We start from the raw sequence: 572,798 nt of genomic DNA, 5'->3' as shown, positions 1-572,798 counted from the left end.
ATTCGACGTCTGTTACATTTGCAAAAAGAGTCCTTGCATGAGAAAAATAGCTATGGTCATCAGAATATGCTGTTAAGCTTTGTAAAACAGTACAAAGCTCTCAATGTGTTACATTGCTGTTGCACTGCCTTCAGTGTCAATTATGTCATCTGCATTCTGAGGCACTGAGTTGGGCCAGGTGGGTACTTATTTATTTATTTATTTATTTATTTATTTATTTATTTATTACAGAACTCACAGCACCAGCGTGGCATTACAGGGGAGGGGGGGGGGGGAGGTTGAAATAGTATATACAACAAACAGTATTCATTCATTCATTCACAAAACTTTATTAGTGTCCTAAAGCCCGGTCTTTTCAGACCGAGGCGGGCCGCGTCCACGTCGGCACTGCCAGGCCGAGCCTTATGGCGTCATCGTGGACCCTCTGGACAGCCCGTAGCTGATCTTGATATGAAGAGCTTGATATCATCTTGTGCCAGTAAAGCCATTTTTCTTCAGGGTCGGCGAGAGTCGCGGGACAGCCCGCCAGCATGTGTCTGATGTCAATGATGCCATCGCACACGTTACATTCTTTCCTAATTTCTCTTTCGGGGCGAATTTTATTTATGAAATACGGAGTGGGGTACGTCCCGGTTTGCAGCAAGCGTGGCGTGACTGCCTGAGCCCTGTTCAATTTCACGTGTGGCAGTGGGAATTGCCTACACCCCAAGTGGTAATATTTAGTGATGTCGTTATAAGTTAGTAAGTGATCTTTATGTTCCCCGGAATGGTAGTGGGCGTTGGTTCGGTCCTGACCGGTGCGGCAAGCAAGTCCTCGTGCCAGGTCGTTCGTCACCTCGTTGAGGTTGGGCCGAGTCTCATCCACTTGTCCCATATGTGCAGGAAACCATCGGATTTCAGTTTTGATAGCATCAACCTTGTCGATAATTTTAGCCGCAGTCCCAGCTACATAGCCTTTGTCAAAGCTCTTAATTGCTGCTTTGGAATCGCTATAGATGAAAGACCATTTGCGGTTCCTGATGGCTAGAGCAATCGCGGCTTGCTCCGCCACCGTGGAGTCCTTAGTGAAGATGGTGATGGCGTCCGGCCGGCCCCGTACCTCGCCCCGGCTGTCGACCACCACGGCGGTGTAGGCCTCTTTGCCTTTGACCCAGGCAGCGTCTACAAGGGCCGCCTGTTGTCCTAGCTGTTCAATTTCTTTCAACAAAGCTTTCGCTCTCGCTTTTCTACTGCTAACATTGTGTTCCGGGTGCATATTTCTCGGGAGGGGGGTGGTTCTGATCGTGTCTCTAAGGTTCGTGCTCAATTCTACCTCAGATTCCTTCGGGTTCATCGATCTATTGGGGTCTGTCCCTATTGCTTTGAGTATAAGCCTGCCCGCTCGCATTTTTGTCAGTCTTTCCTGCTGCGCCATCTGTTGCGCTTCCGCCATCTCTTCTATCGTATTGTGCACGCCTAGGTTCGTGAGCTTCACGTTCGAGGTGCTGATGGATATACCTAGGGTAGCCTTCACTAACTTTCTGATCATAGTGTTTAGCTTGTTCAGCTCGGCCTGCGACCATTTAAATAGACCTGCCACGTAGGTGAAGTGACAGAGAGCAAAGGCGTGCACTAGCCTTAGAGTGCTGTTCTCACCCAGGCCTCTGTGTCTGTTGCTGATTCTCCTTACTAACCTGATGACTTGGTCCGTCTTGTTTGAATGTGTTGAATGGTATTGAGGTTGGTACCTCCCGCTGCTATGTGGAAGCCTAAAACTCTAATCTTTTCCACCTGCTTGATCGCGGATCCGTCGTGACAGCGTAAGATAATCTTGGGTTCCTCCCCGGGGACGTAGCCCCTGGGTCTTCGACCCCTGCGCCGATGTTTTAGGAACAAAAGCTCCGACTTTGCCGCCAAACAGTTGAGTCCCATCCCGCCTAGCGTGCTTTCCACAGCGTGTATGCTCTCCTGCAGTCTGGTCTCCGTTTGGCCTACGTTACCGTTGGCGCTCCATATGGTTATGTCATCTGCGTATATTGCAAAGTGTATACCTTCTATACTCCAGTTTCCTCGCGACTCTGGTCATTGCTAGATTAAATAACATGGGCGAAAGTACGGCCCCTTGCGAGGTGCCCCTGTTTCCCAGGTTCATCACCTTCGATTTTAGTTCTCCTACCGTGAGGCTCGCTTGCCTACCGCCCAGAAACGCCTTGACCACGCTGTATAGCCTCTCGCCCAACCCCAGCTCGAACAGGACCTCGAGGAAACAAACAGTATGAGTCATTCCATAATAAATGCAAAATAATTTGTGGCACAACATTCACATCCTGAGAACGCAACTTCAGTCATCAACAGAATATGATATAACAAGAAAAAAAATGCATCGTTAGACAGAATTAGACATCGAATCATTAGAATTAGAATCAGACATCGTTAGACAGTCCTGCGATAACCTGTTCCAGTTCAAAATCATCCTTGGGAAAAAAGACATTCCTAGCATTTCGGTTTTGCATTTTATTTCTCTTACCTTATTCACATGATCTAGACAAAGATACATAATCAGGCTTAAATATGTACTTATTGCGTTCAATACCAGTCCTATAATGAAATATATTGTGTAATAACATTAACTTGAGTGATTTTCTTCGTTCCTCTAATAGTTCCCAGCCAAGATACTCTTTTGCATGTGATATGCTCAAATACCTAGAGTAATTACGGAACACAAAACGAGCCGCTAAATTTTGCACTCTTTCTAACTTTTGTATGTCAGCCTTTAGCCAAGGGTCCCGTATAGTGCAAGCATAATCAAGGACAAATCTAACATTCGTAGTATACAGGAGTTGCTTAGTTTCCAAAGGAAAATGTTTTGCATTTTATGTCAAGAAACGTACTATCCTACACGCCTTAGCTGAAACGTATTAAATATGACAGTGCCATGATAGATTGGAGGTAAAAAAAACACCGAGATATTTGAACTCAGATACAGGTGGCCTCTGTTGAGTGCTTATTTTGTACTTAAATTGATGAGGAGTATGTTTTCTTGTAAACGACAGGTGAACAGTTTTCTGCAAATTTGTACGCATGCCCCACTTTTTGCACCGATCCGTAACCCTGTTCAGATCCTCTTGCAAGGCAAAACAATCATTTACATTATGAATGACTCTATATAACATGCAATCATCTGCAAATAAACATACAGCAGATGAAATATAAACACATATGTCATTCATGTAGATTAAAAATAGTGACACGTGTACTTATCTTTATCGGGCGACCACATTTCGCCGCCCAACAAATGTTATCGCACAGTGCGGGACGCGCCTGCATGTATCCGAAGTTTCTGGAAAGTTATCGATGCTTCAATCCGCTGTCTGTTGTCGCCGAACCTTGTATTATCTGATTTCATCGCGTGACGCGAATGGTGTAGAACTTTATGGAAGGCACGCGGGTCCGAACGATTAGTCTGCCACATTCGACGACTGCTCTATAAAAGCCGACGCGCTTGACCCGCTGATCAGATTTTCGACGATTGCCGACCGTGTTCGCCGCTATCGTTGTGCTATAAGTGTAGCCTGTTTTTGTGGGCACAGGTTCGCCCAATGAAAGTTAGTTTTGTCTTTCACAGTATTACTACTGTGTTCTTCAACGTCACCACCACGTGACATCTGGTGGAAGTACTTGTGCGTTCATGTACCGAACGTCCCCGCAAAGCCGCGATCCAAGCCCGAAGCCCGAGGACAAAATCAACGTCGCCCAAGACCAGCGTGCTAGCCGCCGACTGCAAGGACTGCCCCCAGAGCACGGACTTGTACCTGAGACGAGCAGGAAGATTGCCACCAAGTCCACCCCAATGGCAGCCCCAGCATCCCCCGTCGTGCTGCAGCAGCCCAGGGAGCCCCCCACGTTCCGCGGTTCAACATTCGAGGACCCGGAAACCTGGCTTGAGACGTACGAGAGGGTCGCTGCATTTAACAGCTGGAACAGCGACAACAAACTGCGACATGTCTTCTTCGCATTGGAAGACGCTGCCAGGACGTGGTTCGAGAACAGAGAAGCCACCTTAACGACCTGGGACCTTTTCTGAAGTGGCTTCCTGCAGACATTCACAAGCGTCATACGCTGAGAACGAGCCCAAGCACTACTAGAAACCCGAGTGCAGCTGCCTAACGAGACCATCACGATTTTTACAGAAGAAATGAGCTGCCTATTCCGCCACGCCGACCCGGAAATGTCCGAGGAAAAGAAAGTCCGGCTATTAATGCGTGGTGTAAAGGAGGAACTTTTCGCTGGTATGGTAGGAAACCCACCGAGGACCGTCGACGAGTTTCTTCGCGAGGCCACTAGCATCGAGAAGACACTCGAGATGCGAAACCGGCAATTCGACCGCCGCACCAACTCTACAAACTATGCCGGAATTCAATCACTGGCCTCCGACGACCTGCGCGAGGCTGCAGTCGTACGAGAGGAGCTTCAGAAGATCTTCCCGTCGTCGCAGCCTCAAGTGGCCTCGATCGCTGACATCATCAAAGATGAGGTTCAGCGGTCGCTTGGAGTTCCGGAGGTGCAACCTCAATTACCGCAACCCCTGCCTGAAGCGATGACCTATGCCACCGTCGTACGCCGTCAAGGTCGTCCTCCGCGACCGCGCCAGGACCCTGTAACGGCGCAATTCCGTCGACCACCGCCGCCGCCAGCACGCCCACCCGTCGCCCAGCGCAGCTACCCGAGGAAGACCGACGTTTGGCGTGCTCCTGACCACCGCCCGCTCTGCTACCACTGCGGGGAAGCGGGTCACGTCTACCGACGATATCCATACCGGGAGATGGGACTGCAAGGTTTCGCCATCAACGCTCCGCGCCCGCAGCAAGGTGAACGCCCTCGCGATATCGCTGACTACCTCGCGGCTACTCAGTGGAGCTCTCGACGACCGTTGCGTTCGCCATCACCAGGCCGCTACCTGTCACCGCAGCGCCGTCCATACACTGGCCCAGCCCGGGGCCAGTCAGCGAGCCCATATCCGGAAAACTAAAAGCAGCAAACGATGGAGGTGAGGTTGCTGTTCGTCGAACTGACGAAGATCCTCCGCCGCCGCCGAAGACGCCGAAAAAACTACCTCGACGACATAACGACGCGCCGCCATCCCGATGAAGCGTGAAAGCAAAGAATACGACGACGAAAGCCGATCTGACGACGTCCCATACCAGCCACAGGTCAACGCAACACAGCCGTGATCCGACGCCAAGACCTAACTGCAACGCAAGGCAAAGAACCACCGACCTCGATGTGCTTCTCGACGGCTACGCAGTCACCGCCTTAGTGGACACAGGGGCTGATTACTCCGTCATGAGTGGACACATCGCCGCCCAGTTGAAGAAAGTTAAGACCGCATGGGAAGGCCCTCATATTCGGACCGCTGGAGGACACCTCATAACGCCTACTGGAATCTGCAAGGCAAGAATTACCATTCATGACCGGACTTACCCTGCCACCTTCGTTATCCTGCAACAGTGTTCACGAGACGTCATTCTCGGCATGGACTTCCTGAGCCAACACGGCACAATCATCAACCTGAAGTTGAAGTCAATAACACTGTCGGAAGATCAAGCGATACCGCCGGAGAGCCCTCGTAGTCACCACGCCTTGAGTGTGCTCGAAGATCAAGTGAGCATCCCGCCGCGTTCCAGCATTATTATTTCCGTCGGAATCGAAACACCCGCTGACGTAGAAGGCATCATCGAGGGCGACCAACATCTACTGCTCGACCGTGAAATTTGCGTCGCAAGAGGGATCGCTCGGCTCCACGGAGGGCAAGTGGAAGTTATGCTAACCAACTTCAGCCAAGAGTTCAAGCACATGAACAAGGGCACGACAATCGCATATATCGAGGAAAGTGCGGAAACCAGCAATGCCTTTGTCCTCTCGGATTCAGCCGCATCTACCCCAATGAGCATAGTCCCCAAACCAGACTTCGACGTGAATCCAAGTCTTCCTGTGAGTAAGCAGCAACAGATCCGAAGTCTTCCCCGACGATACAAAGACTGCTTTTCGACGTCATCGAGGATTCGACAAACACCAGTTGCAAAGCATCGCATAATAACCGAAGAGAGCGCTCGACCACTCCGCCAGAGCCCTTACCGAGTTTTGACGCAAGAATGTGAAGCTATTAGGCAACAAGTCGACGAAATGCTGCGCAACGACATCATCCAGCCGTCGAAAAGCCCGTGGGCCTCTCCTGTAGTCCTGGTGAAGAAAAAGGACGGAACCCTACGCTTCTGCGTCCTTTATCGTCGACTGAACAAGATCACGAAGAAAGATGTGTACCCCTTCCACGGACAGACGACGCATTGCATCGGCTCTGCAACGCTAAATACTTCTCGTCGATGGACCTCAAGTCTGGCTACTGGCAAATAGAAGTCGACGAGAGAGATCGCGAAAAGACTGCCTTCATCACGCCAGACGGCCTCTACGAGTTCAAGGTCATGTCATTCGGACTGTGCTCGGCGCCTGCAACGTTTCAGCGCGTCATGGACACGGTGTTAGCCGGACTGAAGTGGGAGACGTGCCTTGTTTACTTGGATGACGTCGTTGTCTTCGCCGGAAATTTCGACGATCACCTTAGGCGGCTTGCGACAGTGTTAGAGGCCATTAAGTCATCAGGGCTCCCTCTGAAGCCAGAAAAGTGCCGCTTCGCTTACGATGAGCTTTTGTTCCTAGGCCACGTCATTAGCAAATCAGGAGTACGCCCCGACCCACAGAAGACAGCTGCCATCGCAAAATTCCCGCAGCCAACCAACAAGAAGGCAGTGCGCAGATTCCTTGGCATATGTGCCTACTATAGGCACTTTGTCAAGGACTTTTCACGCATCGCGAAGCCGCTAACACATCTAACCAAATGTGATGTCGAGTTCAAGTGGGAAACGTCGCAGGCCAAGGCATTTCAAGAACTCAAACGACGCATGCAGTCGCCGCCGGTACTTGCACACTTCGACGAGGACGCCGATACAGAAATCCACACTGACGCCAGTAGCCTATAGGCCTCGGTGCCGTCCTAGTCCAGAGGAAAGAAGGACTTGAACGGGTGATATCGTATGCTAGCCGGTCGCTGTCAAAAGCGGAAAGTAATTATTCTACGACTGAAAAGGAATGCCTCGCCATCATTTGGGCTACAGCTAAATTCCGCACTTACCTCTATGGGAGGCCATTCAAAGTCGTCAGTGACCATCACGCGTTGTGTTGGCTAGCTAACTTAAAGGACCCTTCAGGACAGCTGGCGCGGTGGAGCCTCAGACTGCAAGAATATGACGTCACGGTAATATACAAGTCCGGAAGAAAACACTCCGACGCCGACTGCTTATCGCGCGCCCCCATCGATCCCCTGCCACAAGACGACGAGGATGATGACGCCTTCTTTGAGATAATAAGCGCAGAAGACTTCACTAAACAGCAACGAGCAGACCCGGAGCTAAAGGCCCTAGTCGAGTATTTGGGAGGGCACACCAATGTTGTTCTTAGGGCATTTAAGCATGGTTTGTCTTCGTTCATGCTTCAAAACAACCTACTCGTGAAGAACTTCTCACCATTTCGCACCAACTACCTTCTTGTTGTTCCGTTGGCGCCGCGTCCAGAAATACTGCACACCCTACACGACGATCCAACCGCTGGGCATCTCAGATTCTCCCGGACACTGTCGAGAATACAGGAAAGGTATTACTGGCCGCGTCTGACCGCCGACGTCGCCCGTTACGTCAAGACATGCCGAGACTGTCAACGACGCAAGACAGCACCGACAAGGCCAGCAGGATTACTACAGCCGATCGAACCTCCTCGCCAACCATTTCAGCAGATTGGGATGGATTTGTTGGGGCCGTTTCCGATTTCAACATCCAGGAATAAGTGGATCATCGTGGCGACGGACTATCTCACCCGCTTTGCTGAAACTAAAGCTCTACCAAAAGGCAGCGCAGCCGAAGTGGCGAAATTTTTCGTCGAGAACATCCTGTTGCGACATGGTGCCCCAGAATTAAGTCCTCATCACCGACAGAGGAACGGCTTTTACAGCAGAGCTCACCCAAACCATTCTGCAGTACAGCCAGACAAGTCACAGGAGGACAACTGCCTACCATCCGCAGACGAATGGTCTCACGGAGCGCCTGAACAAGACCCTCGCCGCCGTGCTAGCAATGTACGTCGACGTCGAGCACAAGACGTGGGATGCGGTCCTGCCGTATGTAACCTTCGCGTACAACACGGCGGTGCAAGAAACAACACAGATCACGCCGTTTAAGCTGGTTTATGGCAGGAACCCGACGACGACGCTCGACGCCATGCTGCCACACGTCACTGACGAGGAGAACCTTCACGTCGCTACCTATCTCCAGCGCGCCAAAGAAGCCCGACTATCTCACCCGCTTTGCTGAAACTAAAGCTCTACCAAAAGGCAGCGCAGCCGAAGTGGCGAAATTTTTCGTCGAGAACATCCTGTTGCGACATGGTGCCCCAGAATTAAGTCCTCATCACCGACAGAGGAACGGCTTTTACAGCAGAGCTCACCCAAACCATTCTGCAGTACAGCCAGACAAGTCACAGGAGGACAACTGCCTACCATCCGCAGACGAATGGTCTCACGGAGCGCCTGAACAAGACCCTCGCCGCCGTGCTAGCAATGTACGTCGACGTCGAGCACAAGACGTGGGATGCGGTCCTGCTGTATGTAACCTTCGCGTACAACACGGCGGTGCAAGAAACAACACAGATCACGCCGTTTAAGCTGGTTTATGGCAGGAACCCGACGACGACGCTCGACGCCATGCTGCCACACGTCACTGACGAGGAGAACCTTCACGTCGCTACCTATCTCCAGCGCGCCAAAGAAGCCCGACAGCTCGCCCGCCTGCGGATCAAGAACCAGCAGAGCACCGACAGCCGACACTACAACCTCCGACGACGCTTCGTCGAGTACCAGCCCGGCAACCGTGTTTGGGTATGGACCCTGATACACCGACGAGGACTCAGTGAGAAACTACTCCGACGCTATTTCAGACCCTACAAGGTCATCCAACGTATTGGCGCTGTGGACTATGAGGTCGTGCCAGACGGCATTCCGCATTCACAGCGGCGCAGCGCACGATCTGAAGTGGTCCACATGGTGCGCCTTAAACCCTTTTACGGACGCTGACGAAATTCCTTATTTTTGTTGTTTTCTTTGCTATGGGTGTTTTTCTTTCGTTTGTATGTAGCATTGGGTCGATGCTTTTGTCGCCGAACCTTGTATTATCTGATTTCATTGCGTGACGCGAATGGTGTAGAACTTTGTGGAAGGCATGCGGGTCCGGACGATTAGTCTGGAGCATTCGACAACTACTCTATAAAAGCCGACGCGCTTGACCTGCTGATCAGATTTTCGAATATTGCCAACCGTGTTCGCCGCTATCGTTGTGCTATAAGTGTAGCCTGTTTTTGTGGGCACAGGTTCGCCCAATAAAAGTTAGTTTTGTCTTTCACAGTATTACTACTGTGTTCTTCAACATCACCACCACGTGACAATAGCAGAGGGCCCAGGACAGATCCCTGTGGTACTCCTGATGTTACCTCAATGTTATCTGAGTGTTGGCTGTTTAAAACTACTTTCTGGTGCCTTGAACTTAAATATTCCTTAATCCAGGCAATAACTCATGTGTTTAAAATCATGATAACTCCTCTACCAATAAATTGTGGGGAACAACATCAAAAGCTTTCTTAAAATCGAGAAAAACCGAATCAATAGAGCAGCCATTATCTAATGCATTTGCTATATCATGTGTTAGTTCTGTTAGCTGGTAACACAGGAAAAACCCGTACGCAATCCGTGTTGCCAAGGACTTAGCAGTGAATATCTGTTTAAGTGGTTTATAATGCTAGTTAAAAGGATATGTTCAAACACTTTGCAAACAATACATGTCAAAGAACTGGGTCGATAATTGAATACACTGTTACAGGGTCCCGACTTGTGCACAGGGAAAACATTTGCAGTTTTCCAATCATCAGGTAAGGCACTTTCTTGTAATGACTTATCAAAAATAGCGTGAAGATATTTCGAGACTGAGTGAGCACATGATGACAGTAATGTAACAGGTAAGCCATCAGGTCCGCAAGCCTTACCAACATCCAGCCGCTTGAGTATCAGTTCTATTCCTCTCTGATCAATTATGTCTTCCATGGTTTCACTACCCATTTTGCCAAAATTTGTATTCATTTGGCTGCTGTTTCCACGTGAAGAAAACACCGAAGCAAAGAATGAGTTGAAGCATTTTGCTTTGGCCAGATTTTCATGAACAACGGTGCCAGCATCGTTAAGGGGGGAATTGATAAGTTGTCCTTTCTATTCATTTTGATAAGCTTCCAAAATACTTTAGGCTGGTTTTTAATACGCAAGGGGAAAGAGTCGAAAAATTTTTCCTTAGCCTGTTTCACTGCAATTTTCATTTCTTTTGTAAGTTGATGCAATTTATCTTTTCTTGTGGCTGACCAGTTCATTTTGTAGGTAGCATAAGCATACTGCCTTAGTTTGGCGATTTTGCGTACTTCCTTCGTATACCATGGCTTACTTTTGCCACGCCATGACGTCATCAACCACGATGGGATGTATCATTCCCGCAATTCAAAGATTTTGCTTTTAAATATGCGCCACAGTTCATGCACATCATTAGATTCTGACAAGGTTTCAAAAACATAGTAATATGTGTCTAGTGCTCAACATATGTCAAGTGTACAGGCTTTTTTGTAAGCATATGTGTGTTGCTAGCCACAATTAACAATTTTAGCATATCTGAGGTTCATGTTACAAACAAGAGCGTTATGATCTCCTATTCCAGGTACTATCATTGTAGAGTGTACTACCGTGGGAAGGTTAGTGAACAGCAAATCTAATATATTATTTCCTCGAGTTGGTTCTAGCACCAGTTGAGATAATGCAAAGCAGTGGCATATCTTTATCATTTCTTTACTTGGACGCATTTCATAAGTTACCTGTAATGCTTGGTCAAGACCAATGAATTTCAAGTAAGTTAGTCACCACCTACATATAAGATATCGGCATCTATTGTCTCCATGGTATCAGACAGGTCACTCAGCACTTTAACCGGGCTTCCAGGTGGGCAATAAAACAAATGCATTACAAGAGATTTCCCATTCTGTAACCTAAGTTGAACCCATACTGACTCACTTTGGCCAACATCAACTTCAAGCTTCCGGAAGAGAACTGGTTCATGAATTAAAATAAAAATGCCTCCTCCACGACGACCGCTATCCTTCCCATAACAAACATAGCCCTCTGGAAATACTTCGTTATCACCTATATCGCCGTCCATCCACGACTCGGTTCCAATTACTGCAGTTGGCTTTGCAATTTCCAGAAGACTGAAAAAGTCATCGTTTTGTTGCAAATACTTCTGCAGTTTACTACGAGTACTATTGTGAAAGTGGAGTACTGTGGGCCGTGCCTGTCAAGCAGACTGTAAAACCTGTTTGAGTGACTCATCATATACATACTTCGTCTCGTTTAAGTATAGTGTGTCGTACTTTAGGTTTATCTTATCACCTTCTGTTCGGTGCTCCTTCGCATACTCCCATAACCACTCCCATAACCGTTTCCTTTTTTTCCGCACACCTTCCGAAAAGTCTTCCGATATGCTAATTTCTGTTTCTTTCAACTTTTTTGCATTTGCCAGTACAGCTTGCTTGTATTTGAGCGTGGTAAATTTGACGATTATTGGTCGTTTTTTTTTCTGACGAACCTTCCAAGGCGGTGCGCTCTTTCAATGTTTACGTCACATTCCAATGTGGACCGACAGATTTCTAAAATGTGTTTTTCAGATACTTGATACTTTTCATGCTCGTCGTTATTTTAGACCCCATAAAAAAGCAGCTTGCTCCTTCTGCTCCATTTCTTGAGATCATACCTTGTTAACCAGGAATTCCAGCTTAACTTCTTGCGATTCACTAATTTCTTTGCACTCCCTGACAGTATTCTGCAGTTCCTTTAGCTTAGTGAATTGTTATTCAAGTTTGGTCATGTGCGCACATACAAGGTCACACATTGCCTTTTTTTTTATCAACTTGATAGTGCTTAATAGGGTTTAGCTTACTCTTTATCTCTTTCTGTCCATTCAAAAGTTGGTTTCGTATGTCGTCTCCGGGATCTGGGTTTCTTTCAATGTCACCGCACAATAGCAATAACAAAAGATAAGAAGAAAGAAACGGTGGCGCAGCTTGAACTGACACTTGCAAAAAGTACAGGGGGTGAAACTGGCAGTGCAAGAACAGGATGAGTGCAACATATATCATCATAACTAACCTGCACGAAGAACAAGAAGTTAGTGAGCGACGCAGTCATGGCCGCGCTGGTTTCCCGCCCCGAAGGCGAACTGAGGATCAGCTGCTTATATAGGCAGTAGTTGTCCTCGATGTTAAACCATGGTTGGCTGCGGGCAGCGAACAAAAGAGTCGACGGTGCAGAATTCCTCGCCGGTGAACTCTCCGCTGCTCTCGTCAATCCCTTCACAGCGCCAAGAACTGCACCACGAATCGATGTCCGATGACGCAGATTCCTTTACGCCGGCTAGTTGTGTCTCGATGAGGCATTGCCATGAAAATTGTCCAATAAGCACCGGCACGAAGAACAAGAAGTTTGTGAATGACACAGTCATGACTGCGCTGGTTTCATGCCATGGCAAGTATCTAGTAACATATTGTTGCATGTTACCTCTGGTCATAGTAAGCCAAGTCATCAGCTGTGCTAAGAACATTTCTAATACATAACACTATTACCCATCACTGTCATTATAGAGTTGCATGATCAATGAAAACTAACCATTTCATTCTCTGAATTTGGCTTTAAGTTTGTATGTAATTGACAGCTTGACAAAAATGTTACTGGTCAAATCACAGAATAAAAAAAATGAAAGTGGATATGTCAGCTTTTTCAGCCAGTCTTAAAAGACAAGGTGTCAACCACGGGCGTTGTTCCTTCACAGAGATGTTTTACGAGATTGAGTGAGCCAAGCACAGCCAGTTTAGACATACAACCAGAACCACAACCATTCTGCATGTTTCAGCGAGTGGCACTAGCTCAGTAAGTGGAATCGTACCACAGCGGGCCATTGTCAGAGCAGATAGTCCTGGAACACCAACCTATACAGTCATCACACCACAAGTCAGTCAAGCAACTCGTGTGAAGTTTTTATATTCAAATGGCCTATTAGAGAAACTAGTTCTCACAGGTGTTTTCTACCTCTGTTTCTTACCAGCAGAGCTGTTTAAGCTTTTAGTTCCGCTGTGGAGTGTTACCAGAAAGCTCAGCCCAGCTGTGCACCGCATTGCCTAGCAACCATCTGCGAGAGCACCGAGCCATGTAACCTCCTCGCACTCCATACGCATAGGGTGGAGTCATGACGTCACAGGTGAGTAAAAACTCGGAACAGTCGGTGCGGCGACACACCTCTCTCCTCCTCTACTCCGTACATACGTGCTGCTGCCATGGGAAAACCAAAGAAAGTCCAGATGCCTGAAAAAGAAGTGGGTTACCAGGAAGAGCGCCGTACTACCAAGCAAGAAGTGATGCGTCGCCACCGAGTCGATGATCCTGAGTTTCAAATCAGCGAACGCGAGAGTCGGCGCCTGAACGCTCGACGTTGCTGAGAAAGCGATCCTGGCCTGCGACTGCTCGAAACATCCAGCGTCAAGCCCACTGAGACAACAACTTAGCAAAACCTAGCATAACCTCGCAAAACATAGAAACAACTTAGCCAAGCCTACCATAACTTCGCAAAACTTATAGAAACAATTTAGCCAAGCCTACCAACAACTTAGCAAAACCTAGCATAACCTCGCAAAACCTACAAACAACTTAGGCAAGCCATGTAAAAGCTAGGGGATCACAAGCTCTGCTGTTGACTCCAGCCTTGCACCACTAGTGCAAGCTGCAAACATTCTTTTTTCACCTTTGCTTTATCTCTTCACTATTCTTTTTATCTGTCTTTTCCTTTTGCCCTTCCCCCAGGGCAGGGTAGCCAACCAGAACCTCTTCCAATTAACCTTCCTACCATTCCCACCCCATTTCACTCTCTTTCACTGTATACAGCACTCAATGTACGGGCATATTTTTTTCTTTTTTTGTTGTTGTTCCCCGTCACTTTTGATACATCATTTTACATTTTAACCATCAGTTAGCTTTATGTTTGTATTGCGATCATCATCATCAGCCTGGCTACACCTACTGCAGGGCAAAGGCCTCTCCCACACTTCTCCTACTACCCCGGTCATGTGCTAATTGTGGCCATGTTGTCCCTGCAAACTTCTTAAGCTCATCCGTCCACCTAACTTTCTGCCGCCCCCTGCTACGATTCCATTCTCTCGGAATCCAGTCCGTAACCCTTAATGACCACTGGTTATCTTCCCTCCTCATTACATGCCCTGCCCATGCCCATTTCTTCGGGGCGAGGTAGCGTCAGGCAGAAGGTTTCCTGAGGGCAGTAGATTGCTAGGGTCAGTCATCTCATAGACTGGAGTCGCTAAATGTTAAGAACCGAGAGGTTGCAGCGTAGCGCCAGGACCAGAGGACCAGTGTAGCAGGTTCTTAGAAAGGACTAGGGTGTGCCTTGCTCGCACCGTGAGCACACGGCACGCAACATTATTTTCGTCATCTTTTTGCATTGCCGACCGAGAGCGCTGACCTTTAGTGTCCATGCGTAGTGGCGTTGCTGTCTGCTACAACGTCACTATGACGTGACACACAAGAAGGTGGTATGATATTTAACGGGCTAATGAATAGAAAACAGTTACCGCTGAAATCTGTTCATGCGTTGCATTCGCCTAAAGTTAACCTAAAGAACACCAATGCCGAGGTATGAGTGCCACTAAGTCAAAGATTAGGGTCGCCTACCAGTTATTTTTCCTATAAAAATTACGTGGCACTCTGCCTGTGCTGAGAAAAAAACGGCGAGATTCCATTTATCGAGCTACGCACATGCGCACGGTCTGAAAAGACAAAAAAAAAGGGTGAGAGCGCAATGCCTGCGGGAAAAGTCGTGGGCGCACGCACAACTGATATGCGCAGTTTCTCCGCCGCCCGCCCCTACAAGCCTGTAGCGAATGCTATGACAAGAAGCATTCTCGAGTGTGTGCTCTTGGGCAAAAAAGTGAGCAGCTGAGTGGTGGGCGGCTGGAGATTTCTATTGCACAACTTCGTTGGAGGGGTGGTCTAGGATTGTGTCGTCTACGTCTGCCGAGCGGCTACAATTTGATGAATACACACTTTCAGTTTGATAGTTTTGAGAGTTACGCTTACTAAAAAAATCTTGGTGTTAGGAAAGGAATAAGCAATACTTTGCATTTGTAGTACAACACACATACTTGCCGAACTGGGCATTATTGTTGCATGCCTCGAGGACATCGTTGCCGGTGAGGGTGGCGTTATCTGACAACTATGCTGTGTCATTTTGATTTTTGCATAGATTAGCGCAGGTATTGTATTACTTCTTTTAAAATGTTGATCTTCCTCTCCAACAGGACCTGGATGTCGTAACTAATTGGCGCTCAAGCTAAATTTGTCTCTTAATACCGATAAATGTAAACTAATTACCTTCACCCGCAAGAAATCAGCTTTAGCATCTAACTACAGTGTTAATAACTACTACGTAGCATGCACAACGTCTTACAAGTACCTTTGTGTGCATCTTTCAGCCAAACTTTCTGGGACAACTCACATAGACAAAATCACACAACAGGCATCACACACCCTTGGCTACCTTAAATGAAACCTTCACGATGCTCCTACTTCGACCAACTCACTAGCATATCTAACATTCATCCATCCTCAACTTGAATACGCCTCATCAATTTGGTCACCTCATCAAACCTATCTACTCAACGCTCTTTAACGTGTACAAAATCGTGCCACGCATTTTATTACCAAAGACTACAGCCGTCATTCCAGTTTTATGAATATTAAATCTTCTCTGTCCTCATCCTTCTTAGAACCACACAGAAAGATTGCGCTAATCAGCTTATTTCATAAAATAACAAACCGTCAGCACCAAACTGCCCTCCCTCTCTCCCAACCATTACGAATGTCTCGCCGTTTGCGCAGCCTCTCCTTCAAACGTATCTTTGGGCATGCAAACGCCTTCAATTCATCAGCATTACCACTAGCAAATGAACTATAGAATAGTCTCCCTGATAATGTCGTCCACATTCATGACCCTGTTAAGTTACGTCATAAAGTAACCGCTATTTTATTGTGGCCAGTTGCTTTCATTAATTTTTTATTAATTACGTACACTCTTCTCGCTAACTTCTGTATTTGGCAATATTAAGAGATGTACCCTTACATTACTTTTGTAAAATTTGACAGTGTTAAATGATGTGCCCCTACATTGTATATGTCACCATTCATTCTGATAGTGTATTTTGCGTTCCACTAACTATTATGTAACGTCTCCTCATTTTATGTACCTTAGTATACGTCTGATATACTAGTTATCTCTTTGTAATGCTTCCACTTTTGAAAATATATATTGTCGCATAGTGGTGACAGTGAAGAAGGCTGCAAAACTGGAATGAGAAAACTAGCATTTCATTTGGCAAACCTGTGCCATCAAAAGCAAGTTACACTCAAAAGAACAACGATAGTGATGAGCACAGTCGGCAATTGGCAAAAATCTGATCAGCGGGTAAAGCGAGGTCGCCTTTTATACATCAGTCATCGAAGGTTCCAGAGTAATCGCTGGTGCCCGTGTGTCGTCCAGAAAGTTCTACACCATGCGCCTCATGCATGCATGAAATCAGATTACACAAGGTTCAGTGACAACAGACAGTGGATAGAACCATCGATAGCATTCGAGAATCTTGTATTTGTTAGAAATACAAAAGAATCTAACATTTGTTTGGCGGTGAAACGCAGTCACCGATAAAGATAAACGAGTACATGTGTCAATGTCCCCCTCTCAAAAACCATTGTCCCAATGCTACAAACAGGAGAGCAAAACACAAAAGGACGCTTATTAAACAAAAGTAACAAAAAACAACGAAAGAAAGTCCAAAGTACCACCATCTAAAGGAAGTCCAAAAGTTCAGCTATGCATTCCTTTTTGGTCGTAAAATAATTGGCTTCCACTTTTGACAGTGGCCGGCTAGCGTAAGCTATCAAGAGTGGTGCACGAAAGCTATCACCCTTTCAAGTCCATCTTTCCTCTGGACTAGGACTGCACCGAGGCCTAGGCTACTGGCGTCAGTGTGGATTTCTGTATTGGCATCCTTGTCGAAGTGCACAAGTACCGGTGGCGACTGCATGAGTCGTTTGAGTTCTTGAAATGCGTTGGCCTGCCGCATTTCCCACTTGAACTCGACATCACATTTAGTTAGAAGTGTCAACAGCTCAGCGATATGTGAAAAGTCCTTGAGAATGTTTCTGTAGTAGGCACATGCCAAGGAATTTATGCACTGCCTTCTTGTCGATGGGCTGCGGAAACTTTTCGATGGCAGCTGTCTTCTGCTGGTTGTCTCCATATTTGCTGATAACGTGGCCTAGGAACAGAAGTGCATTGTAAGCTAAGCGTCTTTTTTCTGGCATCCTAGTCAGCCCTGGAGCCCTATAACGTAAAACTATTCCAATATGTTTTTATTCCAATCTCCTGACATCAAATGTGCATAACTGCTGACGCCAGCATTGGGCAGTCACCCGCAGGGTTGTCTCAACAGACCAATCAGTCACTCACTTCGTTCATAGAAGGTCACTTTTGTTTGCTTGAAAAATGAATAACATCAATTGCCTACACTGAGCGGCTTCTCTTATCTAATTGGCTCACGAGAGATGCGGAGCACGCTCGAGAGGGATTTGGTGGGGCTGAGCCACTGCCATGAAAATCGATAACCGGATGAAGAGGGTGGTGCCAGTGTTTGTGATTGGTCTACTTTCCCTTACTTAGCTTATGGTGGCTCGTCAACAATCATGGCAGCATGCAACAGAAGCTTAAGAATGGCACTAAAACGGATCCTTAGCAAAGAAGTGTTGGCAGAATGAGGTTGTAAACGTGCCGAAAGTGCTCGAAAACGTTACATGGCCACGCAAAAAGATTTATTATACGCAAATAAACCCATGCTCTCCGGCAGGTGGGAGTAGCCAGTGCCTGAGCGATCGGCGGCAGCCATCTTTTATTCCTTTCGAAACGGGGCAGCCTGTGACTATTCAGAAGAAAACTCAGTTTTGTTCGGCATATTAATTTACTTTTTAACATGTACCCATCACTATGACACGGTGAGTTTTTGCGGTTTTATGACATCACATGACAGGCAGGTGAAGTGGGTGCAGCCCGAAAACTTTTGACCAATAGTCGAGGGCTAATGGTGAAAAGACGTTGAATCAGAAATAACTATTTTTCTTTTGTTCTAAAAAATGATGCATAATCAGTGTGTATACGTCATATCAGATCGGGAGCTATCGCAGTTTTCGTGACGTCGCGTGACTGACAGGTGTAGTGGGGGTGGTAAGGTAAGGTAAGGTAAGAAGAACTTTATTGGGTCCTGAAGGTCAACCCTAGGTTGACGCGGGCCGCTCCCACGTTGGGACTGTCAGGCCGAGCCCTTCAGCCACATCGCGGGCCTTCTGGACTGCCCGTAATTGGTCAGAGAGTGATTCGCTGTGTAGCATTTGCCGCCACCATTCTTCTTCCTTGTCACGGTCTGTGAAGACCGCGGGGCACTGCCAAAGCATGTGGTCAAAAGTAATGATGCCATTGCACTTATTACAGTTGGTTTGAGTGTCCCTCTCTGGATAGATCCTGTTAATAAAATCTGGACTGGGGTATGTTCTTGTCTGTAGCAAACGTAATGTGACCGCTTGGGCTCTGCAAAGCTCACCGTGTGGCAATGGGTATTCCCTTCTGCTTAAATAATAATGCTTCGTGATTTCATTATATGTTAATAATCGATCCCTGTGTTCTCCGGGTGAAATATAAGTTGCTCGGTCTTGAAGAGCATGGCTAGAAAGTCCTCGTGCTGCTTCATTTGCCACCTCATTGAGGTTTCTCCGAGCTCCGTCCAACACCCCCAGATGTGCAGGAAACCAGCGGATTTCAATCCAAAAAAGTTTTTCACCAATTGCGGAGGGCTGATTGCAGAATTGGAATAGAAAAGTTTGGAATAGTTTTACGTTATAGCGCCCCTGATGACTTGATGGCCTCTAGTACAGTCGCAAGCTGCCTAAGGTGATCGCAGAAATTTCCGGCGAAGACGACGACGTCATCAAAGTAAACAACAGGTCTACCACATCAACCCTGCTAAAGCTGTGTCCATGATGTGCTCGAACATTGCAGGCACCGAGCACAGTCCGAATGGCATAACCTTGAACTCATAGAGGCCATCTGGCGTGATGAAGGCAGTCTTTTCGTGTTCTCTGTCGTCAACTTCTATTTGCCTGTAGCCAGACTTGAGATGCATCGACGAGAAGTATTTAGCATCACAAAGCCGATAAAATGCATCGTGTATCCATGGGAGGGGGTATACATCCTTCTTATTGATCTTTTTTCAGTCGACAATAACGACGCAGAAACATAAGGTTCCATCCTTTTTCTTCAACAAGACAACAGGAGATGCCCATGGGCTTTTCAACAGCAGCATTTCATCAACTTGTTACCTAATAGCTTCACGTTCTCGTGTCGAAATTTGATAAGGGCTCTGGCATAGAGGTCAAGCACACTCTTCAATTATTATCAATGCTCTGCAACTGGTGTGTGTCGAATCCTCGATGACGTCGAAAACCAGCTTTTGTATCGTCACAGAAGACTTCTGAGCTGTTCCTGTTGCTACCCAGGGGGAGACTTGGATTTATGTCGAAGTCTGGTTCGAGACGTCGGGCTATATGCACAGAATCTGAGAGGAAAAACACATTGCTGGTTTCCAGAATTTCCTCGATGTATGCGATCCTCGTGCCCTTGTTTATGTGCTTGAACTCCTGGCTGAAGTTTGTCAGCATCACTTTCGCTTTCCCTCCATGCAATCGAGCGATCCCTATTGCGACGCAAATTTCACGGTCGAGCAGTAGATGTTAGTCACCCTTGATGGCGCCTTCCATGTCTGCGGGTGTTTCACTTCTGATGGAAATGATAATGCTGGAGCGAGGTGGGATGCTGATTTGGCAGTCAAGGCAGGCAGACTGGAAAGCCTCTCTGTCGGTATCGCTTAGTCTGTGAACAGCGTTATCAGAATCAGAATTTATTGTTAGAAGTTGGGTCACATTACAAGTATTTAGTATGCTGAAGGAGGTCCCATAGTCAAAGACTGTATCGGAACCTTGTTCAACCTGAGGTCGATGATGGCGACGTGTTGGTTCAGGAAGTCCATGCAGAGAATTGCGTCTCGCGAGCGCTGTTGGAGGACAGGGGGTGTTTCAGGGTAGGTCCTGTCATAAACTATAATTCTTGCTGTTCAGATTTTCGTCGGCATTATCAGGTGTCTTCTAGCTATCTGAATTTTAGGGCCATCCCATGCAGTCTTGACTTTCTTCAGCTTGGAGGCGAATAATCTACTGATGACGGAGTAGTCTGCTCCTGTGTCCACTAAGGCAGTGACTGCATGGCCGTCGACAAGAATGTTGAGGTTGGCTGTTCTCTGTCTTGCGTTGCAGTTAAGTCTTGGCATTGGATCCCAGGCTACGTCGTGTTGATGTGTGGCTAGTACGTCACGTCGTCACGTCTTTGGACGGTGCATTATTTGCTTCCAGGCTTCGTCGGGATGGTTGCGTGTCGTTATGTTGTCGAGATAGTTTCTTCGGCGTTTTCATAGGCGGCGGAGGATCTTCGTCAGTTTGACGAACAGCAACCGCACCTCTATCGGTTGCTGCTTTTAGTTTTCTGGATATGGGCTGATGGACCAGCCCCGGGCTGGGCCAGTGTATGGACGGCACTGCGGCGACATGTAGCAGCCTGGTGACGACAAACGGGATGGTCATCGAAGGCTTCACTTAGTAGCCGTGAGATAGTCGGCGATGTCACGAGGATGTTCACCTTCCTGAGGACGTGGCCTCTTGACGGCGAACCTTCGCAGTCCCATTTCATGGTAAGGATATCGGCGGTAGTTGTGGCCGGTTACTCCACAGTGATACTCCACGACGCTCGACATTTCTGCGCAGGTGCGAGTACGAGCGGGTGCGAGAGCAAAAATCTGGGGGCCTTTGCTCCTTGAATATGTGAGTCTGCCTAGGCACAACGGAGGAGGTTTCTTAAAGGAGTGTTTAAAGAGAAAAATGATTTCTTCTGCACCAGTAAATTACCTTTCTACAACACTAAAAAGACCACTCTTACCACAATAAAATGTTTGGTAAGCCAGAAAAAGCGCAAGAACGAAAGAAAATGATTTCTCTGCACCAGTAAATTACCTTTCTACAACACTAAAAAGGCCACTCTTACCACAATAAAACGATTGGTAAGCCAGAAAAAGCACAAGAACGAAAGACGGGTGGCGACGCCTCCTTGAAGTTCCCGCACTTGGTCACTGTGACGTCATGGATTTTGATGGCATCTACTAGGACCTACTTACTTACATAGCGGTAGAGATCGACTACATTGTGTTCTAAAGGAACCAAACATTAAACATAGCAAGTTTCGAGAACCTTTACCCAGCCAACGCGGCCCAAATGCGAAAACATACTTTGGGATTCCTGACGTCACACTGACGTATCGGCGTCGGTTTTTCGACACGAAATTCAAATACTCATACTTCGACCTTCATTTTCTCATCTAATAATCAAACTATTATTTCGAAATAACTGCCTGTAGGGTTCTTGAACAATGCTTTATTAGTCTAAACTGATTTATTGTTTCGCTTTAGTGTTCCTTTAACGCGTGTTGTATGCGTTTGTACCCTAGGCATGCCGGCATTGCGGAGTGCGGTCCAGCTTGTTCACGCTCCGCCGCTGGCTGTCTGCGCATTGAGGCAGTGGGCATGGACGCCCCATTTGGTGATCGCTGTGTCTGAAGGGGCAAGGTTGTGACTGGTGCTGTATAAGTCGCGGGTCGCTTTTTTAGTCGCGACGATAGATTGCATTTGTTACAAGCACTGCTCCAGGAGGGCGCATGTAACCGACAAACGGAGGCCTCAGGAGAGCACATGAGGTTATATAAAAGCAGACGGCGCAGGATCTCCAGGGCACCCAAGCGAGGGGATCAAAGCTGGAAGCAGGGCGGCCCGTGGCTTGGGGCCGCGGAGGCCGAAGCGTGCCAGGGGGTGTTCGCATAAAAAAATTGGCTGTCCGCTGTAGCGGACAGACGATCTAATACTCCCATGGCACGCGCAGGCCTCTGCGAGCCCCAACGCACGGACCAGTCCGGCTTCTAGCTTTGATGTCCCTGTTGCTGCTTTGGTGTGCTGGAGGCGCCGCCCATAATGCGAAATAATGACACGTTGTTTTCATTAGTAAAAAGCACGATTGAATAAATATAATTGCGTCCAGCCGCCAACTTGTGATGCTAAATTCAGCACTACCGCGCCCCGCGACTTCTGCCGGCACGCCTAGGGACAAACGCAAACAACACGCTATGAAACTCTTCCGTAGTCCCGCTCTACTCGCGCATGCGCCCAAACGTCCGTCGTCTCCGCAACTGCCACGCCCCCGCCTCTGGATGGATGGATGGATGGATGGAAGGTAGGAGCGTCCCCTTTGAGGCGGGGTAATGGCAACTGCCACCATGCTCAGCTTTTTATTGTTGTTTAACTGTGTTGTAAGTTATTAAAATTCGCCATTTTCTTTAAATACGTCTTCCTACACTTTTAACCTTATGTCACCTCTCTGCTTTTGAGCCACCAATCTTCCAATCGCTTTTTGCTACTTTCCACAGCATATTTATTTACATGACTATTGTTATCTCTAAACCCTAGGGCCTCAGGAAGCGTGACTGTGCGCGCATCAACATCGGGATGGATACCATCATCTTTTAGTATGAGGTGTTCTATTGTTTCTACATATTTATCACACACAGTACGTACATGTGTCTTCTTCGTTAAATTCCTGCGCGTTCTAAGACATCCTGACCTAGCTTCAAAGAGTAGAGCACTGCCTCTTGAGTTAACAAAAAAACGCTTCCTTCCCGATCTGCTGTTTCCAGTATCGATATAATTCAACACTATGCTTCTTTTTAATTGAATTTATCCAATTTCTACCTTCCACATTTTTAACCTGTCGTTTAATGCTGTCTTTCTCCGTCCTCGTGTCTGGCATACTCACTGGTTAGCTTCCTACTTCTTTTCCGCCATTGTGAGTCAATGCTCTTTCTGTATAGGTATTTAAATACCTTAGCTGCCCACCTGTTATCGTCCAATTTCCTCAGGCGTTTTTCGTATAGGATTTTACTCTGAGCTTCCCGTGATTCGAACGATGCCCAGCCCATATCCCCCTGTACTGCCTCGTTTGTGGTTTTCCCTTCGGCATCTTCCAACAGCTCTCTGATTTACTTCTAGTCTCGACTGAACTACTGCATAGGACCTCATTCCCGAAAGTTAGACCCGGCACCATTATTCCTTTCCAAATACCTCTCAGTACTTAATACCTGTTGTACCCCCACAATGCCCTGTTTCATTATCCCGGCATCTCTTCGCCCTTTTGCTATGAGAGACTGTTCATGCTTTTCCGTGTACATCTGCCCTTTTTTTGTTTATCCATATCCCGAGATATTTGTATTCGGCCACTCGGGGTATTTCATGGCCTTGTATTGTAAGCTCCTGATCAGTGGTATCGTTGAAAAACATCCCACCGGACTTAGCTGCATTAAAACTGAAACCTAAACTGTCTCCTTCGTCTCCACAGTAATTAACCAGAGTTTGCAAATCTTCCTGGCTATCTGCTAACAGTACAATATCGTCCGCATACATTAAACCCGGTAGTCGTTGCTCAACAACCTTTCCGCCTAATCTGTACGACAGATTATACCCTAGATTGCTTCGTTGTAACCTTCTTTCCATACTTATCATATAAAGCATGAACAGCAGTGGTGATACAAGACGACCTTGCCTTAACCCTCTGTGTACCTCGACAGCTGTCGTACTCTTTATTCCTTCCCATGTTATTTCAACATTATTTTCTCTATATATTTCCTGTAGGAAATCAATGACCGATACCTTCATCCTTTAATATGTTCCATAGGAGTTCCCTGTTCACGTTGTCGTATGCACCACTTATGTCCAGGAAGGCTAAATAAAGAGGTCTATTTCCCGCCTTAGCTATTTCTATGCACTGGGCAAGCATGAACAGGCTATCATCTAAGCTCCTACCACTTCTGAACCCCTTCTGAAGTTCTCCGAGTATTCTATTACTTTCTACCCATGACTGCATTTTTGATTTCACCGCCTGCATCGCCAGCCTATATATAAGTGATGTTATCGTAATTGGTCGGAACGATTTTATGTTCATCTTATCGCCTTTGCCTTTATAAATCAAATTCATTTTACTCTGTTTACAGCTTTGCGGAATTTGCTTATTTGTTATGACTGCCTCCATTGCTTTTATCAGCGTTTCCTTGCTTCTTGGGCCAAGTTCATTAACCTGACTGGAATTTCGTCTATCCCTGTAAACATACATTTTGGAACATTTGCTTCCGCCTTTTTCCAGTTAAGATTGGTCAGTTACAAGCTGTTTTCTATTGCACGTGCTATCCTGTGTTGCTCCCTCATTTGGGGCGATTACTCTATCGTCTTTCCTAAATGACTCAGCTATAACTGAACCAATGTAGTTCACAGCGTCATCTCCCTCTAAACATTTTCGCTCGGCATTGTGAATCTGTTCCTGCTTTCTGTGATTTGCTTTACCCAGCCAGCTTATATGGTTCCAGAATTTTCTTGATCCCCCTTTAGTTGCATCGCGAACTTTAGCCAGCCATGGCGATCAGAGGACTGCTTTATTTTAGCCTGGACGAGGACCTGCACATGTTTCTTTTGTCGATAAGATTCCCATTTCTGGCCTATTTCCTTTTCAGATAACTGCGCCCTCTTTGCTTCTCTGTGTTCCCATGATGCCAACCGTCGTTTTTCGATGGCCTCCCTAATTTCCTTATTCCACCAACTTCGTGGCTTCCTCTTTCCTCTCCAGTGGTTTACTCCTTTTATTCTTTTATTTTTGTACTAATGAGTAGTTCTAACTGATTATATTCCCACTTTTCCATGGGCTCTTTTTCTATTGCTTCCTCTATGCCGGCCGCTATTTGCGCTATTTGTTCGTCATTTAATTTTGCATACTCTTTTTGACTTCCCTGCATTTCTCTTCGGAGCAGGGATCCCAACTGTAGACTAATGCGATTATGATCACTTCCGATGCTGTACTTCCCCTCTTCGTCAATTTCCATTATTGCGAGCTTGCTATACAACCCCTGCGGCATTAAGCAGTAGTCAATGGTCGTTTGTCTGTAACGGGATTCCCACGTGATTTGTCCCGCACACTTAGTTTCTCTATTTACTATAACTAGGTTGTGTCGGTCACAGAAGTCTAGCATCAACTCCCCGTTACAATCTGGGTATCCATCCAGATCCTCGATGTGACCATTCATGTCACCCAGCAGACAAATATCGGAACCTTCTCCAAACTGCTTTATATCGTCATCGAGGCACTTCACTATATCCTTGTTCTCTTGCCTGTATTTGTCCCCTGTCCCTAAATAAACTACTCCTAGCCATGTCTTTTTGCCGGCTATTGTACCTGATACCGAGACATATTCTTTGCAAGTTGACTTTATTCTTTGCCAATTTGTTCCTTGATGTATCAGCATAGCTACTCCTCCTCCCTTCCTTTCCGTTGTTGTTCTGTTGCTCCCTTCCCAGACGTAGCCTTCAATAAATGGTAGGTCTTCTAGATCCCTGAGATGTGTTTCGCATAGCGCGTATACACCTACTTCTTCCTCCTTTAACCACTGTTTTATTTCTAAACATCTCACTCTCTTTCTACCGCCTTGCATGTTTATGTGTCTGATCCTGGTGTTAAATTTATTTTTTGTACTTTTCTTCCTGGCCCTCCTAATGGCGATTTTATTGGCGTCATCCTCTGTTGTTGCACTTTCTACATTGTTTCTACCTACCCCCACGCCCTGAGCCGCAGTGGACCCCCTAAAAGAGCTACTGCCAGGCCTGCCAGGCGCCAGCCGATCTCGGCCTTTAGCCTCCCATTAAAGTGGATGCCATTTCCTGTAAAGCCTCCGCCAAAGCCTCCTCTATGCACTTCTCCGTTTGTCTGCCTCTTCAAAGCCTTTCTCCTGGCTTAGCTTTTTTTATCTCCTGATTAACAGCTGCAATGTCCTTGGTAATTTCTCCGTTCCATCCTTGCACCTCTGGCACTGTGCATACCACGATCTGGACTTGCTGTGCTATCGCCCTTAAATCGTCAACTCCCTCCGCTAATCTTTCCGCTAATTTTGCGGCTTGACCATTCAGGACATGATTTAGCCCCGCCGCCACAACTACCAAATTGCGCTCTGCAACTTTCTTAGAAAGTTCGCTTTTTGTCTCTCTCAGTACTGCATCCATTGTCCTGCCTGGGAATGCCCCGACTGCTACCCGCTTATTCGCCTTTACACGCTCTACTATAGTTCTTTTGCACCTCCTCCTATTTGAGACACCACCGATAAGCACTAGGGTATTCCCTTCCTCCCTCCTAACTTCCAGATTATGTTGCCTCTTATCATTGACTCCCACGAAACACGCAAGCAGCTATTTGATGTCTAAAAGATGTCTTGAACGGCTAATTCAAAAGCCTAGTAGCTGTCTTCATCAAGACATTTTGTAGCCATGGATGTCTAGAAACACTTCAGTAAGCCCTGCTAACGTTACGCTAAAAGTTGGCTAATGGACAGCTTGACAAGAACAACTGAAGACTTTTATTAGACATTCCCTCAAATTTTTGCGGCAGCTGTTACAGTAACACAACGTTTGCCCACAGTTACAATTTATTTTAAACGAGGCATGGACACCAGAAAAAAAAGTTTATATTGTCGGATAGAGTGATGCAGAGGTAGTTTTTCAAGATGTGAACCATGCGAATAGTGTAGTACAGCCTCATTGGTCAATTTGTGCTTTTTAATTAGACCAATCAATTGAATGCCACCTGTCAGAATTATTTTGCAAATAAAACAAGATCTGTATTGTATGCTGATATAATTCCAATGTTCACTCATTGACCTAAACAAGAACATCTCTGCGTGAAACACGTCATTATTGACAAAACTTCGCCCAGCTGGGTCTCCACCAAATTGAAATAGTTTCTAGCAAAGAAAAATTTTGTCAGTGATGCTGCAGTTCAGGCAAAAATTACATCCTTGTTTCAGCTACAGGGGGCACAATAGCCTTACACCAGTATACGAAACAGAACACTGTGCTGCAATGAGTTAAGAAATAAAGGATAGTAGACATCTGGAAAAACACTCTGCGAACCACTCTAACTAGCAATATAAATATATTTTTTCTGATGTCCATGCTTCATTTAAAAGTAAATTGTAACTTACTTTCTGGGTGCCTCTTGTAAGGTAGCGCCACATGCTTGCACAGCATCACGCGGAAATAATGGCGAGTTCTTCAGCATACCATACATTAGTGAATTCCTTGTATGTTGCATGTTACAAGAACTGAAAGATAAATCATAATATGCTGTTTTTTTCTTCATAAACTGTATGATGAGCTTTTCATGCATAAAAGGTGATTGCAAGCGAAAATGCAGCAAGGCATCAACTTCACACCATGTCACATACTCATACTTTATTACCTAATAAATTAGAAAAGATGCAGAAAGTGTAATTAACAAAAGTGACAAATAGCAGCAAAGGTGATCGTGGATAAATCTTGAAGATGATTGCCGCCGCTGCCAGAGTAGGCCAGCCTTCGTAGGAGAGCAACTGGCTGCCCACAAAAGCTTGCTGTCACAGGTCACGCGTGACGGTTCTTGTAGACATAGAAAGCAATACCTGCACAGAACAGGAAAAAAAGGGCAAGGGAAGAAATGGGAATGTTGAAATTGGAGCTTCAATTAGCAATATGTGCTAAGAAGTTTGGCTCACATTAAAAATAAATTTGGGCACTCATTTCTCTTAAATTACGGGTATCCTAAAGTATGTATGTGATGATGTTTAAAATGACTAGTATATTTTTTATCACAAGAAGCCAACAAACACTGACACCAAGGACAACATACGGGAAATTACTTGTGCTTAATAAATTAAATAAAGAAACGATAAATTAATGGAAATTAAAGTGGATGAAAAAACACCTTGCCGCAGGTGGGAACTGAACCCACAACCTTCGCATTTCGCGTGCTATGCTCTACCAATTGAGCTACAGCGGCGTCGTTTTCCCATCCACTTTCTTGGGTATTTATGTGTCCTAGTCGAACGCTGGGAGTGTTAGCCAGCGCCACAACTCAGAGACCTTGTTCCTGGCATATAGTCATTAAGTTGCTTAGCAGAGTCAAAGTCAGCCTTTAATTTATTGTATGGTGTTTTGTGGCTAAAAAGCCACTTATTAACCTGTCAAACAAGTCTGAGAAGCTTCCTGCAAAATATAATCAGTTTAAAACAGTAATTCACTCTGCAGGTAAATGATGTACTAACTTAATTAAAAAGTTAAATAGCGTTTTATATTGTTGAACTAAAAGCAAGTTTGGCATTTTGCACTGCCTAGCTGTTGCCTTTCTTTCAAACTTAAACATGACACAGTACAGAGTAAGCAGGTATCATGCAAAGGAGGACTGGTGATAAAGTAGTGTTCCAAAGCAACACTCCTAGCTGGATCAATCACTTTGTTGATATATTCTCATGTGACCCTAATTGGCTTCGGGCGATACCTCACACAAATGACGCAACACCTTGGATGATGCGTCATACAAAGTTGAAAGTATCTCATGATGTGATCAAACAATAACATTGCCCACTGACTTGGAAGTGTTAGCATGCTGTTTGCGTGAGAAAGTGCAAAGTGATTCGTATAGGTGGCAAATTCATCAGTGTATCTATAGCCTCAGGTAATTCTGAGCATCTATGCTGACTTGCAACTGAGAAGCCACTGCACACAAAAAGGTGTATTCAAGTAATGGCCCATGCAGAATAATTGCCCACCTAGTGAAAAGGCGAATGTGGCAGGCTAATGGGCCAGGGCAAATAGATTGATACATTCTGATAACACCTGCAATGATATTATTGAAATAGGTGATAAAAAACAGCACAGGTAGAATTGCAGTTATGACAAAATTTTAAAAGCACCTCTGCAAACTGCTGGAACCCTCAGCATCATGCCTGTTCTACACGCACATATGTTGCAGCGCAATCTATATCTCAGACGCAGGCACCTCCACAGATCACTTTGTGATCTCCTCACAATAAGGTTAAAGAACAGTCTGGCACAAGCTACTTGATGTGATTCATTTTGCAAGCGCCAGCCAAGTGCTGATGGTGGTAGAGCGAAACTGAAGTTTGTCCTTGTATGGAAGCCTTGGCCCATGTTTTATCAATTCTAGCGGCAAAGCACACCTTTTACAGCACACATAAATCTTAAATTAGAGTGCTTGCTGATACTGTACAGAAAGTTCCTGTAAAGAAACTAAATCACACAGAAAACATTTACAGTACCAAACTAATCAAATACTGGCTTGAATACATTTATGCATTAGGGAAGCAAGGTGTAATGTACACTGTTGTAGAAAATTTTCACTCATGTATGGAATACTTCTATGACACAGCAGAGTTAATTCGTGAGCTCTTACATAGCAATGACTACCTACAGGTAAATTTTGTAAGGCTTAGGGAAACTAATTATTAGTAGAACTGTGTATGTACACTGGCACTGAGAAATTGGTTATAATAGTGGCAGCTTATAATGGACCAGTGCAAAAAAATGGCCATTTGTGAGACACCAACTAGCTATTTTACCACGAAGCGCTCCCTGGCCTTAAAGGGAAGCTAAAGAGTCTGTCGAATTCAATAAGACGCTCATATACGGATGCGGGAACCTTATAAACCATGAAGGTAAAATTTTGGGGGGGATTTTTCACTTAGGAGCGACGCAATCGTCGGTTAACATTGCGCTGTAGCTCCGCCCGCCGTCGAGCGCCGCGCGCTGCTGCTGACGCTGACAACGCGAGCAGAGACCGGAAACCGGGGCGTGGTGATGTCAGCACTAGTGTTCCGCTCCTTCGCAGTCTCCGCGACCGTGCCTGACCGGGCTTATTTCTGCGTGCGTGCCGTCCTAATCTGCTTCGCTCCACCCTACATTCCTTTGTTTGTGTGTATATAGGAGTGGTAGTTGACGTGCGCAGCATCAATTGAACTTGTAGGCCGATCATGCCGGCATTCTGTGCAGCCTACGCTTGCACGAACACCAGCGGCCGCGACGATGTTTCGATGTTCCATTAGTTCCTGCAAGACTAGAAGCTTTCAGCTAAGTGGGAGGCTGCTGTGAAGCGAAACAACTTTAAGCGCTCAAGAACAACAGTGTTGGGCTCTAACCACTTCCGTGACGATTACTACCGGAGTTTATCAATAATGCGTGCTTTGGGTTCTCATAAAAAAAAATTTGCACGCTGAACGGAAGGTGCATGTTTATCTCCCTCCCTTGACGCAGGTTTCATCGCCAAGCGCTGCGAATTTTCTGTTCGCACGTGTGTTGTGAAACAGCCTGTATGCAGCTACCATAACGCAGTGCAAGCGTAAAGTTTGCATGTGTTGGAAAGCCTGCTCACGCCAGGACGCTGCGCTCCCCCTTCTCTCGCACACATAGAGAAACCGACCATCTCACGTAGCTGACGGAATTCGCCGGTTACGAGTAGCGTGCGGATGGCGCGCTCATGAAGGTTCTATACTACACGCGCTACAACAGCCGGTAAACTTTTCCCGCGTTTAAACCCTCTGTGTAGATTGCCGACAGCTTTGGGGCAGCGCACAAATGCCGAAGATTGCATCACCGCTTACGTTCTACGAAGAGGCATCCCAGGTAGCACAAAAGAGATACGTAACGTTTTCGTAGCGTTTATCCAAGACGATAAAAACGGGTTAAAGAAGACACGAATGAGAGAACTTCGGCGGGAAAACGTCGGATATCTCTGCTAATGTCCGGCTTAATTACTTTCTTGAGACGATCTAGAACAGGTCTGCAAGACGTATTCGAAAAGCTGGTCTAGAAATAGGATTGGGAAAGACACAAGTAATCCCTTTGCCAAAACTATTCGTAACCAATTTCTAAACGTTTTTAGGTCGTTATCAAAAAGCTGGTCTAGAAGCGGTCTTTAAAGGTTTACGATCATCTGAAGCTAATTTTCGCGGGTGACAGGCGCGATGAGACATCGTTGTTCAAAACACGCGTTTAGTTTCGCCTCACGCGACTGGCCTATGCCGTGCAGACGTCGTCAGCCGCACCCGTTGGCACGGCCTAGGCCAATCGCGTGAGGTGAAACTGATCGGGCGTTTCGAACAACGATCTCCAATCGCGCCCCAGATGAGTAGAAGCGTCGGTGTTGACTGTAAGAGCCATGGCGCAGTGCCAAGCACTCTTCCCCGCATGGCCGGCGCATCGTCTACCAAGTCGCACGAAAATGAGCCTGTTAGGAATAATAAATCCTTAATACCGCCTTTAGTAAGCTACGATGCTTACAACCACAATGGGAATGACATCCTGCAAAGAACAAATGGCCACGTCTTGGCAGCTGGCCAGACCAAGCCCTTCATGCCAAGAGTGCATGAAATGAGAACATTGTGACAAAGCAAGAACACTTTATTAAAATGTAATGCTTATGCAAGGTTCGAACAAACTGTGTGAGAAATGCAAATAGAAATAAAAGTACATCAACAATGACAAAAGTCGCAGAAAGGATTCGTAATGAACTCGAAAGTGAACATTCACTAGCACATAAACAAAATTCCAAGTACACATACAAAAATGAACAGAAAAACCTGGAGTGTACTAAAGTGTATAATTTATCATAGTAAAGTGCGCGTGCTATTAGACGGACTAGAGTTATGCAGAAGTGACATCGGAGCGAATGGAAGAAGTAGACTGAAAAATGCAAGAGTATGAATTGGATGGTAACTGCCTCCAAGCAATGTTACCAATCATCTAGAAGCTTGAAAAGAGCACAAAAAGAAATACCACCGCATACCATCATAAAACAATCCTGTGACAGAAATAAAAAAAAAAATGGGAACAATGCAAAATTTGAAATATTGCCTTTAGGATATATCAAAGAAGGTAATGGCGAGAAAAAATAACCATACAACAAAAAAGCAATAAAGTGAAATTAGTACAGAATACTTAAACGGGGGATTCAGTGTAACAAGTGAACACTACTGTAGTACAGCGAACGATGAGACAGTAATGCTGCATCTTGCCACTCCAGAACGTGAGAAATGAATATGCAAGCCTCATATTAGAAACTTACATAAACATGGAAATAAACTGGAATGCACTGGAAGCTGCATTTGTGTAACAAAGGAAGCAATGGTCATAATAAATAGTAAGTGTTTTATCTAAAAAGCCCTTTACAAGAGGCAAAGTTGTACCTCTCTGGCAAAAATAAAGTTGCCACGAATAATTTGCAAACCAGCAAATACATTAATTAGCACACTGACATGTCACACTTTGCGCACATCTCCAGTCTCCTAAAGTAAAAAAAAAGCACTCTGAATGAGAAAAACGTTTAACACATGTAGCCCAGAGCAAATTCTTTGCCAGTTCACTCACACTTTCACATCCAAAAACATTTGCCACAAAGTCCAGGCACAGTTCCACTGATGTTTACCAATTCACCCCCACTTTCACGTCCAAAAATATTTGGCACACAGTCCAGGCAGCGCTTCATAGATAAACAGCTTGAGAGCACCCTACTGATTATTGTGCAGTCCCGCTGCTGGAAATAGAACTGCCGCACATGCTGGTAGTGGTTTCAATCTAGACACACTTGCTGCCCTGGACAGGTATGTTCAGATATCTGCACTGGTGCTCTATTTTGTCAAAGTAGACACATTGATGCACTACGCTGGTAATTGGAATGTTTTGAATGAACAAGTATTGGCTTCACCAGAAAGACTTGCCCACATACCACCACTGGCATATATATGCACTTGCTCTTCACTCAGTAGCATTGAACTTAAAGTGTTCCCTATGTGGGAGCCATGTGTAAAACCGGTGTCACACGACAACTCTCGATCGCGATCAAGCCCGATCCGGATCGAAATTATCGATGCGACTGGCTCACTCTCGTAGCTTGCGCGGAGGAGCCAATCACGACGAGAAATTCGATTTGTAACGGACTGGATAGCGGCTAAAAGAGCCCCGTGTGAAACCGGTACCAAATAATGCACAGACGTACGCTAGGAAAATGTGTTGCACAAGGACAAAGAACTGCGACATGCCCTGTTGTGCGAAGCGCGCGAACAGAACACATGTATATATATATATATATATACTAAAAAAAACTGCGAGAGCGCTTCGCGATCTCCATGCGCACACATGGCACCCGCACGAACTCGGCAGGCCGCCGTAAAGCGCGAAGGGCGCGCAGCGTACATTCCGACACATGTCCCAAACTGCAAAGAATCGTACTACCTAAAGCATACAAGTTATTTTATACCAAGGGCATACTCGACTCACGTATGCAGTATGCACAAGCGAGTTATGCAGCGTACATGCTGTATCCATTCGCCAAATAGTAAAATTGATAACAAGCACATAGCTACAAGGGACTCAATACATTACTACCATTTGAGGCGTCAAATAAAATCGAATTTGGCCGTTTCATATATTGGACACAATATATGGACACATGTGGTACACGGTAATACCATGAAATACCCATCACGTGGGTAAAGGGGCGAAAACACAATCGAGAACCTGAAGCGCAAACGATAAAAGCACGGTATGGTGCACGCAAAATTCTGTCAGTGCACAGACAGAAATTTTGCCGCCTTTCTTCGCATTCTGCAAAATGCTTTCTTGTTAGGATCACGCATAGCGGCCGATCCCGACGCTAGGGACACACAGGCACGATTTCGTCCCTCTAACTTTCGTCCTTATACTGCCCTTAACGCCTTAATTACAGCGTCAGTGAAAAGGCGCCTCACATAACATGACAATGAACTTGAAGAGCTGATTAGTGCCCTCCACTCCGCGCCCTCCAATTGAAAACACTACTGATTTCCAAATTAAACTACACAAACAGATCGCACAACCCAAACTAATCACAGAACCTCGTTTTCTTGACGGCAAAACCCTGCAACACTTACATGACAAAGGGCAGCGGCAGCACATTCAGAACAGCCGCTATCATACCACAGCGCAATGCAAGTGCGATAACGTTATTATGCCCGGCTCAAACAGATCGCACAACCCAAACTAATCACAGAATGTCGTTTTCTTGACAGCAAAGCACTGCAACACTTACATGACAAAGGGCAACGGCAGCACATTCAGAACAGTCGCAAACAGACCATAGTGCCATGCGAGTGCGATAACGTAACTATGCCCGGCTTCACGAATAACGTGGCCGCCTTGATCTCATAACAATTGAAAACACTACTGATTTCCAAATTAAAACCACACAAACATATCGCACAACCCAAACTGATCACAGAATATCGTTTTCTTGACAGCAAAACACTGCAACACTTACATAGCAAAGGGCAGCGGCAGCACGTTCAGAACAGCCGCAAACACACCACAGCGCAATGCGAGTGCGGTGACGTGACGACGCCATGACGACGCGACTATGCCCCGGCTCGCCCGGCTGCCCGGCATCACGAATCACGTGGCCACCTTGGTCACATGATTTGACGACGGTATCGCCACCTTGCGCAAGGTTGGATCGCGTTGATGGGTTGTTGAATATTGTAGAAGTCGCTAAAGAGGCTGACGCGCCGTGGCGTGGCGGTGGCGTTTTGAGTCGTTTGCAAAACGTATTCACCCCTCGTTTTTAAGCTGTCTGGCTTCCAACGTTATCAAAACGTATTCACCCCTCGTTTTTAAGCTATCTTGTTTGGAACGTCTTTGATGCGTCGATTTTGGTCAAAAATCCGTTTCAGACGTTGAATCCCTTAATACGACGTTTTCAAGACTTTGTGTGCTACCTGGGATGCAGGAACATAACACTACAGTTGTTTGCCCGGAAACGTACTCACTGGAACGCTGAATGCAGCTTAGCAAAAAACATACTCGCCAAAGAACATTTGCAACACAAGTAGATGCTAACACTTCGCCTTCGTTCGCGTGGAAAACATGTGCTTGCACCAGCATTTTTTCCTTCTTGGAGAGGCTGGCTCTTCGCACTCGGCTCGTACATGTAGGGAGTAAAGTATAAACCCCTTACAAGTGATCTTGCACGCGACAGCGACAAGCGAGGCGATGTCTGTCGCGTTCACTCGTCGCCTGCAAGCCGAACTCCACGCGAGCGCGACGGCTTTGAGCGACGACTTCCCGGTATGAGGGCAGCAATATACGCGCCGAAACTAGCGTGACGCATGCTTTATCAATTTAAGTTGATGTATTTTACTGAAGAAGGTGCATAAAGTATTTCGGAAGGTCTTGCACTAGGTTCCTATTTTTGCACGTGTAAAATTCAATAGCTTGCTCGTTCCGTGCGACAAACAGTAGTATTTGAGTTATGTACATACAGTTTCGGCTTCGCACTATTGGCTAGTCGCTCATAGCATTTCCGGGCGACGAGCGACGAGTTCTAGATTTCTAGAAACGAGCGATCGAGCGACAACACCGAGCGATTTGTTCAAGCGACGGCCTGTTTTTTCGCTCGAAGCCGTCGCCCGTCACCGTCGCGCGCAAAATCGCTCTCGTGGAGTTTGAGCTTAACGCCGAACTCCTCAGAGAAACGCAAGCTCTCGAAATTTTCCATGACCGTCTCAGCAACACACCACCAAACTACCTTGAACCGTGCTTAGTGTGTAGCGGCAGCAGTCGGTCCGCACGAACACCATTGTTGACGTCACGAGGCGGCCGACCAATCACAGGCGAAAACGAGGCGCGCGAGCTGGGCGTGTCTGCTGCTGCACTTTTCATCGAAATAAAATATGTTTGTGCTTTCTTTGGCTCAACTTCGATGCGATATTCGAATTCAGAGTGTTGAAAACCACGACGTACTGCTCTTCACTCATTTTTTCTGGAAAAGCTTTCAGCTTCCCTTTAACCCATATAAAAAGCACTGGGAGGACCATAGAGGGTACAGTACATTGGCTTACACTGATCATGATGAGGTCCCGTCATCCAACTAGTGCCAAGGTACAAGAAGGATGTCCAGCCGTCTATAGAGTGAAAGGGACAAAATAAGATAGCATCAAGTCAGTTGAAAGGCAAATTTGCAATTACAAATAAGGTGACCCGGTCACAGTCATTCATAAATAAATGCCAAGCTGTCGTGATTTCACTCCCAGATGAAGCACCTGCTAGGTTAAAGATTTTGCTGCTTATTTAGAACAAAACACAAGTGAAATTTGTACATCAGCAGTCGATTTAATTTGGAATTGTATAGATGAAGTAAACATTGCAGTTATATTTTTGTTTTGCTATAAAGTGGGAACGCTAAAAACTGCATGGTCACTGACACACACGCGCGCACACGCAAGAACAAAAGAACACAAAATAGGGCGAGTTCAGTCTCGTTCAGCATTACAGCCAGCGCGTCGTCTTCGAATGCACTCCTTTCGGTTGGTTCGTGCTACGTTAACCACAGGCTAACAAGCAGCTAGGGCAAAGTTCTGATTGTTGTTGCGGAAGTCGTGGAGCGCGGTAGTGCTGAACGGCTGAACACAAGCAGAACCCTCGTATAAAAGTAATGACGAAAACTCACAGGGCAGAAGAGCCCATATATCAAGAATTGTCGCGGGTAGCACCTAAATATATTCACATTGTTGACGAAAAACGAAGCGCAATGTATTTAACTTACCGGAAAAAGTGTTATCCGAACGTGCGACGTACAAGGACGCACCGAGACACGAAGGCGGCGAACGCAGATACCTCCATTGTGGTAGTAAGCCGTCGGCGAAAACACGCAATACAGCCGATGTCACGAAGCACTGATGCAAAACACAGTGCACACAGCATCAGCACAGCTAAATGACTCCAGTTAATATCCAGCATAAATGTACAGAACGGCTTAGAATGACGCACAACAGGATAACGAACCCACGACCGAGACATAGCGGGCGGCAGTGGCCGTTTTTTCAAACTTCCTGCCTCCCAGTGTTTCCAGCACAGAATGAGATGTCCAACAAATTTGGATTGTGCCGCCGAAGTGATCGCAGCACGGTGGCTCTGTGACACGGCTGTGCAACACCGGCGTTTCGCTCCTGCTGCTGTAAACACCTGCTGCGCGAGCATAAAATGGTTTCCAGGCGTCGTGTGCGCGCCCCGTATGGAAAACAATAACACGCCTTTGATTGTTGAAGTTCTGGTGTGAAATTATTTAATATTAAAGCCAATTAACTTATGTTGCTTCCAACGAGTTCGATTTGTCTGTGGCGTCTTTTATTCGCTAACGCCGACGGCCGACGGTAACCGCACATTTAACACGTCGTTTGTCATTTTATGCACTTTTAGACAAAAAGATCTAGAAAAGTTCTTGAGTTAGACATTCTGAATGCGTTTACCAAAACAGACTCTAGTGACACCAGTAGTGGGTTTTGCCGCAGATAGAATATATACAAGCATATTCCAAGTGCTGAGGTTATGTTTAAAAGAAATTCTATTTTCAGTCTTATCATAGACCAAGACGTCTATAGCCGTTTGTAGCCGTTTCAAGAAGTTTTTAAGAGGTTCTGTGTTTCGTGGAAGCTGTGACCTCATTCTTTGGGGTTTGCTTGTTCCCCTCCTCTCCATCGCCTCCTGACTTCCTAGTTGCCACGTGTGCGTAGCTATTCCTGTCTGGACCAACCTGACCTTCTTTTCTATCGCTGTCCATGCCGTGCAGGCCCCATCCACGTGGCTGGTGCTGCAAAGTCCGCCAATGTGACTTCGCATGGCGGTGTCAGACATTTTTTTCGTCCAACAATGTACTAAGCTGCTCTTGGAGTTTGCGCTTCTCTGCCCTCTCTACCTGTAGCTCCTTTTCTAAAGCATCCATACGTAACACTAGGCTGGTGTTCGCTTTGTCAGCCCTGTCCAGGCGTGCACTTAATACGCAGCATTTGCACATAATATCCGCGACTTCGGCCTCCTCTTCAGATTCGAACCGTGTTTATACTTCAATTTCAGCGACGCCTCACACTCCTTCCATTTTACCTTCATTTGCTTGACCATCTTATAGCAGCCCTCTATTATCGTTACCACAAACGCTAGGAAAAAAAAACACTTTCAACCACGTGCTCAAATAAAATTCTGCCTACCGCAAGAAGCCGATCACATAGAAGAGAAATATTAACTACCTGTCTAAACTAGTTAACAAATGAGCCCTGCAAACCTATAGCTGCCGGCCGGAAAAGACCCAACCTTAGGACACTGACCTGCGAGCACTTCACCTGACTAGCCTAGATCTAGAAACTAGTCTAAATCTAAATTCTCAAAATATTAATGGGAAGGACTCATCTATTTGTCGTAGTCACGGCGCTCTCGCGTGGTGACCGCCCGTACGGTCCCGGTCGCGTATTTCCAACTGCTCGTAGGTACAGCGGAGCTTGGAACTTGCGGAGACGACGGACGTTTGCGCGCATGCGCGAGTGAGAGCGGGTGCGAGAGAGGAAATGTGGGGAGTTTTGCTCCTTGAAAATACGACTCTGCCTAGGTACTACGGAGGAGTTTCTTTGCGCGCGGTGTATGCGCTTGTCCCCATGGCGTGCCAGCAGAAGTCGCGGGGCGCGGTTGTGCTGAACTTAGCATCGCAAGTTGGCTGCTCGACGCAATCATATTTAATCGATCATGTTTTTACTAATGAAAACAACGTGTCATTATTTCGCATTATTGGCGGCGCCTCCAGGACACCAAAGCAGCAACGGGGATATCAAAGCTAGAAGCCGGACTGGTCCGTGGGTTGGGGCTCGCAGAGGCCTGTGCGTGCCAGGGGAGTATAAGATTGGCTGTCCGCTATCGCGGACAGCCAATGTTTTATGCGAACACCCCCAGGCACGCTTCGGCCTCTGCGGCCCCAACCCACGGGCCGCCCGGCTTCCAGCTTTGATCCCCCCGCTACCGCTTGGGTGCCCCGGAGATACTGCGCCGCCTGCTTTAATATAACCTCAGGTGCTCTCCTGAGGCCTCCGTTTGCCGGTTACATGTGCCCTCCTGGAGCAGTGCTTGTAAAAAATCCGATCTATCGTCGCGACGAAAAAAGCGACCCGCGACTTATAAAACCCCAGTCAGAACATTGTCCCTTCAGACACAGCGATCACCAAGCGGCGTCCGCGCCCACTGCCTCACCGCGCGGGCAGCCAGCGGCGGAGCGTATAACCAACTCGACCGAACTCCGCAATGCCGGCATGTCTAGGGGACAAACGAATACAACGCACTCTAAGAAACCTCCTCCGTAGTGCCTAGGCTGAGTCATATATTCAAGGAGCAAAAGCCCCCAGATTTTCTCTCTTGCGCCCGCTCTTACTCGCGCCTGCGCAGAAACGTCGAGCTCCGTCAAAAGTGGCACGCCCCGCTGTATCTACGAGCAATTCTAAATACGCGTCCCGGTCACCACGCGTAATGCGAAGAGCACCGAAACAAGCGTCCGCACCGAAGAGCTCTTGTTGTACCTCTTTAATGTTCCTGTGCTGCCCTCTGACGCACGCTGCTGGAAACGTTTTGGAAGGGTGCCGGGGATTTTGCCGGTTGATTTGTGTACCTGCGCCCATGCTGAGTGTGCGTCGGTTGTGCGTTTCGTACATTGCGAATAATTATTAATGGTTTCTCCGGGGCAATGTAGTGTTATCAAGCCCGCGTGCTGATGTATAGCATAAGCAAGACAGATTACACGTGTCGCACTCTTGCTATCATGTCCAGTCATGCGACCCTTTTCTGTTTCGTTATAAAACTAGCAACACCAAGCAATAAAGCGTTCTTTGATCTGCCACTACCCGCCGGCTATGTTCTGTCACTTTAGTGGCGACGAGGATATGGGATAGGACCGGCTGCACGATGACAGCCTGGCCACCTGAGTTCAACGACGCGACCAGTAGCCGGAACACTTACCGGGTCCGTTTGGAAGCCTTTTTTGAGAGCCACAGCATCACAGATCCAGGGAAACAGCGTGCGCATCTTCTTTCAGTACTAAGTGACAACGTGGTTCGCGTACTTCAAGGCCAGTGCCAGTCAGAATCGGTGAACCAGCTGAGCTATGAGGCCCGTCGTACAGCACCTGGACAACCACTTCGATCCCCAAGTCAATGAGATAGCAGCGAGCAATGCTTTTTTCATGCGGAACCAAGCAGAAGGCGAAAAGGTACGGGACTACATAACCCACCTGAGACGTCTTGCAAAAGATTGCGTTTCGATAAGTTTTTGTATCGCGTGTTGCGGGATCTGATTGTCTGCGGAATCCGTGATGAACAAGCTCGACGACACACGTTGTCTCAGAAGAAATTGACCTTGGCGGAGGCAGAAGCTTTTGCTCTAGCAGCGGAAACCGCAGAAACAAATGTCCAGGCAATGCAAGAGAGGAGCTTCAACGACAATGGTGCTGCGAACTTCATACAGAAGCACAGGATAAATCCGCAGAAGTAAGGACGTGGGCAGGGATCCATGACCGAGGCTACTCAATGCCGGAGATGTGGCTCGAACCATGTTTCGGAAGTGTGCAGACACAAGAAAGCGACGTACGTGCTACAAGTGCTGCAGGAAGGGACACCTGGCAAGGATGTGCTCTAGTGGTCGCGCTTACCCCTCGGGAATGTAGGCTGTGAAAGAGCGAGACGGAAGTGGAGAAGAAATGCTCTATGTATACGCTTTGGTGGCTCACAAGTATACAGTAGTAACGAGTCCGCACGGCCATTCGAAAGGGATTTCATCTGGGAAGGCCGGAAACTGCACATATGTTGGTGGATACAGGATCCACTATCAGCGTAATTCCAAGGACGGCATTCAAAAACCATCGCGAATGGTGGCCGACACTGGAGAAGACTTCACTGAGGCTGACATGCTTCCTGGGGCCTCTGCCAGTCCTTGACCGCATGGCTATGAAAGTCGAATGCGATAATACGCAAGTAGACAGCTCGCTGGTGGTAGTGGATTACGACGAGCCTCTGTTGTGCGGCAAGAATACCATCCAAGCCTTCCGGAATGCTGGCATGGCGCTACTGGAAGAATGCGCACCGCAGAGCGCAAATGTGGTTCACTGCGACGCAGCGACAGCGAAACTTTTGGCTAAATTTCCAGAAATTTTCGACAAGTTGGGGTGTTGCAAGGGGCCGCCCGTGAAACTACACAAAAAGGAGGCCGCTGTACCACGTTTTATCAAGGCTCGACCAGTGCCGTACGCGCTCCGGGAAAAATGTGTCTGCAGAAATTGACCGCCAAGTACAGGAAGGAGTGCTTTCACCAGTGAGAGTTTCCGAGTGGGCTACGCCCGTCGTGAAGCGAAACGGTGATATCAGACTGTGCGGTGACTTCAAGCTAACCGTTAATCAGGCGACACATCTGGAACAGCACCCATTGCCGAAAATTGAGGACATCTTCGCATCTTTGTACCGGGGGGGGGGAGGGGGGAGTTGTTCATCACTTTGGATTTGCGGCATGCGTATAATCAACTTCCACTGGACGACGAGGCACGAGAAATGGCCGTGTTGAACACATACAAAGGGTTGTTTGCATACAACCGCCTCGCGTTCGGAATTGCTCCGGCTTTGTTCCAGCGCCGCCTCGAATCCGTTCTGCAAGGCCTCCCTCGCATCAAGGTGTACTTGGATGACATCATTATAGCCGAAAAGCAGAACGACAACTCAACTCTCCGGCAAGTCCTCGAGCGGCTGCGTGACAATGGACTCAAGTTGAACCGTGACAAATGCAGGTTCCGCGAGAAGCAAGTTTCGTTCTTGGGCCACAAGATCGACGCAACTGGCCTACGCCCTCCTGAGAATATGGAAGCCATCACCGACGCACCAAGACCGGAGACGGTGAGCCAGCTAAAATCCTTTTTGGCATTGCTCACTTATTACGCCAAGTTTTTGCCTAACCTTGCAACCACGTTAGTCCCACTCTATAGGCTGCTGGCTGAAGGAGTTCGATGGCAATGGAAAGCCGAACACGAGAAAGCCTTCCAGGCAGCCAAGCGCGCTATGGTGGCAGCGGAACTACTTGGGCACTACGACCCCGAAAAGCCGTTGCGGCTTGAATGCGATGCCTCGCCAATTGGAGTTGAATTGGAACAGACTATCCAATATAGTTCCGTTCGAGGGCACTAACACCTGCTGAGCGGAATTACTCGCAATTGGAGAAAGAAGCGTCCTTGGTGTTCGGCGTTACTAAGTTTAGAGATTACTTGTTGGCGAAGCATTTTACTCTGGTGACGGATCACAAACCACTGACGGGACTGTTTCACCCGGAGAGGCCGATACCGCACATGGCAGCAGCGAGAATTCAACGATGGGCATTGCTACTGTCGGCTTACCATTATGACCTCGAGTACCGCCGAGGACAGCTAAATGCTAACGCAGACGCTCTCAGTCGCCTACCCCTGCCGTGCTTAGATGACCGAGGAGGGCAAGAACCCGTGGAATCATACTTTATACGCGGAGCCTCAATTCCATGACCCTTTCCGCTCAGCAATTAGCGGACCTGAGCCGATTGGACGATACGCTGCATCAGATCAGGGGGTGGATCACACATGGCTGGCCGCGGCAGTTATCGGTAGCACAGCAACACCTGATGCCGTACTTTTCTCGCCGTAACGAGCTCACGGCCTGTCACGATCTGCTTTACTGGGACCATCGAGTAGTGCTGCCAGAGGCGGCGCGACGATGCATGCTAAAGGAACTGCACGAAAGTCTCCCCGGTATCAGTGCCATGAAGCGCACAGCGCGAGCGTTTTTTTTTTTTTTGGTGTCCTGGACTAGATAGGGACATCGAAGTGCTGGTTAAAAGCTGCCCTCAGTGTATACAATGTTGACCCATGCCGGCTGCTGAAGTTCCGTCTCCATGGCAGGCGAGCAACAAACCATGGTACAGGTTGCACGTGGACTTCGCGGGCCCCATCAGTGGCTGCCAAGTTTTTGTGTTGGTGGATGCCGAGACGAAATGGACTGAGGCCGTACCTTTGAAGACCGCCACAGCGGAGACGACCATTCAAATACTTCAAGGTATTTTCGCGCGTTTTGGCCCGCCCTACTGCTTAGTATCTGATAACGGACCACAGTTTTCCAGTGCCACTATATGTCCAGTTTCTTGAAGGAAGGCCAAGTGAAACACATCAGAACAGCCCCATACCATCCTCAGTCAAATGGGTTGGCGGAACGGGCTGTGCGAACAGTAAAGGAACGGCTTCGAAAGAATCAGGCAGGTACATTGCAGGAGCGACTAATGAAGTTTTTATTTCGTTACAGAACGACACCACTGGAAGGAGGAAAATCACCCGCAGAACTGCTGTTGGGCTTCCGTCCCCGAACCAGGCTGACAGCTTCACTGACAGACAAAAAGGTGACAGAAAATGATGGTTCCGGCGAACCTGTTCTAGAAGCAGCAGCAAAAGCACCAACACGGTATCAACCTGGCAGGCAAGTATGGTCACGCCAGTTTCAGTCTGCTCGGAAGTGGATGCCGGCGGCAGTAGTGTCCACGACGGGAGCACGCATGGTTACACTGGAAACACCGGAGGGACCGTAGCGGCGCCACGTAGACCAACTCCGGCCACGGCTCGGCACAGGGTCGTCACCTAGCAAGCCGAGCGAAGTCCTGACCGGCGACGAAGCTTGCAGTGTAGCGCCGAGCAGGCCGCAGCTCATGAAGGTTCGGGCGCACGGGATGTCGGCTCTCAAGCCGAAGACCAACAGCCACCACGTCGTTCGACTCGCCTACGGAAGCGCCCAGATCGTCTCACTCCAGCTTAGGGGGAAGGGATGTAGTGTTATCAAGCACGCGTGATGTAACGTTATCAAGCCCGCGTGCTGATGTATAGCATAAGCAAGACAGATTACACGCGTTGCACTCTTGCTATCATGTCCAGTCATGTGACCCTTTTCTCTTTCGTTATAAAACTAGCAACACCACGCAATAAAGCGTTCTTTGATCTGCCACTACCCGCCGGCTACGTTCTGTCACTTGAGGCAGCATGTCGACTGTAGTGGGTGAACAGGCCCGAGTGCGCTGTTGTAGTAACAGCGCGGCCGAGAAAGGTACGCCGAGTTCCGTCGGCAGATGCGGCCGTGTGTGTGTTCCCTCTTCGTCCCGCCGTTGTCGCGCCGTCACTTCAGATCCAGCTGCCTTAGAGTTCGCTGTCGCTGATGTCTGCGATTGCACATCGCTTTTTGTATTCATTTTACACAATCACTAAACATTTCGCATATTCAAGAAGCCTTCGAGCGCAGCCTTCCACGTGGGATTTGCCAAAGCGGTTCATTTGTTTACATCTACAGCTTCAGATCTCTGTTAGCTCTTCGAATATTGTGGAAACGGCGCATCGCTGGTGTGAAAAAAAATCTCAAAGTAGCAAAACATGCATATCTGCGCATCTGAGCCGAGTTTTTCTTCCTTGAGATGATTCAGAGTATGAGCAGCCGAGTGACTTACACTGCAACTGTGATCCAGACACATATATACGTATATATTACAGGCTGTTACTACTGATTCTCGCTTTTAACTTTATCTCACAGTTTGCGCATGCCATAAAGTATTATTAGAGAAAACTGCTCGGCATATGCCCCCCATTATAGGCCGTGTAGTTCTCTCGCAAAAACGCGGATGCCATTGCTGACACCGTTGGTAATGAGCGAGTGTATGCTGCTTTACCGAATGAGTATTCTCTTCTTTCCCGTTTGACACAAATAAACAAGTGCTTCTCTGGAATTAAGCAATGTGTCAGCGTAAAAACACACACAGACCTACCAACCATCTGTGGGGATGCGACCGGCAGCGCTCGGGAACTGTGACCAAAGTACAATATGTTCGCACAGCGCTCTGTCGCCGCTTGCCACTTACTGTGTACGTGCCGTGCGAATAGAGGAGTAGTTATGAAATCGCTATAGGGTCACAACTGAACTATAAGAGCGGTTTCCTTCGTGCTGATTGGTTATATTTAAAAGTTCAGGTCCATCGGTAGCGTGCGCACGAACACGACAGGGTTAGACATAACCCAACCTTCGCTAAACCGGGTTAACATTTACTCAAACTTCACGTGCACGGCCTGAGAGGACTGAAGCTCGTGCATGTCAACTTCGAAGGCATGTCGACGCATTTTGGCCGCGAATAATTATATATATACAAGTGAATGAGCTGCAGCTATCGCATTGTCGGTTCGACGGCTGATCGCGTAGGGTTCGGTCAAGCTATCGTAGTCTGCACGCTGATTTTGTCAGTGCCGTCGACAAGAAAACCCGTCGCGCTACATGACAACTCGCACCCGTCGGTTGCGTCGTTGTTGGCCTGTTATGACAAAATTGTCTCAGTGACACAGTGCTGAATCTTCAGCATCAGCGTCTTGTCTGTCTCGTATCCACCCAGTGTTACCACGCCTTAAACGAGTACATCAAGTACGTCAGGCTGCCACCACCAACAACAGTGGGCCGACGCTGTAAAAAGACTGCGTCAGCAGCGTGTTTTTGAAGTGTCGCCCAAGTGTAACGCAGCGGTTTATCAGGGATAAACCCCTGCGTTATCAGGGATAATGCAGGGATAAATTTGACAGCCGTCGGTGCAAGGCGGCAACTACGTGGTTCATGGTGCAGTCCGGGTGAAGCCCTGGCTCTTTTCTGTTTTAAAGTGGAGTTTCACTCTTAAATTACGCACGTGTTCGCCACCGCATCGACGTCGAGCTACCAGTATAGTTTCAACGCGATGCACAGTACAATTAAGTGTTCGCTGCAGTGAGCGTCTCTGCGCTTTTTTTTTCCGGGGTAGTTTCCCCCGATATCATGCCGCGCGGCTACAGTGGTGTAGCGCGGCCGCGTGCGTGTCCCTTCCAAAAAGTTTCGCGACTAATCCGCTAGGGCAGGGTGCATGCGCCGTCGCGCCGTGAAAAAAGGCGGGAAAAATACGCTGTTCCGGGTCGGCGTGGCGGAACAGACGATCCTCCATGAAGATCGCGATGGTCTCATTGGGCAGCTGTGCTCAGGTTTCTAGTAGACCTTGGGCTCGCTCTTTTCTCACGATGCTTGTAAATGTCTGCAGGAAGACCCTTCGGGTCAGGTCCCACGTCGTTAAGGTGGCTTTTCTATTCTCGAACCACGTCCTGGCGGCGTCTTGCAATCCTTATCGTCAGAGTCCCAGTTTTTGAAGGTCGCGGTTCGTTCATAGGTCTCCAGCCAGGTTTCTGGGTCTTCAGACGATGCGCAATGGAAGGTTGGTGGGTCCCCACGCAACACGCATGCAGCTATTTGATGTCTAAAAGATATCTTGAACGGCTAATTTAAAAGTCTAGTACCTGTCGTTATCAATACATTTTGTAGCCATGGACGTCTAGAAGTACTTCAGTAAGCCCTGCTAACATTACGCTAAAAGTTGGCTAATGGACAGCTTGACAAGAACTGAAGACTTCTTTTAGACATACTCTCACATTTTTGCGGCAGCTGTTACAGTAACACGAGGTTTGCCCACAGTTACAATTTATTTTAAATGAGGCACGGACATAAGAAAAAAAATTACATTGTCGGATAGAGTGATACACATGTAGTTTTTCCAGATGTGAACCATGGGAATACTGTAGTACAGCCTCATTGGTCAATTAGTGCTTTTTACTTAGACTAATCACTTCAATGCCGCCTGTCAGAATTATTTTGCAAATAAAACAAGATCTGTATTTTATGTATGCTGATATGCCAATGTTTTCCAATTGACCTAAACAAGAACAGCTCTGCATGAAACACGTCATTGACAATACTTCGCCTTGCTGGGTCGCCACCAAATTGAAGTAGTTTCTAGCAGGGAAACATTTTGCCAGTGACGCTGCAGTTCAGGCAAAAATTACATCCTGGTTTTAGCTACAGGGCCTGACACCAGTATACGAAACAGAACGCTGTGCTGCAATGAATTGTTAAGAAATAAAGGATAGTGCACATCTGGAAAAACACTGCGAACCACTCTAACTGGTAATATAAATATATTTTTTGTGATGTCCATGCTTCACTTAAAAGTAAATTGTAATTACTTTGTGGGTGCACCTTGTAAGGTAACGCCACATGCTTGCACAACATCACGCAGAAATAATGGCCAGTTCTTCGGCATACCACCCATTAGTGAATTCCTAGCATGTTGCATGTTACTGGAACTGAGATAAATCAAAATATGCTGTTATTTTTTTCATACACTGTAAGATGTAAGATTTTTCGTGCATAAAATATGATTGCAAGCGAAAATGCAGCAAGGCATCAACTTCACACCATGTCACATACTCATACTTTATTACCTAATAAATTAGAAAAGATGCAGAAAGTGTAATTAACAATAGTGAAAGGTGACCATGGATGCACCTTGAAGATGATTGCTGGCGCCGACAGAGCAGGCCAGCCTTCGTAGGAGAGCAACTGGCTGCCCACAAAAGCTTGCTGTCACAGGCCACGAGTGAAGGTTCTTGTGTCTCGACACAACAGTTCTTGTAGACATAGGCAGACAATACCTGCACAGAAGAGGGGAAAAAGGCGAGGGAGAAAATGGGAATGTTCAAATTGGAACTTTAATTAGCAATATGCGCTAAGCAAGAAGTTTGGCTCACATTAAAAATATATTTAAGCACTCCTTCCTCTTAAGTTACGGGTATATTAAGGTATGTATGTGATGCCTAAAATTGCTAGTACATTTCCTGGCACATAGTTATTAAATTGCAGAGTACAGTTAAAGTCAGCCTTGAAATTAATATATGGTGTTTTGTGGCTAAAAAGGCACTTATCAACTTGTCAAACAAATCTCAGAAGCTTCCTGCAAAATATGATCGGTTATAAATAATCACACTGCAGGTAAATGATGTACTAACTTAATGAAAAAGTTAAATAACATTTCATATTGTTAAACTAAGAGCAAGTTTGTCATTTTCCACAGCATAGCTGTTGCCTGTTTTTTCAACCTTAAACATGACAGTACAGAGTGAGCAGGTATCATGCAAAGGAGGACTGGTGATAGCGTTCCAAAACAACACTTCTAGCTGGATCAACCACTTTTGTTGATATATTTTCATGTCACCCTAATTGGCTTAGGGTAATACCTCCCACCAAATGATGCATCACCTTGGATGATGCGTATACAGAATTGAAGGTATCTCATGATGTGATCAAATGACAACATTGCCCACTGTCTTGGAAGTGTTAACATGCTGTTTTCGCGAGAAAGTGCAAAGTGATTCGTACAGGTAGCAAATTCATCAGTGCATCTATAGCGTCAGGTAATTTTGAGCATCTACGTTGACTCACAATTGAGAAGCCCCTGCACACAAAAAAGGTGTCTTCGAGTAATGGTCCATGTTGAATATTTGCCCACCTAGTGTAAAGTCAAATGTGGCAGGCTAATGGGCCAGGGAAAATAAATTGCTAAATTCTGATAACACCTCTAACGATATTATTGAAATAAATGACAAAATACAGCATAGGTAAAATATAGTTATAGCAAAATTTTAAAAGCACCTCTGCAAACTGCTGGAACTCTCAGCATCATGCCTGTTCTACCCACACATTGTTGCAGCACAATCTCTATCTCAGACGCAGGCGCCTCAACACATCACTGTGTGATCTCCTCAAAATAAGGTTAAAAACAATCTGGCACAAGCTACTTGATGTGATTCATTTTGCAAGTGCCAGCCAAGTTCTGACGGTGGTAAGCGAAATTGAAGTTCGTCTTTGTATGGAAGCCTCCGCCCATGTTTTATCGTAGCGGCAAAGCATACCTTTCCCAGCACACATAAATCTTAAATTAGACTGCTTGCTGATGCTGTACAGTAAATTCCTGTATAGAGACTAAATCACACAGAAAACATTTAGAATACAGGACTAATCACATACTGGCTTGAATACTGTCACGTGGAGTGACGTATGAAGAATACACTAGCAATACTATGAAAGACGAAACTAACTTTTATTGGGCGAACCTGTGCCCACAGAAACGGGCTGCACTAAAGGAACGGCGACAACGGCGAACACAGTTCGCTATCGTCAAAATCTGATCTGCGAGTCAAGCGCGTCAGCTTTTATAGATCAGTCGTCGAATGTTCCAGAGTAATCGCTGGGACCCGCGTGCCTTCCACAAAGTTGTACGCCATTCGCGTCGCGCATACATGCAATCAGATTACACAAGCTTCGGCGACAACAGACAGCGGATAGAAGCATCGATAACATTCTAGAAACTTCCGATACATGTAGACGTTTCCTGTGCTGAGCGATAACATTTCTTGGACGGTAAAAGCGCTCACCCTTAAAAGACAAACTAGTTCACGTGTCAATTCCCCCCTCTCAAAAGGCATCGTCCCGATGCTACAAACATAACGGGACGTGAAACAAAAAAGGACACTTGTTAAAGTAACAAAACAACAAAGAAAGAAAGTCTAAGGTGACACAGTCCAAAGAAAGTCCAAAGTTCAGCTATATATATGCGACGTCCCCAAAGTTCATTAGCGCTGGTGGAACGGCTTAAGTAGCACAACATGTACTACTTCAGGTCATGAGTGGCACCGCTTCGATAGCGAAATGCCGTCTGGCACGACCTCATAGTAGAGTGCGCCAATGCGTCGGATGATCTTGTAATGTCCGAAATAGCGGCGTAAAAGCTTCTCGCTCAGTCCTCGTCGGCGTATATAGGGGTCCAAACCCAAACACGGTCGCCGGCCTGATACTCGACGTAGCGTCGTCGAAGGTTGTAGTGTCGGCTGTCGGTCCTTTGCTGGTTCTTGATCCGCAGGCGGGCGAGCTGTCGGGCTTCTTCGGCGCACTGGATATAGGTGGCGACGTCAAGATTCTCTTCGTCGCAGACGTGCGGCAGCATGGCGTCGAGAGTAGTCGTCGGATTCCTGCCGTAAACCAGCTTGGACGGCGTGATCTGTGTTGTTTCTTGCACCTACGTGTTGTAAGCGAAGGTTACGTACGGCAGGACGGCATCCCAGGTCTTGTGTTCGACGTCGGCGTAAAATGCTACCATGTCGGCGAGGGTCTTGTTCAGGCGGTCCGTGAGACCATTCGTCTGCGGGTGGCAGGCAGTTGTCCTCCTGTGGCCTGTCTGGCTGTATTGCAGAATGGCTTGGGTGAGCTCTGCTGTAAAGACCGTTCCTCTATCGGTGATGAGGACTTCTGGGGCACCATGTCGCAGCAGGATGTTCTCGACGAAAAATTTCGCCACTTCGGCTGCGCTGCCTTTCGGTAGAGCTTTAGTTTCAGCGAAGCGGGTGAGATAGTCCATTGCCACGACGATCCACTTATTTCCGGATGTAGACGTCGGAAACGGTCCCAACAAATGCATCCCGATCGGCTGAAATGGTCGGCAAGGAGGTTCGATCGGCTGTAGTAATCCAGCTGGCCTTGTCGCTGGTGTCTTGCATCGCTGACAGTCTCGGCATGTCTTAACGCAACGGGCGACATCGGCGGTCAGACGCGGACAGTAATACCTTTCCCGTATCCTCGACAGCGTCCGGGAGAATCCGAGATGCCCAGCGGCTGTATCGTCATGTAGGGCGTGGAGTACTTCTGGACGCAGCGCTGACGGAACAACAAGAAGGTAGCTGGCGTGGACTGGCGAGAAGTTCTTCACGAGCAGGTTGTTTTATAGCGGGAACGAAGACAATCCGCGCTTAAATTCCCTATAGGGACAACGTCGGTGCTCCCTTCCAAATACTCGACGAGGCCTTTTAGCTATGGGTCTGCTCGTTGCTGTTTATAGTGAAGACTTCCGCGCTTATTATTCCGAAGAAGGCGTCGTTGTCCTCGTCGTCTTGCGGCGGGGGATCGATGGGGGCGCGCGATAAGCCGTCGGCGTCGGAGTGTTTTCTTCCGGACTTGTATATTACCGCGACGTCATATTCTTGCAGTCTGAGGCTCCACCGCGCCAGCCCTCCTGAAGGGTCCTTTAAGTGAGCTAGCCAACACAACGCGTGATGGTAACTGACGACTTTGAATGGCCTCCCATAGAGGTAAGCGCGGAATTTAGCTGTAGCCCAAATGATGGCGAGGCATTCCTTTTCAGTCGTAGAATAATTGCCTTGCGCTTTTGACAGAGACCGTCTAGCATAAGATATCACCCGTTCAAGTCCGTCTTTCCTCTTGACTAGGACGGCACCGAGGCCTAGGCTACTGGCGTCAGTGTGGATTTCGGTATCGGCGTCCTCGTCGAAGTGTGCAAGTACCGGCGGCGACTGCATGCGTCGGTTTAGTTCTTGAAATCCGTCGGCCTGTGGCGTTTCGCACCTGAACTCGACATCACATTTGGTTAGATGTGTTAGCGGCTCAGCGATGCGGGAAACAACCTTGACAAAGCGCCTGTAGTAGGCGCACATGCCAAGGAATCTACGAATTGCCTTCTTGTCGGTGGGCTGCGGGAACTTTGCGATGGCAGCTGTCTACTGCGGGTCGGAGCGTACTCCAGATTTGCTGATGACGTGGCCTAGAAACAGAAGTTCATCGTAAGCGAAGCGGCACTTTTCCGGCTTCAGAGTGAGCCCTGATGACTTGATGGCCTCTAATACTGTCGCAAGCCGCCTAAGTTGATCGTCGAAATTTCTAGCGAAGACAATGACGTCATCCAAGTAAACAAGACACGTCTGCCACTTCAATCCTGCTAACACCGTGTCCATCACGTGCTGAAACGTTGCAGGCGCCGAGCATGGTCCGAATGGCATGACCTTGAAATCGTAGAGGCCGTCTGGCGGGAAGGCGGTCTCTTCGCAATCTCTCTTGTCGACTTTTATTTGCCAGTAGCCAGACTTGAGGTCCATCAACGAGAAGTATTTAGCGTTGCAGAGCCGATCCAATGCGTCGTCTATCCGTGAAAGGGGGTATAGGTCCTTCTTCGTGATCTTGTTCAGTCGACGATAATCAACGCAGAAACGTAGGGTTCCGTCCTTTTTCTTCACCATGACTACAGGAGATGCCCATGGACTTTTCGACGGCTGGATGATGTCGTCGCGCAGCATTTCGTCCACTTGATGCATAATAGATTCACGTTATCGCGTCGAAACTCGGTAAGGGCTCTGGCGGAGCGGTCGAGTGCACTCTTCGGTTATTATGCGATGCTTTCCAACTGGTGTTTGTCGAATCCTCGATGACGTCGAAAAGCAGTCTTTGTATCGCCGGCGAAGACTTCTGAACTGTTGCTGCTTACTCGTGGTGAGACCTGGATTTACGTCGAAGTCTGCGTCGGGAACTATGGTCGTCGGGGTATAATCCGAGGGGACAACCGCATTGCTGGTTTCCAGAAGTTCCTCGATGTACGCGATCGTCGTGCCCTTGTTGATGTGCTTGAACTCCTGGCTGAAGTTTGTCAGCAACACTTTCATTTTTCCTCCGTGCACTCGAACGATCCCTCTTGCGACGCAAATTTCAGTCAAGAAGTAGGCGTTGGTCACCCATGACCCCTTCAACGTCGGCAGGTGTTTTGGTGCCGACGGAAATGACAATGCTGGAGCGGGGCGGGATGCTGACTTGAGTTTCGAGCACGCTCAAGGCATGGTGGCAACGAGAGCTCTCCGGCGGTATCGCTTGATTTTCCGACAGGGTTATCGACTTCGACTTCAGGTCGATGATTTAGCCGTGTTGGTTTAGGAAGTCCATGCCGAGAATGACGTCGCGTGAACATTGTTGGAGGATAACGAAGGTAGCAGGGTAAGTCCGATCGTGAGCGGTAATTCTTGCCGTGCAGATTCCAGTCGGCTTGATGAGGTGTCCTCCAGCGGTCCGAATTGAGGGCCTTCCCTTGCATTCTTAACTTTCTTCAACTGGGCGACGATGTGTCCACTCATGACAGAGTAATCAGTCCCTGTGTCCACTAAGGCGGTAACTGCGTGGCCGTCGAGAAGCACGTCGAGGTCGGTGGTGCTTTGTCTTGCGTTACAGTTAGGTCTTGCCCACGAAACACAGAACTTCTTAAAAACTTCTTGAAACGGCTACAAACGGCTATAGACGTCTTGGTCTATGATAAGACTGAAAATAGAATTTCTTTTAAACATAACCTGAGCACTTGGAATATGCTTGTATATATTCTATCTGCGGCAAAACCCACTACTGGTGTCACTAGAGTCTAATTTGGTAAACGCATTCAGAATGTCTAATTCAAGAACTTTTCTAGATCTTTTTGTATAAAAGTGCATAAAATGACAAACGACGTGTTAAATGTGCGGTTACCGTCGGCCGTCGGCGTTAGCGAATAAAAGACGCCACAGACAAATCGAACTCGTTGGAAGCAACATAAGTTAATTGGCTTTAATATTAAATAATTTCACACCAGAACTTCAACAATCAAATGCGTGTTATTGTTTTCCATACGGGGCGCGCACACGACGCCTGGAAACCATTCTATGCTCGCGCAGCAGGTATTTACAGCAGCAGGAGCGAAACGCCGGTGTTGCACAGCGGTGTCACAGAGCCACCGCGCTGCGATCACTTCGGTGGCACAATCCAAATTTGCCGGACATATCATTCTGTGCTGGAAACACTGGGAGGCAGGAAGTTTGAAAAAACGGCCACTGCCGCCCGCTATGTCTCGGTCGTGGGTTCGTTATCCAGTTGTGCGTCATTCTAAACCGTTCTGTACATTTATGCTGGATATTAACTGGAGTCATTTAGCTGTGCTGATGCTGTGTGCACTGTGTTTTGCATCAGTGCTTCGTGACATCGGCTGTATTGCGTGTTTTCGCCGACGGCTTACTACCACAATGGCAGGGTCTGCCATCGCCGCCTTCGTCACTCGGTGCGTCTTTGTACGTCGCACGTTCGGATAACACTTTTTCCGGTAAGTGAAATACATTGCGCTTCGTTTTTCGTCAACAATGTGAACATATTTAGGTGTTACCCGCGACAATTCTTGATATATGGGCTCTCCTGCCCTGCGAGTTTTCGTCATTGCTTTTATACGACGGTCCTCCTTGTCTTCAGCCGTTCAGCACTACCGCTCTCCACGACTTCCGCAACAACAGTCAGAACTTTGCCCTGCTTGTTAGTCTGTGGTTAACATAGCACGAACCAACTGAAAGGAGTGCACTCGAAGACGACGCGCTGGCTGTAATGCTGAACCAGACTGAACTCGCCCTATTTTGTGTCCTTTTGTTATTACGTGTGCACGCGTGTGTGTCAAAGACTATGCAGTTTGTAGCGTTCCCACTTTATAGCAAAACAAACTGCAGTGTTTACTTCATCTTTACAATTCCAAATTAAATCGTCTGCTGATTTACAAATTTCACTTGCGTTTTGTTCTAAATAAGCAGCAAAACCTTTAACCTAGTAGGTGCTTCATCTGGGAGTGAAATCACGACAGCTTGGCATTTATTAATGAATGACTGTGACTGGGGGTCACCGTATGTGTAATTGCAAATCTGCATTTCAGCTGACTTGATGCTATCCTATTTTGTCCCTTTCACTCTATAGACGGCTGGACATCCTTCTTGTCCCTTGGCGCTAGCTGGATGACGGGACCTCTTCATGATCAGTGTAAGCCAATGTACTGTACCCTCTCTGGTCCTCCCAGTGCTTTTTATATGGGTTAAGACCAGGGAGCGCTTCGTGGTAAAATAGCTAGTTGGTGTCTCACAAACGGCCATTTTTTTGCACTGGTCCATTATAAGCTGCCACTATTAGAACCAATTTCTCAGTGTCAGTGTACATACACAGTTCTACTAGTAATTAGTTTCCCTAAGCCTTACAAAATTTACCTGTAGGTAGTCATTGCTATGTAAGAACTCACAAATCAACTCTGCTGTGTCATAGAAGTATTCCATACATGAGTAAAAATTTTCTACAACAGTGTACATTACACCTTGCTTCCCTAATGCACAAATGTATTCAAGCCAGTATTTGATTAGTTTGGTATTCTAAATGTTTTCTGTGTAATTTAGTTTCTTTACAGGAACTTACTGTACAGCATCAGCAAGCAGTCTAATTTAAAATTTATGTGTGCTGTAGAAGGTGTGCTTTGCCGCTAGAAATGATAAAACATGGGCCAAGGCTTCCATACAAGGACAAACTTCAGTTTCTCTCTACCACCATCAGCACTTGGCTGGCGCTTGCAAAATGAATCACATCAAGTAGCTTGTGCCAGACTGTTCTTTAACCTTATTGTGAGGTGATCACAAAGTGATCTGTGGAGGTGCCTGCGTCTGAGATATAGATTGCGCTGCAACATATGTGCGTGTAGAACAGGCATGATGCTGAGGGTTCCAGCAGTTTGCAGAGGTGCTTTTAAAATTTTGTCATAACTGCAATTCTACCTGTGCTGTTTTTTATCACCTATTTCAATAATATCATTGCAGGTGTTATCAGAATGTATCAATCTATTTGCCCTGGCCCATTAGCCTGCCACATTTGCCTTTTCACTAGGTGGGCAATTATTCTGCATGGACCATTACTTGAATACACCTTTTTGTGTGCAGTGGCTTCTCAGTTGCAAGTCAGCATAGATGCTCAGAATTACCTGAGGCTATAGATACACTGATGAATTTGCCACCTATACGAATCACTTTGCACTTTCTCACGCAAACAGCATGCTAACACTTCCAAGTCAGTGGGCAATGTTATTGTTTGATCACATCATGAGATACTTTCAACTTTGTATGACGCATCATCCAAGGTATTGCGTCATTTGTGTGAGGTATCGCCCGAAGCCAATTAGGGTCACATGAGAATATATCAACAAAGTGATTGATCCAGCTAGGAGTGTTGCTTTGGAACACTACTTTATCACCAGTCCTCCTTTGCATGATACCTGCTTACTCTGTACTGTGTCATGTTTAAGTTTGAAAGAAAGGCAACAGCTAGGCAGTGCAAAATGCCAAACTTGCTTTTAGTTCAACAATATAAAACGCTATTTAACTTTTTAATTAAGTTAGTACATCATTTACCTGCAGAGTGAATTACTGTTTTAAACTGATTATATTTTGCAGGAAGCTTCTCAGACTTGTTTGACAGGTTGATAAGTGGCTTTTTAGCCACAAAACACCATACAATAAATTAAAGGCTGACTTTGACTCTGCTATGCAACCTAATGATTATATGCCAAGAACAAGGTCTCTGAGTTGTGGCGCTGGCTAACACTCCCAGCGTTCTACTAGGACACACAAATACCCAAGAAAGTGGATGGGAAAACGACGCCGCTGTAGCTCAATTGGTAGAGCATAGCACGCGAAATGCGAAGGTTGTGGGTTCAGTTACCACCTGCGGCAAGGTGTTTTTTCATCCACTTTAATTTCCATTAATTTATCGTTTCTTTATTTAATTTATTAAGCACAAGTAATTTCCCCTATGTTGTCCTTGATGTCCGTGTTTGTTGGCTTCTTATGATAGGAAATATACTAGTCATATTAAACATCATCGCATACATACCTTAAGATACCCGTGGTTTAAGAGAAAGGAGTGCTTAAATTTATTTTTAATGTGAGCCAAACTTCTTGCTTAGCACATATTGCTAATTGAAGTTCTAATTTCAACATTCCCATTTCTTCCCTTGCCCTTTTTTTCCTGTTCTGTGCAGGTATTGCTTTCCTATGTCTACAAGAACCGTCACGCGTGACCTGTGACAGCAAGCTTTTGTGGGCAGCCAGTTGCTCTCCTACGAAGGCTAACCTACTCTGGCAGCGGTGGCAATCATCTTCAAGATTTATCCATGATCACCTTTGCTGCTATTTGTCACTCTTGTTAATTACACTTTCTGCATCTTTTCTAATTTATTAGGTAATAAAGTATGAGTATGTGACATGGTGTGAAGTTGATGCCTTGCTGCATTTTTGCTTGCAATCACCTTTTATGCATGAAAAGCTCATCATACAGTTTATGAAAAAAATAACAGCATATTATGATTTATCTTTCAGTTCTTGTAACATGCAACGTACAAGGAGTTCACTAATGGATGGTATGCCGAAGAACTCGCCATTATTTCTGCGTGATGCTGTGCAAGCGTGTGGCGTTACCTTACAAGAGGCACCCAGAAAGTAAGTTACAATTTACTTTTAAATGAAGCATAGACATCAGAAAAAATATATTTATATTGCTAGTTAGAGTGGTTCGCAGTGTGTTTTTCCAGATGTGTACTATCCTTTATTGCTTAACTCATTGCAGCACAGTGGCTATTGTGCCCCCTGTAGCTGAAACCAGGATGTAATTTTTGCCTGAACTGCAGCATCACTCACAAAATTTTTCATTCCTAGAAACTATTTCAATTGGGGGGGGGGGGGGAGTGGAGACCCAGCAGGGCGAAGTTTTGTCAATAATGACGTGTTTCACGCAGAGATGTTCTTGTTTAGGTCAATGAGTGAACATTGGAATTATATCAGCATACAATACAGATCTTGTTTTATTTGCAAAATAATTCTGACAGGTGGCATTCAATTGATTGGTCTCATTAAAAAGCACAAATTGACCAATGAGGCTGTACTACACTATTCCCATGGTTCACATCTGGAAAAACTACCTCGGCATCACTCTATCCGACAATATAAACTTTTTTTTCTGATGTCCATGCCTCATTTAATATATATTGTAACTGTGGGCAAACGTCGTGTTACTGTAACAGCTGCCGCAAAAATTTGAGGGAATGTCTAATAAAAGTCTTCCGTTGTTCTTGTCAAGCTGTCCATTAGCCAACATTTAGCGTAACGTTAGCAGGGCTTATTGAAGTACTTCTAGACGTCCATGGCTACAAAATGTCTTGATCAAGACAGCTACTAGGTTTTTGAATTAGCCGTTCAAGACATCTTTTAGACATCAAATAGCTGCTTGCGTGTTTCGTGGGTGGCGTCGGATCACGGCTGCGTCGCGTTGACCTGTGGCTGGTACGTGGCGTCGACAGCTTGCCTTTCGTCGGCGTATTCTTTGCTTCAGGACTTCGTCGGGACGGCGGCGTGTCGTTATGTCGTCGAGGTAGTCTCTTCGGCGTCTTCGTCGGCGGCGGAGGATCTTCGTCAGTTTGACGAACAGCAACCGCACCTCCATCGGTTGCTGCTTTTACTTTTTCGTACATGGGCTCGCAGAGCGGCCCCGGGCTGGGCCAGTGTATGGTCGGCGCTGCGGTGACAGATAGCGGCCTGGTGATGGCGAACGGGACGGTCGTCGAGGGCTCCACTCAGTGACGTCGAGGTAGTCAGCGATATCGTGAGGTCGTTCGCCAATCTGTGGTCGCGGCGCGTTAACGGCGAACCCTCGGGGTCCCATCTCCCGGTACGGGCATCGACGGTAGATGTGCCCGGCTTCTCCGCAGTGATAGCAAAGCGGATGGTTGTCGGGCGCGTGCCACACGTCAGACTTCCTTGGAATGCTGCGTGGGGTGCCGGCTTGGCGTGCTGGTGGCGGGGGTGGTGGCGGACGATGGAACTGTGTCGTCACTGGGCCCTGCCGAGGGCACGGAGGGGGTACGTGACGGCGGGCTACAGCGGCGTATGTCATCGCTTGCGACTGAGGCTGCGGCGATTCAGGGGCTACTCCGAGTTGTTGGAGCTCCTCACGGACGGCGCCGGCAGTTGAAGCCACTTGAGGCTGTGATGAAGGGAACAGCTTCTGTAGCTCCTCCCGCACGACTGCTCGGATAGTCTCGCGCAGATCGTCAATTGCCAGTGACTGAACTCCGGCGTAGTTTGTCGAGTTAGTGCAGCGGCTGAATTGCCGGTTCCGTATTTCCAGTGTCTTCTCGATGCTGGTGGTCTCACGAAGAAACTCGTCGACGGTTTTTGGTGAGCTCCGTACCATTCCGGCGAAAAGTTCCTCCTTTACACCACGCATCAGTAGGCGGACTTTCTTTCCCTCGGACATTTCCGGGTCGGCGTGGCTGAATAGGCAGCTCATTTCTTCTGTAAAAGTCGCGGTGGTCTCATTAGGCAGCTGCACTCGGGTTTCTAGTAGTGCTTGGGCTCATTCTCGGTGTACGACGCTTGCGAATGTCTGCAAGAAGCCGCTTCGGACCAGCTCCCGGGTCGTTAAGGTGGCTTCTCTGTTCTGGAACCACGTCCTGGCAGCGTCTTCCAATGTGAAAAAGACATGTCGCAGTTCGTCGTCGCTGTTCCAGCGGTTAAATGCAGCGACCCCCTCATACGTCTCAAGCCAGGTTTCCGGGTCCTCGAATGTTGAACCGCGGAACGTCGGAGGCTCCCTGGGCTGCTGCAGCACGACGGTAGACGCTGGGGCTGCCATTGGGGTGGACTTGGTGGCAGTCTTCCTGCTCGTTTCAGGTAGAAGTCCGTGCTCTGGGGGCAGTCCTTGCAGTCGGCGGCTAGCACGCTGGTCTTGGGCGATGTTGGTTTTGTCCTCGGGCTTCGGGCTTGGATCGCGACTTTGTGGGGGCGTCCGGTACATGAACGAACCTCTACCACATGTCACGTGGAGTGACGTATGAAGAACACAGTAGCAATACTGTGAAATACGAAACTAACTTTTATTGGGCGAACCTCTGCCCAGAAAAACAGGCTACACTTAAAGAATGGCGACAACGGCGAACACAGTCGGAGATTGTCAAAATCTGACCTGCGAGTCAAGCGCGTCGGCTTTTATAGTTCAGTCGTCGAATGTTCCAGAGTAATCGCTGGGATCCGCGTGCCTTCGCATCGCGTGCCTTCGCGTGCCTTCGCGACGCCATTCGCGTCGCGCATGCATGCAATCAGATTACACAAAGTTCGGCGACAACAGACAGGGGATAGGGTCCTTCTAGATAACATTCTAGAAACTTCCGATACATGTACACGCGTCCTGCGATGAGTGATAACATTGCTTAGAAGGTAAAAGCGCTCACCCGTAAAAGGTAAACGAGTTCACGTGTCAATACATTTGTGCATTAGGGAAGCAAGTTGTAACGTACAGTGTTCTGGCAAATTTTTACTCATGTATGGAATACTCGCATGACAGTTTGGGAGTTCTCACATAGTACTGACTACCTACAGTTAAATTTTGCAATGCTTAGGGAAACTAATTAATAGTAGAACTGTGTATGTACACTGGCATTGAGAAATTGGTTATAACAGTGGCAGTTTATAAGGGAACAGTGCAAAAAAATGCCTGTTTGTGAGACACCAACTAGCTATTTTACCACGAAGCGCTCCCTGGCCTTAACCCATATACAAAGCACTGGGAGGACCACAGAGGGTACAATACATTGGCTTACACTGATCATGATGCGGTCCCGTCATCCAGCTAGCGCCAAGTTACAAGAAAGATATGCAGCCGTCTGTGGAGTGAAAGGAACAAAATAACAGAGCACCAAGCCAGTTGAAAGACAGATTTGCAATTACACATAAGGTGACCCCCAGTCACAGTCATTCATTAATAAATGCCAAGCTGTCGTGTTTGCACTCCCAGACGAAGCACCTACTAGGCTAAAAGTTTTGCTGCTTACTTAGAACAAAACAGAAGTGAAATTTGTACATTAGCAGACGATTGCATTTGGAATTGTATAGATGAAGTAAACATTGCAGTTATATTCTTGTTTTGCTATAAAGTGGGAAGGCTACAAGATGCATAGTCACTGACACGCGCGCGCGCACGCACCGATGTAACCCATGCAAGAACAAAAGGACACAAAATAGGGCGAGTTCAGTCTGGTTCAGGATTACAGCCAGCGCGTCGTCTTCGAATGCACTCCCTTCGGTTGGTTCGTGCTACGTTAACCACAGACTAACAGGCAGAACCCTCATAAAGAAGTAAAGATGACTAAAAGCCGCAGGCCAGAAGAGCCCATCCATCAAGAATCATCGCGGGTAACACCTAAAAATATTCACATTGTTGACGAAAAACGAAGTCCAATGTATTTCACTTACCGGAAAAAAGCGTTATCCGAACGTGCGACGTACAAAGTCGTACCGAGACACGAAGGCGGCGAACGCAGATCCCGCCATTGTGGTAGTAAGCCGTCGGCGAAAACACGCAATGCAGCCGATGTCACGAAGCACTGATGCAAAACACACGGCAAACAGAATCAGCACAGCTAAATGACTCCAGGTAATATCCAGTATAATTGTACAGAACGGCTTAGAATGACGCACAACTGGCATGACGAACCCACGACCCAGACATTGCGGGCGGCAGCGGTCGTTCTTTCAAACTGCCTGCTTCTCAGTGTTTCCAGCACAGAATGAGATGTCTGATAAATTTGGAGCGTGCCTACTTGACTGCCGCCGAAGCGCGGGCTCTGTGACACCTCTGTGGTCACTGCAACACCGGCGTTTCGCTCCTGCTGCTGTCAGTACTTGCTGCGCGAGCATAGAAGAATGGTTTCCAGGCGTCGTGTGCGCGCCCCGTATGGAAAACAATAACACGCATTTGATTGTTGAAGTTCTGGTGTGAAATTATTTAATATTAAAGCCAATTAACTTATGTTGCTTCCAACGAGTTCGATTTGTCTGTGGCGTCTTTTATTCGCTAACGCCGACGGCCGACGGTAACCGCACATTTAACACGTCGTTTGTCATTTTATGCACTTTTAGACAAAAAGATCTAGAAAAGTTCTTGAGTTAGACATTCTGAATGCGTTTACCAAAACAGACTCTAGTGACACCAGTAGTGGGTTTCACCGCAGATAGAATATGTTCTGGCACATTCCAAGTGCTGAGGTTATGTTTTGAAGAAATTCTATTTTCAGTATTATCATAGACCAAGACGTCTATAGTCGTTCGTAGTCGTTTCAAGAGGTTTTTAAGAGGTTCTGTGTTTCGTGGGTCCCTAGATTGCTGCAGCAGAATTGAGGACGCTGGGGCAGCCATTGGGGTTGCTGACTTGGGCTTGATCCCTCTCGCCTTCTCGGAAAGAGGTCCGTATTGCGGTAGCAGTCCTTGCTGTCTAGGGCTAGCTCGCTGGTCGTTGGCCAGGTTGGTGTTTTCCTCGGTTTTAGAGCTTGGATCGCGGCTTTGCGGGGACGCACTAGCACCTCCACCAGATGTCACGTAATAGTGACGGTGAAGAAAGCAGCAAAACTGGGAATGACGAAACTAGCGTTTCATTGGGCGAACCTGTGCTCTCCGAGCAGGCTACGTTTAAAGAACGGCGACAGCAGCGAACACAGTCGGCGATCGTCGAAAATATGACCTGCCAGTCAAGCCCGTCGGCTTTTATACATGAGTCCTCGAAGGTTCCAGGGTAATCGCTTGTGCCCGCGTGTCTCAGAGAAAGTTCTACACAATTCGCGTCACACATGCAATCAGATTAAACAAGATTCGGTGACAACAGACAGTGGATAGAACCATCGATAACATCCAAGAATCTTGCGATACATGCAGATGCGTCCTGCGCTGTGCGAGAACATTTGTTAAACGGTGAAACATGGTCACCCGATCAAGATAAGAAAGTACTCGTGTGAATATTGACACGTGGACTTGTTTATTTTTTTCGGGTGAGCGCTTTTCACCATCTAACAAATGTTATCGCTCAGCGCGGGACGTGCCCGCGTGTATTGGAAATTTATCGAATGTTATCGATGGTTATTTTGTCACCGAAGCTTGTGTAATCTCATTGCATGTGTGACGCGAATTGTGTAGAACTTTCTCGAAGACACGCGGGCACCATCTATTACTCTGGAGCCTTCGATGACTCGTGTATAGAAGCCGACGCGCTTGACCGGCAAATCACATTTCGACGATCGCCGACTGTGTTCGCCGCTATCGTTGTGCTTTAAGTGTAGCCTGTTTTTGTGGGCACACGTTCGCCCAATAAAAGGAGGTTTCGCTATTCACAGTATTGCTACTCTGTTCGTTACCGTCACCTCTACGTGATAATATTGCATAATCCCCCCTCAAATAATACTCCTGCTAGAGCCTGTGAGGTTTTTTGTATAAATAAATAAATAAATAACATGTATAATTGAATTGGGGGAGTAATGATAAAGCTATTGCATGCTTTTGCACCTCAAGGGAACTAATTTTCTTTATGGTTGTATTGCGCTAAGTATTACACTGATGGAAGAACTAGTAGTGATACTTAGCTCAAGACAATCATGCACCTCCATCAACTAGCCCCGTTCATTGTTTTTCTGATTTCCTTCGTCTTGTCACAAATCCCGACTTTCCTGAATCAATGGAAAGTAAACTAGGTCCCTCAGTGTGGCTTAACGAAGAGTGCAACATAAGAACGTTTATCAACAAAAAGGTTAGTCCATTCTTCACAGCATTAGCTGTTCGTCAGTTATGGAGGAACCGTGGTGCCTTTCATACGCATTGTTCTCTTTCATCGGGTTTGCATGCAAGAGCTACAATTTATCATATTTATGCCTATTTCACAAATTGTGAAGTTCGACTTCAAGTTTCTTTTCCATTGGGTTCGCTTCCTTCTAGAACACTCCTTGGGATCAATTCACGTAGTGACGCAATATCAACGGCACAACAAATGCGTTATAAAAAGGTGACATGCCTTAAACAACGAATCATGGAAACTGACTGGGGAATTTTCGTATTTCCTGTCTACCTCAAGCATCTTTATCAAGTGTCAAAATTAAAGTTAATTGTGGAGTAGCGAGAGAGCACTGCACAAAACCTTTTATGCCCCTAAACTCATATTCTATCTTTATTTTCTGCCCCACAGCTCAAGCGTCCTGCCATGTTCTCCAGCGTGAACTTCACCAATATTGAAACTGTCGCCTCAAGTACCTTTTTTTTATTCCACACTGCCAGCAAACTTCTTTTGTGTAAGAAACCAGCTACTTTCTACCTTCTCACATATTTAACATAGTAGTTCAAGTCAGCAGCACTTCTGCTGATGAATAAGTCACTCGCCATGGCAGCTGTATTTCGGAACAAGGTGCTTGTCCATGTTTTCATTCCAATTAGTATGTAGGGCGCACACACAAAAAGCTCGCTGTTCACTATTCCTCTTGTGTGTATTGTAACCAACAGTTACACCAGCCGTTTGCAAGAAAAACTCATTTATTCTGGGCGAACCTGTGCCCGTCAGCTCATGAGTCTCAACAAGAAAAGAAAATGGCCTTCGAGCTTCGAACGTGGACCTCGCCACCCCCTGTCGCGTGCCATTCATCTGATCCTCGAGTACGAGCCGCCGGTCTATCAGCACGTGGTGTGGGCACGTGCGGCGCAGCGTTGTCCTGCAGTGCCTTGCTTGACGCTTGTGGTGTAGCGGTTCTTTGGGACACAGTTAGGATGCGGCAGACATCTTTTCGTTCTCGTTATGGTGGCGGCATTAGTCCCCCTCCGAAGAAGCATCGTCCCGATTCTTAGAAAAGGCTTTAACAGGACATATCTCGGAGTACGGCCGGTGCTATTCTTGGGCACACATGTACCAATTCTGCGTTCAATGCCTTTTGTAGCGAAGTTTCATCTGTATTACGTATACGATCTCTGGGCGAGTCCTGCGTCATGTGGAACACACTTGAACTTCAGGAATTACCTCGTAGTTTAAGGGGCTTAGCCGGTGCAGTACTCTATGTGGGCCAAAATAACGGCGCAGTAACTTTTCCGAAAGGCTGGGCGTACGTTGTCCATACCCACACTTTGTCTCCACAATTGTGCTGCACCTCGCTTCGCCTTAGGTTATACTGGTTTGCGTCGACGTATAGCCATTGTACGATCTGGTGCCTTGCCGACTGCCCTGCTTCTTCTGCCCTTTCTATGTATTCAATAACGTCAGGGTCGTCTTCGCTGTTGTTGTTCACAGGTAACTTCGCCTCCAGTGTCGTTATACGGTCCGACCGTAGACAGGTTCAATTAAGTGGCGTGAAATCTGTCGTCTCTTGCACTGCAGCATTATACGCAAAGGTAGCGTATCATAGAATACAGTCCCACGTTCAATTATCTATGTCCGCGTACATCGAGATCATGTCGGCGACGAGCGTTCTATTGAGTAAAATTTGCTTGGACTAGTTGGTTCATGCTTGAATGAGTAAAGAGCAAGGCGCAATAGACCAGGACTGATGAACGGGACAGTCGTTTGTGTGCTTCTTCTGTCCTGGTTTATTGCGCCTTGCTCTTTACTCGTTTTGAGCCATTTAGTCAGGCTGTTTGTTTGCGGATAGTATGCGGTGGTTTTTCTATGATCAGTATGTGTTAGTCTCATAACAGACTACACAAAACTGGCCATAAGAGCTGTTCCTCTGTCTGTTATGGCACCCTGGTGCGCCATGTCGTAATACTGTGTACGAAAAATTGAGCCACTTCAATGACGGTTGCTTTTGTGATAGAAGTATCGGCATAGCGGGTCAGATAATAGGTTGCTACCGCAATCCACCGCTCTCCTGAGGATGAAACGGGAAATGGCCCAAGTAAATCCACTCCTATCTGTTCAAATGGTATTGTTGGTGCCTGTATTGGTTGCAGAATGCCTGCTGGTTTGAATGGCGATGTTTTGAGCCTTTGACAATCTCGCCACGATTTGACTTCGTGCTGCACTGAATTCATCAAGTTCGGCCAGTAATATTTTTGACGGATTCTCGCCAGAGTCCTACTAACGCCTAAGTGACCAGCTGAAGGGTTATAATGGCAAGCTTCTAAGAACTCAGCTCGTAGCGGCGTTGGTACGAGAAGTAGAAACGTCTCACCACTCGGCTCAAAGTTTCTTTTGCAGAGGAGGTTGTTCTTCAGGACATACCAACACACTCCACGGACGAAAACTCGAGGAACTTTCACTTGTCGACCCTCGAGCTGCTGGATGAGCAGGAGTAATCCCAGGTCAGTACGCTGATCAACCATTTCCCATGTGTTCACGGTCCCAAGGAACGGGAAATCTTGCTCGCATTCTTGAGGCGTAGATTCAAACGGTGCGCGTGACAAGCGATCAACATCGTTGTGCTTGAGACCGGACTTGTAAACGACCGTGGTGTCACATTCCTGTAGACGCAAATGCATCTTGTGAGCGTTCCAGAAGAGTCCTTGAAATTCGCCAGCCAGCATAATGAATGATGGCCGCTGATGGTTCCAACTCGTCTGCCGTACATAGGCGGAAATGTTTAATATTACCGGGAGAGGGGGGGGGGGGTGCAGGGGCCCGACCAGCTTTCCGAGCCCCATATAGATATATGCATAGGAAAGAGACGACGAACCTTTTGGAAGTAAGACGTGTTTACGTTTTCGGTTGGTGGACCAGCCTTCGTCAGAGTACAGCACACAGCTTTAAAAGCACAGTATCAAGAGCAACGGGCGCACGATCTGCGCTGACTCGAACTTAGACTGCGCATCCTAAATCATTATCAGTAACAACCATATTTGAATACAGAAATGAAATGTAGATGTCGAATGAAATGCCGAATGGACGTTCTAAAGGGCAGAAACAAGCCCAGTGGCTCCCACTTGGCTAATTTGATAATCACACATTCCGCGTCAAACCCTAAGGTCTCAGACATACTCCGCAAACACTACAATATCCTTACCCAAAGCTACAGGTTAAAGGCCGTTTTTCCTGAGCCACATCGTGTCGTGTATAGGCGGTCGAAAAACATAGGTAACATACTAACGCCTTCAAAAATCGCGCCACTTCCAATCCAACCGGCTGCAGGCGTTGCAATGAACCATGTCGCAAAGTGCGAACCTCATTTATCACCCACATTAACTGCCACCAGCATAGCCAGCCGATTTTTCTTCACAATTAAAGGCAATTTCGATTGTAAGTTGTAGGTTGCACTTAGAGTTACGATGTGCTGACATCACGACCATGTGGAACCACATCACATCAACCACATCAAATAGGCTCGTGCACGAAAGAAGTGCAAGAGGAACACTGCCAAGAACAACTAAACAAGCAAAACTGTAAAATCAAGATTTCTTGTAACGCTTTTGAATTAGCTCTGGAAGAATAATAGAGAAATATATATTTGCGGAACAATCACAGTTACTTTGGATTCCTCGTCTACTGCTCTACCAAGTTAGGTGCCAAAACCAACTCATGTTGTTATTTGTGAAGTTGCGTAACGAGCGTGGTCGCCAATCCCGCGCAACCGCGTAGAGCGGAGGACGCTGCGCTTCTAGACGTACCGCACCCACCGCGGAAGGTTAGAAAAACACCCACATTAACACAGCAGAGAAGTGGCCACATCTGGCGGCTCGACTGATAAATGTAGAAGCGTCATTCAAAACACACTGATTTATTCTCCACTTCCGGCCGTCTTTTCTCTGCTTCCTTTTTAAACAACGAGGTGTTGATCCATAAATATGTTCACAAACAACAGTTAAGCTTGTTGATTCTCGCTTTTCCTTCCTGTTTGGCTGTTGCCTTGGCTCTCTCCATTAGCAGATCGCTTAACTTCTCAACTGCTTGCGACACTTCTTTCCTGTTGCCAATTTTGCACGAAAAGTGCTGAACAATTAGGGAAAAGCTAGACGAGGTAAGGGGTGACCATCAGATCCTGTATAAACCTTTCTAGCAACATTTTTTAGACTGTCCTTAGACTATTGTTACTAGAACCTACCAACAGTCAATTGAAATCCTACCAACTGTCTTTATACATCCTAACAACGCTCTAGTAACACCCTAGAAACAATCGGCCACCAACTCCCAATAGAAACGTCTTCATAGGATGTCTTTAAACTTCCTACCAATTTCATATGAACATCTGCCTTTACACACCCGAGTAGCATTCTTTCAAAAGAAGAATGTTCATATATCTTCTGCCAACTTCCTACCAACCACCTATTAACATTTTTCCAATTGAAGCATGTTTGTAAGCGTTCTGCCAACTTCCTACTAATCACCTATTAACACTTGTCTTTATACACCCTAGTAACATCCTATCAAGAATTGACCACCGTACTTCAATTGAAGCATGTTCAGATATGATCTGTAAACATTCTAGTGACCGTCAACCAACACAAACCTTTAGGCTCTGTAGTAACACTGTCGCAATATTATACTTACATGTGCTTATGTACTTGCTACTGAGGTCTTACATCCTTACGTCCTACATACGACCTAGTAGCATAGTGTAAACAATTGTCAGTATGTGTGGACATGTTGGTAAAAGGCAGTATGCAACCTAGAAGGTGCACGTAAATGGAAACAGATGCAAGTTTGCACTAGAAGAACTTTATTCACACAAAAATATTTACACGGAATTGTAAGAAATGTAATAGAGAAATTAATAAAAATAATAAATAACTAATGACTTCGCTGATTACGGCATGGCAGCTGTCGCATAATCTCTAGCAAGCATCGATGATAATGTATTTTTTACATCCAGAGCTGGTGTCTCTCAGAATGTTTGCAGAGTGAACCTTGCACAGAAACAAGATGGTCAGTGTTAACATCATGTTCAGGTTAGCACATCAGATATAATGGTATAAAGAGCAGCTTTTTTAACAAGGTTCACATGTAAGTTCACATGAATGCTAAAATTGTAACCCTCATCCCTGTTTACTTGCAGAGGAAATGATGGGGCACATTTTGCAATGCATATCCTTTGCTGCGTTGTATTTACTGCGTGTTTTTAAAATTAGGAAAGTGTGCATGGTCGTTTCCGCAAAAAAAGGGAACAGCCTAAAACTATTGTTGTAGCCCCCAGTGTTGTGGCCCGAATAATTTCAGTTTCCCAAAACGTTTTCTTAACCAATTATCTGCATAAATAATTTACTCACTCAGAAAGTCAATTACATGGTTTATTCATGGTGAAATTTGTAGTGCGCGCAATAGACACGAAAGCAGCGAAGGTGGACACGCGAGCGCTTACTTACAACCGTTTATTTTTCGAAAGACACAGAACGTAAAAGTGCCAGTTAGCTGCACCGAGCATGCGCAAAACGAGGCATCCATCTTTTTATATAAACAGATTACAGAGCTTGAAGCAGTACTCAAGAATAACAATTCTTTGTCAGTAATACCAACCAATGGCTGACTGATGCATATTTAAGCACGCCGAGCAAGCGGTCCTCGGCTCGCCGCCGGTGAATCGACATAGTTACAGTGAAGCAGCGCAGCATGCCCCGAGTGAGGCGACGCTGCAGCCACAGGGGCGCCAGCGAGCGCGAGGAGAGGAGGGGAACAAGCTAACCCCAAGGAATGAGCTCATAGTCAGTGATAAGCACAACCTGGAAGTTAGGAGGGAGGGAAAGAATGCCCTAGTTCTTATCGGTGGTGATTCAAATATGAGGAGGTGCAAAAGAGCTATAATGGAGCGTGCAAAGGGTGATAAGCGGGTAGCAGTCGGGACGTTCCCAGGCAGGACAATGGACGCAGTACTGAGGGAGACAAAAAACGAGCTTTCTAAGAATGTCGCAGAGCGCAATTTGGTAGTGGTGGCGGCGGGGCTGAATGATGTCCTGAAAGCTGATGCCGCAAAAGTAGCGGAAAGATTAGCGGAGGGAGTTGACGATTTAAGGGCGATAGCACAGCAAGTACAGATCGTGGTATGCACAGTGCCGGAGGTGCAAGGACGGAACGGAGAAATTACCAAGGACGTTGTGGCTGTTAATCGAGAGATATAAGAAAGCTAAGCCAGGAGAAAGGCTTTGAAGTGGCAGCCATAAACAGAGAAGTGCGTGGAGCAGGCTTTGGCGGAGGCTTTACGCGAAATGTCATCTACTTTAAAGGACGGCTAGGAGCCTAGATCGGCTGGCGCCTGGCAGTAGCTTTTTTAGGGGGTCCACTGCGTCTCAGGGTAGGTAGAAACAATGTAGAAAGTGCAACAATAGAGGCAGACGCCAAAAAAAATGACCACTAGGAGTTCCAGGAAGAAAACTACAAGAAAGAAATTTAACACCAGGATCAGATACATAAACATGCAAGGCGGTAGAAAGAGAGCGAAGTGGTTAGAAATAGAACAGCAGTTAAAGGACGAAGAAGTAGGTGTATACGCGCTGTGCGAAACACATCTCAGGGATCTAGAACACCCACCGTTTACTGAAGGCTACGTCTGGGAAGGGAGCAACAGAACAACAACGGAGAGGAAGGGAGGAGGAGTAGGTATGCTGATACATCAAGGAACAAGTTGGCAAAGAATAAAGTTAACTTGCAAAGAACGTGTCTGGGTATCAGGTACAACTGCCGGTAAAAAGGCATGGCTAGGAGTAGTTTATTTAGGGACAGGGGACAAATACAGGCAAGAGAACAAGGATATAGTGAAGTGCCTCGATGACGATATAAAGCATTTTGGAGAAGGTTCCGATATTTGTCTGCTGGGTGACATGAATGGCCACATCAAGGATTTGGATGGATACACAGATTGTAACGGGAAGTTGATCCTAGACTTCTGTGAGCGACACAACCTAGTTATAGTAAATAGAGAAACTAAGTGTGAGGGACAAATCACGTGGGAATCCCGTAACAGACAAACGACCATTGACTACTGCTTAATGTCGCAGGGGTTGTATAGCAAGCTCGCAATAATGGAAATTGATGAAGAGGGGAAGTACAGCCTCGGAAGTGATCATAAGCGTATTAGTCTACAGTTGGGAGCCCTGCTTCAAAGAGAAATACAGGGAAGTCAAAAAGAGTATGCAAAATTAAATGACGAACAAATAGCGCGAATAGCGGCCGGCATAGAGGAAGCAATAGAAAAAGAGCCCATGGAAAAGTGGGAATATAATCAGAACTACTCATTAGTACAAAAATAAAAGAAGTAAAAGGAGTAAACCACTGGAGAGGAAAGAGGAAGCCACGAAGTTGGTGGAATAAGGAAATTAGTGAGGCCATCGAAAAACGACGGTTGGCATCATGGGAACACAGAGAAGCAAAGAGGGCGCAGTTATCTGAAAAGGAAATAGGCCAGAAATGGGAATCTTATCGACAAAAGAAACATGTGCAGGTCCTCGTCCAGGCTAAAATAAAGCAGTCCTCTGATCGCCATGGCTGGCTAAAGTTCGCGATGCAACTAAAGGGGGGTCAAGAAAATTCTGGAACCATATAAGCTGGCTGGGTAAAGCAAATCACAGAAAGCAGGAACAGATTCACAATGCCGAGCGAAAATGTTTAGAGGGAGATGACGCTGTGAACTAAATTGGTTCAGTTATTGCCGAGTCATTTAGGAAAGACGATATGGTAATCGCCCCCAATTAAAAAAAATTAATTATGGGGTTTTACGTGCCAAAACTGCTTTCTGATTATGAGGCACGCCGTAGTGGAGGACTCCGGAAATTTCGACCACCTGGGGATCTTTAACGTGCACCTAAATCTAAGAACACGGGTGTTTTCGCCCCCATCGAAATGCGGCCGCGATGGCCGGGATTCGATCCCGCGACGTCGTGCTCAGCAGCCCAACACCATAGCCACTGAGCAACCACGGCGGGTTCAATCGCCCCTAATGAGAGAGCAACACAGGATAGCACAATAGAAAACAGCTTAGAACTGACCAATCTTAACTAGACAAAGGCGGAAGCAAATGTCCCGAATTCCGCGTCCGCAGGGATAGACGAAATTCCAATCAAGTTAATTAATGAACTTGGCCCAAGAAGCACGGAAACGCTGATGAAAGCAATGGAGGCAGTCATAACAAATAAGCAAATTCTGCACAGCTGGAAACAGAGTAAAATGAATTTGATTTATAAAGGCAAAGGCGATAAGATGAACATAAAATCGTTCCGACCAATTACGATAACATCACTTATATATAGGCTGGCGATGCAGGCGGTGAAATCAAAAATGCAGTCATGGGTAGAAAGTAATAGAATACTCGGAGAACTTCAGAAGGGGTTCAGAAGTGGTAGGAGCTTAGATGATAGCCTGTTCATGCTTGCCCAGTGCATAGAAATAGCTAAGGCGGGAAATAGACCTCTTTATTTAGCCTTCCTGGACATAAGTGGTGCATACGACAACGTGAACAGGGAACTCCTGTGGAATATATTAAAAGATGAAGGTATCGGTCATGAAGAGTCGATCCCGACAACACAATACCACTTAGCGTGCAAACGCCCGGAATCAGCTGTTAATCCACTAGGCCTCCTATCAAAATTTCCATGCATGTCACTCAACTGGGAAACCCCAAATTTTTCCTCAAAATTTTGTGCCGCCAAAGCGAGCGTTCACGTTCCCTCTGAGTTCGACCAAAGTTGACCGTCGCGCTGCACAGGAGTAAAGATTTACGCAGAACTAAACCGAAGGGTCTCATCCACCAATACCCGAATATAACTTAAGCAGCCTAATTTCGCGAACAGCCTGTTCTTACCTTATATCGCAGTGGCGTAGTTATCTCACGTACTGTTGCCACTGAACAGTCTGGCCAGCTCCACAGGTACGTAATCACAATCGCGCTAGCTTTGTGGTCTCTATTCAGAACGCGTACTTGCGTCGTACGTAAGCATTTCAACACGCTTACTCACATTTGTACCGTTAGTCCATATAGGACACGTTCCTTAAACGAACCACTACACTTGCGTAACTCACGCACTCCGCAGAGCCCTTAAAAAAACGCCTCTTCAAATAACTCGTTCTATGTACGCTCGCTAGCGAAGTCAGAGTACGGCTGCCCTCAACACACACGAGCAACCCAGTCACAAACATCCTGCTTCCTTCCGTCCGCACAGGACATGCGCTAATGGAACTACGAACTCTTAGTGCAAATCACACACTTACTGAAAACCTACGCGCTTAACCTTAGAAAATAAAAAAACACATAAAAAAGAAGGTTAACTAATACACACGCGCGTTACGATAGGCTTCTCAACGATAACCTTGACCTTCAGGTTACGCACAAACACACGCACACACACAAACGCCTATCTACTCATTAATGAACATTTCAGGAAACTACAGATTTACATAAAACACTTCTTTCAAACCTCGGAGATTCTCAAACTAAAAGAAACAAAGCTCATACCTTACATTTTGAAAGAAACGCAATCCCAAATCGCGAAAATTCTCAAATGTTCAAAAATAAAACAGCACGTCTCCCTTCTGCGGAAGCTCTTTTGGCCTCCCGTTCCAAATGTTTTCGACTGACTCATACTTTGAGCCGTACCCGAGGTGTTCGCGGTTCGGAAGCTATTCTGGCTACCCAGGAACAACAAAAGGGCTGACTCACTATCAGCTTCTCCAAGACGTTACAGTCTCCTGCCAGTTTGTGTCCTGGCGCCATGCTTCCTTCACTAACTCGACTGACCGCGTCGCGACTCCTTATGGATGGATGGATGGATGGATGGATGTTATGAGCGTCCCCTTTGGAACGGGGCGGTGGGTTGCGCCACCAAACTCCTGCTACTATGCTGCCTAATATCCTACCTAGGTATTAACCAATGAAAAAAAAAAAGAACACTATGAACTACTACGTCCAAATTTTCTGATCCCCTATTGCGAACTGCGCTTTTGTGCGTCTCCGTCTTTTGTCGTTTCCCTACTTTTCTTCCACCAATCCTCCAATCGCCTCTTACTAATGTCTATTGCGGACCTGTTTGCTTTACCACTGCTCCCGCTGAACCCAAGGGCTTCAAAGAGGTCAGTGGTGCCTAAATCGACCGCTGGGTAGACGTCTTTACATTCTAATAAAATATGCTCCGTCGTTTCCCTAGCTTTACCGCAGCAAGCACATGCTTCTTCTTCCTTCTTATATCTCGCTTTATAGGTGCGTGTTCTAAGGCATCCCGATCTCGCTTCGAAAAGTAATGAGCTTCCCTTTGAGTTATCATAAATGGTTTCTTTCCTAATTTCGTTTTTTCCCCTTAAGTAGTTACTCATGGCAGGTTTCTTTTCCACTGCCGCCACCCATGAGATTAATTCAGCCTCTCTGACTTTCCGCTTGACCTTCTTTGTTGCTGTGTTGCCCACCCCATAGGCCACATACTTGCTGGTAAGCTTCCTAGTTCTTTTCCTCCACTGTGAATCAATGTTTTCCCTGTACAGATACCTGAACACTCTCCCAGCCCATTTACTTTCTTCCATATTCCTCAGCTGTTCTTCATACTCAATTTTACTGCGAGCTTCCCGCACTTCAAAACTAGTCCAGCCCATATCACCCTGCACAGCTTCATTTGTAGTCTTCCCGTGAGCGCCCAATGCGAGGCGACCCACTTACCTTTGGTTCCCGACGAGTCCTGATTGTACCCCTTATTTAAAGCAAACAACCGCATTTCCAAAAGTAAGTCCTGGAACCATTACCCCTTTCCACATACCTCGGAGGACCTCGTACCTATTGTATCCCCATAGCGCTCTGTGCTGCCATTATGGCTGCATTTCTCTTCCCCTTGGCTGTTATGGTTTTTCCTGTGTTTCCATATATCCATTGCCTTCGTTTATTCATATACCAAGGTATTTATATTCTGTTACCCGAGGTATTTCTTGGCCCTGTATCTCCACTGTCTGTTCACTGTTTTCATTGAATACCATAACACCTGATTTTCTAACACTAAATTTCAAACCTAAATTGTTGCCTTCCTGTCCACAGATATTAGCCAGACGTTGCAAATCACTTTGCTTGTTAGCGAGCAACACAATGTCGTTGCTGCTCTATTACTGTACCTGCCTGTTTGAATGAGAGATTAAAGCCGATATTACTTCCTTCTAGCGCCCTCTCCATCCTCACCATGTACATCATAAACAGCAGCGGGGATAAAGGGCACCCCTGCCTCAGTCCCTTGTTGATATGAACTTTCTCCACGCTCCTCATCCCTTCCCATTCAACGCAAACGGTATTTTCTAGGTAAATATCTCTCAAAAGCTGTAGACAATCATTACCTAAGCCTTCCCCTTCCAGAATATCCCACAAAATGCTGCGGTCTACGTTGTCGTATGCTCCTGTAATGTCCAAAAAGGCTACATACAACGGTCTGCTTTCTGCTCTTGATATTTCAATACACGGAGTAAGAACAAACAAGTTTATCATCCAAACGCCTACCTATTCTAAAGCCATTCTGAAGCTCTCCCAAAATGCCGTTGTTCTCTGCCCATGCTTGAAGCTTTAATTTGATTGCCTGCATTGCCAGCCTGTATATTACCGATGTAATGGTCAACGGTCTATACGAGTGAATTCTGTCTTTCTCCCCCTTACCTTTATAAATTAAATTCATTCTACTCTGTCGCCAACTGTTTAAAGTTTTTTCCACTGCTTTCACCAGAGCTTCCTTACTTTTTGGTCCCAGTTCATTTATCAGCCTAACGGGAACCTCGTCTAGCCCTGTGGCTGCGCGCTTAGGAATTTTCTTTTCCGCTTTCTTCCAGTCTAAATTTTTCAGCACCAGCTCCTTTTCCACTTGGGTCTCTTTCATGCTCTTTTTTTCTTCAAATACAACCTCGTCCTTGCCTTGGAAAGATTCGGCTGTTACTTTTTGAATGTAATTTATTGCCGCTTCTCCTTCCAGTCTGTTTTCATTTTAGTCTAGGATATGTTGTTGTATTGTTGTTGACTTCCTGCCTAATAAATTTATGTGATTCCAAAATATTCTAGGTGCGGCCTTCTTTTTCTCACGTATTTCTGACAACCAACGTTCACTTTCACCTTTTAATTTTGCTTGCACCAGTATTTGAACCATAGACTTTTTCTCCCGGTATATTTCCCATTTACTGGTTACTTCATCCTATGGCAACTGCGCCTTCTTTGCCTGCCTGTGCTCTCGAGATGCTTTCTGTCGTTCGGCGATCGCTTCTCGTATCTCCTTGTTCCACCAGCTTTTCGGTTTCTTTCTTCCTTTCCAACGAACATGTTTCTCTTTCGGTATTTCTGTCGTTATTACACTTAGAAGCTCACCATATTCCCACTCCTTACTAGGCCACTTGCCAAGTTCTTCAACTCTAGTGACTATATTTCCTATTTGTTCAGCGTTCAAATTTGGACTGGCCATTGTGCTTTCCTTGCTCTCTTTCCCAACTACATATCCAATTTTAAAAATGATGCATTTATGGTCACTCCCTATGCTGCTAAACCCTTCCTCATCGATGACCATTTCTCTCAACTTATCATGAATTCCTTCTGTCATCAGACAGTAATCAATGGTCGATTGCCGGTTTCCCACTTCCCACGTGATCTGTCCTTTACACTTAGGCCCTGTATTCACGATCACGAGGTTATGTTGCTCACAAAGGTCTAGCATTGACTTCCCGTTATTGTCGGTATAGCCATCTAAATCCTGTATGTGGGCATTCATCACCTAATAGGACAATCTCAGCACCATTCCCGAAACCCTTAATATCAGCGCTTATGCATTCCACTAACTCTTTATTCTTCTCTGTGCAATTTTTTCCGGTCCACAAATACGTAACTCCCAGCCAAGTTTCTTTCCCACTCATTGTACCTGATAACCAAAGATGCTCTTGACATTGTGAATTTACTCTTTTTCATTTGGCTCCCTGATGGATGAGCATTCCGACTCCCCCTCCCTTTCTTTCCGACTTAGTTCTGTTGCACCCTTCCCATACATAATTATCAATAACTGGCGGCTCTTCCCAGTCTCTAAGGTGCGTTTCCGTAACCGCATACACCCCTATTTGTTCTCTATGTAATTGCTCCTCAATCCCTGCCCACTTTTCCTTTCTTCTGCCGCCCTGCATGTTTATGTAGCCTATTGCATGGCGAGCTCTTGTTCTTGCTTTCCTCCTTTTTCTGTTATCGACGGCGATGCTCTTCTGATGTTCCCCTAGGAGACCTTCTTCATTACTACCTACTCTGACCCCCTGAGCGCCCGTGGGCCCCCTAAAAAAGCAACAGCGCGACCCCCAAGTCACCAGCCCACTTCTCGTGCTAGCCTGTAATTGAAGTGGATCCCATCTCCTTTAAAACCACCACAACTTCTCACTTCCCTGTTTACTTCGACAACCTCGAAGCCCTCCTCTCGGCTCATTTTCCATATTGCCTCATTGGCAGCCATTACGGCTCTTTGTACGTGACTGTCACGCACAGGCACCTCCGGCACCGTGCACACCACGATGTGCCCTTGAGGGGATAGCTCGCGCAAGTCGTCCACTCGCTTCGCCAAGCGCTGGGCTAGTCCTGGCCATTTCCTCTTTAGGACGTCATTTAGCCCACCTGCTACTACGACAAGGTTGCGCACGTGGGCATTTTCTGTGAGCTTTTCTTTTGCTCGCTCCATGACAGAACTCAGTGTCCGCCCTGGAAATGTCCCTACCGCCACTCTTGTCGCCTTTCACCCTCTCCACAATTGCTTTTGAGCACCCAGCCATGTTTGAGTCGCCAGCGATAATCACCCTTTCACTCTCTCCTACCTCTCCCTGCTTCCCTGTGTCCTTTTCCCCGTGATTCGGACTCGACAAAGGGCAATGTCCCCTGGGCTCCTGCTTTTTTCGCGTGGCGGCCTCAAGGTACGTGCCGCTCTTTCCAGCTTCCTGTGGCTGCAGCGTCGACTCACTCGGGGCGCGTTGCGCTGCTTCACTATAGCTACGCCGATTCACCGGCGGCGAGCTGGCGACCGCTTGCTTTGGCTCCCTGCCTCCCACTTCGCCTGTAGGGTCTATCGTACTTTCTGAGTCTTTGCCACCGCTTTGGTGTCCTGACCCGACATTCTCCGCTGCCCGCGTCTCAAGCGCGTCGAGCCGCTTTTTCAGTTCGGCGCTCCTTTCTTTCTCTTTGTCAAGCTCGGCTACAGTCCTTACTAACTGCGCGGCCTGGGCCGCCTCCACCTTGACGAAATTTTCAACTTTCGCCTGCAGTGCTACCCGCTTCTCCTGCTCCTCCCTCAGGTTTGCCTTAAGCTCTTCGAACTTAGCCGGCCAATTTTTGGACGGCTTCCCTGACGCCCTTGCACGACTTGCACGTGAAGCTAGACCCCTCCGCGTCTGCTAAATTCTGGAATTAAACACGTCGAGGAAGCACCATCGCAGGCACTCGTGGCACTGCACTTGCTCCCCGTCCCCCGCGGCCTTTACGTTCTTCGATTTCATCGCTAGGCCTACGTCCCTAGGCCCAACGAGCAAGTTCGCCAAATCACTCACGCAAAGCCGACCTCGACCACTATCCCAACCAAAAATAAAGAATTATCACTCCCTACTCCATGTAAGAATCCGAAGAGCTAGCTGAAAGAATTAAATAAGCCTATCAAATAGGTCCCTCCTACCACCTAGGCCTAACGGGGGAGTCGCCAGACCTAGACAAAGCCGGTACGTTTACTACTCCTACCAAGAATTCAAAATTTGCGCCCCTACTCCATGCAATAGAAAGCACTTCAAAACAGTAGCTAATAAAGATAAAAGAGTACTTAGCTACGAACGAAGTCGCTGAAGCCTCGTTCACAGGAGCGTCCGCGAGCCACGACCAACCAAGACACTTATCACCTCGTCTCGTCCTGCCACCTTGCGCTTCTTTGTACTACACGCTGAACTTCGAAAAGAACGACGGAACGACGAGGAATATAACTGCCCCGTGCCCTTTGTCCGCGTCCGTGCAGAACATGCTTCTCGGTCTCTCTTTCACCGGTGGCTCGAACGTGTTGGATCCGTCAACATCGTCAACGACGACCGCACCTTTCTTTTTCTCGCGCCTGTTCTTTTTACGTCTTTCGCCGTCTTTGGCTGCGTTGCATTAGTCACCACATTCCTATCTTTACGGCGCTTCTTTCTGCGGCGCTTTTTCTTTGAACTCGCTTTCATGCCGTCTTCTGTCGCCTCGTGCTGGCCGGTACACACCTCGTCGGCCCGGATCGGTCTCTTACCCGCACAGTCTGAGTGATTCTTAACTAGATCACCCCTCTCTTGGTTACCTAGACTGGCGGAGAGCCGCACCGATCCCTGAACCATGCAGTGGTCTTCCCTTGAGCTACGGAGCTCGCAATCCTGCGAACTGCCCTCAACTGCATCGTCCAGCTGGCACTTCACTTCGGCACGCAGATCTGACCTGACATGGGTGCTCGCGTCTGTCGAGTCCGCAGTATTCTGTACCTCGCTAACGACCTCGCTACCATGAGATGCGACGCACACGTGCGGTGACTGTGCCAATTCCTTCACAGCTGGTCTAGCTGTCTCCACAGTGCTCTGTTGGCACAGCACCTCATCACTCTCACTACGGCCTTTAAAGGCCTCTGTTGCCACTAAGGCCTCGTTAGCTCCTAGCACTTCGAGTTCACCTATGAAGGTGCTGCTAATCTCACAGGTATTACTACTTTCCTCGGCTTTCGACGGAAATCTGCTATCTACTTTCCACTTTCGCTGCGTCCAGCCTACAGATTTCTCAAGCCGCTGTGAACTTTGTGCGTTTAACTGCTGCAAACCCTGTATCTGTTTCTTTACTGCTGCCATTTCTTTTTTCAGATCTTGCCGTTCTTGCTCACGCTCTTGGCGTTCTTGCCTAATTGATTCCGGTTCCTGTTTTTTGCTTAGAATTCGTTTGCCAATTTGTTCTATGAATTTCAAATCGTTGCCACTTCGTTGCCAAGTTGCCAAGAACGGTCTTACGAATCTCTGATTCCGTCAAGTCCTTCTCTACGTCTACCTCGAGCTCCTCACAACCACAACAGGTCAGCTCCCGTCAAACACATTAGGACCGTGGTCGCTACTTAAAGCTTTGGCTCTGCTGTCACACAATATTTGCTGCGATATCCACGCAAATCAGAATACAAGTAAAAGATCCCAGCGAATCAAATCTACACACACAGAGAAATTGAAGCCTGGTAAATCTTATAGCCAAAACCAAACGCTTACCCACTGAAGCAGCACGATATCGCCAGTCCTTCTCCGCCGTACCCAGTCAGTTGCAAGAGGCGGTCAATCCCAAGTCGCCTCCAACTTGATCAGGATACCGGTCGGTGAACATGTGCCAACGTCCGTCAGCTGCCGCTGCTGTCCGAGTCGTAGGCCGATATACGAGCCGTAGGCCGATCTCACCGCTGTCATTCAGTTGTAAGATTTGGCGGTCGTAGCTGTAGGGAGGACCTGGACTCTTCGTCGGGACTTAGGCAAGCAGGATTTATTTACAGTATTTACATTTTAAACATGGGATACATTTACACAGTCTAGCGTGGCTCCCAAATGGAACCCGCAAGACGAAGCATACAGCAAACGAGCACGCAGCTCACGATTACATTGACGAGCACAGAGCCCGACGACGAGCACGACTAGCAGCCGACAACAGCCGCTTATAGCCACTCCGTTTGACGTCATGTAGAAAGTCCTCGTGGTCGCCTTTGAGAGAAGGGGGTAGGGGTTTTACACACACACATGCCGCACAGGTTTCAGTGCTCTCTCCGAGGGCCGACGACCTTTGCAGCACAGTCGTCGTGGTATCCATTATCTTGCGTCCCCGTAGTCAGGTGGTCACGCACGAACCCAGCCGGCGCCCCTAAATTCCAGAGCTGCCGTAGTCCGCAGTTCTCTAAAGGAATTTCACGTTTGGTTAGCGCTGTCCTCGCTGGTTCTCTGAAGGGCGCCGCCACCCCGGATCGATCAACGCACCTGCAGCGGGCTGAAATAGCTGCAGGCCGATCTTAACACGAGGTACACAAAGGATTAAGGCAAGGTTGTCCTCTATCAACGTTGCTGTTCATGCTCTATATGATAAGTATGGAAAGAAGGCTACACGGAAGCAACCTAGAGTATAATCTGTCGTACAGATTAGGCGGAAAGGTTGTCGAGCAGCGGCTACCGGGTTTTATGTATGCGGACGATATTGTACTGTTAGCAGATAGCCAGGAAGGTTTGAAAACTCTGGTTAATTATTGTGGAGACGAAAGAGACAGTCTAGGTTTCAGTTTTAGCACAGCTAAGTCCAGTGGGATTTTTTTTCAACGATACAACTGATCAGGAGCATATAATACAAGGCCATGAAATACCCCGAGAGGCCGAATACAAATACCTTGGGGTATGGATAAACAAAGGGCAGATGTACATGGAAATTAAAGCACGAACAGTCTCTCATAGTAAAAGGGCATTGTGGGGGTACAACAGGTATGAGGTACTGAGAAGTATTTGGAAGGGAGTGATGGTGCCGGGGCTTACTTTCGGGAATGCGGTCCTGTGCTTAAGGGCAGAAGTTCAGTCGAGACTAGAAGTAAATCAGAGAGCTGTTGGAAGATTAGCACTAGGTGCCCACGGGAAAACCACAAAAGAAGCAGTACAGGGTGATATGGGCTGGGCGCCGTTCGAAACGCGGGAAGCTCAGAGTAAAATCCTATAAGAAAAACGCCTGAGGAAATTGGACGATGAGAGGTGGGCAGCTAAGGTATTTAAATACCTATAAAGAAAGAGCGTTGACTCACAATGGCAGAAAAGAACTAGGAAGCTAATCAGTAAGTATGCCAGACACGAGGACGGAGAAAGAGAGAGCATTAAACGAGAGGTTAAAAACGCGTAAGGTAAAAATTGGATAAATTCAATGAAAATAAGCATAGTTTTGAACTATATTGGTACTGGAAACAGCAGATCAGGAAGGAACTGTTTTATGATAACTCAAGAGGCAGTGCCGTAGTCTTTGAAGCTTGGTCAGGATATCTTATAACGCGGAGCTATAAAAAGAAATTTAACGAAGAAGAAGACACATGTACTGTGTGTGGTAAATCTGTAGAAACAATAGAGCATCTCATACTGGAATGTGATGGTATTCATCCCGATGTCGATGCTGGCACAGTCACGCTTCCTGAGGCTCTGGGGTTCAGAGATAGCAATAGTCATGTAAATAAATATGCGGTGGAAATTAGCAAAAGGCGATTGGAGGATTGGTGGCTCATAAGCAGAGAGGTGACATAAGGTTGAAAGTGTAGGAAGACATATGTAAAGAAAATGGCGAATTTCAATAACTTACAACACAGTTAAACAAAAATAAGAAGCTGGGCATGGTGGCAACTACCATCACCCCGTATCAAAGGGGACGCTCCTAACTTCTATCCATCCATTCACTATCTCTCATCTTGTACAGCTAGAGTAGGAAAGAGCAAGGACATGCTCGGACAATATTTACCACACATTATGTCATCGCGAGACGCTGTGAAAACGTATTGTTTGTACGCTTCGTGTTTATAGCAACTTCAAGCTAACCGCATGAGGCGGGGTAGCTAAAAGATGTAAGAAAATCGTTCTTAAAACATTTAACGGCATTCCATTTCGCGCTATATTAACCTGCCAAAATGCGGCATAAGAAACTGAAATCAAAATAACATCAAAATAATATGTTGATGAAAAATTATGGTAAAGAACATACCTTTTGTTATAATTTGGTGACAGACAAAACTTCGGCGCAGTGCTGTCTTGAGGAACAGCTGTTCGCTATTTGTTCAGTGTGCAGTTTAAATCACAGTGCCAATATTAAATCACTTCCCACGACATTGCATCGCAGCTGGCAGAGAAATTGCAGAAACGTTCACATCACGGAGTGAAGAAAGCGCCGTGGGCTTCACTAGCACGTTGCCGGTTGGCTTGAATCGATTAATCAGCCTCAACACAGCATAAGCATAGACAGCAGCAAAAATAGCTAGATTGCTGCTACAATAAGCTACCAAACACCTACATCGCTCCGATCGAACCACGCCGGCGTCGCAAGGGAACTGATGGCGATTGCGATGGTCTCCCTCTTTGCCTCGACTGTCAAATTTGTGCGCATGCGCGGGAGAGGCATGTGACGTTCTTTACACCTAAAGCCCCTCCATACACGTTTCCGCCGACCAGGTGGCGCGTGGATGCAGGGGCTTTATTTACACCCACCCGCTTCGCCTTGCCCACGCGGAATTAGCCCTCTTTACGCCAAATCATCACCCCCCTCCTACCTCTCGATGACAGGTGCGGCGGGCCTTTCTGGGAACCGCGCTCAAGAGGGAGGAATGTGCCTCATGGCCGAGGTTGAAAAAGAACCTGACAAGACCGCCGGCTCAATTTTGTTGTGCATTTAGGTGCTGTAAAGTTTTATCCTTCAAGACAATTATTGATCTGAAAACCGACTTTTTTCACAACATGTAATAAATATAGAAATTTAGGGTAAGTTATGTGGTTATCCTATTTTGCGCAAAAACATTTTTTAGCACTTGCCGCTTTCAAAGACAAAAATTTGCTTCATGGCGCCTAGCGCAAAATAATGCTCAAGTTTACTGTAGAAGTATTTTTATATTTAAATTGATGTCCAAAGCGTGGCGGCTATGATGTTACCAGTTTTCAGACGCCCGAAGCACGGCAAAAGCGTGGCCTTTGACATCCTGGCTCTTGGTATCCGGGATGCCACAACTACGGATGTCGTAAGGGCACCGCAACACCTTGTCGGAGCTCAGAATTTTGACGCCGTGTTATGAGGCGAAAGCACTGACTATTAAGAGTGCATAATTACCCCTTTCCGACCTGTTTTCTCACACAGCAGGCTACCATCGCCCTAAAGCAGATCAATTGACATAGTTACTTTGCCTTAACTTTGTTGCAACATCCTATTAGTTTCCTTTAACGTACAGAAGCCGTCGGTAGGAGGCAGGGACGAAAGCGTGAGAGTACGGACGCGAACAAAGCAATATTTTTCTATACAGTAAGGATAATGTCATTGTTTTTTCACAGAAAGGTGTCACTTGCAAAGAGTCCTGCTTTTCTTTCTATTCGACCTGTGCGCTTACTCAGGTCGACACTCGCGCTCACTCAGCAGCAGCAGCTGTATTTTGCAGCCTTCTGAATATTTGAGCGACAACGTTCCATCGCCGTGTTACCACGAGTGCTGGCTCTTTTTCTTCTTTTTAACAAATATCGTGACGCTACTGTGCTGACACGTCCCAGCTTAGGGCGTACTATTTATATCGCGGAGTGCAGTGACCTGATTATCTCGTTGCAATGCTAATTGGGGGCCTTGCAATAGCAGTGCGAGGCAAGGGCCGATTTACGCTCGAGCCCCACGCCACACCACCCGCCTGCCCGCACGCATGTGGTCGGGTGAAAATTTGCACATTTCACAGGCTGGTACACACATTTCGGTTTACACTGCATGTGCGAGTCCATTGTATACCAAAATTTGTGAACCAATGTGCGAAATGTGCAGTTTTCCACACGACCGCACGCGTGCGGCAAGCGGGCGGTGTCTCGGCTTAAGCGCCTTTAATTAACCAGTCCTGAAGCCGTAATAAAGCTGTGTAACTTGTGTGCGGCCTGCATAGTACTCCGCTATCACACCGGTCAGGTGGCGTAGCACAAGCAAATTTTCTCGAAGTGTGCTGACGTCGCCGCGCGCTCACGTAGTCCAGTAGAACCTTTAAAAGATCAGTTGTAACAGTTAACGAACATATTTCTTTAAACATTTTAGTGGCACTCCGTCAACAATCCGCCACCGACTTGGATTGAAACTGTGATTTAAAACAAAGAGCTTGATTCCAGCGTATGTCATATATAGGCATTAATGTGCGTTGGAAACATTTATCGACAACTCTCAAGTTACTTCCCATTCTAAATATTTTTCGGCAAACAGTACGAGCTGTGGAGGTACTGAGGATACATGTCCTTCAGCACAAAAATATTTTGATGATGTATAGGAAAACTTTCTTTACACAAAAGCAACGAGCCTTTTGACGAAGTACTAAAGTTGTTATTTAGACAAAAGCTAAGAAGATATGTTAACGGGGCACTTAAAATATTCTATATACAAAAGTAAGAAGGAAGTATTTTGACCGTGTATAAACAAATGTTACTAGAATGTAAATGTAAATAGGCTGTCAGCAAAGTAAATAGAAAGTTGGTAGGATTCTAAAGAATGTTAATGGGCATTTTTATAAGGAATTGTTTATGGTTTTACCGGTTACTGCAGGGTTTGATAATGGACGCTGTTTGGCATTACTTTATTTTCCACCTTATCTAACCCATATCGCGGGTATGTGCTTCCGAGGATCTGCCAGCATCGAGGCGAGCCGTCACTCGAGGAAATAATGAAGCAAAAGGAAAAGTTTAGCGCAACTGGCGTTTTCTCCCACGGTAACTCGTTCCTCGAGCATACAGACCAGCTGACTATGAACCGAATCCCTTTCCTGGTCCCTGGATCAGTCTAAACAAAAAAGGTTGAACTAACGAAGCAACAGCGAACCGCGTGATCATTGAATAGATGGTGACAACTGAACTCATCTCGAGTTAATCGCCGGGCACCGAATCGATGAGAAAACTGGCCTTCACGCCGCAGGAGATGCCAATAACTAGCGCCATCCAAAAGGAGTGAAGAAATTGACAACCATTCCACTCTGTGAAGATGGAATGGCAGCGAAATCGGAAGCCATTCAAAGCTCTCAAATGAAAAGCAAAGGGCTGCATCTCCGCCGGGGGTCGGCCCGAAGACAGTGCCTATCGGGCCGACCCGCGGCGGAGGTGAAGCATGCGTTAAACAAGCCCATAGGTGGGCCGATCGAGCCTGAACATAGGGCAATACCGGGCCCACCCGCGGCGGAGGTGAAGTAGGCATTAAGCACTCCCCATACGTGGGCCGATCCCGAAGATAGTACAGTACCGGGCCCACCCGCGACGGAGGTGAAACATGCTTCAAGCACTGCCCATGCGTGGGCCGATCCCGAAGATTGTACAATGCCGGGCCGACCCGCGGCGGAGGTGAAACGGGTGATAAGCAATTCCTATGCGTGGGTCCATCTAGAAGGTAGTGAAATGCCGGGCCCACCCGCGGCGAAGGTGATGCAGGCGTTAAGCATTCCTCATACGTCGGCCGACCCCGAGGGTAGTGCAATGCCGGGCCGACCTGCGGCTGAGGTGAAGTCTGCATTAAGCACTCCCCATATGTGGGCCGATCCCGAAGGTAGTGCAATGCCGTGCCCACTCACCTCGGTGGTGAAGCAGGCGTTAAAGCAGTCGCCCCACGTGGGCCAGTCCTGACGGTAGTGCAATTCCGGACCGACCCACGGCGGTGGTGAAGAAGGCATTAAGCACTGGCCATACGTGGGCCGATCCTGATGAAATGCGATGTCAGGCCCACCCGCGGCGGAGGTGAAGCAGGCGTTAAGCACTTCCCATACGCGGGCCGATCCCGACGCTAATGCAATGCCGGGGCGACCTGCGGAGGAGGTGAAGTCGGCATTAAGCCCTCCCAATACGTGGGCCGATCCCGACGGTAATGCAATGCCGGGGTGACCTGCGGCGGAGGTGATGTAGGCATTAAGTTGTGACAAGCCAAAAGTTAAACACGTGTCGACAAAATTACTTTCTGCGTTACATTTTGATGTTGTAAGGGCGACGTCAGACCAAGTTATAGCTGGGAAATTCAAGTCGCGGAGTATTAGCATGTGAGAACTGGGATCAGATATGGAAAGTAGATTTAGGGCGCTGTGGAATTAAGTTACGAACGATGGATGAGCGCCGGGGGGTAGTAACATGCACCGATAATTAGGGGAGGATATGAATTACTGCATTATATAAATAGCAGCTCTATGGTGGAAGGGACGTGGAGAGGTCTGCACTGAAGTCGTCGGTGAGCTGCTATCAAAACACCGCCGCCTCGCTTGGTCTCGCAGTCAAGTCGGAAGCAAGACAGGAGTTCCGTATCGGAAATTGAAGACTGCAGCCATGTTTCTGTTAGTATTATTAGGTCTGATTCAGTGGTAGGAATGAGGGAACAAAGATCGTTGCGTTTAGGCAGAAGGCTCCGAATGTTGTGTATATTAGTGATAAAGGCTTACTGATTGAGTTTCCTTCAGAAGATTTGTGAACTTGTGGCTATTGCCATCGAGGAATTACTTTTTGCGTACGGCGATCAAAGATGTAAGTGGTTTTGTCAATGAAAAGTTTGTAATGTTTGTGCTTGGACTTGCCGAACTCGATGAGGCGTTTTTGCGCAAGGTGGGTGTTTGGTGAAATACGGTGATCGCGGAACCTTTCAGCTTCTTGGGAGTCAGGAAGACAACGAAGTTCCGGCAGAACACGCTCTTCACATGGGCTACGCCGACTATTGACGTTTTAGCCGAAAGCTCGTCAACTGGACCAGCCTCGAATATACCCGATCGGGTTCCACTTGACAAACGCTCCGTTTCAAGGCCAAGTCCAAGTCCGTAAGTGAATTTTTCGTCATCCCACGCGACTTTGAAAATTCGAAGCGGCAGAAGCCCCGTTAGGCCTCGATAGGCTCAGCGCGTGAGCGACTAGCTCACCACTTAATAACCGGATCGCTTCTGCCGAGCGTAGGAGATGGCTACATCAGAAGACGTGGACCTTCAAATAACCCCCCCCCCCCCGCATCCGGTTAACAACGCGGACGAAAACGGGGACACAAGAATACTTTCCGAAGCGGGGACTAGCACAAGCCAAGAGATCGCCGCCCACAACCAGGCGACGGACGGCTGGCAGGTAGTTCTATCGCGGCGACAGCGAGAGGCTGTCAAGCACAACGACAGGGAAAAGGCTTCCAACAACAAGAATAACATAAACGGACAGCCTTCAGCAGGCGGCGCGAAAGGAGACGGGCAAATCGGTCGTCGCAACATGCGCCCGAGGAAGGGGAAGCCTCTGCCACCATTACCGAAGAACGACATCAAGATGAAGCCCCCACAAGAGACTAATGCTCAAGGAATATCTGAGAACAGAAATACCACAAGCGATTATTCGGGCTACCGAGACGACAATCAGAGGAAGCGGACCAAGCCAGCAAAAAATCACCGGAGAAGATTTCATACTGCGAATCCGAGAGGGAACGAATATCATCATCGTCTCCACACCTTCAATGGAAGTGGCGGACGTCATTCGTCGAATCACGTGCATGGAGCTGCGAGGCAAGCGACACCCCTTCAACGTAGCGGATCCAGATGATAGCTACAAAGGGGTGGTGCACGGATTCCCAGCACATACCGAATCAGCAGATCTCCAGCAGCACCTGCGAGTCAGGACCCAAGGAGTCACCATCGAAAGGGCCCGAATGCTAGGAAGCTCAAATACCGCTCTCCTCACCTCACACGCGCCACAAATGCGTGTACTACATGGGAGTAGAGATGCGGTGTACGGAGTACAGGCCAACAATCCAAATGTGCCTGGAGTTCATGCAAGAAGGACACCGCTCGGACGTTTGTCCGAACCCCCAAGAACATATGCCGTGGCTTCGGACTCGAAAATCCACCCCCACAAGGACAGGAATGTGAAGTTGAGTGCACCGTGTGCAGGGCGGCGGGGCACGAGATGCGTCCGTGTCCGGGCCCCGAACCGTGCCCGAACAAACTGATTGCCACCAAGCGCGTGAAGACGACTCGCCAGTCTCGATCGCGGGAGCGGTCGGGACGTACGGAACACCAAAAAGGCACCGGGGCGCTGGTTCGAGTCGACGGAAGAGGAGGTCTTCTACCGGCACCGATCGAGATCCAGATCTCCACGCGGAAGCAGAGCGAAGATCTGACGCACAATTCCAACGTTTAGAAGCCGCAGGGTTCCCTCCGCCCCTTTTGAAAGCGGTGGCTGAATCGCTGCTTCAGAGGCTAAAGAAGGAACGTACGAAGCTGGTAGATGGTGGGGCAACTTAACGTAGGAAACTTGAAGTTATACCGTACGTGCATAAAGTGAGCCACAACATCAAGAAGGTTGCCGCCAACCAGGGAGTAAGTGTTGTGTTTTCTGCCCCTAGTAAGCTTTCGGATCTGTGCTCGCGCATTTCTCGAGGCAGGGCAAGGAACCACGCTTGCACAACGCAGCATGAAAACCGTTTTACGGCATGTGCTGCAGGGGTTGTCTATAAGTTCCCTCTCACGTGCGAAAGATTTTACATAGGCCAAACTGGTCGATGTATTAATGACCGCCTGCGTGAGCACCACTCCTCGCTGGGGTCAGATAACGGTGCAAACTTGCCTCGCCATTGGAATGAATGTGGTTGTTACCCTTTGTTCAGCAATGTGACGATTCTTGGTAGGGGCAAGGGCAAAGAAGAGCGAGAAATCCTGGAAGCGTACTGCATCAGTTTATTAGGTGACGACCAGTGGTGTAGCTAGGTCGTCTGGCACCCGGGGCCCATAGGTCTTCTGTCACCCCCCCCCCCGGGTGTAGCCGGTGGAAAGAGGGGTGTCTTCAGACGATATGACACCCCCTCCCCACCCTACTGGCCCCTTGCACCCGGGGCCCACGGCCCCCCGGCCCCCCCTGTTGCTACGCCACTGGTGACGACTGCGTTAGTACAACCTCGGTGCGCTTACTTGAAAAAGAATTTGCATTTCTAGGTCGGTGACGATAGAAGCGATTCTTGTCTTTTCATGCTCTGTGATTAGCGATGATGCGGTTGCGCATGCTCTGCTGGCCTTGCTGGGACTACACCGTTTCTAATAAAGCTCAGTTGATAGTAAGTTGTGGTGTGAACCTCTCCTCTTGTCCTTGTGTTTTTCACTGGTTTTTTCCTTCAAGTATGTACCAACTGGCCCAGACTTCAACCCTTCTCCGAAGAGCAATACCCCCTCGAGGGACCCCTCCAGCTCCAGGGCTTTGCAGCGGTCGAATTCGCCACTGCCTAAAAAACAGCAGGTGAGCTGGGCGAGGGTTGTTTCTCCCACTGCTCCAAAACAGAATAATGGTGAAAATGATAAACGTATTCAGAAATTGGAAAAGGAAAATGCGCGACTAAGAGAACAGCTCTCAGGAGAAGAACAAAAACGACAATCACTTGAGAAACAAATGTCATAGTTAGAGGCGCGCTTCAATAGCACAATACAACTGGAAACGCCGCGTCAGTCCGAAGAAATAGCCAAAACGAAAACGGCGGCAGGTATAAACTCTGTCTCTGCGCAGTCTCTGACAACCCAAATCTCAAATAACGAGCAGATAACGGCAGCGCAGATCCAGACAATGATCGCGGAGAATTTGAAAATATTTGTGCATGAAATGATGACGTTAGTTACCCAAAGGTTAACGGAATTGCAACAACTATGCACGAACGACTTCGAGAAACACAAGGTATTCGTGGCGGAACAGCTTAAGGCAGTCTCGAAGGCCGTTCCTACCAAAAAACGCGCAATTGCGATAGGAGCGGGTTCGGCAAAAACTAAAATAAGCCACTGCGTAACAGAATCCGACGGCTCGGACACGGAAATGTCACGGGCTTAAAATAAGAGTGGGGAACATGGCTAATCACGCTAAGAAATCACAACGAATACAAAATTCAGAACAATCAGAGATATGGCAATGGAACTGCCGCTAGTCCAGGAAAGCGGCAGTGTTCCAAGAGTTTATCAAAAACTCCGGAATCGCTCCGGACGTGATATGTCTGCATGAGGTCGGGGCCAAGCCGGCCAAACTGCAGGGATACTACACTCTTAGCGATCCTCAAAATTCGAAGGTCGCCACGCTGGTGAGCAAGTCGATAAACGCTCAATTATTAACACTTCCGCAAACTGAGGGAGAGACTAATTCTATAGTTATCAGTGTGATGCCCAAGAAACGAAGTAAGGCACACGCACTAATCACAAATCTGTACAGTCCTCCCAAAAGCAAAGGGGACGACCTACCCCACATTCTCTCAGCAACAAAAGATTTAGCGGGCACCAGGGATAAGGCGGTGATAGTGGGTGACTTTAATGCACCCCACATACTATGGGGATACGCGAAAACGTCGCCCAAAGGGTTCCTACTCGAACGCACCGCAACGGCCTTGCGCTTACGGACAATCAATGAGATCGGCAAACCGGCGCGCACGGGTAACAGCGTCAGCAGAGACGCGGCGCCCGGCCGTGCCTTTACAATTAACATCAGAGACGCACAATGGGTTTCCTTTGAGGAAAACCTGGGAAGCGATCAGGACATAATCCGAGTAGCGCTCTCCACGCCCAACATACGGAGAACAGTAGGAATGGCTAAATTAACTGACTGGCCTCGTTATAGAGAACTCCAGAGAGTGCTGGAGGAGTCGGACACAGCCCCGACCAATATGCGAGAATGGACTGAATTCCTTCGACGAGCACACGGGGACACCACTAAAGCCATTGAGCGAACAGCGGAGGTGCCGGTAATAGACTCTCACCTGGTCAGCCTGTGCGAAGAAAGGCGGAAACTGGCCAAGAGGTGGAAAAGACAACGTCTAAACAAACACCTGAGGCAACGCATCGCTCTCTTGGCAGAGCAAGCCCAAGGCCACGCCGACGAGTTCGGTAAAAACGAGTGGGCGACGTTCTGTGGAAATCTATCAGGAACTCTGTGAACGACCAGTACGTGGGGAATAGTACAAAGCATGCTAGACCCGATGAGCACGCGTACTGAGAATAACAAGAAGCTCCAAATTATAGCAGACAACTTCGAGGGTACAGACCAAGATCTAGTCCAGAGGATTGATTAACATCGTTGTTGAGGGCCAATCAGTCCGAGAGGTACCCACGATGCGAGTCCTGGGTTTGTGGCTTCAGAGCGACGGGAGAGCAACACAGACACTCAAGACCCTCAAATCCACAGCCCACAACATAGCCCAAGTGATACGTCGCGTGACGTATCCAAAAGTGGGAATGCGAGAAGACGATACCCTAAGGCTCGTACAGGCCTTAGTGGTTAGTCGAATCACGTATGGCTTACCGTACCAAATCCTGAACAGGGAGGAGGAAAATCAGGCTAACACAATAATCCGAACCGCTTCCAAAGCTGCTCTGGGCCTGCCTAAGTGTACTTCAACGGAGCACATGTTAGCTTCGGGAGTGCACAATACTTTCGACGCACTGAGGCAGGCCACCCTGATGCGACAAAGGGAGCGCCTCAGCTTCACAAAAACTGGGGAACATTGGCTAGACTCAATATCCCAGCATACCCCATCTATCTCACAGAGCAGGCCGTACCTCTCCCTCCTTCGATGAGATCCAAAATTACAGTAGCCCCAGTTCCAAAGAATATGATCCCGAGTACAACAAAGAAAGGCGCAAAGCACGCGCACAACACATTCAATCAGCGTACTCTAATAACCACAGGTACAACACGTACTACACGGACGCATCTGTGTATGCAGCGGCGACCGGGCAGCGCTACCAAAGGAGGTACGCCCTGGCAGTCGTGAACGCGATCAGCCAACAGCAAATTACTGCGTCGGCCACGGCAGGATCCCCCAGCTCGGCTGAAATATTAGCAGTGGCGATCGCACTCGCTCACGCGGAGCGTTCGCGAAGGGACTCGGTCGTGGTCGCGGACTCCCGGGAGACGCGTTTCTCAAGGGGCACGTGACTGCGGCCAGCCTCGCGACAATCCCCAAATCCTTCAACCGCCATCACCGCCTACTCTGGTGCCCGGGCCACGCGGGGGTACAGGGGAACGAAAAGGCTAACGCGTTAGCTCGAGGGTTCACTAACCGAGCGACGGCGTCCTGTTCTAACTCCAACCACCCGCACTATCCCTCACAAAATTCCACCAATTTAGATAACAAAGACATCCTTGCTCATCAGCGCGGAGTCCGCAGAAAATACCCGCCGCGTCACCCACAACTTAGCGGGAAGAGGCCGCCGATTGGCGTAAAATACAGACAGGGGTATTCCCCCATTTAGGATTGCTAAACGCCATGTATCCCACTCGTTATAGGGCCAACTGTCCTTGGTGCGGTGGCATACCTTCCCTATTACGTATAACCTGGGAGTGCACTAAGCACCCTCATAGGCCGAATAGACGAGGCAACCTAAAGTTTGCCCGCGCGGCACCAGCGCCGAATGCTCCCCTAGCGGACCGATGGAAGTTTCGAGGGTCGTCGCTGCGCTAGCGCGCGCCTGTGTTCTGTACGGCGGGAGCGCTCGTGCGCGTGGTTTTTGCGATGCCGAGTGCGACCTCATCAGCCAGGAAAGGTGGCACGCAATACTGATGTGTTGTTGATTGCCACAGCAGCCTCGAAAACACGAAAGGTTGTACGCCGCCCGTGAAGTTCTACAGATTTCCTGGGAAGTGGTACGAGAAGGACAGACGACAAGCATGGATAACTGCAGTGCGCCGAGTCAAGTAAGTCTCATACTTTCGCATTCGCGTGTAATATCTTGAAAGCGGAATAGTCATATGCCTGTTGTTAGTGCACGGCCGTTTGTTTAGTCGTGTCGCGTTGTTGAATTGTGGCGGCATCCGCCGTTTGTTAGCGGTAAATGCAGGCGTGTTGCGCCGCTAAGCTCTACGACGCGTGCTCGATTCCCAGCCACGGCGGTCGCATATCGATAGGGGCAAAATGCAAGAACACCCTTGTTACCGTGTGCTTAGATTTTTGTGCACGTTAAAGAACCCCGAGAGGTTAAAATTATTCATGAGACTCCCCATTACAGCGGGCCTCATAATGATTTCGTGGTTTTGGCATGGTTTTGGCGCTTAGAACCCCTGAATTTATTTGATTGCACTGTGCCTTCCCTCGCGATCGGCATGGACGAGCTCAAGACAATTATTTCCCTTTTCCAAACGCTGCAACTTAAATTACTAGTTGTGCAGGTAACGAAAGGGGCCGCGCGCTACTTTTGTGTGGTAGCAGACCGTATTTAATGCAAGCCGCGGTCGTCGCGTGCGTCGGGAAGCGGCAGATCGGAAAGCAGCCGCTCGAGACGTGCGCGTTATGTTTGTTGTTTTCCCATGCTTTCTAAGTATCTGAGTGTGCAAGTATCATAACTTGTAGTGGTACCGCTCTTGTAGAATAATATATGCACACAATCACAGGAACGTTACCTTTGCAAACGTATTATTGGGAGTAATTTAATCCCCACAACAAATAGGCACCCATACTGTTTCGTTCATATGCGATGCAGGTGGAAGCGGTGCCAAACAGACCAATGGCAATCACAACAGTCTTCTCAGCAGTCAGCACCACCGGGACATCTGCTTTCGTACTGCAGCGACGCAGCTCTTGAGCAGCGGCAAGACACGTGTGAAACAGACTCCAGAAAAAGCCTTTGTGAAGTGACGGAACCGTCAAGAAGCAGCCCAATGGATCTGCAGTCATCGAGTAGTATGACAACAGAAGTTCCTGCTGCCAGTGTGACTTATGTTGTAATTGAAATAAAAGTGGCTAAATTTCTGAACATGGTGCGTACCTCTAACTCGACGTCGTCTGCGATCTTGTCGGACACCTGTGACACGCACTTGGCTTCCACTATCACATCACCGTCCACAATTTGTTCAACGCCGTACACGTTCGGAAGCAGACGCTCCCCTATCGTGAGGTTGCCGCCACGAAAAAAAGCTGTCGGCGTCGGCAGCCTTCTTGAAACCGCACGGCAATCTTTGCATCGCTGTTGCGCAAGCAGGCGATCTGCCGCCGTCGAAAACGGAGCGCCGTGAGCACGAGCAGCGAAGAAAAGCGCGGACAACACAATGTAAACAAAGCGGAGACTGCGCCACGGCGCGACCGCGCGGCTTGACGCTTCCACATTGGGGGCGCTGTCAGGAGGCGCAGTAGCGCCGCCTGGCCATGGTTTTCTCGTCTATACCAGCAAAACAATGGAGCAGTAGGAGGCACAGCTCGCCCGCTCCGACCTGGCAGGACAAAAGTCCTTAACCAGCCAGGTCAGGCAGGCGGCAGAGGCCAGTGGAGCCCTGGACTGACAGGCTCCGACCACCTCTCCTTCAAATCCTTTCCATTTCAGTAAAGTTTCTATTTCAGCTTTTTGGCATTTGAAAGAACGTTTTCTTTGTGTTTGTAGTGCGCGAAACGCACGACGATTGGGCTCTTTTTGTTTGGTTGGAACCGGCCTATTCTGTGAGCCCGCTCCACGCTTCTTGACTCGAGGGTTTCCTGGAGTGTTTTCTTGCAGAGTTTTAGTACTAATTCTTCGGATTGTGCCCATGTTTCCTTCACGTCATCATCTAAGCGAAAAAATAGAAGGTTTGATAGGCTAGCGCGGTCCTCGGAAAGTTTCAATAGAACTGGAGTTTTACACGGCAAGCGCCTGAACATCATCAACCTAGCTTTTAAGCGAGGCCAGAGAGGAACAGTCGTTCTCTATTTTTGTTAACCTTGAAATCACGTCGTCGAAGGTTTTTTTTTTTGTTTTGGGACAGCTTAGAGCGAATGGATTTCATTTCGTTTATTATGGTTTCCTGGGAGGAACGTATGGCTTCTAGCGTAGACAGGATATCAGAAGAGGTTTGTGACGAAGCAGAGCGTGTGGTAAGCCCGGGGTTTTCTTCCACATCACCAGACAGCAATACTAGTTGCAATGTGACATGTGACAATTGCAATGCTGCATGGCGTCTGTCTTCCAGGACTGGTTGCGCTGCAAAGCAGTCTGTATTCCGTGCCCACTTACATCGTGGAAAATTCATATTTCCACTCTATATGCGTGTAATAATATGTTCGGGCAGTCAGCTGTTTGATGCGTTAGCGTTAGGTACATTGCGCGCATATTTTGCCCTCCTGGCCGCGTCAAATACAAATAAATTTTTTCTGTGTTCCGATATATCTATTGCCTTCGTTTATCCATATACCAAGGTATTTATATTCTTTTACCCGAGGTATTTCCTGGTCCTGTAATGCCACTGTCTGTTCACTGTTTTCATTGAATACAATAACACGGTTAACACTTTAGTTTCAGACGCAAAATTTCAAACCTAAATTGTTGCCTTCCGGTCCACATATATTATCCAGACGTTGCAAATCACTTTGCTTATTAGCTAGCAACACAATGTTAGCAACAACACTTCCCACGTGACCTGCCCTTCACACTTAGGCCCAGCATTCATAATAACGAGGTTACGGTTCTCGCAAAGATATAGAGTTGATTTCACTTTGTTGTCGGTATAGCCATCTAGATCCTGTGTGTGGGCATTCATGTCACCTAATAGGATAATTTCGGCATGATTCCCGAAACCCTTAATATCAGCACTTATGCATTCCACTAATTCTTGATTCTTCTCCGTGCAATTATTTCCGGTAAACAAATACGTAACGCCCAGCCAAGTTCCTTTCCCCCTCATGGTGCCTGATAACAAAAGATGCTTTTGACATTTTCAATTTACTCTTTTACATTTGGCTCCTTGATGATTGAACATTGACTCCCCTTCCCTTTCCGATTTAGTTCTGTTGAACCCTTCCCAAACATAATTCTCCATCACTGGCGACTCTTCCGAGTCCCTAAATTGTGTTTCTGTAACCGCATACACCCTTAATCGTTCTCTATTTACCTGCTCCTCAATCTCTGCCCACTACTTTTTTCTACCGCCCTGCATGTTTATGTAGCCTATTGCACGGCGAGCTCTTTTTCTTGCTTTCCTTCTTTTTCTGTTCGTGACAGCGATGCTGTTCTGAGGTTCCCCTAGGGGACCTTCTTCATTACTACCTACTCTGGTCTCCTGGGCGCCCATGGACCCCCTAAGAAAAGCAACAGCGCGACCAGCAAGTCGCCTGCCCACTTCTCGTGCAAGCGTGTAATTGAAGTGGATTTTACTCCGACAACCGGTAAACCTTCCTCTCGGCTCATTTTCCATATCGCCTCATTACCAGCCACTACGAATTTTTGTACGTGACTATCATGTACAGGCACCTCCGCACCGTGCACACCACGATCTGCACCTGAAGGGACAGCTGGCGCACGTCGTCTACCCCCTTCACCAAGCGCTGGGCTAGTGCTGTCCCTTTTCTGTTTAGGACATCATTTAGACAACCTGTTACTATGAGAAGGTTGCGCACGTGTGTATCTTCCGCGAGCTTTATTCCGAGATTTTATTTATTTATTTGTACATACTGTGGCCCCACAGGAGGGCTATTGCAGGAGTGTGTAAAAACACTGTTGAACAAAAATAAAGTGAAATCAACAATGACTCTTACAACATCGTTACACTCGTTTACAACATATTACAAATTGTTTTCATCGATTCATAAAAAACAACGACACAGCAATACGCACACATAAAGTATGAACTAAACCTGATTTAAGTAGTTACACGTAGTGTTTTTTCATAGAGAGCACTTTCGAATTCGTTTATCGGGAGTGAACGAAGGCAGCCAGGTAAAGAATTTCATACTTCTATTGTGCGGGGAAAGAAGCTGTACTTGAAAGTATTTGTACGGGCATAGAGAGGGTTAAGATTAAGCTCGTGGAAATTACGTGTGCAAAAAGGCTTGGTGAAAGATATGCAAGCTGTGTTTTAAGTGTGATATGACTTGTTAATTATGTTGTGCAAAAATTTTAATTCCACATCACGATGTACTGAAAATAATGCTAGTTTCAGCTTAGGGAGGGCATACGAGGGTGAAAAATAGCGGTCACACCGATGTAAAATGAAACGGACGGCTTTTTTCTAAACTGCTTCTAGTTTGATTATGTTGTTTTGGTTATGTGGTAACAAGACTGTTGCGGCATAATCGATATTGGGGCGAATAAGAGTTTTATACATTAAAAGTTTAGTTGCCTTCGGAGCCTTTTGCATAGTACGACGTAGGTATCCAAGCTGTTTTAGGGCCTTTGAACATGTTTGGTCAATGTGTGTAGTCCATGAGAGATTGTGAGTAAACGTTACGCCAAGGTATTTTGTATTGTCGAACTCTGGTTAAAGGTGACCCATTCAAGGAATACGTCGCAATTACAGTGCTGCTCTTGTCGTGAAGGACAAAACAACCGTTTTTTTTTTAAATTAATGTTCATTTTCCATTTTTCACACCAAGCACCGAAAGAGACAAAGGAATCGTTTAATCGCTGGAAACTATTCGGGGAGCCAATCACGTCGTATAAGACGCAATCGTCAGTATAAAGATGAATATTAGAGGAAACATGTTTTGGGAGGTCATTGACATAAATTAAAAACAATAAAGGGCCCAGGACGGATCCTTGAGGAACCCCGGAGCCTACTTCAAGTATGGATGACCTTGCAGAACTAAAGTCGACGTATTGGGACCGGTTAGAAAGGAAACTAGCAATCCAATTGACCAGAGGGGAATTTTTTTAGTATTGCATTTAATTTCTGCAAGAGGTGAGAATGAAGTAATGAATCGAAAGCTTTAGAAAAATCAATGAAGATAGCATCAATCTGTTTACTGAGATCCAATCGATAAGCGACGTCATGGGTGAAGTCGGTTAACTGCGTGATAGTACTGAAACCACGTCTAAAGCCGTGCTGAACATTAGTTAGAATGTTGTTCTACTCCAGAAAATCTATTATGTGTTTATAAATAATATTTTCCAGCATTTTGCACGATTGGGAAGTTAAAGAAATTGGTCTATAATTCGTTACATCCGCCTGTTTTATACAAGGGTATTACTTTTGCAAGTTTCCATGATGAAGGAACGATTCCTGTATCTAGAGACTTGTTGAATATAATTTCAATATAGCGTGATGTCCATTGTGAATAGCGAAGTAAAAACGAATTAGGAATACCGTCGGAGCCACTAGACTTTTTGTGTCTAAATTTAAAATCAAATTAAGAACACCATTAACATCAACCGAAATGTCGGAAATAGGAAAATCTGAATCATCATCAAAAGCAGGGTAGACATGAGAATCGTTTGCGTACACCGAATGGAAATATTCACTGAATGCATTGGAGATGCGTGCAGGATCATTTATAGTTTCATCATTGATAGTCAATGAAGATGAAGCATCAGTAGTAGGCATGACGGAACGCCAGAACTTCCGAGGATTATTTCTTAGTAATCCTGGCGGCTCGACATGAAAGAAAAAATCTTTGGCCATATTCATTTTCAAATTTAGTTCCTCTTTTGCAGAGGTGAATCTAGCAATTGCATCAGGGTCATTACTGCGTTTTGAGCGTCTCAGTCTTCTAACGCGGCGTGAGAACTGCAAAATTTCTCAAGTCATCCAAGGGAGGGCACGATTTTTTTTCTTACTTTTTAACGGAACAAAGCGTTGTATACACAGCTTTGTAAAGTTTTCGAATTGGCGAACTAATGTATTCACGTCACAATCTTTACTAAGTGTGCAAAACGATTCAAAACGTTCTGATAAGACATCGAGAATACACGTGTCGTCAGAGCGATTAAAGTCGAAAAAAGTTTGAATTTCGACACGCGGTTTACAAACTGTGCAGTTTAGCGATATAAACACTGCCTTGTGATCTGAAATTCCGTCAGTGATTTCACACTCAGACAGCTTATCAACAAGGTCTGAATTAATGAACACCAGGTCAAGAAGTGTGTTTTGTCTTGTTGCGCCATCGACTACTTGTGTAAGCCCAAAAGATACAGAAAAGTTATCGCTACCTAAACAACTGTGATGCGATGGTGAGCGCCAGTGAATATCTGGTGTGTTAAAGTCTTCCATTAGAATTAAGTTAGATGCATGAAAACTGTGCGTGTTGATGTAATCAGCGAGAAGAAAAATGTTATTAGGTGAGGAGGCAGGGGGATGGTAGAAAACAGAGACTATAATTGTTTTTTTGCCAATGTACAATTTACACCAAACAGACTCAAGATCTGCTGGAGAACAGATAACTGAAAACTTTAAGTCCGATTTAAAAAAAGAGCGACACCACCGCCCCTGCCTGTTTTGCGGTCTGATCGGACAGCTACATAGCCGGGTGGAGTGATTTCAGAGTCATATATATGATCGTGAAGCAATGTTTCAGTGACACCAATGAAATGAGGGGAATAGGAGGCTACCAAGGAAAGAAACAGCGGGAACTTATTTAGTAGACGTTTTGCATTCAAATTCAAGAAAGTAAGCTTGTAAGAGTCGCGAATTTGTCAAGGTGAAGATGACGGGGCCGGGAGAGTGTTATTATTATTCACTATGGTGTTTGCAGCGAGACCTGAATCGTCAACTAGGGCATTAGCTGAATCATTCCACCTGTAGCGGACACCATTTATAAAGACACGGTCATAACGTAACCTCACCACAGAGCCATGGTCACGAAAAGAAGAGGTTGCTGCCCATAGCTTTTTGCGAATGGCACGTACATTAGCCGAGTAATCTCCAGTTATGTAAAATTTCGTTCCTTTCAGCTTTGAGACAATTTTCATTATTTCTACTTTGTTCCTGAAGTCTAGTACTGACGTAGTAGTTCTGCGGAAACCCGCAAGGTGGAGAGAAGGAATGAATAAAGGGAAAATTAGACATCCACCCGTTCGTAGCAATTGCTACGAAGGAAACCCATACGGGTTTCGTAACGGGTGTAACGGGTTAGACATCCACCCGTTCGTAACGGGTGGATGTCTAATTTTCCCTTTATTCATTCCTTCTCTCCACCTTGCGGGTTTCCGCAGAACTACTACGTCAAACTCTTGCCTTTGCTTCGTGTTGTCGACAAATTCGACTTCGCCCTGCCATCTGCTAGCCGCCTGGTTAGCTCAGATGGTAGAGCGGCTGCCCCGGAAAGGCGGTGGTCCCGGGTTCGAGTCCCGGACCAGGACGAATTTTTCTTCAACTATGAGGCTTTTCTTTCGAGGAACCCGTTTGGGTTTCCTTCGTAGCAATTGCTACGAACGGGTGGATGTCTAATTTTCCCTTTATTCATTCCTTCTCTCCACCTTGCGGGTTTCCGCAGAACTACTACGTCAAACTCTTGCCTTTGCTTCGTGTTGTCGACAAATTCGACTTCGCCCTGCCATCTGCTAGCCGCCTGGTTAGCTCAGATGGTAGAGCGGCTGCCCCGGAAAGGCGGTGGTCCCGGGTTCGAGTCCCGGACCAGGACGAATTTTTCTTCAACTATGAGGCTTTTCTTTCGAGGAACCCGTATGGGTTTCCTTCGTAGCAATTGCTACGAACGGGTGGATGTCTAATTTTCCCTTTATTCAAGTCTAGTACTCGTAATAAAACTGGGCGCGATCTACCTTCACGTTTGGCGCCAATTCTGTGACAACGTTCGATGGGCGGATATTCAATTTGAAGTTTGTCTGTGAAAAATTGGTATACATTAGACAAAAGCGTATGGGTGTTTTCAGCATTGTGTTCACCAAGTCCATGCAAAATTATATTGTTGCGTCTCGAGCGATTTTCAAGGTCATCATTCTTTTTAATTAGTTCCGAAACGGCCTGAGATAAAGAGCGTACGTCGGAGCCAGAATGGTCAAACGAGACCCTTGGATCAGCGCTAGTTTTTTCGAGAGCGGCCACACGGGATTCCAGAGCGTCAAAACGCTTGTTAACAGTTTGCTGAAAAACCTTGATGTCAGCGATGCCACGAGCGATCGTTTTTTGCCCAGCCAATAGTTCTGTCAGCATTCCGGAAATATTGTTCAAGTAATTATCAGGTTCAGCAGATGAACACGAAGTTTCGTCTGAATTACTGGTGTTACGAATCGTCTCTCTCGTGGAACCGGGATCTATTCCCACATCACTGCTAAGGACAAGCCGATTTGCGCAGATAAGTGCATGCATAAAACAAGACAAAAAGCTCTGTGGGCAAGAGAGCAGCAGCAAACAACGATCATCTGATCTCAAACAATGAGCGTTCTTAAAGTAACGTACCGGCACGAAAAACAAGACGCGATTAAGCATCCTGTCGGTGCTGCTGCAGTCTTGCCCACTGACGAGGGAAGTCGGGTCCAGGATTTTTAAGCGTTGTGTCGATGACGTCATTGAGAAACAGCATGCTCCTATTGGGCCGTCCGATGACGTCACATGTAAGTTGGAACCATATGGCGCGCCGATAGGACCACTATCGCGCTTGCCAAAGCTGTCACACGGGGAGATGACAGGGCAGTTCGGAGGTAGACCATCATACGCGGGCACAGACTGTGCAGCACATGGTCAATGGACGCATCCATATCGAAGCACCTCAAGGAGAGGCCAGCATTGAAGATACCGGGTGAACAGCAAAGAAACTGCACGAAAAACAAGACGCGATTAAGCATCCTGTCAGTGCTGCTGCAGTCTTGCCCACTGACGAAGGAAGCCGCGTCCAGGACTTTTAAGCGTTCTGTCGATGACGTCATTGACAAACAGCATGCTCCTATTGGACCGTCCGATGACGTCACATGTAAGTTGGAACCATATGGCGCGACGATAGGACCACTATCGCACTTGCGAAAGCTGTCACACGGGGACGTGACAGGGCAGTTCGGAGGTAGACCATCATACGCGGGCACAGGCTGTAGCTTCAAATGCAGCGCATGGTCAACGGACGCATCCATTTCGAAGCACCTCGAGGAAAGGCCAGCATTGAAGATTCCGGGTGAACAGCAAATAAACTGCACGAAAAACAAGACGCGATTAAGCATCCTGTCAGTGCTGCTGCAGTCTTGTCCCACTCTGCAGTCTTGCCTACCTTTTGCTCGATCCATAACAGAACCCAGTGTCCACCCTGGAAATATCCCTACTGCCACTCTTTTATCGCCTTTCACCCTCTCAACAATTGCTTCTGAGCACCTAGCCAGGTTTGAATAACCGGCGATAATCACCATTTCACCCTCTCCTACTTCTCCCAGCTTCCCTTTGTCCTTTACCACGCGATTCGGACTTCACAAAAGGCACTGACCCCTGCCCTCCTGTTTTTTTTGTGTGGGGAGGCATCAAGGTATATAGGTGCCGCTCTTTCTAGCTACACCTTCTCCACGTTGCACGCATTCCACGTGCTTTCCTGCCACTCCCTCTCCTGTCACATCGGGGGACTGTATCTCATTGTCACAACCACTCTCGTTCACAATGACGGCCCTGTTCGTTTCCGCGGCTGTTTCAAGTGTTTTTTCCACTACCTTCCGTGCATCATGCTCCATATTCAGCTAATTTTTGAGCTCTTCGACCTGTTTGACAAGCTCATCCTGGAATGCGTCCACTTTCTTCAACCTAGCATCGACATTACAGTGTTTGCCAATTAAATCGATTCCCTCTCGATTCTCATCCGTCCCCTCGTCTACCTTGAGGGACCCCGCGCATACTGCACGCTTTTCCAGCCTTCTTGCCGTGTATTGCACGGCTTTTCTAATGCAAATACTATAGCGATGTTACGGGAAGGAAGAAGCGTGCGTCTATTCACAGATGGCTTTTAATGGGTGAGCCAACAAGCATAGAGCAGCGATAATACTAAACTCTCCGTCGTCTCCAAGGCCACCATCAGCGTCCTCTTCTTCCCACATTACCGACTGTGACATCACCCCCGTCGGAAAAAGCACCTTATTTGTGCGGCTCATTGGTCTCGGAAAGGTAAGGTTTGAGACGGCTGACGTGGATGATGTCAGAGAGAGGTGAAGGCACCGTGGCATCCAGCGGAGACACTTCATTTTATTTTTATTTACAGATACTGCAGGCCCTTCTCGGGCCCATGCAGGAGTGGATACTAAGAATACAAACAAGAGAAGTAAATTTAAACTAATTACTTGACATAATTTCAAATATATAATACATACAAAAGTGAGAAAAAAACATGGCAATACACTGGACATAGATGACAAATGAATACTTGAACAAGACAATATTATCAACTGAGAGTGTACACCACTTGGACTCGAATTTCAACAAAAGTTGACATTGCTAATACATTCAGCAAATGATTCCAACGAAGCGGAGTTCACTGCCTCCTCAGATAACGTATTCCAATAATAAATTGCGCGAGGAAATAAAGGGAACCTGTGAACATTGATGTGGCTGACTGGCTGTCTAATAGTTTTACTGTGGTGCGTTCGCTCTGATCGTTTGAAAGGATCCTGAAGATATCGTTCCCGTGATAGCTTAAAGTCCTCGTGGTAAAGTTGGTAAATAAATGTTAATCTAGATATTATCCTGCGCTGCTAAAGTTTTTCTAGGTCACCTGGCGGTGTATGCTATAAGGGCCATGATATCGCGAGAGGAATTTCTCCGAAAGATCAACACGCCGAGTTGGATACCAAACTAGCTCAAGAGTTCCTGGTTCGTAGTCCACGCCGTGATGGCGCAGGTCGTAACTGCACTTCTGGCGTGTCTGTGAAGCAGAAAGACGAATGTGGGCAATCTGGCGTGCTTGGGTCGCTGTGGCTATGACATCCCGCGTGTACTCTGTCGGCGAGTCGACTGTGGTCGAAAGGAGAGTCTCTAAAGGCAAAGTCGGCTCACGGCCGAAGAGGAGATAGAAGGGTGAATAGCCAGCTGTGTCGTGGCGCGAGGAATTGTAGGCGAACGGGACAAATGATAGAGCAATGTCCCAGTCGCGATGATCGGAGGAAACATACATTGCTAGCATCTCAGTTAATGTGCGGCTCAAGCGTTCGGTAAGACCGTTAATGAGAGCAGCATTCCGGGCAAGTTGGTAATTCATTACTTAAATGATATTGCGCGACAAAAAAACGACACGGACGTGAGAGTGTCGGTGTGTCGTCTTCTCTCACGTCCGTGTCGTTTTTTGTCGCGCAATATCATTTAAGTGAGACCGTTAGTTTGAGGATGGTAAGCGGTAGTAAGCTTGTGTTTTGTAGCACATGATCGAAGTAGATCGTCTATGACTTTCGCAAGAAAGTATCTTCCGCGATCGGTGAGAAGTTGACGAGGTGCACCGTGGTGTAAGATAACGCCGTGAAGCAAGAAATCAGCGACGTCTGTAGCGCAACTGTTCGGTAGGGCTCTAGTAATGGCATAGCGAGTTGTATAGTCCGTAGCGACGACAATCCACCTATTTCCGTCATTTGATATACGGAATGGTCCGAGAAGATCAACGCCAACGCGAAAAAAATGGTCGGTCGGTAGACCCAAAGGCTGCAGCAGACCGGCAGGAGGCACAGCTGCTCTTTTCCGGCGTTGACACGACTAACACGCGGCAACATAGCGCCGGACGGAGCGGTTGAGACGGGGCCAGAAAAACCGTTGCCGAATTCGGTCATATGGGTGCCGTGACGCCACGGTGTCCAGTGATGGGAACATCGTGCAATTGCTGCAGTACAATCTGTCGAAGATGAGACGGAATGACGGTTAGGAGCTCGGGCCAGTCGGGGTGCATGTCGCGGCAATACAGGATGCCATTTTGTAGCACGAACATGTGAAGGGATGGGTCAGACGGATCAGAGAACAGGCGTTCGATAATGGGTCGTAACGATTCATCGCGTCGTTATTCAGCGCCAATGTCTTGCAAGGCAGAGAGCGAAAGAACGCAGATCGGTGCGACATCTACTGAACCATCCCGTACATCGACAGGATGACGAGACAGGCAGTCGGCGTCCTGATGTAGACGACATGACTTGTAGACCACAGTGTATGTGTATTCCTGCAGCCGTAGGGCCCAGCGACCGAGGCATCCGTTGGAATCTTTGAGGGAAGAAAGCCAGCAAAGGGCGTGGTGATCAGTTGTAACTGTAAATAGTCGACCGTATATGTAGGGTCGGAACTCGCCCACCGCCCAAATGAGGGCGAGACACTCGCGCTCGGTAATCGAGTAATTGCGCTCGGCTGGAGGGAGGACGCGGCTGGCGTAGGCGATAACGCGGTTGTGCCCACATTAGCGTTGAGCTAAAACTTCGCCGATGCCGTAGCCACTGGCGTCAGTGCGGATTTCTGTCGGAGCGGAGGCGTCAAAATGGGCGAGAACAGGAGGTGTGATGAGCAGCGTGATGAGCTGCGGAAAAGCAGACGCTTGTTCAAAGCCCCAATAGAAAGGAACGTCTTTCTTCAGGAGGTCAGTCAGGGGACGGGCAACATGGGCGAAATTTTCCACAAACCTGCGGAAGTAAGAGCAAAGGCCAATAAAGCTGCGAACATCTTTGGCACAAGTTGGTACGGGGAAATTGTGCACAACATGAACTTTAGCGGGTCGGAGCGAATGCCTGACGAATCGACGAGATGTCCGAGCATGGTTATTTGGCGGTGACCGAAGTGGCACTTGGACGAGTTGAGCTGCAAGCCAGCGGTGCGAAAAACAGACAGAACCGATGAAAGTCTTTCAAGAGGAGTCGCAAAAGTTGAAGAGAATACGATGAGGTCATCCAACTAGCACAAACAGATAGACCATTTCAAACCACGCAAGAGCATGTCCATCGTCCGTTCAAAGGTCGCCGGGGCATTGCACAAGCCAAAAGGCATTACCCGGAACTGATATAGGCCGTCTGATGTGACGAATGCGGTCTTTTCGCCGTGCATTTCATCCACGGCAATTTGCCAATATCCAGAGCGAAGGTCTATAGATGAAAAATAAGTGGCCCCGTGGAGACAATCCAGAGCGTCGTCAACGCGGGGAAGTGGATATACATATTTCTTGGTGATCGTGTTTAGATAACGATAGTCAACGCAGAACCGCCATCTGTTTTCCTCATTTTGACGCGAACAACAGGGGAAGCCCATGGGCTGGAAGAGTGTTCAATAATCCCTTTCGCAAACATCTTGTCAACCTCGCCCTGGATAACTTGTCGCTCAGAGGGCGACACCCGGTATGGGCGTCGGCGAACAGGTGCTGCATCGCCGGTATTTATACGATGCTTCACGACCGTAGTTTGACACAAAGGGCGATCTTTCAGGTCTAAAATGTCGGAGTAGGACTCGAGGAGGCCGTGGAGCTCTGCGGCTTGTTGGGTTGAGAGGTCCGGTGCAATCATATCTGTAAAGTCGTCGGTCGAGGCAGATGCAGATGGCGCAGAATGGGCATTGGTCGAAGACAGCGCAACAGATAAAGCGGAAATCCGTCAACACATCGAGAGACAGAAGTAGCTCCAGAAGCCGTCAACAGTCCAGGGGCCGCAGCCGCTCCAGAGGCAGAAAACGGTCCAGGGGCCGCAGCCGAGCTAGGGGCCGCAGCCATTCCAGGGACCGGGGCCACTTCAGGGGCCATAGCCAGCCTGGGAGCCAAAGCCAGTCCGGCAGCAGTGGCCAGTCCGAGAGCTGCGGCCAGTTCCGGGACAGCAATCGGCCCGGAGGTGGCATCCATTCCCCGGATCACAACCATTCTCGAGGCCGACAAGAAGAGCAACCCGCAAAACAGCGAAACCTGAGTCAGTCACCGGGCACCTCCCCTTCCCCCCGCCCGTGACCTATGCATCTAAAGTTCAAACACGAGCTCAAAAAGTAGCCAAGGATTATAAGAACGCTATACTTCAGACTCGCAGACCTAATCAAATGTCATCGCTATCGTCACAATCACTAGAGCCTACCGAAGACAGGGACATGCAAGCAGAGGCACACGCACCTGAAGCCACACCATTAGGTGATATAATGCAACTCTTAGTACAAGAAGTAGAACCAGCGTCATTGCAACCAGCAATGAAAAAAGCAAGACACCACACCACAGCCCTACAAAACCTTGAAGCAGATTTTCAGCAACTAAGGGACGTAATGAAAGAAATGCAAACCAGTCTAGAGGCCAAGATAGCTCAACAGGTTGCTGCTCAAGTTGAGGAGGCGCTAAAAACATACACTCAACAAATAATGAGCCAAATTCGCTCCTTGTTCAACGAGATACTCAGCAACCAGGCAGAGGCGATGGTCTATACACAAGTGCAGGCTGCGATGGACGCATTACCGTGCCAGCAAGAGTGCGATCAAACCAAAGTACGTCGATCTACCAGCGTAACGCGACCCGCTCCTTACCCTACAGCGGACGCTCCGCAAAATCATCAGTATAACAATGGCGACTAATCTGGTGGTGTGGCAGTGGAACTGTAGAGTGGTTGCTCTAAAACGGGGCCTTCTCACGCCGTACATTGCCGCTCAACATCGTCGACCAGACATTCTCCTACTCCAGGAAACTAACCAAACGCCTCATCTTGCAGGCTATGCGGCGTAGAGCCATAATTCGGCAATGGCCATTCCTATTCGCAAAGATATAACGGCAAATTTTGTCCACAGCACGGAGCAGAGCTTCACTGTACGCATCCTTCCAACTAAAATTGTCAAGAGCAAGGCACAGCCCCACTTATTCATCACGAATGTTTCATCATCATCATCAGCCTGGTTACGCCCACTGCAGGGCAAAGGCCTCTCCCATACTTCTCCAACAACCCCGGTCATGTACTAATTGTGGCCATGTCGTCCCTGCAAACGTCTTTATCTCATCCGCCCACCTAACTTTCTGCCGCCCCCTGCTACGCTTCCCTTCCATTGGAATCCAGTCCGTAACCCTTAATGACCATCGGTTATCTTCCCTCCTCATTACATGTCCTGCCCACGAATGTTTATAGCCCGCCAATACAGAAAGTAGACTTCAAGGAGGTTGCGAATCTGCGACCAACGAAGTATTTTGATAATGTAATAGCAGGCGACTTCAACGCGCCACACACTTCATGGGGATACACGAAAAACTCCTCCAAAGGATCCGCACTACTACACCATATGCAACAGGCCCAGCTAACTCTCCTTAATGAGACCGACTCCCCGACGCGGCACGGAAACTCCGTAGAAAGAGATATCGCGCCCGATCTTGCCTTCATTAAAGGACGACTGTCAGCGCAATGGGTTAACACGCACGATACCTTAACGAGTGACCACGCTGTCATACAGTTATTTCTGCAAATCAAAGGATTCACAAAGCGCCAGCGCAAGCATCGCCTCCTGGATTGAAATGAGTTCCGCATGACACATGTAGCAGACTTCCAAAACATGCACCTGAATGATTGGGTAGAGATGGTCAGGTAACGAATCCGGACACACAGGAAGGAGATAATAGAGAAGCGGGAGCAACCAAGCAAGGACAAGTATCTTCTTCATCTCTGGGAGGCACGACATGCCCTCATCAAGAGATGGAAAAGAAATAAGCTCAATCGCAAACTACGCTCACGCATCAACACGCTCAACGAACAGATCGTCCACTACACTGAACATCTCACTCGTGAGCAGTGGTACGATACGTGCAACAAGCTCAATGACACATTCAATATGAGCTCCACGTGGAATCTCATCCGATCACTCATACACCCAACCCAGACAAAGTCAGAAACGTCCCATAAGCTCCGAAAACTGCTAGAAACATTTGAGCCTACCGACGACCTATTCAACGAGCTTAGAACAACACACATTGCGGATCCAGCACAACCACAGTATGCCGACTACAAAAACGCAGAGGCAGAAAGTGAGGGTCTCATCGGCCCAATCACATTAGCGGAACTACAGCGTGTTTTAGCAGAAGCAAAGCCGAATAAAGCCCCAGGACCAGACCAAATTACGACAACACAGCTCCGCAGCCTTACATAAGCCGATCATGCATTCTTACTTCAGCAAATTAACAATGTGTGGGACACGGGCAGCTTGCCAGAAGAGTGGAAGACAGCGAGCATCATTTTCATTCCGAAGCCTGGCAAGCCCCAAGCCATAGCGAATCTGCGTCCAATATCGCTAACATCATGCGTCGGTAAGCTGATGGAGCGCATCGTGCTTAACAGACTTCTTAGTCACTTTGAGAAATCCCAACACCTACCCCATAATTTGATTGGACACAGACATCACTTATCTACTCAACACGTTCTGCTGCAGCTACACGAAGAAATCGCGAAGGAAACAAGCAGCGCTCAGCTTAAAGCTATTCTTGCCATCGACCTCAAGAAAGCTTTTGACTATGTTAACCGCGATGTTATGCTGCAAGAGCTCGAAGCTACCGGCTGCGGAACCAAGCTTTACAACTATGTCAGGGACTTCTTACGGAGCCGCACGTACACGCTACGAGTAGGCGACATCACCTCACAACAGTATCCCGATCCGCAGAGAGGTATACCGCAGGGTTCCGTGATCTTGCCCACTCTCTTTAATCTTGCCATGTGCGTAGTCCAAAGAGCGCTACGAGACATCCTCGACATCAAATATGCGATCTATACGCAGGTGATATCACCATCTGGATCAACACGTCTTCGCCAGGGCATATCCAAGAAGCTCTCTAACAGGCTATGAACAGGGTGCATGAGGCTGCTCAAACTATTGGCCTTAGATGTGCGCCGGAAAAATCTGAGTTGCTACTGATCCATCTCAAAAGATGGAGACCGCCCGCTATACAAATTATAAACCAAGGCGTGCCGATCTCTCCACCAAAATGTATTAAGATACTCGGCCTCCATATCCAGAAAGATGGAGGTCCCGCTGCGACAGTGCAGCACCTGCTCAGGCAAGGAGAACAGGTGTTGCACATGATGCGTAGGGTCTCCAACCGAGCCAATGGAGTGAAAGAGGCGGATATGCTTCAACTAAGAAACGCACTAATTATGTCGCGACTGCGCTATCACCTGCCCTATACCAATCTCCGTCAGCAAGATATCAATCGCCTTGATGCGCTCATCTGGAAGGCGATAAAGCTGGCCATCGGCATCCCGTTTAGTGTCAGCACTAAGCTCCTCCTTGACATCAGTTGCCATAACACAGTGGCGGAAATAGTCAGTATTGATCGTCGTCGTCAAGAACTGCGCTTGCACCGCACGTGTCAAGGTTCGCACATCCTCCATAGCATCGGTCATCATCCAGAAGCTGCGCCTCTTGTGGACATGTGCCCACTACTCCCGAAACAATGCGAACTCCTAACCATAGCTCCACTGCCACGCCACATGAATCCAGACCGAGACAAGGAGAGGCGACGCCATCGAGTTGCCTACTTCAAGAGGTACACGGCAAGACACCCTGACGGCATATACTGCTACGCTTATGCTAGCGTTGGTGCGCGGGGCTCCGCTATAGCAGTCGTAAATAACAATCCTCCAAACTGTACATACGGAGGTACTCCCAGAGACAGATGCGACCTTAAGGGAACTGACAGCCATCCCAATCACTATCAAACACATGCCCCCTAGTAACTCAGCCTATCCAAGAATCATATTTACCGACTCCATGGCGGCTTGCAGGAAATCGTTGCATAACGATCTCCCGGCCCACATTTCGACATTTATTCAAGAGGTCCATTCAGGGTCCTTTGGAAATCATCTGGATACCTGGTCATGACGGGCTGCCGGGAAATGAAAGAGCTAATCAGCTCGCCTGCGAGACTTTGAACCAGGCACCCTGCAGACTGCGACCAGCCCAGACAAAAAGGTGGGCTCTTCTGCTTCTGCGGCCATATCAAGGGGCAAGGCGCAAGTTCCCCAAGCTCAGCAAAGTGCTCACCCGTGAACAGGGTGTACTGATTCGTCAGGCCCAGACTGAAACACTCCCTACACCAGCGCGAATGCACCTTCTCCGCGGCCTCTTACCTAAAATCCCCCACCCTGCCGATACTGTGGCGAACACCCGAACACATACCATATCCTCTGGTTCTGTGGACCACCCCCACCTCCCCTGCCTGCCCCTACAAATCTTTCCCCTAAACCCCATGCCGGGTGGCTGACAGAAGCAGCCAGCGCCGACGGCCAACGGTACCTTGCGGCGTTTATCAGCGCTGCACTGAAGAATTCCGCAAGGGAGGCTCTGGATTGAGGGCCTTTACACCACACCACCCAACATGAAAATAAAGTTTTTTTTCTCTCTCGCAAGCGCGTTCGAAGCTCCACACCCATGATGGAAATTTGGGCTCCAGTGTCTATGAGTGCTGTAACGGGCAAACCATCCACGTCCACGTCCAGAAGGTCCAGTAGGCGGGGTCAGCAGAGGAATTTCAGGCCACGATTCTAGAGCAGCGTCACCTCCAGGAGCTGCCCCGTTAGTTTCCCGTCGGGGAGCGGCGCCGGTAGGCTGGGGATGGAGAGCGACGCAGCTGGGGCGAACGGGAGCGGCGACTACGTGTGATGGCGAGCGGCTAGTCGCGGTGGCTCGAGCGTTGTCAGGTGCGTCTTCAACCTCGGTGGAGAGTGATCACGGGCGAGGATTCAGTGGGGAGCGGCGGTGGGCGGGGAAGCTTCGTCGAGAGTGGACTGGCCAGGAACTTCGACAGTGGCGAGAGATGTGGCAAACGCGTCCACAGTAAAAGCAGATGGGTCTATCGCCATGTGTGCGCCAATCGGCCGGGTTGCGATAGCTCGGATATGGACCGTATTGGCTCCGGTGAACAGGGGCAGAGGCAGCAGATGAAGCAAAGTCAGGACGGCTGGCGGAGCAGATGGACGGAAGACCACATTGGCAAGTTCTTGGGGAATGACTGAGTGGATGAGACATACAAGCGGCCGGGAATTGCCAAAGCACTGCGTCACTGGCGTGGCAGGAGACGCTGCTTCTATTTCTCGCTGAACGATAGGTGGAGGTGGGCTCGCAGGAGGTGGGCTCACGTGGTGGACAAACGTCTTCACACGTCGATGAAGCTGCGGTATTGGGTAGACGCGTAAACTGTTGAACTATGCGGCGACATTTGTTAAAGATCTCATTGACCGTTGTTATATTCTTGTAAACAAGCAGGTTAAACGCGTCGACCGTGCTGCCTTTTAAAACGTGGCTGACCTTGTCTGCCTCTGCCATATTGTTATCAACTTAGCGGCAAACAGCGAGGACGTCCTGTATATACGCCACGTAAGATTCAGTGGACGTCTGTGCACAGGTCCCAAGGTCCTTCTTCGCAGCACGTTGGCGGCCGACGGGCTTGCCGAACAAATCTCTAAGGTTCTGTTTGCACTGGTCCCAACTCGTAATCTCTTCTTCGCGTTTCGAACCAGACCCGTGCGGTTTTCTTGAGGTAGAATATTATATTAGTGAGCATAAGCGTGTTATCCCACCTGTTGTGTGCGCTGACCCGTTCGTAATTCTGCAACCAGTCATCGACGTAAACTTGTCAATCCCGGAAAACATGCCAGGGTCGCGAGGCTGGGCCAGGGTGACCGTCGGTGGCGACGGCGGGGTCGTGGTTGAACTCTCTCCTTCGGATGCTTAGTCAGCAATGACAACCCTTACCTGTGAATTAATCCACTATTGAAGTCGCGACAGGCGTTCTGGGAGTCAGTGAGCACATCGGCGTTGGGGTTAGATGCTGTAGCTAATGCAATAGCTGCTTCCTCTGCGTGAGTGGGGTTGGATGTTTTCATCGAGGCGCAATTCACCATCGATCCTGAAGGCGTTGAGACCACAATAGTCATCACTCCATTCTTTGGCCATGCGGCGTCCACATAAAGGGTGTTAGGTTGCTCGTCCCATTTCTTCTGCAGGGCTTCCCCTCTTGCTTTACTCCTTTCGATGTTATATGCGGGATGCATGTTCCGCGGAATGGGGTACACGTTGATGCGTCTCCTCCCATCACGTGGTACCTCTTCCCTTTGGTCTATCGTATAGGGCAGATTAATATGGATCTTTTCGAGCAGATCTCTAAGCATCCACCCAGCCAGCCAAGCCTCAGTCATCTGGTTTCCCGGTCACCTGGAACTACCAGGAGGAAACGAAGCCACTCACAGGCATGCCCGAGCTCTTCTATACCGGGCGTCTCCCCCGATGACCGTGAAGGGTGCTGCGACCTAGCTGCTTTAGCAGTGTATGCTGACAATATCGCACCATACAGAACAGCCAGGAAGGAGTACCCAACACCACATAAATCCCTCAATAAGTTGGAAGAGAACACTCTTACGAGACTACAAACTAATACATACCCAACGCCAGCTAAGTTAAACCAGTGGTACTCTACACTATACTCCGCGCATTGCCCACACTGTGGAGAGGTAGCTAACCTCTACCACATGGTGTGGGCTTGCCAATTTAATACCATAGTTGACCCCATTCCAAATCCCTCAAAAGAGCAGTGGGAGGCTATTCTGCCCAGCGATGATCCTGAGCGTCAGCACTGGCTGGTGGGGAGGGCCAGTGCAGCAGCAGTAACCAGTGGGCTACCGGACTAGGCGGCCCACCCACGAGTTCTACGAATATCCTGCAAATAAAGATGTTTTCAATCAATCTCCTTCGGATGACATGGCGGCCAGGTTACGTCCGCTGCGGAGCTCCGTCTTGCGCAAGTGATTACCCAGCACGTCCACCAATGATGTTACGGCAAGAAACAAGCGTGCGTCTAGATTTTGGAATTTCTATTTTACACAAGTGTTCTGTCATTGCCATCGTGTATTTTGTTTCTGAACCCCACACTAGCCTCTGGCTATGGGTTCAGTCAGTGTTTGATAATTTGTATGGCAAAAGTAGAAATAAAAAGAAAATGAAATGAAATGAAATATTCACAGATGGTTTTAATGGCTGAGCCAACCAGCGTAGAGCAGCGATGGTATGGTATGGTATGGTATTCCTTGTGTGCTGGCGTACACCCACTGTGAGAGATTGGCCAAGATTTGGATGAAATTAGGCAATCTTTATTAAATACTAAAATTGGTAAAGCTAACTGGAGGAAAGGAACAAAAATCATATGTTTAAGAATTCAAGACAATCCCTTCGTAGCAATTATAAATTCCTCCACGGTTGAGCAAATATCCCTGTGGCACTTTCAAGAGAGGAGGCTCCTAGAGAAAGGATATTTATAATTGAAAAGCTTAAACCAAACTGTGTAAATCTTGATTCTAGAATAGTTTTTCTTAAAGAAGTAAAACGGCGGCAGAATATGAAAAAATGATCTATTGTTTCATCTTCTCCACAGACTGGGCACAGAGGAGAGGGCACCAGACCAGCCCTGTGACGATAGAAGTTTAATTTTGGTATTCGACAACGTAATCGGGTAAAGATGACTTCAGTTTTTCTGGTGTGAAAGGAATTTTTGGGCTAACGGAATAGGAGGTGTCGATATTCTGAAAAATTAGCTACAGCTGGGTTCAAAAAGTGTTGAATAATTGTATATCTCCTGAATCTAGTAGTCGTTAGGCAAGCTATTGTAGGAAGTAATGGTAATACAGGGCCACTGAGGGCCGCTCTCGCGAGACTGTCAGCCATTTCGTTCATGACTAATGCTTTATGTCCAGGTACCCAAAGCAATCTAATTAAATTTATGTGGACAGGCACTAGAAAATGAAATGTACGTAAAAGGTTAGTGATACCACTTGCTGTGAGCGAGGAGCATAAGGATAAAGGATCTGTTATTATTACTACCGCCGATATTGACGAATTCACTTTGCGTAAGGCTAGAACTACAGCTAGAAATTCAGCCAAAAGTACGGAAAAGAAGTCCGAAATCCTGATTTCAAATGACCAGTCTAGAGCGGGAGAGAAATTGCCAATTCCAGATTTTTCTTCACACTGTGAGGCGTCTGTCGCAATTACCGTACTTATAGATAAACTCAATAAATGGTCCTGTAATAAGCCTTTTAATATATTATAAGAGAGAAGTTTTGCATTATTTGGGTAGATGCCATCATATATAATTTGTAGGTTCTCTCGCACATCACAAATAGTCGGTACCTCCCAAAGTAGTAGGTTTAAGGGATTGATCAATGTTTGTACGAAGACCACCTGTGGTGTATGAAAACGGTGCCAGTGTACTCTGAAGAATAGTGCAGGCTGGGAAATGAATATGTATTCCAATCGTCTAATAGGGGATTCATACAATTTTAAGACTGTTTGCACCGTCAGTAAACGAAATCTACACAATATTGAGGGCAACCTGACTTCTTGGTGTAGTATGTTATTGGCAACACATTTCGGTAATCTGCAACACAGTCGTAAAGCTTCCCGCTCAAGTACAACAAGGGGACGTAATTTATAAGCTGGAGCACCAGAAAATAAAACACATGCAAATTCTAAAATGGGCCGCACATACATTTTGTGTATCATTAAAAGTGTATCTCTTCGTATTCCGGACCGACTGTTGCACAGCTTACGTAGCATATCAACTGCTCGCACTCCTTTTTTAACTATATGGTCAATATGGCCGAGCCAGCTGAGGGAACCGTCATATACTGCACCTAAATATTTCACCAACACCACTTGAGGTATAGTCTCGAGGCTATAGGATATCGATATTTAACGGGATTGTTAAGAGGGAAAACCAATATCGAGCATTTTCTAACGTTAAGTGAAAGGTTAATTTTGTTTAACCAGGTTTCTATGGCGTTGAGGTAGTTCTGTAGTCAATAATATAGAGAGTGAATATCACTGTCTGATGCGAAGAAAGCAATGTCATCCGCGTATACATATGTTTGTACATCTTGATGAAGAGGAATGGAACACATCAGAATATTAAATAGTAATGGTGAAGTGACAGCTCCTTGAGGAACACCTCGTGATTGATTATATATACTCGAGGAAACGCCTCTTAGACAGCTGTAAAATGTTCTTCCACTTAAAAATTCACCAATCCAGTTTGAAAAATAATTTGGAATCTCTAGATTTCGCAACATACTTAATAAAATTAAGTGTTCTACACTGTCGTAGGCTTTGGAAATGTCTAATGTCACAAGAGCACCTATTTGCCTCTGTCACCATGCTAATTTTATTCTACTTTCTAAGTCCACGTGAGCATGCCAAATTGAGCATGATGGTCAGAATACAATTTGGCAGGGGCTAAGCAAGTTTTGTTTTCTATGAATTTAATCATACGGGCACATAGAATTCTTTCAATTAATTTAACCAAATTTGAAGTTAGCGCAATTGGCCTAATGTTATCTATTGTATATCCTTCCCCATGATTCTTAAGAATAGGGATGACTTTAGCAATTTTCCACGCAGACGGAATCCGTGAGAACCGAATTGAGTAATTTACAATAGCTAAAAAGTCATCAGAAGCTTCCTTAAATAAAATTCTGGTCGTAGTATAAGTTACCCATCCACGCCGGGAGCTAAATCTGGAAGTCGCTCCACGATTTCAGCCAATTCTAACATGGAGATTTCTGTAAAATCATCTGATGCCCTTCGTAAGCGAGAACAACTTGGCAAGACGGAAGAAAATCTAACTTCTAATCCCTTCGCGATTTCTTCTAGTGATTGTTTCATTTCACCGCTACTTAAGATCATAGAGTCAATATTAATTTGACGCGGAAGAACTTTTCTACCGCGAAGAAAACGAAACAATGCACGCTTATTTTTATTGTTAGACAAGAAATCAAAATACTTAGTCGAATTCATATTTGGCTTTAGAAACGGTATGTTTAAAGAGAGCTCGAAAAAATTTATAGTCACTCCAATTTTCGGGACTCTGGTTATGCAATAATTTTTTCCAAGCAGCTTTTCTTTTTCTGTAGTTTCGAGTGCATTCTTCATTCCACCAAGGACTGTAAGAATATCTTTTATTCAATGTAATCTCAAATTTGGCCTTTTTTTGAGAACGTTGCAAAGCGGAACAGATAATCATGGTTTCTTGTTCTGTAGGCGCATCAAACAGAGATGAAAGAACATTTCGTAAGCATTTTTTTAAATGTTGTAATTTATGAAAGTTCGAACCTGGTCACTCTTAAGTGTTACAGGACGTGCTACGTCAAATACTATTGGAAGGAGATCACTGCTTGTCGAACAATCAATAGTCGACCAAGAAGTTACGGAGAGACTTGGGCCACAGAATGTAAGATCTAGTGAAGAGTAAGATCGGCCTCTCACAAACGTAATAGATTCGGAGTTTACACACGTTAGTCGATTGTCCAACGACCAGTTCCACAATTGGGTGCCGCACAAATCTCTTCTTAAACCCCATGAGATATGGTGAGAATTGAAATCACCTGTGATTACAATGTCACGTCCACAAGAATTAATAACACCATCCAGTGTGCTAGTGTCCTGTACGCCAGATGGAAAATATGCATTAACTACGGTAAAGGGATAACATCCCGGGAGAACCAGCTCTATCGCTAGGATTTCACACTCTGGAGTAGAAAGTTGAAATGAAATTTTAGCCTTATGGCATTCATCTCATCTAAAAGATGAGATGAATGTAATTAATCCGCAACCTCTTGTAGAACGGTCTAATCGAAATGATCTGTAGAATTTCATTTGAACAGATTTATCAGGATTTAGCCACGTTTCTTGTAACATAATTAAATCAGGATTAAGTTGAGAAGTTAGACAAGTTAAATCTACTGAAGCAGAATATAGAGAGCAGCAGTTCCACTGAAGCACTTTTAGCAATCCTATTTTTTTGGAAAGTGCCGCAGTCGAAACTGCCTTCTGTAGAATGTTTTCCTTTAGCACAACACTGGGCTGACTTTTCTTAGCTTTTGAGTGGGGACCGGGGGAAACGTCTTCATTAATAGAAGACATGGTTCTCTTATATGCTCGAGCACTTTATTCCACCTCTGTCATCTCCAAATCTGTATTAATCAGATTACAAGTTGTAGGGCCCGCGGAAGAGGGAGTTGAAAGTTCAATATCATTATTGCAAGGATTGGCATCTGATCTTTTATGGTTAGTTTGGTGCTCATGATCACCTGTTTGCGTTGGTACAGGAGCTGGGCGGGTAGTTTGCATCAAATGAGATAAATGACTAGAAACGGCTTGTGAGATACATTCACCAAGGCTCATTGCCAACCTTTCTATAGCTTTTGTAACTGCCTTTTCCATAGCGGCCTCTATAGTTGCAGTAAGTGATAGGTCCGTGGTAATATTTTGTCTGCCTATTAACCCCGCATAGCCAGATGCCCTTTCTTTCACAATGTTTATGGCCTCCATCCTGGAGCAGCGTCGTCGATCAATTATTTCAATCACCTGTAATTCTTGAGCCCTAACAGAACAGTTTAAATAATTGGCTGGATGATTTCCATCACAGAGACAGCATCGTCCTTGTTGGGCACTACAATCACTTTGAGCGTGTTCTTCCCCACATGCGCAACAACGTTGTCTTGATTTACACCCCGCCATACTATGGCCGTATCGCCAGCAATTACGGCATTGAATCGGACGCGATCGCCAGGGGTTCAACTCTGAACACAAGGGCCACACCTTTAGTTCTGATGGGCAGGAACTTCCAGTAAAAGTTGCTGTCACCGATTCTGTTGGGTCCCGCGCTTTGTCTACCACTCGATTGCATCGGTAAACAGCAATTACTCCAGTCCCAGACAATCACTCTAGTGTTTTAGCGGGAGAAAGACCAGCATCGACATCTCTGACTATTCCCTTAGTGCAAGCGAGGTGAGCATGGATGTAGGCACTCACCGGTAAAGACGCGAATGATGAGCACTTAAGCAAATCCGCGACACAGGACTGGTCTGGCGACCCACACACGACACCTCCGCGGCCGAACTGCCTCACTTCCGTGATGGTCTGGTATGAAGAGGTAGCAGCCTGCAGAGATTTCTGGATCGCCTGGGGGTTGGTCAGACGTATGAAACATCCATTTGAAGAAACCAGAGCCACCGGGATGCTGCTCACACCACTGCGGATGAACAAATCTAGAGGTAATTCAACCGTTGGAATAGAGGCCGCCCATGGGGAAAAAACCCCTGCCGGGGGAGTTTATCGACATCATCCTAGGTTGAAGCTGGCGTTAGAATCAGTGAGAGCTGAACAAATAAGATTAGTAAAGCCTAATACCACCCAAAACCTGGCCAAGTGACAGAAGCAGCAGCGAACCAGCTTCTTCGTCGTCTCCAAGGCCACCATCAGCGTCCTTTTCTTCCCACATTACCGACAGTGACAATATTGCAGAGCACGTGCCTTCTAGCAGAACCCGACACGCACAGAATCTAAATCCTTAAAATGCCGCAAAGTAATTCTTACCAATATTTTAAAAGCAATGGATGCCGCACAGGCTTAAGGTGTGACACGTTTTTGCACATGTTCAACCACGCGGCCACGCTCTCACTATCCTACCAAAGCAATATTCCCGATACCAAAGCACACACAGAAAAACCACTAACAGTTATTAGTCTTGCCACGTCCAGGCTACTATTAAAGGGCCCCTGAAACGGTTCGGACAAATTTTGTAGACGCGTAGGGTACAACTTAAGTAGAACATTCGCACCACAATTTAAGTGAAGCGTTACGTATTAACGGAGCTACAAGCGATTAGAAGTTACCCACCTCCCTAGCCATGCTTTTCCTCCTCAACTCGTTCGCTGAGCGATCGGGGCTAAGCTCCGCCTTCACTGTTTATGCGTCACGATGCGACGTCACATCGTCCACTTCCGCTTGTTTTGGAGCCCGCCCCCGCCCGCGCGAAATCTCTCCGCTAGCCGCTTGGCCGTCGACCCCAAGCGAGAGTTATCGATGCAGCGTGCGTTGCGAGCATTCTGTCCTAGCGCCGAACGTGTCTGGTATTCCGGTAACCACAGGCAAGCTGGTCATTTCGGCAAATGACTGGAGGCATAAACTCAAGCTGATAAAGGAACTTTAGCGTGGACGTACGTGAGCGACCTGATCGGTCTGCACGGTCCAGCCACTTGTTCGCGCAGCGCATAACAAGCCAAACAAAGCGCTAATATTGCTCTAACCAAGAGTGAAACATTTTAAACAATTATAAAAACAACGTGTTGATGATTACACTCCTGCGAAAAATACACACCAGCAGCAAAGAAGAATACACTTCGTTACAGCTACTGAGTATGGTTGAGCTCTGTGACACCAGGTGGCTGCACCGTGCAGACCATTCAGATTTGCGCCTCTGCTCATCTCATGGCTCATCCCGTTACGGTACAGTCAAGAGGCCAGACCCTGTCCCCTTGCGCTTGCGTTTGCCCTAATACCGGACTCGCGAAACACTATTGCGTTAGTAATCTTCCAGTATAAAGTGACCACTACAAACGCGCAAATCCTGGCGCCGATCGGATAGCGTCAGTCCGATGCGCAGCAGCCAGTTCGCTCGTATGCTGCCTTGCCTCTAGAGGGACACGATGTCGCAGCTTGACATATTGCCAGTCGCTACGTTTGCAGCCTGCAAGGCAACAAAGTTGAATCATAGTGCTCGCGAAAAGACTGAGACCGACTCTGACCGCGGAGCTCTCGTCAAAATGGAGTACGTTGTAACACAAGCAGACGACACTTGCTGTGTGCCGGAAGTGATTAAGTGTACTAAAAAGTTGTTCTTATGCATTCTCTTTATGTTGCTTCTTTATACAGAAACAAATGAACTAGCATTCCAACTATTACGAAGATCATTTGTTTACCATAAAGTTGGAAAAATTATCGATCACGCGCCCTGGTCAGCCAATCGGATAGCTCGCCCCACTGACGTCATATGGGTGATTTTTGTCATATGGGTAGGTGAGTAGGGGCGGCTTAAAATTCCGCCGAGCAGTGTGCGGCGATCGGCAGCGATGTGCAATTTAAAAACCTTATAATAAATTACACGCTTTACGCGGAGCACTTAAATGTGTCAATTAATAATCAGAAGCACCTACTGTAACGACTCAGTATGTTTGTAGAAAATCGTCAAAATCGTTTCAGGGTCCCTTTAAAGGCTATAAAGGCTTATCGTCCGACCCGGTTACACGTGTTGAAGCATGCGGCGCAAGAGGACGCTCTGACTATCCTATGCACCCACACACACGAAAAAAGAGAGAAAAAAAGAAGAAAACTGCCAAATTATTATTTAGAGACTAAAAAAATAAGCAAATCAAAACCAGGAGCAAGCTCAAAGCATGCACAAAACACTTGTGACTTTGTCAGCACCACGGAGCCCTGGAAAAAACCGCGTCTTGCACTGACAGCGCAACTACGGCGTCAAGGAAAGGCTATTAGAAATAATGAAATAAAATATACAGTTCATGATAAGAATAGTAATTTTGACTATCGCGTTTTAGCGTTTAATTACAATTTGGAGGTTATTCCATTAGCAGCAAACAATTACTTGCGCTTAGTTTTGAGTAACCAACTTTGAGTGCCTTCACCGGCCAAGCCAAGCCGTGCTAGTCTTGTGAGTATGGATGCCTACGAGTAGAAGTGTGCGCCGATCCCAAGCGAGGCGCGTCCGTTCAGCGTTCGTTGAACGCGGCTCGAGGCGCGCCCATAGAGAAAGAAATTCAACAAGAGGGGACACCACGGAGGAAGGAAACTGAGGAGAGGCCCTACCCCCTCGGCGCGCTAGGAGAAAAGTGTGGCGGAAATGACGTAGTAGGTTCTCATTTTTTTGCTGCTTTTTTATTTTTGTTTTGCTGTATGGCCACGCCTTTTGGGCCACAATGGCGGCGTTGTTATGGTTTTGCGCGCTCACACGTGTTGCTCTGGTAGGTTTCGTGCCGTGGCAAAGGTGCGGTGTGGGCGGGTTTGCGTTAGTCACCGTGTCTTGTTGCGCTGTGTTACCTGCACCGTGCTCTGCCGGATGTTGCGCGAGCGAGCGCGCTCCGCGCGTGAAACCACGCGCAGCGCGGCGCGGTTTCGCGAAAGATGTAAACAAGAGAGGAGTGTGGCCCAAAAGGCGGAGCATCGCCATTAGCAACGCCAACTTCCGGCTTCACTTTTGCTTCACAAAGAGTGACATCAGGGCCTCTCCTTAGTTTCCTTCCTCCGTGGGGGACACTCTTCAAAAAGTGGTAACAGGAAACACGTCACGCCTAGTTTCAACACCATCCGTTAGTTGACGCGAGCATCAGAAAAAAAGAATGTGAAAAACTTCCAGACAACGTTTTATTTTTTTTATTCCTTCCCACTAAAAGCGAAAAGGTTTTGCGTGTAAATGAACTTATACTTTGCAACTTTTTGTTGCGTTGCCTAGCGACACGCTAGCGGCACGCCAGACGCGCGTGCATACGTCATGCGCCAGACAAGCCGCAGGAGTGAGCGAGGCCGGCTGCGCATGCGAAGCTCGCGTACTCGGCGACCCGTCTCTTTTGGATATAGCTCGTTTTTTGGGCTCCCGGCGTTCTCTTGTGTTCCGTCTGCATTTCGACCATAGAGTTAGTAGAACAACTCTAGAGGAAAAGCTGGGCCGGAAAAGTGGGAACCTCTAGGGCGCCGCCCTGTTGCTACTGGTCAATGTGGCCAGCGCAATTACTATTGAAAGAGCTGAAAAGGAGTACAGGTCACCTTATGCTTTGTCATCTAAAAACGCATACCTGATGGCTTTATGAAGGTGGTACATTAATATTAAGATTACAGAAAGTGATCGTTAACTCCGTGACTTATGTAAATCACAATGTACGCATTCATGCAATAAAGGATGACGCGAATTTCGGTTTCGAATCTGTTTTTTGGATGCGCAGTAGTTTCGTACAGTTTAGGTTTGACATGCGATCGCGCATCGACATTGGACGCTATGGCAAACTCGTGCCTTATGTGCCACCGAAGCCCCGAAGTGCTCTGGCATATACCTTCACATGTAAACAAACGAATGTATCTCCTTGTTGAGAATATCACGCGAGTAGGCAGCTCTTGTGGTGCATCACAATCGTTTGAGAAGCGTCACAGTAGAGCATTTTTCTGCATCCAGAGCGGTGTTTTTATTTGCATGCAGGTTTCCCTTCAGTAGGAAATTGCTGGACAGGCGGACCAGCGCTCCGAAATTGTACTGGCGAAGCCACAAGCAACTCAAAGAATCTGTTTAATTGTTGCACTTTGAACAATCATGCTTGAACAAAGGCCACAGCAGAAAAACAGCCTGATGCCGAGTATTTCTGTGCCACGAAGTAATCAAGAGGCAAGTGCCTAATGCGGACGAAATCGAGTGCATCGAGACTTAGAACGGCAGAAAGTTCAGCTACTTGGTAAGGATTCATTATGCAAAACAGAGGTGAGGCGTGCAGACAGGACACAAGAGTAGAGAAGTGGCCGGCGCTCGTGTTGTTTGCTTGTAAATACTCTACTCTTGTGTCCTGTCTGCACGCCTCACCTCCGTTTAGCATAACGAGTGCGTCAACCCAGATATTAATAGCGTAGGCGTTTTATTAACTGTGCAATATTTTCAACACTTCCTTGCATGCCATTTCATGTGGAATGTCTTTTCTGGTCACAAATTTGTGCAGCGAATCTATTTGCATGATCAAGCCGGGCTTGTGGGACCGTTCACTTGCACTTGATGCTGAGTATTTTACATGTATCCATAAACTGCAGATATGCACATCAGATCCCTGCGAGCATTTTCAAAATTCAATTATTTTAGACAACAGGCACATATGCAATACTGGCATAATCCCGAATACCACTAAGCGGCTGGGACACATTCTTGTTGACCATACTTGCAGGTAAAATAAGTACATCATGTGGACAGCTCCAGCTCATTTTCCTTAAATCAGTGTGTACAAGGGGTATGCTAAAATAACTTTTTTCTCGCGCACCAATTATTTTGCTGTATAAGCAAGAGAACCCACCACGTTAGTGTAACGTATCTTGTACGTCACACTAATATGTGCTTTAATTTACCAAGTGAGATGAGTTACTTTTATGACTCATTGAGTCAAATCACACTGCAAGCTGCATTCATCAATCTTCAATTGGATTTTGCAAATGTTTAATGAAACATGTTTCCCTTTTATGCAGATATGCAATGGCAAGCCTTTCTGTGTGTTCCAAAGATAAAATTTAAGCTCTAAATTAAAGAAGACATTTCTAGTCAGAAACAAGCAAAAATGGTGAATGCAGAGTATCAGAAGCCCAAGGTACAGAAATTATGAGAAGTGTCGAATGATTTTAAGGAAAGAGTCGTATTTGAAAATGTAAGACTCTTTAGTAGAGGTCAAGCAAGTCAATATAGGTAGAATACTCTGCAATAATATGCGAGTGAGGGGATGTCAAACAATGGGTCAGGAAATACGTTGTTTATCTGCAAAACAAAAGCCGATTGCCATTACATAAGTCACTTTAGCATCGTGAGACTGCTGCTTGATAAATTCAGAAATAAAGCAAAAAACAAGACACACAAAAATAAAAAACAATTTAATGATGCTCTCTCCACACTGGGATAAATAAAAACAAACACATCACATCTAATGTGGACATATCAGATGCCTCGTGAAACACTAAAGGAAAAATTCAGTTTCGAGCTATGGCACTTGCCGCATAGATGTGGGGCGCCTTGCACTAATAGTCATAGTTACCACTGCATTTAGTAATTGAAAGCATTCGTGCAGACAAGGATGATTCTTTATATTTTTGGCTACCACTTCAAATGCCTCCACCTAGTGTTACAATGCTGCACGCAGCCATACTAAGGATCTCGCAGCAACACCTGCAGGTAAAAAGCAGAAGCAGTCAAAGTGCTGGTGCATACTGGACACTATGTTGGAAAACATTTAGGCAAGAAGAGTGCAAGAAGCAGACATAACTGCATTTATTTCCTTAATTCCCCATTTGAATGGCCTTTTCTTTTTGCTTAGACAATGCCTACGCCTAGCAACAGCATCTCCCTCATACAGAATCCGCAAGCCAAGAGGCCGTAGAGGCAAATGCAGGTAAGAGGCAAGAAGCAATAGCACTGGTATCAACATTCATCTAATTTCTTGCTTTTTCTTTCGTTTAGGCAACCAGCACACCTCGAACAGCCACCTTGACCGCGGGTGTGTCACCCTAGTCGCCAAGGAAACATTTGAGGGAAAGCGACAGGCAACGTGAACAGCCACTTCTCCATGTAAACGATACTCTTTCTCTCGGATGACTCCTATGCCTCGCCACGCCAGCACACTTGTGCACAAAGATGCCACGGAGGCACGTGCAGGTCAGAGGCAAGAAGCAGTGGCACTGGTGTCGACATTCACCCAATTTCTTTTTCTTACACTGAGGCAGCCAGCACACCTCGAACAGCCACCTTGACTGCGGGTGTGTCAGTAGATTCCTGTTGTGCATATGTTCATAATAAACTTCAGTAAACTTGAACTTGATAATAAACTTGAAGGCAAATGGGACATTGATGCATTGTATTTTTGAACATTTATTGTACACATACAGTATATGTTATACTTTGCAGTGCTACAGAGTGTATTTTGAAGCTTCCCCCTATATTTTGCACCTTTAATTACGTATGTGTTGTGTGGCCCTCAATGCAGTTCATGTTGTAGCAGCTGCTTTGTCTGTGTATCGCACATTGGCTTAAGCTCGTGATATCCACATACTTCTCTTACATATACAAAATAAAGTTCTATGTAGTCCTCGGTGTTACAACAAAAAATGAAAGTAAACAATCCGATTGTGGAATTGCGTTTATTACAGTGATTCCTATGACAGTTACTGACACGTTGACAACTTGAACTGGTCAATTCGTCCATAGCCTCCTCTATTTTTCAAAAATAAAGGAGGCTATGATCCGTCATGGCAAGGAATTGTATGTATAAATAAAAAAAAGGGGGGGGTATGTGTGTGTGTTTGTAGTGGGGGGTATAGGATTGGGGCGGTACGAAAAAATGTACCAACACCGTCCTCTAGACCCATTCCGTTAAGGTACCGTAACAAAGCGTATTATGCATAAAGTTCGTACAACCAACTCTGATATTACTACACACGCCAGGCGACGCGAGCTACATTTGCCACGACGCATTCGCGACTGCACCGGATGCCCTCCATATTATTCTCGTTAATCGTGCTCACTGCACCGAGGCAAAAGAAAGATCATGGGCGCAGGTGCCTTTAAAGTATCTCGACCTTGCGAGGCACTGCTGCGCGTGCCAGGGGAGCTGTCCGTGCAAACACTCCCTGGCACACACCTGCCTCGGCGGCCCCAACCTACGTACCGTTCTGCCTCGAGCTTTGATCCCCCCACTGTCCCTTGGGTGCCCTGTGGAGTTCCTGCGTCGCCTGCTTTATTATAATCTCAGGTGCTCTCCTGAGACTTCCGTTTGTCGGTTACATGTGCCCTACAGATAGCTGGATCAGTACTTATAATAATAAAAAACCCGATCTAGCGTCACGACGATATATCGCGAAAGCGGCTTTTGCAACATACCGCGCCCGTGCGAAGAGAATAACGGAACGCCAGCGAGGAATCTGACCACAGCTTCCGAGTTCGTAACCTCGTCGAGTGACACTCCTGCAACAGGCGTGACCGCTGAAAACCGCATACCGCCGGAAACTTCAACAGGATCATCCCTCGGTTGCATAACTGCCACCTGTACGGCCAACATGGACCACACCCACACCGTCCCGCAACATAGAATGAAAAACCAACTTATAAAGCCCAAACACACGGCTGCACGCACACATCACGACACTACAAGCGAGACGCCGAGCTGCTACTGTTGCCGGATTAAAACTGACTACTGTCACCAAGTCCAGCACGCGTCTCATGAGCTGGCAACCTCGGCGCGTAGCAACATGGCGGCGCTCTTTCGGTTCCCGATTTCAATGCATGGGCCCTATGGGTAGCTTGTTCTCTAGAGTCAGTATAGTAACTCTATGATTTCGACACGGCACCGCTGCACTACTGGACTACAGCAAGGTGAGGAATTTTGTTTGACAGTCTGCGACGCACTTCAAGCACATTTAGGCTTACTGCACAAAACTGAACCTATATAGTGATGCAGTTATCGAAAAACAGCTCGGCTGTGTGCCGCAGTTCGTTTCGCGTCTACTGAATCTTACTGGTCTTCGTGACGCATTCTCTGACCCAAAAAAGTATTGTAATTTATTTGGTAACTTTTTGGGATATCTTGAGGCTTGCTCGCCGCGCCTGGGGTTGTGAAGCTGTTAGCAAAAATGCAAGCCGGCCATAGTGAGTTAGTTTTGCGTGTACTGAATTTTAGTGGGACAAGTTTGTGACGCATTTTATAGCCCTGCAACAACATATACCTTATTTCGGTACTCACGCTTCTCGAAAACGTGACGAGCGATTGCCGAGAGTGATAAGACGGGAGTGTGGCATGCGCCGGCAGGACGCGTAAAAGATAACACGGAGGAGCTCAAGAACATGACATTTATGTATTCTGAGCGACTGAAAACAGGCTTTGCACTGTGGTCTCCTCGCGATGCTCACGCGGCGCGCACGCTCCGATTCCGCGCGCGCCGGACGACCACCGCGGGTTCGAGCACTCCGAGCCGCCACGCGTGCAGGGCACCGCGCCTGCTCCGGTCCGCACCGTGTGCCGACGCGCAGCTGCGCGCGTACGCCCCAGCTTAGGGAAAGGCGAGACCACGTGCGCAGCAAGGGAGGCAAATCTCTCGAGAAGTCACAAAGAGCATTTATTAAACTGGGAATCAATACAAACATACGTTTTAACATCACGTCCGAATCTGAAGCAAATTAAGACACAAAACATGGCCAAATGGTCGCCGGTAGCCACTAACGGCGCACCGCGACAGAGAGAGAACAAAGAAACGAGGAACAAAGAACCCCCGCAGTAAGAAGTTGCCTATCCTTCGGTCAGCGCCTGCCATCGCGCGCCCCACAGCAGAGAAAAGGGAAATAGAAAGAAACGACAGACGAACAGACAGGGGCACGATCGGCAGACGCTGCCTCAGGACATCGAGACGACGGAAGAGTGCGCGCGCGCCCGCCGAGGCCGGGACCCCGACGAGCCGAAGTAACCATCGGCCGCCGGCAGAGATGAACACGCACGCGCCTTCCGACGCCCCGATGTGGTCTCTCCGGGCCCCGTCCTGCGCGCGCTTACCCGGAGTGCACGCAAGCAGGACCCGAATCCCGCCAAAATGTCGGCCAATGGGGAAAGCCCGTTGACGTTCCCGTGGGCGGGATGACAGCAGAGTGACAGTGTTCTACGACCCGCTGCCACCCCGTCCAGGCAAGGAGGAGAGGGACACGGAGCCCCCGGCAACACAACGCAATGGCTCCACACAACCACCGCGAGAGCCCGAAACCCCACAGCACCCACGAGTGTGACTTGAGTGCGATTAGAAGGCATTCTGTGAGCGTGTAACATGGTCTGGCTGTGCCTGTGTTGTGGCCACCTTTGTGTACTTGGCGTACCATCGTGTCGACTTAGGCCAAGTTGTTTTGGAAACCCGCAGTCACCCGTGTACCTGTGCACTTAAGGTGCAGGAAACACTGCCCGGGAAAGGAGGAGTGCTTGAAAATCGGATGTTCAGATTTTATGGCATTGTTTGGGAGGAGTCTTTGCTGCCAAATGTACGTAAAAGTGAATTTTTCTGTAATGCCGCTCATTCACCACTTACGCACGTTTCGCCTCTACACGCAATATAGGTTAGGTCAATATACCGAAATGATACATGCTTGTAACTTTCTTTCAGCTGATGGCATCCGGTGGAGTATCGTACGGCAACGACTGCTGGTTACCTGGTGCCAAAACTTTGGATGAATGCAGAAGCCCGGAACGAGCATTTATATAGAGCAAAATAAACATTTCATCATTTCAGAAGACGTCCTTCGTTTTCTTTATGAAATTGCACCTGACAGATTCGGCGCAGTCTTGTAAAGGTCAATCGCAATCATTTCTACTTAATAATGAAACGATTCCACGCCAAGGCCACGCGAGGTTCAGCAGAAGCGAAAAAAAAAAAAAAGAATGCCGCGCCGAGCAGCGAAGCCGGCGCGGCTAGTACCAACTGGTGTTCAAAACGCGCGCGCCCAAAACCGAAACCGGAGGGAGTCAATAACATCCGCTTAGTGTGCTACCTCTCTATGGAGTGCCCGCTCTTGTTGAAATTTCTCTCTCTTTGGCGCGCCGCCGCCGATGTTTCTTGTTGGCGAGGTCGACGCGCTATACAAATGGGTATAAGCAATTCTTTTTTTTTTTCAGTCAACCCAGCTTCGTCTGAGATTTTGTGTTGACGTGTTTAATTGTTTTGCCTACCTCAAGCATACAATCATGTCAAGCAGGCGAGCAATGAACAACACAATAGAAACGAAAGTAACCCTGCTCTCCACACGTCTGCTCATGCGTGTCGTCACAAGTCAGCGCAACGTGGGATTTCGAAACTTCCCCAAAAGCGTAATATGGCAAAACGAAAAGAAACTGTGGCCTCAGAACGTCGGTATCACGGCTTTAGGGTTATAGGCATTGTGGTGGCGGATATAAGTGGCGATATGTCCGATAGCGGCATCAATGTAGAGACGCAATTTGTAGTAAGATAGAAATTTCTGCCCCCGATGTGTTTAAGATGCCGGTTGGAAGTGTTCGCATTATTCTGGTCATTGCATTCGAAGGAGCTTTTCTACATTCTTGCGTATAAAAAATATTTTTAGATATCTACTACGTGGTGCTATTTCTTTATAGCTTTCATATAAAAAATGAATGCAGCTGACAACGATAGCTGCACTGAACTATAAACAGTTTCGACAACCATATAAGAAGAACTCTTCTTTTTTTTCGGAAATAGTTGTGCATCCGAGAAATGCCTGCATTTCTACTATTATACACTTCGTTCGTACAACCTGATGATGACAAGTTAACAAATTGAGCAAATTTGTTTTCTACCGCATCATAACATGTCACCGCTGAAAAAGAAAAATTCCCCTGATGCACAAAAAAAAGTATTTGGACTATTTTTTCTTCAGGGAAAAAGGACCTTATAAGAAAAGTTACAAAAGCAAAGGGAATTAGCACAACGAGAACAAGGCGAAAGCAGGAGCCAACGTTTCGACAAGCGAACTTGTATTCTTCAAGGCGACATATGCTTTATATATGAAACAGGTAATGGGGAACCAGCGCTGGACAGGCGGCGCGTCGAAATGAGTGCGTTGCACGCCGCCCTGGCGATGAAACGCGGCACATTCAAGCCTCTCGACCAGACGACAGGTCCGCGGCCGTTTCATAGTACGCACATGCGGTTCGCAAGTTTCCGTTTGGCGCCGCTTCAAGTGAACAGTTTTCGTAGCCATCAAGTGAAGAAATGACGAAAGAAGCTTTTTAAGCTTTATGTATCTTTCACAGTGTGTCGCGGCGAGCACGTGCGTTTATTTAACGGTTGCGCCGTGCCACGGCCGGTCTCTAGGGGAGCGCGCGCTTTCCTTCTAACGGCCTTCGCATTCGCCGCGGAAGCAATGGGAGTTTTTCTCCAAGAGTTACGCCTTTCGCCGCCGCCATGGGCGCGATGACCCTACTGCTAGGGGCCGCTCTCTGCCCGCATGCTTCTGCGGCGGCGGGCGGTGATCGCCTGGTTTCGTGCTGTTTTTCCGCTGCTTCCTGTTCAACGATTCACCGAAACGAAAGAAAACAAAAAGCAAATGATTTATCTACATGTCAGCCAATAAGTTCACACGTGAACGGAGTTTTCATAGAAAAATTCGAACCATAGAAACATCAAAGGTCCAATCACTCTCGTTCCTGAAAGGTATGACAGGGAAATGACAGATGTTGCGGTCTGAAATGCCGAAGGTCGTATTTCGGTCAATTTCTTGCATGTCTCATAGTCCATGCCGAAGTTAAGTACTGGTAGAGGATTTAGTTAATGCGAAGGTTAACGGAATGGTTTATGGTTTATGGGGGTTTAACGTCCCAAAGCGACTCGGGCTTAAGGGAGGCCAATGTGAAGGGCTCTGGAAATTTCGACCACCTGGCGTTCTTCAACGTGCACAGACGCTGCACAGTACACGGGCCTCTAGAATTTCGCCTTCATAGAAATGGCTCAGTAGCTTAGCACTCCAACCACTGAGCCATCGCGGCGGATTCATATAAGTTTCAATGCTGCCATATTCATTGCTTTCTTTTTCTCGCCACATTGTCAGGAATAAGGGGTATCGTCTCCTGACTCGGCCACCTGACGACGCCATTGTCGCCGCTGCTTCCGCGAACGGCATTCCTCGCTGCTGCGTGTCGAATTATGTCTCGAATTCCTACTCATCCGCCTTTACGTTGGTTTTCTAAGAATCCTCCCAAAGTCCGAATTCGCCGATCTTAACAATGCAGAAAAGCCTGCCAACTTGACTTCCCTCTTATGTGCGAAGCGCAAACGTCACTGTTGGTCTGCGCTTGCTTTTTTTTTTTTTTCGAGCCTCGCATATTTCTCTCTTGGACGGGGAGTGCTCTCATCGCACTGTGTGCCGGCAGGCAGCGTGGCCTTTAGTGTTGTGAGCGCTGGTGCACGTTTCTACCCGTTTCTTCCACGTATTAAGTTATTTGCTGTGCGACGGTGTTTATTGCCCGCCGTTGATGATCCAACGCGGCGATGGTGTACTGCTGCGTACCGCTTTGCAAGTCGCAGTTGGGTAAGACTCAGGGCGTTTCTTTTCATCAATTCCCCAGTGATTCAGAACTGTTTGCAAAGTGGCTGGAAAACATCTCCAAAGAAAATTTCGTCTTCAACTACAAGTCGGCATCGAGTGTGGTTTGCAGCCGGCATTTCCTCGCGAGTGACTACGTTTCAGGATGCCGCATCAGCAAACTTTTGCCTGGTGCTGTGCCAACCGTGTTTGATGAGTCCAGCGTCCGAATCCGTCCAGCGTCATGAATTCATGCTAAATCCGCTTTCGTGCAAAACAAAAACGGCAGCGCTTGAGATTTCAGGAGCTATATTTTATACGCTTTGGAATTCTTAGGAATCTGTCATATAGACGCTTCAGGTCACTTATAATTCTACCCACTGGTTAAAACCCGTCAGTAGGCAAACTGAAGAGGCTGATAGATTTGTTTCTCTCCAGATTTAACGGGTAGAAAGCGTTGACGGGAGTGTACCAAAGCCTCATGTGACCATGCATGTAGTCATACTGAAGAAGAGCACGCGATGGCGCGCGGTAGTTATTCTGTTATTTATAACTCTTAGCTGTCAATTCGAAGAGGCTGATTGCGCGGTCCTTGCATAATGCATAGGGGTGAAATATCAGGACCTCACAGTTACCACTCACGCGGGACGGACTTGGAGCGGGCGCGCGTTCTCCTTCCACGTGAACGGTGCTCGCAGCGGCGGAGCAGTTAAAACCCCTGAAACTTCGTAAAGTAGTGCCACTCTCTTCCTCCGCCTTCACTCCTCCTCGTTTCGCTCCCTCCTCGACCATGGCGCCGCCTACGATGCTCGAGCGCAGCAGACGACCTTTCGCAGAGTGAATGCTCGCATAGCAAGGCAGTGCTCTTTGGGCGTTCACGTTGGCTTTCCAGCTGCGCGTAACTTCGTGTACAGCGTAGAATTTCTAGTCGGATGCTTATACAAATTCGGTAACAGCGGCTTTTGCTTCGTTTTCTGATAACTATTTCTTAAAAAGGTATCTGAAGGAGTGTTAACGCTGTGCGTTGACGACTGCGAATGTATCGCGTGCCCTACAATTAGGTACGCAACATTTGTCAAAGGCGTGTAGCAAGATCTTGTTGCGAATGGTTGTAAATAACACGGTTACCATCGAATGACAACCTCTTGGCTTCCAGCAAGCACTCAGCATAAAGAATCCGCGCCGCCTTTACCACGTGAATGCGCGGCGCGTATCAGCTATGACGGACAAAGGCTGACGGAGATCACTGCTCTGGAGGTTCGAAAGTGTATTACAAGCTACAGTGCCGCCAACGTGCATGCTTGCCAATCTAAGCGCGCGCAAAGCGTCAGAGGTGGGCGCTGGCGCTATTATGTTTCTCGTGTCTCAACGCCGACAGAAATACCGCGGCCGATCATCGAGTCGCGACTGTGCGTACACAAGAAAATAAAATGAGTTCTTAGCATTCGTGCGCGAAGCGGGAGCGCGATAACAATGCTTGACTCAATCTCAAACAAGACCACTGTGACCTTCAGTAATTTTTTCAAGTTAATGACTTTTCACGAATAACACTTCATCGTGCGTTGGTTCGTCCGTTTACTAAGTGACGTACTTGTTGCGAACCGAGTTGCACTGAGGTGCATGCATTGAGGACGGTTGCACTCCCTTCGAAGTAACATTTGCGAGACATGACTTTATTAGTGAAGTCATGATCGCGCAAAGAATCCCCCCGCCATAACGCGGCCGAAATTGCGGCAAGTGAAATGATGTTTTATCCATAGGTTAAAATGATATGAAACGGCATTCGAGTTACAAGTCAACAGTTTATTTTCACATAGATGCATTACAGATTTGCCTTTGCAGTCGCAAGTCCGTGTGCACCATTTATTGTCTCATTGCGTAAATAAACGCACCAGCCTAAGAGTCCTACAGCAAGCGCGTATCAATTAGGCATAGTGACTGTAGAAACTAATAGTGGCATAGACGAGCAAGCGAACGACTATATGAGCGCGCGAACTAAACGAGCGAGCAAACGACTAAGCACGAACGACGACTAAACCAGCCAGGGAACGGGCGGGCGACCGCACGTTTTCTTTACGAGTGCTCCACCGCCGCATCTGAAGCTTCGCACACTTTAAAGCTCACGCGAATTAGCACATACGTCTCAATTACCTATGATGCTGTCACTCGGCGACGAACGCACCGCGCAACACGGTTTCGGGAGAGCACGCACGCTTTTCATCGGTGCCTCTGTATGGCAAATCCACCGGGCGACCGCCAACGAGGAACACGAACAAATGTGGCAAACAAAGCTAGTCTAAAGAAGGCTAGTAAGTAACCACAAGAGGCAGAGAGTTGCTCTCCTGAGGCGCTTTCATGATCGAGACTGAAATTTTATCAAAAGGACTGCGCTGAATCTTAAAAATTTCGTAATCACGTCATCGCACGCAACCTCGCGTGCCCACGAATTCAAGCCGGTTGGCGTTCAAACGATTAAGCGCGCCAAATATGACTAACACGACCACGTAGTGCGTATGTAAGCAAAGCAGGCGTTGCGTAAAGATCATGTTAAAGCGTGCGTACAAATGACAACATGCACAGTGAACTGTGCAATATCTACTAGGCTATTGTCCGCAGCACAATACGCAAGCCTGGCACATACAATACTCCGAGAGAGCCACAACTTACATCACGTAGTCGCGCGGAGGAAGTTGGTCGGAAGTTCTCCCTCCCGATTCGGTAAGCCATGTCTTTCTTCGTAACCCGTTGCGCTTACCGGACGTTATCGCAAACATATTCTTGCCTTTGCTGAAACTATATTGGCATCCAAAAGCGCAGCAGGTCATGGTAACAGAAAATGACGTGAAGCGACGTCGCACTTGCCACAAAACATCCTTCACGGCGTTCACAAGATCAAAACACCACAGAATAGGAACGGAAGGAATGCTGCCAACAAGCGCCGCTTCTCGAGCAAAGATGGCACTGAAGCGCGACTGTAAACAAACGAAGCCGGCGCAAGGGGCCACGTGACGCCATTAGGCCAATAGCGACGCGGCGTCGGCTTCGGCCAGAGCGCTGGAGGAGGCGGCGGCATTCTTCAAAGCGTGGCACTACTTTACGAAGTTTAAGGGGCTTTACGGAGCAGTGGGGCAGTGGCGACCCCACCGCGGTGCGGCGGGAGGCGGAAACAGACCCCATTGCGAAGGCCGTAAGAAGAGAAGCGCGCGCACCCCTCGAGACCGGCCGTGGCCGCGCATAGCGTTTCCTAGAAACTCTATGGCGCCGTGTGCCGTTCCCGTGCTAGTGCGGCAGCCTGCCTCGCAAATCTAGTAGCTACGACGCCGGTCTTGCTGCGCTATGGTTTCGGAAGTATTAGTTGGCCTGAAGACATTCCATACTTCTCTGGCTAGACATAAGAAATTCTGATGTCACTTGGCCACAGCAGTCAATGGAGAAGATAAAGCTTTATCGCATCAGCTGACTCAGGCAAGCAAAGGTTTGAGTGCTCCGCTGCTTGATCCGCAACAACCCTGGCTACATTTAGCACTAATTACATAAATTTACCGGATGCATCTCAGCGCCGAGTCCTCATCCGCATGCGCATTTTTAAAAAACACATAGGCAGCTTAGTCGCGCGTCCGCCGGCAGGATGCGCACACAACTCATATTACAAGGCAGCTTCCCTGCCACATAATTCTTGGCAATGAATGGAAACCATTTACCTTTCGTATCGTTCGCTTGGTGTGGTAGCATTGGAAGGAGCTTGGCGCTGGTATTGCGAAGGAAAAATGATTGGTATACATGCCGGATGGTGCATGCTATTGCTCATTTTGTTTCCGACGAAATGCCGACTGCAGATTCTGCTGTTTGGCACTGGCTGCCACGGCTGACCGTCTTCACTATCGAATAAACCAAGCACACACGCGGAATTCGACTTAGAAACGCGCCCGACACCGCTTGACAGGGCGACAAGACGGGAACTTACTCCGCTCGCCTGACTGCTTCGATGCAACGCCGCCTCCCTTCTTGTTCGTAGGGTTTAAATGGAAAAACGCAGAAGGATACATCCTCCCTCATTCCGACGTAGTTGTGACACTTGTATACGTAACAGTACCGTCGGCGTCCTTTTGTTTTCCTTCGACGTTCAGCGCACGCAACGCCACCAGCAGCAATTTTCGTCCGCAGGAGCGGCTGCATTGTGCACGTTCTGACCGCCAGGGTGGCGCTGCAGGCGTCGAGAAAACTCCAGCGCTGGTTCCCCATAGCGGGGTGCTGTGCACGACGCTGACACGCCGGCTGACACACGGCCGTTGACATGTGATTGAAAGACGGCCGTGTCACTGGCCTTGTGCACAGTACTCCTTCATTCTCAATTCTACACCGTCGCCCCTAACACGCCTTCGCTCGTTGCCGCACCCACCCGCCTTATGCCCTCTTCCCTTTAGAAGAACGCCACCTTTATATACTGTGGAGAGGAAAGCATATGTCGCCTTGAAGAAGACAAGTCCACCTGTTGAAACGTTGCTCCCGCTTTCACCTTGTTCTCGTTTTGCTCATCGTCTTTAATTTCCACCGCCCGCCTTCCCCTTGTTTTCCCTGGATAAGCAAAGGGTGAATAATATTCAGAACAAGTGATTTCACTTATAGTCCGGTCTCTAAGGCACGTTAAACATCTGCTAATTGCTTGACAGCTTAAATGGACACTAAAGTGAAACAATAAATCACTTTAGACTAATGAAGCATTGTTTGAGAACCCTGCAGGCAGTCATTTAAAGAATATTTTTGATTATTAGATGAGAAAATGAAGGTACAAGTATCAGTATTTGAATTGCGCGCCGAAACCACCAGCGCCGGTGCGTCAGCGTGACGTCAGGGATTCCACAGTAAGTTTTCGCATGTTGGGGGCCACGTTGGCTGAATAAAGGTTCCCGAAACTTGCCATGCTTAATATTTGGTTCCTTTAGAACACAATGTAGTCAATCTGTACCGCTCTATATATTTAGTAGGCCCTAGAAGATGTCATCAAAATCCAAGACGTCACAGCCCCCAGGTGCGGGAACTTAAGTAGGCGTCGCCACCCCCGTATTTCGTTATTGCGCTTTTTCTGGCTTATCAAACGTCTTATCGTTTTATAAGTGGTGTTTTTTGTGCTGTAGAACGGTAATTTACTTACGCAGAATAAATCATTTTTCACTTTAGTGTCCCTTTACGCTCTGAACCCAGAAGAAATTGATCATAGAGGAGATCTGTTTTTTTTTTTTTTACGTAAAGCACATTGCTTCAACACAATCTTATTCAGAACAAATGGAAGCACGGTTATCCTGTCTATAGGATGTCACGGGCGTCGGCTGAGCAATTCCAGACTTATTCACTCCCTAGCAAAAGTTCTAACAGAAAAGCTAATAGCCTATGAGGTTATTGACACCAATACAGTCTATTAGGGCTATTAGTGTATCAGTCTTATAGATCTATTGGCATTTGGTGCATTAGTTTAATACGCCTGTTGGTGTGAAAGAAAACATTGCAATGTACCACATGCAGAACAAAAAACAGGCGTAATTGCTAAAATTGCTAGAAGCATTTATTAGCAAAGCACGTATTTTTACAGATTGCTCTTTCAAGATCTTCGTCAGGCCAGCAATCTTGATTGCCAGAGCTTTTAGTCCACTTCGACCAGAGGAAGTCCTTTTGACGAAGTGGTTAAAAAAACTTGGGCAGAAAAATGCGCACGTGCAGAAACATTTAAATGTAGGGGTGCTAGTTCTAGCACTAAAAATTCAAGCTGGCAATATTTACTGCTAAATTGGAATAATAGAGTTCTGCAATTACCGAACCAACTTTAGCACAAAGTGCGATATGCTAGTTGGAAATGTTTATGCTAATGAAAAATGACGCGACCTGACAATTCCAGTTGTCCCACCTCCAAATGTTAAGTTGGCCCAACCCCAAATTTCAGGTTGACACAGAGCGTTACGCCGAGGAACTTGCACCGCAGAATTGGGATCACATCACATCACTTTATTTTCCTTAAAGACCCCTTTTGGGGTGTTACATAAGGGATGGGGTTTACAAGATGCAGGCGCTTACAGAAGTCGAAAATGTGGATGGACAGGTTATGGCAGCGATATGGTGGGGAAGGCCGTTCCAGTCAGTTGCCGTTCGTGAAAAAAATGAGTTCATGAAGGTAGTAGTACGGGCTCGTGGACGCAAAACTTGAAGAGGGTGACCGATGCGATGGGATCTGCGTGGCGGGGGTGCGCAGATGTATGGTTCTTGTCTTAGGGGCGAATAAAAAAACTTGTGATGCAAAACAAGACTGGCAATGCGACGGCGAGCAGAAAGATCACACAAACCTGATTCTAATTTTAGAGATGATATGCTAACGTCGTATGAGTATGAAGAGTGAATAAATCTGGTAGATCGGTTTTGTACAGCTTCGATGGCATTTGTTAAATATGCTTGATGAGAGTTCCAGATGGGTGATGCGTATTCCAGTTTAGTTCTGATAAGTGAGATGTATGCTTGTAGTCTGACCTGTTGAGGGGCTTCCCGCAGGTGACGTTTTCAGAAACCTAAAGTTTTATTAGCTATGATATTAGGTTAGTTACGTGCAGTCGCCAAGATAAGTCAAAATGGTGATACCTAAGTATTTGTAAGACTGGACGAGTTCAACAGGGGAGTTAGAAACGGTATATTCAAAAACAAAAGGGTTGCGACGGTGGTGAAAAGACGTACTTACATTTGTTAGGGTTAAATGTCATCATCCACTGCGAACACCACCAGTTTAGCACGATCGTCATTTGTCTTGCCCGCATTTCCTTTCTTTAACGCTGCGAGCCCGGTATTTCTAAGTCACGAAACGCTTGCGCGTTATCAGCGTGACACAAGATATGAAAGTAGCGAGTGCAGTGTTTTTAAGATGTTGCGTTTCGCCTGCGACACGTGGTTTTGCCGGCGCGACGGCGGCGGGGCGGCGGACATTTTGGCCCGATCGTCGTCACCGCAACACTCATCGCCAGGTGTTTCCAGGCGCGTCTGCGGCGATGCGACCGCCTAGGGATTTCGTTCCAGTCATTGTGCCCGAAACAGGCGATGCCAAAGCAGGGATCTCCTTCCAGTTATTGGGCCCGAAACAGGCGATGCCAAAGCAGGGATCTCGTTCCAGTCATTGTGCCCGAAACAGGCGATGCCAAAGCAGGGACCATCTTCTCGTTACAGTCATTGTGTCCGACCGGCAGCGCCACGACAGTGTGCTGCGCAGCGCCACGACCAGGTGCTACGAGATCGTGCGCAGCGCCACGACATGGTGCTACGGCATCGCTACGACAGTGTGCGTCACCATTAGCCCATTGTACATTCACGTGCTCGTCTTTTGAGGGGTTCCTTCTTGCCCTCAACTGCGAGAGTATAAAAACAGCTGCCCCCGGACGCCAGAGGAGGGCTCCGATTTCTTCCGTTGAGTGAAGTGCTCTCCCGTCTCTCTACTTCGGTCAAACCTGACCGCCAACTCTTTGCGATGTTAAAATAAACAAGTTGTTTCGTTGTTACCTGTCGACTCATGCTTTGCCGGGACCTTCGGATGCTTGCAGTTGTACCCCAGGCCGCCAGGCCAACGCTACCCTTGGGGCTTGCGACCCAGGTACAACCACGGGCGTCAGCGCCGAGTTCCCAACAGATCGTACCAGCAGTCGGATCCCAAACATCTGGTTGGCAGCGGTGAGATCGCCTACGACTTCAAACAACTGTCTGCCAGCGGCGAGATCGCGACAACGGAGGCCAGCAGCAAAGAGATGCAGTTGACAGTATGCTGAGCAGCTCAACGACGATCCGGGAGCAGTGCAACGAGCCCTGTGTGACGACTGGTTGCCTGCAGCGGAACGACTGCGCGGAATTCCTGCCTGCGAGGTTAGGTGAGTGCGGGACTTTCTTCTTCTGAGCTTTGCCAGGCTTTTGTTAGTGTCAGAAACAGAGCTGGTAATTGTGGTTGTCGTTGCTGCCGGGTTAGTTTGCGGCAAGACAATAGTAAGCAGTAGAGAAAGCAGCATTCAGAGCAGCCATGGATTTGAAGTCGTTGCGCAAACCGAAATTGTTGGAGCTTGCAAGAGAGTTGGGTCTGGATGTCTCAGACAAACTAAGAAAACCTGAACTGCTAAAGGCTATTCTTGAGTTAGAGGCTGAGGATGACGAGCTGTCGGAATGCCTTGAGACTATTGAGGAGAGGTCAAAAAGACAGGAGCGCGAACTTAAAGAGCAAAAAGAGAAACATGAGCGCGAACTTGAAGAGCAAAAAGAGAAACAGGAGCACGAACTTAAAGAACAGAAAGAGAAAGAAGAGCGTGAACGTAAAGCAGAGAAAGAAAAAGAAGAGCGTCAACACGCTTTGGAAATGAAGCGTCTTGAGGTAGAGATGGAACGCGCTCGTAATGGAAGTCAGGCACACGGTGCAGGAGAACGCGTATTGTTCAAAATGACTGACCTAATGCGGCCGTTTAAGCTTGGAGAGGACATTGGTTTGTTCCTGGTTAACTTTGAGCGAACGTGCGAGAAGCAGGGGTTCTCTCGGGAAACGTGGCCACAGCGCTTGCTCACTTTGTTACCCGGCGAGGCGGCCGACGTAGTCGCTCGCTTGGATAGAGAGGAAGCAGAGGATTTCGACAAAGTAAAATCGAGTCTGCTAAAAAAGTACCGGCTGTCTGCGGAAGCGTTCCGTCGGAAGTTTCGGGAAAATGAGAAAGGCAAAAGTGAGTCATATACAGAGTTTGCGTATAGGCTTATGTCGAACATGCAGGAGTGGCTCAAAGAAGAGAAAGCGTTTGGTGACCACGATAAAGTTCTGCAGTGTTTCGGGCTAGAACAGTTTTATAGTCGGTTACCGGAGAACGTGCGATACTGGGTCTTGGATAGGCCAGACGTGAGTACGGTGGCTAGAGCCGCTGAGCTAGCCGAGGAGTTTGTGACGCGTCGAGCTCGCGGAGCTAAGGACGGTCAAAAGGGTGAATTTGGCTCCAAGTCTGAGAGGCCAAGGTTCACGCCCATGAGATTTAAGGGGGACACGCGTAGTGAGGATGCGAGTGAAAGCAATCCGACCAAACGTAAAGAGACGGCAGCCGAAGCCGAACGCAGAAAGCGGTTCGAGATGAGGCGAGCGGGCGTTTGTTATACGTGCCAGAAGCCGGGTCACTTTTCGGCGCAGTGTCCGGAAACAACACCAAAAGTTGTGTTTTTTTCAATAGGCAGCACGGACGAGAACATGAAGCTTCTCGAGCCTTACATGCGAGACCTCCTCGTGAACGGGAAAGAGTGCCGAGTGCTTCGCGATTCCGCAGCTACGATGGATGTAGTTCACCCATCTTACGTAGAACCCCATATGTTCACGGGCGAGTGCGCGTGGATCAAGCAAGCCGTGGAAGCTCATAGCGTGTGTCTGCCGGTAGCAAAAGTGCTTATTGAAGGACCTTTCGGAGCGCTTGAGACGGAGGCGGCAGTGTCATCTATGCTGCCACCCCAGTACCCGTACCTATTTTCAAACAGGTCCGATCACCTCCTGCGCGAGAAGGGGCTTTTGTTTGGTGAAGCTAGTGTTCAGGCCTTAACCAGATCGAAGGTTCGGGAGCTCGCTGCAAAGGCGGTAGTTGCGGGGCCGACGTTATCAAACAACGAAAAAGGGTCAGAGGCGCAGCAAGCTGATATTCAGAGCACGCCCGAACAGAATAAAATTGAGTCTGTAGCGTTGAAGGCGCCAGATACTGGAGAGGAAAATCCCGACGCGGGAAAGTTAGAAGAGCTATCTACTGATTTGCTCATCGCGCCTACGTCAGACGGACTTGATAGGTTGCTAAAAGTCAGCCGGACGGCTTTGATAGCCGAGCAAAAAAAGGATGGCAGCCTGGAAAACGTGCGCTGCAATGTCAAAGAAGGTATCGCCAGGAAAACTGCGCGTTTTGTGGAAAGAGGTGGAGTCCTGTACCGGAAGTATCTAGACCGCAGAGGAGTGGAGTTCGATCAGCTGGTCGTGCCTCAATGCTATCGTCAGGATCTGTTGCGCTTGTCACATGGGGGTTCGTGGTCCGGACACCTAGGAGTTAAGAAAACTAAGGACCGTCTCTTGCAAGAGTACTATTGGCCAGGGTGTTTTCGGGACGCAGACCATTTCGTGAGGACATGTGACACTTGTCAGCGGGTGGGCAAACCAGGGGACAAATCGAGGGCGCCGTTGAAATTGGTACCTATCATTACGGAGCCTTTTAGACGGCTCGTTATTGATACAGTGGGACCTCTGCCGGTAACAGCCACGGGGTACAGACACATTTTGACTGTGTTCTGCCCAGCGACAAAGTTCCCTGAAGCAGTGCCGCTTAAAGAACTCAGCTCAGTTGAGATAGTTAATGCACTACTGTCCATATTTGCGCGAGTTGGTTTTCCTGCAGAAATTCAATCAGATCAGGGCACAGTGTTTACTAGCGCTTTGACGACAACTTTTCTCGAAAGGTGTGGGGTAAAGCTGCTACACAGCTCAGTGTACCACCCACAGTCGAATTCCGTTGAGAAGCTCCACTCCGTCATGAAGCGCGTGTTGAGAGCGTTGTGTTTTGAACATCGAACTGACTGGGAGCTGTGTCTGCCTGGGGTGATGTTTGCTTTAAGGACCGCGCCGCATGCGGCTACGGGGTTTTCGCCAGCTGAACTGGTGTACGGTCGCTCGCTTCGATCTCCGCTTCGCATGCTTCGAGAATCATGGGAAGGTAGGGGCGACGACCCAGTCGTGGTGGAGTACGTGCTTAAGCTCCTCGAACGCTTAAGAAGGGCACAGGAGTTGTCAGGTGAAGCAATGACAAAGGCCCAGCAGAGGGCCAAGGTTTATTATGATCGGACAGCCAGGGCCCGTCGTTTTGAGGTTGGCGATGAGGTCATGATATTGCGCACATCGCTAAACAACAAACTAGACGTGCAGTGGGAGGGCCCAGCGCGAATTGTTCAGAAACTGTCGGACGTTAACTACGTGGTAAGTCTGCCAGGAAAGCGGAAAGCACAGCAAGTTTACCACTGTAATCTGCTCAAACCTTATAGACAAAGGGAAGCAGTGGTGTGCATGATGGTAAACGTTCCTGAAGAGCTTCCGGTCGAGCTTCCGGGACTAGGCTCAGTGACGAACAGGGAAGACACCGGTCAAGTCATTAGTGACCTTATCAGTAAAGCACCGCTGTCGCCCGAGCAGAAAACCGAACTACACCAGCTATTACAAGAGTTTCAAGGTCTGTTCTCTGAGAGGCCTGGTAGGACTTCTGTACTTACTCATGATATAGAACTTACCTCCACAGAGCCAGTACGATCCAAGGCGTATCGGGTGTCACCCCGCCAGAGCGATATTATGGAGGCTGAGGTAAAGAAAATGCTACAGCTCGGTGTTATTGAGGCAGGTGAGAGTGATTATACCTCCCCTTTGATTTTAGTTGAGGTACCGGGCAAGGAACCTCGTCCTTGCGTCGACTACCGCAGGCTTAATTCCATCACTAAGGATCAAATTTATCCGATCCCTAACATCGAGGAGCGCCTTGAGAAAGTTAGTAGCGCTCAGTTTATTTCCACCCTAGATCTTGTCAGGGGTTATTGGCAGGTTCCACTTACAGAAGAGGCTAGTAGGTATGCGGCGTTCATTTCACCAATGGGAACATTCCGTCCTAAAGTGTTGAGTTTTGGTTTGAAGAACGCGCCATACTGTTTTTCAAGCCTCATGGATAAAGTGTTGCGGGGACAGCAAGAATTCGCTTTACCGTATCTAGACGACGTAGCGATATTCTCCGCATCCTGGTCTGAGCATATGACACACTTGCGGGCAGTGCTAACCCGCCTGCGCGAAGCAGGCTTGACAGTCAAGGCTCCTAAGTGCCAGTTAGCACAGGCCGAGGTTGTCTACCTCGGTCACGTGATTGGTCAGGGTCGTCGCCGCCCCTCTGAAATAAAAGTGGCCGCTGTGCGAGACTTTCCGCAACCGCGCACCAAGACCGATATTCGGTCGTTCTTAGGTGTCGCCGGCTACTATCAGAGGTACATCCCTAGATACTCTGATATCGCGGCTCCCCTGACGGATGCTCTAAGAAAAACAGAGCCTCAAACAGTCGTCTGGGACGAGACAAAGGAAAGAGCTTTTAGCGCCCTAAAGAGTGCCCTAACAAGCCAGCCTGTGCTACGATCGCCAGACTATACAAAGGAGTTCATTGTTCAGTGCGATGCTAGTGAGCGAGGCATGGGCGTTGTACTGTGCCAACGGGAAAATGGAGAAGTAGAACACCCCGTCCTGTATGCTAGTCGTAAGCTGACCAGTCGTGAGCAGGCGTATAGCGCCACCGAGAAAGAGTGTGCATGTCTCGTGTGGGCCGTTCAGAAATTGTCATGCTATCTAGCCGGCTCGAGGTTTATCATTGAGACAGATCACTGCCCTCTCCAATGGCTGCAGACCATCTCTCCCAAAAATGGCCGCCTCCTGCGCTGGAGCCTCGCTTTACAACAATATTCCTTTGAGGTGCGTTACAAAAAGGGGAGTCTCAACGGTAACGCCGATGGCTTAAGTCGAAGCCCCTAACGTAGGAATCAGCCTCAAAATTGTTTGTTACTGATGTTTTTCTTCCTGAAGCAGGATTTTTTTTAACATATTGCTTTTGTTTAGTGTTTCAAAGTGATGATATGCTTTCTAGTGCAATTTTTCAATTTGTGGACGCGTTCTGAGTGATGCTAGACTACTGTAAGGAACTAGGCAGTGGTATAAAAAGGGGAAAGAGCCTGGCAGGGCTTAGTGAGGGTTGTGCCGTGCTTGCTGACTGAGCGGTTGAGTTTTCAGCGTAGTTCTAACGCTTGCCGGGAACGAGAACAAAAATGTGAACTCTCCCGAAGTCACTTTGCAGTGTCCCGTGCGAACCTGAACGAGAGAACGAGGCCTTCTCTGTGCGCTGCGCTCAAGAAACGTCAAGGGACGCCCGACTTCGGTTATGAGCATCATCGAGCGACATCCCTCCGGACAGCGGATGCAGTCCCCTGTCCATCGGGATCTCCTTTCCCCGGCGGGGCGGTCTGTTGCGTTTCGCCTGCGACACGTGGTTTTGCCGGCGCGACGGCGGCGGGGCGGCGGACATTTTGGCCCGATCGTCGTCACCGCAACACTCATCGCCAGGTGTTTCCAGGCGCGTCTGCGGCGATGCGACCGCCTAGGGATTTCGTTCCAGTCATTGTGCCCGAAACAGGCGATGCCAAAGCAGGGATCTCCTTCCAGTTATTGGGCCCGAAACAGGCGATGCCAAAGCAGGGATCTCGTTCCAGTCATTGTGCCCGAAACAGGCGATGCCAAAGCAGGGACCATCTTCTCGTTACAGTCATTGTGTCCGACCGGCAGCGCCACGACAGTGTGCTGCGCAGCGCCACGACCAGGTGCTACGAGATCGTGCGCAGCGCCACGACATGGTGCTACGGCATCGCTACGACAGTGTGCGTCACCATTAGCCCATTGTACATTCACGTGCTCGTCTTTTGAGGGGTTCCTTCTTGCCCTCAACTGCGAGAGTATAAAAACAGCTGCCCCCGGACGCCAGAGGAGGGCTCCGATTTCTTCCGTTGAGTGAAGTGCTCTCCCGTCTCTCTACTTCGGTCAAACCTGACCGCCAACTCTTTGCGATGTTAAAATAAACAAGTTGTTTCGTTGTTACCTGTCGACTCATGCTTTGCCGGGACCTTCGGATGCTTGCAGTTGTACCCCAGGCCGCCAGGCCAACGCTACCCTTGGGGCTTGCGACCCAGGTACAACCACGGGCGTCAGCGCCGAGTTCCCAACAGATCGTACCAGCAGTCGGATCCAAACAAAGAAAGCAAATGCAAGCACGGTAGAGGACGATTATCGTAGTGGGACAAATACGCCCCCCAAAGGGTGCAACTGTTAAGTGTCTTGAAAGGGATCTGCAAAACGGCTCACCGCTTTGTGGGCGCTGCATCCACACCGCTGTGGGTTGAAGCGACCGACCGCGCGAAGGTGACTTCGCTCGCTGCCGCTCACACCGGTGTTGAACAGCGATTGTCCACGCCTGCGTGTGAGCGCTGACTTGTTAATTCAATTAGCGAATGTTTCCAAGTTTTTATAAATGGCCGATAAAACTACCATCCTTAATTACTTCGTATACAGCTGTGTACTAATTTTCTATCGCAAGTGATGCTTTGTCTTTCGGGCGACACTGCCACTTTTTTTTTCTCGTCGATGTAGCCTTTATACCAAATGCTAACACTTATCCGAGCCATACAACGAAGCTTTTCATCCATTTAAGTTATATCTATTACGCACGCATGTGGGCTGCTTACTCCCAACTACGTATAATACTTTCAATTATCGATCCCTTTTCAATTCTGCTTTTTTTTCGTTAATGTATATATGTTTTATTGCGTTCGTTCCTACTATAGGATCTTTCGGCCATCCCTCGTAGTGGGTATGGCTCATGTTTGAGGGTCAGCAAAAAAAGTTCTGGGATGCAAGGAGCTGCTGGGCGCTGAAGAAGTAATGCGGCCCCTTTTGTTGCTGCATCTGGTGCTGTTCCTCTTGCAAACAAGCACTGCGAGGGTGAGTCAGTGGCGGACGGCAAATGTGCGCAGTGCGCCAAGTCAAAGAACGCGAATACTCAAGGGGATCGTTGTCGAGTTTGTCGGGTATCAACAACGAATAAGCCACGGTTACTAAACACGTATCAAGTGCATAACTGGATTTACTCTTGGGCTCACACTTCGTTGCTTTTTCCATCCCTTTTTATTGCGATTAGCATCATTTGGGAACTTAACTCAGTTTGCTCTGCTTTTTCCCAGTTTGTCTGTCTGTCTGTATGTATGTCATTTTGTTTTCGAGGAGGGCTGCTTATCTTGTCCGCGCCCAAACGTTTACCCGTCAGCTTTGGCCATTGGGTTGTCATACTCTAATGGGCAGACTATTCGGCTGCTGTTTTGAGTGAACTGGGTAAGAAACCAACCGTCGGATCATCTTGGATGACTGGGCATGTAACGCTGCACGGGTACGTGCCACCCTTCGATGAAACTCTTCCACACCAGCAGCGTCAGTCGCTGGGTATGTGCCACTGTGTATGTTGCGCTCTTCAATGAACCTATTTGACGACAATTTCGGTCAGTGCTGCTTTCGGACGCAAGCAGTAGTGGGATCTCGAAATGTTAGGTGACTGTAAACGGTAGTGCGATTAGCAGTAAACAATCTCTTTCATCTGCTGTGCCCGAGAAGTTGAAATTATGGGGTTTTACGTGCCAAAACCACGACCTTATCATGAGGCATGCCATAGTGGGGGACTCCAGTATAATATGCACCACCTGAAGTTCTTTAACGCGCACCTAAGTCTAAGTACACGGGCGTTCTTGCATATCGCCCCCATCGAAATGCGGCCGCCATACCGCGACCTCCTGCTTAGCAGCGCAACACCATAGCCACTAAGCAACCACGACGACTGGCGCCCGAGACGCAATCTGCGAGGTTCGGCTCCGCTGTGCTAAGTGTACATTAGCCACAGGGACCACTTCCCAGTGCGTGGGAACAGAGCGAATAAAAAAAACGTAGAAAAAACGACATTTCTCACCGGAGCAAAAACATAACTGGAATGTTATTTATTACTTTAATTCGTAGTGAAACCGAAATATTTTTGACCGGTTTTCGGTTCCTGGGGAAAGTTGGCAGTCCGAAACAACCGACGTTAGGCAACGTCAGGATTAGCGCGCATCTTTGGCAGGTATAGTGTGAGCGGTAGCCGGTCGAGCGCTCCACTCATCGAAGCCTGCCGGTTGGTGCACTAGCAGATCGGCATCGGAGCAAAACCTAGGGTTTGCGCGCTGAAGAGCTCATCGTTTCGTTTCCTACGGCAAGGTTGTCGTTCACATTTGTCTAAGTTCGTTCTATTGGAACAGCAGCCTCGCATTTCGGCGAGTACACTCGACGACATGCTTCTAAGATCATGCTCAATGCCTTGACTCAGGGAACTGAGCATGATTTTAGATATTCATAATTCACATATTGAGAGAAATATGTTTTTATCGTTACTTCGTTTCGAAAATTCCTGCAGGCAAAAAAACAAAAGACCGCTATGAACCATTACGGATCATTTTTTTTCGTTCCGGAACAGAACCGAAACGGAACGTGGTTCAGTTGAACTAAACTAAAACCAGAAAGAAAAAAAATGGCCAACCCTTCCTCTACCGTAAAGTGGGGATAATCGAAGCTTTTCCTGCGTGCACCTGACCTTCGTCACAGTTGAAGTTCCGCGCCTGTCTTGTGTGTTCCTTCTTTGTCCCTTGTTTTTGTGCGGTTACATGATGCATTCCAACTTCGTCACAGTTAAGTACCCCCCAGGTAACGGTGCCGGATTGCTTCGGCCTCCCGCTCCCTCAGCTCAGGATCTTTTTGTTGCTGTCGGATTGCGCGGGCTCGGGCGGCTGGCGACCCCTTTCACAGGCGAGTTCTCGCCGCCGCTCGTCGAAGGCTGCCACTTCTTCGGGGGAACGCACGACGCGTGGCCGTCCCAGCTGTTTACCGAGAATTAACTGAACGGAAATGAAGCCGGCGGCAGTGTGCGCGAAACCATTTCCTGCCCTTTCCCTCCCCTGTGGAAGTGAAACGGCTCCGACTGGTTGCGCGCGTATATGCAGCTGGAATCTTTGCTAAGGGCTCACGCTCCGGCGCCGGCACAGCTGTCAATTCATATCAAACCACCTTATCCCGCAGCTGATCTGCTCCGGGAGCAGCTGGGTTTTCTGCGTGACCACAACGCCACCAAAACTTGTGAGCCAATACAAGCTTCGCTTGAAAACATCTCACAGAGTTTTATAACTGCGCGAACAAACGACCACAGAGAGAGAACACAAGGACAGGCGCAGTCCTTGTGTGCTCTCTGTGTGGTCGTTTGTTCGCACAGTTATAAAAGTGTTTACTAATACGCACCAACTCGCCTATAAACAAGTTCTTATAGAAGAACATTTCATTGCGACACCCTGTTGGCACTGCCAAAAGCAGCTACGGGAGCTCGACGAGAAAGAAGACTCCACACGGCTGCATACATGGCTGATATACCAGGCATTTCGGTGGTGGCAATGCGTTATATCATTACATTGCTTCAATGCGAATCGTATTAACGTTGATGTTAATGGTAAGATAGGGTGTGGCGGCATTCTTTTATTGCGTTAACATTCTTAGGATATTTCGCGCACTTTCCGGTGGGCTAGTATGTTTGTATGTATGTACTTAAATGCACTTTTGTCAACTCTGGTGATTATGTAGTGCATTGTCAAATGGTTAGAGCATCTGACTGTTGTGCCGAAGGGAACAGGTTGAAATCAAGTGGTACTGCCTAAGTGAACCTATTTTACCAGTTGACGCATTCAGCAAATTTGACATTGTACAACTGTACTAGAATAAATATTTTTTTTTTTACAGCGGAGCTCTATATGTCTACCCTCTCATACATTTTTAAATGTCCATGGATGGATTGATGGATGTTATGAGCGTCCCCTTTGGAACGGGGCGGTGGGTTGCGCCACCAAGCTCTTGCTACTATGCTGCCTAATATCCTACCTAGGTTAACCAATGAAAAAAAAAGAACACTATGAACTACCACGTCCGAATTTTCTGATCCCCTATTGCGAACTGTGCTTTTGTGCGTCTCCGTCTTTTGTCGTTTCCCTACTTTTCTTCCACCAATCCTCCAATCGCCTCTTACTAATGTCTATTGCGGACCTGTTTGCTTTACCACTGCTCCCGCTGAACCCAAGAGCTTCAAGGAGGCCAGTGGTGCCTAAATCGACCGCTGGGTAGACGTCTTTACATTCTAATAGAATATGCTCCGTCATTTCCCTAGCTTTACCGCAGCAAGCACATGCTTCTTCTTCCTTCTTATATCTCGCTTTATAGGTGCGTGTTCTAAGGCATCCCGATCTCGCTTCGAAAAGTAATGAGCTTCCCTTCGAGTTATCATAAATGGTTTCTTTCCTGATTTCGTTTTTTCCTCTTAAGTAGTTACTCATGGCAGGTTTCTTTTCCATTGCCGCCACCCATGAGATTAATTCAGCCTCTCTGACTTTCTGCTTGACCTTCTTTGTTGCTTCGTTGCCCACCCCACAGGCCGAATACTTGCTGGTAAGCTTCCTAGTTCTTTTCCTCCACTGTGAATGTTTTGCCTGTACAGATACCTGAACACTCCCCCAGCCCATTTACTTTCTTCCATATTCCTCAGCCGTTCTTCATACTCAATTTTACTACGAGCTCCCCTCACTTCAAAACTAGTCCAGCCCATATCCCCCTGCACAGCTTCATTTGTAGTCTTCCCGTGAGCGCCCAATGCGGGGCGACCCACTGACCTTTGGTTCCCGTCGAGTCCTGATTGTACCCCTTATTTAAAGCAAACAACCGCATTTACAAAAGTAAGTCCTGGAACCATTACCCCTTTCCACATACCTCGGAGGACCTCGTACCTATTGTATCCCCATAGCGCTCTATGCTTCATTATGGCTGCATTTCTCTTCCCCTTGACTGTTATAATTTTTTCCTGTGTTTCCATATATCCATTGCCTTCGTTTATCCACATACCAAGGTATTTATATTCTGTTACCCGAGGTATTTCTTGGCCCTGTATCTCCACTGTCTGTTCACTGTTTTCATTGAATACCATAACACCTGATTTTCGAACACTAAATTTCAAACCTAAATAGTTGCCTTCCTGTCGACAGATATTTGCCAGACGTTGCAAATCACTTTGCTTGTTAGCGAGCAACACAATGTCGTCCGCATAAAATAAACGTGGGAGTTGCTGCTCTATTACTGTACCTGCCTGTTTGTATGAGAGATTAAACCCGATATTACTTCCTTCTAGCGCCCTTTCCATCCTCACCATGTAGTACATCATAAACAGAAGCGGGGATAAAGGGCACCCCTGCCTCAGTCCCTTGTTGATATGAACTTTCTCCGCGCTCCTCATCTCTTCCCATTCAACGCAAACGGTATTTTCTAGGTAAATCTCTCTCAAAAGCTGTAGACAATCGTTACCTAAGCCTTCCCCTTCCAGAATATCCCACAAAATGTTGCGATCTACGTTGCCGTAGGCTCCTGTAATGTCCAAAAAGGCCACATACAACGGTCTGCTTTCTGCTTTTGATATTTCAATACACTGAGTAAGAACAAACAAGTTATCATCCAAACGCCTACCTATTCTAAAGCCATTCTGAAGCTCTTCCAAAATGCCATTATTCTCTGCCCATGCTTGAAGCTTTAATTTGATTGCCTGCATTGCTAGCCTGTATATTACCGATGTAATGGTCAACGGTCTATACGAGTGAATTCTGTCTTTCTCCCCCTTTCCTTTATAAATTAAATTAATTCTACTTTGTCGCGAACTGTCTGGTATTCGTCTATCTTTTAAAGTTTTTTCCACTGCTTTCACCAGAGCTTCCTTACTTTTTGGTCCCAGTTCATTTATCAGCCTAACGGGAACCTCGTCTAGCCCTGTGGCTGCGCGCTTAGGAATTTTCTCTTCCGCTTTCTTCCAGTCTAAATTTTTCAGCACCAGCTCCTTTTCCACTTGGGTCTCTTTCATGCTCTTTTTTTCTTCAAATACAACCTCGTCCTTGCCTTGGAAAGATTCGGCTGTTACTTTTTGAATGTAATTTATTGCCGCTTCTCCTTCCAGTCTGTTTTCATCTTCGTCTAGGATATGTTGTATTGTTGTTGACTTCCTGCCTAATAATTTTATGTGATTCCAAAATATTCTAGGTGCGACCTTCTTTTTCTCACGTATTTCTGGCAACCAACGTTCACTTTCACCTTTTAATTTTGCTTGCACCAGTATTTGAACCATAGACTTTTTCTCCCGGTATATTTCCCAATTGCTGGTTACTTCATCCTGTGGCAACTGTGCCTTCTTTGCCTGCCTGTGCTCTCGAGATGCTTTCTGTCGTTCGGCGATCGCTTCTCGTATCTCCTTGTTCCACCAGCTTTTCGGTTTTTTTTTTTCCTTTCCAACGAACATGTTGTTTCTCTTTCCGTATTTCTGTCGTTATTATGCCTCACTATTACCGCGCCCTCTATGAGGAGGCAAAGCAAACCAGTAAGACATGTGCTGATACCTGGCGTAGCAAGAGGAAAGCTAACAAACCACCCAATACATAACGAGAAGAAAGGGAACCGAGGGGCCCGAAAGGAACCGAACTGCAGCAGAAAGGATTTTACACATCCGTGCCTGGCTTTTTTGAGTGGTGGTGGTGGCTAACACTCCCAGGGTTAGTTCTTGTAGTAAAACACAAATACCCCACAATGTGGATGGGGAAACGACGTCACGGTAACTAAATTGCTAAGAGCATCGCAAGCGTAATGCGAAGGCGAGGGATCGTTCCCCACCTCGTTTTTGTTCGCCATCTATATATATATATATATATATATATATATATATATATTATTACGCGCGAAGGAGACCGTTTATAACCCTTACGGATGAAGGGGGCCGTTTACATTAGGTCGCGAAGGTGAGCGCAAGAGCGGTCAGCTGGTTTATCAACTGAGCGTCGTTCTCTTCTTTCTTCTTCCACTCGGGACCGCAAGCACGTTCACTGGTCTTCGTTTTCTTCATGCGTAACAATATATATATATATAGAATCAAAGCGCCTGAAGTTCGCAAGGAATTCTTCTCACTAAAACGTTTTGCTGCATAGAGCATGAATTTATTATGGCAAACTCACTGCCAGTTACGCTCATCATTGTGGAACACATTCCTCAAAGACCTTAAGAATGATCTTTCATTAGTTCATTTAAATTATAGTCGCCCGCATTATTGGAGTATGCGCAAGCTTGATTTAGTATTCTATATTAGCGAGACTTGTGCGAGCCGGTGGAGGTTCATATTTGGCAAACAGCAGCGCTGGCCAGACAAGGAAAGAGCATCACAAGTGCTGTACTCACTTTATTGGCATAGCCATGTTCCGCTGTTCGATCATGTATGTATATTATGTTCATATCTTTATACAGGCCCTTTTTTATACTACACATATATTTTATAAAAAGGCTATGAGCGTAGCGAACATGTCGTTTTCGCAGAGGAGCTCCTAGGCTGGGCGAACGTACTTAGCGGTGAGTAGCGCGAGTTTCAGAAGCCTAATAAAAGAAAGTGTAGAGATTTTTTACTTGTGCCCTGGAGGTATTTGTTTACATGGGAAATTTCGAGGCAGTTACATTTTCATGTACCACTGTTCTATTTTTTTTTTAATCTTGAAAACTTCACCTAATTCGAAATATTCATAGCCGATTTCCAACGCTCCATCCTGGCAATATGCATGCGCTTGGATGAACGGTCCTTTTTACGACAACCAGCTCGCGATTGCGCAAACTCTGACCACTGCATGCGCCGCCTTCGCGTGCAGCCGCCCGACTGCGGCGCGCAGTGCGCGCTTCGCCGGGCACTGCTGGACAGCCTGTCGCAGGGCTACGCGCGGCACCGCCGGGGGCCCTTGCAGCGGGAGATGCAGGAGGCGGCCGCCAGGCGGCCCGACGCGCGGGCCTACGAGCTGCGCGTGCGCGCCGCTCTCATGGACAGCCTCTGCTATCCCGGTCGCAGGAAGCGCTGACGTCCCTGACGAACTCTGCGGGACGACGCACTTTGCGCACGCCGCTATACCACATGCTGCTTTGATCGTGGCGTTCTACATTTGGGAGCAACATCTCTGTAACGATTTTGCGACTATGGTTATTTTCAAAAATTTAATTGATTCTATGACAGTTATGTTCTGTGAGCGTTCTGCGCCTTCTTGAAATTTAAATTTCGTTTGTGAAACCACCTGAACGTTAGATCTCTGCAAGAGCTGCTGGCTAAGCAGCGTGCTGCCGGAGGTACAAGCGGGATGAGTCATGCGACGCAGCAGCTGGCTAGGACGACGGTCACAGTTCTTCCGGTGACGGAAGCTGCTGGATGCGCAACCGCTCAGGCGCAGTGGTTAGTTCCAAGACGGCGGCCTTAGTGTCACTGTAATGCCTGTCCGGCTGGCTGGTGCGAAACGGGAGGAGCAAGACTTCATCCACGATAGCTACAGTAGCGTTGATAACTATGCACGAGAAACTTCCGCGTGTGGCACGTGATGCGTTAAAGCTTCCAGTGAGCTTTGTGTCGCACGGCTCCGTTCCCAGTACGCCGGCAGGTTGCGATGGCGGAGACACTGAAGTGGGGAAACGGCGTGTCGCTACTGAAGTAGGCATCCGAGCAGCTATTTTCGGAGTCGTCCGCAATGTCTCCATATCTGTCTTTGGTTGCGTAGAGTCTGTTCGCCAGCTGTGGAGCGCAAGGACTCGACGAGCGAAGACCTCGAGATATCAAAGGCGACTTATCTTTAGACGAAGCTTTCTTTTCCGGCTTTCACAGGTTTGGTGTGTCGGATATGTTTGTGAACTTATGCGCATGCGAAAGGTGCTGTCTTGCACCATTGTCCGCTACTAGATATAGTGCAAACCGGCCAATGGGCTCAGTTGAAGCCGGCTGCGGCCATCTTGCGGGGGGCAAGAAGCGGCTTGCCAAGCGCTTCGCAGCGCTGTTCTCCGCCTTTTCCAGCGGTTTTTATTTGTTTAACGGATTTTAAAGTTCCAATGAAACACTGTGGGCTATGAGGCGAGCTGTATTGGAGGTCTGGGGATCGATTTCGACCACCTGGATTTTTTTAACGCTCACTAATGTACGAGTATAAGGGCGTTTTTCCATTTCATCGGCACCAATATGCGGCTGCTGCAACCGGGATAGAGCCCATGACCTGGGGATCAGGAGATGTCTTAGCCAAGACCCACTGCAGCATGTTTTACAGGCCGTAAAGTAAAAACGAATTCGTACAGTAATTAGCGTTTATTCATCTTCTTTATGCACTCTCTTGAAATGTAGAACTTGAACAATCTTGAAAGTTTTCATAAAGAAATGCAATTCAAAGCACAAGAAATGGCAACGCATGCAATAAATCTAAGTGACTAATAAATGCAGCATTTTGAGAAGGCGAAATGAGAAACGGAACTTCCAGTGCTATTGAAAATAAGAACATATACTGCATTAAATAAGAAACCTGACTATCACACTGATACAGGGAACTTATATTCATCAAAGCAACAGACGCCATTAAGTTCGTAGTGTTTGTGTCCAGCTAACACATAAAGAGCAAAGGATCGAAGGACCAACATTAATTCTGGTGGGTTACACAATGAGGTTACACAACATCACCAGCAACATGAAATTCGAAGAACAGATCGTTTGTATTTTGGTAAACATATAGTGTTTGTTGGCTGAAAGAAGGCAAGGCATGGTTTAATAGCAAATTAATATAACACACTCGCAAATAGCAAAACAAAAGAAAGTAGTAGAATTCGTGAAGTGCTATACTGTGCTGGAGAAAGACTAAACAGCACATCATTACCCCTTCAGAATGCACAGTTATGCATGGCTTGCATGAAGCCACACATCCAAATGACACAACCTCGTTACAAACATTTGTTTTGCAAATACAAACAGTGGTACTATTCGCTGTTAATGCCATGACTGATGCTACATACTGAATTTTCATTTATTCTTAAATATGATCAGCCTTGAAAGTACAGATCTCACTTTGTCCTTTGTAATACACCTGTTCCTCTCTTTTGTTAAGTGATGAATCCTGATTTTAATGTACAGCTCCACTACATCTTTGCACAGGCTGTAGACATGATTGTCCAATGGATCGCAGTCCATGAGATGCTGATTCAACTGAGAAAAGAAATTTTTCTCTGGCGAGAAGCTCAACACTTCCAGTACTAGGTGCTTTGTTTTCAAATGAATTGTCTGAATGCTTTCAGATTCTGCTTGCAACCGACGGAGCCCCATCTCTGCCATTTCACAAAGTGAGATCACATCCTTTGAAGGTGACGCAAGCCCACCTCAGTTCTTTTGTTTCACCAGCGCTGGTTGTTCTTCAGCATAAACAGCTGTAATACACTGATCACAGGTACTTTTTGCAGCAACTTTTCGAGCGACAAACCCTGAAATGTAGGGTACCACTGAACTCTCAAATGGAGAGAGGCTTTCAGGGTAGTCAACTCGATGCGTGTAGTCATGGTCCTCAGCTTGTAGTATGGAATGCCTTTGAATCACAGTGACAACTGTAGTTGCACTGTCCTGAGATGCAATAACAGACGCGCCCAAGACAGACAACGTCTTGTGAACAGTTTCCAGATTCGGAGGACTTCACCTCCGTCTGCACAAGAAGACGCTTGTAGGAAGCAATAAACTGGGCTGCTGTCGAATTATTATTGAAGCCGCCTCGCCCTCTGATACAGCCAAAAAAGGTCTCTGCATGATCTTGGCTCATCTTGCGAGTCAGCAAGTACTTCAAAGGGCCTCTATGAATAAGCTCATCAAAAATGTTCTCGGCGCTTTGCATGCATATCAGAAATCCCAGAAATCCTGTTTTCTTAACACCTTCTAGAACAGGCCGTCCTGCTGGGTCCTTGAGAGCGCCAATATGCGCTCGAGCATAGGAAAAAAATGCCTTCCAACAGGATTCATTTTGAGTTCTCAAAGGCGCCTTGTAGGATTTCGCCAAGGGATTCCTGGAATTCAGAATGTCAAACAAATGGTCGAACAACCTCACAAATCGAGCTGTAGCAGCGGCACCTCTGAACTGCGGGAGCTCCAGTACCTGCTCACAAAAGTCTAGAGCGTCGGCGACCGTAGCACTCAGCGCTTGGACGGCCAGACGGACCTTAATTTTTTGTTTCGCCCACTCGAGGTGCATTCTTGTTAGCTTATTGCCCAGCCTCAGGCCTTCGTCCATAAGCCCACTTCACAAACTGGCCTTCATCATCGACAAGATGGCTCACAGTTGCTAATGAGTTTCTGATTAGCTTCATCATATGGCATGCGTCTAACATGATATGGACTTTTTTGAAGAACCATTAGGGCCTTCAAAGCATGTGGAAAAGTGCTCACCACCAAGGCGAAACGTAGCGCCCAAACTTGCAGCCATGCTAAAATTAGATGATGGACCATCAAATGTCAGAGAGATGACCTCAACCCCAACAGAAGACAATTTTTCAATGCACTGTTTTGTGAGTTCAGCTCTTTCCGAGCCTGTGAGAGAGTCAATAAGAAAATACCCTACAGGTATCTTAAGCCGCGTGTTAACTCCAACGAGCACATAGACACAAACATTCCGTGCTTCAGGAAGGCTGTCATCTTCGAAACCCGTGCCGAAATCGACATACCCTACCACTCTGTCACCGACCAACTCAACATGCTTTCGTATACCACCATATCGTCCACAATGAGTGCACAGTAGAGGAATTCAGATCTGGTTCGCACAAGATTCTCTATAAAAGAGAATGCTTTAGCTGTGAAGCCCAGTCGTCCATCAACGGATCGATACCACTCGCGGAGTGTGCGTTGCGATCGTAGAGCATTATTGAACTTTGATCGGACGTATTCGTAAGCTGCTGCTGAGTAAAAATGCAGTGTAAGGGCAAATGTGCGCAATGCTGGAGGGAATTTCCCTTTCTTTTCGACTCCTGCTCTGTACAGAAGTTGTTGTATGTCACTCGAGAATGCGGCGCCAAATACTTCAGCCCCTTCATCAGATAGAAGTTTTCTTTCTTTGATTGTTCTTATAATTTCCAGGGCTGTCTGATTTCTTTTCTGTAATCTTCGTTTGGTTTGCTGCAGAACTTTGATCTTTTTCTTTAGGTGCCCTGTTTCTTCTTCAGAGGCATATAATCTACCCTTAAAGGGAAGCTGAAAGGTTTTCCAGAAAAAATGAGTGAACATGTGTACATAATGGTTTTCAACCTTCCGAATTTGAATATTGTATTGAAATTGAGCGAAAGAAAGCGCAAATATATTTTATTTCGACGAAAAGTGCAGCAGCGGACACGCCCAGCTCGCGCGTCTCGTTTCCGCCTGTGATTGGTCGGGCGCCTCATGACGTCAATTCTAGTGACCGACCGCGGCCGCTACACATGAAGCGCGGTGCCAGGTAGTTTGGTGCTGTAATGGAAAATTTAGAGAGACTGCGTTTTTCTGAGGAGTTCGGCGTTACTCCCTACATGTACGAGCCGATTGCGAAGAGCCGGCCTCTCGAAGAAGCAAACGATGCTGGTGCGGGCAGTGCTTTCGACGCGAACGAAAGCGAAGTCTTGGGATCTCCTCGTGTTGGAAATGCTCTTTGGTGAGTATATTTTTTGCAAAGCGATCTAGTGATCTCGCCGATCTAGTGAGCTCGTTTGCGGTCAAACAACTGTAGTGTTGTGTTCCTGCATGCCTCCTCGTGGAACGTAAGCGGGGATGCGATCGTCGGCATTTGTGCGCTGTCCAAAGCTGTCGGCAATCTACAAAGACGGTTTGAAATTATTTCGCTTCACAGCAGCCTCCCACTTCGTTAAAAGCTTCTTGTCTTGTGGGAAGCAATGGAAGACAACATCGTCGCGGCCGCTGGTGCTCGTGCAACCGTAGGCTGCACAGAAAGCCGCATGATCGGCCCACCACTTCAGTTGATGCTGCGCACGTTGACTACCACTCTACGTACACGCAGACGCACCAACAAAGGAATGCAGGGTCGATCGAAGCTGATTACGATGGCACGCACGCAGAAACAAGCACGGTCAGGCACGGTCGTGCAGGCTGCGAAGGAACAAAACACTAGTGATGACGTCACAACACCGCGGTTTCCGGTCTCCGCGCGCATCGTCAGCGTCAGCAGCAGCGCGCGGCATTCGACGGGGGCGGAGCTACAGCGCAATTTTAACCGACGATTACGTCGCTCCTAATTGAAAAAAAAACGCAAATTTTACCTACATGGTTTATAAGGTTCCCGCATCCGTATATGAGTGTCTTATTGAATTCGACAGACTCTTCAGCTCCCCTTTAAACCATTCCTTACTAGGCGAAGGTAGAGCAGCCTCTTCATCATCATCAGCTGCTGCCGGTTCTTTCTCATCCTCATTGCATGGAGGGTCTCGGGACTTTGGTGGTGGCCGTTTCCTTTTAACCTGGAATATGAAATTTCGCTTTATTCTAGTTCAAGGCAATGCAAATCTGCAGCCTTGTTAAATGCAATTGGAGTTAAATGGGAAGGATAGTGCTAACATGCAGTGTCACTGACAAGTACCTTGTAGGCAATGACTACATAAACAGAACAGTTTTACTGTGATGCCAACAGAAATCACATTCTGAAACCTTAAGCTCTCGAGTCGATACACTGCTTCTGAAGCGTATTCAGAAGTTGGTCAGTAACTGCTTGCGATGCAGCATATGCCTCTGAAGAACTCTTTTGCACTTTCATGTACAAACGTTTCCGCGATGGGGGCAAAGCAGGTCAGTGAAAAGCACTGAATCACGAGGGAACATGCATTCTCTATTCACTGGAAAAATATCGGCTGACTGACTAGGGACGCAACGCAGAAATATTTTTTTTCGCGAATCCGCTTTCCGCAAACTTTTGTGTACGACTGTACTGCTTGCATGCACATCAACTTTTCGAGAAACACCCGCACGCTAACATACCTTGGCATCAGTAGCACCATGCACGGCAAGATACAATTACCTGAAACACATAGTCTAACGACACTGAACAACTATCGGGATCTTCGCACGAATCACAAAGAGCCTAGGCACAAGTTCACTAGAGACACAAGTTCACTAACGGTCAACATGCATCCCCTAGAGTCGTTTGAATTCTCTGACAATAATATTCACGCGCGGCTCCGACAGCCCACTATGTTTTAATACAAAGCAGCAACTGTCTTGAGCATTTATCATGCTTACCGGCCCCTGTAGTCGCTCCGGGAATGCGGGAAACACTGCCGGCACTGTGCCTGGGCGCAGCCGCGTCGTTTGTCCGGTCCAGTCAAAGCATTCGGGAGTAAAATGAACCGAACACAAGCGGTCTCCGTCTTTTGCTTTCCAGCCCTCACGACGAACAGCACGTTCCCAAAGTGTACGCACCTCAACATCCTTTGGAAACCTAGCAGTAAAGACATTAACGGTTAAGGGCGCGCCTTTGGGCGCTCACATGCGCACCGCAATGCAAGGAGCACGGCAGCACGACAGGTCAGAATCAGCTTTCACGTGCGCAACTTACTTGTGAAATGTGACTCCTGGCGTTATCTTCACACGGTTTGTGCAACCGTAAGCCACGCATGAACCAACCATGCTTGTTCCGGTCGTGTTAGGTACTGTGCATGTGAATAAGCAGCACTTCTTCGTGTACACATGCACCAACACATCCACACACTGGGCGCGCGCTGCCGAAAATGGCTCGCTTTCTGCCCCCCGCAAGATGGCGTCGCGGCGGCTTCACTTGACTAGGTACAATGAGTGGGAAAGAAACTTGGCTTGGAGTTACGTATTTGTGGACCGGAATAAATTGCACAGAGAAGAATAAAGAGTTAGTGGAATGCATAAGCGCTGATATTAGGGGTTTCGGGAATGGTGCTGAGATAGTCCTATTAGGTGACATGAATGCCCACATACAGGATTTAGATGGCTATACCGACAATAACGGGAAGTCAATGCTAGACCTTTGCGAGCAACATAACCTCGTGATCGTGAATACAGGGCCTAAGTGTGAAGGACAGATCACGTGGGAAGTGGGAAACCGGCAATCGACCATTGATTACTGTCTGATGACAGAAGGAATTCATGATAAGTTGAGAGAAATGGTCATCGATGAGGAAGGGTTTAGCAGCATAGGGAGTGACCATAAACTCATCATTTTTAAAATGGGATATGTAGTTGGGAAAGAGAGCAACGAAAGCAAAATGGCCAGTCCAAATTTGAACGCTGAACAAATAGCAAATATAGTCACTAGAGTGGAGGAAGAAATTGGCAAGTCGCCAAGTAAGGGATGGGAATATGGTGAGCTTCTAAGTGTAGTAACGACAGAAATACGGAAAGAGAAACAACATGTTCATTGGAAAGGAAAAAAGAAACCGAAAAGCTGGTGGAACAAGAAGATACGAGAAGCGATCGCCGAACGACAGAAAGTATCTCGAGAGCACAGGCAGGCAAAGAAGGCGCAGTTGCCACAGGATGAAGTAACCAGTAAATGGGAAATATACCGGGAGAAAAAGTCTATGGTTCAAATACTGGTGCAAGCAAAATTAAAAGGTGAAAGTGAAAGTTCGTTGTCAGAAATACGTGAGAAAAAGAAGGCCGCACCTAGAATATTTTGGAATCACATAAAATTATTAGGCAGGAAGTCAACAACAATACAACAACATATCCTAGACGAAGATGAAAACAGACTGGAAGGAGAAGCAGCAATAAATTACATCCAAAAAGTAACAGCCGAATCTTTCCAAGGCAAGGACGAGGTTTTATTTGAAGAAAACAAGAGCATGAAAGAGACCCAAGGGGGAAAGGAGCTAGTGCTTACAAATTTAAACTGGAAGAAAGCGGAAGAGAAAATTCCCAAGCGCACAGCCACAGGGCTAGACGAGGTTCCCGTTAGGCTGATAAATGAAGCTGGGACCAAAAAGTAAGGAAGCTCTGGTGAAAGCAGTTGAAAAAACTTTAAAAGATAGACGAATACCAGGCAGTTGGCGACAAAGTAGAATGAATTTAATTTATAAAGGTAAGGGGGAGAAAGACAGAATTCACTCGTATAGACCGTTGACCATTACATCGGTAATATACAGGCTAGCAATGCAGGCAATCAAATTAAAGCTTCAAGCATGGGCAGAGAATAATGGCATTTTGGGAGAGCTTCAGAATGGCTTTAGAATAGGTAGGCGTTTGGATGATAACTTGTTTGTTCTTACTCAGTGTATTGAAATATCAAAAGCAGAAAGCAGACCGTTGTATGTGGCCTTTTTGGACATTACAGGAGCCTACGGCAACGTAGATCGCAACATTTTGTGGGATATTCTGGAAGGGGAAGGCTTAGGTAACGATTGTCTACAGCTTTTGAGAGAGATTTACCTAGAAAATACCGTTTGCGTTGAATGGGAAGAGATGAGGAGCGCGGAGAAAGTTCATATCAACAAGGGACTGAGGCAGGGGTGCCCTTTATCCCCGCTTCTGTTTATGATGTACTACATGGTGAGGATGGAAAGGGCGCTAGAAGGAAGTAATATCGGGTTTAATCTCTCATACAAACAGGCAGGTACAGTAATAGAGCAGCAACTCCCACGTTTATTTTATGCGGACGACATTGTGTTGCTCGCTAACAAGCAAAGTGATTTGCAACGTCTGGCAAATATCTGTCGACAGGAAGGCAACTATTTAGGTTTGAAATTTAGTGTTCGAAAATCAGGTGTTATGGTATTCAATGAAAACAGTGAACAGACAGTGGAGATACAGGGCCAAGAAATACCTCGGGTAACAGAATATAAATACCTTGGTATGTGGATAAACGAAGGCAACGGATATATGGAAACACAGGAAAAAACCATAACAGTCAAGGGGAAGAGAAATGCAGCCATAATGAAGCACAGAGCGCTATGGGGATACAATAGGTACGAGGTCCTCCGAGGTATGTGGAAAGGGGTAATGGTTCCGGGACTTACTTTTGGAAATGCGGTTGTTTGCTTTAAATCAGGGGTACAATCAGGACTCGACGGGAACCAAAGGTCAGTGGGTCGCCTCGCATTGGGCGCTCACGGGAAGAATACAAATGCAGCTGTGCAAGGGGATATGGGCTGGACTAGTTTTGAAGTGAGGGAAGCTCGCAGTAAAATTGAGTATGAAGAACAGCTGAAGAATATGGAAGAAAGTAAATGAGCTGGGAGGGTGTTCAAGTATCTGTACAGGTAAAACATTGATTCACAGTGGAGGAAAAGAACTAGGAAGCTTACCAGCAAGTATATGGCTTGTGGGGTGGGCAACACAGCAACAAAGAAGGTCAAGCGGAAAGTCAGAGAGGCTGAATTAATCTCATGGGTGGCGGCAGTGGAAAAGAAACCTGCCATGAGTAACTACTTAAGGGGAAAAAACGAAATTAGGAAAGAAACCATTTATGATAACTCAAAGGGAAGCTCATTACTTTTCGAAGCGAGATCGGGATGCCTTAGAACACGCACCTATAAAGCGAGATATAAGAAGGAAGAAGAAGCATGTGCTTGCTGCGGTAAAGCTAGGGAAACGACGGAGCATATTTTATTAGAATGTGAAGACGTCTATCCAGCGGTCGATTTAGGCACCACTGGCCTCCTTGAAGCCCTTGGGTTCAGCGGGAGCAGTGGTAAAGCAAACAGGTCCGCAATAGACATCAGTAAGAGGCGATTGGAGGATTGGTGGAAGAAAAGTAGGGAAACGACAAAGGACAAAGACGTACAAAAGCACAGTTCGCAATAGGGTATCAGAAAATTTGGACGTGGTAGTTCGTAGTGTTTTTTTTTTCATTGGTTAACCTAGGTAGGATATTAGGCAGCATAGTAGCAAGAGCTTGGTGGCGCAAGCCACCGCCCCGTTCCAAAGGGGACGCTCATAACATCCATCCATCCATCCATTGACGGGCGCCCCCTCCACTCCAGCAATTTTCTTTAACCTCCTTGGTGCGAACCGAGGCGAGCCGGGGTGGCAGGTAATGCACGTAAGCACGGACTTGAGCTCCAACACAAACACCGAATGAATTCGATTTCATCGAATTCATTCGGTTGTGATATTCCTTCGTTTTAATGCCGTCGTCAAGCCATCAGTATTATGCCATTAACATCCCCTAGTCATCACGCAGCCGCAATGATTCAGTCATGAGTTTATCCTGATCATGATACCGTTGCACGCCATCATCGTCGTTGCTTCACCGTCATATAGTCGTCATGCATTCGTGGTCTAACCATCGTTGCGATGCCGTCGTGATCGTTCCATCTTCGTCATTCATGCTTTGTCATCCGATTGTCGCCATGCCATCGCCATCTTCGCCTTGCAATTATCGTCATCTCGTCGTCGTCGTCATACTTTCGCCGTCACTTCAGAATTGGCATCCCACTGTCGTCATGCTATTGCCGTCACACCGTCTCCGTTGTTCTATATTGTCGTATAATAGCGTCGTCGTCATAAGCAGCAATCATGCATTCGTGGCTATATCGTCGTCGTGATGTCAGTATCTTCGTTGCGCCATCGTTATTTCAGCGTCATACGGGAACCGTCATCGCATTGTCTTCGTGCCGTCGTCACCATGTCATCGGCGTCATACCACCTTCGTCGCTCCATCTTCGTTATAGCGTCGTCGTCATGCTTTTGTGGATATTTTCACGTAGTTCGGGGCGGTGCACCAAAAGCGTAGTTCGAGTACAACAGATAAATAGTCGGCTGTCGTGAAAGCAGCAGGCGCGGACGTCGAGGGCGCGCCTGTTTGCTTTCTCGTTAGTTATAACTGCCACTGGAATCTCGAAGCGTGCGCTCGAAACTTAACGGACGGTGTGGGGATTCACGACTCTCAGGCGTTCCCTGATACGTTGTTTTCCCGCATAGCTCCCGTCTCCTGTAATCCGGCTTCGCCGCGTGGCCTGGGGCCTGCGGCGGTCGGTGTGGCTGAAGCGCAGTACGAGAGATGGCGCCAGTGTTGCGCTGCTAACGCCTCCTCACGGCGGGGTTACTTGGGCGCGGAAAGGAGAAGGCGCTTCCCCTTTGGCTGAGGCTTCCAGTGAAGCAACCTCAAGTGTATCGGCGGGCCTAAGACTTCCTAGGCGTTCTACGCGCACAAGGTGACCATCCGACAGGCTAGGCTTCTAAGGGGGACGAAGTGCCGTATCGCGTCATTGCAAGCCCGCCTATCACATCACGAAGTGCGCATGCACCTACTGATTCGTACAGAATAAAAGCAGCCACGATATCTTCAATAACCCATTCCATTGCTTACACCTACTGCGTGTGTTGTTGTTACCAGCGCTACAGCAACAGGCAACATATGTTTACTCTGTGTAGGTTCGTTACAGCCTTAGAAAGTTACTTATTGACGCCTCCCATGGTGTGGCACTGCCGCTAATAAAGATGTTTCCCAGACTTGCAAAACAACAGCTCAAGAGAGAGTTGAAATTCCGTGAAAATAAATTTTAAAAGTTTTTTTTAAGTTGATAAAGATATGGGGTGTATTCTGTAGCGGACATGCTAGTTCCTCCACTGAGGTATACTCAACCTTCCGAGTCGTCAAATACTGGGCTGTGTTACCAGGCGTCAAGTTATGTATTCTGTCTAGTTGCCATACAAAAAAGTCTGAGTTTTGCCATAAAGGCAAAGCATCGATTGTGATAGCAAATTATTAGACAGTGATACGAAGTAAGCACCGTAGTTTTAGTGGCTGGATAAACTTGTAAACATTCACTCACTAACTAAATTAACAAGCATGGTGTCACGCGCGCACAAGCAAACATGAATGCATCTTGCTCGATGACCGTGAACACTCGCTGTCAAAACACTGGCATGAGGAAGCGAAGTAGCAGGAGCAGCAGCAGCAAACGAATTGACCTTCGTGCTGCTTCTCACTTCAATGCGAACTAATTGGCAAGAACACAGCACACACGAAGCTATCAGCACTCAGCGCACTCTGTTCCCATCACAGATCGCTTTCAACATAGGGCCCGCACAGCTGCGTCATGTGCAGCTGATGATTTATTGGCATCTCATTTGAAATGGAATGGTGACAAACAGTCACCTAGTCTGCTCGAGTTACTCAGGTGTGCTATACATTAGTGCATACATCTTAATCTCTTTTCTCTTCCTCAAAATCTATCTACCTCGTACTGCTACCTATGCCTGTAACGGATCCGGATGTATTAATCTCTTCCCTGCCTTTTTTCCAACAATACTCGAAATGTCACTTTCTTGTCTTGATATGGAATGCATCATGTAACCGTGCAAACAACAAAGGACAAAGAAGGAAGCACACAGGACAGGCGCGGAACTTCAACTGAGATTTACTCCGGGAAATCCCACATGTATACATGTATCATAATCACACTTGCTAATCATCAGACAACCATCACTCGACGTTGGCATGCGGGCGTGAGTTGCATAAAATTGCATGTAAATATTTGAACTCTATCACTCAGTGACACTGAAGAGCTGCTTACGCAGCTGCCAGATTGCATTTTTATACAGTGTGTGGATGCGCGACTCTGACGCGTCCCCTGATATCTTGTCTTCCCGCATAGCTCTCGTCTCCTGCACTGCGGCTTCGCCGCGTGGCCAGGGGCCCGCGGCGGTCGGTGTGGTGGAAGCGCAGTACAAGAGATGGCGCGAGTGTTGCGCGGCCAACGCCGCCTACCGGCGGGGTTTTTTGGGCGCGAAAAGGAGAAGGCTCTTCCTCTGGTTCGGGCCGGCAAGCAGCGCGTGCGCCGATCCATGCTTTTGCGAGACCGTCTCGTGAGGCCTCCTTCGAACGCGCCACCGTTCGCGTGACCGTACGCGCGTACGACCAGGCGTTGGGATTCATCATTGTGCGAATATGTGCGCTCGCTATCCGGTCGCGGTGAGTCGGACTTCCTAAATTTGTCGCGCGCCCATCAGCATGTTTTGTGGATGGCAACTCGGCTCGGCTAGCAGGCATTGATCTATGAAAGGTGCAATAAATGCCCTTGTGATTGTTTGCACTACTGTGTTGTCGTTCCTTTGTCCGAAGAGCATGGGTGAGAATCCCACAACAGTAAGCTTCATAGATTTCTCGGCTCAGTTGTGGCGCAAACATATTCAAGACTTTAGTGTCACGGAACCTAGACGTGCAATTACGACAGTGGCGCAATGGTCAGCCAATTTGCCACCCCCGCCTATCCTTCTACCCCTGCGCGGTGCTCCTGCAGTCTGACGTTTAGACACCGTCCCGTCTGCCCTATGTAGCTGTTGCCACAAGAGCTTCCTTCTTTGTCCTTTGTTGTTTGCGCGGTTACATGATGCATTCCAATATCGGCCACCAACTAGCCCGCCTATCTCTGTTAAATTTGTCTTGACTGCTGACCGATTGATATGCTTCCGTCGACTTTAAATCCAAATGCTTCTGAAAGGTGTATGTACGTTACCTTAAGGTCTCACTGGCTGAATCCCTTTGCATTACATTTGGATATGCTGAATGGTGTCCTCGATTTTTGCTGCGGCATACACGTCTCATCTTGCTGTGAATATTTGCTCTGGTATGTTTTTGTCCTTGGCAACCAGCTCAAGCCTCAAACAGCAAGGCACCACCCTTTGTGTTATCATACGGACTTTCCCTTCTAATTTCTTCCCATTCTTGTAAATCGCCATGGTCATTGTAGAATGCAGCTCTTAGGCGCCCATTCCTGCGGCGGAAATCGGTGCCACTTGTAACCGAGTGAACGAGTCCAGCAAATGATGAGAGCGAACGCGGCGCAGAGTGGTGGATTAAAAAAGCGAAGAGTCCCGAGAAGGGAGCAGCAGGACCATGAGGCTGAAAACAGAGGAGGGTATGGCTGAAGGGTGAGGAGGAAAGCGCAGTGCCAGCAGCGCATGCGGCCAGTGCGAAAAAGAAGCACTGGGGTGGGCAGAGGTTCAATGCCACCCTCAAGAACACCCCGGCTTTCAGAATCAAATTCTTCGCCACAATATATCGCCAATTCAAAACACCTAAACAGCTGCGCTCAAAATTCGCATTAGGGAGTATCGTAATCGTCTGTGAAATTTTTTTGTTTCCTTTCTTTGCATCCAATTCACTGTCTGTTTCTCTCACTTTCTTTCTGATGACTCCTGATTGTCTGTTACTCTTTCAGTCACCCAGTACTTGGCTGACAACTTTCTTGACCCGTTCCTCCATTCTGCGTACATGCTTTTCAAGTACAAGTGCCCGTATCCTGTAGCTGCCCATTTATTTTAATCCATCACCAGAGTAGGACCCGGCCCTCCCAGCGCCTTGCGCATAATGGAAGACATCCTCCGTCGCTTCCTCTCTGCGTATGTGAGATCGAGCCACCAAGGTCAGCTCACCCTGCGAGCTGAACATGATGGTTGCACGCTTTCACTCGCACTTACAGCATACGGCACGCGGCCACGATGTTACTGCACTTGGCCTTTATACAGAGCATCACGACGCCGCCAATGACATAAATGTGCTTAGAGTGCCCATATAATTGCTTTCAGAATAAAAATACCTTGAAATCCATGACATCACACTGATGTACATGCAAGGGCAGTGGTTCTAAATTAGTGTTCTGCAACAACGTTCCTAGAATCCGTGGTACCGTCGTGTGCACGCCCACCGCGAGTTCAACCATGTCGAATTCAAGAGTAGAGTGTAGCGGTCTGTAGCACGTTTCGCGCTGCTATGGAAAGTGGTGCTTGCCACTGTGCCAATCAAATGGGAACCACTATCATCATTGCTACTGCGATCCCGTTACAACCGGCCTTACGGCACTCGGCGCACGCCAAGAACCATTCCTATTTGTAGTGTTGACAAGGTTAATGATCTTGCCACACTAATGCCTGGCGTGATGCGCACTATGTATGCCATCAAAATGCTGAAGTTACGAGGCTTCCAAGATAGTTTCCTGAAGTTCGAATTTGCAGAAATTAGTTTTGTGGGATGAAATGCTTGCACAGAGCTCTCTAGTGCCAATCCAGCTAGCCCACCACCTTCAAACAAAGCACCCAGCTTATCGAGATAACGACCGTAACTTCTTCAAAGTGAAAAAATGGAAAGTACAGTTCCAGAAACAGTATAACTCAAGCAAAGACAAAGTAAGCTCATATTGTTATGTTAGCCAGTTTTATAAGAGGCTGGCAATTAATCTTGCTTTATTTGTCGGTTGCCGACCATCTGCTAGTTTCCCGCAGCCATAACAGCCGGCGCATTAGAAGGTTCAGAACTGCAAAATTAGTTTGTTAGTTAACCGTGTTGCTGCTTTACTGTGTTATGTGTTGTCGTTACCTACGCTGGGTGCTGTTGTCGATGCACCTGCAGACTGTTTTATCTCATGTTGCCACATTCAATCCAAGCCATTTTCATAATTTTCAACTGTATGAAACTTATTTTCATTCCAGTTGGTGAACTCTTCAACACCTGGGACAGAGACAGTCATGACACATTTGAGCAGACTGAGGTGCCACCTAATGAGTTACTTCCCGGAGCCTGCTCCAGACACATGGCGATTTACTTATTTATTTATTTATTTCGAATGCTGTTAGCCCTTTTCGGGCTGGTACAGGGTGGGAGGATTGACACATTTTGTCAACACATCAAGCAATGAAACAAAATAAATACATCACGAGAGGTACATTTCCAGCTTCCGTTCAAATGATTGTACAGTCATTGTGTCATCAAAAATCTGTACATCAAGGTCATTCCCGTCTTCAATTGTCTAAACATGGGGAGAATATTTAAAAACATCAATTTTAGCATTGTAAGGCATAAAAACATAAGGGTGATTCCCACGGGGAGAGACACTGCCAGGACGTAACAAATAGCGCGACTGATCTAAGTTAAATTTATTAGTAGAGAGCTGGTACAAAAACTTCAGTCGTGCGATTTTTCTGCGTGTTGCCAGTGTCGATAAATTTGCCCTAGCGAGCAAAGCGGCTACGGACTGTGTTTTGCGATACGCTGAAAAATATAAACCGTACTGCAAGTCTTTGAATGCGTTCAAGTTGGTTAATCTGATATTGCTGGTGAGGATCCCATATAACACTAGCATATTCCAAATAAGGGCGTACAACAGCTGTATAGGCCTTAAGTTTAAGTGCAGGCGTTGCATGCGCCCATTTTCTTTTCAAAAATCCAAGTTATCGCTGAGCAGCTCCACATATGTTGTTTACATGATTCTTCCAATTGAGGTTATTTGAGATGGTGACACCAAGATACTTTAGTTTTGTCGTGCGGGCTATTTGTTTGTTGTCTACAAAGTAATTAAAACACAGTGGTATTTTCTTGTTCGAGACAGTCATACACGCGGTCTTTTCAAAATTAATTTCCATATTCCATTTGGAGCACCAATTGTCGATTCCTTCCAAGGAGTTATTCAGTAATTTTTGATCATCTATTGATTTCACTGGGCAGTACAATATACAATCGTCCGCAAATAAGCGAACCTCAACACTACTATCTATATGCTCAGCTATATCATTAATGTAAATCAAGAATAACATCGGCCCGAACACAGACCCTTGCGGTACACCAGAAGAAACGGGTAAACTTTGGGAGTGTTGGCCATTAATTTCAACAAATTGCAGCCTATTTGTCAAGTACGCCTGAATCCAATTAATAATTTGTTCGTTGACCCCAAAGTCATAAAGCTTGCTGATCAGCTTGCTGTGACAGACCTTATCGAATGCCTTTGAAATATCAAAGGAAATTACGTCAACTTGCGCTTTCGAGTTGACTGCCTCAGCAAAGCTGTGGATAGTTTCAAACAGTTGGGTCACAGTTGATAGACTTCTTCGAAAGCCATGCTGCTTACTGTAGGAAATATTATTATTTTCTATGTACTGAACTAACTCCTTAGCAATTATGTGTTCCAGGACCTTGCATATTGTGCATGTAATAGAAATCGGGCGATAATTCCCAATGGCAAGCTTGCTTCCAGATTTGAAAATTGGTTTTACTCTTGCCATCAGCCAGTCAGTAGGTATAGTACCGCTATGGAGCGATGACGAAAAAAGCTTTTCGACAAAGCATGCCACCCACTCAGAACAACATCTAAGAAAAGCGTTTGGAATCTTATCCGGGCCCGGTGACTTTTTGTCGTCTAGTCTTAGCAAGGCAGCAATTATACCTTCTTTGGTGATAACAATATTGTTGCTGGAAAGATTCATGTCCGAGTGTTTTACCACAGTACTATCATCCTTTGAAGTGAATACAGAGCAGAAGTACTTGTTAAATGCTTCAGCAAGGAGGGAGGGTTCAGAACACAACTAACATCTACAAGAACGGCTTCGATTGTGTCTCTACTCCTTGACATGTATCGCCAAAATTTATGCGGCGATTCTTGCATATATTTAGTTAACGTATTGGAAAGGAAAAAGCTTTTAGCTTTTTTTAACTCGCTACGCACTTTATTTATTTATTTAATTTAACAATACTGTCAACCCCCTTGCGAGGGTCCTTACAGAGAGGGTTATGAAAAAATATATAAAAGAAAAGAACATGTGCAATAATCACAAACACAGAATACATCGAAATCAAGCGGCGCATTCGCACAGATAGTCATCCAGAGATTTTTTGAATTGGGACAGATCAGTATGTTCCACTACACACATCGGTAACTTGTTCCACATTTCAATCACGTCGGGGAAGAAGGAGTGCCTGAATGTATTAGTGTGAGTGGTATAAGCTTGGATAGATCGGTTATGGTTGGTTCTGGAGCTCCGTTTGCCAGGTGCTAGTATGTATATTTCCTTCCTAATATTTATTTGGCCTTGAAGTATTTGGAATAACAATTTCAATCGATGTTTTTGTCTACGTGTTTCTAGCAGGTCCAGTTTAGAAAAACGGAGCATTTCTGTGACTGAATCAGTCCTTCGATATCGGGAGCATATAAAGCGCACCGCGTACCTCTGAATTTTCTCTAGTTGTTCCTTCAAATAACTTTGGTGAGGGCTCCATACCTCTGACGCGTACTCAAGAAGTGGCCTTACAAAAGTTTTGTATGCGGCGAGTCGTACATCGCATGTAGCCCCCTCCAATTTTTTTCGCAAGAAAAATAACCTCCCGTATGCTTTTGAACAAAGATTATTTATATGTATACTCCACGATAAGTTTTCTGTTATCGTTATTCCCAGGTATTTAAAGTGACTTGTATTCATCAGACACTTGTCACCAACAGTATATGGAAACAAAAGACGGCCCCTTTTTCGTGTGTTAATATGTGTATATGTTGATTTAGAATAATTTATTTCCATGCTCCATTTGTTGCACCATCCGCTTAACGCCTTTAGACAGTTATTAAGCTTAAAGGAGCACTGACACAAAAATTTGAAGTCGAGATAACTTCTGAGATTGATTTAGTTGGTCACACACACATCGTCTATAAAATATCAGCGGCGAATATCGCTTAGAACATATTTAAAATCAATTTTAAAGTACGTGCGCCCAGCCAACCGCAAAACAGAGCACCTCGCGACATTGACATCAACCGGGATTGTAAATAGCCAAGAAAACGCTACGTCATGTGGCTACGTCACGAATTTTCGTTGGCTGCCATGCGGCTTACATGTGCTCTTCTCCTCTGTTGTTACTTGTTGTAGCTGTTGTACTCGTAGTGGGACGCTCTCCGTGTCGCTGCAACTGCAGTTTTTGTCGTGTCCATCGGGATATTTCCCACACTATCAGCTTGACTGCGCTGCCACAACGTTCAACGCCGATTTGTTGTATCTTACCATTGATTGTGGCCGATGCGAGGGTTTTGTTGAGGTTCGTCCTCGCCATCGCCGGCCGCAATATCTGAGTCGCTAAGTGATTGGCCACGTATAAAGCGCGAGACACATGGCGCGATTTTCCGTGCGATCTGTAGTACGGCGCGTCGTGTGCGACTTGCCGCATGCGGCGATTCGAGACACATGGTACAATTGAGCGAGCGGCGGCCCAGAACCGGCGCCCCTGCGTGGAAGTTCGGAATCCTGCGTAACTTCGAACAGAAAGTGAAAGCAACCGTATTTGCACAGCTATCTTGTTTGATACAAACGATGACAATATAAACACGTCTATGCGAGCACTGTAGACGTGTTTCCGCAAGGCCGCGTTAGCAGTATCGGATCCGTTGACAGCCGCCGATGGCCAAGAGCCGGCAGGCATAGCTCGCTGGCCCATCGAATCCGACACCGGTTGCGCTTGTGACACGATCGTTTGCAGCTCGTATAACGAAGCGCCTATGTTAGTCGGCACAACGTGTACACAGTTATGTCACGCTTAAATTGCAGCACATTAGATTTCTTTGGCGCCAACAGAAGCGAACGAGCATGCCAAGCGAGCTTGCGATCGCTGGGAGACGATGTAGGCCTAGCTCGCCGGCCGTCTACGGGGCCGAGGGTCCCTGCGATGCGTCCGCAGCTCGTAATAAAGTGCCTAAATTCGTCAGCACAATCAATGCCCGAACATTGATGTTTCTCTTAAGTGAAAATACGGTTAGTTTTTCCGGAGCCGTTAGTAGCGATGAGTAAACAGGCCAGTCAGGCGAGCCGCTTCGTATACAGACGATTGCTGGCGCGTCTGCGCTTACCGCGTCCGAGTAGAAATCACGCCACCGATTTACTATTTCCCACAACGTTTTTTAACTCGCACTCTTTCGAGGTCACTTTATTCTGGGAGTTATTTCGTGTCAGAAACAAATTGTAGCCCATTTATGCGCCGTCGTCAGCGGCGAAAGAGGCCCGCGTTTCGACCAGAAAAAAAAATGAAAAAAACAGACATGATCGGAACGGCGAGGCGCCTGCTCGCCGACCCCGCCCCGCCGGGTCTACCACGTGGCCATGACGTTCACGCTAACGGCGCTGTCATTGGCTGCGGCCGTCCGTCTGATGCGGCAGTCGCACGACCATACGTCATGGCTTTTTGCGAACACGTGACCACTTTTTTGCGAACACGTGACCACACGAGACCACGTTTGCCCCATCTCGTTGCTCTCTGGAACCGAAACTTCGACTGGTCGCTACAAAAAAGACTGCAAATAATTACCTGTCGCGCTCTGAAGTAAATGAGGTTTCGTGCCGTGATTACTGGGTCATTAACTACTTATTAAAGCAGAAAACACCACGTGGATTTTTTTTGTGTCAGTACTCCTTTAAGTTGGTCGGCCGTGTTTCGTACTGTAGAATAAAATAAACAGTCGTCCGCGAACAGTTTAAGATGTACATCTGGTTCCATAACAGCAGAAATGTCATTAATATACACCAAAAATAAAAGCGGTCCCAGGACAGATCCCTGCGGGACTCCCGAGAGTACTGCCAGTGAGCCGGAGACATGGCCATCCATTCTGACCACCTGGTTGCGATTCGTTAAGCAAGCTTTAATCCATTTTATTATAGTGGCATTAAGGCCGGTTATTTCCAGTTTGTAAATCAGCTTCTTGTGTGGCACCTTGTCAAAAGCCTTGGCAAAATCTATGGCGATTACGCCAATCTGCTCTCTGGCATCAATCGCCATTGCGAAATCATGAATTGTCTCTACGAGTTGTGTGGTAGTGAAAAGGCCTGTTCTGAAGCCATGCTGGTATGGGTAAAGTAAACAATTATTTTCTAAATGGCGAATGATATGCTTAGCTATTATGTGTTCCAGAAGTTTACAAGAAATGGAATTGCGCTCTGAGCTTACTGATAGCTATTCTCTGACGTGCACAGCGCAGTCGCCGTTTTAGATGAATAATATCTCGTGTAATCCATGGGTTTGGCCTATCTGTCCTCTTTGTTTTTTGGGGGGATCATTTACGACTCCTAGGAAATGACGCCAGATCCCATTTACGTCTTCATGATGTGGCATTTCATCGACACCGATTTTCAATCGGTCGAGAAATGATGTGTCGTCGGCTCGAAAAAAAAATCAAATACTTTACTGGCCGATTTCTTAATTAAGAGTTTATTGCTGACTAAGAGACGAAATTACTGCTTTGTGGTCGGATATTCCTTCTTCCACATCAATTACATAATCAAATGTTCCCTCGGATAGAAACAATAAGTCCAACGTCGTCGAACTTGCCGTACGTACTTGCGTTGGAGACGAGACCACCGACCGAGCTTAGCCATTGTTTCTAACATACTGTCTGCATGAATCCTATCAGTGGAACTTCGGATTCTTGCCTCCCCAATCTACACCAGGCAAATTGAAGTCACCAGTGATTATTATTCTCGCTTTCTTACTTAACGCTGTTAGGTAATTATCAAGGCTTTCAAAGAATTCCACAGAGTTGCCAGGAGGCCTATAGATGACGCCCACTAACAATACGGTATTGCCAAGAAATAGTCGACACCAAGCGTTTTCATGCCCTTAACCCATTAGGGACCGGTTTCTTTTTTTTCTTGCTATCTTGAAATAAATATGATATATTAACTTACCTTTATACTAATAATTCACATGCAGAAAATTATTACTCTTGCCTAATTAGCTTTTGAAATATAGCCCATGACCATATGGTCACACTGGGGCCTTACGCTACAGCAAAATACGCGAAGTGAAAAACATTTATTTCAAGCCATGAAACGTCACAAAAACATATATAGCGAATAGTCGAGCACTTATTTAGTGTGATATGGTTTAAATCATGGGATACACATGCCGACGTCATACTTAGTGCGTTTTGGGTGCACCGCATTGTTGCAATTATCTCATGCACACCTCCCCCACTTCCCTTAGGTATTGGTGCAACAAAGTGGGCCACTTGGTCATACCCTGTACCAGTCAGGACATCACCAGTCTTTGGGATTCTGCGTAGACCAGGTCCTCTAGGCTTATTGTCCCATCGCATCAGATAGCTTTGTGCAATTTGCCTGCGGAATTCCACCTGCGTGACGCTGAACCCTATGCTACGAATTAGCGTCCAAGTCTTGCTGATAGATACATCACAAAGTCAAGTGAAAATCGGCCACCACCACTTTTTGCCACGGATTGCAAACCTGTAGGCGCCTAGATTTGCATCCATCTGGTCTGTACCTCCCATAAATCTTGTACTGAGCAACAGTGTTTGGACGGGCCACCTTGATTCGCTTCTTCTGAACACGAGAGTACCTGTCTGCAGATGACATTGGCTCTACGCCGTGAATGATGCTTACGATCGTTACTACAGAATTGTCCATCCAGCGGACAACAATTATCCCGTTGTCGCACAGCACGGGCTCTTCGGGCCCGCGAGGTTGGCGCTTGACGAATTCTGGTCCAGCGAAAGGGCATTCTTTGGGAACATGGTTATGCTTCGCTGTGCCCGTGCCTTCGTAGCCCTGTGCCTTGAGATACCTGAGTATCTGCATGCTTGTGAATAAATTATCAAAATAGAAAACAAAGGATGGTCGTGCGTCTTTGCTGCGAGTTCATCCACCATTTGAAGAAGTGGCGCCACTGCTTTTCCGAAGTCCTTTTGATATTTTTAGTTGTTCCGGGATCCCCTGCTTGCCTTGATACACTTTGAAGTTTACAAGGTATCTGTTCTTGATATTTAGGCACCATACTTTGCCCGAAGCGGATAGGCTTTCTGCGTTTGAACTGTTTACAGCCATGACGACCATAATACTCAATCATACTTTCGTCATAGCTCAGGTGACGCACAGGTTGAAAGTGCTCCAGAAACCTTGTTTTCATTAGTGCCATCAATGGACGCAACTTTGCCAACTTGTCACTAAGTGTTAGGCTTGCATGTCGCTCAGTGCAGGATTCGCATTATCTGTACGAAGCGATTTCTTCACGTAGCATTTTAGGCCATCGTGTTGCACATATCCGTGCGGCTGTCCCAATAGCATTTTTTATCTGGCAAGCGGTTATAGCCGGAAAAAACAAGTACTCCAAGAAAACTTATCTTAATTCTTCTTTGGTAACCTCCGGATCAGGCATATTGAAAATAGCGTTTCTTGTTTGTTCGACTAGCAGCTCCACGACGGCTTCTTCAAAGAAGAGGTCGAATAACTTAACAGGTGAAAAGTCCCTGTAAGCAGCAATGTTTGAGTCGGGAAATATGCCAAGGCTTTTCTGGAGATCACTCGTCGTCCACTTAGAAGCAGTGGATAATTTCGCAGGAATGGCCACATCAACTACAGCAGAAGAAACCTCTGATGTTCCGTTACTTTGCCCGCCGGGATCGTTGTGGTCAGACTCGCATCCACCAATGCGGCGTCCGTCAGAGAAAACAGTTTCAGCGCTGGCTCATAGCTACCACCCGCTTAGATTGTCAATGAGCCCGTCTGAGTCTTCATCGGCCGAGTGTTCATCCGAATAGGTGCTAGCCTCTGTAAGCTTGATATAAATCACTAACACGTCGTCATCATCCTCTTCGAGTATCTTCGCTATTTCTTCCAACAACTACCTATTCAGACAATAAAATAACAAATAACCACTGCGGGAACGCGTCAGCAGCCGTGCAAGAGATGAGAATGCAGTTTAAAAAAAAATAAAAAGTTAGGTATCCTAAAGGCCCAGCGTGACCATATGGCAACGCACAAGATAACGTACTCGTTCATGGATAAATCAAACATAATTCTTTCACAAATGCTCATCCAAGGTCACATATTCAAAGAACAATATGGAGGTAACGTTATCCGACTATTGCTTAAACAAGTAGTGAAAAAAAAACACTTAACCCTTGCAGCGATCTATCGCGACGCTACTCGCAGAGCAACACTTATTCCCGCCTTTGCGACGGGCTGCCACGAAACGACTGACAGCTGCTGACACTTGGTATCCATAACGGGGACTCTAATCTGTCAATCGGCATGTCAAAGGCGATTTTGGTGCCGTTTTGTTAGTCTTAATTAATTGAAATCTACTGTACAGACTAACGTGACCATATGGTCACGCTGGTCTTTAATGGGTTAAAATGAGGGCCAGAGGCGTAGCAACAGGGGGGGCCGGGGGCCCCGGGTGCAAGGGGCCAGTGGGGGGGGGGGGGGGTTGTCATATACGCCTGAAGACACCCCCTTTCCGCCGGCTTGACTGGGCGCAAATTGCAAAGAATGCTCCGGTATCCAGTAGCCCGAGCTCATGCACCCGATGCATTGCGCCGCAGAATTGTCGGCTGCAGCTCTATCAACACCCCACGAAAGAATTGCCCCAATGTGCGGGCTAAAAGACTTTTATTCGCGAAATGGTCGCTAAACTACTCGCCTTAGCGGAACGTTTCATGTGGGGTGCGCTCGCGCTGTGCGTTCATGCTGGGAGCAGCAGTCGCTAAACATACAGTGAGGCATTGTAAGACGTTGGGGCTCTTGGGTCCCTCTTCCGTTCAAAACGCGCAGCGAAGACGAACAAAGACAGCCGCAAGAGGGCGTTCAACCAGCGCGCCGGGCGCTCGCGTTTACGGCGAAGCGTTCGTTGAGAGCGACGTTGCATAAGTGGGGCCGTCAAAAGTCGCGAATGGGATTCTCTGGATCGTCTTCGGACTCGGCTCGGCCGAAGAGTTTGGCGGCGTATGACTCGACAGGCTGTAGTCGCGGGTCCGCCGTCATGTCCGGCTCGCTTTTACTTCCCCTCTCCCGCTCGCTCCGAGAAGCCGCTGCGAAACCTGCCGTTATGTTTCACGCTTTCCTTCTTACCCTCGAAAGTTTCAGAAAACTGTTGTTGTTGTGTGACTTCATGTCACAAGTACAGTGTCTGTATCAGCTGCACAGCATTTTATAAAGAAAAGGTGAATTTTGTAAGGATATTTCCCGATCGAGATTCTATGAAGTTATGTCTTTCTGTGATTACTAGGAACTCGGTAGCGCGAAAAATATGGCAGGTAATGTAATAACCATATCCTTAATAATCCCGTAATTAGTACTTATAGAGGAAGCACTTCAATTCGAGAATTGAGGACTCAAAGTCATGTTATTAACTCAACAAAAACTTCTTCAACAAAATCGTTTTGGGTGCCACAAGCTACAGTACTTTGGCACTGTGGACGGCGCCCAGTATATGGCAGCAGCGAAAGAAATATGAAATAGTGGACCAGTGACGTTGATCCCTTAATCCTCTCCATTGCGAGTGCAGACCAACAGTAGCGCAAGCTTTCGCTGGCACGGGCGTCATCGCGGCCTTTTCTTTCTTTTTTTATGGTGTCGCCAAGAATCGACGCAAAGCGTGCTCTATTCTGTTCCCAATCTTGCGGTGGTACCGCAGCTCGGATAATCACGTTTGTTCGTATAGCAGCAAATGAAAACAAGGCTTTATTGATCAGAATGAAGAGAACTCGTAACTGTCATAGCATTGGCGCCCGCGCAGCGGGGAGGCAGGTAGCGTTTTCTAATAGGGTGGGGAGATCAGCGTCACTGACAATTTAATTTTCGTTCAAGGCTGCCCAGAGAAAATACTGCGTGCCATACTGCCTACGACGATTTCTGTAAAGTTGTTGTTGGGCAAGATATGAATGTCGGGCTTCAATTTTCCAAATGCAATATTGCCGCTAAAATTCGTAATTAAAACTTTATTATAAAGATATTTTCTGCTACTTGTGACGTGAGCCATAATTTCCACGATGCCGCATTAATTGTATTGGCTGCCAAGCCTTACAGCCTGACAGAAGATGTGCACGTGGGCTTATCACACGTTATCAGTGCAGCACCCTGTGCTGGATGATAAGAATAACATAGAATATAAGGCATAAGGCATCCCTAGAAAATAGCGGCCCAGGGCTTCATTGCAGACTTAAAAGGAAGCTTTAGATCGGGTGCTCCTATCTAAATACATGTAAAAGGAGAATTCGTTTTTCTCTGCAACAACTGCACCAAATGTGACGAGGTTTGTTGCATTTAAAAGAAAAACTTAAACTCTACAGACTGTTGGTTTCGAATTTTCGCTTTATATTGTCAATTTTCATTAAAAATTATCAAAATCGAAAATTTTTAGAAAACGAGACTATCAAGTTCACAACTCTGTCTTTCGGCAACGAAAAATGATATCACAATTCTGTGAATTGCATCTAGTAGTACATTTAAAGCGGACAAAAGTGATACGTTACATATGAATCTCAAAAAATTTAGCAATATGGAAATACACCTTTTGCAGAACCCTTGTGTAGTATAGTGTCGCCCCCTGCCAGATCTCTGTGTTATCATACATTTATGTTTCGTAGTAGTTTAGCTAGATGGCGCACCCCCCTTCTGTCATGTAACGAGCTGGGACCAATCAGGAGGTGTCACCTGGCGTGTGAAGTCCTTTTTAGTAATAAACGGCCGCGAGTCGGCCCAGTCTTTGTTGCGGTTTTCATCAGGAGCAGTTAGCTCCGTGTCATCCTTCTCTGCGTCGGCGCTCGCTGCGCTTTCGCTGGGCGCGGGCCCCCACTTGCCTGCCGCTGCCGACACATCTTTTGGCGACGAAGATGGGATCCCCGCTGCGGTTCCGACCGAAGCCCCGGGAAACCAACGAGCTTCGTAAGTGAAGCGTCCCTTGGGTGTCTGCACGGCCTGCAAACGCCGCCGACGCACTTGGCGTCGCGAGGCTTCCGAGCCTAGGCCTACTCGCCCCCTTTGTTCTTCCTTGCCATATTCCTGCTGCGAGCTCCGGCTTGCCTCCTGCACTGTCTCCTGCACGCTACCCGGCATGGCTTCTTTTACGGCGAACCTTCCCGTTTTTCTTGAAGTGCCCGGGCCACCGCTAATTCCATGGTATCGATGGAAAAAAATTTTTCAGGCCCACCTCGAAGCGGCCGGCGGTGGCGACTGGACGGACGCGCGACGAGCGTCCGCGCTCGTCAGCGCTCTCGGGCGTGAGGGACAGCGAAAGTACTTGGCAGACGAGGAGCAGGAAGCAGCAAGGCAGTGTTTGGATCGCACCGCTGGCGCGAGTTGTTGTGGTCGCACCGCTGGTGCGATCGGTTGGGAACTCGGCGCTGACGCGCGTGGTTGTACCTGGGTCGCAAGCCCCAAGGGTAGCGTTGGCCTGGCGGCCTGGGGTACAACTGGAAGCATCCGAAGGTCCCGGCAAAGCATGAGTCGACTGGTAACAACAAAACAACTTGTATATTTTAACATCGCAAAGAGTTGGCGGTCAGGTTGACCGGAGTAGAGAGACGGGAGAGCACTTTACTCAACAGAAGAAATCGGAGCCCTCCTTTTGGCGTCCGGGGGCAGCTGTTTTTATACTCTCGCAGTTGAGGGCAAGAAGGAACCCCTCAATAGACGAGCACGTGATTGTACAATGGGTTAAGGTGACGCATACTGTCGTAGCGCCGCTGGTCGGGCACAAAGACTGGGAGGAGAAGGTAACCTCTGCTCTCGTAGCGCCTCTGGTCGGGCACAATGACTGGGAGGAGAAGGTAACCTCTGCTCTCGTAGCGCCTCTGGTCGGGCACAATGGCACATACACTCACACACGCACATGAAGACACGTGGCATCGGAACATGCCTGGAAACGCCTGGAAACGCCTGGAAACGCCTGGCGGGGAGCGTAGCGGCGACGCCGAACGGGCCAAAATGTCTGCCGCATTGTTGCAGTCGCGCCGGCTAAACCGCGCGTCGTAGGCGAAACGTAACAGACCGCCCCGCCGGGGGAAGGAGATCCCGATGGACAGGGGACTGTATCCGCTGTCCGGAGGGATGTCGCTCGATGATGCTCATAACCGAAGTCGGGCGTCCCTCGACGTTTCTTGAGCGCAGCGCACAGAGAAGGCCTCGTTCTCTCGTTCAGGTTCGCACGGGACACTGCAAAGTGACTTCGGGAGAGTTCACATTCTGGTTCTCGTTCCCGGCAAGCGTTAGAATTACGCTGAAACTCAAGCGCTCAGTCAGCAAGCACGGCACAACCCTCACTAAGCCCTGCCAGGCTCTTTCCCTTTTTATACCACTGCCTAGTTCCTTACAGTAGTCTAGCATCACTCAGAACGCGTCCACAAATTGGAAAATTGCACTAGAAAGCATATCATCACTTTGAAACACTAAACAAAAGCAATATGTTAAAAAAAAATCCTGCCTCAGGAAGAAAAACATCAGTAACAAACAATTTTGAGGCTGATTCCTACGTTAGGGGCTTCGACTTAAGCCATCGGCGTTACCGTTGAGACTCCCCTTTTTGTAACGCACCTCAAAGGAATATTGTTGTAAAGCGAGGCTCCAGCGCAGGAGGCGGCCATTTTTGGGAGAGATGGTCTGCAGCCATTGGAGAGGGCAGTGATCCGTCTCAATGATAAACCTCGAGCCGGCTAGATAGCATGACAATTTCTGAACGGCCCACACGAGACATGCACACTCTTTCTCGGTGGCGCTATACGCCTGCTCACGACTGGTCAGCTTACGACTAGCATACAGGACGGGGTGTTCGACTTCTCCCTTTTCCCGTTGGCACAGTACAACGCCCATGCCTCGCTCACTAGCATCGCACTGAACAACGAACCCTTTTGTATAGTCTGGCGATCGTAGCACAGGCTGGCTTGTTAGGGCACTCTTTAGGGCGTGTTGCGTTTCGCCTGCGACACGCGGTTTTGCCGGCGCGACTGCGGCGGGGCGGCAGACATTTTGGCCCGTTCGGCGTCGCCGCAACGCTCCCCGCCAGGTGTTTCCAGGCGTTTCCAGGCATGTTCCGATGCCACGTGTCTTCATGTGCGGGTGTGAGTGTATGTGCCATTGTGCCCAAACCAGGCGATGCGATAGCAGGGGTCACCCTCCCCTTCCAGTCATTGTGCCCGAACCAGGCGATGCGACAGCAGGGGTCACCCTCCCCTTCCAGTCATTGTGCCCGAACCAGGCGATGCGACAGCAGGGGTCACCCTCTCCTCCCAGTCTTTGTGCCCGACCGGCGGCGCTACGACAGTGTGCGTCACCATTAGCCCATTGTACAATCACGTGCTCGTCTATTGAGGGGTTCCTTCTTGCCCTCAACTGCGAGAGTATAAAAACAGCTGCCCCCGGACGCAAAAAAGGAGGGCTCCGATTTCTTCTGTTGAGTAAAGTGCTCTCCCGTCTCTCTACTTCGGTCAACCTGACCGCCAACTCTTTGCGATGTTAAAATAAACAAGTTGTTTTGTTGTTACCAGTCGACTCATGCTTTGCCGGGACCTTCGGATGCTTCCAGTTGTACCCCAGGCCGCCAGGCCAACGCTACCCTTGGGGCTTGCGACCCAGGTACAACCACGGGCGTCAGCGCCGAGTTCCCAACAACCGATGCCATCGGTGGGATCCAAACAACTGGTGGCAGCGGTGGGATAAAGCTGCTACACAGCTCAGTGTACCACCCACAGTCGAATTCCGTTGAGAAGCTCCACTCCGTCATGAAGCGCGTGTTGAGAGCGTTGTGTTTTGAACATCGAACTGACTGGGAGCTGTGTCTGCCTGGGGTGATGTTTGCTTTAAGGACCGCGCCGCATGCGGCTACGGGGTTTTCGCCAGCTGAACCGGTGTACGGTCGCTCGCTTCGATCTCCGCTTCGCATGCTTCGAGAATCATGGGAAGGCAGGGGCGACGACCCAGTCGTGGTGGAATACGTGCTTAAGCTCCTCGAACGCTTAAGACGGGCACAGGAGTTGTCAGGTGAAGCAATGGCAAAGGCCCAGCAGAGGGCCAAGGTTTATTATGATCGGACAGCCAGGGCCCGTCGTTTTGAGGTGGGCGATGAGGTCATGATATTGCGCACATCGCTAAACAACAAACTAGACGTGCAGTGGGAGGGCCCAGCACGAATTGTTCAGAAACTGTCGGACGTTAACTACGTGGTAAGTCTGCCAGGAAAGCGGAAAGCACAGCAAGTTTACCACTGTAATCTGCTCAAACCTTATAGACAAAGGGAAGCAGTGGTGTGCATGATGGTAAACGTTCCTGAAGAGCTTCCGGTCGAGCTTCCGGGACTAGGCTCAGTGACGAACAGGGAAGACACCGGTCAAGTCATTAGTGACCTTATCAGTAAAGCACCGCTGTCGCCCGAGCAGAAAACCGAACTACACCAGCTATTACAAGAGTTTCAAGGTCTGTTCTCTGAGAGGCCTGGTAGGACTTCTGTACTTACTCATGATATAGAACTTACCTCCCCAGAGCCAGTACGATCCAAGGCGTATCGGGTGTCACCCCGCCAGAGCGATATTATGGAGGCTGAGGTAAAGAAAATGCTACAGCTCGGTGTTATTGAGGCAGGTGAGAGTGATTATACCTCCCCTTTGATTTTAGTTGAGGTACCGGGCAAGGAACCTCGTCCTTGCGTCGACTACCGCAGGCTTAATTCCATCACTAAGGATCAAATTTATCCGATCCCTAACATCGAGGAGCGCCTTGAGAAAGTTAGTAGCGCTCAGTTTATTTCCACCCTAGATCTTGTCAGGGGTTATTGGCAGGTTCCACTTACAGAAGAGGCTAGTAGGTATGCGGCGTTCATTTCACCAATGGGAACATTCCGTCCTAAAGTGTTGAGTTTTGGTTTGAAGAACGCGCCATACTGTTTTTCAAGCCTCATGGATAAAGTGTTGCGGGGACAGCAAGAATTCGCTTTACCGTATCTAGACGACGTAGCGATATTCTCCGCATCCTGGTCTGAGCATATGGCACACTTGCGGGCAGTGCTAACCCGCCTGCGCGAAGCGGGCTTGACAGTCAAGGCTCCTAAGTGCCAGTTAGCACAGGCCGAGGTTGTCTACCTCGGTCACGTGATTGGTCAGGGTCGTCGCCGCCCCTCTGAAATAAAAGTGGCCGCTGTGCGAGACTTTCCGCAACCGCGTACCAAGACCGATATTCGGTCGTTCTTGGGTGTCGCCGGCTACTATCAGAGGTACATCCCTAGGTACTCTGATATCGCGGCTCCCCTGACGGATGCTCTAAGAAAGACAGAGCCTCAAACAGTCGTCTGGAACGAGACAAAGGAAAGAGCTTTTAGCGCCCTAAAGAGTGCCCTAACAAACCAGCCTGTGCTACGATCGCCAGACTATACAAAAGGGTTCGTTGTTCAGTGCGATGCTAGTGAGCGAGGCATGGGCGTTGTACTGTGCCAACGGGAAAAGGGAGAAGTAGAACACCCCGTCCTGTATGCTAGTCGTAAGCTGACCAGTCGTGAGCAGGCGTATAGCGCCACCGAGAAAGAGTGTGCATGTCTCGTGTGGGCCGTTCAGAAATTGTCATGCTATCTAGCCGGCTCGAGGTTTATCATTGAGACGGATCACTGCCCTCTCCAATGGCTGCAGACCATCTCTCCCAAAAATGGCCGCCTCCTGCGCTGGAGCCTCGCTTTACAACAATATTCCTTTGAGGTGCGTTACAAAAAGGGGAGTCTCAACGGTAACGCCGATGGCTTAAGTCGAAGCCCCTAACGTAGGAATCAGCCTCAAAATTGTTGGTTACTGATGTTTTTCTTCCTGAGGCAGGATTTTTTTTAACATATTGCTTTTGTTTAGTGTTTCAAAGTGATGATATGCTTTCTAGTGCAATTTTCCAATTTGTGGACGCGTTCTGAGTGATGCTAGACTACTGTAAGGAACTAGGCAGTGGTATAAAAAGGGGAAAGAGCCTGGCAGGGCTTAGTGAGGGTTGTGCCGTGCTTGCTGACTGAGCGGTTGAGTTTCAGCGTAGTTCTAACGCTTGCCGGGAACGAGAACAAAAATGTGAACTCTCCCGAAGTCACTTTGCAGTGTCCCGTGCGAACCTGAACGAGAGAACAAGGCCTTCTCTGTGCGCTGCGCTCAAGAAACGTCGAGGGACGCCCGACTTCGGTTATGAGCATCATCGAGCGACATCCCTCCGGACAGCGGATGCAGTCCCCTGTCCATCGGGATCTCCTTCCCCCGGCGGGGCGGTCTGTTGCGTTTCGCCTGCGACACGCGGTTTTGCCGGCGCGACTGCGGCGGGGCGGCAGACATTTTGGCCCGTTCGGCGTCGCCGCAACGCTCCCCGCCAGGTGTTTCCAGGCGTTTCCAGGCATGTTCCGATGCCACGTGTCTTCATGTGCGGGTGTGAGTGTATGTGCCATTGTGCCCAAACCAGGCGATGCGACAGCAGGGGTCACCCTCCCCTTCCAGTCATTGTGCCCGAACCAGGCGATGCGACAGCAGGGGTCACCCTCCCCTTCCAGTCATTGTGCCCGAACCAGGCGATGCGACAGCAGGGGTCACCCTCTCCTCCCAGTCTTTGTGCCCGACCGGCGGCGCTACGACAGTGTGCGTCACCATTAGCCCATTGTACAATCACGTGCTCGTCTATTGAGGGGTTCCTTCTTGCCCTCAACTGCGAGAGTATAAAAACAGCTGCCCCCGGACGCCAAAAGGAGGGCTCCGATTTCTTCTGTTGAGTAAAGTGCTCTCCCGTCTCTCTACTTCGGTCAACCTGACCTCCAACTCTTTGCGATGTTAAAATAAACAAGTTGTTTTGTTGTTACCAGTCGACTCATGCTTTGCCGGGACCTTCGGATGCTTCCAGTTGTACCCCAGGCCGCCAGGCCAACGCTACCCTTGGGGCTTGCGACCCAGGTACAACCACGGGCGTCAGCGCCGAGTTCCCAACAACCGATGCCATCGGTGGGATCCAAACAGGCGCTAAAAGCTCTTTCCTTTGTCTCGTCCCAGACGACTGTTTGAGGCTCTGTTTTTCTTAGAGCATCCGTCAGGGGAGCCGCGATATCAGAGTACCTGGGGATGTACCTCTGATAGTAGCCGGCGACACCTAAGAACGACCGAATATCGGTCTTCGTGCGCGGTTGCGGAAAGTCTCGCACAGCGGCCACTTTTATTTCAGAGGGGCGGCGACGACCCTGACCAATCACGTGACCGAGGTAGACAACCTCGGCCTGTGCTAACTGGCACTTAGGAGCCTTTACGGTCAAGCCCGCTTCGCGCAGGCGAGTTAGCACTGCCCGCAAGTGTGCCATATGCTCAGACCAGGATGCGGAGAATATCGCTACGTCGTCTAGATACGGTAAAGCGAATTCTTGCTGTCCCCGCAACACTTTATCCATGAGGCTTGAAAAACAGTATGGCGCGTTCTTCAAACCAAAACTCAATACTTTAGGACGGAATGTTCCCATTGGTGAAATGAACGCCGCATACCTACTAGCCTCTTCTGTAAGTGGAACCTGCCAATAACCCCTGACAAGATCTAGGGTGGAAATAAACTGAGCGCTACTAACTTTCTCAAGGCGCTCCTCGATGTTAGGGATCGGTTAAATTTGATCCTTAGTGATGGAATTAAGCCTGCGGTAGTCGACGCAAGGACGAGGTTCCTTGCCCGGTACCTCAACTAAAATCAAAGGGGAGGTATAATCACTCTCACCTGCCTCAATAACACCGAGCTGTAGCATTTTCTTTACCTCAGCCTCCATAATATCGTTCTGGCGGGGTGACACCCGATACGCCTTGGATCGTACTGGCTCTGGGGAGGTAAGTTCTATATCATGAGTAAGTACAGAAGTCCTACCAGGCCTCTCAGAGAACAGACCTTGAAACTCTTGTAAGAGCTGGTGTAGTTCGGTTTTCTGCTCAGGCGACAGCGGTGCTTTACTGATAAGGTCACTAATGACTTGACCGGTGTCTTCCCTGTTCGTCACTGAGCCTAGTCCCGGAAGCTCGACCGGAAGCTCTTCAGGAACGTTTACCATCATGCACACCACTGCTTCGCGTTGTTTATAGGGTTTGAGCAGATTACAGTGGTAAACTTGCTGTGCTTTCCGCTTTCCTGGCAGACTTACCACGTAGTTAACGTCCGACAGTTTCTGAACAATTCGTGCTGGGCCCTCCCACTGCACGTCTAGTTTGTTGTTTAGCGATGTGCGCAATATCATGACCTCATCGCCCACCTCAAAACGACGGGCCCTGGCGGTCCGATCATAATAAACCTTGGCCCTCTGCTGGGCCTTTGCCATTGCTTCACCTGACAACTCCTGTGCCCTTCTTAAGCGTTCGAGGAGCTTAAGCACGTATTCCACCACGACTGGGTCGTCGCCCCTGCCTTCCCACGATTCTCGAAGCATGCGAAGCGGAGACCGAAGCGAGCGACCGTACACCAGCTCAGCTGGCGAAAACCCCGTAGCTGCATGCGGCGCGGTCCTTAATGCAAACATCACCCCAGGCAGACACAGCTCCCAGTCAGTTTGATGTTCAAAACACAAGGCTCTCAACACGCGCTTCATGACGGAGTGGAGCTTCTCAACGGAATTCGACTGTGGGTGGTACACTGAGCTGTGTAACAGCTTTACCCCACACCTTTCGAGAAAAGTTGTCGTCAAAGCGCTAGTAAACACTGTGCCCTGATCTGATTGGATTTCCGCAGGAAAACCAACTCGCGCAAATATGGACAGTAGTGCATTGACTATCTCAACTGAGCTGAGTTCTTTAAGCGGCACTGCTTCAGGGAACTTTGTCGCTGGGCAGATCACAGTCAAAATGTGTCTGTACCCCGTGGCTGTTACCGGCAGAGGTCCCACAGTATCAATAACGAGCCGTCTAAAAGGCTCCGTAATGATAGGTACCAATTTCAACGGCGCCCTCGATTTGTCCCCTGGTTTGCCCACCCGCTGACAGGTGTCACATGACCTCACGAAATGGTCTGCGTCCCGAAAACACCCTGGCCAATAGTACTCTTGCAAGAGACGGTCCTTAGTTTTCTTAACTCCTAGGTGTCCGGACCACGAACCCCCGTGCGTCAAGCGCAACAGATCCTGACGATAGCATTGAGGCACGATCAGCTGATCGAACTCCACTCCTCTGCGGTCTAGATACTTCCGGTACAGGACTCCACCTCTTTCCACAAAACGCGCATTTTTCCTGGCGATACCTTCCTTGACATCGCAGCGCACGTTTTCCAGGCTGCCATCCTTCTTTTGTTCGGCTATCAAAGCCGACCGGCTGACTTTTAGCAACCTATCAAGTCCGTCTGACGTAGGCGCGATGAGCAAATCTGTAGATAGCTCTTCTAACTTTCCCTTATCGGGCATTTCCTCTCCAGTATCTGGCGCCTTCAACGCTACAGACTCAATTTTATTCAGTTCGGGCGTGCTCTGAATATCAGCTTGCTGCGCCTCTGACCCCTTTTCGTTGTTTGATAACGTCGGCCCCGCAACTACCGCCTTTGCAGCGAGCTCCCGAACCTTCGACCTGGTTAAGGCCTGAACATTAGCTTCACCAAACAAAAGCCCCTTCTCGCGCAGGAGGTGATCGGACCTGTTCGAAAATAGGTACGGGTACTGGGGGGGCAGCATAGATGACACTGCCGCCTCCGTCTCAAGCGCTCCGAAAGGTCCTTCAATAAGCACTTTTGCTACCGGCAGACACACGCTATGAGCTTCCACGGCTTGCTTGATCCATGCGCACTCGCCCGTGAACATATGGGGTTCTATATAAGACGGGTGAACTACATCCATCGTAGCTGCGGAATCTCGAAGCACTCGGCACTCTTTCCCGTTCACGAGGAGGTCTCGCATGTAAGGCTCGAGAAGCTTCATGTTCTCGTCAGTGCTGCCTAATGAAAAAAACACAACTTTTGGTGTTGTTTCCGGACACTGCGCCGAAAAGTGACCCGGCTTCTGGCACGTATAACAAACGCGCGCTTGCCTCATCTCGAACCGCTTTCTGCGTTCGGCTTCGGCTGCCGCCGTCTCCTTAGGTTCGGTCGCACTGCATCCACTCGCATCCGCACTACGCGTGTTCCCCTTTGCTCTCATGGGTGTGAACTTCGGCCTTTCAAACTTCGAGCCAAATTCACCCTTTTGACCGTCTTTAGCTCCGCGAGCCCGACGCGTCACAAACTCCTCGGCTAGCTCAGCGGCTTTAGCCACCGTACAAACGTCTGGCCTATCCAAGACCCAGTATCGCACGTTCTCCGGTAACCGACTATAAAACTGTTCTAGCCCGAAGCACTGCAGAACTTTATCGTGGTCACCAAACGCTTTCTCTTCTTTGAGCCACTCCTGCATGTTTGACATTAGCCTGTAGGCAAACTCCGTATATGACTCACTTCTGCCTTTCTCATTTTCCCGAAACTTCCGACGGAACGCCTCCGCTGACAGCCGGTACTTCTTTAGAAGACTCGATTTCACTGTGTCGAAATCCTCTGCCTCCTCTCTATCCAAGCGAGCGACTACGTCGGCCGCCTCGCCGGGTAACAAAGTGAGCAAGCGCTGTGGCCACGTTTCCCGAGAGAACCCCTGCTTCTCGCACGTTCGCTCAAAGTTAACCAGGAACAAACCAATGTCCTCTCCAAGCTTAAACGGCCGCATCAGGTCAGTCATTTTGAACAATACGCGTTCTCCTGCACCGTGTGCCTGACTTCCATTACGAGCGCGTTCCATCTCTACCTCAAGACGCTTCATTTCCAAAGCGTGTTGACGGTCACGCTCTTGTTTTTCTTTTTGTTCTTTAAGTTCGCGCTCTTCTTTTTCTTTCTGTTCTTTAAGTTCGCGCTCCTGTCTTTTTGCAGTCTCCCTTTCCTCAATGGTCTCAAGGCATTCCGACAGCTCGTCATCCTCAGCTTCTAACTCAAGAATAGCCTTTAGCAGTTCTGGTTTTCTGAGTTTGTCCGAGACATCCAGACCCAACTCTCTTGCAAGCTCCAACAATTTCGGTTTGCGCAACGACTTCAAATCCATGGCTGCTCTGAATGCTGCTTTCTCTACTGCCTAATATTGTCTTGCCGCAATCTAACCCGGCAGCAACGACAACCACAATTACCAGCTCTGTTTCTAACACTAACAAAAGCCTGGCAAAGCTCAGAAGAAGAAAGTCCCGCACTCACCAAACCTCGCAGGCAGGAATTCAGCGCAGTCGTTCCGCTGCAGGCAACCAGTCATCACACAGGGCTCGTTGCACTGCTCCCGGATCGTCGTTGAGCTGCTCAGCATACAGTCAACTGCATCTCTTCGCTGCTGGCCTCCGTTGTCGCGATCTCACCGCTGGCAGACAGTTGTTTGGATCCCACCGCTGCCACCAGTTGTTTGGATCGCACCGCTGGCGCGAGTTGTGGTCGCACCGCTGGTGCGATCGGTTGGGAACTCGGCGCTGACGCGCGTGGTTGTACCTGGGTCGCAAGCCCCAAGGGTAGCGTTGGCCTGGCGGCCTGGGGTACAACTGGAAGCATCCGAAGGTCCCGGCAAAGCATGAGTCGACTGGTAACAACAAAACAACTTGTTTATTTTAACATCGCAAAGAGTTGGCGGTCAGGTTGACCGGAGTAGAGAGACGGGAGAGCACTTTACTCAACAGAAGAAATCGGAGCCCTCCTTTTGGCGTCCGGGGGCAGCTGTTTTTATACTCTCGCAGTTGAGGGCAAGAAGGAACCCCTCAATAGACGAGCACGTGATTGTACAATGGGTTAAGGTGACGCATACTGTCGTAGCGCCGCTGGTCGGGCACAAAGACTGGGAGGAGAAGGTAACCTCTGCTCTCGTAGCGCCTCTGGTCGGGCACAATGACTGGGAGGAGAAGGTAACCTCTGCTCTCGTAGCGCCTCTGGTCGGGCACAATGGCACATACACTCACACACGCACATGAAGACACGTGGCATCGGAACATGCCTGGAAACGCCTGGAAACGCCTGGAAACGCCTGGCGGGGAGCGTAGCGGCGACGCCGAACGGGCCAAAATGTCTGCCGCATTGTTGCAGTCGCGCCGGCTAAACCGCGCGTCGTAGGCGAAACGTAACAGCAGTTAACCGGCGCAGCGTCAACGTCAAGTGATGCGGTCCCGCCAGCGTCAGAGTTCCAGAAACTCTTGCAGCGGCTTGACGGGCTGTTCGCCGCGTCAACAAATGTTCTGGCGGAGGGGCACGAATTCACCCGTCGACGGCAGTTCGAGGGAGAAGGATGACACGGAGCTAACTGCTCCTGATGAAAACCGGAACAAAGACTGGGCCGGCTCGCGGCCGTTTATTACTGAAAAGGACTTCACACGCCAGATGACACCTCCTGATTGGTCCCAGCTCGTCACATGACAGACGGGGGTGCGCCATCTAGCTAAACTACTACGAAACATAAATGTATGATAACACAGAGATCTGTAGAAATGTAGCTGTAGAAATGTAGGTATTAGGACACTGGGTATTACCACACGATCACCACGCATGAGTAATCCATCTACAAAAGACAATTCTTCAGTTACATGAAAGTAAGCTATTAAAGCATTGTCTATGTATCAATTAAACAGGGTAACAAATTCACATAAGATGTAAAACGATATATCGAATTTGTCCGCTTTGAATGGTCTAATCGATGCTGTTTACAGAACCGCAACATCTGTTCTTGACGCAGAGCTATGGATTTGTAAACTTCGTGCTTCTATTTTTTTCAAACTGTTGAATATTTGAAAATCTTTAACAAAATTCAGGCACTAATTCGAAATTCCTTTTCAAGCAGTCACTTGAATTTAACTGTCTCTCAAATGCAACAAATTTCATTAAAATCGGTCCAGGGGTTATCTCAGAAAAACGTTTTTGCGTTTTACGTGTATTTGAATAGGCCGCCTCAGAGTTGGGCCCGAGCTAAAGCTTCCTCTTAAATTGTACCCCACCATAGCAGCGTTTTTTTAATTGTATCTGGAAGAAATATACAGAAATATATATTTGCACAACAGTCGCAGTTCTTTTCGATCCCTCGTTTACTGCTCTGATAAGTTAAGAGCTACAACCGACTCTTACAGTTATTTGGGAAGTTACGTAATGATGCGTGGCCGCCCGTCGCGTACAACCGCGTATGGCACGGGAAGCTGCGACTCTGCACGTACTGCGCCCACTGCCGAAGGTTGGGAAAACACCTGCACAAGCACAGCAGAGAAGTGGCAACGTTAAGCGGCTCGAATCATAACTGTAGAAGCATCATTCAGGACACACGGAATTGTCCTCCACTTCCGGCGGTCTCTACTCCCTTTTTAAATAAAAAGGTGCTGATCCATGAATATTTTCATAAACAACGGTTGCATTTGTTAATTTTCGCTTTTCCTTCCTGTTTGGCTGTTGCCTTGGCTATCTCCCTTAGTACATCACTTAAAGGGACACTAAAGGTTACCAGAAACTCAAGTTATAGTGGTAGAGCAATGTTCTAGAACGTCTAAGGCGTCAATATAATCGCGAACAGAGCTTTAGTAACCGAGAAATTGAGGTAAATGCATGACACGATTTGAGACCCCCCAGCGACATTCCGGTACTAGCCCGATGACGAAAGGACTCCTCATAATTTGTGTTACTAATACTCAACTACTCGTATTAAAAATATCATTTCATTCGATTATAAGACGGAAAAAAATTCTACTTGTCTACGTCTATTCGATTCTAAGAAAAAATAACATTTTGACGTTACCCTTCAGTAATATGGGTGTTCGGAAGGTTTCGTTTTCGCTCGACTCTGCACGCTCTACTCTGCGCCGCGCACGCTTTGGAGTTTCAGTAGTTTCGTTATCGCGTCGTGCTGTGAGGGTTCTGCTGGCTCGCGAAACTTTCATTTGGAACAAGCAGCGAGAATGCCACGTCCATGTGATGTCGTGGGAAGCCCTCGTTGCTTTCCCGCTCCGGAGAGCCGGTGTCGAGGCCGCCGTCGTAGTACGCAACGACGCCGGCAGTGCGAGCCCTCAGCAGCAGGTCGCGCTCGTCGGTGCTCAAATCGCTGAAGTTGAGCCCACCATCGCGAGCCAATCTGTCGGTGTCAGAGTCCATTGCGACGAGCGTCGAAGTTAGCGTCATAGAATGAAGTACCAGCTTATGGGCGTCTTGCGCTGGAGGATGGATGGATGGATGGATGTTATGAGCGTCCCCTTTGGAACGGGGCGGTGGCTTGCGCCACCAAGCTCTTGCTACTATGCTGCCTAATATCCTACCTAGGTTAACCAATGAAAAAAAAAACACTATGAACTACCACGTCCAAATTTTCTGATACCCTATTGCGAACTGTGCTTTTGTACGTCTCTGTCCTTTGTCGTTTCCCTACTTTTCTTCCACCAATCCTCCAATCGCCTCTTACTGATGTCTATTGCGGACCTGTTTGCTTTACCACTGCTCCCGCTGAACCCAAGGGCTTCAAGGAGGCCAGTGGTGCCTAAATCGACCGCTGGATAGACGTCTTCACATTCTAATAAAATATGCTCCGTCGTTTCCCTAGCTTTACCGCAGCAAGCACATGCTTCTTCTTCCTTCTTATATCTCGCTTTATAGGTGCGTGTTCTAAGGCATCCCGATCTCGCTTCGAAAAGTAATGAGCTTCCCTTTGAGTTATCATAAATGGTTTCTTTCCTAATTTCGTTTTTTCCCCTTAAGTAGTTACTCATGCCAGGTTTCTTTTCCATTGCCGCCACCCATGAGATTAATTCAGCCTCTCTGACTTTCCGCTTGACCTTCTTTGTTGCTGTGTTGCCCACCCCACAGGCCGCATACTTGCTGGTAAGCTTCCTAGTTCTTTTCCTCCACTGTGAATCAATGTTTTGCCTGTACAGATACCTGAACACTCTCCCAGCCCATTTACTTTCCTCCATATTCCTCAGCCGTTCTTCATACTCAATTTTACTGCGAGCTTCCCTCACTTCAAAACTAGTCCAGCCCATATCCCCTTGCACAGCTTCATTTGTAGTCTTCCCGTGAGCGCCCAATGCGAGGCGACCCACTGACCTTTGGTTCCCGTCGAGTCCTGATTGTACCACTGATTTAAAGCAAACAACCGCATTTCCAAAAGTAAGTCCTGGAACCATTACCCCTTTCCACATACCTCGGAGGACCTCGTACCTATTGTATCCCCATAGCGCTCTGTGCTTCATTATGGCTGCATTTCTCTTCCCCTTGACTGTTATGGTTTTTTCCTGTGTTTCCATATATCCGTTGCCTTCGTTTATCCATATACCAAGGTATTTATATTCTGTTACCCGAGGTATTTCTTGGCCCTGTATCTCCACTGTCTGTTCACTGTTTTCATTGAATACAATAACACCTGATTTTCTAACACTAAATTTCAAACCTAAATTGTTGCCTTCCTGTCCACAGATATTAGCCAGACGTTGCAAATCACTTTGCTTGTTTGCGAGCAACACAATGTCGTCCGCATAAAATAAACCTGGGAGTTGCTGCTCTATTACTGTACCTGCCTGTTTGTATGAGAGATTAAACCCGACATTACTTCCTTCTAGCGCCCTCTCCATCCTCACCATGTACATCATAAACAGCAGCGGGGATAAAGGGCACCCCTGCCTCAGTCCCTTGTTGATATAAACTTTCTCCGCGCTCCTCATCCCTTCCCATTCAACGCAAACAGTATTCTCTAGGTAAATCTCTCTCAAAAGCTGTATACAATCATTACCTAAGCCTTCCCCTTCCAGAATATCCCACAAAATGCTGCGGTCTACGTTGTCGTATGCTCCTGTAATGTCCAAAAAGGCCACATACAACGGTCTGCTTTCTGCTTTTGATATTTCAATACACTGAGTAAGAACAAACAAGTTATCATCCAAACGCCTACCTATTCTAAAGCCATTCTGAAGCTCTCCCAAAATGCCATTATTTTCTGCCCATGCTTGAAGCTTTAATTTGATTGCCTGCATTGCTAGCCTGTATATCACCGATGTAATGGTCAACGGTCTATACGAGTGAATTCTGTCTTTCTCCCCCTTACCTTTATAAATTAAATTCATTCTACTTTGTCGCCAACTGTCTGGTATTCGTCTATCCTTTAAAGTTTTTTCAACTGCTTTCACGAGAGCTTCCTTACTTTTTGGTCCCAGTTCATTTATCAGCCTAACGGGAACCTCGTCTAGCCCTGTGGCTGTGCGCTTAGGAATTTTCTCTTCCGCTTTCTTCCAGTTTAAATTTGTAAGCACTAGTTCCTTTCCCCCTTGGGTCTCTTTCATGCTCTTTTTTTCTTCAAATACAACCTCGTCCTTGCCTTGGAAAGATTCGGGTGTTACTTTTTGGATGTAATTTATTGCTGCTTCTCCTTCCAGTCTGTTTTCATCTTCGTCTAGGATATGTTGTTGTATTGTTGTTGACTTCCTGCCTAATAATTTTATGTGATTCCAAAATATTCTAGGTGCGGCCTTCTTTTTCTCACGTATTTCTGACAACCAACTTTCACTTTCACCTTTTAATTTTGCTTGCACCAGTATTTGAACCATAGACTTTTTCTCCCGGTATATTTCCCATTTACTGGTTACTTCATCCTGTGGCAACTGCGCCTTCTTTGCCTGCCTGTGCTCTCGAGATGCTTTCTGTCGTTCGGCGATCGCTTCTCGTATCTCCTTGTTCCACCAGCTTTTCGGTTTCTTTTTTCCTTTCCAATGAACATGTTGTTTCTCTTTCCGTATTTCTGTCGTTACTACACTTAGAAGCTCACCATATTCCCACCCCTTACTTGGCGACTTGCCAATTTCTTCCTCCACTCTAGTGACTATATTTGCTATTTGTTCAGCGTTCAAATTTGGACTGGCCATTTTGCTTTCGTTGCTCTCTTTCCCAACTACATATCCCATTTTCAAAATGATGCGTTTATGGTCACTCCCTATGCTGCTAGACCCTTCCTCATCGATGACCATTTCTCTCAACTTATCATGAATTCCTTCTGTCATCAGACAGTAATCAATGGTCGATTGCCGGTTTCCCACTTCCCACGTGATCTGTCCTTCACACTTAGGCCCTGTATTCACGATCACGAGGTTATGTTGCTCGCAAAGATCTAGCATTGACTTCCCGTTATTGTCGGTATAGCCATCTAAATCCTGTATGTGGGCATTCATATCACCTAATAGGACTATCTCAGCACCATTCCCGAAACCCCTAATATCAGCGCTTATGCATTCCACTAACTCTTTATTCTTCTCTGTGCAATTTATTCCGGTCCACAAATACGTAACTCCAAGCCAAGTTTCTTTCCCACTCATTGTACCTGATAACCAAAGATGCTCTTGACATTGTGAATTTACTCTTTTCCATTTGGCTCCCTGATGGATGAGCATTCCGACTCCCCCTCCCTTTCTTTCCGACTTAGTTCTGTTGCACCCTTCCCATACATAATTCTCAATAACTGGCGGCTCTTCTGAGTCTCTAAGGTGCGTTTCTGTAACCGCATACACCCCTATTTGTTCTCTATGTAACTGCTCCTCAATCTCTGCCCACTTTTCCTTTCTTCTGCCGCCCTGCATGTTCATGTAGCCTATTGGATGGCGAGCTCTTGTTCTTGCTTTCCTCCTTTTTCTCTTATCGACGGCGATGCTCTTCTGATGTTCCCCTAGGGGACCTTCTTTATTACTACCTACTCTGACCTCCTGAGCGCCCGCGGGCCCCCTAAAAAAGCAACAGCGCGACCCCCAAGTCGCCAGCCCACTTCTCGTGCTAGCCTGTAATTGAAGTGGATCCCATCTCGTTTAAAACCACCACAACTTCTCACTTCCCTGTTTACTTCGACAACCTCGAAGCCTTTCTCTCGGCTCATTTTCCATATTGCCTCATTGGCAGCCATTACGGCTCTTTGTACGTGACTGTCACGCACAGGCACCTCCGGCACCGTGCACACCACGATCTGCACCTGAGGGGATAGCTCGCGCAAGTCGTCCACCCCCTTCGCCAAGCGCTGGGCTAGTCCTGGCCCTTTCCTGTTCAGGACGTCATTTAGCCCACCTGCTACTACGACAAGGTTGCGCACGTGGGCATTTTCCGTGAGCTTTTCTTTTGCTCGCTCCATGACAGAACCCAGTGTCTGCCCTGGAAATGTCCCTACCGCCACTCTTTTGTCGCCTTTCACCCTCTCCACAATTGCTTTTGAGCACCCAGCCATGTTTGAGTCGCCAGCGATAATCACCCTTTCACTCTCTCCAACCTCTCCCTTCTTCCCGGCTTCCTGTGGCTGCAGCGTCGCCTCACTCGGGGCGTGTTGCGCTGCTTCGCTATAGCTACGCCGATTCACCGGCGGCGAGCTGGCGACCGCTTGCTTTGGCTCCCTGCCTCCCACTTCGCCCTCGCTTTGGTGTCGTGACCCGACATTATCCGCTGCCCGAGTCTCAAGAGCGTCGAGCCGCCTTTGCAGTTCGGCGCTCCTTTCTTTCGCCTCCCCAAGCTCGGCCACAGTCCTCACCAACTGCGCGGCCTGGGCCGCCTCCACCGTGACGAAATTTTCAACCTTCGGCTGCAGTGCTACCCGCTTCTCCTGCTCCTCCCTCAGGTTTGCCTTAAGCTCTTCAAACTTAGCCGCCCAATTCCTTTCAAGTTTTTGGACGGCTTCCCTGACGCCCTCGCACGACCTGCACGTGAAGCTAGACCCCTCCGCGTCTGCTAAATTCTGGAATTTATGGCGTTTTTCACTGGTCGATTCGGAGCAGTATTTCTTGCTCCGCGGCAACGAATCCGAATTTCACTGGTCGATCTGGAGCGGGCTCGCGCGTTCCACTGGTCGTTTCGGATCAACTCGCTCCGCGCCGGATCGCTCTCACTTGCTCCGCCGCCGAGGCGCGGATTCGGGCGGAAGTAGCTCGCGTCGCTTCCGTCTTCAAGCGAAATCGGTACCCGCTTGGTACGCACAACATTGTGTTGCTTCGCAAAATGGCTGCGTTCGGTGCTGCTGTAGCGCTCGCGAGCGATGAGAGCCCGGACGACAGCGATTACGAAGTGACGCAGGTGCTGTACGAAGACTTCTGTGCACGTTGTCCATGCACAATCCTTGCGGGCGCGACATGGAAATGACGGACTATGCGACTGCCACGGTCAAATTACACACGGGGAACGGCGAGTTTGGTTGCCGTGGAAACGTACAGAACGGAAGTAGGGCATGGTTTTCGGAACCGGTTCGTGCGACGTGTACGCAGACTTCCTGTGTGATCCGCCGCGGAGCGTTCTTGCGCTCCACTGGCCGATTCGGATTTGTGAAACCCGAGCGCTCGCTCGAGGATTTCGGCGGCCGCTCCAGATCGACCAGTGAAAAACGCCATTAGTCTCGTCCAGGAAGCACCATCGCAGGCACTCGTCGCACTTGAGGTATAGTAGCGGCGCCTGGTGGCGGTGCGGGAAACGACATCTGGGTCGTGCCAGCTTGGGTCGTATTGCGCCCTGGCTGTGGCGAAGCACGTTTCTAGGCCGAGTTTTGCGTCGATTCGCACATTTTTATGCCCTGTTGCGAGTGCGAAAAGGCTCGTCGCTTCTCATAGACCACGCCGACCACGCTGCGAGCTCGCCGCAGCCTATAGTTTAACGAAAACGGACTCTCCGTGTGCCGTGGGACGTAATGTGGGACGTAATTCGTTTCTCCTTCCGCTAGCCACCATACTCCCGCTTTCGCTCTGTTGTCGGCTCTGTCTTGGCTCTGTTTCTGGCCGCGCGTTCGCGTTTTGCGCAGAAAAGCCGTAGCGCCGTCTGCGGACGCCGTTCTACTCACCGATGGCGCAACGTCACTATGAGACCATGATGTCAGTACTCCTCGATCGGAGGGCGGGCGATTTGAACTGCGCTAGAGGTACGCGGAAGCTCCAGAACGCATTTTCTCTTAAAATAAGTCTCTCCTTGGCACGAAACAAGCGTTTCGAGGTTTCTGTGATGGTATTTCAACAGTCCACGTTGACTTAATAGTAACCTTTAGTGTCCCTTTAATTTCTCAAGTCCTTGCGACTCTTGTTTCCAGTTGGCAATTTTGCACGAAAAGAGCTGTAGAATTAGGGAAAAGCCAGACGAGTTAACAGGTGACAGTCATATTAATTTGCCCATAAGTTTCAAGATTATTACAGGGCTTGATGATGAATGCTATCCCGCATTATTTTATTTTCCACCTTATCTAACCCATATCACGGGTATATGGTTCCAAGAATCTGTCAGCGTCGCGGCGAGCCATCTCTCGAGGAAATATTGAAACAAAAAGAAAAGTTAAACGCAATTGGCGTTTTCTCTGGCCGCAACTCGTTCCACGTGCATACAGACCAGCTGACCACGAACTGAATCCCTTTCCTGGTCCCTGGATCAGTCTACACGAAGAAGGTTGAACTTACGAAGCAACAACGACGGCCGTGACCGTTGAATAGACGGTAACAGCTGAATGCATCTTGAGTTAACCGCGCAGGCACCGAATTGATGAGGAAACTGGCCATCACATCCCAGGAGACGCCGATGACTACCGCCATCCAAAAGGAGTGAAAAAGGCAGCAAACTGTTGACCGCCGAATAACTGTCAAGTCGCAACATTGATTTGGCGGCGCCTTAGGAATGTGTGTGAGAAATGGTGGCGTGAGCGGGGAGTGGGGGGGGGGGGGGGCGGTATGCGTCTGAATTTCGGGGGGGGGCGGCCCCCCCCCCGGGCCCCCCCTTGGGTACGTGCCTGACCCTGTGTTACTTGGCGCAGGAAAAACAGCGTGCATATTTGCTGCATTCGCGATCTCTGGGAAAGAAAGCGAAGGAGAGGGGGACCCGGGGAACGTGCGCGGTATCCAAGGCGGCTGTACTGGTGCTGAAACCCGGAAACTGCCGATATCCTCGCCTTCCTCAACTACATCATGGGGGGGGGGGGGGGGGTGACAGAAGACCTATGGGCCCCGTGTGCCAGACGACCTAGCTACGCCACTGAATGAGGGTAAGGGCTCGTATTTTAGGGGTTTCTTTAACAATAGCGCAACGCCCCCGCCTCTAGTTAATCTGTTAATACTGTTAATCAAGTTAATCAAGACATTATAGGAAGAAGGAAAAACTTCATCACTCGCGACATCATCTCTCAACCATGTTTCTGTAATAGCGATTATGTCAGGGTCACGCGTTAAAGCCAATCCCTCGAGCAACTCAGTCTTATTCACAATGCTTTGGGCATTCAAATTCACGAGCCGTATTTCATGCTGCTTCTCTTGTCAATCACGGTTCAGCGAAGGGTTTCTTTTGCTACCGCGCATCTTTACCCGCATGCCAGACTGTTCATCCCACAAGTAGGCCTCATCATCCACAAAAAGCCTATCATGCACGAGCTTAACTTTGGCTCCTCGACTTTTATCGGCCTTAGCCGTTTCCCAAAGGCGTGTTCGCTTTTTGAGTGTTTCCGGCGAGCAATCATCAGAAATGCTTATTTTTGAGCCTTTCAGTTTATGGCAGTTCTTGAAAAGTGCTACCTTTTCATTGAAGTTATAATGCTTCATGATGACTGGCCGATCCCGGTCATCTGTCTTCTTCCCAAGCCTGTGAATTCGCTCTACTGACGACACGTCAACCTCAAGGCGGTTCAAAAAAATGTCTTTTAAGACTTTGCGTTCAACATCGTCACGTGCTTCTTTCACGTTTTCCTTGACACCGTAAACTATGACGTTATTCCGCCTTGATCTGTCTTCTAAGTCAGTTATCCTTTCTTGTTGGTTTCTGATCGTCCGCTCCAGATCTCTAACAGTACTTTCAAGTTCTTGCACCTTATTGCACACATATTTGAGGCTATCGACTTTTTCTTCAAGGCTTATAAGCTTAGCCTCTGCTTTTGTTTGGTTGGCTAATACTTATTTAAGCAATTCCTCAACACTAGGACCCGGGTTAGTTTCCACATCCCCGGCAAGCAAAATTTCAATGTACAACCATAACATACTCAAAATTTCACACTTCATTGGGAGTGGCAGCACAATAATGCAAGGATCGTCTGAACGAAAACATGATACGCAAGGATAGTAACGAACCTGTAAAATAACCCAGGCATATTTAGGCGACATGGTCGCTCCAGCGCTGCCGCTCCCACTGAAGGTTGCCGGCTGCAGGACAGGCTTTATATGGTTCCAGACCGTCGGTGACGTCCCTGCGGTTGGATGATGCCACGGGGTGGCGCTGTTCTCTTGAAGGTTCTCTTGAAGGATGGATTGGATTTTGTGGCGGATAGACGTGCTTTTCGGGGCTCCGTGGCGACGACGAAATCATAAGTTTTTGTGCATGCTTTGAGCTTGCTTCTGTTTTTATTTGCTGTTTTTTTGCATTTAAATAGTAATTGGGCGTGCGGACGCTCCTGTGTCGAGGCTTCAGCGACTTCGTTCGTAGCTAAGTACTCTTTTTTATTCTTATTAGCTGATGTTTTTGAAGTGTTTTATTTTGCATGGAGCAGGAGCGCAAATTTTGAATTCGTGGTAAGCGTGGTAAACGTACCGGCTTGGTCTAGGTCTGGCGGTTTCCCTCGTTGGGCCTAGGTGCTAGGCGGGACCTATTTGATAGGCCTATTTAACTATCTCAGCTAGCTCTTCGAAGTGATTTGGCGGACGTGCTCGTTGAGCCTAAGGACTTAGGCCTAGCGATGAGACCAAAGAAAGGGAAGGCCGCGGGGGACGCGGAGCAAGTGCAGTGCGACGAGTGCCTGCGCTGGTGCTCCCTCGACGAGACCAGTTTCCAGAGCTTAGCAGACGCGGAGGAGTCTAGCTTTACGTGCAGGCTGTGCGAAGGGGTCAGGGAAGCAGTCCAAAAACTGGAAGGAAATTGGACAGCCAAGTTCGAGGAGCTGAAAGCAGACCTGAGGGAGGAGCGGGAGAGGCGGTTAGCTTTGCAGGCGAAAGTCGCCGAGTTGGTCAAGGTGGAAGCGGTGCAGGCCGCGCAATTAGTAAGAACCGTGGCCGAGCTTGGAGAAGAGAGGGAAAGGAGAGCTGAACTGCATAGGCATCTCGATGCGCTTGAGACGAGCGCAGCGGAGAATGATGGATCGGGACACCAAGCCGGTGGCAAAAGCACAGAAAGTAGGGTAGACCCTACATGCGAAGTCGGGGGCAGCGTGGCAGAGCAAGCGGTAGTCAGCTCACCGCCGGTGAATCGGCGTAGTTATAGCGAAGCAGCGCAACACGCCCCGCGGGAGGCGACGCTGCAGCCACAGGGGCGCCAGCGAGCGCGAGGAGAGGAGGGGAACAAGCTAACCCCAAGGAATGAGCTCATAGTCAGTGATAAGCACAACCTGGAAGTTAGGAGGGAGGGAGAGAATGCCCTAGTTCTTATCGGTGGTGATTCAAATATGAGGAGGTGCAAAAGAGCTATAATGGAGCGTGCAAAGGGTGATAAGCGGGTAGCAGTCGGGACGTTCCCAGGCAGGACAATGGACGCAGTACTGAGAGAAACAAAAAGCGAGCTTTCTGAGAATGTTGCAGAGCGCAATTTGGTAGTGGTAGCGGCGGGGCTAAATCATGTGTTGAATGGTGAAGCTGCAAAAGTAGTGGAAAGATTAGCGGAGGGAGTTGACGATTTAAGGGCGATAGCACAGCAAGTCCAGATCGTGGTATGCACAGTGCCGGAGGTGCAAGGAAGGAACGGAGCAATTGCCAAGGACGTTGTGGCTGTAAATTGTGAAATAAGAAAGCTAAGCCAGGAGAAAGGATTTGAAGTGGCAGACATAAACAGAGAAGTGCATAGAGCAGGCTTTGGCGGAGGCTTTACACGAGATGGCATCCACTTTAATGGAAGGCTAGGAGCCGAGATCGGCTGGCGCCTGGCAGGTCGGGCAGTAGCTTTTTTAGGGGGTCCACTGCGCCTCAGGGCGTAGAGGTAGGTAGAAACAGTGTAGAAAGTGCAACAATAGAGGCTGACGCCAATAAAATGGCCACTAGAAGGTCCAGGAAGAAAACTACAAATAAATTTAACACCAGGATCAGGTACATAAACATGCAAGGCGGTAGAAAGAGAGCGAGGTGGTTAGAAATAGAACAGCAGTTAAAGGACGAAGAAGTAGGTGTATACGCGCTATGCGAAACACACCTCAGGGATCTAGAAGACCCACCGCTTATTGAAGGCTACGTCTGGGAAGGGAGCAACAGAACAACAACGGAGAGGAAGGGAGGAGGAGTAGGTATGCTCATACACCAAGGAACAAATTGGCAAAGAATAAAGTTAACTTGCAAAGAACATGTCTGGGTATCAGGTACAATTGCCGGTAAAAAGGCATGGCTAGGAGTAGTTTATTTAGGGACAGGGGACAAATACAGGCAAGAGAACAAAGATCTAGTGAAGTGTCTCGATGACGATATAAAGCAGTTTGGAGAAGGTGCCGATATTTGTCTGCTGGGTGACATGAATGGCCACATCGAGGATCTGGATGGTTACACAGATTGTAATGGGAAGTTGATGCTAGACTTCTGTGAACGACACAACCTAGTTATAGTAAATAGAGAAACTAAGTGTGAGGGACAAATCACGTGGGAGTCCCGTAACAGACAAACGACCATTGACTACTGCTTAATGTCGCAGGGATTGTATAGCAAGCTAGCAATAATGGAAATAGACGAAGAGGGGAAGTACAGCCTCGGAAGTGATCATAAGCGTATTAGTCTACAGTTGGGAGCCCTACTCAAAAGAGAAATGCAGGGAAGCCAAAAAGAGTACGCAAAATTAAATGACGCGCAAATAGCGCAAATAGCGGCTGGCATAGAGGAAGCAATAAAGAAACATCCCATGGAAAGGTGGGATTATAATCAGTTAGAACTACTCATTAGTACAAAAATAAAAGAGGTAAAAGGAGTAAACCGCTGGAGAGGAAAGGGGAAGCCACGAAGTTGGTGGAATAAGGAAATTAGAGAGGCCATCGAACAACGACGGTGGGCATCTCGGGAACACAGAGAAGCAAAGAGGGCGCAGTTATCTGAAGAGGAAATAGGCCAAAAATGGGAATATTATCGACAAAAGAAACAACAAGTGCAGGTCCTCGTCCAGGCTAAAATAAAGCAGTCCTCTGATCGCTGGCTGGCTGAAGTTCGCGATGCAACTAAAGGGGGGTCAAGAAAATTCTGGAACCATATAAGCTGGCTGGGTAAAGCTAATCACAGAAAAGAGGAACAGATTCACGATGCCGAAGGAAATTGTTTAGAGGGAGATGACGCTGTGAACTACATTGGTTCAGTTATAGCAGAGTCATTTAGGAAAGACGGTAGGGTAATCGCCCCAAGTGAGGGATCAACACAGTATAGCATAATAGAAAACAGCTTAGAATTGACCAATCTTAACTGGAAAAAGGCGGAAGCAAATGTTCCAAAATGCACGTCCGCGGGGATAGACGAAATTCCAATCAAGTTAATTAATGAACTTGGCCCAAGAAGCAAGGAAACGCTGATAAAAGCATTGGAGGCAGTCATAACAAATAAGCAAATTCCGCACAGTTGGAAACAGAGTAAAATGAATTTGATTTATAAAGGGAAAGGTGATAAGAAGAACATAAAATCTTTCCGACCAATTACGATAACATCAGTTATATATAGGCTGGCGATGCAGGCGGTGAAATTAAAAATGCAGTCATGGGTAGAAAGTAATAGAATACTTGGAGAACTTCAGAACGGGTTCAGAAGTGGTAGGCGCTTAGATGATAGCCTGTTCGTGCTTACCCACTGCATAGAAATAGCTAAGGCGGAAAATAGACCTCTGTATTTAGCCTTCCTGGACATAAGTGGTGCATACGACAATGTGAACAGGGAACTCCTGTGGAACATATTAAAAGCTGAAGGTATCGGTAATGAGGTAATTGATTTTCTACAGGAACTATATCGAGAAAACAATGTTGAAATAACATGGGAAGGAATCCAGAGTACGACAACTGTCGAGGTTCACAAAGGATTATGGCAAGGTTGTCCTCTATCACCGCTGCTGTTCATGCTTTATATGATAAGCATGGAAAGAAGGTTACAACGAAGCAATCTAGGGTATAATCTGTCGTACAGATTAGGCGAAAAGGTTGTGGAGCAACGACTACCGGGTTTAATGTATGCGGACGATATTGTACTGTTAGCAGATAGCCAGGAAGATTTGCAAACTCTGGTTAATTACTGTAGGGACGAAGGAGACAGTTTAGGTTTCAGTTTTAGTGCAGCTAAGTCCGGTGGGATGTTTTTCAACGATACAACTGATCAGGAGCTTACAATACAAGGCCACGAAATACCCCGAGTGGCCGAATGCAAGTATCTCGGGGTATGAATAAACAAAGGGCATATGTACACGGAAAAGCACGAACAGTCTCTAATAGCAAAAGGGCGAAGAGATGCCGGGATAATGAAACATAAGTTATTGTGGGGTTACAACAGGTATGAGGTACTGAGAGGCATTTGGAAGGGAGTAATGGTGCCGGGGCTTACTTTCGGGAATGCGGTCCTGTGTTTAAGGGCAGAGGTTCAGTCGAGACTAGAAGTAAATCAGAGAGCTGTGGGAAGGTTAGCACTAGGTGCCCACGGGAAAACCACAAACGAAGCAGTACAGGGAGATATGGGCTAGGCATCATTCGAAGCACGGGGAGCTCAGAGTAAAATCCTATACGAAAAACGTCTGAGGAAATTGGATGATAACAGGTGGGCAGCTAAGCTATTTAAATACCTATACAGAAAGAGCGTTGACTCACAATGGCGGAAAAGAACTAGGAAGCTAACCAGTAAGTATGCCAGACACGAGGACGAAAAAGGACAGAGCATTAAACGACAGGTTAAAAATGCGGAAGGTAAAAATTGGAGAAATTCAATGGAAAAGAAGCATAGTGTAGAACTATATCGATACTGGAAACAGCATATCAGGAAGGAAGCGTTTTATGATAACTCAAGAGGCAGTGCCCTACTCTTTGAAGCTAGATCAGGATGTCTTAGAACGCGGAGCTATAAAAAGAAATTTAACGAAGAAGAAGACACATGTACTGTGTGTGGTAAATATGTAGAAACGATGGAACACCTCATACTAGAATGTGATGGTATCAATCCCGATGTCGATGCGGCCACAGTCACCCTTCCTGAGGCCCTAGGGTTCAGAGATGATAGTCATGTAAATACATATGCGGTGGAAATTAGCAAAAGGCGATTGGAGGATTGGTGGCTCAAAAGCAGAGAGGTGACATCAGGTTGAAAGGGTAGGAAGGCGTATTTAAAGAAAATCGAGAAATTCAATAACACACAACACAGATAAAAATAAAAGGCAAAATAAAAATCTGAGCATGGTGGCAACTGCCATCGCCCCGTTTCAAAGGGGACGCTCCTACCTTCCATCCATCCATCCATCAGCGCCGCTCTCGGTGCCGTTCTTGTCTATACAGATGTGTCATGCGGTGAAGCGTATTGACAGTTTGTTGGGGTGGAAATGAGCATCGTGCAGTAAAGCATACTAAGAGTGGAAAGGGCACATAGGTTTACACTGCTCATTATATTCAATTGATATAATTTGCAACTGCATATGCACGCGTGGTAAGCTTGACAATTCGTTGTAGTAATGTTTCACTACATTACAAATTCGTATTGCAGGGAAGCTTACTAAAGCACATTTGCCATTATGGAATACGTTTTTCACCTTCAGTGCAGGAGCACAATGCAGATTCATGCCCATGCTTTTGGCTGGACTACACTTGCTCTTTGAGAATTGATCCATTCGTAAGTGCACTGGTACTTAGTCTAAACTGGAGGACTTAAGTTGATATGGAAGCACAATTTTTATTACGGGGACAAGATGTTGCCAAGACATTTGCAGCGCAGCATCTTTTTTTTTCCTTTCATGCACCTTTTCTACTAGAAGCTTCCATTAAAGTGGGCCTTTTGAAGCTGGCAGAATTGCTGAAGGGGGCTTTGTCTGTCTGCCCTCTTTATGGATGCACAAAGATGATCTCCTCTTTGAGAGGGATTGTTTCATAGGTCATTACATGGCAACAGTGTTGTGTGTTTAGTAGGAGAGAAGCTTGTCTTTGCCCACTGTCAATAATCTGTTCCTTCTCCAGTGCCCCTGTGAAGTGTCTACTTTTTGGACGCAATGTGCTCTCCATGCATGCATGCATGCATGCATTTTTAGCTTGTAAAGACGTCTATTGCCCCTTGCTTCAATCTGGTCCTTGCTGACGTCAACTAAGAAGGCATTGGGGAGTATGGCGATGCACACTTACAGAACACTGCTGATACCAGTGAAACCAGACTAATGGAGCTGCTGTTTTTTTCCCCAGTCCATCCTCGTCAGTTACAATGAGCATGTTCTTTGTCCGTGCAGAGAAGGCATATGTAGTTGGTCATGCATAGCCTGCGGGCTGACTTGGCGTGTTATTGAATATTTTTGAATATATCTTTATTTCCTACAGATTGGGGGAGACAGGGAAGAAAAGCTGCAAGTGCAGCTTTACGGAGACCTGCCCGAGAACCTTAGCACAGTGCTCATATGTAAAAACCTTCTGGTGTACGTGTTCATGACTTCCTTCTCTTGTTTCACACTTTGCCTGATAAAGCCAGCAACAGGGTCAACCAGGTGTTCGGCAGGCTTCCCACTAGTTTTCCCAGCCTCTCCTTTACCAGGGTGCTGCTCATAGATATCTGTTTTCTTGACTTTGCGCTGCACTTCAACCATGGCCACACCTGCTGAACCTTTTATATGCGATCAAAAACATGCTATACATCATGTTACTCCAAACTCATGACATGTGCTACGAGGCTTTGAGGAACACCCTCATTTATTTACGCCCTCATCATACAGTATGAAGCCTCGCATGATAAGTGCAGGGATCAACATCTGCTGGTTTTTCAGCGTTATTCCTGTCCAGCTTGCTGAAAGCTATCCTGAGTGTTTCAAAAGGAAAAGACTGCTGCCGGACAAGAAGTGCATAAAACAAGGATCGCTATAACCACACATGTCACACAAAATGAAGAAGGCCACCGAGTGTACAGGCAATTTACTTCATATCCAACAAGCTTGGTCCTCCCTTTGCAAGTGGGTCAGCTCAAGTTGCCGTGAAGACACGGCCTGTGACAAACTATGTGCCAGCTAGATGCTGTGTCCCCTGCAAAGCTGAAGATGTGTACAAGATCCTGACACCCCGCAGCAGCTTCTACACTGGGCAAACAGGTCACATTGAAAACGAATGCTTTGACATGTTAATAACATGAAAACGGGCAGAAATTTGGCTATTCATTGGGCCCAACTGCAGGTGCAAGCTACTCTTCCACCAGATGTGTGTTGTTCACAAGAACGTTGGAGCTATACAAATGCAGATAAGAACAATGATGTTTGAAAGCAGTGTTTTTAGAGTTGAACAATATTCTGCACAAGCAGTGCTACCTGCAGCGCTGGTGCCTTATAGCCGCAATTCATGGCTGCACCACCATGCAAAGGCACTATCCGTGAATTAAACTCTATTTGTTATATTTATGGTGGCCATATAATGCAAGTACATATCATCCATATTGTGTGCAATATGGTTAAATGATGTCAACTATGATAGCCATTCCTAATCTGAAATGCAACAAAAGAGCAAAAATAGGCAGCAAATTGTAATTCAAAAAGACAAAGACATCCAGTGCACAGGATAAGTGACAAATTTCCTTTATTTCCTGAAAAAAAAATGTCATGTGTGAGTATGCCACCAGCAGTGGGCAGCAAGCTTTCAAGATTGGGTGACAGAAGCAAAACCTAGCAAAATGCTACAATCCCACTCAAATGTAAAACGCCTTGGACACAGAAAACAGACATTATAGTGAACAGAATGAAATGGCAAGACTCCATCCAAGAACACCCTATGGCACCACATACTTAACATGGTGTAAAAGATGTTTACATGCCCTCCCCATAACATAACTGAAACAAAACCAAAAACATGGAAAACATTGCTTAAAACGCAATGTGCAAAGTCTGAAAGCAAGAAAAAAACTACCCAAAAAAGATTTCGCTAGTTCTTTCAATAATCACAATTGTCAAACTCTCATCACTTCCTAATGAACCTGAACAGTTGAACAGGGAAGAAAGCCCAATAGCAGGGCCGCAGAAGATGTCACCAAATAAATATACCCATGGGCTCCCCATTGCTATGTCTCATGCTGTGCTTGAGAAAAACAAGACACCAACAACCCAATCCTTGTAAATATGAGAAGCCAAGCAGTACAAGAAGATTAATGAAGCAGATGCACCCAATCACTGTCATTGCACGTAAGAAGGAAATTTAACATAGGACTGCCTGTAGTGTCTATTAACAGCATTTAGCCAAATGTGAGTACTCGGTTGGCAACCTGGAATAAAGCATGGGAGCTTGAGCAATGAGTGCGTATCACCGTGTCACTCCAATCTAAATCAATCAGACTGCATCCCGGTCTACGCGAACACTAAACTGCCTTCACAAATAAAAAGGTGACGAAGGTGTCGACGCCAGCTCTATAAACAGCACACAGACACTGAGCAGCTGCTAGCCAATCATGGCACCTGTTGGCTAGATGGCATTCTCCAGGATCAGTATTCACCACGGCTGTAACTTCAGCAGAGTGGCTGAAATATAGGATTGTGGGCTGCCAATCTTTTAGTCGTAATTTCGAATCCTCGCAGCACGATGAAAGCTTTCTTTATTTGCAGTATTCTAGCAAGAGAGAGAGAGAAACAACTTTATTTAGTCACCTGCAGAATGACACCATCACTAAATGGCGCCGCGACGCGGGCCCTGACGTCTTCTAACAGGGTGGTCTCTACACAACTCCAGTGCATGTTACTCCCGCGGTCGGTCGTCCTGAGGGGCAACATTCTGTTGGTTTCGCTCGGCCTTTCTATATTCTATTCTAGCAAAAAATTTTGGAATTCCAGTGACAACACCGGTAGACATTGGAACAACCAGAGGAGTGAGCCAATAGCAGCTATTGCTGTAAGAAAAGAAGATTGGCACAAGTACAATTGAGACAGGCACACTACATGCCTTTGTTCTGATCGCAGTCCACTGCTTTGGTGCTACATTTAATGATCTCAAATGAGTTCAACGAGCAAGAATTTAGCCCAGAAAAAATATTACGCTGAACAGCTGTACCTAGTACAATTTTGCCTATGCAGCTTTATATAACCCTGTCCACACTTACCGTGCCACTTATGGATGGCATCCTAAAAAAAATGAGCTTTTGATATTGCTTTGGAGAAAATTCATTTGTTTTGGCCTAACAGTATATATACATACTTGCATTTGGTATACCTTGTCACCAACTGTTGTCACCTTACCTCATCAGCGAACCACTCCTGCAGTCAAGTGTGCTGGTCCGTGTTTTACCTGCAGTTCCACCTGTGCAGTTGGTAAAAGTTCTTTGGCTGTTTACTGTAACTTCGTATTTCAAACGTTCGGTTGCATAAGAGGCTTTGACAACACTGGCTACCCTAATGCCTTGGCAGGCTTCAGAAAAGGCCACCAGTACCACCTCATTGCAGACTGTGCTGAACATCCTTTTTGGTTAGACTGTGACTAACCTCCGTATTCAGAAATGCAACTTAACTTGAAGCTCGTGCTTGACTTGATATAAATAATGCCTGGTGCAAACGCGCCGAAGACGCTCATTCTGTTTCTTTTGGTGCGTTGACGACAGGCGTCGTTTAAATCTAGTCAAGCATGGGCTTCCAATTAAGAGGCATTTCTGAATACGGGGATTACCCATATATCTTTCCTCCAAAGCGGCTGGTGTTGGTGATGCTTTGATGCAAAAAGAGGCTACTGTTGCACATGTCAACCTTAGGCCATAAATCAATCTGGCATAGATGGAAATAGTCTTGTCTTTCCAGGATAGTGAGCCTTGCGGGGCACCTTCCTTCAGTCAATTTGCACACTGTCAGTGTAAGTGAGACTGATCCAAGGTTGGCTATGGTGTCCGGTTTCTTGCCTTGTTTTGGTAGTGTGTCGTGGCCAAGTGTTTTCACTCTGTGGGGAATTCCAATATTCCAGATTTCATTTATTACAAGCAGTAGTGTTTGCTTTCTCACTTCGGCAAGATTCCTCAACATCTGCAAAATGACTCCATCTGTGCTTTATGTGTTGACATGCTCAAGAGCAACGACAGTTTCTGCCATTGAAAAGAGGCTTTCCATTCCTTCCTTGGCAAGTGGTCATTAAGGTGCCGTACAAGACTGGCGACTGTCAGTCGCTGCGAGGTGGTCGGGGAAAGCATCTGCAGCTTGTTCCTAAACATTTCTCAGATCTGCACTGAAGATTGAGCAGCATGTTTTCAATAGTATTACAGTATTCAATTGGTTCACCCTGTTATAGCCGAGAATGGTGTCACAGCTTACTGAGACCTATGCATTCTAATGACGCACAGCAGTCCATCCACTAGTCTCTGGCAAGTTTCTTAGAATGACATCTTGCCGGCTCAGTCTTGTGCAGAACATTGATCGGGGTTTGTTGCATGCGGCCACAATTTAAGTATGCGGTATGCAGCTTGGCTTGCTCACCCTAAGTTGCAGCAGGTGCTTGTCAGGGCTGGATGTTGCCCCACTAGGCTCTAGTTCGCATGTTGCTCTTTGCGCTACGTAAAGAATAATAATATTTTTTAATAATATTTGGGGTTTTACGTGCCAAAACCACTTCCTGATTATGAGGCACGCCGTAGTGGAGGACTCCGGAAATTTTGACCACCTGGGGTTCTTTAACGTGCACGTAAATCTAAGCACACGGGTGTTTTCGCATTTCGCCCCCATCGAAATGCGGCCGCCGTGGCCGGGATTCGATCCCGCGACCTCGTGCTCAGCAGCCCAACACCATAGCCACTGAGCAACCACGGCGGGTGCGCTACGTAAAGAATGCATGTTGCTAGCGATACTTCAACATCTTCACATTCTGCAGAATCAAGTGCATCACGGAAATGCTCCCGGCCTGAAACCCTGATTTTGTGAATGTGTCACATTTTCACCCCTATATCAAGTGTTATATCAGATAATGGTCGCTGCCTCTTGGGGCAGAGTCGTACCGACACCCTGGATGAAGGTCCCAGTTGCCCATGCTAGGTAAGTGTACTGCCCTTCTGGTTTGAATGGAGGGTGTGACAGTTGGGATAGTTGGTGTCATTTGTTAATTTGAGGGCTGTGGGGTCTACTTTGTCCAGGTGGCATCCTCTTGGCCATATGCCTTTGCATTCAGAATGTGAGCGTTGTGCATTGAGCTCACTTTGACTGAGTATTCTGTACAGGGAAAAGTGAACTTGCAGCTGTCAAAGCCAAGTGAAGTCACCTCGGGTGCGGTGCCTGCTTTAGGAGCAGAGGTAGACCAATGCCAAAACGGCTTCCTTTCCCTGCCTTAGCCTGCAGCACAACACCAAAACTTTCTGATAAGAGGTGCAGTATGGAATAATGTTCACTTATATGTGCAGAGGATCTGTGGAAACAAAGATGACTGTTTGAGCCTGCCCAATTGGTACCTTTCCTCACCATGCCCGATGCTCTATAGCCGCTTGGCGTTAGCCTTTGTACCCTTATATGTCTGGTGCTGTGCCTCTGTTTTCCTGGAGCAGCAGGACAATGAGTTGGTCCTTTTGCGAAAACAGCTGACTTAATTCGGTCACACTAACGCTCAAGCTGCAGCTTCTGCTGCATACGGTCTGGAGTACCGGCCACGTAGAACAATTAAGGGAGGCTAGCAATGGAGTATTGTTGGGGTTGTGGATTTTGCAGTCTTTCAGAATGACAGGAAAAGATTGTTGAATGAAGATGACTATGATTATTGAATGAGAATTTGGAGGAGATTGCCATGCTGGTCCATGTGCACTGCCATCATCTGTTATTGCTGCTGGAATTGCTATTGAATGTGCGTAATGTGCTGTTGACTGAAGCTTTAACTAATTTGCCTTGTTCTATGAGGACCTGTTCAAGCTTGGCATACAGGAGTGATATGGCTTTAATTGTGATTTCCTTATGCAGAGTTTGACTTGAGGGAGCAAAGCCCTCACTGGGTGTTAGCTGCTGACTGGTGCAACCTCTTGTGGCTTCTTGTTGTGTTCAACTTTTTTGGGGCACTGAAGGAGCAGACTTGCAGGATGTGGACCTACTATGAGAAATGCTACGATTCGGGGTGGCTGACTGCAGGTGCTGCCTGCTTTCCCCACCTCCTCTGGCTTTCTCATGCTTTCTCGTCCTTCTGATGAGGCAGAAGCACCGATGTTGGATTTGTCGACTTGTATTCCGACCTGTAGCAACTGCAGGCCCCGCTAGAAACTGCAGACACATGTGATGTATTTTGTTGAAAAAGGGGGTAACCCAACAAGATGTCACCTACCGAAGCAGGCTGAATGCAGGACCACTCTTTTAGTGTATGAACACTCAGATATCCACCGGGAGCCCAGACAGCAGTACTTTGCCGACTGTGACTTGATGTTGCTCACATAAGATCTTCCGCCTTCCAAGTCGGTACGGACGAGAGTGCGACTTTCAGTCATTGTGGCGGTGAGGAGACTATAGAACATATACTTTGCCACTGTCCTCAATAAAGCGTGCACCGGCTGTCACTAGAGACCACGTTCGCACCCCTTGACGACACGTCACTTTCAGAACAGTCAGTCTTGGAATGCGGACATGAACTGTCGTCACACCGAGAGTTGTTCAAGGCTTTGTTGACCTTTTTATGTGGCAGTGGCCTATTAGAAAGACTATAATCATCCCATTCTGTCGCTTTTCATTTTTTTTTCACACATTTGTTTTTGTCACCACTCTTCTTTCCGTCTTTACTTCCCCTTTCCCTTGCTCTAGTGCAGGGTAGCAAACCGGAGGTTTTAACTCTGGTTAACCTCCCTGCCTTTCTCTCATTTGCATCTCTCTCTCTCATTCCGTTCAGCCTAGCGGCGTTCAAACAGCCAACGTATCCTGGGACCTTCTAGGCAAGACCATGCTTGGTGCCACTGCCACTTCACAGTGGCTTTCTTAGAATTTCCTTTGATTGACTTGCCAAGCACTAGGGCTTGGAGTACTCTCTACTGCTTGCCCGTTTGCCTCTCATGGGCACCGAAACCATAGGAAGCGGTGGCAGGGGAAAGCACATGCTAGAGTAGGACTTCTCCCCCTGCTGCTGCAGCCTCAGCTCCCCCTCTTAGCCGTGCGAGCATCTGAAGCCACTCGCACATTGCCCGTGACGCACCCCTAGGAGGTGGGGAGAGCTCTTGTCCAGAGGCCACGACTCCACCCAAGCTGGATTACACGGACACGCAACTGTCCGCATCGTTCAGGCACCTCTGCACGATGAATGGTTGTCAGAAACTCCCAGGACCGACTTACAAGAACTGACTTCCACGCTATGGCCTCCAGTAAGCTGGATTACAGGGATGCGCAACCGAACCCCAGTCCTAACAGCATGGTCATTGAACTCTCTCACAAGGATGCAGTCCCATACCGAGGCCTCGAAGTAGTTGGATAACAGGGGCATACGAAAAACTCTCGGCCATTTCAATATAGCCCTTGTTCACCCTGTGGGTCATTTTACCTGGGCGAACCTAACCTTGCTTGGATGTAAGCCGATTGTACTTGAATTCATCCAACTTCATTCGTGTATGTATTGATCAACACCTTGGCCCCAGGCAATGCGTAACAGAAGCTCGCCACGAGCCTCCAGCATGGTCCAGCCATGGCATAGTACAACGCCACGCCATTCGGCATCACAAAGCGTCACAGGTTCACTTCTTCCCATGCTGCCCATCTTCCAAGTGCAAGGAGGTGTGCAGTGACCAGTTTGCTGCTTGTCCAGCTGCTCAATTTGACCTAGTACATCTGCTAAAGTCACTGTGATTTCTTTGACAGATTCAGTCATAATTTCAGTGCGATGTCTCAATATACTCCTGTGGCCAGGTTCCCATTTTGATTGCTGCCACAGTTGATATGCAGACTAGAGAAGCACCAGACTGCGACTCTGGACTTTTTAAGATTTCTTTTAATAAGTTTGCTCATACTGCCACTTGCTTTCAACTCGCGTTTCACCAAAAGGCCGCATTTTTTGTTTGTCCACATTGATAAAACGCTTTGCATTGCTGTTAAACTGGTTCGTTCGCAGCTGGTCCGGTTCGACTTGGTAAGAGGTGCCTTTTCGCATGAATTATGGCAAGCAGAAATACTAATTAAACACTGTGAAAAATGCAAAAAGAAAGAATGAGACCTCATTGCGAAATTCGAGTGCGAATGAAGAAGCAATGTAAACGATGCATTCATTTAAAGCTTGTTAGAGGAAATGTGCATGCCTACTTCCAACGACAAGCTGATATACCCTCTGGTGACTCGGGCTAAGGGAAAATAAAAAAAAGAAGGATTGACATTTGGGCAAGTTGATACTGGTTGAACATCTTGAAGGGGCAGCGCAATAGGACGAAGACAATCTTCTGTCTTCTTCTTATTGCACTGCCCCGTCAAGATGTTTAAAGGAAAATGGTCTAGAGGTGGGGAGGAATGTGGGCAAGAGGGGAGAACCAAGCCCAAGGTCGGGTAGCGTGGCCAGGTAGCGTGTTTCTATTTACGCCCAAGCCTATACTCGACCGCTGCGCCACCATGCGCCACTCGCGTGTACCAAGTTTCTAGGTGCTTTTTACACAAAGCACCACAGCGAGCACCCTAAATGCTTGTAGGTACTTGGTGGGACTAGGGAGATGTCTGCCCGCATGCACAATCTGTTCACCCATCTGTCTCTAAGAGGAATAGGGTATTTTGTAATAAAAGTTGCATGCGGAAGCAGAAGTAACACTGAACGAAATTTTTCAGACTGGATAAGAGGATAAAGGGGTGTAATATTAAGTAGCTGGTTATGGTGTTTGAGGCGCTTCGATAATCGTGGGGCATGGTGGAGGGTTTCTTGCACCACAAGCCACATCATCGCTGTGCTCAAGCGTCCTTTCCTTCTTGACATCACTATTTCTCTTCCAGCCAAAACAATAGCAAGGCGCTGCCACCACACACGACGCATATTAAACAAACTATCGTGCAACGTCCAGGAACAAAAAAAAAATCATGCAGAAAACTTCTCTGGGAGTTAGACTAAGTATGCGTAAGCATTGTGCCACTCGCTCATCTCCACGCAGCTCGGTGTCATTACCAATGTTATGAAAACTTGATTAGGCCTGTACTGACGACAGCTCAGTGGCAACATGAACTGGTGCCAATGGCGGTGCAAGGGGCATTGATGACGCAAGCAAAGTACTGCAGGTAGACGCACCAGGTGCACTGACGACGTTCCGATCATTATAAGCCATTATCGCTCTTTAGAGTCTTATTTGAACCATTATTGAACCGTGAACGTACTCAGGCAGCGACTTCTTGCGGCACTGCCACGCAGGCCACAGCTTGAAAGCGATCTGTGATGCCCACAAAGAGTGCCGACTGCTCATAGCTTCACGCACGGTGTTCTCGCCGCCTAGGTGTTGAGGAGACGTGCGTACCCGTACTGTGTTTTCGCCCCTTCGTTGGCGTTGAAGTGAGAGGCAGCGCAAAAGTAAATTTGCTCGCTCCTGCGGGCGCTATCTCGAAAGCAGTCGTCTTATTACGGGACGGACAAAGGAATGGTTTTCTCGTTAGGTAAGCATACAAATGCATACGCATTTAAAACTAAAACTTGCCTAAACCGCCTGAACTCTGAGAGTGCGGGCTGGCCCGAGCAAATTGCATGCCCAGACACAGCCAGGGACACAAAACCAAATACCTCTAGAAGGATCTAGGGCGCTTGCCGTGGCGCTTCATCGAAAAAGCACCTAGAAATGTGGTATGTGTGGGCGGTGGGTGGCAGCGCAGCGGTCTTGGGCGTAAATAGAAACACGTGGCCGGGTAACCGCAGTATGGAGCTAGAAGGGGAAAGATGAAAAAAAGAAAAACATGTGGAGGCGGGGGGGGGGGGGGGGGAACCAGGGAAGGCAGGCGGAGAAGCGCGGGAAACATTTATTTTCGACCATTTTTCTTTTCCCTTCATGTTTTCGACTAGTCTGTGCAGCTGGGTGACATCGTCTGGAGTTGTATGCTGCGCTCGCGGCCAAGAAGCCAATGGTTTCTGTCGTCAGTAAATTTTGAATAAACGGTTCACTCTATCAGAGTCCTTTTATCGCCGCACTTGCAATGCTTGTAATTTAGTAGTTGCGAATGCATGCTCGTTATCTTCAGGAGTACAAACGAAAACCCGCGAAATCTAAGTGTGAATGTAGAGGAAATAGATGGGTGCGAACTGCAACCTTTTTTACTTGATAAAAATCTGTGTTGTGAACTTTGCTACTGTTGTTGCTACGGTATTTTTTCTTATGATGTACATGACACTGTAACCTTTCATGTATATAGTACGTCATGTAAACTTTCATGTAGAACTCATGTTGATAGTACGTCCTATAAACAGCCACGCTTTTTCTTATAAAAACGGCACGTATGCGAGACGTAACATGTACGTGACTTCAAGACGTCAACGTTTGGATCAATTGTAGATGTTGAAGAGACTTTCATGGTTCACAGGGACGGTTGCTGCTATGCATCACAGGTACAAGTCTCCAATCCTGCTGGCTGACTGGAGTGGTCAGGATGCGCACATACTCAGCACTTTTCGAACATGTGTGCAACGTGTGCGATTACGTGAAAATGTACGCATCTGGAAAAGGTCCGTTGTAGCAACCATCTTTTCGAGCAAGTCCAACACTCTAAGAACCTTACAATACTAGAACTAACATTTTCAAATATTTATTTCGACGCACAATAATAGAGTGGAACCGTCTACCTGCAGAAAAACTAATGAGCACCAATTCAAATGAACGCATTTATATCTGGTTCATTTTCAAGGTTCTTTAGCAGTTTCTTCTGGAATAGCGTATATTCTCTTCTATACTTCTGCTATAACTTGAAGCAGTATGTACTGGCTGCATGAAGGAAGACGAAGTGGGCTAGGGGAGAAGTGAGGACAAAGAAGTTAGACTTAAACATTTTATTTTTGTTCATTTGCTCCAGTTAGCTATACCATTTTCAGTTTTTAATAAAGATAGCCTAATTTCATCCAAATCTTGGCCAATCCCCCACAGTGGGTGTGCGCCATCGCATAAGGAATACCATACCATACCATGGCAGATGACACCTCTCACTGAGATTGTCTTTTCTACTGCCGTTCTAGCTAGGAATGCTACATAACTTACAAGCTCTCTATGACATTATTATTTCTACTTTTCCACATCTGGTGTTGTTAATTCAAATATTTTGCGTATTGTTTTTGTAAAGCTGCATTCTATTTCTATGTTTCTTTCCAGAATACTTGCATTTTGTAGGGTACCTTTTTATATTCAGTATCTAAATTTATATGTACCATAATTACCCCTCCTGCTTGGGCCTTTGTAAGGCTAGCATTTCAAAAATAAGTAATGTTCCCACCCTTTGGAGGATATATGTTGTCTCCAAATTATAATTGTGTGCGTTTGCTTTCATAAAGCTACTTTCCTGTCAGGAACGGTGTCTAGTGGACAACGCACATGACATACTTGGTGCGCAATGTATAGATTTTTTTTTTTGGCGACAAGCCCCAAAAGGTGCAAACTTTTCCTAGAGTGAAGCACGCGACAGGAGTCACGGTTCAGTGCTCATAATTCTGAAGGGCAACACAGGGCCTATGAGAAAGGGCACGGTGGACCATTTGCCTGCCGTTTGATTATTTCTCGCTTCCACTGGGTTGCGGCCACAGTGGCACGGATTTCAACTTTCGTCTTTGGCAGGATGTGCATGTGCGCCTCATCCACCAAGCATTAGAGCTAGCCAGGCCTTTTCAAGAGAAAAGTATATAATAGCTGTGTCTTACCAGTACTCACTTACGGGGCAGAAACCTGGAGGCTTACTAAAAGGGTTCTACTCAAATTGAGGACGACACAACGAGCTATGGAAAGAAGAATGATAGGTGTAACGTTAAGGGATAAGAAAAGAGCAGACTGGGTGAGGGAACAAACGCGAGTTAATGACATCTTAGTTGAAATCAAGAAAAAGAAATGGGCATGGGCAGGACATGTAATGAGGAGGGAAGATAATCGATGGTCATTAAGGGTTACGGACTGGATCCCAAGGGAAGGGAAGCGTAGCAGGGGGCGGCAGAAAGTTAGGTGGGCGGATGAGATTAAGAAGTTTGCAGGGACGGCATGGCCACAATTAGTACATGACCGGGGTTGCTGGAGAAGTATGGGAGAGGCCTTTGCCCTGCAGTGGGCGTAACCAGGCTGATGATGATGATGAGGCCTTTGCATTCCTTACAGAATCTGTTCCGTAGTATGCGATGATCAGTTCATCGAAGAGACGGAAACCATCATTATGGTGCAAAGTTCTGAGAAAGAGCAATAGTAACTGGCTGTTTTTTGCATAACATGAAGGAAATTACTGCTGACCACACTGCTACTGTGTTGCTAATTTTACTGACATTTGAATGGCGGTTAGCACTGGCTGGGTTAAGGGGACAGAGGATGTAGGAAGAAGGAACTATGTCCATATTCTCCATTGCGGTTAAATAAACAAATAAATAAATACAGAAAAAAAGAAAAAGGCTGCAAGATGCCTAACACAGCAGCCTCTACATCAATGTTCATTGCTTTCATATGTACTCCAAACGAAATAAGCTTTCACGTGAAACAGCTAATCGATGATGAGAGATAATCTGGAGAAATTTGAGCAAAATCAGACGTGTTTTTTAAATTTTCACTTGAAATGTCTCACATTTATGACGATTTTTCTAAATTCACTGCTAAAATTCAAAATAATGTTACATAAATGACACTAAATTTACATTGGTGCATGTTTAGCAGGTAGCAGACTATGCATAGAAAAAAATCATGAGAGGAACACATTAGAAGGCACATTAAAAATTGCTAAAACAAAGCTCATTTTCGAACTTCTTACTCGGAAGTGGTTACATCTTTTTTTGTTGCTGTGCGCTTTTGCTAACTGTATTTCCATTCACAAAGTTATGCAAGTATGGTATCATCGCTTTTTCGCTCTTAATATAGCAACATAATGCAATTGCATAAGCCGCATTCTCCACCCTTTCTCAATTACAGTGTGAAAAAAAAAGGGTGCGCGGTGAAAAAATAAGGTTGGTTCCATTGTATGGGGAGATTCTGCTACATCATAAATTTTACTAATATAGCTAGAAACCCCTCAGTGAACCTTATCTGAAAACACCCAGCTGGAGTATTAATTACATGAAGGAAGAGGACAGAAAGAATAATGAATTAGTCTTAGGGCAACACATTTATATAAAGTTCAACCCTTTTTCCGACCCTTCCCTTTTTTCGGTGTCCCCCCCTTTTTTTTTCTTTCTCTCCTTTCCTCCCCGCCTTCCCACTCTTCTGCTTTTGTCCTCTCGTCTTGGGAACCACGCTCACAGATGTCAGGCGACAGTGCTCATTCTCTTTGAAGTCTCTCCCTTTACAACCAGCCGCCACCAACAACCGCACGTCACAGCACTAACCCTTTAAAGCTAACATGCCGAGGATTGTGTGGGCGCACGCTTATATCTGTCATAAAAGCTTTGTGTTTGGGTTTGCTATCGTCCACCCAATAATTGCTCAAATTTTGCTGCCCATTTACATGATGCCATTGGTACAATTATTGCACATCATACTAACGCTTTCATTTTTCTCCTGGGAGACTTCAACTTTCCCAACATTTCCTGGTTTTCTGAGCCCCCGGCTTTGAAACCGTTTTCATCAGAGAGCTTTGACTTTATTAATCTTTGCTTGGTATTTTCTCTTTATCAGCTTGCCTCTCAGCCTACTAGGCTATCGCACTATACGGCAAATACGGTTGACCTTATACTAACGAACTGTCCTGATATGGTCTCTGATTTATCGTATCTGCCAGGTATTAGCGATCATTTAACGCTCTGTTTTGAAGTAAAATATTGTCAGTCGATAAACCGGAGAGTCCAAAAGTCCCTTTGTAATTACAGTAAAGCCAACTTTGAAGCTATTAATAACGAACTGTCTACGTTTTTCAATGTTTTCTTAGACGATTTTGAAAGCCGTTCTAGCGAAACTAACTGGAATATGCTTACAACAAAAGTACATGAACTAATCGACAAGCATGTACCTATGCGCACTATTTCTTCGCATTCAAAAGCAGTTTGGTATAACTCGAATTTAAAACGACTTCGTAACAAAAAAAAGCGGCTCTATCGCTCTGCCAAGCATTTTCCCTCCGAGCAGTGGTGGGATGCATATGTGAAAGCGAATAATGCTTATGTCTCCGCACTGAAATGTTCTCGTAATAATTTCCTACAAAATACTCTGCCAGCTATGCTCAGTAATGATCCAAAAAAGTTTTGGCGAACCATTCACCCCGACCGTAATAGCGAAATCATGTTACTTGACCCTTCTGGTGATGCGATTCCAGTTGCTGACTGCTCTGTGGTATTAAATGACGTATTTTGCCGTAATTTTTTAACAACCTCTTCTACAACACTTCCCAACGTGCAGTGTTTTGATTCTCTAACAATGGATCCAGTAATTATTCAACCCCTTGGCATCGAAAAAATTATCGAATCATTGAAAGTGTCCTCAAGCCCAGGGATTGACCTTATCAATGCGAAATTCTTAAAAAGTACCAAAATATATTCTAGTATTATGCTATCCAAAATATTCCAACAATCAATTGATGAATCCACACTGCCATCCAACTGGAAAATCGGAAAGGTGGTTCCAGTTTATAAATCTGGAAGTCAAAATTCACCCCTAAACTACCGCCCGATTACACTAACTAGTATCCCGTGTAAAATCCTCGAACATGTTCTTTACACAAACATTGTTAATTTCCTTGATGCCAACTTGTTCTTTTCGAAAGCTCAACATGGTTTCCGCCGATCTCTTTCCTGCAAAGCAGTTGGCTTCCTTTACGCACAAGCTACATACAATTCTTGATCGTCGTTCTGTAGCTGACTGTGTCTTCCTAGATTTCGCAAAAGCTTTTGAAAAAGTTTTCCACAGTTTACTTCTCTTTAAATTAAGCAAATTGAACATTGATAGGAAACTTCTCTCCTGGATCGAATATTTTCTAACCGGACGCTCACAATTCGTGTCTGCTAACACTTAATTCCTCGTTGAGGCCAGTTCATTCTGGCGTGCCCCAAGGTTCAGTGCTCGGCCCTCTCCTGTTTCTCATTAATATTAATGACTTGCCGCAATGCGTGACATCTAACATTCACTTATCCGCCGACGATTGCGTAGTCTTGCAAGAAATTATTGACCAAAATGATGTTACGATCCTTCAAAATTATATCAACTGTATATCTAACTGGTGTAAAGTCTGGCTGATGGAACTCAACACAGCAAAATGTAAGGTATTACGCATCTCCCGTACAACTTCTTGCCCCATTTCCTACTTGCTCTAGAATCCATAACATCCTATTGCTACTTAGGTGTCCACATAACTTCCTCTCTTTCTTGGTCTCTTCATATTAGCAAAATAATTAGCAATGCAAACCGCTCGTTAGGTTACCTCTGGCGAAATTTTTCACCTGCTCCTGTTTCTTTAAGACTCCTCCTTTACAAATCTTTAGTCTGAAGTAAACTCGAATATGCCTCTTCAATCTGGGACCCCAGCACTGCTATATTAACCTCTGCCCTCGAGCTTGTACAAAATAACTCTGCTTCATTCTAGAAAACTACAGTCGTACTGCCAGTATCACTTTAATGAAAGGGTCCCTACAGCTTGCGCCAATCGCCTGCCGCCGCAAGTTTTCCCGCCTATGTCCCTTCCACAAGATATACTACAGTCCCGCCCTACACAACGACCTTATTCTTCCTCCATCATGCATTTCCCCTCGTTTCGATCATGCACAAAAGGTGGGAATAATGTCGTGCTTAACGCAAACATGTTATCAATCATTTGTACCCCGCACCTCACAGGACTGGAACCACCTTCCTGGAGCAGTCACGTCCACTGTTCAATATTCCCAGTTTCATAATGTTTTAAACAGAAGTGTATTGCAATGTAACTAACCAACTATGTAATTATATTTGTTGTCTGTCAATTGCTTGAATTTTTGTTGCTTCCCGCAATTATCTCATCATTTTAGCTAACATTGTATTAGCAGAAGAAAAACCTGTATAGTGTCTCTTTTCCCATATGTTCCACTCCCCTCTGTAATGCCTCTGGCCCTGAGTTAATACTAATAAATACTAATAAATAAATAAATAAATAAAGAGGCCGCCTTTGACGAAGATAGGTCCTCCTATCGAAACGTTGACCAGCCTTTCTGAGGCAGTTATCCCAGTTTATAACCTTTATACCAGTGTGCTATTCCATCTGTCAGCCCCTTTCTTGATTTTGGATCTATAATGTTCAATAGTTTGTCAACATAAATTATGGGTAATTAGGGCTGATAATAAGCACAGGAGGGAGGTAAAAATAACGAGTTTGGTGGCATCAGCCACCACCTCGATTCAAAGGAGAACTTTATAATATTCATCTGTCTATTCACCCAGGACCGCATTCATAGTAGCACTCCTGTATCAGCCAGGGACCATGGATAGAATGCCTAAAATATTGGAGAGGGTGGACAAAGAGGTTTGCTGTTTGCATGCACTCCGAGACCCACACCGTCAAGAGGGAGTAACAAGCAGCTTTCTTGGCTAAGTGCTCTCGAGTGCTGGAACTCAAGAGTAGCCATTAACAGTAGGGTGGCCAAGTAAGCTGGACCTCTCAGAAAATTGCAAGCACAGGACTGGCTGTGCAGTTATAAATATTTATTTGCTAACAGTCTTGCTTTTATATATATTACAGGCAACAACGCATCATGCGGCTGCAGGGCATGGCTTATCCAGTTACATAAAATGTATTCCACGTAATGCAAAGCTTCATTATAAAGAAACGGTCTGTCATCCGTGCACATGCCTGCACACACTGAACGCTTGCAAAAGGAAACGCCAGAAGGACATTCATGAGAACACTGAACATGCACGTCATCCCACTATCAACAACCTGCCATTCACCACAATCACCTTGAAGATGCACTTGTCCAGTGTCAAAACAACTCCAATCTGGTTACGTAAGAAAAGCAAACATGACAGCTGTACAGTGCTTTTAAAACATCAGTCATCATAACAGTTCACTTAAACCTCAATAAAGGAGTTCATTATAATGCAGCATATGTACACGAAATATACAACCCCTTGGGACAGACTAAAGGAAATAAAAATGCAGCCGCTGTGAAGAGAGCAACGCCATTCACTTTTGAAACAATCTGCAGTGCGAGACCACTGGAGAGGGAGCAGACGTGGTGAGCAAGTGCCTCAACTTCAACGTGGCATGCAGTTGTTTTCCCCATCATGTGGGGGGGGGGGGGGTAAAAATAAATGCGGTCTCTTGAGGTCTGCAAGAGCAGTAGTTTTTTAACTATGACATGGCTGCACTGCCACTAAAAGCAAAACGGACATCATCCACTGCATCATTTCAGTGATGCATGCATAATATATGCAAACATTCAACCCAAACCCCTGTATCAGAGCTGCCACCCATTAAGCCTGACCCAGAACACAGACATCTTGAATGGACTGGGTTGGAAAGGTGTTGACCACTCACGCTTGCACACCCAAGTTAGTATTTTTTTCATTTGTGAACACACACACACACACACACACACATTATATATATATATATATATATATATATATATATATATTTCTGTATGATCAAGAAATCACAGTTAGGTATACTTGCTTCAGTCCTGCCTTACATGACACGACCACTGTTGTTTCAGGTGCATGAGAGGCATGAACTGGGAGCACACGGCAGGTGAAAACAAGATCATTGCACAGTGGCCATCAAATAAAAAAAAGAACTTATTAAGCGAAGTTTGCAAGGCAGAATCTTATCACTGACGTAGGAGCAACAAAGGGGATGTTCAGAGGTAAAATGATGTCACAGGCACAAAACACAGTCGCCACCCTCCCCCTTCACCTTTTTTTTCTGCCCATCCTATCCTAGGCACTTGCACGAACAAGAAACTGAACAATAATGCTGCAAGCAGCGTGGAACAGATGCTGTGATGCACAGAAGAAACAAGAATGGGAAAGAATGTGATGAGGTGATGTGAAATAACAATGCTGGGATGCAAATGGTGAGATGTCACAGGAGAGGAGAGGTACTGGAGAGCTTGGCATGGCTGCTTCATCCCACACACGTACAAACTGCTGCAGACTTGGAGGAGTTGAGCTCGGTGCTAAGACCACGACTTGTTGTAGCCTTTCCAGTCCGCTGGAGGTGCCAAATACACTCGACGACCCTTGTAGAGGAGAGAGACCACCCCACGATAACCAGTTCTTGGTACACCAGACTGCAGGAGGCAAGAAAAGTAAAAGCACACTTCAAAAATTAGTTCACACAGATTCTGGTCATTTCATTTAAGGCATCAAAAATTGCAGCTTAGCAAGAACAAAAATGCACTCAGTAAAACAAACATGAAGCAGCCAGTTGTTTGTATGCACATTGCTCTGCTAATATCGTGGACATATAACAGAGAGAAATGCGTAGAAAGATGCAAGAAAGAGCAAACAAAGTGAAATAAAGAAAAACTGGCTGCGGCTTAGTTCAGAATATGCAAAGCGAAAGCTTGGTTTAGCCTGGTTAAGTCTTGGTTTCACTTGGTTCTTCCAAAGCCTGCCTTTGTGTACAGTTGTGGCCCTGCATCCGGCATTTTGCAAGCTGAACAGCTTCCTCTTCCTCAGTCTCTGATGCTAGCTTTGCGCGCTTGGCGTTCTGGACCCTCTCCAGTGAAGCAGCTCGCCAGCGATATCTGCGGGGTGGTCAGACGCCACTTGCCGACAACGGCTCAAAGCCTCCCGCTCCCGCGCAATGCTCACAAAAGACGGCCCGGCGTCGCTCTCATCTATGGCCAAGCTCGCACTGACTAGACGAGCGCGGTGCTCCTTTTAGCCAGGCGCGCAGCGAGACATGCGCTTAGGCGGCGACCCAGCTGCGGGAAGCGCATGCGCTAAGCTGGCGGTGCCAAGATGCATTGCCAAGCCTACGGCGCAGCTGCAGTCAAATGAAGGTCAAACTGCTGGCGACTGCGTAACTCTGCTTGACGCAGTTAATAAAGCGTTCACTTTAAAAATTGCAGTTGCCGTATGCAGCCAGAATTTCACTGTCTCATCTGACGATTACGATACTCCCTAATGCGAAATTTCAGCACAGCTTTATATGTGTTTGCATTTTGCTATATATTGGCTGGCACAGAAAATCTGTCTCATGCAGCACAATGCATTCCGGAGCGAAGTGTGGCACAACTGCCTCACTAATTGGGAGATAGCGCATCACCCACGCATGTGAGTGACGCGTGGGCGCGACTCACAGCAGACGCCGCATACAGACGTCTGCTCGTGCAGCATTTTGTTTCCATATATATAATGTCGCTGAATGCGTTTGCCGCATGCCTTATCGATGGCACAAACAATGAACTGCGATGTGTGCTACTATGGTACCATCTCATAGCGATCGTCGCTGCAGAATACATCTTGCACGGCACTACGCTTTACTTCTGACGCTTTCCTCCTTGTGGCTCTTCACCATCACCGTCATTCACATCCTGCTGCACTCCGCATTCACTCTTTCTTCCTTCACTGTGCTCGTTCGTTTGGTTACACTGAGGACGCTGACGTGATCATTCAAGAATGTGCGCTGCATGCAATGCAAAAATGTGTGCCCAAGAGCGGCGCTCTAAAAGAAATCTTTCTTTTATGTCAACTCTAGTGCATGCTACTTTATTTTGGGGTGAGTGGTGCTCCCTGGTGGTAAATAAGTGGAGAGACATGGCATCTTGCACTTCTCTTAACAAGGCCACGATTCCTTCTCATGCTGTCTGAAATATTCAATGCTGATGAAACGGCACTGCTCTGGCAGACACTTTCAAACAACACACTAAATCTAAAGGACAGCACGGTGCTATTGTGGAGGAAAAATGAGCAAGGCATGTGTCTTGGTTTTGCCAGCTGTCAATATGCGTGTCTCGTTCAAACTGCGACTGTTTCTTATTGCCGAAGGCAGATTTCTGCTTGGAATCACTATAGCAAAAGGTAACCTAGTCTGATATGCATTCTACAAGAAAGTGCGGATGGCATCACAAAGTGGCTCCGGGCATGCGATGTTGAACTGGAGAAACCTGCACCACCTGGTTTGTCTTCTTGTAGACTACTGGCATCAGCTGACAGCTTTCTAAAATTCCGTGAGCGGCCAAAATGAATACGACCTCAACCTCCACTTTGCTGGATTTACAGTGCAGTCTGGATTTAACAGAACCACTGCATGCTACATCTGCACCATGGAAAAAACCATCAAGGCAGTGGTGCGCATGATTTGTCACCGTGCAATTTGTGGGACCACAATCCCGCTGAATGCATTTCATTCTTGCTTCCAGGGTTACACATGAGCGGGAATGAACTTGGATGTCCTGCATGCTGGAAGCCACTTTCAAATCTAACAGCGTTTGCTTGGTCAACCCATTGCTGACTGATGACCATCTCATTTTAATGGCGTATCATAATGGACATGCAGATCATAGTCGCATGCACTTCACAGTACAAGTATGCTGATGGTGGCATGGTGCCGTATCAATACACGTATCAATACACGCTGGTTTACTTCTGCACTGCATTCATTTCCTTTTTATCTTAAATAACACCATGGAAGAAGCAAATTGAATTTCCAGACCGTGTTTGGCTCCAGTGCACAGCTTGTGCTAACGAGGCAATTGCAATCAAGGAAGTCGATGCCGATCTGGCTCGATCACGACTGATAGTGCCTCGTATCACTGGGATATCCATTCGGGAGTGCAAGTGGTCTGCGGCATTCATGCGCAGGAAACAAGTACACTTTTGCGTGTACAACAAAGATAAACAACTCTATAAATTCCCATCTTTCACAATTTCAGAAAACTGACCGAGGTGAGTGGAGTTTCCAAGTAAGCTTCAGATAGGCATGTCTCGTATTTATAATTATTGATAAAAACTAATTCACAATCCCCTTCAAGTTCGACATATGCCCGATTGACTGTATAATGAGAATGTTAATATTGTTGCATGTGGAAAGACAGACAGAAGACTATCTACAGGCTATTTACACTGGAGCCAAGCAGCCAGGCCGACACTCGCTCGCCAAGGGCACAGAGCCACTTCGTCATCGTTCTCGCGGTGGCTCGTTTCTTGAGCATCGCTTGATCATATTGACACGTGTACATATCTTTATTGGGCGACCACATTTCGCCGCCTAACAAGTGTTATTGCACAGCGCAGGACGCGCCTGCATGTAAAAGAAGTTTCTGGAATGTTATTGATGGTTCCATCCACTCTATGACCGAACCATGTATAATCTGATTGCATGTGTGCGCGACGCGAATAATGTAGAACTTTGTGGAAGGCGCGCGGGTCCCAGCGATTAGTCTAGAACATTCGACGATTGATGTATAAAAGCCGACGCGCTTGAGCCGCTGATCAGATTTTCGACGATCGTCGACCGTGTTTGCCGCTATCGTTGTGCTGTAAGTGTAGCCTGTCTTGTGGGCACAGGTTCGCCCAATAAAAGTTAGTTTTGTCGTTCACAGTATTGCTACTGTGTTCTTCAATGTCACCACCACGTGACATCTGGTGGAGGTGCTTTTTGTTCATGTACCGGACGCCCCCAACAAGCCGTGATCCAAGCCTGGACCGCAAAGAGAACACCAACGTAGTCCCGGACCATCGAGCAAGCCGCCGTCTTCAACAGCTGCCCCCGGAGCACGGACTTCTACCTGAGAAGACCAAGAAGATTGTGGCCAAGGCAACCCCAATGGCAGCCCCAGCGTCCCCCATCGTGCTGCAGCAGCCCAGGGAACCACCGACATTCCGCGGTTCCACATTTGAGGACCCAGAAACCTGGCTTGAGACGTACGAGAGGGTCGCTGCTTTTAAAAGCTGGAACAGCGACGACAAACTGCAACATGTCTTCTTCGCATTGGAAGACGCTGCAAGGACGTGGTTCGAGAACTGAGAAGCCACCTGAACAACGTGGGATTTGTTCCGAAGCGGCTTCCTGCAAACCTTCACAAGCGTCGTACGCCGAGAACGAGCCCAAGCACTACTACAAACCAGAGTGCAGCTGGCTAATGAAACCACCGCTATCTTTACAGAAGAAATGAGCCGCCTATTCCGCTACGCCAACCCAGGAATGTCAGAGGAAAAGAAAGTCCACCTGCTGATGCGAGGTGTAAAGAAGGAACTTTTCGCCGGAATGGTACGAAGCCCACCGAAGACCGTCGACGAGTTTCTTCACGAGGCCACTACCATCGAGAAGACACTAAATGCGGAACCGGCAATTCAACCACCGCACGAACTCGACAAACTACGCCGGTGTTGCGTCACTGGCCACCGACGACCTGCGTGAGACTATCCGAGCGGTTGTGCGGGAGGAATTACAGAAGCTGTTGCCTTCATCACAGCCTCAAGTGGCTTTGATTACCAACGCCGTACGTGAGGAGCTCCAACAACAACTCGGAGTAGGCCCTGAATCGCCGCAGCCTCAGCCACAAGCGATGACTTACGCCACTGTAGCCCGCCGTCACGTTCCCCCTCCGCGCCTCTGCGCCCCCGGCAGGGCCCAGTGACGACACAGTTCCGTCGTCCACCCCCAACGCCAGCACGCCAAGCCGTCACGCAGCGTTCCAAGGAAGACTGACATTTGGTGCGCCCCCGACCACCGTCCGCTTTGCTATCACTGCGGAGATGCCGGGCACATCTACCGCCAATGCCCATACCGGGAGATGGGAGGGACCCCGAGGGTTCGCCGTTAACGCGCCGTGACCACAGATAGGCGAACAACCTCGCGATATTGCCGACTACCTCACCATCACTCAGTGGAGCCCTTGACGACCATCCTGTTCGCCGTCACCAGGCCGCTACCTGTCGCCGCAGCGCCGGCCATACACTGGCCCAGCCCGGGGCCGTTCTACGAGCCCATATCCAGAAAACTAAAAGCAGCAACCGATGGAGGTGCGGCTGATGTTCGTCGAACTGACAAAGATCCTCCGCTGCCGACGAAGCTCCAGTTCAACGAGACGCGGCTGTCAGACAAAGAACCACCGACCTCAACGTGCTTCTCGACGGCCACACAGTTACCGCCTTAGTGGACACAGGGGACGATTACTCCGTAATGAGTGGACACATCGCCGCCCAGTTGAAGAAAGTTAAGACCGCATGGGAAGGCCCTCAAATTTGGACCGCTGGAGGGCAGCTCATCACGCCGATTGGAATCTGCACGGCAAGAATAACCATTCATGACTGGACTTACCCTGCCACCTTCGTTATCCTCCAACAGTGTTCACAAGACGTCATTCTCGGTATGGACTTCTCGAACCAACACGGCGCAATCAACAACCTGAAGTCAAAGTCAATAACGCTGTCAGAAGATAAAGCGATAACGCCGGAGAGCCCTCGTAGTCACCACGCCTTGAGGGTGCTCGAAGATCAAGCGAGCATCCCGCCTCGCTCCAGCATTGTTATTTCGGTTGGCACCGAAAAACCCGCTGACGTAGAAGGCGTCATCGAAGGCGACCAATGTCTACTGCTAGACCGTGAAATTTGCGTCGCAAGAGGGATCGCTCGACTTCGTGGAGGGAAAACTCAAGTGTTGTTGACAAACTTCAGCCAGGAGCTCAAGCACATCAACAAGGGCATGACGATCGCGTACATCGAGGAAATGCTGGAAACCAGTAATGCGTTTGCCCTTTCAGATTCCGCCGCATCTACCCCGACGACCATGGTTCCCGAACCAGACTATGACATTAATCCAAGTCTCCCCGTGATTAAGCAACAGCAGCTCAGAAGTCTGCTCCAACGTTTCAAAGGCTGCTTTTCGACGTCATCGAGGATTCCACAAACACCAGTCTCCAAGCATCGCATAATCACAGAGGAGTGCGCTCGACCACTCCGCCAGAGCCCTTACCGAGTTTCGCCACGAGAACGTGAAGCTATAAGAGAACAAGTCGATGAAATGCTGCGCGACGACATCATCCAGCCGTCAAAAAGCCCGTGGGCATCCCCTGTTATCCTGGTGAAGAAAAAGGACGGAACCCTACGCTTCTGCGTCGATTATCGTCATCTGAACAAGATCACGAAGAAGGACGTATAGCCCCTCCAACGGATAGACGACGCATTGGATCAGCTCTGCAACGCTAAATACTTCTCGTTGATGGACCTCAAGTCTGGCTATTGGCAAATAGAAGTAGACGAAAGAGATCGCGAAAAGACCGCCTTCATCACCCCAGACAGCCTCTACGAGTTGAAGGTTATGCCATTTTGACTGTGCTCGGCGCCTGCAACGTTCCAGCGCGTGATAGACATGGTTTTAGCAGGCTTGAAGTGGCACACCTGTCTCATTTACTTGGATGACGTCGTTGTCTTCGCAGGAAATTTCGACAATCACCTTAGGCGGCTTGCAACAGTCCTCGAAGCCATCAAGTCATCAGGGCTCACTCTGAAGCCAGAAAAGTGCCGCTTCGCTTACGATGAGCTTCTGTTCCTAGGCCATGTCATCAGCAAGTCTGGAGTCTGCCCCGACCCGCAGAAGACAGCTGCCATCGCAAAGTTCCCGCAGCCCATCGACAAGAAGGCAGTGCGTAGATTTCTTGGCATGTGTGCCTACTACAGGCGATTTGTCAAGGACTTTTCATCCATCGCTGAGCCGCTGACACAGCTAACTAAATGTGACGTCTAGTTCAAGTGGGAAACGCCACAGGCTGACGCATTTCAAGAACTCAAACGATGCATGCAGTCGCCGCTCGTACTTGCGCAATTCGACGAGCACGCCGATACCGAAATCCACACTGACGCCAGTAGCCTAGGCCTCGGTGCTGTCCTAGTCCAGAGAAAAGATGGACATGAACATGTGATAGCTTATGCTAGCCGGTAGTTGTCAAAAGCGGAAGGCAATTATTCTACAACCGAAAAGGAATGCCTCGCCATCGTTTGGACTACAGCGAAATTTAGCCCTTACCTATATGGCAGGCCATTCAAAGTGGTCAGCGACCATCACGCGTTGTGTTGGCTAGCTAACTTAAAGGGCCCTTCAGGACGGCTGGCACGGTGGAGCCTCATACTACAAGAATACGACATCACTGTAACCTACAAGTCCGGACGAAAACACTCCGATGCCAATTGCTTATCACGCACCTCCATTGACCCGCCGCCGCATGACGACGAGAATGACGACGCCTTCCTTCAAATGATAAGTGTGGAAGGCTTCGCTGAACAGCAACGGGCAGACCCGGAGCTAAAAGGCCTCATCGAATATTTGAAAGGGCACACCGACGTAGTCCCGAGGGCATTTAAGCGCGGATTATCTTCCTTCACGCTTCAAAACAATCTACTCGTGAAGAAGAACTTCTCACCAGTCCACGCCAACTACCTTCTTGTTGTTCCGTCGACGCTGCGTCCAGAAGTACTGCACGCCCTACATGACCATCCGACCGCTGGGCACCTCGGTTTCTTCCGGACGCTATCGAGGATACAAGAAAGGTATTACTGGCCGCACCTAACCGCCGATGTCGCCCATTACGTCAGGACATGCTGAGACTGTCAGCGACGCAAGACACCACCGTCAAGGCCAGCGGGATTACGACAGCCGATCAAGCCTCCTTACCGGCCTTTTCAGCAGATCGGGATGGACTTGTAGGGACCGTTTCAGACATCAACTTCCGGAAAGAAGCGCATCGTCGTGGCGACGGACTATCTCACCCGCTTCACTGAAGCTAAAGCTCTACCGAAAGGCAGCGCAGCCGAAGTGGCGAAATTTTTCATAGAGAGCATCCTGCTGCAACATGGTGCTCCAGAAGTCCTCATTACCAACAGAGGAACGACTTTTACAGCAGAGCTCACGCAAGCCATTCTGCAATACAGCCAGACAAGTCACAGGAGGACAACTGCCTACCATTCGGAGACGAATGGTCTCACGGAACGCCTGAACAAGACCCTCGCCGACATGCTAGCAATGTACGTCGACCTCGAGCACAAGACGTGGGATGCGGTCCTGCCATACGTAACATTTGCTTACAACACGGCGGTGCAAGAAACAACACAGACCATGCCATTTAAGCTGGTTTACAGCAGGAACCCGACGACGACGCTCGACGCCATGCTGCCGCACAACACCGACGAAGAAAATCTTGACGTCGCTACCTATCTCCAGCGCGCCGAAGAAGCCCGACAGCTCGCCCGCCTGCGAATCATAAACCAGCAGAGGACCGACAGCCAACAGTACAACCTCCGACGACGCTTCGTCAAGTACCAGCCCGGCGACCGTGTTTGGGTATGGACCCCTATACACCGACGAGGACTCGGTGAGAAACTACTCCGACGCTATTTCGGACCCTACAAGGTTAGACGTATTGGCGCTCTGGACTATGACGTCGTGCCAGACGGCATTTTGCATTCACAGCAGCGCCGCGCACGATCTGAAGTGGTCCACGTGGTGCGCCTTAAACCTTTTTACGGACGCTGACGAACTTCCTTATTTTTGTTGTTTTCTTCGCTACGAGTGCTTTTGTTTATTAGTTTAGTTTGTTTGCAGCATCGGGCCGATGCTTTTTAAGAGGGGGGTAATGACACGTGTACATATCTTTATCGGGCGACCACGTTTCGCCGCCTAACAAATGTTATCGCACAGCGCAGGACGCGCCTGCATGTAAAAGAAGTTTCTGGAATGTTATCGATGGTTCCATCCACTCTCTATGACCGAACCATGCATAATCTGATTGCATGTGTGCGCGACACGAATAATGTAGAACTTCGTGGAAGGCACATGGGTCCCAGCAATTAGTCTAGAACATTCGACGATTGATGTATAAAAGCCGACGCGCTTGACCCGCTGATCAGATTTTCGCCGATCGCTGACCGTGTTTGCCGCTATCGTTGTGCTATAAGTGTAGCCTGTCTTGTGGGCACAGGTTCACCCAATAAAAGTTAGTTTTGTAGTTCACAGTATTGTTACTGTGTTCTTCAACGTCACCACCACGTGACAATATCGTAATACTACCCCACCCCCCCCCCCCCCCTTGGCGGCAAAAGCATTGTCACGGTGCTGTTAAAAATCCAAGGCGTGCGGAGAGTTGTAGGGCTTGAGTCGGGCGACGTGGACAATGTCACTGGTCGTCACAACGGAGGACGTAGTGGGCGTGGCTAAAGCGATTTCATAGGTGACATCGATCACTTTGCGGAGCACGCAATATGGGCCTGTGTAACAAGAAAGGAGTTTTTCACATAGGCCAACTTTACGCGAAGGTGACCAAAGCAACACGAGGCTGCCAGGCACAAAATGGACATCACGGTGACAGAGGTAGTAGCGTTGCTTCTGCTTGTCTTGAGACACTTGTAGACGAGCGTGCGCAAGTTGGCGAGCATGGTCAGCATGGGCGATTGCATCACGGGCATAATCGCGGTCTGTTAGCAATTGACGCGTTGACGCGGAGCACCATGCATCAAAATAATATCATGTAGGAGGAAGTCCGCAACATCAGTTGCGCAACTGGTCGGAAGAGCACTGGTTACGGCATAGCGGGTCGCGTAGTCCGAAGCAACTGCAACCCACTTGTTCCCTGATGTAGATTCCGGAAATGGGCCGAGAAGGTCTAAGCTGACACGATGAAAGGGCTCAGCAGGGATGTCGAGCGGCTGCAGGTAACCAGCGTGAAGCTGGGAAGGCTTCTTGCGAAAACTATAACAAACTTCAGAAGCAGCAACGTAACGTCGTACGGAACGGGCAAGGCCCGGCCAGAAAAAATGGCGACGTACATGGTCATAGGTTCGAGATACACCGAGATGTCCTGCCGTTGGTGCGTCGTGGAGCTCTTCGATAGCGCTGGAGCGGAGGTGTGTAGATATCACAAGTAGGAACGGAGAGCCGTCCGGATGAAGGTTACGACGGTACAGAGTACCGTCGCGGAGGACAAAGAGGCATAGAGTAGCATCGGCCGGAGAGTGCTGAAAACGGTCGATGAGTACTCTGATGTAGACGTCACGGCGTTGCTCGTCGGCGAAATGAAGCAGCTGTAATAATAATAATATTTGGGGTTTTACGTGCCAAAACCACTTTCTGATTATGAGGCACGCCGTAGTGGAGGACTCCGGAAATTTTGACCACCTGGGGTTCTTTAACGTGCACCTAAATCTAAGCACACGGGTGTTTTCGCATTTCGCCCCCATCGAAATGCAGCCGCCGTGGCCGGGATTCGATCCCGCGACCTCGTGCTCAGCAGCCCAACACCATGAATGAATGAAGCAGCTGTGATACAGAGAATACGCAAGAAGCACTGGCAACATTAGAGGAGTCAGAGTCGTCAACAGGGTAATGCGACAAGCTGTCAGCATCTTGGTGCAGGCGGCCAGACTTGTACACCACAGAATATGAAAATTCTTGTAGCCTCAAAGCCCATCGACCAAGCCGGCCTGTAGGATCTTTTAGCGAAGAGAGCCAGCAGAGAGAATGATGGTCAGCGAATACAGAAAAAGGGCGACCGTAAAGGTAAAGACGGAACTTCGCAACCACCCAGACAACAGCAAGTCATTCTCATTCCGTAATGGAATAGTTGTGCTCCGATGGTGCTAGGAGGCAGCTTGCATAAGCAATAACGCGATCCTGGCCACGCTAACGCTGGGCTAAGATGGCACCTACGCCATGACCGCTGGCATCTGTACACAATTCTGTAGGGGCATCAGGGTCGAAGTGGGCAAGAATGGGTGGTGAGGTTAGAAGAGTGACGAGACGACAGAAGGCGGCGGCCTCTCCAGCGCCCCACGAGAATTGTATGCCTTTCTTGAAAAGATTAGTTAGGGGTCTAGCAATCGTCGCAAAATCTGGAACAAAACGACGAAAGTACGAGCATAGCCCTACAAAACTTCGAACGTCTACGGCTGTCTTCGGAACCGGAAACGCTCTGACAGCGAGAGTTTTGTTGGGATCAGGCTGTACTCCGGAAGCGTCAACGAGATGGCCCAGAAGAGTAATTTGCCGGTGGCCAAAATGACATTTGGACAAGTTAAGTTGCAGCTTTGCCTTTCGAAATAGATCAAGTATAGTTGTGAGACGTTCAAGGTGAGTGTCGAACGTTGGCGAGAAGACGATGGCGTCGTCGAGGTAGCAGAGGCATGTGGACCATTTGAAACCTTGGAGCAAGGAGTCCATCACACGCTCGAAGGTGGCAGGGGCGTTGCATAATCCAAACGGCATTACCTTAAATTGGTATAGGCCATCAGGTGTGATGAATGCGGTTTTTTCTCGGTCCATATTGTCAACAGCAATCTGCCAGTATCCCGAACGAAGATCAATAGACGAGAAATAGCTGGAACCCTGCAGGCAGTCAAGGGCGTCGTCTATACGTGGGAGCGAGTAGACGTCTTTCTTAGTAATGTTGTTCAGATGACGGTAGTCTACACAGAAGCGCCACATGCCGTCCATCTTAACCAACAGCAAAGGTGACGCCTAGGGACTCGAAGAAGGCTCAATGATGTTTGGCGATCCAAACATGGCGATCCGAACTCGTTCTCAAATACCTTGGGAACCTGGTACATACAGAAGGGGCTCAGATAACAAGAGCATTGGGGCTGGTTGAACATCTTGAATTTAGAACAGCACAAGGGACAGGACAGTACAGGACGCACACTGCACTTAACTCAAGAAGCTCTAGGAAGACAGTGTTGAAGCCATCATGTCTAATGGCTAGGCAGTGAAAATAACAGCAAAAGTGAAATTGCAACTATAACAAAAGAAACTTTTTTTACAACCTTAGAAAATTACAAATTAGTACAGTAAAACCCAGTTAACCTGAAGTTGTAAAAACAGAACTTCAAGAAATGCGTAGTTTCAAAATAAACAAATTCACACACACACACACAAAAAAAAAAAATAAGATCCCGACATTGCATAGACCACACGGAGCCTCTCGAAATAGGCACCGGTAGCCGCTAAATTCCTCGCAGACGCTCAATACCAGGAGTGGCATCTTCGGTAGGTCCCTACTGCAAGATATTGTGCGACTTGGCACTCAAAACGTCTGGTGCCTACAGACAACAGTGATCTTCGCACAGAGCCAAGCAAATGCTGTTGCACGTGGGCATCGATGTGTCCACGCAAAATATTGTGAAAGTCACTCTGTCAAGTTATAGCGATGCTCCACCTGCATTGGAGTATTTACAGCCCACTCCACTAGGACCGGCACGTGCCCGCAGTTTGCACGCCACCACCGAGCCGAAACGCTATGGTACTTGCGCACAGCGCTCGTGCCAGCAGCAAAACGAAGATCACTCCGCTTACAAAGCCGACCAAGTGGAGCACGAGAGTGCACCTACTTGGCTTCTCGGTCGTTCTACAGCCAATTTGATGGCACGTTGCTCATGTTTCAGCAAGGCGTACTTATCAAATGCGAAATCAACATAGCTCCCTACAATGTCTCAGCATGAACTCTGGATAGCAGCCAGCTGTGAACGGATGATAAGAATGGCATAGAATGAAGTGAAATTTGCGACAAACTCGTTGTCGCATCACTTTTTGGCGATGTCGCAACGGTGCACAAAGTATGGAAACCTTAGGGTAGGGGCATTTTTGCAGCTGAGATTTCGAGATATCTGGAGTGCAGTGTGGAGGCACTTGGAGATAGGTGAAAAATAAATGGAGTTTACAACAAGCCAGGTCAGATATCCTGACAACCGATATTTCTAGACATCAGAGTTAAGAGTTAACGAGGGTTTACCACATATACTATTGTGGCAATATTCACAAAGTATTCAAATATACTTGATATATTCATTCAAGTACTATGCAGAACCACCTTGCCCTAACAATTACCTTGTCAAAACATCTAGTTTTTCAAGCATTTTGTGATGCATTCACTCTTATTTCACTGCAAAAATTTATACAGTGGCTGCTCCGTATCAACATTATAAACTAAAGAAAACACCATAAAAAATAAGCTGAACCAGATAGATACATTATTCGCCTAGACGTCTATCATAGTTTTCTGTCAATATGTCACTCTGCTGTGTAAAAAATTGCTGCCAAAAGTACCGCTGCTGCTTCTTGATTTGAACTGCCTGCACCACAGTGGATGAGTTAATGTGATCTCCATGTAACCTCTCTCCATGCTTCTCTGTGAATCGGCAGTGATATAACAACAGAGGTACCATAGGCACCATAGCCCACCACAGGTACCCTAAGTACCATAGCCCACCACAGGTGGTGCCGCTCTAATTTTTTATTTTCTTTTTCACTTACAGAAGGTCTGTTCTTGCTTTCACGAATTTGTTACTAACCTTTCAATCTAGCTCAACATTCTTTAGTGACCCTTTAAACTAAACTTCTTACATAGTCTAAAAGTTTGTTCAGGCTGCAATGACAACATAACTAGCTGGCGGGTAGGTGGTTACCTTGAAGTCGTCCATGATGGAGAGCTTCTTTGCAATACTCTTGAATTGCTCCTTGGAGGTGTAGGTGATGCGAATTGCCCCTTTAGTTTCCAAGCTGCCCTTGAGAACCTGGCTCACCGTGACCAGTGGTGAGCCATACACCTCCTTCACAAAAGCTACATCGTAGTTATCCTGTTGGCGGGGACACAAGATGAGGTCATCAGCAGTGCAGCAGAGTGCTAATGTCACAGCAGACAACAATCACTTTCCATCTACCTGTTACTTTCTCATTTGTCCTTTAGTGAACAGCATTAATGATTGAGAACAGGGTGCACTTGACCCTTCATTATTGAGAAACAGCAATAACTACTCGTCAGATGCTAGGATTTCAACACAGTTATTGGCTGAATGCATGGCTGTTTGATTATTGAATGTCATAAGAAAACAAAGTGAGCTGGTCCATGAGTGAAGTTGACGAGGCATTTCATGTACAGCACATGTCAGATGTGTGTATCAGCACTGCATCCATGTTTCGCTAAGAGAGAGTGATTTATCTAATAAAATCTTGCGGCTACCAGACTACGGCAATCATCGTTCTTCCTACTGGTTATCTTGCCTTACTCTTTTCATGCACTTTCTTCAGGGTTTGCGTGCAGCAATGTCGTGTCACCACTGTTTGTATAAAAGTGTCAGTTTCACTAAATTTTTGGTTGGTACAGCTGTTCAATCCTTTTCATGGTCCCATGTCTTTCTGCACTATTCACAATAATGATAAACAAAGTTTAATATCACAAAGCAAGGCAGGATGAATGAGAGATGCTATGAAGGAATGCTTTGGGTTAATTTTGATCACCTGGCTGGCCAAAAATTTAGAATGTCACCTTGAAAACAACACAAGAGAGTTCACAAGTAAAAACACTTGTGACATGACACTATCGTCTTGCAACACAGTCTTTCATGCTATTTTCAGTTTCATGCTTTCAGTTTTCACGCTGCGGGGACATCAGACTTCTCATCACGTTCGACCCGATTTACGATTCCGAGCTTCATGACGAAAGGTGAATTCTGCCGCTTCATCACGGCAACACTGCAAAAGGAGGCCCACAAGGCACACACACAATGGACCAGAAAAGCAGCGAGACAACTCGTACTTGCGCCATCTTACATGACGAGGGCACAAGGGCCTCTGATTGGCTGTCTGAGCAAGTGCTGCGGGCGGGCCAGGATAATTTTTTCTGCAGGGGGGTGTCAAGGCTCATTTGAGGCAGCACGGTCACGGTAGGGAGAGCGCTCGGATGGAGCCGCGCCGCCGGGTTTCTCCACACCGTGAGGGAAAGCCAACTTCTGGGGGCACTTTTCCGCCGCTTGACGTTCAATATATCGGGAGTTGCTGTTATTTGTGTTCGATATAAGCACAATTTTTGCTATATATACTCATTGTAACTATACCACGTCCAGAAATTGTTTGAAATATAGAATAATTCTATGTAAACGGGTTCGATATAGTCTGGTTCAACTGTGAGACAAATGCCGCAGTCTTCGCAGCATGCCCGCCATGTGTTTCAGTTACTGGCAGCTAAGTGCACCCATCTCTGTTTCTGTCCCCTCAAAGAGGACATGGCTAGGTTATTGCCATAAACTTGCCGATATTACCAATATTATTCATTACTGATACGGAAGAAACTGTTTCAATGCATGCAATCTACTCACAAAAAGGATCGCGTTTGGCACATTTGGCTTGCTCCGCCCGTTGCGATTTTTGTTTTGGTGTCCTGCACTGTTACAGCGACCACCGCCCATTTGTTGACTTGTTGTCATCCCGCAGCAAACGCAGTATGAAAAAAAAAATTCTTTTCCCGGAAAAATTTAACACACGTAATGATTGCACTCCTGAATTTGCGTCAATTTCCTTGACAAAAGAGTGTGATCATTATGCGAGTAAATATGGTAATCTTTGGTGCTACAACACAGCTCAGTGCAAAGTCTTCTAGGTTGTGCAGCAAAAACAAATTGCGCCCAATTGCGTTTCAAGGTTGTGCTGGGACTAAGAAAGGAAGGCTGAGTTTATTCTCTTCTGCAGAGCAACAATGACGGAAAACATGCACGATCAATTTCATTGCAACAAAATTCATAGCAAGACAAACTTCCGTGCTAATGGAATGAGTTGGCAAAAAAATTTAATAGACAGGTTCTATTCACAGAAACTGACCTTGAACTTTTCTTATGTAATCGCGGCAAGTGGCAATGATGCTAATGTGTATAAATATAATGCTATATACTGTAGGTCCATAACTAGGCTCGTGTGAATAGACTCATGTGTGAATACGAATCAAATAGTAAATTGACAAATAATAATGAGGTTCGCACATAGTTAAGTTTGCCAATTACCCCTTTCTAGTCCAATGATCCCTGCAGAAATGAATGTTTTACAACAAATATCTGACAAATACAACAACAACAACACTAATCTGAGAAATCTTTGCAGCAGCTACTCAACAACATGACTTGTCTATTTAGTGCCACAGATAAACACATTTCTGCCCATGATATTTTTATATCTTTCTCCCGTTTATTTGATATACACTAAAAAGGTCCAACGGGGATGAAGGTGCACCCAGCTGGGTATGAAAAGCAGCGCACAACTGTGATACGCTGCTACACTGCGTACGGCCACAAGCTGCCAGCCTACATCAGTAATTTTCAAGAGAAAGATGTGGCCAACTTGGAAAACGTTCCCGAATAAAGTCATTGTCAAGGCACAAGAAAACATTTGGATGACAAGTGAAATGGCCCAAAAATGGATCAGAATTGTGAGACAATGGTGCCCAGAGGCCCTTCTATGTAAACACTCCCTTTGTTGAGGTCAATTCATATCGCAGGCAATTAAATGATGGTGTGGAAGTGCAGCTGGTACGATATCGGTGTCATACCTGTAGGTATGACCAGCCAGATGCAGTCGCTTGACGTTTGCATAAATGAGCTCTTTAAGGATAGGCTGAGGAAGTTTTATACAAGCTGGTTGACAGAAAAAAATGCATTAGCTAGCTTTGATGAGCCACATCAAATGTGTGTGCCATGGGCAAGTGGAAGGCTGGGTTGCCATGCGCTGGGACGACATACCAGATGACCCGAGTAGGCGAAGCATTTGTAAAGTGCTGCGTTTTGAACGCACTTGATGGCACTGAAGATTGTGCGGTGTATGAAGAAGACAGTGACAAAGAGCCCAGCAACTGCAGCAAGTGAGCTGCAGAGATTCTGTGGCTGGAGCATAGCTGGACCATCCTCTGTTGCAGAGTGGCCTCGTCCCTGTGCTGTAGGAAGATCCCTCTGTACTGGGCAACAGGCAGATCTCGCTGTTTGCCAGCGGTCTGGGAACTGCAAACTGCGTGCGGCCACATCCCTAACGGGAATGTGCTCACAAAGAAAAAGTAAAGAAAAGAAAAAGGCCACAAAAGTTTTTTTTTTTTTGTCAGCTGGATGTGGCAGGCCAGTGTTGCCTGGGCAAAGTGCTTGATAAGGGCGCGAAGCGGAGGGGGGAGCTTGCTCAGAATTTTACAGTATGCATTGACTCACCTTTTTCAGGTAGCTGAGATCTCTGCTAGTAAAAGGCACAAACTTTTTGTTGAGTTGGATAAATTTGAGGTGCTTTTCATAAAAAAGCCCACTGAAAGAAAAAGAAAGCATTCAAGCATAAGCATCGGATGCTCACAACCCACAGGTTGAGATATTCGGTCGCTGGTCACAACAAATGTAACCTCTATGCCTGTGTTCTTTTCATGACCAACTTAATGATGCAGTAAGCAAATCAGAAATATATTAAGAAAACTGAATCGATGAACCTAGCCACACATTATCCATTGGTGGTACTGCTGCTTTCCACATGGATGAAATTAGCAAACCATTTGTGACAGGTTAGTTCAATGAAAATTGGCTCGATCACTAAACCATGCAGCTAACAGGAAAAATACATGCAATGCCTGCTCCACATTTGATTTATTAGAGGGCAATCTTACTTTTAATTTTACTTGTGACCTCAGCATGTATGAAATACCAAAGTTTTGACATGTCTGTTTTATTTGCTCAGATGGAATACGGTAATGTGGAAAGTTGTGCGAGTTGGTGAAGCTGCGCAGGACAAGGCGGAGACACACAAGAGTACAGCGAGTGTCGTATATTGTTGTCTCTCTCTCGGCCCTGTCCTGGCCAGTGCGCTGCTTCACCAACACGGTATACCGACAGAATACAGTTGCAAGTGATAATTCAGAGGTGATAAATCATCTGGGCAGCTCCACAGCACTGCTACTTGCCCCATGGATGCAAAGACAGCCAAACCTTTTAATGCTGCACAGGGTGCCATTTCGTATTTCCAACTCTGCCTGCCCGACTTTATGATAATTCAGGTACTGAGATCAGCAGAAACAGCAATGTTTTTGTTTTGATAAGTTGGCAGAGTATCCATGAAACTGAAAGCAATGAAGGACTAGTCATTTAAGGCTACCCTTATTAACCACTTCTTAAAGTAACTAGCACTGTTTTGTTATATACCTTTTGCATTTTACATCATAATGTTGCTGCTTATGGTAGTCTCATTCATGTTAATGCCCACCCATCAAAATAACCTGCACTGTTAATTGATAATTCTCGTTTTTTACTTCACACAATAATGTTGCTTACGGTATTGTGATGTGTATGTACCCACACCCTCTGTAATGTGCTTGGGTCTTAGAGGGTACTGCGATAAATCTAATCGCCACCACCCACATCTAAACATTGCCAGGACAATGCCAAGTGGTCAAGGCTGCATTTGTGTCTCATCTGCACCCTGCACACACAGTGTTCATCCTGTTGCATGTTCCTTTACATGTGACAGTCTTCGGAGACTTCACTGTCTGAAGTTATGAATGTTTGCTGCTTAGTATGAAGCAGCCTCAAATGGTGCTAACTGCACCCATATTGTCTGCGCGGGTGAGGGCAATGGTGTGCTCGTCAGCGACAGCTATGGGGAAACTAGCGAAGCACAGTCAACCTCCGCTGCAAGTTGCAGGGTGGTGCAGATTTGGTGCACATATTGCCCGTACTTTCATCTGTCAGTAGTGACGGCATGAAAACGGTCAAAGCACAGACCGACCGGGTCACACACAAACATATGTGCGTACGGCAACACACTGACAATCTTTTCTGGCCGCACGTAAAAATATCCTCTCATGAACTCAATTTTTTCAGACCACTGTTAATTCACACTTAGCATTTCTGACGAGTCTGAATTATCTGCTAAAAAAGCCTGAATTATTGGCTGGGGACTGCAGTGTCGTCAGTCCAGAGGGATGCAAAATGCAATGCCTGGAAGAATGCAATTCGATACGTGTGGAAAGTGGAAAGGGAAAGTCGCTTTAGAAGCTCTTATTTGTGTTCAGTAGACTTGTTTAATTTGGCTCTAAATAATTTTATCTTTCTGTTATATCAGTCCCGATTGAAGGTTCCGGCTGGCGGCCATAAAGTTTCTATGGGCCGTAACAATAGTTATTTAGATCCCGAAATTGGCCATGACTTGATCATTCGAACTTGACTAGTTATACAAAAGCACATCACCCCAAGCACTAGAGGAGAAACACAGAACAGGGAGCCAGAGGTTCGGTGCAAAATGCTTGGCGAGGTTTCACTTACTTGCTGACTCCTATTTTGCCAAAAGTCTTTGTACGCGAAACTTCTGGTCGAATACAGGCTCTGTCCTTCCTCTGCTCAGGTTGCCGAATCCAGTCATCCCAAAACCTGTGCAGAGAAATCATGCATGCATGTGCTCACACTCAGCGTTTACATTTGTTCACTGCAAAAATGAAATTGGCAACAAAGCCATGAAAAGTTTAAACTCTCACTGCACTCAACTAAGGAAAATGAATGAAGCAAGCAATAAGGCCACACTAAAACAGCTCTACACTACATCATTCAGTTCAGGTGAATTAGTAAAATATGCACTAGCAAGGCGCCCATTCTTACCATGGGACGACGCCTTGCAGGACAGAAAAGATGCACAGACAAAAGGCAGACTGTTACGCTCCTGCCACGATGCTCCTGCCCCAGGCAGTCATGACAAAAAATGGATCTCGACAGTGTCTACTTGCTCTTTGTTGTTATTTTTAGGTCACGAAGGACTACGCTGCATACAAAACGAATAGAACACTCAACCTAGCAAGTGATGAATGGTCGCTGAACGAGGAGGAACATAGCTAGAGCCATCGTTTCAGCAATGGGACTTTTCTTTACCTATTTGCTCTGTACACGCAGAGTACACTTTCTGTGGCAATCAATGGGAAGCTAATGAGGTAAAGCGTGCGCAAGTAAGAGCACTCCCCCCAAAAAATCATACATGTCCATTCATGTTAGTTCAGGCTGGGGAAGAGAAAGCGTAAACAGCGAATTTACAACAAGAAAATAAGACTGAATACACGACTGCGCGTTAAATCTCACTTATTTTTCTACTTTTCTCCTCTGTGTTTGGGTAAATTAAGCTCAATTCATGATTTTCCGATCAAGCCAAAGAATACTACCTGGCATGCCCGAAATAACTCTGGATGGTCATCACATTCCCGTCTCCACATGTGTATCATTTTTGGGCATCAAATTAGATTCTAACTTAAAATTCCTCAACAAGGTGCCTTCATTCAGCGACAATCAAATCAAGAGCACATTTTTCCGAAGATGTGTTATTAGCATTATACTTCGCTTTCATTCAGTGACATTATTTACAGCACTGTTTCCTAGGGAAATATATATTACTGTCATATCTTATCATTCAGCACTTACAAAACTAAGCGATACGCATTATCACGAAAAGCCGTCTTCTCACGAGTGCTACTCTATTACTTCGAGAAAACAGCATCCCTCTGACAAGCTTGTTGAACTATCATGTCACAATTATGTTTTATAAATTGCTTACTAAATAGCTTTCATAGGAATTCACTGATTCCGGAAATCTCATTAGTAATAACAATATTACCAGGTTTGCATGTAACTCCAATTTTCTACTGCCTGTGATTCATTCTAACTATGGAAAAATGACATCATCATTTATGGCTATAGAACTATGGAATGCTTTACCTAAAACCATTAAATCCATGCTTTCATGCATTTAATCATGCCATTAAGGTTTTTTTACATGTATAACTAAATTTACATCGTTCATTACACTACTTTTGCCAGTATTCTTACACAAGTGCTATAGGATTGTACACTGCCAATTGTTTTTCATTTGTTTAATTTTTCTGTGTTTTTTCTTTTACTTAGCTTGCTCATCTTTCACACATTTTTGCATTGTTATTAAATAACCGAGGGTCTTGTTGCAGTCTGACTTTGGGACCCTCGTCTGTATATTATCTGCTCACCCGTTCACTGTATCTAAAGAATAATAAACTGAAACTGAAGTGAAAGGCGAAGCCGTTGCAAGTGGAAGCTGCCTTGATTCAGTGTCTGTTCCAAGAAACCGAAAGCGCTGTCAAACTGTTGGACTACCTGGTGCAGTAACACATGTGCAGAAGCTGTTGTCATAGCTAGGGAAAGTTGTCTGCGAGTATAATGATGCCCCTTGTCATCACTTCAAGCCTCCATCTTTCCATGAAATCTGCCACTTGGCACCAACATACTGGTGCTGAGGTTTCGGCACAAAATACAAGGAAAGCAATCCTGATATCACTAATTTTTCAGCTTAACAAGTGAAAACAGTGTTTGCCAGACTAAAATGACTTAATGCTGCTCTTTGGCGAATCAATCAAAATCAAAATTTCTACCAGGACACAAGTAAATGCACCTACTATGAATGGACAGCTGTAAGCAAGTTACTTAATCACTTGACTTCCTGTTAATAGATTTCGTTATTGCTTTGCAGCTCTTAGGATAACGATCAGGCTTTCAAGCGGTTGCACTCATGCTCTCATATGTATGAATGTTTACAGATGAAAGCCAGCTGCTAAGGTGGACTGAGAGAAATGCAGAAAATGGCATCTGCAAAATGTAGGTAGGCAAGTATAACTCAGTGACTTACGCTTTGGGCCACCTGTGGCTCATCTCAACCCACATATCCTTGGTCATCATCCACCCAAGGCCAGGGAAAAAGTCGGACCGGTGAAGCAACTCTGGGAAGTGACAAGAGGCATTAGGTCGTAAGGGCATTTTCTAGTCATGCATAAAACAGAAATAAGCAGCTCAAATATTTTGTAGGACAAAGAAGCGAGACCCACCAATTGCAGAAAGTTCCACAAAGCAACAATAAAGAACCAGGAAATATTTCCTTTGAGCCATTTTCCAAGTTGATGGGAATGTGCCAATAGAAAAATAAGTACAGTCTAATAATAAAGTTATACGATAGAAAAATACTACTTTTGTTATATCGGACAGAGTACACACCGGTTCCGACTCTGGTTAATTCGATCCCAACCGAAAGTCCCGGCCAGCACCCATACATTTTTATGGGATAAAATGTTTGTTATTTTGATCCTAAAATCAGCCTTTGCCGGATAAGTCAAACCTGGCTGGTCAACAAGCACGCATCTGACCCTAATGATGACCGCAGTGACGAGTAACAGCGGCAGCTTGAGTCTTCGCGGTGCTTAGGGTACAGTGAATGTGTTTAACACATGTCATCTCACACTGAAATTGGCTATTTTCGGCCTAGCACCGGAAGATGTTAGTGATACCAGTAGCTCAAAATGTATTATTATAGTATTTACCCAATTGTAACGTGTGCCTTTTTTTTCCAAGAAAATTAGTTCGCAAATTGCTCGGGGATACAGCCCAAAACAAAGTCATGTTTGCAGCAGCCTACCATCAGAGGCAGCCTAGCCAGCATCGTCGCTATTGGAGGGCGACCGCGGTTGGTGATAGCAGACTTCACACATAACATGACGATGCAGCACTTTCAGTCCGATTATGAAAGCACATTCAAACGTAAAGTTACTTAGCATGTTAAGCTAGCAGCAACAAGTTGCGCCACATGTTATTGGCATTCTGGAGAATTGCATGTGTCACAGGAAGAACTAGCAAAGTGGTTAGTCTAGGCATGGGCTACCATGCCATTTGCGATTGTTGCAGAGTCTTTTGACAAATACGAAATATAAAACTCACAACAGATCATACAGAGGACGACACATTGTGGTTCTTTACAGACAGTGATAATGATGGACATTCTGTGAAGGTAAAGTTAGCTGGTTTCATTTTTTTTTTTTTCAGAATTGGAAGCAAGCTAAGATTTTTTGGTTAAAATATTGGGTGCATGTTTGATTTGTACTTTGTTTAGAAGCTCTGATGTCATTTCTACATTAGTTTTCTGCTTCCAACCCATTAGAAGTGGGTGCATGTTCAATTTAGGAACATGTTAGAATCAAGACAAATATCTAATGAATTATTGCCATGTTTTGGGTTTTCTTCTGCGTATTGTTTAATTTGACCATTTTCGTCAGTACCATCAGGTCGAATTAATGGAAGATGACTGTTTTTATTTAAGCACATATTTGTTGCATGCCGATATCAGTGATAAACATTTTACACTTATTTCCATGTATATATACAGGTAAACCTCGATATAACCAACTTAAACAATGTTTATAACTTCTTGTCCATAAAGCATCATGTAGTTGGAACCTCAATATAACGAACAGTGTCTATAAAAGATTTCAATATAACAAAATTTCACTGCCTTCGCAAAGACTGACACAATAAATGGAAACTTCCACGAATGCAGATGGTCAAATGGTTGAATTACAAGCGCCTGCTTGTGAACGCACCTCTCAAATCACATGACCAACAGCTATTGCCGAGGAGCACTGTCACGTTCCGTGATAAGATCCTATTGTGCCCCGCACGCTCTATGCTTTGGGTGCGAGTGAAAGCTTGAGAAGGTAAGCCGAGAAGGATGGTGGCTTGATGAGGACCATCTTCCCACGCGAGCAAGAGAAAAGAGGAGAGGGGGAATCGCTTGCGGTAACGCAACCAAGCGTGTACAGAGGGAGGGGGGGGTTGTACGGAGTGGGAGGCAGGTTGGCACACATCTGCACGGGTGTCAGCGCGGCTGAGCACATACACAGCCCATGCACCCTGCTTTAGGTGTAATCTGTGCCACGAGTGGGCATGCTGAGATGCCGTGGCATCATGCGCGCTGTCTTCCAGCGCGTTTAGTACTCGAGTTTGCGTAATCTCGAGTTTTGGAGACTTGTCAAAGTGAGAGGCAGACGAAACATTCGCTTCCCACTGCAGGCGCTTTTCATGATGGCATCAGCCCGTAGCGAGGCATGCCATTAGCCATCGGGGCGGAAAGGATGCAAAAGAGTGCCTGGCCTTGCTTCCCATTACCGATGCGAAGACAATGAATGTCAACACACCATGAAACCGTATCTTTCATCGGCGACTCAAATTCAACAAAATGAAACAAAATCTCTTTTTCAAATTTATATTTGCTATTCCCAAATGACATAATTTGGAAAATTTTGCAGCCCCTTCCGTGTAAGAAAAATTCATCGCTTACTGTATTTACATAAGTGGTCAAATTTCAATGTAACCAAGTTTCGATATAACGAAGCAAATTGCCAATTTTACTGACTTCGTTATATCGAGGTTTAGCTGCAATAATTTGTTACGTAGAGGCTGGACTGTACTACCACCAAGTAGAACAGAGATAATGTTAGAATTTGCTACTTTATGTCGTACTGCAGTCGATGACCGATAATTTGGACTCCACGGGAAACGTAAATAAGTCCAAACTAACGAATGTCCGAAAAATACCAATGTATCAAAAAAGGATAATGTTATTTACGTTTTAAGGCCCCTGTGCAAGGAATAAGCGGCCGATACATTGGTGCATGCATCTCCGCTTACGTGCGAACAAGTACGCCTGTATTTCTGCCAGTTCTGTGCTGTAGCTGTATGCCGATGCAAAGACTGCATATGATTTCCGCATATGAGCATGTTGTGGTTGGCGGAAGGTTCAAGCTCTTCAGTTATGGAGTCATTCGGACTGCGACTCAAGACTCCTTCAGAGTCAGATTGCAACGACACCGTTGATGCTATTTGACGTGGCCTGTCAATAAGTTTACAAGAAAGACTGCTTGGTGCCAACAGAGCGATGTCTGGAACGCAAACTAAACAAGCACAGAATATCGGAACGCTGTACCAAAGGCAAACTCAACAGAATGGCAAGAGCAAGCCATGTGCAGGGTTGCTGGAATCGAATGTGATGATCGCGATGTTGATGCGACCTATAATTCAGGCAAAGCCTCCAAGATTGGCATTCGCAGTTAGATCTCTGAGGTGCAGTGCTGCGACCAAGGCAAGGCCTCAGGGATTACAGTATAACATGCAATTTCTGAGGCCATACTTGATGTATTGTCGAGGTTGCCAGAGGAGATAATGGCGGCACTCTGGTGGTAGAGTCGGCGTACTGTACAGCCACAGACGGAGTCCGGACATTTGAATGTAGAGCTGGCGGCTGTCCGAAATATCGCTTGTCTTTACACATTAAGCCTATGGGGCCATTGGCGGTGCCATGAAGCTGTCCGAATTACCGAGCATGTCTGGATTATCAGTGTCTCATTTATCGATCAGCGACTGTATATGCATACCCTATCCCCAATTAAATTCATTTCTCACGACAGCTTAGAGTCATTGTTACAACACAAAAGGAAACTCCGCGGGGGTTTCTAATAACAACAAATGACAGAAAACTAACCTGGGTCATCTGCTACAAGTCCTGCTTTGCCATTGTCATTCCACGCTGAGACACAAAAGAGTGTTGGGTCACTCTTCAGAATTGGGTGCAATGCTAGGAAGTATTCAAAGAAGTCTACAGACAGCTCCAAATCATCTAAAGGAAGCAAAGAAGAAATCATCCCATCATGATAATGCAAAATGGCCATGGTGCGCTTGAAGGACATAGTATGAAGTTACAAATGTACTCAATTTTGTAGCTGCCATAATTTTCTGGTGAAAAATTGCATTCTCATAAAGGCACCGTTGTGTAGGGTATTGTGAAAGAGGACAACTAAACAAATATTCAGAAACGGTCAAAGAATTAGTGAATGCACTGTGAAGTGGTTCATACCTTCAACAATGAGTACCGTGTCATAATTGAATTCAAAGAAAGTCTTGTTGAGTGCCCAGCCATAGTGCCGTGCTATCTTGTAGTAGCCTTTAAATTTCTTCTCCTTGCCCACTAATGGAATGTCACTTTGGTCAGGTTGCTGCAGAAGTGAAAAAAAAGAAAGACCACCACAACGCTCATAACAATGTACAGAATAATACTCATACCAGCTGCTGTTTGCAAGCAGTAGTGAGACTATGCCTACGTATGCCTTTAACCACAGATCACTCAACCCTTTGCAGTCATGGGCATTTATCCAATTTGTGGCAGTTCCCGTCAAGAGCCATTTCGCACACTTGTACGCCAAGCAGTAAAAGCACTCAGGTAACCAAACGCATGTTAAGCAATAATATTACAGAAAATGTATGTATTCCCAAGGCTTTCAATGCTACTTGAGCACTGTGTGGTAGCACTTGAACCACTCCCCTGGTTGGAAGCCAGGATTTGCACTGCAGGTTGTAGAGTCCTCATTGTTGCTTTCTTCTAAAGTGCTTTCATGTGAGGATACTTGCTGACCACCTGAAGGAGAAATATATTTATCCAAGGCACTAAAGCCATCTTGTATTTCACTGAACTTGTGCAAGTTTTACCCATGAAATGCATACGCAGAAAATATTGCCATCGTGTCAGCACATCACACCACAAATTGCCTCAAGCGTGGAGGAAGGAAATATGTTCTGCCCTCGTCTGAAGACGTGAAGTCGAAAGAGCTGGTGCTACCAACTCAAGTAACTGCCAAATGCGAGCACGCATGCGATTTGGGTGCTTTTTGACGTCTGGCCGAAATTTATTTTTTTAGTGCCGACAAGGGCCTGACAAATGACTACAAAGGGTCAACACAAGCTCCAAATTGGTGACAATCATATGCGCATCATTTCTGTAGGCAAACCCAAGGCGCTGCAGTTGTTTTACGTGTGGAAATGTACTATTTGGCACAAGTACCTCAATGAATGCAATGAGAGTGCATTAAAATGTTTCAGGCATTTATACCACAGTCCAGTATGTCAATTGTGAAGCCCACTGCACTTCATGGATACAAAGCCTTCTCCAACCATCTTAATAGAGCTAGAGTGATTAATGTTCCCATGTAGCGTGCAGTTTTGAAACAAGAAAAACACGAGTGCCCACACGAGCAGCTGGAATTGATGATGATGATGAATATATTGTTTTGTGGAGCAAGGGCCAAGTATGACCAAAGAGCGCCAGGCTGGTGGTAATGGGTTCGAAGTGAGGCGATGAATTACTAGCAATGGATGCGATGGTGCTGTAAAGGGGCCTAAAAGACTCGCTGTAAAGTGTGTAAAAGCTACATGTAATAAAATTATGGCAATGACTATGAAGCGTGTCAAAGACACGAAGGATACACTGTGAAAGAATTGCAATGTACTAAAATTTGGCAGAAGCAAAGAATTTCCAAAAGCAGTACAGCCTCAACAGAGCCCTTGAAGCGCAAGGACCTGAAGGCGTATGCTATACAAAGACAACTATCACAGCGGCATCCTCTGTAGAGAGGACATGTTACGAAACTATTGGGCTATTAACACGGAAAACCTCATTGCTCAAGAAACCTAGGACAGCTTTGGTATTAAAAAGCAGTTCTTTATGAGCAAACATAGCGAGATGGAGAGGGACACAATAGCGGTATGCTAGAGAAAAATGTTTCCTTCTCTCTTTTGGCTTCTAGACACTTCACGAGAATGTGTAGGATGATGAGCCTCTCACCACATCTGCCACAGGTTGGAGGTTCACAACCAATCAATAGAAAATTGTGAGTACCATATGCGTGTCCTATTCTGAGACAACAGAATAGGACATCAGTTCATTGTGTTTTTGTAACGGAAGGCCAGAAACCTAACTTTGGCTTAATCAAGTGCAGCTTATTTGTTTCAATGTCCCACAATTGTTGCTATTGGCTTCGCAGTTTCATTCACATAAAAAGGCTTGTGATCTGTCGCAGGAATAGCAGCGGTAGGATTAATAGCTTGCGATGTAATTGATGTGGCCATTTGGCCTGCTGGCAAGCACATTACCCTTGATGCATTCCTGGCCAGGTACCCAGCATATTGTCACATGTCTACAGGATGAATAAATATTGCAGAAGTATGAGCAGAGCTCAATAAAAACAAGATTTTTGTGTTTTCTTAAAGGCATTAGTGCTTTAGCAACACTTAATGAGGCAGTGAATATTATTGCTTTCTCTAGGTTTAATTTATGTGTTTAAGCACAAACAGTACTGCATAGGCTTCTGCAGTTAAGATACTTGTATGGAGGTTCAATACACGTGATTCAGAGAAAGAGGGATGAACAGCTGCGTAAGACATGCCAGCACGCATCTTTGATGCATCAGTGTAGAATTTAGAACAAGAGTACTTCGATTGGAGTTCAAGGAAATGCATGCGACTTTTGAGCTCTCGTGCATATTTTGTAACTGTTACAAGGGATATATCACATTCTATCACCTGCCACTCCCAAGGCAATAGCTGCTTGGCTGGAGGCATTAAGCTATCTTCGAAGAGTGGGACATCCATTTCCACGCTAAGCTCCCTCGCACACAGTAAAAAAGGCTATACCACAGAAGGTCGATTATGGAAAAGTGCAGTGCACGTCGAATCGTTAACCGTTATAGAACACGGATGTTTAAGGTTAGAGCGCACTTTGAGGAAACATGTGAAGCTGATGTATGATCTCCACAGATGGAGTGACCACTCATCCAATTCTACATATAAATTTTCAATGGGGCTTGTTCTGAAGGCGCCTGCGGCCAGGCAGATGCCCAGATGGTGGACAGGAACCACCATCTTTAGTGTGCTTGGGGGGGGGGGCAGAGTTGTATACTACGGCACCGTAGTCTAATCGTTATCGAATGAGGCTCTAGTAAAGATTCATTAAACACCTCTGTCGCTATCCTATGTTGCGTAAGATAGTATGTTCAGTAAGTTCATTGTTCCTAGACTTTTTGCTCCGAGATATTTTATGTGTGGAACGAAAGTAAGCTTAGTGTCAAGTACAATACCTAGAAATTTGTGCTCTTCGTTGACAGTTATTTGTTGTCCACACAGTTCCACACAAGGACCTGGAACCAGGCCTGTCTCGTAAAAAAGAACACAAGAACTTTTGTGGGGGTTGGCTTTAAATACATATTTTTCTGCCCTTTTAGGCACCTTGTTCAAGCCATGCCGTACCTGCCTCTTACACACTGCGAGGTTACAGGATTTGAAGCCTATTTGAATGTCGCCCACGCAGACGTAATAAAAAAGGCCAGTGGTAATGAAGCATGAAGTGTGGTCATGTTAACGACAAAGAGTACAGCTGAGCACCCCTCCCTGAGGTACACCAGTTTCTTGTATAAATGGCCATGACAATATGTTGCCGATTTTGATGCGGAAGGTGCGATTGGAGAAATAGCTTTCCATTAGGTTTAGCATATTGCCATGGATGCTGTTGTGCCATACTACGTGCACCAAGTGGCTACCCCGAGGCGACGGGAGCTCCCACTTCTCCGCGATGAATCAAGAATTCGACATGGTAGGCAACTTCAAGAAGTGCCCAGCCATCTCCGCGATGAATCAAGAATTTGACGTGAGCAACGTCATCACCCTGCCCCACCTGGTTCCTGCCAACGAGAAGTCGCCCAAACTGGTTCCTGCCGACGAGGAGTTGCTAAAGGGATTTAAGGGAGAAGGGAATTGTGAGGAGAGAGAGTCACTTCCAGCCGCCAAGTCGGTCTGATGAGTTCTTACTGCTGCCTGTACGCTATCATCCACTATCTGTAAATATTGTACAAAGTTTTTTTGTTTCTCCTTCGTATGCGGAAAGAGTCCATTTTTTGTTCTCCACCCCGAAGTCAAAACAATGACCATTCCCGACAAGTCTCAAGATTCCATAGCACCACGTTATGTCGTATGCCTTCTCCATTTCAAGGATAATAATAATATTTGGGGTTTTTACGTGCCAAAACCACTTTCTGATTATGAGGCACGCCGTAGTGGAGGACTCCGGAAATTTTGACCACCTGGGGTTCTTTAACGTGCACCTAAATCTAAGCACACGGGTGTTTTCGCATTTCGCCCCCATCGAAATGCGGCCGCCGTGGCCGGGATTCGATCCCGCGACCTCGTGCTCAGCAGCCCAACACCATAGCCACTGAGCAACCACGGCGGGTCCATTTCAAGGAATATGGATAAGAAAAACCGTTTCTGTACAAACGTGGTACGGATATTTCCTTCAATGCACACAAGATGATTAGTTGTGGACTGCCCTTCTCTGAAGCCACACTGATAGGGATAAAACATTTTGTTCAGTTCAAGGAAATGTACGAGTTGCCGATTAATAAATTTTCTCAAACAGCTTACAAAGGCAACTTACGAGAGCTACGGGTGGTAACTTGCGCACGCTGACAGATCTTTACCTTGCTTCAAAACGGGGACCATAATAGCTTCTTTCCAAGCTGGTCGAAGATATCTAGCAGCCCAAATAGTGTTAAAAAAGCAAGTAGTGTCACTTGTGTATCAGTGTGTACGTTCTTAATCATGTCATACATTATTCTATCAGGTCCGGTGCAGAGGTCTTGCATGCGATAAAGGCAGCTCTCAGCTCGGCAATACTCAAAGGACGGTTATATTGTGTGTTTTGTGGGGATTCACACTCAAACGCATTACATTCTTCTATTTGTCTGTACTTCATGAAGGATTGTGAGTGGTGGATTGAGCTTGAAACACGCTCAAAGTGCTCCCCTAGGGAGTCTGCCTGCTCTTCCAAGGTATTCCCTTGGTCCTTCACCCGAGGCAACGGATGGTTTTGCTGCCCTTTTAGCCTTCTTGGGCCATTCCACACTTTCGCCGCCTGTGTGTATGAACTTATACCTGAGAGGAGCCTCACCCAGCTTTCTCGCTGTTCCTGACATCGTGTCCACCTTCCCTGCAATTTTACGTGTTTGAACTGAATGAGATCTTCCATATTCGCAATTTACGCAATATGCCCCATGCTTTATTCTGGCTCTTCCGCACATCTCTACAGGCTGCGTTCCACCAGGGAACATGTCTTTTAAGTGAATCACTATTCGTTTGCACGATAAACTTTTCAGCAGCGTGAATAACACAAGCGGTAAAATATGCGACAGCATCATCTGCACTAAATTTGTTTATAAAGTCTGGTGATAGATAGGTTGATTCCTTAAAATGCTCCCCGTCAGCTGAAGCTACTTTCCATCGAGGAATATTGGGAGGGTTGTCATGCCACGCTAATAACTATAAAGTTACAGGGAAGTGGTCACTCCCAGAAGGATTGTTGACGACATTCCATTCCAGGTCAGGCAGAAAAGAAGCAGACCCAATAGCTAGATTTATCGATGAATATGAATCATGCTGTATGTTGTTATAGATGGGCTCCTTATTAAAAAGGCATGCACCAGAGGTCAAAAGTAAACTTTCAATGAGTCAACCTCACGTGTCACAACGGGAGTCTCCCCACAGGGTGTTACGAGCATTAAAGTCACCCACAAGTAGGTAGGGTTCCAGAAGTGTATATAAGATGTTATAAAAAACTTTTCGATTTGATCATCATCAGCAGCAGCAGCAGCCTATTTTATGTCTACTGCAGGATGAAGGCGATCTCCAATTACCCATGTCCTGCGCCAACAGATTCCAACGAGCACCGAGTTGATAGTTAGGTGGCATAGATACAGAACACACATTTACCAACTTATTAAAAGAACTGCCTGGACCAACAATGCCTCAAGGGGTATTGTAAGGCTACATGATGACAAGCTACAGACTTGTCTGCAATGATCGCTACGCTGCCGGATGAAGCACGAGCCTCATCACAATCTTTTCGGAATATGACCTATTGACGCAGAAAGTTTTTGACTAGGCTTCATATGTGTGTCTTGAACACACAGCAACTTTGGGTTATGTTTATTCAAGAGTTCTTTAATGGTCATTCTGGAGAAGACCACTGACATTCCAATATAATATTTGTGTATTCATACTGACAGTGTTTCGTGCTGTGTTGAAGAGAGGAAAACTATGTTAACCTACTGACCCTTATCCAGGCCCTGTGATGCGGAATAACGTCCGCCCCTCTCGAAACCGACTTCTTTAGGCGCTCAGCAACAGTGGCCACCGCTACACTAGGATAACCTGTTACTAATAGACGCCGGACCTGAGCATTAAAACTGGCGCTCATTTTGTGCATGCAGGATCTGGTGAGGGAAGACTTAAGGCACGACATGGCAATTCCGTTTTTTACTACTTTGGAATGCTTGGATTGAAAGTTTAGCAACGGCTTCGAAGATCTTTGGGAGTACTGCCAACAAACATGATTTTGTTCAAAAATCAAGGAAATGTCAAGAAACTGAATTGCGCGTCGCTGAGGAAATTTCTTGGTAAACTTTAATCCTCCCCCATAAAGTTTAAATTGCTTACTTACTGAGGTAGCAGCGGAATCTAATTCTTCCTTATTGCAGAAAATCAGGTAATCATCAACGTAACGAAATATCTTGATAACGCTATCACCTAAGGCTTTCTCTAAGTTGTCAACGTTACTCAGGTAAATGTTGCTAAGAATAGGGGCAACCTTTGAGCCAATACAAATGCCTGATTTCTGCAGAAAAACGCCATCTCTCCACCCAGTCAGTGTCGACTTCAAGTACGTTGAAAGAATTTCTAGAAAAGCTCCTGTGGAAACACCGCATCTGTCAATAAAAGCCGACTCTTGCACTTGTTCTTTAATGCACTCATTTACGGAATTTAGCAACCCGTCATGACACATGGTGTTACCATTCCTGAGCATCCGCAGATGAGTTTTGTGTCTTCTTTCTTTTTTCGCCTCAGTGCTCCCTTCAGTTGATAGTCGGCATTCGTGTTGTCCACTTCTATACTCTTGTGTCCTGTCTGCATGCCTCACTTCTTTTTTGCATAATGAATCCTTACCAGCTAGCTCAGCTTTCAGTCATTCTAAGCTTCATTTCTAGTACTCTGAGCCCTTTTCCATGTTCTCCTACTTATCTGCACAATCCTGCTTCGTTAGCTTCCTTAATTGTGATATGTATGTTCCGCGCTAGAACCATGTCGTGGTTTAGTCGTAATCGAGTTGTCCCATTGGAAGTTCAAATGATGTGCGGCTTCCTTCAACCATCAACTGGGCATGCCAGGAGGATTGGAGCTATTCTTTCCGCTGAATCATGGCGCCAAGTTAGGTTCTACCAGGAGTGTCTAAGGGTCCGTTGCGCGGCCCTGGGAGACGGCCGCCATTGGAACCGCCCCTACGCCCATTGGAATAAGTTAGCCGTGCAGCATGCAGACTTCCTATGGAGGATGAAACTTCCGGAGCTCCAACAAAGTAAGAGGAGACAGCTTTCTAATAATTCACTGCCAAATAACGTACTGGTTCTTAGAGACACCATCGTAAGTGATAACCGTAAAAGAACCCTTGCTTTAGGTCCTAAGCACTGTTTTAAGCCTAACATAAAACCCATTGACATTTTAAGCATACCGCGCTGCATAACCAGGTTCGTCCCGGAAGAAGAGCGCTCACGCAGTATTTCGGATTGCATTGCTGGCATTAAACAATCAAATTCTCATTTTAAGACGCCTGACCCTGTCCGACCGTTAGTTGATTACCTTGTGGAGTGTAAACTTAGACCAGTAATATCTGACAAGGAAGGCTATTTCGTAATTATGACAGATGACATGTTTTCACAAAAAGCGATTTCAGCCATAGAAAAGAATTTACAGCCAGTAAAACTCAAGCCTTCGGTAGTTAAGCAACGTGCAGTTGACCTCTTGTCAATACATAATCTTGATAGGCTTGTCTGTAATGTCAAGAAAGCTAAATCCCTCACCTTAGAACTGTTTTTTTCGGCCAAGACCCATAAACAAGAAATTCCTTTTCGTGCTATAGTGTCAGAGAAAGGGACGTGGCAGGTCTGTGTCGCTAGTTACCTACAGAACTGGTTAGCTTCACTAGTTTTTCAGACCCCTTTTGCTTATGCAATTCTCAGGCACTAGTTCAGTATTTGAGAGGAAAATCCTGGTGATCGTACAGCTTTTAGTATGGATATCGAAGACCTGTATTATTCCTTGCCGCATGACGGGTTGGTAAATTCCGTAAATGAGTGCATTAAAGAACAAGTGCAAGAGTCTGCTTTTATTGACAGATGCGGTGTTTCCACGGGAGCTTTTCTAGAAATTCTTTCAATGTACTTGAAGTCGACACTGATAGCGTGGAGAGATGGCGTTTTTCTGCAGAAATCAGGCATTTGTATTGGCTCATAGGTTGCCCCTATTCTTAGCAACATTTACCTGAGTAAGGTTGACAACTGCTTAAAAAAAGCCTTAGGTGATAGCGTTATCAAGATATTTCGTTACGTTGATGATTACCTGATTTTCTGCAATAGGGAAGAATTCGATTCCGCTGCTACCTCAGTAAGTGAGCAATTTAAACTTTACGGGGGAGGATTAAAGTTTACCGAGGAATTTCCTCAGCGACGCGTAATTCAGTTTCTTGACATTTCCTTGATCTTCGAACAAAATCATGTTTGTTGGCAGTACTCCCCAAGATCTTCGAAGCCGTTGCTAAACTTTCAATCCAAGCATTCCAAGGTAGTAAAAAACGGAATTGCCATGTCGTGCCTTAAAGGGACACTAAAGGTTAATATTAAGTCCACGTGGACTGTTGAAATACCATCTCAGAAACCTCGAAACGCTTGTTTCGTGCGAAGAAGAGACTTATTTTTAGAGAAACTGCGTTCTGAAGCTTTCGCGTACCTCTAGCGCAGTTGAAATCACCCGCCCTCCGATCGAGGAGTATTGACGTCATGGTCTCATAGTGACGTTGCGCCGTCGGTGAGTAAAATGGCTCCCACAGACGGCGCTTCGGCTTTTCTGCACAAAACGCAAACACGCGGCCAGAAAAAGCCAAGACAGAGCCGACAGCAGCGCGAAAGCTGAACTATGGTGGCTAGCGGAAGGGAGAGCGCACAACGATAAGGTCGTTCTTTATTTTATGATGCCAACTTCGATGCTCGTTGCAATGGATGACCCTGACAACGACACATTAGGTCGCGATGCTGGGCTCGAGTTCAGCGATTTAAGCACTGATGAACATGGCCTGCTGTTGAGGGCTCACGCTGCCGGCGTCGTTGCGTACTACTACGACGACGGCCTGCTTTGAAAGGCACTTCACGCGACTTCAGTAAGTCTGCGTTGAACTCGTAATCCTCTGGACGAAAGTGCAGCGAGCACACTACGTGATTTTTCGGCTCTTTGCCAGCGCGCTGTGGCAGAGGTACGGCACTTAATCACTTCGAATGGAGACGTTCACTCGTTGGCACACAGTGATAAGTAACGTTGGATTCGCCGCTGCAACTGCCCTTGGCCAAGTTCCGCGGACCATTCGCGCATCCCACGACATCACATGGACGTGGCATTCTCGCTGCTTGTTCCAAATGCAAGTTTCGCGAGCCAGGAGGACAACCGCAGCACGGCGCGAAAAAGAAACAACTGAAACTCCAAAGCGCACGCGGCGCAAGATCGAGAGCGCAGAGTCGAGCGAAAACGAAACCTTTCGATCACCCATACTACTCAAGGGTAACGTCAAAATGTTATTTTTTCTTAGAATCGAATAGAAGTAGACGAGTAGCATTTTCTTCCAACTTATAATCTAATGAAATGATCTTTTTAATACGAGTAGTTGAGTATAGTGACATAAATTACCATGAGGAGTGCTTTAGTCATTGGCTAGTACCAGAATGTCGCTGGGGGGTCACAAATCGTGTCATGCATTTACCTCGATTTCTCGGTTACTAAAGCTCTGTTCGCGATTATATTGACGCCTTAGACGTTCTAGAGCATTGCTTTATAACTTTAACTTGACTTTCTGGTAACCTTTAGTGTCCCTTTAAGTCTTCCCTCACCAGATCCTGCATGCACAAAATGAGCACGTTTTAATGCACAGGTACGGCGCCTATTAGAAGCAGGTTATCCTAGTGTAGCAGTGGCCACTGTGGCTGAGCGCCTAAAGAAGTCGGTTTCGAGACGGACGGACATGATTACAGAAAGTAGTAATAGCAAAAAAAGAGTAGTGGCTATACCGTATATTCATTCAGTGTCGCACAGGCTTAAAAAAGTTGCAAGTAGATATGATGTTAATGTTGCTTTCACTGCTCCCAATAAGCTAGGTCAGATATGCACTGCCGTACAAATAAAAAGGAGCGGGTAAAAGGCAAAAAACGAACAGATATTTGTCCAGCGAAGCACAATAAGAACAAGTTTTACTGACTGTCGTATGGGTGTGGTTTATAAAATTCCCCTTAGCTGTGGCCAGTCCTACGTAGGGCAAACGGGACGGTGTATCAATCAGAGGCTAATGGAACAGAAAAGGTCCTTAACCGGTGGATCGCCTTCTAATCTTTCGCTACATTGCCGAGATTGTAACTGCACGCCAGAGTTAGATGAATGCGCGATATTCTACAGGCATAAGAATTAAAATACGCGTCTTATGGTAGAGGCATGGCATATCTATAATGGTGGAAGTGCGTGCGTGAGTCAGCCTTCGATTACTTTACATAAGGAAGAGATTAAGTGCCTTAACAGTTATCTCTCATGTACACCGGCCCGTGTACCCAGCTGACACGTGGCGTTACCCATTCCTGAGCATGCGCGGATGAGTTTTGTGGCTTCTTTCTTTTTTCGCATCAGTGCTCCCTTCAGTTGATAGGTGGCGCTCGTGTTGTCCACTTCTATACTCTTGTGTCCTGTCTGCACGCCTCACTTCTTTTTTGCATAATGAATCCTTACCAACTAGCTCAGCTTTCTGTCGTTCTAAGCTCCGATAAAGTTGATGCATCCATCGCCTCCGCAAAGGCACTGGATACCCGCTTGCGCGTGACGCTCACTTGTGTTTTGGGACTGTGAGCAAGCAGAGGGCAGAGAGTGTGCAGGCACGGAAGTTTGCTGGCTCTTGTTGCTGGTGACGGAGCAGCGCAGACTACTTTTACTGGAGGGAGGAGGGGAGGCAGCTGGTGCTACCACCGGTCCACAGTGTGGTCCGAACGGTCGCCGAGAACCGTTGTGTCACTGAGGTGTTTGGTGGGGATCTCTTTACCATCTCGCCTGATCTTAATTCTTTGTAAATTTGTTACATGCTGGTCCTTCCAGTCCTCAAGGAGCTCCGATTTACTTAGGTCAAGTAGATCTTGTTCACGTACAACACCATGTGTGCTCTTAAGTAAACGATGCATGCTTACTGAGACTAGAATGTTGACAAGATCAACAAAATCGGACAACTGCTGGTATTGGTCTTTGTCATGGAATTCAATTAGGAGATCACCACTGGCCATCTTTGTGACCTTGTAAACTAGGCCTTGTTTTGGCCCAGTGACACAGTTGAAACAATAATGACACAGTTCTTGCAGTCTTTTCAGAACTTTCATAGTGAAGGACATGATATTTCAAAAGGATCTTTGTGCTGGACAAAAAAATTTAGTAAGGCATCAGTGTGCCCACTTTCTGAAGGACTGCGATCAGGCAATTGAGGGGAAAGAGCTTAAAGCCATAAAGAGTTTATATATTTCGGCAGTTATGCCAGCCACCCACCACTGAGCCCAACAGGGGGACACTACGAGACTTGTAGGAAGCGCAGATGTCAGCTGTACATAGACACTATAACCTAATATAATAGACCCAAGGTTGGATAAACTACACCAGGTTAACCCTTGCTGCCTGGAAAATTGGAAGTAAAACGAAGCGATGACGGGAAAGATGAACAGTAAGAGAGAAAGACAAAGATTTCAGAGGAGGACAGCAAAAGGCAACTACCGATTTCCCTCGGATGGGTCAGTCTACCTGAAGCCGAGGCCAAAGAGGTGTGTTGCCTCCGCCAAGGGGCCTTACAGGTCCAAACACTCAGCATTGGCTGAACCCCCAGGATCCCCCTTTCCCCAGACACGGCTAAGCCGTGCACGGGTATGTGGTGATGCAACTTACCAAACGCCTGCTTATGCAGACACCCCTGCGGGCAGCAGCTGGAATTCAAGACGTGACAAGTCCAGGCTGAAAGACAACACTGATGTGTCTTCCAGTAAGGAAGAGAAGGCTCATGTTTCACTGCATCATGTGTGCAGAGGCCAAATGAATGTGCTCACAGCAGGACAGTCAACTTTTGTGTCGAGACAAGCAGATTCATTATCACTGCGGCTTGCCCAACTTGCATGTTTGTTTTTCACACCTAGTAGTAACAAGAAAGCACTGCACTTATATTTAACCATTAAGTAAAGGTGTAAAATGTCAAGCAGCAACAAGTGTGAGCTCTATAGCAAGCACCAGAGAGATCAACATTGCCAGTAGCCACAGGTGATTCTGGTGACCTCTAAGCTACACTTTGCACCCACAGTTGATTGATGGCAGTCAGTGCATGTGATGAGCTACTGTGCAGAGGTTGCCTTATTCCACCACAGACCCACAACTGAGCAAAACATAGTGCAATTATTACATCTGCTAAGTCTTACTTGGAGCCAACAAAAAGTCGCAACAGCAGTTGGGCCACGATGAGAGAATGTGACACTGCTGTGCTGAGGCAAAGCCTACATACAAAGGATGCAAGTTGTGTGGATCCTGAATCGTATGCTGCGGTAGTTCATTTCATGTTTAACAGTCCCATGCTGCTGAGTAGAGCAGCCACCTCTCAGAGGCATTACAAGCCAGAGTTCTGTAACCAATAGTAAAACAGAACTCTATTGGTCAATGAAAAAACTACAAAACCCGACGAGCAAAGAGGCGCCGATTATAAATGCAAATGTGATTACAACGGAACCCTGATTATATGACCTTCTCAGGACCATGCAAGAATGGGTGTCATAATCAAAGTGACAAAAATTATGTCTATAATACATTGTCTTGCTCGAAAGAGATGCAAGGACCTTCAAGGACTCCTCAGAAACCAAGACTGCCAAAAAAGTAAATGTGAAAAGAATATTACATTGCAGGCGCAAATCATGCTTTATTGGAGAGCTTTAGCATAACGTGTACTGCGATCAATGCCTGTCAGCATGCTGAAATGGCCTTTTCTCGTTTACACTTTAAAAAATTTCCATACATGCGAGGGCGCTGTGGTCAGGTAATCCCTTTCGGGGATAGTTCTCCACTTTTGCAAGACTCGGCAGTGGACATGTCGAAGCATGTGGGCGATGGCACTCTTGGCTTGGTGCGAAAACAGCAAGCTTGGCACATCGCCAAAAACACTCTTGGCCCCATATGGGAATGCGTCTAGTGATGGGAGCAGGGGCTGCTGAGAGAAAGCGCAGCGAGACAGCAACGAAGGAACGAAGGCGGGCAGCGGTTGAGCGTCGTAAAGAGGGAGAAGGGAAACAAATAGAGGTGTGCAAATATTCAAAAATTTTGAATATTATCAAATATTATATTTTTAAAATTCGTATTCAATTCAAGAACTAGGTATTACAAAATTTTCGAATGTTCGGTTGGGCAAGGATATTCGAAATAAATTGAATATATTGTTGGCTGTGCGGGAGAAAACATGGTTCTTAGCGTTTATATCTGACCTAAGAAAGTGTTCCAATTTTATGCTGAATTTTGCGGTAACTTGATGCTGCTGGCGGAATTTCGCCTGTAAAACACTCCAAGCTACAGGATGTCTAAGGTATGCAGGAAAACCAGCCTCTCAGTAGCAAGGGGCACCCCAAATCCTGAGATTATTGGTTGACAGCAAATGCGATGAGCGACGGCTGGTACGGGGTCAACTGCCTCTGAATTTACGGGAAATTGATACAACATAATAAGGCACAGGTTGGTGAGAACAGACTAGTGTAAAGTACTCAATTTTCCAAAGCTAACATAAGCCAAATACACAATTGTTTAGTATAACGGCTTACTCAGGGTGTCTAACAAGTTGGAATTTCTGAATTCCCCGAGTTTTCCAGGTTTTCCCTGAGTGCCTTTGCAAAATTCCCTGAGTGACACAGAACTTTGTTCAAGACAGGCTGACAGCATGTCGCCCGATGCTGTCACTCTTTAGTAAGCATGCTAGAAAATAAGTGACTTGATCCAGTTTGAATACTAAGGAGTAGTGTTTATGTTATTCAAAAAGAAAACAGAATGGAAGGGTTAGTAAAATGCATAGCAAATTAAGTATTTTCTAAAAAAATGGTATAGCCCATTGCAAATCGAGTCGAACATTCTCAAATAAAAATAAAAAGAAGATGCATACAGAAGCAAATATTTGCGAATATGAGCTATTTCTATCAAATGATAGCAAGTTCATTGGTAAGAGGCCTGAACTTTGCCACAAGCAGTATTCTCTCTCAGTTGCTGGAAATTCAACCTCAACTGTCTTGACGTACTCTCAGCCCGCACAAAATGCCTCAGTGTTGCAATTCGCTGCTTTAAAGAGTTTATTTTGGTTTGGATGAGGGACACCTGCATCTCTGAGTCAGCCAACACCTTGACTTTTTTTAGCTCAAGCTCGATAAAAGAAGAAGCAGCACGCTTCCTTCCCCATTCATTCCTCAATGTGTCAGTCCTTTCTTTTCTTGTACTCCTGCCACGCATTCGCCCCATGGACTATTTGAAGCAAGTCTTCTACTGCCCTTAAAGGGACCCTGAAACGATTTTGACAATTTTGCACAAACGTACTGAGTCGTTAGAGTAGGTCTTTCTGATCATTAATTGACGCATCTAAGTGCTCCGCGTAAAGCGTGTAATGTATTATAAGGTTTTAAAAATGTAAATTGCGCCGATCGTAGCACACTGCTCGGTGGAATTTTCAGCCGCCCCTATCCACATGATGTAAATCACCCAACTGACGTCAGTAGGACGAGCTATCTGATTGGCTGCCCAGGGTGCGTCATCGATAATTTTTCCACCTTTGTGGTGAACAAATGATGTTCGTAATAGTTGGAATGTTAGTTAACTTGTTTCTACAAAAAGAAAGTAACAGAAAGAGAATGCACAAAAACAATGTCTCACTACACTTAAGCACTTCCGGCACACAGCAAGCGTCGTCCGATTGTGTTGCAACATGCTCCATTTTGACGAGAGCTCCGCGGTCAGAGTCGGTCTCAGTCTTTTCGTGAGCACTATGATTTGACTGTTGTGTTCTGAACAGCAAACGTAACGACTGGCAATATGCCAAGCTGCGACATCGTGTCCCTCTGCAAGGCAGCAGCCGTGCAGACTGGCTGCAGCGCATCGGACTGCCGCTATCCGATCGGCGCCAGGATTTTCGCGTTTGCGACCGTCACTTTACACTGGAAAATTACTAGCGCAATAGCATTTCGCGAGTCCAGTATTAGGTTAAACACAAGCGCGAGGGGACAGGGCCTGGCCGTTTGACTGTGTCGTTTTAGGGGATGAGCAAAAGTGCAAATGTGAATGGTCTGCATGGTGCAGCCACCTGGTGGCACAGAGCTCAACCACACATAGTAGCAGTAACGAAATCTATTCCTATTTGCTGCTGGTGTACATTTTTCGCAGGAGTGTAATCGTAAACACGTTTTTTGCAAAAGTTTAAAATGTTTTACAATTGGTTAGAGCAATATTAGCGCTTTGTTTGGCTGGTTATGCTCTGCACCAACAGGTGGCTGGACCATGCAGAGTGATCAGGCCGCTCACATACGTCTACACTAAAGTTCTTTCATCAGCTTGAGTTTACGCCTCCACCCATCCGTCGAAATGCCCGGCTCGCCTATGGTTAACGGAATACCAGACACATTCGGCACTGTGACAGAATGCTCGCAATGCACGCTTCTTTGATAGCTCTCGCTTGGGGTCGATCGCCTGCCAAAAAGTTAGGAGAGGCTTCACGCACTCACTCCTAGAGAACCGGAAGTCGACGACATGACGTGCCATCATGACGCAGAGCCAGTGAAGGCGGAGCTTAGCCCTGATCACTCGGCGAGCGAGTTGAGAAGAAAATGCATGACTATGGAGTAGGGTAACTTGTAATCATCCGTAGCTCTCTTAATACGAGACGTTTCACCCAAATTGTGGTGCAAATGAATAACTTAAGCTGTACCTTACTCGTGTACAAAATTCCTCCGAACCGTTTCAGGGGCCCTGTAAGGGCTCAAATAGCCACAGAAACATCCGAAAAAGCTCCGAAGGCTGACAGTACACTTATTAGGCATATCAGTGCTCGTACTGTGAGAGGAGACAGCACTTGCACGCGTGTAGAATTAAGGAATACATACTGTGTCCCGTGATAACTTCCCCTTCCCACGCTTGTTAAGCATCACCGCAATACTTTTTGTACGCTTCACCGGGAAATATTTCTGTATTGAGGCGAAGCTGACTTTCGAGAACCGGCATTATGCAACACGCTATGCTTTCAGAGCTTTGAAGCCAATTGCGAGGATTACAAATGTGGAGTCAGTGCCACTGCTAACAGCAGCGAATTCGTTAAATGAAAAACACATAATTGAACGCAGGAAGCTTAATAGCGAACGTCGAAGCTGCTATACCTACGTTGCCACGGTGGTGCTTGCGGATACGTGCAAGAGCGCCGGTTAGAGGCGCCGAGATAATCAAAATGGTGGCGATGGTGGCTTTGATTAATGCATCTTGGGTACTAGGCATGAACACACACAGAAACAAGAAAGGACATGGAACAGGTTTCTGTGTGTGTTTGCGCATAGTACCCAAGATTAATTGTGACCAACTCGACCAACAAGACGTCCTTTTACGATTAATGCCGTTTTGGAATTGCGGCCACAGCAGAAAGTCCAGAAAATCTGACGGCGAAGGGTTCTTGCATCCAAAATTTCAGACAGTCTTGTACATTGACTCTATGGGTATGTGGCGGTGCTATGAAGCCATCCGGATTATCGGGCATGTTCCAAAAATCCAGTGCCTGGAAAATCGGCGACTATACATGGGAAACTCCAGTAGACAACACGGCGTCAAAGACTATTCGCTACAATTCCTCTCTGTTAGTCGAGCCAGCATAGGCGCGACTTTCGTGCCCTTTATATATAATTACAGCTAATTTTCCCTGATAGAAGCCCAAATTTCCCGAGTTTTCCTTGAGTATTACAAGACTTAAAAATCCTTGAGAATTCCTGGTTCTCTCTATTTTCCCGGTTGGTAGACACTTTGCTACTAGTTAAACTTTTTACCGATGTTACCAATGACAATGTAATTGCAGTGTTCCAACATCATGTTAAAAGAAACCAACTTGCTAATAAATTCATGTGTATATCATTATTCGATTCAATATTCAATAAGTATTGCTATTCAATTCGTATCAGAAAAATTTGTGTTCACACACCCCAAGAAACTAACGATGAGATGGCAGCGAGTGCGAGGGGTGGAAAGGGAGTCCAGAAACGAGTCGGAGCTAAAAGATTTAATTATGGGGATTTACGTGCCAAAACCACTATCTGATTATGAGGCACGCAGTAGTGGGGGACTACGGAAATTTAGATCACCTGGGGTTCTTTAATGTGCACCTAAATATAAGTAAACGGGTGTTTTCGCATTTCACCCCCATTGAAATGTGGCCACTGTGGCTGGGATTTGATCCCGCGACCTCATGCTTAGCAGCCCAACACCATAGCCACTAAGCAACCACGGCGGGTACAAGTCTGAGCTTTCCACATGCGAAGGGAAGAGTGCCCCTTCAGGACAGAGTAGACAGAGAAAGCTGCCTGGCAGTGCTTCTCAGGTGTCAGTCATTAGGTTCGCAGTTTCGTGCGGGTTATATGAGACGTGCAGAATCTCAGGTTGTACAGTCAAGGTTTTTAAAATTGTCTCCAGAGAGAGTTTGCCGGGACTGGGGCTCTGGCACACTGCAAAACCAGGGGACTAACAACCGGGTTCCCCTGTTGTTCCTTTTGCTCAGTGCATTCAGACGTTTTTTTTGTTGTTGTTGTGGTTATTGGCAAACAGCACTCTACAGTTTTTCTTGTTTACAGGTGATGAGACCCACATGCTTTTTACCTGTCACTGTCAATCCTGAAACATTGCAACTGGTATGATCGAAGATCCCTCACATTACATGCCCTTTCCCCGGACACAATTGCCCATGCTTTTCGTGCACTACGAATTAATCTGTGATGTGAAGATGGGACACACTGTCCACAAGTTCACCATGTGCAACTCTAGGGTGGAACACGGGGCAGACTGATTGGTTGTTGAGATTTCACATCCCAAAGCAATTCAGGGACCACGAGGGCCTTGGCAGATGACTGGATTAACTTTGACCCCCTGGGGGTACCTTGAACTTATACACTCATTGTGGTACCTTTTCGTTTTGCTCTACAGATTGCCCATTTTTGTTCATGCCCAGCAAAATGCTCAAAATATAATACAGACTACCTTATGTTTTTCTATTGTTGCTTTCTTTGTACTTCTTGTGCCACCCATTCCTTTGCTCTGCAGATTCTTTGAAAGAGTTGCCAATTTTGTTCACCCATTGCAGGAATGTACAAGGAGTAATTGAAATCAGAAATGTCTTTTTTTTCTGTTTGTACTTCTTGCGAAACCTTTCCTTTGAAATGCAGAATCCTTCGGCACATTCTCTCTCTCCTTTTGCACTTAGAGCTGTATTTAACTACAGTATACGAAAGCAGCCACTACAATCTTTGCTTTCTTAGCCTTTGCTTTATTTTTTTATCTGTTATCATTTTACATAATCTGAATTTGGCTCTCTCTCCTGTTTCGTATCTATAGCAACTTGTTGCTGCCTGCCAGGAACCGCCAGTCAAGCCTAATATGGCTTTCACAGGCCTGACTTTTGTACCTTTTCCATTGAAAGCAAGCAATAAATTATTATTATTACTATCATACAAGGTGTGGTACGCGAGTTTTTCTGTAGCTCACCTAAATCAAGATGTGGCTATCACTGCCTAGAATTCTACGCGCGACCTTGTGGTCACCAGTAGAAAGCTATGGTGACCGAGCCAAGGTGGCAGGCAGTATTATCAGACTGCAAGGTGGACAGAATGCAGCAGAGAAAGACCTCGGCTATCAGCGAGTGATAAGTAAAGCTGGAAGAATTGTCTTGTGGCACTTTTGCAAGCTTTGGTGTGCTTTTTGCAACATGAGAGTGAAAGGAAAGCATACAATTTTCTGCTCTCAAACCACGTGGCTTGTGCTATTGTACTGCTTTTCTCAAAACTTAGTACGCTGTAGTCTGGGCTACTGCAAATTTCAAATAAAGCAAATTCATTATTAAGAAAATTTATTATGCCAGTAGAGGAAAAAGGGCTGCATTATTATTATGACACGAGGTAATCACAGGGGTGATTCAGTGGCCACAATTTACGTTGCCATTGTTATAAACAATAGTGCGAAATAACATTATATTCTAGAATATGGCCTTGAAATAGATAAGCAACATACTATGTACTTTGAAATGTATATGAATGCCCTCCCGCTCTTATGCTCAGAAGTGTGATGTACACCCAGCAGTTTCAAAGCAAGCCACTAGCACTAGTACAACAGTACAGTAAAACCTCAATAACTATCATCTCATTAATTCGAACAATTGGATGATTCAGACACATCCTCTGGTCCCGGCAGGTGTAAGCATTATTTGATTAGATCAAACTTGTTAATTAGGACTTATTGGGCCACACGTGCGTCAATTCAGACAACTCTCGGAGCTTGGTGATAGTGGAGCGCTACAAAAATGGCCAGTGCCGCGTGTGACACTGCGCTGGCCGTGTGCCTTCACAATTGCTTAGTTGCAATCTACGATTGCGTCCACAGCCACCACAGTTTCGTCCACAGCGGTTGTGGCAAACAGTAGCTTTGTTCCGACTTTGCACACGCGTTGGCCATGTGCCTTCATAAATGTGTAGTGGCCATCTACGGTTGTGTTGATAGCGACCGCGGTTTTGTCCGCAGCAGTTGTGGCAAAAAATAGTTTCGTTTTAACTCTGTGAAAACCTGTTGAGGATTAAGAGCCCCGGCTACATTGCAATGGACGGACAATCTGTTGCCGACCAAAATATAATGGCAAAAAAATTGGCAAATATTGGCAAAAAAATAATCAGGGTGTGCGTGCAGTAGTGAAAAGCATGTCTCAGATGAAGGCACACACTTCAGCTATGCTACAAAGAAAGTCGCGAGGCCTTTGCTGCTGCAAGCGCTAATCAGTCACAAGACGATGAGAATTGCAGCTTCCACACTGCTTTTGCGCAAAATAGAAACAGTATTTGCTCATTCATTTAGTAAATAAAAGTGTGTTGACATAGTAAGCATTTGTTTATTGGTTTCGTGATGCCATCAATAATTCGACATTCGTTTAATGCGGAACTTTCCTTCAGTCCCACAAATCTGAATAACGAGGTTTTACCGACACATAAGTGTTGGCCGTTACATGCACGTCACAGAAAGAAGGAACACACTTGCCTTAATAAGCGTGAGTTGGTCACCATAGTCTTGAATTGCTTTGGAGGTCAGGGCATGGTTGCAATCTTGGCTCACTATGATGGGGAACTGCTTCTTGGAAGGCCGGTACCTGAGAGAGCAGAAAATGTTAACTGGAATTCAACCATCTCACACCCACGTCAGGTGGGCGGCGACTTCAAAGGCCTGTGAAGGCAATGTGCTGAGCTGTCAACTTGCTGCAATGACAGCTGAATAACATGGATTAGCAAAAGCAGGACTATTGAAGCACCTTCAAATGTCTGCTGGTGTAATGCAGCACATTCACAAAATTACATTATTTATGTTTTGTTTGCGAGACATCTGTCTTTATTTCCACACCATCTTGTTACAAGGAATTACCAGCTAGATGGCATGTACAGATGACCGCAAAAGTTTATGGGACACAGGCACTATGATAAATGCAACTTTATGCTCTGTTAAGGCATGCTGCTTCTAATTTGACGAACCACAACTGGTCAAGAAACCTTGAACATGAGGCTAAGTGCCCAGACTTTGAGGGAACCTAACATTTTTTGCAAATCCAGTGTCCCGTAAACTTTAGTAACGAAATATACAATCTGTTGTGCGGAATGCACCATCTCAAAATTCATCAACAGGAAAGAGAGCAGTGATGCCGCCAGTGGCTTCACTGCTGCCAGTGTGAGAATTTGACTGCAGCTAACACAAAACATGCACAAATTCAATTAAGCAATCGGTGAAAAACAGGTAACATATCTTGCTGCTGGTTAAGGACAAATAATGTTATGCCAACTGTTTTGCAGTAAGTAAAAGGAAAACTGCCTAAGCAGCTCCATGATCATTTAGTGCAAATTTGAACAAGTTTTAACAGCTGCAAAGAAACAGCAGTAGGTATTTGAGTGCTGAAGTAAAAGATATGCAATTCTGAATAAAAAAAGAATTTATCATATTTCCCCCATTAGGTGTAAAGGCAGGATCAGATTAGTGAGCTGCACTAATGAATATCACCCGAAACTTAATTGTGTGGTTTCATATCTTGAAACTCTACAGTGCGTTATGCAGAACACCTCCAGGCAGCCATCTCCAATTCTTTAAAGCGCACCTACACCTGCATTACACACGCATTTTTGTATTTTCCCTCCAAACGAAATATGTGGCCTGGAGTCAAACCTCTATGACCTCATGCTCGGAAGCGGAATGCCACAGCTAATGAACCTGCAGCGGATCCCAGATGGGCGCTGCTGTCGCAATACCCAAATCCAACATTATATCCAGGTTCAAGGTTTTTTTTTTTTTTTACTTCAAGTGGGGCGATTTACCTCCAGAGTTGTTTGCTTTGAGCAGCAAGCTTGGCACCCACTGCTGCTTGCAATATATAAAACTTCTTTCCTTGTGAACCTTGTTAATGATTGCAATGGCTAGTCATCAGTAGTTTTGGTTTCATACTGGCTTGTTTGAGCATTTCATTCGCACGTATATTAACCCCCTTGCATGCCCTTAATTTATTAAAATTCATCAGTTGAAGTAGTACTAGCACTCTGTCCTCTTTGATTTCCTTTTACATTCACAATATTCCTTTTGCACTGAAAATTATGTCGCAGCAAAAGAGTGCCTAAATATATTCTCTGCAATCAGCTCTATTATGCTTTATATAGGTTGTTCCCAGAAGGACGCACCAAGCCCTGCCTTGCACCACTGAATTACTCACTGCAGCAGCTGGTCAATGGGGCGCTTCACCGTGACCCTGTTGCACGCAAAGAGCAGGACAGCGATGACCGGACTGTCCTTGGTGGGCTGGCCATGGCTCTCATTCTGGGCCTGCAGAAGCTCTGCAGAGGGTGATAGCAGTAGCACCGGAGTAAAGACACAGAAGCTTCACGCGAAGCTTTTAATCTGTCACTCACTCACACACAGCACAACTAGCATTATTTGTGGAGCAGTCTGAATGCTCGAAATTTCACCTGCCCAACCTAATCACATCAACACTTTTTAGCCACAAACAACAACCTTGAGGACATCTTGTTTACCTCACCCTCCCAAAACCTGAACCCCATTTCACATCAAAGAAAATTAAAACAACTTGTTCACATTTATGGCCGTGAGGAGGACACTGGTGCGAAGAAAATATTGATATAATTCCGCAAAAATTAATTAGTATGGTAACTACTTATTTAGCAATTGATGAGCTGAACTATCCCCAACCGAAAACTCCCTCCAGCATTTCAAAAACTCAGCTCTACGTTGGGTTTACAGTGCTTAGATCAGAGATTTTAGGCATCAAATTCAGCATAACAAAAATGGTATGTTGGACTTTGTGGACCGGGCACAGTAGACATCTTAACATTTAAGGAGCAGTGACACATTTTAAAAGTCCTGGAAAATACAACACACTTCTCACACATAAAAGGATGATGCTTAACCAGTACTAATGTTGGGAACTACTTGTCAGGTATTTTAACTTGATACTATGCTTGTACGGGTGTCACACGGTGCATTCTCAATTGTTATCAAGCCTGATCTGGATCGAATTTCTAGACAAGGATTGGCTACGTTCCGCAGTGAGCGCTACGAAGCCAAGCACAATCAAAAGATTCAATGCCGATTGGGCTCAACCATGATCAAATATGCACTTTGTGACACCCATATTAGTTTTAGACTACCAGACATGGCATTGGACACCATCACGATGACACGACACAGACATAATGATGTTGCCCATAAAAAAAAAAAAAAAGAAACAGGTGCCGTGCATGTTTTTTTTTTTTTTGCTGCATTGGTGCGTGGAATCTGTAGCGATTGCAGCAACGTAGTGAGTCAATGTATTCTGACACTGAATACTTTGTTTAGCGCAAAACAATAGACACAAGAAAGACGACAGGACAAGGACAGTGTTGCGCCTTGTCCTGTCGTCTTTCTTGTGTCTATTGTTTTCCGCTAAACAAAGTATTCATGGATTCGCACCAACTAGCCCACCAATGCATTGTGCTGAAGTATCCCGACACATTAATCTCCTTAGTGCCGAAACCTAAATCAGCTAATAAAAGGTATTAAAGTAAATTGCTTAAGTCCTCATGCATGGCTGTATTTTTTCTAGCATTTAGAGAGTTTGGACTTTCAATGAACGAACACATACACACAAGACTCCATAAATGTTGTGTCAGTACATATATGGGGTGACAAGAATATTATTCATATATCCAAAGTTCTCTTCAAACATGTACTACCATTAGTTATGTTTGGGCAATGGACTCTGCAGTGATCAAAACAATTGTGCCTGTGGGTGTGAACTTCCCCACTACCGAAGTTCAGAGTAATGAACTCTATTTCAAATGCGCTATATAAAAAGCTTGCACTTACTTTCTTTTAGCTCTCGCAAGCTGCCAAGGAGCTTTGCATTTGCACGACCTTGTTCGGCGAGCTCTTGCTCTAACAGATCTAACTGAGCTTGAACTTTCCCAGGGCGGAAAACCTGTAGACAGGAAAAAACATTTATATCTGCTTGAAATATATTAATACTTGGCCTCACTGACTACAGTGTTGCAAGAAAACAGACCTGCTAGTAAAAACCTTCATTGGAAACGCCATAAGAAGAAAAAAATATATATGGCCCTGGCAGTTATACACATGCTGTCACATTACAGAGTCCAGAGGACAAAACCTGAGAAGTGAAAGCACGTCTACACTTACCTTCCCTGTCAATGGCCGCTGAAGGAAAAGAAGGTACGTTATGCCTCCCCATGTTAAAAATGCAAGTGAAACAAATAAAAAGAAGTTTCTTTTACGCATTGCAACATAGCAATTTTCTCCAGGTCATAGCTGCAAAAAGAGAGAACGAGAGCCATTAAACAAGCGCCGAATCGGGATTTAAAAAAAATTAAACAAAAGAGGACGGGAAGACCACCAGAAAGTCATAGAATTATTTAACTAAAGGCAACCGCTGTAAACGTTATCAGCACAGCTTACCGAAGTTAGTTTGATGTAAATGCGACCCGTAATGCCGACGGCAGAGGAACCCAGCGAACGCAAAACAACCGTACAGTCAAGGAAACAGTCGGAAGTTATTGCTACAAACCACAACACGCACAACGGCGCTGTCCGGATTCATCTCATGCGACAGAGCGCAACTGTTACACACGAGCGTACTATTGGCAAGGCCACTCGGAGGCGATCAGCAGACGAAATTGCCACGTCCAATGTGCCACCACGGTTGCGAAAGATAAGCGGGTTCACAGCAGTCGGCCTCACGCCGGTTACGATAGGGAAGCTCCGTGGGTTCAAGGGCAATAGGCGATCCTCGAGCGCCGATGTAGTGCACACTGTGTGCTACCCCATGCCGAAGTGTTTGCGGCAATACTATGGCGACTTGACGAGCGCATCAACACCGGACGGAAAAACGTAAATAAGTGGCTACGTGAGCTCGCGACAAGTGGTCAGGAGCTTACCGATACTCGGGAGTCGCTGTGGTCGGCAGCCTCACCTCGCACAAGCAAGGCCGCCTCGAGCACGCCAGGCGGTTCAAACTAGCTTCATCGCATGCGCGAGTCCAGCAGCGCTGACTTGGTAAAACTATCCGAGAACCAGGCGGGTTAAAAAAACAGAATCGTCTGGCATCAGCCGCAACGAAACGACGACACGACCATGTTGACGAGTAACGCCCCCTATCACCGGTCGAGTACACGTAAAAGAAATGTCATTGTTGCTTACCGGCCATGTCGCAAACAACCGCTTTCAGCAGAGGCAGTGCGTGCGCAACTCTGTTGACGTGCCAACACAGGAAAGCGTACTCGTGACCGTTTGCGCACTCGTGCAAGGTTGCAGCACTAGCGTGATGCAAAGAAAAGTTGCAGTTTCGCCTGAGAGGCGAACCACCGATTATGATAGGACAACGTTCTGTACAAAGTAAGGTTTGTAGTTTTATCTGCCGAACATTAACATAGGCGCACTAATTAAATTAACAAGCATGGTGTCACGCGCGCACTAGCAAACGGTACACCTCACTCGATGTCCGCCACTGGCGTAGCCAGAAATTTCGTTCGGGTCTCACGTTGCAGCTCGGCCTCCTCCTGTTAAAATTTGTCGAGGGATCAAAAACATGAATAATACCTGCATTGCCATAGCCAAAGATGCTGCAAACGAATTCTTAGATGCTACGCACTGTAAAGTAAAATATGTATTTTTTCATGCAATAATATGTATACTCGTATGCCCCAAGAACTGTGCCCGAAATAACTCATGTCAATTATTCCATGTTTTTTGCCTAATAAATAAAGAAAATATTACACGAACATTAGAACTATATAAGTTCGAAACCAGCAAAGAAGTGCATGCCACTGACATGAAAAATGTAAAGGCGATGAAATTAACAATTTGAGAACAAATATAGTTTAATGAAACTTCTACGGGTGTCACACGGCGCACTTTTGATCGCGATCAAGCCCGACCCGGATCGAGTTTCTCAGTCGTGATTGGCTCCTTTGCAAAAAATGCGCGAGAGAGCCAATCGCTGTCGAGAATTTCGATCCGGATCGGTGCCGATTGCGATCAAAAGTGCACGTGTGACGCCGGTATTTGTCATTCAAGAACCTTGTTTACATTTTTCTACATATGCAACTGCCAGGGGAAAATATCAATGACGCTGTCCTTTGCTCCAATGTATTGCGCAGGAGCAGCTGTCACCGGTCGTGTATTGCCAAAATTATAGTCGCAGCAGGGAGCACATCTAAAAAGCAGGAGTTCCGCAAAATATACGGGGGCGAGTCAAATGAAAGTGAGCAAATGCGAATATATGACAAACAAGGTACTTTATTAAAAATTACTCTTCATGAGCATTTATAGACATTTGTCCCACTGACTCACGAGTCGCGCGCGCGATTCCCGTATTGTGATACTGCTTGCGCTGCTGCTTCAAAAAGCCTGTAACTGACTCTCACGTCACCATCCGGCACAAATCTGGTTCCCTTGAGCTGTTTTTTCAATTGCCCCAATATATGAAAGTCACAAGGCGACTTAAAGGGACACTAAAGGTTACAGTAAAGGAACTAAGGGACACAGTAAAGGAAAGGTTACAGTAAAGGACACTAAGGGACACATTAAAGGAAAAAAATGCTACTTGTCTACGTCTATTCGATTCTAAGAAAAAATAACATTTGACGTTACCCTTCAGTAATATGGGTGTTCGAAAGGCTTCGTTTTCGCTCGACTCTGCACGCTCTACTCTGCGCCGCGCACGCTTTGGAGTTTCAGTAGTTTCGTTATCGCGTCGTGCTGTGAGGGTTCTGCTGGCTCGCGAAACTTTCATTTGGAACAAGCAGTGAGAATGCCACGTCCATGTGATGTCGTGGGAATGTGCCACCACGTTGCCCTCGTTGCCCTCGGAAGCCCTCGTTGCTTTCCCGCTCCGGAGAGCCGGTGTCGAGGCCGCCGTCGTAGTACGCTACGACGCCGGCAGTGCGAGCCCTCAGCAGCAGGTCGCGCTCGTCGGTGCTCAAATCGCTGAAGTTGAGCCCACCATCGCGAGCCAATCTGTGTCCATTGCGACGAGCGTCGAAGTTAGCGTCATAGAATGAAGTACCAGCTTATGGGCGTCTTGCGCTGGAGTTTGAGGTATAGTAGCGGCGCCTGGTGGCGGTGCGGGAAACGACATCTGGGTCGTGCCAGCTTGGGTCGTATTGAGCCCTGGCTGTGGCGAAGCACGTTTCTAGGCCGAGTTTTGCGTCGATTCGCACATTTTTATGCCCTGTTGCGAGTGCGAAAAGGCTCGTCGCTTCTCATAGACCACGCCGACCACGCTGCGAGCTCGCCGCAGCCTATAGTTTAACGAAAACGGACTCTCCGTGTGCCGTGGGACGTAATGTGGGACGTAATTCGTTTCTCCTTCCGCTAGCCACCATACTCCCGCTTTCGCTCTGCTGTCGGCTCTGTCTTGGCTCTGTTTCTGGCCGCGCGTTCGCGTTTTGCGCAGAAAAGCCGTAGCGCCGTCTGCGGACGCCGTTCTACTCACCGATGGCGCACGTCACTATGAGACCATGATGTCAGTACTCCTCGATCGGAGGGCGGGCGATTTGAACTGCGCTAGAGGTACGCGGACGCTCCAGAACGCATTTTCTCTTAAAATAAGTCTCTCCTTGGCACGAAACAAGCGTTTCGAGGTTTCTGTGATGGTATTTAAACAGTCCACGTTGACTTAATAGTAACCTTTAGTGTCCCTTTAAGACAGATGTTGCAGCGTTTCCCACTTGAGCTTTGCCAGTTTTGTGTTAACCACATCAGCGACTTGGGGACGGGCATTCTCTTGGAGCAAGATGACCCCATTCGTCAATTTTCCACGTCGTTTGTTCTTGATAGTGACATGGAGCCGTTCCAGCATTTCACAATATCGGAAACAATTGGTGGTCTCTCTAGGTTTAGCAAATTCTACCAGTAATGGCCCCTGACAAACGAAAAAAAAGAAAAACCTTTCCGGCGGAAATGACGGCCTTTGCTTTCTTTGGGGGTGGTGAATTCGAATGTTTCCACTGTAAGCTTTGCCCTCGTGTTTCAGGCTCCTAGTAGTGGCACCATGATTCGTCCCCAGTCACAATCGCAGACAAGAAGTCGTCACCTTCATTGTGATACTGATGAGTCAAGGCAGCGCTGAATCTCTCCGTCTTCTGGCGGTGGTCCAAATGTTGGGCATCCATTGCACACACAAGAGCTGATAACCGAGATGTTCATGAATTATGGTGCGAACCGAACCGTGATTGATGTTCACACGCTCTGCCAGTTCATTGATGCTTATCCGCCGTTCTTCTCTAATCAGCTCGTCAACCTTAGCAATTGTGTCGGGAGTGATTGCACAGTGGCTTCGGCGCGGTCTTGGATCGTCTTTGCAACTTTCACGCCCTCCTTTGAACCGTTTCCTCCAATGCTTCACAGTGGGCAATGAAGTGCAATGTTCAACACACACGGCAGCCACATGGCGACTAATTTCTTTTTGGGAAACACCTTCAGCTGTCGAAAACCTCACAACACCATGCTCTTCAACTTTTGGAGCGTCCATTAATATGCCACGCAACCATGTTCGACCAGTGTATGAGTACATTAAAGAACATTTATCCTCACATCTGCATGTCACTTTTGTAAATGAGAGATCCTTGTGAATGAATGAATGAATGAATGTTTATTTCATCTTGAGTACAATTTCAAGAAAGGTGCAGGGGCAAAAGGCACAAAGCGCCTGTCCCTGTACCCGCAATATACGCTTTTATTATACATTATTTAGTGGTAGTTCATTGGCAGTGAGCGGACACACATATCATTACGTATTTTAACACATTGTACACGAGTTTACACAAACTGAGAACAGAATTGACAAAATTATTGGGTTACAGTTTGCTTACTAATATAGATGGTGAAAAAATAAAATGTTCCCCTTTTCTCCCCTCTTCTTCTTTCCTCTCCCAGTCCACAAACAATACAGTACAGGTTATACATGTAAATTACCATAGTACACTAAAGTGCAGCATATAACCATGAACGTGTATGTATCCATGTAAAAAAGAAAAAAAGCGGGTTATAATATATTTATGTTGCAACAATCACTCTCTCAAACACTGTGTTAGTAACAATTCCTTCACATGGTTTTTGAAGGCATTTCTAGTCATACTGAAATCAATGTTATCTTCTAGCTTATTTAGGATTGTTAGTACTTGGTACCTGGTTGTTTGTTTACTATAATTGATCCTTGTGTTTAGGGTCGGTTTTCTTTTCAGTCTCATATCGTAAGGAACTTCATTAATGTTTTCGTGTATATATAGTGCATTTTTATATATATACTGTAGTAGTTTAAAATCATAAATGTTGCAAGCTTTAAGCATTTGGTATTTAAAAAATAATGGTAATGTGCTTAGTTCATGACATGGTCCCTGATAGTTTTCATAAATGCACAATACTTTCTTTTGTAGAATAATAAGCCTGTTGTAGTTAGTTTTTGTTGTGGTAGCCCATACCAATACGTCGTACGATAATCTGGAGTAGAACAGTGAAGTATATAAGTTTTGTTTCAGTCAGATAGATATTAAATGTCCAATTTTATACAAGCATCCAACAGATCGGAAGAGTTCGGTAGCTAAATTATTAATGTGTACATTCCATGAAAGGTGCTCTTGGAACCAAACACCAAGGAACTTTTACTCCTTAACCCTGGTTATCTGTTGCCGCTCAAAAGTTAAAACTATTTCCCTACTTAGTGGTTTGTTAAGTGCACAAAATATTATGTACTTTGTTTTCGCTGTGTTAAGCTGCAGCCTATTTTGCCGTAGCCAGGCCACGAGGGACGTAAGGTAGGTGTTGGCCCTTCTTTCTAAATCTATTAGATCTGTAGACTTACAAAGATATTAGTATCATCGGCATACATAATAAGTTCAGGAGAGTTGGGTATAGTTACAATGTCATTAATGTAAACAAGGAATAAAAACGGTCCTAATATTGACCCCTGTGGAACTCCTTGTGTTAACTTTAGCTGTGATGATGTGGTGTCTTTTATTTACACGATTTGATAGCGATCACTCAAGTAGTTTTTAACGAGCTCTAGTACAACTCCCCGCACGCCATATCTAGACGGTTTGTGCAGTAGGATATCGTATTTTATTGAGTCAAATGCTTTCTTTAAGTCTAGAAATAAACCAAGTGTTAGCTTTTTACTGTCACTGTTTGTAAGTATGCTATCTTTAATACATCACAACGCTTCTTCACTTGATCTATTTTTTTGAAATCCATATTGGCTACTAGACAAGATTTTGTGTTTGTCAAAAAAAAAAAGAAATCAGCCTTTGGTTAATCACACTTTCAAAGATTTTGGACAAAATGGGGAGCACCGATATCGGTCACTAATTTGATAAATTATTTCTTTCACCTCCTTTAAATATAGCTCTTACTCGTGCTATTTTAAGTTTATGTGGGAAAACACCGGTTGTTAGCATGAGATTATTAATGTGAGCAATTGACCCCGAAACAAGGTGAGATATTTGTTTTAATTCTTTAGAGCCAATTTTGTCAATTCCAGGGGTGACATTACTTTTCTGCAGCCTTATGGACGCTTCCACTTCGGTAGGAGATGCTGGTTGCATGAATATTGTTTGTTCTAACGTAGGTATAGCTGTAATATTAGACTCACAATCAGTGGCATTAGGCTCTTCATAACATCCTGCATTTATGAAATGGGCATTCATTGAGTTAGCCAGATCCTCACCACAAGTAGTTCTACCATTTATAGTCATTTCCTTTATATCACCGAACTGTTTCTTTCTATTAGTTAATGCATCTCCCATTTCCCACACCTTCTTAGGGTTGTCATAAATGTTCTCAAATTTTGCTGTGTAGTAATTATTTTTAGCTTTTCTTAAATCACTGTTCAGAGAATTTCGGAATTTTTTGTATCTACAAAACACTTCAGGATTCCGGCAACTGAGGAATTCGTGGCATAATTAATTCTTATCCTTTATATGTTGATACAGACTTTTGTTTATCCAAGGTTTTCTGTATTTTTTATTTCTACGCACCACGATTTTCTTGAGTGGAAATGCTTTGTCAAAACAGCTATAGACCATGTGAAAAAACATATCATATGCAATGTCGACATCGCTCTGCTCTAATATAAAGCTCTAGTCATGCCCTTGAACTAAGTTAACGAATACCTCGCGTAAGCTATCACTTAAGTTTCGTAGAAATGATACCTGCTCATCAGCCTTATTTTCATATCGAGTAGTTAGTAGAAAGAGTGGCAGATGGTCACTAATATCGGAAGAAAAAACACCCGGTTTTATATAATCTGCACTGAGGTTTGTTATACAGACATCCAATAACGTAGCACTGTGTGTTGTGATTCTAGTGGGTATATCTATATAATTTGGACAGGCGTACGTTGACAAGAGGGTCATAAATTCTCTAGAATACGGGTCTGAGGATTTCATGTCAATATTTATGTCGCCCATAAAGACAAATGTGCCCCTATTGAAAGCATTGTCACATAACAGCATCTCAAAGAAATGAAGAAAATTTTCTTTTTTTTTGCTATGGGTGGCCTATAGACAACTACTGTTAGTACCTTGCCAATGCGTAGGGCTAAACATTCTACATCGTCATTCATGACGGATAGGTGAGGCAGCTTCTCACGTGTAAGTGTGTCCTTAAAATATGTACCTGTGTGCCCTTCCTTACGCTACGGAACAAATGCTCAGAACGGTACCCAGGTAGACATGGTACTTCATTTCTGTGAATTCAAGTCTCTGAGAATATTATCATGTCAAGTGATACAGTACAGGAGCCTAGAAAGTGGGTAATGTCATCAACTTTATTGCTGATGCTTCTGCTATTGACATGCAGAAAGCAAAAATTATTTTTGGAGAGAGAGAAGTTAGAATTAAAAGCATCAATTGTGTAATAATTTATCTCAACTTCTAGCACGCACATGACAAAATGAGGGCCAAAAATGTTCAGAAGATGCTATGCTCGAAAGTAAGCCACTATGAATGCACAGCTGTATCAGCACATATCTTACTCAGATCTGCTTGTGTGGAGACACGGATTACAGGCGAGCCTTCATCTTTTCTTACCAAAATTTTCCTGCCGTTTGTCCAGACAAATTTCCAGTTTGCAGCTTTCTTTTTTTGGATTGCGGCTGAAAGCAGCGCCTTATTTGCTTACGTGAGATTTTCGTTTACGTAAACAGGCATCTTCGCCTTACTTCCGAGCACTGAACCGTCTATCCTTTGTTTTCTGCATTTAGACAAGAACGCGTTGCGTTTGCTCCGTCGCACAAAACGAGCAATAATGCTCTGTACACCCGACTGCAAGCCACATACCCAGTGACACATATCAAGATCGGCTTCTTCGACAATCTCACCCATGCTTTTCCCTTTTTTTTTTTTATTGTGTTCACCGGTTCCTCTCCCGCCAGTGCTCCTTTTATTTCTACATTATTGAGGCGCTGGCATTGCTCCAATTCTTCACACTTCTGAACGAGCCTTTCGTTTTCTGCTTTCAGTGCTCTATTCTGTATTCTGGTTTACAATGTCATGCATTTCCTTCCTGAGCTGTTTTATGTCATCTGCTATGCCTTTTACGTCACTGCAAATGTCCGTATGGAAGGATACACTGTCTTTCAGTTCCATCATATCTGATCTGTAGTCTCGCTTGAAAATGTCAAATGCTCTCACTAATTCCCGGAGGTCTTTTATATCCAATGCATCCTTTTCAGTATCGCCACCGGCGTCTTTTGCAACTCTCTTTGCCATCACAAATACTTTTACAAACACTTTGTGCCAAGTTCTGTTTATGTGCTCGCATGCCTCGCAGATATTGAACAGAACCATTATTGCGTGGGGTGGGTTGCTCACTTTCATTTGACTCGCCCTCGTGCATTAGAAATGCAAAGACACAATGGAATATGCAAATGCGAATATACAGCTTGATAAAGGGCAAAAAAGTGTCACTGGAAACAAAGTTCGCTGCACGTATACACAAAACATAGCAACAAGATATTTAAATATACGTATAAGTAATCAATAAATCTACGGTACTAAGAAAAAGTCACCGTATATAATGTGTCAAACAAGGCAAATAAACATGTTGCGTAATCACAGATCACAGAATCCTAAGGTCCGCACCCCCCTCCCTCCACTCCCCCTGATGTATCGCGCGCAAAGGAAGGCGGCGCGCTTCCTCCCCGCTTTTCTCACTTCGCACACAAGACTGAGCCATCATGGTCGACTCACCCATCTCCTCCTCCTCCCCCCCCCTCCTACGCTTTCACTCGCACATACAGCATGCGGCGCGCGGCACGTCATCGCATAGGGCTCCCTGCAATGGTCAGGCGGCGCGGCGATCGGCTCAGCCGCCAGCGCCACCGTGTCAGTTGCGCGAAACACCGAGGCGGCCACTGCTGCGGAGGCATGCTTTTGCGGCGCTCGTTTGAAACCTTTCGGACGTTCTAAATTCCGGTTTTAATGCAATCGAAAACGTCGAGGCCTATTTTTGACCACCGACGCTTGAGAAAGGACATCAAATTTACGACTACAACCACGTCATCATCATCATCATCATCAGCCTAGTTACGCCCACTGCAGGGCAAAGGCCTCTCCCATACTTCTCCAACTACCCCGGTCATGTACTAATTGTGGCCATGTTGTCCCTGCAAACGTCTTAATGTCATCCGCCCACCTAACTTTCTGCCGCCCCCTGCTACGCATCCCTTCCCTTGGAATCCAGTCCGTAACCCTTAGTGACCATCGGTTATCTTCCCTCCTCATTACATGTCCGGCCCGTGCCCATTTCTTTTTCTTGATTTCAACTAAGATGTCGTTTACCCGCGTTTGTTGCCTCACCCAATCTGCTCTTTTCTTATCCCTTAACGTCACACCCATCATTCTTCTTTCCATAGCTAGTTGCGTCGTCCTCAATTTCAGCAGAACCCTTTTCGTAAGTCTCCAGGTTTCTGCCCCATATGTGAGTACTGGTAACACACAGCTGTTATACACTTTCCTTTTGAGGGATAGTGGCAACCTGCTGTTCATGATTTGAGAATGCCTGCCAAACGCACCCCAGCCCATTCTTATTCTTCTGGTTATTTCAGACTCATGATCCGGTTCCGTGGTCACTACCTGCCCTAAGTAGATGTAGTCCCTTACCCCTTCCAGTGCTTCGCTACCTATCGTAAACTGCTGTTCTCTTCCGAGCCTGTTAAACATTACTTTAGTTTTCTGCAGATTAATTTTCAGACCCACCCTTCTGCTTTGCCTCTCCAGGTCAGTGAGCATGCATTGCAATTGGTCTCCTGAGTTACTAAGCAAGGCAATATCATCAGCGAATCGCAAGTTGCTAAGGTATTCTCCATCAACTTTTATCCCCAATTCTTCCCACTCCAGGCCTCTGAATACCTCCTGTAAACATGCTGTGAATAGCATTGGAGATATCGTATCTCCCTGTCTGACGCCTTTCTTTATATGGGATTTTGTTGCTTTCTTTGTGGAGGACTACGGTGGTTGTGGAGCCGCTATAGATATCTTCCAGTATCTTTACATATGGCTCATCTACACCCTGATTCCGTAATGCCTCCATGACTGCTGAGGTTTCGACTGAATCAAACGCTTTCTCGTAATCAATGAAAGCTATATATAACGGTTGGTTATATTCTGCACATTTCTCTATCACTTGATTGATAGTGTGAATATGGTCTATTGTAGAGTAGCCTTTACGGAATCCTGCCTGGTCCTTTGGTTGACAGAAGTCTAAGGTGTTCCTGATTCTATTTGCGATTACCTTAGTAAATACTTTGTAGGCAACGGACAGTAAGCTGATCGGTCTATAATTTTTCAAGTCTTTGGCGTCCCCTTTCTTATGTATTAGGATTATGTTAGCGTTCTTCCAAGATTCCGGTACGCTCGAGGTTATGAGGCATTGCGTATACAGGGTGGCCAGTTTCTCTAGAACAATCTGACCACCATCCTTCAACAAATCTGCTGTTACCTGATCCTCCCCGGCTGCCTTCCCCCTTTGCATAGCTCCTAAGGCTTTCTTTACTTCTTCTGGCGTTACCTGTGGGATTTCGAATTCCTCTAGGCTATTCTCTCTTCCACTATCGTCGTGGGTGCCACTGGTACTGTATAAATCTCTATAGAACTCCTCAGACACTTGAACTATCTCATCCATATTAGTAACGATATTGCCGGCTTTGTCTCTTAACGCACACATCTGATTCTTGCCTATTCCTAGTTTCTTCTTCACTGTTTTTAGGCTTCCTCCGTTCCTGAGAGCCTGTTCAATTCTATCCATATTATAGTTCCTGATGTCCGCTGTCTTACGCTTGTTGATTAACTTAGAAAGTTCTGCCAGTTCTATTCTAGCTGTAGGGTTAGAGGCTTTCATACATTGGCGTTTCTTGATCAGATCTTTCGTCTCCTGCGATAGCTTACTGGTTTCCTGTCTAACGGAGTTACCACCGACTTCTATTGCGCACTCCTTAATGGTTCCCATGAGATAGTCGTTCATTGCTTCAACACTAAGGTCCTCTTCCTGAGTTAAAGCCGAATACCTGTTCTGTAGCTTGATCCGGAATTCCTCTAGTTTCCCTCTTACCGCTAACTCATTGATTGGCTTCTTGTGTACCAGTTTCTTCCGTTCCCTCCTCAAGTCTAGGCTAATTCGAGTTCTTAATTACCATCCTATGGTCACTGCAGCGTACCTTGCCGAGTACGTCTACATCTTGTATGATGCCAGGGTTCGCGCAGAGTATGAAGTCGATTTCATTTCTAGTCTCACCATTCGGGCTCCTCCACGTCCACTTTCGACTAACCCGCTTGCGGAAAAAGGTGTTCATTATCCGCATATTATTCTGTTCTGCAAACTCTACTAATAATTCTCCTCTGCTATTCCTAGAGCCTATGCCATATTCCCCCACTGACTTGTCTCCAGCCTGCTTCTTGCCTACCCTGGCATTGAAGTCGCCCATCAGTATAGTGTATTTTGTTTTGACTTTACCCATCGCCGATTCGACGTCTTCATAAATGCTTTCGACTTCCTGGTCATCATGACTGCATGTAGGGGCATTGACTTGTACCACCTTCAATTTGTACCTCTTATTAAGTTTCACAACAAGACCTGCCACCCTCTCGTTAATGCTATAGAATTCCTGTATGTTACCAGCTATTTCCTTATTAATCAGGAATCCGACTCCTAGTTCTGGTCTCTCCGCTAAGCCCCGGTAACACAGTACATGCCCGCTTTTTAGCACTGTATATGCTTCTTTTGTCCTCCTAACCTCACTGAGCCCTATTATATCCCATTTACTACCCTCTAATTCCTCCAATAACACTGCTAGACTCGCCTCACTAGATAGCGTTCTAACGTTAAACGTTGCCAGGTTCAGATTCCAATGGCGGCCTGTCCGGATCCAGGTATTCTTAGCACCCTCTGCAGCGTTACAGATCTGACCGCCGCCGTGGTCAGTTGCTTCGCGGCTGCTGGGGACTGAGGGCCGGGGTTTGATTGTTGTATTCATATAGGAGGTTGTGGCCAAGTACTGCACCAGGGTGGCCAATCCTGCTCTGGTGAGAGAGTGCGTTACCGGTTCTGGTCACCGGGATCAGGCCGCACTCCAGGCCTGTTTGTGCAATTTTCTCAACACACGGTTGTTTTTTTTTGTATTTCCCGGAGGAGAATTGCGCGGCACCGGGATTTGAATCACGGTCCTCTTGCACTGGAGACGGATACTCTACCGTCCCCGCAGGAGTTAAATTAAAAATTGAATTATGGTGTTTTGCGTGACAAAAACCACTTTCTGATTATGCACGCCGTAGTGGAGGACTCCGAAAATTTCGACCACCTGGGGTTCTTTAACGTGCACCTAATTCTAAGTACACGGGTGTTTTCGCATTTCGCCCCCATCGAAATGCGGCCGCCGTGGCCGGGGTCCGATCCCGCGACCTCGTGCTCAGCAGTCTAACACCATGACCACTGAGCAACCACGGCGGGTCCCGCAGGAGTTGTACGCCTCATTTAACCTACAGTGGTGCCCTATTTGATCAGTCAAGGTGGACCAATCTGAGCTCGGTTATACCGCATGGATGGCACTCGGCTAGAGAACCTGGTATTTATGACCTGCACATGTGTGGCCACACATAATTGAGGATATATAATTTTTTTTAGGAGGGTTTCCGTACAGTGATAAAAGGAAGGAAAATACCTTAAAAGAAGGAAAAAAAAGGAACATAACATGTGATTTGAACTCGTGATCCTTCAATGTTGCCCGGAAAGGTAGCTCAGTCGGTTGGTTCGTCAAGCCAGCGGTTACTTTCAAGCGCTATAGCTCCTGCTCCGAGCCTCATACTTATGTGGAAAGGGGCTGGTGTTGTCCGCGACAGTCGATTTTTGCTTGAGTGGTTGGACGGCATAATTTCTTGGAAAAATGGCCGCCAGAGGAGCAGCGTGAACTCGAGCGGCTTTAGAGACTAGGAAAACTGCCTTAAAGTATGTATACCGTGTCAAAGAAGTAAACAGCATGGAAATCACAGTGAGGTGCTTAAATTAAATTGTGGTGTTTTAGGTGCCAAAACCACGATCTGATTAGGAGGCACGCCGTGGTGGGAGACCCCGGAATAATTTGGACCACCTGGGGTTCTTTAACGTCGACCTAAATCAATTACACGGGTGTTTTGGTATTTCGACCCCATCGATATTCGGCCGCCGTGGCCGGACCTCGCGCTCAGCAGCCCAACACCGTAGCCACTAAGCAACCACCGCAGGTCGCGAAGTATTTGTCACAACATAGTAAGTATGCTTACGACGTCGATCTCAAGGTGCGTTAACAAATCATTATTTTATGCCACTTAAGTGAGCAAATACGGCCGTGGACGCGTCTTTGAACTGTCATTTGTCGCTTCCTTACTTGGAGCGTGCCTTGCACCCCACATTGTAGAGGTTTTGGCGAATTGGCAGGTAAATGCTTTTTTCTCCGTTGACAAAGTGCCTCGGGAATATTCTGGTATTGTCGTTCGGGCTCGAATGTGAGAAGGCATTACCATTGAAGCATATCATATAGAGAGCAATCAGCTGAGACTAAACAACGTGAAGACTGAACAAATATGCGCTTGTGTGCGCGAGGGAAATGCTAATTTTCGAACACTCGACGTGTTTTGCAGTGTACTCCAACCTTAGTTCTGTTGTTGTAAGCGCGAGAAAACATCGGCACGAATGATCTCGGTTCCAGCATTCGCGTCTTGATCTTAGCGCAGGAAGAAGCACAGCGCATACAAGGCTCCAGCACGGAGCGCTTACGAAGCTATATTTGACACCTAACAAGCACTGCGCGTGTTTGTTTTGGAGCAAATCCGAGCTAAACAACTATCAAAACTGATTTACAACAGCCGGAATCAGTTCATGCGTTCTTATGCAGCTAACACTTTATTGTGTGTTTTAACAGATACCGCTGCTGGCTGTTTTTTCATTTTTTTTTCTTGTTTTTGCACTTACGTCTTAGTTCGTTTAACAGAAATTCGCAAGACCGACCCGAACCGCGACGATCCATTTCAGCCGCCGGGTTGCTTCCCCCGGTTACAGTGCACTAGAAAATATTGGGTAGTGGAAGAAGCGGCGGTCCGGGCGCGAGGCATATTGTGCAGAAGCTCACCAGATGGCGCGAGCTCTCACTTCCCGAGCACCGGCTGAGGGAGTATGCGGCAGAACGCAGCAAGCGAGTGCGGCGGCACAGAGTTTCAGAATGCTGCGTTCATTTTTCCTCATGCCAAACATGTAAATATGGTTTTATGTAAGCTACCATAAGATCTGTAGCATCGGATGGCAGGGCACGGCACGTACCTACAATGTCTGTTATAGCGATGCACGCACTTCGTGCACCCCCCTCCTCCCTGCAGCGACAGAGTGCACTTCTAGCATTAAAATTTCACTTCTTTTTTTTACCCAGCTGCAGCAGTAACAAGTCCTGTTCATACCATAGAAAATCTATTTGTGCTGAATGCATGCATATTTATTTATTTATTTATTTATTTATTTATTTATTTATTTATTTATTTATTTATTTGTAGAGAACCTTACAAGGCCCCTACATGGGGATTGAGTAAGGGGGGCATAGAATCAATTAAGTACACACAATCTAGTAACAACAACAATATGAAATAATAATAAAAAGCACCAGCCAAGTGCACAGCCTAAAAGTTGAGAAACATAATAGCTACATAATGCTGTATATAAGTACAATAAAAAAGAACTCTTAGGTTTGTGACAAACGTATTATAGTGCAAGAAAAAGGTAGGAAAAATAACACAGAACAGTGAGTGTGATATCAATGGTTAACAAAGGTTAAGCGAGTTGAATGAGTGCCTGAATTTTTCACGATCAGTTTCCACAACTATGTTGTCGGGGAGGCTGTTCCAGAGCTGAATGGCACGGGGAATTGCAGACGAGTTGAATGCTTCTGTTTTACCATAGATGCGCGTAAAGCTATCATGATTGTGTAATCTGTACGACGTGTGCGATGACGTTTCTACGTGTAGGGAGCGTTTGTTAGTGTGGTGAGCGTATTGATGAAATAATGACAAAAAGGCTATGTCGCGACGATTACTTAGCATCTGAAGTGAAAGGTGAATTTTTATTTGGGTTACGCTAGAACGGTAGTCCTAATTTCGGGAAATGAAACGTGCGGCTCTATTTTGGATTGATTCCAGCATGGTAATTAGGTAATTTTGGTGGGGAGACCAGAGTGGAGCGGCGAACTCAAGTCGAGGGCGAACAAATGTTTGAAATGCCAGATTGCGGATAAGTGGAGGTGAGTTCCGAACGTTACGTCGCAGGTAACCCAGTGATCGAGAAGCACTGGCACAGATGTTAGTAATGTGAGAAGTCCAGGAGAGGTTTGTTGAAAGATTTACGTCTAGATATTTAAATGATGAGGTCCGAGATAATGGGACATTTTTACTGCAGTAGAAATAGTCCAAGCTAGTGCGTTGCGGGTGAAGAACATCACTTTACATTTTGATGAATTTAGATTCATTAGCCAGGTGTCACACCAATTAATAATTTGGTTAAGATCATTTTGGAGGATCAGGTGGTCATCAGAGCTGTTAATAGAACGATAGACAATGCAGTCGTCAGTGAAAATGCGCATGCATGATAAGTTATTGGGTATGTCATTAATGTATATCAGAAAGAGTAAGGGACCAAGAACGCTTCCTTGTGGTACACCAGATGGAACATCTGAAAGGGGCGAGGAGAAGCTGTTAGCGAAAGTAAACTGCTGCCTGTTAGAAAGAAAATTTCGAAGCCAGGATAGAGTTAGTGAATCAAGTTTTAATGATGATAACTTCAAAAACAGGTGACAATGGGCTACGGTCAAAAGCTTTAGAAAAATCCAGAAAGATGCTGTCAGTTTGAAGGTTTGAGTTTATGTTAAAGTGTAAATCTGTCATAAATTCAAGCAATTGCGTTTCGCACGACATCCCTCCTGAAACTGCTGCATTATTCTATCATGATGATTTAAGCAAGCCATGAGCATGTGCATTTCAGAAGCATGAGCCTCCTGAAGACAGTTTATTTCAGTCACAGTATCAGTGGGTAGGGGGAGGCATTTTCAAGAAACATACTGCAACAGAAGAATTCCACGGTAGGGAGTACACAATACCATTTCACATACTTATGTACAGCGGCTCAACTTCAGATATCTTGAGGTCTCCCGACCGTTATCTTTCGAATGGTTTGAGGACTTCACAAAAAAGTGCAGCCGTGTGGTAACATGAAAAGCTACAACCTTCACCGTCAATGATTCTGCATGGCTATCCGGTCTTGGCGGTTTCTCTAAACAATACCAATAACATCCATAACACTCTCATGATGCAGCTCTTGTGTACTGAATGTACACAAGAGCTGCACCTACCTCGACCACCTCTACCTCGACCACCGCATGCAGCTCCCATTCGGTCAGGTACGTCAGAAACGAAAGAAGCTTTTCCATAGAAGCAGATTCTGGCCGTAGGGCCGCTCCCATTTTCCCATTCCTCTCCCATTGTTTCCGCCGGTCATTGTCTTTAGGCGCTCCAAAGAGACAACGTGCGCCCATTTACTTCCCGAAAACCCGGATACCCGCTCTTGCATCCGGGCGCATAACAATGCGTATCGCTTTTTTTCTTCTTCTCTTCCATTATCCAAAAAGCGACAACAGGGCAGCATCGAACAGAGAAACGGTCACGCTCGGCACTTTCACTAGCTTCACTTGCAAAAATGCGAAAAGCACGGTGGCTCGTAGCAACAAGAATGACGCGGTAAAGCGCACGTGGGCAACGCGAGCGCCAACCGGCACGGTCTCCTCGGGAAGAGCACACCAGCGCCCCTAGCGGGAGTCTTCGCTGTTGGCTTCACGCTGCCTGTGCGCCCAGCCCTCCGCTCTTTCCACTACCCAATACTTCTAGCTCACTGTAGTACCGCATTCGCTTTCCCCGCGCCGCCGACGCGTTCATTGGCCCAACCGTACCACGTGACTTCCGAGTGCCATATACCTTCAAAGCGCCGGGCGGGCCGGCTGAGTTAGAGCGCAGGCAGCGCAGGTTCCCTACATTTTTTGGTGTTCCGATTGTTGCGCTCCCGTTTGACTGCAAGGAAATCATGCCTGGCTGCTGCGCCTTCGGATGCGGCAACCGAACTGAGTGTGGAAAGACTTTTTTCTAGATTTCGACAGGGAAAAATGACAGAAGGAGTCGTTCTGCGTAGTTACACAGAATCGGCCGGGAGAACTTCAAGCCTACAAAAAACACCCGCGTGTGCGAGGTACAAGTACACTTTGCTTGTGCTTTTCGGCACTGTTTCAGAAGATATTTAAGCGAAGTGCACGCGCTGTTAGCGATGCTACGAACATAGAAGTTCATTGCAGGGATCGTTCGCGTCTTGCACTCTTGACGAGGGCACACGGGTACGCGTTTCTTGCTCAACACACGCGGTTATTCCGTGCTCGTGGCACGCGAACGCACACTTGTCGCGCGAGAATTCCGCGTCCTCACGTGCACCAGGTACTCGCATGATTTCTCCGCGCACGTGAGCGCGCTCTCGCCTCGAGTCACTCGACCCATATGAGACTTAATTTGTTTTTCGCAGATCGTGATGATCGCAGTCAATAAAAGCATGGTCAATACGACGCCCACGATACTTCCTTTTTTCCACTTATCCTTTGCTCATTTATACATACGCATTTCGAGCTTGAAACCAACGGCCAGGTGATATTCACAACACATGCTTCAAATTTTGAGCTTGTAAGCCGAGCACATGCAATGAACTGAAGTCAGCATACATATTATGTTTTACGTTGAAATGCTACGGTGCATACCCAAATAATGTTGTGCTTGATGCATAACAAGAAATACAAAACAACAGAACACACAGTAGCTTTAGTTTCACTCTGTCACTATGCACGTTACATAAACCGCTCTAAAAGCACAATAATTTTATACATCGCCTATGTAACTTAGAAAAAGAAGTGCTGCGTCACCAGCGGGCGTTCCTGCTTTTTTTTTTTTACACAGGCAGCAAATCTTGGCAGTCTAAGAAAACCGTCATAAATAAGTTGAGAAAAGTAGCCGCTCATGAACGCACTAGACAGCCGCGTTCATAAATCGCAATGCAGCGAACTCTCGCTCATTATCAGTGTACCGAAGTACATATTGGCCTCGAGCTCCACCACTGGAAAATCTGGCGCCACCGTCGGCGTGACGTGCTAGGAGGGATCACGTGGACATAGCGGCCGCGTCGGCTGCATCGGGCGCGCCAAAGGGAGCTGAAAACGAGTTTAAATTCCCTCGAACGCTGCGGTCCTCATTTAGTGGCGAAATTTTCCCGCTTCGAGTGTCTCCTTTACAACGCTTTAAAGCATTACAATAGGTAGTGGCTGCCTTTGAAGGCGCGCAACATGGTAGGCTACTGCTCGGTGCCGCAGGGCCGGACGCACGTAACGGAGGCCGGTGTCAGCCTTATTCACACGTAGCCGCAGGACCAGAAGCTGCGTGAAGCTTGGCTCGGGAAACATAAAACCGGCAAACAGCCATCGGCTGCAACTCGGGTACGCAGCAAGCACAGACGCGAGGAAGATTTCTGCTACGGCGCCCGGTCTGCGATGTTCTGAAAATGCGCACTGAGACGCTCGCCCGAGTCCGCTGCCCGACTAATGTCATGACGGTTTGGTGTATGAATTTGTCGATGCTATAGATACTGGCAAGTTCAGTGGAGTCGAAAGGCAGCGGTAAGAAGCACATTTTAAAAAAAAGCATGGCATATGGTCATGTTTGTGTTATGAATTAATGCACTGGATTACAAAAAAGGAGCAGAGAGAAATTGCACGCTGAGAGCACCGATAAACATGCAGTGCGACGCAACTCGAGAAATATTATTGAAAGGTCAAAGAATTTAGAAGAAAAAAGAAAGATTGAATCGTCGCGACGGCACATCACAGTCCCCGTAGGCGTCGAAGTCTCTACAATGAAATTATTTTTGAACAGCTCTGATAGCGCCCACGCAACAATGGTTGCTTGTATACTGTCAAATGCTCCTATTCTGCGGCCTAAAGCTCATGGCACGGTGCGAAAACGCGCGCGCGGAGAAAGCGAAACAGTGCGCGGACAAGTATGCAGACGCGCACTCGGTCGCTGCGAATCTGCGCGATCGCTGCATTGAGGCTCCGTTCTATTACACTCCATTTAGTTATACAAACACTATAAGAACATATTTCGCATAGTTTTCTCTCAGCGTTTACCTACCTTTCACGCAAGAAGCCGGTTCGGGAGACTCCATCGCGGCGACCGCGCGCAGTGGCGTTCACTGTACGTATTCGGTAAAGAGATAGCGTCTGTAAACGATTGTGTGCTTTCAGTTTGCCCAAGATTATGATTTAGACAGTAAGAAACTTCTCTCGTTTCGAAAGTACTTACAGAAATGTCCGGGAGAGCTCGCGCGTGGTGTTTTCAGTGAGCGCTGACAGCAAAACCTATGAGGAGCGCGCCACGTGATCCCTCATACTACGCCAGCGAGGCGCTTCCGATAGATGGCGACTCCGTAACTCCTCGCCGCCAATACGTTGCTGGAATCACGCAAATGGCTCATATTGGCCTTCCACAGGATTTAGTGCGCAAAATGGTCATAGAAGTTGGTTTTTACGCCTGCTGTGCACAGATCGTCTTACGATCACGGCCAAACACCTGTGCGCACACGGCAGTCGCAGTGTGTCGTGCGTATGCCAAGGTAAATATACCTGGTAGCGAAGCTTCCATAGGAGCCCATACGTTCAAAACATGGCGGTCCATCGGCGGTTCATGGGGCTTAGCGCCATCTGTATGTGGTGGGAACACTTCCGGCGGAAGAAAAAATAATGTGACGCCATGTCCGTTAAAAGCAGAAGTGACGTCATTTTGTTTTCGAAGGCGCGAAATTTGTTTTGTTGACCTTCCTTTGGAGCTATATATTCAAGTGCCCCGCCATTCGACATGATGGGCGTTTCGAGCTTTCAGCGTGGAAAGCGATGCAGGAAGATGCCAGCCGTACGGTTGTCGAAATCGCATCCCTGCACAGAAGATACTTTCTTTGGAAGCCGACGAAAGCTTTAGGTGTAGAGTGCTGATCCTATTGTCGGATACCAAGCCCGTCGGCCAGCGCAGTCTCACGAAAACAACTACACAATTATCTGGCGGTCGTAACCCACTCCTTTTAACTGAACAGATTAAGAAGCGATGAAGCTACCCGCGTCACCAAATTCAGACAAACTTCGACAAGCAAGAAAGCACAAACTGTGAGGGGTGGTGGTGGTGGTGGTGAAAACTTTTAATTGCTGCAAGAGAGTTTGGGAGCCACAGAGTGGCCCCGCTACATGGTCGGCGTCCCTAGCCCGGGACATCGCATGGCAGTGCCCCGTCTCTCGCCCGTTTCACCAGAGCCCTTTGGGACTCAAGCGAGGAGCAGTTGAGGAGGGCAGTCTCCCATGCCTCTCTGGAAGGGGTAGGGGAAGGGGGGAGGTGGGGATTTTGAGTACATGCCCACACCATGTGGAAGATATCACAGGTCTCCCCACAGTGCGGGCATTGCCCATCCGTGTTATGATCGTAATGCTTTAAGATTGCAGGACAGAGCAGAGTACCTGTCTGCAGGCGCCTTAAAGTTCGCTCCTCCGTCTTACTCAGCCCCTTGGCAGGGGCCGGGAAAAGGCGGTGGTTGTCGCTATAATGCGTTATTATTTCCCTGAATCGCAGCAGCGGCTGGTTAGTCTCCGAGCCAGAAGAGCTGGGATGAGGAGCCCGGTAAATAAGCGCTCGGGCAGCCGCGTCAGCGGCCTCATTACCTCGTACGCCCTGACGGCCAGGAGCCCAAATGATTCTTTTCGGTGTTGGATCAGTGGCAGTCCGTCTTAGAATGCAAGCAGCTAAGGGGGAGATCTCCCCAGCCAAGCTATTTCAGCAGGTGAACTTTACGAGTGCGCCTTTCTGCCCATTTCAAGACGTGCATTGCATTGCGAGTGATAGTGGCGTCAACGCCCCCTGTAGCGATGGGCGCTGAAAAGAAATGCATTTAGTAATAATAACAAAATTAAACTTGTATTTTCTTAACTCGTCACGAATATATAAAAATGACTAGGAATCTTATTTTCGTTGAATGAATCTAACTGTGTCTCGTTTGAATTAAAAAACGCGTTTTTCTTTCCCAATGTTTGTTCCCTCCAAACATAGTCGCGCTTCAATCGCTGCTCCCATAAACCCCCATGCTGATGTCGGTGACAATCTGTACTGAACCGCTTTTCGCCCGAAGCTTCGCGACGTATTTGAATCGACCTTGCGTATACGGCGGACGAAGTCGCCCGGCAGAATCGAGAACGCGCGGTATCCGTTTACAAAGTAAATTAAATGTATCCGATTTAGCTTGTGAAATTATACAATGAACGTACGTGCCTATGACACTGTCAGGTGTTAGTTTCGTCCTGATTGGAAACATTCAATAGAAGCCGACGGCGGTCCACGATGTTCATGCCCAAAAGCACAAGCTTTCCTCATTCCGGCTCGAAGTGACGAAATGTTTCCTTCGCAGCTCGCTCCGCGGAAGGGGAAAAAAAACGCGTGCATAAGCTCCCGACAGCAGCGCTAAGCTGCTGCCCATAATCGCTGCACAGTTCCAGCAGTAAACACGATCGGCGTACAAAAAAACCACCGGCTGCATTACTTCGCACAAGATAACATTTTATTTTCGTTCTTAGCAACCATTATCTCCGGGCACAAAGTATTTGTACTTCAGTAAACACTCAACCCGATGTGTCACCGAATATCAAGCTCTTCCAACACGGCGGCCTTTCCGCGACGCAGTCGGCTTGGAAGGTATATGGCGGTGGCCGCTCAGTGTTGCCAGTCAAATCCTGACCTTTGCGGTACTCTGAAATTTTTTCCAGTGACTCTAGGTGGCACAGGAAATTGGCGCCATCTCTGTAATGGGCGAACGCAAAAATCCGTTTCCCTTGCATGGCCTCGTAGATCGTCGCGCGCACTCGCGCCGATCCAGGTGGCCAAACCCTTCCCCCCGCTTAACTCCTCTCCCCGCGCCCTCTCTCCTAAACCCCTCGCAACTCCCTCACCTTCGACTGTCTACGCGCCCGCGCCGCCGTGCCGTAGGAACACTAGTCCCCGCCGGCCCGGCTGCTGCTTAGTCCGCTCACGTAACGCTTTATTTTTGTTATCTACTGTCATCGAGATGCGTGCGCTGCTGTGCGTTGACCGACGTGGCTAGTTTCGTCAGTTCTGTGGTCCTCGGTAGCTGTGTGCTTGTGCTCCGCGATGTTTCCCCCGTTTCACGACTCGTACCGCTCGTGCAGCGTGCAGTGGTGCACAAATACCTCAAAAACAAGTCCTGCAAGGTTGTTCCGGGTGGCTAAAGACAACAGGTGAGCGCTCAGACCCAAGGACATCAGAAGGCGCATGTACAGTCTCGTCCACTCTTAGAGTGAACACGGCTTACCGTGGGCGCGCTCCGCGGGGCGCCAGTGCGTCCGGCGCGGCGGCGCATCGAAGCGAAGCGGCGCAGGCACACACGGACCCAAGGGAGTTGCTTCGCGTCGTCTGCTACAGCGCTGGAGCGCGCCGCCTCTTGCTTTTCTGTAAAGTACACTTCGCTAGACCCAGGTGACTTAGTGCCCGAGGGGGCATTGTGGGAAGGCGCACTTCACTAACTGGAGCATTTTCCAGTTGCTTCCGTCTACAGCTTGTGAACAGCCTGCTTAATCAATATACATAAACGGAAACAAGCTTCTCACCACATAAATCACTTAGCATGTTTTTCCTAAGTGATGAGGGTAAAAATACAGTAATTTTTTCGCGCTCTTTTTTAGGCTGGGGCATAGAGCCAACGCTTGATAATCGTGTCAGGGACGTCACTCAGCCTGAGGCTGTTCTTAATTTCTCGTTGGAGGTCGGGTTTGCAGCAGCCGCCGCAACAATGGTCACTCTTTGCCGGGCTTTACGGGGAGCATCCGCAATTCTTCCATCCTTCTTGTAAGCCTGGACGATTCTATTTAGTTTTCAGTGGCCTTTTTGCCATCTCCGATATAACGCGTTGAGAATACTTTTGTAGGCACAGATCTACAATGCGTCGTCTTTCTTTTTCCAGTACCCGCGACATGCCTAGGTTCCAAAATGCACCAGGGAAATGAAATTATCCTGCACTGTTACAGCGTTTTTATCGCCGAAGTGCCATGACACCCAGCAACAGAACAAAATGCAATTCATCATGCAAGTCGACGGAAATGCATGATGGAAACACCTCTGGGGTCTTTCGATTTGGCGAGTCATCCCGGAATTTTTAACTCCTGAGCGGCCAGTCACTCAGTTGAGTAGTCATTGGCTGCATCGCATCATCACATTAAGCTAAGATGGGGTAGCATGACCTAAGCAAAAAAAAAGAAAAAATGGGGGGGGGGGGGCTCGGCGGTTGATCGAGCTGACGCACATGGTCAGTTAAAAAGTAGACTGGCCCGACCACAGCAATCTGGCTTGGGCCGAGCTTAGCTTTTACAAATGGCGAGCCCCATTGCCGACCACCGGCATGCTGTGGGCAAACGACACCGGGCCGGCCTCAAGACCACCGGTTTACATATCGCGGCCGCGTTCGTCCACCACACGGACTGGCCACTTCCCCACGACGGCAACAGCATCGCTTGTCCGCGGCAAGGGTTCCTGTGACGTATTCATATTGGGTTTTACCCACTCAGCCCCCCCCCCCGCCTACCCCCCCCCTCAAAAAAAAAAATAAAGAAAGAAGATCAATTCCTCCTAATCTCCAAATTTATGCGATGCCCACCTCTATGGCGTAACTCAGAGGCCACGTATCGCTTCGGGACGTATACCGCACAATTAACAAATTATTATATGCAAGTGCGAATATGCATATGGCCCATTCCGAGCAAGTACTAAAATGAAATAGAAGCAAATAACGACTTCATTACCCGGCAAGACTTAACTTAAGCTAGAAAACAGACATGTAGATTATAGATTTTCCACCCCAATTACCTATTCGAAACAGACGGAAACAGCATTCGCATGCGGCGTGCATTGACTCCAAGGAGAAAAAACAAACAACCAAAAAACGTCGGCGCCGCATGTTTTACTTCACCTAATCAATGAAATCAAATAATTGACCAAAGATTCCTCTAAATGAGAATGCGACTTCTCGCGTCAGGCAGCCGTCAGAGGACCGGCACCGCTCCGGTGATTTTACCCAAACTGTGTCAACAAAAATGAATTTAGTTTTTTTTATCGGATGTAGAAAGATGAAAAGGGGGAGTAAAATTGCCGCCTAATCTGTTGCTATGCCGGGGAGAGCACTTTCCCGCATCGCGTAAAGCGCTCCATGCTCTCCTACCAGCGACATTAACGCGTCAATAAGAGAGTGCGAAGCAGCGGATATCACTTCTTAGTTGCTGTCGAAGTAATAGTATTGCCCTCCTTAATGCTAAAATCCATGGCAAACATGACGATGCGTCATTGAACAATCGCTCTCTAACTTTCTGCGAAATTTATAGCGGGTTTCGGCCGTTTTCTTAAGTCACTTAAGCACATTCGTTCTAGCATCAAGACATGCGCGAATCGGCGCACTAGGCTCATCACATGATTACTCCAACCAAGAGCGCACCTAATAGGTTTCTCAGTATGCACTACAACAAGTGCTGTGAGAGTAAAATGAAAGGGCCCAAGCCTTATAAACAGCGCGAAAGAATTACTGTATTTTTTACCCTCATCACGTATGAAAAACATGCTGAGTGATTTATGTGGTGAGAAGCTTGTTTCTGTTTATGCATATTGATTAGGCAGGCTGTTCACAAGCTGTAGACGGAAGCAGCTAGAAAATTCTCCGGTTAGTGAAGTGCGCCTTCCCGCAATGCCACCTCGGTCGCTCAGTCACCTGGGTCTAGCGAAGTGTACTTTACAGCAAAGCAAGAGGCGGCACGCTCCAGCGCTGTAGCAGACGACACGAAGCGCCTCCCCTGGGTCCGTGTGCGCCTGCGCCGCTTCGCTTCGATGCGCCGCCGCGCCGGACCAAAATCTAGGTGGCTTTTGCCGGACGCACTGGCGCCCCGCGGAGCGCGGCCACGGTGAGCCGTGTTCACCCTAGAGTGGACGAGACTGTACACGAACACAGCCCTGTCCATTTGTGTGCTCCATGAGGCTCCGGACGTCGTTGCGCCTTGATTGTGCTACACTTGCCTCTTCCCGGTAGAGAAAGCTGACAAATAGATGTTCCTCCTCATTGTCACCTGGTCTGTGACTTGTGTTTTTCTGTGCCAAGTCTCATTCTGCAACTTCAGTAACTCGCCCAGCTTTCCATACCGCCCTCAGTGCTTTTTCTGTGTATCACGTTCTACAGACCTACTAACAGCTGAAAAATTACTGTTAGTGTTTGTGTACTATCTCAGTAACCCCCGATGGGAAAACCGCGCGAACAACCTTCATTTGTAGGCATGATACGCTTTTTTTTTCTTCTGGAAAGCATGAGCATTGCAAGTGTTACATGCCCAGTAGGTACGACTTAGTGCCTTAAGTGACGTAATTTTATTGCTAAGCATTGCATTCGGGTAGAAAGAAAAGTCGTGTTGGCTTGTTTTACCTGGTCTTTGATTGAGGAATAAGCCTTTCTGCGAATGTTTTCTATGTGCTGCTGCAAAAGCCGACTACTTTCTGTTCCCCTTGTCACGGTTACTCAAGTTGTGGCCAAGTGCAAAATAATGTGATAATGTGTGTTTCAGTTTTTAGTACAATGTTATTTTTTCTGCCATGTTTTTTTTTCAATTTATTCAGCAGTAAAGAACATGTCACGCACTTCATATACTTTCGTGCAGATTTATAAGTAAGCTTTCTTTTGGTATGGCTCTCAATCAAACAATGTTAGCATTTTATTCTATCTTTCAGGTATTTTGCGTGTCATTGTTTTTGCCATTACCAGTGAGTTTTCCCTCTTTATAGTTGTCATGACTATGTCATACACGGCGTCCAATTTTGTGCAATATCTTAGTGCACATATCAGGAGCTCGTCTACATTTAGGTCTTGAGGACGTTCTATAAAAATCTTGTTTTTTATGTGTGTACATGAAACGGCCTTCGCGTTTTCTAGCGCTTTCTTTTGTTATTTCGCCATCTGGTGAACTTTTGTCTTTAGTACTCTTGTATATGTCATGCACCTTTCACTTTTGCTCATTTTTTGAGCGTGTATCACACCACGTTGTAAGAAAAATCTGTTTTCGGAAACGAAGTCAATAAAGCGAGACTAAACATCTGTTGTGTTGGAAGTGGAATTTTTTTTATGTCCCGGCACATGCTGGGTATAATATAAGTATGGGCAAGACTGCGTGCGTGCCAACGCATAGCCCACGGCGCACCACGCGCCAGCTCGCAAGCAATGCCAATGCGCGGCGTAGCGCGCGCATCGCTTGCGAGCTGGCGCGCGTCGCGCCGTAAAGGCTCAACCAGACGTACGCGTTCCAATGCGTCCGCACACGCCGCGCTGACTCGACGTCGCGTGGCGCCCGACGGAGGAAGAGGGCGCGCACCCAAACGATGCACGAGTTGCCGCGCGTAGCCGCGCGTCTCGTCACGGCGGCGCAGTGTTGCTAGCTTGCCATGTTCAAGGCAGTCTAGCCTTCGCTTAACGGCCACGTGAAGCAATGTGTTACATATTAGACAGTTTTAGTTTAGCGTCAGCAACTATAGCGTACGCTATACGCTGTAATATAGCGTACGCTAAGCAGCGCACGTTTTCTACAAGTTTAGTTGACCGGCGATATCTTCGAATCTCAGAGGCCATATGCCGTTGTTGCGGCTATTTCGCGCCATTAGCGACAGGTGGCGCTGACATCTCGAATGTTTCTTTCGTTAGGCTTTGACTCGTTCGAAACGAGAAGCGATCTGGAAAACACCACGAGGTTATCCATAATACTCTGTCGTCGAAGCGGCCTGAGACTAAGCGAAAGCCGTTTACACAGTCATTTGCTATGAACGAAGTGCATTTTACAAAAGCAACGCCAAATTCAATTCGAAGCGGGCAGCCGGGACCGCCGCCATGTTTCCCGCAAGCTCCGCAAACCCCGCAACAACGCTAGGGTGACGCGGGCTTGCCTGAACGTCGCGCGAAGAGTCGTTCCGGAAGTGACGTTGGCTTGCAGTGGTCATGTGAGGTGTGTCATGCTACTGACGCGCGCGGCAGCTTCCGGCGCGGGCGCAAAAATTCTAGCGGTTGTAGGTCTCCACGCCGCCGCGCGCCGACACGCGAAACAGCCTCCGCGCCTGACGCCGTACGCGCCCAGGCGTGGTGCGGCGCGTGCGGGCGCATTGGAACGCGTACGTCTGGTTGAGCCTTAACGAGTGCGCTATATATATATATATATATATATATATATATATATATATATATATATATATATATATATATATATAAAACGCGCCGCTTACGACGCGTTTTTACCCGCTTTTTGTTTTTACCCGCTTAAGGGTAAAAACAAAAAAAGGTGAGCGGCGCGCGCGGCATGGGGAAAGGGGGAAAGGTAGTGGAGCGGGTCGGCATAATAAAAACAAAAGGAAAGAAATACGTTTGAGAGAGGAGGTGCCGCGTCGCTGCTGTTGCTGTTGCCATGACAACGTAAACAATCATGTGCGCCGCCATTTTGCTTCTGCATTGCCCATTGGTTAGGGCCGTAACTGAAGGGGACCTTGGCGCTAGCGTCGGAAGAGCGTCTGCTCGAAAACGGCCAATGGGAGCCATACGGAGTGTCCCCCCCCTGGTGAGGGCCTACCCGCAGGCGCTCACCGCCGCTGCCAGGTGGCGCGACATGTACAGGCAAACTAAAATCCCTTGATAATTTGAAAGTAGCGACACTCTTTGAACTCTGTCGCCGCCGCGCGACCTCCTCGCTTCCTCCTCGCCCCTTGCGCGTTCCCCCGCGGCAGCCAGTTTTACCGTTTTACCCCCGTTTTTCTGCACGACGATTGGTCTCCCTGCCGTTGCCCTTGGAAACGCGCGGATCTTGAGTTTTGCTTGTGTTTTTCTTTTTCGTTCGCGCCATTTTCCTCCTGAGCACGGCTGGCTCGGCGCTTTAGCTCAGCGTAGCGAACGTTGTCCGCTGTGTTTCCTGCTCTATGTGCTAGCGCTATGACGGGCTGTTGCGCATATAACTGCAGTAAGAAGCTTGAAGATGGTTATGCCGTGTTTATGATACCACAAAGAAAGCGTGACGGCTTGCTCAGGACGCAGTGGCTGCATGACATTGGCCGAAATAACTTTGTTCCGACAAAGAACAGCGTTTTTGCGAGCTGAGGCGTCTTTCTTATAGCTCGTAGCAAAGCATCCCGTAATGCTGAATTTTTTTTCCATTCTTCCGGCCTGCGCAGCAGCGTTTTTGTTGCGGTTGTCCTCAGTATGCTTAATATTCTGGGGCGGCTCCATCACCTCGCACGTCGCTAACTGTTATTCAGCCGGAAGTGCAGCATTATAGATTTTGCTTTGCGCCATGAAAAAATTAGTGGCAAGTATACCCGTGGTATTGTGGGTGATGAGCGTTAGCTAGTTAGCACTGAGATTTTTTTAAAGTTTTAAGGCGAAAGCCTTTAGATCTCTGTTTCAAAGTTGCGTTGTAAGCTAGATGTATCCGTGACCTAAGGAAGGCCAGAGGTGACCCAAAGCATGTCCACCCCTGTATAAGAGAATAATTACCCAAGTTAATTAATGAATCATTAGTGATTGACATAAGGTGGATTAGGGAGGCTTAAGGTTGACTAGAATGTATTGAAGAAGATTAAGCTGGATTAGAGTGCATTAAGAAGGATTAAGATGCATAAATAAAGATCAAGGCGGGTGGAGGAGGATTAAGGCGGATTATGGTTGATTAAGGTGGAGGGTTGATGAAAGGGTATTAAGACTAATTAGGGTGCATGAACAAAGATTAGGTAGGATTAAGGTGGATAAAGGAAGATTAAGGTCGACTAATGTGGATTAAGGTGAATTAGGGTTGATAAAGGAGGATTAAGACCGATTAGGATGGATTAGGGTAGATTAGGGACCATGCAGCTGGATTAGGTTTGATAGAGATGGATTAGAGTGTATTAAGGTAGGTTGGGATTATTAAGCTGGATTAAGGTGCATGAATAAGGATTAAGGAGGATGAAGAAGGATTATGGCGGATTATGATGGATTAGGGTTGATAAATGAGGATTAAGACTGTATAGGGTAGGCTAAGGTGCATTAGGGGCGATGTAGGTTGATTAGGTTGTATTAAGGTGGATTGGGAGTATTAAGCTGGATTAAGGTGGATGAAAGGGCATTAAGGTGGATTAGGGTGGAGTAAGGTGAATTAGGGTTCATTGAGTATTAAGACCGATTAGTCTACCATAATCCTCCTCATGCACATTAATCCACCGAATCCACATTCATCGGCCTTAATCTTCCTTCATTCACTTTAATCCACCATTATCCACGAAAGTCCTCCTTAATGCACCCTAATCCACCTTCATCGACCTTAATCTACTCTGACCCCCCTTAATGTACTTCAATCCTCCTTAATCAACCGTAATGCTTCCTCATTCACATTAATCCACTATAATCGTCCTTAATTCACATTAATCCACCCGAATCCACGTTAATCTACCTTAGTCCACCCTAATCCTCCTAAATCCACCTTCATTCACTTTAATTCATTCTAGCCCACCATAATCCTCCTTAATGAACCTCAGTTATTCTTCATGCACTTTAATCCACCCTAATCCTCTATAATCGTCCTTAATGCACCTTAATCCACCCTACGCCACCTTTATCGACCTTAATCCAACCTAGTCCTCCTTTATGCACCTTAATCCACCTTGATTCACCCTAGTGCATTTTCATCGACTTTAATCCATATTAATCCTCCTTAATTCCGGCTAATTAATGTTAATCCAATCACTAATCAACCATTACTTTGCTAATAATTAATCATATCTTATACGCGGTTGCACATGCTTTGGTTCGCTTCCAGCCTTCCTTCGGTCACGCGATATTTTCTGTAGCTCACAACGGGACCTTGAAACAGAGGTCTAAGGCTTTCGCTTAATAAGCCACACACAAAGGGATGTGTCACAAGCAATACTAGATCAGACGCACGAAGTAAAGCATCTGATCATGTGGCAGAAAAATTGTCTTGAGTATGAAACTCGCCTCAAAGCTCCCTTTACATCGGTATACCTCCTCATAAACGTTGCCTCCAGCATTATCGATGCTGTTATTAGCATTTCTCAAAATTTTCAACCCCACTGGAGCGCGCAACTGGCCCAAAATAACACGCCTCCACAGAATCCTGCGGCCCGTCCGCGGGAGCCCAGGAGGAAAAGCGCGCGGTGCGCAGCCGGCGGGCGAGGAGAATCGAGGAGGCAAGCGCCGTGAGGAGGAGAGTGTCGCTACTTTCAAATTATCAAGGGGCTTTAAGGCAAACTAGAGTTACTGTATATGCTACCAAAGGTAGCTAGCTACCTTTGGTGGCATATACAGTAACTCTAAGGCAAACTGCATTGCAGGGTGGAACATGATGGCGACGGCGAAAGCAGGATCGAGTACGCATGGAATGTCCATATAATTGCTCTCGCAGTAATATAATACTCACACGTGTACTTATATTTATCGGGCGACCACTCTTCGCCGCCTAACAAATGTAATCGCACAGCGCGGGACGCGCCTGCATGTATCCGAAGTTTCTGGAAAGTTATCGATGCTTCTATCCGCTGTCTGTTGTCGCCGAAGCTTGTGTTATCTGATTTCATCGCGTGACGCGAATGGTGTAGAAGTTTGTGGAAGGCACGCGGGTCCCAACGATTAGTCTGGAACATCCAATGACTACTGTATAAAACCCGACGCGCTGGACCCGCTGATCAGATTTCCGACGATCGCCGACCGTGTTCGCCGCTATCGTTGTGCCATAAGTGTAGCCTGTTTTGTGGACACAGGTTCGCCCAATAAAAGTTAGTTTTGTCCTTCACAGTATTGCTACTGTGTTCTTCTACGTCACCACCACGTGACAATACGAGTATCTGGCAACTGAAGCGTCCCGTGGGCCAATACTTTGCGCAGAAGAAGTAACAAAATCGAACTTTCACCATGCGATAATCCGTTGCGCTGCAACTATGTCTTTCTTTTGTGGTGCGGAAGCACCGACATGAAAGAAAGAACGCAAAGGAAAGCATGTTGGCCACAATCGAACGCCCACTTTGGGCACCTATAATGTGGCTGCCGAAAGAATATGGACGAAAAGGTGATACGCTTGGTCCACAGAGGAGCATGCACATACTGCTCGGTATATCCTACAGCGGCGAGACAAGACTTTCCGGAGAGGTTGCGGTCAAGCGAACGTGTTGCAATCCGTCGAGTCCCCGCAGTGATGCCAGCCAGCGACCGTTGTTTCTTTTTTATCGTATGCTAGCCAGAAAGCGTCTAAAACTCTGCCAAACGAAAATCCACTCGGCTAGAGAAAAACGAACGCGCACCGAAGTGTGCCGCGCTGAGGTTGGGGCAACACGAGAAAAACGCATGCGCTCTGGCTGGCTCTGGCAGCCCGCGGGTAGCGAGAACGAGAAAAGTGAAGAGGATCGATGTGTCCTCGCGAATAAGAGTCAAAGAAGAAAAATAAATAAGAACGTAGTTACCATTGCTGGCTTTATTGTCTCAACATGGATGCTTTGGTGCAGATAAAAAATGATGTTCATATTATTTTCTGTGACATGACGGCACAAATGAAACACCACAACACTCCGTCTCATTGGACCTCACTGCGTGCTTTGTCAGCTTGTCTAATAGTGTGTTGATTTAGCTTGTCTCGTTCTATGGTCCGATGTACGACTTTAGAAAACTCAATGCACCTTTGGCGTCAAATGATTTTTTTAGTTATGGGGTTTGACGTGCCAAAACTACTTTCTGATTATGAGGCACGCCGTAGTGGAGGACTCCGGAAATTTCGACCACCTGCGGTTCTTTTACGTGCACCTAAATCTGAGTACACGGGTGTTTTAGCATTTCGCCCCCTTCGAAATGCGGCCGCCGTGGCCGGAATTCGATCCCGCGACCTCGTGCTCAGCAGCCCAACACCATAGCCACTGAGCAACCCCGGCGGGTATCAAATGTTCATAACAGCATTAAGCCCACAAAGTTCCGGAATTGAAAATCTAAAGCACTACATTGGAAATGCCACTGCACCTTTCGCATCAAAAGTTCATGAGAACTTTATACCCATAAAGTTTCAGAATTGGAATTCATACGCTCCATAGATTGCGCGGCCTCCGCGATATGCCGCGATGAGCCTGCTCGCTATAGCTCGCTATCGAAGCGCCCTTGAAACTGTGCTCGGATGGGGCTGTTGAGACAATAAAGCCATCCATGGCTTTATCCATGTTGAGACAATAAAGCCAGCAATGGTAACTACGTTCTTATTTATTTTTCTTCTTTGACTCTTATTCGCGAGGACACATCGATCCTCTTCACTTTTCTCGTTCTCGCTACCCGCGGGCTGCCAGAGCCAGCCAGAGCGCATGCGTTTTTCTCGTGTTGCCCCAACCTCAGCGCGGCACACTTCGGTGCGCGTTCGTTTTTCTCTAGCCGAGTGGATTTTCGTTTGGCAGAGTTTTAGACGCTTTCTGGCTAGCATACGATAAAAAAGAAACAACGGTCGCTGGCTGGCATCACTGCGGGGACTCGACGGATTGCAACACGTTCGCTTGACCGCAACCTCTCCGGAAAGTCTTGTCTCGCCGCTGTAGGATATACCGAGCAGTATGTGCATGCTCCTCTGTGGACCAAGCGTATCACCTTTTCGTCCATATTCTTTCGGTAGCCACATTATAGGTGCCCAAAGTGGGCGTTCGATTGTGGCCAACATGCTTTCCTTTGCGTTTTTTTTTTCATTTCTGTGCTCCCGCCCCACAAAAAAAAATAAATAATAAATAACAAGACATTGTTGCAGCGCAACGAATTATCGCATGGTGAAATCTTTCCGGGATTGGGCCATATTTCTCGTAGAGCCACACTACCGGTCCCTGTTTTAGGCGCGCATGCTGTGTGAACAGGCACATGTCGATTTATTTCGCCATTACGCGTTAATTTTGCTTCTCCGTACATAGCTCTACGCTAACTTCGTGCATCTTTTTCGTTTCAAGTTTAATTTAGACGCCTATTTTCTTGTCCTGCGTGCACTAGAAGTCCTGAAATCATCTAATTATTCACAAGATGACAATGGCCGGAAACTCAGACCCCACGAACCACAAATAAATCTGAAGTCGCCAAAAAAAGAAAAGAAACCTTGCCTTCAAAAAACAAAAAAATCATAATAAATAAAGAAAAGAAAGCAGAAGAAGAAGGAACTCGTAAAATGAGCCGGTCTGAAACGCCGACCGACGTGCTGTGCAGTGAAGGCAAAATAAAGAGATGCTCCGCGCAAGCTTGTGCTTATAGTTCAAACTTCTTTGCGCGCTTCAAACAAAATTTAATCTCTTAAAACTTTTTACATAAATAGGCAGTAAAGCATACTATGCAATACTGACTAAGCCGTACTTTTACTTGGACCGCTACATTGTGAAAATGAAGCCACAAATTTAGTCAGACCGTCATTTTTGCCATGGCATTTACCGAAAGTTTAGGTTTTATCTATTTTCAGAGTATTTTTATCATCCAGTATACAACGATACCAAGCCCGTATTGTTAATATATTCTTCATGGAAAGGTTCGTCTTTTTCATTAAAAAAAAAAGAGACTCCGGGCAGCAGTACATTGACCGAAGTTCAAGGAAATGCATACGAATGTGCATCTCACGAGCACTCTTACTGACTTCAACAAACGACATGTGACATTCCGCGAGCTGCCACTGCCACGGCTGTGACAGCTTCACTGGAAGCATTAGATGGTGTTCTAGAATTAGGACACACATTTCTTCATTGAGATTCCTAACACGCAGTGAACGGCCAGGGAGCCCTCCTCACGGCGTCTGAATCGTACGGTACAGGACACGTAATTTACACTTGTGTAACCAGGATGTTCAGGACTAGAGTTTACTTTCAGATAATATGTCAAGCTGGAATATGGCCTCTGCAGACGGAGTGACCATTCGTTTGATTCCACATAGATGCTTTCTACAGGGCTTGTCCAGAAAGCACCGGTCGCTAGGCGGATACCTGGATGGTGCACAGGGTCTAAGATTTTTATCACGCTTGGCGTTTCAGAAGGACGGATTATATCACCCTAGTCAAGACGAGAGCGGACAAGGATCCTGTACAAGTTCAGTAGGCATTTTCGATCACTATGCCATGTTGTGCGCGACAGAATTTTTAAAAGGTTCATCGTGTTCAGACATTTTGTCTTTGGATATTTAATTTGGGGATCAAGGTAAGCTTAGAGTCTCGAATTATTCCCAGGAATTTTTGTTCACTCCTCACAGATGGTTCCTCTCGATTGATGGTGAGATTTGGCATTGGTGTCACGCCTGTTCTGTTTGAGAAGAGTATGCACGTACTTTTCTGGGCGTTTATTTTAAACCCATTTACATCCGCTCATGTAGAAAATTTCTTTAATGCAAGCAGCATCTATCATTCGCAGATAGCAATGTTACGTGATTTGAAACCTATCTGCATATCATCGACATACACAGAATAAAACATGGTCCGTAGAATGTCTGTATACAGGGAGTCAATTTTTACTACAAAGAGTGGGCAACTAATTAGCAAACACCCTTGCGGCACGTCGGTCTCCCGGGTGAATGTTCTAGGCAAAGCATTGCCCACTCTTACACGAAGCGTGCGGTTAGACAAGTAGCTTTCGACTGTGCTTAACAAATTTTCACAGGTCCACATCGCGGAAAGATCTCACATAATCCCGAAGCGACATGACGCGTCGTACGCTTTCTCTAATCCCACAAACACCGAAAGTAAAAGGTGCTTACGCATAAACGCATCTCTGATGAGTGCCTCGATGGGAACGAGGTGGTCTATATTATCGACCTACTTTCTCGGAAGCCACAATGGAAGAGGTCTATATTTTGCAAATTTCTGGGAAACCGATTAGGCGCCAGTTTACCATTGTTACATACAGTTTGCACGGACAGCTTGTAAGTGCAATTGGCCTGTAGCTGCTGGCTGAGGACGGGTCCTTGCCTCGAGCATCGAGATGACTGTGGCTTCTTTCCACGACGACGGAATCTACCCATATGGCATTGAAAAGAGACAGGAGTGTTTTCAGTGCTTCAGGATGTAGGTATCCAATCATCTGGATGGATCGATGGACATATGTTATGAGCGTCCCCTTTGGAACGGGGCGGTGGGTTGCACCACCAAGCTCTTGCTATTATACTGCCTAATGTCCTACCTAGGTTAAACAATAAAAAAACATAAAAAAAACCATTATGAACTACCCCACCCAAATTTTCGGATACCCTATTTCGAACTGTGCTTTTGTTACGTCTCTGTTTTTGCCGTTTCCCTACTTTTCTTCCTCGAATCCTCTAATCGCCTCTTCCTAAAGCCTATTGCGGACATGTTTACTTTTCCACTGCTCTCGCTGAACACAAGTCCTTCAAGGAGGCCAGTGGCGCCTAAATCGACCGCTGGGTAGACGTCTTCACATTCTAATAACACATGTTCTATAGTCTGCCTAGCTTTACCGCAGCAAGCACATGCTTCTTCTTCCGTCCTATATCTCGCTTTATAGGCGCGTGTTCTAAGGCACCCAGATCTCGCTTCTAAAAGTAATGAGCTTCCCTTTGACTTATCATAAATTGTTTCTTTCCTGATTTCGTTTTTTCCTGTTAAATAGTTACTCATGGCAGGTTTATTTTTCATTGCCGCCACCCATGAGATTATTTCAGCCTTCAGCCAGTTCTTTTCCTCCACTGTGAATCAATGTTTTGCCTGTACAGATACCTGAACACTCTCCCAGCCCATTTACTTTCCTCCATATTCCTCAGCCGTCCTTTATACTCAATTTTACTGCGGGCTTCCCTCACTTCAAAACTAGTCCAGCCCATATCACCCTGCAAAGATTCATTTGTAGTCTTCCCGTGATTGCCCAATTCGAGGCGACCCACTGACCTTTGTTTCCCGTTTAGTCCTGATTTAGACCCCTGATTTAAAGCAAACAACCGCATTTCCAAATGTAAATCCTGGAGCCATTACACGTTTCCACATACCTCGGAGGACCTCGTACCTATTGTATCCCCATAGCGCTCTGTGCTTCATTATGGCTGCATTTCTCTTCCCCTTCACTGTTATTGTTCTTTATATGTTTCCATATATCTATTGCCTTCGTTTATCCATATACCAAGATATTTATATTCTGCTACCCGAGGTATTTTCTGCCCTGTATCTCCACTGTCTGTTCACTGTTTTCATTGAATACCATAACACCTGATGTTCTAACACTACATTTCAAACCTAAATTGTTGCTTTCCTGCCCAGAGACATTAGCCAGACGTTGCAAATCACTTTGCTTGTTAGCTAGCAACACAATGTCGTCCGCATAAAATAAACCTGGGAGCTGCTGCTCTATTACTGTACCCGCCTGTTTGTATGAGAGATTAAACCCGATATTACCTCCTACTAGCGCCCTCTCCATCCTCCTCATGTACATCATAAACAGCAGCGGTGATAAAGGGCACCCCTGCCTCAGTCCCTTGTTGATATTAATTTTCTCCTCGCCCCTCATCCCTTCCCATTCAACGCAAACGGTATTTTCTAGGTAAATCTCTCTCAAAAGCTGTAGACAATCGTCACCTAAGCCTTCTCCTTCTAGAATATCCCACAAAATGTTGCGGTCTACGTTGTCGTAGGCTCCTGTAATGTCTAAAAAGGCCACATATAACGGTGTGCTTTCTATTTTTGACATTTCAATAGACTGGGTAAGAACAAACAAGTTATCATCCAAACGCCTACCTATTCTGCAGCCATTCTGAAGCTCTCCCAAAATGCCATTATTCTTTGCCCATGCTTGAAGCTTTCATTCGATTGCCCGCATTGCTAGCGTGTATATTACCGATGTAATGGTCAACGGTCTATACGAGTGAATTCTATCTTTCTCCCTCTTACCTTTATAAATTAAATTCATTCTACTTTGTCGTCAACTATCTGGTATTCGTCTATCTTTTAAAGTTTTTCCCACTGCTTTCACCAGAGCTTCCTTGCTTCTCGGTCTTAGTTCATTAATCAGCCTAACGGGAACCTCGTCTAGCCCTGTGGCTGTGCGCTTAGGAATTTTCTCTTCCGCTTTCTTCCAGTTGAAATTTGTCAGCACTAGCTCCTTTTAAACTTGGGTCTCTTTCACGTTCTTTTTTTATTCAAATACAACCTCGTCATTGGCTGGGAAAGATTCGGCTGTTATTTTTCGGATGTAATTTATTGCCGCTTGTCCTTCCAGTCTGTTTTCATCTTCGTCTAGGATATGTTGTTGTATTGTTGTTGACTTCCTGCCTAATAGTTTTATGCGGTTCCAAAATATTCTAGGTGCGGCCTTCTTTTTCTCACGTATTTCTGACAACCAATGTTCACTTTCACCTTTCAATTTTGCTTGCACCAGTATTTGAACCATAGATTTTTTCTCCCGGTATATTTCCCATTTACTGGTTACTTCATCCTGCGACAACTGCACCTTCTTTGCCTGCCTGTGCTCTCGAGATGCTTTCTGTCGTTCGGCGATCGCTTCTCGTATCTCCCTGTTACACCAGATTTTCGGTTTCTTTCTTCCTTTTTAACGAACATGTTGTTTCTGTTTCCGTATTTCTGTCGTTATTACACTTAGAAGCTTACCATATTCCAACTCTTTACTTGGCCATTTGCCAAGTTCTTCCTCGACTCTAGTGACTATATTTTCTATTTGTTGAGCGTTCAAATTTGGACTGGCCATTTTGCGCTCCTTGCTCTCTTTCCCAACTACATATCCCATTTTCAAAATGATGCGTTTATCTGATACGTAATTAATCGCCACCTGGCGCCGAGTTGTTGCAACAAGTGAGAGATGACTTAAGTTCATCTAAGCTAAATGGGCGTTTGTAAGCCTCACTCGATGAACCTTTGCGATTAAAGGGCTGCCGCTCTTCGCGCTCTTTGAACATCAGGAAAGTTTGTGTATATATAGTGCGACGTCCTCGAGACATATTGAAAGTGTTCGCCTAGACAATCCGCCTGATCTTCCAGGCTATCTATTTACTAAGGCTAGGGGACGTGTCTGCCGGCCTATTGGTCTTTAGTGACCGTCTGCCACTATGCGTCGTCCCCCGCTTCTAGGAAATTCAGTTGCCTCGCCTGGCCTCCACGTGGGGGTCATCGCCCCCTGCTCTTTCTGAAAAGTGAGGTGGCTGCTGGAGTCACGGGAAAGAATCTCAGAGTACCGCGAAGGTCGGGATTTGACTGGCAACACTGAGCGGCCACCACCATATACCTTCCAAGTCTACTGGGTCGCGGGAAGGCCGCCGTGTTGGAAGAGCTTTGATATTCGGTGCCACATCGGGTTGAGTGTTTACTGAAGTACAAATACATTGTGCTCGGAGATAATGGTTGCTAAGAACGAAAATAAAATGTTTTGTGCGAAGTAATGCAGCCGGTGGTTGTTTTGCACGCCGATCGTGTTTACTGCTGGAACTGTGCTACGATTGCGGACAGCAGCTTAGCGCTGCTATCGGGAGCTTATGCTCGGGCTTTTTTCCCCTTCGGCGGAGTGAGCTACGAAGGAAACATTTCGTCACTTCGAGCCAGAATGAAGCAAGCTTGTGCTTTCGGGCATGAACATCGTGGACCGCCGTCGGCTTCTATTGAATGTTTCCAATCAGGACGAAACTAACACCTGACAGTGTCACAGGCACGTACGTTCATTGTATAATTTCACAAGCTAAATCGGATACATTTAATTTAGTTTGTAAACGGATACCGCGCGTTCTCGATTCTGCCGGGCGACTTCGTCCGCCGTATACGCAAGGTCGATTCAAATAGGTCGCGAAGCTTCGGGCGAAAAGCGGTTCAGAGTACAGATTGTCACCGACATCAGCATGGGGGGTTATGGGAGCAGCGATTGAAGCGCGACTATGTTTGGAGGGAACAAACATTGGGAAAGAAAAACGCGTTTTTTAATTCAAACGAGACACAGTTAGATTCATTCAACGAAAATAAGATTCCTAGTCATTTTTATATATTCGTGACGAGTTAAGAAAATACAAGTTTAATTTTATTATTATTACTAAATGCATTTCTTTTCAGCGCCCATCGCTACAGGGGGCGTTGACGCCACTATCACTCGCAATGCAATGCACGTCTTGAAATGGGCAGAAAGGCGCACTCGTAAAGTTCACCTGCTGAAATAGCTTGGCTGGGGAGATCTCCCCCTTAGCTGCTTGCATTCTAAGACGGACTGCCACTGATCCAACACCGAAAAGAATCATTTGGGCTCCTGGCCGTCAGGGCGTACGAGGTAATGAGGCCGCTGACGCGGCTGCCCGAGCGCTTATTTACCGGGCTCCTCATCCCAGCTCTTCTGGCTCGGAGACTAACCAGCCGCTGCTGCGATTCAGGGAAATAATAACGCATTATAGCGACAACCACCGCCTTTTCCCGGCCCCTGCCAAGGGGCTGAGTAAGACGGAGGAGCGAACTTTAAGGCGCCTGCAGACAGGTACTCTGCTCTGTCCTGCAATCTTAAAGCATTACGATCATAACACGGATGGGCAATGCCCGCACTGTGGGGAGACCTGTGATATCTTCCACATGGTGTGGGCATGTACTCAAAATCCCCACCTCCCCCCTTCCCCTACCCCTTCCAGAGAGGCATGGGAGACTGCCCTCCTCAACTGCTCCTCGCTTGAGTCCCAAAGGGCTCTGGTGAAACGGGCGAGAGACGGGGCACTGCCATGCGATGTCCCGGGCTAGGGACGCCGACCATGTAGCGGGGCCACTCTGTGGCTCCCAAACTCTCTTGCAGCAATTAAAAGTTTTCACCACCACCACCACCACCCCTCACAGTTTGTGCTTTCTTGCTTGTCGAAGTTTGTCTGAATTTGGTGACGCGGGTAGCTTCATCGCTTCTTAATCTGTTCAGTTAAAAGGAGTGGGTTACGACCGCCAGATAATTGTGTAGTTGTTTTCGTGAGACTGCGCTGGCCGACGGGCTTGGTATCCGACAATAGGATCAGCACTCTACACCTAAAGCTTTCGTCGGCTTCCAAAGAAAGTATCTTCTGTGCAGGGATGCGATTTCGACAACCGTACGGCTGGCATCTTCCTGCATCGCTTTCCACGCTGAAAGCTCGAAACGCCCATCATGTCGAATGGCGGGGCACTTGAATATATAGCTCCAAAGGAAGGTCAACAAAACAAATTTCGCGCCTTCGAAAACAAAATGACGTCACTTCTGCTTTTAACGGACATGGCGTCACATTATTTTTTCTTCCGCCGGAAGTGTTCCCACCACATACAGATGGCGCTAAGCCCCATGAACCGCCGATGGACCGCCATGTTTTGAACGTATGGGCTCCTATGGAAGCTTCGCTACCAGGTATATTTACCTTGGCATACGCACGACACACTGCGACTGCCGTGTGCGCACAGGTGTTTGGCCGTGATCGTAAGACGATCTGTGCACAGCAGGCGTAAAAACCAACTTCTATGACCATTTTGCGCACTAAATCCTGTGGAAGGCCAATATGAGCCATTTGCGTGATTCCAGCAACGTATTGGCGGCGAGGAATTACGGAGTCGCCATCTATCGGAAGCGCCTCGCTGGCGTAGTATGAGGGATCACGTGGCGCGCTCGGCTTACAAGCTCAAAATTTCAAGCATGTGTTGTGAATATCACCTGGCCGTTGGTTTCAAGCTCGAAATGCGTATGTATAAATGAGCAAAGGATAAGTGGAAAAAAGGAAGTATCGTGGGCCTCGTATTGAACATGCTTTTATTGACTGCGATCATCACGATCTGCGAAAAACAAATTAAGTCTCATATGGGTCGAGTGACTCGAGGCGAGAGCGCGCTCACGTGCGCGGAGAAATCATGCGAGTACCTGGTGCACGTGAGGACGCGGAATTCTCGCGCGACAAGTGTGCGTTCGCGTGCTACGAGCACGGAATAACCGCGTGTGTTGAGCAAGAAACGCGTACCCGTGTGCCCGCGTCAAGAGTGCAAGACGCGAACGATCCCTGCAATGAACTTCTATGTTCGTAGCATCGCTAACAGCGCGTGCACTTCGCTTAAATATCTTCTGAAACAGTGCCGAAAAGCATAAGCAAAGTGTACTTGTACCTCGCACACGCGGGTGTTTTTTGTAGGCTTGAAGTTCTCCCGGCCGATTCTGTGTAACCGCGCAGAACGACGCTCTCGGTCATTTTTCCCGGTCGGAATCTAGAAAAAAAAAGTATTTCCAGACTGAGTTCGGTTGCTGCATCAGAAGGCGCAGCAGCCAGGCATGATTTCCTTGCAGTCAAATGCGAGCGCGACAATCGGAACACAAAAAACGTAGGAAACCTGCGCGGCCTACGCTCTAACTCAGCCGGCCCGCCCGGCGCTTGGAAGGTATTGGCCTCGAGCTCCACCACTGGAAAAGCTGGCGCCACCGTCGGCGTGACGTGCTAGGAGGGATCACGTGGACATAGCGGCCGCGTCGGCTGCTTCGGGAGCGCCGAAGCCAGCTGAAAACGAGTTAAAATCCCCTCGTACGCTGCGGTCCTCATTTAGTGACGAAATTTTCCCGCTTCGAGTGTCTCCTTTACAACGCTTGAAAGCACTACAATAGGTAGTGGCTGCCTTTGAAGGCGCGCAACATGGTAGGCTACTGCTCGGTGCCGCAGGGCCGGACGCACGTAACGGAGGCCGGTGTCAGCCTTATTCACACGTCCGCAGGACAAGAAGCTGCGTGAAGCTTGGCTCGTGAAACATAAAACCCGCAAACAGTCGTCGGTTACAACTCGGGTATGCAGCAAGCACAGACGCGAGGAAGATTTCTGCTACGGCGCCCGGTCTGCGATGTTCTGAAAATGCGCACTGAGACGCTCGCCCGAGTCCGCTGCCCGACTAATGTCATGACGGTTTGGTGTATGAATTTGTCGATGCTATAGATACTGGCAAGTTCAGTGGAGTCGAAAGGCAGCGGTAAGAAGCACATTTTAAAAAAAAGCATGGCATATGGTCATGTTTGTGTTATGAATTAATGCACTGGATTACAAAAATGGAGCAGCGGGAAATGGCACGTTGAGAGCACCGATAAACATACAGTGCGACGCAACTCGAGAAATAATATTGAAAGGTCAAAGAATTTAGAAGAAAAAAAGATTGAATCGTCGCGACGGCACATCACAGTCCCCGTAGGCGTCGAAGTCTCTACAATGAAATTATTTTTGAACAGCTCTGATAGCACCCACGCAACAATGGTTGCTTCTATACTGTCAAATGCTCATATCCTGCGGCCTAACGCTCATGGCATGGTGCGAAAACGCGCGCGCGGAGAAAGCGAAACAGTGCGCGGACAAGCATGCAGACGCGCACTCGGTCGCTGCGAATCTGCGCGATCGCTGCATTGAGGATTCGTTCTATTATGCTCCATTTAGTTATACAAACACTATAAGAACATATTTCACATAGTTTGCTCTCAGCGTTTGCCTACCTTTCACGCAAGAAGCCGGTTCGGGAGACCCCATCGCGGCTACCGCGCTCAGTGGCGTTCACGTATTCGGTAAAGAGATAGCGTCTGTAAACGATTGTGTGCTTTCAGTTTGCCCAAGATTACTATTCAGACATTAAAAAACTTCTCTCGTTTCGAAAGTACTTACTGAAATGTCCGGGAGAGCTCGCGCGTGGCGTTTTCAGTCAGCGCTGACAGCAAAACCTATGAGGAGCGCGCCGCGTGATCCCTCATACTACGCTAGCGAGGCGCTTCCGATAGATGGCGACTCCGTAACTCCTCGCCGCCAATATGGCGCCCCAAGGTCACGTGGTACGGTTGGACCAATGAACGCGTCGGCGGCGCGGGGAAAACGAATGCGGTACTCTGAAATTTTTTTCTAGTTACTCTAGTGGCTGCCAGACAGGGGCGCCACCACAGCTACTCGGAAAACTTGCTTTTACTGTGGAGTAAAGCCAGTCAACTCTCCGTTCCCAACACGGCAAAATGTACATTACGTGCGTCCGCTAAACCGAGCTCCCAACAAGTTTACCCTATTCCAGACTTTCCTCTCGTCCGTGTAAGAACTTATGCCGAAGATATATTTCTCCCAACTCTCTCTTTTAGCACCGTGGTGCGTCCTACTCTTGGACTTAATTTGTTTAAAAATAATCAAGTTTTCGCCATTGGATAATCGCGAAGGCTTTCCCGAGCTTCGTTTTGGTTTTTCCGTGCTTCTTTATATTCTTCATTCCACCACGAGATACGATATTTAATCGCCCGTCCGCTAGTCTGAAGGATAATTTTGTGGCGCCCTCAATTATAAAGTCCGTTATATAGGCCGGAACATCGTGTATATTAAAAGAGGCAATATCATCCCGGCTAAAATATGTTAGTTTAGAATAACTTTGAAATATGTTATGTTACTTCTCGGAACAGTTCCCAGTTCTGAGTCAATATTCCATTGGGGAAGTTGTGGTATGCAAGCATCTTGTTTCGTTAGTCTTGACATAATTGGGAAGTGGTCGCTCCCAAAGGGGTTGTTGAGAACAGACCACTCCAGGTACGGCCTTAGTGTACTCGGCATCATATGCTTATATCTATGGAGGAGTATGTGTTATGTGCCATGCTCTGGTACGTTGGCTCTTTCTTATTAACTATACATGCTCCTGAGGAAAAGATAACGTTTTCAATTAAGCGACCTCTCGCATCGCAGCGAGAATCTCCCCACGAAGTGTTATGTGTGTTTAAATCTCCGACAGCTATGTTTATAACCTGGCCCAAGAGCCTGAGTAAGGGATTTGGAAACGACAAAAGGTGAGATTGTTCGTGCTTGTTTTCCAGAGTGGATGACATGAAATCGGAGGAAGGATTCTTTTTGGAGACCAAAAAATTCGAAAACTTCATCGGTGCGCCCCTCACCCCCCCCCCCCCCTTTCAGGGAGCGATCACGTAGTGGGGGGAAGGAGCAAGCCATAAGTGAATGTGTATTTTTCGGCAGTAACACCAGCCACAAACCATGGAGCCCTACAGGGGACACTGCAGGACCTGTAAAAGAGGCACTGGAAACGTGAGCTGTACGTTGCCGCTATAACCGAATATGACATAACCTAGGTTGGCTATTCGCACAGGATTAACCCTCGCTGCCCAGAAGATGGGAAGTAATGAAGAGGGGAGAAGAGGAAAGTTTCAAAGGGAGAGAGAAGGACGAAGATTTGAGAGGAGGACAGGAAAAGGCAACTACCTATTTTCCCCGGATGGGTCAGTCCGGGGGTGTCGTCTACGTGAAGCGGAGGTCAAAGAGGCGTGTTGCCTCCGCCGAGGGGCCATAAAGGCCCAAACACTCGGCGACGGCTCACTCCTCAAGATCCCATTTTTCGCGAACACGGCTAAGTCGCGCACGGCTACACGCGGGAGGGTCCACCCCTCGTGTGCTCGGGTACTCTGAACAACAGTAAATATTGTCACGTTGTAGGGACGGTTAGAAACACAGTGGCAAGAACCGCGAGTAACGAAACTCATTTAATGCGAAAGCCTTATATGCCCCATGAAGCGGAAAATCCGGCGAGCGTCCGTCGTTAACATATGATCATACAGTTTCATACAATAATTACTAGGGCGGACTCTGGCACTGCGGTCGTTCAGCCAGCATGGGGATGATGGGAAGTACATGAATTTGTTTGATATTCGCACTTGTGGATTAAGACATTTCTGTGGCTTTTGTTTATTATGATTTATCTGTCGTGATTATATTAAATTTCAAAGTGTGCAGAATACTCTGCGAACACGCACAATTGTACTAATTGTAGCGGCTCAAACTGTACAGGTGGTCGAATTGATGATGTGTTGTGTTTTATGGCGCAAGGGCCAGGTGTGGCCAAACAGCGCCATGACAAAGGTAATGTTAACGATGCATTATGAATAGTGTAGACAATGAATGGTGTATGTGACATGGCTGTAAAAGGCCTAAAATCTGTCGCTGTTGATGGCGTAAACTATATAGTTGCTAAAATAATGACACTGACTAAGTGGTGCTGTGAGCTATGGCGATGGAGTTTCTTTAGAAGCATGGTGCAACAAAACATAACAATGACACTTTAGCGTCAAGAAAGCTCTTGAGTACAGGGGCTGTTATACGTGCACTAAAATTCCCTGGCCAAATGACTTTCAGAGTGTGTGTTTCAGCTAAAAACTCTAAGGCTAATTTCAGATTAGAAAGCGATTCATTGCAAAGAAAAAATTTCGGGTAAAGAGGTATATTTTCGTGACATGCAGAAATGAAATACTTTTTCCTCTGTGCTTCTATTGTAGGCCATTGAATAAGAACGTGCAGGACTGTGAGATTTTGGCCGCACTTGCTACAAATTGGGGGACACCCTTCAGTCAAGAGGTAAGAGTGAGTGCCGGATATTAAAAATGTACCAGATAATAAAAATGCTGGTCCTAGTGCTGCGTAAGCAACACCAGAAGGAGACTTAGAGGCATCTGTGTAAAATTCAGCACAAGAATACTTCTCCTGAAGCTCAAGAAAATGTGACCGTATGTGTGCCTCAGGCGCTCGTTTTCATATTTCTGCAAACGAAGCGTCACACTCGTGGCCACTCCCAAGGCGGTGGACGCCGCGTAGTTGCCATTATGAAATTCTCTAAAATCGACGTGCCGGTTTCTTCGGACAATGCTTCCAACCGAAGGGACAGAGGAGGTCCGGTGCCTGGCCGGTCACGGAAAAGCCTGGCCGTAGACAGGTCGTGAATAACTGAGTGGCATGAACGATGGAAATCTGATTTCGCCTCCAGGGCGTAACAGAAACTTAAATATGTTTTTTGAAGATGTAGAGACCATTCGTTAGCATACAGGCTTTCTACGGGACTAGTCCTGAGCGCACCAGTAGCAAGACGGATACCTAAGTGGCGGACGGAATCGAGCATCTTCAAAGCACTAGGTGTGGCAGAGTTATAAACAATGGCTCCATAGTCAAGGCGTGACTGTAAAGACTTTTGTACAAGTTCAAGAGGCATCTTCTGTCACTTCCCCAAGATGTGCGGGACAAGAGCTTCAGTGGATTCATTGTCTTCAAGCACTTCATTTACAAATATTTTAAGTGTGGGATAAAAGTTAATTTGGAATCTAAAATGAAGCCTAGAAATTTATGTTCATGACTCACAGATAGCCGTTCTCCATTAAGATCAATAAAGGGCTCCGGTATTACGCCTCTCTTATTGAAGAAGAGAATGCACGTACTTTTTTGAGGGTTTAGTTTAAAACTGTTCTCGTCATCCCACTTAGACAATTTATTCAGGCCAAGCCGCACTTGTCGCTCGCAGATACTAAGATTGCATGACTTGTAACCCATTTGGACCTCATCCACGTATACGGAATAAAACATTGTACGTTGTATGATAGTATAGTGCCTAGAATATACTGGCTAGTGTGCCGTGCACCCGCTCTTTTCAATGGAGGAGCGTGGCGCTGCCTGCATTGAATGCCCACGGTGGCTGACAGAGGTCGCTGCCACACGGGTGGGTGCAGACTGCGCGTGTCGTCTGCTTCGCATATCAGTTTCGCAGCTGTTGCGTCGGTTTCTATGTTGGCGTTTTCAGTGTTATTACAGCGTTGCGTGTTTGTTCTTGGTGTTGTCAAAGAGTGAGTGCGTCGCTGCTGTGTTCGTATGCTTGCCATTACGAGTACTATGTGGTGGCGGTGAGAAAATGCCGAAGAGAAAGTGCGAGGAGAGGACCTGCTTTGTGCCGTTGTGTCGAAGCGGTCACCGCTCGAACAAAGGGCGTGTACCCTTGTTCACTCCACCACTGATACGAAGCGGCAGTAGAATAGGCAAGAATGATCAGGAGAGCGGACAGAAGGCCGGTACCAACTGCTGTGGTTTGCGAAAAACATTTCGAAAACAGCTTAGTCGAACGCGCGTTCTCTATCACCGTGATCGGCGTTGTCCACGAGATTCCCCGCGGTAAACCACGCCTGAAACCCTACGCTATACCCACGATATTTCCTGAGTATCCTAAGCATGCATCTTACTTTTCGTGAGTACCAGGGAAAAAAACAAGAAAAAAGGAGCAGTAGTGCTTTAATCTACTATACTGTTATGTTGCACGAAAGATCACTGCCCAAAATTCTTGACCACAGTGTGCAGGCTTCCATTGCGTAAGTAAAGCTGAAGCTAGTGCCGACGCTGCTTCACTACTGCATTGGGCATTTTGACAATGGAGGCCTTGTCTATCTTAGTCAGACCTTGTCAACCGCTGTGAAGGCCGTGGAAGATGCTTTTACTGTGTTCTTTAGCAAAAACGAGTTACATGTAGCGAGCCTAGCTGATTTTTCAGGTCAGCTGCAGACACTGGCCTTTCTCCAACTAGGGTACCCAGAGCATGAAAAACCAGCTTTGACAACACTTGTGAAGTTCTATGTTTTCTTGAGGTTTCGGTTTTTTTTTTGTAAAAGGCATCAACAAAGAGAGGGAAGCGCAAAGGCAACGACAGAAGCTCTTTAAACTGCGTCACTGCCACTAGATCTATCTTCTTCATGTATGTGTGCATTATCTCATCTAGGCCTGTCTTATATGCCCGTGTTTGACTGTTGTTACGCGAGAATAAAATATTTGTTACGCTTAAATGAAATATCTGTTTCCCATTTTCGTTCACTTATATCAGACATAAAAAAGAAATCTGCACGTTTGTACCAGATATTAAAAAATTCATAGTGCACAGAACACCGCGTGCAGTCCATTTTACAGGCAAATTTTTTTTACCTATTATCCTATCCTCGTGGTCCAATGGGCATTGTGAGGAGATGGGTACATGGTTTACAAACAATCAAAAACATTCAAACCTATGAGGACAACAATAAGATAATAGGCAGAAATAGCAGCAAATAATATTAAAAAAAAGGACAGCGAAATTCAATTCATTTCAAAAGATTATCGGTTACAGCGGTTTTCAATGGTTATGCATCAATATAACATCTATGGAACAGTAACGTAACCTTAGAATTCCTTTACTTTATTAGAGTGAAGAATGTAACCTAAAAGCTACCCTTACAAAATTACGCTGCCATCATGGCTAGAATAAAAAACAAGTGCCCTTAGCTATCGCCGAAGAGACACGAAGGCGAACGCCTTGTAAAGCCTAATGTAGTTCACCTTAATGCACCCTAATAATCCTTAATTAATACACCTTAATCCCCGTAATTCAACCTATTCCCCCGTAATCCGATCACTATAATCAATAATTACATTTGCTAATGATTAGCATCTCTTATACACGGCTGGACATGCTTTGGTTCGTTTCTGGCCTTCCTTGGATCGTGTGATATGTTCTGTACCTCGCAACACGGCTTAGGAACATGGAGATCAAGGCATTTGCCTTAAAAATTACGTTTTCTCTTCGCCAGCATAGAAACACATCGAGTTCCCCGCTCGAAGCCCAGCTGAGCTAGCACACGCTTTTCATGCAAGCGACAAGCGCTAGAGAAGCCTGTTGTAGTCAAAACAAACCCTGATTTATAAATCAGCTGCCCACATTTGAACTGTGCTGCTGCTACAGCTTAATAAAAACAAAAAGCGCAGCAGCCCGCTTGCCGATGCTGTGGAAACACGGCGGGCTACGAAGACCGGATGGTGCCGTGGCACCCACCTGCACTGCAGCGCTCCTAGCGGCAGCCGCCGGCATTCATTGCATCCGGTGCCACCCGGGAGGCCACGGACGGCACACTAGCCAGAATATTCTAGGCACTATAATGGTAGTATGGAGCGAATTCATTTTTACAAGGAACAAAGTACAGCTCAGCACTCCACTTTGTGGCACATCAGTCTCCTGAATAAATAGACGAGACAGGACGTTACCAATCCGAACATGAAATGTGCGGTTAGACAGATAACATTGAATCACGTTTAACAAGTTTCCTCGGACGCCCATTCCAGCTAGGTCACGAAGGATTCCGAAATGCCAAGTAGTACCATATGCTTTCTCCATGTCTAAATATACTGACAAGAAAAACTGCTTGTGCACAAAGGCATCCCGGATATTTGTCTCGATGCGGACAAGTTGATCTGTTGTGGATCTATGTTCCCTGAAGCCGCACTGTGAGGGATCTAGTATCTTGTTGCTTTCAAGAAAATGGACCAGGCGCCGGTTAGTAATTTTCTCAAAAAGCTTAGATAGGCAGCTTCTTAGAGCTATAGGCCTAAAGCTGCTGGTCAAATACGGGTCCTTGCCCTCTTTCGGAATAGGGATTATGGCTGCTTGCTTCCAGATGGACGGGATGAAGCTGGCAGAGAATATGACGTTAAATAGAGAGAGGAGTGTTTTGTGTGCTTCGGGGTGTAGGCGTTCAATCATATCGTAAACTATTCGATTGTTTCCAGGGGCCGATCTATTACAACTATGTAGTGCAGCCTGAAATTCCGCCATATTAAAAGGACGGTTGTAGGATTGATTGCTCTTGCCTTTTCGATCCAGAGGCAGTCGCTCGGCTTGTTGCTGGTATCTAAGGATTGAATCTGAGTAATGCAATGAGCTAGAAATATTTTCAAAATGTGCCGCTAGAGAGTCAGCTTCGTCCTGTAGAGTATTTTCTTGCGTGTTTACTAATGGTAGAGGATGAGTCTCCCAACCTTTGATTTTATTCCCTCTTATCCAGGCTTTTCTTTCGTTAGTATAAGAGTTAATGCTAGAAATATGCCTTTGCCAGCTTTCGCTTTTGGCACGGCGCCGCGTTCTTCTACTCTGTCTTTATTTTCTTGAAAATAATCAAATTATCCGTAGTTGGAGAGTCTCGAAGGTTGTTCCAAGCGTTATTTTTATTTCTACGCGCTTTCTTGCAGTCGTCATTCAACCATGGAGCACGTCGCTTACAGAGCAGTCCATTTGATATTGGGATACATATTGACGCCGCATCAACTATAAACGCCGTGAAATATGCCGCTGCATCATCGACAAAAAGATTACAGATGTCATTCCAAGTCAAATGTGTCAGCTCCCTGTATCGCGTCCAGTCGGCACAATCGACTTTCCACCGGGAGACATGTGGAGAGCACTCATCACCTTTTGTTAGTTTTATGACAATGGGGAAATGGTCGCTCCCGTACGGATTCTTAACCACGTTCTACTCCAGATGCGGCAAGAGTAAACTCGATGCGATGCTTAAATCGACAGATGAAAATGTTTTGTTTGAGACACTGTAGAATGTAGGATCTTTCCCATTTAGCAAGCAAGCATCTGTAGTGAATAGGAAGATTTCTACTAAGCGTCCTCTGGCATCACAACGACGGCTTCCCCAAAGGGTGTTGTGTGCATTAAAGTCTCCAACGACAATGTAAGGTTCGGGCAGTTCATAGATAAAGGTGTGAAATTCGGTTCTTGAAAGTTGGTAGTTCGGGGGGATATTGACACGTGTACTTATCTTTATCGGGCGACCACGTTTGGCCGCCTAACAAATGTTATCGTGCAGCGCAGGGCGCGCCTGCATGTAAAAGAAGTTTCTGGAAAGTTTTCGATGCTTCTATCCGCTGTCTGTTGTCGCCGAAATTTGTGTTATCTGATTTTATCGCGTGACGCGAATAGTGTAGAACTTTGTGGAAGACACGCGGGTCCCATCGGTTAATCTGGAACATTCGACGGCTGATCTATAAAAGCCGACGCGCTTTACCCGCTGATCAGATTTTCGACGATCGCCGACCGTGTTCGCCGCTATCGTTGTGCTATAAGTGTAGCCTCTTTTGTGGGCACAGGTTCGCCCAATAAAAGTTAGTTTTGTATTTCACAGTATTGCTAGTGTTCGTTAACGTCACCACCACGTGACAATATATACAGAGGTCATTGTGATCGGTTTATTAAACAGTACCGCATGGACTGCAACTGCCTCTAGGGGTGTTTTAAGCTGTAGTTGCCGGCAAGCAACACCCTTATCTACAGTTATTGCCACACCGCCAGACGAGGCAAGGGCGTCGTTGCGGTCTTTGCTGTAAATGGCATACTGCCGGAGAAAGTTTGTTTGTGAAGGTTTAAGATGTGCCTCTTGGACACACAGCACCTTTGGAATGTACCTATGTAAAAGTTCATTAATGTCGTCTAGGTTGTGGAGTAAACCCTTGACATTCCACTGTAATATCTGTGTGTCCCTATTATATGTGTTTTGTGCTGTGTGTCTAAGAGATATAGATTAGGTTAGCTCACGAGACCTTTCCAGGCTCCGTGATACGGGATTTTTCTTTCTTTGCGGCGCGCTCGAGGGAGCTGCGCCGTTCCTTGGGCGTCTGAGACGCCCGAGTTGTGCTCGTCTATCACTTCGTCTGAGGCGGTGGATACTGCCCGCGCGGCGGGCACTTTCGCGGGAGTGTTGGGACGATCTGCACGGGCAGTGGCCCTGGGTACAACAGGCCCGAGGTTCTGCTGGTTCTCCTTTGCGGGGGCCAGAACAGCGCTGGCTGTTCCAGCCTGGGGGGGGGGGGGGGACTGATGGCGTGACTGCCGTCACACTCCGTGTGACTTGGGCGGCCGCCGAATGATGTAGCGCTGTCCCCCGGCGCGAATCATCGGTGTAGGATGGATTAGACTGGTTCATGGAGAAGCGTTTGCGGGCCTCTTGGAAGGAAATGTTCAGTTTGGCTTTGATTTCGATGATTTCTTTTTCTTTTTTTTCAGGATTGGCAAAAACGGGTGTGCGCGGGGTGATCCCCTTCATAGTTGGCGCAACGGGTGGTGGAAGCGCAAGTGTCGGACGAGTGTTCGTTTGACGCGCACTTTGCACAAGTAGTGCGCCCTCAGCAGCTTTGCGAACCGTGCCCGAACCGCTGACACTTGAAGCATCGGCGTGGGTTAGGAATGTATGGTCTTACACGGAGTTTGCAGTATCCTGTTTCTATCGAGTTTGGCTAGTTGCCAGTCCTAAATGTGATGATTATATGCCTAGTTCGTATTTCTTTGTCATCTCTCCTTATTTTTATCCTTTGTACCTTGACGACGTTCTGTTCTTAGTAATTACTTAGTAATTAACTTTCGCTAAGTTCGCAGTTCGCTTTCGTTCGCTTTCGCAGTGGCAACGACCCTGGTGTACATCGCCTTACGCCTGCTATTTCCTTTGGTGCAGATTGTCTCTGCGCAGCCGCAATTGTGCGCCACGTCAGCATCGGCCGAGACCACGTGACCTGACACGCTACTCGGCACGCATCGACAACAGGAGGCGCGGCACTCCTCGGCGGCGCTGTTATCTGCAACAAAGGCCTGACGTCACCCATTCCAGAGCTACAAAAGGAGCCTTCTTGCGATTACTGCATTCACTTGACAGTGGCGACGACCCTGGTGTACATCGCCTTACGCCTGCTATTTCCTTTGGTGCAGGTTAGTTAGGTTCTCTTTGTTACTTTTTTTCCTTCTCGTCGCTGCTGCCAAGTGTGTGCCTCGCCTTGCTTGTGTGACGATGTCAAAAGAGTTTGCAAAAGCGAAAGACGAAATCCTTCAGAAACTAAAAGATGATCTCAAGATAGAATTGAAATCGTCACGCAAAGCGTACGAGAGAGACCTGCGCAATGAAATTCGTGATCTGAAGAATGAGCATCGAAACATGGCACAAAGCATCGAATTTGCGCATAGAGAAATAACCGACTTAAAGAAGAAACTTGAAGCTGAAGTAGCAAAAAACAATCAGCTTATGAAAGAGAACCAGGCAATCAAGGCAAAGTACGTTTCCTTGGAAAGAAAGAATGGCGAACTTGAGAACCAGGTAGTTCATCTTGAACAGTATTCTAGGAATGCGAATCTTGAAATCCAGGGAGTCGTTAAGAAAGAAAATGAAAGTTCTCTTGCCATATTGTCCACTATCGGAGATGCTATTGAAGAACCGATCAGTGAGTGCGATATCGAGACTTGCCATCGCGTCCCCACGCGTAATCCGGATAAAACTAACATTATCGTGCAATTCAAGTCCCGGTCGAAGCGCGACATGACATTAAGGAAAGCGAGAAAAGCCCGGCTTACTAATGACAGACTAGGACTTGGCAGCTCAAGTCCTATCTATGTAATTGAGCATCTTTGTCCTACACTAAAGAGACTTCTCAGTATGGCTACCAGGCGTAAGAAGGACTGCCAGTGGAGATCCGTGTGGACCTATACTGGAAGGATTTTTGCGAGACAGTCAGACACTTCTGGCGCCATATCCATAACTTGTGAAGACGACCTCAATAAGATAACATCGGTGTAATTAGCCCCCCTCTTTCTGAGTACAGTTTAAGCATTCAAAAATGCGCTACCACGATTTTGCGTGGCCCTATGAAATTCTTCCAAGTTCTTCTATGTACGGTTCTGTTTTGCATATTAACACACGCTCTGCTCTCGCTAAGCATGACCAGATTGCCTATTTCCTAGATGAATTTTGTTTTCAGTATAGTATTTTAATGCTTACTGAAACATGGTATTACGACGGGTGTGCAATGCTCCATCTTAATGGATACAAAAACTTTTTTATCAATCGCAGTAGTCGTAGGGGCGGTGGCGTCGCTATTTATGTTAAAGCTTCTGAAGAATATGAAGTAATATCAGATTATACATGCATCACAAACGATTACGAGGTACTAACACTGAAACGAAACGCTAACGTCATTACTGTCGTTTATCGCCCACCAAATTGGAATTTTGGGCACTTTATGAACTTTTTCGAAAGCTTCTTGCAATTTGTTTCCTCAAACAGTCTGAAACTCATTTGTGGTGGAGACTTTAATATAAATACCCTTGACGCTAGCACTTGCGCTCAAGATTTCAACACCACCATTTCTTCCACAGGCTTTGTGAATGTAATCACTACACCGACGCGCATCACTGTACTAACTTCATCGACACTTGATTTGTTTATTACCAATGCGGAAACTAGAGTCGCTGATGCAGGAACCATAGCATCTGACATAAGTGACCACTGCCCAATCTTCATGATTTTCTTCCCCCCCAAAGTTCCCAAGGATAGTCGAAGAGACGCAATCACAGTGCAGTATATATCAGACGATGCTTTACTTTTATTTAAGCGTGACATCAGTGCTCAGGATTGGTCTTTTATATTCGGAATAAAAAACGTGAACGATGCATATTCTAAGTTCATTGAAATTTTTCAACGAATATACGCGATACATTTTCCTTTTACAAGTTTCAAACCATCAAAAAGAATAAGAAAACCTTGGGTCACTCCTGCCCACAGGAACGCTATCAATAAGAAAAATCGATTATTTCACACCTTCTTACGTACAAGAGTACCGTCTGATTTGAAAGATTTTAAAACTTTAAGAATAAACTGAACGCCGAGCTTCGGTCGGCAAAATTACGATATTATCAGCGGTTGTTTTCTGATATAAAGAAACAGCAACCAGACGCCGCTTGGAAAGTGCTAAACAGGGTTCTCGGTCGCGAAAGTAAAGCGGAAACGCCCTCAAAGTTAACGCACAATAACCGGGAAATAATTGGTCAGGCGCTTGTTGATCATTTCAACCAAGCGTTTCTAGACCACGCCCTTCCATATAGGAACCTACAGGTTATCAGTCCGTCAAGCAATTGCCCCCTGCCGAAAGCTTTGCTATGCATGATATAAGTGAAGCTGAAGTTTATCGAACATTTCTAGGTCTAAAGAACAGCAAGGCTTTAGATATAGACCACATACAAATAAAGCCCATAAAATATGTTATCGAATGCAGTACACCTGCGCTCGCCCACATATTCAATCTCGCTGTCCAATCAGGTCAAATTCCTGATGCACTAAAACGATCCAAGGTAACAGTCATTTACAAGGGAGGCAATAAAAATGAGACAAAAAATTACAGGCCAATATCTGTGATACCAATTTTTTCTAAAGGCTTAGAAAAAATATTGTTTTCTCGACTGACTAACTTCTTTGACAAAATAAATCTTCTTTCCGACGTGCAGTTTGGTTTTAGAAGAGGACGCTCTACCGAAACAGCTTTATTAAATCTTAAAGAAATTGTGCTACAAAACATTGAAAATAAACACATAACTCTCGGTCTTTTCGTAGATTACAGTAGGGCATTCGATTCACTTAACCATAACATACTTATATTAAAACTCTCGGACTACGGGGTTCGTGGTAAGCAGCTCGAACTATTCCGTTCGTACTTAGCCAACAGGACTCAGTCTGTGTACATTGGCAATTACCATTCATCTCCCCTCGATATAAAATGTGGTGTACCTCAAGGCAGTATTTTAGGTCCTCTTTTGTTTAACGTATACATAAACGATATTGTCCGTATTGACACAAGCTCAAAATTTATCATATATGCCGATGATAGCACTATCCTACTCTCCGGAACTGATGAAGCCGATCTAGCGTCAAGATGTAATCAGGTCCTTGAGAAGCTCTTATTCTGGTCAAATTCTAACTGCCTCAAGATTAACCCAGCTAAAACCAAGGTACTTTTCTTCCGTGCAAAAAATAAAGTAATTAATTTAGAACAGGATATATACTGCGACGGTCACAGGATCGAAATCGTCAGTGAATATAAAATTCTCGGAGCAACATTTAGCTCTAATCTCAGATGGGATTCGCATGTTGACAACTTATGCAAAAAACTTTCAATGACCACAGGAGCTCTATCGCGTTGCCGTGCAATTCTCCCAGTGGGAGCCAAAAAAGAAATTTATTCTGCATTGTTCGCTTCCCATATTAATTACTGTAGTCTCGTATGGTTGACCACTACACAAAGGACTGTTACGAAGATTTCTTTATTACAAAAGAAAGTTGTTCGCAATATCGCAAATATCGATTATTTAGCTTTCACAGAATATTATTTTAGGTTGTACAACATTATGAAAATACAATATATGTATGAATTTCGTGTTTTGCGTTCATTCTATGTGTCTTCAGCCACTTTTACAAACTTTATTAGTACAATAGCACTGCTTCAGCAAAATACCAATGTTCGTAAACGTTCTCTTGATTTTTGGATAATTCCGCGTTTCCGCACTTTTTACAAACTGCAGTCTTTGAAATATAATCTTCCGTTAATCCTAAATAAATACAAAGATATAGTAAAGCCCACACTAGCATTACTTCAACAGCTCTTTTCTTAAAAAAAATATCATGCCTACCACTATTGTCGTGAAGCTACGTACATTCATAATTCCTCTTTTTTTTCTTTAACAGAAGCTAAATACTCCTGTGTCTGCTTATAATTCACATTGTAGTGTTTTTGGAATGTGATATTTTTTCCTGATGTATTATATGTGTTTCTGTGGATGCATGTGTGAATTCATGTATGTACATGTATGTGTGCATATATATGTGTGCATGTATGCATATATGCGTATGTATATATGTATACGTTAGTTTCCCTCTTTCTTTCATTATATTTGACTTTTATATATATGTGTCTATGTGTATGAATGTGTAAATATGTGTATATATATGTATAGATCTGCTTCTGTATATAAAGCATTATATCTGGTATTATGTATTCTTATTCTGATGAACTGTTATTTTCTGTACGTTTTTGTTTAACGGTTTGACATTCACGTCGAGGTCAAGCCCTGCCTTTAATATGGTGTCCGGGCCTCTGTCAAGCTGCACACCGCAGCTTTTAGCCCTGTCAACCACAAAACTTGTTTTGGAAGTAAAAAACTTACGTTCGAGGTAATTAGCACTGCGTAATTGGCTAGCAATCACGGAGCCGATCTGTGGCTAGGAACGAGCGCTTCTTCTTCGTTTTGCTTGCACCAATGTGTCCGTGAAGGTCAGCGGCATCGACCGATCCCAGCTGACCCCAGAGAGTTTCGCCTTGGAAGAGAACGGACGTGTCATCGGCGCGCTCCCGAACCACGAAGACGACGCCATCTTCACCGACCGCCCTTGGCCGGGCCGCTTTCGCCGGAAGCCATATGGGAAGCGGCTTTCTTGCCGTTTCCCACCGACCGCTCGACGGCTCTTGCAAATCAACCGCCTGACCCACCTGCGCGTCCCGGGCCCTCGCGGGTGACGGACACGCGCCGCCAGGACCTTGACGGCATGGATTTTCAAGACTCCGCTGCTCACAACCTCACGACACCAAAAGGACCCAGCGACCAGAACGCCGGGACAGAGAGCCAAAGTCAAACAGATGGGGACTGGCAGACGGTCCTCACGCTTCGGCAGGAAAAAAAAAGGATGCGAAAGAGAAGAAGACCAGAGCACTGGAATATTCGGGGACCTTGAAGAATCAGCAAGGTTCCGCTGGTCAAGCAACCGGAAAATCTAAACACAAACCAGCATACAGGCGGTTACCCCCCCTGCCAAAGGATGATTTTAAGATAGTGGTGCGACCGCATCAAGGGCTACCGGTCAAGAACCTGGCTAGTCCACTACTGGCGGATGCCGTGATTGCTGCATGCAACGGGAAAATATCAGGTGAGCAATTTCTGCTCAGAATCAAGCCGGGCTCCAACATCTTTATCGTGTCCACGCCGCACCAGACAGTGGCGGACTACGTTAGACGTATTGAAATGCTTAACATCAACGGCCGACCTCACTCGGTCAACGCCTACGTAGCGACAAGTGACGGGACAACCAAGGGTGTCATTCACGGCTTAGACCCGCACACGACGCCTGAAATGCTAAAAGCGAATCTACGCATACGCACGCAAGGGGCTGAAATTCTCCAAGCGCGCATGTTGCGCAACACTAAAACGGCCGTTATCACCTTTTTTGGAGGTATTACGCCGCGGTACGTCTACTACAACGGTGGAGAACTTGCTTGCTATCCCTACAAAATTACCACTCAGGTGTGCAAAGTGTGTCACCAAATTGGTCACCGATCGGACGTCTGTCCCTAGCCGGACATTCCAGTATGTCGTACATGTGGACAACGGGACCCTGTATCCGGACATGAGTGCGCTCCCAAGTGTGCAGCCTGTGGGGAGGGTCACATGACAGGAGACCGAAGTTGTAAAAAACGTCTCAAACCCCAAAGCAAAAGAACGCCGAGGACTGGCGTTCAACGGACTACCCGGAAGGACAGCTCAACGAAGCCACCTCAACGCCTACGTTGGTTCAGTTCCGATGATGGAGAATCCGCATCCGATCCCTCGCCGGAGGTATCAGAGACTCGCCGTCGATACAGGTCAAGATCGCGGACCCGAAAGAACTCCAATCCCAAAAACCCACCTCATTACCAATCACCAAAACCGCCTAAATCGGGGGCTTTCGGCACTGTGACCAAGCAAGCGCCACAAGATAACACGGTAAGCTGTGCACGAGTCGTTTCTCCTACTGCTCCTACAACAGAAAATCCTGAATATCGGAAGATCATTAACGAGAACAAGCTCCTCCGCGAGAGCTTGGCAGAAATTAAGCGAGAGTTGGCATCCCTCAAAGCTAGTCGCTGTACCGAAACGAACAAAACAGCACATACTAAAGCAGCAGGCACGCCTCTCGAGGTTATAACGACGCCGAATTCTGTGGAGGTTACACTCCAACAAGTTGTGCATCAATTACAAACTATGCAAAATTTTCAGCAGCAGATGTACGCAGAATTTCAAAGCCTAAAAACTTACGTCGATGAATCTGTGGCCAGTGCAAAGAGCGCGGCTCGTAAGCGAGCCAGCATTAGCCCCAGCGCTCAATCTAACCGCCGTCCGCGACCCATATCGACCTCGGACAGCGAAAGCACTATTCATGGCGAATAGAACGCGAGTACATCACGAATATCTCGAAATTTGGCAATGGAACGGCCGCACCTTCCACAAACGGGCGGCAGCTCTACAACAATACATTAACACGGTGCCAGTCAAACCTGATGTTATTTGTTTGCAAGAGATCGGTAACAAGCCGGTCAGATTGACTGGCTACCACACGATATCCCACCCAGACTACCCTAAGGTCGCGACGATGGTGCTCAAGGACATAGCAATCAGTATAGATTATCTGGCGACTAGCAGAATCAACCATCAAATTGTAACAATACTACCGCAGAAGCGTAGCAAGGGAAAAACCATAATCACGAACGTGTATAGCCCACCTAAAGAAAGGAGGGCCGATTTTGAGGCCATCATTCGGTACGTCATGTGTCACTCCGGCACCCAGGATAGACTACTGCTTCTTGGGGACTTCAATGCTCCTCACACCAGCTGGGGTTACCGAACAGACACCCCCAAAGGCCGGGAGCTCGAGCGAGCGACCGAAGCATATGAGCTCGAACTCATCATTCTCCCTCAAAACCCGACAAGATTAGGTAACAGCGTCAGTGCAGACACCTTTCCAGATCTCACATTCACAAATAATGTCGACGAGGTATTCTGGACCAATCTAGGAGAGAATCTAGGCAGTGACCATTTCATTATCAGTGTGTCGGTATGCTCCCCGAAAATTCGGCGACCCTGTGGCCAGGTGGTAATCACGAACTGGGTAAATTATCGCAAAATCCCCATGCCGGAGATATCACCTGAGAACGCTGAAGAGTGGGCAACACACATACGAGACGCTCATAAAGCAACATCTAAGCGGCTAGCGCTCACAGTGGAAACGCCGGTTGTTGACAACCATCTGCTAATATGTGGGAAGCCAGAAGGGGGCTAACTAAACGATGGAAAAAACAGCGACTTAATCTCAAACTGCGCCACAGAATTGCTGAAATATCAGAGCGGGCAAAGGCTTACGCACAGCAGTTAGAGACAGCTAGTTGGGCGAGCTTTTGCGACTCACTTCGCGAAACGTTACACACCTCCAAGACATGGGCGATACTTCGCAGCATAATGGAACCAGGAAAAACAAAAACGGCCAATAACCGCACTCTTCAAAAACTTGCCGGAGAATTTTCAGGAACAGATCAGGCCCTCCTCACTAAGCTTAAAGAGAAGTACGTAGGAGCAGTAATCACTCCCCCATGCACCTTGCTATACCAAGGGCCAGAAAACGCGGTGCTAGACGCTCCGATAACTAAGGCAGAACTCTTCGCGGCAGCGCAAGCTGCGAAGAGAAATACTGCTCCAGGACCAGATCAGCTCACAAATGCTATGATCCGGAACCTGAGCGACGAGCACCTAGAACAGCTTACCCGGTATTTTAATGAACAGATATGGGAGAGGGGCGTAGTTCCACAACAGTGGAAGGAGGCCAAATCGTGCTTATTCCGAAAGCAGGAAAACCTCATGATCTACAAAATCTCAGGCCGATATCACTAACCTCCTGTCTTGGCAAATTATTTGAGAAGGTGATCCACACACGTCTCACGTCTTACATTGAAGACCGCAACCTATTTCCCACTAACATATTCGGCTTTCGCCAACATTTGTCGACACAAGATGTTTTCCTGCTACTTCGCGAAGAAGTTCTATGCAACACCACGGTTGGTGCGGAACATCTCGTCCTGGCTCTTGATTTAAAAAGCGCATTCGACACTATTTCACATGAACTTATCTTATCTGAGCTAAGTGACATTGGTTGTGGACAAAGAATCTATGATTACGCCCGCTCTTTCCTGACCTCCCGCATCGCGACAATAGGCATTGGCAGTACGCGCTCAGACCCTTTTCCCATGCCCAGTAGAGGTACACCGCAAGGGGCGATACTCTCCCCCCTTCTTTTCAATATCGACATGAGACGCTTAGCCAAAACACTCGACGTCATACCTGGGCTAGGGTACGCGATATATGCAGACGATATTACCCTATGGGCAACCAGCGGCTCGTTAGGACAAAAAGAAGAAATCCTGCAAGAAGCAGCGACCGTTGTTGAAACCTTCGCTCGCAGCAGTGGAATGAGCTGCGCTCCCGATAAATCAGAATTTATCAGGATACGAGGTCGAGGCCGTCAAACTCACGAGCCGGTGAACCTCTTTCTAGGAGACAGCCAGATAAAGGAGGTCCAGAAAATGCGAGTCCTCGGACTGTGGCTGCAAAGCAATAAACGAGTAGACCACACCATTAAAACCCTTAGGACTACGGTGAAACAGATCTCCCGTATGATCCGTAGAGTAACTTATCACCGAAAAGGTTTCAAGGAAACAGAGACGATCCGGCTCGTTCAGGCTTTTGTGCTAAGTCGTCTCACATATAGCCTCCCTTTCCAGGACCCCACGAAAACAGAACTAAAGGCTCTAGATGCGTTGATTAGAACGTCGTACAAAGCGGCTCTCGGCCTACCACAGGGAACCTCCACTGAACGCCTGCTGGCCCTCGGCATTCACAATAACTACGAGGAGCTACGGGCGGCGACGCTCATATCTCAACGGGAGCGGCTTAGCTTAACCTCCTCTGGCAGAAAATTACTTTGCCGCGTGGGTTACCCTACTCGTCCACAGTATGTGGGAGAAGAGCTCGAATCTCTACCCAGAGTCCTTCGTGAAAGGATCATAGTAGCCCCTATCCCTAAGAACATGAGTCCAAAATACCACCGGGGACGTAGAAGTGCTCGAGCTCGAAAGTTAATGCAGCAATTCGGTGGAAACCCGAATACAGTCTACACAGATGTCGCTCGATGTGGTGCTTACAAATACGCCCTCGCAGTGGTAGGAGCGGCCGAAAATCAAGGGCTTGTGACTTGCGCCACGGCTAGAGTTGCATCTGCGAATACCGCAGAAGCTTCAGCCATCGCGCTAGCTATTAAAACTAAGGACGCTCTGGGACAATCGTCGATAACTCTTACAGATTCCCAAGTCGCATGTAGACTATTCCTCACCGGGAGGCTACCACACAGCACCACTCACCTATTAGGATCCAGCCTAACGCAGAAACACATGATCATCTGGTGCCCGGGTCACGCAGGACTCGAGGGCAATGAGAGAGCGGACGGCGCAGCTCGTGCTTTTGTCAACCGAGCGGTCGACCACTCTGACGAAAATCCCTTTTTACCACGAGACATCCTTGAGCACCAGCGGCGCGAGCGCAGAAAGTACAGTCCACCACACCCTGACCTATCCAGGCAGGACTCTTATGACTGGCGCCGAATACAGACGCACACATTTCCAAACCTTCATTTGAAACATGCCATTCACCCAACGCTGTACAGCGTTCGCTGTCCTTGGTGCGGAGGCCGGCCCACTCTCGCCCACATTACGTGGGACTGCCAGAACAGGCCACCCAAAATTAATACACCAAAAATAGCCGGCAAACTTTCCGGAAGGGAGCAGTGGGAGACTTGGCTCGCCAGCGAGGATCGGGAGATGCAACTAGCGCTCCTCGACCAAGCACGGCGGACCGCTCAAGCCAGTGGGGCCCTGGACTTTGGGCTGCACCCACTCGCTTTCTGCATTTTTTTTCCTTTTAAATAAAAGTTTTGATATATATATATATATATTTGGAAGTAAAGAATTTGAACTGAATTTGAATTGAATATTCCGAGATGGCACCGCGCACTGTGTTCATCGACCTGTGTGGGCCTACAGAAACGGGAATGTCCCCAAACGCTACAAGTTTTGAGAGTTTGTCGTATTGTGGGTTGGTCGCGAACTTCGAGCAGGAGATCGCCACTTCCCATCTTCGTTACTTTATAACCTGGGCCTGTTGCTTCAGTGAGAGATATGGCTACAAGAAATGGTTATATCATTCGGACTGTCTTCGTTTCGTGCCGACTGTGGGCAACGTGGCATTTGGGAAAATACACTTTCGGTTGCATAAAGATGTTGAATTGTTCATCGGTGCGCCCCCTCTTCAGGGAGCGATCAGGCAATGGGGGAAAAGCTTTTGCCATAAAAAATTAGAAAATTCGGTGGCGATGGTGGCCACCCACCACCGAGGCCTACAAGGGGACGCTACAAGATCGGAAGCCTGCAGACACCAGCCATGCATCGCCACTATAACCTAATATAAGATACCCAAGGTTGGGTAATTACACCAGGTTAACCCTTGCCGCCCAGAATAAGGAAGTGAGGAGAAGTGAAGAAAAGACAGGAAAGATGAAAAAGGCGACAGAGAAAGACGAAGATCAGAGACAGGAAAAGGCGACAGCCGATTTCCCCCAGGTGGGTCAGTCTGGAGGTGCCGTCTATGTGAAGCCGAGGCCGAAGAGGAGTGTTGCCTCCACCGGGGGGCCTTAAAGGTCCGAACACCCGGCAGCGGCTCTACCCCCAGTATCCGCCTTTCCCCAGACATGGCTAAGCCGCGCACGGCTACTCGTGGGAGGGGCCAACGTGGTGTCGCAACACACCGAACGCCTGCTTACGCAGACGCCTCTGCGGGGTGCAGGTGGCCAAAGTGAAACGTGCCAAGCGTCTCAACACGCTGTCTTTCCCGAAAGAAATTTATGACAGCGTTGTCAGCTTATTGAAAAGTCTCCTCAACGATAAACAGTCTAAGGACACCCTTAGCCTTGCAACGGATAGGCTCATAAAGAAGCAAATTGCAATTGGTCTCACCGACAAGGAATTAGCCAACAACTTAACGCATACTTAGCGCCCCCTCGGATCTACATCGCGCCGTACCTTAATTGGGGTAAAGCGGAAAAGGTCAAGCTCGACTCCCTAATCAGAACCGGCCTCAAGCGCGTGCTCGGCCTTCCGCAGTCCACAAGCACTGAGAAGCTGCTGGAGCTAGAACTTCATAACACCATCGATGAACTAATAGAAGCTCACACAGCGGCTCAAATAATGACTTTCATCCACTAAGCCACGGATCAAGATTTTAGAAGAAGCGGGAATCCAACCCAGACATGAACCGGCGACCAAAGTTAGCTTGACCCGGAAAACCAGAACTCGCATCTTGGTTGACTCCGTCCCTCAAAACATCCACCCAGTGCATAACAAGGGTAGAAGATTCGCGAGAGCGAAGTCCATCCTTAAAAAGATCAATCAGCAGAAACTAGATGCCCTCTTTGTCGATGCTGCCAGATATGACAGTGGGGGATAAGTTCGCTGTCTCGGTGCTAGACGCGGGGGGCAACCTGGTCAATGCAGCCTCTGTTTATCCCCCTTAACAGGATAGATCGTGACCACTCACAGTCGTGCCCCAAATGTGCATGGTCATGAGTCATGCTCTTTTGAACACACGCCCTGGCTGCGCCCAGCCCTTAACGCCTCTCCACCCATCACGAAAGAACAATGGAAGAATTCCCTCAAGAGCAGCAATCTCCACATTCAACTCCAGGCTGTCCAATGGAAGAATTCCCTCAAGAGCACCAATCTCCACATTCAACTCCAGGCTGTCCAGAGGGCCTACGACATTGCGGCGGGACTTCCGGTTCCATCGTGGGCGGAGCCACCGGCTTGATCTTCGGGAGCCTTCAGCTTTGGCTCCCAAAGATCTCAGCCCCTCAGGACTCAAATAAAGTTCTTGTCATGTCATGTCATATTGTCTGCCGCGTGTCGATGCATGCGTCCGTGACGTACGCATGCATCGACAATCGGCCTACAACGGCCTCGTGAATTTCTTGCGGACTCTTAGCTCGCTCACGCAACTGCATGGCTACGGTCACCTTCGGATTTCCTTACTTTTAGCGTTATCTTTCTAAGCTTCTAACGCACTGGTTCGCCTTGCGAGACGGTGCGATACGAGCGGCGGCGAACCATTTGAAGCTTTTTGTTGTGCGTGTGTGTGGTCCCGTGAACGCTTCTTCCCGGTCGTGAACAGCGCACCGCCTTTTCATGCGTGCATGCTATCTGCATCGTGCTACGCTCAAGTTGTGGACGTTGTTATGAATGCAGTAGACATGTCAACATGTTACGCGCAAAAGTACGATGCGAGAGTCACGCTGGGTAGATAGTCGGAGGACAGTTCCCACGCCATGCTGGGCGCTGCTAATTTCCCCGTAACTATAGCTGCGCTCGTCAGGCAAGACGCGCCACAAAGGGAAGAAAGCGTCGTCACTTCGAGGGAGGCTGAGACGTCGCAAAGGGCTCGTGGACGTTTCCCGGGAGATAGCCGCCCCCAACCGGTACCTGCATTATACCGAGAAGCAGCGGAGAAGACCACTTGGGAGTAACACATCTCCTCTCCCATTCCCACCGCCAGACCCTTTCTGTGCCTTTGCGCCTGCTAGAACTTCGTGAGACCGCGGATCCGATATTCCATCTGCAACAGTGTTGTTTCTTCTTCTTGATTAGCTGTTGTCCAGGTAGGCTGTGACCTGTGTGTGATTGGCTACCGTCATGAGGGAGGGTTGGAATAGAGGTGTTATAATGACGGTGCGGAGTGAAAACAAGCGGCTCTTGGCCATGCAAACGAGGCACATCCAGACGCTCGTAGCTAAGCTCCTGACTTTCTTCTGTTTTACCTATTCAACGATGTAAATAAGTTTTGTTCATCTGCCAGTAATCCTGATGGTTTTCATTTTCCCAACTTCCGAGCTTCTGATTTCTTCAACCCGGAGCCTCCGCCACGTTACCATATGGAGCTGGGTTCGAGACATAACCTAGCGTCGGAACAACGTTAATTCCCGCATATTGCGGTGCCTTTTCGATTCACCCTTCCCTGATGGTATCCGTTTCAGAATTCTAGCGTAAATCCAGTGATATCTCATTTTTCTGCAGTTAGCGAAGGCGTCGCAGTTATAGACAGTGTTCGCTCGGTGTCTTCGTTCTATGTTTGGGTGGCAGCGCGAAACCAATGTGTTCTAACTAGGCCATGGATGTAAAAGAATGCATTGGTTGAGTAATGCTTACACCTACATTAGCTTTGTTCTCATGATCGCGACCAATAGTGTTTTTCGTGTGAAACATTTCACTGGTCGGCGTGCATTTTCATAAGCCAGCCGCATCCCCAGCTCCTTTGGCACAGGGGCAGAAGAGAAGCACCATCAGCCGAAACAAACTTTCTGAAATCGAAGGCCAAGCAGGTCGGCAGGAAGTTTTATGCGTATGACGTACCCGATATTCTGCGTTTTCGTGGCTTGTGAAATGATGACAAAACGCCAAGTCGTCAATGTCGCCCGTGCGACAGTGATGAGGAATCCTTGCGAGCAGGCATTCTCGAGCGATCGCTTTCGTGGGCACAATCACTTACGTGCGATTTCGCGCCTTGCATCGGATACGCCAAGGGCCGTTTGCTGCGCTGCGCAAAGCGAGGTGCCCTGTGCGCGCCCTGTGCCGAGTCGCGCGAAGGCGATCGTATCCCTGAGCGCAACAATATATTCTCAAGCTGGCAACGCATAAGTTGCCCGACTGCGCCGACCACACGCTGCCGCCCGCTGCCATGCTGGTAGCATGCTTATTTTTTCCTGCGGCCACCTGCGTTCGATTTTGCAAACTTCGGGCAGCTTCGGGTTGGCTTGGGATCTCAGCCCACGTGAATTCCTATCAAGACCGGAACTAGCTGGCTGCCGTTTGGCTGCCATCGGGCTACCAGAACTCCGAAAGTCGAAGAGGCCCAGTGCTTTTGGTTGCTCGGAGAATACGCTGAATCGAAGCAGCTTCCACGTGCGATGGTTTCACGTTTCCACAGACGCGAAAGGGAAAAGCCGCAAAATAAGTAAACCTTTACGCTCAGTGGTGTGTTCTGCCTTGTTTAACTTTTGCTTATAAGGTGTATATGTTTTCTCTTCCCCAGCCTAAACTGACGTGGATTAAAACGCGGGACTCTTTTCAGAAGCGATCACATTTGTACTCGCGCTTTGCCTCCGTAACTTTCCCTTCATACCCACAGGAAGTTTTCGGCGAGTATGAATAAATTAACAAGCATCATGTCACGCGCGCACAAGCCAACATGAACACATCTCACTCGATGACCGCGGCGCTGTCAATATGCTGCAGTGAGGAAACGCGGCAGCGAGCGTGCAGCCGCTCGCATCAACGGAAACCACGCCCGCGAAACCACAGCGCACGGTGGTCCCCGTCGCAGGTGACTTTCAAGATACCGCGACCCGGAGCAGAAGGCCCTTCTCTTTCCTCCCCCCAAACCTAGTGCGCGACGGAAGGCGGCGCGCTTCGTCCCCGGTCTTCAGTGCGCGAGATTGAGCCGCGATCACCGGCTCACCCTGGCACGCTTTCATTCGCACAAACAGCATACGGCGCGCGGCGACGATTTTTTCGCCCGTGGACTTTATACGGAACCTCACGCCGACGCCGATGGCATAAATGCGCCTGGAGTGTCCATATAGTTGCTTTCGCAATAAAACACTAAAATTATCCGACAAGGAATCAGTGGCGTAACTAGGTCGTCTGGCACCCGGAGCCCATAGGTCTTTTGTCCCCCCCACCCCGGGAGACGTCAGGAAGGCGAGGATATTCGAAAATCTCAGGGGAGTGGAGGGGGGCGATGTTTCAGCACCAGTACAGCCGCCCTTCGCTTTCGTTCCCAGAGATCACTAATGTAGCAGTTATTATACACGCTGTTTTAATTTCTGCACCAAATAACACAGGGTGCTGCACTGATAACTTGTGATAAGCGCATTTGCACCTCTGCTGTCAGAATGTAAGGCCTGGCAGCCAATAAAGATAAAGTTTTAATTAGCGATTTTATAGACAATATTGCATTTGCAAAATTGAAGCTTGACAGTCATATGTTGCATAACAACTTCACAAAAATTGTCGTACTTACTGAACCAAAACGAAAATAGCGTGTCGGTGACGCCGATCTCTCCACCCTACCAGAAAACGCCGCCTGCTTCCTTGCTGCGCGGGTGCCAGTGCTATGACAATTACGAGTTCTCTTCCTTCTGCTCCATAACGGCTTTCCTTGTTTACTGCTATTGGCAAACGTGATCATTCGAGCCGTGGTAGCGCCGCAAGATTGGAAACGGAATAGAGCACGTCCCGCGTCTATTCCTGGCGTCACCATGCAAAAATGAAGAAGGCCGCGATGAAGCCCGTGCCAGCGAAAGCTTGCGCTGCTGTTGGTCCGCACTCGCAATGGAGAGGGTAGACATACCGACGTCACTGGTGCACCATTTCATATTTCTTTCGGTACTGCCATACTGGGCCGCCCGCAGTGCCAGCGTACTGCAGGCTCTGGCCCCCAAGACGATTTTGTTTAGAGAAGTTTTCGTTGAGTTAATGAAACTTTGGGTCCTCAATTCCCGAATTACAATGTGTTCTGTATAATTGCTAATTAAGCAGTTATTTAGGATATCCTTACTAATTATCTGCCATATTAGTACAGTTTGCAGAATGGAATAATTTGCGGATAATGAATACCTTCTTCCGCAAGCGGGATAACCGAAAGTGAACGTGGAGAAGCCCGAATGGCGAGACTAGAAGTGAAATAGACCTGCTACTCTGCGCCAACCCTGGCATCATGCAAGATGTGGACGTGCACGGCAAAGTGCGCTGCAGTGACCGCAGGATGTTAAGATCTCGAATTAGCCTAGACTTGAGGAGGGAACGGAAGAAACTGGTACATAAGAAGCCGATCAATGAGTTAGCGGTAAGAGGGAAAATAGAGGAATTCCAGATCAAGCTACGGAATAGGTATTCGGCTTTAACACAGGAAGAGGACCTTAGTGTTGAAGCAATGAACGACAATCTTATGGGCATCGTTAATGAGAGAAAGAGAGAGAAATTTATTTACAGAAAGGCAGAGAGGTCGGCCTGAGCTATAACTTGCTCTGGCCTGTTACTCTACACTGGGGAAGAGGGACGGGGAGGGAAAGGGCTGATGAATGATGATGGTATAAGGAAGAGATGGGGCGTATATACAAATTCGCAGAGTTGTGGCCTCTCTATAAAGCCGTGCGTCCAGCCCAGTGGCTTGGAGAAAAGCTATAGCGTGTTAGGGTTGGCGTCGGACACCACGGGCGATACGTCATCCCCCTACCCTCTACTTGGTCGGAGCCCACGGGCGACAGGTCATTCACCCTACCTACTACTAGGCCGGAGCCCACAGGCGACAGGTCATTCCCCCTACCCTCTACTTGGTCGGAGCCCACGGGCGACAGGTCATTCACCCTACCTTCTACTAGGCCGGAGCCCACGGGTGACAGGTCGTTCCCCCTACCCTCTACTTGGTCGGAGCCCCCGGGCGACAGGTCATTCACCCTACCTTCTACTAGGCCGGAGCCCACGGGTGACAGGTCGTTCCCCCTACCTTCTACTAGGCCGGAGCCCACGGGCGACAGGTCATTCACCCGACCTTCTCCCGGATTCGTCGAAAAGAGGATCGACTTCTCCTGCCCGTGCTCGGTAATGCAGGAAGAGGGGCCCTCTCTCTGTGCCTGTCACGTGTCATCGACGGAAGCAAGATCCCTCCCACACTTGTAGAGAGCCTATTTAAGGGGCTCCGAAATGTACTTTTGATATACTTCATACTTCATGCTTTTCTTATTTTCTTTCAGCTACTTTTGAATAAACCGTGCAAGTTTCGCACTAGCAAATCGTCTCGCCCCTGCTTGGTCGCCATGACCTACCGGATGCCTGCAGCCCGCCGACAACGCCACGCTACCCAATAAGTAATGTCGGTCGAGCTTCGATAGACAGGCGCCGCTACTTCTCGGCAGCAGTACGGCACGCTACCCTGGAGTACGCAACAAACGGCTCTTGTTACCGGGGCTGCGCTGTTTGCATTAGGCCAAGTACCTAAAAGAAACTCATCCGATAGCGGTCTTTCATGGATCTTTGCAATGGAAGAGACAAGTTGCTGTCGTTCTTGCGCGTAGGCGGGACACACTCAAAATACATGTTCAAGTGTTTGTGGCACCTCACAGCATTCACAGTTTGGGCTAGTGTCACTGGCACCTATCATATGTCTATAACGGTTGGTGAATGCGGCACCAAGGCGAATCCGGTGCACCATGCTCGTGTGGCTTCTTAAAGCATGTGAGGCATACGAAATTTCATTTCTTGGTCCCATTTGTGTAATATCTTGTGTCGTCGATCTGGTGTTCTAACGTAGAGTTGCGGTTTACGCGACGAAGTAGGGCGTTTGTGTCTGTACATGAGAACGGAATGCGTATTTCACAAGCATTATCTAAAGCAGTTTTCGCTTCAGCGTCTGCCTGTTCGTTCCCGATCAGGCCACAGTGTGAGGGTATCCACTAAAAGGTGACATTGTGGCCATTTCTAGTTGCGTGGTTGAGGCGTTCTGTAATACTTATAGCCATAGAATAATACGGGCCCCGTCTGATGACACAGTCAATTGTTTGAAGAGCTGGCTTGCAATCGCAGAATATCGTCCATGCGTGAGGAGGATCCTCGGAGAGAAACCGAAGTGCCTCCCGGATAGCAACAAGTTCTGCGGCAGTTGATGTTGAGCTATGGTCTAGTTTAAACCGCCGAGCGATGATCATATGTGGAATGACGAAGGATGCAGTGGAGGCATATGGTGTGACAGAGCCATCGGTATTCACGTGTACAGTATCTCCGTACTTTGCAGAAGTGTGCCACAGGGTGAGTTGCCTGAGGCCAATAGATGCAACGGATGACTTTTTAGTAATTCCAGGTATCTGCAATGTAACGATAGGTTTAAGCAGAACCCACGGGGGTATTCTTGGAATACAGGCGGGAGAAAATCTTGACGGCAAAACGCGTTGATGGCGTTTGATGGCATTAAGGAGTGTGCAATAGAAGTTGGTGGTAACTTCGTTAGACAGCATACCGGTAAGCTATCGCAGGAGACGAAAAATCTGATTAAGAAACACCAATGTATGAAAGCCTCTAACCCTACAGCCAGAATAGAACTGGCAGAACTTTGCAAGTTAATCAACAAGCGTAAGATAGCTGACATAAGGAAGTATAATATTCATAGAATTGAGCATGCTCTCAGGAACGGACGAAGCCTAAAAGCAGTGAAGAAGAAACTAGGAATAGGCAAGAATCACATCTATGCGTTCAGAGACAAAGCCGGCAATATATTAGCGGTCGCCCAGCGCTGCTACCCGAGGAAGACAGACGTTTGGCGTGCTCCTGACCACCGCCCTCTCTCCTACCACTGCGGAGAAGCGGGTCACGTCTACCGACGATGTACATACCGGGAGATGGGACTGCGAGGTTTCGCCGTGAACGCTCCGCGCCCGCAGCAAGGTGAACGCCCCCGCGATATCGCCGACTACCTCGCCGCTACTCAGTGGAGCTCTCGACGACCGTCGCGTTCGCCATCACCAGGCCTCTACCTGTCGCCGCAGCGCCGACCATACACTGGCCCAGCCCGGGGCAGGTCAGCGAGCCCATATCCGGAAAACTAAAAGCAGCAACCGATGGAGGTGCGGTTGCTCTTCGTCGAACTGACGAAGATCCTCCACCGCCGACGAAGACGCCGAAGAAACTACCTCGACGACATAACGACACGCCGCCGTCCCGACGAAGTCTGGTAGCAAAGAATACGACGACGAAAGACGACCTGACGACGCGACGTTCCAGCCTCAGTTCAACACGACGCAGCCGTGATCCGACGCCAAGACCTAACTGCAACACCAGACAAAGAACCACCGACGTCGACGTGCTTCTCGACGGCCACGCAGTCACCGCCTTAGTGGACACAGTGGCCGATTACTCCGTAATGAGTGGACACATCGCCGCCCAGTTGAATAAGGTTAAGACTGCATGGGAGGGCCCCCAAATTCGGACCGCTGGAGGACACCTCATTACGCCGACTGGAATCTGCACGGCAAGAATAACCGTTCATTACCGGACTTACCCAGCACCTCCACCAGATGTCACGTGGTGGTGACGTAGAAGAACACAGTAGCAACACTGTGAACGACAAAACTAACTTTTATTAGGCGAACCTGTGCCCACAAGACAGGCTACACTTATAGCACAACGATAGCGGCGAACACGGTCGGCGATCGTCGAAAATCTGATCAACGGGTCAAACGCGTCGGCTTTTATTCATCAATCGTCGAATGTTCCAGACTAATCGTTGGGACCCGCGTGCCTTCCACGAAGTTCTACACTATTCGCGTCAGACGATCAAATCAGATAACATAAGGTTCGGCGACAACAGACAGCGGATAGAAGCATCGATAACTTTCCAGAAACTTCGGATACATGCAGACGCATTCCGCGCTGTGCGATAACATTTGCTAGGCGGCGAAACGTGGTCGCCCGATGAAGATAAGTACACGTGTCAATATGTATAAGATAATTAAAGTGGCTGAGGAGTTCTATAGAGATTCATACAGTACCAGTGGCACCCACGACGATAATGAAAAAGGGAAAATCTAGAGGAATTTGACATCCCACAAGTAACACCGGAAGAAGTAAAGAAAGCCTTGGGAGCTATGCAAAGGGGGAAGGCAGCTGGGGAGGATCAGGTAACAGCAGATTTGTTGAAGGATGGTGGGCAGATTGTTCTAGAAAAACTGGCCACCCTGTAAATGCAATGCCTCATGACCTCGAGCATACCGCAACCTTGGAAGAATACCAACATAATCTTCATTCATAAGAAAGGGGATGCCAAGGACTTGAAAAATTATAGACCGATCAGTTTACTGTCCGTTGCCTACAAAGTATTTATTGAGGTAATCGCAAATAAAAGCAGGAACACCTTAGACTTCTGTCAAAGGACCAGGCATGATGTCATAAAGGCTACTCAACAATAGACCATATTCACACTATCAATCAGGTGATAGAGAAATGTGCGGAATATAGCCAACCCTTATACATAGCTTTCATTGATTACGAGAAAGTGTTTGATTCAGTCGAAACCTCAGCAGTCATGCATGCATTACGGAATCTGGGTGTAGACGCGCCGTATGTAAAAATACTGAAAGATATCTATAGCGGCTCCACAGCCACCGCAGTCCTCCATATAGAAGGCAACAAAATCCCAATAAAGAAGGGCGTCAGGCAGGGAGATACGATCTCACCAATGCTATTCACAGCGTGTTTACAGGGGATATTCAGAGACCTGGATTGGGAAGAATTGGGGATAAGAGTTGTGTTGTCATCGCCGCTAGAGCGATAGTGGCGGCGCTACTATCCCGACAGCTTGTTATATCAACCCAGTCATGTGGCCACCGAGATGCTTTCCACTACGAACCATCGTGGAATAAACCACGTTTGGTTTTGCTTACGCCTTCTTCCTTCGTCTGCTGTTTTCCCCTCCCGACGAACACACCACATTGGCGACGAGGATGGGATTCTGACCAATTCTGCCTGAAGCTGACATGACAACGGAAGGTCCGGCAGCGGCGGATGCAGTGACGCAAATCGTGGGTCGACTGGCACACATCGAGCCCTTTGGCGAGTCCGCAAGCGACTGGCCGTCGAACGAGGAACACTTGTCGTTGTTTCTTCAGGTCAACCGTATCGCCGAGGACGACAAGGTACACGCTTTTTTGAGTCTCATGGGCCCAAGGACGTACAGTCTTCTCAAGTCTTTGACCGCGCCGGAATTGCTGTCAGGTAAAGGTTCCGATTTTTTAAAGAAACTTTTTGGTGACTATTTGTCATCGAAGCCACCGGTAATTAGCGAACGTGCAAAACTTCACAGTACACGTGCCTGCGCGGCGCTGACTACCCTGCTGATCTCGGCGCGCACTCCGCTGAAACCACCCCCAAGCTGCACTCTACGCAGTCCGGATTCCTGCCATAAAAGCCGTCCCGGCGAGAGCATCACTGTTGTAGCAGCAGCAGTTGCATTCCCAAGCACGCATCTAAGCAAACTTCCTTGGTTTCACAGGCTAGCTGCATCGGCTGTCCCTTGGATAGCTGCGGTGACTACCTGGCTGGTCATCCCTGCATCGTACACGTGCCTGCGCGGCGCTGACTACCCTGCTGATCTCGGCGCGCACTCCGCTGAAACCACCCCCAAGCTGCACTCTACGCAGTCCGGATTCCTGCCATAAAAGCCGTCCCGGCGAGAGCATCACTGTTGTAGCAGCAGCAGTTGCATTCCCAAGCACGCATCTAAGCAAACTTCCTTGGTTTCACAGGTCGGTTGCTTTTATTACTCTCGATATGTTTTTTTAGAATTTCTCAAGTCCTGCAACTGCTGCTGCTACAGTTGTTGCTGCTATTGCTTTTCTCTGTTACCGTACTCGCATTGTGTTCACTATTTAGCCATCCTCGTAATGCCGACAAATGCTGAACTTTGTAGGCGGATGGACGAGCTAGAAGCTATATTCAAACATCGGTTGAATGAATTGGTCGACCGGCTTGTCATTAGCATACAAACTAAGCTTCAGGACACAGGATTAGACATCGGTGCAATGAGAACTGAAGTTGGTCGCATGGATGACAGCCTAAAGCTTCTAAACGAAGTAGTCGAGTCAACCCGATCTCAACAGCTTGAGTTATCTGCGGCAAACCGCGTTCTGAAAGCAGAAAACGAGGCCCTTCAAAGGAAAGTAGCTGACCTTGAGCAATACTCAAGATTAAATAACTTAGAAATAAAGGGGGTGCCCTGTACCCAGGGGGAGGATTGTACCGCAATCCTGACTGCCATCGCCGACAAAATCAACTGCACAGTCTCAGCCATAGATGTTGACACAGTTCATCGCGTACCAGCAAAGTCTGGCCAAAAGAATATAATCGTGCGGTTTTGCTCTCGATCAAAAAAAACTGAATTCATGAAGAAGGCGCGAAAGGCTCGACTGAATACCCGAAGTATAGGGTTTTCAGGAGAGCACTCGCAGGCGATATTCATCAATGAGCATCTATCGCCAGACAATAAGCGTTTGTTTTCCAGGACGCTTGCCTTAAAGAAGGAAAGGGGTTGGCAGTTCATCTGGACAGAAAACTGTCAAATCAAAGTGCGGAAATCTCCCGATAGTAGGGTATTTCGCATCGCTTCTGATTCTGATCTATCTATCATTACCTAACTTTGCATAAGCCTTCCAACTTTCAATTTTTAAATTCTGTCCAATGGCTACGTACTTTTTACCTGAAGAACTTGAGGCTTATTTTTCATCGCACTGCCGTTCACTAATCCATTTCAATGCGCGAAGTCTGCAAAAAAACATGGATGGCATCACAAATTTTTTATCATCTACCCGTCATAATTTCTCTGTTATCTGCGTTAGTGAAACCTGGCTCTCCGCTTCCCACAGTAACTTGTATTGCTTTCCTTCATACTCAGCCGAATACTGCCACCGTGATAACAGTAATCATGGTGGTGCTGCTATTTTTGTGTCCTCAGAGTTGCGTTTTCACAGGCGATCTGACTTGACACTTAACGTGGCGAACTGTGAATCTGTCTGGGTCGAATTTGATGATACATTCTTTTCACAAGATAAGAAAAACCTAATAGTTGGCTGCATCTATCGTTCACCCTCATCATCTGGAAGCGCGTTTTGCTTAGCCCTAGGTAATTTGCTACATAATTTAACATTCGAACAGAAAAATGTCATTATCATGGGTGATATTAATATTAACCTTTTAGATACATCCAATACACTACTTAATGACTACGTTAGCTGCCTCAATGGGTTAGGATATGAAAACCTAATTACTCTTCCGACTCGTTGTCCCACGGATAAACAGGGCACGCTTATCGACCACATAGTATCCAATCTTCTTACTAACCCTGACTGTGGTGTGGTCGAAGCTTCAATAACCGATCATTACCCAACATTCGTGCGCTTAACTTCTACTGCTCGCATTACCGATGCAAACTTCACCAGAAAGAAATTTAATTCGTCAATTTTTATTGAAATAATTGCCGCTTCAGACTGGTCCCCAGTAATGGTATGTGATAACCCAGAAACTGCCTATAATACATTCTCACAAATAATTTCTAAAGCTATTTCAGATTCCACGGTACTAATGAATTGTAAAAAAACGTTTTCAGCTCCTCGTAACCCATGGTTATCTACCAGTTTACTAAATTGCTTAAGGAAAAAAGATAACCTTTACAGAAAAACAAAAAAACAGCCATTTAACACAGCACTTCACGAAAGGTATAACAAATATTCTAACTTACTAGGAAAACTGCTCAAACAGGCTAAAACGACGTATTATGAAAATGAAATTAAGTCTGCAGGTAATGATGTCAGAAAGCAATGGAACGTATTAAACTCTTTTTTAGGTCGGTCGAACCATACTTCCGAAATAACTATGATACAGTCGGGGGATCTTCTCCTTGATACTCCCTTGGACATTGCAAACTCCTTCATTAATTCCTTCTGTGCAGATAATGAAGAGTGTGAAGATTCATTGACCGAGACTTACCCCCGTTTGCCCCATAGCTTTTTCCTTTATCCCGCAACACCTCAAGACATAGTCACAGTCATTTCCAGTCTAAAAAATACAGGACCTGGTCTTGATAACTTCAGCCCTTCTCTTATAAAAACGATAGCTTACCTAATATCTGAAACATTCTGTCACATAGTGAACCTTATCTTTAAAACAGGAATTTATCCAAGTTCTTTGAAGAAAGCCAAAATAATCCCTGTTTTCAAGAAGGGAGATAAGCGTCTAACATCTAACTACCGCCCTATAGCTATACTTTCATTCTTCAGTAAAATTATCGAAAAACTAATCGTAACACGCTTATCAAGCTATTTATCAAAATTTTGCATCCTATCACCAAATCAATTTGGGTTTCGGGAAGGTTACTCAACTGATTTGGCATTAATATTTCTAACAGACAAGATTCGGCAGGCAATTGACGCTGGAAATTTCGCTGGTGCATTATTTATTGACCTCTCTAAAGCATTCGATTCACTTGTTCATAACATCCTTTTTGCTAAATTAGACTCTATTGGTATAACTGGCCCGGCACTGCAATTACTACGTAACTATTTGAAAGATAGAGAATACACTGTATCAATCTCCAGCACTTACTCGCACCCTAAAACAACTAACATTGGTGTACCACAAGGATCTATATTAGGGCCTCTCTTGTTTTTAATATACATTAATGACCTCCCAAAGTACCTAAAGTCCTCTGACTGTATCCTTTACGCTGACGACACTACCATCTTCTCCTCAGACAAAAGTCTTGATTCACTGATGTGTAAGCTTAATCACGACGCGGCAAATACTATAACCTGGTGTCAACTTAACAAACTACACATTAATACTGCCAAATCTAACTTCGTCATCTTCTCAGCTAAACAAAAACATATCTCAGTGTATCCATCGCTAACCTTTGCCTCCGGTGTACTTTATCCTACTGATAGTGCACTGTTTCTTGGCGTCATATTAGATAAACACCTAAAATTTGACGAGCATGTTTTATCCTTAACAAAGAAGGCAGCATATGGAATTAGAATATTAATTAAAGTTCGAAATTTCTTTAATATGAAGACACTCATCTCCCTCTACTACGCTTTTATTCACACGCATATTAACTATTGCATATCATCATGGGGAAACACGTATTCTACACATTTATCTCCACTACAGCATACCCAAAATCAAGCAATTCGCATCATTACACGTAGCAGCTACACATCGGAAGCATCTCCATTGCTCAGATCTAACGGCATTTTATCGTTACAGAAACTAAATAAATACTCACTTGGAATACTTGTTTATAAATCTGTTAACGGAAAGCTCCCGTTCCCTATAATTACTACCAGCCAGTATCCATTTTCCACGTCTACCCGTTTCGCTTCTACCAACAGCTATTTACTACCAAAACCTAGAACTAATTATGGTAAATTTACTACTAACTTTTCAGCCACATTACTTTGGAACTCATTACCGTGTCATATTAGGATATTCTCTCATTTTTACACATTCAAATCAAAACTTCGTAAATTTTTGCACTCAATATAACAATTTGATCGTTATCATTATATTAATAAGTGCTTTGTTTCGTTAAATATTTTACTGCGTAAGCTAGTGACTAACTTAACATGGTGTCTTTTGTCTTTGCATATAGCTGCTTTGTATTCATATATCCTACTCATTTGTAATGGGAGGTCCCCTGTACAGTCTATTGACTATGGGACCTCCCTCTGTATGTATGTATAATCCCCATTTGTAACCTGATTATTATGCAAATAAAGAACTTGAACTTGAACTAGAAGAACGCAACTTGAGACTGAATCAATTTCGGAATATGTTGCGCAGTTGCGGAAATTGGCACAGACTTGCGAATTTGAATCCGCCCTCGATCACTCATTGCGGGACCGTTTTGTGTGCGGTCTGTGCCGAGAAGATATACAGCGCTTGTTATTCACGGTGGATAACAAGCTAACCTTCCAGAAAGCCGTAGAACGAGCGCTAGCCATGGAAGTGACGAGAAAGAGCGTGACAGAAGCGCCCGCTTCGGAGCCAAGCGTATCAGACGTTCACAAAGTCGGAGCGGTTGGGGAAACTGATATGACGCAGGGAAATTGCTACCGCCGCGGATCTGCGAAGCATGCAAGCAGACTGTGCCCTCACGTTGCGACCATCTCTTTAAAATGTGATAAGAAAGGGCACATTCAAAGCGTGAGCCAAGCCAACAAGCAGAGAACGACGAAGGGAGCGCGTCGAAACGCGATGAAGGTGTTGAGTCCCGTTGAAGCTTCTGTTAGCGTGAAGGGAATAGTTTCGCCTGCTCTGGAGCCGATAAAAATTTCAGTGCACGTAAAAGACGTAGCCTTGGAAATGGATCTGGATACTGAGGCTGCTGTGTCCGTAATGTCTTTGAATAAGTTTCGTCAAATGTTTCCCTCAATCAAGGTTATGTCAACGACGCTGAAGCGGCGGAAGTTCGACGGAGCCATCATCCAGCCTATCGGTGTTGCTCACGATGCCGTGCAGTACGGAGAGCAGAGTGCCTAGCTGCACTTTTTACATCACGAGGGAAAAGGGACCCCTGCTAGGTCGACAATTGTTGCAAGCCATCCGACCCGACTGGAGCCGTATGTTCAAGCTCAACGCTATTCCCAGGTGGGACGATTCTGCATGTTCCAGACTGCGTGCTCTTCTAGACAGGTACCAGAGTTTGTTTCAGGACGAACTGGGGACAATTACAGAAGAAAGAGCGAAATTGTCCCTGAAAGAAGGCAGCGTGGAAAAATTTATGAAGGCAAGAAATGTGCCCTTTGCACTGCAACCGGCAGTCGAGGCTGAGCTTAAGAAGTTGGAAGACATGGGAGTCATTTTACCAGTCGTGACAAGTGACTACGCCACGCCTGTTGTGCCAGTAGTAAAGAAGGACGGTGGCATAAGACTATGCGGTGATTATTTATTTTTTATTTATTTATTTACAGAATAATACAGACCGGATCGGTCCAAGCCACCCTAAACCACCCTACGCCCTTGTCTTGAAACTGATCGCTATCCACTTCCGAGAACCGACGAGTTGTTCACAGCGCTCGCAGGGGGCCAAGAATTTTCTAAGATTGACCTAAATCGAGCCTATCAGCAGGTAGTAATGTCGGAGTCGTCAAGAAAGTAGTTGACACTAAATACTCATAAATGACTTTTTTCCGTAACCAGGCTGCCGTTCGGGGTTTCTTCGGCACCTTCCATTTTCCAAAAAATTCTGGACACAATGTTGAAAGACCTGAAAGGCGTCAGCTACTATTTAGATGGCGTTGTCATCCCAGGCAAGACGTCAGGCGAGCATTTTGTAAACCTCGAAGCGGTTCTGAAGCGGTTGATTTAACGCAATGTCCGAGTAAAGAAAGAAAAGTGTTCGTTTTTTCAAACGGAATTACAGTATCTGGGTCATGTTATCAGTGCAGCAGGTGTCAGCACAACGTCAGACATGACAGAAGCAATGATGAAAGCGACCGCACCCACAGGCGAGCAGCAACTACAATCGTTTCTGAGCATTGTAAATTACTACGGGAAGTTTGTTCCTCGATTGTCTACTCGGGCGAGTCCACTTTACAAACTGCTGCGTCGCGACCAGCCACGGCTCTGGCATGTGGCTCTGGGATGAATCGTGTCAAGGGGCGTCCGAGGAAATCAAGAATGCGTTGGCGTCATCCTCGATCCTGGCGCATTACGACCCAGATAAACCTTTGCAAGTGGCATGTGACGCTTCCCAGTATGGTGTGGGCCCAGTACTTTCTCCTATAACTGAAAATGGAAGCTCTCGGCCTGTGTTTTATGCGTCGCGCACATTAACTGACGCCAAAAAAAGTGCAGTCAGCTAGAAAAAGAAGCACTGGCCAGTATCTTTGCCGTCAAAAAGTTTCTTTTCTACATCGATGGAAGATGTTTCGCGTTGATTACGGATCACAAGCCATTACAAACAATTCTGGGGCAAAAAACAGGCATTCCACCAATTGCAGCAGCACACTTACAGCGATGGGTTGTCACGTTGTCCGCTTACAATTACTCGCTCGTGTACAAAAAGTCCAGTGAAGACGCAGAAGCAGACTTTTTCCTAGGTTCCCGATCCAGGGTCCTGAAGACGGCACGTCCGAAAACGAGGAATCGTTTTATGCTTTGCGTCTGGACTCTATGCATGTATCGGCCAAACAAATTGCGCTCGCTACAGCACGTGATCCGGTGCTCAGTAAATTGCTCCAGCTTACAAGCATAGGCTGGCCATTGCACTTGCGAGATGCGAGCTTAAAACCATTTTTCGACAGACGTTTGCAGATCAGCGTGCATCATGAGTGCCTCATGTATGGCCTGAGGGTTGTTATTCTGTCCCCTCTTAGGGAATCCGTACTCGACGAAATGCACCTAGGTCATCCCGGCATTGTGCGGAGCACGGAGCTGGCTCGCAGCCACGTGTGGTGGCCGTCAGTTGATGCAGACGTAGAGACAAAGGTTCGAAGTTGCCAAGCCTGCCAGGAACAACGGAATGAGCCATTTAAGGCACCTCTGCATACCTGGGCATGGCCGACCGCACTGTGGAGGCGAATTCACTTGGACTTCGCGGGACCTTTCCGAGGAAGTATGTTTTTACTGGTTGTAGATGCTCACTCGAAGTGGCCGGAAGTGTTCGTTATGCGAAGCACAACGTCCGAGCGTACTGTTGCCTGCTTGCGTGAACTTTTCTGCAGATGCGGAGTGCCGTAGATGGTAGTGTCCGACAATGGACCACAACTGGTGTCCAAAGAGTTCAAGGCATTTATGCGGGACGTCGGGGCCAGACATGTCGTGTGCGCACCTTATCACTCAAGCACAAATGGTCTGGCGGAGCGTTTCGTGCAAACGTTGAAGTCTGCTCTACGCAAGTCATCTCCCGGTGAGTCTGTCGAAGAAACACTTCACAACTTCCTATTGGCGTACCGAAATACGCCTCACACTACGACTGGAGAAGCTCCAGCTAACCTGTTGATGGGTAGAAGACTGCGCACCAGGCTGGATACAATAAAGCCTACAGAGGAGAGGAAGGTGATGCACACTCAGTTCAACCAAATGCCACAGCGGAGGAGCAACAGAGACTGTTTTTGTGTTAATGACAGTGTTCTAGTTCGCAATTACAGAGGCTCAAAGAAGTTGGTTCGTGGAAGCGTTCTGAAGAAGACTGGACCAGTCTCTTACAAAGTCATGGTAACCATTCCCCGAAGCAAGTCCATCTGGCGTCGACATCTCTACCAGCTGCTGGCTGGTGCAGGCCCTATGGTCACACCAAGGGCATCCGACTTCACGGAGGGGTTCCTGGCCTTCCCTCAAAACCAGACTGGTGACCAGCCAACGTCAGAAGAGCCGGTGCCCGTGAAGTCTGTCCCTCCAGCGCCCGCTCCTCCATCAGAGACATCAGCTCCGCAAAGGCACTACCCATCAAGACAACGCCATCCACACGAGCGATACGAAGCCCCGTTCTTTAACTATTGTATGTAGATACAAGTGCACCCTCTAAAATAAAAGGAAGGAGTGTTGTGTTATCATCGCCGCTAGAGCGATAGCGGCGGCGCGACTATCGCGGCAGCTTAATTGTTATATCAACCCAGTCGTGTGGACACTGAGCTGCATTCCACTGCGAGCCGTCGTGGAATAAACCACGTTTGGTTTTGCTTACGCCTTCTTCCTTCGTCCGCTGTTTTCCCCTCCGGACGAAAACACCAGAAGAGTTAATGGAGAATACCTTAGTAACTTGCGATTCGCTGATGATATTGCCTTGCTTAGTAACTCAGGGGACCAATTGCAATGCATGCTCACTGACATGGACAGGCAATGCAGAAGGGTTGGTCTAAAAATTAATCTGCAGAAAACTAAAGTAATGTTTAACTGTGTCGGAAGGGAACAGCAGTTTACGATAGGTAGCGAGGCACTGGAAGTGGTAAGGGAATACATCTACTTAGGGCAGGTAGTGACGGCGGATCCGGATCATGAGACTGAAATAATCAGAAGAATAAGAATGGGCTGGGGTGCGTTTGGCAGGCATTCTCAGACCATGAATGGCAGGTTGCCATTATCCCTCAAGAGAAAAGTGTATAACAGCTGTGTCTTATCAGTGCTCACTTACGGCGCAGAAACCTGGAGGCTTGCGAAAAGGGTTCTACTTAAATTGAGGACGACACAACGAGCTATGGAAAGAAGAATGATGGGTGTAACGTTAAGGGGGGGATAAGAAGATAGCAGAGTGGGTGAGGAAATAAACGCGAGTTAATGACATCTTAGTTGAAATCAAGAAAAAGAAATGGGCATATGCAGGGCATGTAGTGAGGAGGGAAAATGACCGATGGTCACTAAGGGTTGCAGTCTGGATTCCAAGAGAAGGGAAGCGTAGCAGGGGGCTGCAGAAAGTTAGGTGGGTGGATATGAGATTAAGATGTTCGCTGGGGCAACTTGGCCACAATTAGCACATGACAGGGGTAGTTGGAGAAGTATGGGAGAGGCCTTTGCCCTGCAGTGGGCGTAGCCAGGCTGATGATGATGATGATGCTTTCGTAAAGCCAACGTTAACCATAGGCGGCACAGTAAAGTTGCATCACGGTGGGAGAAGTTCGATGGAATCTGCAACTTCAGTGTAAGATCCAGCTGGTGGAGAAGGCAGTTGAAGAAATTCGGGGTGTTCCACAAAGGTCCGGTCTTGGTTTGGGCAAGTAAACGAAGACCACTCGCAGCGTGTGTCCAATTGATGAGGGTAAGTGACAAGGTTTTCTATGGACTGACCTGGTGGCATCATCAGCAAGGTCATTTTCGATGATGCCACAGTGCCCAGGAAGCCACTGGAAGATGATGTCATGTCCGTTTATGAGGGCTTGATGGACAACGTCTCTGGTCTCAAACACCAGTTGTTCATGGGTCTTTAGTCGTGAGGCTGACTGCAGACTCTGAAGGGCTGCCTTGGAGTGTCAAAGAACGATCCACTTTTGAGGTTTGGTTTGTGCGATGTAATTAACAGCGGTACGTAGAGCGGCAAGTTCTGTTGCTGTAGAGGTCGTTATATGGGACACTTTGAACGTAATTGTGACTTGTAAGGCCGGGTTGATAACAGCGCCTGTGAAACTGGTGGCTGAGACAGATCCGTTAGTATAAATGTGCGTTCGTTGTTCAAATGCTTCGTTCAGTAATAACAGCGTGAATTGGCGTAGAGCCACTGTTAAATGACGGGTCTTTCTAATTCCCAGGATCGTGAGGCGTACTTGTGGCTGTCATAGACACCAGAGGGGTAACAGTGGTATTGGTGTTGGTGTAAAGCCCGACGGAAGGTAGCCTTGATGTGTAGCAACAAGTTTGGAAAATGTGGCTTGAGGTCTTCGTGCTGGCAAAGCAGCGATGCAGTGATTGGGTACGCGACACGGGCATGTGTGCTCTAAGGTTGTCAGTCATTATATATGTTGCAACCAAGTCATCTCTAGCAATCATGATTCTTACGGGAGTCGAGGCGCATCGTGGTAGTCTAAGACATGTCCGTAGAGCCCGGCTTTGCATACTTTCGGGGGTACGAATGTTTGTTTTACATGTGTTAGCAAAACCGGCAAGCTGTACCGTGAAAAGCCCAGAATCAGTGATCTGTACACATGCAGCATGGACCGTACAGGCGTGCCTCAGGCTTTTCGGCACAGAAACCTCAGTATATGTACAATCGAAATTAGTGTCCGCTTCAGGTAGATTATGTTGAGGCTCCACGAAAGGTCCCTGCCAATAATCACACCTAAGAAGCGGTGACATTTCTGGTATTTGATACCCTGGCCATTGAGAAGAACAGCATGCGGTGTCATGGGTTTGCGCGTAAACGCGATTAATGCGCATTTTTCGATGGACACACTAAGGCCTTGTTTGCGGACATACGAAAAAGTTGGGGTGGCTGCCCGCTGAATTCTTGCGCACACTAGAAGACGAGTCATCGCAGAAGACCAAAGACAAATATCATCAGCGTTCATTAATAGGTGAATTGTCTTGAGTAATATTTCAGCAGGGCCAATCACAGTTATGTTAAAGAGAACAGGGCTCAATACCCCGCCCTGTGGGACGCTACCGTGACAAGAACAACAAAATGAAAAAGAGACGGTTAGATATGACTTGCTATGACAGTGCTTTTATATACTGATACAAAACTAACACAAACAATGCAAAACTGATAAATGGAACACTGTATACATACTGGCGACACACAAACCATGGTGGGACATGAGCGCACGGCATGAGCGCACCGTACAGGAAGCTAAGGCTAGTAGTCTAGCGACCACTAAACGAATTAATTTTTTTTAGCCCGCACATTCTTGCAATTATTACGTAGGATGTTGATAAAGCTGCAACCGACAATTCTGAGGCACTGCACGTCTGGTACATCCGGTACGTGAGCTGAGGCTGCTGGTTACCGGAGCATTCTTTACCATGTACGTCCAGTCGAGCCAGTGAAAGGAAGGGGGTCTCCAGGCATATTTGACACCCCCGTCACTACGCCACTGGAAGGAAGCGCTTCAAGGAATCTGCTGCTGAAGTTCCCATTCAAAGTTTGTTTACATACTGAGATGATAAAATAGAGCTCTTTGACCGGAACGTGGAGTAGCGGTGCTTATCGTTTTCATTGTCGTTCAGCTAGTCAGCCAATACCTACTTTGTAATACGGTGCAACGCGCCGACAGATCATCACCAGCCTATACTCGTGACGCCTGTGCCGCGATATGCGACGCGTCGGTTTTCTAAACGAGGCAAACGAAATTAGAGACGTATTTAACACGGATACTATCTATAGAACACCTGCATTAGAATAAGCATATCGTTGTCTGCTGCGCGCTCCAACGCTGCCATTGAAGATAGATGTTAACCTATCTCATGAAAAGTCGAATAGAGGAATTTCTTCAACTGATGGCTGAAATGGACGGCGCAATGAGTGTCTTATAACTGCGCGAACAAACGACCACAGAGAAGGACAGGCGCAGGCTTGCAACTAATCTTTATACCACAAAGGCCACGTATAAGTACATCCCAGAACAATTACCCACGTTTATTTATTTATTTATTTATTATACAGTCCCACATTCGCTCGGAGAGCATTACAGTGGGGGGGAAGTAATACACATGTTAAACAGTTGTAAATATGGTTACATAACACGGTGACGAATAATGCAGTGCAGGCAGCATAACTATGCCAAAACATAAAGGAGAAAAAAAAAAAAGAAATGGACTATATGTACATACATACACACATACATGGGCATACATGAACATATGAACACATCTACACTCAGAAATACATATAGTAGGCAAGGAAACGCGGAAAAAAAAGAAAAAACATCGAAACACGCGAAATGATCACATGTCAAGCAGTTCTTCGAAAAAGGCTGAATTTGATGTTTTAGAAACGGTATCCTGAGGCAGAGCATTCCATTCATTGATGGTTTTTGGAAAAAAAGAATACTTTAACAAGTTCGTTCTTGACTTCATTGGCCTTACTTTTAATGGGTGTTCACGGCGATGGGATGTGTAATGCGGGTTAAGCATGTATTTTGATTTATTAATGCCAGTATTGTTGTAAAATATCTTATGAAAAAATTTGAGACGCAAGCAGCGCCGGCGTTCGGCTAACGTCGTAAGCGCTAGGCGTGTTTTCATTTGTGTGACGCTACTACATCTGCGATAGCTCCCAGTGATAAAGCGTGCCGCTCGGTTTTGCACGCGCTCTAAGATGTACTTAAGGTTGTCCTGATAAGGGTCCCATATCGTGCACGCGTATTCAAGAATAGGCCTTACGTATGTCGTGTATAATAACTTTTTGGTTGCCAGAGGACAGGGATGAAAATTTCGAGCCAAGAACATTAGTGTGTTATTCCCTTTCGCGGCAATCTCTGCAATGTGATCATGCCAAGTAAGATCGCTTGAGAAGTGAACGCCGAGGTACTTGGCCCCTGTTACGTTCGAAATGGTCGAATTATTTAGCCTGTAAGAATGGGAAACGTCAGTTTTTTTTCTAGAAAAGCACACGTAGTTGCATTTTGATTCATTTAGGGCCATGCACCAAGTGGTACACCAGTTAGAAATTTTATTAAGGTCATCTTGAAGGATTTTGCTGTCATTTGGATTGTTTACCGCTCGATAAACAACGCAGTCATCTGCGTACAATCGTAGGTTCGACTGGATGTTCTTCGCTATATCGTTAATAAAAATAAGAAATAATAACGGCCCCAGAACAGACCCCTGCGGTACTCCTGACGTGACCGGAACAGCTGATGAGCAACATCCATTTACCACTGTTATCTGTCTGCGGTTTACGAAGTAGTTAATTAACCAGTTCATTAGGTCAGCGGGAATTTTTAAGTGCTGAAGCTTGTGAATTATACAATCATGCCGTACCCGATCGAATGCTTTTTTGAAATCTAAAAACAAACAGTCAACGCTAGTACCTTGATCTAATGCAGTCGTTATGTCAAAAGAAAATTCCGTTAACTGTGTGTCACAAGAAAATCCGGCGCGAAAGCCATGTTGTTCTGTGTAAAAAAAGTTTTGCGAATTCAAATGCCTTATTAGGTTGCTGTATACGATGTGTTCCATAATTTTCGAAGCGCCGCATAGGAGGGAAATTGGGCGATATTGTTCTAAATTATTTTTTGGTCCTTTCTTATGAACAGGAACCACATGAGCAAACTTCCATTCGTCCGGCACGATTCCTTCGGATAATGACGTCATATATATTGTATGAAGAAGATTGCTAAGAGAACTAGCGCATTCTTTCAGCACGCGATTGGGTATGCCATCAGGACCTGTCGCTTTATTTGTGTCTAGGCTGGTAAGGATTTGAAAAATACCATGAATTGATAAAGTGATATCGGGCATTTCCTGAAGAACTGAGGCGCAGGACGGTAAAGGGATATTGCTCATCGGTGAATTAACGGAAAAGGCGGACCTGAAATAATCGTTGAAAGCAGTGGCTTTCAATTCATCATTTGTTATCGTGCCATTGTCAGACGCGATACATTGTATACCAATTTTCTCTTTCCTGGTTTTTTTGGCAAGCTTCCATATAATATTGTGATTGTTTCGAATCTTTGCGTCTAATGTACTGAAGAAATGACGCTTCGCTTCACTAATTTTAGATTTACAAACTTGCTGGACAGAAAATAACTTTTCAGAAGTAACTGGCATCTTGCTTTTTCTGAGGTTCTGAAAAAGACGGCGTGTTTTTCTAAGGAGTTGACGGATTTCGGGGGTGATCCATGGTTTATCTTTCCGACGTTTGGCAGTTAGTAATTTTGATGGTATGTGCTCCGAAATTAGTGCAACTATTTTATCTTTCAGTACGCTCCAAGCAATGTTAACATCTTTTTCTGAGCAAACCTGTGAAAAAGCTGGAAGAAAATCAGTTAATTCACTGTTCATTGCCTGGTAGTTTCCCTGATCATAAAAGTATATAAGTTTTGGAGTAAGTCGAGCTCTATTTTGGTGTGGATAAGAAACGCTGGTTAAAACGACAGCGTGGTCGCTGATACCGGGAACACAGACAGGTGGAGACACCAGATCAGTTTCATTTGTGAAAAGGAGATCGAGGGTGTTGGATGACAGAGCAGTAACTCTGGTTGGGGACTCGACGCACTGAGTCAGGTTGAAGCTACTTGTGAGGTCAAGCAATGCAGAATGCAACGATGAGTTTGATAAATTGGTCGGCAGACCGCCACCCCAGGACACGTCTGGTAGGTTGAAGTCACCCCCCAGTAGAACAACGTCACAAGAAACTGACGCCAGTGCTTCGGACAGGCTAGATATAGCTCTACTATCATTTCCAGGTGGCCTGTAGAACGAAGCTATTGTAATTGTCCTACCAGTTTGTGAAGCAACTTTACACAGGACAAGCTCACAGTCTATGTTGCAAAGATCGATCGGCCAGCTTTGCAAGTTATCTGAAACAAGTATAAATACGCCCCCTCCGTGTCTGTTCCTGTCCGAGCGATAAACCGTGTAGCCTGTTGGGAACACTTCAGCATTTGAAACTGTGTCATCCAGCCAAGATTCAGTGCCAATGATAATGTCCGGACAATGCAGCGAAATTACGAGCGCGAACTCGTCAGCTTTATTTTTTATGCTGCGACAGTTAATAATTATAAGCTGCAAACTTTGTTTGTCATGCGCAGAATGGTGAACTTCGTGGGTTTGCTATGATTTGCACTGTACTACCTCTTTTGCCTCGTTATCAAATATGTAGGTGCTGTTTCCAATATTCAAACGGTTATACCGAAGCTTAAAGGGGTGACTTTGCTTTTTGGCGAATGAAATTAGATGCTTTCTTTCTAAGCGAACCTGCGCGGAGTAGTCCTCACTCATAGCGTAAGTTGTTTCTTTAAGCTTCCGACCTTGAAGCAAGACCTTCTGTTTAGTTTTGTAGGACGAAAAAGCAACTAAAGTTGGTCGTGACTTTTGCGTGCTGTATCGCCCTACCCTGTGAGCGCGTTCAATATCACTGTGGCTGATGCTCACACCAAGCAGATCCTTACACAAACAGATAACATTTTTTTCTGCCTCATCCCAGGTTTCTCTTTCGGTATCCGTAATGCCATAGAAAACAAGATTGCATCGCCTAGATCGGTTTTCTAAGTCGTCGTTTTTTCCTGACAAAGTTTGAACTTGTTTTGTCAGAGATTCTACAGTCGACTGAAGGTTCGTGACAGCTTTCTGTGTGCCTCTGAAGGACTCAATCTCTTCTTCTACTTTGGATAGCTTTGTTGCCAAACAATCTAGTTTCTCCGTGAATTCGCATTGATTTGACTGAATAACTGAGACCTCCTTCAAAAGTTTTTGCTGGTTTTCTTGAATTACAGGAATGACATCAACAGCTTTCATGAGCTTCGCAACCTGAGCCTCTGTCAGAGGTCCAGGATTCAGCTCAACGTCTCCGGACAAAAGTACAAGCAGATGCGTAACAAAGCTCGTAATGCAAAACCACGTGAAAGGCACACTTCCAATAAAGCGAATAGCAAGGAACAAGGGCCACGGTGTCGACAGAAAACGGCGCTTCTTAGGTTTAGGAGTAGCATAATATGCGACACCAACCTGCACAAAGACGGCACGTAAGCGCATGGTAGTGCTCTCGTCGACACCGGGCCCCGTTGTGATGGCGTGAGGCTGCCGCTTTAGTACTTGATGGTCTGTTGGCGACGCCCTCTGTCCGCTGACATTTTCTGTGACGGTTGACATGGTCGAAAGATCCAGCGATGATCCCGCCATTTCCACCGGGTATCGGTAGGCGTGACAAGGTGGCGGTGATAGCGCCGACATTAGTAGCCCAGCTGCCGCGATCTGCACAAAGACGGCACGTAAGCGCATGGTAGTGCTCTCGTCGACACCGGGCCCCGTTGTGATGGCGTGAGGCTGCCGCTTTAGTACTTGATGGTCTGTTGGCGACGCCCTCTGTCCGCTGACATTTTCTGTGACGGTTGACATGGTCGAAAGATCCAGCGATGATCCCGCCATTTCCACCGGGTATCGGTAGGCGTGACAAGGTGGCGGTGATAGCGCCGACATTAGTAGCCCAGCTGCCGCGATCTGCACAAAGACGGCACGTAAGCGCATGGTAGTGCTCTCGTCGACACCGGGCCCCGTTGTGATGGCGTGAGGCTGCCGCTTTAGTACTTGATGGTCTGTTGGCGACGCCCTCTGTCCGCTGACATTTTCTGTGACGGTTGACATGGTCGAAAGATCCAGCGATGATCCCGCCATTTCCACCGGGTATCGGTAGGCGTGACAAGGTGGCGGTGATAGCGCCGACATTAGTAGCCCAGCTGCCGCGATCTGCACAAAGACGGCACGTAAGCGCATGGTAGTGCTCTCGTCGACACCGGGCCCCGTTGTGATGGCGTGAGGCTGCCGCTTTAGTACTTGATGGTCTGTTGGCGACGCCCTCTGTCCGCTGACATTTTCTGTGACGGTTGACATGGTCGAAAGATCCAGCGATGATCCCGCCATTTCCACCGGGTATCGGTAGGCGTGACAAGGTGGCGGTGATAGCGCCGACATTAGTAGCCCAGCTGCCGCGATCTGCACAAAGACGGCACGTAAGCGCATGGTAGTGCTCTCGTCGACACCGGGCCCCGTTGTGATGGCGTGAGGCTGCCGCTTTAGTACTTGATGGTCTGTTGGCGACGCCCTCTGTCCGCTGACATTTTCTGTGACGGTTGACATGGTCGAAAGATCCAGCGATGATCCCGCCATTTCCACCGGGTATCGGTAGGCGTGACAAGGTGGCGGTGATAGCGCCGACATTAGTAGCCCAGCTGCCGCGATCTGCACAAAGACGGCACGTAAGCGCATGGTAGTGCTCTCGTCGACACCGGGCCCCGTTGTGATGGCGTGAGGCTGCCGCTTTAGTACTTGATGGTCTGTTGGCGACGCCCTCTGTCCGCTGACATTTTCTGTGACGGTTGACATGGTCGAAAGATCCAGCGATGATCCCGCCATTTCCACCGGGTATCGGTAGGCGTGACAAGGTGGCGGTGATAGCGCCGACATTAGTAGCCCAGCTGCCGCGATCTGCACAAAGACGGCACGTAAGCGCATGGTAGTGCTCTCGTCGACACCGGGCCCCGTTGTGATGGCGTGAGGCTGCCGCTTTAGTACTTGATGGTCTGTTGGCGACGCCCTCTGTCCGCTGACGTTTTCTGTGACGGTTGACATGGTCGAAAGATCCAGCGATGATCCCGCCATTTCCACCGGGTATCGGTAGGCGTGACAAGGTGGCGGTGATAGCGCCGACATTAGTAGCCCAGCTGCCGCGATCTGCACAAAGACGGCACGTAAGCGCATGGTAGTGCTCTCGTCGACACCGGGCCCCACAGCCTAAACGGAGAATATGTTGCGGCTAATTGCTTGGGTGTCTAACCGAAAGAAGTGGTTAGGCGAAGACAACCTCCTTCGGATGTACAACGCGTTTCTCATTAACTATGTGGCGTCAGCTCTAGTGTGGACAAAAACGGAAAAAAACAAAATAGATACACTCGTGCGCAAGAGCATCAAGAAAGTGCTAGGCTTGCCTATTGCCACGAGCTCCGACAGGCTAGATCAACTCGGTATGCACAATAGCATAGACGAGATCATAGAGGCACAGGTGCTTAGGCTACGCCCAGGTGGTTAGGCTATTGTCGACCTAAGGTGGCAGGCGAATTCTCGACGAGGTTGGCATGGCTCCTAGGATAATGGAGGACCGGCGCATAACATTGACACGAGAAACGAGGGCGACCTACATAGTGATGCCCTTCCCGCGGAACGTACATCCACAGCATAACGAGGGTAGACGTAAAGCCCGCGCACGAGCCATATTGAAGAAAGTTAGAGATGACAGAGACTCCGCGGTCTTTGTCGATGCGGCGCAGTACGAGAACAGGAGAGTGTTCGCGTTGTCGGTTGTAGACGGGCAGGGGGTGCTTCGCTCCTCGGCCTCGGTCAGACCGGCCACCGTGAGTATAGCAGAGCAAATTGCGGTTGCGCTGGCCTTGTGTGACCCAGAGTGTTCCAACATTTACACCGACTCGAGAGACGCAATCAGAGCTTTCGAATCGGGTAACCTCGCACGAGAAGCGGCCTCTATTTTAGAGAAAAGGGCTTGCCCCGGTTTTCGTTATATCACGTGGTTCCCCGCACACATGGGGACGAACGTTCTCGAGGGCTTCCCAAACCTCAACGAGTTTGCCCACGACCGTGCGCGAGAACTCACGCGCCGCGACGGTCTGGAGGCTCCGGAGGGGCAGGAAGGGGCTCAGCAGAACGATCCACTCCTCACATTTAATGAAATTACTAAACATTATCAACTGGGTCGGAAAATTTGTCCTCTGACTCACCAGAAGCTCAGGAGAGGTCAGTTAGGTACACTTAGAATGCTGCAGACGGGATCTTTCCCGTCGCGGGGATTCCTCAGTAGGATGTACTCGCATGTGGACCCTAGTTGTCCTGACTGCACTGAAACATTTTGCTCAATGGCTTACATGCTCTGGCTATGTCCCGAGTTGCCTAACGACTTCCTCTCCAGCGAAGCCGAATGGGAGGAGGCCATCAGAAGCACGGTACTGCGAAAGCAAGCCCAGGCTATCCAGAGGGCCCAGGAAAGAGCGGAGCGTCACGGCGTTCTGTCCTTTACGTGGGCGCGGCCAACGGCTACAATGGCCTCCCGTTAGAAGGTCGTGACAGTAGCTCCTCAGGAATAAATAAAGTTCGTTGTCTGTCTCTCTGTCTGTCTGTCTGTCTGTCTGTCTGTCTGTCTGTCTGTCTGTCTGTCTGTCTGCCTGTCTGTCTGTCTGTCTGTCTGTCTGTCTGTCTGTCTGTCTGTCTGTCTGTCTGTCTGTCTGTCTGTCTGTCTGTCTGTCTGTCTTCGCTGTCTGTCTGCGGCATGTCTGCGTCTGTCTGCGGCATTTCTTCTGCGGCATTTTTCAGACTTTGCCTATAGAAATAAATTCTGGGGTTTTGCCTGCCAAAACCATGAGGCATGCCCTAGTGGGGGACTCCGGTTTAATTTTGACCACCTGGGGTTCTTAAACGTGCACCTTATGAACGGTACACGGGCGTGTTTGCATTTCGCCCCCATCGAAATGCGGCCACCGCGGCAGGGATTTGATCCCGTGGGGCTTAAGTAGCTGTGCAACGCCATAGCCTCTACGGCGCGTTCCGTGCTCCCGTTATATTGGGCAGAGCTGGCGCTCTATCTGACGCGCGCCTCTTGCAATAGCACGGCGCCATGGCGTTGAAACGGGAAACTGGCGTGAATGCGTCCTGGAAACTGACTGCTGCGGAGCGTGTACGACGGCGCTGCTTTTTGATGCTTTTTGATAGTCACGTGATATCTTTCTTCGCGCGCTTTCTTCATCAGCCGGAAAAAATAAACGGGAAGAAAGTGCCCGCTGAAAATATGCCAGTTTAAAAGTTGTTTTCAACTTTCTACAATTTATTTATTGAAAGTAAGCCATTCAGACCAGTAATTAAAAATATGCAATTGTAGTTAAATAAAAGAATGTATGGCATCAAAAAAAGTTACTGGCGGCTGCTTTACTCAACTTCGAAAAAAACATGTAATTCGTTACCTCCGCGTACAATGGCCGGTATTCTTATAAAAAAAAACACACACAAACAATGCATGATAGCTGAGACACGCTGTATATCAATATTGTTAATTTTTACGGGGAAGCTCAGCAGGGAAACATAGATATATATATATATATATATATATATATATATATATATATATATATATATATATATATATATATATAGAGAGAGAGAGAGAGAGAGAGAGAGAGACTTAAATTATGGGGTTTAACGTGCCAAAACCACCTTCTGATTAAGAGGCACGCCGTAGTGGAAAACTCCGGAAATTTCGACCACCTGGGGCTCTTTAACATGCACCTAATTCTAAGTACACGGATGTTTTCGCCCCCATCGAAATGCGGCCGCCGCGGCCGGGATTCGATCCCGCTACCTCGGGCTCAGCAGCCCAACACCATAGTCACTAAGCAACCACGGCGGGTAGAGAGAAAGAGTTCGACGTACGTTGAATAAGCACAGTATATTTCACTGACGTTTCGGCTGGTGGACAAGCCTTTGTCAAAGACTGGTCCTCAGAGAAAGAGCGCAGAAGGATAGGCAGACAAACTAGGACAGACAAACTAATCTTTATTCCACAATGACCACATATAAGTGCATCTCAGAAATATATATCACTAAGCGTGCGCGGAAAAAGCATAATCCCACAAAAAAAAAAACTTTCTGCTCCAGCAACACGCAACCTAGCGAGGTTAATCAATAAACCTCATATCATTGTTGTACAAATACACTCAGGTGTCCCTAACCCAATCATCTCCCTTCATGTATGATACGCCTCGCGTAACGCTCTCCCTCGGCTATCTCGGCACCGGCACAGTATCTTCACTTCTTTCAGGATCGGCTTACACGGGCGTGCCAAGCAATGGGTAGGAAGGTGCCCATTCCTTTTATTCCTAATTGACAACTCATGCTCACGCCAGCGTACGTTCACGCACCTTCCTGTTTTGCCTACGTAGACTTTGTCACGTGATGGAGGGATCTGACAGACTACCCCAATACTGTAATCTACGTAGGACTTGGTGTGCTTTATTCCGCACCCTTGGCCCCTATTCGTGCTTCTTCCTATACGCGAGCGTAATCTAGCAAGCTTGCCAGGATCCGAAAACGCCACCTCAACTCCTTATCATTTCACAACTTTTTTTTTTATATTGTGGAATGTGTTGTCAACATGAGGCACAACTATACGTTTTTTTATCTTTGCATCCCCCTGCAGTTTCACTAATATTGTTTTCTGTTTTAATCTTCTTAAGCAGTACCTCTGCCACTGCTAAAATGACTGATTTGGGGAAACCAGCTTCTTCTAACCTTACGATCTGTTTGTCAAGGCTTTCCTGTATTTAATGTGTGCATGGCCTCTTTAAGGCTGACTTGATACACTGGGTGGCTATAGCCCGCTTGACCGTTTTCGAATGAGCCGATTCGTAGGGCGACAATTTCTTTTGGGACCTTAGGCTAAATTCCCAGCACACATGGTTGTCACAGAAGGTTATAGCGTTGTCTAAAAACTGGCTGTTATTATCCTTTGTTGTAAGCCGATCCTGAAAGAAGTGAAGATATTGTGCCGGTGCCGAGATAGCCGAGTGAGAGAGAGAAGTGGTTCTTGTGGCGAGGGCGTTACACGAGGCGTATCAAATAAGAAAGAAGGGAGATGACAGTGTCAGCGACACCTCAGTTTATCTGTACAACAATTAGATGAGGTTTATTGATGAAGGTAGTTAGGTTGCTTGTTGCTTGGACAGACAGACAGACAGACAGACAGACAGACGGACAGACAGACAGACAGACAGACAGACAGACAGACAGACAGACAGACAGACAGACAGACAGACAGACAGACAGACAGACAGACAGACAGACAGACAGACAGACAGACAGACAGACAGACAGACAGACAGACAGACAGACAGACAGACAGACAGACAGACAGACAGACAGACAGACAGACAGACAGACAGACAGACGGACGGACGGACGGACGGACGGACGGACGGACGGACGGACGGACGGACGGACGGACGGACGGACGGACGGACGGACAGACAGACAGACAACTACTTTATTTGATCCTGAGGAGCTACTGTCAGGACCCCCTACCGGAGGCCGTTGTAACCGCTGGCCGCGTCCACGTAGAGGAATGAACGCCGTGACGCTCTGCCCTTTTCTGGGCCCTCTGGATAGCCTAGGCTTGCTTTCGGAGTACCGTGCTTCTGATGGCCTCCTCCCATTCGGCTTCGCTGGAGATAAGGTCGTTAGGCAACGCGGGACATTGCCAGGGCATGTGAGCCATAGAGCAAAAGAATTCACTACAGTCGGGACAACCCTTCAGGGTCCACATCCGAGTATATCCTACTGAGGAAGCCCGGCGACGGGAAAGATTCCGTCTGCAACATTCTAAGAGTAGCTGACTGACCTCTACTGAGCTTCGAGTGAGGCAGAGGATAAACTCTCCGGCCAAGTTGGTAATGTTTAGTAATTTCGCTAAATGTGAGAAGTGGATCGTTCTGCGGAGTCCCTTCCTACCCTTCCGGAGCCTCCAGACCATCGCGGCGCGTCAGTTCTCGCGCACGATCCTGGACCAGCTCGTCGAGGTTTGGGAAGCCCTCTAGAACGTTCGTCCCCATTGTGCGGGGAACCACGTGATATAACGAGAACAGGGGCAAGCCCTCTTTTCTAGAATAGAGGCCTCCTCTCGAGCGATATTACCCGATTCAAAAGCTCTGAGGGCGTCTGTCGAGTCGGTGTAAATGTGGGAACGCTCTGGGTCACACAAGGCCAGCGCAACCGCGATTTTCTCTGCTATACCCGGGGTGGCTATACCCGGGGTGGTTACCGAGGCGGAGGAGCCAAGCACCCCCCGCCCGTCTGTAACCGGCAACGCGAACATTCTCTTGTTCCCGTACTTCGCTGTATCGACAAAGACCGCGGAGTCTATGTCATCCCTAACGTTCTTCAAGATGGCTCGTGCACGTGTTCTACGTCTACCCTCGTTATGCTGTGGATGTACCTTTCGCGGGAAGGGCCTCAGCAGGTAGGTCGCCCTCATTGCCAGTTCCAGTGTTATCTGCCGGCCCTCCATTATCCTAGGAGCCATGCCAACCTCGTCAAGGATTCACCTGCAAGCCTTGGTCGACGATAGCCTATGCACCTGGGCAGTGACCCGCGCCTCTATGATATCGTCTGTGTTATGCATCCCGAGATGAGCTAGCCTGTTGGAGCTCGTGGCAATGGGCAAACTTAGCACTCTCTTGATGCTCTTGCGCTTAAGGTTCTTTAATCTGGTTTTTTCCGCTTGTGTCCATACTAGAGCTGACGCCACATAGTTAATATGGCTCATGAGAAACGTGTGGTACAACCGAAGGCGGTTGTCCTCACGTAACCCCTTCTTTTGGTTGGACGCAATAGCGATTAACAGCGTATTCTCCGTTTTGGCTATAACCTGTGTAATTGTTCTGGCACATTACAGCCCCTCGCATCTATGAGCAGGCCTAGGTTCTCGACTGAGTCGGCTCCAGAAATTTTCTGCCCATTATTCGGGGATAATACCACGGGTAGCTGGTTGAGGTGTGTCACACACCTAACCCCCTGCCTTGTGGGTCTGTAATGTAACAGCTCCGACTTACTCGGAGACAACTTGGGACTCATGTCCGCGAGGTGAGCCCCCGTCTCGTCCAAGGCCGCTTGTAGAGCTTGTTCCATTTCCGCTAGGGAGCCCCCCCCCCCCCCCCCACCCGGGCATCATATCGTGATGTCATCTGCGTAGAGTACGTGACCTATGCTCCGCCCAGCCTGCATGAAAGAACCTTCATGACTATATTGAAGAGCTGTGGTAAGATGACTGATCCCTGGGGGGTACCCCGAGCCCCCAATCCGTACACGCTCGACCGAATCTGCCCTGCCTGTATACTACACGTTCTATTCATGAGAAAAGACCTGTCAAAGTCCTGGTATTTGACTCTCAGGCCTATCCCAGCCGTGGCCTGCAGTATGTATCGATCTAACACTCTGTCTAACACCTCAGTGAGATCCAGGACAAGAATCCCTCCCACGTCCCGAGTGCCGCTACCAAACATTTGCTTCTTCAGCATTACACTCTAAAAAAGTTTGCACCCTTTGGGGTGTATATCTGCCACACAACAATAATCGTCATCTGCCTTGATGCGTTTCCTTTCACGAAAACGCCGCGCCCGCTACTTTCCTGTCGGGAATGCTATGTCATGCTGATAACGCGCATGCCGTTCGTTACTGGAAAGTACCGGGCTCGCAGCGTTAAAGAAAGGAAACGCATCAAGGCAGCTGATGATTATCGTTGTGCGGCAGATATACACCCCAAAGGGTGCAAAATTTTTTTAGAGTGTAGCATAACCTCCTGCTTCGATAGGCCGGGCCGCAAACCAACCATATTACGTGGGAAGAGGTCCCAGCGCTCTGTGTACCTCGAAACTCGGTTCAAAACTGTGTGCTCTGCCAGCTTGCCTATGCACGAGGTTAGCGATATCGGTCTCATGTTGTCCAAATCAAGGGGTTTTCCAGGTTTAGGAATGTGTATCGGCGTAGCCGCCCTCCATCCGTCGGGCACCTGTCCTGCCTCCAGTACCCTGTTGACCTCCTTAGTTAGTAGTTCCACTGCCTTATCGTCCAGGTTTCGCAATGGCCTGTCAGAAACCTTATCCGAACTCGGAGCCGATTTGCTGTTTAAATTGTAGAGCACCGCCCTGATTTCCGATCCCGTGAAGGGCGCGTCCAGCTCCCCCACAGTCGCGCACTCGATCTGCGGATAATCCTCTTCCTGCGTGGGCCCTGTGGGGTGATATCTATCCGCGACGGCATTAAAATGTGACTGTTCAGTACCTCCGTCCTGTTTGTGCCTGTTTATGACTTCACTAAGTGTTTGCCTTTGATTCCCCTTCGTTTGCGCATCACTCAGAATGTTCTTGAGGAGGTTTCCCTCCTGGGCGCAGGCACCTGTCTACTACCGCGCAGACCTCGTCCCATTGTAGCCTATTGAGATCCGCGCAATATCTCTCGATCTCTATTAAGCACCGCAACCTTATTCCTCAGCCTGCGGTTTAGCCGTTGTGCTTTCCACGTCATCAGAATCGAGGATTTGGCCTCCAACAGGTGTGCTAGGTGCGGCTCCGTTCTTGGGACCTCCGCTTCCGTTTGTAGCCCTCTCTACGTCCTCCGTGAGCGAGTCGATAGCCTCGCCAAACGAGGAAAGTGTGCTCGTTCGCTCCTTCCTAAGTTTCCTAGTGAGCACAACTGAAATACAGTGCGCAGTTAAGGGTTCTCGTTGTTTTGCACAACGTAACGTCATATATATCAAATGAAACGCGATGGAACGAGTGACTCACTATGTGTACTATAAACTGGTATGCTTAAGTCACTGGTGAATATTATTCACATATTTTACTATCACTGAGGCAGCTTTCACTCGTGAGTGCCATCAGTAGTATCAATCAAGCTGTAGCAAGATGAGCACTTTTGTGTTACCACTGCTAAGTGATACCGCCGAGTTTTTAGTGATCATTAGTGATGCGCTCACTGCGATGTTCTACAACTTTCATGCAGAATAGCGTCACAGATATCAAATCAAATGTCATTTAGACGGCGATCCAATAACTATAATTTAATAACTATAGGAGATACTAAGATTGAGTCACTAGTGATGAAGAATCACTTTGTGTAGTGCGATGGTTATAGCCATTATTCATGCACGTCGTCAATGGTATAAATGAAAGTGTCAATAAATGAGAGTTTTAATCACTCAACATTGCTAATTGACGTCACAGAGCCATTAATGACCACTAACGATAAGGTCTGTTCGGTGTTCTTGTACTTTTAGGCACCATAGCGTCATGCATGTCAAATGATAACTAATTGGAACGATGATTCAAGATTAATAACCTCAAGATGCTAAAGATCAGTTGGCATCCATGACACTATAATCTGTAATTGCAAGAGAACGCTGAACTGAGCTTATCACTAGTGACGCCTAATCACTATTTACTATCAGGTGGAAATGATAGGAAAATATGTTGATTAAATAATATTTTGATAGAAATCAATGACTACGTGCACGATCGATGGCTGCCGCTGCCATAACAAAGTGACTCGTGATCACTAGTGACAAATGCCTAGCACCTCCTAGTAATTAAACTTGATTTGAAATTTGACTCAATCTTAATTTAATACCCGTGACTTTATGCTATAAGAAGTACGAAAAGAAAGAACTGAGCTTGTCACTAGTGATCACTAATCACTCTTCGCTACTAGGTAGCAATGGTAGCAGAACCAATGCTCACTGATTGTAAATGATCATAATTGGATTGTTCAAAAAGTTTTCATTTGACATGCATGACGCTATGCTGCCTAAATGTACAAGAACGCCGAACGTAGCTTATCGTTAGTTATCGTCAATGGCTCTGTGATGTCAATTAGCAATGTTCACTGAATAAAACTCTCATTTATTGACACTTTCACTTATACCATTGACGACGTGCATGAATGGCGGCTGTAACCACCACACTACACAAAGTGATTCTTCATCACTAGTGACCCAATCTTAGTATCTCATATAGTTACTAAATTATACTTATTGAATCGCCGTCTGAATGACATTTCATTTGATATCCATGACACTATTCTGCATGAAAGTTGGATAACATCGCAGTGAGCGCATCACTAATGATCACTAAAACCTCGGCGGTATCAGTTAGCAGTGGTAACACAAAAGTGCTCATCTTGCTACAGCTTGATTGATACTACTGATGACAGTCACGAGTGAAAGCTGCCTCAGTGGCCATAAAGTAGGTGAATACTATTCACCAGTGACTTAAGCATGCGAGTTTATAGTAGGCATAGTGAGTCGTTCCATCGCATTTAATTTGATCTATATGACGTTATGTTGTGCAAAACACCGAGAACCCTGCACTGCGCATTGTATTTCAGTTGTGCTCACTAGTGACTCAACCATATCAGTTAGGCGTATTATGCAATAAAATGTTATTCATGAGTGCTTTAGTGGTATCGATGACAAGATGTTTGATTGGCCGGAGGCTGCGGATATCGCAGTAGAGTAGTGAATCGTATTCGCCAGCGACCGAAGCCTCCCGGTGAGGGCCTAATGATTATCATTGAATCGCTCTCTATTGTTCCGTTTACAGCGATGACCAAATCGCATGTGTGTCATTACCTCAACGTGCTCAAGCTGACGTTTCCTCTCGATTGATTTCGAGAATTGCCGTCTGCCGTGTCGCTCTCATAACGAAGTAGAAAATAAAAACGTCCAAAAGTTGTCGTTAGTCACATGGCAGGGAAGCTACTGGTCCAACACCTCGCTCTTTCATTTTCAAGGTGTTAACTCATAATATGTTCGCAAATTTTCGGAAGTCTTGAAATTCAAAGGTTCTTGAATTCCTTATGCCTATATTAAATTCACTGGCGTATGGATTATTTAGGCTGGCGTTTGGACTAAATTGAGTGGTGCTTGGATTAGATTGAGTGGCGCTCGGATTAAAATCACTGGCACTTGAATTATATTGACTGGCGCTTGGATTAAATTGAGCGGGAAAACCTGTAGTACCGTTACTGTTTGCACAAAAACCTTCACGCTTTCTTGATTTTCTCTACTTATCCTGAGTACTTCCTCCATCTTTGCTGAGCCTCTCCCTCAGACGTTTCCGAATCACTCTCGTCCATAGTCGCTCTCGTCCTTAGGAAGGGGGGCCTTATGCTTTGCTTTAGTGAGTCCTACGCGGTGTATGTGTTCGATTACCTCTGGCGTCTGGTTGCTCGCTTCTATTTCACCGGGCTTTGGGTTTGCCTTGGCGGCTTTGAGTTCGCGTACCTCCTCTCTAAGCTCCTTAACTTACTTCAGTAATGCGTCCACATGCGACCTACTACCATGCAGTGGCGTAGCTAGGTCGTCTGGCACCCGGGGCCCATAGGTCTTCTGTCACCCCCCCTCCCCGGAAGTAGCCGGCGGAAAGAGGGGTGTCTTCAGACGTATCTGACACCCCCCCCCCCCGTCACTGGCCCCTTGCACCCGGGGCCCACGGCCCCCCGGCCCCCCCTGTTGCTACGCCACTGCTACCATGCTCTAGCGATGCCGACCGCGTTACCTTCGTGGGGTCTCTGTTGCTCCTTATTCTTCGTCTTCCATCCAGGAGGAGCCTCATCCAGGAAGAGCGTGAGGCTCCTCCTGGATCCTCACGCTGGACACCTAGCCAGGCCCCGCACACTCTCAAGTTCAACAAATGGCCACAGAGGGCGAAAAGTCAATCGAGGCGCGTTTCAGCGTAAGCGCGCAAGTGGAGCTACTGTAATTTGGTCGAATACTTTAATTTGTGCTTTCTCTGCTAGGGGCGCTGAACAAGCTGAATTTTTTACTTTACCCAAACCATTGACATAAGCAATCGAGGTGTCCAAGGATGTTTTGTTACCTCAGATAAATAAGCAGTTGATCTTTCTTTAATTTGATTGTTGACGCTGCTTTTTAGTCATAGCATCAAGGTTTTTGTACTTGATTAACCACCGACAGCCGACAGCCTATTGGTATCGATGTGTTTCCTGGCCGTTGGCGTTCGAATACTACGGCGGTAAAACATCTTCGAAAGCATGGTGGTTTCGTCTGCGAGTCATTACATAGACTTGCTGTAAAGAGGTCTACACTTGGCAAAAAATATTGCCTCATTTTGTTTAGGCGTTGATTATCATAATGAATGCGGCGGAGGTTGAGGGAGTACGCTTGAAGGTACGTTTTTATGCCGTTGATCTCCATAACACCGTAAGTACGCAAACCGATGTCACAGAACACCCGATGCATCATTGTGTGTTCTCCGTCATCGCTTGTTTGCTGTACGCCTACTAATTCTTCATTTCTTCAAGTGTTGTATCCTCCTTTTGTCCTTGTTCTCTTGTGCTTCACTTACAGTATGTCGTTCCGTCAGCTGTAATGCGCATTTGCAAAACCAATACGTTTGATAAGACGCAGTGGTTATCATAATTTCACTACACATGTATTAAGCTGGCACATATGGTTCAGATACAGATGCCTGTATGCGGACTTGCACGACGTTGATGCGGAGATTAGGATAATTATGACACCCGTAAGGAAGAGGCAGCTGACGGCCGTAAGCTGTTGCGTTCTTTCCGCCAAACTACCCGGCCTGGTAGTGCTGTAAAGATGCTGTATAGAAGTGACACGCGGTGACAGGGAAATTATTATACTTAGCAGCTGACCGTACGTTTTGTAGCTTAGGTCTTCTTTCTTGTGCGTTTGTGCTACCCTTGTTAATGAGCCATTTCTTGACTATGTTCTTGACTATGTAACCGCGTTTGTGTGGATGCGTAGACGTGTGCTTTTTGTTGTACTTGTAAAATGCAAATAAAATATTTTCAGGCTTACTCAATCTTTGGTGTCGTGTGCGTCTATTCCAGTCGAGGCCATCGTGCCACCTGGAAACCGCATTCTGTCAGTAGCCCTACACGAAATGCAACAGCTGGAGCGCGGCGGCACAACTCGGGGTAACGGCGGCGTAATAAACGAAAACCCGGTCGGGATGCCCTTAAAAGTCAATTCAGAGTGTGCCTCAACTCGATATGACTCAGCGCTACATGTATTCTGCTGCGCCTCGATCGTGCTACCGCCAGTTTGGTTGCTGTGTGGCAAACGTAGCGCCTACATATATATGTAGGCGCTACGTTTGCCACACAGCAACTTAACTGGCGGGAGCACGATCGAGGCGCAGCAGCCAGAAACCCAGTAAAGCCACAGAACACCTGGTAAAGCCAACGGCCATACTGTGCAAAACCCCGTTTCCGTTTCCTGTTGTACAGCGCCACCTGTGGTCGCATACTTTAGTTCACGACGCCACCGCTACGCTTATTTCCATAGAGTTTCCTATTATGCTTATTTCCGTAGCACTGTGGAAGGTACAGTTTCCCTTCTCTAAGTTTGTATAGGTGTTCTGTGACCTAGCGCCCTCTGGATCGAGAGCGGTGGTTGCCGGTGGAGAGCGCAGCACTTACGCGCAGCTTGCGTGCGGGAGCGGCTTCTTTCGGTGCTGCGCTCCCGCACAGCTGGCGTCTCCTGCCGCACGCCGTGTTGACTTCGCTCCCCAGCTGCTCGGCGCGTCGGCGCCATCGTCTTCTGACGATATAGGGAAATTGAAATTTGTCCCTGCACTCCTTGGCCGCTGTGGAGTGCGGCCACCGCACAACATGCATTTCGGATCGCACTGGTGAACTTTCGCCGGCGATCGTTTGAGGCAGGTGCGACGCCACTCGCTTCCCGGGTTGGGACGCACGACAGCCCGATCTCCCAGTCCTCCGTAGCAGACTTCCGTGTGGCGTCGGTAGAGCGTGCAGCAAAGTATGCTCGCGCCGCATGCCACGTAGTTGGGCACCCTCATGCCCTCGAAAAGCACCAGCACCGCCGTGGTGTTGTTGATCCGCCTGGCCTCCAAAGCACTCGGATTCCGATGATTTACAATCCTGGCTCTGAGTTGAGCCTCACTGACTTCCACGTCGACTCCTCTTATGACTCCATACAGGTATTCTCGGGTAGGGTCAGGTACGCCGCCACCCCAAGCGTGCCTTCGCCGAACCTGATTTGCTGCGCTCGGGCGTACGCGTCCGCATTTCTCTCGTGAGAGGTGCACACCACACAAATGTTCTGGCGACCCTCGACCAGACCCGGCGAGCAACGATCGTCAGTGGAGCCCTGTCAGAGGGAACCACCCAGGAATAAAGTGCGCAACGATTTCTGCAATAATAATAATGTTCCATCCTCCTCCTCCTCTTAACTCCATTGGCACACATCGTGTGCGGCCGGAGCCAAGGATGCTGCCATGGCGAAGGCTTGCTCAAAGTGTATTTTACTGACCTTGCTTACATTCAGGCCGACCCGCGGTCTGACAATGATGCGAAGTGTCTCTCGGCAGTCGAGGCAGCCTCGAAGCAGCGGCGACGCGTCGTATCGCGTCGCGTGGTGCGGCGGTGCGGCCGCCATCCCTCCGTCTGCCACGTGTATTTCCATCGTCTTGAGCCAAAGAATATTCTTCCCTGCGCCTGCAGGGCCGGCGGCCGTACGTCACCTTCCACCCCCGGTCGCATGACTCTTCTCGAGTAATCTCCTTCCACAACGTCCATCCTGAGTTCCAAGTCTCACATGGGCGGGAGTAGGCCTAAGCGTATACCCGCGTCTCCTCGCCGTGTTTCAAATACTCACATAACGGCGAAAAGTCCTTTAACCGACAAAAATCTGGTATCGGCTTGGCTCGCCACGTCGATTAAAGCATAATTCACTCGGTTCCGCAGGGAGAGCCACTCGAGAACATTGATGAAAGCCGGAGCCGATGTCAACGCGTCCGCACTATAGTCGACTTCGCTTGCTTGAACAGAAATACATTTTTTAAATATGCGTTTTCCGCGCACGCGCAGTGGTGTATTTCTGGGATGTACTTATATGTGGTCTTTGTGGAAAGGATTAGTCGCAAATCTGCGCCTGTCCTTGTGTGCTCTCTCTCTGTGGTCGTTCGCGCAGTTATAAAACTGTTTGCTAATATGCACTAACTCGCCCAATAACAAGTTCTTCTAAGCTACATATGTTCTACTTCGGGCTATGGTTTTTGTGTTGCCCCTCCTGTAAGCCGGGTTCCGGAAATCATCGCCAAAATCGTCACTGCGATGTGCCGCGAGCGCCGGTGTACATAAGGAAGGATGTGGTTCTCGAATATGTACTCCGGTTGTACGGGCATGCGAGACCTTCCAGGAAACATGGAAAACAAGTATGTAGGAATATACGCGACTAGCTGAAGGAGCAGACGCGGAGGTTTGAAGACATGCTACGACGCCTCTTCTTTGCACATTGTCCTGCCATTGCTTTTACTAATGATCTGCTTATAAATAACGACATCAGCTTTGACACTGATTGCATATTCTTGGATTTCGCTAAAGCTTTTGATGGGGTGGCGCATGACTTACTTCTTAAATTAAGCAAACTTAACTTAGATACCAATCTATTCCGCTGGATTGAAGATTTTCTTTCTGACAGCACCCATTTTGTGACTGATAACAACTGTTCATTTACTCTTTCGCCTATCTCATACGACGTCTCACAAGGATCAGTATTGGGACCCTTACTCTTTCTCATTTACAGTAACGACTTCCCTGGCTGCCTCACGTTTTCATCAATAAAAGTTTTTGCTGACGATTGCGTTCTCTATATAAAAAAATTCGCCCAATCCTCTGATAAGCATGAACTTCAGGAACATCTTAACCACTCGTCCTCGTGGTGCAATAAATGGATGATGCGGCTCAACATCAAGAAGTGCAAAAGCATGCGAGTATCTCGACGGGCCGCACTATTAGCAGCGAGTATTTTCTTGGCGGCATCCGAATAGATCCTGTGACATCATACAAGTACCTCGGCATCCACATCAATTCTGATCTTTTTTGGTGCATACGTGTTAACTATGTTACTAACAACACAAACCGCATGCTAGGATACTTGCGACGCAATTTTTCCCGAGCGCCGTCGTGTGTAAAACTACGTCTACATAGAACTCTTGTTCGCCCTAAATTAGGTTACGCATGTGCTATCTGGGACCCCAAAAGCACTACACTTTCAGAAATGATTGAATCCACCCAGAATCGAGCAGCACGTTTCATTCTATCAAATTACTCTCAGAATGCCAGCGTATCATCAATGAAAGCAACACTTGCCTTACCTGAACTATCTCTGCGCTGTAAATGCTCTCGCCTTTCATTGTTCCACAAAATCTATCATTATAATCCGATCTTAAAAGACGTTCTTTTTCCCGCTCCCGTCTACGTGTCATCGCGTTCAGATCATAACTATAGAGTTGGTGTGCTGCCTTGTCGGACTAATTCCTACAGCGAATCTTTCATTCCAAAGACTAGCAAAGAATGGAACCACTTTGCCGCTTCCATCGCCGCCATCACCGATATCAACAGCTTCAACACTCGTCAGCATCATCAGCCTGGTTACGCCCACTGCAGGGCAAAGGCCTCTCCCATACTTCTTCAACTACCCCGGTCATGTACTAAATGTGGCCATGTGGTCCCTGCAAACTTCTTAATCTCATCCGCCCACCTAACTTTCTGCCACCCCCTGCTACGCTTCCCTTCCCTTGGAATCCAGTCCGTAACCCTTAATGACCATCGGTTATCTTCCCTCCTCATTACATGTCCTGCCCATGCCCCCCCCCCCCCATTTATTTTTCTTGATTTCAACTAAGATGTCATTAACTCGCGTTTGTTCCCTCACCCTATCTGCTCTTTTCTTATCCCTTTAAGTTACACCCATCATTTTTCTTTCCATAGCTCGTTGCGTCGTCCTCAATTAAAGTAGAACCCTTTTCGTAAGCCTCGAGGTTTCTGCCCCGTAGGTGAGTACTGGTAAGACACAGCTATTATACACTTGGATCCAAGACTACACTTCGGCTTCAAGGATACAATTTGGCTTCAAGACTGCCCTTCATTAAATCTTTTGCTAACTTGTCTTTCTTTACTTGTTATAACTGTATTCTTTCTCTGTTTTACTGTGCAAATATTTTTTATTCACCACTCCTCCCTGTGATTCCCTCGGGCTTTGGAAGTGTGCTGAATAAATAAATAAATAAATTATACTGTATGGCTGGCTGCCATAACAATGTGTGATGCCAAACGGCTAGAAGCGCAGACAACGGAACGTTGGTGGCGTTATTACCTCCGTCATTGCTTAGCGAAGATGAAGGACAACAAACCTGAGGCTTTGAGGAATGTTCCCTAGTAAATATTGTCCAACCTAAGGAAAAGGCCCAAGTACAGCATGGAAACTTCACTAAAAGCGCATGAATGCCTGACCCTGAACTGGAGCCTGGGCAAGCAAGTGGAGCCTGCATGAGGACCAGGAAAGGTGTTTATTGGATGGCGTGGACAGCCTAAAAAAGTCAAGAAGACTGAAGGACTGACAAGGCGGAACAACCTAATGTCAGGTATGGTCCTGTTTTTTTAGACAGAACGACCTCAGACTGCTACTGCAGGATAAAGAAGGAGGGTTTGTCGAAATGCCGTCGGGACTTTTTTACGAGAAGGCAGCGGCTGCTGTCAAAATGAACTTCAAATCTGTGCCTGTAAAAGCCGCAAGGATAAAGGCGAAGGCTGTTTCCATGTGCAGGGAGATGAAACTGCACAAACTGGCTACCTCAGTCAACAAAAGGGAAGGTGATGGCTTGATCGTGATCGTGCAGGACTGTTTGTCGTAACTAGGCGTGAGCGACCCGTTTGGAAAAACAAAAAAAAAAAAAAGCTCGGAAGCTGTTACTAAGTTCATGCAGTCGAAACGCGATTTGATGATTTTTCCATCGACGTAGAAGATTTGTTTTATTCTGTCCCTCGCGTTTCGTTGCTTGAGGCTGTTCGAAAATGCATTGAAGTTAATGGGGAAGCGTCTTTTCAGAATTCTGCCGGGTTGAGGGTTGATAGGTTTTTAGCATTGCTTGAGTTTTACCTCAACGCTACTTTGGTGCAGTTTCAAGACGAATTTTACGTGCAGAAACAGGGCATATATGCATAGGTTCCTGTGTTGCTCCTGTCTTGTGCGATTCTTTCTTATCGTAATTTGACAGAGCGGTGAACGAAAAAATTTAAATTATCTGGTTTTACGTTCCAAAACCACTTTCTGATTATGAGGCACGCCGTAGTGGAGGACTCCGGAAATTTCGACCACCTGGGGTTCTTTAACGTGCACCTAAATCGAAGTACACGGGTGTTTTCGCATTTCGCCCCCATCGAAATGAGGTCGTCGTGGCCGGGATTCGACCCCGCGACCTCACGCTCAGCAATCCAACACCATAGTCACTGAGCAACCACGGCGGGTGGTGAATGAAGGGATCGACTGAAGGGATCGAATGAAGGGATCGAGGTTGTTACTAGAGAGTTTTAGAACAAGGGCCCCAAACGTTTTGGGGCCCAAAGAAATAGCGTTGCAGCCACTGCGCATGCGCGAGACGCAAACTGCGTTTGGGTTTTGCGTTTCACCGATAGAGCGCGAGCCCAAATAGCAGCCCCAAGAGCTTTGCGTCAGCAAACATGGCGGCACCCACCGAAGCGACGGCTCTAACCTAGCACCAAACTGGGTTAAATTCATGGTAACGCGTGAAGTTCGCAAGCTAGGAGAAGTGACTGCGGTTATCGTTTTCTCTCAACTAGCGTGTGCTATGAAGATTGGTTCATTACACGCCGCTGATTCCAAATTCAATTGTGGATTTTATGGCTCGTAGGCCTAACACGGCTAAGCTTGACTGGTGAAGGCACGTAAAGTTGGTTTGCTCAAAACTAAGCGCAGCTAATTGTTTGCTGCTTACAGAATAACCTCTAAATTGCAATTAAACGCGAATACACGCAAGTAAAGATTACTATTCCTGTCATAAAATGGTGTATTTTACTTAATTATTTCTAATAGCTTTTCTGTGACGCCGCAGTGGCGCTGTCAGCGCAAGACGCTATCCGCAAACGCAAAGCCCTATTCTAAAGCTCTTCACTCCTGCGGGCCCCAACGCTAACACCCGCAACGCTCTTTGGGGCCCCAAACTATTGGGGCCCCTATTCTAAAACTCTCTACTGTGTTTCGTTATGTAGCCGATTTTCTTGTACTTTTAAAAAAGCGAGGCAGTTCCAAGTATGCCGAGGCCATCACAGGTGTTCTACACATCTTTCAGCGCCTTGGCATAGGGTTGGCTTTCACTCATGAACTAACAAAGGAGAATAATATCCAGTATTTAGACAACGCTATAACCTTCTGTGACAAACATTTGTGCTGGGAATTTAGCCTAAGGTCCCAAAAGAAATTGTCGCCCTACGAATCGGCTCATTCGAAAACGGTCAAGCGGGCTATAGCCACCCAGTGTATCAAGTCAGCCTTAAAGAGGCCATGCACACATTAAATACAGGAAAGCCTTGACAAACAGATCGTAAGGTTAGAAGAAGCTGGTTTCCCCAAATCAGTCATTTTAGCAGTGGCAGAGGTACTGCTTAAGAAGATTAAAACAGAAAACAATATTAGTGAAGCTGCAGGGGGATGCAAAGATAAAAAAACGTATAGTTGTGCCTCATGTTCACAACACATTCCACAATATAAAAAAAAAAGTTGTGAAATGATAAGGAGTTGAGGTGGCGTTTTCGGATCCTGGCAAGCTTGCTAGATTACGCTCGCGTATAGGAAGAAGCACGAATAGGGGCCAAGGGTGCGGAATAAAGCACACCAAGTCCTACGTAGATTACAGTGTTGGGGTAGTCTGTCAGATCCCTCCATCACGTGGCAAAGTCTACGTAGGCCAAACAGGAAGGTGCGTGAACGTACGCTGGCGCGAGCATGAGTTGTCAATTAGGAATAAAAGGAATGGGCACCTTCCTACCCATTGCTTGGCACGCCCGTGTAAGCCGATCCTGAAAGAAGTGAAGATACTGTGCCGGTGCCGAGATAGCCGAGGGAGAGCGTTACGCAAGGCGTATCATACATGAAGGGAGATGATTGGGTTAGGGACACCTGATCAGTGTATCTGTACAACAATGATATGAGGTTTATTGATTAACCTCGCTAGGTTGCGTGTTGCTGGAGCAGAAAGTTTTTTTTTTTTTTTGTGTGGGATTATGCTTTTTCCGCGCACGCTTAGTGACACATATATATTTCTGAGATGCACTTATATGTGGTCATTGTGGAATAAATATTAGTTTGTCTGTCCTAGTTTCTCTGCCTATCCTTCTGCGCTCTTTCTCTGAGGACCAGTCTTTGACAAAGGCTTGTCCACCAGCCGAAACGTCAGTGAAATATACTGTGCTTATTCAACGTACGTCGAACTCTTTCTCTCTACCCGCCGTGGTTGCTTAGTGACTATGGTGCTGGGCTGCTGAGCCCGAGGTAGCGGGATCGAATCCCGGCCGCGGCGGCCGCATTTCGATGGGGGCGAAATGCGAAAACACCCGTGTACTAAGATTTAGGTGCACGTTAAAGAGCTCCATGTGGTCGAAATTTCCGGAGTTTTCCACTACGGTTAAAACACGTTGGCGGGCTAGTTGGTTAGGATCCATGGTAGAGTATATAAGCGTGACTGGACGAGGACGAAGAAAGAAACAGATACACAGACACAGCGCTTCACTTTCAACTATAAATTTTATTTTCGCACGCTTCGATAAATATATACCGTGCGAGCGGAAACAAAGTAACAGCAAAAAAGAACATTGAGTGGTGCATTTCGTTGAACCGGGCACGTGTGCAAGGCAAGGGGGAAAAAAACATGTACTACAATCGTCACAAAGGCAAACCAAGGAATCGTATCTCCTTTTCCGATAGTGACACCGAAGGCTTGCTTACGCACTTTAGCTCTAATTTTGCTATCTCGTAGGCCTCTACAATCTCCCTCGTCATTCTGCTATGAGCCTTACACAGAATGGAAGTGCTTCCAAACATGGGTTTGCGGGAACAATCTCGGCAGTGAATACCCAAATGACCGGAGATTACCTTAGTGACGTTGCATTGATGCTCCTTTAATCTCTCGTTGATGCATCTGCCGGTTCGGCAGATCGGCAGATCGGCCTGTCGTCCACTGTTCGCCATTCGGAGGGGTTGCGCTGTCCGTAAGAGGAGTAAGAATAGCGCGGTGGGGACGTGCGGGGAGAAAGAGCTTCCGAGCGTATGGAACGAATGGATTGCAGGCCGACGTTGGACAACTCTTGACGGACGACGGCCTGGATCAAGGAGATTGTCACCGGAGAATGATCAGGTGACGGGAATGAAGGGGCCGCCGGTTGTGCCGTTTCGACCTCACGACGAATGATGCGGGTCAAGTTGTCACATCGCGACGGCTGGTGGAAGAGGTCGTCACAGGATGACGTAGCAACTGTGTTGGGAAGTCGCGTGATGTGCTGGGATACCCGGCGGCTTTTAGCATGCTCAAGACGGCGGCACTCCTTGAGGATCGCCTCGATGCTGGTGACGTTCGTAAACGCCAGTAAATTGAAGGCGTCGTCAGCAATGCCTTCGAGGACGTGATTAACTTTATCGTCCTCAGACATGGTCGGGTAAGCCTTGGCACAAAGGGCCAAGACGTCGAGAATGTACGACACGCAGGACTCGGTCGACGTCTGTACACGTGTGGCAAGGGCTTTCTTGGCATTGACTTAGCGACCGAATGGATTGCCAAAAAGGTCGCGAAGCTTCTCTTTGAAGAGATCCCAGCTCGAGATCTCCTCTTCGTGAGTCTGGAACCATGCAAGTGGAGCTCCATCTAGGTAGAAAAGAACGTTCGCAAGCATAATAGTCGGATCCCACCTGTGACTGGTGCTGACACGTTCGTATAAGCGGAGCCAGTCGTGAACATCAGGACTGCCGACTCCGTTGAAAACACCAGGATCTCGAGGGGGGGAAACGGCGACGTAGGTCGGGGCTGCAGGCGGAGACGGTTGCGTAAATGAAGTGCCGCCAGCAGGAGCCGAAGTTGCACTGTCGCCGTTGCGATCGCTGCGAAGCTCCACGACGGGTACGGGGAACGTCCACCGCCACCAAATTAATGTTACGTGTAGCTGGAGCCTGTAGTATAGTGTCGCCCCTGTCAGATCTCTGTGTTATCATACATTTATGTTCGTAGTAGTTTAGCTAGATGGCGCACCCCCCTTCTGTCATGTGACGAGCTGGGACCAATCAGGAGGTGTCATCTGGCGTGTGAAGTCCTATTTAGTAATAAACGGCCGCGAGCCGGCTGAGTCTTCGTTCCGGTTTTCATCGGGAGCAGTTAGCTCCGTGTCTCCTTCACTGCGCCGGCGCTAGCCGCGCGTTCGCCGGTCGGGGCCCCCCGCTTGCCTGCCGCTGCCGACACAACATCTTGTGGCGACGAGGATGGGATTCCCGCAGCGGTTCCGACCAAAGCCCCGGGAAACCAACGAGCTTCGCAAGTGAAGCGTCCTTTACGTGTCGGCACGGCCTGCAAACGCCGCCGACGTACTTGGCGTCGCGAGGCTTCCGAGACTAGGCCTTCTCGCCCCCTTTGTTCTTCCTTGCCCATTCCTGCGGCGAGCTCCGGCTTGCCTCCTGCACGGTCTCCTGCACGCTACCTGGCATGGCTTTTACGGCGAACCTTCCCGTTTTTCTTGAAGTGCCCGGCCCACCGTTAATTCCATGGTATATCGCTGGAAAAAAATTTTTCAGGCCCACCTCGAAGCGGCCGGCGGTGGCGACTGGACGGACGCGCGACGAGCGTCCGCCAGCGTCAGAGTTCCCGAGACTCTTGCAGCAGCTTGACCGGCTGTTCGCCGCATCAACAAATGTCCTGGCGGAAAGGCACGAATTCACCAGTCGAAAGCAGTTCGAAAGAGAAGGATTCCTGGAATTCTTGACCGCATTGAAGGAGAAGGCGGTACAGTGCAACTTTGGCACAACCTATGACGAGCGCGTCCGAGACCAAATCATACATGGGGTAGCGAACGTCAGCGTTCGCGAAAAGTTGCTGGCTCATGGCGAAACCCTGTCCCCGGACAAGGCAGAAGAAATTGGACGCTCGTTAGAAGCCCTGCATCGAGCGAACCGCGCGTTCGACTCAGAGAAAATACAAAGAGTCGAGGCAGCTCAACTTGGCGCTCCGTCGACGAGCCAAGATGGCCGACGTAGTCCGGGAGGCCATGACGATGGCCGACTTCTTTCGGGGAGCCGCCAAGATGGCCGACGTCTTCAAAGAGGCCGCCCAGATGATCGACATTTTCCGCGAGGCTCCTCCGGGACCCGCAATGAAGCACAGGATGCGAAAAAGGACCCTAATTTCGACCGTAGTTCATGCGAACGGTGTGGCAGCACGAAGCATATTGCAACGTACAGGAATTGCCCCGCAAGGAACCGGCGGTGCAACGCCTGCCACACGTTGGGCCATTTTGCATCAGTATGCCGAAAAACCCGTACTGTGCAGCACGTCTCTTCCGCAGAGACGCTGTCTTCAACTTCCGCAGGACAGCCGTCCGCGTCTGTCTTGACGGTGAGCACTTTGGACGCTAAAAGGGATTTACAAGTCCCAGTCGTGGTTAACGACGTCGCCATGCGGCTGCTCGTGGACACAGGAGCGTCTGTCTCATTGATGACGGCCGAGGATTTTGGAAAGCACTTTGGTCGACAGCACAGACTGTCAAAAACAGCAGTGGACTTGAGGAATTTCTCCAAGCAACGCATCGACATTCAAGACCTTTTCCAAGCCACTGTCCAGTTTCTTCAAAGGTCGTGCTCCGTCACGTTCCATGTAACGTCTACAGGAACATCACTGCTGGGTCTTGACGCCATCCAGCGCTTGGGGATACAGATCGACGGTACGTCGCTGACATGCTGCCTGGCTACGCTTCCTCCAGTACAGAGCCCCACAGGTGTGCCTCCGGGGTTTGATCACCTCTTCAGTGGCGAGTTGGGACTCGTTAACAACTTCGTGCACCGAATACATCGGCGGCAAGGTATGAAACCAGTATCTTCAAAGCTGCGCAGACTACCCCTGGCTCTCCGTGACCAGGTGACAAATGAACTGCGACGTCTCGAGGACTGCGACGTCATCGAGCGCGTCGAGGCTTCTGAGTGGCTGTCTCCACTCGTGGTGGTGCGCAAGAAGGATGGAACCATGCAGCTCTGTGTAGATCTACGGGAACAGGACAGTCTTGTGTCTCAAGTTCAAGAAAGGGTCTTGCAGAAACAGTGGCAAACTAAGCAGTACGTAGACAAACGTAGAGGTGCTCAGGCAACTCGCGTCAAGGTGGGAGACACCGTCAGAATAAGATTTAAGAGGAAAGGATTTTTTAAGTACAGTAAACCTCGTAAAGTCAAAGCCCAGATAGGACCATCTACTTTTCTACTCAGTGATGGGAAGACGTGGCATGTGTCTAAGTTAACCGTAGTGATAAAGGATTCAGCAGATAGTACATTGTGTACAAGTCATAGAGACTTTTTGTACTCATATTCAAACTTGGATAGTCATTCCGATGACTCGTCTGTCGTGACATCGTCCTTTCATAGTCATAAGCATCAGTTAAGTAGTTCGTCTGACTGTATCACTTCCGAGTCTACGCAGTCAGCAGTCGTCTCTGATTCCGTGGGGGAATCGGTAGCTTCCCAGAACTTGTTGGGACGTCGAGAGGAGCTTCCTGAGCAACCCTCTCCAGCTTTGAGCGACAACCACATTCAATTCTCCAACCAGGGGGAGGGAAATAGTAGTGGGACGACTAGGTCTTCAAAGTCGACCGATACGCGTCGCAACCCCCAAAGTTCTTCTGAGGTATGCACGCGTCCTCATCGTGACAGAAAACGGCCTCCGTGGCTTGATTTTGTTTTCTGAGTGTCGAGCGTATTGCCGGCTCAGGCAATTCACATGTTTCATTAACACAGGTATAAAATGTGTTCCTTGTTGCGGTGCAGTGAGTCTTGTGCCGTGTTCCTTGTCAGATTTTGTTTTGACTGACTGCCTGTGTTGTGCCCCAAGTTCTGGTGCGCGTGTGGACTTGGGCGGGGACGGAGTGAATCGTTGTGGACTTAAGTGCGTGCCTTGTGTGCATCTGGTGCGCGTGTGTGTGAACGTGGGGGGGAACGAACTGAAATTGCCTTTGGACGCGCGTCTTGTGTGCGCGTTTCACTGTATACTTGCTTTGTTTCCAGGGGGGGGATGATGTAGTATAGTGTCGCCCCTGTCAGATCTCTGTGTTATCATACATTTATGTTTGTAGTAGTTTAGCTAGATGGCGCACCCCCCTTCTGTCATGTGACGAGCTGGGACCAATCAGGAGGTGTCATCTGGCGTGTGAAGTCCTATTTAGTAATAAACGGCCGCGAGCCGGCTGTGTCTTCGTTCCGGTTTTCATCGGGAGCAGTTAGCTCCGTGTCTCCTTCACTGCGCCGGCGCTAGCCGCGCGTTCGCCGGTCGGGGCCCCCCCGCTTGCCTGCCGCTGCCGACACAACAGAGCCCAATACTATATACAATTTATTTACAGGGAAATAACGGAAGGCCAAAATGGCGACGCTATATCAAGCGGGCCCACGTCGTTTTCTTTCTCCTCAGTGCAGCCTCACTGTGGCGGCTGTTCCGTAGCAATATATATATATATATATATATATATATATATATATATATATATATATATATATATATATATATATATATATATATATATATATATATATATATTGCCTAGACAACTTGGTCACATTCAAGTTGCGCGCCCTTCTATTGGACCCTGTGCGCGCCGTACCATGTTGTTGTTCAGCAACAGGCAGCGATCTTCGTGGAACGGGCAGCCGGTTGGACCCGGCTCGCATGTGCCACGCGCACGAGGTGTCACGCGAGAAGAAAGAGGAAGATGGTTGGAGCCCAGTTGGAGAACGCGACTGCCGCGGATTTCTTCACGACCGCAGTGACCTTTACTTGTGGGCACAAGTTCGCCTTTAATAAATATCGTTGCTTTATTAACATCGTTACATTTCTGGTGGAGGTGCTGGGTATGAGTCGAAGCCCCACGAACGCAAGTCAACGTTGCCCCGACCACCAGCGAGTCCATCCCGTGGAACTAACACCTGTACACCAGCGGACCAGCCGTCGTCTTCGAGGTGACTCGCCCGAATGCGGTCCTCTCCTCTTCATGCCAAGGGAAACTCAGACCACGGACGCCACCACAATGACTAGGCAGGTAACACCGGCACAGCTGGTCGTAAGTCAACCTCGCAAGCCGCCAACATTCCACGGCGACTCTTTCGAAGACGTGGAAGACTGGTTGGAACTATTCGAGAGAGTGGCGAGCTTTAATGAATGGAATGAGAGACAGAAACTCCTTAACGTATACTTCGCTTTGGAGGACTTCGTAAGAACGTGGTATGAAAACCACGAACCCTCCTTGTCCTCTTGGGAGGAATTTCGACAACTGTTAGCAACGTACGCCAGCACGGATCGGAAAGAAAAGGCGGAAATTGCACTTCAAGTTAGGAACCAACTCACAACCGAGAACGTGGCGATGTACATCGAGGACATGCCCCGCCTGTTCAAGCGTGCTGATCCAAACATGAGTGAAGATAAGAAGCTGCGCCATCTCATGCGTGGAGTAAAGCAGGAACTCTTCGCAGTCCTCGTCCGCAACGTACCGCGCACGGTCGCCGAGTTCAAACACGAAGCAACAACCATCGAAAAGACGCTCGAACAGCGGGCTCGTCAATACAACCGTGAGGCAAGCTGTGCACCTGCCCATGTCTTCTCTGGAGGCGTGCTAAACGACCTTGAAGCCCTGCAGGAGCTCGTCCGGTCAGTGATCAGGGAAGAGCTCAACAAGCTGCAGACACCTCAGGCTCCAACTGCACTATCTATCATCGACGTTGTCCGGGACGAACTGAGGCAGGTCATACGGGATCCAGACCGTGAGCCACAGCCGATGCGGCGCACCCCAACGTACGCCGACGTACTCAGGCAACCCGCGGTACACAGTAGTGGAGCAGTTGCGACAACCGTTCCCTACCCGTCGACAGTACGCAGTGCACCTCGTCTGCTGGAACCACCGGCTGCCTATCAGCCTTCAGCACGTAGTGCACCTCGTTTTGTGGAACAAAGGCCCCGAAAAGGTGACGTCTGGCGTGACCACGAGCGCAGGCCTCTGTGCTTCCACTGCGGAGAAGCGGGTCACCTGTATAGGTTCTGCCCGTACCGTCAAGTTGGGTTAAGGGGTTTTCCCTTAAGCGCACCATGCCCCCGAAACGGTGAACGGCCAGCGGAGATCGAAGAATACTTGTCGACGCGCCAAAGCCACGTTACTCCTCGCCAACATCAACCACGATCACCGTCGCCCATGCGCTACCGATCGCCTAGCCCACGCGCGTCTCCAAGATTGCCCAGGTGTCGTTCACCAAGCCCACACCAGGAAAACTGAAGCAAGCGACCTGTGGAGGTGAGGCCGCTGATAACCAGAGTTACGAAGATCCTCCAACGCGGGTCCAGTGCGATGACGAGATAATTCCAGTATACAGGCGCAGGAACGAAACGATTACGTCAGATTTGTGGTTGATAATAGACGGATGCAAGCTGAATGCCTTAGTCGATACCGGCGCTGATTATTCGGTAGTAAGCTTCAAGATGGCGAAGCACCTGAAAAAAGTTGTGACGAAGTGGACTGGTCCGCAGATACGCACGGCAGGCGGTCATCTTATTACGCCCCTTGGCCGATGCACCGCAAGACTTACGATAAAAGGCTTCACTTACGTTTCTGACTTTATTGTATTGCCCGAATGTTCACGGGAACTTATATTGGGAATGGATTTTCTACAAGCTAACGGCGCCATAATTAACCTACGTAGGTCCAGTGTGTCTTTCTCGACAAAACAAGCTGTACCTGTGGAAGAATCGGAGGAGCGACGTCTCGCTGCACTGCGCGTCGTTGACGATGACGTAACTGTGCCGCCACGCTGCAGTATAATGGTTCTTGTGGAGAATGAAAGATTTTCCGACCGCGAAGGCATAGCGGATGGAAACATAGAGCTCCTTTTCAACAAAGGTATTTGCGTGGCTCGGGGCCTTGTTTAGTTAAGCGATGGCCGTGCAAATGTGGCGCTTACGAATTTCGGTAATGAATTCCAACACATCGCACAAGGAACAGCTATTGCCTATTTCCACGAGTTCTGTGTAGTGACCGAATTATGCAGCCTAACTACGTCAACTTCCCTGCCAGGGACCTGCAGTGTCGACAGATCAATTGCCGTCAACCCGAGACTCCCGGAAGCCCAAAAGAAACAGATATATGCCCTGATAAATGATTTTTCTGACTGCTTCTCCACGTCCTCGAAGGTACGGCGCACGTCTGTTGCGAAGCACACAATCATAACAGAGGACGCCACAAGACCGGTATGCCAGCACCCGTATCGAGTTTCACCAAAAGAAAGGGAGATCATCAAGAAGCAAGTAGAGGAGATGCTTTCAGATGACGTTATTCAGCCTTCCAGCAGTCCATGTGCGTCTCCCGTAGTGCTCGTTAAGAAAAAAGATAACACACTTCGATTCTGCGTCGACTACCGGAAATTGAACAGCGTAACTAAGCGGGATCTATATCCTCTTCCGCGTATCGACGATACGTTAGATCGGCTCCGATGTGCAAAGTTTTTCTCCTCCCTGGATCTCAAGAGTGGATATTGGCAAATAGAGGTGGATGAGCGGGACCGTGAAAAGACTGCATTCGTAACCCCTGATGGCCTCTACGAATTTAAAGCGCTTCCATTCGGCCTCTGTTCCGCGCCTGCAACGTTCCAGCGAATGATGGACACTGTGCTCGCAGGATTAAAATGGCAGTCGTGCTTAGTGTATTTGGATGATGTGGTCGTATTTTCCACATTTGACTAACATCTAGAGCGCCTGCGACTAGTACTAGGAGCTATCCGCGCAGCAGACTTGACAATTAAGCCGGAAAAAATGTTAATTCGGCTTCGATGAACTTCGGTTTCTCGGACACGTCATAGGTGCTGAAGGCGTTCGGCCAGATCCCGAAAAGACAGCACCTGTTGCGAGGTTCCCGACACCCACAGACAAAAAGTCAGTGCGACGTTTTTTGGGTTTATGCGCATACTACAGAAGATTTGTAGAAAACTTTTCAAAGATTGCTGAGCCCCTTACAATACTAACAAGAGAAGATCAACCTTTCATGTGGGAAAAGGAACAACAAGACGCCTTTGACGAGTTAAGGAAACGCCTGCAAGCTTCTCCAATCCTTGCCCATTTCGATGAGACAGCCGACACTGAAGTTCATACCGATGCGAGTAACGTCGGCCTCGGTGCCATACTAGTACAGTGGAAGAACGGCCAGGAGAAAGTAATAGCTTATGCCAGCCGTAAGCTCTCGAAAGCAGAGGCAAACTACTCAGCAACCGAGAAAGAGTGTCTTGCAGTCATTTGGGCAATACGTAAATTTCGGCCCTACCTCTATGGTAGACCATTCAGAGCAGTCAGTGATCACCATTCGCTTTGCTGGCTGGCGAATCTCAAGGATCCATCCGGACGACTAGCAAGATGGAGCCTTAGGCTTCAAGAGTATGATATTACTGTCGTATACCGATCCGGGAGGAAACACAGCGATGCCGACTGCTTGTCACGCGCACCAGTCGAGACTACTGTGTCAGAAGAAGAGGATTTCCCGTTCTTTGGCATTGTTGACGCGTCACAAATCGCCCAACGACAACGAGATGACCCAGACTTGCTTCCACTTATACAGCGCCTGGAGGGACTGGACGTTCAACTCCCGCGTATTTTCTCTAGAGGACTATACTCGTTCTGTATGCGAGCAAATGTCCTCTACAAGAGAAACTTTGAGAACAGCGAGACAAAGTTTTTACTTGTCGTACCCACATCTATGCGAGAAGAAGTTTTGCATGCATGTCACGATGAGCCGATGTCTGGACACATGGGCGTGAGCCGTACAGTCGCTAGGATTCGTCTGAAATACTACTGGCCCAAGTTATTAGCCTCAGTGCAGCACTACGTCAAGACTTGTCGCGAGTGTCAAAGGCGTAAGACTCCATCCGTAAAACCGGCCGGCCTCCTCCAGCCAATAGAGCCACCAAAAGCCCCATTCCAACAAGTCGGTATGGATCTCCTTGGACCCTTCCCAACATCATCTTATGCAAAAAGTGGATAGTTGTGGCCACGGACTATCTGACCCGTTACGCAGAAACTGATTCCCTGTACAATGCAACGGCTGTCGAAGTTGCAAAATTCTTTGTCAACAATATCGTGCTCAGGCATGGCACTCCCACAATTCTTATTACCGATCGTGGAACAGCCTTTACTGCGGATCTAATGAAATGCTTGTTGCAAATGACACATACTGATCATCGGAGAACTACGGCTTACCACCCTCAGACAAACGGTTCAACTGAACGCCTCAACAGAACACTGACTGACATGCTTTCGATGCATGTCGACGTTGAACATAGGCTGTGGGACGAAATCTTGCCGTACATCACCTTCGCATATAATACGGCCGCTCAAGAAACAACACGAGTTGTTTGAACTCGTGTTGTTTCTTGAGCTGCCGAGCAGTAACCACAACTTTGGATGCTATGTTGCCGTTAGATGAAGAAAATAATAACTCATCTGACCTCGATGATTTCTTGCAAAGAGCTGAGGAGGCACGACAGATGGCAAGGTACCGAATACGCCACCAACAACGCATAGACTCCAGCCGGTACAACCAGCGCCGTAGTGAAGCTCATTACCAGCCCGGTGACAAGGTGTGTGTATGGACCCCAGTGAGACGCCGTGGACTGTCTGAAGAGCTTCTGTGCCGATACTTCGGCCCTTACGAAATACTTCGTCGTATAAGCAACGTGACTTACGAAGTGAAATCCGCTGGACACGAGAGCCCAAGACAGCGCAACTCTACGGAAGTTGTGCATGTTGTCCGCATAAAACCCTACCAGGAAAGGTCATGAACAAAAAGAAAAGAAGAAAAAAGTGAGAGCCCACAGCAACCCGTACTTCCTCTCACGCATCGGGCCGATGCGGTAGGGAGGGGGATAATGCCGCGACAACTTGGTCACATTCAAGTTGCGCGCCCTTCTATTGGACCCTGTGCGCGCCGTACCGTGTTGTTGTTCAGCAACAGGCAGCGATCTTCGTGGCACGGGCAGCCGGTTGGACCCGGCTCGCGTGTGCCACGCGCGCGAGGTGTCCCGCGAGAAGAAAGAGGAAGACGGTTGGAGCCCAGTTGGAGAACGCGACTGCCGCGGATTTCTTCCAGACCGCAGTGACTTTTACTTGTGGGCACAAGTTCGCCTTTAATAAATATCGTTGCTTTGTTAACATAGTTACAATATATAAAATTGTTTCCCTGCTGTGCTTCCTCGTAAAAATTAACAATATATATATACAGCGTGTCTCAGCTATCATGCATTGTGTGTGTTTTTTTAAAGAAGATATCGGCCACTGTACGCGGAGGTAACGAATTACATGTTTTTTTCGAAGTTGAGTAAAGCAGCCGCCAGTAACTTTTTTTGATGCCATACATTCTTTTATTTAACTACAATTGCATATTTTTAATTACTGGTCTGAATGGCTTACTTTCAATAAATAAATTGTAGAAAGTTGAAAACAACTTTTAAACTGGCATATTTTGAGCGGGCACTTTCTTCCCGTTTATTTTTTCCGGCTGATGAAGAAAGCGCGCGAAGAAAGATATCACGTGACTATCAAAAAGCATCAAAAAGCAGCGCCGTCGTACACGCTCCGCAGCAGTCAGTTTCCAGGACGCATTCACGCCAGTTTCCCGTTTCAACGCCATGGCGCCGTGCTATTGCAAGAGGCGCGCGTCAGATAGAGCGCCAGCTCTGCCCAATATAACGGGAGCACGGAACGCGCCGTAGAGGCTATGGCGTTGCACAGCTACTTAAGCCCCACGGGATCAAATCCCTGCCGCGGTGGCCGCATTTCGATGGGGGCGAAATGCAAACACGCCCGTGTACCGTTCATAAGGTGCACGTTTAAGAACCCCAGGTGGTCAAAATTAAACCGGAGTCCCCCACTAGGGCATGCCTCATGGTTTTGGCAGGCAAAACCCCAGAATTTATTTCTATAGGCAAAGTCTGAAAAATGCCGCAGAAGAAATAAGTAATGTCCTACACGCATACTTGCGTAAAATAAAGCCACAAGTGAGTCTCATTACCCGTCGAAAGAGTCGCTTCACAAAGACGCGACACACGGTTTCTGCCGCGGCGCAGAATGTCACGCCCATGGAGACGTCGTGTATGCGCGACGTGCGTCAGACGCGGGCAGGCACGCCGCGAGCCCACCGCACGACACAGGTGGACTTGTCGACGACGCCCCGCGCCATTTCCGCCCCGATGTACTATTGTTCGCTCTCCGTGCTCTTACAGCTTTGCAGACGAGCGACCGGTTCTTGCGGAAGAGGATTGAGCGACCGTTTCACCGGAAAGGCGAAGCATCGATTGCGATAGCAAATTAGTAGACGGCTATACGAAGTAAGGATGCTTTATCAGCCGAAGAAACTTGGCAACATTCTCTAACTAACTAAAGTGACAAGCAGGGTGTCAGCGCGCACAAGCAGACATGAACGTATCACGCTCAATGAGCGCGGACACTCGCTCCCAAAACGCTGGTGTGAGCAGGCGCGGCCCCAGCAGCGAGCCAAGTGACCTTCGTGCGGTGCATCGCTTCAACACACGAGCGGCGAGAACACAGCGCGCTCAAAGGTATGAACCGTCACACAATTTCAAGACACGGCGCGTGCGACCGCGCGCGGCTGCGCAAACTATACACGCGTGCAAAGTACCGCTGGTACCTTTAGAGACAGTGCCTCTCGCTGCCTCGCCGTTCGCACTCGAAGCGTCCTTGGACCGCAAGAACGCACCGCCAATGGGGACGCAAGCGGCTTGCGTACGCAAGAGCTAGGAGCCACGGTACTGCGCATGCGCAGACCCAGACGTAGCGGTCTGCGCAAGCGCAGTACCGTGGCCCCCTGGCTCTCGCGTACGCAAGCCGCTTGCGTCTCCTCTAATCTAAAACTCTCTAATAAATCTCTTATCACTTCATCACTTTATCACGTGTGGCGACGGTGTTATCGCCCTTGGACTTGATACGGAGCCTCACGGCGACGGCAAGAAGATGCGCCTGGAGTGTCCACACAATTGTTGTCGCAATAAAACTGTGTCGAACACGCCGACGTTCGCCATATGGCAACTCTAGAATCAGTTACTTGTGCTGGCAACACTACCCGAATGAACAACGACGGCATCTATGTTCACTCTCTCTCCTTTTGCTGTGCTCAAGTTTCTCGTTTGTGGCGCGGAATCTGTTTCGACGAAGCCGGAAGGGTCCTTGCAGCCGTTCACCTTATTGGGGTCGAGGCTTGGGTACGCAGCAGACACCCGCCGCCCGTAGGAGTTCTCAAACCCTGGTGATCGAAACATGAGAATAACCAATCGGACCAAGTTGCGCTCCTTACAATAGGTTTCCGAAATTTTGCGACGGTTTTCCTCTGAGCAAGTCACCTGTAATATATCATAAGAAGCCAACAAACAATGACACCGAGGACAACACAGGAGAAATTACTTGTACTTGCTAATTGAATTGAAATGGATAAATTAATGTAATTGAAACTAGATGAAAAAACAACTTACTGCAGGTGGGGAACGATCCCACGTCTTCGCATTACGTGTGCGATGTTCTACCAATGAGCTGTCGCGGCGCTGTTTTCCCATCCACATTCGGGAGTATTTATGTGTTACTACTAGAACCCTGGGAGTGTTAGCCAGCGCCACCACTCACAAAACTTGGCGGCGGATGTGGAACATCCTTTCTGTCGCAGGCATCCCGAGTACGCGATCTCTTATGGGTGAAGACAAATGCTCAATAAACCCAGACATGCTACCTGAAGGCACCAATGTTGCCGGATTCACTGTATTAATGTACCTCACCTGTATTAATGTGACTCCATGACTTGGAAACGAATCGAACCAATTGTTATGGAATTTAGCAGTGGGCACAGAGCCGGAAACAAAACCAGCGGCGCTATGGCCAGGTCCACTGCTCCAAAATTGAAACCAGCGCTGTTTACAGTTGCTTTTAAATTTGTTGCGAGCAAAGAAACTGACAACTAACGGCAGTGAATGAGAAAACAGCATCTCCTCCTTACACCGCAAAACTAAAGCATGCTATCAAAATTATACGTCGCCTCATGGCATAACACGTGTTACGATCAACTTCAGACCTTCCGAGCTAGTTATGGTTCCTTTTACCAGTGCCTGTGGACAAAAGTACATTAACAAGAATATTCCTGCTGCTTAAGGCACTATAGTAACGCATATGCAGGGGCAGGAAGCTAACCTAACAAAACCAAATAAAACTTAAGCGTAAATCACTAATTTGTTGAAGCACCTGCATAAACAAAGTAGACGCCGCTAAAGGAAAGCAAAGGTCTACTGGGCAGGTAAGATAAGTCATCCCAAGTGAAGATTTTTAAATTAAATTCTGGGGTTTTACGTGCAAAACCACGATATGAGGCACTTCGTAGTGGGGGACGAAAATTTCGACCACCTGGGGACCTTTAACGTACCCCCAATGCACGGGACACGGCCATTTCTGCATTTCGCCCCCATCAAAATGCGCCCGCCGCGACCGTGATTCGAACCCGCGTGCTCAGCAGCGCCACACCACAGCCGCCAAGCCACCGCGGCGGGTCAACCGAGAGAAGTGTTTCGAATCAGTCACCATTTCTCGATGCGCACGATTCTTATGCGATGCGCGTCGTCTGCTTCTTCAGAGAAACCATGATTGCGGTCTCTCCGCCACGATAACACTCCCACAATGGTACGCAGCAAGATTCTGTCGTCATTCGTTTTTTTTTTTTTTCCGAGCTTGTGCGCGGCGGCATCGCGACGATTCGAGAATCACGCGAGGCTGAACCCTCGGGCTCGCGAATGGAATGCTGACACGCGGGGTGCGTGAAAAGACGCCATTAGCCAAACAGTGAGCGACCGTGCGTAAAAACTCCGATGAAGCTGAAAAACAGCACTTGGCAACACTGGCCCACGAATTACGTATAGTTGAAGAAAAATAATATCGATTGGGGCCCTCGACTTCATGTTACGTACCTACTTTCTGCGTTAACTTTCCATGGATACATTTTTATTTCCTTCGACATCCCTAACGGAAGCGTAACACTTTAGCTTTTTTTCTCTCTCAGCAGCGGCTTTCTTTTTTTCACACTGCTGCCTCAGGCGAGAAGTTCTGCCGGTTTCATCGCCTCCGTGAGGCATTTTTATGTAGGTTGGCATGTCATGGCTATTGTTCAGATTGTTTGCTGGCTTAAAATGGTCGTAATGACAAAGAATAAGAATAGATTCAGGTTGAAGCGGCGCAAAAGCAAGGTCTATGCAGGCGACTCGGTGAATTGCCTGAAATGAGTATAGGCGCCAGATAAGTGCAGTGTGCAGTTTCTTCTTCGCGCTGCGACAGGCGTCGACCAAGCGCAGTGCTTGCGTTCAGGGCCCTGCCAAGATCAGGAGAAACTGCTGATGCATTTGTCGCAGGATGTTTATGAATATATGTAAGAGAGATGTGCCGTTTATGCAATACTCATATAATTGAGCAGCAATTGTATGCCAGATGCTTCACCTATGCAAACATATAACACGTCTTTCTTTCCTTCTGTGCTTATATGTGCCAGAATAAACGTTTTTGCTTACGACCCAACGTTAAAAAAAAATAAATAAATAAAAGACTCGACGTACTTTTCTCTCTGTCTTTCTCCGGTTTTAAAAAGAAAATGTCGAGAAGCAAATGCGACATCACAAATAAATTATACGGCCAGACGTGCAAACACTATAAAGCACACTGTAGTTAGGATCTCCAGATTAATTTCGGACACACATTTTTTTTTTTTTACGAGCATCTAGGTACAAATAACGAGCGTTCTTTTCATTTCCCACCCATAGAAATGCGGCTGCCGCCGCCAAGGAAACGCGACTTGCCATGAGAACTAAAGCGCAATCGTTCTCAAGGAAGATGATTGATATTCACCCGGTACGTGCAACAATGGAATCAATAACACGCGCGGAAAGAGCAACCGGTAAACGCTAAGACATCCTGACGTGGCACTACGTCCTGCTTCTTTTCAGGCGCAAATGAAAGCGGATTATTTGGACGGAAGGCAATATATAAACTCGAATGGCGAGACGAAATACGCGATTATCAAGCCGCTGCATGTAGGTTGTTGCCCTCTCGTGCACCGTGAATGCTTCACATTCGGAAGCAGCAAAGTGGAAGCAGTAAACGGGTCTATGAAATCAGACATATATAGGAATTATTACCGGCGACGCAAAAGTTGGAGATTCCGCGAATTCGCGAGATATCCGTATATTAAAAAAAGGATCCGTGGACTTCTAAGAGAACCTGTAGACCTTGCAACACCGCATGCTACGTCACGGCGCAGCAGCAATGCGTGGGTGCCGTGGCATCCCCACGGTTCGTGAATGAACAAGCCTCTTACACGGGCCCTTCATCAGTAACTCTTCTAGGTGCAGAGGAAGTGCCTGTTTCGGTGATTTACGAAGCACACAAGATCTCAGGCCAGAAATCCACCTGGGTGTCCGCCGCCGCATGCATGTGTTCTGCAGAACAACTGTGCCTCACTAAACAGGTCCTGACACGTGCAGAAACTTTGCTCGAACATCTCCAAGTTTACTTTATCAACCTGCCGTCAGAGCAATGAAGTACCCAGCTGAAGTAATTTTTTATTTTCCTGCAGTTTAGATAGTCATTCAGCAGACTCCGGATAGACAGCGCAGCGATATGTGCGGCCACTTTGCCATGCTCGACGGATGTTGTATAGTGTAGCGCAGTCAGTGCCGTAAGGTAGATATCACGCGATAGTTGGGGCGCCGAGTCTCGACCGCGCAGCCACAAGGAGAGTCAATACGTACAGTGTTCGCGCGGCAGTCCCGATCCCTGCGCCTCCTCGCTCACAGTGCGGGCCGGCACGCGGGGCGCTCGCACGCCGGTAGCAGGAGTGACGCGACACCGGCGAGCAGCAGCTGCCGCCACGACGCCGCCAGCTGCGCCCCGCGTAAATGCCGCCGGCATTTGCCTCTCGCCTCGCAACCGGGCGGGGTGCAGGCCTGGAGCCAAGGAGCCGCAGCATCGCAACTGATGGCGGTGATGGTTTGGTGAAAACGTGCGTAGCGAAAATGACCCTCCTGTCTGCAGCTACTGTCGTATTTATCTCGAAGGAGGTACGGTCGATAAGGAACCGTGACGATGTTATTCTGCAAATTAACGCCTTCTCGGTGAAGCCACGGCGCTCGAGTTCTTATGAGTATCAATGAGAACGCTCGTGCACCCCAGTGTCAAAAGAAAGCGTTTGTCTGCGGAGGCTTGGAAGGAACTTTGGATTTCGAGCTTGACTAGTATAGACCTCCAAGTTGTCGAGCCGTCAGAGCCGCAGAATTGCCTGGTTGCGGACACAATTCAGCTGTGAGACTTCGGAAAGCATATTTAGGGCCAGCAAACAAGGACAGAAATGAGACGACACCACAATGCGCTAACTACAACTACTTGATTTTTCAGGAAACACACACCTACTTAACCCGTGCACAGTGGCACCACCTCATCCAAATCTTAACCATCCAAAAAAGCCGTCTCCTTATCTAACACTAACACGCGTATCACTATTCCGACAGATAGCATGAGCCTCACTAATCTCTCGCACATCTTTATCTTTGTGCTTCGCCAGAACACGGCAGGATCCGTACACTGGCGCACAGCCGCATTCCTGACAGTGAGTTGACAGATGACCGTACTGCTTATTTTTCACGTTTAGACTATGTTCCCGTAGTCGGTCATTAGACGCCTTTCTGTCTGTCCGATGCATTTTTCCCACAGGACTGCGGGAGCTCATACACAACAGCTTCTACGCAACCCACTGGTGCTTTACGATCGTTCGTAGAGCCCCCGACAGCAGGCTTACGGTTTGGGTCCGTTAATAGACACATTTTCCCCAGCTTTTCTGGCGCTGATTGAACCACTCTTGCGTCCACCCGGCATAGCCATTTTCTTATAAGACCCGTTCTGTGCAGGTAGGGCGCTACCTCCGTTTGATTCGCTGCACCCCGAACGGTGCTACCTGACCCGCACCTTTTTAGCGCATCGTGGTGTCGTCTCCCTTGTGTCCTTGTTTGCTGGCGCTAAATATGCTTTCCGAGTCAGTTTACCAACACGCCCTACAAGTGAGGAAATGTGAGACTTCACCACAATTCTACATGCCGGAGCAGTTCAATCTCGGGGCGCACACCAACTTTGAATTGTGAGTCCGACCGGTGTGATTCAGTTCGTTTTCCAAGTTCGTTGTCCGACGTATTTTGCGGATCGTTTATAGTTATTGTGTGGTGCAAGTGTGGCCAATAACTAGCGATGAGTTCATAAGGGCCTTGCAAGATATGAAACGGGGAATAGCGACAGGAGAAGATGCAACACTAGTCGATTTGTTCAAAGATGGACGAGACGTAATGCTTGAAAAACTGGCGGCTCTCTATACGAAGTCTCTATCGACTGCAAGGGTCCCAGAAAACTGGAAGAATGCAAACATTATACTAATCCATAAAAAGGAAGACATTAAAGCATTGAAAATTGTAGGCCTATTAGGTTACTCCCGGTATTATATAAAATATTCACCAAGATAATTTCCAATAGAATAAGGGCAACACTGCACTTTAGTTAAGCAAGGGAACAGGCAGGCTTCAGGAAGGGATACTCTACAATGGATACTTTCATACGCGCCAGTGCTACTGGCGCGTATGAGCGTTGGAAATTTTTCTTTTTTTGTTGCCCACGAACACACCAAGTGAGTGCAGCTCAAATGCTCGAGAGACTGCAGGAAAACACTGATTATGCTTCATACAGTACTGCGTTTTACTCGTGAGTACTGAAAAGAAATTAACTTCGCAAGCACTGGTCCTTCATTATTCATTATCAAAACATTATTCAATGTTACAACTTTAAACACCAGATACAGCTTTAAATCACCAGGCCACACACACACACAAAGGGAATTTCGAAACTTTTTCTAAGGATATATTATTTCCTGTTCAAAGCATTTTCGAAATATTTAAGAACATATCTAGAGGCATACAAAAATGGGGCAGTCATTGCTTTTTTTAATTGCTCAGCTCTTTTAGGACTAGTAGCAGCAATGGCATACCTTTCTTAAGATAACTAATTTATCATAACGAAACCAAGCACAAATTTCTGGAGTACTTTTTCGTCAACTCACTTTTCGCTTTCCGTACCTATCCTTCACACCAGTCTTTCATCCAGTAAGCGCTCACAAAAACGTGCATTTTTAGCATTTCGAGTAATGCACTTCGGCTGGGGCCAGACGTTCTGCAAGCGGATCTGATACGCCCCCTACGGGCGGCGCGTGTCTGCTGTGTGCGCAAGCCCATGCTCTACTTCAAGCACTGCGAGCGCGAACACGAACCAGTCATCAGACGCAGGCGACCTTATCACACGGATCGGCGAACGGAACTGGAAGGTGCATCCCGACTGACCAAGAGAGCTCATTACTAACCGGGTAAAAGTTTACAGATTTTAGCCCCGTTCTATAAGTGCACGATATGCGTACTTACCTTCCAAATGGACAATACACGTTGCTAACTCCACATTATGACATGTAATATACTGCAACACGAGTCGCAGCGCGGTGGTGCTTATGAAGATTAAAAAGAGTAAAAATATGTTAGCCGTACAGTAGTGGAGCAACGCAACGCGCCAGTGCTCGCACCTTCCGGAGGAACATGCTATACGCAAGAACACTTGCCTTCTTGAACTTCAGGCTTGCTTGAAAGGCTTTTTACCGAAAATCTGATGTGGCTCGCCGATAGGGACGTTTGCACGCACAGCGCAACTATTCCCGCCGTTTGGTCGTTGAAGTTCGTGAAACCAATCGATACGAGGTGATCGGCAGCAAGGACTCTTTCGGCTTTGGCGGAACACCTCGAATCAACGCTACAATCAAGAAACTTCAACACAGAACCAAGCGACAGTGGCACCTTCAACATGGATGTCATAGTCATGTTTGTTTTTCGGGCCAGTGTTGCCAGCACAAGTAACTTTTTCTGAAGTTGTCAGTAGTAGGCACACAGACCAAGAAACCTGCGCACTGCGTTCTTGTCGGCGGGCTGGGGAAAGTTTGCAATGGTATCTGTTTCCTTTGGATCAGGAAGGACTCCAGACTTGCTGATGACGTGGCCTAGGAACAGAAGGTTTTCGTACGCAAAGCGGCATTCCTCCGGCTTCATGGTCAGCCCAGATCACTTGACGGCCTCTAGTACTGTCGCAAGGCGCTTAAGGGGACCGTCGAAGTTTGGGGCAAAAATGACGATGTCATTAATCTAGACTAAACAGTTCTGCCATTTCGAGCCAGCTAACATGTGTTCATTACGTGCTGGAAAGTTGCGGGTGCCGAGCAAAGGCCAAATGTCCTGATTTTGGATTTAACGAGGCCGTCAGGCGTGATAAAGGCAGTCTTCTCTCTATCCCTCCCGTTGACTTCGATTTGTCAGTAGCCCGTTTTGAGGTCCATCGAGGAAACATACTTTGCCTTGCAGAGTCGGTTCAGTGCGTCGTCTATTCGTGGGAGTAGGTGTACGCCTTCCTTGGCTTTGTTCAGACGACGATAATCAATGCAAAACCGCAGAGTTGCATACTTCCTCGCTAAGACCTCAGGAGACGCCCATGGGCTATTTGATGACTGTATGATTTTGTCAAGCAGCATGTCGGCTTGTCGCTGCATGGCCTCTCGATGTCTTGTAGAAACTCGGCAAGGGCTTGGACGGAGTGTTCGAGTGGATTCTTCGGTTATTTTGTGACGCTTAGCAACTTAGCAACGACGAAAAGCAGTCCTTGTCTTGCTGGAGGAGACCCTTGAGCTGTTCTGGCTTATTGCTGGGGACACGGACTAATATCGAGTCTAATATCAAGTTGTACAGGGACTCGCACGGTCGTTATGGCTTTGGCGGAATCCGTTAGGACAAGCGCGTCGCTCACTGCTGTAACTTCTTCCATGTATGCAATCTTCGTGCGCTTGTCCATGTGCTCATAGGCGCCGGCTACGGGGGGGGGGGGGGGCTGCGGGGCTCGAGCCCCCTCCGGAGCCTGAGCCCCCCCCCCCGGTGATGCCGAAGCCTCCCTCCTCCCCCCTCCCCCCTCCCCCCCACACACCTGAAATGTAATTGCTAGAGCTTTTTCACCCACATCATTTGAGGTTGCTTTTCACTTGCCTCGACCTTTTCACCCAAAATTTTATTGTGGCTAATATCTTACTACATCATTGTTGGCGCTGACGCTCATGGCTTTTAATCGATACCTTCTTTTTAGTTCTGCGAATCCTGACAATAGGAGGACAAGCGCAACAGAAGCACCAGCGGCGGCTGCCTCATCCGTATGTTCTCACTTCATAATTGTTTTAAATTTACACTGTAAACACCATACACATACACAATATATTTAAATATACACACAGGATAAATGTCATTATATTTTTGAAAGAGAAGGAGGTAGCCAATTAACAATTCTTTCTAAAGGTATGGATAGCCTATGCGTAGAGAATGAATATGTTGCTGTATCTTCACCTCGCTTCAAATTCCTTTGCGTGCTTTCTGGACCCTGAAAAAAACCCTATAGACTTCAGTGATCCCTTCAGCATAGTTTTTTATCAACGGCGTGTGAAATGAACGTGAATGATATGTGTCTCAGTATTGCTTCTCTTTCCAGTAAACAATGCTAACTACTCATGAAAACAAAAGCATTTCCAATAATTCATAACATTTATTAGGGATGGAAACATCGTCACTTGCATGCAGAGGTTATAAATATGTACAGGGTGTCCCAATGAACTATCATTTACCAAGACTTAAAGAAGAGCAATGCGTTACTCGAAGAAAGTCTAGTGCATATTGTTTTCAGTACATGAAGTAGCTCCCAGTAATTTTTTCATTACTGAGGTTTAATTGTAATTAATTCTCTAACTCAAGTGGTTCGTCTCTAGTTAGATAATTACCTATCCTAATTATCAAATTGTCAGTGAGTGTCAGTATTTGTAGGCACAGCCAAGGGACATTTAACTGCGGTATTTTCAGCAACGTATTAATTGCGTACTAATTTTTACGATTGATAGATCAACCCTGCGACATATGGAGAATGCCACTTGACTGCGCTCCCAGCCGCATCATAAAGCAGCGTCCTCGAACATGCTCCCTCTGAGTTAGCCAGGACGAAATAAAGGAAACAAAAAAACAACAACACCCTAATCCATCTAGCGCCTTATCTGCAGCGCGCCCCGGGCGAATTAACACGCCGCGTTTGGTGTTAAAAGAGCCCGGATGGTTTTTCTTCTTTAGCCACAAAACCTATCTTCACAAAAGCGAATTGACAACGTCAGTGCAAACGTTTTAAGGTGTGTTTTGTTTTGTTCCAGTTGCCATGTATTTCTCTAATGAGCAGAAGGTAATAATTATCCTTGCCTTGGGAGCTGCAAATGGCAGCAAGAGGAACGCCGCCAATATATGTAAGTAATGGAAGTGTGGTGGCAGACCAAACGCATCGACTGTCATCAGAAATTATGAAAGCCTGAGACAAACCGGCAGCTTCCAAAAACAGCCGCGGAGGACTCCATCTTTTAGTCCTAGCCTATGCACGGATGTTCTAGCATTTATGGCCTCAAGCCCTTATGCTAGCGTGCAGGACGTGGCCGCCCAAGTACCAATTGACAAGCCATCAGTTTGTAGGATTCTAAACGACGGCCTTTCACCCGTACCACCTTAACCAGCAGCAATGCTTGGAAGATAGCGACCAGGAGAATCACCTAGATTTCTCGAATTGGGTCCTCACAAAGGCCGTTGCGTCACCGGACATATTGAGCAACATCAAGTGCACAGATGAAGTCAATCTTCACATAAAAATTCAGGTAAACTTGCATAATGCACACTATAGGAGTGACTCCAATGCAATCTGGGTAAAGCGCAATCGGCACCAGTACCAGTGGTTGTTCAATGCGTGGTGCGGAATTTACGCCGGCGCTATAATCGATCCCATCTTGTTCGATCACACACTGACTGGACAGCGTTATGTGGACGAAATCCTTGAAGGAGTGGTGGATGAGTTTCTCAGCGAAATCCCGCTGTCATGTCTTCCACTTTTGGGGTGTCAGCAAGATGGGCCACCCGCACACAGCAGCAGCCGAGCTCGAAAATGGCTGTATGCAACTTTTAATGCACAGTATATTGGGAGGCACGGACCTGTAAATTAAAAACTTAAATTATGGGGTTTTACGTGCCAAACCCACATTCTGATAATGAAGCACGCCGTAGTAGAGAACACCGAACCGACTACCTGTGGTTCTTTTACGTGCACCTAAATCTAAGTACACGGGTGTTTTCGCATTTCGTCCCCTTCGAAATGCGGCCGCCGTGGCCGGGATTCGATCCCGCGACCTCGTTCTCAGCAGCCCAACACCATAGCCACTGAGCAGCAACGGCGGGTTGTGTAAATTGGCCGGCTAGGTCACCTAACCTCCCTACACTCGATTTCTTTCTTTGGGGTTATGTGAAAGATCGTGCTTACATGATCAAGACGGACGTCAGATAGCTCAAGGCAAGTATAACGGATGCCTGCCATAGAATTCGAGCGTCGGTCATCAAGAAAGCCACTGAAGATGTGATAAAGCGGACTGAGTACTGCGCAGCTGCAGAAGGAGGCCTATCCGAACACATCCTCTGTAGCAGCAGCTGGTGTTCAACTGCGCTTGCGTATTCATAGGTAATAAGGACACACTGAAATCTGATGTATTTTTTTTGTTTTTTTGGTGCAGGCGTCCCGATCGCCAATTTGGCTCATCTGGAAGTGGTTATTTACTTTATTAATGCATTGGTTTTGTCTTTCCTCCGCACGTGGGTGGCCTCCTGGTCTGTTTATTTCGCTTTCATTTTATGCCATGAACCTGCTTTTGCAGCACGTATACAGAATACTAAAACCGTCAATTTAATTTGGCTTTGGTCCGAAGCAAGCTTTTTGGTGCGAAATATAGCTGCGCGCGCACAATCTGTCGATGCGGTGCGAGCAAAGCCAGGATTTTGAAATATGCTATGCCTACTACATTGCTTCTCGCATTTCCCGCGTGGTATTAGATCTTGCCGTTGAGTGCGGGAGTTGGCCGACATTGAGGAGGGATTTGAGAACTGAAGGTTTTATTACATAATTTACAGTAATAACACAAAGTAAAGAACAGTCATAAAGTCATCGACGGCCGGCAGCAAATCGGACGCTGCGGCCCGTGGCAAGAAGAACGAATGAATGAATGACTCTTCCCCCTTTATCTCACGTTTAACCCGTTCGGTCTCTCCGGGTCACGTCATTTTCGGCCAATCATCGAGCCAGCTCAGGTAACATCATTTTGCAACAATGGTAGGCGCCCGTGCAAGTGCCATCACATTCGGCCAATGGGGACGCTCCAAGGGCTCCACTGTTCGGTGGTTGACTTGCCACCGGCGTTGCTTCCGGGTCGCCCCATGGGCTCCACTGTCCGATGGTTTACTTTCCACCAGGGTTGCCTCCTTGCCTGCAAGCGCTCGGCTGGAACCATGCCAACCTCCCGTTGCACTTTCGGGAAGAGTCAAGCAGGGGGTGTTAGGGTTGGCGTCGGACACCACGGGCGACAGGTCGTTCCCCCCCCTACCTTCTACCAGGCCGGACACCATGGGCGACAGGTCGTTCCCCCTACCTTCTACCAGGCCGGACACCACGGGCGACAGGTCGTTCACCCGACCTTCTCCCAGGATTCGCCGAAAAGAGGATTGACTTCTCCTTCGAGGGTCAACATCAGTCAGCTTGTGCACAAAGGGCCTCCTCCCAGGATTCGTCGAAAAGAGGGCTGACTTCTCCTGCGAGGGCCAACGTCAGTCAGCTTGCGCACAAAGGGCCTTCTCCCAGGATTAGTCGAAAAGAGGGCAGACTTCTCCAGCGAGAGCCAACGTCAGTCAGCTTGCGCACAAAGGGCCTTCTACCAGGATTCGTCGAAATGAGGGTTGACTTCTCCTACCCGTGCTCGGTAATGCAGGAGGAGGGGCCCTCTCTCTCTGCCTGTCACGTGACATCGACGGAAGCAAGATCCCGCCCACACTTGTAGAGAGCCTATTTAAGGGGCTCCGAAATGTACTTTGATATACTTCATGCTTTTCTTATTTTCTTTCAACTACCTTTGAATAAACCGTGCAAGTTTCGCACTAGCAAATCGTCTCGCCCTTGCTCGGTCGCCATGGTCTACCGGAGGCCTGCAGCCCGCCGACAACGCCACGCTACCCAATAAGTAATGTCGGTCGAGCTTCGATAGGCAGGCGCCGCTACTTCTCGGCAGCAGTACGGTACGCTAGCCTGGAGTACGCAACAGAGCTGTCCGCCAGTCGAGGCAAAGATAGAGTCGATTTAAATGATAATCACTCAGACTTTGTGGACAAGAGACCGATCCGGGCCGATGAGATGTGCAACGGCCAGCACGAGGCGCCAGAAGGCGACATGAAGGAGAATTCAAAGAGAAAGTGCCGCAGAAAGAAGCGCCGTAAGGATCGGAATGCGGTGGCTAAAGTAGTGAAGCCAAAGACGGCGACGGGCGCGAAAAGGCAGGGCGCGGCGAAAAGAAAGGTGCGGTCGTCACGGACGATGTTGACGCATCAAACACGTTCGAGCCACCGGTCAAAAGGGGACCGAGAAGCATGTTCTGCACGGACGCGGACAAAGGGCACGGGGCAGTTAAATTCCTCGTCGTTCCGTCGTTCTTTTCGAAGCTCAGCATGCAGTACGAAGAAGCGCAAGGTGGCAAGACGAGACCAGGTGGGGAGTAGCGACGCGGTCAATCGAGGTCATGATGAAAGCGGGGCGCCAGGACGCAAATTCGCAGGGGACTCTAACGTCTTGGGGGAGCTGATAGTGAGTCAGCCCTTTTGTTGTTCCTCCGTAGCCAGAGTAGCTTACGGACCGCGACCCCCTCGAGTACGGCTCAAAGTATGAGTCAGTCAAAACGTTTGAAACGGGAGACCAAGGGAGCTTCCGTAGAAATGAAGTGTGTTGTTTTATTTTTTGAGCATCGGATAATTTTCGCGATTTGGGACTAAGAATTTCTTTCAATATGTAAGGTAGGAGCTTTGTTTGTGTTTTCGTTTGAAAAGCTCCGAGATTGGAAAGATGCCTTTTAGGTAAAAGTTTACTCTCGCGAGGTGTTCATTAATGAATATATAGGCTTTCTTTTTTTGCGTGTGTGAGTAACCTGAGTGTCAAGGTTATCGGTGAGAGGCCTATCGTAGCGCGCGTGTGTATTAGTTAACCTTTTTCTTATAAGCGTTTTTTTATTTTTCTAAGGTTAACCGCGTAGGTTTTCAGTAAGTGCACCTTTGCACAGAGAAGCGTCCTTAGTTCCTTTAGCGTCTGTCCTGTGTGGACGGAAGGAAGCAGATTTATGACTGGGTTGCTCGTGTGTGTTGAGGGCAGCCGTATTCTGACTTCTTTAGTGAGCGTGCGTAGAACGAGTCATTAGCAGACGCATTTTTTAAGGGTTCTGCGGAGTGCGCAAGTTACGCAAGTTTAGTTGCTCGTTTAAGCTACGTGTCCTGTAGGGACTAAAGGAAGAAACGTGAGTAGGCGTAATGAAACGTTTGCCTACGGCGCAAGTACGCGTTCTGAATAGTGACCACAAGGCTAGCGCGCTTGTGATTACGTACTTGTGAAGATGGCCAGACTGTTCAGTGGCACCAATACGTGCGATAAGTACGTCACTGCGATAGGTTGGAAACACGCGGTTCGTGTAGTTTGGGCGGTGCAGAAGCTAGCTTGCTATTTCGCTACAAGAAGGGTAAGCTTAACGCTAATGCCGACGGTTTAAGTCGTTGCCCCTAGAGTATCGAAAGCCTCATGCTCATCCGGGTTTCCGTGGCATTTTTTCGTTCGTGAGCTCCTCCACAGCACGGTGGAGGAGCTCATCGAAGCCCGCCTCTCTAATCAGAGAATCCGGCTCAATCACATGGAACATGGACGAGATGTCCTACGCAAGATAGGATGGCAGATCGAGTCAGTACCCATCAAGGCGGCTCTTCCGGAAGACTGGAAGACGACCATTCAGACCAAACCCCTTCCCCGGAACATGACGCCGGGCAAGGACCACGAGAGGCGCACCGCACGGGCCAAAGCCATAGCCCGGAAGCTTTAAGAGAACCCCATAATCCTACGCGGACGCCTCGCTGGTTACGTCAAAAGACAGGCTGATCGTCAGCGGGTCCCTGAAAACAACAGACCCCGCAGTTGCCGAAAATGCGGCCGTGGCCCTCCCACTCACACAGCCGAGCGTGGACACCGTGGTCACGACTCAAAGACAGCCTACGAAAGCTTCAGCAGCGGGGTAATCTCCTTCGCGGCCCGAGCCATTCTATCCGAGCGCAAGCCTCCGGGAAGAGCCACAGAGCTCGTGTGGGTCCCGGCTCACTCGCAGGTAGCAGGAAACACCATCACCGACTACCATGCTCTAGAAATGTCAATCCGGGCCGAGCACGAGCCGGAGGAGCTACCGCACCCGGTTACCAGCTTTCTGGACATTACCCGGATGTACCGAGAGGAAAGGTGCAGACTACCAGAACCGCGCCCCAAACTCACCAGGCAACAACAGACGATCCTGCGTCGAGCGCAGTAGGCATCGCTTGCGCATCCCCTACTGATGAACCGCATGTACTCTGCGGAACACGATATGCTCTGTCCTTCTTGCAAAAGAGAAAAGGGCACACGGCCGCAAGTCTTGGCACAGAACTCAAGACCCCCCTCCTCTCCACCAACACCCCCAATCCCCAACCCCTTGAGCGATGATAGACCTTGTTATCCAGCCCCGCCCTACCGATCCAGCTCGCACTGACAGACAGTGTCCAGGAGGTGCTGGGAACATATGGGTCCCGTAACTAGGGAACCACTCCGTCTGGTGCCTGCGTGCACCACCGATTTATTTCGGGCCCAATAAATGTTGAGTTATCATCATCTCTTAATACCTTACAGGTTTTTCCGCTAATTCGTAGGTCCTGGAGGTATGGACGGAGAAGCTCTAAGCTTTCGTCGCTTCCACCCACGTAGGAAAGCACTACCGTTTTTTTTTGCAATCCGAGGCATAGTGACCTAGGCCCTGGCACTGATAACATCGGATCGGTCGCCTCGTCTTGAACTCTCGCCTATCAACCTTATTCGTCCCCTCCTCCGGAGGACTGCTAGCTCCTTTATCGTTGTTCCCTTCCTGCGTTTTTTCATCGACTCGGCCCTCTCGGTAGCTTTTACCTGTGTCTGTTTTTTTGTGGTGGATATACCTTCTCGGATTATCCCTTCCATTTGAACGCTCGTAATCGGTAGTGAGTTTTTGTCGCATCACGTACTCATCAGCTAGACGAGCCGCCTTATCTACCGTGTCTACGGCATCTCCATCCTGCACCCAAAACCTCACTGACTGTGGAATGCTGGGTAGAATTGTTCGAGACAAACACACTCTACATTTTTGTCTCTACTTTCGTAGACTTCGGCATCTTTAAGCCACTCAACAAGGTTTGTTTTCAAATCGTACGCATACTCTGAGTAGCCCTCATCGCTCTTTTCACTCGCTTCTCTGAATCGCTCCCTAAATGCTTCCGGGAAATTCGGTACCTCCTCAACAGCGCTGCTTTTACTTTTCCGTAGTCTTTCGCACCGTTTGTCGTTAATCTTGAGACTACGTTCGCTGCCTCACAAGGCAACAAAGCCACCAATCGCTATGACCAGGTGCCCTGAGCGAAATTACACCTTTCACAAGTTCTCTCAAAATGAACCAAGAATAAGGCACTGTCTTTTCCAACCTTGTACGGTTTCGTCCACTGGTCCATCCGACATGGCTCGACCTCGCTTGATCTGCTACGGTTGTCCCCTTCGCTGCCCGCCGCTGGACGCGATTTCTGAAGTTCAACCTGTAGCTCTGTCATCTCTTTCTCGTGCTTTTCGCGTTCTCGTTTACGCTCACGCTCACTCTCACGTTCTTGACGCTCACGCTCCTGTGTTTCTTGTATCACATCCCAAGCAATCTTAATTCTTTCATCATCATTGTCACTATCTTGAATTGCCTGAACTCCCAACTCGTCGCACAATAACAAGTCTGACCTCGTCAACCTTCTAAGATCCATGGCAGCTGCCCCGAGTGGTGGTTAGAACTCTTCTCCTTAAATAATTTGTGCAAACGCAAAATATGCAACAAATTCCCAATTCCTTGAACCATCAAAATAAACACGCAAAATTTGAAGCCTGGCGAATCAAAATGAATAAACCACGCGCTCACTCACGGATGCAGCACCACGCCATCTGGTTCATCGATCTGCTGTTCCCGGTTCCTCAGGACTCCCTGGGTCGAAGGCTCTTTCTTCTTCGCTGTTACCAGTTCCTCAGGACTTCGTTGGACGAGGGTTCATCCTTATCGCTGCCACCAGTTATTAGATCTTGTGGTTGAGTGCGGGAGTTGGTCGACGTTGAGGAGGATTTTGAGAACTGAAGGTTTATTTACATTATTTACAGCAATAACACAAAGTAATGAACAGTCATATAGTCATCGACGGCAGACAGCAAATTGGACGCTGCGGGCCGTGGCAAGAAGAACGAATGAATGAATGACTCTTCCCCCTTTATCTCACGTTTACACCCTTCGGTCTTTCGGGGTCACGTCATTTTCGGCCAATCGTCGAGCCAGCTCAGGTAACATCACTTTCCTCCAATGGTAGGCGCCCATGCAAGTGCCGTCACATTCGGCCAATGGCTCTAAGGGCTCCACTGTCCGGTGGTTGACTTGCCACCGGCGTTGCCTCCTTGACTGCAAGCGCTCGGCTGGAACCGTTCCAGCCTCCAGTTGCACTTTCGGGAAGAGTCAAGCAGGAGGGAAGACAACTTCCCCCCTGCTCACTTCCCTCACCTCATGCTCGACGTATGGCGCATGAGGTGAGGTGATTGAGGTCGCCAACCTGTCTGACGGGTCCGGCAACGTGATAGGCGCGCCCCTGTGCACCATAATTGGAATGCGAGGCGATTGGATGTGGTCGGGGAACTTGAGTGATGCCAGGAAGAGAGTCCGTGTCCAACAGTGGTCAGAGCGGCGTTTCAGCCACGTTATCAAGGGGCTTTTGTTATCAACGTCGCAAGTAGGCCTTGAGAGACGGATCATAAGTGTGACGTAGAGAGGAAGGAATAGTTGCAAAGCCTCGAAACCTGCTGTTGGTGCTCCTTCCGTACCATTACAAGGTGATGAGCTGTCTCTTCGGGTTTGCGACAGGCAATGCAGTTGCTTTCAATGAGCTTATTTAAGGGCGTTGCTTTATGATGCGGGTGGGAGCACCATCACGTGCTGTTTTTCATATTTCGTTAGGTTTGCTTGCCAGTCGAAAAAAAATAGCACGCAATTAGTACTTCGCTGAAAACACAGCAGTTAAGATGCCATTTCGGGGTGCCTAGGGGCGCCTGCAAATGTATCATTGACACTTTGATTATTAGGACACTACCTCTCGAATTAGATAATTAATTGTAATTGTCGAATTAAATTTGAGGAATTAAAAAATTACTGGTGGCTACTCCACCGTACTGGAAACAATATGCACTAGGTTTTCTTCGAGTAGCGCAACTGCTCTTCTTTTAAATCTTCGTGCATGGTAGCTGGGGCACTCTGTATAATTCACTCAGTAACCGAAATGAGGCCAAGCCGGATTTACTCGAAATCAGGATCAACAGCAGTCATGCGCCGGAGCGCTTATACTCGCACTTACATAAAAAAAGAGAGACATAGAGGCTGCAGTTTCGCCAGAAAGGCGAAGCAGTATTAGTATATGACACTTACACAGATGTAGATTACACCACTGAGAGACGCCACATTTTTGGTGGTGGGAGAGGACTGCTGTGAAATTAAACTGTCTCCTACTATGAGGTTTTGTAAATTCTCATATAAGGCCGTCACTTCAGTGAACAATTCTTCGACGTCCCACGAAGTTTCTTCAAGTGCAAGAAATATATACATTGTCACGTGCCTCAAAAAAAGGACTGACGACGTTTAACGCGGACCAGCTGGCGTCCGAAAAACAATGGCGACGGGACCAGGCTATCGAGCGGGCGGGGGTAGCACGCGCACTTCTCGTTCCAAAAGTTTGTTCCAAGATTGTTCTAAAAGTTTCGTAAGACCAGATCCCCAGAGGATCTCGATATTTATAAAAAATATGAAAATGAAAATGAAATGAAAATGAAAAGCGCTCTTTTCTGCACGATCAGCTTAGTAAAGAGCAATGTAGGGACAGTGCGCAGATGTGGAATAAGCTGACACAGTCTGCTAAATCGCACACCAGTCTCGGCAACAGTCACGGAGCTAAACTATCATGGACGTCGTATTGAGGGTTTCGAGCTTGCTGAACAATTTAATACGTTTCTCAGAGATGTTGTGTCAGGTCCGCAAAGGTCAAGTAGATCTAAACATGCCATAAATAGCAACCCTTTTAGCATGTACCTCGAACCAACTAATGATGCCGAAATATGTGCCATATTTAACTCATTTAAAAACAGCAAAGCACATGATATTGATGGTATAGAAATAGCTCCACTTAAACACGTGGTTGAAATAATAGCCCCAATATTGGCTTATGTATATAACTTATCAATATCTTTAGGTTGCTTTCCAAAACTGATGGAAGTAGCTAAAGTCAGTATGCTTTTTAAAAGTGGTGACAGAAATGACATGGCTAACTATAGGCCAATTTCGTTCTACCCATTTTTTCCAAGGGCTTGTAGAAGATAATTTATAAACGACTAATGAAGTTTTGCGTGAAATATAACTTGATTACTTCATCGCAGTATGGCTTCCTACCAAACAGGTCCACAGAAATAGCTCTTCTAAAGCAAAAAGAGTCCATTCTTGAGTCCATTGATAACAAAGAGTTGTGCATCGGTATATTTATAGACCACTCGAAGGCGTTAGATAGGATCAACCATGAAATACTTTTTGAAAAACTGGAATTATATGGTATTCGTGGAATCACAGCGCCCCTCCTAAAATCTTACCTAAAATGTCGATGCCAGGGCGTGGCGATAGGAAACCACGTGTCTACTTACCAGAATATCACCACGGGAGTCCCTCAGGGTAGTATCCTGGGCCCATTATTGTTTCTGCTATATATGAATGATATAACAACTATTAGCAACGACCCAAGTTATATTTTGTATGCAGATGACACAAGCCTCCTATTTAAAAGCAGCGACATGCAGCACCTGATCTTGGTTATTAACGAAACTATGGAAAAGCTTAGTACATGGAGCGCTGCAAATTGCCTGTTAATAAATTCGAAAAAAAAACAAAAGCTGTGTTGTTCCATGCGCGTCAAAATTCGCTTATTGTAAAACCACTGATAAAATTCGACAACTGCAACATTGAAATAGTTGATACTGTAAAAACGCTAGGAATACTTTTCAATAAAAACATGAGCTGGGATCCTCACGTTAGCTCAGTTATGTCTCGCCTAAATAGGTGTGTTCGTGTTCTAGCAAAATTTCGCTCATACCTTCCTGCATCCGTAAAATTGTTAATTTATAACACACTTCTTATCACATCTTAACTATTGTTTCCTGGTTTGGGGAAATACCACATCGTCTAACACTAGCAAACTGTATGTGCTACAAAAGAAGGAATTACGTCATATATCTAGTGCTGATTACAATACACACACTGCTTAACTGTTCCGTCAGTTTCGAATTGATCCCGTGCCCAAACTTTACGAGTATTTTCTATGCATAAGATACAAAAAATCTGTATATAGCAGCGAGCACGCATTTCTTAGCATATCATCGCTGAAAACGAACACCATTGTATATCCATTCCGTAGTAAAGAATATTGGCAGGTGCCATTTTGTACTGAGCGTGGGCGGCAAATGTTACGTCATGCACTTGCAGTTCTGTTGAACAGACTAATTTTCCAGGACATTCATGTGGAAATGTGCAGCATACGTAACGTACGAGAGTTCTTCATTCCATGATGTCAGTACTCTTTTTCCACTGCTGTTAGTATATTTATGTATTTATAATTAGTTTCAAGCTGTTCGTATTATATTACATTGTATAAAACTAGAGGTTGACCTGCAATGGTAAACAGTTAAAATGCCTTGTTAATTGTCGCCCTTTTTGTACGCCTTGTATATTGGGGGCTCGGGCGCTTCTCAAGTGAATTGATTTTCACTTTTTGCTCGAGCATTCCCGCATTGTGATGATGCAAATGAATTTCAACTTGAACTTCTTGTGCTTTGCGCTGTCCCTACTACTGCAGCTGGCATTTCCTCCCTTCCTCAAAAAGAGAATTGGCTCGATGGTTAAGAAGCGGTGTAAGGGAAACAAAAACGTGGTCAAGGCAGATGCTGGCGCAAAGAACGCAGTGACTGCCACAGGAAAGGCACCAGTACATTGACACAGGTGAAGTGTGACCTGCAGAGTCTAAAGCAACAGAGAGGCGACCGCATCAGGTGCCCATATGAGTGCAAATATTGAAAAAAAAACAATAAATTGTGGGCTTCTCCTCTGTGCTCTTGGGACAAAGGACCGACAACACCGTAGTGCAAACAATCACAAGGGCATTTATTGCACCTTTCATAGATCAATGCCTGCTAGCCGAGTTGCTATCCACAAAACATGCCGATGGGCGCGCGACAAATCTAGGAAGTCCGACTCACCGCGACCGGGTAGCGAGCGAATATGTTCACCCCATGCTGGATCCCAACGTCTGGTCGTTCGCGCGTACGGTCACGCGAACGGTGGCGCGTTCGAAGGCGGCCACGAGGGCGCGGCGCGGCACGTCCGCACTGCTCGCTGACCCGAACCAAAGAGCAAGCGCCTTGTCTTACGGCGCCCAAGTAACCCCGCCTGTCGGCGGCGTTAGCAGCGCAACATTCGCGCCATCTCTCGTACTGCGCCTCAACCACTCCGACCGCCGCGGGCGCCAGGCCAGGCCGCGAAGCCGGATTACAGGAGACGCGCTATGCGGGAAAAACATATCAGCTAGGGGACGCGCGAGAGTCGGGCATCCCCACAAAATGAAGAAAAGAATAATCACGAACGCGAAACATATCACGTGTGTCATCCTACAACTTCTTGCTCTCCCTGGCGACATAGAGCACCCGCTGCAGTTCTACGCAGGCATCCTGTGATGTAATTGCAGCATTGGAGGAAATAAGCTCAGGTCAGTCGTTTGTTCTGAGTGACATAAAATCAATGCGAAATAAAATATCACAGAACGATAAAATTTTTGACGACATTCAGAGGCGACTAACAAAAATTGGAGATGTTTCCTCCATAACTGCACTGAAGACAGAAGTTAGTTACATCAGAACAGTGGTCGACACAAACACAAAAGCCATTTCCGACATATCATCACGAGTAAACAATTCAGAAGATAGGGCTCGTCGTTCCAACCTTGTGTTTTTTGGTGTAGCTGATACTGAGTGCGAAACGTGGATAGAATCGGAGAACAAGATTGTGGAACTTTGTACTTCTAAGCTTAACATCAAGTTAGAACGCTTAGATATCGAGCGCGCTCATAGAATTGGCAAATACAACTCTAATACAAACAGATCTATAATGATCAAATTAGCACATTTCAAAGTAAAACAACGTATTCTTTCAAATGCTAAACAACTCGGAGGGTCCAACCACAGCATATCAGAAGACTACTCAGCTAACACTCGGCATGCACGTAAACAACTAATCGAGTTCGGCAAGTCGCAGCAGAAACCTTTTGAATTTCTGTACGATAATCTAATCATGGAGAGCAGAACTTACAAGTATGACAACACTACAAATAGAGTTATACCAGCTTCATAGCTACCATCACGCACTACCGCAAAACCAGATAGCATCCCTGTATCATTCGTTTATACTAACATTAGAAGTTTGTTGCCCAAACGCGAAGCCCTCTGCAGCCTCATTGATTCTCCTGATTGTAAGCTCCTTGTATTAACAGAAACGTAGCTGAATTCCGCCGTCAATAACCCAGAGCTTAATTCCTTCCTCCCTGATTTTGACATCTTTAGGCGAAATCGTGTGCGCAAACGCAGAGGAGGTGTTCTTGTAGCCGTCCATCACAGCCTTTGTTGCTACATTGTCAATATCACTTCACCTCTAGAAATTTTATTCGTATTGTGCAGTTCTTCGTATTTGCAAATTATTATCAGTGTATGCTACCGACCCCCCGACGCAGATGCTTCCTTCACTATTCATTTCCACGAGGCACAACAAACTGTTACGATGTCGTCTAGTCATGCGCAACTACTACTCGTAGGTGATTTTCACTGTCCTGATATAACGTGGTCCGCACCAGCCATAACATTTTCTAAGAATAACCTCGAATGTAATTTTCTTAACACATGCCTCACCTTTGGTTTGACGCAGCTAGTATCTACTCCAACGCGAAAAAACGACCAGTGCTCTAACATACTCAACCTTTATCTTAACATCCCATCCCGACAGTGTTTCTTCTGTAACACATCTACCAGAACTAAGTGATCACTCAGTACTGCATGCAGAATTATCCTGGCAACTACCTCAGTGCGAAAATAAACAAGAAAATAAGACTTTGCGATAAAGGTCATTACATCAGTATCAACGATGCACTAACTTGGTTTTACAGTTGGTATATTATAGATTTCCCGAAGCGCATAGTAGACACCAACTGAACGCTTTTTAAATATAAAATGATCGAACTCACTGAGACTTCCTTACCAACTATCATCTGAACCGAGCGACCTTCGTCCCCATGGTTCAACAACACATTAAAACGACTAAACAATAAAAAGGAAAGATTGTTTCGCAAAGCCAAGCATTCCAGTACCGCTCCTGCCTAGGGACAATATTGTCGCGAAGACAATGTAACGCGGCCTTCTTTGCTGTCTTTCGGGGAATTTTGTGGGGTCCTTGACGCGGGGCAAACCTTTGTACACAAATGACCTCGACGGCGCCGCGGACAGTGCTGCCGCGCGGCCGCCGCCCCCGCCGCACCTGACGTCACACCTGCACATGTCGCGTCGTCTTCTCACGCTCGGCTGTCAAAGGCCAATTAGTTATGGTCAGAGTGCTTTTGTGTGCGGAGTGTTGACGCGACCATTTCTTGACCCCTTGAACTCTGCCGCTTATTGGATGATGTCGGCTTGCCTGATTGGTCGGAGTAACGAAGTAGCCCATTGGTGGAGAAAAGTGTCTCTTGGATGCTGGGGAAACTTATTTAAGGAATAGTTTGGGGTAGTTTTAGAGTGAGCAAGTAGACAGCAGCAGACGGCGCATCTTCACCAGGGGAGACCAGGCCGGTCAGGCAGGCCGACGACGACGGGTATGACATCGTTTTGCTTGTGGATATTTTGTACAGTTTAAACTTAAGGTAAATACCAAGAGAATAAATCTAGTTGTTCAAATGCTACTCTCGTCGTCGTACCTGCGGATTTGGACTTTCCCCTGCCAGAGCTCATCCCCATTCATCTTCCGTCTCCCTGGTGAGTTGATGCGTCAGATATCTCACGGCTGCGTCACTTCGCTACAATATTACGCCAGTGATCGAAAAGGCGTTTGATTCTTTGGCCGCAACAGCTAAACGAACCTTCTACTCAACAACACTCCCTAACATGCTGCATCATCATCATCAGCCTGGTTACGCCCACTGCAGGGCAAAGGCCTCTCCCATACCTCTCCAACAACCCCGGTCATGTCCTAATTGTGGCCATGCCGTCCCTGCAAACTTCTTAATCTCATCCGCCCATCTAACTTTCTGCCGCCCCCTGCTACGCTTCCCTTCCCTTGGGATCCAGTCCGTAACCCTTAATGACCATCGGCTATCTTCCCTCCTCATTACATGTCCTGCCCATGCCCATTTCTTTTTCTTGATTTCAAGAAAAAGAAATGGGCATGGGCAGGACGTAATGGGCATGGGTGCAGCGGTGGCGTAGAGGTAGAACATCCACCTCGCGTGCAAGAGGTCCGTGGTTCGAATCCCGGTGCCGGCAATTTTCCACCGGGTTTAAAAAAAAAAATCTGCGTGTTGATAAAATTGCACAAACAGGCCTGGAGTGTGGCCTGATCCCGGTGACCAGAACCGGTAACGCACTCCCTCACCAGAGCAGGATTGGCCACCCTGGTGCAGTACTTGGCCACAACCTCCTATGAACACTCCCTAACATGCTGCAAAACAATCCCAAACAATTCTGGAAATACATTAGCCCAAATAATCGTAAACCATTATTATATGATAACGACAATAATCGTGTTTCCGACCATAATGTATCTGAAGTACTAAACTCTGTCTTCTCTTCCGTGTTCACTTCTGAACTTAACACTGACCTCCCAGACTGTCCTACGAGACGTTCATTTGAGGGATCGCCAGCCGTTCGTGCGGCTGGCGATCCCTCAGAGCAGGCGCGAGAGAGAAAATCTGGGAGCTTTTCCTCCTTGAATATATGGCTCTGCCTAGGCACTACGGAGGAGGTTTTTTAGCGTGCGTTGTATTCGTTTGTCTCCAGACATGCCGGCATTCCGGAGTGCTGTCGAGTTTGTTTAAGCTCAGCCGCTGGCTGCCGGCGCGGTGAGGCAGTGGGCGTGGAGGCCCCTTGCTGATCGCTGTGTCTGAAGGGGCAACGTTCTGACTGGTGTTGTATAAGTCGCGGGTCGCTTTTTTCGTCGCGACGATAGATAGGATTTTTTACAAGCACTGCTCCAGGAGGGCACATATAACCGGCAAACGGAGGCCTCAGGAAAGCACCTGATGTTATAATGTAACAGGCGGCGCAGAATATCCAGGGCACCCAAGGGGTAGCGGGGGGATCAAAGCTGGAAGCAGTGGCCTGTGGGCAGGCACGTACCCAAGGGGGGGCCCGGGGAGCCCCCCCCCTAAGTTAAGCGGCATACCCCCCCCCCTCCCGCCCACACCAGATTCCTAAAGCGCCGCCAAATCAATGTTGAGATTTCACAGCTATATCGCGGTCAACATTTTGCTGCCTTTTTCACTCCTTTTGGATGGCGGTAGTTATCGGCATCTCCTGGGGTGTAAAGGCCAGTTTTCTCACAGATTCGGCGCCAGCGCCATTAACTCGAGGTGCGTTCAGCAGTCACCACCTATTCAACGGTCACGCGCATTGCTGTTGCTTCGTTAGTTCAACCATCTTTGTTTAGACAGATCCAGGGACCAGGAAAGAAAGAAAGCTCGCCGCGACGGTGGCAGATCCTCGGGACCATATACCCGCGATATGGGTTAGATAAGGTGAAAAATAAGACAATGCGAAACAGCGTCCATCAACAAACCCTGCAATAAACCTTAAGAGGAAGTTTTAGCTCGGGCCCAACTCCGATGCGGCCTATTCAAACAGATGTAGAACGCAAAAACGCGTTTCTGAGATAACCCCTGGACCGATTTTAATGAAATTTGTTGCATTTGAGAGAGAAGGTAAATTCTAGTGACTGTTGAACGCGAAATTTGTATGTATAGGGTGAATATTATTAGGATATCATGGAGCGATGCTCAAGAGACGAGCCGCCGCGAGAACGACGAAGAAGTTGGTCGGTGCCCTTGGCACGAGCGAGTGTCAGCCTGGCTGCCTGGCTCCAGTGTAAATAGCATCTTTCGTCTGTGTCTTTCCACACGTAACATTTCTGGTGGAGGTCAGCGATCCCCGTCCTCGCCACGGAACAGTGAAGTGGTCGGCACACCGAACTTGTCACCATGCCTCCCGGTGACGAGCCCGCCTCTGCAACGGCTTCGGCTTGTTCGACGGCTCCAATCGTCACGGTTGCCCCACACCGTGACCCAGGTGTGTTCTCTGGCCTGGATGGGACAGGATGTCGACGACTGGATCAAGCTGTATGAACACGCCACTGCTAATAACAGGTGGGACCCAACGATTATGCTCGCCAATGTCATCTTTTATCTCGGCGGCACCCCACGCGTGTGGCACCAAACGCATGATGACGAAATAGCCAGTTGGGACAGTTTCAAAGAAAAGCTATACGAGAACTGTTCGGCGACCCCATTGGGCGCAAGGCTGCCGCGAGAAAGGCTCTTGCATCTCGTGTTCAGTCATCTACAGAGCCATACGTTTCCTACATCCTCGACGTCTTGGCTCTATGCCGTAAAGCTGACGATAATATGTCCGAAGCAGATAAAGTGGCACATCTGCTAAAAGGCATCGCCGACGACGCTTTCAATTTGCTTGTTTTCGGCAACGTCTCGACTATAGACGCCATTATAAAAGAATGCCGTCGCCTTGAACAGGCTAAGAGCCGCGGTATCTCACACCACATTGCGCGGCTACCCAACACTGCTGCTACGTCGACATGTGAGGGTCGACCGCGTCAGACCACCACCTGCGAAGACGTCACCCGTATTGTTCGCCGCGAACTCGAGGCCGCCTGTTCGCCAGCCTTCTCCACGACGCCTGCCAATCCGCCAGCAACCACCATTGCGATGATTCAGGCTGTCGTCAGACAGGAATTTAAAAACATGGGTCTGAACACCGTGTGTTCCACGTCTCGACCCAGCGTTCCCCAGTTCTCTACCGGCCCTCCTCGTCCCCGGCAGTCCTTTTCTGCCACATCTCGCCGCAACCCGTCCGAATGGCGTACCCCTGATGACAGGACGATCTGCTTCCACTGCTGTCGCATCGGCCACGTCGCCCGTCACTGCCGAAACCGATGACCACCACCTCCTCGGACTTACGCCGCCACTTATTCCCGCACCTTTGGACCTTCTGTCCCCTATGCCACCCGCCATGAACCCACTACCGCTGATGCCCCTGCTCCGAACCTTCGCTACAGCCGCTCACCTCGACGCCACCAGTCTCGTTCGCCCCAACCCCGCCGCTTTTCTTCGCCGCCTATCGCCTCCCGGACCCAGCCGGAAAACTAGGCACTGCAGCTTCTGGAGGTGAAGCTACGTTGTCGACCCTGCCCTCAAATCCTCTGATCACGTTACCTACTAACTGAAACCTTCTTGACGTTGACGTTGACGGCTATCCTGTCACGGCACTCATCGATACAGGAGCACATCTTTCTATTATGCGTGCTGCCTTCCGACGACGACTGAACAAGCTCCTCACCCCAGCGTCGGCACGCGTCGTCCGCGTTAAGGGTGGCGGTACTGTGCCTATCATCGGCATGTGTACGGCACGTGTCAGCATCGCCGGCCACTACACTCCTGTCCTCTTCACCGTCATTGTTCATTGCCCCCACGACCTCATTCTCGGCCTCGATTTTCTCTCCGCCCATTCTGCTCTTATTGACTGCTCTTCCAGTACCCTTCGCCTTGAGTTGCCGATGCACGCAGAACCTTCTGACTCACCCCACTGCCGCTTACGCTCCACCGCCTTTCTTCGCCTGCCGCCAAAGTCCATAGCCTACATTGAACTGTTGTCTTTCCCACCAGTTCCTGATGGCGAGTACCTCGTCACTCCTCTGCCCGACATCCCAATACAGTATGACGTCACCGTGCCTCACAGTATACTTACAATTACTGCGAGCCACACTCGCATGCCTGTCTGTAACTTTGGATTTGCAAACCAAATTCTACCGCAAGGTATTTGCCTTGCCACCATTGATTGTCTCAGCGACCAATACGTGGCAGCGTTATCGCCCGATGGTTCTCGCGAGCTTAGCATGCCCCTCGCGCCAGCCTCGGGCGTTGATCCCAACATAAAGAAAATGGTTGCGACGGACCTGTCCTCAATGTAGGCTGAAGACCTTTGCGAAGTATTATTGTCCTACCGCGATATTTTCGACTTCGACGATCGCCCTTTAGGCCAGACGCTCGCGGTCAAGCATCGGATTCTTACTGGCGATGCTGCGCCTATTCACCGACGACCGTATCGAGTTTCTGCGTCGGAACGCCGAGTAATTCAAGATGAAGTGAACAAAATGCTCGATAAAAACATCATTGAGCCTTCATCGAGTTGCTCAATACAGCATAAATTTACTACCTCCTACCACCCTCAAACGAACGGCCTCACTGAGCGTTTGAACAGCACCCTTACAGACATGCTATCCGAATGCGTTTCAGACGACCACCGTGACTAGGACCTGGCTCTACCTTACATTACCTTTGCATACAACTCTTCCCGTCTCGAAACTGCCGGCTTTTCCCCGTTTTACCTCTTGTATGGCCGCGAACCGACGCTACCACTGGACACTGTGCTTCCGTCCGCCACAGCTTCAACTAGCGATTATGCCCGTGATGCGATCGCCCATGCTGACCATGCTCGCCAACTTGTGCGTGCTCGTCTACAAGTGTCTCAAGACAAGCAGAAACAACGCTACGACCTCCGTCACCGTGATGTCCATTTTGTGCCCGGCGCCCTCGTGTTGCTTTGGTCACCATGGCGTAAAGTCGGCCTTTGTGAAAAACTGCTTTCCTGTTACACAGGCCCATATCGCATGATACGCAAAGTGACCGATGTCACCTATGAAATCGCTCTAGCCACGCCCACCACGTCCTCCGCTGTGACAACCAGTGACGTTGTCCACGTTGCCCGACTCAAGCCCTGCAACTCGCCATGCACCTTGGATATTTAACAGCACCGTGACGGTGCTTTTGCCACCGCGGGGTGTTATGATTGGGGGTTCAATCCCATCGCTCGTAATCCGTTGTCAAGATTGGAGTCGGGCATGAATTAGAAGGTTGCTGGCCCATGCCGTCGTCCAACTTATCCACGCTGAGGACGTTGATGAAGGGAAGGACTGCTTCTCATCGAGAACGAGGAATATGGGTTTATTTACAGTATTTATATCAGTCTAACATCACTGTTTGAGAAAGTACATCAGTCTAACATGACTGCTTGAGAGAGAGTGTGCCGAGCTGCCGCACAACAGCGGTTTTTAAACACTCGGTCCTCTCCCGATACAAGGTGATGCGAACGTTCGTTTAGTCATCGCAAACTAGCCGCCTCTCCGCGGCACGGTTTACACACACACACGCACACACGCATACACACACGTGTTTACTGTCCGAAACCGACACCACACGAATTTCATAGAACTCGGAGCAGTTCCGGATAGCGCGTTGTCTTGCGTCTCGGTCGGTGCGTGAGAAGGAGTGTCCGTCGGCGTTCCCGCGGCAGCTCCCCCGCCTGTAGGAGATCAGGTCCGCTTTGTCGTGTTGCGCTCAAAGCCTGCTTCGTCGAAGTCCTTCAGTCACAACGCATCCTAGCTGAACCGACGGAGTGGAGGATGCGCGTATTGATATCGACACAAATTCGACTTCGCCACGCCGTGGCTAAAGGTTGGCGGCGATGCTCCCGAGGTGTTGCTTCTACAGTCGCAACTGTTTGGCAAAACTTGCACTGCAGCTGGCCGTTTTTAACAGGGGTAATATTACGATATCATGGAGCGATGCTCAAGAGACGAGCCGCCGCGAGAACGATGAAGTTGGTCGGTGCCCTTGGCACGAGTGCCCTTGGCTGCCTGGCTCCAGTGTGAATAGCGTGTAAATAGCATCTTTCGTCTGTGTCTTTCCACACGTAACAATATTACGAAAAAAATTTTCAGAAACTCGAAAAGAATAGACGCACGAAGTTTATAAATTATTACTTCTGCCCAAAAAGAGTTACCGCGGTTCTGTAAACAGCATCCGTTAGATCATTCAAAGCGGACAAACTCGATACGTCAATTTATATATTACGTTAATTTGTTACATTGTGTACAACGGTTCGGCAAGAGCTGTATTTCTATATTTATTTTTTTAGATTCATGTGTAACATATTGATGTTGTCCCCTTTAGACGTGACATCAGGTGCAATTCACAGAATTGTCATATTTTTCCTTGCTGAATTAGAGAGTTGTAAACGTGATAGTTTGGTTTTTGAAAATGTTTGATATTTTGACACTTTTTTTTAAGTAAAAAATTGCCAACCTAAATCAAGCATTGGAAACCAACAGTCACTAGATTTTAAGTTTATCTTTTAAATGCAACAAACCTCGTCAAATTTGGTGCAGTGGTTGCCGAGAAAAACGAATTCTCCTTTTACATGTGTTTAGATATGAGCACCCGAGCTAAGGCTTCCTCTTAAACCCATAAGCAATATGACTGTCACCCGTTACCTCGTCTGGTTTTTCCCTAATTGTACAGCACTTTTCGTGCAAACTTGGCAACTGGAAACAAGAGTCGCAAGGTGTTGAGAAGTTAAACGACCTACTAAGGGAGAGAGCCAAGGCAACAGCCAAACAGGAAGAAAAAGCGAATGTTAACAAATTTAACCGCTGTTTATGAAAATCTTTATGGATCAACATCTTTGTATTTAAAAAGGAAGTAGAGAAAACGCCGCCGGAAGTGGAGAACAATTCCGTGTGTTTTGAATGACGCCTCCGCAGTTATCAGTCGAGCCGCCTGTCCCTGCTGTGCTTATGTATAGGTGTGCTTCTAACCTTCCGCGCAGCGCGTCTACAACAGCAGCGTTCTGCGCTCTACACGGTTGTACGGGACTGGCGGCCACGCATCGTTACGTAACTTCCCAAATAACTGTACGAGTCGGTTGTGGCACTTGGTAGATATGTAAACGAGGGATCCAAAAGAACTGTGATTGTTCCACAAATGTATATTCCTCTGCAATTGGTCCAGATCTAATAAAAAAAAAGAACGCTGTTTTAATCGGATACAACTCAAGTCTGCAGTGAAGCTCTGCACACGCCCTCATAACCGCCAGCCATTGTTCCTCCTAGAGGCTGCAAATAATTCGCACTTCAAATTTCGCCTGTTACCCAAATCAGGCGGTAACCACAAAAATAAATTAATTAGCGTGTAAATTTATACATTTTCCCTCGCCTATTATAGTTTAATGACGAATGCCTAATTCTTTATTGAACTGAAATAAAATCCTTGCTTCGCTGCAACTATGCAGTATATTGTCAAGTTGCAGTTCAGTTGGCAGTGAAATTTCATGAGTAAAACGGGCTGAGCAGTGAAATGAACCGCACGCTTTTGAAGATTTAATTAATTATGGAGTTTTACGGGTGCCGAAACCATGAGGCATGTCGTAGTGGGAGACTCCGGCAATTCGTACTACGTGGTATTTTTTTAACGTGCACCTAAATCTAAGTACATGCGCGTTTTCGCATTTCGCCCCAATCGAAAATGCAGTCATAGTGACCGGGATTCGATCCCGCGACCTCGTGCTTCGCAGCCCAACATCATAGCCACTAAGCAACCATGACAGGTAGACTTTTGAAGAGTGAAATGCTAAGACTCCATGCACTTTGTCCATGTCTGTTGCGCACCTCATTGCTACCGTCAAGGAAAAGACTGTTCAAGAACAGCAGACGCCCCGGAGGTATCAAGTACGACGCTATTTTGAAAAGGCCGCATGACGATGACTTTGTTTCTTTCTGTGATTGGCTGGCAGAGTAACACAACCCCGCGTGGGCCGTGTGCCTTGTTTGTCAACTGCTGTTTTTTTTTTAAGTTGTATGCTACCACAGAAATCTTTATTTTACACTTTCACTTTTTTATTGTTCTTGGCAATGTTCTTCCTGGGCTTCTTTCCTGCGCGAGTTCATTTGATGTGGTTTCTTGCTTGCCTAGTGAAGGAGAGGTGTATCTCAGAGGCGTACCTGTGAGATACACCTTATTTATTTTCTCTTTTGCGGGTTTACGCGTTCTTATGGCGAATGGCGGGCGTTATTAACATTTGTACTAGTAAAGGTACCCCCACCCTCCTCATTTGCATAGAAAAGTTATCTTGGGTTGGGCCCCGCCCGAAAAAAAAAATTCTGGGTACGTGCCTGCCCTTGGGTTGGGGCCGTGGAGGCCGAAGCGTGCCAGGGGGTGTTCGCATAAAAAAACTGTTTGTCGCGATAGCGGACAGTCGATCTTTTACATCCCTGGCACGTGCAGGCCTTGGCGAGCTCCAACCCACGCACTAGTTCGGGTTCTAGCTTTGGCGTCCCCATTGCCACTTTGGTGTCCTGGAGGCGCCGCCAATAATGCGAAATAATGACACCTTGTTACAATTAGTAAAAAAAACACGATTGAATCAATATAATTACGTCCAGCCGCCAGCTTGTAACGCTAAGTTCAGCACTACGGCGCCCCACGACATTTTTCAATATATGTGGCCCGGGCTCTACTACGGTCGCTGCTGCTCCCACAGAAACATATGTGGTGTTATTTACAAGGTACATCGCCGTAAGGCGCGAGAAAGCTATGATGCGCCACGACTGACTTAGCACGAGCGCCGCACGTGCGAGACAGTCTGTCCGACACAGCGGTCGCCAAATCGGGCGTCAGTGCCCACTGCTTCACCTATTTTACAGCGCCGGCAGCCAGCGTCCGACCGTGAACAAACTCGACCCCGCTACGCAATGCCGGCACGCTTAGGGACAAACGCCTACAACAAACCTCCTCCGTAGTGCCTAGGCAGAGTCATATATTCAAGGAGCAAAAGCCCCCACATTTTCTCTCTCGCGCTTGCTCTTACTCGCGCCTGAGCACAAACGGCTGGAGATCCCTCAAATGAACGTCTCGTGACTGTCCTTACCTCTACCACCCAACGGTGCCAGACATAACAACCGAGGCATATAGTATCACCAAGCCAATTGAATCCCTCAAATTAACATCCTCGGCCGGCATCTTTGGAATCAATTGCAAAATGCTTAAGAACACTGCGCACATCTCTAGTGTATTTTTGTGCCATCTCTTCCAGCAATCATTATCATCTGGAGTGGTGCCGCAAGACGGGAAAATGTGTAAGATAATTCCCGTATAAAAAAAAGATTATCGTAATCGTTCCACAATTACTGCCCAATTTCCCTCACCAGTGTTTGTTCCAAGCAAATGGAGCACATAATTTATTCTCATATCGTAAGCTATCTAACAGCCGCTAATTTCTTTAATCCTAATCAACATGGTTTTTCTCGTATTCTAACCTATCTAACATCCGCTAATTTCACTAATCCTAATCAACATGGGTTTCAGAAAGGCCTGTCCTGCGAGACTCAATTAGCTCTCTTCGTTAACCATATCAGCTCACATCTTGATCATAACATACCCCATAGATGTCCTCTTCCTAGATTTCCAAAAAGAATCTCGAAAAAGTTACTCGTGAGCGGCTCTTCCTAAAACTATCGCGTCTTAATCTAGACCCTTGTGTTCTCCGATGGATACGCAACTTTCTGACTAATTGTGAACAGTTCGTTTAGGTTAACCAATGCTCGTCTAATTTATCGCTCGTTTTCTCCGGCGTGCCGCAAGGCACAGTCCTGGGCCCACTACTCTTTTTAATATGCATTAACGGCTTACCGAGAAGTTGTTCTTCCAAAATTCGTTTATTTGCTAATAATTGCGTAATCTATCCTATTACTAACGACGCTGGTTCTCGTGCTCTCCAGTCCAATCTCAACGTCACTGAAACTTGGTGTAATAATTGGCTAATATCACTCAACGTCAAAAAAAAAAAGCGTCGCTACTTACTTTCCATCATCGCCAATCATTTATTTCAGCTAATTACGTTATCGCCGGTTCTGAAATATGTGCTGGGATTTCTTATAAGTACTTAGGTATTAACTTGTCCAATAACCTCGTTCGGTCCTCACACATTTGCAGCATTAGCAACGATGCCAACCATGTACTATGCTACCTGCCCCGTAATCTAAGTCTTGTTCCCCCCTCAGTAAAAGTACTCGCATATTTAACACTTGTTCTACCCAAATTGGAATACACATGCTCAGTGTGGGACCCATACCAATCTAACCTGGCAACAGCACTGGAATCCATACAGAATCGTGCAGCAAGGTTCATTCACTCTGACTTCCCCTACCACACTAGCGTTACTAAACTTAAGTCATCTCTGAACCTTCCAACTTTTGAGCCCCGCCGCAAAACAGGAAGACTGTGCCTCTTTTACAAATTTTATCATTTGCTGCTTCACCAGACCGACATCACGCCTAGGCATCGCACTTCATCCCGTCATAGCCATTCAAAGGCTGTTTATTCCCCTCCCAACACGCACCACCGCTCATCTTCACTCTTTCTTCGTTCGAACAGCGAAAGACTGGAATCATCTACCTGCTGAAGCAGTGCACCACTCCATTCATTCATCGTTCATGGCATTCATTGAAAATATGATCTAAATATGCCCACCCCTCATGTAAAACCCCAAATAGGGTATTTGAGGTATGAATAAAATAAAAAAACAAAAGACTTGGAGACGGACAAAGAAGCTTGAGAACAAGTCAAGGACCGTGCAAAGAGCGATGGAACGAAGAATCCTAGACATAACCTTAAGAGACAGAAAGAAAGCGGTTTTGATCAAAGAGCAAACGGGTATAGACGATATTCTAATGGACATTAAGAGAAAAAAATGACGTAGGGCAGGCCATTTAATGCGCAGATTAGATAACCGTTGGACCATTAGGGTGACAGTATGGGTACCAAGAGAAGGGAAGCGGAGTAGAGGACGGCAGAAGACTTGGGGGTGCGACGAAATTAGGAAATTTGCGGCTGCTAGTTGGAATCGGTTGGCGCAGGACAGAGGTAAATGGAGATCGCAGGGAGAGGCCTTCGTCCTGCAGTGGACATAAACAGCATGCTGCTGCTGCTGCTGCTGCTGCTGCTGCTGCTGATGATGATGAAATGAATAAATATGAAATCATGCTGACGACGTGAACGATGTCAGGACTAGGTTGTCTACGCCGTGTGTGAGCTGCACTGTCCGGAACGACTTCATAGTTCATGTCACTGATTCGGCGCAGCACTTTGTATGGGCCAAAATACCGGCTGAGCAACTTTTCACTATAAGGCCATGGCGGCGAACAGGAACTAGTCCACACCCACGCTTGGTCGCTGGGGTCGTAGCAAGCTTGTCTGTGGCGGATGTTAGAACGCCGTGCATCTGCGTGCTGCTGCTGACCGACGTGCAGCCGCGCAAGCTGGCGAGCTTCCTCAGCGCGCTGGACAACTTCTTCGGCGTCAGTACTTAGGCGTTCGTCGTCTTGACACGGCAGCATAGCTTCCAGCATTGTCTGAACTTCGTGGCCGTTAAGGAGACGAAATGGTGCAAAGCGCGTCGTTTCTTGTACGGCGGTATTATACGCGAAGGTCACGTAAGGAAAGATATGATCTGTGCTGGACGTCGATGTACATCGAGATCATGTCCGTGATGGTCTTATTTAGGCGCTCCGTAAGTCCGTTGGACTGCGGATGTTAAGCAGTAGTCTTTCGATGCCTATTGTTGCTGAATTAAAAATTTTAGTCCGTGAGCTGTGCTGTGAATGCCGTCCCTCGGTCTGTGATTGTAGTGGACGGGGCACCATGACGCAAGACAATGCGGTACATGAACTGCGCTACCTCACAAGCCACGACTCGTGGGCGCGCCGTGACTCGCAGCATAGCCGGTTAAATAGTAAGTTGCGACAATCACCCATCATCATCATCATCAGCCTGGTTACGCCCACTGCAGGGCAAAGGCCTCTCCCATACTTCTCCAACAACCCCGGTCATGTACTAATTGTGGCCATGCCGTCCCTGCAAACTTCTTAATCTCATCCGCCCACCTAACTTTCTGCCGCCCCCTGCTACGCTTCCCTTCCCTTGGGATCCAGTCCGTAACCCTTAATGACCATCGGTTATCTTCCCTCCTCATTACATGTCCTGCCCATGCCCATTTCTTTTTCTTGATTTCAACTATGATGTCATTAACTCGCGTTTGTTCCCTCACCCAATCTGCTCTTTTCTTATCCCTTAACGTTCCACCTATCATTCTTCTTTCCATAGCTCGTTGTGTCGTCCTCAATTTGAGTAGAACCCTTTTCGTAAGCCTCGAGGTTTCTGCCCCGTAGGTGAGCACTGGTAAGACACAGCTATTATATACTTTTCTCTTGAGGGATAACGGCAACCTGCTGTTCATGATTTGGGAATGCCTGCCAAACGCACTCCAGCCCATTCTTATTCTTCTGATTATTTCCGTCTCATGATCCGGATCCGCCGTCACTACCTGCCCTAAGTAGATGTATTCCCTTACGACTTCCAGTGCCTCGCTGCCTATTGTAAATTGCTGTTCTCTCCCGAGACTGTTAAGCATTACTTTAGTTTTCTGCATATTAATTTTTAGACCCACTCTTCTGCTTTGCCTCTCCAGGTCAGTGAGCATGCATTGCAATTTGTCCCCTGAGTTACTAAGCAAGGCAATATCATCAGCGAATCGCAAGTTACTAAGGTATTCTCCATTAACTTTTATCCCCAATTCTTCCCAATCCAGGTCTCTGAATACCTCTTGTAAACACGCTGTGAATAGCATTGGAGATATCGTATCTCCCTGTCTGACGCCTTTCTTTATTGGGATTTTGTTGCTTGCTTTATGGAGGACTACGGTGGCTGTGGAGCGGCTATAGATATCTTCCAGTATTTTTACATATGGCTCATCTACACCCTGATTCCGTAATGCCTCCATGACTGCTGAGGTTTCGACTGAATCAAGCGCTTTCTCGTAATCAATGAAAGCTATATACAACGGTTGCTTATATTCTGCACATTTCTCTATCACTTGATTGATAGTGTGAATATGGTCTATTGTTGAGTAGCCTTTACGGAATCCTGCCTGGTCCTTTGGTTGACAGAAGTCTAAGGTGTTCCTGATTCTATTTGCAATTACCTTAGTAAATACCTTGTAGGCAACGGACAGTAAGCTGATCGGTCTATAATTTTTCAAGTCTTTGGCGTCCCCTTTCTTATGGATTAGGATTATGTTAGCGTTCTTCCAAGATTCCGGTACGCTCGAGGTCATGAGGCATTGCGTATACAGGGTGGCCAGTTTCTCTAGAACAATCTGTCCACCATCCTTCAACAAATCTGCTGTTACCTGATCCTCCCCAGCTGCCTTCCCCCTTTGCATATCTCCTAAGGCTTTCTTTACTTCTTCCGGCGTTACCTTCGGGATTTCGAATTCCTCTAGACTATTTTCTCTTTCCTTATCGTCTTGGGTGCCACTGGTACTGTATAAATCTCTATAGAACTCCTCAGCCACTTGAACTATCTCATCCATATTAGTAATGATATTGCCGGCTTTGTCTCTTAACGCATACATCTGATTCTTGCCAATTCCTAGTTTCGTCTTCACTGTTTTTACGCTTCCTCCGCTCCTGAGAGCATGTTCAATTCTATCCATATTATACTTCCTTATGTCAGCTGTCTTACGCTTGTTGATTAACTTCGAAAGTTCTGCCAGTTCTATTCTAGCTGTAGGGTTAGATGCTTTCATACATTGGCGTTTCTTGATCAGATCTTTCGTCTCCTGCGATAGTTTGCTGGTATCCTGCCTAACGGAGTTACCACCGACTTTCATTGCACACTCCTTAATGATGCCCACAAGATTGTCGTTCATTGCTTCAACACTAAGGTCCTCTTCCTGAGTTAAAGCTGAATACCTGTTCTGTAGCTTGATCTGGAATTCCTCTATTTTCCCTCTTACTGCTAACTCATTGATCGGCTTCTTATGTACCAGTTTCTTCCGTTCCCTCCTCAGGTCTAGGTTAATTCGAGTTCTTACCATCTTGTGGTCCCTGCAGCGCACCTTGCCGAGCACGTCCACATCTTGTATGATGCCAGGGTTAGCGCAGAGTATGAAGTCTATTTCATTTCATTCATTTCATTCGTCTAACGCCATTGAGATGGCAATAGTCGGTGGCATATCGGACCACGACATACCTAAATGTAAGCTCTCGCTTGAAGGCAACATAAAGAAGCTAAACCTGGAGCGTGCTGTACTTGATTTTCGCAGAGCAGCTCATGACTGTATTCTCACTCACCTGGCACACGAGTTTGATGCTTTTCTCCAAACAGCTTCAGAAACGTGTTGTGACGTCAACACTTTGTGGCATCAATTTAAGTCAATCGTGCTACACTGTACAACAAACTTCATCCCGATGAAACGTTGCAAACCAAAAAAGAAAAACCCATGGATATCGCGTGAGGTCCTTCAAGCGAAGCGTAAAGTAAAAAGACTTAGACATACTATTAAAAGAAAAGGGCCGAATCAATCTCTGAAAGACAATCTGACCTCCGCTCTCGCTGACTTCAAAGGAAAGTTAAAAAATGCAAAACATCAATATTTCAGCACAACATTCCCCGACTTCATTACCAACAATCCACACAGGTTTTGGAAATACTTTCGCCCGTGTTTAGGTGTGTCACCCGAACGGTCTCTAGAAGAGAAAACAGCTCGAGCAAACACATTCAACAACTTTTTCTTCTCGGTTTTCACTTCAGACAATGGCTTACTTCCCTCCCTACCCTGCCCACCCAAAACCATCGATTCATTAAGCATTACCAATGCCGGTATTCTTAATCTGTTGCTTAATATCGACATCAAGAAAGCTAACGGGCCAGATGATATCCCTAACGAATATTTAAAAACGTATGCAGAATGGTGTAGCCAATACCTTGCCATTGTATACCGCAAATCACTCGAGTCCACACAACTACCAGATGACTGGAAAAAAGCGAAGGTGATTCCTATACATAAATCCGGTGACAGCAACGAACCTTCCAACTACAGGCCAATCTCACTTATCAGCACATCTTGTAAAATATTGGAACATATTATCTTCAAACACATCACTATATTTCTCGAGCAAGAACATATATTAATACCTCAACAACACGGCTTTAGAAGTGGCCTCTCAACGGTCACACAACTAACCGAAGTGGTGCATGACCTTGCGCTCAGCCTAAACAACCGAAGCCAGACAGACATGATCCTCCTCGACTTCAGTAAAGCGTTTGATTGTGTAAGCCATGTAAAATTAGTTGCAAAACTGGAGGCTGCAATCGGAGGTGGTCAGATTACTGCATGGATAAAAAACTTCTTATCACATCGAACACAATATGTTATTGTAGATAACACCCCTTCCAGGTCTGTAGCTGTCACCTCCGGTGTTCCCCAAGGGTCAGTACTGGGCCCATTGCTATTTTTGATCTTTATTAACGACATTGCTGCTAACATTGAATGTGACATTAAGCTCTTCGCGGATGATTGTATTATTTATAAAGAAATTGTCAGTTACGCAGACCACTTATTATTAAACAGAGCACTGGATTTGGTGTCCAATTGGTGTAAAGAGTGGCAAATGTCAATTAACACCACTAAATCGGTATGCATGTTCTTTACAACAAAAAAGAAGCCTTCAGAATTTTCTTACGCCCTCGGTGGCACTTGCCTGAATAAAGTAAATAACCACAAATACCTAGGTTTGACATTCTCTTCTACCCTTTCATGGAACTTACATATTGATAATATTACCTCAGTCGCATTACGCAAACTTTTTTTCCTTAGACGATGTTTACGCCTTGCACCGAAACACACCAGACTACTAGCCTATACAACTCTTGTTCGCCCCGTCTTAGAATACGCTAACATCATCTGGTTTCCACACACATCAACTAACATATCAAAACTAGAAAAGGTGCAAAGAAAAGCTGTGAGGTTCATTTTTAACAAATACAGTCCCTATGACTCCCCTACAAACCTCTTAGCTGATGCAGGTCTTAAAACACTATCTGTTAGGGCCAGACACGCCCGCTTAAAATTCATCTACCAACTAATGCACGACAGTTACAAGATAGACCGAACTAAGTACGTTACTTTGTCTACATCACGCCTGTCGCGAAAAAATCACCCATTTACACTAAACCAGTACAGTATTCGCAATGACACGTTCAAGTTCTCACTTTTCCCTCGTGCGATCAGAGAATGGAATCTCCTCCACTCAGACATAGTTTCCTCTCCGTCACTTTCATCGTTCATCAACCTACTGGAGACATCAAACAGAGAAGACGCCACTTAACACACCCACATATCTTAATCTTAACCCACATATATGTAATACTTATTTCTGTGCGTGGAATTTATGCATTTCAAACCCCAAACTCGCCGCTTCTGCGTGGTTATCTATTACCTGTATAAGTTATCTAATCTTACAAGTGTCATTCATTCGCTATTTTTTATATAAATTCTAGTAATACAATATTGTTATATTGTTATACCAACTACATTGTTATATTGTTATGGCCACATTGTCATACCAACCAAAAGTATTGTATTATTGGCGATTTCTGCAGTAGTTAAGAAAGCGTTTTTCCTTTTTTTTTTCTTTTAATGTACCATATAACATGACCTGTTTGTTTCTTTCTGTAAAATTGTGCCCACCTCCTTTGGCCTCAACTGAGACTGGCAGTATTGCAAATAAATAAAATTTCTAGTCTCGCCGTTCGGGCTCCTCCACGTCCACTTTCGGCTATCCCGCTTGCGGAAGAAGGTATTCATTATCCTCATATTATTCTGTTCCGCAAACTCTACTAATAACTCTCCCCTGCTATTCCTAGTGCCTATGCCATATTCCCCCACTGCCTTGTCTCCAGCCTGCTTCTTGCCTACCTTGGCATTAAAGTCGCCCATTAGTATAGTGTATTTAGTTTTCACTCTCCCCACCGCCGATTCCACGTCTTCATAGAAGCTTTCGACTTCCTGGTCATCATGACTGGATGTAGGGGCGTAGACCTGTACAATCTTCATTTTGTACCTCTTATTAAGTTTCACAACAAGACCTGCCACCCTCTCGTTAATGCTATAGAATTATGTTACCAGCTATATTCTTATTTATCAGGAATCCGACTCCTAGTTCTCTTCTATCCGCTAAGCCCCGGTAGCACAGGACGTGCCCGCTATTTAGCACTGTATATGCTTCTTTCGGCCTCCTAACTTCACTGAGCCCTATTATATCCCATTTACTGCCCTCTAATTCCTCCAATAGCCCTGCTAGACTCGCCTCACTAGATAACGTTCTAGCGTTAAACGTTGCCAGGTTCATGTTCCAATGGCGGCCTGTCCGGATCACCCACTTGTTGCCAAAAGTGGGTCGACAAAAGAAAAGGCCCAAGAATGTCAAAGCCGACTTGGTTGAATGGCTTATGAGGTGGTTCGATGGGCTGCAATAACCCGGCAGGCTTCATGGGCGGTGACTTTCCCCGCTGACATTCGCGACAGCCTTTAACCGCGTACTCTGGCAAGCGTTCGTGAGGAGCCTAAGTGGCCAAATGTGGCCTCGTCATGGCAAGCGAAAAGAATGTGGTCCCGCAAGACTTTCGGAACCACCAGGAGGCAGGCTCGGTCATTTGAACGGGCGTTCCTCTTGTAAAGCACGTTGTCTCGCAGGCAGAAGGACGTCAGTACGCGACATAGATGACATGGAATGGATGTTGGCCGGCCCTCTAAGTGGTCTATGATAGGTCGAATTTCAGCGTCGTCACGCTGCCGTCTTATCAAGTCTGATGCAGTAATAGCGCCCAGGAAGCCGCCATCGTCCTCTGACTCTCGACTGACAGATTCGACGGGTGCACGCGACAGTGTCAGTGTGTCAGCGTCTTTGTGCTTGCGGCCGGACTTGCAAACGATAGTGACGTCAAATTCCTGTATGCGCAAGCTCCACCTTGCCAGTCGTCCTGAAGGATCACGTATGTTTGCCAACCAACATAGGGCATGGTTGTCAGTCACCACTTTGAAAGGATGGCCATAGAGATAAGGGCGAAACTTTGTGACCGCCCACAGAACCGCGAGACACTCTTTTCCTGCGGTAGTTCGCCACGGCACGGGACAGAGAGCGGCTAGAATAAGCTATTACACTTTCATTGCTGTCTTGACGTTGGACGAGTACTGTGCCAAGAACGATGTTACTGGAATCAATATGTACCTCGGGGTCAGCGTCGCCGTCAAAATGTTCCAGGATGGGTGCTGACTGCATGCGTTGTCGCAGTTCAGCGAAGGCCCCCTGTTGCTCATTTGTCCAAGCAAATGGTGTGTCATACCTTGTAAGGCGAGTCAGAGGTTCCGCTATCTGCGAGAAATTTTCGACGGAACGGCGATAATACGCACACAAACCTAGGAACCGCCGCACGGCCTTCTTGTCGGCAGGAGGAGGATAAGCGGTTACCGCGGCAAGCTTGTCGGGATCGGGTCGGACTCCTCTAGCGCTTACCACGTGTCCGAGAAACTTGAGTTCTTCATAGCCAAAGTGGCACTTTTCTGGTTTAGGCGTGAGATCAGCCGATCGGATCGCTTCTAGCACATCCCGCAGGCGATGAAGATGTTGCTCAAACGTTTCAGTAAAGACTACTACGTCATCGAGATACACGAGACAAGTCTGCCACTTCAGTCCAGTGAGGACAGTATCCATGATTCGTTGGAATGTAGCTGGAGCTGAACACAAGCCGACAGGGAGCACTCGAAATTCATAGAGGCCGTCGGGAGTCACAAACGCAGTTTTCTCACGGTCTCTTTCATCTACCTCGATCTGCCAGTATCCGCTTTTCAAATCGCGTGACGAAAGATACTGGGCGTGCCACAGTCTAACGAATCGTCGATACATGGCAGTGGGTACACGTCCTTCTTAGTTACGTTGTTGAGCTTCCGGTAGTCGACGCAGAAGCGTATATGTTCTTTCTTTTTGACAAGAACGACCAGGGAGGACCATGAGCTCTTGGAAAGTTCGATAACGCCACCTTCAAGCCTCTCTTTTACTTGCGTATGAGTCGCTTCGCGTTCTTTCGCCAACACGCGGTAGGGCTGCTGGCGTATCGGGCGTGTGTCTTCGCATGTGCTAATCCTGCGCCTTGCGATTGAAGTCTGGCGAAACATGCCCTGAATTCAAGCAAGAGCTCGCGCAGTGCTTCGTCGTCGTCCTGCGATAAACTCTGAATTAATGTAGATGTTACCCTGTGACTTGCAACCATCCCCACTGCTTCAGAAGGAAAACATTCAGCCACGTTCACTATTTCGTCGGCAAACGCAATCGAAGTACTACGGAAAAGGTGTCGATGCTCGTTACTGAAGTTGGCGACAAGCAACTGAGAATAGCCATCACTAAGCTGGAGCACGCTCCTAGCCACACAAACACCTTGCGTCAGTAGATGTTATAAGTTACTTTCTGCTCCCACTTCACCTTCGCGCATTCCACCGCACATGACTTCGACGAGGACACTGGCTCGTGGAGGAAGCATAAAGCTTTCGGCGGAAACACGAAGGGCGTCGTCACGTCAGTTGTCGTCGTACCCGTCGATTGCTCGGTAGGTTGAGAAGGTGACTACACCTCTCCGTAGATCAATAACAGCGCCGTATTCTTGCAGAAAGTCAGCCCCGAGAATGACGTCACGGCCGCATTCGCCTAGAACAAGGCAGCGGGCCACGAATGTCGATCCTCGAATCCGAACTCTAGTCGTGCAGGTTACCAGCGGAGTAACGACGTGACCACCAGCCGTCCGAATCTACGATCCATGCCCAGGAGTAATTACTTTCTTCAGAAACATCGCCATCTTCCCGTTTATAATTGAAAAGTCCGCATCGGTATCCACTAATGCGCTGACCGCGTGACCGTCGATCACCACCAGTATGTCGAGCGAAAGCCGGTCATTCCGTTCAGCTGCAGTTGACGTCGGATCGGTGCCCGTCCTTGTTCGCGTGGATAGGAGGTCTTCAGCGCGTCGACTGCCAGTGGCCACGCCCCCAAAGGTCGCTGTGTTTTCCCGGCGGAGACTTGGCGATCGTGCGCTCGAATATCGCTGGGGCGGTGGTTAAAATCGCCTTGGCAATGGCAAGTGTGACTGTCGTCCGGTAAGCGGTGACGTGCGCTTTTGAGCCAGACAATGTTCAATATCCTGGGGTTGTTGGCCAGGTCAGGGTGGCGGCGGGTAGGCGGAAAAGTCCCGCAACCCGCGCCGTCGGCACGGGCACTGGCGGTACAAGTGATCTCCCTCACCGCATTGGAAGCACAGAGGACGGCTGTCCAGTGTGCGCCAAACATCCGACTTCCGAGGGGTCATGCGTCGATCACCGGCGTAATGCACTGGCTGCTCCGGCTGAAGAACTACATCAGGAGCGGCAGGCGGAACCGCTGGAGGCGTGCGTCCTTCTGCGATGTATTGTACCGGTTGGGCTGGTGGAAGTGCAACCGAATGAGCGACGTGAACAAACAGCGGGGGTGACGGAGCAGGGAGTCTCGAGGCTTCTGCGTAGTTCACACGGCGGTGTTCAGTCGGTGCAGGCGCAGTGTTAGCAAGTGGAAAGCTGGACCGGAGCGCTTGGTGTACTCCATCCACATTGGCAATGGAGCTCACCGTAGTTTGCGACGCACCGTAAATCTTCTGCACTTCTTCCCACACAACGGTGCGGATGAGTTCTCAGAGGTTATTGTTGCTTCCGGTCGCTGTGAAAATATCAGAAGTGGATGTTGCGCTCACTTGCCGCTCGTAGAAGTTCGACCGTTGCCGAAGCATCTTCTCCTACTTACAGCCTCAGGTAAGATTTGGCGACAGTCTTCGGAGGGCTCCGCACAAGACCAGCGAAGAGCTGCTGCTTCACTCCTCGCATCAGGCGACGCAACTTCTTGTCTGCGGTCTTTCCAGGGTCTGCTCGTCTGAAGAGGCGCGTCATGTCTTCAACGAACGTGGTGACACTTTCATTGGGAAGCTAGACGCGGGCCTGGATCGCTCGTTCTGCTCGTTCGCGGCGATCAGTGCTGGCGTAGGTATCTAGGAGCTGATGGCTGAACTCGGGCCACGACGTCAGTTGCTCCTCGCGGTTTTGGAACCATGTACGCGTAGGCAAAAATTTACATTTCGAAGTTTAGTGGCTTCGTCTCATTCATTGTACTCGGTCACGCGCTCAAAGTCGGCCATCCAATCTTAGACATCTTCGAACACGTCACTATGGAACGACTTTGGCTCCCTTTGGTTCTGAAGTGTGTACCGGGTCGTCATCGCACTATCCATACCTGTTGAGGTGGTTGGAATCGCTGTGTGGCCTTCTGGAGGCAGTCCCCTGATCTTGTGGCTGGTCCGATGGATGGCAATCTCTATTGGCACTGGGCTGGTGGTTCAGCTCCTAGGAGGGGTCTGCGGCATGAGTGGGAAATGCCCAGCACCTCCACCAATTCGTCACGTGCCTCAAAAAAAGGACTGACGACGTTTCATAGGGAGAGCTGGCTTCTGAAAAAAAAAATGCGACGGGACGAGGCTATCGAGCGGGCGGGGGTAGCACGCGCCCATCTTCCTTCTTGGCATTCCTGTCTCTTCTTTTGCACTACTACAGGTGGCAATATATATATATATATATATATATATATATATATATATATATATATATATATATATATATATATATATATATATATATATATATATAGAGAGAGAGAGAGAGAGAGAGAGAGAGAGTAATTAACAGTCATCATCATCATCATCATCAGCCTGGTTACGCCCACTGCAGGGCAAAGGCCTCTCCCATACATCTCCAACAACCCCGGTCATGTACTAATTGTGGCCATGCCGTCCCTGCAAACTTCTTAATCTCATCCGCCCACCTAACTTTCTGCCGCCCCCTGCTACGCTTCCCTTCCCTTGGAATCCAGTCTTAACCCTTAATGACCATCGGTTATCTTCCCTCCTCATTACATGTCCTGCCCATGCCCATTTCTTTTTCTTGATTTCAACAAAGATGTCATTAACTCGCGTTTGTTCCCTCACCCAATCTGCTCTTTTCTTATCCCTTAACGTTACACCTATCATTCTTCTTTCCATAGCTCGTTGAGTCGTCCTCAATTTGAGTAGAACCCTTTTCGTAAGCCTCTAGGTTTCTGCCCCGTAGGTGAGTAGTGGTAAGACACAGCTATTATACACTTTTCTCTTGAGGGATAATGGCAACCTGCTGTTCATGATCTGAGAATGCCTGCCAAACGCACCCCAACCCATTCTTAACAGTACGAGCCCATTAACCCATTAACAACCGATTCACAGTACGAGCAGCCAGACACGAAAACATGCCAGACCCTAAGTGACGGTTCCCCAGCTGGCGCGGGATCTTCGACTTCGTCGTCTTCTTCGCCGTTTTGCTGGGCACCCAATGCTGACTGTTCGCTGGCTCCAAACACCAGGTGGCATTATTCCCCCTCCCAATGAAGTATCGACTCGATGCTCAAACACAAGACGTAGACGGAAAGTACGCAAATTAGGTAAGACAAAAAAAGGGGCGGGGGGAAACGCGCTAGCACACATACAGGCATGCACACGAGGCAAAAAAATGGGTTATGTCGTCGGGAACAAAAAAGAAAAAAAAAACGATTCACAGTTCTTTGGAGGACGACGCGACGACAGCAAACAAAACAAAAGTTTACTTCAATAGCACACTTAACATCAACGTGTAAAATACGGCTTGAGGCGGACGACCAGTACAGTCTCTGCTCGCGGAGCTCGCTCTCTGCTCTCCGTCTGGAATCACTTCATAGTTCACGTCGCTTACACGTCTTAGTACTGCGTATGGTCCGAAGTACTTGCTCAGGAGCCTCTCGCTGAAGCCTCGCAGTCTAATGGAGGTCCAAACCCAAACTTGGTCACCAGGCTCATAGGTAACTTGTCAATGGTGAAGATTGTACCTTATTGCATTTGTACACTGCTGCTGTCATATGTGCACACGGGCCAGTTGACGTGCTTCCTCGGCACGCTGAATGTACTCTTCGACGTCAGGAGCTAACTGGTCGAGCTGATCGATGTCTTCATACGGAATCATGGCGTCTAGCATTGTATGAACATCTCGACCATAAATGAGGCGAAACGGCGTGAATCGTGTAGTTTCCTGCGTGGCAGTGTTGTACGCAAACGTTACGTACGGCAGGATTTCTTCCCACGTTTTATGCTGCCCATCCACGTACATAGAGAGCATGTCTGCCAATGTTTTGTTTAGTCTTTCTGTCAAGACGTTAGTTTGAGGGTGGTATGCAGTGGTCTTTCGATGACTCGTGTAACTGAACTTGAAGATGTCGTCCAGAAGCTACGCTGTAAATGCCGTCCCTCGGCCAGTGATGATGAATGATGGTGCACCATGCCGAAGAACAATAGGATGCATAAAAAACTGGGCAACTTCAGATGCTGTCCGGCGTGGAAGTGCCTTCGTCTCAGCGTAACGCGTCAAGTAATCAGTTGCGACAATTATCCACTTATTGCTGGAGGAAGGCAAGGGAAATAGTCCAAGAAGGTCCATTCCAACTTCATCAAACGGTGTACGCGGAGGGTCGATGGGTCGTAGATGGCCTGCAGGCTTGAAGGGTGGTGACTTTCGGCGCTGGCATTCACGGCATCCTTTCACGTAGCGCTTGACGCAAGCAGTCAGTCTAGGCCAGTAGTACAGTTGCCGTACCCTGTCCAGAGTCCTTGAGTAGCCCAAGTTACCAGATGTCAGCTCGCCGTGGCAGGCTAATAGGATGTCGTCGCGAAGGGCTTGAGGCACTACTAGAAGATGTGGTTTGTCGCCGGCCCTTGTGTTTCTTTTGTATAAGAGGCCATCTCGTAGGCAAAATGACGACAACCGTCGCTAAAGTGGGCGAGGAATGGACGCGATGCCGCCTTCTAAGTGATCGATGATGGGCCTTAACTCAGCGTCCGATCGTTGTTTAGCGAGCGGGTCCGGTCTGCTGAGGGCTCCCAGGAAGGCGCTGTCATCTTCCTCGTCAGGATTCTGAGATTCAACAGGTGCTCTTGATAGCGTGTCAGCATCTTCATGTTTCCTACCTGACTTGTATATGAAGTTGATGTTAAATTCCTGGAGTCGGAGACTCCAACGTCCCCATCGTCCAGAAGGGTCTCGGAGGTTGGTCAACCAGCACAAAGCGTGGTGATCGGTCACAACTTTAAATGGCCGCCCGTAGAGATACGGCCTAGACTTTGTAGTAGCACAAATAACCGCGAGGCACTCCTTCTCTACGATGGAATAATTGGACTAGGCACGTGACAGAGTGCGGCTCGCGTAGGCGATAACTCGTTCAGTCCCGTGTTGCCGTTGCACCAGGATAGCTCCGAGACCAATATTGCTGGTGTCAGTGCGTACTTTCGTGTCAGCATCCTCATCAAGATGACCGAGCACAGGAGGCGAAGACAACCGACGTTGTAGCTCCGCAAAGGCGGTCTGTTCTTCATCAGTCCAGAGGAACGGCACGTCGTCACGTGTAAGGCGAAATAACGGCTCTGCAATCTTCGAAAAATTTTCAATGAAGCGTCGATAATACGCACCCAACCCCAAAAACTGTCGGACACTTTTCTTGTCGGTTGGAGTGGGAAAAGCAGCTACGGCAGCAGTCTTCTCGGGATCGTGCCGAACACCTGCCGCGCTCACGACGTGACCAAGGAACTTTCCTCGTAACTTAAATGGCATTTCTCTGGCTTGAGTGTAAGGTCAGCCGATCGAATGGCTTCGAGTACATTCCGAAGGCGTCGAAGGTGCTCGTCAGAAGTTTCCGAAAAGATAACGACATCATCTAGATAGACGAAGCAGCTTTTCCATTTGAGGTCAGCGAGAACTGTATCCATCATTCGCTGGAATGTGGCTGGCGCGGAACAGAGGCCGAAAGGGAGTACTCTAAATTCGTAAAGGCCGTCCGGAGTCACAAACGCAGTTTTCTCGCGGTCCTGCTCGTCTACTTCAATTTGCCAGTAGCCACTTTTAAGATCGATAGAAAAGAAATACTTTGCGCACCTCAGCCTGTCTAGAGAATCATCGACACGGTGCAATGGGCACAGGTCTTTCTTTGTGACGTTGTTTAGCTTCCGGTAGGCAACACAAAACCAAAGCGTGCCATCTTTCTTTTTAACAAGAATGACTTGTGAGGACCAGGGACTGCATGAAGGCTGTATTACACTGTCTTGAAGCATTTCCTTCACCTGCATTTGAATGGCATGTCGTTTGGTCAGGAAAACATGACAAGGCTGTTGCCGTATGGGGGGCACGTTGTCATAGGTGATGATACAATGTTCCATAATTGATGTTTGAAGTATCTTCGACGACCGTGCAAAGCAAGAGTGGCACTCAAGCAACAGCTTGCACAGGGGTTGTTTGTTCTCTTCAGGAAGCGTTGAACAAATGTCGACGTTGCGTATAGGTGCTTCAACAGTGTCGATTGCCTCGGAAACAAAACACTCAGTGACATCGGCGATCGGGTCGGCGTAGGCGATGACAGTACCGGGGAAAAGGTGCCGGCGTTCGTAGCTGAAGTTCGTGACAAGAACCTCACAGTGGCCATCATGGAGATCAATAAGGCTTCTTGCTACGCAAACACCTTGAGAAAGCAGGAGGGAGCGATTGCTTACTGCGACCGCTTCACAGTGTAAGACTCTGTCACATGCCACCTGAACCACGACACTGCACGTGGTGGTAACGTGACAGCGTCGTCGACGGAGTCGAGGGTGGATGGGGTTGGTCGTCGCTGCGGCGCTCTTTATCGAGAAAGTGACGAGGCGTTGTCGAATGTCGATGATAGCTCCGTACTCCCTGAGAAAGTCCATGCCGATGATTAGCTTTCGAGAACACTGAGGGAAAATGCTCAAGCTGGCAACAAACGTAGAGCTGCGAATCTGTATTCTTGCCGTACACATGCCGAGTGGTGTGACGATGTGCCCGCCAGCTGTACGAACTGGCGTTTGATTCCAGGGCGTCATCACTTTCTTCAGAAGGGTGGCCAGTTTTTCGCTGATTATAGAATAATCCTCTCCAGTGTCCACTAAAGCAGTCAATTCACGACCGTCGAGCAGTACAGGAAGGTCCAAGGAAATTCTTCTTCTGTAATCAGCAGGTACTGTCGTCGTCGATGTATCGTCGGTCCGCGTGCGCGTCAGTAGGGGTCCCTGAGCACGTCCAGACATAGCGGCCTCGCCCCCGAAGGCCGCTGTGGTTAGTTTTCCCGGCGCGGGCTGGGCGACCGACCCCGCACCACGCTCGAATACGTACGGCGAGTCGGAGAAAACCGCCGGGGCGAAGGGGAGCGTGACTGGCGTCGAGTTGACGGGGATCCGCACTGCTGAGCAACGTATTCTTCAATTTCTGGAGGACGCTGGCCGAACCTAGGTCGCGGCGAGTTTGCTGAAAAGCCGCGTAGTCCGAGCTCTCGATAGGAGCACTGTCGGTAGATGTGCCCAGCTTCGCCACAGTGAAAGCAAAGGGGACGGAGATCAGGTGCCCGCCACACGTCTGATTTCCTTGGGGCCTGTCGGGGGTCCTGGTAATAGCAGGCCGCTTGGACGGGCTGTAGCATGGCCGGGCACGCGGTGCGAAGCGGGGAGGGAGGTGAGGCAGGTTGCCTCAAAGCTTGCGAATATGACATACGGGAGCTGTCAGTTCTTAGCGGACGAGCTTCTGTGTTGAAGGGTGGTTCTCTTAGCCCTTGCTGGACTTCCGTCACGGAGAACGGTGGACAAGGAGCTGAGCGTCGGCTGTGAGGGTACCGACATTTTCTGGAGTTCTTCGTGGATAACCGAACGAATGAGCTCTCGAAAGAAATCGACGTGGCCCCCGAGAGCTCCGAAGAAGTGTGTAGGTGAGGCAGCGTTCACTTGGCGTTCGTATGATGGTGGCCGCTGCCGAAGCGCCTGGTCCATGGTGAGGGCCTCGGAAAGAAATTCTGACACAGTCTTGGGAGGACTGCGCACGAGACCGCCGAACAGCTGCTCTTTCACTCCGCGCATCAGGTAACGCACCTTCTTTTCTTCTGACATGCTGGGGTCGGCTCGCCGAAAGAGACGAGTCATGTCCACGACATACATTGCGACACCTTCGTTCGGCATTTGTATACGGAACTGGAGATCACGCTCAGCTCGCTCTCGGCGATCAGGGCTTGCATACGTCTCAAGGATCCGGCGTTTGAATTCTGCCCATGAATTTAGGGCATCTGCACGGTTCTCATACCAAAGACGTGCACTATCGTTAAGGCTGAAATATACGTTTTTCAGTTTCTCAGCGTCATCACACTTGTTGAACGCGGCAACACGTTCATAGTGCACCAGCCAATCTTCAACATCCTCATGTATGGCGCCGTGGAAGGGATTCCGCGTTCGCGGATTGAGTAGCGTACAATGAATCGGCGTTGTGCCTTCCATACCAGTTGGGGTGGTCGGAGCTGCGATTTTCTCTGGGAGGAGTCCGAACTCAGGGGCTTGTCCACGGATCCTTCTGCTGGCGCGGTGTACAGGCGTAACCACCGGTACGGGGCTGGAGCTCCTGCTGCTCGGAGGGGTTTGGTGCATAGATTAGATTACCCAGCCCCTCCACTAGTTTGTCACGCGCTAAGGCAAGAGTAATTAACAGTACGAGTAGCAAGACACGAAAAAATGCCATACCCTAAGCGACGGTTCTCCAGCTGGCGCGGGATCTTCGACTTCGTCGTCTTCTGCGCCGTTTTGCTGGGTACGCAATGCTGACTGTTCGCTGGCTCCAAACAACATGATCGGCTTCCGCACCGGACTCTCGACGCAGGAGGCAATGAAGCTAATAAAGCATCAGATTGTGGATGGCCGTTCTAGAGACGTCCAGGCTTTGCTCGGTCTGGCCCTCGAGAAAGCTTTCTACAACGTGCTCCACAGCTTCATCGTGAAGACCATTTCAGACCTGGGTCTCGGTTCCAGATTCCATAGCTACGTCAGCTCTTTCCTAATGGACAGGAAGGCCAAGCTTCGCATTGGGGACTTCCGCTCCAACGATGTGCCCCTCGGAGGGCGGGGCACTCCTCAGGGCGCCGTCATCTCACCCACACTGTTTAACATCTGTGTGATTGGTCTTTCCGAGAGGTTGGCACGCGCAGAGGGCGTCAAGCACTCCACATACACCGACGACATCACCTTATGGTGCTCCGGCGGCTGCGAGGGCAGAGTCGAAGAATCCATGCAGGAGGCGATCGACGTGATCGAGGAGTATCTCTGCCCCACCGGACTTCGATGCTCCCTCGCCAAGTCGGAGCTTCTGCTTTACAGAAAGGAGGCAGACCCAAAGATTGGAAGTCAGTCTCCGAAAGCAGCATCAGTCTTCGCACATGTGACGGGGGGGGGGGTGATACCCAGGGTCGACGTTATTCGCGTCCTGGGCATGTTTGTCGAATTCAATGGCGGGAACGGAACGGCTACCCGCAAGATCATCGCAAAGACGGACAACGCTTTCCGCCTCGTTCGCAGAATAGCAAACTGGCACCGAGGAATGAAGGAAAACAATCTCCTCAGGCTTATCAATGCCTTCGCACTATGTCACTTTACGTACACAATTTCTATGCACAACTGGCTCAGAGCGGAGCGAGACAAGCTCAACGCTCTCATCCGCAAAGTGGTCAAGAGGGCTCTCGGGCTACCCATCAGGACCCATACCGAAGATCTCCTCAAGCTGGGGGTGCATAACACTGCCGAGGAGATTGCCTAAGCCCAAGAACGCGCACAACTCACTCGCCTGAGCACCACAGCGGCAGGTAAAAACATCCTCGAAGAGCTGGGTTACCAACCTGCGGGCTTCCCGATGGTCAGTACCCTGATCCCTAGGTGCATTCGAGACAAGTTCGAAGTGGCCCCTGTGCCCCGAAACGTCCATCCCGTCCATAACGAGGGCAGATGCAAGTCCAGAGCAGCAGCCATCCTCAAACAGATCAAGCAACGAGACATTAGAGCAAGCTTCGTCGACGCCGCGGAGTACAGCGATGGAAAGACCTTTGCCATCGTTGTGGCCGACTCCAGCGGCAAGATTTCCAATAGCGCCTCCATTCGCACTTCAGACCCCGGAGTTGCCGAGCAAGCCGCCATCGCCCTCGCCCTGCTAGACGGTTGTGGGTTCGAGATATATTGCGAATCCAAAACGGCAGTTAGGGCTTTTCAGAAGGGTTGCATCGCCAAGCAAGCTGCTCGTCTTCTTAGCAGCTGGAGTCGATATGCTCTCACGCATCATTCAATCCACTGGTTCCCCGCTCACGTAGCGTCAGTCGAGGGTGCTCCCCCGAATCTAAATGAGTCTGCTCACGAGGCTGCGCGTGACCTCACCGACCGCGCTTCCTCTGCAAAAGCACCGACTCCCCTCCTCCCTAAGGCCACAGAGACGCTCCCGCTACTCACAACGAGATTATTAAATTCTTCTACATGTCTAGAAGGGTCTTTCCACCACCTCACCCCAAGTTGAATAGGGCGCAAGCCGTTTCGCTTAGGCTTCTGCAGACCAGCACTTATCCGTGTCTGTCCGTTATCCACGAGGCTTACCCGGACGTGTATCACGACGACGCCTGCCCCTCCTGCGGGCAGACCTCCATTCTAGCGCACATGCTGTGGGAGTGCGGGTCGACATACCCCAAGTTCATCAAGGAGGAGTGGGACTCGCTTCTGCGTAGCCCCGCTCTAGAAAAGCAAATCCTGGCTGTCCGGCGTGCCCACGACCGGGCCGGTGGGCTAGACGTGCCGGTCCCGACGTGGGACTAGCCGAGTGCGCGACGAGTTCGCGTCCTCGCCGGACCTGCAATAAAGTTTCTTCACTCACTCACTCACTCACTCAAACACCAGGTGGCAATATATATATATATATATATATATATATATATATATTGTCGCGAAGCTCTTTGGACAGTAATCGTTCGCGACAAGAACGATAGAGCAGCGAGACGTAATACAGCCGATCCAGCACCGAAGCAAGGTTTTTCTCTATCATCGTCGTTGTCTCTCTCCTAGCCACAGCCCCACTGATACTTATTTTACAGTACAGTTATCTCCCCGGCGGAAAAGGAAGCCGTCCCGGCAGCCTACGGGTAGGACAACACAGGCGGATTATAGTAGGGCATGATTCACTGGACATGCACAATTTCGCGTCCTCGACGGCGATGATCCAAAGGTAGCTCGAGGGGTTCCACGATATAGTTGACTGGGGACGTTAGGTTGATACCGCGGTATGGGCCCTGGTACTTCGACGCAAATTTCGGTGACAGTCCAGGAGTATGGGCTGGAACCTAAAGCCACACCAGCGAGCCAGGAGCATGGGAAGTTTCTCGATCGTGCTTCTGGCGTCGCTGGTCTTCTGAAATATACGGGAAAGTTTGCGACACTCTTCTGCGTGTGCAGCAGCTTCGGATAAGGTAGTGGTTTACGTGGTGTCAGGGCGGTACGGAAGAATAGTATACATTGTGGAAGAAGGTTCGCGTCCGTACGGGAGAAAGAAGGGCGAAAATCCCGTGGTAATCTGCGTGGCGGTATTGTAAGCGTAGATCAGAAAAGCTATAACATGGTCCCATTTCGTTTGGTCGGATTCAACGTACATGGCCAGCATGTCACCAAGAGTGCGATTAAAGCACTCGGTCATGCCATTAGTCTGCGGCTGATGCGCAGTAGTGGTGCGATGAATGATGCGACATTCTTTGAGGAGTACCTCGATGACGTCGGAGAGGAAGACGCAGCCTCTGCCGCTGAGTAATTCCCTGGGAGCTCCGTGGCGAAGGATGATGTGGCGCAGGAGAAACCAGGCGACGTCACGTGCAGAAGCGCTGGACAAAGGGGAAGTTTCCGCATGGCGCGTAAGATGGTCGATGGCCACGACTACCCAGCGATTGCCGGCTGATGTGGTTGGCAGAGGTCTATAAATGTCCATGCTTGCTCGATCAAAAGCACGTGTTGGGCAAGGCAAATGCTGCAATTGGGCGGTCGAACGACGAGGGCGATCTTTGCGGCATTGGCAAGCGAGACTGGAGCGGACATAATGACGGATGAATCGATACATCCCCCGCCAGTAGTAACGAAGGCGTAGACGCGCGTATGTCTTCAGTACACCTGCATGCTCGCACTGGGGATGGTCCTGGTACGCTGCACAAATACCCGAACGCAGATGCCGAGGGATGACAAGCAACCATTTGCGGCCGTCAGGGAGGTAGTTATGACGGTACAGAATTAAGAGCCCGTCGCGAATGGAAAAGTGATGTGCCTGGCGACGTAACGCGCGATTGGTAGTGGGTGTCGATGGGGTGGACAAGACGCTCAGCATAAACACAATCCATGGGTCTTTCTACTGCTACAGAAGAATGTCCGTGGCGGCAAGGGAAGACTCGGACAATGAGGCCTTCGGGGAGCTAACCTCGTCTTTTAGTGGCGAACGAGACAAGGCATCCGCATCCGAGTGTTTTCGGCCAGAACGGTACAGCACTCGAATGTCGTACTCCTGCAGTCGAAGGGCCCATCGAGCAAGATGATCGGATGGTTCTTTTAAGGACGACAGCCAGCACAGCGAATGGTGATCAGTTATCACGCCAAATGGGCGGCCATAGAGATACGGACGGAATTTTGTTATGGCCCAAATTATAGCCAGGCGTCCTTTTCTGTTACAAAATAGTTCGATTCAGGTTTAGAGAGTGTACGACTGGCGAAGGCGACGACGTACTCATCGGAGCCAGCCTTTCTCTGAGCGAGAACGGCACCGAGGCCAACGCCACTCGCATCCGTGTGTATTTCAGTTGGAGCGCTTGGGTCGAAATGGCGCAGGATTGGTGGTGACGTCAAGAGACGACGCAACTTTGTGAATGCGGCATTGCAATCCGGTGACCAGGTCGAAAGGTCGTGGCCACCACGAAGAAGCTGCGTTAAGGTGATTTTATGGTGGCAAAATTACGGATGAAACGGTGGAAGTATGACGCTAACCCAATGAAGCTGCGCAGTTCTTTCAAGGCCGTTGGTCGCGGAAAGTGGGCAACAACTTGTAGTTTCGCCGGATCGGGGAGCACACCTTCTTTCGACACGACATGGCCGAGGCTGACTAGCTGCCGGGCAGCGAAGCGACACTTCAAGTTAAGCTGGAGGTCAGCAACGGCGATGCACTTGAGGACGCGTTCAAGTCAAAGTAAGCGGGAAGGAAAGTCCGGTGAAAAGATAACGATGTCGTCCAAATAACACAGGCATATCTGCCACTTGAGGCCACGCAAGATGTTGTCCATCATTCTTTCAAATGTGGCAGGCGCGTTACAGAGGCCAAATGGCATCACGGTGAATTCAAATAAACCGTCAGGTGTGATGAAGGCCGTTTTTGGAAGGTCTGACTCAGCCACTGGCACTTGCCAGTACCCGGATCGTAAGTTTAAAGGTGAGAATAATTCGGTGCCTTGGAGGTAGTCTAGCGCGTCGTCAATACGGGGTAGCGGATAAACATCCTTGCGGGTGATCTTATTGAGTCGCCGGTAGTCCACGCAAAAGCGACTTGTGCCATCTTTCTTTTTGACTAGCACTACAGGCGAAGCCCAGGGACTGTGCGAAGGTTGTATGACGCCGCATTGGAACATGTCTCCAATTTGCTCAGCGATGACGCTACGCTCCGTGGCGGATACACGATACGGCCTGCGGAGTAAAGGCGCATGGTTGCCGGTGTCGATGTGATGGACAACAGTGGGAGTACCGCCTAAGCGAGATTGTTGTAGGTCGAATGACGTGCGAAAGCGGTCAAGGAGGTCGACGATCTAGGCGTGCTGACCTGGAGTGAGGTGGGGATCAATGCATCGGGAAAATGTTGGGCCACATGGCGGCGTGGGAGGAGAAACTTGAAGGGCCAGAGCGTCAACCGGAGGAGAAGCCGGGTCGTCAGGCACATCGTACAGGAAGCTTGGTTCGGTTTCGTCAGCATAACCAATACACTCATCGTGGTGCAGGCAAGCGGGGCAAGGAAACAGGTTCGATACATAAAGTGCGCTGGAACTTTGACGAATCGCAAGAAGGGCAAAAGGAAACAAGAAGGGATGACAGCGAGCAACAAGCTTAGACGACGTGAGAAGAACTGTGGAGTCGGAAAACCCAACGCAGGAAACGGGTACAAGTGCGGCAGAGTATGGAAGAATCTCGGTGTCGGCGGTGACGAACACACGACCGAAAGCGATCAGTATCTTCAAAAACGTTGTTGTCGAATGGCGAAGCGCGAGTTCAGCACGGGCACAATCTATAACGGCATGATGAGAGGACAGAAAGTCCCATCCTAAAATCATGGCATGGGAGCAGCGAGGCAGAATAACGAACTCAACATGGTATAAAGTGCCGCTTATAACAACACGCACGGTACACTTCCCTAAGAGCTCAATCGGCGCAGCGCTTGCTGTACGCAATGAAATGGCAGAATATGGCGTCGCGACTTTTCTAATTTTAAGACGAAGCTGGTCCGAAATCACTGATATTGCTGCTCCCGTGTCTACAAGCGCATGAACGGCAATGACTTCTGCATAAACTTCAAGGACGTTCGCAGGAAATTTCATTTCATTTCATTTAATATACTCCTCACGGCCAAGGGCATTACAGAGGGGGAGTGGTATGTGTGTGGTAAATACAAAAGAATGAAGAAGACAAATACCGTTGGTTACATGAGTGTTTAAATGACACCTGTATATACAATATTAGCTAAGGCTTCACGGAACTGTTCGTAATTAATAAGGCCTACAACTTCGGCGGGAAGATGGTTCCAGTCCCGTGAGGTTGAGTGAGTGAGTGAGTGAGTGAAGAAACTTTATTGCAGGTCCGGCGAGGACGCGAACTCGTCGCGCACCCGGCTAGTCCCACGTTGGGACCGGCAGGTCTAGCCCACCAGCCTGTCGCGGGCACGCCGGTGTTACGTTTCGCCTACGACGCGCGGTATAGCCGGCGCGGACGCAACGGACGCCGGGGCTTCATTCAAAGCGGCGGACATTTTGGCCCGTTCAGCGCTGCCGTAACGCTTCCTGCCAAGCGCGTCCAGGCATGTTTCAATGCCACGTGTCTTCGTGTGTGTGTGCATGTTGGTGCCCACGTTTGTCAAAGCGCGGCAGCCGGGGAGAGGAGCTCCCCAACTGTGAAGCGAGGAGGTCTGACCGGCGCCGGCCCGGCGGATGCGTCACTTCTTGTCTCAACGTGTCTCTCCGCGTGTCCGTGCCCCGCCGTCACGGGCGCCTCTCCTCACCGTTCCTTCTTGCCCTCGACTCCGAGAGTATAAAAGCAGCTGCCCCGGACGCCGAGAGAGGCTCCGAATTCTTCCGTCGAGTAGCGTGCTCTCCCGTCTCTCCACTTCGGTCGACCTGACCGGCCGCTCTTTTGCGATGCTAGAATAAACAAGTTGTTCTGTTAGCAGTCGACTCATGCTTTGCCAGGACCTTCGGATGCTTCCAGTTGTGCCCCAGGCAGCCAGGCCAACGCTACCCTTGGGGCTTGCGACCCAGATGCAACAACTGGTGCCAGCGGTGAGATTGCAACAACTGTTTGCCAGCGGTGAGATCGCGACAACGGAGGCCAGCAGCGAAGATATGCGGTCGACTGTATGCTGAGCAGCACAACGACCATCCGGGAGCAGTGCAACGAGCCCTGTGTGATGACTGGTTGCCTGCAGCGGAACGACTGCGCTGAATTCTTGGCTGCGAGGTTTGGTGAGTGCGGGACTTTCTTCTTCTGAGTTTTGCCAGGCTTTTGTTAGTGTCAGAAACAGAGCTGGTAATTGTGGTTGTCGTTGCTGCCGGGTTAGTTTGCGGCAAGACAATAGTAGGCAGTAGAGAAAGCAGCATTCAGAGCAGCCATGGATTGGAAGTCGTTGCGCAAACCGAAATTGCTGGAGCTTGCAAGAGAGCTGGGTCTGGATGTCTCAGACAAACTCAGAAAGCCAGAACTGCTAAGGGCTATTCTTGAGTTAGAAGCTGAGGATGACGAGCTGTCGGAATGCCTTGAGACCATTGAGGAGAGGGCAAAAAGACAGCAGTGCGAACTTAAAGAGCAAGAAGAGAAACAGGAGCACGAACTTAAAGAGCAAAAAGAGAAAGACGAGTGCGAACATAAAGAACAGAAAGAGCGAGAGCAACAAGAAAAAGCGCGACCGTCAACACGCTTTGGAAATCAAGAGTCTCGAGGTAGAGATGGAACGCGCTCGTAATGGAAGTCAGGCACACGGTGCAGGAGAACGAGTATTGTTCAAAACGACTGACCTCATGCGGCCGTTTAAGCTTGGAGAGGACATTGGTTTGTTCCTGGTTAACTTTGAGCGAACGTGCGAGAAGCAGGGGTTCTCTCGGGAAACGTGGCCACAGCGCTTGCTCACTTTGTTACCCGGCGAGGCGGCCGACGTAGTCGCTCGCTTGAAGAGAGAGGAGGCAGAGGATTTCGACAAAGTGAAATCGAGTCTGCTAAAAAAGTACATTCTGTCAGCGGAGGCGTTCCGTCGGAAGTTTCGGGAAAATGATAAAGGCAGAAGTGAGTCATATACAGAGTTTGTCTACAGGCTAATGTCAAACATGCAGGAGTGGCTCAAAGAAGAGAAAGCGTTTGGTGACCACGAGAAAGTTCTGCAGTGTTTCGGGCTGGAACAGTTTTATAGTCGGTTACCTGAGAACGTGCGGTACTGGGTCTTGGATAGGCCAGACGTTTGTACGGTGGCTAAAGCCGCCGAGCTAGCCGAGGAGTTTGTGACGCGTCGGGCTCACGGAGCTAAGGACGGTCGAAAGGGTGAATTTGGCTCCAAGTTTGAGAGGCCGAAGTTCACGCCCATGAGAGTGCGTAGTGCGGATGCGAGTGAAAGCAGTCCGACCGAACGTGAGGAGACGGCGGCAGCCGAAGCCGAACGCAGAAAGCGGTTCGAGACGAGGCAAGCGCGCGTTTGTTATACGTGCCAGAAGCCGGGTCACTTTTCAGCGCAGTGTCCAGAAACAAAAACAAAAGTTGTGTTTTTGTCATTATGCAGCTCTGACGAGAACATGAAGCTTCTCGAGCCTTACATGCGAGACCTCCTCGTGAACGGGAAAGAGTGCCGAGTGCTTCGTGATTCCGCAGCTACAATGGATGTAGTTCACCCCTCTTACGTAGAAACCGATATGTTCACGGGCGAGTGCGCATGGATCAAGCAAGCCGTGGAAGCTCATAGCGTGTGTCTGCCCGTAGCAAAAGTGCTTATTGAAGGACCTTTCGGAGCACTTGAGACGGAGGCCGCAATGTCATCTATGCTGCCCCCCCCCCCCAGTACCCGTACCTATTTTCGAACAGGTCCGATCACCTCCTGCGCGAGAAGGGGCTTTTGTTTGGTGAGGCTAGCGTTCAGGCCTTAACCAGATCGAGAGTTCGGGAGCTCGCTGCAAAGGCGGTAGTTGCGGGGCCGACGTTGTCGAACAATGAGAAAGGGTCGGAGGCGCAGCAAGCTGATATTCAGAGTGCTCTGAATAAAATTGAGCCTGTAGCGTTGAAGGCACCAGATACTGGAGAGGAAATGCCCGACACGGGAAAGTTAGAAGAGCTATCTGCAGATTTGCTCATCGCGCCTACGTCAGATGGACTGAATAGGTTGCTAAACGTCAGCCGGTCGGCTTTGATAGCCGAGCAAAAAAAAGATGGCAGCCTAGAAAGCATGCGCTGCAATGTCAAGGAAGGTATCGCCAAGAAAAATGCTCGTTTTGTGGAAAGAGGTGGGGTCCTGTACCGGAAGTACCTAGACCGCAGGATAGTGGAGTTCGATCAGCTGATCGTGCCTCAGTGCTACCGTCAGGATCTGTTGCGCTTGTCGCATGGGGATTCGTGGTCCGGACACCTAGGAGTTAAGAAAACTAAGGACCGTCTCTTGCAAGAGTACTATTGGCCAGGGTGTTTTCGGGACGCAGACCACTTTGTGAGGACATGTGACACCTGTCAGCGGGTGGGCAAACCAGGGGACAAATCGAGGGCGCCGTTGAAGTTGGTACCTATCATTACGGAGCCTTTTAGACGGCTCGTTATTGATACAGTGGGACATCTGCCGGTAACAGCCACGGGGTACAGACACATTTTGAGTGTGATCTGCCGAGCGACAAAGTTCCCTGAAGCAGTGCCGATTAAAGAACTCAGCTCAGTTGAGATAGTCAATGCACTACTGTCCATATTTGCGCGAGTTGGTTTTACTGCTGAAATCCAATCAGATCAGGGCACAGTGTTTACTAGCGCTTTGACGACAGCCTTTCTCGAAAGGTGCGGGGTAAAGCTGTTACACAGCTCAGTCTACCACCCACAGTCGAATTCCGTTGAGAAGCTCCACTCCGTCATGAAGCGCGTGTTGAAAGCATTGTGGTTTGAACGACAAACTGACTGGGAGCTGTGTCTGCCTGGGGTGATGTTTGCATTAAGGACCGCGCCGCATGCGGCTACGGGGTTTTCGCCAGCTGAGCTGGTGTACGGTCGCTCGCTGCGGTCTCCGCTTCGCATGCTTCGAGACGGATCACTGCCCTCTCCAATGTCTGCAGACCATCTCTTGCGAGACCTGCTGGCAAAGACCAATTTCACCGGACCGGACCAAGGAGAAAAGTGAAGAGCGCCACCCAGGACGGAAGACCACTCCCCGGAATCTACCTGCTACGAACGAAGGGTTCGTGACCTCGACGGGGAATCCTGATACCGAAACGCCGATCCCTCGTACAGCGGCTGCTGGCCCCTACACGTCGGGATCTTCCTCCCTGCCGGAGATGCTGTTAGGGTTGGCGACTGACACCACGTGGCGACAGGTCATTAACCCGACCTTCTCTGAACCGGAGCCCACGTGCACCGGAGCGGTCATTCACCCGACCTTCCCTGAACCGAAGCCCACGTGCACCGGAGGGGTCATTCACCCGACCTTCTCTGAACCGGAGCCCACGTGCACCGGAGGGGTCATTCACCGGCCCTCTCTGAACCAGAGCCCACATGCACCGGAGAAGTCATTCATCCGACCTTCTCTGAGCCGGAGCCCACGTGCACCGGAGGGGTCATTCACCCGACCTTCTCCCCGGATTCGTCGATGAGATGATCGACCTCTCCTGCCCGTGCTTGGTATTGCAGGAGGAGGGGCCCTCTCTCCGTGCCTGTCACGTGTCATCGATGGAAGCAAGATCCCGCCCACACTTGTAGAGAGCTATTTAAGGGGCTCCGAAATGTACTTTGATAGACTTCTTACTTGAGACTCCATACTTCATGCTTTTCTTATTTTTCTTTCAACTACCTTTGAATAAGCAGTGCAAGTTTCGCACTAGCAAATCGTCTCGCCCCTGCTTGGTCGCCATGATCTACCGGATGCCTGCAGCCCGCCGACAACGCCACGCTACCCAATAAGTAATGCCGGTCGAGCTACGTTAGGCAGGCGCCGCTACTTCTCGGCAGCAGCACGGTACGCTACCCTGGAGTACGCAACACCACGTTAGTAGCAGTTTCAGAAAGCGAAAATTCTGGTGTTGTGAAACGTCGGTGAGTAAAGCCTTCCAGAAGCAGGAGCCACCTCCCTGATCGATATCCTGACCCTTTGCAACCCTCGACCCACCCCCAGCACTAATAGCAAAGCCGCAAGCCGAACAACCAAGCAACCAAAAGCCAATGCACATGTCATGCTAGCCCAAAACGAAATCTACGCCAGTTCCAAGAATGCAGTTGGGCCGAACTCGTGAAACCAAACATGCAAAAACACACAACACCAAAGCACAATCGGAAGCATGAGGATTCACAGAATTTTAGCAACAGATGTCGGACCGTCCGGCAAGCTTATTTGATGGCATGTTCGGCATTACTCTATCTTTCGAAAGCTGGCAAAACGTTCATCTGATTTTACTACGTATTCGGTCCCCTCATCTGAGTGCCGCATAAAAGCTGTGAAACGTTCCGAAATGACGAGCAATAGCTGACAGACTTCTCCAGGGTCTTCTCCCGAAGCCATGCTGTTAAACGCGATACAGCGCAGCAGTTCATAGGCAGTTACATGGAACAAAAGAAAAAGCAAACAAACGGATTCTAAGTCCTCCAGCACGGACGGCGAAAGTCACGGTACAAAAGCATAAATTAACGAAGGAGGCTCAGTGCACATGTGCGTCAACGTAGCACCCAATTCATGCCGTACAACGAACACACTTCATGCGCGTATCTCCACGTACCTCAAGCAGCGAAAGCAAACATTCCAAAACAAAGAGAAACCAACTCACTTTCTGGGACGACCACAGTTCTTGTAAAAGCTCATTGCATCGGCAAACTCCCACGTCTGCCTCGCGACGTAGGCGCTGCCGCTCCTCATTGCGAGCTCGATTGCTTTGAGTTCACGGGTAAAGCGATCTCGCAGCTTCTTCCACAAGTTGTGGCATTCTTCAACCACAAACGGAAAGGAGGAACAAAAAATATCGATCAAACAGTACGGTGCATGCAGCAAGTGGCATGCTTCGGCCGAGAAACGTGCAAATGAAGCCGAACACAGCTCACCTGTAGAGAGGCCGCTGCTGTGCCGTATCTGTTCCCACGCGTTCTCTTTGCGCTGTTGGTCCCTGAAATCGAGTCGCTTAGTGTCGTACACACAGGGGTGTTGTTTTATGGCTTCGATAAACCTCTCCACCACGCTATCCGATGCAAGTTCAACGTTTGAGCCGCTGACGCCACTCATGTTGTTCGCACAGGCATCCGCCATTTCCCTCCGCGCGATGCATTGTGGGTCGGCTCGGTCGGCGGCGCCGGCGCGCGATTGGAGCAAGAGCCAAGTCTGCGCCGGGCACGTCGGGGCGCGCTGGCAGCCGCCGGTTACATCGGCGCTGCAGTGCGTCGGACTATAGACGGAGTTGTTTTCGCCAACGTCACGTAGCGTGTGCGAGCGCGCGCGCACGCTACGTTACGTTGGCGAAAACAACTTCTAGAGTCCGATGCACTGTAGCGCCGACGTAACTGGCGGCTGCCAGCGCGCCCCGACGGGCCCGGCGCAAATTTAGCTCCTGCTCCATTCGCGCGCCGGCGCCGCCCACTGCGTCGACCCACAATGCATTGCGCGCGAAGAAAAAGGCGCCAACACAACTCCGCAGACATTTGCGGACGGCGCGCGACTTGGCGAACGTTCTGCGCATGCTCCGAATATAGCAGCCGACGGCGCGCGCGTTTATCTTGGCTGGCGCAGCGCAACCGACGTAGCGTGACTGACTGCGAACGACGTTCGCCCGCGCGCCGATACGCTTTCACTTGCACACGGAGCGTACGGCGCGCGAGGACGACGTTACAGCGAGACAACCCTACCACGTATGCGTCGCAAAGAAAAGCAATATAGCAACTGCCAGAGGAGGTCAACCCAGCGCGTGTCCGCTAGCCTTCCTCCTCCTCGACGCTTGGCACCTTTTCTCCATCTCCACTTCGCTCAACGTTACCTACACATTTCTCTAGGTGCCGGTACTTTGCCGCGTACTGAGCGCACTCCTCCGCACTATCCTCGGTGCGCGATTTTCTTCACCTCCAGGCGCCTTCTTCGCTCACTGGCTTGGCTGCCTCAGACAAACACCACCGATGTTCACTGAAGAGCTGGCATACTATACTATCCGCATACTATACGCTTATACAATTATTCTTGTAAGCCTGTCTTTGCTGCTTGAATTTCACGGACGCAAGAACATTGCCAGTCTGGTAACAGTGTTGGCAGAAACGTATGGTATGCTTTCAGGAAAATACGGCACATGCGCAAGTTCACCGTCGATCACGCTCACAGACAGGCAATTGTATTTCCTCGGCAGCCAGAGAAGAAATCCGAAGCGTGCGCACAACTAAGAATTTGACTTACTCAGTTGCATGGGAAGTGTACTGATAGATCAGCGGCACGTGTGAAGCAGTTTGCGTATTGCTATTCGCACATGGCGTGGTTGTCCACAATGTTCAGCCCTATTTGCTTTAATAAACAGTTGACAGATGGGCTTCTTTTGCGCTGTTTTCGTCCCAGTGTATTTTTCACTTTGCAGAACTGCTTATAAGTATCGGCATAATATTCTTTCCCTAGTCAGGCGTTTGAGCGTCTGTCTGTCTGTCTGTCTGTCTGTCTGTCTGTCTGTCCTCTTACGCCGACCCAGTGACCCTAGTTGTCTACCAGCTAGGGCCACTAGGTTTGTGCTCGTGGTCGTCATGATAACATCGTCGCCGTCATTCCAGCTCCGTGATCTGATCCTCGTCATGCCGTCACCATCACGCCTACGCCGACCCAGTGGCTCAAATCGCCTAATAGCTAGAGCCACTAGTTATGTGTTGGTGGTCGTGATGCTCTCGTGGTCTTTACATCGTCGCCACTCTAGCTTTGTCATGTAACCTTGTCCTTGGCATGCCGTCGCTGTCAATCGTCAAGCTATCGCCGTCATACACTAGTCATGCATTCGTTGTCACACCGCCATCGTGATGCCGTCGTGTTCGTTCAGCTTCGCCATCCGACCATCGTCATGCCGTCGTAGTGACGCTTTCGACGTCATACATTCTTCATGGTGCAGTCTTCGTCTCGCCATTGTGGCCATACAATAGCCGTCATCCCATTACACTCATACCATCGTCATGTCATCGTCATCTTTGCGTCGTCGTCACATGGTCATCGTCGTGTATTTAGTATCATACCGTTGTTGCGATGACGTCGGGTCGTTATATCGTCTTCATTTAACTTCGCCATCCGATTCTCGTCATGCCGTCGTCGTCACGTAGTACTCTTCATGCTGTCGTGATATAATGTTCTTGGCTCCACCAACGTAAATCCTTCTTCACCTTCCTAAAGGAATGAACTTGCCATCATTCATTCGTGATTACACTTCCATTGTCATGCCAGCGACGTCACTGCGTCGTCGTGAAACAGTGGCTATTATGCATCCATTCCAGATTCCAATAGCGGCCTGTCCGGATTCAGAGAGGGAATCTGAACCTGGCAACGTTTAACGCTAGAACGTTATCTAGTCAGGCGAGTCTAGCAGTGCTATTGGAGGAATTAGCGGGCAGTAAATGGGATAGAATAGGGCTCAATGAGGTTAGGAGGACAAAAGAAGCATCATCATCATCAGCCTGGTTACGCCCACTGCAGGGCAAAGGCCTCTCTCATACTTCTCTAACTACCCCGCTCATGTGCTAATTCCGGCCATGTTGTCCCAGTAAACTTCTTAATCTCATCCGCCCACCTTTCTGCCGCCCCCTGCTACGCTTCCCTTCCCTTGGAATCCAGTCTGTAACCCTTAATGGCCATCGGTTATCTTCCCTCCTCATTACATGCCCTGCCCATGTTCATTTCTTTTTCTTAATTTCAACTAAGATATCATTAACTCGCGTTTGTTCCCTCACTCAATCTGTAGAGCCCTTTTCGTAAGCCTCCAGGTTTCTGCCCCGTACGTGAGTACTGGTAAGACACAGCTGTTATACACTTTTCTCTTGGGGGATAATGGCAACCTGCTGTTCATGATCTGAGAATGCCTGCGAAACGCACCCCAGCCCATTCTTATTCTTCTGATCATTTCAGTCTCATGATCCGGATCCGCGGTCACTACCTGCCCGAAGTAGTTATATTCCCTTACCACTTCCAGTGCCTCGCTACCTATCGTAAACTGCTGTTCTCTTCCGAGACTGTTAAACATTACTTTAGTTTCCTGCAGATTAATTTTTAGACCCACCGTTCCGCGTTGCCTCTTCAGGTCAGTGAGCATGCATTGCAATTGGTCACCTGAGTTACCAAGCAAGGCAATATCATCAGCGAATCGCAAGTTACTAAGGTATTCTCCATTAACTCCTATCCCCAATTCTTCCCAATCCAGATCTCTGAATACCTCCTGTAAACACGCTGTGAATAGCATTGGAGAGATCGTATCTCCCTGCCTGACGCCTTTCTTTATTGGGATTTTCTTGCTTTCTTTATGGAGGACTACGGTGGCTGTGGAGCCGCTATAGATATCTTTCAGTATTTTTACATACGGCTCGTCTACACCCTGATTCCGTAATGCCTCCATGACTGCTGAGGTTTCGACTGAATCAAACGCTTTCTCGTAATCAATGAAAGCTTTATATAGGGGTCGGTTATATTCCGCACATTTCTCTATTATCTGATATATAGTGTGAATATGGTCTGTTGTTGAGTAGCCTTTACGGAATCCTGCCTGGTCCTTTGGTTGACAGAAGTCTAAGGTGTTCCTGATTCTATTTGCGATTACCTTAGTAAATACTTTGTAGGCAACGGACATTAAGCAGATCGGTCTATAATTTTTTATTTGAAAAAAAGTCTTTGGCGTCCCCTTTCTTAGGGATTAGGACTATGTTAGCGTTCTTCGAAGATCCGGTACGCTCGAGGTCATGAGGTATTGCGTATACAGGGTGGCCGCTTCTTCTAGAACAATCTGCCCACCATCCTTCAACAAATCTGCTGTTACCTGATCCTCCCCAGCTGCCTTCCCCCTTTGCATAGCTCCCAAGGCTTTCTTTACTTCTTCCGGCGTTACTAGAGGGATGTCAAATTCCTCTAGACTATTCTCTCTTCCATTAGCGTCGTGGGTGCCACTGGTACTGTATAAATCTCTATAGAACTCCTCAGCCACTTGAACCATCTGATCCATATTAGTAAGGATATTGCCGGCTTTGTCTCTTAACGCATACATCTGATTCTTGCCTATTCCTAGTTTCCTCTTCACTGCTTTTAGGCTTCCTCCATTCCTGAGAGCATATTCAATTCTATACATATTATACTTCCTTATGTCAGCTGCCTTACACTTGTTAACTTGGAAAGTTCTGCCAGTTCTATTCTAGCTGTATGGTTAGAGGCTTTCATGCATTGGCGTTCCTTAATCAGATATTTCGTCTCCTGCGATAGCTTACTAGTATCCTGTCTAACGAAGTTACCACCGACTTCTATTGCACACTTCTGAATGATGCCCATAAGATTGTCGTTCATTGCTTCAACACGAAGGGCCTCTTCCTGAGTTAAAGCCGAATACCTGTTCTGTAGCTTGATCCGGAATACCTCTATTTTCCCTCTTACCGCTAACTTATTGATCGGCTTCTTATGTACCAGTTCCCTCCTCAGGTCTAAGCTAATTCGAGTTCTTACCACCCTATGGTCACTGCAGCGTACCTTGCTGAGCACGTCCACATCTTGTATGATGCCAGGGTTAGCGCAGAGTGTGAAGTTATTTCATTTCTAGTCTCGCCGTTCGGGCTCCTCCACGTCCACTTTCGGTTATCCCGCTTGCAGAAGAAGGTATTCATTGTTGAAACCCGCAATAACAAAATCGCCGAGGAAAGCAAAACATTTCGCTTTTGCGGGAATTTCGTTAGCGCTAGAATGAGGCAGAAAAGACAGGGAAGGGAATTGGCTTGCAAAAAAAAAAACAATTTATTGCCAAAAATCAGTCAGATTACTTTGCCGAGCCTTGCCTTGCAGCAATTTTACTGCTCTCGACTCGCACTGCAAAAAGTGGTCTATTGCCACGTCGTCATCATGCTGACCGAAAAATGAGCGAATTACGACGAAGGAATTCAACACAGCCCGCGGGTTCGCAGTCCTCTCATAATGGTGGTGTCTTGATGGTGATGTCTGGTGGTCGTCGGCACCTTGGAAAACGCTACTTATGATGACCTCATCAGTCATCTCTTCATGCACCACAACACCTTCATCCACACGAACGCACTCATCCATGCTGAGGCCATCCGGAGCACCATCTGTCACGGCAGAAAGCCCATCCCATGCGTGGGCCAGCGATGGCGGCACTGCGCCGTCAGCACTGTCATCGAGTGCGCCGTCAGCACTGTCAACTAGTGCACCTTCAGGCGAATCTTCTTGCGATGCAACTGGATCAGCGCATGATGCTTGCCGAGTGGCAATAAAGCCGGCATGTTTAAAACAATTAGCTATCATGGCTGACGACGTTGCAACCCATGCGGCGGCCACCATCTCAAGCGCCATGAACATGTCCAGTACGGTGGGACGCTTCAATTGAAGGTTCAGCAGCAGACGCTGAATCAGCCTCTCCCTGTAGGCGCACTTGACGCTACGAATGACGCCTTGATCAAGCGGCTGCAGCACGGAAGTGCAGTTCGGTGGAAAAAAAAATCAAGCGCACGTTTCCCACTTCCACGCCATCGACATGATGGGCACTGCAATTGTCCAAAAAAAGGCAGACCTATCTGCCTGCCTTCCGCAAGTCCGTATCGAAGGCCTCGAGCCAGCTGCCAAATATTGCGCGGCTCATCCATGTCTTCAAGTTCGCGGTATATTGTACGGGCAGCCGACGATTTCCCTTGAAGCAGCGGGGCTTCTTACTTCTGCCGATTACAAGCAGTGGCCGTTTATCTGTGCCTTACATGTTAGTGCACAACAAAATTGTTACACGCCGCTTGCTGTGTTTCCCCCCGCGGCATTTCTGGCCTTTTAAGTCCAGGGACTTTGATGGCAGCATCACGTAGAATAAGGCCGTCTCATCTGCGTTATATATGTCCGAGGGCTTGTACTGGTCCAGTACTTCTTTGTTGGTCAGCAGCCACGACGACGTTGTCACAGGGTCGACGGCTGCTGCCTCCCCGGAAATGACTTTGGCCACTATGTCGTGGCGGGCTTTGAAACGGCTCAACCAGCCAGGACTAGCCTTAAAATCAGCGTGCCCGAGAACGCACGCGAAGTCCAGCGCTTTCTGCTGAAGAACTCTGCCAGACAGCGGCACTATGCTGGCATGCTGTTCACAAAACCATGCAGACACCACCTTGTCTACGTCTGGAAATACCGCAGCGCTCACCGTTTTGTTCTTCGCACTCACACCATTTCCGAGCGCACCGAGAACGGAGGCCTTGTTTTTCAGAATCGTAGATATCGAATTGCACCGGAAGCGGCAAGGGTTCTGGCCAGTAGACGGCTGAACAGAAAAATTAGCCTAATTTGGACCCCTGCACACACGTCCGTTCCTGGCAACGAGGCGGCCCACGAGTTAGCCCGAGCTCTCTACTTCCGGGTGGCTGTGGAACCGCCCGACTGCCGGAACATGGACGAGCGTCTGCAAAATTATACGGAGATTGTCGAAAATTATCGGCTACGCAGGAGACTGGTGCCACCACCGGATAAAAGTCTAAACAACAGAGAGGCAGTCGCATGGCGGCGCCTGCAAGCTGGGAACTTCGTAAACCCGGTATGGGCATACCATGTTATGCATGATAGAGAAAACGATGAGTGCAAACACTGTGGGACGAGAGGGACCCTCGATCACATAATCTGGGAATGCGCTAGCTCACCAGGCGCTAAAGCAAACATAAATTGTAGAGAGCTAGGCCTGGGAAGCCCAGCTGCGGAGCGAAGACCCTACTCTAACCCTACTCCACAGCAACACGCCATCCGCCTGGCGGAAGAAGCCGCGAAGAGTCAAGGCCTATTTGCTTGCTTCTAATCGCGGAGGTTCCGGCCCCCGTCCCCAAGGCCTGTGTGCCGGGGACGGGGAGTAGGGGCCTCCTTATCCGGCGGTACAATAAAGTTGCTATCATCATCATCATCGGAGCCTTCACGTGTAGTAGATGTCGATTTGGCTGCCACGCACGACGGCGTTTCGCTCTGCATTTAGCACATGCTGTGATGGCACACAGGATTAAATAAAATGTTCTCACTGCGAGATCGTCTACGGTCCTTATCTTTTTTTATTTGTATCATTTAAATACTAATAATTGCATTTTTGGCCCGGACACTGCGCAGTCACCCGTTGCGACGGGCGAACGACCACCATCATCATCATCGCTGTCGCCTGTCACGAGGTGGTGCGAGGCTTTTTTTATTGTAAACAGTGATGGCGGCAGTCACGCAAGTGTGCTGTGGCGGTTGTTAATGCAATTTAAGCGCACAACGAATGCATTTGAGCAGTTTCCGGACATAATTAGTGTTTCATGAGTAGATTATTTGCGGACTGTCGTTTCGGAAAATTTCGTTAATGAGGGATTGCTACAGAAAAAAGTTTCGTTGTCGCGAGATAGGAAATGCATTGACTCTTATGGCTGTTCGCCGGGGATCCGAAAATATTTCGTTTCTGCGAGAATTTCCCTCCCTCGGGATTTCGTTACCACAGGTTTCGGCTGTATCCGCATATTATTCTGTTCTGCAAACTCTACTAATAACTCTCCCCTGCTATTCCTAGAGCCTATGCCATATTCCCCCACTGAATTGTCTCCAGGCTGCTTCTTGCCCACCCTGGCATTGAAGTCGCCCATCAGTATAGTGTATTTTGTTTTGACTTTACCCATCGATGATTCCACATCTTCATAGAAGATTTCGACTTCTTGGTCATCATGACTGGATTTAGGGGCGTAGGCCTGCACGACCTTCGATTTGTACCTCTTATTAAGTTTCACAAGACCTGCCACCCGCTCGTTAAAGCTATAGAATTCCTGTATGTTACCGGCTATATCGTTATTAATCAGGAATCCGACTCCTAGTTCCCGTCTCTCCGCTAAGCCCCGGGAGCACAGGAAGTGCCATTTGCCCTGCTGTGGGCGTAGCCAGGATGATGATGATGATGATGATGATGATGATGATGATGATGCATCCATTGCCTTCCGTGGTCGTCCTGCCGTCGTCGTCACGCCATTCCCGTCACACAGGCTTCGTGATAAAATTGTCGTCACGCCACTGTCATTATACATTTATTGTCCTCATACCGTTGTGATTGCATGGTCGTCAAACAGTCGTCGTCATGCATTCCTCGTCATACCGTCGCCGTAATGCCATCGTGGTTGTTTTCTCGTGGTCATGATGACTCTGATATCCGACTGTCGTCATGACGCCGTCGTCACGCCATCGTCGTCCCATAGTCACCGTTATAGCATGTTGTCATTGCGTTGTCGTGATGCCGCCGCGATTGTCCCATCGGCATCATTCTAACTTCGATACGACCTCTCGTCATACCGTTGTCACGCCATCGGAGTCACACAGTCATCGTATTACAAATGTCATGATGCCATCGTCGTCACGCTGTCGCTTTACCATCTTCATCATTTCAGCACCGTCATTCCATTGTTGTCATGCTGTTGTCGTCATATCGCCTTCGTCGATTCATCGACGTCATTCCTTCTTTACCCGCCGTGGTTGCTCAGTGGCGATGGTGTTAGGCTGCTGAGCACAAGGTCGCGGGATCGAATCCCGGCCACGGCGGCCGCATTTCGATGTGGGCGAAATGCGAAAACACCCGTGTACTTAGATTTAGGTGCACGTTAAAGAACCCCAGGTGGTGAAAATTTCCGGAGTCCTCCACTACAGCGTGCCTCATAATCAGAAAGTGGTTTTGGCACGTAAAACCCCATAATTTAATTTTTAATTCCTTCTTTGTCATTCTATCGTAAGCAAGCTATCGTCATTCAATCGTGCTAATGCCGCAGTTGTCATCGTTACCATCCGTTGTCATCGTCGTCAGAGAGTCGGTATTATGCAACCGTTGTTATACTGTCGCCATGCTGGCGTAGTCGTACCACCGTTGTCATCCATTTCTCGCCATACCGTTGTCGTCACGCGATCGTCGTCAAGCAATTATCCTTATGTTGCTGTCGTCGCGATGACGTCATTATACCGTTGTTGCTACTATTATGTCGCTATTATTACACCGCTTTTTTCGTTATTCTACCATCGTCACTGCGTCGGCGTCGCACTGCCGTCGTCCCGCCGTGCTCATGGCGACCTTGGCAAGCAAGCGCAATGGCAAAATGGAACGATAGCGGGAAATTCATAAATAACGCTGTACTTGAGGCGCTGGGCCGTGGGCATAGTGCTGGTGAAAGAGAAGACGAGAATTGCTTGGCTTCTCCGTTTCGCCATAATACCTCCCTAGAAGAGATTTCCGAAGGCTTAGAAAATCGATTTACGGCCAGGCTTCCGGCTATTCATTCTACATTAGGTCCTTGGAATGGCTTTACTCCAATTTCCTTAGCTGAACTAAATGAGACTGCACTATGTTTACCGAATTCAGCCCCTGGCCCTGATGGTGTCACAAATGCAATGTTAAAAATATTGTTACAGAAATCGCCTAACGTTCTTTTAGATCTGGTGAATTATTCAATTAAATATGCTTGGATTCCGTTGCACTGGAAGCTCGCCAAAGTAATAATGATGCTTAAGAAACAAGAAGGAAGGTATGTATTGGAGAACATCAAGCCCATTGCGCTTACATCAAACGTAGTAAAATTCATTGAAAGGCTTCTTCACCGTCGTATCATGAAATTTATTAATGATAATTCCATTCTTAGTCCCTGTCAGATTGGTTTCAGGGCCGGCTGCTCCATCTGGCATGCCCACGTCGACTTAGAAAGCCGAATACAAGTTGCTCGACGTCATAAGCAATACGCTGCCTTAGTGACGCTCGATATCGCTAATGCATACGACACTGTGGAGCACACTGTATTGATCAATCGGTTAACTCCCTGTGGTGTTCCTGGGTATATAATAGCGGGGATTCAGTCATTCTTAGGTGAAAGAGAATTCAATTGCTACGAAAGCGGCGTTTCTTCTAAACACAAACAAACGAGAGGCGTACCGCAAGGCTCAGTTCTTTCCACGGTGCTTTTTAATATTCTCATGAGCACACTACCTTGTCATCAATAAATAACTGCTTATGTTTATGCAGACGATATTGCGTTTTTTGCATCTGCAAACGACATCCACACGCTGTACCAACGACTGCAAACTTACCTTTATGATCTGGAGAGGTGGTTAGATGCTGGTCACTTCACACTCAATGCCAGCAAATGTGCTGTTCTCGTTTTTCCGATACGTGACATAGTGCACATTTCATTGTCTTACCACTTGCAAGACATGCCACAGGTGGAATCTGTTAAATACCTCGGAATTATTTATAACGCCTCTCTCAACTGGCGCTCACATATAAATCATGTGACTGGGAAAGGTACCCGTACAATTGGCATATTGCGTAGGCTGAGCAGTCGTCGAATATGATTGAGAAGAGATACACTCCTAATGATATATCGTATGTACGTTCGCCCTTGTTTGGATCCGACTGCTGGTACGATCTGTTGGGAACTCGGCGCTGACGCCCGTGGTTGTACCTGGGTCGCAAGCCCCAAGGGTAGCGTTGGCCTGGCGGCCTGGGGTACAACTGCAAGCATCCGAAGGTCCCGGCAAAGCATGAGTCGACTGGTAACAACAAAACAACTTGTTTATTTTAACATCGCAAAGAGTTGGCGGTCAGGTTGACCGAAGTAGAGAGACGGGAGAGCACTTCACTCAACAGAAGAAATCGGAGCCCCCCTCTGGCGTCCGGGGGCAGCTGTTTTTATACTCTCGCAGTTGAGGGCAAGAAGGAACCCCTCAAAAGACGAGCACGTGAATGTACAATGGGCTAATGGTGACGCACACTGTCGTAGCGATGCCGTAGCACCATGTCGTGGCGCTGCGCACGATCTCGTAGCACCTGGTCGTGGCGCTGCGCAGCACACTGTCGTGGCGCTGCGCAGCATACTGTCGTGGCGCTGCGCAGCACACTGTCGTGGCGCTGCCGGTCGGACACAATGACTGTAACGAGAAGATGGTCCCTGCTTTGGCATCGCCTGTTTCGGGCACAATGACTGGAACGAGATCCCTGCTTTGGCATCGCCTGTTTCGGGCCCAATAACTGGAAGGAGATCCCTGCTTTGGCCTCGCCTGTTTCGGGCACAATGACTGGAACGAAATCCCTAGGCGGTCGCATCGCCGCAGACGCGCCTGGAAACACCTGGCGATGAGTGTTGCGGTGACGACGATCGGGCCAAAATGTCCGCCGCCCCGCCGCCGTCGCGCCGGCAAAACCACGTGTCGCAGGCGAAACGCAACAGACCGCCCCGCCGGGGAAAGGAGATCCCGATGGACAGGGGACTGCATCCGCTGTCCGGAGGGATGTCGCTCGATGATGCTCATAACCGAAGTCGGGCGTCCCTTGACGTTTCTTGAGCGCAGCGCACAGAGAAGGCCTCGTTCTCTCGTTCAGGTTCGCACGGGACACTGCAAAGTGACTTCGGGAGAGTTCACATTTTTGTTCTCGTTCCCGGCAAGCGTTAGAACTACGCTGAAAACTCAACCGCTCAGTCAGCAAGCACGGCACAACCCTCACTAAGCCCTGCCAGGCTCTTTCCCCTTTTTATACCACTGCCTAGTTCCTTACAGTAGTCTAGCATCACTCAGAACGCGTCCACAAATTGAAAAATTGCACTAGAAAGCATATCATCACTTTGAAACACTAAACAAAAGCAATATGTTAAAAAAAATCCTGCCTCAGGAAGAAAAACATCAGTAACAAACAATTTTGAGGCTGATTCCTACGTTAGGGGCTTCGACTTAAGCCATCGGCGTTACCGTTGAGACTCCCCTTTTTGTAACGCACCTCAAAGGAATATTGTTGTAAAGCGAGGCTCCAGCGCAGGAGGCGGCCATTTTTGGGAGAGATGGTCTGCAGCCATTGGAGAGGGCAGTGATCTGTCTCAATGATAAACCTCGAGCCGGCTAGATAGCATGACAATTTCTGAACGGCCCACACGAGACATGCACACTCTTTCTCGGTGGCGCTATACGCCTGCTCACGACTGGTCAGCTTACGACTAGCATACAGGACGGGGTGTTCTACTTCTCCATTTTCCCGTTGGCACAGTACAACGCCCATGCCTCGCTCACTAGCATCGCACTGAACAATGAACCCTTTTGTATAGTCTGGCGATCGTAGCACAGGCTGGCTTGTTAGGGCACTCTTTAGGGCGCTAAAAGCTCTTTCCTTTGTCTCGCCCCAGACGACTGTTTGAGGCTCTGTCTTTCTTAGAGCATCCGTCAGGGGAGCCGCGATATCAGAGTACCTAGGGATGTACCTCTGATAGTAGCCGGCGACACCTAAGAACGACCGAATATCGGTCTTTGTGCGCGGTTGCGGAAAGTCTCGCACAGCGGCCACTTTTATTTCAGAGGGGCGGCGACGACCCTGACCAATCACGTGACCGAGGTAGACAACCTCGGCCTGTGCTAACTGGCACTTAGGAGCCTTTACTGTCAAGCCTGCTTCGCGCAGGCGGGTTAGCACTGCCCGCAAGTGTGTCATATGCTCAGACCAGGATGCGGAGAATATCGCTACGTCGTCTAGATACGGTAAAGCGAATTCTTGCTGTCCCCGCAACACTTTATCCATGAGACTTGAAAAACAGTATGGCGCGTTCTTCAAACCAAAACTCAACACTTTAGGACGGAATGTTCCCATTGGTGAAATGAACGCCGCATACCTACTAGCCTCTTCTGTAAGTGGAACCTGCCAATAACCCCTGACAAGATCTAGGGTGGAAATAAACTGAGCGCTACTAACTTTCTCAAGGCGCTCCTCGATGTTAGGGATCGGATAAATTTGATCCTTAGTGATGGAATTAAGCCTGCGGTAGTCGACGCAAGGACGAGGTTCCTTGCCCGGTACCTCAACTAAAATCAAAGGGGAGGTATAATCACTCTCACCTGCCTCAATAACACCGAGCTGTAGCATTTTCTTTACCTCAGCCTCCATAATATCGCTCTGGCGGGGTGACACCCGATACGCCTTGGATCGTACTGGCTCTGTGGAGGTAAGTTCTATATCATGAGTAAGTACAGAAGTCCTACCAGGCCTCTCAGAGAACAGACCTTGAAACTCTTGTAATAGCTGGTGTAGTTCGGTTTTCTGCTCAGGCGACAGCGGTGCTTTACTGATAAGGTCACTAATGACTTGACCGGTGTCTTCCCTGTTCGTCACTGAGCCTAGTCCCGGAAGCTCGACCGGAAGCTCTTCAGGAACGTTTACCATCATGCACACCACTGCTTCCCTTTGTCTATAAGGTTTGAGCAGATTACAGTGGTAAACTTGCTGTGCTTTCCGCTTTCCTGGCAGACTTACCACGTAGTTAACGTCCGACAGTTTTTGAACAACCCGTGCTGGGCCCTCCCACTGCTCGTCGAGTTTGTTTTTAGCGATGCGCGCAATATCTTTACCTCATCGCCCACCTCAAAACGACAGGCCCTGGCTGTCCGATCATAATAAACCTTGGCCCTCTGCTGGGCCTTTGCCATTGCTTCACCTGACAACTCCTGTGCCCTTCTTAAGCGTTCGAGGAGCCTAAGCACGTACTCCACCACGACTGGGTCGTCGCCCCTGCCTTCCCACGAGTCTCGAAGCATGCGAAGCGGAGACCGCAGCGAGCGACCGTACACCAGTTCAGCTGGCGAAAACCCCGTAGCCGCATGCGGCGCGGTCCTTAAAGCAAACATCACCCCAGGCAGACACAGCTCCCAGTCAGTTTGATGTTCAAAACACAAGGCTCTCAACACGCGCTTCATGACGGAGTGGAGCTTCTCAACGGAATTCGACTGTGGGTGGTACACTGAGCTGTGTAGCAGCTTTACCCCACACCTTTCGAGAAAAGTTGTCGTCAAAGCGCTAGTAAACACTGTGCCCTGATCTGATTGAATTTCTGCAGGAAAACCAACTCGCGCAAATATGGACAGTAGTGCATTAACTATCTCAACTGAGCTGAGTTCTTTAAGCGGCACTGCTTCAGGGAACTTTGTCGCTGGGCAGATCACAGTCAAAATGTGTCTGTACCCCGTGGCTGTTACCGGCAGAGGTCCCACTGTATCAATAACGAGCCGTCTAAAAGGCTCCGTAATGATAGGTACCAATTTCAACGGCGCCCTCGATTTGTCCCCTGGTTTGCCCACCCGCTGACAAGTGTCACATGTCCTCACGAAATGGTCTGCGTCCCGAAAACACCCTGGCCAATAGTACTCTTGCAAGAGACGGTCCTTAGTTTTCTTAACTCCTAGGTGTCCGGACCACGAACCCCCATGTGACAAGCGCAACAGATCCTGACGATAGCATTGAGGCACGACCAGCTGATCGAACTCCACTCCTCGGCGGTCTAGATACTTCCGGTACAGGACTCCACCTCTTTCCACAAAACGCGCAGTTTTCCTGGCGATACCTTCTTTGACATTGCAGCGCACGTTTTCCAGGCTGCCATCCTTTTTTTGCTCGGCTATCAAAGCCGTCCGGCTGACTTTTAGCAACCTATCAAGTCCGTCTGACGTAGGCGCGATGAGCAAATCAGTAGATAGCTCTTCTAACTTTCCCGCGTCGGGATTTTCCTCTCCAGTATCTGGCGCCTTCAACGCTACAGACTCAATTCTATTCTGTTCGGGCGTGCTCTGAATATCAGCTTGCTGCGCCTCTGACCCTTTTTCGTTGTTTGATAACGTCGGCCCCGCAACTACCGCCTTTGCAGCGAGCTCCCGAACCTTCGATCTGGTTAAGGCCTGAACACTAGCTTCACCAAACAAAAGCCCCTTCTCGCGCAGGAGGTGATCGGACCTGTTTGAAAATAGGTACGGGTACTGGGGTGGCAGCATAGATGACACTGCCGCCTCCGTCTCAAGCGCTCCGAAAGGTCCTTCAATAAGCACTTTTGCTACCGGCAGACACACGCTATGAGCTTCCACGGCTTGCTTGATCCACGCGCACTCGCCCGTGAACATATGGGGTTCTACGTAAGACGGGTGAACTACATCCATCGTAGCTGCGGAATCGCGAAGCACTCGGCACTCTTTCCCGTTTACGAGGAGGTCTCGCATGTAAGGCTCAAGAAGCTTCATGTTCTCGTCAGTGCTGCCTATTGAAAAAAACACAACTTTTGGTGTTGTTTCCGGACACTGCGCCGAAAAGTGACCCGGCTTCTGGCACGTATAACAAACGCCCGCTCGCCTCATCTCGAACCGCTTTCTGCGTTCGGCTTCGGCTGCCGTCTCTTTACGTTTGGTCGGATTGCTTTCACTCGCATCCTCACTACGCGTGTCCCCCTTAAATCTCATGGGCGTGAACCTTGGCCTCTCAGACTTGGAGCCAAATTCACCCTTTTGACCGTCCTTAGCTCCGCGAGCTCGACGCGTCACAAACTCCTCGGCTAGCTCAGCGGCTCTAGCCACCGTACTCACGTCTGGCCTATCCAAGACCCAGTATCGCACGTTCTCCGGTAACCGACTATAAAACTGTTCTAGCCCGAAACACTGCAGAACTTTATCGTGGTCACCAAACGCTTTCTCTTCTTTGAGCCACTCCTGCATGTTCGACATAAGCCTATACGCAAACTCTGTATATGACTCACTTTTGCCTTTCTCATTTTCCCGAAACTTCCGACGGAACGCTTCCGCAGACAGCCGGTACTTTTTTAGCAGACTCGATTTTACTTTGTCGAAATCCTCTGCTTCCTCTCTATCCAAGCGAGCGACTACGTCGGCCGCCTCGCCGGGTAACAAAGTGAGTAAGCGCTGTGGCCACGTTTCCCGAGAGAACCCCTGCTTCTCGCACGTTCGCTCAAAGTTAACCAGGAACAAACCAATGTCCTCTCCAAGCTTAAACGGCCGCATCAGGTCAGTCATTTTGAACAATACGCGTTCTCCTGCACCGTGTGCCTGACTTCCATTACGAGCGCGTTCCATCTCTACCTCGAGACGCTTCATTTCCAAAGCGTGTTCGCGCTCTTCTTTTTCTTTCTGCTCTTTAAGTTCGCGCTCCTGTCTTTTTGACCTCTCCTCAATAGTCTCAAGGCATTCCGACAGCTCGTCATCCTCAGCCTCTAACTCAAGAATAGCCGTTATCAGTTCCGGTTTTCTTAGTTTGTCTGAGACATCCAGACCCAACTCTCTTGCAAGCTCCAACAATTTCGGTTTGCGCAACGACTTCAAATCCATGGCTGCTCTGAATGCTGCTTTCTCTACTGCTTACTATTGTCTTGCCGCAAACTAACCCGGCAGCAACGACAACCACAATTACCAGCTCTGTTTCTGACACTAACAAAAAGCCTGGCAAAGCTCAGTAGAAGAAAGTCCCGCACTCACCAAACCTCGCAGGCAGGAATTCCGCGCAGTCGTTCCGCTGCAGGCAACCAGTCGTCACACAGGGCTCGTTGCACTGCTCCCGGATCGTCGTTGAGCTGCTCAGCATACTGTCAACTGCATCTCTTTGCTGCTGGCCTCCGTTGTCGCGATCTCGCCGCTGGCAGACAGTTGTTTGAAGTCGTAGGCGATCTCACCGCTGGCAACCAGATGTTTGGATCCGACTGCTGGTACGATCTGTTGGGAACTCGGCGCTGACGCCCGTGGTTGTACCTGGGTCGCAAGCCCCAAGGGTAGCGTTGGCCTGGCGGCCTGGGGTACAACTGCAAGCATCCGAAGGTCCCGGCAAAGCATGAGTCGACTGGTAACAACAAAACAACTTGTTTATTTTAACATCGCAAAGAGTTGGCGGTCAGGTTGACCGAAGTAGAGAGACGGGAGAGCACTTCACTCAACAGAAGAAATCGGAGCCCCCCTCTGGCGTCCGGGGGCAGCTGTTTTTATACTCTCGCAGTTGAGGGCAAGAAGGAACCCCTCAAAAGACGAGCACGTGAATGTACAATGGGCTAATGGTGACGCACACTGTCGTAGCGATGCCGTAGCACCATGTCGTGGCGCTGCGCACGATCTCGTAGCACCTGGTCGTGGCGCTGCGCAGCACACTGTCGTGGCGCTGCGCAGCATACTGTCGTGGCGCTGCGCAGCACACTGTCGTGGCGCTGCCGGTCGGACACAATGACTGTAACGAGAAGATGGTCCCTGCTTTGGCATCGCCTGTTTCGGGCACAATGACTGGAACGAGATCCCTGCTTTGGCATCGCCTGTTTCGGGCCCAATAACTGGAAGGAGATCCCTGCTTTGGCCTCGCCTGTTTCGGGCACAATGACTGGAACGAAATCCCTAGGCGGTCGCATCGCCGCAGACGCGCCTGGAAACACCTGGCGATGAGTGTTGCGGTGACGACGATCGGGCCAAAATGTCCGCCGCCCCGCCGCCGTCGCGCCGGCAAAACCACGTGTCGCAGGCGAAACGCAACACCCTGTATTAGAATTTGGTTGCGTGCTCTTCTCTGGAGCTCAAGCCTACATGTTCCGTCCTCTAATCCTCTTAGAAAGAGAAGCATTACGTCTGTGTTTAGGTCTTCCTAAATTTGTTGCAAATTTTATTCTTTATCTAGAATGCCGTGTGCCTCCACTTTCGTGCAGGTTCCGGCTTTTGATGGTGCAGACGTTCTTAAGGATTTATGAATCACCGCTGCGACATCCCCAAACAATCTTTATTTCACAACCTGCATTGTTTTTCGGTGTCATCTGGCCGCGACTAATTACTCCGCAAATTATATTCGTGCAAAAATTACTTGACTCTTTGGTCGTGCGCATAGGCGATGTACTTCCTATTCCCGACAGAGCTGTTGCAACGGATATTCAATTCAATGACATTTTTCCTAATAATGCAAAATTACTTCCACACCGTATTCCAGACGGTATATTACGAGATCATCTGAAAAACCTTCAAACAAACGTTGTAATTGCTACAGATGCTTCACAATGTGAAGAAAAGTCAGGTGTAGGAATATTTTCCCCGATTCTCGATTGGACATTTTCTCTTCGGCTGCCAGATTTCATACCCATCTTTTTAGCCGAATTCATGGCCGTGGTGCTGGCATTACGCAAATTAGGACCATCAATTACGTCAGCCGTGATAGTCACTGATTCGTTATCATTGTGCTCATCCCTTACTGCTTCTAATGATTCTCACGTGATGTGGACATTTCATTCATTGGTACCTGGTTACTTGATGTGATGTTGTTAGGATCGTCGCGTTGCAAAGCGTGTGACGCGAGGAAGATGGAGGAGACGGTGCATGATTAGCAAACACACGACAATTATATTAGACGGCACATAATCACGAAGAATACCTTCAACTAGAACCACGCATGTCAGGCTGTTCGTAAGCAAGACAAATATAGTCTCACGAGGTTGCGGTTGAAGGCCGGAGTGTGGTGAGACGATGAGTCCTTGCGGTGGAGCACTCGCTGGTATGAGGAGGACCGGCGTGGTAGAGCAGACGCAGCAGCACGGGGCAGGAAAAGGTGGACGGCCCACAGCTCCGTAGACGAGAACAGGCCGCTCGGTCGCCCGGTCACCCGAACCTCGCGCGTAGAAGCGGGTTCCAAGATGCCGGCAGGCCGACCTGGGGCCTCGTGCAAGGCAACGACCCGAGGCGCTCCTCGTCTCGACGACGGACGCTCGCTCTCCCGAACCTCGCGCGTAGATGCGGGTTCGAGGCTGCAGCAGGCCGTTCCGGGGTATCGTGCCGTGCAACGACCCGAGGCGTTCCCTGTCCCGAAGACGGACGCTCGGTCAGGTGAACCTCACCGGTAGATGTGGGTTCCGTAGGCCCGGTGGCCCTAGTCGCGCCGGCGTTCCAACGATCTCCGTTGCGCGAGACCCTTTTCACGCGCTCCACGAGCCTCCCTCGTCTTTTTTTTCTCTCTTGTTGAGGACGGCCGCAATGTCGTCTGCTCTTGCGCTCGGTAGTTTGTGCGCACTTCTTCACAATCACCCCCTACTTAAGAAAGTTCTTTCGTTCAAAGAACTTGAGGGTACTCGATATCTGCTAGTTCACTGTAGCACACACGTACCACAAAGCATTACTACTGCATCACAGATCCGAGCACCGCACACTCGGTACGTTTGAGTACACATAAAAAATACCACAGTGCTACAGTTCCGAGCACCGCACACTCGGCATGTAAGAATACACACAAAGATTACTACAACACTAGAGTTTCGAGCACCGCACACTCGGCATAATGACAACATTAAGAAGTCACAACACCACGATAGAGGGTGAAAAAAAATCCACAAACTAACATGCCAGGAAATGTTGTTCAATATTAAAGTTGCACCGGTTTGAAGTGCTTGCTATTACAACACCATGTTTAGACACCATGTTTAAAACACCCTGAGAGAGCGATTCCGACAGACTCGCGTCGGCCGCCGATTCTTTTCCTTGAAACGGTACACATGGTAGATCGTCATTTTCGGTATCAGTCTGACACGCAGCTGACGCTTCCGGTAGTGGCGGTGATATAGGTTGCCGTTCCTCATACTTTTTCAGTAGATTTATATGGAACAGTGTCGTCCTGGTCCCGAGGTCAATAACGTAATCGACGTCATTTCTCCTCTCAAGTACGGTGAAGGGCCCTTTCCACGTAAGAATCAATTTGTTGTTGTACGAAGGCAGCAGTAGCAAAACCTTGTCTCCAACAGCTAAATGACGTGGTCTGGCCTTCCGGTCGTAGTGCTTCTTCTGTAAAAGTTTTGCTTTTTGAAGCTCCTCCTTGGCCAAACGACAAGTGTCTTCAAGACGCTTCCGTAACTCAACTACATGCCCGTATGAGGTTTTTGCGTCATCATCAATATGATGACCTGTCCATAATTCTTTCAATATCGCCATGGGTCCTCTGACATAACGGCCATACAACAAGTCGAAGGGTGAAAAACCCAGGCTTGACTGAGGGACTTCGCGATAAGCAAAAAGCAAGGGTGCCAAGTAACGGTCCCATTTTTTCGGGCTCTCTTGACACATTCGTCTTATCATATGTTTAAGGGTGCCATTGAACCTCTCCACCAGGCCATTTGCCATCGGATGATATGGAGTTGTTGGCAACTGCGTAAAAGAGAGAAGACGGCTTAGCTCCTTCATCAGGCGTGACGAGAATGATGTGCCTCTGTCACTGATTATCTCCTGTGGGACTCCCACACGAGAGAGCATCTCTAGAAGTGCCTCAGCTATTTTTTCTGTTTCAATGCTTGGCAGTGCCACAGCGTCAGGATACCGCGTTGCCATATCGACCATTGTCAGAACGTACTTATTCCCTTTCTCTGACATGGGAGTTAATGGTCCCACAATGTCAATGGCAACTCTCTGAAACGGGGTATCAATGACGGGAGTACTTCCCAATGGTACTCGACCTATTAGATGTTTAGGAAAAGTCCTCTGGCACGTATCGCACGATTTAACAAATCGCGTGATGTCTGATTGGAATCCAGGCCAGTAGAACGCTTCGCTCACACGGTCTGTGGTTCGCTTTATTCCTTGATGTCCGGCAAGGATCCCTTCGTGAGCCATTTTCATCACAAAATGACGAAGGCTTCTGGGTACGACAAGCTGTTCCATTTGTTTCTTTGACCGCAGTGTGTATCTTCGGTAAAGAATTCCCTCCTTTATAAAGAATTGGACGTCGGCGAACCTAGTCTTCATCTCTTTGTCCACTGCTTCAAAGCATTTACGTAGACTGCTGTCCTCCCTTTGTCTGCTTTTCAAGTCGATTGGGCTGATGTCTAGGGGGTTTATAGCTGGTACTGGTAATGAAGGCGGACTTGATCTTGGCTGTCTGGTTGTCGCCGCCACTTCCGACTTGTCCCTGGTTTCACTAGCAGCCGATGATAAAATGTCAGCAGAGATGGATTCATTAGTAAAACCGTTTCCACCTTCTGATCTAAAGCAATCATCCGCAGCGCTCGGTGTATAAAGATGTCTTTTCCATTCATTGTCAGGATTGGAGGCATTCCGTACGCCTTTCACATTTCCCAGGACAACATCATATAAGGGATTGTCCATGCATAAAACTCTAGTCTTGCCTGTGAAGAACGGTGACGCGATCTCCACGGTTGCTTCAGGTAGCTTCAACAATCTTGTATCCAGGAGACACACCGAGGAAATTTTTCCTGTCAGCTTACTGTCTGGTACACGGGACCTCTTGACAATAATAGAGTCACATCCCGTATCTCGCAAGACAGTAGCGGGATGTCCTTCAAGCACACCTTCGGCAGTAGGCATAGACTTTTGGTCTTTTTTACGCGTCTGCGTTCTCCCGCGTTCCAAACTTCCGGGAACTCGACGCAAGGTCTGTGTCTCTTCGGTTACTGCCTTGGACATGTCTACTTGTTGCATCGAGCACGAAGCCTTCTCAGTACTGTTGGGTTTTTTGGGGCAGTCACCTGTCTTGTGCCCAGTGCGGCGGCACTTTCCACAGAAAGATGTATTTGTATTTGGACCCTTCGTATTGGTCCAGCAATCAGCAGCTCTGTGACCGCGTTTACCACAAAGAAAGCAGCGTGGTCTTTCCTTTTCTTCTTGTCGCTCAGGAGTTCGAGCTTGACCTGGTGGCTTGCTAGTATCCCTCTCGTTTTTACCTTTGCCAAGGTTAACTAACCCTTGCGCCTCCAGGTAATGATCAGTAGCTTCCGCTAGCTTGTCAAGTCCCTGACAGTTCCTCTCTCTCAAAAAGACTGCCAGTTTCTCATGGCAAGTCATCAGAAACTGTTCTGAGACAATCTTGTCCCGCAGAGCATCGTATGTCCGGTCCGTATTGGCCATTTCTTGCCAGTGATCAAAGTATCCCAATAGACGACCGGCAAACTGTCTACCAGTTTCGGAATTATCGGGTTTCGCCGACCGAAACTTCCTTCGGTAGCCTTCCTCCGTGAATCTGAAGCGTTGCAAAAGCGTCTGTTTTAATGTCGCATAGTCCATGGCATGATCCGGTGCCATTCTACCGACAACACTTAGAGCTACGCCTGTCAAACAGAGGCTCAGCGATAGGGCCCATTTGTCGTGTGGCCAGCCCTGGCTCGTTGCGACGCGCTCAAATCGTTGAATGTATGCATCCAACTCATCGCATTCTTCGTTAAATGCTGGAATTAGTTTGTGCGGACTTTGGTAGCTCTCGGTAGCACCTGCGTGCACACTCTCTGTAAGCTGCCCAGTACTCATGCTACCCGCTGCCGCACCTAACTCCCTCAACTTTAACTTGAGCTCGAGCACTTCCCTTTCTGCCTTCAATCTAGCTAGCGCTTCGGCATCAGCTTCTTTTGCTGCATTGCGTTCAGCCAGGCGTGCTTCACGCACTTCCCTTTCGCGTGCGCGCTCTTCGTCTACCCATTGTTTCAGTGCCGGGCCAGTCAACCCCAGTTCTTTTCCAATTGCCGTAAGCTTGTCTGTCTCCATCCTCACCCGTCAGACACGCATATGCAATGTGCTGCTCTTCTCGATAGCGTAAGAGCAGTCCTGTCGCGGACGCCAGATATGTGATGTTGTTAGGATCGTCACGTTGCAAAGCGTGTGACGCGAGGAAGATGGAGGAGACGGTGCATGATTAGCAAACACACGACAATTATATTAGACGGCACATAATCACGAAGAATACCTTCAACTAGAACCACGCATGTCAGGCTGTTCGTAAGCAAGACAAATATAGTCTCACGAGGTTGCGGTTGAAGGCCGGAGTGTGGTGAGACGATGAGTCCTTGCGGTGGAGCACTCGCTGGTATGAGGAGGACCGGCGTGGTAGAGCAGACGCAGCAGCACGGGGCAGGAAAAGGTGGACGGCCCACAGCTCCGTAGACGAGAACAGGCCGCTCGGTCGCCCGGTCACCCGAACCTCGCGCGTAGAAGCGGGTTCCAAGATGCCGGCAGGCCGACCTGGGGCCTCGTGCAAGGCAACGACCCGAGGCGCTCCTCGTCTCGACGACGGACGCTCGCTCTCCCGAACCTCGCGCGTAGATGCGGGTTCGAGGCTGCAGCAGGCCGTTCCGGGGTATCGTGCCGTGCAACGACCCGAGGCGTTCCCTGTCCCGAAGACGGACGCTCGGTCAGGTGAACCTCACCGGTAGATGTGGGTTCCGTAGGCCCGGTGGCCCTAGTCGCGCCGGGAGGAACGCTGCGTTCGCCGAAGAGTGCGGACGTGCCTCACATGCGCTCCGTGATTTTGGGGTTCTTTGACCCGGTTACTCCCATCGGACTACCGAAATTTTGGTCGGAATCAACGTCGGAAGTGACGAGGACCACGAGGATACCAATTTCAAGCCGGTGGGTCCATTTTTTCGGATTTTATCGGCATTTGAAGTTCCCACGTGGTCGGCAGGGCGTTCCGTACGGGGCTCCGCGGCCTTCCCGGCTTCGGCCCGCGGTGAAGACGCATCGGAGCGATGTCCCGAACGAGCAATCCGAGCTACGACCAACCCGTGACCTTAAGACCGACAAGATTTTCGGCTGAATCCCAGGAAAACATGGAAGAAGACTTCCACGACACCATCGAAGTGGCCCACATGCGGCAAGACCGAGACGGCCTCGCTGCAACAGGGATCCAAGCCCCGGGACGCAGCACCTCACCGATCCAACGCTCACAAGTAAGCGGAATCGACAGAGAAAAAGAAGACGACTGGATAGTCGCCATGTCGAAGAAACAACGGAAACGCCAAGACGGCGGCGGCAAGCAGCAAGTCTTGGCGGGAAACGGCCTAGATTGCGCGCCTTTTTCAGGGGCGACGAAGAACGCAGCTGGCGCGCCAGCCGCGGCGGAGAAGAAGGAGAGGGAGGGAGCGCCGAGGCGACGCCTGCCTCCACTCCCCAGAGACGACTTTAAAATCGTCCTCCGGCCGAGAGGACTCGCAGTCAGAGACTTGCACCAACACCACGTGGCGCGGGCGGTAGTCGCGGCTACCGAGCGGGGATGTAAGGAAGAAGACCTGATCATCCGGCTGCGCAATGGATCGAACATCATAATTGTGAGCACCAGCAACGAAGAAGCGGCCAAGAAGATTATGCGCATCAAGCAGCTGAGCTCGTTCCAACGATCTCCGTTGCGCGAGACCCTTTTCACGCGCTCCACGAGCCTCGTCTTTTTTTTCTCTCTTGTTGAGGACGGCCGCAATGTCGTCTGCTCTTGCGCTCGGTAGTTTGTGCGCACTTCTTCACACTTGAGAAGCGTGCGTTTGATTTGGGTGCCTGGCCATAAAGGACTAATCATTAATGAAATTGCAGACTCTCTAGCCAAGGCATCGATAAGTGACCCGATTCTCCCTTGCTGCCCTTTGACTGCTTATGTTACTGCTACTAGATTTCGCAAGAGTGCCATACAGACAGTATCAGGCGCCGCAATTACTAACTCTGTGGATTACGGACATCTCCTACAGCTTTAACAGGGATAGGCGGGATAGTTGGTGGTCGATATTGGAATGCATCATGTAACCGCGCTGTTACATGATGCATTCCAATATCTCCTACACCCTTGGAACAGAGATTTTTGCCGAACACAGAAACTTGAAGTGTCCATTACGAAGCTGCGCTGCCGTATATCTGCATTGAACTTCTACCTCTACAGGTCTGGTCTGGTCCCCTCACCATTATGCTCATTCTGTGGCGAAGCGGAGACAATAGACCATTTCTTGTTGTCATGCAGAAGTTTTTCTATTATAAGAAAACGACTACTCGAAATCCCGCTTCGCTCTATTGGTCTAAATTTATCAGTGCCTGTGATCCTATCTTTTGGAGCCTCCATTATTGGGCTCAGCCACAGAAATGTTTGCTTCGCAATCCAAAATTACCTCATTGAAACCAATCGATTTCCATGTTAGACTGGTCGTTCTCCCCCCCCAACCATAGCTTCCTTTTATTTCTTATCTATTATTAATTATTATTTTATACCCGGTTTTCTTCTGATTATTTCCTTTTTTCTCCAAACACAAAACGTTTACTTTTAAACTACAACGCTCAAATTGTTAACTCCCTTGTTATTATTTTTATGCACCTAATTCAACCACCCGATTCTTGGCCAATCTCCCACTGTGGGTATGTGCCACGGCCACTCAGAACAACAACAACAACAACAACTACCGACCTGTTTAAGCGTACCTCTACAACCTAGAACTAGTGCTGCTAGGCAAACACCCCCCGTTGTATTTGGTGGAGCTACTGGGTATCCGACATCCGGGAACTCCGCAGTCGGACGCTACCACCAGCTATTTCAATGGATGCCCCGGGACCGTCGCACGCTGCTGCTCCCGTGCCCCCGGCCATCGTATGCTCTGGCGTCATCCGGCAGCGCGATCCGGCTATATTTATCGGCACAGACGACCACGATGTGGAAGACTGGCTCGCCGAATACGACCGTGTAAGCGCCTATAATAAGTGGGACGACCGCGCCATGCTCACAAATGTCATCTTTTACTTGACTGTCGTGGCAACCCTATGGTTCCGCAATCATGAAGCGGATTTCACCACCTGGTCGGCTTTCACGACAACTTTGGCAGAGGTCTTCGTCCGTCCTGCCGTTCGTCGGCTTCGCGCTGAGCAGCGCTTGCGTGGTCGAGCTCAACGCCAGGACGATACCTTCACTAGTTATATTAAAGACGTGCTCTCGCTCGATCTGCTAGCGCGTCAACTCATCTATGGACAAAGCTGACAAGATCAAGCACGTCATGAAAGGCATCGATGACCATGCCTTCCAGATGCTCGTCGCGAAGAGTCCCCGGACGACTGTCGAGGTCATACAGCTTTGTCAGCAGTACGAAGAGCTGCGCAAGCAGCGTGCATCAACACGCGCTGCTCAGCAGGACACCGCGGATCTATCTCCGTTGGATTTCGGCCGCGACGCTGCCGACATCTCTGTTTTAATGCCAGAGATAAAGCAGTTCATCCGTCAGGAAGTCGCACGCCAACTCTCTCTGGCGAATGGCACACCCGAGCCGTCGACAACCTCGGCTCCTTCGCTTCGTCACGTCATTCAGACGCAAGTTGCCGCGGCGCTGCCATCTGCCCCTCTTCCGCAGCCTGCGGCTGGACCGCTAACTTACGCTGACGTTGTCGCCCGGCCTTACGCTCCTTCGGCTCCTGATGCCTACTGGCACCTTCCATGTGCTGCCGCCACCTTCGCGTCCGATTGCCGTCCCTTACTCAGCCGCTGGGGCCCCTGCCGTCAACCCGTGGCGCTCACCTGATAACCGGCCAATATGCTATTACGGCCATTTTCCGGGCCAGGTAGCACGATCCTGCCGCCGTCGCAGCCACTGTTTACATGAGAGGGGGGGGGGTGCTTCAAGCTACAGACCTACTCGACCTCCGCGTCAGGACCCATCTAACCTTCCTTCGGACTCATCTTACAGTCGCTACTCCTTCGATTCACGCCGGTCGCCTTCCCCACGTCACCGATCCATTTTCCCGATGGTTCGCCGACCCAGTCCAGCCCGAGAGGAAAACTAAGAGTCGCAGTTCCAGAGGCAAGAACTGCGTTTGCGTCGAACATTTCAAGGCCTCATTCTGCCCCGGCGAACGAAATTGAACTGTCCCTAGACGGCGTCCCCGTACACGCACTTATCGACACCGGAGCCGCCGTTTCTATTATTAGTGAGAAGCTTTGCCGCAATTTGAACAAAGTGACCATTTCCCTTACCTCTCTTTCTCTGCTTACGGCACTTCGCATCGCATTCAGCCTTCAGCGTCGTGCACAGCCCGGGTCGTCATTCAAAGCGTTATGTATGTTATCGAAATTGTGGTCCTATCTCGTTCCTCGCACGACGTTATTCTTGGATGGAATTTCCAATCTGTCAATCAAGCTTTTATCGACTGCGCTCGTGCCGAACTTACGTTATCAGTGCCGTGCTTTGACCCTGACGACCATTATTCTCCTAATGTTGTTGCCGCCTCTGACATCGATATCGCACCTTTCTCCGCCGCTCTGGTCCCTGTGTCATGTAACTCTGCTGCGAACTCATCTTTTCTGTTTACGCCGTCGGCCACTTGTGCGCGCCGCCGGAACTTTCTGCTTCCGTTTGCTGTCGTCACTTTTTGCGAAGGTTTTGCTGCCTTTTACGTGTGCAATCCGTCCGCCTGCCCATCACCCCTACTCCGCGGCGAGTGCCTGGGTACCTCTGAAGCTTTCGATTGCGTTATCCCGGCCACCATGTTTGGTGATACAGCATCACTTCCGAATTGTGCCGTCACTCCTCCCGTCGCGACCGATGGCCCTGTAGACGTCTTCGCTCGTGTCGTTGACGCAGAACTCACACCTGCGCAGCACACAGAAATCATCAAGCTCCTCCAACGCTTTCGTTCCTCATTTGACATTGACCAACCATCCTTGGGCCGAGCGTCCGCAGTCGTTCACCGTATCGACACCGGTCAACAAACACCATTGCGCCAGCGTCCGTATCGTGTATTGGCTGCCATATCATCGACCAGCACGTTGACGACATGCCGGAGCGTGGCATCGTCCAGCCGTCTAACAGTCCCTGGGCATCTCCGGTTGTCCTCGTTAAAAAAAATTTATCGACGATTACGTTACTTCCTAATGCGAAATTTGAGCGCAGCAAATAAGCTGTTTCACCTTTTCGATAGATTGAGGCAAAGAAATCGAGCAACACATGTATGCGCTATCACAGAATTGTTTTTTTTATTTTTCACACGTATTCCTTTAACAAAGACTCCACTAGGTAAGCTTCTGCTTCGGCGGCACGCACCTCTGGATTCTGACGGCGACGGCGCTGGGCCTCTGCTCTGGCAGCTCGTTTAGCAGCAGCAGCAGCAGCAGCAGACGGAGGACTTCCATCGGTCGTCTCGCTCATGGCTCAGAAAGAACTGGCAGATAATTTCGCAGTGGCGAACGGCAGCGGCGATTTCGGCTCGGGCGGTGCACATATACAGATCCGCCGCCACCGATCTGGCTCTCTGATTGCCTCCGCACAGGGGTTGCATTGGAGGAGGAGCGAAGAAAGGAATTAAGTTCGAGCCGGCGCTTTGACAACCGGAGACTCGCAGGAAGAGGGGGGAAGGGGGCGGCGTGTACACCCAGCGGCAAACGATGGGGGCAGAAGCGCGCGCAGCAAGCGGACAACACGATAAAGGGAGGAGGGAAGAGATAGCAGCGACTGACTGTAACCGGCGCGTCGGCAACTGAAGAGCACTCTATCCGCCACACAAGAACAAGGGGGGGGGGACCCTTTCCTCCTCTTTCTGCATGGCGGCGACGGTGTTCTATGCAGTCGCGTTATCTTGACTCTCTAGCGGCGTCAGCGGCATCCAGCGGTATCAGTCGGTCGCTGCTAGCGCTGGGGGGATGAAAGGGGGGCGGAGCTGGTTACGAGGCCGACGACAACGCCGACGACGACGCCGACGACGACGCGAAACCCAGGAACGGACGCCAAAGAGCTGCGCTCTAAAAAATGGCTCCATTCGGTTCTGCGTTGACTATCGCCGCCTTAACCGAATAACGCGAAAAGATGTCTATCCTCTGCCGCGCATCGACGATGCGTTGGACAGTCTGCTGGGAGCGGAATTCTTTTCCTCGCTGGATCTGCGCTCCGGGTACTGGCAAGTGCCAACGGTAGAGGCCGTTCGCCAAAAGACAGCCTTTGTAACTCCTGATGGGCTATATGAATTTACCTTCATGCCGTTCGGCCTCTGCAACGCGCCTGCCACTTTCGAGCGGATGATGGACACCGTTCTTCGAGGGCTGAAGTGGAAAACGTGCCTCTGTTATTTAGATGACATTGTGATTTTTTCCACGGACTTTGCGTCGCACCTCAGCCGCCTCGAACAAGTTCTTGCGTGCCTCTCCACTGCAGGACTGCAACTAAATTTGAAGAAATGCCACTTCGGCGCTCGCACGCTTACTTTTCTCGGCCATGTAGTTTCAAAAGACGGTATCCTCCCGGCCTTCACGAAACGTAGCGCCGTATCTGAGTTTCCTAAAGCAACCACCATGAAAGAGCTTCGCAGCTTCATCAGCCTGTGCTCGTATTTCCGTCGCTTCGTCCGTAACTTTGCCTCTGTCATCGCCCCCTTGACGCAGCTTCTCACCGGCAGTTCTGACCTATCAGCCTGGTCCCCTGCGTGCGACGACGAATTCTAAGAACTGCGACGCGTTCTCACCTCTACTCCAGTACTGCGACACTTCGATCCCTCTGCTACAACTGAGATCCATACGGACGCTAGTGGTGTCGGGCTCGGCGCTGTTCTTGCCAACGCAAGGATGACTTCGAAGAGTACGTCGTCGCATATGCCAGCCGCACCCTCACCAAAGCCGAGGCGAACTACTCGGTTACTGAGAAGGAATTAATGTCTGGCCATCATTTGGGCTATCGAAAAATTTCTTCCTTATGTGTACGGGTGTCCATTTGACATCGTGACCGACCATCATGCCCTATGCTAGTTATCTTCACTAAAAGATCCAACTGGTCGGCTCACCCATTGGCCATTGCGCCTACAAGAATACGACATCCGCGTTCTTTATCGCTCAGGCCGAAAGTATTCAGACGCAGACGCTCTATCTCGGTCACCGCTGCCCTCTGGTCCTGGCCACTCGTCTATTTCCACCTGTGGTGCCTTCGCCCTCAATATTTCCGACATGCCATGCCAGAGCAGAGCGACATGCCAGAGCAGCGCAAAGACCCATGAATCTCTTCGCTTATTGACTTCCTGTCTAGCCAGTCGCCAGCGCCGGTCTCTCGGACGCTCCGTCGTCAAGTCGCGCACTTCATCATTCGGGATAACTTGCTGTACCACCGCAACTACAATTCGAGCGGCCGCAAGTGGTTGCTTGTTATAGGTGGCGTGCACGCCGATGGCCGCGCCACTGGTGGCGGCCTTGCGCGGAACGCACGGGAGAGGAGCGAGCCGCGCGCCCTAGCACGCCGTAGTTTGCTGCGTCGCTGATAGGTCTTCTCCGTCTTATTTGTGTTTTGAGAGCAAAATAGGCAACACCCTTCGCATGTGTGGGATGGCCAAAGCTTCCGAAGAATGTCGAAGAAGAATTGTTGCAGGGTGGGGGGCTCAAATACCGGCGAAATCGTGCCGGCGATAGGGTTCTAATTATTCCCCGCAAAGCCTCATCAGCAGGATCAACGGTGGCAATGGATCGTCGCTTCGGCGCGAAATTTCTTGTTCTCATCCTTTCCTTCGTCGCTTCGGTTTCTTTTATTAATATTTTTTTACTCGATTGTAGTTAGACGCGTAAGCGACGAAGTCCTTCTGCAGTGCAGCATGTGGTTTAAAGGCATTTTGCTAAAGTTCGGAATGCCGTTTGCAGCTTATATTGTTTTCCGCTTCTTTAACGCGTTGGGCTAGCTAGGCAGCACGACTGCATGAGCGCATTGTGTTGTATGTTAAAGCTACATAAGTTTGCAAGAACTGAAATTGTTAGTTTTATGTGGCCCGGTAAATCCTCGCACCAGCTGTCGCGGACTTCATGTTTTTACATCTCTTTTATGCGTGGCTTCGCACATGTTTAACTGTTGCTAGTTGCTTCATGCATAACTCTTGATTCTTTTGGGCTGCGAGGTTTTCACCCTGCCTCGTTTGTAAAGGGTATAAATCACGCTGTGTCTTATCGGAATGACACCAAGCAAGTGCTTCTTTAACAGCTTTATTCATTTCGCCCGAGGGCATCTTAGATGTCGTGGGTTTTTGGGAAATATGTTTAGAAAATACGTAGCTCAGGGCGAGAATTGCTAATAGTTGCTGCATACAGTATTTTGGTCCATTTTTCGCTGATCCATTTTTCGCTGAATAGTTCGCGTCACGTTTGGTAAGTCATCACACCTTGATGCTGTCAGAGCAGACTTAACACGCCGAGTGATTTGTTTGTTTCACAACGTAGTCGCTTCTTGCAAGTGAATTTTGCACTCAACTGAATTATTTCTTGTTATGCTTACGCCGCATAGGACTAAACCCGGCCTTACCGCCAGCGCTGGATCTAATTTGACTGGCGCTGCTCTGCCTTTAAATATATCATGTGGCACCTCTCTCTAGTAACATTTAAAAAAAGTACTGCAACGTTAGACTATAACTTTGTACGTTTCCAAGCAGCTCCCTTAGGGAATTTAAAATTGCAAAAACTGCAGCGCGAACGGCAGTTCATCGGCGGTACAGCGCTAACACGCGCTTTTATTAACCCGTGCGTTTGGTGGCTTCGTTGACTACAGTGTACGCGTTTCTATCAATAAATTCGCAATTATTCTTCTTCAGGCGACTTTCACTACACTTATTCGGCGGCGTCACATGTATTCATCGGCAGAAAAATCACAACGGCATATGCAGACATCGCACCGTGCGGATTTGTTATCTAAGTCAGCACTAACGACGGGTGCTTATTATTGAAGTACAGAAGCAGCATTACAGCAAGCGTAGAATTAAAGAAAAAAACACGGTCGAGACATCGCATTAGTCAACAAAATTTGTCGGCTAGTTTACATGAGCTCCACTTCATGTAAATGGTCTTCATGGCGTTTGTCTGCGGGACGCACCTGGCGCGTATGTGGACCATGTTGCCCCAAACACCGGTAACATCTTGTTCATACCCGCTCCCACAGAGGTCTGCGTCTTCCCTACAGCTGTCATCGCAGAAGAAGCAGTCTGGCGCCCGAACAAAGGACAAATCGCAGCCGCGAACTTCAGTCACCCTTGCTGCAAAGCGTTGTCGTCTGCTACTGCTCCCGCGCGTATTGTTGGAAGCGCCCGCTAGGTGGCTATCAGTGGCGCCTCTATAGGCGGTGCACGAGGCCTATACCCCGAAACCTCCACTCCGACATCCACGCCACGTTCTACGACGACCCACAATGCGGCCACGCTGGTGTATTAAAGACATACTCTGGCCTCCAGCTTCGGTACTACTAGCGCGGTATGTAGCGTTTCCTTCACCAGTATGTCCGGTCATGCCACATATGCCAACGACACAAGAGGCCAACTCAACATGCCTCCGGCCCCTTGCAACCCTTACCATGCCCCGCGCGCGTTCGATCGCGTCGGCGTTGACCTATACGGTCCGCTTCCCAACACTCCAAGCGGCAACCACTGGGTTATTGTTGCTATCGACCACCTCACGCGGTACGCTGAAGCTTCAGCCCTAGCATCTGCCACAGCAAAGGACGTCACCAGTTTTATCCTTCAACACCTGATTTTACGCCATGGAGCACCTCGAGAATTACTGAGCGACCGCGGTCACGTTTTCCTCTCCGACGTCATTTCAGCATTAGTAAAGGAGTGTCGCATCATTCACCGCACTACCACGGCATATCATTCTCAAACTAATGGGGATATAGAACGTTTCAACCGCACCCTTGGCGGCATGTTGGCCATGTATGTTTCATCTCACCTATCGAATTGGGATCGCATTCTGCCTTTCGTCACCTACGCTAACAATACCGTCACGCAAAACACCACTGGGTTCTCCCCTTTTTTTCTTCTTTACGAACACGATCCTTCATGTACTGTTGACACGATTCTACCTTACCGGCCGGATGCTTCGGAGTGGACGACTGTTTCTAGAGCGGCTGCTTACTCCGAAGAATGTCGCCAGCTCGCTCGTTCGTTCACATCCCAGGACCAGTGGCGCCAAAAGCATCACCACGATTCATCCACTATGGCTACGTGCTTTGCTCCTGGCTCGCTGGTCTGGTTGTGGGTGCCCTCTACTCCTCCAGGCCCCCCACCTCTTACCTGCCCCACTAACCTACCCCATCCCTCATCCACCCTTACGGAGCGATAGGAGACCTTGCCAGGGGCCAGGCGGCTAGGGAAGCATATGGGTCCCGTGAAGAGGGAACCACTTCCATCGACGGCGTCTAAGATGTTCTCGGCTCAATAAAGTTCTCTCTCTCTCTCTCTCTCTCTCTCTCTCTCTCTATATATATATATATATATATATATATATATATATATATATATATATATATATATATATATATATATATATATATATATATATATATATATATATATATATAGAGAGAGAGAGAGAGAGAGAGAGAGAGAGAGAGAGGACGGGACGCCAACCGTGGCAGGAGACGTCACGCTTCATTTTGACGAAGAAGGTCGGGTGAAATGCTCTCCACGTGATGCCAGACGCCAACCGTAACGGCATCTCCGGCGAGGGAGGAAGATACCGACGCGTAGGGGCCAGCAGCCGCTGTGCGAGGGATTGGCGTTTCAGTAGCAGAATGCCCCTTAGAGGTGACGAACCCTTAGTTCGTAGCTGGTATATTCCTGGGAGTGGTCATCAGTCCTCGTGGCACTCTTGTGAATTTTCTCCCTGGTCCGGTCCGGTGAAATTGGTCCTGCAAGCACGTCTGGCAACTTTTCGTCTCCTGCGTGGGCAAGCAATCACCCCAGAAGAGTGCCGGACCCACAACCACAAAGCAGCGAGCACAAGGCCACCCTCCTCCAAGACATAGCCGGCTTTTAAATAAATAAAGAAAACCTGCTACACCTTTCCCATTCCTTATGCGCGTCCTCTCCCCTGAACACTAAAAACAGCCATTTCTTGAAAGCGTTAAGAGGTGGTTATTAAAATCAGCTAACAATCGACTACGCTTCGGGAAAAAAACGTATGAACGAACGTAAAAATGCCACGGAAACCCGAGTGAGCATCAGGCTGTTGTTACTCTAGGGGCAACGACTCAAACCGTTGGCATTGCAGTTAAGCTTACCCTTCTTGTAGCGAACATCGAAGGTGTACTGTTGAAGAGCCTTGCTCCAGCGCTAAAGACGACCGTTTTTCGTAGACGTGGACTGCAGCCATGTGAGGGGACAGTGGTCAGTCTCTATGGTGAACCTTCAACCAGCGATATAGCAAGCTAGCTTCTGCACCGCCCATACTACGCAGGCGCATACCTTTCCTGATGCACTGTATGCTTCCTCACGAACTGAAAGCTTTCTACTGGCGTACTGTACAGGGTGTTCGTTCTCGTCATTTCTCTTTCGACAGAGCACCACCTCCATACCCCTGTCACTGGCATCACACTGAAGAACGAATGGCTTAGAGTAGTCGGGCGCGTTCAACACTGGCTGACTCGTTAGTACTTTCTTCAGCATACTAAAAGCCTTTTCTTTTGCGTCATCCCACTTTACCGTTCGTGGTTCTGTTTTTTTCTGAGAGCATCCGTTAAAGAACTCGCAATCTCGGAATACCGCGGGATATATCTTTGGTAATAACCTGCCAAGCCAAGGAATGATCTGATGCCCCGTTTGGTGTGTGGTTCCGGGAAGTTGTCTATCGCGGTCAGTTTAACCTCGGAAGGCCGACGATGACCTTGCCCTATTACATGACCTCGATAAGCTACTTCCTCGCGCCCTAATTGGCATTTGGGAGCCTTAACAGTTACGTTGGCCTCTCGTAGACGACGCAGCACGGTTCGCATGTGTTGCATATGGTCCGCCATGATGAAGAAAAGATTGCTATGTCATCGAGATATGGAAGTGCAAAGTCCTCCATTCCTCGTAGCAGCTGGTCCATAAGGCGAGAGAAGCAATATGGCGTATTCTTCAATCCAAAGCTCAGGATTTTCGGCCTAAAAGTTCCCATCGGGGAAATAAACGCCGCAAGCCTGCTTGCACTCTCGGTCAACGGAACCTGCCAGTACCCTCTGACTAAATCGAGCGTAGAGATGAAATTAGCACTGTTCACTCTCTCAAGCCTTTCCTCTATATGCGGTATTGGATAAGTCTGGCCCTTCGTGATTAAATTGAGCCTGCGTTAGTCGATACATGGACGCGGCTCCTTTCCGGGGACCTCAACTAAGGCAAGAGGCGAGGTATAATCACTCTCTCCTGGGTCGATTACACCTAGCTCTTACATCTTGTTTATTTCAGTGGCCATGACTTCACGCTGGCGAGGTGAAACGCGATAAGCTTTCCAACGACTTGGGTCCGATGAGGTTAACTCGATGTCGGGAACGATTGCAGTGGTCCTGCCCAGTGTGTCCGAAAATACGTCTTTAAATTCAAACACGAATTCCCTCAGTTCTGCCCTTTGATTGGGATTCATCTCCGCCTTTTCTACTAACTTGTCAATGGTCTCGTGAATGTCTTTTGCCTCTGTCACTGCTGTTAACTCTGGAAAGTCGACAGGCATCTCCTCAGTATGGTTAAGGGACATGTTCACGATGGCTTCCCTCTGCCGGTAGGGTTTAAGTAGATTGCTATGGTACAGTTGGGGTGTCCTTCGTTTTCCCGGTACTGTGATTACGTAGTTTGTATCAGATAAGTTCTGAATTACGTCCATCGGTACTTCCCAGTGAACCTGTGGTTTGTTTTTCAATGAGTTCGGAATCATTACCCTTTCCCCAACTTCAGAGCGTCGCGTTTGAACCGTCCTGTCATAGTAATGCTTAGCATTGCTTTGGGCCTTGCGCATTTCCTGCCCTGCTAATTGACCACTTGCAGAAGTACAACTGCGCATGCACCAAAACCGGCCGCGGGGCGGCGCTTCGTGAGCGCCGTCTCCATGGTTGGAAAGCAAACTGCGCAGCTGGGACGTGGCATGCCGGCCAACTGCGTCGCTTTCGGCTGCACGAGCTATTATTATGGAAATGGAAATAGTAATTTCTGCAAATTTCCGCCCGCGAAGGTTAATGTGGAGAAGTTTGTGGACGGCAGCGGTGAAGCGGTCGAACCCGGACGGCACGCCATGGCAGCTAACAGTGCATTCTAGGATCTGTGGTCTGTGCAGGCGACTTCCATTCCCTTGTCATCTCCTGCCAGTTCTGCAACGCTGAGCAGAAGGCCAGTGACGTGCTGGCAGGTCTCGCTGAGGCTATAAAATATAAAGAATGCAGTTTTCTTTTGCGCTCGTCCCTGAGTGACTCTGAGTATATGCGAGTACGATTAAGTTATTTGTGAAAAACGGCGCATACAGATGCGGCTAGTCTATGTACTTCGTCTCATTTGTGAGTCTGCGCTCTCCTTATTTTCTTTCGCACATGTCGCTTAAGTTGCGCTCTCTTCCACCATGACTCCGAAACAATTCGCCCAACTATCTGCCTTGATAAGTACTCGCGAGTGAGCGGGAGCGTACTGGTATACGGACGCGTAATGGAGTCCTCTTCAATCATATTTAAGGCTGGTCATATGCAACTACCAAATAACGTCAACTCTTTCACAATACGTGAAAGAAGCTCTGCAAACACAACGTCGCCGCTCGTTGCCGCCGTAGCAAAGCAAGGCTGGAGCCGGAATGTTTTCCAACCAAAGCGGCGAGGCGCAAGCTTCCTGCTTTTCGCGCTAGGTGGCGATCTGACTTCTGCAAATGGTCAATTCTTGAGATGTGTGCCGTCGGTCTAACAGCCCTAGCACGTATGCCGCAACCGAAGGGTCATCCGCCTGGCCTTCCTAGGCTTCTCGAACAATGCGAAGAGGGGACCGAAGGCAGCGAAACGAGCTCTGAAGGTGAAAAACCTGTTGACCCGTGCGGTGCGGTTCGAAGCACGAACATTGCTGCAGCCAAGCAAACCTCCAAATCGGCTTTAAGCTCATAACAAAGGGCTCGCAAAAGCCGTTTCATGACTGAGTGGACTTTCTCTACCGCGTTTGACTGCGCGTGGTACATCGAGCTATTAATAATTTTAATACCGCACGTTTACAGAAACGTCGAGGTCAGTGCGCTCGCAAAGACGGATCCTTGATTTGACTGGATTTCTGCGGGAAACCCCTCTCGCGCGAAGATAGCCAAAAGCGCGTTGACGATCTCCACCGAGCTTAGTTCTTTGAGGGGCACCGCCTCTGGGAATTTCATTGCGGAGCATTGCACAGTGAGAATATGCCGATAGCCAGACTGTGTTGCAGGAAGTGGTCCCACTATTTCTATTATGAGCCTGCGAAACGGCTCCGTGATAATGGGAACAAGTTTCATTGGCGCTTTAGCCTTATTTCCGGGCTTGCCTATGCATTGACATGTGCCGTAGCTTCTCACGAATGCTTCCACATCCTGAAAGCAGCCTGGCCAGTAAAATTCTCGCAGTAAGCGGTCCTTCGTTTTCCGAATGCTCAGATGCCCTGTCCAAAAGCCCCCGTGGACCAGGTGTAGGGGCTACTCACGATGGGGATGCGGCCCCACGAGTTGGTCGAATTGCACTCCCTTTCGACTGGTGTACTGTCTATAGGGAACGCCGGCCCCTTTGAGGAATTTTACGTTCTGTTTGGGCACACCTTCTTTCGCATCTGGCCTTAGGTTACTCAGGGTGGAATCTTCTTCCTGCTCAGCAATCAATGTGGCAGGGCTTACATTCAATAACTTTTGCCTGCATTCTGTCTCGCGAGACATTTAAGGCTCCGCTGCTTTCCTGACCTTTTCATTAGCTGGTATACTTTCCGCATTGTCCCCTATAGGGCTGTCCTGTTTGGTGCTGGGTGACGAATCCTCAGTCAAACCTGTTTCCTTCACCACTGGACATTCGTACACTGCCTTGGCCGCGAGCTCCCTTGGCTTGGAACGAGTTAAGGCTTGCACCATCCCTTCACTAAACCCGATTCACCTGCGTCGCAGCAAATCCTCAGATTTGTTAGAAAACAAATATGGATACTGAGGCGGGAGATGTGCCGAGACGACAGCTTCAGTGTCCAGTGCTCCCAAAGGGCCTTCGATACGAATCTTGGTCACAGGGAGACAAACACTGGAGGTTTCCACGACTTGCCTTATCCAAGCACATTCTCCCGTGAACTGGCCTTCCTCTACGTACGACGGGTGCACCACGTCCATTGTGGCTGCCGAGTCGCGAAGCACTCTACACGGTTTGCCGTTTACCACGAGGTCTCGAATGTACGGTTCTAGTAATTTCAGATTTTCCTCGTTACTAGTTAGTGACATCAACACAAGTTCGGGATTTTTGCATCCCACGGAGATATGCCCTGTTTGCTGGCAGTTGTAGCGAACTATTGGTTTCTTGGCCTCGAAAGCTTTTTTCTTTTGCCTTTCTGCCCTCTGTTTGGGTGACTCCTCCCTTCCCTTGCTGTTCTCGTCACTACTTTTCCCCGAATCTGGCCTTTCCTTTGATTTATACTGATTCGATTTCGACCAACGCTCTGGCTTGTCGGGTCTGTATTTATTCACCTCCTTCTTAGGAGCTTCGTTGCCTTCGAACGCCCGGCGAGTTACGTACTCCTAAGCGAGATTTGCTGCTCTCGTGATAGTGTCTACACATTGTCTAGTCTGAACACAATACTTGATGTTTATTGGCAGCCGGCGCTAGAACTGTTCTAAAGCAACGCACTGCATTATCTTTTCGGCATCGCCGAGTGCACCATCTTCTCTGAGCCATTCCTTCAGGTTTACCTCCAGGGTGTACGCAAAATCTGAGTATGACTCACTTTTGGTCTTCTGGACTTCCCTGAATTTTTGCCTAAATGCTTCCGCTGACAATCTGTACTTTTTAAGCAGCTTCACTTTGACTTCATCGAAGTCCTCTGCTTCTTCTTTCCACATTTGGGCAATGATATCAGCTACCTCACGTGGCAGTAACGTAAGCAAGCGTTGCGGCCACGTGTTTCTCGCGAATTTTGCCTTCTCACACGTGCACTAAAACTGTACCAGAAAAAGACCTATGTCCCCTCCTACTGCGTAGGGTGCCATCAAGTATGTTATTCCGCGCTCGCTTTGACGTGCCTCTGTGCTAGATCTTTCAGTATTTTGAGCTTTCAGAAGCTCAATCTCTAGGCGCTTCATTTCGAGGTCGCGCTCTTTGGCTTCACGTGCTGCCCGCTCGCGCTCCTCTTTGGCCTCATGGTGCTTACGCTCTTCTTTTTCCTCTAAACGCTTACGTTCTTCCTCTTTCTCCATGCTCTCTAAGCATTCCTTCAGTTCACAGTCGTCTGTCTCGGTCACTTCGATCGCCTCAATGATCTTCGGCTAATTGATTCGGCAATTTGGAGACCCAACTCTCTGGCCAAGCTCAACAATTCCGGCTTCTTTAGTGCCTTCAAGTTCATGGCTGCCCTTAGTGCTGCTAACTCTTCACTCTATAACAACCTTGACGTACTCAAAACTTCCGTCAATGGTTAAAGAAAAAATCACTGCACTGTACTTTCCAAAAAATACGTAAAACCAAGTGATATCTTAGTGGAGAAAAGCCGTGCACTCATCGTACGTATGCAGTCATGAATCCAGACACCTTCCTTCCGAACGTTGTCATCAGGACGAAGAGGCTACGATTTTGTAATTGTCGTCCAAGTTGGGGTCTCCAGGGTTCCGTATCCCAATCGCTGCCAGTCACTTTGCGTACTCCAGGGTAGCGTATCGTACTGCTGCCTAGTTGTGGCGGCGCCTGCCTATCGAGGCTCGACCGACGTTACTAGTGGGTAGCGTGGCGTTGTCGGCGGGCTGCAGGCATCCGGTAGACCATGCGAGGACGAGACGCGAGCGAGGACGAGACGATTTATAATGCGAAACTTGCACGGTTTATTGAAAGGTTGATGAAAGATTATGAGAATGAAGTGATCAAAAGTACATTTCGGAGCCCCTTAAATAAGCTCTCTACAATCGTGGGGGGGATATTGCTTCCATCGACGTCACGTGACCGGCACAGAAAGAGGGCCCCTCCTCCTCTGGTTCTACCGAGCCTGCTGCAAGGAGGAGGGCGTCCCGCCTCCTGGAATTGTCGACGCTTGTCCGTCTCTTTTGCGCGTTGCTGGTTCGTGGAAGTTCTCCTGTAGAGTTTGGCCGTTGGAGGAAGGGGCCCCTCTAAATTCGCACACACAAAAGAGGCCTGTAAACACTGCGGGCTTCCGCCAGACCAGCAGACACTCGAAATGGTCATGGCGAATTAGGAAGTCAGGCTTCATTTCGACGAGGCCTGGTGGATGAAGGTCGGGTGAGAGAAAGTCCTTTCTGCACGAGGTGCGGGACGTTAACCGTGGCAGGAGAAGTCACGCCTCATTTCGACGAAGAAGGGCGGGTGAGAGAAGGTCGGGTGAAATTCCTTTCTGCACGCGGTGCCAGACGCCAACCGTAACAGCACTCATTTAGGCACGCTCCAACACGTCATTGGAGTATGCGATTTCGTCAAGGCAACCCCCCCCACCTCTTACCTGCCCCACGAACCTACCCCATCCCTCATCCACCCTTACGGAGCGATACGAGACCTTGCTAACCAGCCCCGCCCTGGAAGACCAGCTCGTCCTGATCGCCAGGGGCCAGGCGGCTAGGGAAGCATATGGGTCCCGTGAAGAGGGAACCACTTCCATCGACGGCGTCTAAGATGTTGAGCTCGGCTCAATAAAGTTGTCTCTCTCTCTCTCTCTCTCTCTCTATATATATATATATATATATATATATATATATATATATATATATATGTGTGTGTGTGTATGCGTGTGTGTGTGTGTGTGTTCGATTGGCCGATGAGGTGCGCGTAGCGACGGGTGAAAGCAACGCCCAGCCGAGTCCTGTGTAGCAATGACGTTTTGCTCCGTGTCATCTTCGGGGGCAAACGTAATTTACCATCGGGGTCGATCATATGTAGGCGTCTGTGATTGTTGTCATCGTGGGCTCTGTATGCCTTTGTAAGGTCCTGCATGAGTGCCTTGATCATGGAGTTGGTGTCAGGTCGCGGGTAGGCAATCCGTACTCCACCAGAGGAAGAGAAGGCCGATCTTGCCTCACTGTAAGCGAGTTCATTGCCAATCACACTACAATGAATAGGCACCCATTGAAAAGTGATCACGTGGCCACTTAACTCGGCACTGTGATGAAGTTCGCTGATTTCTAGCACGAGGAGGTAGTATGGTCCTTTCTTTAAAACGCCTTTTAGCGCCTGTAGCGCTGATTTGGCATCGTAGAATACCGTACATTTATTAGATGTCTGCGTTCTCATAAAACGGACAGCTTCCCGTTATCGAGACAGGACGAGTTTCGTGGCGGCAGTTACTAGCCACCGAGGCAACCACCTCACGAGCGTCACCGTGAACACGGCACATGCCGAAGCGGCAGAGGAAGCGGCCATACAAACCAAAGCGACATATGTGATCTGCGATTCGCAAACGGCAATTCGCAATTTTGCAAATGGGCGCCTCTCGCAAGAGGCGCATCGCATACTCCAGCGACATCCCATACACCAGGGAGAGGCCGTCTTCGATAACCGAAGGCATTTGCTATGAATTCCGGCACAAACTGGATTGAGCGCCCCGAAAGAAGCGGCGCACCGCGTTGCTCGAGGCCTCACTCACCGAGCATCATCGGAGGAAGAGCCCCCGCGGGGCACTGCCACCGTTCGGGCGTGTGAGGATCGTATGACCGGGTTCCACGACATCACGACATACAATCAGTTACAAAGACGCGTATACCCATTCCCTCACGTTAGGTTACACAGGACGCAAGCAGTACATTTAAGACAATTACAAAAGGATTCTTACAGAAACCCCAGACTCATGCACGCCATGTATCCAGACATATACACTACAAACAGATGCACATCGTGTGGCGAGGTTGCCACACTTAGTCCCATGTTATGGGAATGTCAGCACATAAAAGCAAGTCGGGCAATGCCGACCCCTCCGTCTCTTCTACCGCCAGCCTCCGCTCGCGCTGGAAGACCGCACTGCTCAGCTCGAACCTGACAGCACAACTCTGGGCCGTCCAGCGAGCCGAGGAAGCCGCTTCGAGACAAGGTCTCGCAACCGCGTCCGCGGCGGGTGCCCAGACCCACTAAAAAGACGCCGGACTCAAATCTTACTGATTTGAAAATAAAGTTTACGCTCTCTCTCTACCGTATTCCCGCAAGTTCTGCAGCCGTAGATGTCGATTAGTGGTCTAATTGAAATCGCCGAGTAATTCCAAGTTGTGGGATGACAAATGCGGCCGTTGTGGCAAATGGCGTGACCGAACCATCGATATCTACTTGTACAGTCCATCTATATAATGTAAATATATGGGACAAGGTGAGCTGTTTCCAGCCAATGGAGGAAACGTGGGATTTCGTTATAATTCCAGGTATCTGAAGCCTCACTAGTGATCTTCGCAATATCCACTGAGGTGTCTCGGGGATGTTGGTGGCTGTAACCTTGCAGGTATAATGCTTGCGTGGCGTGCAATTGCTTTAGAAAAACCACCGTCAAGGTCGATTCTTGGAAGTGTTGACAGAGGCTGGTGTGAGTGTCTGGTCAGCAGGCGAAGATAGGTTCGCACAGGTTCACAAGACCTGTGTATGTCGATTGGACAAGCCCGTGCTTCCGCTATTGTGCCCTTAGTTGACGTGCAGCATGGCAAGCCAAGGCATATCCGCAGTGCTTGTGTCTGAAGGCTCTCTAGCGTGCGTATGCAAGGTGATCCCATGTTAAACAGCACAGGCATGCTGTAGCGTATGTAGCCCACAAAAAGTGCCTGGTACACTTGGAGCAAACTTCGCTCAGAGGTGCCCCATCTCAGTCCAGATATTACACGAAGAACGTGTATGAAGTTGGTCAGTTTAGCTCTAAGCGCAGTAACATGTTTGGTCCAAGAAAGGCTGCGGCCTATTATCACGCCAAGAAATCTGTGGTGGGTGACTAAAGGGAGCGCCGTTCCGTCGACAACGATTAGATATGGTGACATTGATATGCGCGTGAATGCCAACACTGCCCACTTAGTTGCTGAGAGTTGCGGGCCTCCACGGCGCAAGTACTTCGCCGTGATGGTAGCCGCACGTTGAAGCCTTGCACGCACTTGTGGACCTGTGACCCCAGATGACCAGATACAGATATCATCCGCGTACGTGCTGATATGCGTTGTTTCAGGTAGCTCGTTTTCAAGGCCCACCAGTATGACATTGAACAATGTTGGGCTAAGGACGCCACCCTGCGGAACACCCCTGCGAACATCATGTCTATCAGTCTCGCCATCCGAAGTGGACATGAAAATGGTGCGGCCACTGAAGTAACTGTGCTGACATGCATACATCCGGCCGCCAACTCCAATATCCTCAGGCACCCGAAGAATCAAATGGTAAAAGACGTTGCCTAGGGGCCTTTAATATCCAGAAATATTGCCCATACCAGACGACGGAGTCTCTTTTCCTGTTGAACAGAAATGCTAGGTCGATCACACCGTCATTGGACGATCGGCCTCTTCTGAATCCATTGATAAAATAAGGAAGCCCACCACTTTTCTCAAGTAGCCATTCCAGTCTGCTCAGCACCATCCACTCCATCCCTTTACCGACGCAGCTTGCCAAGGCCGATAATGTGAGATATCATCTGGGCATTTCCCGGGTTTTAGCAAAGCCACAAGACGACTGCACTTCCAGTAGCCAGGTACAGTTGCTCTGTCCCGCGTAGAGTAGTAGAGCGTCAGGAGAATTTCTCGAGCTGCGATCCCAGATGACAAATCGCAGAGTATGTAATTCCATCTGATCCTGGACAAGATGACCGGCGGGAAGTAGATCTTGCAGCGTCGAGCTCCTGCATAGTAAAAGGCGCGTCCAGACGGTGATTACTAGATGGTGGAAAAGTCAGCCGTTATTGCGTTGGTGTACAGCTAGAGGAACTCACAATTATTCCCAGAAGTGATCGGCGACCTCAACTTCACGCCAGCCTTGCCGTATGGCCACAGCGCTGAACGGGTGCAGCTGTTGTGGAGGCGATCGAAGACTTCGCACAATTTTCCAAATTCTAGAGAGAGGTTTTCGCGGATCAAGAGAGCCACAGAATGATCTCCAGCGTTGTTTGTCGAGCTTGTCAAGGTGGCGCAGGACATGACGCTGAGCCCGGTGTGATGCAGCGACGTCTAATGGTGATTTGGTCCTTCTGTATTTCCGTTCTGCTCGACGCCGTATCGCGCGAAGTCGCTCGTACTGGTCATGAATAGGTGACCGAGGTGAAGGTGCGCTGAGGTGTTCTGTTGTCTCGCGTAATGTTGTCGCGATGAGATCTTCAAAATTGAATGGTGATTGGATGGCTTGATATGCGGTGTTCACAGATTCTCGAAATGTTGGCCAATTGATAGAACGCACAGTGTGCGGAGCTGGGGGATGTAACCATTTCAACTGAATACATGTTGGTAGATGGTAACTTCTATGGGTGTCGAGATCAGTACACCATCGTGTAACAGACAGCAGGCTCTTTGAAACAAACGCTATGTCAAGACAACTGCTGTAATAAGAGCATCGAAGGTATGTTGGCGAGCCATCATTGATCACCATCAAGCCTTGACTAAGCATGAAGTCAGCCAGGTCTCTACCGCGGGCGTCCGTCGAAGCAGAGCCCCACCTTGTATGGTGGGCATTAACGTCGCCCATGACTATGTGGGGACCCGGACAAGTTTGCAGTATGGACAGCAAATATGAACAGTCTATGGTCGACGTTGGGGGTATATATCCTCCAATTACTGAGAATGTGCGCCGCTTGTACTTCAGCGTTATGCAAATGTACTCGTTGGAAGCATGTGGAGAAATGTCTTTACGAAGGGACGTTAAATTCCGGCGAACAAAAGTGAGCACTTTGCTTGAATAGTGGTCATTCCTTGACTACAGTGGCACATATTCAGATATGCGTAGTAAAGACGCCATATTTTGGTTCACATATTACAACCACGGGAAACTGGTATTTGAACATCCATTGCCGAAAGTCTGCGAGGCGGCCTCGTTGGCCTCTGGCATTCCACTGCATTATTGTAGATCTTCGTAATTGGTTTTCAAAAGAGAGCGCCATGATGCCTTATTGTAGAGCTGCGAGGAGCGGTTCCAAATCATCTAGAACATGTAGCGCGGTCTTAGCAACCGGCGTCTGTAGTCCGCAGAGAAGTGACCGCATCGTAGTTATGAGGTGTTTCAGCATACTTCGTACATTTTCATTTTCTTTGTTATTATTCTCAACCACCTTTGCAGACACATCACCCGACGCATTAAGCATGTTTGTTTGGATGGGAGCGACGGCCATTCAATATCAGAGTCGGTCGGCGGAAGCGTCGTTTTATGCTGCGCATGTGTTCCACGTACGGCTGCCGAAGAAGGTACGTCGGGCCCACATCTTGATCGTAGAAGCAAACTTGGCAAGCGAGCTAGGAGTTTGGCATAAGGCCGATGGTCCATCTGTTCGCGAGATACTCTTGTCTTGCTGTCGTCTGTGTCGCGATCGGCGCCTGTGGCGACGTATCGATGTAGCAGCCTGCCTATGAGTGTTGTCCGGTACCATTTTTCGAAGCACTGACATTTCTTCCTTGATTTTCTGGCAGTATTTTGATGTCGCTTCATGTGCACCGGCGCAATTTGGACATTATAGGGCAGTAGCACTGCAGCTATCATTTTTAGGGCCCCTCCACACCGCTGGCATGCTACGCCACCTTTGCAAGCTGCGCTTACGTGTCCTATCTTAAAACACTTCCGACACTGCACGAGTTTTGGCACGTAAGGGCGCACACTGTGTCTTACGTATCCAACTTTTACATAGTCAGGTAATATTTCAGAGTCAAAGGCTAGTTTAATGCACCGAAATTAACCGAAGCGGTGAATCTGCACTATTCGTGCGGTAGTATTCAAAAGCCTCTCGAGGTCAGTGTCTGTAATTGCTTTGTCCACGTCAGAGATAAGGCCAATCGAGGTTCATTTTCCATAGGCAAAAAAGGAGCGCACTGGGATGTTTCCTAGTAGCGTGGCAGCCTTTAGCGTATCCAAAATTGACTTGTTTTTCACGTCAACCGAGAGGATGTTCCTCCGTGCGTTAATTCTGATCTCGCTGACTTGGCCTGCAGCAATTCGCTCAAAATACTCTGTTAAGCTGTGCCTGTTCAAGGTATTCAGATCGTCGGTAGCTGTGGTAGGGACGTAAGCAACAGTGAATGATTGCTTACCAGTGTCCTGCCTGGGCAACGATTCACTGTCTGTTGATGTCCTCCCGAGTTTTCTCTTCAAGCGGCGACCCGCGGCAAGTGTGAAATCGTTATCCGATTCCATTTCTTCAAGCGTTGAGTTGTCGGAAGATTCAAGGGCGATAGTGGAAGGACCAGTGCGGTCCCTCGTCTTCAAAGCAGCCAGTGGTGGACAACAAGGCTGAAACGCTTGGTTTGGATTCCTATCCCCCATCCCGGAGGATGACTTTGTGCCCTTTGCACAACCTCTTATGTCGAAGAACGTCCGGGACACGGAAAAATGGAGAGACCAAAGCTATAGGCGTTCTTCTTCCGAGGCACTTCTTCCTCTAAACTAAATTAAGCTTGGTAACACGCACACACAAGAAAACATGAACACACACAATCTCGTGGTAAAAACACAGGAGTGAGGAAGCGCTTCAGCAGTAGCTGGCTCTCGCTTCAACGCGAACTAAGCGGTGGAAACAGCGCACACTAAGCTATCAGCACTGGGCGAATGCATTCTGTACGCATCGCAGATCTCTTTCAAGATAGGGCCCGCGCGGCCACGCCATACGCAGCATCCGCCGGAGTAGAACGCCGCCACCCCCCCTCTCCCTCGCCTCCTTCCGGTGCCTTGCGCGCGACGGAAGGAGGCGTGCTTTCTCCGCTTTCCTCCCTTGCGCGCACAAGACTGAGCCGCCATCGTCGGCTTATCTTCGCACACTTTCACTCGCATTGAGTGTGCTAGACTACTAGCATGGACTTACGGCTTACGAGCCAAAGATTAGCATACATCATCGCTACCTAAAACTGTTTTCGGCGCCCGAGTGCCGACCGCAATAAAAAAAAAAAAACGTGCCAATTACTCCGCGTTCTGTAACGCGAGGAAGACGGGAACATAAATGGTATGTAGCACTTCAGTTTTTTTTTCTATCAGAGTACTTCCCGTAAATCCGACTACAGGGCGCCGGATGGGCCCGATATGTTTTAATTGTTTGAAACGGCAAGCAGGAAACTTGCATATGTTTTTCCGTCTGCGCTTCGCAAAACCTACCGATGAATATGCAAAAATGCACACGAGGCATACACACTGCTTGAAGAACAAGAAAAATATTTGTCCTCCAAAGGGAACCGTACAATGACATAGTATATAGAATGAAAGCCGACACTGCAGCCGCAATGCACGCGCAGTCACCGAGCAGCATTAAAAATCAATAAAATTAAATAAAGAATAGCAAGAAGTGGAACCTATTCCTAAGGCATAAATACATATAATATCCAATTATAAACGCCATTTGAGCGGTCTGATCGCAAACACTACCGCGCGAAGTAGTACGAACAACCCCGCCGAGCACAATCGCCAGCAGTTTTAAACGGCGCGACCTTGATGCGGCCCTATGGATGGATGGATGTGGATGGATTTTATCAGCGTCCCCTTTGGCGCGGGGCGGTGGGTCGCGCCACCAAGGTCTTGCTATCTTACTGCCTAATGTCCTGTCTAGGTTAGACAATAAAAAAAGAAAAAAAACACTATGAACTCCCACAACCAAATTTTCTGATCCCCTACTGTGCTTTTGTACGTCTCCGTTTTTTGTCATTTTCCTACTTTTCTTCACCAATCCTCTAATCGGCCTCTTCATAATCCCTACTGCGGACATGTTTACTTTTCAGATGCTCTCGCTGAACCCAGGGGCTTCAAGGAGGCCAGTGGTGCCTAAATCGACCGCTGGGTAGACGTCTTCACATTCTAATAAAACAAGCTCCATCGTTTCTCTAGCTTTACCGCAGCAAGCACATGCTTCTTCTTCATTCTTATATCTCGCCTTATAGGTGCGTGTTCTAAGGCATCCCGATTTCGCTCCGAAAAGTAATGAGCTTCCCTTTGAGTTATCATAAATTGTTTCTTTCCTGATTTCATTTTTTCCTCTTGAGTAGTTACTCATGGCAGGTTTATTTTCCATTTCCGCCACCCAGAAGATTAGTTCGACCACTCTGACTTTCCACTTGACGTTCTTTGTTGCTGTGTTGCCCACCCTACAGGCCGCATACTTGCTGGTAAGCTTCCTAGTTCTTTTCCTCTACTTTGAATCAATGTTTTGCCTGTACAGACACCTCAACACTCTCCCAGCCCATATTCCTCAGTCGTTCTTCACACTCAATTTTACTGCGAGCTTCCCTTGGCCCCATCCACTTCGATCGCAGCGCAGTATTCTTCGCCATCGCGCGCCTCGCCGCCCCAGCCGCTTGTTCCTCCACTGAACCGTATTCTATTGCATTCGCACATACAGCATACAGCGCGCGACGACAATGTTATCGCCCTTGGACCTTATACGCAACACTACGGCGAGGGTGACGACGGCAGAAGTGCCGTGTCCACATAATTGCTATCGCACTAAAACCTAACGAAAACGTAACTCCGGTTATCTCACTGATGCGTACGCTGCGTCGTGATACTGCATCCACTACTGCTCGCCGCCGTGGTCAGCCCACGTCAAGCAGCAGAGTCGTGCATTAAGTTCTTGCGGCGTCAGTTTACTGTCTGGGTCCTTCGACATAGAAAAGTTATTTTCAACGAGACCTTTATGCTTTTAATTTCTCCCGTACCGTAGCGCCACGAACATTCGGTTTTCTGCTTTCTTTCTGCAATTTCATGTGACCGCTATACTATTTGCGTCCCGAACTACAGTAATATCGCATGATCGGCACTAACCCAACAAGTACAGCAGAAGAAAAACTACCGTGCATTGTTCCCCTACACTACTTTGAAGAAAATTCAAAATAATTCTTATTCTTTTTTCAGATCGTGGAGATCTCAAAAATTTGAAGCAAACACTTTATAGAACAATATATGCTTAGTATATTATTCAGGTTAAAAAAATAAATGGTGGGGTATTACGTACCAAGACCACTATCTGAATATGCGGCTCGCCGTAGTGAGGGACTCCGGAAAATTTCGACCACATGGGGTTCATTAATGTGCACCAAAATATAAGTACACGGCTGTTCTCGCATTTCGCCCCCATCGAAATGCGGCTGCCGTGGCCAGGATTTGGTCCCGCAGCCTTGTGCATAGCAGCCCAACACCTTAGCCACTAAGCAAGGGTATTTTATTCAGTTTTTCCTCTACTTTTGTGGAATTAAATATCGCTATAAAATGCGACATCCTTAAGCGCGCCTGTATTCTCGGTACAAACGATCGTACTGAAGACGTAAAATATCAAGTTTCACACGCCACGTGGTCTTAACATACCTGTGCTTGGAGAATTGAGCCAGCGATTGCGCGGGCGCCACGTGCTCTAAAGCAAGCTTCGGTGTTCGTAGATGTGGTGCTTCCCTCAGCTAGGCCTGACGTCACTCACTCCGCCCGGAACGAGCCGCACGAATGGCTGATCCTATCGATGGCTTGCAGCACAGGGAAACCACCAAGCTTCGTACACCGCGTACGACTGCGCGTTCCGACTCGTACCACGCCTTAAAACAGTTCCTGAAGTCGACGCGAGCAGCCTCGCATTGGAATATATTTATTTCGCACGCGAAAGACTGGGGGCCGCACAACGCTGTGTACCTGGAATAATCGATGCGACCGCCTGCTTCGAGAATTATAGATTAATACGCGGGCTCCGCATTCAAGAAATGTGCCTCAGGCGGGAGACACATGGTGCGATTTTCCGTGAGATCGGTCGTATGGCGCGTCGTGTGCGACTTGCCGTATGCGGCGATTCGGGACACATGGTACGAATCATAGAGTTTCCTACAAGAATTACTAGAGGGAACTCTGGCGCTAATGTCTACGGGAGCTGCAATGGGAGCGGTTGTCCCAGCATGGGAATTATGGGAAGTACGTGGATTTGCCTAAACTTCGTTCTTTTGGCTTCAAACGGCGTTGTGACTTCGTAAACTCGTTTTTTTTTCAACAGTATATTGCGCAATAAATAATTAAATAATTAAATAAACATCATTAAAACTGCCCGACGTTAGGATTTGAACACAAGGACTCTAGCACAGAAGCCTGATATTGAAACCATTAGGCCACGGACGCATGTTTGGACAAGCGAATGAAACGCCCTTATGAATTTATCGCGGGCATGGCAGTGCCTTGAGACGCTTGGCGCGTTTCGATTTGGCCACCTGGACAAGCTCAATCGTTGCAATTAATAGCAATTGTACGCGTTCCCGGCGTCTTCTGCACTTCGAAGACTATAGATTGCGCCGAAATATATGACAATAAGATTTATATAGCGTAATATACAACGCCACAAGAACGTCTGAATCCACAAGCACGAAGATCAGACAAATCCATGCACTTCCCATCATTCCCATGGTAGGACAACGACTGCAGCGCCAGAGTTCCCTCCAGTAATTTTTGTAGGAAACTCTATATGGTACGAATGACCGAGCGGCCGACGCCCAGAACCGGCGCCCCTGCGTGGAAGTTCGGAATGCTGCATAACTTCGAGCAGAAAGTGAAAGCAAACCTATTTGCACAGCTCTCTTGTTTGAAACAAACGATGACAATATAAACACGCCTATTGAAGCACTGTAGACGTGTTTCCGCAAGGCCGCGTTAGCACTAACGGCTCCTTTGACAGCTGATGCTGTCTATAGGAGTCGGCAGGCATAGCTCGCTCGGCCATCGAATCCGACACCGGTGGCGCTTGTGACACGATCGCTTGCAGCTCCTATAACGAAGCGCCTATGTTAGTCGGTACAACTTGTACACAGTTATCTCACGCTTAAATTGCAGCACATTTGATTTCATTGGCGCCGACGGATGCGAACGAGCATGCCAGGCGAGCTTGCGATCACTGGGAGACTGTGTAGGCCTAGCTCGCCGGCCGTCTATCCGAGGCCGAGGGCCCATGCCGATGCGTCCGCAGCTCGTAATAAAGCGCCTAAATTCATCAGCACAATCAATGTCTGAAAATTTATGTTTCTCTTAAGTGAAAATACGGTTAGTTTTCTCGGTGCCGTTTGCTGGCGCGTCTGCGCTGACCGCGTCCGATTAGAAATCACGCCAACGATTTACTATATCGCACAACGTTTTATAACATGCACTCTTTCGAGGCCACTTTATTCTATAAGTTATTTCGTGTCAGAAACAAATTGCAGCTTATTTATGTGCCGCCGTCAGCGGCGAAAGAGGCCTTTGTTTCGACCAGCGAGAAAAAAAAAAACGGACATGTTCGGAGCGGCGAGGCGCTCGGCGCTCCGCCCCGTGGGGTCTACGACGTGGCCGTGACGTTCGCGCTACCGGCGCTGTCATTGGCTGCGGTCGCCCGACCGATGCGGCAGTCGCACGACAATATTCAGCAAGTTCGTCGCACGCGCGGCGCGCGATTCAGCGTCGTATGCGGCGAATTTGGTTGAGAACCTGTTGAGTGCTGTTGCCGATGCGAATGGTCGTACGACCGATCGCACCCAAAATCGCACCATATGTCTTCCGCTTCACCTTTCTTAGTGGCGTTCGTATCGCGGCTGAAAACCGTCACCTTCCATGGTTGCTCGCTGACCATGGTGTTCTCCTGCCGAGCACAATGGCGTGGGTTCAATTTCCGGTGGCGGTGACCGAGAGGCCGAGACGCTCGTGTGCCGCAGTTTGTACGCACGTTATGGAATCCCAATAGCCAAAGTTGTTCGCTACCAGCATAGCCCGCGACATTAAAAAAAAAAAAACTCCATCTGCAAGCGAATCATTAAAAATATTTCGCCAAATATTTTCCTTTTAATTATTATTCGGGGATTGCTCTCAGTGTCGCAATCCACAAAGTTTTCATTGCCGTAGTGTCTCGCGCTTGTTCCCACATCAGCGCATATCTGTACCGGCGATCAAGATAATGTCGTACAGATATCGACTCATGACCGACTACGTGCAGTGCAACCAAAGCAGGCCTTGTCAACCAATCAGGATGCTGCACGCTATACGGTGCATTGATCCGCCACCGTGTAGTCTGTTCCTGAGAGCAGACAACGTAAACGGGATGTTCCGAAGTCAGCCCTAAACATTATTGTTATGGGTCGCGTGAATTTCAACAAAATAGTTTTGTTGTTTGGTGTGGTGTTGCAGCTATAAAGAAAGTAACGTGCTGCTCTCTGAAGACCATTAAAGTAAAAATTTTCCAGTCTTGCGTTAGTAGAGCGTGTACACTACATGGGACTCTCGGCACCTGATCTAAACGAACCCTTCACCGTGTCAGAGATTGTCAGATATTGTTGGCATGTTCTCTTGATCTAAATGGCAGATCAGCCCCGGGACCCGACGGAGGAACAAACTCCTCAGGAACCTAGACGATAGGGCAATCGAGATAGTCACGGCCGAAATCAGTGAGGTATCGAAAACTAGCCAGGTCCCGGTAGACTGTGTTACATTCGCGGTGCTGGTTGCATTCTACGTTGGAATTTGCAGATAAGATTGCCCCGCTTGCCGCGATATATTTTATTTTGCCAACCCCTGATTGGCTGTTCAGCGCTCAGAAGCGCGTCGCTGAAAGAATAAACGTCATTGCCTTCCTGGCGCTGTGTGGGTCGTCTGTTCCTTGGAACGATCGTCCTACCGCCCTCGGAGTCTAGCCGTCGTAACAGCTGGTGGCAGCGGACAGCGGATGGAGCGCGCGTCGGCGGTGGCACTGGCATCCGGTTTGGTGAGAGCACGGCCTACTTGACTTCATTGGGAGCATTAGCGACATTTACTTGGTAGTCGAGGCACCTTGACTTTGATAAATATTAGTACGTGTAAGAGTAGCACTTGTTAACAGCAGTCATGAACGTCATATCGTTACCGAACCCCAACCTAATATTGCTAGCTGAAGAGTTGCGTATCCCTGTACAGAAGTCGATGGGCAAATCTGCAATTATTGAAGCAATATCCAAATGCAGAGCGAACGACGACGAAGTCGAGGAATGTTGTAAGACAATTTCCCAACAGCTAAAAGAAAGAGAGATAGAACTGAAGTTAAAAGAGATGCAGCTGCCTAGCCTTGAACGAACTGACAGTTTCGACATACGCGGATACATGCAACCTTTCAGGCCGGGTAGCCACATCACTTTGTACCTTGTCAACTTTGAGAGGACGTGTACTAGAGCAGCACTTGCAGAGGAGACCTGGTCGCAACGCCTCTTGTCATTGCTTCCAAACGAAGCAGCGGACGTAATCGTGAGAATGCCAGCTGAAGATGCGCGTGACTACAATAAAGTAAAGCTACAGCTGAGGCGAAGGTACAGCTTGTCTGCAGAAGCCTTAAGCATGAAGTTTCGTAACACGAGGCGTAGTCAAGAGGAGTCATTCTCGGAATTCGCCTATAAATCCAGCTTGTTGGAAGAATGGCTTAAAAGTGCCAACGCATGCGAGAACAAGCAACGTCTGACTGAAGTGTTCGCGCTAGAGCAATTCTATGCGTCTATTCCGGAGCAAATGCGCCTGTGGATTCAGGACACGTCAAACGTGGAGACGTTCCAAATGGCAGCTACTTTGGCTGACGAGTACTGTTCCCGCAGAATGGAAACTTCAGAAGTGGAAAAGAAACCGTCGGGAGCATTCACGAGGTTTCAGAGAGGAGCGAGAGAGTAAGCAGCCAAGGGAAATCCGACAACGTCCCCGCCCAAGTGCACGCGGTCAACTAGAGTGAACCAAAAAGTTCCAGGTTTGAGGAAAAACGACCCTTAGTCGGTCACAAATGTCAACAACCGGGCCGCATCGCAGTAGGGTGCCGACAAGCAACTGTGTCCGTTAATAAGTGCTAACTGAAGAGAGCGATTTAATTTAATTCTTGCGAAGATTTCGAAGGGCTTCAAAGGTTGCATGAAGTGCAGACTCGCGTGGCATCTCTGCATAACCTTGGCGTCAAGAAAAAGAATATAGAGCGCTTCTGAAAACTGCTATATAATACAAAATCTTCCGCAAGAAATGGTACTCCGTTATACCCAGCGCATCTTGTCTTCGACAAATACAGCAGTTGCTAGTGACAGGCTAAATGAAATGTCTGTTCTTCTAGACTTCTTGAGCCTTGAAGTAAGAAGCCGGGAACAAGTTATAATGATGACTTCTGGCAAGAGAGAACAAGCCTCAACCGCAAAACGACAGTCTAGTGAGCATTTCCAAGGTTCTGCATCTATGTTAACAGGGAAACTGACTCCAGAGAGTTGTATACTATGCGGAGACAAAGATCACTCGGTGGATGTCTGTCCAACGGAACTAGCATTAGACTAGAAAAAATAGAAACTACGCAAATTAGGATGCTGTTTCCGCTGAGCTAGACAATTTCACAAAGCTAAGGAATGCCGAAGCTGCAAGAGACTATAAGTTGTGCGAAATGCAGGGGGGCGACATATCACCACTATGTGTGACCCAAAATGGAAGCAGAAGAATACAAAAACGCAGACAACTGTTTCCAGCTCGTCAACAGACTCGCTAAAGTACACAGTTCTTCTGCAGACCGCCCAAGTGCGGGCTCTGGGAACTGGAAGTAAATGTTTTGTAAGAATGTTTACTGATGGTGGCAGTCAACGCAGCTTCAACACGGAAGAATTGTCTAGGAAGCTGAAAGCTTGTGTTAGCCGAAGAGCAGCACTGTGTTAGCCGAAGAGCAGCACTGTGTTAGCCGAAGAGCAGCTCACCATCCGTTTCAGCACCGCGGAAATATTATCGGAGAGTACAAGTCACGCTGCATAGCCAGTACGACTCAAACTCACTTGAAGTAGAGACTATAGAAGTTCCCGAAATATGCAACGACTTGTCAGCCTTGACAGAGACAAATGTACTTGCAAAGTTGAAAGCAAGAACTTACGTTTGACTGACGTCAACGCAGTTCAGGTCTCGCCTGAGCCTGGAATAAGCGTGCATATAGGTTCAGACAATTACTGGCAGCTCGTCAGCGGAAGAATTCATCGACTGGACGACTCCTTGACCGCCATCGAAACTATAATAGGATGGACACTTCATCGAGATATCAGAAGTCAACCTAAGTTCTACAAGCCGGAAACTGTAAGGAACTTCAACATAGGCCTAACGGAAACCAATGTTTCCCAGCAACAGAGGACTTTCTGGGAAGTAGAATATGTGAGAGTGGCTAACGAAAAGAGACTTTCGAAAGATCATGAATACGTCCTGAAGAACTTCGTGGAATCAACTATTAGAAACAATGGTCGCTATCAAGTTGAACTGCCATGGCGCAGCAAATGTTCCCAGCTTAAAATAACCGGGATGTCGCGTTAAAGAGGCTGGAGTCCTTGCAGAGAATGCTACGTCGAGAACCAGAGTTTCAGAAGGAATATGACACTGCCCTCCATTAGGAGCTACTATAACAAAGACTACGCTGAGAAGGTCACAATGGACAGTACTATGGAACATATCACGTACCATATGCCACACCGAGCAGTAGTCCGACGCGACAGAACTACGACTAAAGTACAGGTGGTATTCGACGCCTCTTCTCGTGCTTCGGACTCACCTTCACTCAGCGACGTTTTGTGGACAGGGCCGAATTTGAACCCCAACATCATCGACTTACTGCTCAAGTTTCGCAGCTTCAAGATTGGAATTTCCGCCGACATCGAAAAAGCGTTTCTTCAAGTGCCGCTGGCTGAACACGATCGAGAGGCGTTTCGTTACTTCTGGTTTGAAGAAAGGTCTTCCAATATTGAAGAACTGCGCATGACAAGGGTTCCTATTTGTGCCTGCAGCAGTCCCTTTCTCCTTGCTGCAACTCGGCGAAACCACTTCCAACTGGTAGAAGACAAATACTCTTCTAACGCCAAACTATTGAAAGATCATTTCTACGTAGATGACTTGGTCATCGGAGCACAGAACAAAGAAACGCAGCCAGTCGTTAGCGATTGCTTCAGTATCTTGAAAGAGGCAGGAATCTAACAATGTGGACGACAAATGATGGACGCTTACGAAACTTTTACAATAGTAGAGACTTAAAGGTACAATTCGATTTAGAAAACGAAAGGAAGATTCTTGGTCTCGTTTGGGATACCGACAAAGACATCTTAAAGCCATCACTAACGAAGATGCTTGAATCATTGAGCGAACAAAAGGTTACGAAGAGACAGATCTTAAGCTTCGCCTCACTCATGTACGATCCTTTTAGATTCTTAGCGCCGTTCGTACTGGTAGTCAAGTTACTTATACAAAGGCTGTGGTTAGAGAAATACACCTGGGTTGTGCCACTTGCTGAGTCCCTTCTTATAGAGTGGACAGCGTGGACTAAAGGCCTCAGAACTTTTAATCAGCTAGAAGTTAGACATTTTGGTCAAACACTTCCGGACAAGAATGTGCAGGTTACCATCAAGGCCTTTAGTGACGCTAGCCCACTTGCGTACGGCGCCGTGTTTTACCTTCAGACACGAGACTTCAAGGGAGCCGCAACAGTTCAGCTACTGCTAGCCAAGTCGAGAGTCGCACCTCTACAAAAGATAACTGTGCCACGATTAGAACTGATGGGAGACCTCGTTGCAGCTCGACTAACTGCAACAGTGAAACGTGCCCTAAATCTAGAGGGCATTGAAACAGTTATTTGGACAGATTCTATGATCGTGATTAATTCGCTACGCCGTTCAGCAAAACGCTGGGAAAAGTTCGTAGCAAACCGAGTTACAGAGATACTCTCCCTAACTGATATGAACATGTGGAAACATTGTCTGGGTGATCAAAATCCAGCCGATTTACTGTCTAGAGGATCCACTGCGGAGCAACTCTTACGAAGTTCAATTTGGTGGAAAGGACCAAACTTTCTCTACACTGAGACGACATTCTACGAGCCCTGCTACACCGAGGATACAGTCGAAATAGAAGAAACTGCCTGTACAGCAGCAGCAATTCAGGATACTGTCGGCCTAGAATAAGAAACTGCGTGTTTTAAAGCAGCTGCTCGACCAGTGCTTACAATTGTAAACACCAACGACTACAGCTCTTATAACCGACTGATGCGTATAACTGCGTGGATACAACGATTTGCTAGAAATTGCAGGTACACAGACGCCAGAAAGAAGGGACCTTTAGACGCAACTGAAGTACAAGGGGCTGAACTTTATTGGATACGTCGAACACAAAATAAAGTGTTTGTACCGGATGTCAGCAGAATGGATATTACACTCCAGCGGTTCAGACCATATCACGATGAATTAGGGCTTCTTCGCTTGGGAGGTTGTCTTCAGTTCAGCAACCTCCGGGAAAGTTCCAAGCACCCCAATCTGCTTCCTGCTTCAGACACCATCACAAAGTTGTTGGTCGAGATGGAACACCAACAACTTTTTTTTTAGTTCTTTATTGTGCATAATAATACGGTTACAAATGTGGATTATACATAGATACAGAGGGAGGTCCCATAGTCAACAGACTGTACCGGGGACCTCCCATTACAAATGAGTAGGATATGTAAATACAAAGCAGCTATATGCAAATAAGCAATACACTATATTAAGTTAGTCACTAGCTAACGCTGTAAAATATTTGTGATGTTTCGGCGAAGAAGAAGAAGACAGAAGAGACAAGATCAGGAGGGGAAGAGGAAGAGAAAGAAGTGATCAAGATGGATACCTGTAAATAAATGAGTGTATTTTAACTCGTACTTTATATTTGGCGTAGCCGACCACGTGGCTTGAAGTGACGTTGGCAAGAACAACAGATGGGCAGACGACCGTGAAGACCTACCAGCTTGATGGTGAACATCCAGTGCTTCTTCAGGAATCAGCGACTTCATCGTAGCTGCTTCGCATCATCACTGAGAAGAGTCAACTGAAGGAAGCGGCCCTCGTTGAGGAAGGTGTGGTAAGTAAGAGTAGAATCGACGCTTCTATGTCTGAATTTGAGGTTATGTTTCCGGGACATTCAAGGATAGATTCCAAGAACGAGACTGAGCACACGAATAACGCCTTGTTGCAAGCGCTGTTTCAGCAGCAGACCACGCAGTATGAGCAACAGCGGCTGATTCTCGAAGCAGTTAGCGACTCACTAAGAGCACAGAAAGCACATCAAGAAGAGTTCAAGCCCGATAGTTTTGATGGTGTGTCCAATGCCGCCAACTTGTGGCTCAGATTTTATGAATACGCATGTGCGCAAAACCACTGGACTTCAATGGACGACAAAGTGTGTAACATGCGCCGTTTTTTGTCTGGCAATGCCAGAAAATGATGGGACATGCGAATCTCAAGTCAATGCCGTGATTCATGGCACAAGTGGAAAGATAGTTTTCTTTCTGCTTTTGAGCGAAATCCGGTTGACAGATGGGACGACGCAATAGGTTTCAGGCACAGAGAAGGGACAGTCATAGATTATTTTTTCGAAGAGAGGCGTTTACTCTACATTGCCGACCCTAATCTACCGGACTCTGCAATCCTTCCCCTGATAATTCAAGGCATGACTAACGAATCGCAAAGAGAGGTTTGTGTACACCGTCCAACCTCCATGGATGACTTACTTGCTTGCCTTAAGTATGTGTCCAGCGATTTCCTGATTGATGGTCCCATCAAAAGGCATAGTACTCTACCACTGAGCATTGACGCACATGGCGAAACAGTCGAATATTTTAATACCGAGTCTGACCAATGTGAAACGATGGAAAATGCATGCCTTCTGAAGTCAAATCTCTTATTTGTTAAAATGATGATAAATGGGAAAAGTCTGGACTCCCCAGTTGATACCGGAGCATCCGTAAGCCTGGTAAATCAGGAAGTTGTCCAACCGAGCAAGGTGTATGAAGGAAGAATAGTTAGTGTTCAAAGCTATGATGGAAAAACTAGAAGGTTGCAACAATGGGCAGAAGTAGAAGTTGAATTTGGTGAACATCACCTGAAAGTAGATGCCCTTGTCATGCAGGGTGTTGACTTCCTGTTTATTTTATCTAGACCTGATATGAAGCGATTGAAGATGAATATTTCTTGCAGAGACGAAGTGACTATTGACGGATTATTTAAGCCTAATCTGTGTGGAATTGAAAATACACATCGAAGAGTTGGAAATGCTGATGAGATACTGACAAATTTTCCCGAACTTATTTGTGTTGAGACGTACCCGCCAGCAGCAGATGTCTTCGAGGTACCGTTTAAGCTTCGTGACGTCACAGTAGTGTGTAATAAGCCGTACAGTCTCTCCCACGAGAAAAAGACCTGGCTAAAGGCCGAACTGACGCAAATGCTAAATGCCGGTATTATAAGGCCATCAACATCCACTTTCGCGTCACCAATCACCATAGTATCGAAAGACGATGGCTCATTTCGCCTGTGCACAGATTACCGGCAGATAAACGGCCAGACTGATTTGTGTCCTTTTCCCATGCCCCGAATAGACGAGATCATCAATGAAACTGGTGGATCAAATTTTTTCTCTCGGATCGACCTCTGTAAAGGATACTGGCAGGTGCCACTACAAGAAGATTACAAGCAGTACACTGCTTTTGTAACACATTTCGATGTGTACGAGTACAACCGCTTACCATTAGGTTGGAAGAATTCTGGAGCTTGGTTTCAGAAAATGATGAATGGCATGCTTGATGAGTTCCTGGGAAAGTTTTTTAGCGTATACATTGACGACATCATCATATACTCACGTACAAGAGAACATGAAAAACACCTTTCGTGCTTGTTAGAAGCCCTCAGCAAGTCAAAGTTAAATATTAACAAGAACAAGAGTGAATTTTTTCAGACGAATGTTGTCTTTCTAGGAAGAGTTTTTGACGGCAAAACTAAAACAACAAAAGAGTCTATACAAAGGATGATGAAGCTCGTCAAGCCATGTGACCTACACTCACTCCGTGTTTTCCTCGGACTCGCCGGTCATTTTCATGCGTCCATTAAGGATTACGCTGCAAAGACACGATGCCTCACCAGGCTGACGCAAAAGGATGTGCCATTTATGTGGAGTGAAGAGTGCTAGAAAGCATACGAGTACCTTGTTGAAGCTATATTGTCTGATTCTGTGCTTGTGCTACCTGACTTCAACAAGCCTTTCGAGCTGTGCACGGACGCTTCACAATATGGTACAGGGGCTGTTCTATATCAACGAGAAACAAAGGAACAGCAAGGACGCCAACTCAAGGTGATTGGCTATTATTCTTCTACGTTCACAAAAGCTCAAGAACATTATACGACCACAGAAAAAGAGGCTGTGGCTGTTGTGATGGCACTCCGGTATTTAAGAAGCTACATAGAGGGTCGCCATTTCCGGCTTTTCACTGACAACCGAGCGTTAACCTACCGCTTGGGATTAACCCCGCCTAAGGGCAGGGCGGCGCGTTGGATCAGTGAAATACAACAGTTCACTTTCGATGTAAGACTTGGTGATAAGCTTCCTGACGCAGATGCTCTTTCCAGGCTTCACATCACAGAAGTGAGAACATATCATGAACACGTTTACAGCTTGTGGGAAGGCACCGAAGACCTGACTTGCAATAATGGCAAATTTTGCGTGCGAGGAACTTTGGTGAAAAAGGTTTTGAAGCTGTACCACGACAGCCCAGAGTCAGGAGGGCATGATGGATTCTGGAAAACTTATTGGAAGATAAAAAGTCGATTCAACTGGAAAAATATGAAGGAAGATATCAAGAACTACGTGCAAACCAGTCACCACTGCCAAATTAACAAGGCCAAGTATCGACCAAGAGGGAATAAAATGGTCATCGCTAATCATTCCCAAGTACCATTTGAAGTAATTCATTTAGATTTAGCCGAAATAAAAAAGCGAGGAGAGGGATTCAGTAAGACTCAAGCATTCCTTGTCGCAATAGATGAATGCACACGCATGGCAGCTGCAAAGCCAGGAAAGGAAGACGCCAATTCTGTTTTGACATTACTGGAGCGGAATGTGTTCAAGAACACTAAAGTAGTGGTCTCCGACAACCGGCCAGCTTTCCGCAGTAAGAAGCTTCAAGAATGGGCCCGTGACAGAGGAATTGCCCTGAGATTTGCCACACCCTACTATCCAGAAGGAAACGACCTAGCGGAGAGGCTCATTCGGGATTTGAAAACGTTCATCGCAATTTACCATGATTTCCGTGGAGGATGGAAGTGTGCCTTGGATACAGCGGTCAGGCACCACAACCATTCTCATACCATGGGATTAGGATGCACGCCTAACTTTGCTGCATCAGGCGAAGCAACTTGGCTACCGGCAGACTACGATCTTGGAATCGTTGGGAAAGTAGATCTGCAGGAAAGGCGCAAGACAGAAGAGGAGCTTGCACGCTACAGATCAACCATGAAGAGACACTTCGATCTGCGACATAGCTCGAAGATGCCTGTAATAGAGCCTGGAGATACAGTTTTAGTCCGTAGGAGTTTAGATGGACCGAAGTCCAGATTTTCTGGACCCTACACAGTGATAAAGGCCATCAAGCAGCAAGGAATTTTGAAATCGCTACACTATTTGGGACCGGAAGGAAAAACTGAAATAGCAACTGTGGGAAATGTCATACCCTATCATCCCAGGAGGGATGAAAACCGAAGTTCGGGAGGATGTGATGTTCCGGCGAAGAAGAAGAAGACAAAAGAGACAAGAACAGGAGGGGAAGAGGAAGAGAAAGAAGTGATCAAGATGGATACCTGTAAATAAATGAGTGTATTTTAACCCGTACTTTATTATATTTAATGACACAAAGCACTTATTGATATAGTGATAATGGTCAAATTGTTATATTGATTGCAAAAATTTACGGTTTGATTTTAATGGGAAAAAATGAGAGTATCCTAATATTACACGGTAATGAGTTCCAAAGTAGTTTGGCTGAAAAATTAGTAGTAAATATACCATAATTAGTTCTAGCTTTTGGTAGTATATAGCCGTTGGTAGAAGCGAAACGGGTAGACGTGGAATATGGATACTGGCTGTTGGTAAATATAGGGAATGGGAGCTTTCCGTTAACAGATTTATAAACGAGAATTCCAAGTGAGTATTTATTTAGCTTCTGTAACGACTAAATGCCGTTAGATCTGAGCAATGTAGATGCTTCCGATGTGTAGCTGCTACGTGTAAGGATGCGAATTGCTTGATTTTGGGTATGCTGTAGTGGGGATAAATGTGTGGGATACGTGTTTCCCCATGATGATATGCAATAATTAATATGCGTGTGAATGAAAGCGTAGTAGAGGAAGATGAGTGTCTTCACACTAAGGAAATTGCGAACTTTAATTAATATTCTAATTCCAAATGCTGCCTTCTTTGTTAAGGATAAAACATGCTCGTCATATTTTAGGTGTTTATCTAATATGACGCCAAGAAACAGTACACTATCAGTAGGAAAAAGTGCACTGGAAGCAAAGGTTAGCGATGGATACACTGAGATATGCTTTTGTTGAGCTGAGAAGATGACGAACTTAGACTTGGCAGTATAGTCTGTTTAGTCGGCACCAGGTGCAATATCAGCCACGTCGTGCATGGTTAAGCTGACAAATTAATGAATCAATACTTTTGTCTGAGGAGAACATGGTAGTGTCGTCAGCGTAAAGGATACAGTCAGAGGACTTTAGGTACTGTGGGAGGTCATTAATGTATACTAAAAACAAAAGAGGTCCTAATATAGATCCTAGTGGTACACCAATGTTAGTTGTTTTAGGGTGCAAGTAAGTGCTGGATACTGATACAGTATATTCTCTATCTTTCAAATAGTTACGTAAGAAGCGCAGTGCCGGGCCAGTTATACCAGTAGAGTCTAATTTAGCAAAAAGGATATTATGAACAAGTGAATCGAACGCTTTAGAAAGGTCAATAAATAATGCGCCAGAAGAATTTCCAGTGTCAATTGCCTGCCGAATCTTGTCTGTTAGAAATATTAATGCCAAATCAGTTGAGTAACCCTCTCTAAACCCAAATTGGTTTGGTGATAGCATACGAAATTTTGATAAATAACTTGATAAGCGCGTTACGATTAGTTTTTTGATAATTTTAATAAAGATTGAAAGTATAGCAATAAGGGGGTAGTTAGATGTTAGTCACTTATCTCCCTTCAAAGAACTTGGATAGATTCCTGTTTTAAAGATAAGGTTCACTATGTGACAGAATATTTCAGATATTAGGTACGCTATCATATTTATGAGAGATGGGCTGAAGTTATCGAGACCAGGCCCTGTATTTTTTAGACTGGAAATGACTGTGACTATATCTTCAGGTGTTGCGGGATGAAGGAAAAAGCTATGAGGCACACGGGGGTAAGTCTCGGTCAATGAATCGTCGCACCCTTTATTATCTGCACTGAAGAAATTAATGAAGGAGTTTGCAATGTCCAAGGGATTATCAAGAAGATCCCCCGATTGTATCATAGTTATTTCGAAATTATGTTTGGATCGACCTAAAAAAGAGTTTAATACTTTCCATTGCTTTTTGACATCATTACCTGCAGACTTAATTTCATTTTCATAATACGTCGTTTTAGCCTGTTTGACTAATTTTCCTAGTAAGTCCGAATATTTATTATACCTTCCGTGAAGTGCAGTGTTAAACGGCTGTTTTTGTTTTTTGTTTTTCTGTAAAGGTTATCTTTTTTTCCTTAAGCAATTTAGCAAACTGATGGATAACCAAGCGTTACGGGGAGCTGAAAACGTTTTTTTTTTTTTACAATTCAATAGTAACGTGGAATCTGAAATAGCATTAGAAATTATTTGTGAGAATGTGCTGTAGGCAGTTTCAGGGTTATCACATACCATTATTGGGGACCAGTCTAATGCGGCAATTATTTCAATATAAATTGACGAATTAAACTTTTTTCTGGTGAAGCTTGCATCGGTAGTACTAGCAGTAGAAGTTAAGCGCACGAATGTTGGCTAATGATCGGATATTGAAGTTTCGACAACACCACAGTCACGGTTAGCAAGAAGATTGGATACTATGTCGATAATCGTGCCCTGTTTATTCGTGGGACAACGAGTTGGAAGAGTAATTAGGTTTTCATATCCGAACCCATTTAAGCAGCTAATGTAATCATTAAGTAGTGGGTTGGATGTATCTAAAAGGTTAACATTAATATCGCCCATGATAATGACATTTTTCTGTTCGAATGTTAAAATACGCAACAAATTACCTAGGGCTAAACAAAACGCGCTTCCAGCTGACGAGGGTAAACGATAGATGCAGCTAACTATTAGGTTTTTCTTATCTTGTGAAAAGAATGTATCGTTAAATTCGACCCAGACAGATTCACAGTTCGCCACGTTGAGTGTCAAGTCAGATCGCATATGAAAACGCAACTCTGAGGACACAAAAATAGCAGCAGCACCATGATTACTGTTATCACGGAGGCAGTATTCGGATGAGTACGAAGGAAAGCTATACAAGTTAGTGTGAGATGCGGAGAGCCAGCTTTCACTAACGCAAATAACAGAGGAATTATGATGGGTAGATGATACAAAATTTCTGGCGCCATCCATGTTTTTTTTTTTTTTTGCAGAATTCGCGCATTGAAATGGATCAGTGAATGGCAGTGCGATGAAAAATAAGCCTCAAGTTCTTCAGGTAAAAAGTACGAAGCCATTGGACATAGCTTCAAGATTGAAAGTTGGAAGGCTTATGCAAATTTAGGTAATGATAGATCGGAATCAGAAGCGATGCGAAATACCCGACTATCGGGAGATTTCCGCACTTTGATCTGACAATTTTCTGTCCAGATGAACTGCCTACCTTTTTCCTTATTTAAGGCAAGTGTCCTTGAGAACAAACGCTTGTTGTCTGGCGATAGATGCTCATTGACGAATATCGCCTGCGAGTGCTCTCCTGCAAACCTGTACTTCGGGTATTCAGTCGGGCCCTTCGCGCCTTCTTCATGAATTCAGATTTCTTTTTTTTTTTTTTTGCTCGAGAGCAAAACCGCACGATTATATTCTTTTGACCAGACTGCTGGTACGCGATGAACTGTGTCGACATCTATGGCTAAGCCTGTACAGTTTATTTTGCCGCCGATGGCAGTCGGGGTTGCGGTACAATCTTCCCCCTGGGTACAGGGCACCCCTTTTATTTCCAAGCTATTTAATGTTGAGTATTGCTCAAGGTCAGCGACTTTCCTTTGAAGGGCCTCGTTTTCTGCTTTCAGAGCGCGGCTTACCGCAGATAACTCAAGCTGTTGAGACTGGGTTGACTCGACTACTTCGTTTAGAAGCTCTAGGCTGTCATCCATGCGACCAACGTCAGTCCTCATCGCACCGAAGTCTAAGCCTGTGTCCTGAAGCTTAGTTTGTATGCTAATAACAAGCCAGTCGACTAATTCATTCAACTGTTGTTCGAATACAGCTTCGAGCTCGTCCATTCGCTTACAATGTTCCGCATTTGTCGGCATTACGAGGATGGCTAAATAGTGAACACAATGTGAGCACAAAAGCGGAGAAGAACGATAGCAGCAACAACAGTAGCAGCAGTAGTTGCAGGAATTGACAAATTCTAAAAAAAATACATCGAGAGTAACAAAAGCCACCGACCTGTGAAACCAAGGAAGTTTGCTTAGATGCATGCTTGAGAATGCAACTGCTGCTGCTACAACAGTGATGCTCTCGCCGGGACGGCTTCTATGGCAGGAATCCGGACTGCGTTGAGTGCAGCTCAGGGGTGGTTTCAGCGGAGTGCGCGCCGAGACCAGCAGGGTAGTCAGTGCCGCGCAGGCACGTGTACGATGCAAGGATGATCAGCCAGGTAGTCACCGCAGCTATCGAGGGGACAGCTGATGCAGCTAGCCTGTGAAACCAAAGAAGTTTGCTTAGATGCGTGCTTGAGAATGCAACTGCTGCTACTACAACACGCTGGACTCCGTTTTCTGAGTCCAGCGTGTCCAAAAGCCCAAAAGAAGTATTGATGAAGTTCATTTCTTGTATAGTTGGCCCTTCTTTCTGTGTTTCACCTTCCTCTTCCCCCATCGACCTTCTACGGAGGCACATTGTTCATGTAACATATGCCAGGCAAGACGCTCCGCCTTTTGCATCCGGAAAGGACTCGTCCCTAATGGAGTAAGTGCCCTCTCCGGATGAAACCAGTTTGGGGGCATGTGAAAAGACTTTGCAGAATAAGTCGCTCACAACTGTGGCCATAAGTCCGACTTTTTCAGGACTGGTTGCGTCTTCTGTGTTTTGAAGACCATCCTGACTGGCTCGCGATTGAGAAGCTCGCATCTTTGAAGCGCCTAGCGGCACAGCTAGCTCATGGAGTGCAGATGGAGGTGCATCTTGAAAGTTGCTCCGGTGTACAGGAGACAAGAATATGGCGCAAGGTGGAAGCAACGTCAGCGTCATGGTGGACGTCCATATGCCAGAGAAGATGATTCGTCTTCTGCAGAAAGGACCTAAATTTGGGGTCCAAGTCGATGTTCCTGCGCATGATCTCATTGCAATGAATCGAAAAGTGGCCGATAAGGCAAAGAATAATCGGGACCGCTGCCGTCTTGAAGGTGTTGACTGCCTGCGAAAATTTGCTCCAAGAACCTCGGACTTGCACTGCACTAGATTGTTTAATGATGTAGTATCTTTTTTTTTTTTTGAGAGCAACGACCTGATGCTTACGCAAGCTGAAAAAGAGGGTGGGTTCGCCGTTTTACTCAAGGTAATTTACTATGAAAAAGATTTGGTGGCGGTTAATGAGAACTTTGTCCCCGTGAAGAAAAGTGAAGTGCGTGTTAAAAGCAAGTTCGTCGAGTTTTGTAAGCAATTAGACCTAGGCACGCTTGCCAAGGACATATTTAATAGCAAAGTGAACAGCTTGGGGATGTTTTTCCCAGCCAAGACACAAGCCCGAAGTTCCGTTTAGGAGTATTGTTAGTGAAGAGGGATCGTGGCAGAAGTGTTATAGCCAGTTTATGCTAAAGAACCTCAAGACGCTCGTTGTGAGCGACCCATTTCTCACAAAAAAAAAAATCTGCCACAGTAGCACAGTTTTTAGAGGGAAATGATCATGTTAGTTTCGGTTTCCCGGTAGACGTGCAGGAGTCGTTTTATTCTGTTCCACAGAATCAACTGCTAGTGTGTGTCAAAGAGTGCATTGAAGATAACGGTGACGTATCCTTCCAGGACACCGTCGGTTTCTCCGCTGATAATTTTCTATCTTTATTGCAGTTTTATTTGAACTCTACTTTTATTGTATTTGATGAGGAGCCGTTTTTGCAGCGTGATGGCGCCTGCATAGGGTCTTGCGTAGTGACATTTTTCTGGCCAAAGTGGATGGCACACTAGAACAGGTGTTTAATGGGGTGCCGGTTTTAAAATACTTTAGTATGTTGACGATTTTTTACTGCTTATAAAAGAGCCGCCCGCTTTCACCTACCCCTCTACTGTATGCGAAGTTTTATCTATTTTTAGCAAACATGGACGTAGGTTGCGTTTCACCCATGAACTCCCGGACCTTTCAGTTCTACAGTTTTTAAACCTAAAAATCACGTTCTGTGATGGACACGTTTGCTGGGGCTACTACGTATACATATACGGGCTAAGAAGGAGTTGCTGCCCTTTGACTCGGCACACTACAAGACAATTAAGAGAGTGGTGTTGTGTATGGGCTCGGCTCTCCAAAAATTGTCCTCGTCAGATTAAGTCCAGTTTTAACAATCAGGTAAGTCGTCTTTTGGCTGCAGGGTTCCCCTTCTCGGTCTTTACTGCCGTTTCAGAAACCCTCCTTCAAGGGTGGATCAGGAAGTACAACGGAAGGCACGATAGCTTGAGGGGGTCCCTTACATCCATTAACTTTCCCACAACCTTAAGAAGGTGGCAAGTAGGCACTGCGTGCCAATTTGTTTCTTTGCCCCAAATAAGCTGGGAAAGTTGTGTCCACGTATCTGTAACGCCAGAACGTATATGCCAGAAGAACCGCCAACTGCCGTTAGTGAAGTGTTCCACTGGAGAGGAGTATTGTATTCCCATGTCATGCGGGATGTTTTACGTCGGCTAAACTTGTCGCTTTTTCAATGACCGTTTAGAGGAACACGCTCAAAAACTGAAAAAATAAGCCAGATGTTAAATACGCACATTTAGAAGCGTACGGTGAGGGGCTAGTTGGTATGACATTATGAGAACTAAGAAAAACTGCGCAAAAAAGAACAAGACAGAGAAACACTGTGTCGTGTGGTTCTTTCTCTGTCTTGTTCTTTTTTCCGCAGTTTTTCTTTGTTCTCATAACGCACATTTAGTTGCGTACGTTAGCAAGTGTGCAGATTTTGTGGCCCGGTTAAAAGAGACGACGATTCTGGGAAAAAGCTCTGACAAGACCACGCGCATCAGGTAGGAAGCCTACCACATTGGAAACTTTGGTAGCAAGTGCCCTTTCGCACCCCTTGCTTTGTTCTCTTTGTTGCTGAATTTGATCTTCTGAATGTCGGGGGTTCAGATTGCAAATAAAAATAATTGTCTGCGTTTTGTTGCGTTTGGTCGGCTATATTGTGCTTGCCTTGTTGGCACGCTATCGCCCTTGACGTGTGGCCGCATACAGTACGCGGCACGTAGAGGAAGACGAAGATCTCGCGCACTGCGGAAGAAGAGGTCCCTGCGCGATCGCTTTTTCAGCTGAAACTAAAGTGACCTGCCCTTCTTTATCAGTTCTGCTGCTTGTGAATGGTGACAATATTTTCTCCTTTCTTGCTTCACTCTGGCATATATAAGGTGTGATATCCTTACCAGTAAAAGCAGTTATTAGTCTGCGCTTGTGTGCACGTGTATGCCTTCTTGTGGTCGTCTGCTTGCGCTGTTACCCATTTGCCTCAAGTTGAACGAACTCGCCCAAAAAGAAGTGTTGATGAAGTTCATTTCTTATACAGTGGGCTATGGGCGGAGAGTTCTCATATTTAAGGGGTGGGCTGGGGCCCCGACCAGCTTTCCGAACCCCATATATACATATATATATATATATATATATATATATATATATATATATATATAATTAAGTTATTATAAATATATAAATAAAGTAATATATATATATAAATATAATATAAATTATATAAATATATGTAAAACTATTTAAACGATGTATTTACACGATACGTATAAAATCAGCAGCCGAGAATCCCAAGAAGCTGTTGCCACCTCGTTGTCTTCACCGTCGACGATGGTTTCAGATGGGGCCGTCGGTAAGGGCATAGTAAGGCTTAACCCGAGAGACGTGCACAACGTCAGGTGATGTGGAACCGGGCGGCATGTCGGAGGTCACGGGAATTATCTCGTGACATTGGTCACTTGACGTAGGACACGGTAAGGGCCTTTGTAGCACGGAAGAAGTTTCTCGGAGAGCCCCACTCGGCGCCAAGGAGAGCTCGAGCCTGGTGAAAAATATATGTCACAATGGCGGCGATTGTAAGCGTGCCGTTGAGATTCCTGCGATGCCAACAGACGGGTACGGGCAAGCTGGCGCGCATGGTGAGCGTGGGCGATGGCGTCGCGGGCATACTCGGTCCTCCAATTCTGTATCAAGGGGAGTGAAGCGTCCAATGGTAGTACCATTGGACACGGCTAGCGTACGCGATACGTTCATGGCCGTGTTGAACTTGTTCCAAGACGGCCCCGATTCCGTGGCTACTGGCATCGTTGCGCACCTCTGTAGGGGCTGAAGCAGCGAAGTGTCCTAGAACCGGTGGGGTGGTGAGAATGGTGGTAAGGCGAGAAGATGCGGTGGCCTGAGAGGATCCCCATAAAACATGGCACATTTTTCTTCAGGAGATGTGTGAGAGGGCGTGCTATGGTGCCAAGATCTTTAAGAAAGCGGCGGAAGTAAGAGAAAAGGCCCACGAAACTTTGGACATCTCTTGCAGACCGTGGAACAGGGAACTCTTTCACGGCGCGGATTTTCTCTGGGTCCGGTCGGATGCCAGACGCATTGACTTCATGTCCAAGAACAGTAATCTCACGGTGGCCGAAGTTACATTTCTTGGAGTTGAGCTGTAGACCGGCCTTGCGAAAAACGGCAAGTACAGCTGAAAGGCGCTCAATGTGTGTGCTGAATGAGCGTGAGAACACAATAACATCATCTAGGTAGCAGAGACAAGTCGACCACTTGAATCCTTGGAGTAATGAATCCATCATACCTTCAAATGTAGCCGGAGTGTTACATAGCCCAAAAGGCATAACTTTGAATTGGTAAAGACCATCAGGCGTTATAAAGGCGGTCTTTTCACGACCTAGATCATTGACAGCGATTTGCCAATATCCGGACCGCAGGTCGATGGACGAAAAATACTGTGCCCCGTAGAGGCAATCGAGGGCGTCATCGATACGAGGTAGTGGGTAGACGTCCTTCTTCGTTATGCGGTTGAGGTGGCGGTAATCGACGCAAAATCTACATGAACCGTCCTTTTTAACCAGCGCGACAGGGGACGCCCAGGGACTTGACGATGGCTCAAGGGTGTATTTCGCTATCATCTTGTCTACTTCCGTTTTGATTACGTGACGCTCCGAAGCTGAAACTCGGTAGGGTTGCCGAAGGATGGGTGGGTTATCGCCTGTATGTATACGATGTTTGACAAGTGACGTCTTGCCTAAGGGTCAGTTGTTCAGGTCGAATATATCCTTGTGGGGAAGCAACAGACTGCAGAGCTGTTCAGTCTACGCAGGAGTCAGATTCGGGGCGATCATTTTCCTAATGTCGTTGTCAGCACATTTGGCAGACCGGAAAGGCTCACAGGAAGCGTCGACGGCAAAAGTCTCAACGCAATTATACTTCGAAAACAGTGATTGTAGCCGGGGTGATATCTTTAGGTAGAATTAGCTTAGCGAGCCCGAAATTCACCACAGGGAGATACATGCGATTGTCTGTGTCCCTCATTATTGTATGCGGGACAGAAACGTTGTGAGTGAGAACGATGGCAGTTATGGGAGCGGAGATATAATCACCACCGGGAACTGGCGTAGAAGGTGACATTTCGATGTATGTCAAGACCTGTGGTGGAACATGAACAAAATCAGTCGGTCTTAGGCGAATTTCGTGTGGTGTCGGAGGAACGCCCAGTAGAGGCAGGCCAAGACGCACAGTACTGGAGGAACAACCAATGAGCGCTGAATGGGCGGAGAGGAAGTCTAGGCCTAGTATGAGGTCATGGCGGCATTGGTCAAGCACAGTGAAAAGGCCGACAGTATGGCGGCCGGAAATGCTCACACTTGCAGTACACATTCCGACCACGATCACCGTGCTACCGTCGACGATTCGTACGAACCGAGTAACGGCAGGCGTAACAATTTTCTTTAAATGGCGGCGTATAGGCGGCTGGTCATAATCGATATGTGTGCTCCGGTATCTATGAGTGCTGTAACGGGTATGCCATCAGCGTGGACGTCAAGAAGGTTATGTCTCGTAAACAGCGTCAAAGGAGGATTTTGCGGCGAATCCGACATTGCAGCACCACCTCGAGGTGCCGCATTGCCTAGTTTTCTTGCTGGGGCGGTCCTGGGTAGGTCGGCGACGGTGAGCGGTGAAGCTGGCGACGTTGAGGCGAGGGCGAGCAAACATAGCGGCGAGTCAAGGTAGTGGCGTCGGAAGCGTCGTAGAAGCGACAGGGTGAGGAACTTCGGGGCAAACTTGAATTCAGGAAGGTGTTTCCAGGAGGGGACGGCCAACGGCTGTGGCAGTGATGGGAAACGTGACCGATTCGGCCGCAACAGCAACAGATCGGCCTGTCGTCAGGTGTACACCAGTCCGATGGATTCCTGGTAGTGTAGGGATAACGGACACTATGAGGTGGACTGCGATAGGACCGAGGCATAGTAGCAGGGCGGGTGTCAGGACGATTCAAGGAGCAGGTGCTGGGAAGGCCCATATTAGCGATTTCGTGGTGAACCATGGACTGGATCAGCGATATCGCCTCAGCAGTGTTGTTCCAAGACGTCTGTTGAGGCGAGGCAGGAAACGCTGCTTCGAGTTCGCGGCGTACAATTTGGGTCACGTTTTCGCTTGGTGGTGGCGAGCTAGATTGGTCGGTACAGGAAGAGGTCGCTGCAGTATTTGAAAGCCGTGTAAACTGATTGTATATACGGCGACACTTCGCTTGCTCGAAACGGCGGCATTCCTTCATGATGGCGTCAACAGTCGGTAAGTTTCTAAAGACTAAAAGGTTGAATGCGTCGTCCGCGATGCCTTTGATAATGTGTCCAACCTTGTACGCCTCTGGCATGGACGTGTCGATTTTATGACAAAAGGCTGGGACGTCCTGAATGTAGGAGACATACGATTCGGTAGCAGTTTGGGCGCGCGTGGCGAGTTGTTGCTTGGCGGCTAGTTGTCGACTGGTCGGATTACCAAAATCGTCGGACAGCTTTCCTTTGAACAAGTCCCAGCTGGTTAGCTCTTCCTCGGGTGTGTAAAACCAGGTTCGCGGTGTTCCGTTGAGGTAGAACACGACATTGGCCAGCATTATGGTCGGATCTCACCTGCTCACCTTGCTGACACGCTCATACATCATCAACCATTCCTCTACGTCAACACCATCGAGGCCAGTGAACCTGCCGGGGTCTTGTGGCTGAGGTAGAGCAAAGTACTGCAATGTCGTAGTCGGCATTACAGCTGCAGGCGTGGTGCCTTCCACTGGAAGCATAGTCCCAGGCAGGGTGAGACGTCCGCTGCGGAGCTGCGTGGCGAAGACGCGTACCCCGCACGTTCACCAAAATGTCACGGGTATAAAACTATTTACACGATGTATTTACACGATGCGTATATAAAAAGCAGCCAAGGAATTCGAAGACGCTGTTGCCACCTCGTCGTCCTCACCGTCGACAACCTTGTCCTCTTTTTCCACCGTAACAATATATATAATTTCTTGCACTTGAAGAAACTTCGTGTGACCTCGAAAAATTCAGCGCTGAAGTGACAGCGTTATATGTTGTTAGGAATGGCCTGCAGAGGTGCCGACATGCAAAGTTTTCCCAGCCAGCTGCAGCAGCGGGGTTGGCGTTTTCTAGGAACCGACCATCATTCTCCAGCCGAACGGCGCCACTAGGTCTACTGTGGAGACTTGTTTTGAAAGGACGACAAGGCGTCATTCCACAGCCTCTTGGCGTCACACGCCAAGGACAACACGCCGAGTCAGCAACTCTTCGTCGCCGGAATGCCGAGAGGAGGTCGGCGAAGCAGGCTTTGTTAGTGAACTCGCCATCACCGACCTGGTCTGTCGGGAGCAGGCGAGCGCCTGAAGGAATGTATTTGGCGGCACCGTTTCACGCGCCTTTCAAGACACAAGGCAATGTAGAACCACGGCGGCCACTCTGCGGGGGTCAGCTCGGGGATTAAGAGGCGCCTCCTTAGTGCAAGACCCAGTTCTGCGAAGACCGTCTCGCCTCGGTGGGGGCAGTGAAACCTGTGCAGAAGTGTGTGAGTACGCCCTCCCCCTCAAAGGCGGCTCGGCTACGCTGACTCTGGTCGAACGTTTTCCCTCACCTAGGAGGACAGAGCGTATTTAAGAAGCTGTTGAGCGGCTCCTCAGGGTGCTTTCTCTCGCAGACATGAACTGCAACGTCCGCATGCAGATACTGTAAATGAACCCATATTCCTCGTTCTCAATGAGAACAAGTCTCTCACTTCAACAACGTCCTCAGCGGGGATGAGTTGGACGATGGCATGGGCCAGCTACCATCTATTTCATGCCTGACTGCAAACATTACAATGCGTATGTACAAAACCTCATAGCCGGAGACGTCTCATTTTCGCAGCCTGAGTGCTCTCGGTGGTTCCTTCGTGCAGTTGTCGCACACTTGGCCACCGCCAACAGTGCTTCGCCTTTCCGGCGAAGCTGCAGCCCCTCTCTCTTACTGTTTTTCAGTGAGTCCGAGTGTAAGCGATCTTGCGCTTGACTCCTGTTGATTCTGATTTCGTGTGAATCCGGTTCAACCTCATTTCGGTTACTGAGTGAACTATCATGCACCAAGACTTAAAAATAGAGCAGTTGCATTACTCGAAGAAACCCTAGTGCTATTGTTTCCAGTATATTGGAAAAGCCACCTATAATTCTTTGGTTACTGAAATTTAATTCAGTAATTGAAACTAATTATCTAACTCGAGAAGTACTGTCCTAATTTTCAAAGTGTCAATGAGGCATTTGTAGGTAACCAAAATGACACCTAACTGCGATGTTTTCAGCGACGTACTAATTGCGTATATCTTTTTAAGTCTGACAAATAAACCTCACGATGTATGAAAAATACCTCGTGACAGCGCTCCCACCCGCATCATAAAGCACCGCCCTAAAATAAGCCGATTGAAAGCAACTGCATTGCCTGTCGCAAGCCCGAAGAGACAGTGCATTAGCTTGATATTGGTACGGAAGGAGCACCAACAGCAGGTTTCGCGGCTTCGCAGCTATCCCTTCCTCTCATTTCTACGTCCCAATTATTATCCGTCTCTCAAGGCCGACGGATCACATTGATAACAAAATCGCCTTGATAACGTGGCCGAAGCGCCACTCTGACCATGCACGAAATGACAAAAGTAGTGCAATGGGCATCGAATGTTTCAACCCCCCGCCTTGGCTCGCCCCGCATCGAGGTATAGTGTGCGCGAAGCTACGTCTTGCGTCAGAAACTTGCTTCAAATCAAAGCGAAATTAAAGTCACCGTATTATTCTTCATGAAAGTGTATGTATGTGTTGCAAAAACAGGCTTGTGTCAGAAAATAAAACCGAAATAAACAGACCGGGAAACGGCCAACGTATAGAGAAAAGGCAAAACCGATGCCCGTTCATGTAAGTCAATATACAGCTTCTGAATGAGCCGAGTTAGGAATCAAGATATCTACACACAAAAAAAATCCGATTTCAGTGTGCGCTTATTATCCATGAATTCGCAAGCTCGTGAACACCAACTACTGCCTAGAGGACGTGGCCTAATAGGTCTCCTTCTGCGGCTACGCAGTTCTGTGTCCGTTTTATCACATCGTTAGCGGCTTTCCTGATGACCGACGCCGGCAAACATCCGCTATCCTTGTCTTGAGCTGATCTGACGTCTGTCTCGATCATGTAAGCACGATCTTTCACATAACCCCAAAGAAAGAAATCGAGTAGAGAGGTCAGATGTAACTAGCCGGCCAATCTACCGGCCCGTGCATGCCAATCTATTGCGCATGAAAAGTCGCATTCAGCCAGTTTCGTGCTCGGCAGTTGCTGTGTGCTGGCGCGCCATCTTTACGCTACCCCAGAAGTGGAAGACGTGACCGCGGGACGTCGCTGAGAAACTCATCCACCACTTCTTCAAGGATTTCGGCTACGAAATGCTGTCCAGTGTTACGTTTCGCCTCCGACGTGCGGTATAGCCGGCGCGGATGCAACGGACGCCGGGGCTTCGTTCACAGCGGCGGACATTTTGGCCAGTTCAGCGCTGTCGCAACGCCTCCTGCTGAGCGCGTCCAGACATGTTTCAATGCCACGTGTCTTCGTGTGTGTATGTGTGTGTGTGTGTGTGTGTGTGTGTGTGTGCGTGTGTGTGTGCGCGTGTGTGTGTGTGTGCGTGTGTGTGTGTGTGTGTGCGTGTGTGCGTGTGTTTGTGTGTTTGTGTGTGTGTGTGCGTGCGCGCGAGCGCGTGTTGGTGCCCACGCTTGTCAAAGCGCGGCAGCTGGGGAGAGGAGCTCCCCAACTGTGAAGCGAGGAGGTCTGATCGGCGCCGGCCCGGCGGATACGTCACTTCTTGTCACAACGTGTCCGTGCGCCGCCGTCACGTGCGCCCCTTGCGAGCCGTTCCTTCTTGCCCTCGCCTCCGAGAGTATAAAAGCAACTGCCCTCGGACGCCAAGAGAGAAGCTTCGATTTATTCAGTCGAGTAACGTGGTCTCCCGTTTCTCCACTTCGGTCGACCTGACCGGCCGCTATTTTGCGATGCTAGAATAAACAAGTTGTTCTGTTAGCAGTCGACTCATCCTTTGCCAGGACCTTCGGATGCTGCCAGCTGTGCCCCAGGCCGCCAGGCCAACGCTACCCTTGGGGCTTGCGACCCATTTGCAACAACTGTTTGCCAGCGGTGAGATCGTGACAACGGAGGCCAGCAGCGAAGATATGCGGTTGACTGTATGCTGAGCAGCACAACGACCATCCGGGAGCAGTGCAACTAGCCCTGTGTGATGACTGGTTGCCTGCAGCGGAACGACTGTGCTGAATTCTTGGCTGCGAGGTTTAGTGAGTGCGGGACTTTCTTCTTCTGAGTTTTGCCAGGCTTTTGTTAGTGTCAGAAACAGAGTTGGTAATTGTGGTTGTCGTTGCTGCCGGGTTAGTTTGCGGCAAGGCTATAGTAGGCAGTAGAGAAAGCAGCATTCAGAGCAGCCATGGATTGGAAGTCGTTGCGCAAACCGAAATTGCTGGAGCTTGCAAGAGAGTTGGGTCTGGATGTCTCAGACAAACTCAGAAAACCAGAACTGCTAAGGGCTATTCTTGAGTTAGAAGCTGAGGATGACGAGCTGTCGGAATGCCTTGAGACCATTGAGGAGAGGGAGACAGCAAAAAGACAGGAGCGCGAACGTAAAGAGCAAAAAGAGAAAGAAAAAGAGGAGCGCGAACGTAAAGAGCACAAGTAGAGTCACTAAAATTCCTTGGAGTTATTTACAACGGAAATCTTAACTGGCGGCGCCGCATATTGAATATATTGCCACAAAAGGAGCTCGTTCAATGGGCATTTTGCGCAAGTTGAGCAACCGAAGAACAGGTATGCGAAGAAAATCCCTCTTGATGGTATATAAGATGTATGTTCGTCCGGTGTTAGAATTTGGATGCGTTTTATTCTCAGGTGTTCCAGCATACAAGCTTCGGCCGCTAGTTTTGTTAGAACGAGAGGCGCTACGACTGTTCTTAGGCCTCCCAAAATAGGTTTCGAATGCCGTATTATACCTGGAGGCAAGAATCCCACCCATAATATGCTGATTTCCCCTTCTGACCGTTCAGACTTTCCTAAGGCTATATGAATCTCCATTAAACCGCCTTCAAATTATTTTCCTCTCTGATCCAGAATTATTTTTTCCTATTCATTGGCCCAGGTTTCATAGACCACGGATTATATTTGTGCAAACATTACTTGCGCCACTAAATGTGCAAATTCGCGAGGTGCTTCATGATAATACGCATTCAAATTACCCAGTGATCAGGTTCGATGACATTTTCCTAAACAACGCGAAACTACTCCCTTACGGCATCTAAAACGCCATGTTGCAAGACCACCTAAGCAGCCTAGAAACAAACGTTATCATTGCAACAGATGCCTCACAGTGCGAGGAAAAAGCTGGGATTGGAATATTTTGTCCTGCACTCGACTGGTCTTTTTCTTTAAGGTTGCCTGATTTTGTGCCTATTTTTCTGGCCGAGTTATTAGCAGTAATCCTAGCTTTACGTAAATTAGACCCAATGATTACAACGGCTGCCATTCTGACTGACTCCCTTTCAGTATGCTCTTGCCTTACCGCTACTAATGAGTCACCCATGCTAAAACTCTTCCACTTACTAGTTCCAGCCCATGTGCAATGTGTTCACTTGATTTGGGTGCCAGGGCATAAAGGTTTGTTTTTTAACGAAACTGCTGATTAACTGGCAAATGCATCACTATCCGGCGCCGTTCTTCCTAAGGCAGCTTTTTGTCCCCGGCCTTTTTCTCTTGGAGAAATAAAATGAATCTTGAATCTTGAACCTATTCTACCAGTGACAGCACAGATCACGGCGGCAAGATTTCGGATGTGATCAATAAGATTAGCCTTATCAAACCTACATTTGACTGCTTCTCCAGAGTATAAGCACCTGGCATTTCCCTGTTTGAAGAGGTAGCTTAGCGCAAATAAAACCACGGACACAAGGAAGACAGACAAGGACAAGCGCTACTCACAACTGTTTAATGGAGGGAAGGATGGTGCATAAATATATATATCCTCTTGTCACGCATGCGCCTACCAAGCAGAAGTGAAGCCGGTACATGCACATCAAAGGCGGTCGCGCATGAAGTTAAATTCGGCATCCAGTAAAGTGATGGAAGGCTCACTCACACATCTATCTCTATTCGTCTTGATAAAGAAGGCCTCAAGAGCGAGCCTGGAAGACGCGTTGCCGCTCCTGCCAAGAATAGTTGTCGCAGAAAATCGAGCGTCGCAACCACACGCGGTAACATGAGCCACCAAATGTGCGCCCTTATCCTCTTTTTTCTTTAGTTTTTGCGCATGTTCCCTTAAACGGTCATTCACACAACGCTCAGTTTGACCAATGTAGAGCTGCCCACAGGGGTGCAAGGGTATTGCATAAACAACCCCTCTGGAGCACTCAACAAAGGGCTTCTCATGCCTCGTGCGGCAGCCCCGCCTGCTCTTACAGCAAACTCGAGAACACAGCTTCGAAAGCTTGTTGGGCGCAGAGAAAACCAGATGAATACCATGACGGTTAGCAACCTTTTTAAGGTTGTGTGACACCTTGTGTACATAGGGAATAACCTCTGGTCTTACCTTCTGTCGTTCGACTTCTGCGCTCGCCCTTCGTGCTCCAAGCTTTACTTTTTGCAGAAGAGACTCTACTATAGCATTGACGACCGTCAAAGGGAAACCAGCTGCCAAAAGGCGTCCAACTTGGTTCATAAAACTGGACCGCATTTGGTGTGCGCACGATTTCCGCAAAGCCGATTCCAAGCAAAGACTACCAACTGCTCGCTTCACCACTTTAGAGTGTGCGGAATCGTACGGCAGCAATTGCTTCATGGCTCGCGGTTGGAGCACGAAGGGCGAGCGCAGAAGTCGAACGACAGAAGGTAAGACCAGAGGTTATTCCCTATGTACACAAGGTGTCACACAACCTTAAAAAGGTTGCTAACCGTCATGGTATTCCTCTGGTTTTCTCTGCGCCCAACAAGCTTTCGAAGCTGTGTTCTCGAGTTTGCTGTAAGAGCAGGCGGGGCTGCCGCACGAGGCATGAGAAGCCCTTTGTTGAGTGCTCCAGAGGGGTTGTTTATGCAATACCCTTGCACCCCTGTGGGCAGCTCTACATTGGTCAAACTGAGCGTTGTGTGAATGACCGTTTAAGGGAACATGCGCAAAAACTAAAGAAAAAAGAGGATAAGGGCGCACATTTGGTGGCTCATGTTTCCGCGTGTGGTTGCGACGCTCGATTTTCTGCGACAACTATTCTTGGCAGGAGCGGCAACGCGTCTTCCAGGCTCGCTCTTGAGGCCTTCTTTATCAAGACGAATAGAGATAGATGTGTGAGTGAGCCTTCCATCACTTTACTGGATGCCGAATTTAACTTCATGCGCGACCGCCTTTGATGTGCATGTACCGGCTTCACTTCTGCTTGGTAGGCGCATGCGTGACATGAGGATATATATATTTATGCACCATCCTTCCTTCCATTAAACAGTTGTGAGTAGCGCTTGTCCTTGTCTGTCTTCCTTGTGTCCGTGGTTTTATTTGCGCTAAGCTACCTCTTCAAATATGGACGACCAACTAGCCCAACAGTCAACTCTTCTGGCATTTCCCTGGCATAGCGAATCCTGTGACACAAGGATGCTTGAGGTCTGCCTCACCAAATTACGCTGCCGCATACCCACGCTGAATTTCTATTTACACAGGTCGGGTTTGGTTCCCTCCCCCCTCTGTTCTTTTTGTAATGAGGAAGAGACGATACACCACTTTCTTCTATCTTGCCGCCGCTTTACTGCGGTGAGAAAAAGATGGTTGGAAATACCTTTTCGAAGAATTCGCCTGGACTTGACAGAACCTACAATTCTTTCGTTCGGAGCGTCCACTTTGGGATTCAGCCGCAGGGATGCATGCTTCGCTGTCCGAACATTCCTTACGGAATCTAAACGAATGCCCTGCTAAATTCCTTTCTTTTTGTTTTTACTTTTAAATTAATTATTAATCATTCAATTGACCTTCCTGATTTTATTTCACATGTACTTCTGCGCTATTCAATGCTATTTCAATAGCTATTAGGAAATTTATGCTCCATAATAATTTCGAATAATCCATCCATTTCTTGGCCAATGCCCCATCGTGGGTAGGAGCCACGCGCATCACAGGCTACAACAACAACAACAACAATAAAGCCTCTCGAAGTAGAGATTGAACGCGCTCGTAATGGAAGTCAGGCACACGGTGCAGGAGAACGAGTATCGTTCAAAATGACTGACCTGATGCGGCCGTTTAAGCTTGGAGAGGACATTGGTTTGCTCCTGGTTAACTTTGAGCGAACGTGCGAGAAGCAGGGGTTCTCTCGGAAAACGTGGCCACAGCGCTTGCTCACTTTGTTAACCGGCTAGGCGGCCGACGTAGTCGCTCGCTTGAAGAGAGAGGAGGCAGAGGATTTCGACAAAGTGAAATCGAGTCTGCTAAAAAAGTACATTCTGTCAGCGGAGGCGTTCCGTCGGAAGTTTCGGGAAAATGATAAAGGCAGAAGTGAGTCATATACAGAGTTTTTCTACAGGCTAATGTCAAACATGCAGGAGTGGCTCAAAGAAGAGAAAGCGTTTGGTGACCACGAGAAAGTTCTGCAGTGTTTCGGGCTGGAAAAGTTTTATAGTCGGTTACCTGAGAACGTGCGGTACTGGGTCTTGGATAGGCCAGACGTTAGTACGGTGGCTAAAGCCGCCGAGCTAGCCGAGGAGTTTGTGACGCGTCGGGCTCACGAAGCTAAGGACGGTCGAAAGGGTGAATTTGGCTCCAAGTTTGAGAGGCCGAAGTTCACGCCCATGAGAGTGCGTAGTGCGGATGCGAGTGAAAGCAGTCCGACCGAACGTGAGGAGACGGCGGCAGCCGAAGCCGAACGCAGAAAGCGGTTCGAGACGAGGCAAGCGCGCGTTTGTTATACGTGCCAGAAGCCGGGTCACTTTTCAGCGCAGTGTCCAGAAACAAAAACAAAAGTTGTGTTTTTGTCATTATGCAGCACTGACGAGAACATGAAGCTTCTCGAGCCTTACATGCGAGACCTCCTCGTGAACGGGAAAGAGTGCCGAGTGCTTCGTGATTCCGCAGCTACAATGGATGTAGTTCACCCCTCTTACGTAGAAACCGATATGTTCACGGGCGAGTGCGCATGGATCAAGCAAGCCGTGGAAGCTCATAGCGTGTGTCTGCCCGTAGCAAAAGTGCTTATTGAAGGACCTTTCGGAGCACTTGAGACGGAGGCCGCAATGTCATCTATGCTGCCCCCCCCCCCCCCAATACCCGTACCTATTTTCGAACAGGTCCGATCACCTCCTGCGCGAGAAGGGGCTTTTGTTTGGTGAGGCTAGCGTTCAGGCCTTAACCAGATCGAGAGTTCGGGAGCTCGCTGCAAAGGCGGTAGTTGCGGGGCCGACGTTGTCGAACAATGAGAAAGGGTCGGAGGCGCAGCAAGCTGATCTTCAGAGTGCTCTGAATAAAATTGAGCCTGTAGCGTTGAAGGCACCAGATACTGGAGAGGAAATGCCCGACACGGGAAAGTTAGAAGAGCTATCTGCAGATTTGCTCATCGCGCCTACGTCAGATGGACTGAATAGGTTGCTAAACGTCAGCCGGTCGGCTTTGATAGCCGAGCAAAAAAAAGATGGCAGCCTAGAAAGCATGCGCTGCAATGTCAAGGAAGGTATCGCCAAGAAAAATGCTCGTTTTGTGGAAAGAGGTGGGGTCCTGCACCGGAAGTACCTAGACCGCAGGATAGTGGAGTTCGATCAGCTGATCGTGCCTCAGTGCTACCGTCAGGATCTGTTGCGCTTGTCGCATGGGGATTCGTGGTCCGGACACCTAGGAGTTAAGAAAACTAAGGACCGTCTCTTGCAAGAGTACTATTGGCCAGGGTGTTTTCGGGACGCAGACCACTTTGTGAGGACATGTGACACCTGTCGGCGGGTGGGCAAACCAGGGGAAAAATCGAAGGCGCCGTTGAAGTTGGTACCTATCATTACGGAGCCTTTTAGACGGCTCGTTATTGATACAGTGGGGCCTCTGCCGGTAACAACCGCGGGGTACAGACACATTTTGACTGTGATCTGCCCAGCGACAAAGTTCCCTGAAGCAGTGCCGCTTAAAGAACTCAGCTCAGTTGAGATAGTCAATGCACTACTGTCCATATTTGCGCGAGTTAATTGGTTTTCCTGCGGAAATCCAGTCAGATCAGGGCACAGTGTTTACTAGCGCTTTGACGATAGCCTTTCTCGAGAGGTGCGGGGTAAAGCTGTTACACAACTCAGTGTACCACCCACAGTCGAATTCCGTTGAGAAGCTCCACTCCGTCATGAAGCGCGTGTTGAGAGCATTGTGTTTTGAACAACAAACTGACTGGGAGCTGTGTCTGCCTGGGGTTATGTTTGCATTAAGGACCACGCCGCATGCGGCTACGGGGTTTTCGCCAGCAGAGCTGGTGTACGGTCGCTCGCTGCGGTCTCCGCTTCGCATGCTTCGAGACTCGTGGGAAGGCAGGGGCGACGACCCAGTCGTGGTGGAGTACGTGCTTAGGCTCCTCGAACGCTTAAGAAGGGCACAGGAGTTGTCAGGTGAAGCAATGGCAAAGGCCCAGCAGAGGGCCAAGGTTTATTATGATCGGACAGCCAGGGCCTGTCGTTTTGAGGTGGGCGATGAGGTAAAGATATTGCGCGCATCGCTAAAAACAAACTCGACGAGCAGTGGGAGGGCCCAGCACGGGTTGTTCAAAAACTGTCGGACGTTGACTACGTGGTGAGTCTGCCAAGAAAACGGAAAGCACAGCAAGTTTACCACTGTAATCTGCTCAAACCCTATAGACAACGGGAAGCAGTGGTGTGTATGATGGTAAACGTTCCCGAAGAGCTTCCGGTCGAGCTTCCGGGACTAGGCTCAGTGACGAACAGGGAAGACACCGATCAAGTCATCAGTGACTTAATCAGTAAAGCACCGCTGTCGCCTGAGCAGAAAACCGAACTACACCAGCTCTTCCAAGAGTTTCAAGGTCAGTTCTCTGAGAGGCCTGGTAGGACTTCTGTCCTTACTCATGAAATAGAACTTACCTCCCCAGAGCCAGTACGATCCAAGGCGTACCGGGTGTCACCCCGCCAGCGCGATATTATGGAGGCTGAGGTAAAGAAAATGCTACAGCTCGGTGTTATTGAGGCGGGTGAGAGTGATTATACCCCCCCTTTGATTTCAGTTGAGGTACCGGGCAAGGAACCTCGCCTTTGCGTCGACTACCGCAGGCTTAATTCCATCACTAAGGATCAAATTTATCCGATCCCTAACATCGAGGAGCGCCTTGAGAAAGTTAGAAGCGCTCAGTTTATTTCCACCCTAGATCTTGTCAGGGGTTATTGGCAGGTCCCACTTGCAGAAGAGGCTAGTAGGTATGCGGCGTTCATTTCACCAATGGGAACATTCCGTCCTAAAGTTTTGAGTTTTGGTTTGAAGAACGCGCCCTACTGCTTTTCAAGCCTCATGGACAAAGTGTTGCGGGGACAGGAAGAATTCGCTTTACCGTATTTAGACGACGTAGCGATATTCTCCTCATCCTGGTCTGAGCATATGGCACACTTGCGGGCAGTGCTAACCCGCCTGCGCCAAGCGGGCTTGACAGTCAAGGCTCCCAAGTGCCAGTTAGCACAGGCCAAGGTTGTCTACCTCAGTCACGTGATTGGACGGGGTCGTCGCCGCCCCTCTGAAATAAAGGTGGCCGCTGTGCGAGACTTCCCGCAACCGCGCACGAAGACCGATATTCGGTCGTTCTTAGGTGTCGCCGGCTACTATCAGAGGCACATCCCCAGGTACTCTGATATCGCGGCTCCCCTGACGGATGCTCCAAGAAAAACAGAGCCCCAAACAGTCGTCTGGGACGAGACAAGGGAAAGAGCTTTTAGCGCCCTAAAGAGCGCCCTAACAAGCCAGCCTGTGCTACGATCCCCAGACTACACAAAAGGGTTCGTTGTTCAGTGCGATGCTAGTGAGCGAGGCATGGGCGTTGTACTGTGCCAACGGGAAAATGGAGAAGTGGAACACCCCGTCCTGTATGCTGACCAGTCGTCAGCCGGCGTACAGCGCCACCGAGAAAGAGTGTGCGTGTCTCCTGTGGGCCGTTCAGAAATTGTCATGCTACCTAGCCGGCTCAAGGTTTATCATTGAGGCGGATCACTGCCCTCTCCAATGGCTGCAGACCATCTCTTCCAAAAATGGCCGCCTCCTGCGCTGGAGCCTCGCTTTGCAACAATATTCCTTTGAGGTGCGTTACAAAAAGGGGAGTCTCAACGGTAACGCCGATGTCTTAAGTCGAGGCCCCTAACGTGGGAATCAGCCTCAAAGTTGTTTGTTACTGATGTTTTTCTTCCTGAGGCAGGATTTTTAACATATTGCTTTTGTTTAGTGTTTCAAAGTCATGACGTGCTTTCTAGTGCAATTTTCCAATTTGTCGACGCGTTCTAAGTGCTGCTAGACTACTGTAAGGAACTAGGCAGTAGTATAAAAGGGGAAAGAGCCTGGCATGGCTTAGTGAGGGTTGTGTCGTGCTTGCTGACTGAGCGGTTGAGTTTCGGCGTAGTTCTAACGCTTGCTGAGAACGAGAAAAAAATGGCAACTCTCCCGAAGTCACTTTGCAGTGTCCTGTGTGAACCTGAACGTGAGAACGAGGCCTTCTCTGTGCGCTGCGCTCAAGAAACGCCGAGGGACGACCGACTTCGGTTATGAGCGTCATCGAGCGACATCCCTCCGGACAGCGGATGCAGTCCCCTGTCCATCGGGATCTCCTTCCCCCGGCGGGGCGGTCTGTTACGTTTCGCCTCCGACGTGCGGTATAGCCGGCGCGGATGCAACGGTCGCCGGGGCTTCGTTCACAGCGGCGGACATTTTGGCCAGTTCAGCGCTGTCCCAACGCCTCCTGCTGAGCGCGTCCAGGCATGTTTCAATGCCACTTGTCTTCGTGTGTGTGTGTGCGTGCGTGCGTGCGTGTGTGTGTGTGTGTGTGTGTGTGTGTGTGTGTGTGTGTGTGTGTGTGTGTGTGTGTGTGTGTGTGTGTGTGTGTGTGTGTGTGTGTGTGTGTGTGTGTGTGTGTGTGTGTGTGTGTGTGTGTGTGTGTGTTGGTGCCCACGATTGTCAAAGCGCGGCAGCCGGGGAGATGAGCTCCCCAACTTTGAAGCGAGGAGGTCTGATCGGCGCCGGCCCGGCGGATACGTCACTTCTTGTCACAACGTGTCCGTGCGACGCCGTCACGTGCGCCTCTTGCGAGCCGTTCCTTCTTGCCCTCGCCTCCTAGAGTATAAAAGCAGCTGCCCCCGGACGCCAAGAGAGAAGCTTCGATTTATTCAGTCGAGTAACGTGGTCTCCCTTTTCTCCACTTCGGTCGACCTGACCGGTCGACCTGACCGGTCGCTCTTTTGCGATGCTAGAATAAACAAGTTGTTCTGTTAGCAGTCGACTCATCCTTTGCCAGGACCTTCGGATGCTTCCAGCTGTGCCCCAGGCCGCCAGGCCAACGCTACCCTTGGGGCTTGCGACCCATTTGCAACACCAGTCAGTGTGTGATCGAAGATGGGGCCGATTATAGCACCGGCGTAATTTATCACACCACACATTCAACCCCCCCCCTGGTACTGTGCTTTGTGCAATTTACCCAGTATAGATTTGAGTCACTCAAATGTGTGCATTATGCAAATTGGCCGTTTATGCAAAATATGACTTCCTCTGTGCCCATGATATTGCTCAAAAAGTCCGGTGACTCATCGGCTTTTGTGAGGAAACAATTCAAGAAATGTGCACGATTCTGTTGGTCCCTATCTTCCAAGCATTGGTGCTGGTTAAGGTGGTACGAGTGAAAGGCCGAGTGATTTAGAATACTCCAAACTGATGACTTGGAAATTGATAACTGGGCAGCCACGTGCCCGCACGCTAGCATCAGGGTTTGAGGCCATGAATGCTAGAACATCCGTGCGTAGGCTTGGACTAAAAGATGGAGTCCTCCGCCGCTGTTTCTTGAAGCTGCCGGTTTGTCTCAGGTTTTCGTAATTCCTGATCATAAGTTAACTGAGTAATATTTGTTGGGGGGGCTAGTTGGTGCATGTTTCCAGAAGAGGGTTGTAGCGCCGAAAAAAGACAATAGCAAGCGATAAGGGACAGGCGGTGTGGTCTACATGGAAGTGTGGTCTACCGCCACACTTCCATGACTGATATAAATTTTGCGACCTTCCTCTCGTTGCCATTTGCAGATCCCAAGGCAAGGGTCATGTTTACCGTCCGCTCATTAGAGAAATACATGGCGACTGGGACGAAACAAACCGCACCGCTAAACCTTTGCACTGACGTTGTCAATTCGCTTTTGTTGTGATAGATTTTGTGGCAAAAAAAATCCGTACATTTTCTCTACGCTAAGACAGCAGCTATCACAGCTTGTTTCCAGCTAACGCCAAACGCGACATGTTACTTTCGTTCTCAATAAACCAGAGGGAGCCTGTTCGAGGGCGCTGCTTTAGGGTCCTGGTGGGATACAGTCACGTGGTATTCTCCATATTTCGCAGTGTTTATTTATCAGTCGGGAAAAAAATTGTAAGCAATTAGTACCTCGCTGAAAATACTACAGTTACATGTCCCTTGGCTGTGCCTTGAAATGCCTCATTGGCACTTTGATAGTTAGGACAGCACGTCTCGAGTTAGATAATTAACTACAACTACCTAATTCTATCTCCGTAACAAAAAATTACTGGCAGCTACTCCACTGTACTGTAAACAATTTGCACTAGGTTTTCTCCGAGTAACGCATTGCTCTTTTTTTAAATATTGGTGCGTGATAGTCAGTTGGGACACCCTGCATATATTTATGACCTTTGCGTGCAACCGACGATGTTGTCATCTCTAATAAATGTTGTAATTTATTAGAAATGCTTTTTTCACATGAGTCGTTAGCATTGCTTACTAGAAAGAGAAGCACTACACAACCTTCACGTGCATTTCACATGCAATTGATAAAACACTCTGCCGAAGGGGTCACTGATGGCTATAGTTTATTTTTTTTTCATGGTCAAAAAAGCACGCAAGGCAATTTAAAGCGTGGTGAACATACGGGCAACATATTCATTCTCTAGGCATTGGCTATCCATACCTTTAAAAATAATTTTTAATTGGCCAGCTCCATCTCTTTCAAAAATGTAATAAACCTTGTCCTGTGTATACTTAAATATATTGTGCATTGTGTATTGCGGTTACAATGGAAATTTAAAACAATGTTCAAGTGAGAAAATACGGATGAGGTATATAGCCAGTGGCGTAGCTAGGTCGTCTGGCACCCGGGGCCCATAAGTCTTCTGTCACCCTCCCCCCCCCCTCCGGGTGTAGTCGAGGAAGGCGAGGATATCGACGACTTCCTGCTTTCAGCACAGCCGCCTTGGATACCGCGCACGTCCCCGGGTCCCCCGCTCCTTTGCTTTCTTTCCTAGAGTTCGCGGATGCAGCAGGTGTACACGCTGTTTTTTCTGCGCCAAACAACACGGGGTGCTGCACTGGTAACTTGTGATAAGCGCATGTGTGCACATCTTCTGTCAGACTGCAAAGCCTGGCAGCCAATAGAAATGCGGCATCGTGGAAAATATGGCTCACGTCACGAGTAACAAAAATACCTTTGTAAAGTTTTAATTGTTGTTACTCGTGACTTGAGCCATATTTTCCACGATGCCGCATTTTAGCGGCAATATTGCATTTGCAAAATTGAAGCTCGACATTTATATCTTGCCCAACAACAACCTCACAAAAATCGTCGTAAGTACTATGGCGTGCAGTATTTTGGCTGTGGGCAGCCCTGAACGAAAACGAAAATCATATTGTGTGTCAGTGACACTGATCTCCCCACCCTATTAGAAAACGCCACCTGCCTCCCTGCTTCGCGGGTGCCAATGCTATGACAATTACGAGTTCTCTTCATTGGGATCACTAAAGCCTTGTTTTTATTTGCAGCTATACGGACAAACGTGATTATCCGAGCTGCGGTACCACCACAAGATTGGGAACAGAATAGAGCACGCTTCGCGTCGACTCTTGGCCTCACCATAAAAAAAAAGGAAAAGGCCGCGATGAAGCCCGTGTCAGCGAAAGCTTGCACTACTATTGGTCTGCACTCGCAATAGAGAGGATTGAGGGATCAACGTCACTGGCCCACTATTTCATATTTCTTTCACTGCTGCCATACTGGGCGCCATCCGCAGTGCCAAAGTACTGAAGGCTGTAGCACCCAAAACGATCTTGTTTAAGAAGTTTTGTTGAGTTAATAACATGACTTTGGGTCCTCAATTCTCGAATTGAAGTGCTTCCTCTATAAGTACTAATTAAGGGATTATTCAGGATATGGTTATTACTTATCTGCCGTATTTTTCACGCTACCGAGTTCCTAGTAATCACAAAGACACACAACTTCATAGAATAGCAGGAAATATCCTCACAGAATTCACCATATTTTTAATAAAATTCCGTGCAGCTGACACAGACACTGTAATTGTGACATAAAGTCACACAACAAAAGAAATGATAAAGAAACCGTTATCTAGGACTAGGAGAAAGATCTTTTATTCAACACCGTGAAGCTCATAAAAAACTAATACAATGATTCAAGATTGATAAATAGAACATTGTATACATATTGCCGATGCACAAAGCATCGTGGGACATCGAGCTTTTTGCACTGAAGTGACCACCGGTAAGGACACATTTCCTTCAGAAGTTCTTTTTCCGACACTTCGCTTCTGCAAACTCACTTATTACGGTAGTGAAGTTTATACTTTTCACATATCTTTTTCTATGGTCAGTATTGCCAAGTTTGACAGCCTTCCATCACTCATGGTGGAGCGCAGATACGTTTTGATCAGCTTTAACTTGGAAAAGTTCTTTTGCATGATGCAACTAAGACGCAGATTGTGAGGAACAAGCGAAAGATAACGGTAAGATTAGGGGGGAACTCAAATAAGTTCCATTTGGCGATAAATTCCAGGAACTGTTGTGCGGTCCATGTCCCCGTGACATCAAGGTGATTTCTAGCGCCCTTGAGGTGCCGATAACTTTAACGTGCGTTCTTAGAAGCACAATGCGATGGAGCTTCCACTCTTCACGGAGACCGAAGAGTCGCGAGATCGGCAGCGTGACCAACGGAATAAATGTCTCAAACTAGCACGAAAGCAGCGGGCGGGCATGTCTCAGAATCACGCTGTGCTTGCACAATGACCGCATTGAATTTCACCATGCGCCTTCTGCGGCGAAGCGTTGGCTGAACAAAAAAAAAAGTTTTCTGAAACTTTCAAGGGTAGGCAGGAAAGCGTGAAACATAACGGCAGGTTTCGCAGCGGCTCCTCGGAGCGAGCGGGAGAGGGAAGTAAAAGCGAGCCGAACATCGCGGCGGGGGGAGGGGGAGGGGGTGACTACAGCCTGTCGAGTCATACACCGCCAAACTCTTCGGCCGCACCGAGTCTGAAGACGATCCAGAGAATCCCATTCGCGACTTTTGACGGCCGCACTTATGCAACATCGCTCTCAACGAACGCTTCGCCGTAAACGCGAGCGCCGGGTGCGCTGGTTGAACGCCCTCTTGCTGCTGTCTTTGTTCGTCTTCGCTGCGCGTTCTGAACGGAAGAGGGACCCAAGAGCCCCAACGCCTAACAACGCCTCACTGTATGTTTAGCGACTCCTGCTCCCAGCATGAACGCCCGGCACGAGCGCACCCCACATGAAACGTACAGCTAAGGCGAGTAGTTTAGCGACCATTTTGCGAATTAAGTTTTTTAGCCCGAACATTCGTGGAATTATTTCGTGGGGTGTTGATATAGCTGCAGTAGACAATTCTGCGGCGCAATGCATCAGGTACATGAGCTCGGGCTACTGGATACTGGAGCATTCTTTTCCATTGGCACACAGTCAAGATGGCGGAAAGAGAGGTGTCTTCAGACGTATATGACCCCCCCCCCTCTGGCCCCTTGCACGCCCCCCCCCCCCCCGTTGCTACGCCACTGTAATATAGCCGCCGCTAGTGCTTCTAATGCGCGCGTCCTCCTATTGCCAGGATTTGGGTAAACAAAGCGGATGTATAAATTAAAAGCCGTGCACGTCCGCGGCACCAATGATGCAGTAAGCTTTTAGCCCAGTAAAATTGCAAGTGATAAGGTCGAGGAAAGACAAAATAAAGCTCAAATGATGGGGGTGAGAAACCTCTGGTAATGGCACTTTAGGTGCGTGTGTGTGTTTGGTGGGAGGAGGGGGCTCAGCCCCCCCCCCCCGGTAAGCTCCGGAGGGTGCTTGGGCCCCAGAGCCCCCCCCCCCCGCCCCCCGTAGTCGGCGCCTATGCTTCTGGTGGTTCCAAAAGACTTGCGAGACGACATTCTTTTCGCTTCCCATGACGAGCCTACATCTGGCCACTTAGGCTCCTCACGAACCCTTGCCAGTGCACGCGAGATGTATTACAGTTCCGGGCTAACCACGCGCCTCATAAGCGATTCGACCAAGTCCAAGTCGCCTTGGACATTCTTGGGCCTTTTACTCTGTCAACCGACGGCAAGAAGAGGGCGATTTTCGCGACGGGCTATTTAACCCGCTATGGCGAGACAGAGGCGCTACCACGAGCCGCGGCGTCTGAGGTAGCGCAGTTCTTCATGTACCACATTGTGTTGCGTCATGGTGCCCCGCCCACTTATATATATATATATATATATATATATATATATATTGTAGTGAAGAGGAATACCCCGCATCTCCACCAGAATCTAATAGGAATACAGCACAAGAGAGCAGCAGCAGGCAGCGTGTCTCAACCAGAGAAGCTCAGAGCTCAGGCAGCTCAAGAGGAATGCGCCGCAGCCACATCGCCAGTCGCCCTGGGAGGCGCGAGCCCGAGATTGCCTGAGCTGCTCTGGTTGAGACACGCTGCCTGCTGCTGCTCTATTGTGCTGTATTCCTATTAGATTCTGGTCAGTGGCGTAGCCAGAAATTTCGTCCGGGGGGGGGGGGGGGGGGGGGGGCTCACGTTGCAGCTTCGCCTCCTCCTTAAGAGGAAGCTTTAGCTCGGGTGTTCCTATCTAAATACATGTAGAAGGTGAATTCGTTTTTCTCGGCAAGCATTGCACCAAATTTGACGATGTGTGTTGCATTTAAAAGAAAAACTTAAATTCTACTGACATCTCGTTTCGAATTTTGCATTTAGGTTGTCAATTTTTATTAAAAATTGGCAAAAATCGCAAATTTTCAGAAAACGAAACGATCAGGTTTAGAACTGTAACTAAATAATGAAAAATAATATCACAATTCTGTGAACTCACCTAATAGTACATCTACAGCTGACAAAATTGATATGTTACAAATGAATCTCAAACAATTTATTATTATCGAAATACGGCTTTTGCAGAACCCTTGTGCACCACGTAACCAACACATGTAAGATACAAATTGACACAGCAAATTTGTCCGCTTTGACTCTTATAATAGATGCCGTTTGTAGGACCGCCATATCTGTTTTTGATGAAGAACTATTAGTTTGTAAACGTCGTGCTTCTACTTTTTTCGCACTTTCAAAATTTTCAAAATATTGTTACCTAAATTCACGCCCTAGATAGAAATTCGGCTTCCAGCAGACACTAGAATTTAACTTTCTCTCTCTCAAATTCAACAAATTTCATTAAAAGCGATCCAGAGGTTATCTCAGAGAAGCGTTTCTGCGTTTTACATGTATTTGAAAAGGCCGCGTTGGAGTTTGGCCCGAGCTAAAGCTTCCTCTTAAACAATTTGTCGAGGGGTCAGATACATAAATAATAACTGCATTGCCATTGCCAAAGATGCTGCAAACGAATTCTTGAACGCTACGTGCACTGTCAAAACAAGTAATATGTGTATTTTTTTCATAATAAGATATACTCGTAAGTGCCAGAAATCGTGCTCAAAATAACTGATATCAATACTTCCATGTTTTTGTCTATTTAACTAAGTAAAGAGAATATCACACGATCTATAGAACTATATAAGTTCGAAACCAGCAAAGCAGTGCGTGCCACTGATATGAAAAATGCAAAGGCCATGAAATGAACAAGTTAAAGACAAATATCTTAATGAAACTTTGTCATTCAAGAACCTTGTCTACATTTTGGTACATATGCAACGGCCAGTGAAAAATCTCAATGACGCTGTAATTTATTCCAATGTGTTACGCAGGAGCAACTGTCACCGGTCGTGTATCGTGAGTAATTGCAGCGAAATTATTGTCCCAAGAGCGAGCACCTATATAAAGCCGTCCTGCAAAATATACGAGGGCGAGTCAAATGAAAGTGAGCTACTGCGAATATGTGACAAACGGGGTACTTTACTTAAAAGTAGTCTCCATGAGCCCATTGAGCTCCATTTGTCCCATTGACTAACTAGTCTCGTGATTCCAGTCTCATAAAACTCCCTAGGTTGCTGCTTCAAAAAATCTCCAACTGACTCTTTCACGCCATCGTACGACACAAATCTGTTTCCCTTGAGCTGTTTTTTTTTTTCATTTGTCCCAAAATGTGGAAGTCACAAGGCGACAGGTCTCAGCTGAATGGCGGATGTTGCAGCGCTTCCCACTTGAACTTTGCCAGTTTTGTATTAACCACATCGGCAATGTGGGGACTGGCATTGTTGTGGAACAATTAAAAATTAAGTTATAGGGTTTTACGTGCCAAAACCATTTTCTGATTATGAGGCACGCCGTAGTGGATGACTCCGGAAATTTCGACCATATGGGGTTCTTTAACGTGTACCTAAATATAAATTCACGAGTGTTCTCGCATTTCGCCCCCATCGAAATGCGGCCGCCGTGGCCGGGATTCGTTTCCGCGACCTCGTGCTCAGCAGCCCAACACCATAGCCAGGCCATGGAAAAAGATGACCCCATTCGTCAGTTTTCCACGTCGTTTGTTTTTGATTGCGGCATGCAGCCGATCCGGCGTTTCAAAATATCGGAAACGATTCACAGTCTCTCCGGCTTTAGCAAATTCTATCAGTAATGAACCCTGACGATCAAAATATTGTCAACACCTTTCCGGCGGAAATAACGCCCTTTGGTTTCTTTGGAGGTGGTGAATTCGAATGTTCCCACTGTAAGCTTTGCCATCAGGTTTCAGGCTCGTAGTAGTGGTGCCATGGTTCGTCCCCGATCACAATTGCAGACAAGAAGTCGTCATCCTCATTGTGATACCGGATCAGATGAGTCAAAACAGCGCAGAACCTTCTTCTGGCGGTGCTTCAAAAGCTTGGGCATCCATTGCGCACACAATAGCCGATAGCCGAAATGTTCATAAATTATGTTGTGAACCGAACCGTGACTGATGTTCGCACGCTATGCCAGTTCGTCGATGCTTATCCTCCCTTCTTGTCTCATCAGCTTATCAACCTTTGCAATTGTATTTTGGGTGATCGCACGGTAGGTTTGGCCCAGTCTTGGATCGTCTGTGCAACTTTCAAGTCCTTCATTGAACTGTTTGCTCCAACGCTTCACAGTGGCCAATGAAATGCAATGTTCAACGTACAGAGCAGCCATACGGCGACTAATTTCTTTTTGGGAAACACAATCAGCTGCCAAAAACCTGACGAGATCAAGCTGTTCAACTATTGGAGCGTCCATTATGTCACGCAACCATGTTCAACCCAGCGTATGAGAGCATTAAAGAACGTTTATCCTCGCGCCTGCGTGTCACCTTGTAAATGAGAGATGCATGAGTGCTACGCGCATGTCTCTCAGATGTAGAACCAAACCTTTATCGCGCGGAGTGGGCTGGCTCACTTTCATTTGACTCGCCCTCGTACATTCGAAATGCGAAGATACAATGGAATATACAAATGCGAATGTACAGCTTGATAAAGACCAAAAAAGTGTCACTGGAAGCAAAGTTCACTGCACGTATACAAAAAGCCTCGCAACAAAATATTTGAATATACGTATAAGTCTTCAATTAATATACGTATCTAAGCAAAAAGCACTGTATCTAATGCGTCAAACAAGGCAAACAAACATGTTGCGCAATCACAGATTCACAGAATCCTAGATCCCGCGCCCATTCCATCCACTCGCCCCGATGTATCGCGCGCGACGGAAGGCGGCACGCTTTCTCCCTGCTTTTCTCCTTTGCGCGCACAAGACTGAGCCACCATCGTCGGCTCACCCATACCCCCCTCCCCCCTCACGCTTTCACTCGCACATACAGCATGCGGCGCGCAGTCATGACGTTATCGCCCTTAAACTTCATACGAAACATGAGGGAGACGGCGACAGCAGGAATGCGCATGAAGTGTATGTAATTTCTATCACAATTAATATAACAATAGTATCCGGCAATTGAAGCGTGACGTGGCCGATTACTTTCCGCAAAAGAAGAAGTAACAAACTCACCATGCGACAATTCGCTGCGCCGCAACACTGTATCTTTCTTTTTCCTCTTGTGGGGCGAGGGTACCGAAATGAAAAAAAAACGCAAAGGAGAGTATGTTGGCCACTATCCGATGCCTACTTTAGGCACCTAATGGGGTTACCGAATGAATATCGAAGAAAACGTACGACGCTTGGTCCACCGAGAACCATACGCATAGTGCTCGGTATCCTACACCGGCGAGACAAGACTTTCCGGAGAGGTTGCGCTCAAACAAGTGAACGCGGTGCGATCCGTCGAGTCTTCACAGTGATGGCGGTGAGCGACCATTGCTTCTTTTTCTCGTCTGCTAGCCAGAAGGCGTCCGAAACTCTGTCAGGCGAAAGTCCACTCCGCCAGAGCAAACCAAACGCGCCCCGAAGTACGCCGCGCGGTGGTCGGGGCAACACGAGAAAAACGCATGCGCTCTGGCTGGCTCTGGCAGCCCGAGGGTAGGGTAGCGAGAATAAAAAAAAAAATTGAGAGGCTGAATGTGTCCTCACGAATAAAGGTCAAAGTAGAAAAAATAAATGAGAACGTAGTTACCCTAGCTGGTTTTAGTGTCTTGACATGGATGCTTTGGCGTAGGTAAAAAAAAAAATGTGGGTATTTTTTATGCGGCATGACGGCACAAATGAACCACCACAACACTCTGTCTCATCGGACCTCACTGCGTGCTTTGTCCACTTGTCTGATAGTGTGTTGATTTGGCTTGTCTCGTTGTATGTTCCGATCTAAGACATTAGAAAAGTCAATGCACCTTTGGCGTCAAACGTTTATAGCAACATGAAACCCATAAAGTTCCGGAATTGAAAATCTAAAGCACGACTTTGGAACTGTCAATGCACCTTTCGCATCAAAAGTTTATTAGAGCTTTATACCCATAAAGTGTTGTAATTGAAATCCAAGCGCTCCCTAGATTCTGCTGCCTCAGCGAGATGCCGCGACAAGCCCGCCCGCCACACCTTTGCAACTTTGTGCTCGGATGCAGCTCCTTGCGTTACGATATGTGACTCCCGGTGCATGGGCGTTGCCCCGAAATCCAGCCCGATTTCGTAATGTTCGCGCTAAAATGTTTTTTCGAGCGTGAAAAGGACATTCTAGACAAAATCGAGCATGATTTTCGGCGCTGGGGGTTGTTTTGGCCGGCAGCGCATGGACAGCACGAAAAAATTTCAGAGTGGCTGAAGCCCTATAAGCCCTCCCCCCCCCCCCCCCCCCCCAGCTACGCCCCTGATTCTGGTGGAGGTGCTACGGTTTTCCAACCTTCGCCAGGTCATCTAGGAGCAAGTGTGCGCAGCTCTCCCTTCTGCCCGCGAGACTCCGCCTGTGCCGACTCCAGTTGCTTTTCCCGAGGTGACCGCACCTCTCAGCTATGCCGAGGCTCTCGCGCGGCCACCACCTCCGACCTTTGCGCCATCCCCATCGGTAGTGCCACTGCGTCCAGCTCCTCACTTCGTTCAGCCGCGGTACAACAGTGGACAATGGCGCACTCCTGACAACCGGCCAATATGTTTTGCGTGTGGTGTACCTGGCCACGTTGCACGATTTTGCCGTCGCCGCGCAACGTCCTACCGCCGTAACTTCGACGCCGCACCATACGTTTCCCCATACCCGTCATCCTCCGCGTCTCAGAACCCCGGCCAGATGTCTTCCTACTCGAACCACCGCCATCTTGTTGACCGCCGTTCGCCATCGCCTCGACGCCGCTCACTTTCGCCGATGAGCCGTCGTCCTTCTTCGCCGAAACGGGAAAACTAATCGTCGCAGTTCCAGAGGCAAGAACTGCGTCACCCACGAACAGACCGAGGCCCTTCTCCGACTAATGTTATATTGACGTATATGTGGACGGCGTCGCTGCACTAGCCCTCGTTGACACCGGTGCCGCAGTTTCAGTTATTAGTGCCAAACTTTGCCGTTCGCTCCGAAAAGTCACGACGCCACTGTCCAACGTGTGTCACTTCGTGTACTGCCAGCGCAGACCGCATCACGCCTGCAGCTGTGTGTACTGCTCGCGTTTTGATCAACGGCCTCCTCTACATCGTCGAATTTTTGGTGCTGTGTTCTTGTTCCCACGATCTTATTTTGGGCTGGGACTTCCTTTCCGCTAATAAGGCCGTCATCGACTGTTCTCGTGCTGAAGTGGAATTTCAAACGCTGTGTAATGCCCCACTCCTTGACGCTCGTGAACCTGAAGATAAAGTATTTGTTGCCGAAGATTCCACGGCACTCCTCTGCCCTTGCCACAGCGTCATGCAACATTGTTGCTGATGCAAGCGCACTTTTTACGCCATCCGCAATTTTCGCCCGTCGCAAATGTTCCCCACATGCCTTTCGCTCTTTTGGACGTTCATGCCGGCGTCAGCAGGTTGCTTGTCGCCAACCGATTATCCTGTCCTCTCACTTTGTTTCGTGGGGAGTGCGTTGGCCGTGCCCAGTGTGTCGACCCTGCTGCCGTCATTGACATGCCAACTGGTTCCATCGCCGCTCATGAGGTCGCCGGAGTGACCTGTAACCCCTCGCAGGAGCCGACTTCGCCCGATGTGTTACATAAATCCATCGCCGACACGTTGACTGTTTCTCAACGCGCCCAGCTTCTACGCCTTCTCGACAGGTTCCGTTCGTCTTTCGACTGCCAGCATGTTCCCTTGGGCCGCACGTCAACTGTTTGTCATCGCATCGATACAGGTACCAGGGCGCCACTGCGACAAAGACCATATCGCGTATACGCGACAGAGCGCCGTGTTATCAACGACCAAGTAGCTGACATGCTCAATCGCGGCGTCATTCAGCCTTCGGAGAGCCCCTGGGCATCTCCCGTTGTTCTTGTTAAGAAGAAGCATGGATCGATACGATTATGTGTCGATTACCGTCGTCTTAACAAAATAACTCGTAAAGATGTTTACCCTCTTCCGAGAATTGACGACGCCCTTGACTGTCTCCAAGGCGCAGAATTCTTCTCTTATATCGACTTACGCAGCGGCTATTGGCAAGTCCCCATGGCACCCGAAGACCAACCTAAAACGGCCTTTGTAACACCAGATGGCCTATATGAATTTCGTGTCATGCCTTTCGGGCTTTGCAACGCCTCCGCAACATTTGAGCGTATGATGGACAAGCTTTTGCGTGGTCTCAAGTGGAAAACGTGTCTGTGCTACTTTGATGATGTGGTTATTTTTTCGCCCGATTTTCCCACCCATCTCTGTAGGCTGGATGAAGTGTTGCAGTGCCTAACTGCGGCCGGCCTTCAGCTCAACCTGAAGAAATGCCACTTTGGCGCAAGTCAGCTCACCATCCTTGGCCATGTAGTATCTAAACACGGTATTCTTCCTGACGCCGCCAAGCTCCGTGCAGTTGCTGATTTTCCCAAACCTTCCTCCGGCCTTTGTAAGAGAACTTCGCAGCTTCCTTGGCCTGTGTTCTTACTTTCGCCGCTTCATTCGGCATTTTGCGTCCATCACCGCTCCCTTGAATCTGCTTCTACGGAGCGACTTGAATGACTACGCCTGGTCGTCCGCTTGTGACGATTCCTTCCAAGAGTCGCGTCGTCTACTGACCTCGCCGCCTATACTGCATCACTTAGACCCGACAGCTCCGACCGAAGTAGACACCGGCGCCAGCGGTGTTGGACTCTGCGCTGTGCTCGCGCAGCGCACATCTGGATTCGACGAGTACGTCGTTGCATACCCAAGCCGCACCATCACCAAAGCCGAGAATGATTATTCCGTTACGGAGAAGGAATGTTTGGCCATAATCTGGGCACTTGGTAAATTTCGACCCTACCTCTATGGCCGCCCCTTCGGCGTGATTACAGACCACCATGCACTTTGTTGGCTGTCCACGTTGAAGGACCCCTCAGGTCGATTAGCGCGCTGGGCTTTGCGGTTGCAAGATTTCAACCTGCGCGCTGTCTACAGGTCTGGCCGCCGCCACACCGATGCCGACGCGCTTTCCCGCTCGCCCGTGCCAACCGAAAGCGATGCCTGCCTCTCTGCCATTGACCAAGTACTTTCGTTCCCAGCAGGCTGCGACATGGCATCGGAGCAACCCAAGGAGGCCTGGATCCGCTTCCTTTCAAATCCGTCGACTGTTACTTCACCTTCTCGAGCATTGCGCCGTCAAGCATCTCACTTCGAAATTCGGGATGAACTTCTCTATCGCCGGAATTACGTCTCTGGCACCCGCAAGGGGTTGCTGGTCATACCTCGACATTTTTGTGGTGAAGTATGTTCTGCCTTCCACACTGACCCGCAGTATGCACATGCGGGTGTCTTCAAGACGTACACCCGGCTTCGCTCCAGGTTTTATTGGCGTGGCATGTACACCTTTGTGTGCAAGTACATTCGGTCGTGCTCTCAGTGCCAACGCCGCAAGGTTCCTGCTCAGCATGTCTCTGGCCCACTCCAACCAATCCCGTGTCCTGCCCTTCGATCGCATTGGCATTGACCTGTATGGACCCCTTCCGAGCACGGCCTCCGGGAACCACTGGATAGTCGTCGCCATCGACCATTTGACGCGATACGCAGAAACAGCCGCTCTGCCTGCTGCCACCGCTCGCGATATAGCATCCTTCCTCCTGAAAAACTTTATTCTCCGTCACGGTGCACCTCGTGAACTTTTAAGTGATAGAGGACGTGTCTTGGAGTGTTGCTAACATGATGGAGGTTCCCGAACTCACGGAACTAGACGTTAGTGCCATACATCGCCTTCCAGCAAGACCTGGCAAGATCCCTGGTGTGATCGTTATGTTCACAAGACAAATGGCACGAGATCAGTGGTTTGTGAACAGACATAAATTGAAGGAAAGTAACTCCAGTGTCTTCGTACTAGAAAACTTTACCAGTCACAACAGGCACTTACTTGGTATGGTGAAAGAATGGGCCAAAGAAAAAGGGTACCGCTACGCGTGGCACCGAAATGGCAAAAGTATTTCTGAGGCGGGCGGATGGCGACCGAGCACTTGTGACACGAAATGCGCGCGACCTCCCCGCTTAGTTTGTACTTTCACGATTGAACATTGTTTTGTTGAATGTCCAGTATGACACAACATAGATATTTTCTTCCGCAAGAATTGGATGCAGCTGGCGTAACCGAACATAAGAATTCCTTGAAATGCCTTCACTTGAATGCGCGCTCGCTCTGCACTAAACTAACAGATATCGTGGATTTCATCTCCAGTTTTTCCTTTTTGTTCGACGCCGTCATGGTCACGGAGACGTGGTTCAAAGATGACCGCGACGAACTTAGCTTGGCTCCTTATCACTGTTATTTTTTAAATCGTCCAAATCGTCGAGGGGGCGGTGTTATGTTGCTATTGAAAGATGCAATGAATTGCGAATTGCTTCCATCGTTCTGTAGTGTATGTGACGACTTCGAAATACTTACGGCACGTGCTGGCAAATACATGTTCTCTGTTTGTTATAGGCCCCCAAATGGCAGCCTTCCTAGTTTTTTTTTTTTGTATCTATGAGCAGCTTCTGCGTTTTGTTTCCGAGAATAACTTGTTCTTGATATCTGGTGATGATTTTAACACAGATCTGTCTGTAAATTCCACATACCAGAAAGAAATGATCACGATAATAACGTCAAATGGTTTTGAAAATCTGATTGCTTCGCCAACCCGAATTACAGACAGCAGTTAAACTCTACTCGACTTATTCATAACAAATATTCAAAACGAAAGCATAACCGCCGGTGTGCTATCATACGACATAAGCGACCACCTTCGAATATTTATCATGATACCTAAACATAGTTTTCGAGACAAGAGGAATGTGAGATGCTTCACTTATCAGCCAATTACAGCAACCAACCTTGAGGCTTTTAGAACTCAGATGTTAACCTGTGATCTGGAAGTTATCGGTCAAATCGCGAACGCTGAAGAGGCATACACAAAGTCCATAGATATAATTTCTGGTGTATACGAGTACCACTTTCCCGAAAAAAGAATTACCTTAGGCAAAAAAATTCGTAAACCTTGGATAACGCCTGAACTACTTGCAAAAATACATCGCAAAAACGAACTGTATCATAAATTTATTCAAAATAAGGACCCAGATACACTGAAACAATTCAAAACTTATCGAAATAAACTGAATAAAGAAATAAAACTAAGCAGAGTGCGACACATTCAGTCTGAATTTGAGTGCTCTGCACCAAAACCTGACTTCTTATGGAAAAGGTTAAATACTTTCCTTAACCGTAATAAATCGCATTCTCGTATAGAAAAACTGAACATAAATGGCAATGAGATATCTGGCATCCCTCTCGCCACTATGTTTAATGATCACTTTGTTAGCAACAATCAAAACAGTTCATCTAGGACATTGTTTAAGTTGAAGCCTGTTGCTAGCCCCTTCTCATTATTTCTTGAGCCTGTCTCTGAACATGAAGTTTTCTCTGCTTTCACGTCACTGCGAAATAGTTCCTCGTGTGATTTTGAAGGCATGCAAATTAGACCGATAAAGCACGTGTTAGATATTGTCACACCGTACCTTACATATATTATTAATTTATGTTTGTCCAGTGCAACTTTTCCGAGAATAATGCAAATCGCTAAAGTGAGTGTTTTATTTAAAAGGGGAGACAGAAATGATATCCAAAATCATAGGCCTATATCCATATTGCCTATCTTTTCTAAGGGCCTGGAAAAAATCTTACATCGCCAATTTAATAATTTTTTCGAGAAGAACAATATAATATCACCTTCCCAATTTGGCTTCAGAAAGCTTAAGTCCACCGAATATGCACTGTTGAAACAAAAGGAATTCATCTTATCCCAGTTCGAAGAAAGAAGACTTGTGCTTGGCTTCTATGTGGATTTTAGCAAAGCATTTGATAATATTCACCATTTAACATTGTTTGAAAAACTTCATAGCTATGGCATTCGAGGTCATTCTTTAGCACTAATTAAATCTTACCTAGCAAGCAGACAGCAATTTGTTCAGATAGATATGCATTGCTCAAGTATGAAGCCTATTTCAAAAGGAGTTCCGCAGGGAAGTGTTTTGGGGCCCCTTCTTTTTAACGCCTATATCAATGATGTAACGAATATTTACCCAAACGCGAAATATGTCCTGTATGCTGATGACGCCAGTATATTTGTTTCAGGAACAAACTGTACAGATATAGAGTATGAAACGAACCTCATACTCTCTAAGCTGAGGGACTGGTCAATAATGAACCAATTAGAAATAAATACAAATAAAACCAAAGCTGTGCTCTTTAGGCCTAAAAATAAGGCAGTGAATTCAAATATTAACATTATGTATGGGGAAAAAACCATAGAAATGGTTACTAGTATGAGAACTCTCGGCGTAACGTTTTCCAGTAATATGCTTTGGGACGAACACATTGACGCAGTCACAGTCCAGTTATCTAGGGTCATTGGCATGACGTGGAAATGTAAATCACTATTGCCGTTTAAAGTTAAACTTCTGATTTATAACTCGCTTTTTTATTCGTATCTCTATTATTGCTTATTGGTGTGGGGTACAACTACCTTTGTTAATTTGCATAAACTACTTGTCTTGCAAAAGAAGTTTGTTCGGCTGCTCTTTAATGTCCCCTACAACTCGCATACTATAAACTTATTTCAGGAAGCCAACATAATTTCTGTATTAAAGTTATAGCAATACAAGTTAACAACTGCATTTAGGCGGGAAGTAAAACTGAACTGCTCCTTTCTGCGAGAACTTTGTAACCTTGAACTTAATGACAAATTTTATGTTACCCGTCATAAAGAGATATGGCGGGTGGTCACACCCAGAACAAATTATTTAAAGGAAAAGCTGTCACACACAATGCCAATGCTCCTAAATGAATATAATAATCTAGGCGTTGATATCACCCAAATAACGGGCCAACAACTGAGAGACTTCTATGTGCAGGATTTTTAAATTACTGGTTAAGTATGTATATAAAGTGTGCATATATGCTTCTGTATATGTGTGTGTGTATATATGTAGGTATGCATACGAGTGTGTATGCATATACGGGTATATGAATACATGTGTGTGTATAATGTTCAGCGGCGTCTTCTTGTTTCATTTGTACTCACCACGAGAACCACACAAGCTACCCTAAGTATTTTTTTAGTCACCAGTTGTATATGCGAGTATGTGGGTTCATGAGAGTTTATATATATATATATATATATATATATATATATATATATATATATATATATATATATATATATATATATATATATATATATATATATATATATATATATATATATATATATATATATATATATATGTATATATGCGATGCATATGTGTTTGCATGTATGCTGTTGCCGAAAATTCTGTAGTGGGGGCTGCGGGCCTCGTCAAGCTGCATCTACTGGAGTAGCTTTTACTTGCAGCCTCCTCCATCAAGTAGATGGAAAAAAGCTATTCTATTCTATTCTTCCTCTCCGAAGTCGTAAACGCGCTCCTTGCTGAATGTCGCATCGTTCATCGCACCACTACCGCCTACCATCCTCAAACTAATGGTCTGACGGAAAGATTTAACCACACCCTTGGCGACGTGCTCTCCAAATAAGTCGCCTCTGATCACACTGATTGGGACCTCATTTTGCCATTCATCACGTTCGCCTACAACACTGCACGACAGGCTACCACAAATTTCTCCCCATCCTTCCTCTTGCATGTGCGCGAACCTTCGACTACCCTCGACACCATTCTTCCGTAGAGACCCAACTCATCCGAATGTACGGCCCTCTCTGAAGCTGCCCGCCGCGCAGAGGAATGCTGTCAGCTCGCCCGTTCCTTTACAGCCGTCGACCAATAGAAACAAAAATCTAGACTCGACGATGATGACCCGCATTGTCACTTTCTTCCGGGCTCCCTTGTGTGGCTTTGGGTGCCCGCCGTTCCTGCTCGACTCTCATCCAAGCTTGTCTTCAAATACCAAGGGTGTTGTAGCGCAGACATCGCCTGTGAACTATATTGTCGAGCCTGTCCCGCCACCTACGGACCAACACTGTCGCGGTCGTGAAACCGTCCACGTACAACGCCTGAAGCCGTACTACGACCCCATGATTCTATGTTCACCATGAGTCGCCAGGATGGCTCCTTTTCCTATGCATGGGGCAACTGCAGTGAAGAGGAATGCCCGGCGCCGCAGCCACATCGCCAGTCGCCCGGGGAGGCTCGAGCCCGAGGTTGCCTGAGCTGCTCTGGTGTGTCGCGACGACGCCTGCCCGTCCTGCGGCCAGACCTCCACTCTACCTCACATGCTCTGGGAGTGCGGGTCGACATACCCCAAGTTCATCAAGGAGGAGTGGGACTCGCTTCTGCGTAGCCCCGCTCTAGAAAAGCAAATCCTGGCCGTCCGGCGTGCCCGCGACCGGGCCGGTGGGCTAGACCTGCCGGTCCCGACTTTGGACTAGCCGGGTGCGCGACGAGTTCGCGTCCTCGCCGGACCTGCAATAAGGTTTATTCACTCACTCACTCACGCTGACTGCTGCTCTCTTGTGCTGTATTCTTATTAGAATATATATATATATATATATATATATATATATATATATATATATATATATATATATATATATATATACATATATATATATATATGTATATATATATATATATATATATATATATATACGCAGGAAAGAGCCGACGAACTTTTTGGAAGACTTCTTTTACTTAACGTTTTCGGCTGGTGGACCAGCCTTCGTCAGAGTACAGACGAAGGCTGGTCCACCAGTCGAACAGCCTTCGTCAGAGTACAGTCACTGTACTCTGACGAAGGCTGGTCCACCAGCCGAAAACGTTAAGTAAAAGATGTCTTTCAAAAAGTTCGTCGTCTCTTTCCTGCGTATATATATATATATATATATATATATATATAAACACAGACCCAGGGATGGCGTTCACAGCACAGCTCATGGACGACAATTTTCAATTGAGCAACTAGGCATGGAAAGAAGAATACTGCTTACCACCCGCAGTCCAACGGACTTACGGAGCGCTTAAACAAGACCATTACGGACATGATCTCTATGTACAGCTACGTCCAGCACAATACATGGGATTCACTTCACTTTATCACCTGAAAGACCCCGGTCATAGGATATTACATAAGGGGTGGGTTTACAAATAAAGGTAATTATAACTTGCCTTACGAGACCTCCGCGTATAATAGCGCCGTTCAAGGAACGACGCGCTTTTCGCCATTTCGCCTGAATCGTCTCCTTTACGATGGCGAAGTTCAGACGATGCCGGACGCTATGCTGCCGTGTCAAGACGACGAGCGCCTACCTACTGACGCCGAAGAATTTGCTCAGCGTTCTGAGGAAGCTCGCCAGCTTGCGCGGCTGCACATTGATCAGCAGCAGCACGCAGATGCACGGCGTTATAACATCCGTCACAGACAAGTATGCTACAACCCCGGCGACCAAGCGTAGGTGTGGACTAGTTCCTGTTCGCCGCCTGAAAAGTTGCTCAGCCGGTATATTTGGCCCATACAAAGTGCTGCGCTGCATTAGTAATGTGAACTACGAAGTCGTTCCGGACAGTGCGACTCAAACACGACGTACGACCTAGTCCGGACATCGTTCACGTTATACGCATGAAACAATATGATGCGCGTTCGTGATTATTTTTTTTCTTCATTTCTTTATGTTCGCGCTCATGCGCACCTTGAGACTCTGCACGTGGCGCTTCACCTCTGCTGCACTCGTGTCTTCTCTGTGGCGGTCACTGCGTTCTTGGCGCCAGCATCTGCCTTGACCAGGCTTTGTTTCCCTTACAGCGCTTCCTAACCATCGAGCCAATTCTCCTCTTGAGGAAGGGGGGAAATGCCACCTGCAGTAGTGGGGACAGTGCAAAGGAAGAGGCAGGAAGGACAAGAAGGAAGAAGTGCGCGTTGTAAAGTTTGGAGTCGGGCATGAAAAGAAGAAGTAAGACAGCGAAAGCCTATTTGTGATGTGCGAGAGAACCTACAAATTATATATGATGACATCTACCCAAATAATGCAAAACATCTCTCTTATAATATATTAAACGGCCTATTACAGGACCATTTATTGAGTTTATCTATAAGTACGGTCATTGCGACAGACACCTCACAGTGTGAAGAAAAATCTGGAATTGGCATTTTCTCTCCCGCTCTAAACTGGTCATTTGCAATCAGGATTCCGGACTTTTATTCTGTATTTTTGGCTGAATGTCTAGCTGTGGTCCTAGCCTTACGCAAACTAAATTTGTCAACATCGGCGGTAGTAATTATAACAGATTCTTTATCCTTATGTTCCTCGCTCACAGCAAATGGTGTCACTAACCTTTTACGTACATTTAATTTTCTAGTGCCTGCCCACATAAATTTAATTAGATTGCTTTGGGTGCCTGGGCATAAAGGATTAGTCGTGAACGAAATGGCTGACAGTCTCAGTGGCCCTGTATTACCATTACTTCCTACAATAGCTTACCTGACGACTACTAGATTCAGGAGATATACAATTACTCAAGACTTTTTGAACCCAGCTGTAGCAAATTTTTCAGAATATCGACACCTCCTATTCCCTTGGCCTAAAAATTCTTTTCACACCAGAAAAACTGAAGTCATCTTTACCCGATTACGTTGTCGAATACCAAAATTAAACTTCTATCGTCACAGGGCTGGTCTGGTGCCCTCCCCTCTGGGCCCAGTCTGTGGAGAAGATGTAACAATAGAGCATTTTTTCTTATTCTGCCGCCGTTTCACTTCTTTAAGAAAAAATCTAGAATCAAGATTTACACAGCTTGGTTTGAGCTTTTAAAATATATATATCCTTTCTCTAGGAGCCCCCTCTCCTCGGCAGTGCCACAGGGATATTTGCTCAACCGTGGAGGATTTTATAATTGCTACAAAGAGATTGTCTTGAATTCTTAAACATTTTATTTTTGTTCATTTCCTCCAGTTAGCTTTACCATTTTCAGTTTTTAATAAAGATGGCCTGATTTCATCCAAATCTTGGCCAATCCCCCACAGTGGGTGTGCGCCATCGCATAAGGAATACCATACCATACCAAACGCGTCGCGACCTTTCTGACAAAGAAGCCGCAGAAGAGCCGCAAGCACTGCGTGGCACCGTGCTTGCGTAGGGGTCTGTCCCGTCCCTCTCTCGGCGTTCGATCTCCGCCCCGGTGTGCCCACGCTGGAGCTTGCTTGGTGGTTTGGCTGAGTTTTGGGTGGATTTGACCTAGTTATCTTACTTATCGTATTTTTGTAGGACTTATCCGTGATTGAAACAACGCTGATGTCTAAAAACTCTCCTGGGCAAGGGCCCAGCCCTTGCCCAGGAGAGTTTCTTCCGCAGCGGTGTTAGCAGCATCCCTGTCGCGCTGGTGCCCTCGAACGGTGGATTCATCCGGCTGAACAACCCACAAGCTGTTCAGGCCGAGCTCCAAGCCATGAGGCATCATTTCCAGATGATAAGCGATGTCCGACAATTTGGAAGAGGTGGGATAGTCTGTAGGACATCAGATTCGACCTGTGTCGCAGACCTCCTAAAGTGTAAGACTTTCGCATCTGTCCCGGTGAGTGCGTTTATTCCTCCTCATCTAGCATGCACTAAAGGCATTGTCCGGGGCGTAGACTCTCGATTGAGCCCAACTGAGACTCTGGAGAAACTGTCTGATGCTGGCGTCATAGCTGTATACCGTTGTAACCGACTGGTAAACGGAGAAAAAGTTGCCACAGAATCAGTTATTGCTACGTTTGCTGGCATGTCCTGCACTTCTGAACTGAAAGTGTGGCCACTTATTTTTAGAGTGGAACCCCTCGCTTCCCGTCCACTTCAGTGTCGGAACTGTTGACGTTTTGGCCATAGTGCAGGAGGCTGCAAATCAAATGGACGCTGTCGCGCCTGTGGTGACGGTCATTCTCCGAATGAGTGCACAGCTGAAGCCGAAACTTGCTGCCTATGTGGAGGAAACCATGCGGCTGACTATGCAAACTGCTCGGCTAGAGCTAACGAAATACAGGTATTCGAGGTAATTGACAGGCGACGATATTCGCGGCGAGAAGCTATTGCAGTCGTCAAGGAAAGAGCTTTTGGATACGCTGGCGTCACTGCGAGGCAATCTACTTTACAGGAAGACAACTTGTCGAAACTAATTGAATCGGCCGTAGAAATAGCAATGACAGAGGCTATGCAACATATTGTCACAAGTGTTACCGACTGCCTTTCCCAAGTGTTTACTGCGCAGATGACACAGCTATTGCAAACAGCTGCAACACCAATCACCAAATCGATTGCTTGTGCTGCAGAACAGGTAGCCAGTTCAGTCCTAGTGCCGAGTACCACATCGGACCCAACATTTGTAGAATCCGATCCTTGTTCTTCGCGTCAGTCAGACTCGCAGGTCGACATGGAAACGTGTCATGATATCAGGCCGCAAAAGCGAACTGGGTCTCCAGTAACTACTTCTTGTCCTTATACCAAAAACAAAAAGGGTAATCCTATTTCTCATTCTGGCATCCAAGAAAGTTCATCGCGACGGTAGTCGCTGAATATCAATTAGATCATCACCATAGCTTTTTTAAAAGTGCTACAGTGGAACTGTCGTTCCCTGTTTTCTGCTTCAACAGACTTATATTGCTTAACAACTCATCTTAATCCTGACGTCATAATCTTACAAGAAACCTGGCTTACTCCTGAGAAAAATGTTCATTTTAAAGATTTTCGATCTTTTCGATTAGATCGCCTTTCACAAGGAGGTGGCTTAATGATTTCGTTGTCGTCTAAATTCTGTCATAAGGCGAAAATAGCTTTCAAGTTAATGTCTCCGGAATGTGAAATTTTGGCAGTGCACCTTAGCATCCCAGGCTACCATTCATTTTCAATTATTGATGCTTATTTCCCTACTGGCGTGCACAGTACATACCAATCGGATAGTGCGCTTGCCAGCTGCAAAAATGACGTCATTCTTACTGGTGACTTCAACTCACGTCACGTGTCTTGGGGTTTACAAAACAGATGCATGTGGGACACGTCTATGAGACTGGACCATAGATAAAAATCTTTCATGCCTTAATGTCAGACGACCTAATTTTATCCGTGGGAAATCTCGCTCAGTGTTATATTTGACGTTTTCTAGCACAAGCGTCGCCGTGACTTCTTGGACTACGATTGATTTCGGTACAAACAGTGATCATCTTCCGGTATACTTTGAAATTGCATGCCCTTTAACATCAGTTGAACGACACGGCAGAATATTTGTGAATTGCAAAAAATTTAAAGGCTGCTTGCGTTCCACCATTGCGTCACTAACTAATAATAATGACGAAGAAATTGGCTTGAATATTTGCTCAGCATTACAGACGTCTTGACAAAAGTCCGAATTTGTAATTGAGACCGCTAAGCGTTCCCCATCTAGTCCTTGGTGGAACAGTGAGTGCACACGAGTTTATCGAAGAAGGAAAGCTGCTTGGAAAAAACTTCTACATAATCAGAGCCCACAAAATTGGAAAGATTATCAATTTATTTCGGCAACCTTCAAACGTGCTATTAAACACGTAAAAGATGAGCACGATAAAAACCATTTCGATTATCTATCTAAATCCAGAAACAAACGTGCTTTATTTAATTACCTTCGTTGTAGAAACAAACTCCCAATGAGCAATAATGTAGACTCAATCGTCTATACCTCACAGGAAATGCAGGAGTCCTTAGAACTACTGGCTAAAGGACTGGAGAGTCGATTCGCAACGCGCCTTCAAACTTCTGTTTCTTCTCCTGCATTCTCGGGCTACAAGGAAATATCCTATTCAGAAGTAGCAAAGGTTATGTTACAGTTGCCAACTACAGCGCCTGGCCCGGACGGCATAACAAATGCAATGTTAAAGATTTTGTTTCAAGAAGCTCCACGTGAGCTTCTGAAGTTGCTAAACTACTCTGTTAGTAACGCATGGATTCCACAAGAATGGAAGATCGCCAAAATTATTCCGTTACTTAAAAAACAAGGCGCAGGGTATACTATCGACAACATCAGACCAATTGCGTTGACATCAAACATAGTGAAACTTATTGAAAGAGTGCTTCTCGGACATATAATAGAGTTTATTGACAACAATCGATTGTCGAGTCCGTGTCAAATTGGATTTCGATCTGGCTATTCAATATGGCACGCGCATGTAGACCTTGAAAGTCGCATTAACATCGCCAGACAGAAAAAACAATACGCTGCTCTAGTTACGTTAGATATATGCAAAGCCTATGACAGCATTGAACATACAATTTTAACGAATCGGTTACACAGCCATTGCTTTCCAGGCTATATTGTAGCATGGGTGCATGAATTTTTAAAAGACAGGGAATTCTATTGTTTTCGAAGCGGCTATTCTTCCAGTAAATATAAGCAAACAAGAGGTGTGCCTCAGGGATCAGTACTTTCACCAGTATTATTTAATATTTTACTGAGCAGAATCCCCGTTCACCCAGGTGTCAGTACATACGTTTATGCTGATGACATTGCCTTTTTTGGTATGGCTAGCGACATATACTCTCTTTACGAAATACTGCAGTCGTATCTAAGGGAACTGGAAGGCTGGCTGGATAGCTTACACTTAAACCTGAATGCTAATAAGTGTGCTATCCTTGTTTTTCCCGTTAAAGACCCAGTATACATATCGCTTAACTATCATCTCGAAGATATCCCACAAGTAGAGTCACTAAAATACCTTGGAGTTATTTACAACGGAAATCTTAACTGGCGGCCGCATATTGAATATATTGCGACAAAAGGAGCTCGTTCAATGGGCATATTGCGCAAGTTGAGCAACCGAAGAACAGGTATGCGAAGAAAATCCCTCTTGATGGTATATAAGATGTATGTTCGTCCGGTGTTAGAATTTGGATGCGTTTTATTCTCAGGTGTTCCAGCATACAAGCTTCGGCCGCTAGTTTTGTTAGAACGAGAGGCGCTACGACTGTGCTTAGGCCTCCCAAAATACGTTTCGAATGCCGTATTATACCTGGAGGCAAGAATCCCACCCATAATATGCCGATTTCCCCTTCTGACCGTTCAGACTTTCCTAAGGCTATATGAATCCCCATTAAACCGCCTTCAAATTATTTTCCTCTCTGATCCAGAATTATTTTTTCCTATTCATTGGCCCAGGTTTCATAGACCACGGATTATATTTGTGCAAACATTACTTGCACCACTAAATGTGCAAATTCGCGAGGTGCTTCATGATAATACGCATTCAAATTACCCAGTGATCAGGTTCGATGACATTTTCCCAAACAACGCGAAACTACTCCCTTACAGCATCTTAAACGCCATGTTGCAAGACCACCTAAGCAGCCCAGAAACAAACGTTATCATTGCAACAGATGCCTCCCAGTGCGAGGAAAAAGCTGGGATTGGAATATTTTGTCCTGCACTCGACTGGTCTTTTTCTTTAAGGTTGCCTGATTTTGTGCCTATTTTTCTGGCCGAGTTGTTAGCAGTAATCCTAGCTTTACGTAAATTAGACCCAATGATTACAACGGCTGCCATTCTGACTGACTCCCTTTCAGTAGGAGGAGGGGAGAAAGGGCCCAATGTACTAGAAAGTATATCGCTAAGTACGGACAGCTGGGCTAGTTGGTTATGATTAGCATTATGAAACATCGTTCCAGCGCACAATTGAACAAGGACGAGAAGAGAAACACAAAACGAACACCGGCGTTCGTGTTGTCTTTCTCTTCTCGTCCTTGCTCAATTGAGCCCTGTTGCCAGGAATTGCTGACCGCACACAGCCATTCCGGCTGTGTGCGGTCAGCAATCTCTCACGCGCCGGCCGAACAAAAGTATCCTGCAGGTACGTAAATGAACCTACGAAACCACGTACACATACTTTCACGCTGTCAACACCTGAAATTTTGGTAATTACGCGCGTGTTTGAGTACAACGCGTGCTTGCGTTGTGTTTCAGCATCACGAACTCTAAACGTCGCGCGCTTTACGCCTTAATTACGCCTTGAATAATGGTCCTTTTCTTTATTTATTTCGTAATTCCAACACGAAATTCTAAAGGCCAGTTACCGACTGACGAAGAAAGATCTCGATTGAAAAAACTGCTCCGCAGGGCTCGAACAAGCTTTTCCGCGGATTTCCTTCCGTAGCGTGTTAGCCGTCGTCTGCTACGGCAGGCCCACCACCGGCGGCGCCACCGTCGAGGCCGCACCGAGCGGAGGAGGAGGGAAGTGAATCGCGCTACTTTGGGAGATTGAGGGGTTTTACTCCGAGATGCCTAGCGTGATGTGTTTGAGCAATCTCTCCGGCTCCAAGCGCGCGTCACGAAGTCTGTGGAGAAGTTAGCTTCGCCTTACCCGCTTTTGTTTGCTTGTCATAATGAGTTCTGAGTAGCCTTCTTGACCCAAGTCACTGGAAAAATTTGGTCGGTATGCAGAGTAAGCTGGATGATCTCCTGGATGTGGGCCACCTAAATGAAGTTCACGAGATGGTAAAGCATTGTGATGCGATGCCAGATCATCGTGAAATGGTGGGATCAAATAGCGACTCTCGCATACCCTACTACGTTAGCGGGTATGTTACCAGGAAAATGCTAACGAGAACAAAGTGCGAATAGTGTTCTCTAGCTGTTGCTTCAAGCAAAAGACTCGCGCTTGCTCCCGGAAGAGTCGTGCGGCGCCTTACCAACCACATGGATAGAGGTGGACTACTTTACCCATCTCAGGCACAAACAGACTTGGTTGCTGCGATGGAAGATGCCTTCACGCATTGTTTCAGCTTTAACAAAAGGGTTGAAATCTGGGCCAGTTGGTACGTACTTGAACGAAAAAACCAGTCAAAAACACAAAGGACAAGAGGAGAAGTTCACACCACAACGACCAGTCGTGGTGTGAACCTCTCCTCTTGTCCTTTGTGTTATTGACTAGTTTTTTCGTTCAAGCTTTAACAAGTTGAAGGCTGGCAGCATCATGGGCCTTATTTCCTGCCTGTCAATAAATAAGCTGGATATGGTTGGCTGTGCGCAGCATAGCGTAGAAATCACCAACCAAGTGATACGGTTTTTTGTCATCACGAGGTTGCACGTCCTTGTCGCCGGAGAGAACGCATCGAAGCAAGGAAAGCGAGAAAAAATAAAGTACCTCAAGTTGAGGCGCACAACATAACTGCAAAGTTTGTATCAGCAAGACCAACATAAAGCGTTTGTAAATGTAAAACAGGAATTGTTCACATCACATTGTATGCCCAGAAATATCTGCATATCTGAACAGAATTTCCCACCCGACAAATGATTGTTTGCACTGCACCTTGTTCACCGTTTCTGGGTATAAACCTCTATTATATATTGGATTTGCGCTCCATTTCGTGTCATATTGTTTGTTTGAGAGCTAACAACCATGTATATAGAGTCGTGTGTATTATTTTATTAACAACAAATATTCTTTTTAAGGCATTTTTGGCATTATTTGAGCGGTACTAAATACGCGAACTTAGTTCTTTGCAGGTTTCTAATATTGCATGGAAGCCTTTTCCCTTAAAGCTCTCATTATGCTGAGTTTTGACCATTGGTGCCTACAGTTGTACCTTTCATTGCAAAATTAAATAAATTTGAAATAATCATGGTTCACTCGAGCAGCCCGTTTCAACTGAGGCGCGCACTTCAATGAGGCGCGCACCAACCAGTAGACGATTAGGACAAGCGCCTGTAGCTCAAGACGCTAATAAAGTCACGCCAGACAGAACTGCATACGGCACCCCATAATAGTC

General features: G+C 47.7%; 1 protein-coding gene, 1 long non-coding RNA gene and 1 pseudogene across 5 annotated transcripts; 2 read left to right on the top strand and 1 right to left on the bottom strand.

Moving 5' to 3' along the window:
- The first annotated feature begins 41,711 nt into the window (after positions 1-41,711).
- On the top strand, positions 41,712-44,099 carry LOC142582063 (uncharacterized; annotated as a pseudogene).
- A 178,983-nt stretch (positions 44,100-223,082) lies between these two features.
- Positions 223,083-401,129, bottom strand: LOC142583419 (alpha-1,3-mannosyl-glycoprotein 2-beta-N-acetylglucosaminyltransferase-like). 4 transcript variants are annotated; one of them, XM_075693879.1, is made up of 12 exons: positions 400,984-401,129; positions 273,944-274,072; positions 273,614-273,725; positions 271,965-272,085; positions 270,260-270,368; positions 249,855-249,993; positions 249,483-249,617; positions 245,808-245,898; positions 243,437-243,541; positions 241,346-241,436; positions 237,794-237,964; positions 223,083-224,688 (listed from the first exon to the last, which is right to left on the bottom strand). In XM_075693879.1, the coding sequence occupies exons 2-12, from the start codon at positions 274,040-274,042 to the stop codon at positions 224,575-224,577; spliced, it is 1,287 nt and encodes a 428-aa protein (XP_075549994.1). In that variant the 5' UTR covers positions 274,043-274,072; positions 400,984-401,129; the 3' UTR covers positions 223,083-224,574. The 4 variants fall into 4 exon arrangements, with proteins under 4 accessions (XP_075549994.1, XP_075549998.1, XP_075549995.1 ...); XM_075693883.1 differs by lacking the exon at positions 400,984-401,129 and adding an exon at positions 365,806-365,815; XM_075693880.1 differs by lacking the exon at positions 400,984-401,129 and adding an exon at positions 274,699-274,915.
- A 23-nt stretch (positions 401,130-401,152) lies between these two features.
- LOC142583420 (uncharacterized) lies at positions 401,153-547,655 on the top strand. Its single transcript, XR_012828619.1, has 4 exons — positions 401,153-401,234; positions 405,434-405,497; positions 406,533-406,622; positions 547,632-547,655. It is a non-coding gene; the product is annotated as an uncharacterized LOC142583420 (long non-coding RNA).
- The last annotated feature ends 25,143 nt before the right edge of the window (positions 547,656-572,798 follow it).

This window comes from Dermacentor variabilis, chromosome 5 (genome assembly GCF_050947875.1).
Source record: "Dermacentor variabilis isolate Ectoservices chromosome 5, ASM5094787v1, whole genome shotgun sequence".
NCBI classification, from domain to species: Eukaryota; Metazoa; Arthropoda; class Arachnida; order Ixodida; family Ixodidae; genus Dermacentor; species Dermacentor variabilis.
Note: the sequence above shows the minus strand (reverse complement) of the source record. Positions and strands in the feature narration are given on the sequence as shown.

Excerpts from the sequence above, each read along its gene's own strand:
- LOC142583419 (XM_075693879.1), bottom strand. The coding sequence starts at position 274,042 with ATGCGTAAAAGAAACTTCTTTTTATTTGTTTCACTTGCATTTTTAACA. Across the intron at positions 272,086-273,613 it reads CTTGCGAGAGCTAAAAGAAA|AGCTTCTGCAGGCCCAGAAT; the intron begins GTAAGTGCAAGC and ends CACCCTCTGCAG. Across the intron at positions 237,965-241,345 it reads ATCTCAGCTACCTGAAAAAG|GATAACTACGATGTAGCTTT; the intron begins GTGAGTCAATGC and ends CCCCGCCAACAG.